We start from the raw sequence: 493,401 nt of genomic DNA, 5'->3' as shown, positions 1-493,401 counted from the left end.
TAGGTAAAATTGCCCTACACATACCGTAAGTCTTGGCTAAATGGCCCCATCTGCCTTCCTGACGCCGCCTCCCCGCCTCATCCAAGCTAAGTCGGATGCCCTCCCTTAACTCTCACAGCCCATTTTCCTACCCCCCCCCTCCAAATCCCCTCCCCTCTGAGGTTTTTGCGGGTAGGGCCTGTGGCTGGTTCCTCCCTGCATCTCACTCTCCCAGCTCTCTGTGTGGCTTGGGGGTGTTAGCGACTTGAGAATGAGTGCCCCCATAAAGAGGGAGTTGCGCCTGGGCCTCCTTCAACAGAGGCTGCACTTCCTGTTCTCAAGTGTGCTGTCAGCAAATCTTTACTGAAACCTGCTCTGTGCCCTACCCTGTCCTTGGCACCGGAGGCAGGGGAAAGGATTAGGCCCCGTCCCCCCTCTGACAGTGCTAAGCCAGCTACCTGTTCTGAGCAAGGCTTCTGAAGACCGGGAACACAGATTTGCCCAATAGCTGCCTGGCTTAAGGGTTAGGCTGTCGATATAAAAACACACCGTCTGACGTCATCTACTACCACTCTTCCCACTCTCTTATTAAACTTCAGTCGCACTGGCCTTCTTTAAGTTCCTCAAACACATGGAACATCAGCCACCTCCCGGCCCTTGTATCTGCTGTTGCTTCTACCTGAAACACTCTCCCCTCCTGGCCTCCCCATCAACTCCCTCGTATGGCTGGTCTCTCATTCTTCCAGATACAGTTCAAGATCTTCTCAGAAACTCCTACTCTGACTGCCACCTCAGGTCCACAATTGGACCATACTCATATCTGCCTTCCCCCACCCCATAGGATTGTGGCTTTTCAGAGGTCAGGGGCTGTGCCTTATTCATCTCTGGGAAATGGCCATCCAGCCATAGGCCCTGTACATAGTAAGTGCTCAATAAAAACTGGTTGACATGAGTTAATTCATTTGATCATGCAAATATTTATTGAGTAACAACTGTGTGCTGGGAAATTGGCCCTAACAGAAGATGAGCCTCTGATCTAGGTTCTACTAGACCTACACTCGGAACCAGGAGTCTTAAACTCAAACGGAAAATGGGAAAATAGCTAATATTATTGAGAGAAGTAGGTGCGAGTAATAGGGAGTGGTAGGGACTGGGGCACACTGGTGAGCAGGCAGGAAGGTAAACTCAGTATTGCTGGATCATCTTTAAGAGAAGATGGGAATCTGGACTTTTAAATGATGTAGCCCCTTTATCAACACGGACCTACTGTATAGCACAGGGAACTCAATATTCTGTAATAACCTATATGGGGAAAGAATCTGAAAAATAATGGATATATGTATATGTATAACTGAACCACTTTGCTGTACACCTGAAACTAACACAACATTGTAAATCAGCTTTACCCCAATATAAAATAAAAATTAAATTAAATTTAAAAAATAAAAAATTTTAAAAAATCAAAAAGGCAGAAAAAAAATGATATAGCCCTTTGAAAATGATATAGCCCTACATCTGTAGCATAAATTGATCACTCAGACTACAAGTTTATAATTTCTGCCTAAGCCAACCCACCTGCCTGTGTACTCATTTGTCAGAGAGAACACACAAGAAAAAAGAAAAGTAAATCATGCTTAATACAACCTCCTTTAAACTCAAGTGCATCATTCTCTTAGCTACCACGTGAGTTCTTTGGGGGTATGGGTGCAAAACCCATGTGGTACAAAGAGCCTGGGTCTTGGAGGCAGGAAGGAAGGGTCTATTACCAATTCACACCAAGACCTTGAAACTCTCAGAGCCTGCTGCATTTCCTGTGAGGCTAAAATGGTGTCCAGGAATTAAAAACAGAATTACCATATGCTGCAACAATTCCACTTCTGGGCATATGCCCAAAAAAATTGAAAGCAGGGTCTCAAAGAGATATCTGTACACCCATGTTCAAAACAACACTATTCACAATAGCCAAAAGGGGGGAGCAACCCAAGTAAGTGTCCATGGATGGATGACTATATAAACAAACTGTGACAAATATATATATATATGCAATGGAATATTATTCGGCCTTTAAAAGGAAGGAAATTCTACATGCTACACATGAATGAACCTTAAGGACATTATGCTAAGTGAAATAAGCTGGTCACAAAAGGACAAATACTATATGATTCCACTTATATAAGGTTCCTAGAGTAGTGAAATTCATAGAGACAGAAAGCAGGATAGTGGTCACCAGGGGCTGGGGGGAGAGGAGGATAGGGAATTGTTTAGTGGATATGGTTTCCATTTCGCAAGATGAAAAGAGTTCTGGAAACTGGTTGCAAAACAATGTGAATGTACTTAATACACTTAAAATGTAAATTTTATGTTATGTGTATTTTACCACAGTTAAAAATAAAAGTAAAAATAAATGGTGTCTGGGAACAAAAGCCATGGCCTGGACAATAGGAGAAACATTCTTGTCTCATCTCTGCCTCCAAGATCATGATGTGACATCAGAAAAGCCAGTGCCCCTCTGGATCTCAGTCTCCCCAACTATAGGATGGGTAGGGACCAGATTATTGATCCAGTTCAGCTTTAATATTCTATAAGGTAGGAAAATCCTGAGACCTCGTAGATCTTCCTGGATCAGAAGCTGTGACTCTCACCTCAGTAGACCCTAGGTTGGGTCCTCATGTAAGTGTAGCCTCTGCAAGAAACCCTCACCACATTGTGTCTCAGGAGGAAGTTGAGAGCTTGGTTTTGTTTTGTTTTTTTCATCTCTGTGTCTTTTTGAAACCTATACACCAAGCCTTTACCGTGTGCCAGGAATATCTCCCTTGCATCACTCTTAGGGCCTTGCTCCTAATAGATATTCTGCAGATGTTGGTTAAATCAAACTGGATTAACAATTCTTATGCCTCTATTCTACTATTTGCAAGAGCTTTCACATCTATTATCTTATCTCTCCCTCACAAAACCTCTGCTAGATAAGTCAGAGACTATACTCATTTTACAGATGAGGAAACTGAGCCTAAGAAGATGAAGTGGCAACCACATCAAGTTCTCTTTCTCCTCTGGAATTTCCTCCCTATCCTTCAAGTCTCAGTTCAAGTGATATAAATCAGCCATGCCTTGATCACTGATGACAGCATAGCATAAACCAAAAGTTATGATTAGTCAAAAAAAAAAAAAAAAGAGCCAGCTCAAAAGTCACCTTCCTTCCTTTCCCACCTTCCCTGACTTACCCTGTCTCTCCAGTCTCCTGCTATACCTTAGAGTACTTATATAACTGAATTATAATTATCCAATAAGTATCTATCTTCCCCATTAGCTCCTGAGCTTATCAAGGACTTCATTTCTTTTTTTTCTGTTTTTTTAATTTTTTTTATTTTTTGGCCCCATGGCACGGCATGTGGAATCTTAGTTCCCCAACCAGGGATCAAACCCACACCCCCTGCATTGGAAGCGTGGGGTCTTAACCGCTGGACCACCAGAGAAGTCCCAGGACTTCTTTTCATTTATCTTTGTATTCTCCCAAGCTAGGACTGTACCCAGTACAGAGCTGGTACTCAATAAAAGTAAACGAATGAACGATGTGTGTTCTGTACAGCAGCTTAGCTGTCCTTTCTCTACACCACAGGGTTTCTGATTACCAACAGCTTTCATTTGGAAAGTGAGAGAATCTTCAAGAGAATCTTCAGTAGAAGTGAACTAAAAGAGTCCGAAATCTCCTGCTCAGAAAAGTTTAGGAATCTGTGAGTTTAGGCTGTGTTATCAGTGGTGCTCCCTGGTGTCCAAAAATGGCAAGTACAGCTATCACTAAGAGTCTGGCTGTGTACAGAATGAGGAGAGAAATCTTGGCTTGTAACAACTCTTTCCAGGCTAGCTTCACAAAGAGAATCATCTCCCTTTCCAGAATCAGTTCTAGAATCTTACTGCCAATGTTCGTTCATTCAACATCTACCAAGCCCCTGTTTGTAACAACCCAGTTCCTACCCTCAAAGAGCTCGGTTTTTCGGGGAAATATATAGATGAAGAGTAATTAGAACTTGTTGATAATGTCTTGAGAGAAATTGGTACAGGGACAAGTGAAGGAGCACAGAGGAGGAACAAGTAACTGCCTAAAGCAGTCAGAGAGGCTGTGCACACGGATTGGGGGAGGAGGAGGGGTTCTGGAATTATACTGCCTAGATTCACATTGTGGCTCTGCTGTGTGACTCTGGGCAAACCAAGCTGCTCCTGGAATGTACCAGGGCTGAAGAAAGAGGAATTTCCCAGAGGGGAGTATGCCAGATGACCTGGGTACCACCCAGTTTGGAGAAGCTCAAAGAGGCAAAAGTGTCCTGGAGACAAACAGGACAACTACTGTTCTGCCTGTCTGGGAGGAGGGACCCTCCAGAAGGATTGGGCATGTGCTTGGTCCCCCCTCCCCCCATCCAGTTATTTCCTCAGGGGGAATCAGGAACAACTGGTCTGAGGATGCGACTCTAGAACTTTGTTTCAGTTGTCACTTCCCCTGTTTGTTCTTTCTGCTATCTCCTGTATTACCCATCACCTTCTCATTTCATGAAATGAGACATTGGGCTTATCTTTGGTGGTAGCAATAAGGGGAATAATGAGCAGGAGACTCGTATTTCCGCTCAGGCAGGCTGAAAGAGGGAAGACCAGGGAATCAAGAGGAGAACCAAGACGGCTGAGTCCCTGGAGCCACATGAGAGAAAAAGAAGAACTCAGATTTAGGGTTAGCTTGAAGAGGCTGGGACTGGGAGTGAGCAGAAAACCCTGTGGGCCACTGGTGCCATAGGAGCTGGAGCTCAGTGAGGACCAGGCTGGGAAGACCCGTTTGGAAAACACCAGGGCAGGGGTAAGATCAGTTCAGGGCCTTTCTCCTCCCCCTCTCTGTTCATCCTGCTCTTTTAGGGGAACTGAGTCAGCTTTAGCATTTGACCTTGAGAAAGAGGGAAGAATTATCAGGGAGAAAAGCTTGAAAACAACATGAGTATATGCAGAAATTAATGTTTATTAATTGTACGCTGGGCAATCTGCTAGACACTCAGCTTGCTTATCTCACTGAATCCTCACAATCCCACAAAGCGCACAGTATTGTCATTCTGATTTTAAAATGAAACTAAATGCCTCTGTTGTATGCTCTTATAGCACTCTGTACTTTTGTATCATTACCTGTTTAATATTTATCTCCCTTGCTAGTTACATCAGGATAGGGGCTTGTCTTTGTTTTCACCACTGAGTCATTGGCATGTGACACTATTCTTGGCCCAGAGGTTTTCGATAAATATGTGTTTAAGGAATGAATAAGAGAGGTCATGTGACTTGTCAAAAGCCACAATGTAAGTGGTAGGACCAGGATTTGAATCCTGGACCGTCTGCCTCCTGAACCTGTCTCTGATCTCTCTATTTTACCCCCACCAAGTGCTTTCATATATTCTCTCATTTCTAAATGTCCTAGCTCAGTGACCTTTTCTCTCAGCTGCTTGTGAACACAAATGTACACTGCCTACCAAGAACTCACCTATTCAGGGAAAGCAAGTGAGAGAAACAGTCCATCTGGAGTTGTGCCCTCTTCCTACCCTCTTCATCTCACCATCTTCTTCCTCCAAGAAGCCTTTGCAGACAGCCCCACCTGTCTACCTGTCTTCTTCTCCTCTGGCTTTATTGGCCCTTCCTATGTCTGTGCCATAAAAGTAGCTCCAAGTCACCTGGTCTCTGATGCTTCCATACATATTAGTGCTTTATTAAGGCAATTTTATTCTGCAAATATACTGAAGGCAAGTATATTCTGCAATATACTGAAGGCCTGCCTGTGCCAGGCCCAGTGGTTGGACACAGATGAATCAGACACAACCTCAAAGGACCTACACTTCGTGGAGAAGGCAGACATTAGGCACAGATACAATTAACTGGAGCACAAAGCAAGATGACCTAAATGGTATTAAAGAACTATGAGCAATATGTTACATGCATAAACCTTAATTACTTAATGATTATTTTTAAGTGTGTATCATAGAAGGTCACAGCTCAAAAGTATCATCTGGTTCAACTCCTTGCTTTCCGGTGGAGGAGTCTGAGACCCAGAGAAAGGCAAGGCCTCGTCTAAAGTCTCACAAGCCAGTCTGGCTGAGCCAAGACTAGACTTCGGGTCTTCTGAAGCCCAGCCCAGGGCCCTTTCCTCCTCTGCTAGTAGCTTCATATGCAGCAGTCCCATATCCCATCAGACCATGACATCCTCAAGGCCAAGTCAGGTTCTCCCACCTAAGCAAGCTGAACCAGGGTCAGGCATGCCCAAGACCAAGGCCTCAGGAAATGCAGTCACCCCAGGCTGCCAATCCAGCCTTTTGGTCTACTGCACCTATTTTTACCACTATGCTTCTAAAAATGATTTTCAAATATTTTTGCAGAAAACTTTTTTTTAATGAGCCCTTTACCCAGAACACTAGTATATAAATCAGATAAAAGTGAACCAATTCCAGTTGAAGGAAAGGAAGGCCAGAGCCCCACTATTTTCCCACCCTCAAGTCCTGGGAAGGGAACTTTAGGAACACAGTTCAAAAACCTTTGTTCTGAGACACAATTTTTTTTTTTTTAACATCTTTATTGGAGTAAAATTGCTTTACAGTGGTGTGTTAGTTTCTGCTGTATAACAAAGTGAATAAGCTATACATATACATATATCCCCATATCTCCTCCCTCCTGCGTCTCCCTCCCCCCTCCCTATCCCACCCCTCTAGGTGGACACAAAGCACCAAGCTGATCTCCCTGTGCTATGCGGCTGCTTCCCACTAGCTATCTATTTTACATTTGGTAGTGTATATATGTCCATGCCACTCTCCCACTTCGTGGGACACAATTTTTAATGGCTTCATAGAAGCCATTTTAGTATGTGGTCCTCCACTGAACCCTGTCTTTAATGGAAACTCACAATCCTTTCTTCATCATCAAATGGCAAACACCAGCCATGTGCTCCCACTAGAGTATGGAGGGGAATCAGATTTTCCCCTTGTCTTTCCTGGTTTCCTCTTCACACAGAGGAGTATGTCCCAAGTGCTGTGGGGAGGGAGGAGAGAGACCCAAACTCTGCCTGGAGGATCTGGGGAAGCTTGAGTAGAAGGATCATGGAGAATGAATTCATCTACTCAATCATTTACTAGCCTGAATCTGATAGAGACTTTAATATTCTGTTCCATACCATACCCACTAGCTACATGAACCATCAAGCATTTGAAATGTGTCTAGTCAAAATTCAGATGTACTCTAAGTGTAAAACATACACCAGATTTCAGACTTAGTACAAAAAAAGAATGTAGACTATCCTATTCATTTTTATAATCAATAATTTTATACAGATTACATGCTGAAGTTGAATGATAATATTTTGCATATGTTGGGCTAAGTAAAATATATTATTAAAATTAAATTTTACCTGTTTCTTTTTATTTATTTATTCGCTGCACGGCTGTGGGATCTTAGTTCCCCAACCAGTGATCGAACCCGTGCCCCCTGCAATGGAAGGGTGGAGTCCTAACCACTGGACCGCCAGGGAAATCCTTTGTTTTACTTTAAAAAAAAAAGTCATCACTAGAAAATTTTTAAGTTGCATATGTGGCTTGCATTATATTTCCACTAGACAGCACTAGGAGACTACCAAGTGCATGGCAGAGGTGGTATGTGTGCATGCATGTGTGCGCGCGTGCGAGTGTCGTTGGAGGCAGTGGTCCATCACCGCCAGATTGTGAAAGACTGAGTCGATTTCGCCCGGCAGTCAATACAGGAAAGAGGCGGAAAGAATAGAATGCACAAAGACCCAAAGATGTGGGCTGGCACATTGTGTTTTGGGAACTCATTCTTATAGTAGTATGATTTTTAAAAAGAAGAGGAAAAGAAGCATTTGTTGAGTGTTTACTTTGAACCAGGCATTGGCAGCAGGCCTTTTACAGCCATTCTCATCTTCACAACTACAGGATGAAGGTGAAGTTATTCTATTTTGCCAGAGACAGAATGGAGGCTCAGAAAGGTTGGACTATTTATTCTCGGAGTTGTTCTTCCTCTTTATCTGGAAAGCCTCTTGGAGACAGGCAGCCTTTCGTTAATGCCTGTTCTCCTCCACAGCACCTAGCACGTAGCTCGGCACGTGGTAGGCACTCAGAAAGTTTGTGATGAACGAAGGATATTCTTTCTCAAGTCAGAGCTCCACGCGCAAGGCCAGGGAGCAGAAGCACCAGAGGGCGCCCACGAGTCCGCCCACCCGCCGGTCCCCAGAGCCCCGGCAAGATTCAGGACTGGGTGCGGCCCTTCTGTCCCAAGCAGTTGAGCGCCCAGCGAGAAGAGGGTGCGAGGGGAGCCCCACGCCCTGGCTCCGCCCCGCCCCCTCCCCAGAGCCCAGGCGCGCGGAGCCGCCGGGTGCGGAACGACGACACGACATCCTGTTTTTGGGGCCCGCGGCTCCGCCTGCGCCTCTGCTGATCTTGTCTTTCCCCGGGTGCTGACGCCAGCTCTCCTTCCCCCAGTCTCCACACCCTTCCCAGGGGTCTGGGGCCTTCCCACTGCTGAATCACCGCCACCCCGCACTCCCCCGGGGCTCGGGGCAGAGGTGGGGACTGCCCCAGCCGGACCTATTCTGGCCAACCCCCAACCTGGGCCATCGCTCGATCCCTGGGCTTGACTGAAGGTACCAGGCCTAGGGGCGCCTGTTCACAGCATCTTACCGCGGGGGTTGGTGGGGGCGAGATACGGGGAGGGGGGACAAAAGCCAAAAGCCTAGGCTAGGGCCTCTGCTGGGGTGGAGGTGGCAAGAAGGGGATTGGGAGGACTGACCTTAAGGGCCTCAGAGGTAAAGGGCTGGGGTGGGGGAGCCCAGTACCCGGCCGGGGACCCACCCGGTGGGGGCGACCGGGGCGGGGGGGGAACCGGCCGGCGGACTTCCTTGTCGAGCCCCGCCCCGCCCCGCCCCCCCGCCCCCGCGCCCCGCCCCCGCGCCCCGCCCCGCCCCGCCGGCCGGCCCGCCCCCCCCACTTCCTCCGGCCTCCAGCTCTCACTTCCTTCTCCAGCCCCGAGCCGCTGCCGCCGCCCCCCAGCTCCCCCGCGGCGGGGAGGGCACCAGGTGAGGCCTGACTCCGGCCGGCAGGCTGGGGGTCCGTGGGAGGGGAGCCCGGCCGGCCCCGGCCTGGACGCGGCCGCTGGCCCGGGAAGTTTGGCTGCGGGAGGCCGCGGCGGGAGGTGCTCGGCTCGCTTCAAGTTGGGCGGGCGCGGCCGGCCGGGCGGGGCGGGGACGGGCCACTGCGAGCCGGCGGCGGTTCGGGGACGGTGGGTTCCTGTACCAAGGGCGGCGGTAGCGGCCCCCGAGAGCCGCAAGGGACTCCTGAGGTCGGAGGGTCTCCCGCTCCGAGAGAAAAGTCTCTGAGTGGAAGTGCTTAGGGCTGGGAGATGGGACTCAGAGGTGGGGTGCCCCCAGGAGTTGCAGGGGGCTGTTACGAAGTGTGTTGAGAGGAAGGGGCCTCTGGGCTAGAGAAGGCGCTCCCTCTGCTTTGGCAGTTGTGACACTTGTGAGGTAGAGAGAGAGGCTGTCTGTTGCCTCTGAAGCCCGAGGCTGCGGAGAAAGAGCTCCTTCCCTGGAAGATCGAGGCCGGTCCAGACCCACAGCCGCAGCCTGCAACCTAAGGGTCCTCTGCGCTCAGGCGGAGGGTGGGGGAGCCCCCCGACCCCAGTCCTTCTCTCTTTATGTCTGTTTTTCTGAGGCCCAACTTCTCCATCCCTGGAACAGAGCAACAGGTATTTTAGTGAGCAGACATCGGCTGTGCCTAGCTGCCTGGTGCCTGGCTTTGTCTTTGCGGGGTAAACTGAGGAAGGAAGGGACCTGGTCTTGCCCTGTGACTAGAGGTGAAAGGACTCTTATTCAGAGGTACTGGTAGTCCTTGAGGAGATGGCATCAGGAGAGCAGGACTTGAGGAGAGCAGGACTGGTTTCAGGAGATGGAGATAACAGGGCTTCTGGGAGGCAGCACGAGGCTCTAGCCTTGGAAAATGATCAGGAGCCATCTCCTGGTCTTCTCCCCGTCCCCTTTATTAGTCCCTGAATTCTCCATGTTCTCATTCTGTCTTCCTCCATTCCTTCTTCAGATTCTGTCAGACTTCAGACACGAACCCTCCGTCACCCTCTTCTTGCGTCCTCTTCAGTCCCTTTTCCCCCCCACAGTCATGCCTGGGCCCTGACCTCTCACCTACCCTGCTTCTCTGTCCACCTCGGTCCTCTCGCAGTGGCCTTCCCCCCTCCCTTCCGTGCCCAGCTTTTGGCTCCTGCACACATATCCACCCTCTGTTTCTTCTATCTCCCCTCATTCCTCTGGATCCCTCTCTGTCTCCTTTCCTTTCTGCCACTTATCTCCAGCTTTGGGGAGCCTTTTCAGACCTCCCTAGTTCAGAGAGGCAGGCTGCAGCCTCCCCTTGATAGAGGTGATGAAAGGGCTGGAAAACCTCTGTATATGTGTATGTGCATGCAAGTGTCTGCATGTCCACATCTTTATCTTTTGGAGACAAAATAACTGCCCTCAGCCTTGTGAGGGCTCAGAGCAGGGGAAGCCAGCAAAATGAAGGGAACCTGCAGTGGGTGAGGTTGTGGTTAGGTAGGAGGAAGCAGTCTGTAGCAGTCAGGGTATCAGGGTAGAGTGACACAGGAATAGGACTGGTGAGAGAGGCCGTGGGAAATCAAAATCCCCCAGACCCTTGGGTGCTTGATCAAGAGGCCAGGCCTGGAGGCTGGGGGACAGCCTAAAGGTCCCTGACTCCAGTGCTCACTGGTTCCAGCACCACCTGGCGGGGACAGTGGGACCAGGTCAGCTAGGTGTGACGGAAGGAAAGGGAGGAGTAAAGGCAGGATTCTGGAGGGAAGACTATAGCTGGTCTAACTTCAGTCTTAACTGTGGTAGTTCCAATTCAGGAAAAAAAGAAGGGTATGAGGCAAAGGTGTCTGCCCCCTCTTTCCTGCTGCCTTCCAAGGCCTGCCCAGGCCAGGTTCCCACGTGCCCAGGGCTGCATCAAGGCCTCGGTGACCAGGAAGCTCTCTGGAGTTCTGCTCACCCCTCTGCCTTCACGCATCCTTAATATTCCCCCCTCACCTAGGACCCTATTCTCTCTCTTTTGGAAATTTCTTCCAAGGCTAACTGCAGTCCAGACTGGCTCTATAAGCTCTTGCTGTTCCCATTCTAGAGCTCCTTCTTTAAGCCTTTGGGATGCATGCTGAGAGATCCTGCTTCTCTCTACCTCCTCAAGTCTACTCTATTCATTTCTGTCCACTAGAAGAAAAGAGAAGTGGAGGGGAGCAAGTGCTATTTTTTATGGGATTCCCAAGCACAGCTAGATTTAAGGACTATCCCTGTTCCCCATTCTGTCCTCTTCCCTTCTCACCGTTGTCCCTCTCCCATGGATTGTCCCTTCCTCCACACTCCTGTCTCTGCTACTCTGATTCTGGGAGGTACAGGGGGGTTTGGCCCCAGCAGGAAATCCCAGGGACCTACATAAAAATCCCAGCTCAGGGAAGGATATGTGTGCAAGGCACTTTCCCAGCATCAGGGCTCAGTAAAAAACCACCCAGGAGTCCTGACTCCCCACCTACCAAACCAGTACTTATTTTAGATAACTGAGCAACCCACAGGACTCTAAGGGTGAAGACAGGATGGATGAGACAGGGGTTCTCCCAGGCAAGATCTGGCCCCACTGGAGGTTTGAGCTAATTGCATGAAATTCACTGCTGGAAAAATATAACCAGGGTGGGAGGAATCTAAGTGGGGAAATATTTTGTGGGGGGATGGGGGTGGGGGATATGTGCCTGCTATATCCCTCAAGGGAGGCTGCCCTTGAGGTCTTGGCTAAAGAAATATGGTCAAGGTCTTGACATGAACAGAAGTGGCTGATACAAGATTGTCACAGATCCTGGTTGAGAATACGGAGAGTTGTTTCTGGCAAAATGTTAAGGCAGATGAGGTGGCTGGTGTGAGCTTTTAGGGGGTAGTAAGCAGGAAGATTTGAGAGGTTGTGGCTGTAGCGAGACAGTTGGGAAGATATAAGAATGAGGGTAGCTGGGTAACTGGGAAGAAGATGTGGTCCCAGACTGAAGACCTCTCTCCATACAGAGTATAGACCCATTAGTGGTGAGGCTTGTAGGGTTCTGTGAGGAGGGAAACCAAAGACAAAGCCTGGGCCGCCTCCCCAGAACAGATCGGTTTTCCTGTCCAGGGTCCAGCTTCCTCTTTTGTCCTCATGTCATGGGGGGAGGGCATCTCCCCAGGAGCTGAGCCTAGAGGAGGCTCTCCTCGGCTAGTTCAGGGTGGCTGTCTGTCCAGTAATGTCAGTTCTAAATCACGGATGCCCCGGCATGGGCTAGGCATGAGGCCCTGGAAGCAAAACGGGCTCAGACGCCAACCTGGCCCCTTTGGCCCATTTCCTGAAGGGATAAACCATGGTAGGGTCATCCTGAATGAGGTCAGAGAGATGGGCCCATTCCCAGGCTGGAGGTCAGGAGACCCAGGTCCTTGTCCCGGATTTGCTTGCAACCCTCTGTATAACCCTAGTCAGCTTTGTCTCTTGTGGCTCAGCTTCAAGATTAAGACGTTGCCTATCAATACTTCCAAAGAGCATACAGAATACCGATAGCTCTGACTCTCTTTCCCTCAAGAGGCTCCTCATAGCTGTGCCCCTGACTCTGGGCCCAGCCTTGAACAGGTCTAAGTATCTGTCTGGGACAAGTACTGTGGCCCCTTTCCCCAAAGCACAAGAGAAGAGGGCAGAGGGTGTCAAGGATTTTGCCAGGGCGCAGCAATGTGGGGGGGTACCCGGTGCTCTGCTCCAGCTCTGCCCCAACTGACAGTGGAAAATAGATGCCGGAGTTTCCTCCCTGATGTTTTTTTCCCTTGTGGAAACCCCCTCAGATCTGGGGCGGGGTTGAAGGGACTGGGCAGCCCTGGGTCTCTCTGTGGGTATTTTCAGGTGGGGGAGGCAGGATTGGGAGGATGGCACTTCTGCACAGCCTCGTGTGAAATGAGCAAAGGCAAAGGAAGTGCCACTTCACGGGCCTTTCATGGGGCCCCAGGACTGCTGAGCTGCTGTTAGGTGGGGAGGAGGAAGGCAGGAGGAAGCAAGTGTTCAGCCTTCCTCTGTGCTGCCTGGTGGGGGAGGGGCAGCCTCCTTAGCTCCCCCAGCCAGAGCTGCCCTAACCCTGGGACTTACTGTGTGTGGAGCATCCCAGGTGCTGGGACACCGAGAGAAGAAGGAAGGGAACTGGGACTGAGTGAAAGGGTCCCAGCCTCCCACAGCCCTCCCAGCTATAGCTGTCTTGTTTCCTCCTCCTCTCCAGTCCCTAGTGGGTAAAGTCAACTCGCTCCGTCTCTTACCCTATCTGTGGAGTGCAGGATCCTCTGCAGGGGCTGAAGGGTGGAGAATGGCAAGAGGTGGAGAATTCTCCAGTGTGAATTTTTTTTTAAGGCTGGGAACTAGGCTGTCTTGGGTTCTGTCCCTGCTGATGGGAGAAGGGGAAGAAAAAGAGAGACTCAGCCCTTGGCCTGGTCCCAGCCCCACACTGACCTCATGTGTCCCCCAGCTTCCTCCTCCTAGCCCAGCTGCAGCCCCTTTGAGCCTCTTCGTACCATCTCTCCTCCACTCCTCCCTTCAAAACAAACAGACGGACTGGCAGAGCTTCTGCAGCTGTTTCTAACACTGACCATGACCACGACCCTGACCCTGGCCTCATCCTTGACCAATCCTGGTCTTCAGATATTCCCAATCCTTAGCCTCATCAGGACCACTTTTCCTATGCATCTTCCTCATCACCACTGGGCTAGAGCTATGCCTGCTCCACCCCTCTCACCCTTCCAGTTGAGGACAAGGCAATCTAGCCAATGTGTTCATTACTCTAAATTGTACTCCTCAGGGGGAGGAAGTTAGTTACCTTTGTCTGGTGTCTCCTGGGCATGGAGGCTCTTCCTTGTTCCCAGAATCAAAATCTGAATTGATGAGAGAGGAGATGTGTGTCAGTCTGCAGCTTTTGCTCAGCCCTCTGCTGGGCTTCTGGAAGTAAGCAGGACAGATTTCCCTCCTCAGGAGGCATCCTGTTAAGTTCAGCACAGTGAACCATAATAACAGTGCTGGGGAAGGTAGGGCAGAAGAAGCGGTGGCTGTGGTGTCCTGGAGAAGCTGGGGAATGGAGCTGGGCCCTGAAGGACTGGGAGGCTGTGGGGTAGGGTGGGGGGGCAGGAAGCAGAATTCCAGGAAGAGGAGCTCCCATGTGCAAAGACATGAAGGACAGATTGAGTTCATTCAGCTTTTTACTGACAGCCACTGTGTGCTGTGCTCAGCCTGGGGAGACAGATCAGCCAGGACCTTGCCCTCTAGGCCCTCCCAGTCTAGTGACAAGAGAGAAGATTCAGATCAGCTTCCACGTGACTAAGATAATGCACCTGTGAGAAAATGGGACCAGACCTTGGATGGGATAAGTCATTTGTGACTTGGGTGATTTACAAAACTTCCCTGAAGGAGGTGGCAATGGTGCTTGGCTCTGGAGGACCAATTGGGGGATCCTTTGAGGCAACTGGAGTCTTCTGAGCTGCTGGGTGGGGGGTTGAAGGAAGGAAATGGGGGAGAAATACTGGATTCCCACGGGGACAGTGAATATGGCTGCTTGATGTGTTTTGGGAAAGAGAATGTAGAGGCTGCTTGTAGAGAGGATCAGGGTGATGTGGCCAGAGCTTAGGATCAGAATACCCAGAGTGATGGATTATAGTCAGAATGAGTTTCAGGGAGGGCTGCAGAAGGGGATCCCCCATGTCAGGGAGGCAGATTAGAAGGCTGTAGTAAGTTCCCATTGCCTCCACACTCCCCCATCTCTTAGGGCCTATTCCTCCCCTCCTCCACTCCCAGTTGGGACACTTCCCCTGCTATTACGACCACAGAGATCTGGCAATCAGGAGATCTGGCAATCAGGCAATCCGCTGCTTCCTTTTCCTCCCCCATTCTGGGCCTGCCTGGGCCACACCCCAAGACCAGGCTCCACTGGGTACAAGCTGGGCTCTGGGGACTACACTCAGACAGGGTGAGCCCCATGGGCTGTGCTCCCTGCGGGAGCCAGGTCCAGCTGCTACTGGGAGGAAAGATTTTCCTATCCCAGTCAAAGCTTTTGGCTGCCATTGCTGTGCAAAAAGATTCAGCATTGCAGTTTTGACTGGGGGGGTACCAGTCCAGTTCTGGGCTTCTGACCTGTCTATCCACATCTCAGTAACACAGACAGAAGCAAGCAGGTCAGAAGCTCTCTACTCAGCTTTTCTGTGGGGGAGTCGAGAAGCTCAAGCTTCAGTATTGGTTGGGGGCGGGGGGCGCATCCACAAGCTAAGGAACTGATGTATGACTACTGGAGAAGGAGAGTCACACAGAGCCAAAGAAGTGTTTAAAGGGTGGCCATACTGTGGAAGTTCAAAGAAAGGAGAATTCAGTAGCCTCGTGGGACCATGAGACTTAAGCTAGGCCTTGAGTCAGGAAGATTTGAGAGGGGAGAAGGAATGGCAGCAGAGAGAACAGCAAGAGTAAAAGTTCAGAGGCCAGAATGATCTGGCTTGTTTACATAGGACAATGTAGACCCCTCTGGAGCAGGGAACTCACATTGCCAAGTACCTGCTTTATATATATACATTGTGCATTAACGCACTTCATCCATATAACAACCTCATAAGGTTGGTACTATTACCTAGCTCATCGTGGCAGAACTAGGATTTAAACCCAGGTCTGTCTGACTCCAAAACCCCTGCCAGATTATGAAGAATTCTGAATGCCAAGATGAAGGACCAGGTATGATCTGAATTAAGCTGGGAATAGAAAGCCAGAACAAGTCATTGTAATATGGTTAATACTATACTAATCTGCAAATATTATTTATTTACTAAACAAAAGTTCTTTTCTTTTAAAAAAAAAAAAAAAAGTGACTTGATGAATAAGCCACAGTCGATCCCCAACCCCAGGCAAGCCACTCTCCTTGTGTGGCCTCCTGCAGCATTGACCGTCCCTTTTTCCTACGTGGTACAGGCTAGACCCTACCTTTTAGCATGTGCCCTCCTTAAATGAGCTGTGAGAACTTACTTGACCCAGTTCAGGCCATAGGATTTCAGAGAAAAGAGTTGTCCTGGGAGAGAAGATAAGGGTCTGAACTAGACCTGAAGAGGGAGAATTGGGCTGCCGCCACCACTCAGACACCTGCATACTCAATGATTCCTGCCTCTTGGTATGAAAGACTTTTCTTTTGCCACCTTCTCTGTGCACCCCACTTCCGAATTTATAAAGCACATTCATTCCTGTGCTCAGGATCCTCACTGCTGCCCTTTGAGACAGGGAGGGCGAGTTTTATCATGCCTGTTGTACAGATGAAGAAACTGAGGTTCCAGGAAGGGAAGTGACTTACTTGCTTAAGGGCACAAAGTCAGCTGCTAAGGGGTAACTTGGAGGCTGTGTGACACATTGAGGAAAACATAGGACTTTGGATTGCAAAACTGGGGCCTGTGTTAAAAAACTGGCATCTGTGTTAGCTCCCGTGCTGACTAGCTGTGTGACGTTGGGTTATTTTAACTGCTCTGGGTTTGTTTCCTCACCTGTAAATAGGAATAGTACCAATGAGTTGTTATAAGGATCAAAAAAAAAACGTAATATGATCTATATTGTGATCTATAAAGGGTTGTACCGTGTGAGGGCTTTTAATCAAGGGGCAGAGTGGGCAGGTGAACCCAGGAGGTCAGATTCAGATGCCGGCGCTCTTGGCCCTATACTATACTGCCTCTGCCCTGCTTGTTTCTGGACACTACCTCACTCGTGATCCTTTTCCGGTGTCAGTCCCTGTTCCCTTGCCAGCCCGGAAGCTTCCCTCTCCCTCCTTGCTCCTTTGAGGGCTGATTTACTGATTGCTGGTTGATAACCCCTCCCTAGAAAGCTGCCTGGAGCCAGCTGTACTTTTAGTCTCTTGGGCCTTGTGACTGCCGGCCAGAGTTCCCTCCTTGCCTTCCTGCCTGCGCCAGCCCAATGCTGGGCTTGAGGGGGAAGAGTTCCCAGTCACACTGCCATGCCCACTCCCCTGCTTTGTGTGGAACTGAGGATTTGCAGGCCTAGGAGTTGTGCTTTCGAGATGCTGGGGTCTCCTAGAAAATCCAGTGGACACAAGTAATGGCACCAACACCCGCCACCCCAAGATGCTGTCTCTTCTCCCCCAAGGAAGAAGCCATAGAATCCTGAGATGAATGTGCCCTGACTTGTCCCCATGTGCCGAGGTCTTACGCATTTGCTGACTGATCAGCCCTCCCACCCCCATCCCGTGCTCCTGGGGGCCTTTCCTATCCCCATCATCCTATCTCCTGCTCCCAGATTCCTTAATGTCTCATCTCATCCACTTAGTACCCTTGCACAGGCTTTTTTCTCTCCAGTTCATGGATTGGGAAACTGAGTCTCAGAGAGGGTAAGTGCCTCATGCTTGGTTACAGTGAGTCAGCAGCAGAGCAGAGCTGGGGCTAGGACTTAGGTTAGTTCTCTTGACTCCCAATCCCAAATTCTCTACTGCCCTAGAGGGTCCTTATTTTCTTCCTGGATCCATACCCCAAGGCTCTCTATCCTCTCTCCTAAGGTTGAACACACACACTCATTCATGCAAATGAGATGAAAGTATTTTTAATGTGAACCAGAGAGGCAACCTCATAGAATGAACTCATTTCCCTCCCAGCTGGTCCCAGGGGAAGCTGGGGCCTGGGAGGGAGCTGGGACCAAGCCCTGGATCCTATGCAGGTTCCACACCATGGAGTTCCTTTTCCACTTCCCAGTGGTGGATTCCCCCTCCCCCTCCCAATGTGATTTTTGAGGCTTTGGAACCAGTGGTTGAGAGGTCAGGCTGGGGGGTAAGGAGTTGTCAGACCAGGGTGCAGTCTTGCTGTGTATAAAGTGAAATGGAGAAAATGGGCCAGTGGTGAAGGTGCTTGGGTGGAGCGGGGGATACTTGAGAGATCTGGGTGTGTCTAAAACAGGACTGTCCCCTCCCAGGGAGCAGGGGCCTGGTCGTGAGAGAGCAGCAGGGAAAGGAAGTCACATACTAGCTAGAAAAAGTCCCCCATGGCTGAGAGGAAGTAGCCAATTAGAGGAGGACCCTTGCCACAGCAGTATAAATAATCACAGGGTTTCCGGAAGCTCTGTTCTTTTCCAGAACTCAGAAGAGCAGTTCCTCACCTGAAGGCCCTGTGAGCTGCCCAGGTGACCAGGGTGATGGCTGGAGCTAGGATTCCTCTGAAACTCACCCCACTGATAATTACAGCAGCTTATTTATTTGGCACTTCCTGTGTGCCACGCCTCATGCCAAACACTTTCTACATGTTAGCTCATTTCATACTCTGACCAACTCTAACCCAATAGGCAAGATTATCCCCATCTTACAGATGAGAAAATTTGAGGCTCAGGAAACTTAAATATGTTGCCCGAGATCATACATGACTAGTTGGTGGAGCTGTGATTAGAATCCCTGACCAGTCTGATTCCAGCATGTCTTCTCAGTGATAGTGCTTTAATGGCACTGTGTTCTCTACCCAAGAGTCTGGAAGCCCCTCAAGTTCTACAGAGGCACAGCCCATGGTCTCAGGAAAGGGACAGAAGATTAAGGGGAAAATCAAGTTTTTGTCTTACTCTTCTGTTCATCCCTTTTGGCCGGGCTTGGAGGATCTGCCTCACCCTACCTTGAGAGAAGATGCAGACGTCTGGGAGCCACAGCCTCTGCCTCATTCATCATTACACACACAGATTCCAGACCAAATTCCAGCCCTGGCTCGATCTCCAGTGTTCTCCTACACTGAGTTGCCAGCCTGGGTATGTGTGGCCAGATAGGGTTTCCCATGCTTCCAAGAATGATGGGGTAAGCTCTCCCTCCTTTTCCCCATCCCCAGGGCACCCTGGATTGAGACAGGGCAACTGTCTAGAGAATTGTGCCCCTACTCAGCAGGTTTCTCATTGCACCTTTTGGTTTGCGTTCAGTAGCCAAGATGTCCGGTTTGGAGTTGAAGCATCAGTGCACTAGGAAGGGTGGGCCCTGAGTTGGGAGAGGCTCTGCCCAGGGCTGCATCTCAGAGTGACCTGGGACAGCTGCCTTGTGCCAGAAGCCCTCTCCAGTCTACTCGGTGGGAGGGGTCCACATCTGACAGAGGATCTGGTAGATCCCTACACATGCGCACCCTCCTTTTGTGTCTATACTTCCTGGAGGAAAAATAAAAGTAGCTAATACTTATTGAATGCTTATTATGACCAGGCACTGTTCTAAATGCTTTACATGAGTTAACTCATATAATCCTCACAACAACCCAATGAAGTAGGTATTATTTTATCCCCATTTTACAGATTAGAAAAATGAGACATAGAGAGGTTAAGTAATTTGTCCAGGGTCATACATCTAGGAGATAGCAGAACCAGATTTTGACCTTTGTCAGTCTGGCATCAGAACGTATGTGCTTCACATAATATATTACACATTAGTGCCAGCCTCTTTATCCCTGAGCATCTTTGCATGGTCTCAGGGCCTCTCTCCCATTTCGTGTCTGTCTCTCTGAGGTCTGTCTTGATGGGATTGCAGGATGGTGTTCAGGTTAAAAGAACTGGAGCTGGTTTCCCTCTGTATGCCCCCATCCTTTCTTCCCAGTGCATAGAGTCCTCCCTAACCAAGAGTATCCCTCTCATCTGTCCATAGGTCACTGCATCCAGAGGGGCCCAGAAGAGGAAGGAGGCATAGCCTCCACCGCAGCAGCTGCACCCGCCATGCAGAGCATCAAGTGTGTGGTGGTAGGCGATGGGGCTGTGGGCAAGACGTGCCTGCTCATCTGCTACACAACCAACGCCTTTCCCAAGGAGTACATCCCCACAGTGTTCGACAATTATAGCGCCCAGAGTGCAGTTGACGGGCGCACGGTGAACCTGAACCTGTGGGACACAGCGGGCCAGGAGGAGTATGACCGCCTCCGCACACTCTCCTACCCTCAGACCAACGTGTTTGTCATCTGTTTCTCCATTGCCAGTCCGCCCTCTTATGAGAATGTGCGGCACAAGTGGCATCCAGAGGTGTGCCACCACTGCCCCGACGTGCCCATCCTCCTGGTGGGCACCAAGAAGGACCTGAGAGCCCAGCCTGACACCCTACGGCGCCTGAAGGAGCAGGGCCAGGCACCCATCACACCGCAGCAGGGCCAGGCGCTGGCCAAGCAGATCCACGCTGTGCGCTACCTCGAGTGCTCAGCCCTGCAGCAGGACGGCGTCAAGGAAGTGTTTGCTGAGGCTGTCCGGGCCGTGCTCAACCCCACGCCCGTCAAACGTGGGCGGTCCTGCATCCTCTTGTGACCCTGGCACTCAGCTTGGAGGCTGCCCCTGCCCCGCCACCAGTTGTGCCTTTGTGCCTTGGCGCCTTGTCTGCCCCCAGCTGTGCCTTAAGGACTAATTCTGGCACCCCTTGCCAAGGGGGCTCCCCGAATGCCTTTTTCTCCTTAAGGAGGCCCACGGGGAAAGGGGCTTTGGGCCCTGCCCCACTCTGCTTGGGAACACCAGGTATGCTCAAGAGCTCACCCAGGCCAAGGTTGGACCCCTCCCCAAGAAGCCAACCCAGTGCCTCCTCCCCACTTTCCCCTACTGACCAGTTGATCCAGCTTTCCACACAGATGTTGCTGCCTATTGTGGTGCCTTCTCTCAGGTTAGGAGCTCTCAGCCATCCCTAACCTCTCCCTCGCTGCTCTTCAAATTGCCCCCCCACCCCAAGATGCGCTCTCCCTTCCCCAGAGAAGGAGCCACAGACTCCTAAGAAGATGAATGTGCCCTAACCTACCCCCATGTGCCCAGGCCTTACGCATACGCTGACTGACTCAGCCCCACCCCCACCCCCTCTGGGCTCCTGGGGGCCCCTCCTACCCCCATCAGCATCAATAAAACCAACTGTCTCCAGTGGCGCTGGCTCCTCCCTGTGTGCTGGGCATGGGGGGTTGGGCCGGGCATGGGCTAGGGCTCCCCAGAGACTGGGAGCCTTTTGTTTCCTGTAAGAGGGGACAGGGGACAATAGGCTTCATTGTGGTCCCCCCACCCCCCAATTTCCCTAACAAAGCTCTGGGCTCCCTTGGAGGGGCCAGTCTTTTTCTGGGGCCCAGCCACATATTCTGTAGTAGACGGGATGCAAAGCATGAGGAAAAACTTCCTGATCTAGGACTCAGAAAGGGAGAGGTTGAGAGCCATCAGCCTGCAGGTAGGTGCTCTCACAGTCATGCATCTGAGAGCTGTCCCCTTATACCCTCAAGGGGACAAATCTTTTCTGACAGAGTTGGGGCTGGAACTCAGGCCATCGCCTCAACCCAAGACTCTCCCAGGTAGCCCAGCTTCCAGACCTGGAGTCATTACAGGGATAACTCAGTCACTCCTGCTCGTCATGTGTCTAATGTCAAGGCTTGGACCAGCCTTAGGAGACTCCAGGCCTAAGGGGGTGGGGGGGAATGCCACATGGAATCATACCCTACCATGGACTTATTCCCTCCATCCTGGAGCCTGTCCCTCCCCTCAGTTCCATTAAAGAGACAAGGCCCCGAACAAGCAAGCCTAGTCCAGACTGTTCGCAAAAAAAAAAAAAAATTTATTTTCCTTTGAAATAAGATGTACAATCAAAAGAGCACAGGGCCTGAGGCAGTAGGGAGGATGCGGGGGACACCAGAGAGCCCGTTTTGGGGTAGGAATCTGTGCCTCTGTCCCCTCTACCTGGCACCTTTTGCCAAGGAGGAAGAGTCTAAACCAGAGATTCCAGAAGGGAAAGGAAATACATGCTGTGCCAGTACTTTTTCTGTATCCTTTGGGTACAGAACACCACCTCCACAGGGAGAAGCACAGACTGGCAGAGCCCTCGGAAATCATATAGCCTCCCACCCCTCACCCCCATCATCCACACGGACACAAGGAGGCTCAGATAGGGAAGGTCACACACCAAATCAGAGGTGAAGTCAGGACTGGGACACCTGGGCAAACTCAGCAGGGGACTGTGGTCACAGGCCTAAATGTGCAGAGTAGATCATTAGACACATGAGTCAAGTGAATGACCCCATGGGGAGAAATGGCTGTGGTTTTCTGGTAGCAGCCACTGCTCAGTGGTCCCTGACCTCAGCGAGAGGTGGCTATGTAAAGGCCAAGAAGCAGATGGTGGTTATGAACCTCAGGACTTTTTTTAGCACCAGATGGTGGAGCTCTCCTGCCAGCTCAGCTTCTTGGGGCTTCTCAGGTACGGGTGGTGCTGCTTGAAGGAGCCTGTGCCTTCACGTGGGGTGGGGGAAAGGAGAAGCCAGTAGGGCTGGGTAAAGCCTTGTCCTGTGCCCTTCGTCCCTTCTTCCCCTCTAACCCAGCTTCAGTAGGGCTCAGAGAGGACGCAGGGGGTGAGGGAAGGCCAGAGTGGTATCTTGTTCCTAGTTTCTGGGCAGTGGGCCCCCTCCCCAGCAGGAGAGAAGGGTTTAGAACCGTTTTTCCTCAGGCTGGGCGGTAATGAGCAGCTCCTTGTTCCCGAAGTCCCACCAGGCCGTCATGTGGAACGCCATGTTGGTTAGGACAACAGTATACTCCAGGATGGCAAAAATGGTGTATACTGTGGTAAGGACACAAGGAACAGGGCGTGATAAGCCTCCTTCACTACCTTCCAGGGGCCTCTTGATAGATCACCACCACTGCATCACTACGCAAAGAACACAATGGCAGGCAGTCCCCAAGACCACTGCCACTGCCATATTGCACATTACAGAAAACATCACAACTGTCCCATAGCCACTGTGACCACCTACGGATCCTCGCCTGGCCTCACCTCCAGCCTCACAATACATGTTGTGCCGAAAGTACGCAGCCAGCGCCGTGAAGAAGGAGACGAAGTTGATGATGAAGAGCCGCTGTTTCCAGTTGTACGACTTGCGATCCTAGGGGATGGGCTGTCTGATCACTCTGCAGTTTGTTAGATATGTGCGGACAGCCTCCCCTCTTGGCCCCAACTCCTAAGAGCTGAGTCTTACCTCCTTTGGTCGTGGAAGGGGGCAGAGGCAGGGGCAGCAGGAATGATGGGCATTTCATACCCCTGCATTTGGTGTAATGAGGCCAAGGCACAGTGGGGTCCCTGTCCCTCCCATTTCAGGGGGACAGAGTATGAAAGTTACTTGGAGTTACCCACCAACCCAACACCTCCAGATGCTGTGGGGAAAAGAAAAGTATGGGGGGCGGGGGGCAGGGCCGGGGGGAGGCACCTGAGTTATTACAGACCACAGACCCCTGACGCAGTGTTCCTGCTGCAGCCTGGGTGCTGCCCCTCATTCTACTCCCACTTGGAGGCACCACCTCTTCTAGTCTCCATTTTCCCATGCTACCCAAACACAGCCCCAGATTCTGATCAATCACCCTCCACTTGTCCCCAAGCCCAGCCCCGGCCCCAGTTCGCAAAAAAATTCCATTTCCCACCTCACCATTACCCGCATCCTGAGGACGAGTGTCCTTGATTTTCCTCTGGGCCACCTGGAGCCCCACTAGGCGTAGACCGTACCTCTTGACTTACTGTGTGCTTCTTGGTCAGCCGCCAGAGAATGCAGGTGAGGAGCATGTGACTGAGGGATGAGGCGATGAACACAATGAAAGCATTTTCATGGATGGCTGGAGGGAGAGAGGAGGGTTGGGAGCATGCACCGCAGGGAGCACCCAAAGCCCTGCGCCATAAGGTCAGGGGGCGGGGGTGGGGGGCAGGGACATCCCCTCCCGGAACCCTTCCCCGCTCCTCCTTCCCTTGTCTGGGCACCCACTGAAGTCCTCGGAAGAGGAGACATAGGTGAGCACTAGCAGCGCAAGGTTCTCCACGATGTTGAGGCCGAAATTGAGGCGGCAAAGCTGGCGGTAGCCGGGACACGGGGAGGCGCAGCTGAGGTAGTGGTTCCAGTAGGCGAAGGCCACCAAGAAGCGGGGTGCTGAGTGTAGGCCAATGCAGAAGCGCCATACGTAGCGCTGGGGCACCTCTCCGCCAATGGCCGAGCTCACTGACGGCAGGTAATTGGGCACCTAGAGAGTTGTGAACCATCTGGGCACCGGCCCCCTGCCGGCCCCACCCACCCTGAGATCTTTCTCTCTGTGTAATCACCTTGACACTCAGAAGGCTCTGCTCCAGTCCCCTCCCTCCAGGATGTCCTCCTTCAGAGCCCCAGAGCTCTCCAGGGAGACCTCCCCTTCCAGGCCCTGGGCCCCCAGTATGCCTGGTTCTCATTCCCTAGCCAGCCTGGGGTTTGTGCTGGGGCAGAGTGGGACCGCCTCCGTCTCCCTCCAGGTGGCTGGGAAAGCTATAGGCAGGTTCAGATGCTCTCTGAGCCCACAGCACAGGGCTGTGACCTGGATAAGGTCCTGTGGGAGGGTCCATGAGCCCAGCAACCCAGATTCAGTCCCGAGGACAGAAACGAGTCACAGAGCATCTGAGCTTCCTCGGTACAGCGCTGGATTCACCGCCCAGCTAAGCTGTTCCTGACTGCTCCCAGCTTCACTTTTTCTTCTGGTCAGGGGTACCAAGGTAGTAGAGGGTGCTGTGAGATCCTAGGGGAGCTGGGCCAGAAGATACCTTCACTCTGGTCATGTTTAAGAAAACGGGTGCTCCTAACCTGGGGTAGTCTAAGAAAATGACCCTGTTCTTATGCATCTCTCTCATCCGTCTTCCTCAAAGGCTGGAATTCCCTCACTCCTTAAGGAACTGGAGTGTCATTCTTTAAAGCTGAGGAAGGAGGAGATAATATCACACAGCTGCAAGGACTGGTGTGTTGCTTATTTTGGAGGGTGAGAGAATGGGGGATGGATGAACAGTAGTTTCGATGGGCACAGGAAGGCCAGGAATAGGAAGAGGATCTCTTAGACTCGGGGGCCTAGAGCAGTATGTCTCAAACTTTAATATGCATACGAGTCACCTGGAATTGTGTGGGAATGCAGAGGGTCTGGAATCTGAGAATCTGCATTTCTAAAAGATTCCATGACTGCGGAAGCTACCAGTCTGTTGCCCACACTTTCCGTGGACTTTTTCAGACCTTCAACAGGAGCCAGAGCAGTGCCAGAGCCCAGAAACCCAGAGAGGGAATGACCCTGCTGTGACTATGGCAGGACAAGTCTTCAGAGATGGAGTTCTGGAAGACCCCTTCCTTTCTCCCAGTGGGGATGCTGAATGGGTCTCCAGAGTGGCTGGGAAGGCAGGCAATGTTGGAGGCAGCTCACAGGGCAGGGGTGGGCCTGGGACAGGACCAGCCAGGGCCTTCACGAGCCTTCACAGAAACGGAGATGGATTCCCCTCAGCACTGTCAGAGGAAGCTAAGTGCAGAGCTCTCAGAGAGAGGGTGATGCTATCGAGGCCATGGCTTGAGATACCATAGCTTGAGACCAGGCTCAGATATTCACTCTGAGTAATCAGTGAAGGGCAACATGGAGGCTTTGGAGCCACACAAACCTGGGTCTACATCCCAGCTCTGCCTTTATTAGCTGGCTGACCTTGAGCAAGTCACTTCACCTCTCTGAGTTTTGATTTCCTCATTGGCAAAATAGGGATGACATCACCTACCTTGCAGGGGATGGTAAATACTAAATATAATGTATGCAAGGCATCTGCAGTGTCTGGCACACAGTGAGTACAAGCGATGGCTTTCAGAAGGCAGACTTTCCTGAAAAGCCTGTAAATTGGCTGTGATCTATGTGGCTACTGAACATGGGAAGGCCGATTTATGAGTGAAAGGTGGGAATCATATCTTGACTGGACACTTCTGAGACCTCCAAGCCTCCTTACTTGACTTTTCTGCCTCTCTGGGTAGGTCCCCTGAGTAGGGTTAGTGGGAGTGTTGCCTCCACTTCCTAGAATATTCATTCTGAAAACTCCTGCCCCAATCTCAGCTACTTTAAGGGGAACAGTACCAACATCTAAGGCTTGGCTGGGAGAGCCCAGAGTATTCAAGGGCCTAGAGCCCTGACTGATGCTGGGAAAGAGGTAAAGGGTAGAGATGGCACGGATTTAGGGGGATGCCTCAGGAGGATGAGGATTAGAGCCCTGTGGCTGCTCGTCCCATCCTCACAAACTCCTCTCAAATTAAGGGTGGGGGCAGGATTCTAAGAGCAGGGATTGCCTCCCTCATCACACACACACACACACACACACACACACACACACACACACACACACACACACGCTTAATCAGGTATAGATACTCATATATTCCCCCGCCATTCCGAGTACACAAGTTCCCCACTCACCAACTATGCCAACAACAAGCAACATGAGCTATCAGAGCCCAGGTACACAGCTCACCGCACACCTCCCCAAAAGCCCAGAGCTAAGGGTACTGAGAAATGCAAACATAAGCTCTTTCTCCAAGAATAGAAACCCTTTGGCCTGGAAGATATGGCTCAGTGGATCTATGGCAGGGCAGTAGATCAGAAATTCACATGGTATAAAGGGAGAGGGTCCAAAAACGTCCTTATCATAGAACCTCATGTTTCACCATTAGAGGTTCATTCCTCTGGCCTCAGATAAAAGTCCCCTGAAATTATGGATGACTTTTCTTTATACCTTACCACCCCTCCCCCTCCCCACCAACTGGACAAAAACTCCCATTCCTGTCAATCCTACTTGCTACTCTTCTCTGGACTCCATCCCCTCTTCTCTAACCTCATAGTCCCCCATCTTAGCTCTGGAATCCCCTGTACCATGAGCTATTGCACTAGCTTCCTCACTGGTCTCCCTACTCTTGCCCCCTGCCCTTGAATCTGTTCTCCACTCAGGAGCCAGAATGGTCTTCTAAAGCTCAAATCTGATCGTGTCCCTTCCCTGCTTAAAATCTTTCCAAAGCTCCCCATTGCCCTCTGGATAAAATCAAAAGTTGTCCGCCTAGCACTCACAAAGGTCCTTCTTCACCCCACAGCAACAATTCCCCCGCCTCCAGGAAGGAAGTCTCCAACATCCAAGCCGGTTTAAGTGCTTCTCCTGGGCCCAGCATCCCTGTGCTCCCTTTTATCACAGAAGGGATCTCATCTCACAGTGCTGTGACTGTCTGTGCCTAGGTCTGTCTCTTGGAGGAATAAGATGCTAAGGGCAAGTCCATGTTCAATTCCATGCCGCTGACACACAACCTCCACCCCTGGGCCCTCAAGAAAGGCTTGATGGACTGCTCTTGGAGGCAGGAACTCCTTCTAGGTTTCTAGCTGGCAAAGCTCTGAGTGGATATAGGTTGTGGGGCCTGAGACTGCCAGAGGAGAAACAAAGCTAGAAGAAGCCAGGACAGGGCTGGGCGTCTTCTCAGGTCAGGCCCCTAGTCTGGGCTAAAGCCACCTGTTACTTCTCCTGGCTCCCGGCCTCATCTTACCTCCTCAGTCCTGGCTTCCTTTCCAGTCTGGTCTTTCTTCAGCCCCCTTCTCCCTCTCGCAATCTCTCCTGCCTATTCCCACTCTCTTCCCTTCCCCCAGGCCCCCTCTGCTCCCCTGTACCCGCTACAATCCTCTTCTACTCTTGGAGGACTGTGACTCTACTTTCCCTGAGTCTCTCTCCCCAGATTCCCCCCACCTCTGACTTTCCCCCCACCATCCTTTTATCCCTCTCCCCTCTCTCTGTCCCTCCGCCTTCTCTCCTACTGTCTGACTCCACCCTTATCACCATCTCCTGACCTGGCCCGGACCCAGGTGCTGGGGAGCCTGGCACTCACCCCACAGTCAGTGGCCACTGTGTACTCAAAGTGGAACACCAGGGACCAGATGATGCAGAAGAAGAAGCCAAACACGGGGAAAGTGATGACCCACCAGACCATGGCCGTGAAGCGGAGCCGGAACACGGTCCCATCGGGGTCCAAGGGCTGGGAGGCCGCAGAGAACATCCTGTAGGGAGTGGTGCCCAGGCAGGGCAAGGGACACAACTTGGGGCCTGGTGGGGTTACCTGGGCCTAGGAAGGTGGGGCCTTTTCCAGAGCTGGCTTTTCAGAGTATAGGGAAGAGCCAGAGTATAAAGAGTAGGAAGGGCATAAAGGAAAAAGGAAAGCAGTGCAGAAGAGGAGGTACAGAGGGAGATGGGGCAGGAACAGCAGAGAGACAGGGTCAGCTCACAGGAATCCCCTTGGCACACTGGTCCTATACGTTCACCTCTTGAAGAGTATGGAGAATAGAGGCTCCCAGTGGCCTGGACATGGGAGCTCTGATGGCCCACCTCATTCCCATGACCCTCATACCCACTCAGGAGAAGGGTCAGAGGTGGAAGGGTTATTATTCCCATTCCACAGAAGGGAAGACCAAGGCCCAGAACTATGCTAGGATCAAACATTAGGACTAAGGCCTCTTGCCACTTGATAGCTTAAGGCTCCAAGTCAAGGTTTTCTTCAGGCCAAGTAACCTAGATAAAGGACCTTGGCTCAGACTGGCCCAAGCCCTCCCACTGACCCTGTCTGACCACATTCCTGCTCTTCACCCAAGTTCAACTAGGAACAGTGGGAGGGCCCCATAACCTATTTCAATGGGACCACAGGCTACCAGCCATCCCACCCCCAGGCTCAGAATGATCCAAGCCTCAGGCCAGCAGCACCCTAACCCCGAGATACCAGAGTTCCCTCCGGAGGCCCAGACCTCTATCTCCTTCCTCTCTGAGAAGACCATGTCACCCGATCCAAGATTTTCGGGAACTGAGGGTCATAGGAACCTTCTCCGCTCAGGTTGAGTCTCCTGTGCTGGGCCAGACCCAGGAAGGACAGACCCAGACTGAGGCGGCTGGGCTTCTTCTGCTCCCTCTCCCTCTGGGCAGAGAACTCCCTCCCCCACCCCCACTGCGCCGACCACCATGACCCTTCACGCTGGGCTTCCTTCTGGAGGGCAGATTTGTATTAAAAGGCCTAGGACCAAATCTCCCCTGGGGACTCTGACCTCCCTCCATTAAGGGAACCCTAGTCTACTAGTCCAGCTCAGCATCAGGGAATCAGGGTGGGGGTAGGCGCGCTAAGCAACACTCACACTGGGTGCTGAAGGATCCGGGGCTTGGGTTGAGGGCTCTAGCCAGACTGAGACTGCTCTAAGACTGGAGGGTGCCACCCCCGGTTCCCGAGGGCCTGCCTCCCGCCCACAGAGCCCGGGTCTCCACGCCTTCCCCGGGCACACAGCCTTGCCACGACCAACAAGGCCATGTCATAAATCCCAGAACACTCTGCAAAGGTAAGAATGATAGTGGCCAAGGTTGGCCCACAGCAGATCCCTTTGCCAGACACGGGGGTGGGGACCTTTCTGAGGGTTGGCTCCAGGCATGTAGGCAGGTTTCTGGGAAGGGAAAGGGAGAAAGCAGAATAGGATTTAGCCCCTTTCTGTTGGAGCAGGACTGAATATGTTTGTTGGGCCCCATCAGAGAGCTAGCTAATCTTAAACAATAGATTCGCGGTCCAAAAGAGATCTAGACAGGCCTGAACATGAGGTATCAGTGTCCAGCCTGTACCTGTGCAGAAACAGCTAGTGGCAGCTCAGGCTGCATTAACAGAGGTCTAACAGCCAGTAATAGGAATAGAACAGTCCTGATTTGGGCTGTACTTCCAAGGCCATATGAAGTCCTATGCCCAGATCAGGGCCTAGGAGAGAACAGTGATCAACTGGGCCAAGTCCAGGGGCACATGTCTTGTAAGGATTGCCTGAAGGAACTGGAGCTATGCTACCTGAGAAGAGTAAACTCAGGGGACCCTCCTCCCCTGCCATTACTGCCCTCCCATCTCCGCAGGGCTGGCTGGAAGCCAGGTGGAAAAAGTAGCTCCAAGGGTCCCAAAGCAGAGCCAAAGCCAGGACAGAGATTCACCAGAAAGAGGGTGTATGCTCACTATAAAAAAGAGCCTTCTAACTGTTAGTTACTAAGTCTCCTCGGAATCAGCTGCCTGGGAAGGAAAGAAGCTCCCCATCACTGGGGATGTGCAAGCAGAGGCAATGTCATCTATTGGTAATTATAGACTAAGGCTACTTCTTTCATTCCTCAGTTGGCCATTCCTGGGATACTCTGGGTGAGAAATTCAGAGTATACGTGAAAATTCCCAGGTGTATCCATCACAGTAGTCCCAGGGAGTAGTGACAAAATACCCCTGGGGTCACTAGGCCTAGTCTTGCCCCAGAGAGGCCAGGTACCCCTCCAGCAGCTACCTATGCCTTAGCTCCCTATCTAGTATGTTGAGAATGGGTTATAAGTATGCTGAGGTTACTGATCCCATTATCATTTGGAGCCAGCCACGAGGACCAGAGCAAACAGCCTACTCCGTCTAACTCCATATGCCACACAAATATTATAATTCTCTGTATGGACTATGACTGCATTATATCATGCCTTCCTTTTCCCAGGGCATTGAGCTAATATGTGTGTGTGTGTGTGTGTGTGTGTGTGTGTGTGTGTGTGTGTGTGTCGGGGGGGGGGTCCTATCCATTTATTCAACAAAAACTTTTTTTTTCCTGGCCGCGCTGCGTGGCATGCGGGATCTTAGTTCCTCGACCAGGGATCGAACCCGTGCCCCCTGCAGTGGAAGCACAAAGTCTTAACCACTGGACCACCAGGGAAGTCCCTCAACAAATACTTTCTGATTCAGATGCAGTGCCCATCTTCAAGGAGCTCCCAGCCTAGTAGGGAAGAGAGACACAAATATAATGTGATAGAACTATATCAGAGAGAACACCTGGAACTATGGGCACCCAGAGGAGGGAGTGATTAAGCTTGCCCCGTGGAGCCTGCAGAAAGCTTTTTGGAGGAGGAGACACATGAGAAGGGTTTTGCAGGATGAAGAGGAGTTGGCCAGGGTAATAGAACATTTGATGCATTATCTAAGGTGAGAACTAGGTCAGGAGAGGCTGTTGGATGGATCCTTTCTGATCTTCCCCCTCAGATCACCTGGTCACCCCCTTTTCTTCCAGTCCTGTTCTTTCTGATAGCTCCCAGCCCTGAGTCTCACCAGGCTGGATGCCCACAACTCAAGGCCCACATCTATCCACTGACAAATCAAGAAGAGGGAAAACTTGAAGTCATATGAACAAAAGAGGTGGGCCCCAATCCCTGCTAGCCAGATCCCACTCCTGGTTGTACCCCTTTTTTCTCAAGAAAATGCTCTTTATAGGAAGGTGGAAGCTCAGCTGATTGGGGGCCTTCTGAGCTCTCTGTGAGGCTAGTTCAAGGGTCCATGTCCAGGCTCTGCCTCTTTCCCACCTAGAGACCCTTGGCTAACTTCCTCTCCTGCCCTGTCTTCCAACTTGACAATCTCCTTTTCCTCTTCCTCCTTCTGCTCCTCCCCCTTCACATTTCCCAAACCGCGTTCCTATTTCCTCCACCTGGAGCTCTACACTAACCCTGAGAAGGAGGAGGACAGGAATTAGCAACCCTGATAGACATGGGGAAACTGAGGCTCAGTCTCTGAATTTCAGGTAATATACAGAGTCAGTGGATGAACTATGAGGATAACAAAGGTCCACACAGGTCTCACCCCATTTACACCCATAACATACAGAGAAAGAACTCTCACAACTTTCTTCCTGGCCCAGCACCCTATATCCCTGTCCAAGAGGGTGTATGGCCACCTGTGGAACCTCAGAGGTCATGGGACCTACCCCAGAAAACACATGTACACACACATAATCAGGTCCCCAACCAGACAGACACAGATATAGTCTCTCTCACACACATACCCCACTCAAAGCCATTATAGTCGTGTCCCTCACAGTTAACACATGCACATATACATAATCACATTCCCGTAGAGACAGGCACAGCCCACAGTGCCACACTAAAAAGCCCCAAATGCCCTCTAGCCCAGTTTTTTTCTCTGTCCCCCAGAAAACCCTGGGGCTGCTGAATCTGCCCCTCTATGAAGTAAGGATTGGGTTCGGGGTTCTGGGGCTGCCCAACTTCAGGGACCCTGGCCCCCAACGACCTCCGTGGAAGGTGGAGGGAGACTAGTCCTTGGGACCTCAATTTGCAGGCATCCCCCCAGCAGCCCAGTATGTTTGATGGCTAATCCTGTTACAATAGAATCAGGATCCAAAATAGATCTGATTGGGCCTGAATATGAGGTATCAGTGCCCCCCCCCACAAGCCCTACCCCACAGTGTGTGGCCGTAGTCTCCTTGAAGTGGAAGAGCAGGGACCAGAGGACGCAGAAGAGGAAGGCGACAAGTGGACAGCAGACCGTGACCAGGGCCACCAGGGTGAAGCGGAGCCGGACCAGGGTCCCATCCCGGTCCAGCGGCAGTGGGACCTGGTACATCTTGTCAGACCTGGGGATGGAGTGGCGTGCTGTCAGGGCCCAAGGTAGTGAGGCTGGGACTCAGTGGTGAAGCTAGCCCTTGTGCTCAGTCCTCAGCTTAGCTACGCTATGGGGTAGAGAGTCTGAGAAGGAAGCCACCTAGCCCCTAAACTTGGACAGCTACTGCCCTGGATGAGGAAGATGGACTCAGAATCCCATGAGAACATTCACCCTCAATTTCAGAGGAAAGACAATGAACCAAATCTGTGCTAAGATGAAGCCTGAATAGATTGGGAAAACTTCTCCTCATCCCTATGCCTGGCTTGACAGGCCTAGTACTACAGGAGCTGGTTGAACTAGTCTCTCTTGTTTCAGGAACCAATCCTAAAACCTCCCAGTGAACAGAATGGCCCATCTCCTCCCTCAGACCTTGGAACCTCCATGTTTCAGGGCCTCCTATCAGCTCTCACTGCTTCACCCACCGGCCCAGGGTGCTACTGGACTACCACCGCAGTCCACAGCAGCAAGGACTCCATGGAAGCCAGCAGAACCTCAACCCCCTGCCTGTCCCCACCCGCTGCCTCACGTGTTCTGAGGGTGAAAGGCTTTGCAGAATCAGGCCTGGTGCTAGCCTGGGCTTGCTGTTTGCTAGAGAGAGCTGCCTGGTCAGCTTCTGGAGGCTTCCCAGTGCCCAGGGGCCTATCCGCTCCCCTCTGGAGACTAGGTAAGGGCTCCTGAGGACTGGGCTCCTCCCCACCCCACTCACCCACTCAGATGAGGATATCTAGGGTCATGCACTATACCACTAGCCAAGTATATACCAGCAATCCTAGCCCGGACCCCCTCAGTGTATAGAAGGGGAAGTTGAGGCCAAGAGAGGGGCAGGACCCTGCTCAGGGTCACAAAGCAAATAGAAGGAAGAGCCAGCAGTGGGGAGATGTGGGGCTCACAGTGTCACAAACTGCAGCTCTGGCCTTCCTTGACCCTTTGCTCTCTGGGCCAGAGCTCTGGGCAGAGAGGTCAGGTTAGGTCAGGTTAGGTCAGGTTAGGAGGTAAAAGTGAAGGGGTACCTGTCCATAGGAGAAAAAAACCTAAAAAACCAAATCTTATATAGATGAGTCAGTCAGCCCTGTTCCCACATTAAAGACAGAGGAACCACAACACAGAGAGAGGAAGGTCTTTCCTCAAAGCCATATGCTGAACCTGAGGGAAAGCCATCCTCAGAATTTAGGCTTCTAGTTGCCAAACTAGGGCTGGCTCCGGATACATAAAGAACCTGCTCTTCTGGACTCCAGGACTTTGCCTGGAGATCAAGTCCTAGCTCTTCCTGGCCCCGCCCTCAGGACTCTCTCCTAGTCCCGCCCTCAGGAAGAACCCTGACCTCCAGGAGGCTGGCCTCATGGCATCCGGAACAAGCCAGGTGGATACGCCTCTCATCCATCTTCCTCCACCCACCTCTCTGCCAGGCTCCATCAGGCAGCCTGCCCCAACTGCTCAACCTCCTTTCTCCTTCTGTGGGCCGGGGGTTTCCCAGGAGCAGTGGAAATGGCTCTGGTGGCCCTCCCAAATCAAACACATTCCTACAGTCCTTGGATCATCCCCAAAGACCTTCCCCACCCAGCCCAAACCCAGATTCTGTGGTTGTAATGGTACTAGTCCCCCCTTCCAACATCCCTTCCTGAAGCCAGCTGCTCTGGATCCCTCAGGAATCACTGGGACCCCCAAACCAAAGACCAGATCCTCAGGGAATGACTAGGCAGTGCCCAAGGCAGGGGTTGATAAGAAGGTTTGAGGAACAGTCTGTTCCACTTGTTGGAGGTATGCCTAACCTCCCTTTTAGCTGTGTGACCTTGGGCAAGTCACCTAACCACTCTGGGCCTGTTTTCACAGTTGTACAACATGGGGATCATGTGGTTTGGATGACTAATAAGGCCATACCAACTAGGTTATTCTACTCTCCCAGGCTTCAGGACAGGGAACTCACTATCTGAAGGGCAGCTGTCCAGCCCCAGTCAACTCTAACTTCCACACAGGTACCACTTAACTGAAAACTGCTTTCTTAGGAGTATCCCTACCTTATTTCCAAAGATCCTTAAAGATCTTCTCAGCCTCCAGTTCAAATCCACACTTACTGGGTGCCTTCTGAGTACTAGGCACCCTGCTTAGCACTAGATATACATTGTTTCTTTTAATCCTCACTACAACTCTATGAGGTAGGCGCTATAGCCTGTATATTTCCATTTTACAGAAGAGGCAAGTGAGGCTCAGGGAGGTTAACATTTGCTCAAGGTCACAGGCTAATAGCTGGCAGAGTTGGGATTTGAAACTAATCTAAAGGGTTGCAAAGTCCCCCGCATCTCTCTCCTGGGGCACCTAAGGAAGAATCTGGACCAGGAGTGCCTGCGGGGTGAAGAAGGGAGAGCTCACTCTGGAACATCGGGCCCCTGTCAGGGAGCAAAGGGGAAAGGGGTCAGCTACCCCAGCGGGCACAGCAGCAGTTCCTGGACAGACACCAGGATCCCCACAGCCTGGGGCCGGGCCCTGCGGAGGCCAGACCGTGGCCGAGCTCCCCCAAGTGGGGCTGCCCGGCAGTCCAGCACACCCATCTCCATACTCACCCAGGCATTGGCGGCGAGGAGGCCGCGCCGGCGCAGGCCGGGAGCAGGGAGCACCCGGGGGAAGCCCAGGCCGGGCCCGGGGGGCGAGCGGTGGGGGGCGGGTCGGAGCGGGAACGGCGGGGGCGGGGCCGGCGCGCTTGGGGCGGAACTTGGGGAGGAAACAGCACCCAGATCCTCTGCTGGCCCCTCTCGGCTTCTGCGGCCCGGGACCCCGGGCTGTCCCCCTTAATCTGGCGTCCCCTCATGCCATGCCGATCCAGCACTGGTCTGCCCCACTAATTCCGGCTGCATGGGGGCAGCCGGAAGAGCACTGGACACCTGGGTCTGACACGTTGGATCAGCCACCTTGTCACTTACCTCTCGGCTGCGTTCCATCACCTGTTGAAAGAACATAAAATTAATTCAACAGGACCTCGAATTCTCTCATTTCCTGACCCCAGTCTCTACTCACCTCCCACCCCAATCTAGACGAAATTATCCAGTTTCGCACTTCTGAAACATTAAACCAGTTTGGCCCCAGCCTCGGCACCCCTTCCCCAAACTTTGCACCCCAGAGCCCAATCGGGGCATTTCAGCAAAGGGAAGAGCGCCTCACAGGGAGCGAGATCCCGTGGGGCCCACCCAAGAAACTCTGGGCTACAGCTATTCCCACCTTTTATCAGGAGAGGGCGCCCTGTCCCGCCTGTCGAAACGCAGAGAGCGGATCTCCTGCCCCCCAACCCCACCCCAGTCCTGGTCTCTCTTCACCATGAGAGGGCTGACCCCCAGAAACCAGCCCCCAGGCAGGGTTCCTTCCCCACCCTGACTGACCCCCTAAAGGAATCTGAGGGGGACTCTTGGCTACCTTTGTAAAGACCATCCTACCTCAACGGGGAAAAAGAATGAAGGGACCAGTAATCCCTCCTACAGTTACAATGTGGGATTGTCAGAGCACCTGCAGCAGGACATCTGACCTAGACACCGTTACCATCACATTTTTCCCATTTAAATCCCCACAGTAATAATTAGCACATTTTGAGCACCCCCAGTGTCCCAGGCACTTTTCTACTTTTTTATGTTATACCATTTAATCCTGATAAAAGCCCTATGAGGTAGATACAATTAATATCTCCATTTCACCAATGGAAAACAGAGAAGATAAGTTACCTACTCACACAGCTAGTAAGTGTCAGAAACCAGAAACCAGGAGTCTGGCACCTGAGGTCATTCCCTTAATCACTACATACTGTTAATTCCCGGAAACAAAGGTCCAAATTTGATTAACTTGCCAGAGCCCTTTTGCATGCATCCACTCTTGTTCATTTACTCAGCCTAGGCCCCCTCTGTGACAGGCCCTAGGTTGGGCAATGGTGGGGGACCCAGAGATATCTTGCTCACTCCTGGGGGTCCAAGTCTACAGGCAAGGTGTCTTACTGTAAAACAATAGTTTTCTTGACTTGAATTCTGCCACACCACCTCACCCCACCCCGGCTTTTAAAGTCCCAGGGCAAATGAACAGTTAGTAAAACGTTACTGAAAGAACCACTCCCATTTAGTTTTGATAACTGGATTTAGGTTTTCTTCCTTGGGGCTTCACGCGATGCTTTGTCTAACTCCAACCCACACATGCCTGCTCCTGGCCCTTGTTGCCGGTCTTAACCCCTCGTCTGTTCCTTTGGCTCTAAGTACCATTCCCTGAGGCTGGGTCTCTTCTCCCTGCCTCTAGACTACGCCCCAGTGCCTGAAACTTGAGGTGCTCTAACTGGCCTTTAATTCTCTGGTGATTTGGGCACTTCCCCACCATACAGTCCTGAGTCTGTTTCCTCATCTGTAAAATGGTTTTAGGAATATCCACATTATAGTGTTGTTGTGAGAATTAGATGAGGTAATAGAGCAGTGTGCCAGGTTGATGACAACTAGATGTGTCAGCAACAGTCTGAATTTGTCCTGATTGAGCCTTTTCTGAACTGTCTGACCTCAGCTGTCACTGACCCTCTCTGAATCTGTTTCCTCCACTGTCAGTTTGAAAGACTTATCACCTACTTGATTTATATGAGGAAAAGTGGAAGAAAAAGATGAGCTCTTACTACATGCCAGGGACTATATATGCATTCTTTTATTTGATCCTCTTAATAATCTGATGAGGTAGGTTTGATGAAAGCCATTTTACAGATAATAAAATTGAACAAGCATCTAAGCATCTAGGCTCGACCTTATTCAGGACGCTCTCAGTGTTTGCTGAACTGGCATTTGTCCATTGTCCAAGTAGCTGCTGCTGCTATTGAAGCCTTTCAGTGTCTCCTCCCTCCTGGTTGGTTTGCCTGATGCCTGGACATACCCCAGAGAGGCCTGTGCCTGAAACGGCACCACCATCTTCAAGCTTTAGCCACGATCACTGCTCCACTCCCCTTTCCACATACACATACCAGATATCCCAAGCTGACTGAGCATTTGTTTTCAGGGATGTTCCAGCCCCCATGAGCATAGGGCGGTATAGAAGTGGGGGGCAGAAGAGGGGAAGTGAATGTGGGATATAGTTGTCAAGGAAAGCTTCCTGTAGGAGATCTCCTTCACTGCTTCACTGCCCTCCTATCTCTCCATCATTCTCCCCATTAGCCACATTGGCTCTTCTTACGACACAGATCTGATCATGTCCCGCCCTTGTGGCAAAGTAGTAAATCTTCATGGCTTTTAGCATCAAGGGCAAATTCCTTAGTGTGGTGTTCAATATCTTTCATAATGTGGCCATCTTCCACTCCAGCAACCACTTGTTTTACTTCTAACTATACTCACCTCTTCCATGGAGCTTTGTTTAACTTCCACCTTATCCCTCCCTACCCGCCATGATCTGCCCACCTCCCCACTCCGCAGGCAGCCTTGGATGGCCTTCCATCCCACCCTTATTAGGGCTCTAACCACAATGAAGCAAAATAATCTGTTGCCTGTTTCCCCGACCTTCCTGGGAGCTCATTTAAGGACAGAACCTCCACCTGTTCCGTTTATTTCTGAATCTCTCAGCTTAGCCCAGGCATGCGCATACAGTAAGAGTCCAGAAAATATTTGCTAGATTGATTTAATTGAACTGGATTTTGAAGGATGGGTAGGATTTAGATATATCAAGAAGAGATTTAGGAACTGCAAGAAAGGCCTTTGAAGAATGACTGCTGGGAATAGAGGGTGGAGGCAGAGGGTGCACGGCTCGGGGTGGGGGTGGGAGGTAGGTAAAGTGACACAGACAGAAACAGTGCTAAAAGCATCCAACGTCAGGCCAAACGCTGCCCTGCCTCCTGGGCAGCCTTAGGAAAGTCTTCCTGGGTTGAGGAGGAGTGTTCTTTTTTTCTTCCCAGAGATCTTTTTCATGGCAGAGACATCCTTCTTGGATGGCTTTAAACTACTTACCCTAGGCTCACCCATCTTGCTCTAGCTCCATTCTGCCTCAAATAGTAATTACATCTTCATTGTTCTATAGAACATTCTTTAGCTTCCCTATCACTTCTTTTATTTATTTATTTATTTATTTATTTATTTTTGGCCGTGTTGGGTCTTCGTTGCTGAGAGCAGGCTTTCTCTAGTTGTGGCTCACGGGCTCTAGAGCGCAGGCTCGGTAGTGGTGGCACACGGGCTTAGTTGCTCCGTGGCACGTGGGATCTTCCCAGACCAGGGCTCGAACCCGTGTCCCCTGCATTGGCAGGCGGATTCTTAACTACTGCGCCACCAGTAAAGCCCCTCCCCTATCACTTCTAGGATGAAGTCCCAGTTTGCACCCATGGATACACTGAGTTCTTTCCTGGTCCCACATCTCTGTTCTCCCTGTTCATCTGGCATGGAATGCATCTTTTCCTTGTCTCAGCAAACTCTACCCTTCCTATAAAGGTATAGATTAGCATGACACTTTAGTAAGTTAGGCATGCATGTAGTAATTTCTAGGGCTATCACTAAAATAATAGAAAAAGAATTTAATTTCCAAACTGATGCAGGAATAAAAATGAAATAATCCAAAAGAATGCAAGAAAGGAGATTTAAATGTCCAATAAACATGTGAAAAGATGGTCAACATCATTAGTCACCGGGGAAACGTATAAAAAAAACCACAGTGAGATGCCACTTCACACCCCCTAGCATGGCTATAATTAAAAAAGAAAGAAGAAAGAAAATAACAAGTGTTGGCAAAGATGTGGCTGGCAGGAATGTAAAATGGTACAGCCACTTTGGAAAACAGTTTGGCAGTTCCTCAAGAAGTTAAATATAGAGTTACTATATGACCCTGCAAATCCACTCCTAGGCATAAACACAAGAGAACTGAAAACACATGTCCACAAAAAACTTGTACATGAATGTCCACAGCAGTACTATTCATAGTGGAATAATGGAATAATCATTATTCATGACGAAACAACTCAAATGCCATCCAACTCATGACCGTATAAACAAAATATGGTATATTCATAAAATGGAATATTATTCTCCTATAAAAATGGGTGAAACTGAAACATTATGCTAAGTGAAAGAAGTCAGACACAAAGGCCACGTATTTTATGATTCCATTTATATGAAATGTCCAGAATAGGCAAATCCATTGAGACAGAAAGTGTAGTAGTAAATTGCCAGGAGCTGGGGGGAAGGGGGAGATGTGGAATGATTGCTAATGGGTCTGGGGTTTCTTTTGGGATTATGAAAATGTTCTGGAATTATATAGTGGTGGTAGTTGTACAACCTTGTGAATATACTAAAAACCTCTGAATTGTACACTTCAAATGGGTGAATGTTATATTATGCAAATTATATCTCAATTTTTTAAAAAAAATCTGGCAAAGAGCTGGGCCTCAGTAAATGGCAGTTATTTTTACCAAAAAAAACAAAAAATTTTTTAAAAAGCACAGAAACAGAACATCTGGGGCAAATAGAAAGTCTAAAATGTTAGATAAAATCCTAAATATACCAGTAAATTCATTAAATGCAATTGACTAAATACTCTAGTTAAAAGTCAGATATTCACACAAGATTTATATAAATCTAATTATAAGCCATTTATAAACATTACCCTTCCTTACCAAGTTATAGGAAAAAAAGAAGGAAATCAACATTTACTGCATGCTTACCATGTGCCAAACAGGGGCCCAGTCCTTTGCAAATTCCATGATCTTATTTGACCTTCACAAGCACCTTATGAAACAGAAATTATTGTGCCCACTTTATAGACAATGAAACTGGGGCACAGAACAATTAAATAATTTGTGCAAGGTCTAAAAAGTAGCAGATCTAGGACTTGAACTTAGATCTGTTTGAATCTAACTCTGCTGCTCTTTCCAATGTACCATATAAGAAATTTAGAATCATCTCTCTGGAAGGAAGTCTCTTGTTCTTTTATAATTCTGCAGTCCTTACAGGTCTCTATCCTCCCTGGGCATCAGTCCTTCAGAGCTGCATAGAGTGAGTTCTCAGGGCATGTGTGAGAGAGACTGGAAGCTTCCAGGACAGAAATGGACTTTACTTAGCTCTGTCTCTCTTGGCCAGGGCAGAGTGTTGAGCGGTGGACATCTCTGGGCTCCTGATGCCCAGGACAGAGCTTGGCTCAGCAAGCTTTTGAGAACATGCACCAAATTCCTTGGCTTTAGAGGGGAAGAAAGCAGATGATGACAATCAAAAGGGGTGTTATGAGAATTAGGCAGAGTAAGAGTATGTGGGCCTAGGAAGCCCTGATCCACAAAGAAGTCCTTCCTGGGGCAAAAGTCCCTGGGAATGATGAGCTTGTAGGCCACATGCCTACCAGAGTACCTAACAAGAGGTCCTTCTACTTAGAAGTCACCATGATCACAGGAAATTCCTCCCTGGAGCACTCCTTGTCCAGTGTCTCTCCCTCCAGTCTTCCAATAAGTATACACTACTTAAGGGACCCAGCTCCTGCACACCTGCTAGTACTCTGGACTGAATACACTCACTCACACAAGACATATTTCTGAGCTCCTTTTCTGTGTCAGAATCCATGTCTTAGAATATTTAGAATGGAATTCCTTAACATTTTTAAAGAATACAAATAATATCTATCATTTATTGAGGGTACCTGTGTAACAGTTACCATATGCCTCAGCTCACTTAATTCTCACAACTCTGTGAGGCAAGTACAATTATTATCCCCATTTTACAGACAAGGAAACTGAGGTTCTCAGTTCTCTGACTCAAAACTCCCATACTTCTTTTCTATTTAAGAAAATAATTCACTCATTCATGCATCAAACATTTAATGTACACCTGTGCTGTGTGCCTGGCCTTAGGGACATCAGAATAAATAAGCAGAGGAGAGGCTTAAACAGAGCTGGGTTTGAGGATTGGAAGGTGAGAAATCAAAGGTTCAGGAGGGCAGTGAGGAAGCTACTGTAACTCTCCAGGGAGACCTAATGACTTTCTGATGCTGAGCATAGGCAAGGGAGGGTGGAGGGAAAGGAGTGATGTTTGGATGGAGGAGTTGGGGAAAGGTGTTTGGAGTCAGATGTTTAGCTTTACTATTTGACCATCCATATATCTATTTTTTTCTTCCTTCAAGCATCTACTGAACATCTACAATGCACTAGGTTTCTTCCATCCATTATCTTATTTTACCTTTACTACCAGATCACTCCACTTTTTGACTAAGTATCTCTAATCCCTTGCCACCACTGAAAACCCAGGGCGATTTAAGTTTATCTATGTTTTGGGCAGGGCCCATTTCAATTTTGTAGATATGTCCCAGGAGGAGGGGGTGGTGGAGCAGTAATCCTAATAGGTTTTGCTTTCTGAACACAGTCCCTGCTATTTTGTGTGGGACCCACAGTCACTAGATCTAGTTTCTAGAACATGCTCAACCCACCCCCTTGAGATATCAGGCTTCTGCTCTGGGCTAGGCCTTGAGGGAAAGGAACACCAACTTGAAAATGAAGCTCTGGCCTCCAAGAGCCCGGCACAGAAGATAGGAAAGTAAATAACAGAATACAAAGTAACAAGGCTGTAACAGAGGCCTGCGCAAGCATTACTCCAACTAGCTGTGAGAGATCCCAGAGAAGCGGGAACATTTCAACTAGACTTTAAGAATAAGTAGGGGTTCCTAAAGTGCAGGTGGGAAAGAAGTTCCAAGCATTGTCATTTGTACCAAACTCTAAGCTGAGCCATTCCCTTAAGGCACCTCTAACGTTCCTAACGTCCATTCTAGGGATTCAGAGAGGGAAAGGTTGTGTCGGGGCTGGCATGGGTCAGGAGACAAGGAGGCCAGGTTTTGGGGCCTCGGAGCAGCTGCAGGCGAGCTACGAAGATAGACCTCCTAGGAGGTCCCTCCAGCTCCGCACGTGGTCTGGCCAGGAAGTAAGGGCAAGCCGACGGGGGAGCTTTCCCATCACAGCCCGCGGACTGGGGCAAAGGAAGGGTAGAATAGTTACCATGCCATCCTGGAGCCTTCACTCTGATTGGCCCGAGCATCAGCAACCCAAGTCTCTCCGCTCCAAAGAAGGGGGCGGAGCCTCAGCATAGCGTCATCACTCTTCTCCCACCCCCGACCGATGTAGCCACTCACCAGCCTACCTCTAGGGGACCTTGTGACGTCACGACTCTCTCCCAGCCAACCGCGGCGGCGAGGGGCGGTACTTCATGTCCCTCCCGCTGCCCCTCCCGCTTCCTCCCCCTAATTCCTTCCGTCCCTCCTCTTCCCCCTCTCCCGTCTCCCAAAGACAGCCCCCACGTTCGGTTTCAAAAGACTCTAGGTCCAATGAATAACAGGGCGGGCCTAGAGTGGCGGCGGTATCTGCCAATGCGCAGACAGCGAGGGCGGAGCGCCCGCAGCGAGCCTCTGACTGCAGGCGGCGTGTGACGCAGTCGGGCCCTCTGCGCGCTGCGCCCGAAGCGGCGGTCGGTAGCGGTGGTGGTGGAGGCGGCGACGGTTTCGTGGCGGCCGCGCGCTGCTCTCTGAGCGGCGGGTGGCAGACGGGCCTAGGCCCTCACTCTTGACACTTCCCGTCCCCCACCGCATCGCGGTAAGTCGGGAGCCGGGGTGGTGGCGGCCGGGGACCGGCAGGCTCCTCCTCCCCTCAGGGCGGGCGGGTGCGCGGGGAGTCCCAGGCCCTCTCCGCGCCCGAGTCTGGCGCCGGGGCGCGCACCTTGTGCCCTGAGGGAGGGGGCGGGGCCCGCGACCCTGCGGCCCCGAGGCCCAGCTCTTCGGGCTCTGGGAAGGAGTCGCTATCGGTGGGATCTGGGCCCGGGGGTCTCGCGTTGCAGCCTACGTTGAGGGGCGTCCCTCTAGCTGGTTGTACTCATTCATTTGCCCGGCGGTAGTTAGGTGGGCCGGCCCTTTGCGGGGGCAGCGCTTTGAGACCCTGAGTACGGTTTTCTCAGCACTTCTCTGACCGTCGTGCGGGATGGGCTTTATTTGCCTTGGTTTCTCCAAGGGGAAATTTGCAGCCCCAGGGGAGGGTGAGTGGGTCGGGAGTTTGTTACCTTTTTAAAACAGTGTCTGAGAATTAAGGTCTGTTCAATGGAGTGAAAGCTTATTTTCTGTTCTCCCACGTGTTCCACGTAAAGCTAGACGAGGTGAGGTTTTTGGATTACTATCGCCATAAGGACCTTAGAAATTAAGCCAATCCTCCTACTCTACATTAAATGCAAGTTTTATAGGTGGAGAACCCGAGGCCCAGAGAAGAAACAGGATTAGCCAATGCTACATCTGACTCAGTGTAGAAATTTTTCTACTACACTGCCCTCCCTGGGTGTTCCAGCCTCCCATTACTGAGGATTCCCTTTGGAAGAGTGGAGGGGTTAAGGTAGGGGCATTGGATAGTTAGGAGCAGACCTAGTCTTCAGTAGCGTTTCCGATTTAGTTACTACCAGCTCTGTTCCTGGTAAGGCAGACGCTTCATTAGTTCACCTAGACCTTGAGAACTAAACTTACAAGTTGGTTAAAGAATGTTAGTTATGTTATGTATTGGAAATGAATCGATAAAACTACATGTCATTGGCTAGTTTCCTGTCCCAGGTCTGAAATTTTTATTTGTGGCAGCTGCTGGGGACTCAGAAGAAAGAGTCCAGTTAATGAACTACAGCAATATTGGAATAGAAAACCAGAAATATGGACAAGACTTAGAAAGGTACACAGCAGTCATTTTGTATTTCTTGTACCTCGGAACTCATAGCTCCTCTCTTACTGAATTCGAACATTGTAGTAGAATGAAATGAGAAAATTAAACTATTTTGGGAGAAGAAGCTAACTGGAAGAAAGAAAGAAAAGAGCAGTGATCATCCCCTGTGACACTCTTATAAATTCAGAAGGAAACACTTGTTGACTGAGTGACAGATGGTGTGTTTGGAACTTGGTCGAAGAAGTTAGGATATTTAAAAAACAAACCAGAAGTTGGACAGGAAGGAGGTACTGGGAAATACTTTGATAAGGTTATTTTTTGACTCTTCATTGAGATTTGATGAAGGCCACTTTGGTCTGTTCACATAAGTCAGATTGTCACTTTCCTCTTGTTTAGATGATGAAGCAAAAACTGAAAAATGTAGTGTGTAAGAGCAGAAGAGAACTGTAGTCTTAATACTAAGAGGTGAACAGGGTATGTTTTCTGTGACATGTTCTCTTCTGGGAAGCCTTTCCTGGCATTCTTTCCCCTGCAAGCTTCCATAACACTTATTTGATATTTCTATTTATAGCACAAATTATTTTGTATTTTAGCTGTGTCTTTTTATTAGACTGGTAAAAAAAATTTTTGACTTTGTATTCAGTTTGCTTGGCACAGAGTAGGCCCGCAGTAAGTGTGCTTGCCTGAATGGATAAACAAATATGGAGGAGTTAAGCCTAAAAATAGTCTATAAAGAGGCTGGGTATTTGTGTACTCCTGAAATACGGGGCCCAGATAAGAGGACCCATACCATTCGTGTGATACACGGTACTTTGGTACCTGACTTTATTCATGTCCACTTGCTCCTGGATAGCTAAGAACAAGCACAGCTTTTAGGGAACCAAGTTCATAGCTTGGAAAAAATCAGTAATATTACTTTATTGTGATTTTTATAGTAGCAATTAACTTTAGGAAGAAAGGGGTGGTAGTACTGATATTTAATTTCCAGTAAATAAAGAGCACATCTGTAATTATGCAATTTGTCCAAAGCTTAGGAGATTAAGAAATTTAGAGATTTAACAGTAGGTATTAGAGACAGAGTATGTAAACAATGTTTCTTAAGAACTTGGTGCATTCTGTGTGTTTGGAATTGAACCTAAGTATTTGGCATTTGTGTATTGTAGTATTTTACCCATAAGGTACTCATAACACCCCCTCCCTAAGTTGTAACAACCAAGAATGCCTCCAAACATTGTGACATGTTACCTGGGAGGCAAAACGGCCCCTGAGTGAGACCACTGCTCTAGAGAAAACGTTCCCAGTATTTCAGTAAAAAAATCTTACCTTTATCATGTCTGGTCTATGCTTGTGGAGTCCGCTAATAAATTGCATCTGGTTAAAATTGTTCTCGAAAATGCTTAAATTGTCAGAATCTGGTATGGGAAGCTGAAAAGCTAAGAGTCCTAGAGTCACTTTCTTTAGTTTCTCTTTTCATTTCTGTGGTAACCTCCCTTTCTCTGGGATAGGAGAAATCAAAGTCCTATTTGAAAGGAGATAGGTCGTTGGGTAAATAGAGCAATATTTATTGGTTTTTGTGGAAGAGGGCAAAAAAGAACTTGTAGTTGAATTGATATAATTAAATGTGATGCTCTGTGATTCCATCATCTCTCCATTTCACTGATACACGACAGGCCACATGAATCGGAGGTCTTGTCCCATTGTACTGACTCTGAGAATTTAATAAACACTGAGAATTATTTGCCACATTTTAAGAGTTTGTACTTAATTCAGTGTAATGCGAAACAATTGTAATTTTTTAGTAGAGAAATAAAAATGATTTCTTAAAGTATAGGTCTAATTAGCTAAGTCTGGTACTAAGAGTTTAAGCTGGGAGGTAGTAGGGTAAATTGGAAGGTGTGAAACTGGAGTCAGACGATTAGAGGGAGGCTCTAGCAATGGTCTAGCAGTTCTCAAAGTTTGAGGTCTTGGGACTCCTTTATGCTTTTAAGAATTATTGCAGACTCCGAACAGCTAGAAACTGAAACTAATATTTAAAAGATTTATTGATTTAAAAAATACTCTTATGAAAAGTTACTCAAAAATTTAGTGACAACAGTGGCATTGTTTTACATTTTTGCAAATCTTTTTAACGTCTAGCTTAATAGAAGACCACTGAATTTGCGGATCTTTTGCATTCAGATGGTTGGTATGTTGTTTTAGTTGAAGTATGTGAAGAAAATCCAGCCTCATACAGATATATAGTATTTGGAAAAAGGAGTGTTTTAATAACCTCTTCAAATAATTGTAGATTTCTCCTTTTGACAGTACACTCAAATCTTTTTAAAGGTTTGTTGCAACATGGAATCTGAAACCATATCATTGAACTTTTGTACAGTGTTACATTAAAATTCATTGGTCTGTCTTGCACTTTGAATGGGTGTTTGTTTACCTTCGCATGATTTTATGACATATACTGGTCATTAGGAATCATTGGTGCACTGAGTTACACAGCTCTTCCAAATGTTGACAAATTTACAGTTGCTAATATTTCCACCCATTTCATCAGATAAATCTTTTAAGAACTGGGAAGTTGACAAGCTCATAGTGGTGTACACAAGTTTTCAATATTCCAATTTTTGCTTCAAATCTAAGTAACCATAGTTTGTCATTTATTCTTTGAAATAAAAATGGTGTTCCATTAAAAAAAACAATTGGTTCAGCTTTCTACTCAAAAGTAATCACCCAAGTGTTTTTCCTTGGGACAGCCATTGTACTTCAATATGTAGAAGTGCTTTTGAGTACTTCCCACTTCATCCCCCAAAATAATCACACAGAGTATTGAAAAGATGTGTACTGAAGTGTCGAGAGTTAATACAATCAATAATTTTTACTGCTCCATCAAGGACATTTAAGTGAAAGTGGATTTTTGTGTGTGCTATAAGTGGGTGGCAGTGAAGAATCCAGTGACTATACAGTTTGGGGCCATTGTCTTGTTTCATGCTCAGGTTCTAGGTGTAGAGGTCAGCACTGTTTTTTTTAAAAAGGCAAATAATGTCTTAGGATTATTATGAAAATAGTTTTGACTTCTTGGGCCTTTGGACCACACTTTGAGAACCACTAATCTAGGGCAATGATTTTTCACACTGGTTCATACAGCTGTAAGCTTCTTTGAAAGGATCAGCTGATGGGGTTCTACTGTGCCGCCACCCCTCTTTACTTCAGCCAGGGCAGCTTTTGTGCTTATGTCTGTTTTATGGACTGGGTTCCATAGCTAACAATATTTGAAAACCACTGATCAAGGGAAAAATAATCGAATGCCTGAATTAATCTGTTCAGGAAGGGAACAGTTCATCCTCCTTGAATACGTGTTGGAGTCACTCATCATCACACCTTTGTTTAGACTTCCATGTGCTTCTTTTACACAAAGATTACTAGTATCTGCCCACCTAACCCTTCTTGCTGGAATAAGCTTCTTAAGAAATAGGCATATGGTTTTGTAAATTAAAAAGGTGAGTAGTTGGGAATGAGGCTAGAGATGTGAAATGAGCAGAAGTGAATGAATGATCCAGAGTGACAGTATATTGTGTGGGGAGGTAATTGTTTTCATTGTTTGCAGTGGTGCTTTACAGTTGTGTTAAGTGGTCAGTAGATGACACTGAAGTATTGGGAAATAAATCATATTATGTATGGAGTTCTAGCTAGGCATTGATCAATCAAGGTTTAGAGTGGGGGGAAATTATTACATTTTTCTAATTAAAAATATTGTAAAACTAAACACAAACCTGCTTTTGAGGAACTCTAGTTTGAGGCAGCTTTGTCCTCCTAACAGTCCTTTGGTGTAGGCTGTATAATCCCTGTTGTTCAGATGTATCAACAGAAATTGAGGTCTGAGGTTGAATATCATGACTTAACTACAATTACACAGTAGCAAGTAGCAGCGGTTTTTTATTCCTGTTTTACCTTTTTATTTTGAATTTTAGATTTACAGAGAACTGCAAACATACTAAGTGGCAGAGAGTTTTTAATATAGATTTGTCTCTAAAGCTAACGTATTCTTCACTACTTCAGTTTGTAAAATGAGTGTTATGTTAAGGGGGTGAAAAAATGCTACTCAGCACTATGAGGAAGGAGCTGTATTAGACACTGTGGATTATTTCAAGTTAATTTTACACACGAATGGGAGAAATGAAGCAAAATCAAGATCCTTTTTACCAGGGCAGCAAACAACTCATACACGCAAGTGGCAGGTATAACAACAAATATATTGCATAACTAAAAACAGCTGGGAGGCATTAGTTTATGTAATAGAGGTTCGAAAGGGGGAGGGGGAGGGGAAGGGGAAGTATTTTTATACTGGTAAGAGTCTGAAGGGTCTAATCTGGGACAGTCATGTGAAGCAGGTGAGGCTTGAGCAGCAATTTTTAGAAAGAAAAGGGAACATAGTATTTAGAGAGAAGAATGAATGTTCTAACAAAGGGAATGGCTTGATCTCGGGATCAATCATAGGAAGGATATTGTAAAAACAAGTGGATAGTTTTGCTGGGCTATATTATTAGGTGATTAAGATTAGGCCAATCTCTTTTACCTGGAATTCTCCCCACTCCCATCCCTCCTCTCTCATCCAAGGCAAAAATTAGTATTTTTCTATTCAGTTTATCTGTGATGATAATTCCTGTCTTTTTAAGTACTTTTGTGACGATTAGATGAGAGACTATATGAAAAAGTACTTTGTAAACTGGAAAGTACTATACTAGTCCATTTGTCTAACAGATATTTAGTGTTTTTGCTCTTTACTGAGTTTGATACAAAGGAAGTCAGTGAAGTGGAAAGAAAAAATTACTGCCCATTTGTGTAACTTTCTGTTGTCAGAGAGCAGCAAGCTTGCTTAGTCATTCGGATAGCACTTAAAGTTGGCAATTGACTGGGTGTTACCATGTTTCAGGTTCTGTCCACCACTTTTCTGGAAGAAAACAGTTTTGTCATTGTGCCCAGAGTTCACAAAGCTCACAAAAATTGGACATCAGTTTATTGAGCTTTAGTTGGGACAGTGGGAGAATACTGGACTACTGTTAACCTGTTATTAAGGCTACCTCTTTCTTATATCTGACAGTCTGAATTATTAATTAGAAGATTGAGCATAGAGAACAGTAAATTTAAGGACATTGTCTCTTTCTGTATGGCACTATTTCATTCTTATTTTTTCTTTCTAAATATGTCTTTTTTTAATTTTAAGGGGAAACTGAATAAATTGAAATGGTTGAAAGACAACTTTTTTGGGGCTGCATTGGGTCTTTGTTGCTGTGCGTGGGCTTTCTCTAGTTCCGGCGAGCGGGGGCTGCTCTTCGTTAAGGTGCACGGGCTTCTCATTGAGGTGGCTTCTCTTGTTGCAAAGCACGGGCTCTAGGTGTGTGGGCTTCAGTAGTTGTGGTGCGCAGGCTCAGTAGTTGTGGTACATGGGCTTAGTTGCTCCGCGGCATGCGGGATCTTCCCAGACCAGGGCTCGAACCCGTGTCCCCTGCATTGGCAGGTGGATTCTTAACTACTGCGCCACCAGGGACGTCCCTCTAAATATGTCTTATACCAAAAAAAAATTGCAACGAGTGTAAGTCAGTCCATCCGTAGAGGAAGTGGTTAATCTTTGTAGGAAAGTTCATAGAGGCCATGGTGATACCTTATAAATTGTCAGTCCATAAGAGAGATTACCTTCCTGGTGACTAGAACTCCCTTGTTTGCCAGAGAAGTGTCTCTTTCTCCTGATAGTGCTGGATCAATACTGCCAAATTTTGGTCTTATAGGTTTCCTATTTGTAATGAATGTAAAGTCATTTCCCTTTAGTTGTCAGTGTTCTTTCTTAAGGAGGACTGGACTCTAGACTCTAGGAGCATAGCTTCTGGAGTAAATAATAGCTCTGTGATCTTGGGCAAGTTATTTCTGTCTCAATTTCCCCATTTTTAAAATAGGGATAAGAATAACTACACTGGATTTTTGGGAGGTTTATAAGAGAATTCATTAAAAAGCACTTAGGACTTCCCTGGTGGCGCAGTGATTAAGAATCCGCCTGCCAGAATAAAGACGCAGACATAGAGAATGAACTTGAGGACACTGGGAGGGGGAAGGGTAAGCTGGGACGAAGTGAGAGAGTGGCATGAACATATATACACTACCAAATGTAAAATAGATAGCTAGTGGGAAGCAGCCACATAGCACAGGGAGATCAGCTTGGTGCTTTGTGTCCACCTAGAGGGGTGGGATAGGGAGGGTGGGAGGGAGATGCAAGAGGGAGGAGATATGGGGATATATGTATATGTATAGCTGATTCACTTTGTTATACAGCAGAAACTAACACACCATTGTAAAGCAGTTATATTCCAATAAAGATGTTAATTTAAAAAAGGAAAAAAAAGAATCTGCCTGCCAATGCAGGGGGCAGGGGTTTAAGCCCTGGTCTGGGAAGATCCCACATGCCGCAGAGCAACTAAACCCGTGCGCACAACTACTGAGCCTTCACTCTAGAGCCTGTGAGCCCCAAGTACTGAGTCCGCGTGCCTAGAGCCTGTGCTCTGCAACAAGAGAAGCCACTGCAATGAGAAGCCCATGCACCGCAACGAAGAGTAGCCCCTGCTCGCCACAGCTAGAGGAAGCCCGCACGCAGCAACGAAGACCCAACGCAGCCAAAGATAAATGAGTAAAATTTTTTTAAAAAAGCACTTAGAACAGCGCTTGGGACACAGTAGGAACTCAAATGTTAGCTAGTATTATTTACTCTAGGAGGGTTTCAGTTTGGGCCAGGTTAATGTATTTGAAAGGATAAAGACTTGAATATGTGCTGTTCCTTTAAACTTGAATGAATTTAGAAGTTCCACACATTTCAGTCTCTAGGATTACTTCTTTCTCTTTTTTGAATAGATTTTTTAATGGAAATAGAGAGTTAGTGCAAATATCTGCATCCTCTAGATCTTTTGTTATTGTTAATAGAGAAAGTAAACATTACAGAAAAGTTTGGGTCCTCTGAATCTCTGCCCTATGCCTCATTTCCCTTCGTCTCTCCAGAGGCAACCACCTTCATCTATTTTACTAACTAGTCTCCCTCTTTTACTTTTACTACGTATATATGTATCCATAAATAACAGTGTATTATCTTTTCTATTTTAGAGAAAGAATCTGCCAAATGTATCTTTTTCAACTTCCTTTTTTTCATTAAACATCTTTTACTTGAAATAATTCTCATAGGGTAACTTTGTTCAAATGTTCTGGTGGTGCCTTACTCTTGATACACCGTATTCTGGGTACATACTTAGCAGAATGCTCTGATTCAGTCCTTTAATTGGGTAATTTAATGTTAATGACATCACTACATAATAAACTGTTAAGTACATTCATTATATGTTTATCATGTGAGGGAAACTGGGCTTGGTGTTGAGATACAAGGCCAGATAGGAAAGGTACACAAATAACCCATTCTTACCTGTGTACCTTTCTTATGCTTTCCCTCTCTTCTCTTTCTAATCCCTTAAGGCCTAGTTCACATTCTAAATCCTCAGGAATTTTTCCTCACATTTCTCGCCCATTTTCCGACCTAATTTTGACTTCTTATTTCTTGGCACTTACGTGCTCTTTGAGTTAATGTGTGGGTTCTTTCTCTGATTATATCAGAAGTTACAAACTCAAATCCTGTTGGGGCCAGGCAGCTGATGGAGATGAATGATACTGGGTGGGTATTGTGGCACATTAGAGAGTATGGCTATGACCAAAAGAGACAGTTCCTACTAAGCTCCAGACTCTTACTGCCATGAAGTGATTATAGTCCTAGTTTGCTTAATCATTTTTCTGACATATCCCTATTTTAAATGTTATCAGCTAGACTGACAATATATATATACATAAACATTTCAAAGTACATATGTATGTGTATAGTATACCATATATATGTGTGTGTGTGTGTGTGTGTGTGTGTGTGTGTGTTTGTATGTATATATAACAGGCCAAAGAAGTATCTCCCGGTTGTATCCAGCCGTTTTGTGATCTCTTCCCTTTAGCAACCTCTGAATTAAATGATAAATTCTACCAAGAATCTTTCCTTTCATGGCTTCCTTTTGTTGTGAGAATTAATGTAGCATAATTTTAAGTTAGAAGGTACTTCTAAAGTAACTTGATCATGGGACTTTCCTGGTGGTCCAGCAGTTAAGACTCCACACTCCCAGTGCAGGGGGCCCCCAGTTCGATCCCTGGTCAAAGAACTAGATCCTGCATGCTGCAACTAAGACCCGGTGCAGCCAAATAAATAAATTTTTTTTTTTTAAATAAAGTAACTTGATCATTTAGACTGTGGTTTTTTTTTTTTTTTTTTAAATTTAGTTATTTATTTTTGGCTGTGTTGGGTCTTCGTTTCTGTGCGAGGGCTTTCTCTAGTTGTGGCAAGCGGGGGCCACTCTTCATCGCGGTGCGCGGGCCTCTCACTATCGCGGCCTCTCTTGTTGCGGAGCACAGGCTCCAGACGCGCAGGCTCAGTAGTTGTGGCTCACGGGCCCACTTGCTCCGCGGCATGTGGGATCTTCCCAGACCAGGGCTCGAACCTGTGTCCCCTGCATTAGCAAGCAGATTCTCAACCACTGCGCCACCAGGGAAGCCCTAGACTGTGTTTTAAAGGCACATTCGTGATGATTATCATTAATTTAGAAAATGAGTACATCTATGTTTCAGACCCATTGTTAGGTTTTGGGATAGTAAACAAATGGTACTATTCCTATCTTAGAGGAGTTCATTACGTATTGAGGGGATCGTTGGGGGAGGTTGAGAGGTTGACTTCCTTGGGAAGCAGACACTGACTTGGAGATATCCTTCATGAGTTTTATTAGAGAGTGAGCTTGGGATCACCACCTGTGGGAGAAAAGGAAGCAGAAATGAGCTGAGGAAGAAATTGAATTGTGATAGTATCTTAATGAAGGCCTCAGCCAATCCATGGAGAGTATGAAGCTAGGATCACCCTTCAGAGTTACCCTAAGGTGGAGCAAAGGTGCCTGGCTTTTGGATATGGTCTATCCTCCGGAGGTGATCTGACCTTGGGTGAGGCAGCTCTCAGCAGGGACAGTTCTGAAGAGGGCCGACAGCTGAGGGCAATCTTTTGGTAGTACTTCTCAGCAGCTGGGACAACAAATCCTTGAGTCCCAAAGGGAGATCTGTGTAGTTGGTGTTATCACGGGTCCACTATAGAGTCAAGATAGATATGTGTAAACAAATCATAATGTGCCATGTAAGCCCAAAGGAATGACTAATTGCTAAAGGGAGTTCGAGAAGGCTTATAGAAGAGATGTCATTTGAACTAGGTTTTGAAGAATGAATTAGTACGTTGTTTGGTAGGGGCGGGGGGAGGCATTTTTCATGAGTCACTGACATTTCATAGCATATTCAGGAAATAGATTTGTTTGAAGAGCAAAGGGTTTAATGTATTAGCCATTCTTTAATTTCTAACGATCATGATAAAAATAATGAGGCTGTTTCCAAAATCTTGGTTTGCTTCCATGGTGATAGTTTTTTAAAAAACACTTAGAATCCCAGTGTGATCAGGCTTGAGGCTAAACCAGGCTCATCCTTGCCAGAACCAAAAAGATAGGCTGAGCTTGAGTGAGAAGCTTTTTTTCCAGGAGTCTAAATTAGATTTGGTCCCTGTGTTGTCCTTGTTCTTGGGTCTGGAACAGATGAATTTCCTTAATATTCGGCACATGTTCTTGCTTGTTTCTTAGTATCTTCCATCCTAGGATTGAGGGTGTCCATGGGAGGTCAGAGGTTAAACTGGGGATCTACCACTTATCACTTCTTTGACCTTGGGGAAACTTGCTGAACACATGATCCTGTTTCCTCAACTGTAAAATACAGGTGGTGATGCATAATACCATACTTTTAGGGTTGTTGAGATAATATATAAGGGCTTGTAAACTGTGAAGTGTTTCTCAGGATATTTTATTACTACTTAAAATCCTTTGTGGAATATATGTGTGATACTAGGTTTTTATGTTAGGATAAGACTATTTAAAATCAAATTTTGATTGTTAGAAGTTGTGGATTTGGTCTGTAGAACCTAGTGCCACTGAAACCCTAATTAACACTAAAATCTTCTGTATGAGGACAAATTTCATAGAGAAAAACTATTAACTGGGCTTTTGTATGGAAGATGTCAGATTTACAGGAATAGATTGCTATTTGTGGGGTCGAATAAGAAAACAAATGGCAGATTTAGCATAACAATATTACAACTCAGTTTTTACCTTACTGGTGACGGGTCAAAAAATTTAGTCAGCAGATAAAGTGGATTTAGTAGGGGCTTTGACCCAAGACTGCAGTGTGAGAGAGAGTACAATCAAAATGAGTTGGTCCAGACATCTGACCCCTAGCATAACTGTCAATTCTGAATGAACTGTTGAAAAGCAAAACTGTAGTACTTCCAAGAATATTTCCCCTGGAAGGGAGAGTCATCAGTTAATATGGTAAAGGTCCAGTCTGTGACTTTGTGACACCTGATAAATTGGGAAGGCAGGAAACTTCAAGCAGATCTCATTACTGAAAGAGAAATGATGATTACCTGAAATATAACCTCCAGTTCCAAGGGAATGCATTAGAGTCACTTGAGGAGCCTTTCAAAATGCAAATGTCTACATCCAAATCCTGGACATTTTGGTTTCTGACTTCTGGAATGGGGCCTAGAGGCTTGTAGTTTGAAAAGCTTGCCATCTAATTCTGATGTGGCCCTCTTGAACCACTGGTTTCAGTGAGCTTTGTTTAATTGAAGGAGTTATTAAATTCCTGGATGTTAGGATAAAGAACTAAGTGCTGGAATTTTTTTTCTAGGGGAACACAGGGGGCAGAATGTTGCTTTCTATAAAAAGCATTTCTTATTTCATCTTTTTCCCAGTGTTGCACAAAATGTTTTGGGTGTTAGAATACCAAAGTGCTAATGGGACACTGGAACATTGTGGGGCACACCTCAACATGTTATTGATATGTTTAATTCTATTATATGAATGAGGCATATGATTTTACTAGAAGAAAGAAACTACTTCATTATGTGTAAATAATAAAAAAGCTATCATGCCTGTTGTAAAATCCAAACAAGCATGATTGACTATTTTCTGAGTTTTCATATTTAAAGTAGTTTACTCATTATTTTCTTGTCTGCTGGCAGGTAAGTGGTAGCAGATGTCCTAAGTTTAAGGAAAATTTATAGAGGGGGAAAGTGTTTACTTTTTTAGTAAACTATACCTTTGCCTTGTTTTCATTCAGATCTAGAGGGGGAAATCAAACTTCATTTTTGTACTTGTTGGAACTTTGGTCCAATTCATTAAGTGTGACTGGGTGTATAGTTTGGATACTGGAGGGGACTCATTCATATGCAGTGGGGGTTTTGACCAAAGGTTTTCTGTAGTATTCCCAGAAGAAGTAGAAGATAGATAAGCAGGGGACCATAGAGAGTACTGTTAAGAAGTAATCTCAAAAAGAATGTCAGGGCACCAGAATCTCTGGGAGATTTAGAGATGGGAGGAGGAGGTGTGTATAGTTTGAAGAACAATATTACATCATTTTATATACAAACAAATGGGGGAAAAACTTTTTACAATGCAAACTGTTGAAACTAAAGCCTGGCAAAAATGTTAGCTTCTCAGGTGGTTGGGATAAGAGAATATCCTTGTACTTTTTAATGGGTATTCTGCATAACTTACTACGTGGGACATACCAAAATCTGGTACAGTAGACCTGAAATCTTTATTAAAGGGGGGCTTAGGTTTTTTAAAAAGGTCGAAAAACATTGTTTTAAAGGGATGGTTGTTGGTGGGATATGAAGTTTAACTTCACATTATGGTACTAATTCAATTCAGCTCAATTTTACGAAGTCTGTTTTATCATACAGAGTTTTAGGATATTGAATGAGAGTGAACGTTATGCTATAGTTTGAATAGGCCTAATAAATTTGTAGAATGATACATTTTTCTGAAAAAAATTCCATTGCACTCTGTGGTCTTTAAAAAGTGATAATTTTTTTCTTCTTTCCAGCTTTCTGAAGATTTCGAAGATGTTTAATAAGTCATTTGGAACACCCTTTGGGGGTGGCACCGGTGGCTTTGGCACAGCTTCAACATTTGGGCAGAGTAAGTTTTAAAAAATAACAAATGAGGGAGAAAAATCTTAAGCTATTATTAAGAATAAATCCACTCCAGTAGTTTTAGATAGGAATTAATTTATGCTTTGGTCTTTATAATAACTTTGAAAAATGACCAGGATACGATCTTGTTAAAATTTTCTAAAAAGAAGTAAGTTCTGAGTTTTCATGGTTTTCTGATCATCAGTAGAAGGTATTTAAAGTATTGTTATTAATTGGCTTTGGCAGAAATTTATAATTTGTTACTAATTTTCAGACCAGGAAATCCTTTTTTAAATATTGAAGTCTAAAATGCAATTATTGGAACATCCCTGGTGGCCCAGTGGTAAAGAATCCGCCTTACAATGCAGGGGACGCGGGTTCGATCCCTGGTCAGGGAACAAAGATCCCACATGCCGCGGGGCAACTAAGCCCGCGTGCCACAACTACTGAGCTTGCACGCCTCAACTAGAGAGACTGTGTGCCACAAGCTACAGAGCCCACATGCTCTGGCACCCGCACGCCACAACTAGAGAGAAGCCCGTGCGCCGCAATGAAGAGCCCACGAGCTGCAGCGATGATCCCGCATGCCGCAACTAAGACCCAACACAGCCATAAATAAATAAATAAATAAATAAATCTTTTAAAAAATAAAATGCAACTATTGAGGGACGTCCCTGGCAGTCCAGTGGTTAAGATGCCCTGCTTCCACTGCAAGGGGCCCGGGTTGGATCCCTGGTCGGGGAACTAAGATCCCTCATGCTGCGTGGCCAAAAAAATAAAATAAAATAAAATGCAGTTGCTGAGTAACTGCTCTGAGATTTGCTCTGTGAATAAGAAACAACGGTTAAAATGTCAAAGTCCCTAATTCCCACCAGCCCTCCTGAGATCCATTTCCCCTTCCACTCCACATGGCACTAGTTGCCTATAGCAACCCTTATTCACTCACTTATAAACTTTTTGTTAAAAATTTATACTTAAACACAAAAACAGAAGGAATGGTATAACGAACTCTCATGTACTTATTTCCCAGCTTCAGCTATCAGCATTTTCCCAATCTTGTTTTTATCCCTCTCTTTTTAAGTGGAGCATCTGAACAGTTTTTTAATGGAAATCCCAGGAACTTTAATTCATGAAGGTTTTTAAAAAGCATAACTACCAATCCTCAATCATTCCTAACAAAAATATTAGAGAAAATTTTTACAAGTGTCTCCTGACCTTTTCTTAAACTATTGTATATATCTAGGTCCTTGATTTTTAACCAAGAGTGCCCACTAGGTGGATTCTTAACCACTGGACCACCAGGGAAGTCCAGAGTCACTTTTTTTTTTTTTTTAGTTTATTTATTTTATTTATTTATTTTTGGCTGAGTTGGGTCTTCGTAGCTGCGCGTGGGCTTTCTCTAGTAGCGGTGAGCGGGGGCTACTCTTCGTTGCTGTGTGCGGGCTTCTCAATGCGGTGGCTTCTCTTGTTGCGGAGCATGGGCTCTAGGTGCGCGGGCTTCAGTAGTTGCGGCACACAAGCTTAGTAGTTGTGGCTCATGGGCTCTAGAGCGCAGCCTCCATAGTTGTGGCGCACAGGCTTAGTTGCTCTGCGGCATGTGGGATCTTCCCAGACCAGGGATCGAACCCGTGTCTCCTGAATTGGCAGGCGGATTCTCAACCATTGCGCCACCAGGGAAGCCCCCAGAGTCACTTTAAAAAAAAATTTTTTTTATTGAAATATACTTGATTTACAATGTTGTGTTAGTTTCTGGTGTACAGCAGCGTGATTCAGTTATACATACATATATATTTTCAGATTCTTTTGCATTATAGTTTATTTTGTAAGATATTGACTAAATTAACAGTTCCCTGTGCTATACAGTAGGACCTTGTTGTTTATCTCAGAGTCACTTTTGGAGGTTCTTTCCCGAAATACATATATCCCATCATAGAACTATGGAATTAGAATCTCTGGGATTGGAAGTTGAACATGTGTATTTTGAAAACTTCCCAGGTCATTCTGATGTGCTCCTCTAATTAAGGACCATTCATCCCAGAGACTGTGGAGTGTATGGTGTCTGGAGAAAATTTTCACGGTTTTTTGTTTCTTTTGTTTTTCTTTTGTTTTTTGGCTGCATTGGGTCTTCGTTGCTGTGCGTGGGCTTTCTCTAGTTGCGGTGAGCGGGAGCTACTCTTTGTTGCGGTGCGCAGGCTTCTCACTGCGGTGGCTTCTCTTGTTGCTGATCACGGGCTCTAGGCACATGGGCTTCCGTAGTTGTGACTCGCGGGCTCTAGAGTGCAGGCTCCGTAGTTGTAGCGCACGGGTTTAGTTGCTCGGCAGCATGTGGGATCTTCCTGGACCAGGGCTCGAACCCTTGTCCCCTGCATTGGCAGGCGGATTCTTAACCACTGTGCCACCAGGAAACCCAAATTTTGATTATTTTTGTCTGTAGTTCATAGTAGCTTGGCACTCTTTTTTTTTAAAACCTATCAACATCTTTAACTTATTGAAAAGTTATAACCTTTTTAACTTTAAGTTTCCTTACTTTACCCAGGACAATGAATAAAGTGTAGCTTAATATCAGCTCTGTTATAAGTAGTCTGATGGAATTTTGAAAAAATAGTTTTTGGATTAGACCAGTGGTCCTGTTCAAATGCAGAATGTTAAGAAATATTAAAATCCTCTTTCATTGGGCCACCTGGTTTAGATTTTATTCTGACCCTGGATTTTGCTTTATCAGATACTGGTTTTGGCACTACTAGTGGAGGGGCATTTGGAACATCTGCATTTGGTTCTAGCAACAATACCGGAGGCCTGTTTGGAAATTCACAGACCAAACCAGGTAGGGGCTTTATTTGGAATACAGTTGGTTTATTCATAGCTGGTATAGGGCTTCACTTAGTGACTCCAGTCTGTTTAACCCTTTTTTTCCCCTCTCTGTCTCTCCAGGAGGCTTATTTGGTACCAATTCATTTAGCCAGCCAGCTACCTCCACAAGCAGTGGCTTTGGGTTTGGCACATCGACAGGAACATCAAACAGCTTGTTTGGAACTGCAAGCACAGGGACCAGTCTCTTCTCATCCCAAAACAATGCCTTTGCACAAAATAAACCAACAGGCTTTGGGAGTAAGTAGTAAATCATTGGATTTCTGCATCTAACAATTTGATTTGCTTATTGAATGTGTTCTCTCTTCTCCTTTTCCCTGTGTTCACCCACCTCCTTTTCTCACCACATAGCAAAAACATGGGAAGAGGAAAACTTCAAAATGGTATTGAAAAGTTTAATAGGCTGAAAAGGAAGGGGTACATCTCTTCAAGAATGGAAGTCTGAGGGGCACTGGTATTTAAGGAATATGCAGAGGAAGAGGTACCTGATATAGAATGACCAGAGAATAAGATGAAAAGCCAAGTCAGAGTACTGTCATAGGTGTCAAGAAGGGAGAATTTCAAGGAGAAATATGTATAGTTAACTGTAGTATACTGCAGGGGCACCTTCCTGCCTTTGTTTCGCTTTTGGTTTGAAGAAACTGAAGCAGGAATGGTAAGTACTGGATGTGACATGGTTACTCCTCCATTCCTTAGCCATAGCAAGTGTTTTTAATTGATGGCTTCTTTCTCTTTAAGTCTAAATGTGGCCCAGGGATATTTCACCACACAGTTCTTTGAGGCAGAAACACTGCTAGTTGCACAGGTGTGCCCTGTGAGTTGATGCCATTCCCAGCACTAGTATGGTAGAATAAGTAAGTTAGCCAGCTATCAGTATTTTACAAAGGGAAAGTTGTTTGAGGGGATGTTGAAATATTTAACCATGACAATATAAAATGCAATCTAAAATACTAATTCAAAAGAGATATGCCTATTTACTTTATACATTAGGACATGTTTTTAGAAAAGAAATAGTTTGACTGCCAGTGAGAAATCACATTCCTCTTAACTTGATATTAGGATGTCACTTAATATTAAATATTGGCAAATAACTTTGTATTGCTTACTGCTATTTCTGGTACCATATGTGTAATTTCTTTAGAAGTAGTATCTTATATTTTGAAAAATACATTCCTTAGATAACAGTTAAATTCTCTGTTATGTAATTTTTTTAAACTCAGCTATTTGGAAAAGTAGATTTATTTCTATAAATGACCAACATGCCTACTAATTTTTCTAAATTATTTTTCTGGGTGAAATTTTATATTAACCTATGTGTGGTTACCCTAATGGGACCATTTGTTTGTTTTAAACTTTTTGGTTATATGTGGGTGTTTGTAATAATATATGTAAATAAAATATACTGTGACTCTTGTTCAGGTCTGTTGTGGTAAGGGATTGTCAGAAAGACAAGTTCATTGAGCATCTGGTCTTACCGAGAGAAATAAGATAAAATATTTAATGAAACAGAATACTGTTTCTTCTAACTTGTTGTCTAAGTATGCCCAAGGACTTTACAGACACTTACCTGACCAAAGATTCAGATTTTGTTTCACTTCAAAGTTGTGAGCCTAGAACTGTGTGTGTCTGTATGAAATATCTGTTTGAAGGTACTTGCTAGGGAGATTTGAAAGATAGAAAACCTGAGGCTTTGAAAATAATGCTGCTCTAATGCCACAGGCCAATTCCAAGATAGCTTACAGATTCTTAAATTCCTTACTGTTACCATCCATTTTTCTTTCTAATTTATAGATTTTGGAACAAGTACCAGCAGCGGGGGACTTTTTGGAACTACAAATACCACCTCTAATCCTTTTGGTAGCACATCTGGCTCCCTCTTTGGGCCAAGTAGTTTTACAGCTGCTCCTACTGGGACTACTATTAAGTTTAACGTAAGTATTGTCTTTCTATCTTTGTGGAATATTTTTGTCTCCTGTATGTTTTTTTGCAGGAGGAATCATAAAATTTCTTCTCTTTCCAGTTATGCATAGCTTAGTCTCACTCTTCCTGAAATATGTGTTAAGAACAATATCTGTGAATAGTTGTATAGTAGACAGGAGGAGTCATGAAATATAAATCTAGATTATAATTTATGTTTGAATTATGCTCAAACCAATTAAATTTGTATTCACAAGATTGATTACAGTAGTAGTTGATTACAGTTCCCTGATGGCTTAGTGGTTAGGATTCCAGGCTTTCACTGTCGTGGCCCGGGTTCAATCCCTGGTCAGGGAACTGAGATTCCACAAGCCTTGCGGTGCAGCCAGAAAAAAAGAAATATCGGGTTGAGCTTGTATTTACTGTGTTCATAATTGGCCTCTGAATCGTCGACCATTCTTTACAGAAGTAAAGAAGGAATGATGGGGCAAACTGTAAAAATCATTGAAAATAGGGCCTCCTTAAGGAGCCGTATGGAATAACTCATCAGTTTTTGTGTGCCAATTAGAAATAAAACTTTTGTTGGTGAAATGGCAAAATGAAGCAAATGAGTTTTGTGCTTTCTTCAGCTTTTTTGAGAGAAGTTGGATAGAGGGTTAGAATGAAAGATTTTGTTTATGAAAATACATGGAATACCACTTGATGTAAGATACTACTTGATGTTATTGTTTTGGAGATACTTAGGATAGGCTGGCAGTGCAGTTAGTCTAATGGAAATCTCTGGCAAAAATAAGGATTGGCAAAACTTGTTAAAATTCTTCCAGAAAATGAAGAATTTCTTAGGCAGGGTGGTGAATTCATAATATTGAATTTAAAATCCTGATTTTAAAATAAAGTTAAATATAAATGATAGAGAAAAATACTGTGTGTTGTCTCTTGGAAAGTACAGTAATTGAGAAAACTAACAATATAAGTAGGAATCTTTAGTTACTAGTGCCTTTTGTCTCATAAGCTTATAGGGGGGAAAACCAGGCTTCCATATTTCGTAAATGCAACAACAGTCACAAAGCAGACACTTCAGAGCAGAGTCGGAATTAGAACTCAGAAATAGAGGTTTAAATGTATATACTGGGTAAATTGGATAAAGCTTCCCTTATGCATATATTATTAAGTGTATTTTAGTAGATAATTGAATGGCTTGGTTATGGGATTAATCTCTGGGTTTTTGATAACTGTTACTGAGATTGACTTATGCAGATAACCTTGATACAGGGAGAGATCAGGATGCAATGTATTTAATCAAGCACTCTTAAAACTGTCTTGTTAAGTAAAGAACCTAGGGGACTGGTTATAGAGTTCAGTCGTTGAAGATTTGTGTCTGGGAGAGTAGGGTTATAAAGCTTGAACTTAAACGTTTTCTTTAGACTTTCAGATTTGCCTTTATCTTCCTTTGCAGCCTCCAACTGGTGCAGATACTATGGTTAAAGCTGGAGTTAGCACTAACATCAGTACCAAGCACCAGTGTATTACTGCTATGAAAGAATATGAAAGCAAGTCCCTAGAGGTCAGTAAAATGCATTACAGAGTATCACCCTAACCTTTTGATTCTATTGGGAAGCAGCTTTTTTAAATGTTTTTGATTATTTTTTAGGATTTATGTAAAAAATTAAGATTAACCAAATTATTTTTTTTAATTAATATATTATTTATAGATACCTTTTGTTTTAGGCAAGGATGATATTCAGCTTATATGTACGGGTATAGTTTTACTAATAGTCTATTCTGATTGGCTGTTGCTCATACTACACTGGACAGTGTGTGCACATGCATGTGTTTTTAGTAAACTCATGCAAAGTCATAAGTGTGCAACACAGTAAGTAAATCATTATCAGCATCCCTGATGTCCCCTTTGGGCCTTGCCCCCAAAGTCACAATCCTCCCCTTCCAAAGGTAACCACTATCCTGACTGCCCATGTTTTGCCCATTTTTGAATTTTACATAGATGGGATCTTATATTACGTACTCTTAAATCTGTCTTTCAACATTGTGATGTTTATCCATGTTGTGTGAAGTTATAGGTTGTTCATTATCGTTGCTGTGTGATAGTTCGTTGTACATTTTGACTGTCATCTCCGGTTGTTGCTGTTGCTTCTTTTACGTTCCAAACTGTGCTTGCTTCTTTGGAGTATACAGAAACACCCTTACTTGTGAGACAAAACTGTTAAACTTTATCTCTTCTTTTCCTAAGTTTTCTGAATTCCTCAGAATCGTCCATCTTTTAATCAGCTAATCTTTACATTTGGGGTGGGAGTAGACAAGATTATTGTCTAAATGAAAGTATTATTGTCTATAGAAGAAAATTGAAATTAAGATGTGGTTGGTCCTTTGGCCTGTAGTTTTATGGTAATTATGGTATGGATTTTAATGTCCATTATACACTGTTGAAAATGTTTTTCTATAATGATAGTAAGTTAACCATTCCATAGTTTTCTGTTTTTTTAATCATGGTTCCTATGTGAACACAGAAATTGAATACTAAATTCAAGTATTTAGCCTCCTAAATAATTTTTTTGGCTGCATATTAATTTGGAATATGTTTTCACTTACTCTAGGAACTTCGTTTAGAGGATTATCAGGCCAACCGGAAAGGCCCGCAGAACCAAGTGGGAGCAGGTACCACGACTGGCTTGTTTGGGTCTTCTCCAGCCACCTCCAGTGCAACAGGACTCTTCAGTTCTTCCACTACGAATTCAGGCTTTGCCTATGGTCAGAACAAAACAGGCTTTGGAACTAGTAAGCACTTGACATCATATTGGGCCATATTGAGGAGGGACAGACAACTGAAAGTAAAACATAATTGTCATTTTTGTGCCTAAGTGCTATGGAGAAAAATGATTCAGGGCTGCTAGAGGAATAGGAAATGCCTGGTACGTTTGTGGGGGGTGGGGAGAAATATAGTATTAAGTGTAGATGATTAAGAAGGGCTTCACTGATAGGTGGTGTTTGATCAGTGACCTATCTGAAGAAGGTGAAGCATAAAGCTATACAGATTTCTGGGGGAAGAATATTCCAGCTGGAGGAAACTAGAAGTCTAGAAATCCTGAGTTTTTGCCAAAGGGGAGAGGACAAGGGGAAGTACTGGAGGATATAGGGGAATATATTTTATAGGCCTTTGTGGGCCAGTGTCAAGATCTGAATTTTTATTTGAGTCAGGAAGCCATTAGAAGGTTTAGATAAGTCATGTGATTATGAATAAAGGATCATTCTGAAGGCTGCTGTATTAAGAGTAGATTGTATGGGGGCAAGGGTGGAAACAAATCAGTTAGAAAAGCTGTTGCCCTATCCACATGAGAGATGATGTGGCTTGCAGAGAATGGTGCTATGGTATGGTAAAAATGTCAGATTCTGGAACCAGTTTGAATGTAGAACCGATGGGATTTATTGATGGATTGATTTATGTGGGATGTGAAAGAGGGGAGTCTAGGATGATTACTAAATTACTTTATAAAAGTGTTACTTTTGCAAAAGTAATACACATATATGATTTAAAGTTCATGAGATACAAAAACGTACATATCCAAAGGTCTTTTCTTCCGCGCCCCCCCCCCCCCCCGCCCCCAGCCACCAGTTTGCTTCTGTAGAAACAAGCAAAAGTTACATTTTTGGGGGTAGCCTTCTATAGAGTCACACACAAATACACAAACGAATACACGTTTAAGTGGCATTTACATTCTTTTCAGTTTTGGTATTCTGTGATTTAGTTCAGCCATTATTAAGTATTGTTATTGTGTCACACCCTATGCTGGATATATTGCTATAAAGAGAAAGCCCCTGTTCTGAGGAAAAACTTAGTCTAACAAGGTTAAAAATACACACATAGACTTTAAGTGTAGTGTGTAATCTTGTAAAATAGACAAAAAACTATGGGGTCACAAAGGAAGATTACTTAGCCCAGCCCAGGTTCTTGGGGTCAGAGTATTTTTGTAGAAAGTAGAGTCTGAACCAAATCTGGAGTTATGTGAAGAAAGGTGGAAAATGAAGTGGTTATCCAGTTTGAGTAATGAATGAATGTAGGGTAATTTAGATATGTAATCAATAACATAGACTATTGAAGTAACTAGATAATGTGAGGTTTGGCATTTCCCCCCGCCATTTATTTTTCCTTTTCTTTTCCTGAAAGGTACGACTGGATTTGGAACAAATCCAGGTGGTCTTTTTGGCCAACAGAATCAGCAGGCTACCAGCCTCTTCAGCAAACCATTTGCCCAGGCCATAACCACCCAGACCACTGGCTTTTCCTTTGGTAATACCAACACACTAGGACAGCCAAGCACCAACACCATGGTAAGGAAACAGGTCTTATTTGTAGAGCTAAGTAATGAGGCTTCTAATCATGTCAAATTAACAAGTTCTATCTCTACTGCAGTTCTTAAGGGTTGACGGTATGTGTAGTAAAGGGAAGAGAGCAAAATCTTTGAATAATTAAGACATAGATTCTAGTCCAGGCTCTACTCTGTATTTAATGAGAGGCTATTGAACAAGTCACTTATCCTTTCTGGGCATATTTTCTCATCACTAATCACTGCTTAGTGTGCTAGAATTGGCCGTCCTGAAGCTATACCTTAGGACATTGACTCCAGCCGTTCTATAAAGTATAGGAGAAAATATTTATAAACTACTGGCTCTATTTCAGAAGGTTCTTTCAGCTCATTCCCTTAAGTGGAGTCAGGCAAAGAAGTTTAGTTCATTAAAATAAATAAGAGAGAACTAAAACTTAGAGCCATGTTGGATAATTGCTACTTCTGTCCAGATAGTAGAAGAGAAAGTCCTCATAGTCATTAGCAGTTTATTTCTAGGGACTCTTTTATGGAAGTATAAAATTAAAGGTTAATTTGAGGTATGATTTACTGATTAGAATCCTTGGAATATACCCGGTTTTAAAATTAGGGATAACTTTGCCTGATTAAAAAAAAAAAAGTACAGGTAGACGCAAAAATCTTCAAAATACTGGCAAACTGAATTCAACAACATATAAAAAGGATTATACACTGTGACCAAGTGGGATTTATCCTAGGAAGGTTGGTTCAACATATTTTCGTATTAATGTAATAAACCGTAAAGTAGAATAAAGTACAAAAGCCATATTGTCACCTCGGTAGGTAGAGAAAAGACATTTGACAACCTTTCATACTAAAAACACTCAGAAAGGAATAGAAGGGAACTCAGAATAGCCAAAACAGTCTTGAAAGAAAAGAAAGCTGGAGTGATGAAGTGATGAAGACAGTGTAATACTGGCATAAGGCTAGACGTATAAATCAGGGGACTAGAATTGAGAGTCCAGAAACAAGTCCTCATGGTTAATTGATTTTCAACAATAGTACTAAAACAGTTCACTACGGAAAGAATCTTTAAACAAAGAGTGCTGGGATAATGGTTTTCCACATGCAAAAGCACGAGGTTGGACCTTTTCTTTATACAGTTGTGGTAACTATAAAAGTTAGCTTAAAATGGATCAAATGTAAGAGCTAAAACTATAAAACTCATAGAAGAAAAGGAGTTAGGCAATGATCTGTTAGATAGTACACCAAAAGCAAAAGCAGCAAAAGGGAAAAATAGATTGGGCTTCTTCAAAGTTAAAAACTTTGGTGGGTCAAAGGGGATACCATCAAGAAAGCAGAAAGAATACCTGCAAATGGGAGAAAATATTTTCAAGTCATGTATCTCACAAAGGACTTGTGTCCAAACAATTAAGAACTCTTATAATTCAATAATAAGACAGCCCATTAAAAAATGGACCAAAGACTTGAATAGACATTTTTCCAAAGAAGATAAATGACTAATAAGCACATGAAAAGGTACTCAATATCAGTAGGCATCAGGGAAACTGCATTTCAAAACCACAGTGAGATACCACTTCATATCCACATAGGAAGGCTATAAACAAAAAGACAATGATAATGAATGTTTTCAACAATTTGGAGAAATTGGAACCCTCATGCATTGCTGTTTGGAATATAAAATAGTGCAGCCACTTCGGAAAAATTTGGCGATGCCTCAAAATGTTAAATGTAGAGTTAGCATATGACCCAGCAGTTGCACACCTTGGTATTTCCCCCAAGAGAAATAAAAACACAAGAACTTGTATACAACTGATCATAATAACTAAAAGGTGGAAACAACCCAAATGTTCATCAGTGATGAAGGGATAAACAAATGTGGTATATACATACAGTGGACTATTATTCAGCCATTAAAATGGAATGAAGTACTGTACATGCTACAACATGGATGGACCTTTTAAACATGCTAAGTGAAAGCCATTCACAAAAGACCACGTTTTGTATGATTCCATTCATATGAAGTGTTCAGAATGGACAAATCTATGGAAACAGAAAGTAGATTAGTGGTTGGTTGCCTAGGAATGGAGAGTGACTGCTAATGGGTCCAGGGTTTCTTTTTAGAGTGATCAAAATTTTCTGAATTTAGAATGGGGGTGGTTGCATAGCACTGAACATAGAAAAAACCCACTGAATAGTCCACTTTAAATAGGTAAACTTTATGGTATGTGAATTATATCTCAGTAAAGCTGTTTAAAACACTACGTTGAATTCTCAATTCAGCTATAGCCCATTAATGCAATATTCTTCTTTTGTTGACTAATGCATAAAAAAATCTTTAAACATTGGATGATACAAACTTTGCTTATTTGAAATTGTGTAGTTTCTCATTACAAATGAAGATTTAACATTACACTACTGCCTTTGTCCAGATTAATTTGATTATTTTCAGCTGATTATTTTCAGTTATTTGATTCAAAGTCCATTCTCCAGCTCAGTATTAATGTGTTCTTTTGGCATAACTCTGAAAATGAAGCACCCTGTCATGGCATTTTGTTTTCAGTGTGGCAACCCAGTTATCTCTTAGAGCACAAGAGTTAGTATAAAGTCTTTATAGCTATCCAGGACTGTGTTGCTCATCAGGCTTAGATACAGATACGAATTTCTGGTCCTGCCACTTAGGGGCTGTGACATCTTGGGCAAGTTTTTAACTGCTCTGAGCCTTATTTTCTTTCGGAAAATGGCCCTGCTTTTCAGGGTTGTTGTGAAGAAAAGAAATGTTCTATGTATTTAGCATAATGTCTGTCACATAAACTTGAAAAAATGGCAACTATTATTAATAATCTAAGACTTTTAAAGACAACTGACTATTGTAGGTTTTCTTGTAATCTAGATTACCTTTTACAGGGTTTATTTGGAGTAACCCAAGCCTCACAGCCGGGAGGTCTTTTTGGGACAGCTACAAACACCAGCACTGGGACAGCATTTGGAACAGGAACAGGTCTCTTTGGGCAGACCAGTACTGGATTTGGTGCTGTTGGTTCGGTAGGTTTTTGCAGTTGACTATAACTTGAAGATGTGTATAAATCTGTTAAAGGAATTTCTAAGAAAAATCTGTCTTTTGGGAATTCCCTGGTGGTCCAGTGGTTAATACTCAGTGCTTTCACTGCCATGGGCCTGGGTTCAATCCCTGGTCGAGGAACTAAGATCCTACAAGCCATGCAACGCAGCCAAAAAAATAAATAAATTTTTTAAAAATGGAAAAAAAAGAATGCTGAATTTAAAAAAAGAAAGAAAGAAAAGTCTGTCTTCGAGTATTTTTTTGGGTTATAGTGTATGATTTGATACTGATAGTAACTGAAAGCTATTTGGTAACTTAAAAATAGGTAACTTATAATAGGTTTATTTTCAAAAAGTAAGTTCTTTTTAAAACTTGTTTGTTTCAATACTTGTGTGGAGTTTACTTCTGATAGTAAAATTTCACTCCCGTTGGTTAAATTGTTGAGTTTAAGTTGAGGTGCTTTTGCTCTTAAAATCAGGTTTGTTTTTTTTTTTTTCTTTTTTAAATAAATGAATGAATGAATGAATGTACGTATGTATGGCTGCGTTGGGTTTTCACCGCTGTGCGCGGGCTTTCTCTAGTTGCAAGGAGAGGGGGCTACTCTTCGTTGTGGTGCATAGGCTTCTCATTGTGGTGGCTTCTCTTGTTGCGGAGCACGGGCTCTAGGCACGCGGGCTTCAGTAGTTGTGGCTCGTGGGGTCTAGAGCGCAGGCTCAGTAGTTGTGGCGCACGGGCTTAGTTGCTTCGCGGCATGTGGGATCTTCCTGGCCCAGGGCTCAAACCCAGGTCCCCTGCAATGGCAGGCAGATTCTTAACCACTGCGCCACCAGGGAAGCCCAAAATCAGGTAATTTTAAATTCCTATTTCTAACTTCTATTTTGGGTGATAAGTTAGTATCGTATTTGTTAATTAAATATTTTTGGTGGTGATCAAGTTGTTAAAATTGTTGGTATTCTCAAGGTCTTCATGCCACTGGAGGCTTAACTGAATTTTTTTCCTTGTTAAGTCATTTAAGTAAAAAATTACTATATAGGAATACACTTGACCTAAAAAACAATAGTAAATACTGCTTAAAGAAACTATATGTCTGTATTATGTACCCATTGTAACAAGCTTTGAACTGCAGTTTAAAAAAAAAAAGAAAGAAAAGTCCCCAAATCATGTGGTTGTTTTCATGGAGATTGAAATCTATTATTTCTTATGTGAGGTGAGAAAATTATCGAATGCTTCAGAAAGTTATTTTTTAACAACTTTATTGGGATATAATCCATTTGCCATGCAATTCACCCTTTTAAAGTTTAAAATTCAGTGGTTTTTAGCATATTCACAGATTGTGCAGCTATCACCATAGTCAATTTTAGAACATATTTGTCACCCTAAAAAGAAACGTCATCTCCATTAATAGTCACTTCTCATTTCCCCCCAAGTCACTTCAGGCCTGCTGTCTCTGGATTTACCTATTCTGGACATTTCATATAAATGGAGTCACATCGTTTGTGACTGACTTCTTTTACTTAGCATAATGTTCTGAAGTTTCATCCATGTTGTAGCATGTTTAAACTTTTTACTGTAACTCCTTCTACTGGCACATTAAATACATGATAACGTTTCTGTTACAAGGTAAAAAATATTTGATTGCCTTGTTGTTGTTGTTTTTTTCTTTGTCTCACTGAAATATTATGTTTGATGAGGGGTTACCATTAACTTCTCAAGCCAGGAGCATTCTGTCTTGTTAATCTTGCTCAGATTAGTATGTTTTTCTGATAGTTATTCATCCTTCTTTATACCTTTTTTATAAAAATTATGACATCTTCTGTCCCTTACCACACACCCAATCCAGTGTACCTAAGGTAACCTCTGTTTCCTGTTTGGAGTGTATCTTTATACTACTTAATATTTTCCTGTGTTGTGTTCTTTTTAGACCCTGTTTGGCAATAACAAGCTTACTACATTTGGAACCAGCACAACCAGTGCTCCTTCGTTTGGTACAACCAGTGGCGGGCTCTTTGGTAACAAACCAACCCTGACTTTAGGAACCAATACAAACACTTCCAATTTTGGTACATATAAAAAGCAGGTTTGACTCTCTTAAAGTTATACTGACTATACCACACATTCTCCTGATTCATATTATTGGGAATATTTTAAAATTCTCAGGTAAGCTGTGGCTTGATATGAGGTACCAGAGGGAAAGGTTTAAAATCAAGGACTTGGGTTGAGTTGCCTGGAAGAGATGTAAATTGCCTTAACTAATTTATATTCTCTGACTCCCTGCTTTGAATAAAATGGGGCATTCAGCACATGCAGTAGCAGTACTGTGCAGAATGTTGGTTCTCTAATGGAGGTAGATTTTTTTCAAAATAAGGAATCATTTTCTTTGGATTACCTCACCAATAATTGAGAAACAATAAGTGAAACACATTTGGTTGAGATAACACATTCTGTTAGGCCAGGTTTCAAGCAGGGAAGTAGTAAACAGATGAGATTAGATGATTCTTTTTTTTAACTTTCTGTTGTTGTTTTGTGTTTTGTTGTTTTTTTGAGATTTAATGATTCTCATTGGAAGTTGAAGCCTCTCTGATTTGGGGGATTGTTCAGTAGTTTTCCTATAGCTGTGTGTATTTTTGAATACATGTTCATTGGAAGAAATTTGGGAAATATATGTAAGATTGAATAACAGAAAAACAAACCTTATACTACTTTTAAGAGATATGCTGGAAAATTTTAAATTCGTTTAATAGAAACATTATTTCTATTATTTTAACTGTCTTTTATAACTACCTAATTAGGTTTTCAAACAAATTCAACATATTTTGAGATAAATCATATATGAAAAGTTCATTTCATTACCAAGGGAAATAGTGGTTGAAATATTTGTTTTAAGGATTTCATGTGCCAGATGCAACATTAGGCTCTGGATATCTAGTGGGAGATGAGTACAAACATATGGTCATTTGCCGTAAGTCAGCAGTTACAGTTTTTCAGTGAGTTTTTTTAAAAATAAATTTATTTATTTATTTAATTTATTTTTGGCTGAGTTGGGTCTTTGTTGCTGCACACGGGCTTTCTCTAGTTGTGGCGAGCAGGGGCTACTCTTCCTTGCGGTGCATGGGCTTCTCGTTGTGGTGGCTTCTCTTGTTGTGGAGCATGGTCTCTAGGCATGCGGGCTTCAGTAGTTGAGGCTCACGGGCTCTAGAGCACAGGCTCAGTGGTTGTGGCGCACGGGCTTAGTTGCTCTGTGGCATGTGGGATCTTCCTGGACCAGGGCTCGAACCCGTGTCCCCTGCATTGGCAGGCGGATTCTTAACTGCTGCGCCACCAGGGAAGCCCTTCAGTGAGTTTTTTAATGATTGTGTACTGGAGAAAGAGGCTACATTAAGCATCCATTGGAAAGTTATATGTGTTCATGGAAATATGAACTATGTGAAGGAGATAGATAGGTCCTTGTCAGGTACCAATTCCTAAATTAATGTTTTGATTTGAGTTTTGTAACCCCTTTTGTTGGGTTGTTCATTCACTCCTAGTAATGATTATCATTCTACCTATAATTCTTTTTGGCTGTACTCGATGAAAGAATGGTTTTGAGGCAGTGGACTTGGTTAGCATGGATATCAAATTTTGTGTATTTGTTTCTTATCTATGAAGTAAGATGGGAAAGATACTTAAGGGTTAAATCAGTGTTTTTCAGCCTTTTTTTTTTTTTAAAAATCCCTGTCACTCCCTCTTCCCCAGAGAGACTTTGTAGACCTTTTTCCTCTTAAAAATTAATCTTCTCACCCCATGAGATTTTAATACCACATATATACTGTGTCTGTTTATGTACTGTGGACCTTTGGAAGGCCATAAACCATCTTATATCTATCTTTTCTGCCCCTTAAGAAGTAATTTTGCTCCCTTTGAAAATGCATGTTTTTTGATAGCATACTTCATGTTCAGAATTAAATATATTTTCTATCTGACAAGGTGTTTGTGTAGGCTATTGATTTGAAAATGAAAACTCTCATCTTTATTTGATATGCCTCACTACTTATGTGCTGAATTTGAATTGTCCTTTTTTTTTTTTTAAATCCTTAATGTTGACCTAGTACCTGGCATAGACTAGGTGCTCACTAAAAGTTTATTAATGAATAAGTGGGGCCCTGAGAGGAAAGATTCCCTATACAAGTAAGGGTTGCAGGGTGGCAAGTTTTGTTTTACCCTTGGGTGAACTTGTCATTCCATTACCACCCCAGAGGGATCCAGATCTAAGTAAGACTTTCTTTGATGTTTCTATTGTCTTGAGAAGCTATCAGCTTTGGTGTTGTGGGCAGAGATAATCTTCTGATTTGGAAATAAGTCATATAACAAATCTGGAAATGGAATAAGGTTACACAAAGATTTGTCGTATCATATCATTGTTGGTTGCACGTTACCCAGTATGGGATTGTGTTTCATTATGATGGTGATTAATCCACAGAGTGAAAAGATTCATCTACAATTGATGTTGCCACATCCTTAAGTCATTCTTTAGAGTCATCAGTTCATTCTCTTAGTAATTATTCCTAACAGGGACTAGTTTAAGGTTAAGTGAATGAATAGAATTGTTTCAGGAGAGAAATTACAAGCAGGATGTCAACACTTGTGAGCAACAGTTTAAAGAGGTTGAAGATCTTTTGGGTATTGATAAGATGGTACTCGGTAATAAATTATTGGTTCCTCATGCTACATGGTTAAGGGGACAGTTGAGCTCTTTGTGTACATAGACATCTGATATTTTAAGCATTGTTTTTTTTTAAATTGAGATATAGTTGACATGTAACATTATATTTCAGATGTATTGGGTGGGCCAGAAAGCTCGTTTTTCGTAAGATGGCTCTAATAGCACTTAGTTGTCTTTAACTTCATTCGAAACAATTTTGTTAGATTGTATGTGACAGCATGCATTTGAAAAAAGACTTATCAAAATTGGTGAATTTTTGTGTAGCCATTTTAATATTGAAGATGGAAGAAAAAAGCAACATTTTCGGCATATTATGCTTTGTTATTTCAAGAAAGGTGAAAACACAACTGAAACGCACAAAAAGATTTGTGCAGTGTATGGAGAAGGTGCTGTGACTGATCAAATGTGTCAAAAGTGGTTCGCGAAGTTTCATGCTGGAGATTTCTCACTGGACAATGCTCCACGGTTGGGTAGACCAGTTGAAGGTGATAGCAATCAAATTGAAACAATAATTGAGAACAGTCATGAAGAACCTAGTGGCAAGACGGGAATAAAGACACAGACCTACTAGAGAATGGACTTGAGGATATGGGGAGGGGGAGGGGTAAGATGTGACAGGGTGAGAGAGTGGCATGGACATATATACACTACCAAATGTAAAATAGATAGCTAGTGGGAAGCAGCCGCATAGCACAGGGAGATCAGCTCGGTGCTTTGTGACCACCTAGAGGGGTGGGATAGGGAGGGTGGGAGGGAGGGAGACGCAAGAGGGAAGAGATATGGGAACATATGTATATGTATAACTGATTCACTTTGTTATAAAGCAGAAACTAACACACCATTGTAAAGCAATTATACTCCAATAAAGATGTTAAAAAAAAAAAAATTGAGAACAGTAAACGTTAAACCACGCGGGAGATAGCCGACATACTCAAAATACCCAAATCGAGCTTTGAAAATCACTTGCACCAGCTTGGTTATGTTCATCGCTTTGATGTTTGAGTTCCACATAAGTTAAACGAAAAAAACCTTCTTGACCGAATTTCCACATGCGATTCTCTACTGAAACGTAATGAAAACATTGCGTTTTTAAAACAAATTGTGACGGGCAATGAAAAGTGGATACTGTACAACAATGTGGAAGAGATCGTGGAGCAAGCGAAATGAACCACCAGCAGCCACACCAAAGGCCGGCCTTCATCCAGAGAAGGTGATGTTGTATATATGGTGGGATTGGAAGGGAGTCCTCTATTATGAGCTCCTTCCGGAAAACCAAACAATTAATTCCAATAAGCACAGCTCCCAGTTAGACCAACTGAAAGCGGCACTTGATGAAAAGCCTCCAGAATTAGTCAACAGAAAATGCATAATCTTCCATCAGGATAACGCAAGACCACATGTTTCTTTGATGACCAAGCAAAAACTGTTAAAGCTTGGCTGGGAAGTTTTGATTCATCCGCCGTATTCACCAGACATTGTACCTTCAGATTTCCATTTATTTCGGTCTTTACAAAATTCTCTTAATGGAAAAAAATTTCAATTCCCTGGAAGACTGTAAAAGGCACCTGGAACAGTTCTTTGCTCAAAAAGATAAAAAGTTTTGGGAAGATAGAATTATGAAGTTGGCTGAAAAATGTCAGAAGGCAGTGGAACAAAAGGGTGAATATGTTGTTCGGTAAAGTTCTTGGTAAAAATGAAAAATGTGTCTTTTATTTTTACTTAAAAAACTGAAGGCACTTTTTGGCCCACCCAATACAATGTAATGGTCCAATATTTGTATATATTGTGAAATGCTTACCACAATAAGTCTAAGTAACATCTGTCATCATATATAGATAGAAATTTTTTTTTCTCACTTACCCCTATGTTTCCTTCTAGGAGTTTTATGATTTCAGATCTTATATTCAAGTCTTTAATCCATTTTGTTTATGTTGTAAGATAATGGTCCAGTTTTATTCTTTTACATGTGGTTGTCCAGTTTTCCCAACACCATTTATTGAAGCGACTGTCCATTCTCCATTGTATATTCTTGGCTCCTTTGTCATAAATTAATTGACTGTTAATCAATTAATTGTTCTTAATTTTACTTTAAAGTTGTTTTGAAATAACAGAGTTGATAAACTTCTGTCAGTAAGAATCTGTGGAAATGTGTGGTATAAACAGTGTAAGTTGGGACTTACTTCCCTCCTGTGGGTTTGAGGTAGTTCACTAGTATCTTGTTTTCTGCTGTTTATGGGGTTGGAAGATCCTTTTTGGTTAAATTTTAACTCAGAAAGACAACATCTCCAAGTACATTTTCTGGGTTTTTTGTTTTTTGGGTTTTTTTTCTTTAAAGAAAATTGATTGTGCTTGAGTGGGCAGTACTCCATTTTTGTGGCATAGCTGTTAGTTAGGAGAATTGAAGAAAAGACTTAATGAATGCATGAATTAAATGTATTGAAAGTAAGTCAGGTTACTTGCTTGGATTTTTAAATGATGTTAGAAATATGTTTTCAAACTGTTTAATTCTTTAACTTTTGTTCTTGATATTTTTCATTCAGATATAAATTCAAATATTGGCATGATAAAGTATAATCTTAGTTGGTGACACTGACATATATTCAAAGACACTTTCTTTATTCTGTTATGTTGAACTTGTTCACCTCCATGATACCTTTTAAAAAGACTTCAGGTGTACCACAAACAGGATTTGCTGGCCAGTGATTGGTTTTTTTTTCCTCTTATCAAAAGAGATTAATGATATGTTCATTATCATTTGTTGATATTTAGCTCCAAAAGAAGTACAGAAACTGTGCACACATCTGAACAAAAGAGAAATAATAGCAGTAATGTGATGTGTAGGTGTCTTTGTGGGGAAACTTGTGGATTTTAGAGGGGAATCACAGGATTTTCTCTAAACGTTGGGTCATAGTGAAAGAGGATGGTTTGTTCAACTCTCCATCATCTCTGATAATGAAACAATTCAATTCAAGAAAGGTTATTCGTAGATTATCTTCTCTTTTTAACGTCAGCTAGCTGAGTCCTCGAATGCTCCTATGAGCTGATTGAGTCTGACTCCATTAAAGCTCCTCATGTGTGATCAGCCACACATTACTATTCATACAAGGTCCATCTGTTCAAAACAAAAGCTGCTGTAGAGATTTTTATAGGTAATCTTCTCTTAGCAAGAACCTTTAGGTTCAGTGAAGTGTCTTTGTTGACTCTTATTTTTTAGTGAAAGTTTAGGGGAATTGATTTTTCTTCTACTAATTAAACATGAAACATAGAATGGAGGCTTTGAGTCTTACGAAGGGAATGTTCCCCAAGCTCAAGCACAATCACTTTGCTTTAATATTGGGTATTATCCTATATTGAATTGATATTTCAAGTCTAAAATGTAATTAAGTAAATAGGAAGACTGTGGGATCTGTTTATACTTACTTAAACTTAAAAATTAAATTAGCCTACCATTTAGGATTTCTAAGTATCAAAAAATGAAGGGATGCAAAACTTAGGGTCAGACTGCTTTGTTTTAAACTCCCTTGTACAGGACATTGAGAGTTGTGTTAATGTACAGTCCACTCATTCTTTTGTCCTTCTAGGGTTTGGCACAAATACCAGTGGGAATAGTATTTTTGGAAGTAAACCAGGACCTGGAACTCTGGGAGCCGGGCTTGGTGCAGGATTTGGAACAGGTAAGGAACTGTACCATAAGATTTAGGAAGTGATACAACTAAATCTAATTGCTGGAACTTAAGATCTCTGTTTGATCATATACATGGAAATAAAAGGCCTAGATTTTCATTTTCACAAATGGATTTAGAAAACATTCCCATATGCTTTACCAGATTTTAAAACGCTGGCACATTTATCTTAGAGGCTGTCTGTTCCTTTTGTACAGAATGTTTGTCCTCTGATAGTCCTGGTCTACCTGGGATTTTCAGTACTTAATGTGTTATGTCAGAAGATACACATATTTTGAATTTTGGTCAGTCTTGCCAATTTTTAATTTGCCTTCCAAAAAGAATGCCAGTTTGCATTTTTGCTCATATTTTATAAAAGTGCTCATTTTTTCATACCCTTTCCGTATTGTTGGGCTTCTTCATCTTTGTGTGCCTGATAGTGGAAGTTGGTATGTTCTGATTTACACTTCACTGATTACCAGTGAAGGATACCCTTGTGTACGTTTGCCAGACATTTGAATCTTTCAGCTCTCTATTCATAATATTTGATCATTGTTTCTTTATTTTTGAGAATGCTTTATATATTGTGGATATTAACTCTTTTGGGTTGTATGGTAAACTTCTTGAGCTTTTGAGCTTACTCAAATTCTACTACATATATTTTGCAAGAAATAAAAACTAAAAAGCTGTAGTTTTTTGTACAATGTGATCCTTAAACTTAAGCAGAATATAACATCTGACATCATGTTCTCTTCTAATCCCAGAAGGAAAATTAACTTTGGTGTGGTCTTTTTCAAGGTAGTTTGATGCTAGACACCTTATGAACCATAAACCTAAGCTGCGATAAGATGCTGCTCTAATGTCTGTTACCAGATATTTCCAGTCAGTCTTTGTTTATCATTTAATTTTGTTTATGATATCTTAATGTACAAGTTTTATTTTTATGTGGTCAAAGTTGTTATTCTCTCCTCTTTGGCTTCTGGGTCTTGCAGATTATGATTAACAATGCTTTATTCTGTAGTGTAAGATTATAAAGTGGTCTATAACTTTTTTCCTGATGCTGTTGTCTTCTGTCCCACAATAATGTAATACCTCAACCTCTTTATTTATTTGAATATATTCGGTTTTCCTTGAACAGTTGTACCTCACAGACGATGAATCTCATTTTCACTGCTGTTATATAATCCTAATTCATGCTTTGCCCATATAAACTAAAAGCCAAATACAATTAATAAAGAATTTTACACCCCCAACCTTAGCAGCAATAGATCATGTAGGGAAACGAGAATTGTGAATCACTGAGTACACTGAAATTCTTTGGTGGTCACGTCTGCTAAAGCAGACTTTTGGCTCTGAGAGGAATGTGTCTGGAGAGTATCAGATATAAATACCCACATTAATGAATTCTGCATTTCATGGTATCACAATTAGGATAACATTGTAGCTTTGGACTGTGTTTTAGGGGCACATTAGGTAAGTGGGTATTCCTATGTAGATAGCTTCTTGTTTTGAATGATAGAGATTCAAACTCATACCTCAACAGAAGTACATTTTCATGTAACATAGGCCTTTGGGTACTTCATGAGTAGTAGACTGTAGAAACCTTAAGTGTACAAATACATAAATTTTTTGTACACCTAGATTTAAGTGACCAATCTTAGTGTAAAATGTTTTATATTATCCTTTGGTGTATGATTAAATCATGGGTGCATCAGTTTCTTGTTTCACACAGGTATTAACTGTCATTAGCACTATCAGTAGTATGCCATTTTCTTGGTAGTAATTAGTAACAATACTAAGAAGTTTTAGTTCTTAAAATTTTCCATAAAGTCATAAGTTTAAGGGTACATCTAGTAAAGTTTGTTACACTAAGATATACACAGAAAAATCTACCCAAAGCTAATAGGTAACATAGATAAAATTAAATTCTAACATTTATTAGAAAATCTCAATGAGGTATAACCATTTTTATTTATTCTTTGAGCATCCTTGGAGTTTTTAGGACCACTGTTACCATGGTGCCACCAGTATATCTTCCTTATGACTCCTACAACTACCTGTAAATATAACACAATTCATAAATTGACACTATTATACATCAGAATGTCCCTCAACTTGTGTAAGTCCTTTCACTAAGTATAAAAAGCCATTTGTGCATAATATAAGACTGATCTGGATAAAATACATATTTTTATTATTTTGTAGGTTATTGAAATATAGTGATTTTTAGACTGTTTCATGATTCTTCAGGGCTAATGCAAGTACACACCCATCCAGAACAGAACTTTTTATCCATTTTATATATTCAGGTTTCACCTAAAGCCTTTTGTTTAGGGGTAAGGAGGTTTTGTTCTCTAGGGGAAAAAAAAAGAATCCTGAAATTTTTACTGTAAACTATGTCCTTTAAGGGAGTAATATAGGGACTTCTCTGGGGGTGCAGTGGTTAAGAACCCGCCTGCCAACGCAGAGGACACGGGTTCGAGCCCTGGTCCGGGAAGATCCCACATGCCGCGGAGCAGCTAAGCCTGTGCGCCACAACTATGGAGCCTGCGCTCTAGAGCCCATGAACCACAACTACTGAAGCCCGCGTGCCTAGAGCCTGTGCTCCACGACAAGAGGAGCCACTGCAATGAGAAGCCCGCGCACCGCAACGAAGAGTAGCCCCCACTTGTCACAACTAGAGAAAGCCCGCGTGCAGCAATGAAGACCCAACGCAGCCAAAAATAAATAAAATAAACAAATTTTTTTAAAAAGGGAGTAATATAACTTTAGTTTTTCTTGGAGTTTTCACCAGTTTCTAATGGGTTGGAACTTTAAAAGAAGTCTTATTCCCTGTTTCAAAGCTGGGTTTTTTAAGGTGAAATAATCCCATTGCTATATTGCTATTATCTTATTATTATTAGTGAGAGTTGGACAGTTAAGGAGTGTTTTGTTCATTTAGGAGTCACCCTCATTAATTTATATTGTATGCATTCTCTGAGTGTAAACTTCCTATCCTTTTTTTTGGGTTGCAATCTCAAGACAGTTTCCATTCGATATTTTTGACCTCCAAGTATTATATGTTTGAAGTGATTTTCCTGGTAAACCATATCTCTGTCAAGAAACATTGGTATGTTAAAAAGAACTTCAGATCTTCCAAATTGCCATTAACTTTTTCTTTGGGGTGGGGGGAGGGATGGAAAAATGTTTTTAACTTATGCCAATAACTTATCCTAAAAAAACTAAATTATTCCCACTTTACACTTTAAAAATCATTGCCAACAACACGGTCCATAAGCAAGATTCGTTAAGCTTTAAAACATTACAGGTTTCTGCAGCGGCCTTCTCCCTGGTGAAAATAAGTTCTTATTCCATCCACAGATTTAGGCTGAAACTTGAATCTGTTTAGTAACCTCATCACAAGGCATTCAGCTTTTTGTAAAACAAACAAAAAAATTGTCAGAAATAGTTTTCATGAGACGGTATACTTGAAAGTGTTACTTTTTGCTCTTCAAAGAAGATATATTGGATTTGGTTTTCTATAGCCTGCATGTTAGTCAAAAAGATGACGTTTTACTTGGTTCAGTTGAGTATTTTGATTTGCAGATATTGAAATTTAAGGAGAATTGACAATTTTAAAATTCTTTAGAAATCTGTTTTACTATAGAGTAGCAATTAAGAGCCCTGGTTGTATTGTCAGATGCATCAAGGTGTGAACTCTGGTTTCACCACTTACTACATTTGTGACATTGAGCTAATTATTAAACCCTCCATTTTCTCTTCTGTGAAATAGGGACAATAGTTCCTGCTTCAGGCTTGTGAAGGTTAAATGATATGATAGTAGTTAATATTTAATGAATGTTAGTATCTACCAGACCTCTTCAGTGCTTAATATGTGTTTATTTTAATTGTAGGATAAATATCTAAGCTATGTATTATTATCTCATGTTATAGTTGAGGAAACTGAAGCACAGAGAGGTTAAATATTTTGCCTATGATATATATGATGTACTCAACACAGTTCTTGGCATATAGTTAGCATTTACTGTATTAGATTTTTTGTTGAAATGAGTGGTTATTATGAAGTTTCCAAATGTATTACATTTTTAAGTAACTGACCTCTGGCGTAACATTCAAAGAATCTACTGTGGCGCTTTTTCTTTCCTCTTGTCTCCATAGCTCTTGGTGCTGGACAGGCATCTTTGTTTGGGAACAACCAACCTAAGATCGGAGGGCCTCTTGGTACAGGAGCCTTTGGGGCCCCTGGATTTAATACTACGACAGCCACTTTGGGCTTCGGAGCCCCCCAGGCCCCAGTAGGTAAGTGTCAGTTACTTTAGAAGCCTTTACTCAGTTTATTTCTTGCTAATACTTAATTTGCTGACTTGATTTTCCACCCCACCCTATCCCGTCCCTACCAAAGCGGTATATACACACAGGTCATTAAACAATCATGCAGTGCAGAAGGGCTTATAATAGGTCCTGGCCTTCCCCGCTTCCCCACTCCTAGGTTTACTCCCCCAAAGAAACCACTTTTGTTATAGCTTTTAATTCATCTGGCGTGTACGTAAGTTTATATCTCTAAATGATGTGCTTATATTGCTGTGTTTTGCTTAAGTCTACATATATCAATATTTAACTTGTTAATGGTAGATTAGAATTTAGCTCAGTTATCACCTCTGTTTTTTATTCACTTCTCCCAATATATCTGTTTACTAAATTCCCTAAGTTTAGGGTTTTTTGTTGTTGTTGTAGCTGGATTTGAGACTTTTTAAAAAAATTATTTATTTGGTTGTGCCAGGTCTTAGTTGCGGCTCGTGGGCTCCTTAGTTGCGGCTGCCAGCTCCTTAGTTGTGGCATGCAAACTCTTAGTTGCAGCATGCATGTGAGATCTAGTTCCCTGACCAGGGATCGAACCCGGACCCCCTGCATTGGGAGCGCGGAGTCTTATCCACTGCGCCACCAGGGAAGTCCCCCACAAGTTTAGTTTTATCTATTAAAGTGTTTTTCATACTTCATTCGTTTGAATACCCCTTCCTAGTTTTTGTGGTATCTGCCTGCCACCTTTGTTATTATTTCTAATTTAAAATTAACTTACTTTGTAACTTAAATATCTTTTTTTTTTAAAGAAAACTATGTTTTACCAAAAATAAAAAACTGATGTCACCTGGCAGATATAGAGTAACTGAGATGGATGGATGGATGGATGGATGGATGGATGGATGGATGGATGGATGGAAGGAGAGAAGGAAGGAGTGAGTCTCTGTACCATTAAATTCATCTCCTGTACTATCATGATCCATGTTTCACATTTTGAGAAACCATGCAAATTTCCATGTCCTTACATACTTTGCAAATTTAAACTATGTCCCTACATACTTTTTCTTACTCTGTCAACTAGGAGATAGTATTTCTTGAGTCCCCTTGGTCAAGTAAGGCTAATAGTGCTCTTCCTTACCCTTCTTTTTGTCTCATTTCTTTGCCCTTTTTATATTTTTGTATTGATAAAGTTGATAAAGTACTCTCTTCTAATAATTACTGTCTTCTTTTCTTTGGGTAAAGAATAATTTAAAAGTTTCAAATGAACATAGCATTTTATTATAACTGAAAATATTGCTACTTAACCAAGTAATCTTTTCTCATACAGCTTTTTCTTTCTCCTGGAACTTCTAATTATTTTTTTCCGTTGCATTACATTACCTGCCCTTATCACCTTAACACTAGTCCAAATTCTTAAGGGTGGTATTAGAATTCTTTTACCCTGGATACCTCATTCTTTGATCTCTCTGTCCTCCTGCAGCAGTATGAACTCTGATTACTCCCTAGGCCTTCAGCATTGCTCTAGTATATTCCCTTCAAGTCTACTCAGTGGGGACCGCTGTGTCCTGGATATAGGGTTTTCCTCTTTATCTATTTCCTGAATTTTCTGGAATGTGTCTTCAAGTAACATGGATATGAAAGGTAAACTTTGACTACTTACAGTTCTGAAAACATCTTCATTTGTTCCACACACTTTAATGTTATGGAATTCTGGTCTGAAAATAATTCACCCTCAGAACTTTGACGATACTTCTTGGATTAACCATTTCTGATAAGTCTAATGCCTTTCTGATTCTTGAGACTTGTTCCCCCCAGGCCCACAACCATTTAGGATTATCCCTTTGTTCTGAAATTTCAGTGATTTGCTTAGATCTTTTCTTTTTTCTTTTTTGGCCACGCCACGAGGCATGCGGCATCTTAGTTCCCCGACCAGGGATTGAACCTGGGCCCCAGCAGTGAGAGCGCCAAATCCTAACCACTGGACCACCAGGGAATTCCTAGACCTTTTCTGTCTTAACATTTGATTTTTTTCACCCATGTTTCTACTTTGTAGAAGTTTTTTTTTAATTGTCTTCTGAATCATCCTTCTGGATTTTTTTTTATTGTCTTTCTCATTCTCTGGAAGTTCCTTTTTTTAAGCAGCCAGTTCTTAGATGCAGTTTTTTTCTTGAAACTCTGAATTTAATTGGCATTAAAATTTTTTTTAGAATTCTTCTGTTCCTTAAATTTTCAGGGTTATTTTTGTTTTGATCCTATTCTTTAATACTCAGTGATGCTTTCCAGTCATATTTAAGAATAAAATAATAAAAATCTCACTGGCAACTTGTGTATCTGGGTAGAGCTTTTTCATCAGTAGATTTCATTTGATAAGTAGCCCAGGAACCAGCTATTAGCCAAGGGTCCTCTAAATGTTAGAATATCACATTCTTAGCTCTGGGATGATACAGGTCCCCTTGTTGCCCTTGTTAACTTGATTTCATCAGAGGAACGCTCTCTGATATTTTGACTTATCTGTTGAGCATCAGGGATTAGGAGGATGATAGGGTATAGTAGTTGTTCTGTATATATGCTTTGCATTGGGTCTTCTCTCCTTCCACAGTCTCCGTTCATCAAATTTAGTCTTCTTGAATCTCTCAGCTTTCTGTGCTTCAGGCAGATAGTCCCCCCTTTTGGGGGGGACTATCTGTAATCCCCTTTGAGTGTACTCCAAGGTATGGTTTACTCTCTCCTGCTTGTCCACTTCTTTCTTCTAGGCATTTGTTATATTTTCTCATCTGTTCATTTACTACCTTCCTATTCTTTGTCATTGTGGGCTGTGTAGATATTTTAATTTGTTTTTTCCATAGATTTTAATTAGGTCTTTGGAGCTAGCAGAGGTGAATTAGAACTGTGAAAATTAGAATCAGTTTTATCATAAAATTAAAATTTTATTTGTTTTCCTTAGTTTTGATTTTAGTAGGAGGTAGCATAGATACCATAACCTGCTCTTTACATAGATAGCTTTTGAATGGTTTTTAATAATCCATCTTTTCCCAAAGCCAATTAAAAGTTCCTGACATGAATTTGATATTACAGTTATATACAGTAGTGTTTCTGCTCATTTAAATGTAGTTGTATTGATTTAGAATGTACATCTTTGCATCACAGGGTCTTAGTTATAAGGTGCTTTAGAGCTTGTGGGAGTCCGTTACTTAAAAGCCTCAGCTATGGTGGCTTCCTTACAAGTTCGTCCAGTCCATTGTTTTGTTCAGGTTGTTTAGAAACCAAAACCTGCCTTTATAGAATTTCCACCTGGTGGTTCTACTTCTACCTCCTAAAGCCAAGCAAAATCAGTCTCCTACAATTTCTTTGTGGTAACCTATTGCCTTTCTTTCAGATAAAGTATCAATTTCTTCTGGTCTCAGAAGACTTGATTTTTATACCTTTTTTCTCTCTCTTTAATCATTTGGTCATGATATGGTTTTTCAGTATGTTTTCAAATTATTATGAGCAGAACTGAATATAACACCAGTAAATGATAGCTTAACTAGCGCTTATGCTTGCTTATTCTCTTATTTTTGCTAACTTATCAGCTCTCTTTTCTGTATTTTATTTGAAATAATTCAGTTAACAGAGAAGATTTCATATTTAAACATACAGAAATAAAGACATCCTCACACACTTTCCTAATTATGTATGTTTGAATTTGTTGAGGAAGTTTTTTTGTTGTTGTTGTTGAGGAAGTTTTTATTTGGCATACCCAGGAGGGGTGACCTATACTTGTTAAATGGTGGGATCAGCTAGTGCTGGCCAGTGTTTTTTTTTAATTAATTAATTTATTTTTAAACATTTATTTATTTATTTATTTGGCTGTGTTGGGTCTTAGTTGCAGCACACGGGATCATTCGTTGCTGTGCGTGGGCTTCTCTCTAGTTGTGGCGTGCGGGTTTTTCCTCTCTCTAGTTGTGGTGTGTGGGCTCCAGGGCATGTGGGCTCTGTGGTTTGCGGCACGCAGGCTCTCTCATTGAGGCACGCAGGCTCTCTCATTGAGGCACGCGAGCTCAGTAGTTGTGGCGTGCAGGCTTACTTGCCCTGCGGCATGTGGGATCTTGGTTCCCCGACCAGGGAGCGAACCTGCGTCCCCTGCATTAGAAGGTGGATTCTTTACCACTGGACCACCAGGGAAGTCCCTGATCAGTGTTTTTTTAATGTATAATTGGCTGTCAGGTAACAAACTGACTAGTGAATATTAGAGTTCATTAAAAATATCCAGGGTTGTTTTAGTCTTATTGAATAGTCCACAGAACAACATTATGTTATTGGGTGGCTACTTTTCTGTATTTTTTTCTCACCAGTAGTCTTAAATTGGATTTAGGAACTTTATGAATACAGATGATTTACTATATGATCATTAAATTGACATCTCCTCTGGGTTTCACAATCCTGAGCAAATTTGTACTCTTTCCTAAAATATCAACATACAGTGTTTTAGTATTTAGTGAATACATCCAGTTTTAAGAATGCTTAATTTGACTACGGTGGATCTACCCCTTTTCATTAATTTTATTTTAACTGTCTGTTTTGGGTTTGTTGTTGATACTACTATTGTCTCTCCACTCCCCCACCCCCCACTCTGCTCCATTGTATTAAATTTTTCAAAATTTTTTGTTGGTGGCACTTCTTTTCTGTGGATTATCTTATTACATGTTGGCCTTAGCCTTATTTTAAATGTTTATAAAGGAAAAAGTATTTTTATTTCTAAAGTAACTTGTGTGATTTGATTTTTTTTATCAGTATTTTTTTTTGAAATATTTATCTTGCGAAGAGGTTTCTTCATCAATCAGGGTACAGTGCAGATTTTTTTGTTACTGTTTTCTTTTTACCGTGTACAATTGTTCCTGTCTGATGACGTTTGTTCTTACACGTTTTTTTTTTCTATTTCTTTATTTTATTTATTTATTTATTTTTTTGGCTGTGTTGGGTCTTCGTTGCTGTGCGCAGGCTTTCTCTGGTTGCAGCGAGCAGGGGCTACTCTTTGTTGCTGTGCGCGGGCTTCTCATTTTGCGGTGGCGTCTCTTGTTGCGGAGCACGGGCTCTAGGCACGCAGGCTTCGGTAGTCGCAGCACACAGACTCAGTAGTTGTGGCTTGCGGGCTCTAGAGCGCAGGCTCAGCAGTTGTGGCGCACGGGCTCAGTTGCTCAGTGGCATGTGGGATCTTCCCAGACCAGGCCTCAAACCCGTGTCCCTTGCATTGGCAGGCGGATTCTTAACCACTGCGCCACCAGGGAAGCCCTGTTCTTACACTTCGAAAGAAAATGGGGTGATCTTTTTTCCTTTCAATTTTTACTTAAATGTAATATGAATATCAAATGCAAATAGTAAATATAAGGATGCCTTAACAGCCATTTTCATTTTCATTTGCTACCCTCTTCCTCTATATTCTCAGTATACTTAATATTTTTTATTCTGGAATTTTTTATTTATTAAATTAAATCAAAGATACTTTGTTATTTCCACATTGTCATTTTTAACAACTACTTAATCCACCATGTTGATGAATCATGATTTTTACAACTGTTAATGTTGGACATAGGTTGTTTCCAAGTCTTGACCATTACAGGTAACATTCAGTGAACACTTACAAATATGTCTTTATTTTCTTTCTAGTTTAATTAAGTCCTTGGGTTAGATTTTCATGATTAAAATCATTAGGTTAAAAAATATAAAAACAGTACTTGCTCTGTGTACTGTCATATTGTTTCTTTTAGACATATTAAAACCAATTTGCAGTGTTTCTAGAAGTCAGACTGATCCCTTTTTATATAGCTATGCCGTTGATAGATAATGAGGTAGATATAAAATTTCTTCAAGGTTGTTTAGGTTTACATTTCTTTGATTATTGGCAATAATGAACACCTAAGTAAAATTTTATGTGTGTTGTCTCTTATGAAATATTCCACATATCTTTGACCTTTTAGATTATTTGATTGTTGATTTCCTTCACAGTTTGCTCCTTTGCTCTCAACCAGTAGTGCCACTGAGTGAGTCTGAACATTTTGCAGAGAATCTCAAGTTCTCTTGATTTAAGGCACTGGATCCTTGGACTGACATCTTGCTTTTTCTTTTCTTTTTTTAAAAAGCTTTGACAGATCCAAATGCTTCTGCTGCCCAGCAGGCTGTTCTCCAACAGCACATCAATAGTCTGACATACTCACCTTTTGGAGACTCTCCTCTCTTCCGGAATCCCATGTCAGACCCTAAGAAGAAAGAAGAGGTAAGTTTAAGGATGTTTCTATAAAATCTGTTCTCAGAGTAGGAGAAACTTAGGTGTAATTAAGCTTTTAAGACACATTATTTATGCTTTTCACTAGGCCAGGGGGTAAATTATTTTTGTATCTGGAAGGCAGCATGACAGTGAAATAAGTGTTGAACTGGAAGTAAAGGCTGAGACTTTTCAACAGCCCTGATATGAGGCAGATATTATACTCATTTTATAGTTGAGCAAACTAAGGTTCACAGAGGCTGATTTCTCTAACATCATAATGTCTTAAGTGGCAAATCAAAATTTTTTTCTCCTGATTTCTACATAGCTTTGTCTTAATCTCTTAGGCTCTAGAAATGATCTTCTGCTCACTGTGTTGTGGCATTAAAAGTAGTCTTTGGTCGGTTTAATCCTTTTTTACCACTTACAGTCTGTGAGATATTGGGCATCTCCTTTTGCCTCTCTGAATGTGTTTCATCTGTAAAATGGGAATAGCAATTCTGTTCAGTGTTGAGAATTAGAGTAAGTTGCTCAGTATACAGAAATTATTATTTAGCCATTTATGTCTGACTAGTTATTGTGTTCAGCACTGAGGATACCTAATAAAAGTAAACAAGAATTTATTCTCTAAGAGCTTGCTATCTAGTGAGGAAGATCAGACCTGTACATGCTTAAATTTACTCAGCTTTAGTATAGTATGTGCAGTAATAGAGAGATGAGCCCATCAACTGATGAATGGATAAACACAATGTCGTATGTCTATATAATGGAATATCATTCAGCCATAAAAAGTAATGAAGTGATGATACATGCTACAACATGGATGAATCTTGAAAACATGCTAAGTCAAGCCAAACGCAAAGGCCACATGATTCTATTTATATAAAATGTCTAGAATAGGCAAATCCGTAGAGACGGAAAGTACATGCTTTCCAAGAGATAGAGGGCACTTGCCTGGTGGTCCAGTGGCTAAGACTCCGCACTCCCAATGCTGGGGGCCCGGGTTTGATCCCTGGTCAGGGAACTAGATCCCACATGCTGCAACTAAAGATTCCACATGCTGCAACTAAAAAAGTCCCCCATGCCACAACTAGGATCCGACACAGCCAAATAAATAAATAATAAAATAAATGAATGTTAAAAAAAAAAAAGAGAGAGATAAGGAGGAATTGGGAGGCACGGGATTTCTTTTTGTAATGAGGGAAGTGTTCTGGCATTTAGTGGTTGGTGGTTGTACAGCATTGTAAATATACTAAAACTCAACTGAATTATATGCATTAAAAAGGTGAATTTTATGTTAGTGAATTTTATCTTAATAAAAATTTAAAAATATCACAGAGGGAAGAGCATAGATTCTTCGGTGAGTTTGATAAAGGTTTTCAGAAGAGGTAAGGTTTAACTTTTTTTGAGAACATATGTAGAAGTTGGTAGATCTAGGTCAAGACATTCCAAGCAAAGGCACAGAATTGTGAAAGATCACAAAAGAGATTTGGGAAGGTTTGTTGTTACTGAAGTGTAAACAGTCTGCATTGTGAACAGAAGAATAAACTGTGACGGGTTTTATATTTTAGATATTGTTGTTTCAAGTGGTTATATAATCCCATGTATACTGTTTAGGAAAACAAATGTATAACATCCTGAAGATGCTATGGAGACATAGTAAAGGTGCCATCAAAACCAACCTGAAGACTAATTAATTTAGTTGTATGTCTCCTCCACTAACTTGTAATACCCTCAAATATCAGGGAGAGTAATTGTATTATTATTATTATTTTAAATAAATAAATTTATTTATTTATTTATTTTTGGCTGCATTGGGTCTTCGTTGCTGCACACCGGTTTTCTCTAGTTGGGGCAAGTGGGGGCTACTTTTCATTGTGGTGCGCGGGCTTCTCATTGCGGTGGCTTCTCCTGTTGCGCAGCATGGGCTCTAGGCACGTGGGCTTCCTTAGTTGTGGCATGTGGGCTCAGTAGTTGTGGCTTGCGGGCTCTAGAGCGCAGGCTCAGTAGTTGTGGCACACGGGCTTAGTTGCTCCGCGGCATGTGGGATCTTCCTGGGCCAGGGCTCGAACCCATGTCCCCTGCCTTGGCAGACGGATTTTTAACCATTACGCCACCAGGGAAGTCCCAATTGTATTATTTTTATTCTTAGTGTTTGACTCATGGTAATTATCAGCGTTTATTAAATGGTGGATAAATGCAAGCTAATATCTATCCATTTTTTCAGAGTGATGTAGATTGCATAAAAGTTGAATATTTATGGCTGTGTCTCACTTTTTCTTGAAGGATAAGATTTTTGGTTTAATTGAAAAATAATTAGGCTTAGAATTATTTTGGTATTATATTTTCTTAGAATTGAATGTAAATATTATCGTCTGTTTTAGAAAGCAAAACAACTGCAGGCTATTCTCTTTTGTAAGATGAAGGGAAATGCACAAGGTATATTAATATGTTCTGTTAGTACATTTCGATTTACAAAGCACTTCAGATGCAGTATCTCAGTTACATTTTGAAACAAGTCAGACAAACCCATTGAAATGGGGGCTGGGGAGATGAATGAAAATCGATTATAGAGAAATAAAGACAGTTACATTAGCATTCACACTTACATACAAAGTTGGGTGGGAAATCCTTGTGTTCTGGGAGCCAAGACTCCAAGAGGGATCTAGCAGGTGAATGGCAGGGATGAGGTGTGAACTCTGGTCTTCTGATTTTTAAGGCCAATATCATATTTGAGTTAAACTAGAACTTTCCTTGATTTTTTTGTTTTTCAGAGATTGAAACCAACAAATCCAGCAGCCCAGAAGGCTCTCACTACACCTACGCATTATAAACTGACACCCCGCCCTGCCACCAGAGTCCGACCGAAGGCTTTACAAACAACAGGCACAGCCAAGTCACATCTCTTTGATGGGCTAGATGACGATGAACCATCCTTAGCCAATGGAGCATTCATGCCCAAGTGAGTTTCTGTTAAATTAGATGTAAAATACTAATATAAACTAAGTGTAAAACTGTTTACTTAAATGTGCTACAAATGTTATACATTTTTTCCTTAATGTGATAAATATAGAATGTCATGAAGAAGAATAAAAATAACTCGATCACTCCCAGGGATAATCATAGTTAACATAAACATGTTTTGGTTAACATGCTTCAAGTTTTGCATATATCATGTTATTTGGTTTTGTTTTTGATAAGCTAGTGCTTACATTATTTTAAGCAGAAGACACTGTTTTCTTACAACTCAAATTGGCCAAACTAGTTAAGAAAAAATATATATACGTATACACACATTTGTTTTAATTCCTACACATATAGATATTAAATAATAAAATAATAAGTAATTACATTGAAAATAAATTCAGGAAAGTATGTAGAAGAGTTGTTGGTAAACATTGAAAATTATACTTAAAGTATGCAAACATGCCTTATTAGAGTGTTAATATATATACATGGGGGAAAAAACTGAAGAAAAATACATACCAAAGTGTCAACAGTAGTTAACTTCTGGAGATATAATTTCAGGGCATTTCATTTCTAAGTTGTTTATTTTTCTAGATGCATCGCTAAACACACACAGAGGCTTTTTTTAAATACCGAATACTTTTCTAATCAGAAAGGAAAGCTTTTTTTTTTTTTTTTTTTTTTTTAAGCTTTGGGGGGAAAAGTAGGAATTCATCTCACAGTTCTTAATCTATGAATGTTATAAAGTGTAAAAAATTATCACTCCTTTTTTTCTCTTAAAAGTATGGTGGGCAGCTGCTTAAGAAAAGATGGAAGGTTCGATTTTATGCATTTCTTTAGAACATCATTGGATTATTTTGAAGGCAGGGACTGTGTATTATTCATGTTTATGTCCCCAGCATTTAGCAAATTGTTCGGCACAGAGTAAATAAAAAGGGCATAGAGTCACCCTTTTTAGTCCAGTCATCAGATCAACAACTTTCAGGGCAATTTCACCAGGTCTTAGGATCTACAAATATGATATACAAATAGAGAGGATTGTAGTGGGAAAGCACACGTTTTGCTGTTAATATGGTATCCCCTTCCTGGCTTCTACTTCTGTGGTGTTGCTCTCAACAGTCTTTACTTGATGTATCAGAAGTACACGGTTTACCTGTCACTTTTCCTTGATTTACTTTCCTGGAAATGTGGCTTCCAGGAACCCCCCACTTTTCTAGTTTTGTTCCTACCTTACTGGTTGCTCCTTCTGTCTCCCTTGCTGGTTCCTCTCCTTCCTGGCCTCTTAAAATTGGAGTGCCCTTAGGCTCAGTTCTTGATCACATTATCTTTACTCACTCCCAAAGTGATTTAATTTTAAGACTTTTTGATCATCTGTAGTCTAATTCTCAAACGTTTATCTCCAGCCTGGCCCTCTCTCGCAAACTCCAGACTCATATCCAATATCCAGCCCTACTCAACATCTCCACTTGCATGTCTAATAGACATTTATTTCAAAATTAATCTGTCCAGAACTGAACTGATCTTCCACCTTAAAGCTATTCCACCCAAAGCCTTTCCTGTTGCAGATAATTGCATTTCTATCACTCTAGTTGCTCAGGCCAAAAATTTTGGAATCATCATTAACTTTTTTCATACATCCCATATCTAAGCCATCAGCAAATCTTTGTTCTGCCTTTAAAAATTATCCAGAATCTGACCAGTTTTACCACCTTCACTGCTACTAATTACCTTGACCCAAGTCACCATCATCTCTTGACTGAATTACTGCAATATTCTCCTAACTGATCTTTTTGCTTTTACCTTTGTTCCTTTGCATTCTGTTCAGAATACAGCTAACAGTGATTCTTTTGAAGTGTAAGTCAGACCATGTCACTCTCTATCCAAAACTCAATTGTGGTTTGTACTTCACCCAGTAAAAGCTGAATTCCTTACAATGGCATATGAGGCCCTATAAGAACTGACGTTCCATTACCTTTGTAAACACATCTACTACTGTCTTCACTGTTTACTCCACTATAATCTCCTTGCTGCTGTTAGGACAAGAAAGGCATGCTATCGCCTTTGGATCGTTGCTCCAATTGTTCTCTTTGCCTAAAACACTTCTCCCCATAAATCCTAATAGCTAACTCTCTTACTCTTTACTCAAATGTCACATCGGTGAATATTACTCTGGCCACCCTATTTTAAATTTTACCCATCTTTTCTCTTGTCAGAACTCCCCATGTTCTTTTATTCATTTATTTTTTCTGCCAGTTATGCCAGCATCATTTGCTAAACAAACTGCACCATTCCAAAGGGAATTTAAATGCTACCCTTGATATATTAAGTCAGATTCTCTATTCAAGTTATATGCTTGTTCGTTTGCATGTGTGTTTATTCTTTTTTTTTTTTTAAGTTTTAAATAACTTATTGAAATATACTTGATTACAGTGTTGTGGGGGTTTTTGTTTTTTTGGCTGCGTTGGGTCTTCGTTGCTGCGCGTGGGCTTTCTCTAGTTGCGGCGAGCGGGGGCTACTCTTCGTTGTGGTGCACGGGCTTCTCATTGTGGTGGCTTCTCTTGTGGAGCACGGGCTCTAGGCACGTGGGCTTCAGTAGTTGTGGCTCGCAGTCTCAGTAGTTGTGGCTCGCAGGCTCTAGAGCGCAGGCTCAGTAGTTGTGGCACACGGGCTTAGTTGCTGTGAACAAGACACATTCCTCTGTCACAAACTATGGGGGAACAGAGATGTTGACAAAATAATCACAAGTGAGACAAGTGACAGGAGAAGTAGAGATTGCCACTGTAGGAGAGACTAACAGAATGATGAAGGAAAGCTTCTCTGAGGATGTGTTGTTTAAACTGAAGAGGGATAGGGAGGACTGTCAGGCAGAGGGAGTATTTTGATATGTTTCTGGTTTTAAATACACATATATATTTTTTCAAGTGGATATAATTTTATTTTCCAGTTTTTTTTTCAATGTTTGTTTCAAACATGACTTGACCAAATGGTATTCTGTCTTGTATTTACCAAGATAGTCTCTCCCCCCACCGCCCCATTTATATAAAATACTGGAAAGTGCAAGTTGTTGCCTGGACATGAGGGAGAGGTCTTGGAGGGATAGAAAGGAGAGATTACAAGGTGTATGAGGAGACTTCTGGGTATTTATGGCTATGTTTTTTTTCTTGATTGTGATGATGGTTTCACTGGCGTATACACATGTCAAAACTTATCGAATTGTACAATTTAATATGTGCTGTTTACTGTATGTCAATTCTGAACTAATAAATAAATGCAGCAAGGTTGTGGGAAACAAGTTCAATACAAGTTCAAACAAGTAACTCTTATTCCTATATCGCTGTATTCCTATAAGCCAAGTGAGGGCAGTGACGTAAATATGGCGAAATATACATGAATCTGTCACTTGTTTTTACTTATGAAATATTTCATTGTTGAACTAAATCTGGTGTTCAAAGTCACATAGTTTTGCTTTCACAAATTGTGCAACACTTTTCTGTTCTTTGGCTTCTTGTGTCTGTTCTTTGTACCTGTCTCACCTTGATATTTCTGATTCCAGTCCTCTTCACATTTGCCTGACACTGTTTTTATGTTTAATATTTAGTTCCTTGTCTTTTAGTTGTACGTTCTTCATGTGAAATATTTAATTAAACCATCTTCTCTCCTTCCCCCCACCCCACCCCTGTTGCTGTGTTTCCATCCATTGCAGCTAGTATTTTCTGTGATCACCAGGTTGTTCGCTCTTTGGCCAGAAGGGACCCTTTCATGTTGGCTCCTAAGCCCTTTCCATAGGCCCTGATAGTGTTTGGTAACTTACTTTCTTGTAGAGTTCACCATGTAAAAGTTTGTCCAGGATTTTTTTTTGCCTTCTGTGTTCCTGATTTAGGTTGGCTTGGATGTTCCTGTCTTATAATTTCCTTACGCAGTTTTGGTATAAAAATTAGGCTGACCTCACAAATTGTATCATTTCCTCTATTTTCTGGAAGACTTTGTGTAAGATAGGCCTTCCCCCCCCCCCCCCTTCCATTAGATGTTGGATACTGGTGAAGATACAAGTCTGAAGTATTATTTGTAGTAAGGTGTTTTGTTCTAATTATTGACTTTAAAGTTATAGGACATCAGCTTTTTCATTTTTTTGAGTCACTTTTGACAAGTTATGTTCTTATAATATTCATTTCAGCTCATTAAAATTCCAAACTTACTGGCATAAAGTTGTTTAAAAATATCCTTACTGTCTTTTTCATTTTAGTGAATCTGTGGGGATGTCTGTGTTTTCATTCCTGACATGTGGGTATTTTGTGCCTTCTCATTTTAGCAATGTGGTCAGGGATCTACCAGTTTTATTGACCACTTCAAAGAACTAACTTCTGGCGTTATTGATGCTCTCGAGTCTGATTCCTATTTCATTAATTTTTAATTGTATTTATCATATTTTCACTAATATTTATTTTTAGTCCCTTCCCCCCTCTTTTTAAAAAAAAATTTTTTTTATTTATTTTATTTTTGGCTGCATTGGGTCTTTGTTGCTGCACGTGGACTTTTCTCTAGTTGTGGCGAGCGGGGGGGCTACTCTTCGTTGCGGTGCACAGGCTTCTCATTGCGGTGGCTTCTCTTGTTGTGGAGCATGGGCTCTAGGTGCGTGGGCTCAGTAGTTGTGGGTCACGGGCTCTAGAGCTGAGGCTAAGTAGTTGTGCACAGGCTTAGTTGCTCCGCAGCATGTAGGATCTTCACGGACCGGGGCTCGAACCCGTGTCCCCTGCATTAGCAGACGGATTCTTAACCACTGTGCCACCAGGGAAGTCCATTCCCCCCTCTTTTTATGGTATTTAATTTTCTGTCCTTTGTCTAAATGGATGCTTAGCTTTTATTTTCAACTTTCCTTCTTTTCAAATATTAATATATGCATTTAGAGATGTAAATTTCCCTTTTAGTTCAGCTCTATTTGTACTCTACAAGTTTTGATATGGAGTTCTCTTAATGTTCAAAAAATAATTATATGATAAATGTTTTCTGATTTTCGTGGGGTTTTTTGAGCCTTGGGTTATTCAAGAATATAAATTCCTAACATGGAGATTTTTAAGTTATCTCTTTGTTACTGATTTCTAGCTTATGTGCAAAAGAAAAAAGTACTTCAGGTGATTTCAGTTCTTTGAAACTTGTGGCTTGCTTTAATAGTCCAACATATGGTTAGTTTTCATAAACATTCCATGTGTATTTGAAAAGAATATTTATTCCATAATTGTTGGGTATGGTGATATTAAATTAAACTAAGCTTGCTAATCATTTAGGTCTTCTACATACATAGTGATTTATTTGGTTTGGATATTTCAGTTACTTTATTTCCTTAACCTCCAGTATCACAAAAACGTATATGAACACATCTGCAGTTTTCCTAAATTTGTCTGTTTTAATATTTAACAGCTTTTACAAATGTGTGCCTGAATTACTTGTGTTTTTTTACTTACTAATTTTTTTTTTTTAAACATCTTTATTGAAGTATAATTGCTTTACAATGGTGTGTTTACTTACTAATTTTTATTGTGGTAAAATATACATGAAAATGGTTAAAATGGTAAAATTTATGTTACGTACAATTACAATTCAGTGGTGTTAAGTATATTTACAATATTGTGTAACTATCACCACCAGTATCTCCAGGACTTCATCATCCCAAACAGAAACTCTGTACCTGCCATGCAATAATTCCCTATTTTCTTCTTACCCCAGAAGAAGAAACCTGTTGACCTGTTAACCTCTGTATTACTTTCTGTCTGTAAGAATTTGCCTATTTTAGATACCTCATATACAGAGAGTCATACAGAATTTATTCTTTTTTTCATGTCTGGATTATTTTACTTGGCATAATGTTTTATTTTATTTGTTTAAATTACTTTTATTGGAGTATAGTTGCTTTACAATGTTGTGTTAGTTTCTGCTGTACAGCAAAATGAATCAGCCATACATATACACATATCCCCTCCCTTTTGGACTTCCTTCCCATTCATGTCACCACAGTGCATTAAGTAGAGTTCCCCGTGCTATACAGTATGTTCTCATTAGTTGGCATAATGTTTTAGAGGTTCATTAAGTTGTAGCATGTATCAGAACTTCATTTCTTTTTAAGGCTGAATAATATTCCACTGTATGGTTAACCCACATTTTGTTTATCCATTCCATCTATTGATGGACTTTTGGGTTGTTTCCACCTTTTAGCTATGTGAATAGTGCTGCTATAAATGTTGGTGTACAAGTATCAGAGTCCTGGTTTCAATTCCTTTGAGTATATATCCAGGACTGGAATTGTTTGGTCATACATTGATTCTATACTTAACCTTTTAAAGAACTGCCAAACTGTTCGGGCTACCTGAAAAAGAATTCAGAGTAATGATAGTAAAGGTGATCCAAAACCTTGGAAATAGAATGGAGAAAATACAAGAAACGTTTAACAAGGACGTAGAAGAACTAAAGAGCAAACAATGATGAACAACACAATAAATGAAATTAAAAATTCTCTAGAAGGAATCAATAGCAGAATAAATGAGGCAGAAGAACAGATAAGTGACCTGGAAGATAAAATAGTGGAAATAACTACCTCAGAGCAAAATAAAGAAAAACGAATGAAAAGAATTGAGGACAGTCTCAGAGACCTCTGGGACAACATTAAACACACCAACGTTCGAATTATAGGGGTCCCAGAAGAGGAAGAGAAAAAGAAAGGGACTGAGAAAATATTTGAAGAGATTATAGTTGAAAACTTCCCTAATATGGGAAAGGAAATAGTTAATCAAGTCCAGGAAGCGCAGAGTCCCATACAGGATAAATCCAAGGAGAAACACGCCAAGACACATATTCATCAAACTATCAAAAATTAAATGCAAAGAAAACATACTAAAAGCAGCAAGGGAAAAACAACAAGTAACATACAAAGGAATCCCCATCAGGTTAACAGCTCATCTTTCAGCAGAAACTCTGCAAGCCAGAAGGGAGTGGCAGGACATATTTAAAGTGATGAAAGGGAAAAACCTACAACCAAGAATACTCTACCCAGCAGGGATCTCATTCAGACTTGACGGAGAAATTAAAACCTTTACAGACAAGCAAAAGCTAAGGGAATTCACCACCAAACCAGCTTTACAACAAATGCTAAAGGAACTTCTCTAGGCAGGAAACACAAGAGAAGGAAAAGACCTACAATAACAAACCCAAAACAATTAAGAAAATGGTAATAGGAACATACATATCGACAACTACCTTAAATGTAAATAGATTAAATACTCCAACCAAAAGGCATAGATTGGCTGAATGGATACAAAGACAAGACCTGTATATATGCTGTCTACAAGAGACCCACTTCAGACCTAGGCACACATACAGACTGAAAGTGAGGGGATGGAAAAAGATATTGCATTCAAATGGAAATCAAAAGAAAGCTGGAGTAGCAATTCTCATGTCAGACAAAATAGTCTTTAAGATAAACACTATTACAAGAGACAAAGAAGGACACTACATAATGATCAAGGGATCAATCCAGGAAGAAGATATAACATTTGTAAATATTTATGCACCCAACAGAGAAGCACCTCAATACATAAGGCAAATGCTCACAGCCATAAAAGGGGAAATCAACAGTAACACAATCATAGTAGGGGACTTTAACACCCCACTTTCACCAATGGACAGATCATCCAAAATGAAAATAAATAAGGAAGCACAGGCTTTAAATGATACATTAAACAAGATGGACTTAATTGGTATTTATAGGACATTCCATCCAAAAATAGCAATATACTTTCTTCTCAAGTGCTCATGGAACATTCTCCAGGATAGATCATATCTTGGGTCACAAATCAAGCCTTGGTATAAGAAAATTGAAATTGTATCAAGTATCTTTTCCGACCACAACACTATGAGACTACATATCAATTACAGAAAAAAATCTGTAAAAAAAATACAAACACATGGAGGCTAAACAATACACTACTAAATAACCAAGAGATCACTGAAGAAATTAAAGAGGAAATCAAAAATACCTAGAAACAAATGACAATGAAGAAAACGCAACGACCCAAAACCTATGGGATGCAGCAAAAGCAGTTCTTAAGATGGAAGTTTATAGCAATACAATCCTGCCTCAAGAAACAAGAAACATCTCAAATAAACAACAGAACCTTATACCTAAAGCAATTAGAGAAAGAAGAACAAAAAACCCCAAAGTTAGCTGAAGGAAAGAAATCATAAAGATCAGATCAGAAATAAATGAAAAAGAAATGAAGGAAACAATAACAAAGATCAGTAAAACTAAAAGCTGGTTCTTTGAGAAGATAAACAAAATTGATAAACCATTAGCCAGACTCGTCAAGAAAAAGAGGGAGAGGACTCAAATCAATAGAATTAGAAATGAAAAAGGAGAAATAACAACTAACACTGCAGAAATACAAAGGATCATGAGAGATTACTACAAGCAATTATATGCCAATAAAATGGACAACCTGGAAGAAATGGACAAATTATTAGAAAAGCACAACCTTCCAAGCCTGAACCAGGAAGAGAGAGAAAATATAAACAGACCAATGACAAGCACTGAAATTGAGACTGTGATTAAAAATCTTCCAACTAGGGCTTCCCTGGTGGCACAGTGGTTGAGAATCTGCCTGCTAATGCAGGGGACACGGGTTCAAGCCCTGGTCCGGGAAGATCCCACATGCCGCGGAGCAACTAGGCCCGTGAGCCACAACTACTGAGCCTGCGCGTCTGGAGCCTGTGCTCCGCAACAAGAGAGGCCACGATAGTGAGAGGCCCGCGCACCGCAATGAAGAGTGGCCCCCGCTTGCTGCAACTAGAGGAAGCCCTCGCACAGAAATGAAGACCCAACACAGCCAAAAAAATAAATTAATAAATTAAATAAATAAATAAATAATAATTAAAAAAAAAAAGAAAATCTTCCAACAAACAAAAACCCAGGACCAGATGGCTTCACAGGCAAATTCCAGCAAACATTTAGAGAAGAGCTAACACCTGTCCTTCTCAAACTCTTCCAAAATACAGCAGAGGGAGGAACACTCCGAAACTCATTCTATGAGGCCACCATCACCCTGATACCAAAACCGGACAAAGATGTCACAAAGAAAACTACAGGCCAATATCACTGATGAACATAGATGTAAAAATCCTCAACAAAATACTAGCAAACAGAATCCAACAGCACATTAAAAGGATCATATACCATATCAAGTGGGGTTTATCCCAGGAATGCAGGGATTCTTCAATATACGCAAATCAATCAATGTGATACACCATATTAACAAATTGAAGGAGAAAAACCATATGATCATCTCAATAGATGCAGAAAAAGCTTTCGACAAAATTCAACACCCATTTATGATAAAAAAAACCTTCAGGGCTTCCCTGGTGGCGCAGTGGTTGAGAATCTGCCTGCCAGTGCAGGGGACACGGGTTCGTGCCCTGGTCTGGGAGGATCCCACATGCCGCGGAGCGGCTGGGCCCGTGAGCCACAATTACTGAGCTTGCGCATCTGGAGCCTGTGCTCTGCAACAAGGGAGGCCGCGATAGTGAGAGGCCCGCGCACAGCAATGAAGAGTGGCCCCCGCTTGCCGCAACTAGAGAAAGCCCTCGCACAGAAACGAAGACCCAACACAGCCATAAATAAATAAATAAAAATTAAAAAAAAAAAAAACCTTCAGAAAGTAGGCATAGAGGGAACTTAACTCAACATAATAAAGGCCATATATGACAAACCCACAGCCAACATCGTCCTCAATGGTGAAAAACTGAAACCATTTCCACTAAGATCAGGAACAAGACAAGGTTGTCCACTCTCACCACTATTATTCAACATAGTTTTGGAAGTTTTAGCCACAGCAGTCAGAGAGGAAAAAGAAATAAAAGGAATCCAAATCAGAAAAGAAGTAAAGCTGTCACTGTTTGCAGATGACATGATACTATACACAGAGAATCCTAAAGATGCTACCAGAAAACTACTAAAGCTAATCAATGAATTTGGTAAAGTAGCAGGATATAAAATTAATGCACAGAAATCTCTTGCATTCTTATACACTAATGATGAAAAATCTGAAAGAGAAATTAAGGAAACATTCCCATTTACCACTGCAACAAAAAGAGTAAAATACCTAGGAATAAACCTACCTAAGGAGACAAAAGACCTGTATGTATGCAGAAAACTAGAAGACACTGAGGAAAGAAATTAAAGATGATACAAACATGTGGAGAGATATACCATGTTCTTGGATTGGAAGAATCAACATTGTGAAAATGACTATGCTACCCAGAGCATCTACAGATTCAATGCAATCCCTATCCAACTACCAATGGCATTTTTCACAGAACTAGAACAACAAATTTCACAATTTGTATGGAAACACAAAAGACCCCGAAGAGCCAAAGCAATCTTGAGAACGAGAAATGGAGCTGGGGGAATCAGGCTCCTGGACTTCAGACTATACTACAAAGCTACAGTCATCAAGACAGTTTGGTACTGGCACAAAAACAGACATATAGATCAATGGAACAGGATAGAAAGCCCAGAGATAAACCCACCCACATATGGTCACCTTATTTTTGATAAAGGAAGCAAGAATATACAGTGGAGAAAAGACAGCCTCTTCAATAAGTGGTGCTGGGAAAACTGGACAGCTACATGTAAAAGAATGAAATTAGAACACTCCCTAACACCATACACAAAAATAAACTCAAAATGGATTAAAGACCTAAATGTGAGGCCAGACACTATCAAACTCTTAGAGGAAAACATAGGAAGAACACTCTTTGACATAAATCACAGCAAGATCCTTTTTGGCCCACCTCCTAGAGAAATGGAAATAAAAACAAAAACAGGGGCCTTCCCTGGTGGTGCAGTGGTTGAGAATCTGCCTGCCAATGCAGGGGACATGGGTTCGAGCCCTGGTCTGGGAAGATCTCACATGCCACGGAGCAGCTAGGCCCGTGAGCCACAATTACTGAGCCTGCGCGTCTGGAGCCTGTGCTCCGCAACAAGAGAGGCCGTGATAAGGAGAGGCCCACACACCGCGATGAAGAGTGGCCCCCACTTGCCGCAACTAGAGAAAGCCCTCGCACAGAAACGAAGACCCAACACAGCCATAAATTAATTAATTAATTAAATTAAAAAAAAAAAAACCGATGGGATCTAATGAAACGTAAAAGCTTTTGCACAGCAAAGGAAACCATAAACAAGCCGAAAAGACATCCCTCAGAATGGGAGAAAATATTTGCAAACAAAGCAACTGGCAAAGGATTAATCTCTAAAATTTACAAGCAGCTCATGCAGCTCAATATCCAAACAACAAACAACCCAATCCAAAAATGGGCAGAAGACCTAAATAGACATTTCTCCAAAGAAGATATACAGATTGGCAACAAACACATGAAAGGATGCTCAACATCACTAATCATTAGAGAAATGCAAATCAAAACTACAATGAGGTATCACCTCACACCAGTCAGAATGGCCATCATCAAAAAAATCTACAAACAATAAACACTGGAGAGGGTGTGGAGAAAAGGGAACCCTCTTATACTGTTGGTGGGAATGTAAATTGATACAACCACTATGGAGAACAGTACAGAGGTTCCTTAAAAAACTAAAAATAGAACTACCATACGACCCAGCAATCCCACTACTGGGCATATACCCTGAGAAAACCATAATTCAAAAAGAGTCATGCACCACAATGTTCATTGCAGCTCTATTTACAATAGCCAGGACATAGAAGCAACCTAAGTGTCCATCGACAGATGAATGGATAAAGAAGATGTGGCACATACATACAATGGAATATTACTCAGCCATAAAAAGAAACGAAATTGAGTTATTTGTAGTGAGGTGGATGGACCTAGAGTCTGTCATACAGAGTGAAGTAAGTCAGAAAGAGAAAAATACCGTATGCTAACACATATATATATGGAATCTTAAAAAAAGGGGAAAAAAAGTGGTTCTGAAGAACCTAGGGGCAGGACAGGAATAAAGACACAGACGTAGAGAATGGACTTGACACGGGGAGGGGGCAGGGTAAGCTGGGACGAAGTGAGAGAGTGGCATGGACTACCAAATGTAAAATCGGTAGCTAGTGGGAAGCAGCCACACAGCACAGGGAGATCAGCTCCGTGCTTTGTGACCACCTAGAGGGGTGGGATCAGGAGGGTGGGAGGGAGACGCAAGAGGGAGGAGGTGTGGGGATATATGTATATGTATGGCTGATTCACTTTGTTATAAAGCAGAAACTAACACACCATTGTAGAGCAATTATACTCCAATAAAGATGTTAAAAAATAAAGGAAAAAAGAAAGAAAGAACTGCCAAACTGTTTTCCATAGCTGCTGCACCATTTTACATTCCCACCAGCAGTGCACAATGTTTAATTTTCTCCATATCCTTGTCAGCTCTTGTTATCTTCTGGTTTGTCTGTTTCTTTATAACAGCCATTCTAGTGGGAGTGAAGTGGTACCTCATGCTTGTAATTTGCATTCCCTTTATGATGTTGTGTATCTTATGTGCTTATTGGCCATTTATCTTCTTTGAAGAAAACTGTGGCAGTAACTGGAATTCAAGGATGATGATATTGACCTTCAGAGTTTTTGGGGTTTTTTTATGACAGTGCTTATTGAGATGAGTCATAGCTGAACTTAAGACCATGTGCTTTTTACTTTTAGTTCTTTCTTAACTCCAGGGGTAGAGACTTTTCAGGTCCCAACACAAAACGAGTGGCATTACTAGTGACCCACCCCCTTGGTGGCTCTAGACTCATCTCTGCCTCCCTGGTCCCACAAGACTGTCAAGTTCACCATCAGCCTCTCAGCCTTCCCTTTGGATCAGAAAGGTCTTCAGGAGAAAAGCAACCCAAAATATCGGACACCTCCCCATACCACTGTCCCCCCAGGTTGCTGGCACAGTCATTTTTTACTATCTTGTTGGCTCTTAATGCCTAGAAAGAGCTCTGAGTTTTCTGGTAATCCTTCCTAGGAGAATTAGTCTGCATTACCTAGTCTACCATTAATAGGAGGGCAAGTTTTATTTTTCATGGAAATAATAATTTTTTATTGTCAAATGCCTATTTCATTGGCTTACTTAATACTTATTTAATAACATCATTACTATAAGGAGTATAACTAGCATACATAGGTAAGGAACAAACACTAGATGTTTGTTACTATATAACCCAGTTGTTGAGACTAGAATAAATAAGAGAGTGGCCTAACTACTTAATGGTTGGTTTTGGGCGGCGGTCGGGGCGGTGGAGGGGGGGAGGCGGGTTGGTTGGTGGGTTTGTTTTTGTTTTTTTGGCTGTACCGCACACCATGCGGGATCTTAGTTCCCCAACCAGGGATCAAACCCACGCAGTAGAAACGTGCAGTCCTAACCACTGGACCTCCAGGGAATTCCCAATGGTTGGTTGTTTTAAAAGAGGGAATAGAGTGCATTAGGTAATCCAGTGACTTTTTAAGTGGAGGTTGATTAAGATCTCTTGTATGGTTTTTCTACTTAAAGCCTGTATGCTGTAGACGTTGCCTTAAATAAACCTATTGTACACAAACTTGAACTTTTTAGGTATTCATGGTCATTTCCATCATTGGATATCAGGGGATTTTACTCCTCTTTCTTGTCTTTTTTTTTAAAGAAACCTATCTCATTTAATCAACAAACATCTATCCTATTTTCCTTCAAGGCAGCGTGCCAAGTTCTATGCAGGAGCAGTCATAAATCCTGACTGCCAAAAAAGAAAAAATATTTAATGAGAGAAAAGACATATAGAGAAGTAATTGAAATATATTACTGTGTGATGAGTAAACTAGTGTCTGAACAAAATGCTCAGGGAGTTCAGAAAGGGAAGAGTATTTTCTAGGGGATTTCCTACTTGGTTTTTATGTGCTTAACTTATTCTTCCAAACACCAGAGTGTAATATATTTGAGACCTTGTGTTCTGGTTATGTATTTATGGGATAAGTTGGTGAATTGAACTTGTTAGGTCAATTTTAGATATATATGAATTGAATAAGAGTGCCCCTTTCCACTTAAGGTTTTAAGATAGTCTTTGATGTAATTATGTGTGCCTGAGTTCTTTCTTTTTTTTCTTTTGGTCTCTGCTTATAGGAAGAGCATTAAGAAGCTGGTTTTGAAAAACCTTAACAATAGCAATCTCTTCTCTCCTGTTAATCGTGATTCAGAAGATCTAGCTTCACCATCTGATTATCCAGAAAATGGAGAGAGGTAAACTGAATTCTCATTTGGGTTACTTCTGGTAGAGGGCCTTGTGCTCATTTAGAAGAGATTCTGAGCGTAGAATTTATTCGTTCTATGAAATTTTATGAAGTTAGAAGTATTGGGTTGGCCAAAAAGTTCGTTCGGATTTTTCCATAACATCTTATGGAAAAATCCGAACGAACTTTTTGGCCAACCCAATATTACAGCATATGAGCATCTAGAAATTATGTTGTGTTGTTGCTTCTTGAGTACTTTAGACCTTAAAATTATTGTTTTTCTGATTCAGTTCTGCAAAACTATTTTGTTATCCATGTATGTCATTTTGGATGGGGTTGTTAAAGTGATACACACTCACTGTAACCAAACCAAAAAAATAAAAAAGTATAGAAATATATAAAGGAGGAAGTACAAGTATATACACTAATTCTTAAGAGTTCAGTATGTATTCTTACAGTTTAAAAATTTATTTATAAATATATTCTTATATATTGTAGAGTTTATGCACGAAATAATATTCTGTAACCTGCTTATTTCCATTTACTGTAAACACCTTTCTGCATCAATATGAATAACCTGCCTCCTCTTTTTAAATGAGTCTGTAACCATTATTGTAAATGTAAGGTAATTCAATCAGTTCTCTATTAGAGGACATTTAGATTATTTTGGTATTCCTAAATTCAAAATAATGCTTCAATGAAAAATCCTTGTATATATGTCTTTGCACTCCTGTTTTTTTCTCTTTGGATAAAATTTTAGTTTGAGTTTTCATAAATGAATCATTATCTAATACCTTATTGATTATAATATTAAAAATTAAAAATTTTCACATTTTTATTTTGAAATTCACCACTGATTATTTGACCCCACATAGTAGACACCCCTTCCCCCTTTAAACTAAATATTGTGACGCTCAGATTCATTCATTCATGAAAATAGGTCAGTTAAAGCCGTGGAATCTACAGCCAGATTTCCTGGGTTACAATCCCAACTCTAGCACTTACAGCTTTGTGACCTTGGCAAGTTATTTTTCTGTGTCCGAGTTTTCTGTAAAATACAGAGAATGATAGCTTATTTTACAGGTTTACCGTAAGTATTAAGTGAATTTTTAATGCATGGAATTACCTAGAACAGTGCCAGATGCTAGTAAAAGCCTAGCAATGGTTGATTGTTACCATTTTACTACTGTTTCTACTCAAGGGGCTAATAAGATAGTATTTATTTTCTCCCTTTTCAGATTCAGTTTTCTGAGCAAACCAGTCGATGAAAACCATCAGCAGGATGGAGATGAAGATTCTCTTGTGTCACGTCTTTATACCAACCCAATTGCCAAACCCATTCCTCAAACCCCAGAGAGTGCTGGAAATAAACATAACAGCAGCAACAGTGTGGATGATACCATTGTTGCGTTAAACATGCGTGCTGCCTTGCGAAATGGGCTGGAAGGAAGCAGTGAAGAAACCTCTTTTCATGAGGAGTCACTGCAGGATGACCGAGAAGAAATAGAAAATAATACTTACCATATGCATCCAGCAGGTCAGATTCAGATTGGCACTTGAGTAATCTCCTACCAGTCATATGAGACCTCTTGTTTGTCACTGATTTTCAACATAATAGAAGTCAGCTATCTGAACTTCTAAATGTTTTTTATTGCATTTTATGGAAGTTAACACTTAAACACTTCACACTGATGCTTTGGTTGATTTGGAATTCACTTTTTTTTGTACCTTTGGAGTAGTTAAAATTCATTTTATTAATTATCCTGGTATAGTTTAAATATCCCAGATTTTGTAGCCAGAGAGACAATCCTCATGATTTTTCCTAGCTTTATAAACTCACATACTGTTTATTGGTTTTTTAATTAAAATTATAGCAGTATTATCATATGAGATTTTTGAGATTTGAGTTTAAGTGTATAGACCATAAATGCCTGACTAGAATAGGCATTCAAATGTTAGTGGTTGCTATGGTTATTATCACCTCAGTTCTGTGCTTTTCTTTTTTGTCCCCAACAATGAACTGATTAGTTTTTCCACACTAATCCATGAAACAGTATAAACTACAGGATTGAAGTAGCTTGATGGGATGCTTAAAGTTTGCCTTTTTTCTCTGTTGACTTAACATCTCATTTGGGTTTTGACAAATGTCATTACATTCCCCCTTCCCCCCTTTTAACTGAGGTACAATTTGCATATAGTGAAGTGCACAGATCTTAAGTGTTCATTTCAATGAATTTTGACATATATATACTCAATCAAGAGATAGAACATTTCTTTCACCCTGGAAAGTTCTTTTGTGTCCCCATCTCAAGAAGTCAACCACAGTCTCGTTTCTGTCACATAGATTAGTTTTGCCTAGTCTTTTTTTTTTTTTTTTTAATTTATTTTACAGTTTGTCTTGATGTGTCTGTAAACTTGTTCTGTATCTAATTATCTTATTGCCTTCATATATATCTTTGGTCACTTGGTGCCCTAAGGAAACAACTTTATACTTTCACATTAAGAATCCTATGTTATCTTTATTTGTGTTTAGACATCTACATGAGTTCATTATAATACTGCATCTTAAATATCCAGTCTAGATTTTTTTTTATTGTTTCTAGTTTTCTCACTGACCTTTTTTGCCGCCTCCCAGTTTAAAATTCCATTCTCAAGGACACTTTAACAACCCTCTAAAACTTGCCCATAGAGAAGCAAGTTAAGCATGTGAGTGGGCATTGCTGGAGGCTGGAATTTGATCTCATATTGGCCTTAAACTCTTTCCTCTCAGAGAGCAAGTTAGCCTGATCTCTTCCTATAAATGGAACAAGGAGTGACTAGAATAAGCATACCCATGCTATATTTTCTTTGATTTCTTCAGAAATCTGCCTAGTTAGCACTTTTTAAAATAACATCAATGTAGTCCTTTAAGTTTCCATTTGTCTATGGGACTTTCTCATGTAGGATTTTTCATCTTGATTTTAGCTCTCAATTTGAGGATGTAAATTTGAAAGATACAAGAGGTTTATAGAAGGCAATAACGTGTAAAACTAAAAGCATTGGGTTTGGAGTTTTAGCTCCACCTCTAATCCACTGAATTACCACATAAGCCAAAAACCTGGGTTTGGGCATCTTCCATGTGTAAAATAAAAGAAAAAAATAAGTCTTTCCCAGAATGTATTCTATGGAATGCCTTTCATAGTGCAGTATGTTAATAGGTGTCATATGAAAAGGAAGTTCTGTGGTTAAATAAGTCTTGGAAACACTGGATTAAGTAAATAGATTTCATTGTTTTGTGAGTTTTCAGAACCTGTAATATACTATCTTGTGCATGTTCTCCAAACTTAGTTAACCATGAGGTTTTTTTAAAAAAACACTTGGTTTCTCTTAGGAATAGTGTTTCTTAGAAAAGCAGATTGAAAAAAAAACAAAGAAAGAAAACTAGCTTGGAAAAATGCTTTATTCCTATATATTTTCTCTTTTTATAATAATTTACTGATTATTTCAGGTAATTTTTTAAATTATCCATTCTGTAGAAAATTTTTAAAAAGGAAAAAGTGAAATAAATATTACTGAAAATTCCTCTACCTGAGGTCAGTCACAACTAGTATTTTCTGTTTCTTTTGTCATAGGCATCGTTCTCACTAAGGTTGGCTACTATACTATTCCATCCATGGATGACCTAGCTAAAATTACCAATGAAAAAGGAGAGTGCATTGTCTCTGACTTCACTATTGGTCGTAAAGGTGAGTGTGAATTTAAGAGTTAGTAGTGTATAAGCCAGAGATCTTCACTTTATTTTTGTAATTAAGTAAAGGAAGCTCTTGATAGCTAAATTTGTTTTTTGCCTACATTTGGACCCACCTTGGCCCGAATAGACACTTTGATTGAAAAGTAACAAAAAAGACTAGAACTTTGTAACAGTCTTTACAAAGACTGTAAGTATTTGGTAAGTTTTTGGCTCATTGCAATTTTCTACAATTAAAATACTGTAAACGGCAAGAAACACTAAGTGAGAAAATTAATAGTTGACAAGAGATGGGTAATATTTAGGTTCAACTTCATATTATTATTACAGATAAAATTTTCTTGGGGAAAAATTCCATCTTGCTGTATTGTATTAAAAGAAGGGCTCAAGTATTTTAATTCATACTGCAGGCTAGGTGTTAAGGGTTGTTTATGTAGCAGCCATACAGATATTTGGGGAGAGACTTTAAAAGGCTATTTTGAGGATAACGTTAAGTGCTGTAAAAACGCACGTTAAATCAGATAAATGTATTTGATGTCACCTTCTAATACATATTATAGATGAAATAACCCATTCAAGGAATTGCTGGGTGATTTAGAATATTGATTAATGTTTAAAGCTGCTTGCTTCTTCTGATTATATAATCACTAGAAGTATGAAATGGGTATTTATACAGGATGAGTTTTTAACTGTTTGTTCTGATTTATAGGTTATGGTTCAATCTATTTTGAAGGAGATGTGAATTTGACAAATCTAAATTTAGATGACATTGTGCATATCCGAAGGAAAGAAGTGATTGTCTACTTAGATGATAACCAAAAACCACCTGTGGGTGAAGGGCTAAATAGGTATAAATTTATTTACATATTTAAAAAATAATCAGCTAAATCACAATTTTTTTCTGTTAACACAAATGTATTCATATTATATACATTTTTTTGCGACTTGACTCTTTGACTTACTATAGTGTGTGTGATTATTGTTTCTCTACTTTCATTTAAAAGTATAAGTGATAAAGAAATGCTATAGTATGACTTTTTTGACTTCTTTTCCCTAATATCTTCAGGTCCAATTGGTTAGTTTCCAAAAACTTCTGGAAAACACTTTTTTTTTTTTTTTTTTGGCCACACTGCATACCATGTGGCATCTTAGTTCCCCAACCAGGGATTGAACCCTTGCCCTCTGCAGTGGAAGCACAGATTCTTAACCACTGGACCACCAGGGAGGTCCCGGAAAATGCTTTTTAATAGTATTTTTCTCTGGTTTCTGCTGTGACTGTGCTTAACTCTTTCTCTATATTTTAGTGTGAGATACTAGCTTCTAATATGGTCCAGGTGAAAGGTCCATAAGTAAAGTCATTTATGTTCACAACCCACTGAGATTGAATCATGAAGAAATAGAAGCTCTGGGGCTTCCCTGGTGGCGCAGTGGTTAAGAATCTGCCTGCCAGTGCGGGGGACACGGGTTCGAGCCCTGGTCTGGGAAGATCTCACGTGCTAAGCAACTAAGCCTGTGCACCACAACTACTGAGCCTGTGCTCTAGAGCCCGCGAGCCACAACTACCGAGCCTGAGTGCCACAACTACCGAAGCCCGCATGCCTGGAGCGCGTGCTCCACAACAGGAGAAGCCACCTTAATGAGAGGCCTGCACACCACAACGAGGAGCGGCCCCCCCTCGCCACAACTAGAGAAAGCCCGCACGCAGCAACGAAGACCCAACACAACCAAAAAATAAATAAATAAATAAATTTATAAATAATAATAAAAACAAAGAAATAGAAGCTCTGAACAGCCCTGTAACTAATAAGGAAATTGAATTAGTAATCAATACCCCCTGCCCTGGTGCCCGCTTCACCCAAGCCCTGGACCAGATGGCTTCACTGGTGAATTATACCAAACATTTAAAGAAAAATTTACACCATGCTCCTCAAACTCTTCCCAAAAATTGAGGAAGGAACACTTTCTAATTCTTTGAGGCAAGCATTACCCTGATTCCAAAGCTAAACAAAGATGCTACAAGAAAAGAAAACTACAGACCAATATCTTTAATAAATATTGATGTAAAGATCCTCAACAAAATACTAGCAGACAGAATTCAACACTGCATCGATTGGATTACACACCATGGCCAAATGGGATTTACTTCTGGAATGCACAGATGGCTTAACATACAAAAATTGATGAATGTAATGCATCACATTTACGAAGGAGGAAGGAAGAAAACCACATGATCATCTCGGTGCAGAAAAAGCACTAGACAGAATTCAACACCTTTTCATTATAAAGACACTTAACAAAATAAAGATAGAAGGAAACTACCTCAGCATAATAAGGCCATATTTGAAAAACCCACAGTGAACATCATACTCAGTAGTGAAAGACTGAGAGCTTTTCTTCTAAGATCAGGAACAAGACAAGGATGCTTGCTTTTGCCACTGCCGGAAGCCCGAGCCAAACCAATTAAACAAGAAAAAGAAAGAAAAGACATTCAAATTGAAAAGAAAGAAGTAACATTATCTCTGTTCACAGATGATGTGATCTTTTTTTTAAAATTTTTACTTAATTATATTTTTGGCCGTGCCGTGAGGCACGTGGGATCTTAGTTTCTTAACCAGGGATCAAACCCATGCCCCCTGCAGTGGAAGTGCGGAGTCTTAACCTCTGGGATGCCAGGGAAGTCCCAGATGATGTGATCTTATATGTAGAAAGCCTAAAGATTCCACAAAAAACTTTACAGCTAATAAACAAATTTAGCAAGGTAGCAAGGTACAAAATCAACACACAAAAAACAGTTGAGTTTCTGTACACTAACAATAATCTGAAAAGGAAGTTAAGACAGTTTCGTTTACAGTAGCATCAAGAAGAATAAAATACTTAGGAATAAACTTAACCAAGGAGGCAAAAGACTTGTACACTGAAAACTACAAAACACTGCTGAGAGAAATTGAAGAAGACATATAAATGAATAGATATCCCATGTTCATGGACTGGAAGACTTAAAATTGTTAAGATGTCCATACTACCCAAAGCTGTCTACTGATTTAATGCAATCCCTATCAAAATCCCAGCTGCATCTTTTGCAGAAATAGAAAAAATGATCCTAAAACATATGGAATCTCAAGGGTACCATGAATAGCCAGACCCTGGTGGCGCAGTGGTTAAGAATCTGCCTGCCGCAGTGGTTAAGAATCCGCCTGCCAATGCAAGGGACGTGAGTTCGAGCCCTGGCCCAGGAAGATCCCACATGCCGCGGAGCCACTAAGCCCATGTGCCACAACTACTGAGCCTGCGCTCTAGAGCCCGCGTGCCACAACTACTGAGGCCCGCGCTCCGCAGCAAGAGAAGCCACCGCAACGAGAAGCCTGCGCACCACAACAGAGTAGCCCCCACTCACCGCAACTAGAGAAAGCCCGCGCACAGCAACGAAGACCCAACACAGACAAAAAATAAATTAATTAAATAATTAAATAATTAAAAATAAAAGAGAATCCGCCTGCCAATGCAGGTGACACGGGTTCAGTCCCTGGTCCAGGAACATCCCACATACCACGGAGCAACTGAGCCCACGTGCTGCAACTACTGAAGCCTGTGCGCCTAGAACCCGTGCTCCGCAGCAAGAGAAGCCACCGCAGCAAAGAGTAGCCCCCGCTCACCGCAACTAGAGAAAGCCCCAGCACAGCAACGAAGACCCAATGCAGGGTCCACCCCCCGCCCGCAAAAAAAAAAAAAAAATCGGATTGGAGGGGCTTCCCTGGTGGCGCAATGGTTGAGAATCCGCCTGCCAATGCAGGGGACACGGGTTTGAGGTCTGGTCTGGGAAGATCCCACATGCTGCGGAGCAGCTAAGCCCATGCACCACAACTACTGAACCTGCACTCCAGAGCCCGTGGGCCACAACTACTGAAGCCCGCATGTCTAGAGCCCGTGCTCCGCAACAAGAGAAGCCACCACAATGAGAAGCCCGCGCACCACACCGAAGAGTAGCCCCCACTCGCCACAACTAGAGAAAAGCCCGTACGCAGCAATGAAGACCCAACGCAGCCCAAAATAAATAAATAAATAAATTTACTAAAAAAAAAAAATTGTATTGGAAATAATTGACGTACCATGGTAGTTTGAAGTAAGTGGGGTTTGACACTCTTGAACCAGATATTTAGCTAGTTGATGTGGGGGCAATTCCTTACTCTTAAGCTCATCTATCTTAGGAGCCAGGACTCAAGTTTATGAAACACCTGCAGAATAATTCCACAGTAACACAGGTACCTTTATGTGCTGTGTATATACGTGTTACTTGGCTTTCTGGTCATAAAATATGAAACATTTACACTTTACTTGATTGTACATTACAGGAAGGCTGAAGTTACATTGGATGGAGTTTGGCCAACAGATAAAACATCTCGTTGTTTAATAAAGAGCCCAGATCGACTTGCTGATATCAACTATGAGGGAAGATTGGAAGCAGTTTCAAGGAAACAGGGAGCTCAGTTCAAAGAGTACCGTCCTGAAACTGGTTCTTGGGTATTTAAGGTATAGTCATTTAACCTAGTTCTTATAAACTGTGATTATAAACTGTGTTAGAAGAGATCCTTTTTTAAATTCTATTTCTACAAATTAGGAAATCGATATAGAGATACATCATAATTTGCTTCAAATTACGCATCTCATTAAACCCCAGAGCAGTAAGGAGCTATTATAAACTTTTTGAGCACATGATTCAAGTTCTGCACCCCATCTTATGACCATTTAGATATACTTCTATGGTGTGTTTTTCTAATTTGTGGCATCATTGGGGACATCAGGCAGAATTTTTGTCTCTTGATAGATCACCTCTTCCTAAATAATTTTTATTCTTTTAAAGATTTCTGGGTATGTAGAGGTTGACTTCCTCCCTTCCTTGATAGTTTAGTCCAGTGGATTCTTTCTCTTCTAGACCATTTGGATTATTTAGCTTGTTGAAGGCCCTTGTGTAGGTAGGGAACAACTAGGCAGTACATACACACGTGCGCGCAAGCAATATATACATATATACCGAAAATAGTAATGACTCTTCTGGATTTGGTTTCCTGTATTAATATAGAAAGTTAGTAATTATATGAGCAACTAGTACACGCACCAAACATCATCTAAATCTTAGAAAAAAACAGTAAAGTGTGATACGTGACATTTCATTGTGCTTTAAATATTTTGATCTCTCTCTCCTTTTTTATTTTTTTTTTGAAGCTAATTCTGTAAGATTGCAAGGGCAAGTATAATGGAAGCCCTTCTGAATATAACAGTGTTAAAACTGATTTTGTTGGATTCTTCTCTTCCTTAGGTCTCTCATTTTTCTAAGTATGGCCTTCAGGATTCTGATGAAGAGGAGGAGGAACGGCCATCCAAAACTAGTACAAAGAAGTTGAAGACTACCCCTTTACCTCCTGCAGGCCAGGCCACCCCATTCCAGATGGCTCTTAATGGCAAACCAGCACCTCCACCCCAGGTAGAGACGGGACAATGAATTTGAATGGAGTCCATGATACAGACGTTGAAAGCAAGTCATTCAGCTAGTACAAAGCTGTTTTATGACCCCGGAACTTTGAAGAGTACAAATGTATTGGCAATCATGTTAAGACAATTACAAGGGAGGGCATGAGGTGGTACTGGCATCTGTTGTTTACTTGAGAGATTCAAAGAATTCTCTTGCTGTTTGGATCATTCCTTCTACAGATTGTCATTCTTAAACACCTCCCTCTCTCTTCATTTGGACTTGCTGAATTCTCTGCTCAGTGATCAACTTAAGATAGTATTTTGCTTGTGTGGGTTGATGCAAAGTAAACCCGACTTTTGTTGACTACCTGATGTGCAGTTTAATCTTATTCTTTACCTCCATGGTTTTTTTAAAAGTTCAGTTAGCTTTCTGCAAGGGTTTTTAACTCCATTTTTCTCAAGTTGTTTGCTTATACTTCAGGTAATCTCTTGATATTTGTATTTTGACAATACATAATCTTTATGAAAATACATAAAGCTTTAGAATACAAATGAATTGTTGGCTTGGGGAGAGTAGGGGCTGCATCATTTATTGCAATTACCTGTACCACACTCTTTTTCAGTCTTGTTAAGCCAGTATAAACCTTTTGTCCTTGTAAGGAAAGGTTTGTAATTTAAATATCAGGTAGTTTCTTTGCCAACTCAGAGTTATACTTTCATTTGGATGTTGTTTATATTCAATCAGGTTATAACAATTTTTTTCTGTGCTGCCATACTCATCTCAAAGAAGAGAACTTGATATAAAATGTCTTTGTAAAGCATCCTCTACCTCTCAGCTGCTAAAAGCAGGACCTTTGGAATTTTCCATGCTACAATTCTTATGGCTGCTGAAATGTGCGATTTTTATGATTGATTAAATAATTTCTTGGGAGGCACTTTGGAGACTTTTGTGTATATGTTTTCACGTTTGCGCGTACAGGGTGAGGGGGAGGGTATGATACAAGTGGGAAATGGGAAATATGTTGACTTTTATGTTTATAATTTTAACGTTTAGAGTACCCCTCTATTTAGAATACATCTCTTCTGAACTAAAGAAATGCTGTAAATGGACTTGGATTTCCAGTTACCCACATTCATTTTGTTTGAATCATATGCTTTGTATAATCTCTCTTTCCGATCTTGCAGTGTACTGTATATGTATTTCTTTGGATAAGAGTCAGATAGCCTTCTTTTCTGCCAATAAAAGTAATATGTAGGCTCCTTAAAGATACAGCTGAAAAAGAAAAGCTTCATCTTGTGGACAGATAGAGCAAATTTATGTAATGTTGACCATCAGTGGTTTTTAGGCTTTTTAATTTCCAGAATACAAATAGTAAGAGATAACAATAAATTCCTGTGATGGCACTACGGTAGGTGAGAGTTCTTTTGAAAAACTGAGCACCAAGAAATTTCAGGAGAAGGTTCTAGGAAAAGGAGAGGTGGTAAGGATCAAGATGGGCAAAGAGAATATAGTGAATAGGTATCTTATCCAGATATCTCCTTTGATTGAGGAAGTGGGTGGTCTTTGACCTTTTGGATGCAGAAGGGAGAAATGGGTAGACTTGTTTAGATATTTAGGCTAATGTGTTAGAACAATAACGGGGGACTTTGGAGAACTCTTCTTTTGTAATGCCCAGTGACCTAAGTGAGGTGAGAGGAAATGCCAGTGGTTGCACAGTTTTTGAGTGATTAGCAGCAGGACCTACATTTTACTTGGCATGAGGAAAATACTTGAGCCATCTGAATAAACTGGAAACAGCACAGTCTTCTCATCCCAATGTCAAGATGACTGTCTTCACATTGTCACCTGGCTCCCTGGAGGGGTTGATATCCGTGATGCGGTTTTCCTTCAGTCTGCTGTCGCTTTCTTGCCCCCCCTGTACACAATCTCAGGTTCTCTGACTTTAGCGGGAGGGGGGGGAGTGTCCTTAAGGCATTAGGAAGATATATAGTTTTGTTTAATGGTTACATTTATTCTACTATCTTTTCTATAATATCCTCAGTCCCTTCTTTGCAGTTCGTTCTTAAACCTTGCTTTGCTCCTAAAAAAGCAAGTGAATCTAAGCAACCAGAAAACAGAAAGGTAACTATATTTTTATGTAATCTTCTCCTCTATGCCTTTTTTTTTGGCTGCACTGCACGGCTTGTGGGATCACAGTTCCCCGACCAGGGATTGAACCCCGGCCACAGCAGTGCAAGCACCAAATCCTAACCACTAGGCCACCAGGGAACTCCCTCTCTATGCCTTTTAAGTTAGAGAAAATGTTGGCAGAAAACCCTTCATCACAGGTGAATTAGGGCAGTTGCAGAAACATTTGTTTGGTAGTTAGAACATTTGTTCTAAAATGCTGATCTAAGACCCAGTTTTCAGCCAACTGCATCAATACCTTGGAGAGCTTTGATTCCATGTATCTGGCATTGGGGCTCAGGCATATTTATATTTTAAATGCTTTCCCCCAGGTGATTGAGATATGTAGCCTGGTTTCGAAACTGTCGAAAGACTTCAGATCTTTAGCAGTGAGGTAGAGAGACATGTAGCTTTTTCCTAAGCCTTATACTGAAATGTAACTTGTGTTCAGTACCATCAAGACACATTAGTTGACTTGCTCAGAAACTTAGCATTGTTTACTCGGTGAGTACATTCAAATAACTTTAAAAGTTTTTTAAAGGAAAAAAGTGATTAGAATTTAGAAGAAAATTCCATTTTATCTTGTGTTTACTTGTTTTAAAAAATAAAGTGGCAGGTGTCTAAATTTAGCCAGTGAATCAATATATATTTTAATTTATATTTTATGTAATTTATACATATTATATGTAAAATAATTCTATAGCCACAAGCCTTTTTCAGATATTCATGTTATTGAATCCTATGCCTCCTGCAGTAATGTCCGTGAATGTATGTGTAGAAACATGCACACTTTGATGGGCCCTTGTAACCCTGACATGGGATTGCTCTTGAACACAGTATTGTTGACAGGGCTGATTTTCCAGCAAAATGAATATAAAACGTTCTTTGCTGTTAGAAAATGAGTTGTTTTGGAGGCAGGCAATAGTAGTAGTTATATACTGGATTAGGCTATTTGGCTGGGAGAACAATATGAATTATTTAAACATGGGTTTGACCTTGGATTGGATATTTACCCTTCGTTGAATAAAGGTATCTTGATTTAACTTCATTGCATTACTTTATCTATTGGATTAAGAGATGCTTTATCTTTAGGGTATTGTTTGCATGAGGAAGATTCTTTTGAGCTGGAGAGTGGAGGTTTCTAAAAACATGAAAGGTTTCAGTCGTGAAACATCACCCTCCATATATCTAAAGAGAGTCATTTTGTAGATCTTGTCTGTTTACTTAGTATTTGATGGGCTTCTTTTTTTTTTACCCCCTTCTTTCCTTCTGTGTCACCAATTTTTTTTATTGTCTACTTTTCTTTCCAGTACTGGCTTTGAGGAAGCACCTGATCTCCCAAGATTTCTCTGAAAATAACATCTTTTGGGGTAGTTTGTTGCAATTACTTAGATATACTTAAATGAGATTCACACATGGGGTTTCTAGGAGTTTACCAGGTCCTCATAGTTTCAAATTCACTTCCCCCTGTCCACTTATTAGGTGACAGTAGCTTTGAAGTCTATGCATGAGGATGAAGCAAATAAAACCTTGATCCTTAGCTTTCTTAAAGATAGGCTGAGTCCCTTAGGTCTCTAATCTAGTTACTTGATGAAATCCTGCCACTTTGCCTAAAAGTGTTCTAAGTGAGCATCTCTTGCTGTTACGGTTATTCCTTTGTTGAATAGTATAGTAAATAGAAACCCTCCTCCTCCTCCTTCCTTTCTTCGCACCTATACTCACTCCTTCTTATCTTTCATAGGTATTAGCTTTTTCTACTGTGTGGCAGGCACTGCATTAGCCAGTAGAAATAACAAAGTGTTTTGGTGATTTAACAATGTGCTTGGTGTTAGATACAGAAAATAGTAGGCTATAATCTCTACTTTCAAGCCTTCACAATCTGGTGGGTCAAATATATATAGTATGTGTGTGTGTGTATACACATACACACAAGGAATTATACCATGATACAGTGTATAAAATAGGTATAGACAAGGTGTTATGGGAGCCCAGCAGAAAAGGGTATCCTGACAGGTTGACAGAGGATGGGGAATTTCAGAACTATTCCTAAAAGTGAATTGGTTAAAAGTTAACAGACCAGGGGGCATTGGAGTGTTCCCGTAATTCATGTAATTATAATGGGAGGATCACCACCAGGGCTGCTTTTAATTTTTTTTCCAGAATTTTAAAACGTAAAAGTAGTTAGACCTGCCTGTAGCCTCCCCAGTATGTAAAAAATAGTATCATTTTTGTCTTTTAACCATTATCTAGCCTCCAGTTTGTTAGAGCAGTCCTTGGGGATTGTTCACAACTTAAGTGGCAATTCACCACGTTTCCAACACGTCAACTTTTCTACAGTTATAGGTGGAAATAGTCATTCTTTTAGTAAGGATATTTGTTAAAGGAATTCAGGGGAGTAATAGATAATATACCATTGAAAATAAAGTTTAAAGTTTAAAAAGTTATGCTAATGGTTGTTTCTTGGTTCAAAGAAATCATGAAACTTTTTTTTTAGCCACCTATTGTACAATAGCATCCATTTGAAGTTTAGGATGAAATAGGCCACTCACGAAAGATAAGCCAAAAATTGTGGAAGGTTATTAATTTACAGATGAGATTATGGAAGAAAACTAATTGGAAGAACTTTTAGATTTGAGAATGTTTCATAAATTGGCTTAGCCGCTTGTTAACATTTTACCAGGTCATATGCAAGTTTAGGACATATTTAATGAATTTGCACTGAGCCAATTTTACAGTGTGTTTCAGCTTTATGAATGTTTACCTTTTCAAACCATAGACTGTTAATCATGGCTATGTCTTTAAAACTGCTTAATAAATGTAAATCTAACTCTTGACACATTTAAACATAAAGGAATTATTCCCAGATAAAAATTGTTCCTAATAGAACTTTGTTTTTTCTTTTGGGAAATTAGAGTACACGTTCATCATCTGATATGATACTGCACAGGTAGAGCCCAGCTAATCTTAGGATTCAGTCTCCTGAAAGATAAATTCCAGGCCCAAAATTGTGTTTATGATAACCAGAAATTTATGTCTAAATGTTTTCTTTAAGAAAATGCAGAGTTACTGGAGACTTTGATATTTGTATCTTTTATTTTCTTTTCCCAATGGCTTCTGACTGCAAGGCAATGTGAGGGCAGGGTAACCCTGTGTAAATCAGAAAATTATAGTTGCTAACTAAATCAAGTAAGGCATAATCTTTGTCTCAAGAAGACCATATGTTCAGTATGGGTGCTGGCTTAGGTTCCAGGCTCCAGACCATAATATTACAAAAGGGTGATTCCATGAATCCTCATTTGGATCCCAAGTACTAATAGAGGAATTTTGGGGTAATTTTTAAATCCTCTTTAGCAAATATGCTACCTCACATTATAATGGAATGGGCAGAATCTAATATTGTTGTATCATATTTTGAATAAAGTAAATATGGTCTAGAAGCTCTCTGTCTATTTGGTGTCATTTAATGCTGCTTTCCTGATCTTTCTGCTGTCTACAGAGCCAGAGCCCAGAGGTGGAGCAGTTAGGGAGGGTTGTGGAACTGGACAGTGACATGGTAGATATCACCCAGGAGCCAGTTTTGGATTCCATGTTAGAAGAGAGCGTGCCTGAGGATCAGGAACCTGTGTCTGCCTCAACACACATTGCGTCTTCACTGGGAATTAATCCACATGTCTTACAGGTGAAGTGCTAACCCACCCTTACTACAACAGGAATCCAAACTAATATTTATCTTCCATTCATAACATCAGGCTTTTTCTTTCATTAATCACCTAAGAGCATTGAGTGGTCGCTGGAATGAGAAAAACCAGGAATATGGCCCATGTTTAGGCATCATTTTCCCATTCGTGGGAGGAAGGCTATAGTGAGATTCAGAAGACCTGGATTCTAACCCCAGTTTTGTAACTGTTACTGTGTGACTTTAGGCAAGTCATTTAACGTGAGCACTATAAAATATTAATTTCATTTACTTTACAGAGAGGTTTTGAAGCTCTGGAAAGTGCTCCACAGGAGTTTTGTTTGTTCGTTTGTTTATTTTTTGTTTTTTTTAAATTGTAGTTACAAGTTTCTTTAAGCTCTGTCTCAACTTCCCCCTGCCTGTGCCTTTTGTCATATTATGAATTTAGCCTTTGACTTATATTTGACTTTGAAATTAATTCATTAAGCAGACATGTGAGCAACTGCTGTGTGCCAGCCTCTGGTGAGATTGTATATACAAAGCAGAGGAGTTTTATATAACTTCTATCCTTCAGGCACATACAGTGGAACAGAGTCAGTCACACAAATATTATACTAGCTCTGGACACAGCCTGAGACAGAAAAAAATTGGTCATTGTAAACTGCATTTTTCTTTTATGGCCTTTGGATTTGGGGGAGCACATTCATTCTATAGATATTGCCTTTTTAGATCATGAAAGCATCACTGCTTGCTGATGAAGAAGATGTAGATATGGTCCTGGATCAACGCTTCAGTCGCCTTCCTTCTAAAGCAGATACTTCTCAAGAAATCTGTTCTCCCAGGCTCCCCATTTCAGCAACTCACTCATCAAAATCCCGTTCATTAGGTACTGTAAAAGATGCTCTTTTGCAAGAAAGCTGTAAAGTCTGGCTTTTCACATATCTTCTTCTAAGTGGAGTCGACTTCTCTAGCAAACAACTCCCTAAAGGCATATGACATAATGATGCCAAGCAGAAATGTACTCTTATAAATGTACCTGTTAGGTGGGGCCAGTTTTTAAAAAACATGGTCATTGGTGCAGATGCAGAAGTTGTACGGAGAAAAAAAGCATTTGTTTTGTTGGGGGGCATGTTTTTATTTGCTTATGAATGTGGGTTAGACAGTAAGCTCAGATTTCCTAATTTTTATCATACCTTAGAGGAATCAGCAAGTTGTCTTGCTCTGTACTCTTTTTGTGCAGTTCTAACACTATCCTTATTGCTTTCTAGGGGCAAATGTTGCTTCTTATAATGTGCAAAACTTTTCAGATTTCTACCTTTCCCTAAACCTTCCCCAATTCCCAGGACAGCAGTTACCTGTTACATTTTAAAGCTTTTCTTATCTTTTCTAGTGGGCTTGTAACTGTGTGGGATTGGAGATAGAGTTGATATCAACAAAGGAGTTCAGCAGGTGTAATTTCAAAACATTTTGAAAGCCAGAGGAACTACCAGGAAGAGATTTGTTATGTTGCCTTAAAAACTAAATGTTTATTTTTCAGTTCTTTTGAGTACCCTAATTAACTTTCCTTTTTAAAAATACTTTAATAAATAAAGCATCAGTTAAACATTTATAGCAAGCTTTTCCGTAATGAACACTACATGAAAATCTCATACTTCAGTAACTAACTCCTTGCTTTAGACAGGAAATACATAAAATTGGAAAACAGGCAAAAATGACAAGAACTATCCTTCTGAAAGGCATATATGCAATCACAAGATGCCTCTGAAAGGCATATATGCAATCACAAGATGGGTTTCTGAAAGGCATATATGCAATTGCAAGATGGGTTTCTGTTTTCTTAAGTCTAACATTGAGCACTGGAGTGGTATGAATTTGAGTTTTGATCTTACCAACTTTTTATATTGACTGAGAAAGGTTACATTTGGCATTCTGATAAGGGCATGAGCATTGGTGTCAGACTTAGCTGGGTTTGTCTCTCAGTCCTGCCACTTAGTAGCTTTGTGGATTTGGACAAGTCACTTAACTGAGCCCAGTTTTCCCATCTATAAAGTGAGGACTGTAATGTTCTTCATTTAAAGTTATTGAAGGATGAAATGAAACAGTGTATATAAATGGCTTATATAGAGTCTGCTGCAGATAAGTGCTAGATAGTTTTTTTAAATAGTAGTGGTAGTAGTAGTAGTAGTTGTGTTATTAATGTTGTTATTGTTGGTGACATCATCATCATTAGAATTCCTGCCTTGATTTCCTGTGTGAAAGAGGAATTTCTGTAGAATCTGATATAAGCTGCTCCTGGTCATCTATATCTGATTTAAGTAGCTTAATAAAACTATAATTTCAGCCTTGATGGTTGTTGTTGTTCAAGAATCAATAGACTGTGTTTTCTAATAGTCTTTTTTTTTTCCTTATTTTAGTAGGTGGGTTACTACAATCAAAATTTGCAAGTGGAACTTTTCTTTCACCAGGTGCCTCTTTACAAGAGTGTCGCACTCCCAGAACATCGTCATTGATGAATATTGCATCCACATCCCCTTGGTCTGTCCCTCCACCCCTGACCTCTGTGTTTACGGTGCCCAGCCCAGCCCCTGAGGTTCAGTTGAAAACAGTGGGTACACGCAGACAACCAGGCCTAGTCCCTCTTGAAAAGTCTGTCACCTATGGAAAGGGGAAACTCCTGATGGACCTGGCCCTATTTATGGGACGCTCATTTCGGGTTGGTTGGGGCCCCAACTGGACTCTTGCTAATAGTGGAGAACAGCTGAGTGGCCCTCAGGAACTGGAAAATCATCAGATTGCTGATTCTGTGGAATATGGATTCCTGCCTAATCCAGTAGCTGTTAAATCGTGAGTCACGTATCCTTATGCTTTTTGAGAAGGGCAACGTGGTAGGTGAGAAAAAGCTTTTCATCACCAAGAGACCCAAGGTCAGGGCCCTGCTTTGTGATCTTTCTAGATATATTCTTAGCACAATTTTATTTGTATAATTAAAAACTAAAATGATTAATAGCTCCATTTGTACCATCAAGGTATGAAGAGTATAGAATAGTTATCTAATGGTTAAACTTTAGTTGGAAAAGTAACAGACTCAAAGCTAATGCTGCAGCATTCCTTGAGTTTTCATCCTTTTTATTGCATTAGTCATTTTTCTATTTTCTCACTTAGATATTGGTAATTTCTTCATAAATAAGGTATATTCTCATTAAAGCACATTCCCTGTATCTTAGACTTAATAAGGTAAATGTATGAACTGTGGATAATCCATAACACAAGTATTTGGAAATAAGATGACATCTGATAATTATACATGTTATACATCTCTACACAGTTCCCACCATTAATATTTACATATGTGTGATTATAGTTCTGTATATACTTCATATACTATATATTGCTGTACTGATTTTATATATATATATATATAAATGTATATAGTGTTCTGGTAGTTATTACATAGTATGCATACAGTTTTTTGTAAAATTTGTAACCTTTCTCTATTTACTTTTCATAATTGTAACAAACTGTGCTATCTTTAATACAGATTAAGTGACTATGATCACCTATTATTATTAGTTTTTAAAGTTGATTTTGAAGAAATAAAAAAACAACAGCATCTCTTGTACCTCACAATTAGGAATATTGATCCTAAACCCAGGTTATCCATGATGTCGTGATATTTTAGAGGTTGTTAATGTCAGTCTTAAAAATTGGATCAAGGCTGGTCAACTGTATGCTCATCTTAATTGAGAGTCAGTTCTTTAGTATCTGTAAGCTTAACCTCATGACTTTTGATACTGATAACTCATAACTTAATGAGTTAAGTATGGTTTGAGAAACGGGTGTCCCACAGTAGCTTTTGACCATTGGATTTCATAGTATCCATATACATGCAGAAGCCATTTCCAGGTCCAATTGTACTGACTTCCATGCTTATTATAATCTGGCCTAAGAAGGCTTGGGATTCTTTTTTTTTTTTAAAGCCTTGGGATTCTGAATGCATGGGTCAGGGGTAATTTGCTCAATATATATCAAATAAGTTCATTATAGTTTGATATTAGGAAACAAATTTTCTTTAAAATCACAGTGGAATGTTTTGTGTCCTATTTTGTAATTATAAAAAGAAACAAAGGTTTCATTGTAGGAAAATTCTACCATCTGTCTTTTCTATCTTATTTGTTATTTTCGCTTGTAGCCTAACTGAATCTCCATTCAAAGTTCATTTGGAAAAACTCAGTTTGAGGCAAAAGAAGCTGGATGAAGACCTGCAATTATACCAGACATCTCTGGAGCTTAAATTAAAACATAGCACTGTCCATGTGGATGAGCTGTGTCCTCTCATTGTCCCCAATCCGGGAGTTGCTGTCATTCATGACTATGCAGATTGGGTTAAGGAAGCATCAGGAGACTTATTGGAACCACAAAGTGAGTATGGACTATACTTCTAACCCTTGATGCCCCAGGAACAGGAGTAGGAGCATATGTTCATAGGAGGGCACAATTTCCTTGTGCCAGTGTAGTGGTGGATGCCTGAGCTTGCACTTATCTGTAGTTGAGTCGGGATGAGCAAAATCTCAAGCAGGAAGAAATCACATCATTGTTTATCATTACTCTTATGCCCCTGTTCAAAGGAACTGTAGCCAGTCACATCCCATGGATTTATAAAATTAGATCCCTTACCCCACCCAGAGAACATAGGGAGAGAGAGATCCTGCCTAAGTCCTACCCATTCTTCCATGTCCAACTCAAGTCCCACTTGTTCTTCCCAACAGCTTTGGTGGTTATAACTTCCTGACCTCTCTCACTATTACCTCTCTATAATGATTCTGACCATGTTTTTCTGAACCAGTACTTCCATAAAGGGCTTTTCTAATTTGGGCACTTACTATTTCAAGTAGAAAAATTACATGTTTCACACAACATTTCACATCACTTTTATTGAAAAATGGGGACTATTAGAATGTTCCATACCACACGTTTTGGGAATTGTTTATGTTCATTTCTTTGTGTTTGCTGTAGTTGTCTTATCTCTTCAAATATATGAGTCATCTTCCCAATGCATACTTGTAAGTAGCTTAAGGTGGTAAACAGTGCTTCCTTTTTGTTTTCCTTTGTGAGGGGCAATATAGCGTTAGTGGTTAAGAGTATAGAGTTGGACTCTGATTACTTGAGTTTGAATCCTGGCTCTGTTACATCTTGCCTGTAACTTTGAGCAAGTCACTTAATGCTCTGTACCTCAGTTTCCTCATCTGTAAAATGAAGATGGTAACTATTGTATAGTTATATTGTGTAGATGAGAGTTGGTTTACTCCTAAGTGCTTTGAACAGTATCATTTAGGCTCACTAAAATGTTAGGCTGTGCCTATAGCAGATAATAATCCCTTACAAGTTTTCAGAGCACTTTATATTTCTTAAAGCATTTTTTTGAACAGAATTTGATCAAATTAGAGGATTTTTCTCTTATCATTTGAGACTATATGTAGCCATAATTAGGCTAGAGGAACCTGTATAAAGGAGCCTGGAGTTATATTTGTTATGTAAGTACCATGGATACATGGAGTGAGCAGGCAGTCATACCACACACTTCTGGAGCTTGTAAGACACAGGTGAGTGAGGTGGAGACAGATTCAGGGAAATCAACTTGAGTTGTTGTTTGGGGTATTTCTTAACTTATGTATTTTTAATGCCACATTAAAGTGATCCCCTCTCTGTAGTTATTGTATGGCTTCATGTCATTGCATTATTTTCCTGTCCCTTCCTTAGTTGTGAAGCACTGGAGCCTAACATGGACCTTATGTGAAGCTCTATGGGGCCACCTGAAGGAGCTTGACAGCCAGCTGGATGAGCCCACTGAATACATTCAGATTCTGGAGCGAAGAAGAGCTTTCTCTCGCTGGCTGTCCCATACTGCTGCACCTCAAATTGAGGAGGAAGTCTCCTTAACCCGAAAAGACAACCCTGTGGAGGCTGTCTTCAGCTACCTCACGGGCAAGAGGATCAGTGAGGCCTGCTCCCTGGCCCAGCAGTCAGGTAGGGCATACCGTCCTTCTCTGCACCCCTGCCTACTTCCTACTCACTGTCCCTACCCCTTAATCGTGTGTTTGCCCTTGTCTTCTAACCCGAATATTAAGTATAAACTTCCCAGGAAGATCGCTGGTTCCTCCAGAATAGGTAGGGACTCTGTCTTCCAGTTTTCCTTTTATAACCTTAAACTTTAAATTTTATTTATCTATCTATCTATTTATTTATTTATTTATTTTGGCTGCGTTGGGTCTTCGTTGCTGTGCGTGGGCCTTCTCTAGTTGCTGTGAGCGGGGGCTACTCTTCATTGCGGTGCACGGGCTTCTTATTGCGGTGCCTTCTCTTATCGTGGAGCATGGGCTCTAGGCACGTGGGCTTCAGTAGTTGAGGCTCGCGGGCTCTAGAGCACAGGCTGAGTAGTTGAGGTGCACGGGCTTAGTTGCTCCGCAGCATGTGGGATCTTCCCGGACCAGGGCTTGAACCCATGTCCCCTGCATTGGCAGGTGGATTCTTAACCACTGCGCCACCAGGGAAGTCCCTAGAATTTTTTTATTGCCTCAAGCCTTTGTACTTAAAATTTTTTATTGAAAGAGATACTGGGGCTTCCCTGGTGGCGCAGTGGTTGAGAATCTGCCTGCCAATGCGGGGACACGGGTTCGAGCCCTGGTCTGGGAAGATCCCACATGCCGCGGAGCAACTAGGCCTGTGAGCCACAGTTACTGAGCCTGCGCGTCTGGAGCCTGTGCTCCGCAACAAGAGAGGCCGCGATAGTGAGAGGCTCGCGCACCGCGATGAAGAGTGGCCCCCACTTGCCACAACTAGAGAAAGCCCTCGCACAGAAACGAAGACCCAACACAGCCATAAATAAATAAATAAATAAAATAAATAAACCCAAAAGTTTAAAAAAAAAAAGAGAGATACTGGACTCTAGAGAGTGAAAGACTCAACCGTTTTCTTTATATCATACATTTGTTTTTCCTCTAGGTTTGAGTTTGCCATTTCTCAGTGTCATTATATACTACCTGCTAGTTGGGCATGTTTACAGTTATGTCATCTCAGTTTTCACTGTAGACCTTTGAATCAAATGATACTTCCCTCCATTTTACAGATGAGGTGCCTTGTGTAGGGTCACAGAAATAATAGTAGATCTGACACTGAACTCTGTGTACTATACAATCTATATGTAATTAGTTTAAGCTACAATACTTTGAAGATTTTCTACCCAAGCCAAAAACGGTAAGTTCTTGATCAGTATTTTAGCACTACTGCAGAGAGCAGTCAGAGGTGTTTCTTGAGGGCCAGAAGAAATAAAATAATGCCCCCAAGTGTTTTCCCAAGTCTATAAATTCTCAGTATCACCGGAGAACTGTTTCTCTTGTAGGTGATCATCGTCTTGCCCTTCTTTTATCCCAGTTGGTTGGCAGCCAGTCGGTCCGGGAGCTGCTTACTATGCAGCTGGTAGATTGGCATCAGCTCCAGGCTGACTGTTTCATCCAGGAGGAGAGACTGCGCATCTTTGCCCTCTTGGCTGGAAAACCGGTATTTTCCTCTTTTCTCATAAACTTACATAAATTTTCTCATAGATTCAGGATTGCTTGAGGTTAAGGCAAAGAGCTATCTTTGTAAATTGTACACTATTACATATAACTAAGCAACTTGTATTTAACTTTCAGCAGAAATATTTTCAAATTATAAACGTACAACATGTACATTGTGGGGAAGAAGTACTGGTTATATAGAAATTAAAATGTTAAAATTCACCATATCCCATATCATAGTGATAAACAACGTAATTCATTGTCTGTCTTTCTAGACATATTTTAAGTCTATTTTGACATATATGTGTGCATATTTACACTTGTTATATATTCAAATAAAATGAATTATATATAGCAGTTCTGCAACCTTTTTTTTTAACTTACTGAATATGATCATTTTTCATGTTGTGTGGCCTCTCTTTTTTTAATAGCCACTTCTCTTCCATTTTATGAATGATGTATCATAATTACTTTAAGCCAATTTTCTTGCTGCCTACCCATTTTGCTTGCCATCTTAAAGTCAATTTCCAAAAATGAAATCACTGATCAGAATTTATTCACATCTTAAAGTTGGCAGCTGTGGGCAATGAGTGGTTCTCACCTCTTCTCAGCACTTACTGTCTAAGTCCACCCTATCACCTGCCACCAAGGGACTGTGTATTTTATATCTGGATCATTAACACTGCTATTTAAATCATTTAGAATCAACTTGAATAAGTGAGCAACATGGAGGCCTGGCCAGTAACAAGGTAATGTATAATGTAGAGCTGTGATGGTGATTTTGTCTCCTGTAGGTATGGCAGCTCTCAGAGCAGAAGCAAATCAATGTGTGCTCACAGTTGGATTGGAAACGGTCCCTGGCTGTCCATCTTTGGTATTTGCTCCCACCAACAGCCTCCATTTCCAAGGCACTCAGCATGTATGAAGAAGCATTTCAGGTATATGTATCCAGTATAGCCAAGCAAGAGTCCTGGTAGGATTTCTGTTTTTGCCAGAAAAGTACTACAGAGAAAAAACCATCAAATCACATTTCATAATACTTTTTCCTAACTGCTTTTTGAAAAGTACCATAGAATTGAAATGGACACAGGAAATCCAATGGGAAACTTCTTCAAGTTTCTGCTTCTATTTTGTTTAATATGATGAGTTTCCACAATTTATTTTCTTACTGCTGTTTTCCTGCCTCAACAATGGAGGGTTTTTCTTCATTCCTAATGCTGTCTTATTCCTTCAGGAATTCCCTGAGATACAGCCTGACCTCGTGTTTAGTATAGCCCCAAATTAGCAGGTCTGAAATTTGCCTCTAAATATCACTATATTTCATATTCCTTGTCCATTTGGAGGTTAAAGGATTATTAATGTTTTTAATGCCATTATTTGGTTCTTTTCTTACTGTTCATTTTTATTGTCTTTGACATCATTTGCCAGAATTATCAATATTTGTCAGGAAAAAGAGAACACTAAAAAAAACTGAGTGTAATAAGAATTGTGGCAAGAAAGGTGGTGGGGTTAGTGAGAGCTGTCTGAGGTCTTTGCCAGTCCATTGAAGGCAGGTGGAATATGTCATTGATCAAAACAAGTTTAAAATCCTTGAAACACTCCTTTAGAGGATGTCACACCATTCTTAATACACATCTGAGTAACTGAGACACAGTAGAATCTAGTGAAACATACTAGCAGCTGATGTATTGTTTTATCAAATTCTTAACTTCAGAATACCTCTGAGGGTGACAGATATGCCTGCTGCCCACTTCCCTCATACCTGGAGGACTCTGGCTTTGTGGTAGAGGAGGAGCAAGACTCACAGAGACCTCTTCAAGATGTCTGCTTTCACCTTCTAAAACTCTATAGTGACAGGTAAATCAGAGCCATATGTTACAGTCACTCGAGGGTTCCATGAGCCCTAGGGAGTCCTTTTCCTTTTATATGTGGTCAAATTGCTGTAAGTCTATATAAATTACCAAAATATAACTTACAGTAATTGAGTGCAAAGAGCATGGGAACTGGAATTAGAAATCTAAGCATTCACATTTTAAATCAACTATACGTAAATGAAATTGTTTTTTAAAAATCTAAAAATTATTTTAATCAACTTTAATGAGATACAGTTTTACACATAATGAAGTGTGTGGTTTGATATGTTTTAATGTAATCTAACTACCATCACTATCAAGGTAACATTTACATTACCCTCAAAAAGTTACCTCATGTCCCTTTGCAATCAGTCCACACCACAGACAGCTACTGACTGACTTTTCATTACTGTAGATTAGTTTTGCTGTTATAGAATTTTATGTAATTGGGATCATTCTGTATGTTATCATTTGTGCCTGGCTTCTTTTACTCAGCATAGTGATTTTGAGATTTATCCATGTTAATATGTATATCAGAAATTTATTTATTTATTCATTTGTTAATGGACAGTTTTCTTGTTTTGGGCTATTAAGAATAAAGCTGCTATGAACATTTGTATCTAAAAATGTTTGTATCATTTTGCATTCCCACCAAGATCTGTAATTAATTGCTCCATATCCTCTTCAAAACTTGGTATTGTCAGCTTTTAAAATTTTACCATTTTAGTGGGCACATAGTGGTGTGTCATTTTTGTGTGCTTAATAATAAATTAATATAATGCATTAACATGCTATTATATCTAATCAGATAATCAAAACTATCTCAGAGCTATCTTTTTACCTTATCAGAAACACTGAGTGGTTTTCTCCAGTCAAAAGTATTAGCTCACATCTCATTTCATTTCTTTAAATACTTTCTTTTAAATTAACTATATTAATTACAGAATAATACAGTCTTTTATTGTGGTAAAATACACATAATTAAAATTGTGTTTTAATTTGCATTTCCCTAATGCCTAATGGTGGCAGGCATTTTTTCATGTGCTTATTTACCATCTATCTGTGTATCTTCCTTGTTGAAATCTATTTGAAATCTTTTGCCCCCCTTTTTTTAATAGAGTCGCCTAATAATTCTTTATTGTGTTGTAATAGTTCTTTATATATTTAGGATGCAAGTCCTTTATTATAAATGTGTTTTTGCAATTATTTTCTCCCAATACACAGGCACAGAAGTTTTACATTTTTATAAAGTCCAATTTATTGAAGTTTTTAAACTATAAAATCAGTTTCTTTAATAGATAGAGCTGTCGAGGTTTTCTATTTATTCTTGAGTCAGTTTTGTTCATTTGTTTTTCCTAAGGAATTTGTCTGCTTCACCAAAGTCACCAAATTTATTAGCATAAAGTTCTGTATAACATTTCCATATTCTTTTATTTATTCATTCATTCATTCATTCATTCATTCATTTTTGACTGCGTTGAGTCTTCGTTGCTGCACGCGGGCTTTCTCTAGTTGCGGCGAGCAGGGGCTACTCTTCGTTGTGGTGCGCGGGCTTCTCATTGTGGTGGCTTCTCTTGTTGCAGAGCCATGGGTTCTAGGCGCGCGGGCTTCAGTAGTTGTGGCACACGGACTTAGTTGCTTCGTGGCATGTGGGATCTTCCCAGACCAAGGGTCGAACCCGTGTCCGCTGCATTAGCAGGCAGATTCTAACCACTGAGCCACCAGGGAAGTCCCTCCTTATTCTTTTTTAATGTCTGTAGGATGTGTGGCTGTGTCTCTTTCTTCCCTGATATTGGTATTTGTGTCTTCTCTCTTTTTCTCCTGATTAGTCTATCTCCAGCTTTTGGTTTCATTGGTTATCTCTATTAGTCATCTAGCTCAAAATGAATCATAAATCTAAGTGTCAAACTTAAAACAATAACCTCTTAGAAGAAAATCTTTGCAACTGTGGGTTAGGCAAAGATTTCTCAGATACCAAACACATAATCCATAAAAGAAAAAATTGATAAATTGGACTTTAACAAAATTAAAAACTACTACTCATTAGACAGACTGTTAAGAGAATGAAAAGATGAGCCACAGATTGGGAGAAGATACTTGAAATTCATATATCTGATAAAGGACTTATATCCAGAACATGTAAAGAACTCTCTGAACTCAATAATAAGAAAACAAACAATCCAGTTTAAAAATTGGGAAAAATATTTAAAGGGATGCTTCACCAAAGAAGACTACATATAAAGCCCATGAAAAGTTTTTATCAATAGACATCAGGGACATGCAAATTAAAGCCATCATGGGATGGCACTACCGATCTATTAGAATGGCTAAAAATTAAGACATCTGTACCAAATGTCATCATGGAAGCGGAGCAATTGGAATTCTCAACACTGCTGGGGAAAAATGTAAAATATTACTGGCACTTGGAAAAACAGTTTGGCGGCTTAAAAAGTTAAACATACGGCTACATACATTCCACTCCTAGGTATTTACCCAAGAGGAATGAAAACATATGTCTATTTATATGTTGATAGCAGCTTTATTTGTAAAGGTCCAAAAAGGGAAACAACCCAAATTTCCATCAACAGGTGATTAGATAAGCAAATTGTGGTACATCCATACAATGGAATACTATCTCAGCAGTAAGAAAGAATGAACTGTTGATAACATGCAACAGCATGGTGAATCACAAAATACTTTTACTTATTTTTGAAGCGGTGAGAAAAAAAAAATACTCCCAAAAATGTACCTACTGCTTGATTCCAATTTATGTAAAACTCTGGAAAATGCAAACTAGTCTATAATGATAGAAAGATCAGTGGTTGCCTGGGAAGGGTAGGTGTAGGGAGGGGCAGGAGAGAGGGATCACAGAGGGACTTAAGGAAACTTTTGGAGGTGATGGGTATGCTTGTTATCTTGACCTTGGTGGTAGTTTCACAGGTGTATATATATGTTTAAACTTATGAAAATTGTACATTCTAAATACGTAGTTTATTGTATGTCAGTTTTTTAATGTCAAAAAAAAAAAAAAAGGAAGAGGAAGAAAAGCATATATCTCAAAGTGCCAGAAATAGAGAAACCAAAGCCTGAATGAGATAATAAAGCGTTCTTCTCATGTAAGGTAGAACTGCTATGACTAAAACCCTTACATAAACTGTAAGGAACTGTACTGTATAATGGCCGCTATTCTCATAAGACTACTTTAAATTAGTTTTTAAATTTAATTACTCATTCACACTAGCCATATTTCAAGTGTTTAATAGCCATATGTGGCTAGTGGCTATCTTATTGGTCAAGGCAGATTATAGAACATTTCCATCATCACACAGAGTTCAGTTTGACAGCACCGGTCAAGAAAAACTACTCATTACTTGGGGAGGTGTTAGGAACTTGTAAAATGTCTGGGATCTTAGGTGAAAGGGAAAAGTTTTGGTTGGTAATCAAGGCCCAGATCTTTAAAACTTGTTGCTGGTGTGGGATCTTAGTTCTTACTGTTCTTATGGTCTGGGACTTGGAAGCTAAGAACATAACACATAAACTGGTCCAGAATCTTTGAAGTCCCTGGGCTCTCAGCAGAAAAAAAAGTGAAAGTCTGTAGGGAGACTTTTAAACCTGTATTTCTATATAAAGAATAATACCTACTGTAGACAAAATCAAAAGTAAGATTTACAAGCCATAGAAGAAAATAACCATCATTAAGACTGGTTAGCTATTGGGACTTCCCTAATGGTACAGTGGTTAAGACTCCACACTCCCGATGCAGGGGGCCCAGGTTCAGTCCCTGGTCAGAGAACTAAGATCCCACCTGCCACTGGGCAACTAAGCCCGTGCGCCACAACTAGAGAAGCCCGTGCGCCGCAACGAAGACCCAGCGCAGCCAAAATAAATGAATAAATAAATCAGAATTTAAAAAATTAAAACAACAACAAAAAAGACTAGTTAACTGTTCAAACAAACAGGTGAAGTAGCATTCCAGCAACTTCAGATAGTAAAACAACCTGAAAGATACTAAATAACTTATATATATATATATTTTTTTGATACATCTTTATTGGAGTCTAATGGCTTCACAATACTGTGTTAGTTTCTGTTGTACAACAAAGTGAATCAGCCATATGCATACATATGTCCCCATATTCCCTCCCTCTTGAGCCTCCCTCCCATCCTCCCTATCCCACACCTCTAGGTCATCATAAAGCACCGAGCTGATCTCCCTGTGCTATGCGGCTGCTTCCCACTAGCTAACTATTTTACATTCAGTAGTATATATATGTCGATGCTACTCTCACTTCGCCCCAGCTTCCCCCTCCCACCCCGTGTCCTCAAGTCCATTCTCTATGTCTGCATCTTTATTCTTGCCCTGCAACTAGGTTCATCAGTACCTTTTTTTTTTTTTTTTTAGATTCCATATATATGCGTTAGCATATGGTATTTGTTTTTCTCTTTCTGACTTACTTCACTCTGTATCAGACTCTAGGTCCATCCACCTCACTACAAATAACTCAGTTTCATTTCTTTTTATGGCTGAGTAATATTCCGTTGTATATATGTGCCACATCTTCTTTATCCATTCATCTGTTGATGGATACTTAGGTTGCTTCCATGTCCTGGCTATTGTAAATAGAGCTGCAATGAACATTGTGGTACATGACTCTTTTTGAATTAACGTGTATTTTTTAAATGGTTAAGAAAAGTAATTGATACTACAGTGAAAGAATGGAAGGGAGAGAGTTGTGAAGACTCCCTGTACCAGGATGGTAAAAATAGACCAAACAAATACCAGCAAACCTGGTAGAAGAGCCACCGAAGAGAAGGTGTCTTGGTTTTTGGTAGATCGGTAATGTGGCTGAACCTAGAGGAGGAAGACTATAAGGCTTATGATGCTTCTGCTCCTGGGTGCCTGCCTTTATTGTTTTGTAAGCTGTAGCTGAGACAGTTGACTCGTCCAGTACAGGTGGTCTGCTGGCTGGGTTTGGTAACTCTCAGCACATTCTCCTTTGCAGACATTATGATCTCAACCAGCTGCTGGAGCCTCGAAGCGTCACAGCAGATCCTTTGGACTACCGCCTAAGCTGGCACTTGTGGGAGGTGCTGCGGGCTCTTAACTACACCCATCTCTCAGAGCAGTGTGAGGGTGTGCTGCAGGCCAGTTATGCTGGCCAGCTGGAAAGTGAGGGGCTCTGGGAGTGGGCCATCTTTGTCCTCCTGCACATTGACAACTCAAGGTGAGTGAGAAGCCATCAAACACACTGGTTACATCCAACGCTACAGGGCAATGCCAAAGGAATCAGTCTCTTAGGGTTCAGTTCAGCAAGTAAGTGTTTAGAATGTATTTTTGGGTCCAGCCTTGTGATAAACCTTAAGACAGTTCAACCTGCAGCCCAGACTGTCTCTGTATTCATGTGGACACGTTAGAAAGAAGATTGCCTTTGATTAAGTGCCAAATTGTGCTATTTATCATAAGGCCTCCCAGTAGTCTGAGAAGGGAGAAGAGATCTCTGTGAACTGCAGAATCTGAGTCTCTCTAGAGATAAGATTCAAAGTACGTGTAAAATTGGTATAGCAATTAATTAAGTGGGAAGGAAAGATATGCCTGGGTGGGGAAACCCCATTAACTAGGCACAAATTCCTTGAATGTGGCATATTTAGAATTATGCAGAAATAGTGCTGTCTGAGTTGGATCTGTGGAGTAATGGTTGGCAGGGACCCTGCTTTTTCTTTACTGGCCCTTCCCTTGCCATCCACCCACCCCTATCCCTCAAGTTTGATAGTGTTGTATTTACCTATTTACCAATACAATCTTGCTTAGATGTGTAATGTTTTGGTTCTTTGTCCTGAACAAGAACCAGAGAAACACCTCTGCTCCGTGCTTTGAATGAGGTGAAGTTGGAGGTTTTTTGTTAATGGTAGCAGCATGGCATAACATAACAAAAACATTTATATAATACTTTGTTATATAATGCTTTTATATATCTTTATACGCTGTTGCAAGTACTTTAAATATATTAACTCGTTGAATGCTCATAATGAACCTATGAGACACTCTTACTGTCTGTTTTATAGATGAGCAACCCAAGGGATAGAGAGATGAGGTAACTTTTGTTCAAGGTCACATAGCTACTAAATGGCAGAGTGAGCCTTTCAACTCAAGACACCCAGAGTCTGTGCTCTTAATCATTGTACTATACTATCTGTCATGTCGTAGGGCATGGAAAGAAGTTGTTTTGTAGTCAGAGCTTTCTAAATTCTGGCTCCACCATGTACTCACTTTGACCTAAGGTAGAGCTTACTTCACTTTTGACTTTGAGTAAAGACACTCTCTAGACCTCAGTTTTTAAAATATTAATCTCTATTCAAAGGTGACTGTGGAATTAAAAGTGTAAAGCATCCAGCACAACCTTACTTTTAAGGAATTTCTCTTTCCTCTTGCTCCTTACCAGGAAACAAAATGATCCCAGAATTTTCCTCTGAGTTTATTTAAACACACTCATGGAGAATTTCACATGGTAAAAGGCTGGCTGATGGGATGATTGATGATTGGCTGTGGGAAAGCAGATCCTATTTCCTAAAAGGGAGGAAAAAAGGAGGCAGTTGTCATGAGATTGGGAGTCCTTTGAAAAACCTAGGAGTTGAGAAAAGAATCTAAGATGAGGAGAATAGCTTTGATCTGAAATTAAAATGACTGATCCTTTGGCCCAGACAAAGAAGGACTCTATTTAAGTGGGCTTGAGAGCAGAAAGAATGAGTTTAGCCTAAGTTTAGCAGTAAAGAGAAAATGAATTAGGAAGGCTGATGACTTCTAAGGGAAAAAACGACCTGGAAGAGACCTTACGTTTAAAAACTACTTTGTTTTCTTGCATTGACCACGTGAGAGAGAGGGCAGGGAGGAGGTTAGGAATAAACTGCAGAGTGCTCGGTGGATCTAGAATTCCCTTATCCCAGTCCTTCATCTCCTGTTAGAGAAAGGAAACAAAGAAATGAGCCTACTGGGATGAACACACCCACGCTACTATATATAAGATAGATAACCAACAAGGACCTGCTGTAGAGCACAGGGAACTCTACTTAATATTCTGTGATAACCTATATGAGAAAAAAATGTAAAGAAGAATGAATATATGTACATGTATAACTGAATCACTTTGCTGTACACCTGAAACTAACACAACATTGTAAATCAACTATACTCCAATAAAATTTTTTTTTTTTTTTTTTTTAATTAATAGCTACTTTATTTATTTATTTATTTTTGGCTGTGTTGGGTCTTCGTTCCATGCGAGGGCTTTCTCTAGTTGCGGCAAGCGGGGGCCACTCTTCATCGTGGTGCGGGGGCCACTCTTCATCGCGGTGCGCGGGCCTCTCACTATCGCGGCCCCTCCCGTTGCGGGGCACAGGCTCCAGACGCGCAGGCTCAGCAGTTGTGGCTCACGGGCCCAGCTGCTCCGCGGCATGTGGGATCCTCCCAGACCAGGGCTCGAACCCGCGTCCCCCGCACTAGCAGGCAGACTCCCAACCACTGCGCCACCAGGGAAGCCCTCCAATAAAATTTTTAAAAAGAAAAGAAATGAGCCGGGTCAGGAGAAAACCTTTTCAGGGTAGTGGGCAACCTTCCCGAGTATTCGTTTTCAGACTTTTTTGACCATGAAAATATAATGTGCTTCTATTCTGTTTCATTTTTAAAAATTAATGCTGGTGTGATAGCTTTTTAAGTGAAGTTTGAGGTGATCCACTAAGGGTCAGGACCTGCAGTTTAAGAGACTGCCTCACGGGCCACTGTGAGCTGTCTGAGGCAGCCTTCTCCATCAATGAGAATGCGATTTATCCCAACTGACCTTTCCTCCTATAGCATGCGTGAGAAGGCTGTTCGAGAGCTGCTTACGCGGCACTGCCAACTGTTGGAGACCCCTGAATCTTGGGCTAAGGAGATTTTCCTGACCGAGAAGCTTTGTGTGCCTGCTGAGTGGATTCATGAGGCCAAAGCAGTGCGAGCACACATGGAATCCGACAGGCACTTGGAGGCCCTCTATTTATTTAAAGCGGGGCACTGGAACCGCTGCCACAAACTCGTCATCCGACACTTAGCTTCTGGTGAGTGCTTCAGACTAGGGCCTGTGTCTCCTGGAATTACCCCCAATTCTTCCAGTCTCTGAGCCCATGATGAGTCAGGTCAGAAATGATGATCAGAACAGGATATGGCAGACTTGAATCAGATCACACTTTGTAAAAGCTCTCTGTGCGGAAGATGCTTGGTAAGGGTGAGGGGCGGGGTCAACAGCAATATTGTTACATTCCCATTTGCCAGGAATAGTCTTGATATTCACTAATTATGTTAAGCTCTTTGTTTATTTAGGGAGTTTTATTCAGCAACACCAGAAATATCTGTTTGGGAAACTGAAGCCAGAAATTCTTCACAGTTTTCTTAAGAGAATTTCAAAATATCTACTGTAATTCTCAAGTCTGACCCAACATAATTTTCCCTTTCTTCCTGCCTTAGATCTTTCTGCCATGTCCTTCCTCTGTGCACTTTTGGTCAATATTTTGTTTCTTCAGATGCCATTATTAATGAGAACTATGACTACCTGAAGGGGTTCTTGGAAGACCTGGCACCCCCAGAGCGCAGCAGCCTAATCCAGGACTGGGAAACATCTGGGCTTGTTTACCTGGACTACATTCGGGTCATCGAAATGCTCCATCATATACAGCAGGTACCTGAGTTCCTTAAACCATGGCCTAGTTTCCCCTTTCCCTGGCCCACAGAGCCATAGTGACCTCCAAAGGCTTGAGCAACGACTTGAAAAACTCATTGGCAGAGATAGCACTGTCAGTGCAGGAGGGATATTTTGATGAAGCTAATTTGATGTAGCTACTATGACAGCTCTATCAAAACTTTAAAACGTTTTTTGGTGCTTATTGCCAAGTAGTGTATACAATGGACATTCCTAAGGCTTGTCCATAGTCAGTCTCCTCCCCTTGTTCTCCCCTTTTCCCCTAGTTTTAAATGAGAAGCTTAGGGTTGAGAGATAAAGTAAGGTCAGAGATTTGGTGAGGATGTTTCACATAACATTTGGCATGAAAGTAATTGATTTCTGTTGATAACAAAGCCACAGTTCCTGTTAATATCTGCATAATTAAATGCTGATTCTTAGTTGGAGTCAGGAGACTTAAATTAAGTGCTGGTTTGGGCTCCACCTCTCACTGTGTGCTCTTAAGAAGTCAATACCATGTTTGTGAACCCAGATTTATGTAGATTTTTGGTGCTGTGTTAAAGCTTGCTAGTTACATGTTCACGAATGGTGATTTCAAGACTTGCCCAGTCCTAGGCCCTGTACACTATATTGCTTTCCTGTTGTGTATAATTGCTAAGGTCTTGTCTTATCCTCAGCGACTAGGCTGGATGGTGGTGACATGGCACTGCCGGCCAGCTTCTTGGGTTTTCCCCTCCCTCACCTCACTCTTGTTTCAGAGTGTTGCATAGTCAGTCTATGGGTAGGATTGGAGTGATGGGAGCTCCTCTTGGCCTAATTGGTTTCTCTGCTTCTTTGTAGGTGGATTGCTCAGGTTATGAGCTAGAGCAGTTACATACCAAAGTGACCTCACTGTGCAACCGGATAGAGCAGATCCAGTGTTACAATGCCAAGGATCGCCTGGCTCAGTCAGGTCAGCCTCTCGCCTCCTCCCCCTTCCTGCCTGCTCATTGCCTGTCTTTATGATTATTATACCCACACCTCACCCCCAGTCCTTTGGTGCTTACTGTGCTCTTTTTCTCCAGACATGGCCAAACGTGTAGCCAACCTGCTGCGGGTGGTACTGAGCCTTCAGCACGCCCCTGATGCAACCTCCGACTCAACGCCAGACCCTCAGCGAGTCCCTTTGCGCCTGTTGGCCCCCCACATTGGCCGGCTCCCCATGCCTGAGGACTATGCCTTGGAGGAACTGCGCAGTCTCACACAGTCCTACCTGCGGGAACTGACTGTTGGGAGCCAGTGAGCCCCAGGCTCCCCGCACCACACTCACATGCCGATTCACACTCACTACACAGAGGTCCCCTACATTGAGTTGATTGGCACCATTTGCCATTCTTTGGGTTGGCCATGGAATCCACCCTCCCTTCCTGCTGCCCAAGCAGCAACCTCCAGTTGTTCACGGCTATCTTAATACTAAACACAGCATAAGGGCTTTTGGAACCCCCAAAAAAGGATCCAAGTCTCTTTTTTACCATCCTCAAGACTATTCTTTTTTTTTTTTTCCTTTCTTTTTTTAAATGGTCAGTAAAGCATCGGTAAAGCACCTTTGGCAGAATTCCCCCAGCCCCTAAGAACCAGGGAATGCTTTTCCTCCCTCAGCCATTCTGGATCTTGTGACTCTCGATGCCAAACTGCTACCCTACTCCTACTCCTGCCCTTTTATACTAGGACTCTTTAGAAGGAATGGGACAGGTGATGGGACAAATGCGTTGACCTAGGACTGTCCTCCCTTAACAAGTGAACTCTCCACAGAAGGAAAGAGAATCTGTCTCTGAAGTAGGTTGTTGATTAACACTGACTTTTGGAGTCAGAAGAGGGTTGGACTGAATTAGGAAGCAGAACAGGGTCTTTCTGACCCATATAGGGTAGAAGTGAGTGCCTGCCATGGAGGGATGGGGCTTCAAGGCTTGATTGTTCTTCCTGCCTTGAATGTTCTGTGAACACCAAACCTTCCCTGTGCAGGAGCTCTTGGTCACAGATCACACATCTCTGGGAAACTCCCAGAACTCAGTTTGGTGCCTGGTTTTCAGTCATCTTGCTAGGCCTCCTGTCTGGATTTGCCTGAAGAGTTTGGATGAAACATGGCAGGTTGGGTAGCCCTCCCTGTCCCTCCCACTTTAGCCCAGAGCATTTCCCACCCTCCATTTTCAGTCCCAGAAGGTGAAACCATCACTGAGGCAGGCAAGGATCTGGGCTTCAGGGGGAGGCAGGGGGCTTTTGCTACACTGCTGCCCACAGCTGTGGGGAGTCCCAGGTAATGGTCTGAGACTGCTGGTGTGAGGGCTGCCACAGACAACATGGCCACGCCTCCCTGGGTCTTTATGCATGAAGATTATGGAAAGGGTTTTATTAAAAAGTATATATATATATATATATATATAAAAATAAATGACCTAGATTATTTTCCTCTTTTTCTGAAGCTACTTTCTTAAAAAAAATAAATAAAATGAAATGTTTATAGCATTCCTGGTATTGGCTTTCCTTTTGTGGTTTTGAGCCTTCTTGTCCCAAGGAGCTTTATGGTGGCCTTGTTTAATTTGCAGTCTAAAGAGAGACTGGCTGTGGGTTAATGAGAGAATAGTTGCAGACTAGATCAAAGGCTAGGTTTATAAGGGTCAATTTTGGGGTGAGGGGGTTGAGATTATTGATGGATCCTGACTGCTGTACATTTATTTTTATGTGCTTAGATTCCTAGTGGGGAATGGGGCAGGGTCTCAAATTGCCCAGTGGTATATACTTAGTATTCAAAGCCTCTCTGCTCTGGGGTTTTTGTTTTTAAACCTTGGCACTTCACCTTTCAGTTTCCGTTGTGTAAAAGAGATAATGATCCCTGATGTTGCTGCTTCACAGAGCTGTGCTTGAGAGGGATCAAATGAGGCTGATGAGTACGTTGGTTGGTTGGTTGGTTGGTTGTGTTAAATTGAAGATATGAGCAATTTCCAGTGAGGATTAGGCCAAAGATTTCTGGGACATCGATGAGATGAGCAAGCAGAGTGGGTCTTCCCAGTGGCTGGGGCTTCCCTTTAATTTGGGCCCCTGAGGATAAGGGTTACTCAGCTGGGAATCTCCCACCATTTCTGACTGTGAACCTGAGCAAGTGAGTCACGGAGCATTTGCTGGACTTAGAGCAAAGAATTTGTTCTGCGTTCCTCACCAGAGGTGTTTTGTGAAAAGTGAGTGCTTTAGAAGTGGTTTGCCTTTAGAAATGTTAAGCACTGTGAATATGGGCAGTATTTCCTCTTAGGACAGGTATTTTCTTTAAAAAAAAAAAAAAAAACCTCTAAGTCAAATATTTATCACAGCAGCTATTTGCGTCACAGAGAATAGACTTCCAGTTAAAGTGAACAATAAAGATGATAAGCGGTCTCTTCTGTATTTCAGAATCCCATTGAAACATTTTAAAAAATTTAAGTTTCTCAAAAATATAAAAATAAGAACCAGTTGTCTCAAAACTCAACAGAGCTGTGGAATCCACAACCTCATACAATGTTCAAAGTAAGTATTTCCTCAGCAGAATGCTGGAATAATGCCAAAATCAAAGTTAATAGAGGTCTGGAGATTAAATGTTGGATTAGCAGAGCCAAGACCTGCAGGCGTAGCTGCTCTTTTTTTAGATGTTTGACTCGTTTTGTTACTTTGTATTTCCAGGAAATTATTTCAGATTGTTTTTATTTGTTGTCTTTCAAAGAACCAGCTCTCAGACTTAACAGTTTTATTGGAGTTGTGTATTGTAATATATTCATTTCTGCTTTAAACATTCATTTCTTATGCTTTCCTAAGGGTTTTTAAAAATCTTTTATTGTAGAAATCTTCACCCATGCAAAAATAAAATGTCTCAGTTTTTCAATCTTATTTAATCTTTACCCCCATTCTTATTCCTACCCACGCACCCACCATGGTATTTTTCTTTTTTTTTTTTTAATTTATTTTTGACTGCATTGGGTCTTCGTTGCTGTGCGTGGGCTTTCTCTAGTTGCAGCGAGCGGGGGCTACTCTTCATTGCGGTGTGTGGGCTTCTCATTGCGGTGGCTTTTCTTGCTGCGGAGCGCGGGCTCTAGGCACGTGGGCTGCAATAGTTGTGGCGCACAGGCTTAGTTGCTCCATGGCATGTGGGATCTTCCTGGACCAGGGCTCGCACCCGTGTCCCCTGCATTGGCAGGCGGATTCTTAACCACTGTGCCACCAGGGAAGTCCCTCACCATGGTATTTCTAAGGGAGATCATCATTTCATCAATACCTAAGCATTTCTAAGATAAATTTTTATAAATATAATCACAATACCATTGTCGTACCTAACAAAATTAACAATAATTCCAAAATATTCACTAATACTCTCTGCATTTTCGAATTCCCCAGTTGTCTCAAAAGTAAAATCTTACTACGGTTGATTTGTTTAAATTAAATCAGGATCTAAACAGGGTCCACACTTTGCGTTTGGCTGATAAATCTCTTAAATCTCTTTTAATCTATTAACAGTTCTCCTCTCTCCTTTTTAAAATGCCCTTTATTTGATGAAGTACCTGGGACATTTGTCCTTTAGCATAGAGGGCCAGGGGCTTCTAGATTTGGCTGATTGTGCCTCTACCTCCCTTACTTGCTATATACTGGTTAGATCTAGACTTGATTAGATTCAGGGTCCTTCTCATAGGTGGTGCTGTGTTTCATCACTACGGAAGACACTGTCTCACTGTTCCACTGTTAGTGATGTTAAGATTGTTGATTCAGGTGTTGTCAGCCTGATTCACCCTTTTTAAAGCTTCCATCAACCTTCTACCTAATAATAATCATGACCAAGATTCACTGTTTCATCATCGCACATTCCTTATCTTTTTATATGTGATGATTCAGTATTTTCAAAATAGAGACTTAAATCAGTTGTTGTTCAGGTACTTTTTTCTTTTTCTTTTTTTTTCCAAAATGGCTTTTTAAAAATAACCCACCAACTTTTAGAATTATTTTTTTCAAATTAACATTTTTACCCTAAAACACACTAAATACGTTATAAGAAATATTTCAACATTTTTTCAGGTAAACATACCAATTTTTCTGTAACTCTTCAGTCTATTCTATGTATGTGCTATTTCCATGTGTTTTGAAGCACTCTTGAATTTAGCCTTTATTTTGGCCTAAAGGTATTCTGCAAAATGTTGCTTTTAAATGTAATTTGAGGGTAAGACAACCTTGTGCCCCCAAAAGATTGAATAACTGCTGAAGAAAATGGTACAGAAAGAAAAATGCATCTTTTACCCCGACACCCATCCCTACAACATCTGCCACTCACTTTTTTTTTTTTTTTAATAAATTTATTTATTTTATTTTTGGCTGTGTTGGGTCTTTGTTGCTGCACGTGGGCTTTCTCTAGTTGCGGGGGGGTACTCTTGGTTGTGGTGCGCAGGCTTCTCATTGCGGTGGCTTCTCGTTGCAGAGCATGGGCTCTAGGCGCGCGGGCTTCAGTAGTTGTGGCTCGCGGGCTCTAGAGCACAGGCTCAGTAGTTGTGGCGCACGGGCTTAGTTGTCTGTGGCATGTGGGATCTTCCTGCACCAGGGCTCGAACCCGTGTCCCCTGCATTGGCAGGTGGATTCCCAACCACAGCACCACCAGGGAAGCCCTGCCACTCACTCTTAAGTCTTGTCTTCCTCCTTTGTTTTTGTTTTGTTTTTTTTTGGTTTTGGTTTGGTTTTTTGGCCGTGCTGCGTGGCTTGTGGGATCTTTAGTTGCAGCATGAGAACTCTTAGTTGCAGCCTGTGGCATCTAGTTCACTGACCAGGGATCAAACCTGGGCCGCCTGCATTGGGAGCGCAGAGACTTAGCCACTGGACCAGCAGGGAAAAGTCCCTACCTACTCATTCTTGATAGTCCTCTTGTTCTTTCATTTTTCAGTCCTCATTTATTTCTTAAATCATATTACATATACTTCTATGTTGTTTTTAAAAGAGGCAGTATAATTGTAGTATAGTGTAGTGTAGGGATGGACTCTTTACCCCAATTATGTTCAAATCCTGGGTCCACTGGAATATGCTATGGAATCTTGGCTAAGTTATTTCCTGTGCCTCAGGTACCTCATTTGTAAAATGGAATACATAATAGTATTTACTTCATAGGGTATTATGAGAATTATGGATTAATATATGTTAAAGTGCTTAGAGCACTGCCCAAAATATATTAACTACTCAAATTATCATTATTATGTCCAATATCTGTGATCTCTTGCTTGTTTCTATGAGTGTTTTTGTTTCGGCTAACTCATTCATGATGGATTATGATTTTTTTTAATATTTGTTAATTTATTTGGTTGTGCAGGGTCTTAGCTGAGGCGCGAGGGATCCTTAGTTGCAGCATGTGGGATCCAGTTCCCCGACCAGGGATCAAACCCAGGCCCCCCGCACTGGGATCTCAGAGTCCTAACCACTGGACCATCAGGGAAGTCCCAATATTTTTGATAACAGCTTTATTGAGATAGAATTCACATACCATACAATTACCCATTTAATGCGTACAATTAGTTTAGCTATATTCACAGAGTTGTGCAGCCATCACCACACAATCAATTTTAGAACATTTTCATCCTCCCAAAAAGAAACCCCATAGCTTTCAGCCATCATTCCCCAACTTTCCCAGACCTACACAACCACTAATCTACTTCCTATCTCTATAGATTTGCCTATTCTGGACATTTCATATAAATGGAATTACACAATATGTGACCTTTTGTAACTGGATTCTTTCCCTTAGCATAATACTTTCAAGGTTCATCCATGTTGTAGCATACATCGGTACTTCATGCCATCTTATGGCCATATAATACTTGATTGTATGGACATACCACACCACCTTCTATTTATATATTTCATCAGAATCTAACACCATATACAAAAATTAAGTCAAAATAGATCAAAGACTTAAATGTAAGACCTAAAATTATAAAACTCTTAGGGACTCCCCTGGTGGTCCAGTGGTTAAGACTCCACACTCCCAATTCAGGGGGCCTGGTTTCAATCCCTGGTCAGGGAACTAGACTCCACATGCCGCAACTACAGGAGCCCACATATTGCAACTAAAGGAGCCCACAAACCACAACTAAAAGATCCTGCATGCAGCAGCGAAGATCCCACATGCCGCAACTAAGACCCGGCACAGCCAAATAAATAAATAAATATTTAAACAAATAAATAAAATTATAAAACTCTTAGAAGAAAATAGAGGGTAAAATCTTAACAACATTGGATTTGGTAATGATTTCTTGGATATGACACCAAAGGCACAGCAACAAAAGAAAAAAATAGACAAAATGAACTACATGAAGAATTTTTAATTTGTTCATTCTAAAGACACTGAGTAAAAAGGCAACCTAGAGAATGGGAGAAACATTTGCAAATTATTTATCTGATAAGGGATTAATATCCAGAATATATAGAGGACTCCTAGAACTCAACAACATAAAGAGAAAAAAAAACAATTTAAAAATGAACAAAGGACTTGAACGGACATTTCTCCAACGAGGATATACAAGTGGCCAATAAGCACATAAAAAGATGCTCAACATCACTAATCATTAGGGAGCTACAAATCAAAACTATGAACCAGATACCACCTCATATCCATTAGGATGGCCATTATCAAAATAACAAAGTAACAAATGTTGGTGAGGATGTGGAGAGATTGGAAGCCTTGTGCATTGTTGGTGGGAATGTATTCAATAAAAAGGTATGTCCGCTGTGGAAAACAGTATGGCAATTCTTCAAAAAATTAAAAACAATTACCATATGATCCAGCAATTCCACTTCTGGGTATATATCCAAAAGAACTGAAAGCAGAATCTTGAAAGGATATTTGTACATCCATGTTCATAGCAGCATTATTCACAATAACTGAAATGTGAAAGCAACCCAAGTGCCCATCAAGAGATGAATGGATAAGCAAAATGTGGTATATACATACAATAGAATGTTATTCAGCCTTAAAAAGGAAGGAAATTCTGACATATACTACAACATGGATGAAACTTTAGGACATTATATGAAGTGAAATAAGCCAGGCACAAAAAGACAAATACTGGGATTTCCCTGGCAGTCCAGTGGTTAGGACTCTGCGCTTCCACTGCAATGGGCACGGGTTCAGTGATCCCTGGTCAGGGAACTAAGATCCCGCGGGCTGCGCGGCGCAGCCAAAAAAAAGACAAATACTGACATGACTTCATAGAGACAGAAAGAAGAATGGTATTTGCCAGGGGCTGGGGCTTATGAATCTAAGTGTGTGTTTCTGAAGATATCTTGACTAACTAACTCACTAGGACCATAGTGCAAATACTGTTGATTGCTGTGCATTTGTCAATGTACTAGGTAGTTGCCTTGCATTATCAGGTACTTTCATTGTCTCATTTAATTCTTACCACAACTATTTAGGTGAGGACTGTTAATCCCACTAACCTGTTTGATAAAACTGAAACCCAGAGAGTTTCAGTATCGTACCCAGGTCAGACAGCTCATAGGAGAGAGCTGAAAGTAACACTAAAGGCTGTGTTTTCAGGGAGATCAGCTCGGTGCTTTGTGACCACCTAGAGGGGTGGGATAGGGAGGGTGGGAGGGAGATGCAAGAGGGAGGAGATATGGGGATATATGTATATGTATAGCTGATTCACTTTGTTATAAAGCAGAAACTAACACACCATTGTAAAGCAATTATACTCCAATAAAGATGGTAAAAAATAAATAAATAAATAAAGGCTGTGTTTTCTCTGCAGCCCAATACCGCCCGTGATGTTTAAGCATAGGGAGAATACTGAGGCTCAGACTGGGATGGCTGTGGGATGGCGAGGATGCGGGCTGCATCTCCTGCTTTGTGGGGTCACCTGGAGCAGCCTGAGGCTTGGCACCCCTCTCACCAGGAGGGGAGCGCTTGCTTGGCACAAAGCACCCAGCCTAGACAGATGTGTTCAGTCCCTAACTGAGGGCACAGCTGACAGACGAAAGGGAGCCTCAAGAATTCAGTAATGATGACAGAGCTGGGAGGACAGTTACCATCCACTGGCCCTGTCCCCTCACACCTTTAAGCCCCAGTCTCTTGCAGATCCTGACCTGGCATCTCTGTACCCTCCAATCCCCCAAGCTGGGCCTGACCTGAGCGTGGGTGCTACCTTACAGAATTTGAATAATTCAGGTCCCAGTGACCTGAGGTGTCAGTTTCAGTTGCTCTGTTCCCATGGACACAGGTGTCCCAACTCTGTAATTAAGCTAATGAAAGGGAAAGGGGGCGGGGCCTGCTGTCCTGTGCCTCAGAAGGCTCAGGGCTGATGGAGTCCCTGTCCCTGTCCTACTGAGAATGCGCCAGGCTCCCCCAGAGTCAGGTGTGGGGAAGGCCTTGAGGAAGTCAACGGGGCTGAAATAGAGGCAGGAGAAAGGAAGAGAGAGTGGAAAGAGGAAGACCAGAGTCAGGGAGGCAGAGACCAAGAAAGAGTTACAGAGGGACGGATAGCAGGAAATCGAGACAGAGAGGCTGAGTGAGAGGTAAAGGGGGTGGGGGGCGAAGAACAGGGCAGAGACAGAGGCCAGAAGAGGCAAAGACCAGCAGAGAAGGAGAAACAGTAGATGCCAAGGCCCAAGTACTAAAATCCCAGGGCAGGTACACATAGCAGGGTCAGGTAACTGGAAGGGCTGCAGGACTCCCTGGAGGGTAGTTGGACTCAACAGAGATTCCAGTCTTCCTTCTGACGTGCAGGGATTGTCCACACCATCCTTGCCAGCAGGGCCTGACGCTGCCGTAGGTCATGCCAGGAGGCTCATACCCAGAGACCTGCCCTTCCTCTGGCTGCGGCAAGGCCATGGGGCCCGGGAGCCACCGCCTCAGCCTCAGCTTCTCTGTCTCCAGTCTGGGCCTCCTGCTCCTGCTCCCACTCCTGCCAGGTATGATGCTCAGTAGACCAGCCCTGGTCTCTCTGGGCGTTGCTGCTGTTCCCATCCTCCCCAAACCTCTCTCCACGTGCTCTCTCTTCATTTCTGTGCTGGGAGCAAGCGCTATCTGGGGAGTGTGGAGGAGGGGGAGCTGAAGAGGGCAAGAGGGGGCTTGCCTGACTGGGGCGGGAGCAGTTGACGGGGCAGCTCCCAGGGATAGGGCTGGAAAAGCCAGGGGGACCAGATCACGAAGGGTGAGCTTGGGCTTTATCTAGCAGGCCTGGGGAGCCGTTGAACAGGTTTAAGCAGCTACTGGTCTAGTCAGATTCATTTGTTTAAAAGCTTGATCTCTCAGAAGTGTGGCAGGTGGTTAGAGAGGTGAGCCTGAGGTGGGAGAGCAGGAAGGAGGCTGTTGCTGCCATGGTCCGTATGCAGGGAGGATGGGCCCAAGCTGGAGAGGTGATGAAGCATTCAAGAGCATTCAGCAGTATGACTGACAGGATGCGGGCACAGAGTGGTTTGCAGAGAGAAGGGCCAGAAGGGAGAGACAAATTACCAGATTTCCAGCTGAGGGCACTGGGGAGTGCTGTTTGCTGAGACGGGGAACACAGGACAAGGAACAGGTTTCAGAACACGGAGGGAGGAGGGACTTCCCTGGTGGTCTAGCAGTTAAGACTCCGCGCTCCCAATGCAGGGGGCCTGGGTTCGATCCCTGATCAGGGAACTAGATCCCACAGGCCGCAACTAAGAGCCCACATGCCACAACTAAGAGCCTGCATGCCGCAACTAAAGATTCCACACGCCACAAGTGAAAAGATCCCGCACGCTACAACGAAGATCCCGTGTGCTGCAACTAAGACTCAGCACAGCCAAATAAATAATAAATTAAAAAAAAAAAAAAACATGATGGAAGGAAACAAGTTCATATTTGGCCCTACACAGTTTAAAGTGCCTACAGGACATTTAGGACATTCAGGTCTGGAGCTCAGGAGAAAAATCTGGGCTGAAGAAAAAAGGAGACGAGGGCAAAGGACGGGATTCTGGGGAACAATACCTAAATCAAGGACTGAGAAAAAAAAAAAGGACTGAGGACAATGGGATGTGTCACAAAACCCGGGGAAGAGTGTGTTTTCAGGAAGGAGGGGCCCATAGTGTCAGAAGCTTTGAAGACATCAACTGAAGTGCAGCTAGAGAAGCAGAGACAGGCTGGAGAGACAGGAAGGGGCAGGGCAAGAGGGTTCCGGATGCCTGGTTGAGAGCTGGGACTCTTGCGGTCTGTTTGGGCCCCTCCAGCATTTGTTTTTTTGTTTGTTTTGTTTTGGCCACATCACGCGCCATGCAGGATCTTAGTTCTCCAACCAGGGATCGAACACATGCCCCCTGCAGTGGAAGCACGGAGTCTTAACCACTGGACTGCCAGGGAATTCCCAGCCCCTCCAGCATTTGTGGTGGGGCAAGCAGAATCCAGGTCCTTGGGAAGGGAATGGTGGGGAAGAAACCCATCAGCCTTGCTTCAGAAGATAGTACCTACTCACACTATGGCCTTCACCTCATCTATCCTTGGAGGCAGGCCAGGGAGGAACTAGAGCCACAGGTAGAGAGACAGAGAACAGGGACAGTTAGACAGCTGTGAGACAGTGGAGCAGCTGACAGGGCCTCAGTCTTGTGGAGGGTACAGGTTGTCAGCTGATGTCCCTGGACTAGGGTCTCGGATGGACACCCTTTCTTACTGGTCCCCCAGAGTGCTTCGGAGCCGAGGGCAGGCTGGCACACAAGCTGTTCCGAGACCTCTTTGCCAACTACACAAGTGCCCTGAGACCTGTGGCAGACACAGACCAGGCTCTGAACGTGACCCTGGAAGTGACGTTGTCCCAGATCATCGACATGGTGCGTTGGTTGTTGTACAGTCGTAGAGTGTGCTGGTGACAGTGTCAAGGAATGGGGGAATGGGAGACTGGGATTAATCTCCAATCAATACTTTCCTGTAAACATTAGCATTAGCAACAATAACAGCTACCAACTGTTGGATCCTAACTGTTGGGTGCTCACAGTGTGCCCAATACTTTGCACACTTGAATCCATGCCTAGCAGAGATTACCACCCATGTAACTTCTGAGGAAACTCAGGCCCAGAGAAGAGAAGGACCTGGCAAGGTCACATAGCAAGGCTGGGTGGGAACTGAACTGTGTGGGCAAGTCAGGTTTGCGGGTGCTGACCAGAGCTCTGTAGGTGAGTGTGCACACACAGGGCAGGGTATGCGCAGACGTCTGTCCACATCTATGCCCAATCTCTGCCCCCAACTAGGATGAGCGGAACCAGGTGCTGACCCTGTACCTGTGGATCCGACAGGAGTGGACAGATGCCTACCTACGATGGGACCCTGACGCCTATGGTGGCCTGGATACCATCCGCATCCCCAGCAGTCTCGTGTGGCGGCCGGACATCATACTCTATAACAAGTACTGCCTGCCTGGGCCCCTCCCCTCTCCTACCCCTCCCTAGAGTTGCCCTTGGCTCTGGGGATGCACTTGTCTCCCATCCTCCACATCGAACCCGGCTGCTATGGTGCCCTGGAAGCTTTCCCCCAGGACCCTTCTAAGCTGCCAGGAAGGTGTTGGCAATTGTGGCTGCATGGTGCAGTAGGGCTTCCTGACCACACACACACACACACACACAGCGGCTCATGGCAAGGGCCTGCTGGAGGGACCTCACAGCCCCTTGATGGCACCTCCACTTTAGGCTGTCCCAAGCCAACCCAGGCTGAATGTCTCCTAGGAATCCTCCGTGTGGTCCAGGGCCAATTCTGTATCTCTCGCAGAGAGGGTTCTGGGACACAAGTGCCTCTTTATGGCACTCTCCACCCTTTTCTCAGGGCACCCCAGGGCCTGCCTAGGGATTTCCTTCAGGGCTTAGCCCTCTGGAGTAGTCCTTTATGCCGCCTAAGCCAGTTCTGTGCTTCCCAGACAACACATAGCTCAGCATATTTTCCTCAGGGCCCCTCTAGGAGCTTTGCAGATGACACTCAAGGAAAGTCACCGTGGGCACCGCGCCAACTTTTGAGCTAGGTCTGTGTCTCGTTCTGGGCCCTTCAGGCGCTGGCCCCGCTAGGCCGCCAAAGGCACAGAGGGCCCTCTCTACCGCTCCCTTTGCCCTCTGTGCCGCCCGCAGCAAGCCCGAGGCGCACCGCCCTCAAGGGGCAGCCCTGACCTCCAAGACCACGGCGCCTCAGGGAGCCCCACCCCCTGCCCGCAGGGCGGACGCGCAGGCGCCAGCCTCAGCCAGCACCAACGTGGTCCTGCGGCACGACGGCGCCGTGCGTTGGGACGCGCCGGCCATCACGCGCAGCTCGTGCCGCGTGGATGTGTCGGCCTTCCCATTCGACGCGCAGCGCTGCGGCCTGACGTTCGGCTCGTGGACGCACAGCGGGCACCAGCTGGACGTACAGCCGCGCGGCGCCGCCGCCAGCCTGGCCGACTTTGTGGAGAACGTGGAGTGGCGCGTGCTGGGCATGCCGGCCCGGCGGCGCGTGCTCACCTACGGCTGCTGCTCCGAGCCCTACCCGGACGTGACCTTCACGCTGCTGCTGCGCCGCCGCGCCGCCGCCTACGTGTGCAACCTGCTGCTGCCCTGCGTGCTCATCTCGCTGCTGGCGCCTCTGGCCTTCCACCTGCCCGCCGACTCGGGCGAGAAGGTGTCGCTCGGCGTCACCGTGCTGCTGGCGCTCACCGTCTTCCAGCTGCTCCTGGCCGAGAGCATGCCGCCGGCCGAGAGCGTGCCGCTCATCGGTGAGCTCTGAGGGCCCGGGGTGGCGGGGGAGGGGGCCGGGAGAGGACGCCCGCAACCCGGGGCTGAAGTGCGCGGGTGTCCGCAGGTGCAGGAGTGGGAGCCCGACTGGCCTGGGTCAGCGGAGGGGCCCCGCTGAGGGTCTTGGGGTGCGGCCTCGTTCTGAGATTGAGGGGGAAGAGGTCGGCCCCTTCCAGGGAGAAGGAGCAGAGGAAGGAGTCAGTCTTTCCTCAGGGACTTGATGGAGGAAGGTCGACATCCCCAGTGTTATAATCACAGGCAAAACATACTAAGTACTCACTGCGTGTCAGGCAGTCTCCTAAACACTTGACGTTTATTAACTCAAGGAAGCAGCACCACACACCTGTGAGGAAGGTTCTATTATAACTTGCTTCAGATCATGCTGGTTCTATTTAAGAGCGTGACTTTCACGGGATTGTGGGTGAGTCCAGCCTCCAGCAGTGAGGGGAACAATTAGGGAGCAGGTAGCTTCTGAGAACCTGACGGGAGAATGCGGGAGAGGGAGCCCTTGGCCCTTACCTCCTTCCCGCTTCCATCCGTTGGGCTTGGAGGGTCCTGCGAGCCTTATGGGGGGATGAGCTCATTCCTCCTTGTGCTCAGGCAGTCGGGGAGCTCAGGCCCCCTGAGTTCTTGTTTGGGGCCTCAGTTCCCTTTCCCTCTCCTGCAGGAAAGTACTACATGGCCACCATGACCATGGTCACCTTCTCCACAGCGCTCACCATCCTTATCATGAACCTGCATTATTGTGGTCCCAGTGCCCGCCCAGTGCCAGCCTGGGCTCGGGCCCTCCTGCTGGGACGCCTGGCGCGGGGCCTGTGTGTGCGGCAACGAGGGGAGTCCTGTGGGCAGTCTAGATCTCCTGAGTCATCCCCCAGCCCCCAGCCTCCTGACAGAGAAGCTGGCCCACCAGCAGGCCCTTGCCATGAGCCTCGGTGTCTGTGCCATCAGGAAGCCCTGCTGCACCATGTAGCCACCATCACCAATACCTTCCACAGACACAGGGCTGCCCAGCGCTGCCATGAGGACTGGAAGTGCCTGGCCCGTGTCATGGACCGTTTCTTCCTGGGCATTTTCTTCTCCATGGCCCTGGTGATGAGCCTTCTCGTGCTGGTGCAGGCCCTGTGAGTCCCAGGGGTCTGCTGCAGCCACAGCACCTCCAGCTGGGGATGGAATGGCCAGGCCAGGTGGTGGTTGGCCCTCAGGCCACTCAGTCTCTCTCCACTGGGCCTCAGAGCCTGGGACATCCTCTCTTCAGCGCTACTGACTTCACACACCAGAGGGAGTACTTGTTGTCTCTGTACCCTAATCTCTAAGGGAAATCCAGAGCTTGCCGCTCCCCTGATTCCTGCAGAGGAGGAGCTCTAAGAAGGGTCAAGGTCAAAGGGCAGTCCTGGAGGGACAGAACTGAACTCCGGTGCTGAGTGTTCGTGCTTTCAGTGAGGAGAGTGCAGGTAGTACAAACAGAACGGCCACATTTCCTGTCTTCTCTTCCTTCCTCTGTGGCTGCTGTTACAGGGACTTGGTCTTGCCTGTCCCTACCTGGGGGCTCAGGGGAGGCAACTGGGAATTCAGGATTCCTGGTCCAGTTTCCAGAGCAGGAGGCCACACAAGGATTTGGCCCCGAAGCCCCGACTGATAATAAAGTATGTGCCTATCACTTCCTCCATGTCCTCTCTTACCCTTAGGGCCCGTGGTGGTGGAACTTGGGGATCCAGCCTCTTAGGGACCTTAGGACTCATGGATCAGAGCAGAAATTACATCTTTGCTGACAAGAAAATGAGATCCAGTCCACCCCGTTCCCACACAGTGACATCCGGAGAGCTTGAAGGTGCCCAAAGCAGGGGCAGTACAGGAACCAGCTATTCACAAGGTATTTGTTCCTTTCTGACTTCCACACATTTTCTGGCACCACCTCTGTGCCTCGGACGCAGTCCCTGCCCTCATAAGCTCACAGTTGGATGTGGGAGACCAGGGCCCTTTGGGAGCACAGAGGCAGGGCCCCTAACCCAGCAGGGTGGAGAGGCCAGAGAAGGCTTCCTGGAGGAGTGAACAGGAGCAGTCCAGGTGTACATGGGAAGCATTTGAGTAATATCAGCAAGTACCATGGCCAAGTACTTTTCTCCCCAATCACTCCCCCTCCAAACTACTTTAATCTTCTATCTCCAAGTGAGTGGTTACCTGTCCTGCAGTCCCCCCACCTCTATTCACCGTCTTATTCCTAGACCCCTGGCTGAGGCCCAGTCCCTACATTTTCCTCTTCCTGCTAGCAAGCCTGGCAGCTGCCAGCGAAGATCCCAGAGTTCCCTACAGATGGAGTTACCACAGATCTTGGCCACACTTAAAGCATACATGTGGCTGACATCCTCATGTTGGGCAGAGGTGACGGCAGAGCTGTTCAGTGGCTGATGGATTAGAGGAGTCCTGGACTCTCTGGAAAGGCTTCTACAGCAAGGAACCAGAGCAGCAGTAGAAGGGACCAGACTGCAGAAAGGGGGCCCTGACCCACGGCTGCAAGGAAAACAGAGGCACAGAGATTTAGGGGCAACGTGAGATACACAAAGAAACAAGATGAAAAGAAATGAGCAGAGTGAGCTGACTGATATACAACGTGCAATGGGAGACAAAGATGAGGAGAAAGAATTTAGGGAGGAAGGTAGAGATGAGACCAAGGAGAGCCCCAGTTCCCCTTCCAGAGGTCATTAGGTCTATCCCTCAGTCTCCTACTGGCACAACTGAGGCACTGCAGGGTGGGATGAAAAGGGGTAGAGATCTGAGTGGGATCTGGTGAGGCTGATCTTTGCTCCTCTGCTCAAACACTGGTGGGAGAGTTGCTGGTGCACTGGGATGGGGAATGGGGAGGGGGGCGGGAATCCTAAACTTTCCCAGTGCTTGAAATCACATTATCAGACCTCAAAGAAGCCGAGTTGGCGTCTGGAGACCTGGCTGGTCTTGACTCTTGCCACTCACTCACTCTCACCTGGAGCAAGTCACGTCTGTCTCTGAGTCTCACTTTACTGTATAATGAGGGTAATACTCCCTGTCCCATCTCCTTCCAGTCGATTATTGTCCAGTAAGGGTAAAATGAGATGGTGTCTGAGGAGGTGGGGGCCAGCCTGGTATGGTGGTTCCAAGTTCAGCTCTAGGACCAGGCTGTTTGGACCGAACACTTTTCTAGTTCTGTGTGTGGGGCTGGTTGCTTCATCTCTCTGTGCCTTCCTTCTCATCTGTGGAACAGGGGTGATGACATTACCTGCATCATTGCATCATGGTGAGGATTCATGGAACCCTGAGTGGTACTGTGTCATGGAGAAGGGTGGGAACAAAAGGGAGGCTGGGGCTCCTTCCTATCCGCTGTTCTCAGAGCCCTGAGGGAGGAGGCGGCACCTGAGGCGGAGGGGTGGCTGTGATTTCTTCCCTGAGAATGGCCTGTTCCCACCTAGAGAAGTGGTGGCTGAGGCAGGACCTGGCACAGCAGGTGTTCAAGGGAAGAGACGAGTCATAGCCAAAGGGAAACTGGGGACCATCTAGTCCGATATGCTTACTATGCAGATAGGGAAACTGAGGCCCAGAGAGGGATGTTTGGTCACAGAGAGAGTTAGGGCAGAGCCTGGGCTAGAGCCCAGGTCTCCAGCAGCCAAGACCTGACCTTGACCTTGGGAGGTGGTCTGAGAGAGCTCTGAAGGCAGTAACAGAGCGGTCTGCAGCAGAAGGAGGAGAAGGCCCAGGGGGACTTTGTGGAGCGGCCCTTCCCTTCCCAGTCGCTTCAGTGCAGCCTGGAGCTCTCTGGGGTCTGGTCAGTGGGCTCCTGGGAAGGCGGGGACGGCCCCAGGCTGGGGGGGCAGGTGTGTCGGCTCGGCAGCCATCTCCCACATATACATTCAGTGGGGAAGGTTAGCAACCCCCCACAGGTGTCTGCTTAAGGGAGTCTACTTTTTTTGATTAGAAGGGGGTGGTTTTTATTTTATGGGGGATATCCATCCAGGAGAGGGGCCCAGACCCAGGATAGCCAGCTCAGCCCCAAATGGAGCCCCACAGATGCCCGCAGCCCTCACCTGAGTTATCCAGACGGCACGGCCCTGACTTGCACTGCTTGTCTGTAGGGAAGAAACAGTAAAGAATCAAAGGCTCAGTAGCTCTCAGTATGGAAAGGGACTCCAGAGCCCCGTGGTCCATCCCTGACTTGCTCTAGGAGAAGCTGGTGTGTTTTCTCCTAATTCTGCTTCCTTACAGTGGGACCTCCCTTGCCTGGGTTTGACTTGACCCGTGAATAGCAGGGCCAGAAAGGCGCCAGCCCTTGAAGCCAGGGTCATCTGGGCACTCCTCCTGCTCCCTTGGCCTGTAACTTTGCCTCCATGCCACACCCGCCTCTCCCTCTCCCATGTCTTGTCCCAGCCAAGGAGGGGCTAGTTTATGTTTTTTGTGTGTCTCCCTCACCTTCCATCAACTCGTGCACACTCGTGATGCTGTCCAGGGTGGTAACTGAAGCCGCGCTGGACCTTATCCCACTTTAGATGTGGTCCATGGTTCCAGCCAACAGCCTGCCTCTAACTATTGATATGAAAAGTGGGCCTCACAGGCCCCTGGGCATCCCTCAACTAGGACCAGCAGCCCACAGCCCCATCAGAGATTAAGGACCTGGGCCCATCGTCATGATTACTCCTGTGGATGGTCCAGGGAGGATGGACAGGAAAGCATCCGAGACCTGCCAGAGCCCAGACTGGAATTTAGGGGTTTGGCACCTGACGGCTGGCTCACCACCTCACCCCACACCCGCCAGCGCACATGACTTCTGTTCAGTCAAATAAACGCGCTCTTCTTAGAAAACTGGGGTGGGCCGCTTACTCACTTCTGGCAGCGGCTTCCAGCTGGGAGGAAAGCCTGACACCACGTCTGTTTGGCCCTGAGATGGCCAAAGACACCTGCATTGGTCAGGAAACCCTCTTCAGCCTCCCCGCAGGCAAGTGGCCAGCTCTGGCTTAGACACCTCCAGGGTGGAGAAGCAAGTGTACTACTTAAGGTTATGTCTGTCCTTGGACGGAAGGGGTGGAGGGGCTGGGGGACAGGACTCGGTCTTTCTCACTGTTTTTAATATCTCTGTATGTATCCTCTGAAAACGGGTCGGGCAAGGCCACCTTCCGCCCAGCTGCTGGCTGGCACGTGCCCTGCTCACCTTTGATGTACTCGCAGTTGTATGTGCTGCGCTTGCCCAGGGCCCGGAGGTAGATGCGGGCGGGGCCCTGGGCCGGTCTGCTGGCATTGATCACCTGGAAGGTCTCGAAGGGAGGGATCAGCACCTCCTCCTCCCCAGGGAAGAAGGAGTAGCCCTTGATAGGGGCCCCGAGGCAGGTCCAGATGCCAAAGAAGGTGTCTTCCCCAAACTGCTGGGCTGCAACATTCTGCAGGGATGCAGAGGCAAAGCCCCCCAGCCTGACGGTGGCCCCGGGCCCTGCTGGCCGGAAGCGCAGGCCCTGCACCCCTCGGAACACCTGGCGGCACTGGGGTGGACGCTGGCCCCTGCCCAGCAGCTGCAGGGCCTCGGTCAGCAGGAAGTGGAGGGTCTTGAAGGAGAAGTGGTGGAGGTAGTGGGCCCGGGAGCGGCCAGCCTCGCGCACGGCCGCGTTGAATTCTTTGTGCAGGGGGCTGTTAGCTGTGTAGGCCAGGAGGGCCACCCCATGCTCTTCTCGGAAGCCCGTGGGCGGGGGCAGACGGGTAGGGCTGAGGCCCCACTTGAGCCCCCAGGCCTGGCGCTCCTGCCACTGGCTGCTTGCCTGAGCCCAGACATCGGCGTATACTTTGTTGGCCTGGAACTCCGTGCGGTTGAGATCCGGGAGAGCCGCCGCCATGGCTGCGGCACAGCCAGCATACTGGTCATCAAAGGAGGCCAGGGCCATGTCCAGGGGCATTTCTCGAGAGAAGAGGTCTCGTCGTTTGATGGGGTGGCTCAGGGCCTGAGGCAGGGGGAGCAGCAAGGACTGAGAGGTTAGGCCCTAGGAGAACGGGAGCCCTGTTACCCAGCTTCCCCCTCCACTGAGCTGAGAAAGAGTAAGGGCCCCAAACACACCTGGAGGGGAAGGGGATTGGGAACTACTAGCTACAGGTCCCCGAGACCAGGCTCTGCGGCGGTCCCCTCGGGCTGAGCGATCTCCAAGCGAAGCATCCGGCAGAGTTCAGAAGCCAGCAGCTGGGGGATGGGGTCAGCGGAGGATGACTGTACCTGAAGTGCTTCCATGAGGCCCATGGACACGAGCAGCAGAGACATCATGGCAGGGGTCTGCATGTTGGAGGTGACCCTGGGCAAGTTACTCTTTGGGTCTCAGTTTCCTCGTCTGGAAAATGGGAATCTGCACAGTTTAATAAATTGTGATGAATTGACACCTAGTCTGGGCCCCTTCCGGTGCTTGACACAGAGTCACAACGTAGAAGCGGAGGCTCAGAAGAGAGAGGGGACCCTTCTTGCTGGAAGGAACATGGGAGACTTCCTGGAGGAGGTAACATGTGAACAGGGTCTTGTGGGACAAATAGAATAAGGCTTCAGTCAGTGGAGGTAGGAGAGAAAAGATTGGAGTTGAGGGTGGGAAAGGAGTTTGGGACAGCAGGAATGGGAAGAGCAAAGGTATTAGAGGTAGGAACTCTCAGGATGTAAAGATGAAAGACGTTCTGGCTAGTGTGGCAGTTGCAGTGTTGGAAAGCCTGGGGCCAGTCCTGAAGGAGCTTGACTGCCACAGTGAGAGATCCAGGCTTCCCCTCAGGGGGACATGAGGCTGGAACAGGGCAGATCCAGGAGTAGTCAGCTGGTGGGGCCACAGCAGGACTCCAGGGTCAGGCTTAGAGCAGGGCTTGGGGATCCAGAGGGTCCTCCTCTGTCCCTGCAATCCTGCTGCCAACTGAACCCTCACCCTAAGCCCTCGGCTAATGCCAGGCAGGGACCCCCAGGTGGTGCGGGAAGAGGGGCTGAGTGGGGGAGAGTACAGAGGGTACTGCTTCCCCCAGGGAAGCCTCCTGCATCCTCTGGGTGGGCACGCTGAGGGCCCAAAGTGGCTCCAAGAAGGTGTCCCAGCTTTGGGTCAAGATTGGAACAGACAGTATCTAAGTTGGTGCTGCTGCTTTTTTTGTTTATTTTATTACCAAGTAATGCATGCTTACTGTGTATGAATGAATCACAAAGCCCAAGTCCCCCTTTTCTTGCTTTCCCTCCATGTCCCCCTTCTTACTGTTACCCTTGCCTGCTGTTTCCATGGTAATGGTACCCTTCAAGACCTTTTTCGATGCACACACAATATATTTAAATATACATACACACATAGTTTTCTGTCTACAGCCTATTTTGGGGTTTTTTATTGTCACTATTTTCAAAAAGAAAAAGGAAGTGTGCTTACACATACGTGTTCTACAACCTTTTCCCAGTTAACAATGTACCATGGACTTCCTTCCATGTCACACATGCATATCTACCTTGTTCATTATGATGGCAGCATGGAATTTCATATATAGTTAATTCATAATTTATTTAACCATTTCCTTATTGAGGGACACTTAGGGTTTTTTCCTAATTTTTTGTTATTACATATGATATTGCAGTGAACATCCATGTATATAAATCCTTGTCCTCTTGTCTGCATATTTTTATAGGAAAGATATCAAGAAGGTGATATTTAAAGGATCTGAATAGTGTTCATTTAGATAGCCACTGCGCCACTGCCAGGTTGCCATCCAAAAGGTCCCACTTCACCCTCCCACCAACAATGGACAAAAGTGTCCTTTTCTCCATGTCTTTGCCAACACTGGGCATTATTAATCTCTCTTAATTTTCATTTAACTGGTGGTACAAATGGTATCTAGTTTTTAATTTACGTCTCTGGTCACTTAACAGGATCAATCATAACTTTAATTTTTTTTTTTGGCTGCAATGCGTGGCAGGCGGCATCTCAGTTCCCCAACCTGGGATCGAACCTGGGCCCTCAGCAGTGAAAGCTGGAGTCCTAACCACTGGATTGCCAGGAAATCCCCATAACTTTAATTTTTAATTTTTTAAAGTTTTAACTTAATAAAAGGTAGTACATTTTCATTATTCAAAATGTATAGTCCACGAAGCATGCAGTGAAAACGTCTTTCTCTCACTGATCCCCCAACCCCAACCTGCTCTCCCCAGAGCTAACCAATGTTCCCATTTCCTGTATATCCTTCCAGAGATACTCTAGACGCATACCAGCAACTTCTCAGGTATTTCTCTTTTCCTTCTTTTATACAGACTGTAATACAGTTAGTGGTTTTTTATCTTTGGAAATCTGATGAAAGCTGAAACTGCTCCTCAGAAAATGGATATATGCGCCTTCACACAGACGTTACACAAATTTCTGGGTGGTTATACATCTGCCCCAGTCTCACTCAGGTTAAGCATCCCTGCTCCCGAATCTCCTCTGGCTTCTGGTGGGGCCTAAGTTTTGATAGTTCAGTGACCCTAAGACGCTGGGATGTTGTGTGGCTATAATTTTGTGAGTCTCCAAATCTAAGATCCTCTGATTGCCAGTATACAGTTTAAATTGAGGTGTGAGTTTCTCTGGGCAGTGGAGTTAACAGCCAGCAGAGTTTATCAAATTCAACATGTCCCAAACTGAACTTAATCTTCCCTCCCTCAAAACCTGCTTACTCATTTATTCAGAAAATTCTTGAGCATCTGTAATGTGTCAGGCACTGAGGAAAAAATTATGAACAGAAACAACAAAACCCACATCCCTGCTTCTTTAAGCTCTTTTAAGGTGGAGATGGAGTTGGAGTGAGGAATTTCAAGTAGCATGTTACAAGAACCCAAAGAGCCTGATGGAAACACAGTTGTACAAGGAGTGGGTTTAAGTGAGGGGCTGACCAGAGGAGATTCGGAGTCGGTAGAATTTAAAATGGCATCACAGTGGGGTGTAAACCTGAGATACCGCTCCCTAATTCCAGGATAGAATGCTAATGGGCAGAGAATGCAGCAGCAAAAAACTACTTGAACTCTTGTGGTCTCTTGGAATCCACCAAAAAAGCCTGAGCTTCTATAATAGATCTTCTCTTTGTGGAGAAACTAGTCCATGGGTTCAAGTGGGGCTTTCCTCACTCTGTACCCCCATGAGGGGAATACATGACCCCAAACTGGTGCTCTAATACCCTGGCCATTGTGATTGGCTCATGGATGGACACATAACCCAAGCAAGACTACTCAGAGTCTTTCCTGAGATTTGATAGATGGGTGCTGTGTAAAAGAGAGTGTGCCAGACACTGTTGATTCCCCAACCCGTATCCCCTCAGCTCATCTTCAAGTTCAACACAGGTGCAATGGATAGTTCTCAAGCATCTGACAGCTTCCCACCCTTAGTGTTCTGTATATTTCTGTGTCCAAGGCTTTCTCCATCACCCTGGGAGCTTGCTCAGGGCAACCCCAAAGTGCAGGAGATTTAATGTTCCCAGGGACAGCTGTCACCCAGTAAGGGTAGTCAGATTCTCTATTCCACAGAGGGTCCCCAATGGGACATAGTTGACCACAGTGGTCGCACAATTTTTGCGGGGGAGCTTTTCTCTCTTCAACTCACTTTGCCGCTCCTTCACTGGTACTTCCTGGGATCACCTTTCAAATAAGCTGACTACACCCAATCCTTGTCTTGGGGTTGGCTTTTGGGGGAACCCAAACCAAGAGAGAAGGTCTTCTTTTTGGGTCAGAAACCATCAGAACATGGCCCAGAACTGTTCCTTCAGCCTGGACCCAGTGGAGCAGACCTGGGCCCAGCCCACAACAGGGAGGTGCCCAGCTGAGGCAGACTGGCAGCCTGAAGCAGAGCTGCCCATCCAAGCTCACTTTAGCCAATCTACAGCCAACGTGAAGACCCAGGAGTATGAGAATAAATGTTTGCATGCCACTGAGATTTTGTGGCACACAGCAAAATGGTCATGCAGTGAAAACATGAGGCCAACTATGTCTCTCACTGCCTCTCCACTATCCTGTTTCTGTCGCCGTCTCTGCCCTGCAGAAACACAGCAATAAAAGGTACCAGAGGCTTGTGATAGGGCAGGAGAACTGTGAAGTCAGACATTGAATCATGTGGCCAGACTAAGGTATTGGCAGTGAGGGTGGAGCCAGCATTACTAGGTAGAATTTACTAGACTTGGTGTCTGATGGGATTTAGGGGATGAGACAGGGGAAATCAAGGCTCACAACTCTGGTTCCCATGCTGTAGGTTGGAAATACAGAGGAGAAGCAGAGGAAACTTTAAAAGCTCATCCCAGCACATAGTAGGTGCTCAATAAAAAAAAAATGTATTGAATAAATGATCAGGTTAGGAGGGGAACTGGTGAGTTCAGTTTGACACATGTGGACTCTCTAGGGGCAGATGTCCAAGATGGAGCAGAATGGACAATAAAAGACATTTGAGAGTCATAGGTGTATTGAGGTCAGGGAAGAGGTAAGGTCCCCAGGGAAAGAGGCAGGGAGGGCTGAGGAAAAAGAGCAGCTTGAAGCCAAGGCACAGGCAGAGCAAGACACTTCCTTGGGTTTCTAGGGACTCTTCACTTCTGGCCTTTGGGTCCTGTTAGATACCCTGGGATCCTTGTGATTAATTCCTCTTTGGGCTTCATCCAGCTCAGGGTGGTTCCCATGAACTTGCCAGCAGAAGAGTCTCGCATAATCTACCATCCTTATTATTCATCCAGTCACCCAAGATGGTTACTTGGGTTTCCATTCATTCAGCCATTCATCAAACACTAAATTAGTTGCCAACCAATGCTGGGCACAGTATGGGTCCATCCTCGATGCTCCTTCCCTTTCCCCATCCCCACGTGCCCTGCCATGGCTCCGGCCAGCCCCTGCCTTCTCCCTGATCTCCCTACCTCCGCTGTCACCCCTGCTAATCCACACTGCTGCTGCTCCGCGGAGTAGGGAGAACAATGTTTCTAAAGCACAGCTGGTCATGTTCCTTACCTGCTTGAAAACACTCTGTGGCAAACGTGACTGGAAGAAATATCTCAAAATGCAGAGATGACAATTATGAGGCAAGGGATGAGAAGACATCCAGAAAGGAAAAAAAAAAAAAAAAGCAAGAGATCAAAACAAAACTTACCTCCTTACCCTCAGGACAGAGTCCAGCCTCCAGGCACTGGCATCTGAAGTGCTCTGTGACCTTGCCCGCCATAACCTCTTCAGCCTCGTGCCCCACCACCCCTGCTTGACTTCTACAGTACAGAACAAAGTTCCAGGTGAGGCGCTGCTGCTTCCCTCCATGTGCTGGGGATGCCCTTCTCCTGCTACCCACTCTTCAAGGCTTCGCTCAGGAGCCACCTCCTCCAGGAAGCCCTCTGACTCCTCTGGCTTCCTAAATCACCCTGTGCTTTCCCCTGTCACTGTCCTAATCGTACTGTGCTGCCCTTCAATGTCTGCCTCCCCCCTGGCCTGTGAATTCCTTGAGGGCAGGGACCAGGTATGACCCAGTCTGTGTCCCCAGAGCTCAGCCCAAGGCCAGGCACAAGTGAGCCCTCCTGGAATGTTTGCTGCAAGTCTGAGAGGCTTTCTGGGTGCAGCTAACAATGTAGAGCACTGCAGAACAGATACATTGATGACTTAGTGACCAGTTTTGCAGGGAATGGTGTGGAGGCCAAAGTGGTGGGGAGGGCCTGGGAGGCCAGGAAGTGGAGGCACTGGGCAACCCCTTTTCCTATCCCAGCTGCCCTTCTGTCCTTCCTCTCATCCTGCTCAGGGCACTTCTCGTCAGTTTCCCCTCATCCAGACCCATGACGAACATTCCCTACTGGGGATGTGACTTCAAATCCCTCCCCAGAAATCCCCAAATTTCCCAATGGCCTCAAACCTCCCTAGGTATCCCAAACCTCTCCATCAGAGGTGCAATGGTCTGAATATTTGTGTCTCCCCAAAATTCATATGTTGAAACCCTAATGCCTGATGTGATGGTATTAGAACGGGGGGCCTTTGGGAGATAATTAGTTCATTAGTTCATGAACCCTCATGACTGGGATTGCTGTTCTTATAAAAGAGACCCCATGGACTTCCGTAGCACCTTCTACCATGCGAGAACACAGTGGGAAGGTACTGGCTATGAACCAGGAAAAGGGCCCTCATCTGACCAGGCTGGCACGCTGATCTCAGACTTCCAGCCTCCAGAACTATGAGAAATGTTTGTTTGTTGTTGATAAGTTACCAGTCTGTGGTATTTTGTTATAGCAGTCTGAACAGACTAAGATATAAGGTTCCCTGAAACTCTTCCTAATGATTCCTGTAACTCTACCATTAATACCTCATATTTCCCCTTTAAAAAAACCGCTTTTCATGCCCAGTGCCCAGGAACAGGTGGTGTGCCCCTTACCTAGACTTTCTCCGGGATAGGGAAGCTGATATTGGTCTCCAGCGATGGCCACCGGGGGAGGGGGAGGGCAGATTTCTCTTTTATACCGTCAGTCCCCCACCCCTTGTACCTCTCCCACACAGCTGCTCAGAAACGTGACACTCCCCCGTCTATTTCTGGACTAGCCTCTGCCCAGTCCACTCTGGGCCAGAGCACGTCCCATGAAAAGGGAACCCCTGAAGCTAGAGGGAAATCAAGGATCCAAGCTAGAACAACTGCCTCCCCACTGGGTTTGGTCCTGCATTCAGCACCCCTGGCCTCAGAGAGTATCTCCTTATTGTTCCTTTCATGTGAGCATGGAGACTCACCTAAGGTGCAAGGCGAGATTCCCAAAAAGCCTGGGTCCCAACTCTAGCACTCATTGGCCATGTGATCTTGGAGGACTTTCTGCGTCACTCAAGACCACTGTTCAATGACTAGATTTGACTCCATCTCTTGGGGTCTTTCTTGGGGTTCCAGGTCTTGGGATGGGAGAAGCAATTCCCCAAAGCCAGAGGGTAGAGAGAAGATAAAGCCATGATACTGGAGGTTCCGGCTGCCAGAAAGCTCTTCCCAGAGCTGCCGATTCCTCAGCTGGCCCCTTCTCCCATTACCTCCCAGTGGGCATCTAAGACTCAGAGCCAGGTTATTTATAGGCAAGCCCAGCGAGGTGAGGGGAAAGGCTAGTGTTGATAAACATGGGGTCACCTGAGTCTGAGAGGTCAGGGGAGAGAGGGTCTAGGGAGGGGCGGGGCTGGACCCTGAGGATGTGAGAGAGCTCTGCATCTGGGCCAGGCTTGCTGAAGGGAAGGGGCATAAAGAGAAGGGAGTGGGGTGGGGGCCGCTAAGATGCTGGACCACACGTGACCAACGTGTTCGCCATATGCAAATTGTATGCAAATGAACGAGTGCACAAGTGGTGACCTCTCGGCTGTCTGGACCCTCTTGGTCTCTTCGGCCTAACAGTTGTCTGGAGCCCGGGCCGTGGCGGTCAGGGGCCGCCCGAGGGAGAGACCACGTCTCATAATTCCCCTCCTCTAGCACTGGTTTTGCTCGGAGAAAAGGGTCCTGGAGAAAGATCTCGCAGTCCTTGGGAAGGAGAGTTAAGTACGGCCTTCAGCCCCGCCCCCCGAACCCCAGTGTTTGTCGTTGGGGAAGAGAGATGTCGGGTTACCGCCAGTGGGGCTATAATTAGCCGCGGGACTTCGTTGATCCGCGGGACTCCGGGGACAGGGGGCAGCGCGGCGCCCCCGCAGACTTCAGTCCCCGCCGCCCGGAACATTCAGTGCTCCTTCCCGCTCTCCGCCTCCGCCACCTCCAGGTGGGTCCCCCGCCCCCAGTCCCCTCCCTTCTCCAAGCGGAGCCAAATTACCGCTCTCCCTTTATCATTCCCGAGCAGAAGGCGCTGAGCACCCAGGCAGCTGGGAGGTGGGGGAGCTGAGACTGGGATTGTGCTGGGGTGGAGGCGGGGATGGGGTTGGGGGGGTGGAGGATAAAATCCAAGCCCCGCCCACACACTTAGGGCTGCTCTGGGCACCGCCCGCGCCCCGCCGGGCCAAGTCCTAGACCAGGGACCTCTCCAACTCTCTGTCCCCCAGCCCATCGAAGCCAAGACTCCACCGTCGCTGGTCCCACCCTCATCGGGATCTCACTCTCCACGTCTCCCAGAGGAATGATGTTGGTGACTCTGTTGATCGCCCTTAGCTGCCTTGGCATCCACACCCTCAGCGGCATGCGCATTTACGCCCCCTGGCAGGTAACTGGGGGGAACCATTTGCTGCCACAAAGGGAACAGTTGGGGTGGACCCGGGGCCTGACTCCTCAAAGAGCCTTCCCAGGGACGCTTCTCTAGGATGCCATTCCTCTTAATCCTCTTCCTCTCAGGAACCTCCATCCCTATAGGGAGCCCCAACTTCCCATTCCATCTCCCAGAACCCGACCTCCACCCACTGGTCCTGCTGTGATCCTCCTTCCTTCTATGGTCCTCCCTTGGGATTGCCTGCATCTTTCTCCTCTCACTTCCCATCTCCCACCACAGGCCCAGCCTAACAAACTCCTTTGGGCTACCTGTGTACTGCCCTCCCGCAGCCCCTCCCAGACCAGGGCTTGACCTCCTCCCAATCCCCACCCCCAGGTTTGAGGATGAGGGCTTCTAGAGCAGGAGAGGACTCAGAGTCTCAGAGCTGACAGTGACTTGCTGTGGTGTCTAGCACCTGTGTGAGGGGGAAGGAGTCTGAGGATGGGGATGGGGATGGGGTCAGGTAATTGGAGACTGGCCGTACGTTTGTATGTCACCTGCATACTGAGTCTTAGAGCCAGAACGGTGCTTGGAAGTCTTCCAGCCCCACGTCCCACTGAGTGCAGGAACCTCTCTAATGATAAATGACCCCTCTTAGTTAGTACACAAGTGAGGATCTATATGCTATCCTTACAATAACCCTGTGAGGTTGGAAGTATCCTCAGTTTATAGGTGGAGAACCTGAGGTCCAGAAAAGTTAAGAGACTCGCCCAAGATCTCATAGCCTGTAGGTGGTGAAGCCAGGATTTGAACCCATGTCTGTCTGGCTCCAGTGCCTGTTATTTAAGCCCTTGAGCTCTTGCCAGATTTCACACCCCAGATATTTGGGCATAGAAATGAGATTCTGTGTTTCTGAACTGATCTGCCACCAGGATCTCTGCCCAGTACCCTGAACTTATACCCTTTCCTGTGTGGCTCCTCTCTTCCTTACCTCTATAGGCCCAGAAAGTTTCCATCCAGAACCTGAGCCTGGCTCCAAACACCTTCGATGATGCCTATGTGGGCTGCTCGGAGGAGATGGAGGAAAAGGCAGTCCATCTGCTAGCGGAGGAGATGGCTAACCATACCAGGCTGCGGGAGTCCTGGGAGACAGCCCAGAAGGCCTGGGAGCAAAGGTGTCCAGGGCTCAGCCTGCCTCCTGGCTTCAAAACCCAGCACGGAATCGCTGTCATGGTCTACACCAACTCATCCAACCCTTTATACCGGGAGCTGAACCAGGCTGTGTGGACAGGCGGTGACTCCAGGGAGTTCTACATGCAGCACTTCCCCTTCAAGGCCCTGCATTTCTACCTGACCCGGGCCCTGCAGCTGCTGCGGGGCAGTAGGGACTGCAGCAGGGAACGTGGGCAGGTGGTGTTCCGAGGCATGGACGCCATTCGATTTGAACCCAAGGAGCTGGGGGGCTCTGTCCGCTTAGGCCAGTTTGCCTCCAGCTCCCTGGATGAGGCAGTGGCCCACAGATTTGGTAATGCCACCTTCTTCTCTCTAAGGACTTGCTTTGGGGCCCCGATCCAGGCCCTGTCTGTCTTTCCCAAGGAGCGTGAGGTGCTGATCCCCCCGCATGAAGTCTTCTTGGTCACCAGTTTCTCCCAGGATGGAGCCCGGAACCTGGTGACTCTCTCCAGCAATAATCAGATGTGCAGCCACTTTAACTGCGCCTATCTGGGTGGTGAGCCATGCATGAGGGAAGCAGGACTGGCAGGATGTCCCTGGTTTATTTCAGTCCCCAGGGCCTTCAGGAGGCCCACGTGATTAATGGGGAAGTTGAGGGCTAGAAGTTAGCTGGAGTTATTTTTCTCTGTGACTCAGGTTTTGCCAGCTCAGAGAAGGCCCTATAAGTGTTTTCTGGATCTGTGAATATTCTCAGATGATTCTATAAAGGTCCTTGAAAGTTTCCTTCTGCTATACAGTCTACATGCTACAGACCAAAAGAACCTGGTTAAGGGGGGCAATAAGCAGAGGAAAGTGACAGGAGTGCTGCTTCAGATCTCAGGAGGCCCTGGGCGTAATAGCGTAACACATGCGCTATTCCCAAGTGCTGAGGCACGGACAGAGTGGGGCCAGGATGGTAGCAGGGATGGAAAGGCAATCTGGGAAGATTTCCTGGAAGAAGAAGGAGGAAGGGAAGTCAGAAGTTCGTATTTAGCACAAGGGAAAGCTGGATTGAGATTGGGAATGGCCGTGCCAGGGCCTGGTGAGAAGGGAAGTTTGGGGTGTGAGGGTTTGTCTGCATGGAGGCCTCACTGTGCTGTCTGTTGCAGCGAAGAAGAGGCCAAGCTGTGAGTCTGTGCCAAGTGAGTCACCCTCCTGCCCCTCCCTCAGCTGCTTTGACTCCCCCTGGCCCTGCTGACCCTTCACCACCTTTTCTTCTCTCTCCAGCAGGAGGACAGGCCGACTCACTCTCCAAGGGGGCCTTCTCTCTGCTCTCCTGGAAGGCCCTGCCCTTGGCCTCTTAGGGGTTCCAGCTCTTAGGAGCTGGGCTCTGAAAGTTCAGTGCCTGCCACGTAGGAGTCCTGGGAAATGATGACATCCATATGAAGATGGGAGGCTTTGAAGAGCCTGGAGAAGCCAGAACATGGTTTCGGACCCAGACCTAGCAGCCGTCTCCCCGGCCAGGATGTTGGAGGATCTGAGGCCATGGTAGGGTGGAGGGATCCCCGCTATGTGGTAGGGACTCCAGGGGACAAGCAAGGGTAGTGCTGTGACAGCCACTGGATTAAACAGTGTTGCCGTGTGGTGACCTCAAATTTCATGATTGGTTTGTTCCATGAGACTAGACCATCTGCCCTGCTCTGGCCATATGGGACTCGGACTGAGGGACTAAAAAGAATGACTTTTTGATCACTTTTAGACATGGTATCAGTGCAGACCCTTGTCACACACTGTAACCTGCAAACCCAGACGCTTTAATAGACAGAGGTTCCTCACAACAGCCCTGAAGGCAGAAAGGGGGACAGATGGCTTCCTAGGCCATTTGTCAGGTGAGGAATGCAGAGCCAAGGAAGGAAGCAACTTGCTGAACGTCAGAGAGGTAGTGCTGAAACCAGGACCCTTACCTCCTAGTCCAGAACCCTTTCCACCAAACATCTGAAGGAACTCAAAGTAGGATCCTAAGCCCCAGATATCTGAGACCCCAGAGCAAGCCATTTCTCTCTGCCCTGCTCCCACAAGGGTTCATTTTGGGCTTGGGGATCTCAAAACATCAAGAGACAGAGATTCTCACACACTCTGGAGGCATCTGACATCCAGAACAGAGGCTTTATTGAGGCAAGGAAAGCAGCACGGGCTCCTACTGAGCCCCACCCTCACCCATCTAGACTGTTCTACTCAGCAACAGAAGACGGGACCCTCCCACTGCATCAGGACCCCTCCTTGGTTCCCAGGTCTTCCTCCTGGGGCACGTCCCCAGCCCCCTCTGATTCTTGCTCCCTGTGCCCTAGCACGTGAGCTGGGGAGGAGGGGCCAGACTCTCCAGATGCTGGAGTCCTGGCCCTGCCTGCGTCCTGAAGCCCAGTTTCTGAAGACACCTGGGTCCCCACAATCCCTGGCACTGTCAGCTCTGGGGTCTCAGGGATGGGAGGGCCCAGGTTCTGGAAGCTGTTGCACACTCGGGTGATGGAGCGACGGAGGATGCTGGCACCGTCCGGTGGCCGGCGCAGCCTTCCCTTCACCAGAGTCCGCTGCACACTGGCTACCTCACTTTGCAGTCGAGATACTGTCTTGGTCAGCTCTGTCAGTCTGTTGCCCAGGTCTTGGGGAGGGGTGGGGCATGGCAGTAGTGATGGGGAGGTAACTCAGAAGATGAGCCTGCCCTAGGCCACTTCTACCCTCAGCACAACCCCAGGGGACATTTATGCCAGGGGTCCTAGGCAGGAGAACTGGAGGAAGTGAGGGACTGGCTTATGGCATGTGGGTCAGGTGGGCAGGCCGAGTCAGGCGCAGATGAATCAGCAGGGCTGGGGTGGTGGTGAGTTTAGAAGATACCAAGAAAGAAAGTCTTATGGACCAGAGAAGGGGTCAGGAGTCATAAGGATGGGAAATTTTCTAATGGGTAGAGATTTGTACATCTGCCCCCTCTGCCTTCTTCCCCATCTACACCTGTCCAGCTCATACCCACCCTCAGAGCCCAGTTCTGATTCCAACTCCTCTTTCTCCAGCTTCTGGTACTCTATCCTTCTACCTTCCCACGAGCCTCTCAAAATGATAGACTCTTTCTCTTCTTTGGGATCCCACTGCAATTTGTGTCTCTTTTTCTAAGCACTTTCTGCCTAGTGAGATGGTTTCTCTTCCTCACCAGACTGAAAGCTTCCTATGTGTCCCTGCTGGGAACAGAGGGGACATAGGAATGAACCCTGGTTGAATGATGAATAAGGTGAATGAGTGAATGGGTAAGGGAGTGAATGAGAGAATAAATGAACACAAGAATGAAGGCGGGAATGAAGGATTAAATCAAGTGAGTGTAATAAATGTCTAAACAGGTATGAGCGTAATTGAGTGCAAGGGCCCACACGATCTGGGCAGGTTGTGGCTTCCAAGGGTGGGTTGGAGGGGGGCCACATAGAGAACTGCAGGCTGGTTGGAGGGGTGTGAGGCTGGGTGTTCCAGCTGAGCAAGGGACAGGAATGGGGAAGGCCTGGAGGGGAGCAACTAACCTTTCCGACGGGTCTCCTCAAACTCCCGCCGCGCAGTCTCTATGTAGCGCTCTACCAGAGCCTTGATGACATGAAGCCAGTAGGATCCACGCTCTTCCTCCCCAGGCCCTGCCCCAGGATTGGCCTGGGATGGGAAGGCAGGAGGGCGAGAGTCTTCACCCCCAGCTTTTCTCTAGTCACTGCATCCTCCCCCAGGCAATAAAGGTGGAGGCAAAGTCTGTGCAGACTTTTCTGTCCCTGAAGGCCACACATCTAGACCCTCATGCAGACCTGGAAGGTAGTCTGGATGGAGGCCAGAAGGGGTGGAATGGCTGAGCGCAAGAGAACCAGGGTGGGAGGTGGGTGAGGGTTAGGAGGAGAAGCAGAGTGTGGGTGGAGAGAAATGCTGAGCAAGGCAGAGTTGAGCTGTCTCCTGCCACCAGCCCAACCTTGGTTTTCTTGAGTTGAGTTAGTGCAGGTTAACCCTGTCCTTCAAATTCCGCAGAGGGAAGACTAGGGGATGTGGGGAGGCATCTCCTTGGACCAGCTCATGCATATGAGATGGAAATCATCATGCAAATTAGAATGATTAGTTCTGGGTCCAGTTTTAGGCCTCAGGACAGTACCAGGAGGGCAAGTCGGGCATCTGGGGCAGATAAAGGAGAGAGAGAGCAGAGGTGAAGTAGGCAAAGTGCTGGACTCAGAAGACAGGCTCAAATCCCAGCTCGGTCACTTCGCCGCTGTGTGCCTCGAGCAAGCTACTCAACTTCTTCAGGCTGAAGGTCTCCAGATTTAAAGTGGAGATGGTGATAACGCCTACTTCCCAGGCTGGTACTTCCCTGGCATGGAGTAGAGGATCTCTAAATGCTTAGGAAATAATTATTTTTATTTATCTGTATTTATTTAGCTCTCTAAATATTTTATGGTTAGCCTATTTACTTTTTTTTTTTTCCTTCTATTTTTTGGCCTCACCGCGTGGCCTGCGGGATCTTACTTCCCTGGCCAGGGATCAAACCGATGTCCTCTGCAGTGGAAGTGCAGAGTCTTAACCACTGGACCACCAGGGAAGTCCCTAGCCTATTTACTTTTATAATGTAAAAAAGCAAAGCCTTTTCTTAAATATTTTAAAAGGAGAGACAGGATTGACAGAGATGGTACAGCAGAAGCATGAGAGAGAATGATGGGTCCTTTCAGCTGCAGAGCATATAAAGCATGTTTCTTGTATGAAATAAGGAATTAGAGCTTTGGAAAAGCCATTTCCTAAGGTGCAGGGTAGGTGGGAGGAGACACCGGATGGGGTCACCAAAGAGCAGGCTAGTGAGGTGGGGGGCAGCTGGAGGAGGGGTGGGACCTTATTGGGGGTTCAGTGGAGGGTGGGGGAGACCCCCAGCTGGCTGGTGTAGTGGGATCCATCAGGACTCAGTGACTCCCAGCACAGGCCCAGAGAATTGAATACAACTTCAGGTGAAGATGCTGAGTTGCACCCTAGAGGGGAAGCAGCCCTGACATGGGGTCTGCAAATATGCATCACCTGGCAGCCTGGACAGGGCCAGGAAGTGGTCAGGGGGAAAGGGTGATAATTCCAGAATGTGGAGTTCGAGATCCATTACGGTGTAAGAGGTACCATGCAGGATAGCCTGGAGCCAGGATGGTGGGAACTGGGAACCTTTGGCATTTAGTTTCTTGTAAATGTCATGTTTTCTCCATGCTTTTGCACATGCTATTTCCTGTGCCTAGAACTCCCTTCTCCACCGTACCTGCCCATCAACCTCCTGTTTATCCTTCAGGATTCTACTCTGCCCTCAAGGTCTCTGGGAAGCTCCCTGACTCCTGAGGCTGGGTCTGGGGCCTCTCCTCTCTGCTCCAATAGCCCCCTGTTCTTCTTTCTATCATAAGTTTGTCATCATGCACAATTACAGTCCATTTCCTTCTGATGCTCTAGACTGTCAGCACCTCAAAGGACCACCGTTCTGCATATCTTTATTTCCAGAATTGGTGTGCTTTGATAAGTGTTTGTTAAACTGCTGACCAATCAGATAAGGGAAGGCCTTCCTCACCTGGGGATCCAGGGGCCTCAGAGCTTCAGAGTTGGCCTGTGGCCTCGCAGAGCTGACCTGGAGGCCCTGTCTTAGAGGGACCCTCAGGTAACATGTTTTAAGGGGAACAGATAGGACCCCCTACAGACCTGGCAGTAATGCTGTCTGAATTAGCAGGGTGTCCCATGCCAAGCCAGACTGAGTTAGGGAGCAGATAATGAGAGGTAAGTTAGTGCCTTGGAGGCCTGCCCTCCTCTCTCAGGCCTCAGCCACCTTCTAATTTCCAGTTTGTGGGGCATTCTTCCCTTGGCTTCTTAACACGTTACTTTGAAAAATGTTCAACGATATCTTGACCCGGTTTAGGGCAAAAAGTTTTGCCTAAAGCTTATGGGGTATTGGCGGCTTGGGAGGAGGGTGGCATGGACTTCTGTTCGAGCTGGGTGACACAGGATTGGAAATTTAGGAAATGGCCAGAGCCAGGAAGAGGGAAAGGCAAGCCATACGAGAGAGCAGGAATTGGGAGCAGGCTTTCTGGGAAACATACCAGGAAAGACAGACAAGCCAGGGGTGTTCGGACAAATGGATGGTATAGGCAATACAGCTGAAGACCCAGTGTGAGGAAGACCCACAGCAGGCAGAGGAGATACTCACAAAGGTGGGGATTGGGGGAGAGTCTGGCTTCTTGGTTTTGCAGCAGGAGCAGCAACAGCAAATGAAAAGGAAAATTCTCCTGAGAAATTGAGATGGAGGAAAGGGGTTAGTTAGAGGACAGGGTCTAGGCTAGTGGGGCAGGAGCTGGGGTAGGGGTGCTGAGTGCTGGGGGGTTGGGAGTGAGAGCTCTGAGGTTATCACCTGAGAAGACGGAAGGTAGCCTTGGGGGAGGGCAGGATGTTGAAGGGCACGGGCAGCGTCAGGCCCTCTCGGAAGTAGGACAGGTAGAGCTTGGAGCAAGCAAACTTCCACTCCACGTCAGCAGCGTCCTGGGGCCCAGGAGGCAGGGGCTCTACAAGGACCACTTTGGTGCCTAGCCCTCCTGCCCACTCAGTCTGCCCCATTTCCCCCCAGCCCTCATGTCTCTTCTTCTCCAACCTCTTCTTCCCATTCTTATCTGCACCTCCACCTATCACCCACATTTCCCCTGCCTGTACCCCCCTTCCCCTCTTCCTCCCCACCATCTTTCATGCTTCTGACATCCAGTTCCATCCAGCCTACTCTCCAGCCACAAACCCTAACCCATCCATCTCCTTCCCTCTCCCTCCTCACGTCCCCACCTACTTTTCCACAACACATCCTTCCTCCCCAGCATAAGGTGGAAAGAGCACTAGACTTGTATCTGGAGAAAATAATAACATCATTAAGACCCTCAATCTACAGATGAGGAAAATGAGGCCTAGAGAGGAAAACTTGTCCCCAGTCACAAAACAAGGCAGTAGTGGAGGCAAAGCAGGAACCCAAATGTCTCCACTCCTTGCGTCCTATTCCTCTCTATTCCTTTCTCTCTTCTTCCCTCTGGCCTGAGCCACCCTCAGCTCACGCACAATCTTCTGGAAGGAGTTGGCGATCATGGCAATGAGCATGTTGAGCAGCACAATGACCGTGACGATGGTAAAGATACCGTAGAGGGCCCGGCCCACAAATTCCGGCGCCAGAAACTGGGGCATGTCAACCACACTGTGCTCCTCTGTGCCAAACATGGTCCAGAACAGAAACTGGAAGGTCTCGTTGAAACTGGCATGGGGGGCCGAAGAGTAGGATGTGAGGGGTGGGAGATGAGCCAGAGCGCCACCCAGACCCACTCCTCCTCACCCTCAGGACCCAGGCAAAGGCGCTGAGCTTCCACGAAGCCCGTTGGACCACTTGTCATTTCTGATCTCCCACCAGAATTTACTGAGCATATAGCAGTGCCAGGAACAGGTGCTAAGGATACAGCCGTGAACAAGACAAGCCTAGTCCGTGTCTTCAAGGACGGTATGTTCTGGGTGGGGATCGGGGGCGAAATGGACACTAACTCTACAAACATTCCTACATTGTGGCAAGTGCTATGACGCGGCAGCACAGGATGTTATGGCCTAGTCTGGGAGCTGGGGAAAACTTCCTTGAAAAACATTCAAGCTGAGCTCTGAAGGTTGTGGGAATCAACCAGGGGGAAGGGAAGGAGATGTGAAGTGTGCCCAAGGTAGCGGAGTCTGGGGGGCATTTGAGGAACTGAGAGACGGCCAGCATAGCTCGTCTCAGAGGGCAAAGGAGAGAGAGGCTCGTGAGAGGGAAGCAGGGACCAACCAGGTCATGCAGGGCCCTGTAGGATAAAAACAAAGATCCTCACTATGGCCTAGGAGCCTTAGGAAGCTATGAAGAATTCTAAGCAGAGGGGTGACCCCTGAATTACTTTTGATAAGATCACACTGGCTGCTGTGAGGAGAGTGGAAGAGAAGCAGATGAGAGAGTGGGGGCACGGAGACCAGTCAAGAAGCTGTTGCCATGGTCTGGGTGAGAGAGGATGGTGGTTGGACCACAGAAGCAGCCACCCATGCTGCTCCAGTTCAAGCCTAGATGACTGCAACAGTCTCCACAGCGGGTCTCTGGCCCCAGTCCCTCTCTCGTCCTTCCATCCTCCACACTGCACTGAAGGTGTTCTTTCTAAATGCTGATCTGATGTGCTGTACTTCTGCTTGTCAAACTTTAAATGCTCCTAACTACTCTCAGTCCAAATGCCCACCATGCAACGTACCTGAGGTTTTTAGCAAAAATACTTTTGACTTAATTAGCTGTCTCCCATAAATGAGTAGAAGGGCTCAGCCTGCCTGTGCTACTGTGGAATGACACCAGGACCCATGAAGCAGGCTGGAAGGACTAGTTCCTGTCCCTGGCACTAAGATTCATGATTTAAACTGTGTCAGCAGACTTCCTCAACATCTTGAAGCCAGGATGTGAACAAGGATTCTTGGTAAGAGGATTGGTCTGAATAAAGCCTCCATTTACTTTGGAACCATGAGAAAGACTTGACCAACATCCACAGGCCCAACCATGGGTCCTTCAGGTTCAACAATAAAACCATCATGTAGTTGCACTCAGGAAGAATTCATGATTGAACAATTGCTTGGGAGGCCATCCGGAGCTCCCTGGTCTGCTGGGCAAGCCAGGTTTCTCAGCAGGACCTTCATGAGCTCCGTGACCTGGCCCCTCTACCCTCTCCAGCCTCTCCTCTCAAAATCCCCTCCATGCACCAACCATGGAGGAAGTCTTGCTATTCTCCAAACAGACCTCCTTGCCTTGGTATGTGCCCCCTTCTGCCCAGAATGCCCTGTACCTTCTCTGAAGTTCACAACCTTTGTAGGTGGAGTCCAGAGTTCCCTTCTCTATGAAGTCTTCCCTGATCATCAAGACAGAGGAAGGGGCTTTCCCTTCTGGTTACCCTCAACATAAGCCCTCCTTCCTCACAGCACTCATCGTCTCAAACTGAGCTTATTTGTGCACGTGGCTATCTTCTCCAGGAGACTGGGTCTGGTTCACTTCTGTCTGTGCTTCCAGTGCCAGGGACAGGACCTACTACAAAGAAGGTGTCATAAATGGGTGTGAACTCAAACAGCAATGAATGAATGACTAAGAAAGTGAATGAATTTAAAAAGTGAGTGAATGAATGAATGAACAATGAATGAGTGAGTGAATGAACAAGGAATTAGTTATTGGCCATATTTAAGGAGAATTGAGTATCAAAAAGAATAATGGGGCTTCCCTGGTGGCGCAGTGGTTAAGAATCCGCCTGCCAACGCAGGGGACACGGGTTCGAACCCTGGCCTGGGAAGATCCCACATGCCGCGGAGCAACTAAGCCCATGCGCCACAACTACTGAGCCTGTGCTCTACAGCCCGCGAGCCACAACTACTGAGCCCACATGCCACAACTACTGAAGCCCGCACACCTAGAGCCCATGCTCTGCAACAAGAGAAGCCACGACAATGAGAGGTCCGCACACTGCAACAAAGAGTAGCCCCCAGTCACCGCAACTGGGGAAAGTCCACGCACAGCAATGAAGACCCAACACAGCCAAATATAAAAACAAATAAGTTAATTAATTTTAAAAAAAAGAATAATGACTGTAATGGATTATTATATTTTTTAAAAATCTTTGAATCCATAGTGATATTCAAAAAGAGTGGAGAAGGAAGCACTTCTTTATGGAAGAATGCCAGCAAAGAAATGTACAGGGAATGACAGCAATAGAAAATCAGCATCTTGAAACCACTGTTATAATAACTGATGCAGGTAAAAATCATCTGTAGAGGGATTTCCCTGGTGGCGCAGTGGTTAAGAGTCCGTCTGCCAGTGCAGGGCACATGGGTTCGATTCCTGGTCCAGGAAGATCCCACATGCCACAGAGCAACTAAGCCTGTGTGCCACAACTACTGAGCCTGCGCTTTAGAGCCTGCGAGCCACAACTACTGAAGCCCGCGTGCCTAGAGCCTGAGCCCTGCAACAAGAGAAGCCACCGCAATGAGAAGCCTGTGCGCCACAATGAAGACCCAATGCAGGCAAAAATTAATTAATTATTTAAACAAAAATCATCTGTGGATGCTAAATCCACTCAGAGCAAAGTTGCAAGAAAGTGGTCTAGTCACACAGTCTCAACATCTCTCTTCGTTACCACAAGGGTATCTCCTTTTCAATGGAGAGGTTTGCTAGACCAATGGGCCTCACCAATGGGCTAAACTGACATTGTGAGCCTCCTGATGGGATATGATGGAAAGTACACATCATCAATTAGGTTGCGTTCTTGCCAAAATTGCTTAAGTTGAATCTGATCATGAGGAAGAGGTGATTACTAAGCTCCAAGTTCACGGTCCCAGAATCCCACCTGCCCAACCTGCCTCTGCCCCTGAGTACTTGCCCAGCCGCTCTGTCTCCTGGTAAGGCATGTAGACATTGTTGAGGCCGCAGAGGAAGGCGGTCAGGATAATCGTGAGGATGAACATGAACCTGGCAGGGGGTGGGATGGGGGAGGGTCAGAGCAGGTCTCTTCCCTGGGAGAAGTCAGGCTCTGGGAAGAGAGATGGGGGTGATGGCTCCCAGTCTCAGCCTCTACTTGACAAGGATTCAGTGTGGTTATTATTAAGAAGAGAGAAATTAGGGGGTGGGAAATGAGAAGGGATTTAAAGGGTACTGAAGCAGAAGCTCTCTCTCCAGAATAAAGGATTCTGGGTTGAAACAGTCAAAGCTGGGGATGAGTCAGGCTCCCAGGGAGGGACCGAGATGCTGAGATGTGGTACAGGGATGAGGGAGAGTCACAGAGTCCTACTGGACAGGATTTATCACCAGTGGAGTTAAAGCCACATGTGAGTTGAGTTGGCTGGCAACACGGAAGGCTAGGAGAGTCTCAGGGGCGGAATGGCAAGTTCTCCAGGCTGAGCTGAGCTGAAGACGTTCACAGATGTAACCAGGGCTTTTCCCATCAAGGGCACCCACGCCCGTCCCACCTCAGGCAGGGCTTTCCCAGGGAAGCGGGCACGAACAATGGGCTCTGATTAGGGTGAAAGGCCAGGTAGGCTGTAAATGATTAGATGATAATTACCAGGAAGACCAGATAATTCCATGAGTTCCAAGAGGAGTTGTACAGTGGAAACCATCCAAAGGGACCCCTGAGTCCAGTGCCTCACCACAAAGATGGGAAAACTGAGCCCCAGAGAGGGCCATGGAGACAGCAAAGGAACTGGGACCGGAATGCCAGCCAAGGGCTCTTTCTGCTATTGTGGTTCCTGATCTTTGGAGTCATGGGCCTCTTTGAGAATTAGATGAAAGTTATAGACCCTCTCTGCAGAGAAATGTACCTTTACATTTACATCCGAAAATTTGCCTGTAGTTTCAGGGTTTCCGAGGTCTCTGGAGCCTGTACAAGCAACCCAGGATAGAATCCCTGTGCTAACTAGAGCTGGGGAGCTTCAGAAGGAGGTCAGGTGGGGTCCATCGGAGGGGAGGATGCTCTGAGCAGGGGCAGTACGCACCGGATCATGTCGTCGATCATCCTGCCAATGGAAATCTGCAGGGTGCCCAGCGACTTGTGGGCTGGCAGGATGTAGGCCAGGCGGGTGAAGCAAAGAGCACCTCAGCCAGGAACTGGTGGTCCTGCATGCGCCACTCACTCCGCTCTGTGCAGGTGGAACGGGGTTGGGGGTCTGAGGCCGAGAACCAAGGAAGAGAGGGGACTGGGGGACTCAGGGCTGGGCTGGGAGACACTCACCAGCCGAGGTGAAGTAGCGGCAGGCAGCCCCGTCCGGGGCATCCCAGCAGTGCCTGTGGGCCAGCCCGGCCAGGAGCGCGAAGGCCGCCAGGTACAGGGACAAGACGACCGTGTCCAGGATGTTCCACCAGTCCAGGAGGTAACTGCACAGGCCCTCGATCCACACTTCCTTACACTCAAGCCACAGGAAGCCTGAAGGAGGTGTTAGGGAGCCAGGACAGGGTGAGGCACCTCCTCCGTCCAGGTCAGAGCTGGGCTGCAGGTATGGTTGGTGGGGGGAAACTATCCATGGGGTGGGAGAACTAAAATATCAAAGGCATGAAATGGATAAAATGTAGACGTTTAGTCTGCTTAAGTACAGAGATCTTACGTGAAAATAAAAAGAACTCCTGGCTGATGCAGACTCAGCTGCAACGGAGCCTGTGCCACTGATCCCAGTTGGCTGATAAACTCAGAAAGTGAGTAACACCTTGAGAAGCTGGTTATTGGGAGGGAATGATTGAAATCTGCTTCTCCCTTCCCTCCACCAAATATATATTGGACAACTATTTAAAGAATATTGATTTGAAGGGGCTCCAAATTATCAACCTGCTCATTATCAGCCCGGGGCCCAGGGCCTGACCTGGGGATGGAGGGTCTTGGGACCCCATTAGCCAGGTGACCCTGCCACGTCGTACCCTTCTCCATTCCCTGGATGCAAGCAAGTGCTTTTTCACTCATGGTTCTGTCCACCTAGAAAGCCCTTCCACACCCTTTTGAAGGCAAGCTCACCTGCTGGCCCAGGACAAATCTTACCTCCTCTGTGAAGCCTTCCGTAACCGGGGGAGTGAGTTCTCACAGCTCTCTTCAGACCTCTGTGATACCATCGCCGTGGGGCACTGCAGGATATCTCTTCCTGGGTCTGCCCCCGTCCCCTCCCCTGAACTTTGAACCCCTCAAGGGCAGGGACCATGGCCTATTCACCTCCTTGCCCCCGGTGCCCAGAACAAGGCCCAGTAGTTACTATTGAATAAAAACTGATTAAGCTCCTACCATGTGCCAGTGGGATCCTGTGGTGAATAAGACAAATACAGTCCCTGGCCTCTCCGGGTTCATAATCTAGTGAGGGAGGCGGGCACGTAGCCAAGTCGTTACAAGCCAGTGTGGTAACTGCTAAGGTGGAAAGCAGGGGAACAGAGGCTGTTGTGAGAATGTTTAGGAACAGATCCTCACCCTGATTTGGGGACCAGGGAAAGCTTCACTTCTCCCAGAAAGTGATGATTGAGCTGAGACCTGACGGAGGAGTAGGAGCCCGCCAGGTGAAGGGGCAGCATGGACGGGGAGAGGGCTGTGGGGAAAGAGAACGTGCGCGGGCCTGGAGACAAGCAGTGCAGGGCGAAGTGAGAACTGCATCCGTTCCCACAGCAGCAGAGGGTGGATGTTTATTTATATACATTGAATGTGTAGAAGGAACCCTATTTAGTTTATCTGTGTGTTCTCAGGGCTTCACTCACAGTAGGGCAGCAGCAAGTGTTTATTGCATGAAGAAACGAGGAGTGTTGTTTCTTAAGACTTCCTCCCCCGTGGGCAGGAACTGTATCGGTTTCATCTGCACCCAATACAGGTCAATAATGTTTAGTAAATAACTGGATGAGAAACTTTTCCTCTTACATGGCTCTTGTTTTCTTCCCCAGAGTTTCTTGGCCAAATATTCTTTCAGGCCTTACTGACTGCCTTGGTACAGAGTGGAGTAGCGGACTTAGTCTACTGGTGTCTTGGGAGTTTGTTAACTAAGCTAGAGATAAGTAAAGGGAAGACAGATGAGGAAGGGACCCCCAGTCCAGCTGCTGAGCTGACCAGCCAAATGCTCGGTAGAGCTCTGGAGGTTACTGTCAACTGCATTTGCTGAATTGTTTGAGAATACTCAATTCTGCTATAGAAGCAAAGAACACCAATGGAATGGCTGGAACTTATGCATTAAGCATATATAAGTTAGTTATCCGGGTGACATGTTGGACAAATAAAGCAAGTAGAGCATATGTGTGTGAACATATGTAGAATATTTAGGGTAGACACTAAATATTAATGATACACTGAATATACACGAGGCAGATAAGGCCCTTAGGATTCATCAGATCTTAAATCAGCTACCCACTGGTGATACCCATTCTGGCCTCACATGTCCTCTGCCCAAAAATTGCGAAGAAAAGTCACAGCTGTTCACCAGGATGGTTAGTAAGCTACAGCTGTGGTCAGACATACTTGCCCCTGTGTTTCTCCTACCAATCAAGTGTTGGGGCCAGGCTGCTTCCGGCTGTTGTATCCTCTGCTCAAACCTCAACTCTGGTCCTCGAAACACCGCCATCATAAGTACACCATTTATGGGTTTAATAAACTGTATGATTCAAGCATCTTAATTTGGTCTGTGAGCCTTTCTGTTCCATGACCTTCGGGATAGATTGCCTGGTGGTGTACTTGCTGGCTACCATTACACCAAGGTAATCTCCCACCAGACACAGTGGACCAGTGTCTTATTTGTGAGAGGATATGAACATCCAGAATGGGTAGCGACTGATGCCAGGGTAGGGGAAGAATGGGGTCCTTGCTCAGGGGGTCTATCACAGGGCTAGGTCCCCTGATTAGAGGTGAAGGGGAAACCCTTGGTGGACTAGAGCCCGGAGGGGTCTGGTTATATGTTCAGGGAGCATCTACAGGGGCAGCCCCCCTCCATGGGGGTGCTTACTGTGAAGAAAAGTGAGGGGACCCCCAAGGGGGTCTGCCACAAAATAAAAGGCCCCACACATGTATCTGCAACCCAAACCATGTGTAGTGAAGTCTCCCAGACACTCTGGCTGCGGCCTCGGAAGGTACTCAGCTGCGTCTCCATGACCAGGGACTCTCCCAGCAGGAAGATGCGGAACCACAGATAGGAGGCCGAGTGCAGCAGGAACTTCAGCACCGGGATCTTCATCAGGCGGCCCAGCTCGGGGGAAGGAAGGAGAGCAGGGCTCTCAGAGTCCTGTTCAAATCTCTCCCCACCCTGGATAACTTCCGGGATGCTCAGCCCCCACGTGTCTCCTCCTCTCAATCACTCACTTATTCAGACATTTATCAAGAATGTACTGTATATTAGGCCTTCCCCTTTCATATCTATTTTTTCCCTCACAACCGTATGAGGTGGGTATCGTTATTCCCATTTTTTAGCTAAGGAACTGAGGATCACAGAGATAAAGTAACTTTCCCTGGAGGGTCCCACAGGCTCTTCAATCACAACCATGTTAAAAATAAATTCATCACTTTTGATCCCAAACTTGTTCCTTCTCCTCTTCCTCCTGTTTCCCCGTCTTAGAAAACGTCCCGGCCACCCAGACCAGGAAGCTTAAAGGCATCTCTACATCCTCTCTCTCATACACTCTGACAGTCTCCCTAACTCCCGCCCCTCCCCCAATCCATCCTTCACACCACTAGGAGAGAGAGCTTTCTAAAACACAAAACTAATAGGATCTCTCACCTCATTACAGTCTTCCAGTGGCTCCCATCATTGCATAAGGCTCTGTGGGACTCGGGCCCCTGCTTACTTCCCACCACTCGCCATTTGCACTTATGCTTTAGCTGCACAGAATTCCTCTCAGTCTCTCTAATAGTTTGCATTCTCCCTCCCTGGGCCGTTGATGGACATGCTGTTCCTGCTTCCTGGAGCACTGCTCACCCTATTCCTCACTTGATTTACAGGTACCTGGCTTGCTCTTTATTATATCCCCAGCACCAGGCACGATGCCTGGGTCATAGTAGGGTCTCAAGGAAATATTTGTTGGGTGAAGGAATGGAAATATCTGGGTCCACAAGGGCTCCCAAAGAATTTGTAGGTTGGGGCAGAGTCTCTTTAGGAGATTATAGGGCTGTATATAGGACTCAGGCTTTGGAGGCAGAGAGACCTCAGTTTCAATCCTGACTCTGCTATTTACTGTGGACAAAAGAGCATTCTGTTCCTTGTGTCTCCACCGTAAAATCCAGGTGCAATGCCTACCTTCCAGGACCACCTCAAATTACCTAATGGGAACATTCCCAAAGTGCCCGGCCCAGGGCCTGGCATAAAACAAGTGCTCAATAAATGACAGTTATCATTACTTCTATTCTTAGTACCCGGGACTTGGGCGCCAGCCAGTGGCCAAGGCAGAGGAAGGGCGTGGTGAGGAAGATGAGGAAGGCGACCAAAGAGCTTCCAGGTAGTGGTGCTTCCACGCCAGCCAGCCAGGTTCCCACGCCAGATGGAGGACAGGACCTGCTGGCAGATGGGGGGGTGCTACGAACTAAGCAGAGATGGGAGTGAGGAGAGGGGGTGGCCACCAGCCAGGGAGGAGGAAGGGGAGCCAGTTGGGTGCACTGACTTCCCTGCCATAGAGATTGAACCATGTTTTTTTTTTCTTCCCAGGCCAGTCAGCTCAGAAGAGAGGCAACCCACTTGCCATGTGACCTTGGGAAGACCCCACCCCTCTTTGGGACTTGGTTTCCTAGTCTATGAAGAAGTTGAATTCAAAGATTTTCCTGGACTCCCCAGATCCTGCATTCTTGAAACTAAGTCAGGCAGTGGTGGGTGCAACTGGGTACCCAGTCCCAGAACCCTCAGGATTCCTTGTCTTCTTAGAGATGTGAGGCACCAGCCTGCATGGTCTTGAGGAGGGAGGAGCAGGGAAAGTGGGCTTTGGTGTCTTGGGGAGCCATTGTGAAGGAAGGTTTTTGGTTAAGCTCCTGGTGGGTTAGGATATCTAGGGTAGGTGAGAGGGAGGAGTAAGGGGTGGGGGAGGCTAGAAGGAGAGCATATCTTAGGCTTAGGGGGCAGGCATCTAATGCAATGGGGAACCATGGAATCACTTGACACTTAAGCCCTGAGAGATGTAGTCTAATCTTGCTGAATAGAGTGAGATACTGAAGTCTAACAACAGAAAAAGACCACACCAAACCTACTCAGCAGGCCAGAGGCTGAGCTGAGGGTAAGACCCAGAAGTCTGTTCTGAAGGTGGGGTCTGGGTGGGTAATGGGACTTCCAAGGGCTGGGGAGAGGTTAGGGACTTAGACTGAAGGTAAGAAGGGCGGGTGGGAGACCCACAGGATCAAGGGCCTAGATAGAAGGGTGCTCAGAATGAAGATCTAAGCGGGGTCCTGAGGGCAGGGAAAGGACTTGCTTAGGGTTGGAGCGGGGACTATGCAGAGGTGGCGGGGCAAGGGGGTCAGGGCAGGGCGGGGGGAGGAGGGGGTGGGTAGGGCCCAGCTGACCCGCTTCTGGTTGTAGGTGATGGCCAGTCGCAGCCTCGCCAGGTTGGGGATGCCTTCCTCAAAGGCCTGGCCCAGACCCTCGGCCTCGGGCTCAGTCTTGCTGTCCTTGCCCAGGTCATTGAGCACCGCAGTGACCTCGCTCTGGTGCCGGCACATGCCCAGCAGTTCAAAGCCGTAGTCCTGGCTCAGCGACTCTAGGGCAATGTACTCGGGCTGTAGGGAGAAGTCCGTGTGTGCTTGCCACCCTGGGGGCCCAGCCCCATTAGGTCAGCCCCCACCCTCCCGAAAGTGGGTCCAGGACTCTGTCCTGCCTCGGCTGTCACTTCCCCACAGCTGGTGTCACCCTGAGTCCTCTATTCCTTTCTTCCCTTCCACCCCACCTGTCCTCTTGGCTATAACAAGGCACTTCTTGGGTCAACTTTGCTTCTCTGTTGCTGCATCTACCTCATTGCTGAGTCATTTCAACTCAGACCCCTCCGTCACCTTTGTCCACCCCTTGTACTTCCTCTTCCCTATTCCTTTCCCACTTCTGCTCCTATTCTTCATGCCTTCTTGGGTTCATTGAATTACTTTTGTTGAGCACCTACCTTATATGAGAGCCCGTGCTGGCAGTTTTAGGAGCTGCAGACACGAGTGGGCAGTTCTTGTTTCCACTTTACCCGTCCTAGCCTCAGTTTTACTTGGGGCCCTAACGCCAGAGAGAATCCGGGCTAGGATTTTAGGAGGCTAGGTCTGAGGCCCAGCATGGTCCCTCAGGTGGTGTCACACTGGGTAAGGTATTTCCCGTATCCAAGCCGCAGCCCCCTTGCCTGGAAAGTGGGGATGATAATTCCTGCTGCCTCCTTCTGTGGGCTGCTACGAGGATGAGGGATGGTCCTTTGGAAAGGGCTGCTCTTCCCTTCTACCTGTGAAGTGGAGGCTCTTCATTCCCTGATCCTTCTACGACTCTGGAGAAGCAGCATGCTCTTCCCTGAGCTCGTCTGGCACAGGTCGCATCCTGCCCTAGGACTCTGTTAACATCCTTGTTTGTTTCCCCACCTAATGGTAATCTTGACCATGGGGACCAAGTCTGTCTGGCACAGAGGGGATGTCAGTGGATGAGTGATGGATGGAACTGGACTGGTGAATTCAAAGCCCCTGACCAGTCCCTGCCTCCAGGCCTCCCTGGCTCCCCTTCACGCATTCTGTCTGCACAGGGTTCCTGCACTCATCCCACGTCTACTTTTACTAGCCGAGAGTCTTTGCTTGGACTGAATCCCTACCTCAAATATCCTCCCTACTCCTCTTCACTTGTGTTAAACCACCTGGTTGTGTAGCCAAGATTAATCCCACTTCTTCCAAGGAGTCTGCCCTGCACACAACATCTGTAGCTTCCTGACCTCTTTTCTGCTCCTTAGAAGCCCTCTGGTACCATCCACAGAGACCCTGAATGAAGCTGAGCATCCTGGGAGTCTTGTCCGCCTCTCTCTGCCCTCTCTCTCCCTGCTGTGATCACAAGCATGAGGCCCCAGCACACAATGCTCTAGGGGGGACCACACAGTAGGTATTCAGAAAGGACAGGTTCTACTGAATGTCATCTCTAAGTCTGTCCAGCTGCCTTCCAATCTATGTTCTCTCTCCTCCCTCAGACAGACCCAGGAGACACCTAGGATAGGGTCTGTTCCACCCCCATGAGACTAGGTGCCCCTAGAGTGACAGCCAGTCTGCAATTAGAATGAGATCCCCCTCAGGGCGGAATTCTGCAGCTCCCCATCAGAATGGAGGTTTCCTGAGAACATCTTTCTGTTGTTTCCCTCTTCCCAGAACACCCACCACAGGCCCAACCACGCCCCGGTGGAAGGACAGAAGGACAGATACGGGGCACCGAGGGCAGGGGAAGGGAGCAGAAACTAACCTTAAACTCAGGTTCCTTGTGGGCAAGGCGCCTGAACTTGCAGCTGAGCTGGAAGGCAGCCAGCATGGCGTCCTCGCTGGCCAGTGAGAGGTGGGCGCAGCTGGCAATGCCATGGCAGGTGTTGATGCGGGACAGGGAGAACTGGAGCAGATCGTAGCAGCATGTGTTGCTGCACTCGAGGCAGGCACAGGAGACGGGGTGGGGCCGGGCGATGGTGTGGCCCTGGTCCATGAGAAGCTGGGTGATCTCATACAGGTCCTTCTGGCAGGCCAGGGTGAGGGGGGTGACACCAGGGGCAAAGCGGGGGCCATCGATTGATGAGTCAAAGAAGGCCAGTGAGAAAGACCAGACCTGGTGTCCACCTTGCGGCCCTTCTCCCGTTCCAGCCAGGCCAGCAGGCGGCGCACCACTGCCAGCTGGTTTGTGTCCACAGCCACCAGCAGGGCCTCGTGGATCTGCCGGAAGTCGAACTTGACACTGGCCAACAGCACATCAGTGATGGCCTTGTGGCCCAGGCAGATGGCCAGATTGAGGGCCTCCCTCCAGGAGCAGTCCTCAGCCTCCTCCACATTCTGCAGGGGCCCGCCTGGCCCGCCGTCTGTGGCCTCAACCCGCAACTCCAGCAGCTGCTACACCAGGTCCAATGGCACCCAGCAGCGGAGGTGGGAACTTCAGCTTTCTGTTCACGATCTTGGTCCACATAGGCTGAGGCTGGATGAAGGAGTAGAGGGTGGGACCCCGAGTCTCCAACCTCCTTTGCTTTGGGGCCTCCCTCACCCTTACACCTTCAAGCCCTTAACCCTCTATACCCAGGCAACATTATAGTCTTCCTATCCCAAACACACAATAACACAAATTTCCATTTTTGTTTTAGGTAACACTTATGTAGTGCTTAAGTACAGGTAGTTTTCAAAACCCTTCATAAGTAAGTAACTCATTCAATTCTTAAATATCCCTGTAAGGTAGGAGATGTCATTCCCTCTTTAACAGGAGAAGAAGCTGACATACAGACATGCCAAACCACTTAGACGAGGTGGGCAGCCAGGCAGTCTGGCTGAGGAGGTGGTATTGCTAATTACTCTTCCATGCTACTTCTCAACTCAAAGAGAAATTATTAGTAGTAGCTTTGGGATTTCTGGAATCTCTACTTCTTCAAAAGCCCCCAAATGTGGGATATGAGAATGTAGGTAAGTAAATACTTTCCCTCTTTTAAGGAAAATAACAATGCTACCACTTTTATGTTTTACTCTGAAATTAAATTCCACATTAAATGTTATATACTCTAGTATATATGGTTTATATAATGTGATCATCTTGTATAATGACAGTACAAATGTCCCCCCACCCCAATTATGTCTGTGTAGGGAATACATTTCATTTCCGTATTTTCCAGGAATCAATCATTTTAGAAATACCCTTTCATACCGTAATAATAGCTTCTTGTATATTTTTGTTAAGCTGTTAGTAAATAATATCCCATTTACTGGTATGAAATGTTGATGATAATATTTAGAAAATTGGTCTTGGTTGAAAAATGCATTTTTTTCTTTTTAAAAAAATTTAGTGGCTTAAAACCACAAACATTTATTCTCTTATGGTTCTAGAAGTCAGAACTAAATCACATCATTGGGCTAACGTCAAGGTGTTGGCAGGGCAGGGTGGCTCTAGGGGAGTATTCTTTTTCGGCTTCTAGAGCTATACTCCCTGCATTCCTTAGTTTATGGCCACTTCCTCCATCTTTAAAAGCCCGCGGCATAGACTCTCCACACCTCCTGAAGATTTGAAGATCAAAGATTAAAAGAATTTTTTTAGTCACCATTTTATTGTGTGGATTCTCAGTTTAGGAGAGTGCCAGAGCTGGGTCTGACTGGGGGCCCCTCCCTCAGAACAACTTCCATCCTCACAGGAACCCACACACACAGTGGGTTCCAAACGTGGGCAGCCCGAGAAGGAGTAGGTTGAAGCAGGACAGGGCTGTGCTGGGAGCCTAACCCCGTGCAGGCACACAGATCTGTCCAAGACCAGCTTCCATCTTGTTGACATCCTCTCCCAACTGCTCCTCCCTCGGGAAGTCCTAGACCTCCCGAAGGACAGGTCCAGACACGTCTACACAGGAGGGTCTTTGAACTGGGCTCTTCCCAAGCCCCTAAGCTCTGATCAGGCCTCGTAGCAGGATCCCACCAGGCTCTCCTCCACCAACCCGCCAGCTCTGCCCTTTCCTGCTTTGGGCGGCATTTCTCCCCCCACCTCATTGCTGCCTTGTCCCTCTCTCCCACCAGGCCCCAGCCCATCCTCACTGCTCTTCTCTTCTGGGCCCAGGCTTGGGCCTCCAATGGCTCTCCTCCCACCTGCGGGGTGATGTCCACCGCCTGCATGGCAGCTAGCATGTCCCTGCCGCCCTTCTGGGTCAATCTATTGTTTTAATCACAGCCAGAAATGGGACCAGGATAGGGGAAGGCAGGGGAGCTGAAGGCCTCTTACCATGAGGTGGTCCACGGCCGCATCCACCTACACTGGCACGGATGGAAGGATGATCTCCTGCTCCTCTGTCTGCTCCCCTGACTGTGCCCAACTTCCTCTTTCCTACCCTTTCAAAACCCCGCCTGGGGCCCTCCCTCTGCCAGGACCAGCTGCTCCCCCTCTGCCCTGTACCCTGGAGACCATGGGAACTGGTGTTAAGTGCCACACAATGAAATCTGGGAAAGGGGAGAGGACATAGTTGCTCAAAGAAGGTGGGAATACAATTTAGAAAAACATAGGTGGAAGGCAGCTTAGTGACCCCCTGGTCCAACTGCCCCATTGTACTGATGGGGACTGGGATTTGCCTAAGGTTCCACAGCCAAGCTGAGACCTATTCCTTAGTCATTAGCCCACCTGATCCCCATAAAACTCTGAACAGGAGGATGGGATTTTTTCTCTGTTACTGAGGGTTGACTCTGGGCCCAAGATAAATAACTTGCTTAAAGTCACACAGCAACACTGTTACCTGATTATCCTAGAGAGGGAAGCCCCAAAGGATTCTGAGAGTTCAGCTCAGGGGATGCTGGAGGTCAGTCTCATGCTCAAAAATCACTCTCACCTTCCCAGGACACCACAGGATCTTATCTGTTGGGCAGTGCTTTTCTTCTCACTGGGCCTCCGTTTTCCTCTCAGGAAAATGGGCACGAGGATGCACACCACTCACTGAGGGGAAGACGTTCTGGACTGTGTCCCAAAGCCCTCGAGAGATCACCAATTCTACCCCAGAAGTTCCAAAGAAGAGAAAGACGGAGCTGTCCTTGGGAGAGTAGGGTGCCATGGTGACAGAAGCCTTGACAACTGGGAGTGGGGAGCTCAGAGGTGACCTCAGGCAGACTCCTAAGGGAATGAGTGGAGGGGAGGAGAGAGGGCGGCTTGGACTCATCAGCCCCTCTCAGCTGTCAAGAGATCCACTGCCCAGTTTCAGTCACAGAGGGCAGCAGGGGCCAAAACCACAGGACTTCATGGCTCATGCCTGAAGGACCTCCCCACACATGCTGGCATGTTCTTCTATTTCTCCTGCTGAGAACAGCAACTGGCAGATAGGGCACTGGATCCAGGAAATGGGTGGTGAGCTCTCAGGGGAAGACACCCATAGTACAGACGGTGATGAAGATGGTGACGAGGAGGGAGAGGCCTGGGGAGGTGGGGAGGTCTCTCCACAAGTGGCAGCATGCTGGGGAAGCATCACAATGCTGAAGGAGCCTGAGGGGGAGAGGAGAGAAGGAGGTGAGAAAACTGGGCCTCCTCCCAGGCAGGAGGCCACCCCAAGTGGCCTGAAGGGAATGTCTGCTGTCAAAATGCAGCTGTTTTTGCAGGAAATTTACTGGGGTTGAATATTTTATGCCTGAGAGATACTATCCAGTCATGAATCCACCACACATTTATTGAGTGTCTACTATGTGCCTGACACTGTGTTAGGAGCTGAGAGGCGTAAGCCCAGGCCTATCCTCATGGCCTATGGCGTCTAGGGGACCACAAGTAACTGTGACACAAAGCAGAGGGTGAGAAGTGCTAAGCCCAAGGGAACCAGAATGCTGCAGGAGCTCAGCTGGGAGACATTATCTGAGATCAGAGAAGACTTGGCAAATAAGTACCATTTGAACTGAGACTTAGAGAGGAAGCAGAATGTGGTCATGGAGGAAGAAGTTATGAACGAAATTCTAGGCCCTCTCTGATAGTGTTTTATTTTGCTGTGTTTCATGTTTCTCCGAGGACAGGGCCGATGTCCCTTCCTCGGCTTGGTGGACACAATGTGAATAGGTATTCAATACAGATTTGTACGTAACTGCAGATGACAGAGGCCAGGTGTCCAAGTTCACGTTTCCTGGAAGCATTCCCAGATCTCCCATTCCTCCCTCAAGGGATGCCTAGTGCTCCCCCAACCAGCCCTGTGCCCGAGCGGCTTACCTGCACAAATGGGGCACTGTCCGCTATCCTGGACACCACTGCTTCGGGCCTGGGGTCGCTGGTGTTCTCTTTGGCCTGCCTTTGCTAGCCCCCTCTGTTTTGGCCGAGAGTTTGAGTTGAATACAGGCCTGTGAGAAAGAATAGTTAAAGACCAGCTGTTAGCAAGAGGCCCTCAGAGCTGAAGGAGCCTCAAATCAGGGTGAAAATGTAGACTAGTTGATGTGGAGCCAGAAGCCCTGGGTTGGGGTCCTGGTTTGCTCACTTGATGTGTCAGACTTGAGGGAAGTCATTTAACCTTTGAACATCTGAGAAGAGAGCTATCACTGTCCTCAGGTTTATTCTTATTATTTTTTTTATCAAGACATAATGCATATCCTGTAAAATTCATCCTTTTAAAATATATTATTCAATGGTTTTAGGATATTCACAAGGTCATGTAACCACTACAACTATCTAATTCCAGAACATTTTTTATCATCCCCAAAAGAGACCCTGAACCCATTCGTAGTCACTCCCCACTCCTCTATCCCCACATACTCTGGCAACCACGAATCTACGTTCTGTCTCTGTGGATTTGTCTATTCTGGAATCATATAACATGTGGTCTTTTGTGACTAACTTATTTCACTTAGCATATTTTCAAGGTGCATCCATGTTGTACCATCAGTACTTCATTCCTTTTTCATGGCTGAATAATATTCCACCACAGATATACACACATTTTGTTTATTCATCAGTTGATGGACATTTGGGTGGTTTCCACTTTTTGGCTATTATGAATAATGCTGCTGTGAGCATTTGTCTATACATTTTTGTGTGAAGATCTGTTAGCAATTATTTGGGGGTATATTCCTAGGAGTGGGATTGCTGGGTTATCTGGTAACTCTATGTTTAGCTTTTTGAGGAACTGCCAAACTGTTTACCAAGTTGGCTGCACCATTTTACATTCTCAGGAGCAACATATGGGGGTTCCAATTTCTCCCATCTTTGTCAATACTTGTTATTGTCTTTTTTGATTACAGCCATCTCAGTGGGTGTGAAGCGATCACTGTGGTTTTGATTTGCATTTCTCTGATGGTTAATGATAGGGAGCATCTTTTCATGTGCTTATGGGCCATGTGTATATCTTCTTTGGAGAAGTCTATTCAGATCCTTTGTCCATTTAAAAAATTAGGTTATCTTTTTATGATTGAGTTCTAAGGGATCCTTATATATTCTAGATACAAGCCCCTTGTTGAATATATGATATGCAAATATTTTCTCCCATATTCTGTGGGTTGTCTTTTTATTTTCTCGATGGTGTCCTTTGAAGCAGAAAACGATTTAAACTTTAATGAAGCCCATGAGAGACAGTGTACTTGTCTTTAGATCCTGGTTCACTCCAGGACCACGCTTAGCTCCATGCCTGACACCATGTGGGCAAGGACATCTTTTCTCTGCTACCTTCTAGGTCCAGACCATGAGATCAAGACCCAGGCACCAGGGTGCTCTCTGGTATAACTGAAACATGAGTGGGGGAAGGACAGGTGCAGAAGGGCAGTAGGTTGGGGGAGGTGATCTGGGTCTTTCAGGTTGACCTACTTACCTTTGGGCTTGCACTTTCCGCCTCTTCGTCCTGCCCACATCCTTCTCTGTGTTTTGTTCCTCTGGTCTGGGCTCTGTGTGAGAAATGCTCATTAAATCTAGCTCACTAACAAAAGGACCTTCACATATGATATTCTTTATTTTGAGAATATTCTTTCTATCCCCCTTCCCTGGTCAATTCTTTCTCGTTCTTCAAGTCTTAGATGAAAAATTCCCATGAGGCAGGATTCTCTCATCTAAATCTCGTCATCCTGTTATGCTTTGCCTTTGAAGTACTTACCACAGTTTTAAGTTTTAGATTTCCTTGTGTGACATGGACGAGTATCTCTCCATTAGGGTAGGAGCATTGCAATTTTATTTACTGTGGTATCCCTGGCACCTAGCCCAGGGCCTTGCACATAGAGACGTGCAATTAATATCTGTCAAATGAATGGTAACAAAAGCTAGCAACAACCATCTGTCTAGTTATTCAGAACTTATAAAGCACTACGTATAGCATTTACTATATTTTAAGGTGCTTTTGTAGCTCCAGCACCCAGCCTGTAGGGTGCCCCTTACAGGTTAGTTTAGTTAGTTCCCTCCCCAGTCTCTGTCTTTTAAAATGATAACCTACATCCTTCCTTATGTGGTAGGTAGCTTCCGAAATGACTCCCATTGGTTCCTGCCTCCTGATATTCATGCCTCTCCCTTGAGTGTGGACAGGACTTAGTAATTTGCTTCTAATGAACAGAATATGGCAAAAGTGATGCGATGTCACTTCTGTGATTAGGTTACTGACCCCTTTCTTGCTAGCACTCTCTCTCTGGCCCTCTAGCTGGCACACTCTGATGAAGCAAGCTGCCATGTTATGAGATGCTCTATGGAGAGGCTCTCACGGCAAAGGAACTGAGGAAAGCCTCAATCCAACAGCTCTCGAGGAACTGAATCCTACCAACAACCATGTGAGTGAGCTAGGGAGCAGATCCATCCCAGCTGAGCCTTGAGATGACTGCAGCCTGTGACAGATCCAGAGCCAGAGGACCCAGTTAAGTCACACCTGGATTCCTAACCATGAGAAACTGTGAGATAATATTGTTTTCAGCCACTAAGTTTTGGGGTAGTTTGTTATACAACAATAGATAACCAATGTACCCTATTTCTGCAATGAAATAATACCTCATGATTTCACTAATTCGTTCAGTTCTTTGAAATGACAAATAAACCACTCCTTTTAAAAAAATTTTCCCAATGAAGCAATGAGTGAAACCAAGGGTTTTCACTGAGATTGCTACTTGTTTCCTCTCTCTTGTTGTCTAGAATAGTGAAAAGGACAAGAACTCTGGGGTTCAAATCCTGGCTCTGCCACTTATTAGCTGTGTGACTCAGTATGTAACCTCTCTGAACCTCAGATTCTTTTGTAAAATGAGTTTGTTGTGAACATTAAATAGATAAAGTTAGTAAAAGTGCCTGGCAATGTCTGGTGCAAAGTAGGAACTCCAAAATGTTTAATCCTTTCTTCCTCTGTGATGAAACCACATTACTCCCCTACTTTATTTCTCCAATAAGCTCCACATACCACTGCTCCGACTTAATTGCCCTTCTGAGGTGATCACAGAACATTAATACTGCAAGAGGCCTAAATACTATTTGGTTTAATTCTTTCACTTTGAAGATGAGAGATTTGAGGCCCAAAGAGATAAGGACTCTTGGTTCCTTGCTCTTTCAATTACTATACAGTATTTGATTTTTCTTCTGGTAACAAGACACTGACAACTGTCTTTTCTCCCATTTGAAGTCCCATTTGTGAGCCATCCTTGTGTAGCAACGATGGATTCAGGGAGGAAGCAGGGTGCTGGGGGAAGTAAGGAGCCAGAGGTAGGTCATGGGGCCTCACCTGTGCTGTCCTGATGACCGGGACCTGGTTCTGCATGGTTGTGTTTTGGGCTTACCACACGGGCTGGAGGTGCCCTGGGGGAAGCTGAAAGCACCAGGCAGGCTGAACACCCCAAAGTCCCTGGCTGCAGCTGCTTCAGGATATTCCTGAGCTCTGAAATTTCCTTGGTGGTCCTGCAGGGAAACAGGGAGTACTTGGCTTCATTCAGAACACAGACTCCATTCTGCTCACCCAGGTCAGTGGCATCTAACCAAGAAAGCCAGTTTGATATACAGATGGGGTTGGGCCTAGAATATGTAATTAATTGGGAGAACCCAGGCAGGGCCTGTGTGCCTGTGAGTGACTTGGTAGCCTTTCTCTTCCAGGAGAAAGAACTGAGAAGTGGTAGAGAGATCTCCATTCTGGCAGCTACGTACGTTTGGGGATCTGGGAAGAATGTCCTCCAGATGGAAAGATTAGCCAGCCAGGGGTTGGGACCAGACTTCTGAGCATCAGAAGAGCCCTGAGGAGAAGAAAACGGAGAAATATAAAGTACAGACATTCACCACCAGGGGACACTGCCGCCTAGTGCCAGGGATACTCCCAAAGTCAGGACTTCAGCTTAGTTAATGAGTAGTGTATCTGCTATAACTTGTAAGAGGCACCTTGGCTTGTGTGTGTACACTCTCTTCCAGCTCTAAGATGTGAGAGTCGGTGATTTTGTGTACTTAGTTCCCCAATGCTAAGGGTTTTGTCGTGATCCTGGAAGACCCCGAGACAAAAGAACACAAGCTATTGGGAAAAACAGGGCTATGGGACTGATATCATGTGCAAATTTTTGAAAGCATATATATATATATATATATATATATACACACACTTATACACACATACACATATTTTAAAAAATTTGTACATATATAAATTGTACATGTATAAAATTGATTCACATAGGTATGAAACTCAAATCACTCATCCTTATACACCTTTGTGAGAGAAACAAATTATACACCCATACATATTTCTTTGTGTTTAAAAATAGTTCTATTTTGAACTTTTGGGGATATTTTAGTCATTTTTCTCTTTTCATATTGTTTAATAATATTGTTTAAATTCCAGTAGGATTTATTTTGTGAACAATTTTGTCCACCTGCAACTAAAATCCTACCAATTTTAGCCACCACTTCTAGCCATCTATAAAAAGATGTGCATATAGATATCACATCTCTTTCTAGCATCAGTCACTTTAACTATCACAGGCATTTTTATAAACTTTCTGCTTCTAACTCCAGAAATGTGTGAGCAATAATCATGCACTATATCATTTCTACATAGATTTTATTCATGTGGTATGCTACAGTTTCTTAATTCTTTGTCAAAATTCAATTTATCTGTGTCAGTTTTTCTGTGGTTTTTTCCTTTTTTATTTTCCCAAATTTCCTTCTTTCCCTTGAATTTAAAAAATTAAAATTTTTTCCTTTATTTTTCAGCTCTGCTTCTATCACAGATTCTTTTATTTATTTTATTATTATTATTATTATTATTATTTTTGGCCGCACCGCGCAGCTTGCGGGATCTTAGTTCCCCGACCAGGGATCGAACCCGGGCTTCGGCAGTGAAACTGCAGAGTGCTAACCACTGGACCCCCAGGGAATTCCCTCACATATTCTTTTATAGGTAAATGTTTTTCTTGTAAAGCATGACTTTGATCTCATTTTGCAAGTTTGAGAAGTAGTATTTTTATTCACATTCACAGTTTACAATTTTCTAATATACCATTACAATCTCATCTTGGACCTAACATTAATTTTAAAATATTTTATTTAACTTTCCAGGGTTTTTTTTTTTTTTTTTTTACCTAGTCTCATAAATTTCAGAGTGAATACTACTAGAAAGGATAACTAGATGGGTGTGTAGAGATGGTTTATTTAATCTTAACTATAAATGAGACTAAGCATCAGGAATTGAGCTTCTGAGCACAGGCTAAGTGGAGTCAGGTGGCCTGGGTTCAAATCCAGTCCAAGGCTTATTTGGCAGTGACATGGGACACCCACTACATTTCTCTGTGCTTCTGTTTCCTAACTGAAAAATCAATGATCATGAAAGACCTTACCTCACAGGGTTATAAGCCTTATGTTATGCTTTCACTATAATATACCATTAGAACGACACATTAGAAAAAAGCCTATGGCATTTTATACATCTTAAATTATAAAACTGAGTGCCATCAATTCACTTCCATGTATGAATCCTCTCTTGCAGAAATGTTTCAGGATCTCCTCTCCCTGTGGTTTCAGTGAGGTACCTGCAATGTGTGTCATTCTGCTCTTGCTGTTCAATGCCTGACATTATGGCTCTGGAGTTGCTGACTTCCTTCCTGCTTGATCCCACCATGGTCCTAAAGGTGCAGGGTAATTTAGATGGCCAGAATGGAAAGACTCTAGGAAGCCTTTATTTAGCCTATAATTAAGGAGACCTAATGTCCTAGTTTGCCCAGGACATCCTGCTTTAGGTCTGTTGTCTTGGTATAATTATTAATAGCACTCTTTTTTGTTCTCGAAGTATCTCAGTTTGGATGATAAATTTTATGGTGACCCTATCTACCACTCCCCTCTAAAGGTCATTTATATAATAAACATTTATATTAGAAAGCCTACTTGTTCTAAACACTGTCCTAGCTGCCAGGAATGCCTATGGAACAAGACAAACAGGTCCCTAATCTCACAGAGCTTCCACTTTACTGAACAGCCAGGGCCACAAAGCTCCAGAACACACTGGGACAGTATCAGAACCTGGCAAAGCACGAAGAACTGCTTCCTTTGATCCTTTTGCATTTTCAGCCCTTCCCATGACGGAAGAGTGAATCTCAGACTAAGAGTAAATCTCAGGCTTTACTTTGTCTCGGCACTCTGGGTCTCTCCCACGGCTGTGCTACAAAAGCATCTCCTCCTCCTCTGCTCCAACTCCATTTTCTCTTCCCGAAGCTCGGTCTCTTGTTTGTTTCAGTAACCTCAACAGAAGTGACACCTGTGAGGTTCACTTTTGGGAATCAAAATTCTTTTGGTTCTGTCAAATGTTTGAAGCTTCTGAAAAATGTACTGTGTGCACAGGAAGCGCTGTGGTGTAATGGCAGGAGGGCTGGTTCTTACTCTGCTCTGACTCACTGTGTCAATTAAAATATGTACATTTCCCTATCTGAGATATAAAATGACGTGCTTGGGGCTTGATGATCTCTAAGTATTTTTTCATCTCTAGAACTCTATGACTCTAGCCTTGTGTGACTACATCTTCAGATTTGTTTGTGAGTGAATTATGGTGGAGCGTACTGGCTTGGAAAGATGAATGGAGACATAAGTGACGAGAAAGCAGGAGGAGTCAGAATAGGCTTAGGAAGAAGAAAAAAATAACTAGAAAACTGGCTAAGAAAAGAGGAGGTCAATTCACCAGATACCTATCCATCTATACCTATACACAGTCAGAAACCCACACATCTTCTCTTAGGAGGATATGTGTATTGTACAGGGAGAGAAAGCAGGGGAACAAATGAAATTGCAGAGCACATATCTAAGAATGCAGCTGGCTGTGCTAGCCAGGTGGGCCAGGGGACAACAATGACAGAGGGACTGTAAGTGAGCCCTGGGGCTTTCAGGTGCTGGAAGGAAAAGTCTGATGAAAGCTATAGTCCCCAGGAACCTAGAAATAAAGTAGGAGATGAAGTTTGAATCCCAAAAGAATTTCATTAGGGCTACAGAACAAATGGTCCAACAGCTTTGTGTACACTGTATCGAAGGCTCACTTACTTGACTCTTCCATGTGTGAAAGAGAAGAAGAGTTCACGCCTACCTGTAAGAAAGGGCAGCAAGCCCATTTATGTTCGTATTTGAATGTATGTGTGTGGATGTGTGTCTATCCCTCAATCAAGCACCAGCTTCCTAACCAGAAACTGAAAAGGGTGGGAAAATGTTAAGTCCTTGCTCCACCATGGTACATACCTGGCTCAGCCCCGAGCTCACAGGGGCTGAGGGACCCACCACAGGGTCATCTAAGGTGTCCAGAGAGGAACACACCCACAGGAAGGCCAGGCCAAAGGACTGATGATGTGTGAAGGGTTGGGAGCAGGTCAGGTGAAGTCGATCCCATGACTCACCTGAGGCTGGAGCCAGGAAGTCATCTCAAGGAGAAAAGAGAAAGAAAATGAGGGAGAAAGGAAACGCATGAATGGGAGGGAGAGATGACGAGGTCAATACTGAGGAGAGGAAAGAAAGGACTGGGACTACATAGAGTAAACTCCACCCCAAGGAAGAATGGAGGCCATTCCTCCCCCAGGCCCGGGTGCTCAGGGTTTGGCAGTGCCACGCAGGCCAGTCACGGCCCTCTCAGACCCAGTGCCTTGCCTTCCTACCATCACTCCTCTGTCACGGTTCCACACTGTTCCCAGCGTGAGTGCTTCCTCAGTCTACACCTTGCCAGGGACCTTATCAATATCTGGTTTTAACAGGGGGTATCTGTAGGTTGGGGCTTGGGGTGACCACTTGCCCAGTGGATTAGCTGAGCTACATCTACCCTTCCTGGACCAAGAGATCTCAACCTCCCTCACAGCACTACACGCCCTACAGAATGGCTCACAGGATCACATACTGGTACTACAAACCCTTCTCATCTTCAATTCCCAGCACTCTCTAGTAGTACCTCATCTCTCCCACCTCGTATCCCACATCACTCCTCTTTCACAACATTACAAATGCCTCCAATTTAAACTCAGACAAATCCTTACTAGACTGTAAGTCCCTAGAGGCCAGGAATCAGATCTTATGTTTCTTGTGCCATGCCCAGTGAACACAGAGATCTGCATAGAACAGGACTCAAGAAACACTGTACACTACATAACTATAACCATCATATAGCCTTCCCACTTACAGAAACATTTATCCTTCTCTCACACTTATACACATTTATACAAACACACTAATCACAAATGTGGGTTCTACATCTGGCTTCATTGAATCACATGTTATGTGTAAATATAAATCATAGCTCATAAATGTCACCAACCGTCATGTATTGTCATCACAGGGAACTCACACACAGACATACCACACAGTGGTTCACTCATTCACTACACTATCCCTCCCACAGATGTAAGTAAGCCCCTGCATAGGCTCCCTCCCACAATATACACCTTCCAGCTTGTACAGCCCTCTATAGTCCTGCGTCTCTCTTTCTCATCATCACTCTCTCCCCTTCCTGCTTTTGCCCTCCTTACCATCTTTAAACATGCGGTTCCCTGAGCAGTTTTTTCCCTGCTTTGAATCAGCCAGGGACATTAGCATGGCTGCAGGGAGCAGGGTGACGAAAGGTCTGTCCAGGGACCAGGAAGAACGACCCACATCAATTTGCACGTCCACAGTTACCTGGGGACAAAAGGTTGTGAGAAAATTAAGGGTGATGGGATGACAGGGGATCCCCTGACTGCACACAAGGGAATTGGTGGGAAGAGGACACTCCTCCATTCTAGAGCTAGATGGAAGCCCAGAGAGGTCGAGCAACACGGTGAGCCAGTAACTGAAGTGGGACGAGACCTCAGCCCACTAAGTGAAGGCTCACCGTGTTCCTCCCAGCCAGAAACCTTCCCCTGACCCAAGAGACTCGCTGCTTCCCTGTCCTCTGGCTCTGGTGGGCAGTGCTAAACTCTGTCTCTCTTAAATCCTTGCTAGGGAGCCTGACATGTCTCTGTCCTAATGGAGCTGAGACCAATGGTCTTTGTCAATTCTCTATTCCAGAGAATTCTAAGGCCAACCTTCTCAACACATAAACTCCTATGGAGCCTTCCTGGATGAGCCTGCACAGTTCATCCCCAAGCAGCCTCCTGACACTGATATCTATTTATTTATTTTAAATTTAATTTTATTTTTTTACTGGCTGCGCCACAAGGCATGTGGGATCTCAGTTCCCCAACCAGGGATCGAACCCATGCCCCCTGCAGTGGAAGCATGGGGTCTTAACCACTGGACTGCCAGGGAAGTCCCCTGACACTGATAGTTAAAGGTATATACAGATTCTATTTGTTGACATTTTTATTTATGTTTGTTAATGTTCTAAGGCTTCACCAAGACCACTCAGATCAAAGCAAGGCAGGTATGTTGTGTAATTAAAGGAGTGGCATTCATAGGGTTTGCCAACACCACATACCTGCCCCAAGGGCAAGGGCCACATCTCCCCTTCACACCAGGTAGGGCTTGTTCCATGAAGGCTGCTCAAAAAGACTGAATTGAGACATGTTGCTGTAGCATTTGGAAGGGAATGGTACTCCTGTGTTCTCCCACAGAGATTCCTAGGCCCTGGAGAACTCACTCACCCACATCAACGTAGCCAATGGGCACTGCCCTCTCCACCTGTAGCTCTACTTTCAGTTGCCCACTCTTGTCCTGAGGGCAGCTGAGCCAAGGTCGCCTCTGACTGGCTGGGTTCAGCAAGTTCTCCATTGGATATTTGGGATCCTAAGTCAGAGAGAGGAGAAAATCAAGAACCTCACTGAGCCCAAGGAAAAAAGGATGCCCATGAGTGAGGGATCCCTACACTCCTAAACGTTTCCAGGATCCTAATGTGATAGAAAAGGCACTAGACAGGAGTCCATCTATCACATACCAAGGGATTTACAGACACTGTTTACTTCTCCTTCAATTTCTACACTACCTCATTTAATCCTCATAACAACTTTAGGTGGTTACTATTATTGCTTCTTAGTTAACAGATCAACAAACAGAAGCTTAGGTTCAGAAACTTACCCAAGGCCACAAGACCAAATAACCAACCAAAGTCGGAACTCCCAGGTGTCTGAATTCAGAGCTCTTAAGCACCACTGGTTGGTTCCAGACTGGTTCCAGAAGCCCCCTGTATGTCAAAATCCGTGGATGCTCAAGTCTCTTACATAAAATGGCTTAGTATTTGCATAAAACCTATGCACATCTTCCAATATACTTTAATCATCTCTAGATTACTTATAATACCTACTACAATGTAAATGCTATGTTGTAAATATAGCATAGTTGTAAATACGGTATAAACACTATGTAAATAGTTGCCAACATGCGGTAAATTCAAGTTTTGCCTTTTGGAACTTTCTGGAATTTTTTTTTCCCTTGAATATTTTTGATTTGTGGTTGGTTGAATCTGGGGATTTGGAACCCATACATTTGGAGGGCTGACTGTATTTCTTTTCATTTATAAGGTGCTTTCGCAGATATTTATCTTCCAAGTAACCCTATGAGATAAGAAAGGCAAAGATTTTTTACAACTGATGGTTAGAAAGTAATTTGTTCAAAGACAACAATATCGAAACTGAGATAAAAATTCCCAGTTCCAACCCAAAGTCAGGTGTTGTTTGGTGGAAAGCCCTGAGCAAACTACTTTCTCGCTCTGGATCTAAATTTCTTCATAATTAAAGGGGGGAGACTAGACTCATGGTTTTCAATCTTATTTTTTGTTTTAGCAGTAAAACCCTTCCTTTTAACTGAAATCTTACACTAAAGATTGTTTATTTTTTCAAAAATAAATATTTTCAATAATATTTTGAAAATAATTACTGACATTATTATCAAATAATTTAAAAATTTTTCAAAAATAAAAGCAGAGGGCTTCCCTGGTGGCGCAGTGGTTAAGAATCCGCCTGCCAATGCAGGGGACACAGGTTCAAGCCCTGGTCCGGGAAGATCCCACATGCTGCGAAGCAATGAAGCCCGTGCACCACAACTACTGAGCCTGCGCTCTAGAGCCCAAGAGCCACAACTACTGAAGCCCGTGCGCCTAGAGCCTGTGCTCCGCAACAAGAGAAGCCGCCGCAATGAGAAGCCCGCACACCCGAACGAAGAGTAGCCCCCGCTCACCACAACTAGAGAAAGCCCGTGCACAGCAACGAAGATCCGACGCAGCCAAAAATAAATAAATAAAATAAAAGCAGAGCTCTGGTTAAAGCACAGGTTGGGAGGCCTGGAGACATACCTGTGACCCCTCCCTTCAACTTCTGGAAATGGATCCCCAAGAGTATAGTTTGAAAACCACAATATTAGAAGATAGCTAATGTCCTCTAGCATTTTATAAGGCCGAGTCCATGAAGAAAACCATTTAGGCTGACCATGTAGGTAAGGAGGATAACAATAATTTTTATTTTACTTCACTTAGGAGTTGACATAGTAGTTCCTAAAGACTCTCTAAGGGTCTTTCTGAGATGTGTGGGGATGTTTTTGACAGTCATAATGACTAGGAAGCATTGTTGCCATTAGGGTCTGCAGGCCATGGATGCTAAATATCCCACCATGCATATGATATTGCTATAAAATGCAGACTTCTACCCAAAATGTCAACGGCACCCCTTGAGAAAGACTAGGGTAACAGAAGAGGAAGTGTGGGGAGAAGGGGGAGATGGATAGAGAGATGACAGTGGAGGAAAGGGTGGGATCAGTCCTGGGCCCAGGGCCCAGCATCTAGCACTAACCAGGATAATCGAGATTTCCTGAAAGTGGACTTTTAGGGAGGAGGCCGAGATCACCTTTGATGGTGGTGATGTTATTCTCATAGGTCACGGATGACCTTGAGTATCCTGCTCTCAATGACAGAGTGACTAAATTGCCCTTCTGGGGTCCCTGGTATAGACTTTGAGCCAATAGCTTTGCCAGCTGCCTCCAAACAAGGGTGGAATCCTGAGGTTGTTTCCTTCTTTCCCTTTAATTCCTGGGAACACTTCTTTTATGCATCCTGCATTGCTCTGGGAACAACCTAAAGGCAAGAGCTGTGTTTCACTCCTTTGACTTTGAACTCCCAAAGAAGGGACAATGTCTCTTCTGTTGGACTGGGAGTTTTCTGAAAGTGGAGCCAGGTCTCCTATTTTTTTTCAATCTTTTCAGTCACCAAGAAAAAAATCATGCCTGCTGATGAATATACCCGAGAGGAAAATGATACCACATGGCTAATCATCACAGGAGCCATGGTGGACCCAGCAGCTGTCCAAGTACAAGGCAAAATGCTTTCTCCTGAGATTTCTTCTGTCACCACTTTGGCGCTGCCTATGTTTTGGTCCCGTCAGCTTCCAGAAGAGAAGGAATCCTCATGTTACTCCTAAAGAAGAGAACAAAAGGAAAATAAACAAGCCGTGGCTCTTTCTCTGGTAATAGGAGTTATTTACATCAGTCAGTCACTATTTCTGATGACCATGATGGGGCTAGTGGGGTGGTGATCAGGGAGCAGATCTGGACCAGCTGATGAGATTCCAACAAACGCGAAACAACTGGAAGGTGATAGAGCAGCAAGTACAAGAAAAAAATATATTAACATGTTGATATTGCATTGATATGTAGATGAGCTCCCAAGAGCATGAACTGTGCCTTAAATCATTCATCTTTATATCCCTAGAGTCCAGCACATAGTAAAGATGTGCAACACATGTTCAACTAAATATGGGATACAAGTCTCTTGGTTTTTTTCTTCCCATAAAATGAATCTTCCTAAATTAGCTTTTCATTAAGTTACTCCTCTACTGCAAATTTTCAATGGCTTGGTGACATATGAAAATCCCTTGCTACATGGCAGGTACTTAATAAATATTAATTCAGCTTGGCCCCTCAAAGCATCTACAACATAGATCTGTCCATTTCCTGCTTCATCTCCTATTATTCCTTTCATCAGAGGATGTGTTTTACCCACCACTGTTTTGTTTATTTATTTAATCTTAAAAGTTCATGTGGGAATTTGTCTTTTGCTAAACTTTTTATGGAAAATTTAAAATATATGCAAAAACATATATATATTAGTATAATGAACTCTCATGCATCCATCACCTAGTTTCAACAATTCCTTGGGGTTTTAAAGCCGTCTGAATGTCTTTAGGTGGGATCTCTCTCCAAACATTTATACTGTGCCCTTTTCACTCATGTTTATTACTCACTTGGTCCCTGAAAATGAGTCCATGACCCCCGATATACTCCTGGCCATAATGGTCTTGTCTCCTTCCTGCCAAAAAAATTTTTTCCCACCTCCAAGACTTTGTTCATGCCATTGCCTCTGCTTGGCATACTCTTTCCCTCTCCCATTGTCAAATCTAACGCATCTTTGATGCTCAAATGTCACCTCTCCTCTGCTCAGCGCTCCAAGTGATAGCTCCATCCTCTCAATTCTGTATTACAATGATTTGCGTCTTTTGTCCCTTTACCAACTGTAAGCTCTTTGAGGACAGGTTTCATGTTTGATTTATTTCTGTATCCTCAGTGTAAGAGGGAGAAACACAGAATTCCAGATTAACAAATGTCCATAAATGACATTTATGAACATGAATGAATGACCATAAAAATTAAGCTCCAAAAGGTCAGCCATCTTGGAATGCTCAGAGTGAGGTAGACTGCTGTGACAGCAGTAACCAAAATCTGAGTGAACACCATCTAAAGGTCACAGGTTATATTCAAGATGGTGCCAAGGCTTCAAAGAGAGAAGATGGCAGGGTGAGTCCTGAGTCACCTCCTAGGCCTCTAGATGAATTAGAGCTGATTATTCCCACTATAGGAACTCACTGAACATTCAACAATTTTTCCTACTCTCTCCCAGATATTGGAGATACTCCACAATCTCTCATAACTAACGTACAGATGTCTGACTTAGCCAGCCCCAAAACTACACTCTAGGCTTGGGGACCCTGAAGCTGTCAATCTTGGATATTTCATTTAGTTAATATTTGGAGGAGGGGTGTCTAGTAGGTACCAGGCACTTTACTAAGTTACGTAGTGGTGAATAAGACATACACAATCTTTTTCATGAAGATGACTTCATGAAACTGCTTGTTGTTCTCCAAGGATTAAGTGCTTTCTGACCTCCCTGCCCTTGTATATGCTGTTGTTCTTGTGTTTTTTGGCAATAGCTTATTTACCCTGTGTGTCTCCCCGCTAAGTAGTGAGCTCTTTGAGGATATGGATTTTTGTCATGCTCATCATCTCCCACACCTCGGAGAGATGCTGGAACACAGTAGACATAAATAAATAGCCATTGAAAAGAGTATTTTAGGGGCTTCCCTGGCTCAGTGGTTAAGAATCCGCCTGCCAATGCAGAGGACATGGGTTCGAGCCCTGGTCCGGGAAGATCCCACATGCCACGGAGCAACTAAGCCCATGCACCACAACTACTGAGCCTGCGCTCTAGAGCCCACGAGCCACAACTACTGAGCCTGTGTGCCACAACTACTGAAGCCCGCGCGCCTAGAGCCCGTGCTCCACAACAAGAGAAGCCACCGCAGTGAGAAGCCTGCGCACAGCAACGAAGAGTAGTCCCCGCTCGCTGCAACTAGAGAAAGCCCACGCAGCAACGAAGACCCAATGCAGCCAAAAATAAATAAAATAAATTAAAAAAAAAAAAAGAAAAGAGTAGTTTATTAAGTCAACATAATTCTAATCAGAATTCCAGCAGAAGTTGCTGGCAATCACGACAAAGTCATCAACCAATAAAGGGCCACAAATTGCTAAGACAATTCTAAAAAGACAGATCAAAGAGGTGGAGACCAACTCTGAAAAGAATTACAAAGTCACAGTATTTCAACATATGGCCTATAGAAACAAGCAAATAGATTCCAGAAACAGACTCATATAAATGGGAATTTACAACCTGTTAAGTTGATTGTAAGATAGAGCACGATTTTGCCAGAAAAAGATGAAGTAATAAATGGTGTTCAGAAAACTGGTTCACACCTAGAGGGATGGGATAGGGAGGGTGGGAGGGAGGTTCAAGAGGGAGGGGATATGGGGATATATGTATACATATAGCTGATTCACTTTGCTATACAGCAGAAACTAACACAACATTGCAAAGCAGTTATACACCAATAAAGATGTAAAAAAAAAAAAAAAAAGAAAAAAGGAAAACCGGTTCACAATGTGAAGAAAAGTAAAAGCAGATCCCTACCTCATAACATATTTTTAAAATTTTACTCAAATGGATCAAAGATGGAAATATGAAAAATAAGGTAACACAAACAAGGTTAAAATACAAACGAATGACTGAAAGATATTTGTAACACATATAAACTTGGATAGTATTCAGAAGTACTTTTATTTTATTTTATTTTTGTAAAGAGGATTCGGGGACTTCCCTGGTGGCACAGTGGTTAAGAATCTGCCTTCCAATGCAGGGGACACAGGTTCCATCCCTGGTCAGGGAACTAGATCCCACATGCATGCTGCAACTAAGAGTTCACATGCCACAACTAAGGAGTCCGTGAGCTGCAAACAAGGAGCCTGCCTGCTGCAACTAAGACCCAGAGCAACCTAAGAAAATAAAAAATTTTTTAAATTAAAAAAAAATTAAAATAAAGAGGATTCAAAAAAATAATTTATGGGCTTCCCTGGTGGCGCAGTGGTTGAGGGTCTGCCTGCCAATGCAGGGGACACGGGTTCGAGCCCTGGTCTGGGAAGATCCCGCATGCCGCGGAGCGACTGGGCCCGTGAGCCACAATTACTGAGCCTGCGCGTCTGGAGCCTGTGCTCCGCAACAAGAGAGGCCGCGATGAAGAGTGGCCCCCGCTTGCCACAACTGGAGAAAGCCCTCGCACAGAGGCGAAGACCCAACACAGCCATAAATAAATAAAAATTAAAAAAAAAAATAATTTATGTAAATACAAAGGACAGTGCCTGACACTTAGTAAGCTCTAATAAATATCTGTGACTAACCTTACCTTATAGATAATATTATTAGGAATGCTTTGATAATATGGAATTAGCTGAGTTGAACTGGGGAAAGGAGTTGTGAGAATGTTCCCTGAAGCTCAAAAGTTGACAGTCCTGGTTAGGAGGCAGCGGGTTGGAAATGAGTTAGGAAGCTGTAAGTCGGGGTGCAGCATAGTGAATAAGGTGTACAGGACGAGGGTAAAGGTAGCAGCTGGGGACGCAGAGTGTGGGCATAGGAAAGAGTACGGAGCTGTGTGAAGTGGATCCTGAGGCGTGAGAGCCTACGAAGCAGTTTGGGGGCCGTGCAAGTCCCGCAAGGCTCTTCAGCTCTCAGCTTCGGGAGCCGAAGCCGCTACTTCCACGGCTCCTCGGAATGCGCTGTTCTGTCCACTTCCTTGATGGTCACCCTTCCTCCCTTTCGTCCATTCCCCTCCCCATCGACAACCCCAACGACCCTCACCGGGGATAATGGACCTCGAAGAGCCACCGCTGCCTCAGATCCTGGGCCACAAACCCATTCTCCCGCCAATTCTGCTCTCTGACCTCCGCCTTCTGACCCGAAGCGCCACTCTTCCGCCCCCCGAAGTCCGTGAATTCGTTCTGGGGCCTCAAGAAGCCGCTGTTTCCGGAAAATGACTCCCACCGAGGTAAGAAGGTATGTGCTATTGCCAGGAAAATACATTCGGGTGGTTTATGTATATTTCACTCGTTCCAATCTCCTCTAGAGAGAGCGGAATTTAAACTTCCGGGTCAGCTTCCATGCGTTCTAGGAAATGTAGTTCTTAGTCTCCACGCTTCAGTCCTGTTGCCCAGAGTGAGGGAGCGTCGCGAAAGTAGACGGTTTAGGGACCCTTCTCTTTGGCTCTCCAAAGGGGGAAATTGGTGAAATATTTGCACTGAAAATAATACAAGGCCGATTTCTCATTTTCCAAGAACGCTCCCCCGCGGAATGTTAGAAGCGTACGGAATCCGTCCCTCCTTGACCTTTAAGTGGGTAGCAGGTAGATGGTCTCTTAGTTCGCCTCAGGTCTCCGCCTATCTTGGTGTCCCGCCCCCTCTGCCGGAGCCCGCACCGCCGATTGGCTAGGAGCACTTGAGCGGCGGAAGCAGCTGGCTCGCGCGGGGCCTGCGGGGAGGGGGAGAGCTGTGAAGATGGCGGCGGTGGTGGAGGTGGAGGTTGGAGCAGGTGCTGCCGGGGAACGGGAGTTGGATGAGGTAAGAAGTGTTGAGAGTCGAGGAGAGGAGAGACCCAACCTGAAACTGAAGGGAGGGGAGGAGAGGTATCGGAAGTGGGGGTCCTAGGAGAGATGGAATCCTGAGAGGGAAGGAGCCAACGGGGGACGGGTGCGGGGAGGAGGAAATCTGAGGTACCCTGGACTCCAGGACTCAGGGACTGGGAGGCGGTCGTGGGGCAGAAGACTTGCAGTAACCTCAAGGGTGGAGATGGAGGACAGGGAGAGAAGCCAGAGGGGTTGGGGTGTTAAGATTTGGGATTATTAGGTGGGGGTCCTGGGAGGATTAGAGGGCCTCCAGGTAGCTTGAGTTGGAGGGGCGTGGGCTCCTGCAAGGGAAAGCCGGGTTTTACTGAGGGAAGAGACTGTCTAGGTTTGCAGTGGGGCTGGGGACGCGGACCGCGGAAGAGTGCTATCTACTAGTATTAGAGCTTCGGGTTATGTTTACGTAAGAGCTCTTTACATTCTAGAACTTTGTACATAATGTGGGCTCAGTAAAGTTTTAGTCATCGAATGATAGAACGAATGGATGAATGGACAACTGTATACCGGAATTCATCCATTCACTCACTTAACAAACATCAAGTATCCCCTTTGTGCCGAGTCCTGGGCTAAGTGCTAGGGACCTTCCCATTGAAGAGCCCACAGTATGGTGGTGGGAGACGCACAAGAAGACTAGTCATTGCATCGGAGGTATAATGGTGGCACTGAGAAGAGGGGACCAATTCAGTTTGGGCTAGGGAAGCCTTCCCAGAGGAGATGAGTCTTAACGGATAAGTGATTCTCTCTCCCTCTCTCTCTTTCTCTCTCTCTCCCCACCTCCTTCAACCTCTCCCTCCCCCTCCCCTCTCCTCCCCTCCCACCCTCCTCCCTCCTTCCCTCCTTCTAGACTTAGAAGTTCTTTGAGAGTGAGCTCTTGAGGGTATATGTCCCCTTTACCTACATAACAGGCATTTAACAACTGGTGTATTCAATTACCAGTGGTCCTTGAAGGGAATCACTAGGAGGAAGGAGACATTGAGTTTGAAGGAATGAAGGGACAGCGCTGAGAAGCAGAGAGAGAAGGTGAGAAAGGAAAGGGAAAAGATTCGGAGGCCAAAGGCACATTCATGGCTAGGGGTGCTTGTGGTTTTGCCCATGACAGCATATGGACAGCAGGGAGAAATAGGAAAAAGGGGATTGATTGTTGGGGATGGAACCAGTGGGATCTCTGAGGGATCAGAATCTTAGAGGCCCTGGCTGTGTGTTGGGGGTGAGGATTGGGGATGAGGCCCAGAGAAAGGGAGTAGAAGTGGACTTGAGAAGCAAAGACTGTTGTTTGGTGGTGGGATGACTTGGAGGTTTTGGTTTACCTGTTTGGGAACATTAAGGTGGAGGGGAGGAGACTGAGAAACTGGCAGGTGGTCAGAGCAGGGAGAGATTTTTAAAGAAACATTTTAGACCCATATCTTTCAGTCACTAAAGACTAGGGATGTTTGGATACCCACTCGGTTGGTGAGGTGGGGTAGTCGTGGAAATGACTTCCAAGACCCCTTTCAGCTTTAAGTTTCTGTGATTATGGTTGGTTGTAGTTCAATGAGATATATTTGAAAGTGCCTTGAAAAAGTAAGTACTGTATTTAAGTTATTATACATGGTTTGTTAGTCATGGGCTCTCCTTTGAGGGGGGCCAGATTTCAGTTACATATATCAGGGTTCATTGAGATAAAGAGCAAAAGTTTTGGCAAAGGAGAAAATAACTGAAAGTTTTGATGTTAGACGTTTTTGATTTTTGCTTCTTAGCTTTTCTTCCCTTATTGTTTTAAGAACTTGAGAGCTTCTAGTATCATAATTATACTTCCAGAGAGTCATGTCTAGAGGTCAATTTTATATGTAACCACTAGCATTCATCCCAGAAACTTCTGTTCCTTGTTTCATTTACTGAGAAATAATATAATCTGTTGTCTGGAAATTCTGTGTGGATGGTTCTATCCTTTTCCTTGTGTGTTTAAAAAAGTAGCTCTGAGAAGCAGGAACAGACATCCCTTCAAGCTCAAAAAAAAGGAGGGGTGGGCAGGGGTATGGTCTGGCAGACCTTAGTTTGTGAGTTTGATACTTCTATCTCCCCAGCTGTTTCTTAGTAGCCTTAACTAGTGAAGGAGAAGGTGAAATCCATCCTTTAATTTGTAATTATGGGGGTCTACTGTGTTTTATGCACTGGGAATCCAAAAATGAGTAAGACAGGATCTTTACCAATTTATAGTGTAGAGAAGAGACATGCAAATGGCCCACTGCAATACTAGATAATTGCTGTAATGGAAGTGTGTAACAGATTCAGTGGGGCACAAGAGACAAGCACTCAAGTCTGCTAGGGGATTCAGTGAAGTCTTTATGATGGAGATGGGTTTGAGCTGAAAAATTAAAGGTTAGGTTTATAAAGAAGCATATGGCATCAGAGTTGCTCTCCTATAGTACCTTCTGCTTGGTAGAGAGACTATTGTGGAGCTCAGATTATAAAAGAGTAATGGATAGCCTAGCTAAGATGCAGTAGGTACTCCTTGCCACTTCTTTGGAAAGATTGCATGCTCTGATTTGTTCTTTAGGATATCGGGCCTATGTTTTCCAATATCAGATGCCGTTAGCATGATAAGTAGTCTGGAATAGCAGCCATCAGTTTATTTATGTTCCTTTCCTTTTCTTTTGTCCGTTTCATTATTTCTATAGTATTTAGTTAAGGTAATTTAGGCTTTGCTCACTGCTTCTCCTGTTTTTGAGAGGTGAATAGAAAAGAGGGCTTAGGAAAAGAGCTACCAATAGAAAAGGCTGCTGTTTATTGAGCCCTTACCATAAACCAGCCCCTGTTTAAAGCCTACATTATCTCATTACTAACAGCAGCCCTGTGAATTAGTTGGTGTTTACCGCATTTTATAAATGAGACTGAGGCAAGAGAGGTTAAGTAGCATTCCTAGGATTCCACAGTTTGTGAGGGGAAGTGCAGATTCCATCCCAGGTCTGCCTGTGCTATACTGAACTAAGTTTTACACTGCCATGCTATACTGAACGCCTCGGTTCCATTTCTCACGCCAGACTCATCTTACCAAAGTAAACTACCCTTTTCTTAATATACAAAAGTCCCATCTCCAAAATGTGAAGCAGCATTTCATTCCTGAGAGATTCAAAGTGGAGGTTAACTAAAGGAATATTGGTTTTTCTATACAGGTCCTTTAATTTACCTATAACTTGATTTTGCTGAACCCCTGGTCACGGGGAGTGATGAGCCCAGTGGCAATTAGGGAGATGAGAGATTGGTCTAGCCAGCTCAGGCTAGGGCTAGGTATTAAACGCTATGATGACTGGCTAAGTTTTTCAACTTGCTAAACCACAGGGTGCTTGAGAATGTTAGGGAGGATAAAGCATGGGTACCAGCTTGGAGGCCCAGAAGCAGACCTATTCCTGGAGCCAGTGAGTTCCTTCTTGAAGGGGGAGCTGGCCAACCATGAGAAGAATTGGAGGCATCATCTTGGCACAGAAAGTTGATTTGGGACCTAAAGTGAAAAAGCACTTCTACATCCAATCAGGGCCAGCCTGCCTGCCTGGCTAGTGCCTGTGAATTCCAAATGTGTCTACTCCCAGTAGTTGTTCATCTGCCAAAATGATGTGATATCATGCAGATTAGTGAGTAGTTTCCAGCTCAAGTTCAAAGCAGGTATCTCACCCGACAGCTAACTTGAGCTATTACTGCCTTTAGTGCGTAATTTGCCTCTTCTGGGCCTTGTTTTAGTCTTGTTAAAAGAGGAGATTGAACTAGATTGGTGGTTTTTAAACCTTTAGTCGTGAAACCCTTTATTCAAAAAAAAAAAAATCTCACTTTGAAGACTTGTGGTCCTTGAAGGGACTCAGAACCCCTTGAGTATCTCAAGCCACACTTTGAAAATCAGGGAGCTTTCTCTTACTGCCAACTGATTGGGTGACCCTACTTTATGTTCCTTCAGCCCCCCTGTACTTCCTCTAACCCAGCTCTAGCAAGCATTATTTTAACTGTCTGTCTTCCCCACTAGACTCTTAGCTACATGAGAGCGGAGCCCAAGTCTGTCTTGCTCATTGTTGCAGTCCCTTCACTCAGTATGGTGCCTGGCATAAAGGTGATTATTATTTTTGAGTAGTGGTAATAAGCTCCTCTCCTTAGTAGTATGTGCTTTTTTTTTTTTTTAAACTTTATTTCCTTTTTTTTTTTTTTTAATTATTTATTTATTTATTTCTGGCTGTGTTGGGTCCCTGCCTCTGCGCAAGGGCTCTCTCTGGTCGCGGCAAGCGGGGGCCACTCCTCATTGCGGTGCGCGGGCCACTCCTCATTGCGGTGCGCGGGCCTCTCACTACCTCGGCCTCTCCCGTTGCGGAGAACAGGCTCCAGACGCGCAGGCTCAGCAATTGTGGCTCACGGGTCCAGTTGCTCCGCGGCATGTGGGATCCTCTCAGACCAGGGCTCGAACCCGTGTGCCCTGCATTGGCAGGCGGACTCTCAACCACTGCGCCACCACGGAAGCCCAGTATGTGCTTTTTTATTGAATGTTTACAGCATCCCTATGAGATTTGAACTATTGGACTAAGTCATGACTAAAGCTCTAACATACTGTGTACCATGTTTCTTATTACCGCCAGGTCTTTGTTCATGCTGTCCTGTCTTCCTAGAGTACCTTTCCTTTCCCCCGTGTCTTTCCAAATCCCACCTGTACTTTAAGGTTCTAGCCCAAGGCTCTCTTGCTTTGTAGAACTATTCTGATTTACAATGATATCTTCTTTCCTTGTGTTTCATAGTTTTCTCTGTGTTCATTTATCAATTCATCAAACTTTTTGGAAGCACCTTCTGTGTGCTAGGTACTGTGCTATGCTTGATCATACCAAGATGGATAATGTGTGATAACTGCCTTCAAGGAGTTCACAGACTAGCCTGGGTGGAGAGAGAGTGATAAATAAGTACAAAAATGTGTCACAGGTGCTGTATCAGTGGAATATGTGTGGTGGGTACATCAAGGAGGAAGTAGCAGTCTATGTTATATCTTCTCTTCTCAGGGAGGCTGTAGAAGTTCCCATCCCTTGCTTCTTCAAAGTAGTAATCTTGGACTGTTTTGTTTTGTTTTTTGTTTTTCCTCCTGTGGGTCTCTCCCTGTAGACATTTGATAAATGTTCCTTGTTTCCAGGGATTTTTTTCTCTAGGAATTCTTGGTTAAAGCCAAGATCTTATTGGGGGATTGACGCATGTGTGACTGAAGTTTAATCTTGGACATCTGACCATATATCTTTGGATTTTTTTTTTTTTTTTAAGACGTGTAAAATGAGTAGTAGCATAATGTAGTGGGGGAAAAAACTAGAGTAGTAAACAATAGACCTAGATTCTAGACTAGAAATAGCAGATTTTGTTTTATCGCAGAGACAGCCAAATGATAACAGATGCTTAGAAGGTTGTATTGAGAAGGATTCTGAGGCCAGGGCTCAGCAGGAGAGTGCTAAAGGTGAAATGATATAGAGTACTTACTCTGTGCCAGGTCCTGGTGCCAAGTATTTTATATGCATTATCTAATTTCATACCACAACCTTACAAGGTAGGTATTATGGTTTTGTTCATTCTGCAGATATGGAAACTGAGGCATAGAGAGTTTAAGTAACTTGCCCACTGTCACATAGCTAGGTAAGTGACAGAGGTAGGGTTCAAATCCAAGATGACTCCTACATCTGTGCTTTTAACCACTCTGGGCAGTGTGAGTACTGTATGCTTCCCATACTGTCTTATGTTAGACATTTCTACTATATAAGTGTAGGACTTCATTTACAGAGGTGATTTGACTGGGGTAACGCTATTTGTCAGTCTCTCCCATGAGACTGAGTTCTCCTTGAAAGCCCTATCTATCCTTATATCCCTGGTGCCTGGCATAGAGTATGATTTAATAAATGTTTGAAGATGCCAACTCATGAAAGATTCCATACCTTAATTCTTCATCTGTGAAATGATAGATTTGGACTAGATGACCTTCTAGAGGTTTCCCGCAGCTTTGAAAGTCTTGGATCCCAGGATTTTACTGTGCCTTGTGTTTCCTACAATTTCTATTGGGTACTCGGTAGATACTAGGGAATGACCAAATGAGGGTATAATTATTATTAATAATCTGTGCAAATAATCTTGGGATGAGAGAAGAAAAAAATGGTGATAGGGAAGTTATACACAAAAAGGCCTACATGTAACCTCCAATTCCGTAACCTTTGTCTTTTTGTGCAGTCAGAATCTCATACTCTGGCAGACACCCTATTTGCAGACAGTCTTTCCTTCCCATTTGGCTTCCCATTATAAACCTCCCATCCCCAGCTCTTTTTTTTTGGCTGTGCCACAGACCATATGGGATCTTAGTTCCCCGGACCAGGGATCGAACCCATGTACCCTGCACTGGAAGCGTGGAGTCTTAACTACCGGACCGCCAGAGGAGTCCCTCACTCTTACTTTTTGCAGTCATTTGTTTGGTTAACCCGTTACTTAATAACTCATCTACTTCCAGAAGGAATTTAAGGTGTCCTCCGGTCAATAAAGGAGGGTAGGAGAGAGGAAGAAAAAACGAAGAGGAATGTTCTAACTTCTTGAGTGCAGGGACTATCTTTCTCATCTCTCTACATTCCTCAGTTCTTGGCGCATAGCAGACATTTGTTGAATAAATGAGAATGTTTGTAGATATGGATTCTACTCAGGTTTAAGGAAGTGTTGACTAAATTGCAAAGGTTAACTGATGCACTCTGTTCCGGCAATAACACAGTAGTGCCTGACAGTACTATTTGCTTATAAACTGCTTATGAAGCATTTTCGTTTTTAATTAGTGCCATATTGCTCCTTACCAGTGAGTCATAGGCACAGTATCTGAGGACCTGCTTTCCGCCCCAACAGCGCTCTGTATAGACATCTATCAACACTTACCATGTTGTTTTGTTTGTCTCCCCCACCGCACAGTGAACTCCTTGAGGGGACAGAACCATACCATTTTTCATCTCTGTGTTCCCAGCACCTAACCTCTCTCAGTGGCTAGCACAGAGTAGATATTCAGATGCTTATTGAACTTGAATCTTTTTTTTAAAAATAAATTTGTTTTATTTAATTATTTTTTGGCTGCGTTGGGTCTTCGTTGCTGCGCGTGGGTTTTCTCTAGTTGTGACGAGCGGGGGCTGCTCTTCGTTGCCATGTGCAGGCTTCTCATTGCAGTGGCTTCTCTTGTTGCGGAGCACGAGCTCTAGGCGCGCGGGCTTCAGTAATTGTGGCACTCAGGCTCAGTAGTTGTGGCTTGCGGGCTCTAGAGCACAGGCTGAGTAGTTGTGGCACACGGGCTTAGTTGCTCCATGGCATGTGGGATCTTCCCGGACCAGGGATCGAACCCGTGTCCCCTGCCTTGGCAGGCGGATTCTTAAGCACTGCACCACCAGGGAAGCCCTGAACTTGAATCTTAAATCTAGTCCATCCACCCATGTTGAACACTCCCAGCAAGTGATCACCTCGTCTGTGTTTAAATCCCTTTAATGATAGGGAGCTTATCATTCTATGGTCAGCCTGTTCCCTCTTTGAATTCCCCTGTTGCAATATTCTTCATACTGGGCTAGAATTCTTATTTCTGTAGCTTCATCTTTTTAGCCCTCCTTTTCCAGATCCTGCTTCTTTGCATCTTTGACCCATGGAGGCACATGCACTGACAGAGAATGCCTCTGAGGAGTTTAGTCTCAGTCCACTTGGGGCTATTTGGCCTAAAAGCTTACTCCGTGAAAGCCAACCCAGGATAATCCATCCAGCGTCATTCCTCTTCTCTATTTTATTTTTGTGTTTTCCCTTCTTGAAGTCATTTGTTATCTCTCTGCTCCTCAGAGGAAAATCTGTAGGTAAACATAAACTCATTAGTTCCCTCTAAAGTGCAGCTTTCCCAGGAGGATGCTGAGTTATGACCATGGGGCTTTTGGCCCTGAGCAACTAGGGAGAACCAGTGGGGAAAGGGGAAGCTGGAGGCAGAGAGCGTAGCCCTGCCAAGGTTTGTGTTCCCTCTGCCCTCCTTCCCCCTTCCCAATAGGATATTCTCAATAACTGAATGTGTCTGTTACTAAGGAGATCTCCAGTGGCATTTTATTCCCCATTGCCCATAGGATTGAACCTAACCTCTTCTTGAGCCTGTCATTTAGCGCCTTGCGGAAGCAGACTTTTCTCCTTCTATTCTAATGATAACAAATAATAGCTAACTTTTTTAGTGCATACTGGTATAATGCCAGGCATTATACCAAGCATTTTACATACATTAACTCTTTTAATTATATTTTAATACTATTATTGTCTTCACCTTCCGGATGAGTGAAAACTGAGGCACTGCCAAGTAATTTATTAAGGTTGGATAGCTTGTAAGTAGACTTGGGATTTGAACCTGGTGATGTGACTCCATGATATCTATTGCTGGTGTACTCTATAACATGGATTTACTGTTTTCAAAATTCACCATATATTTATTGAGCATTTAATTTTGCCAGATACTTTATTTGGTCTTGGGAATTCATAAATGGTTAAAGAGACTATCTGTGCTCCAAAAGAGTTTATGGTCTAGTGGGGAGAGGGACCCATCAAGTGATAATGACGATGTAGTGTGATGAGTAGAGCTATATACAGGTATCACAGGTGCATGGGAGGAGTGTGAAAGTGTATTTGGGAGAGTTAGGGGAGACTTCAGAGATGATATGTCATTGGGCTGATTCTTAAAGGAGGGGTAAAGTTTATCATATGGCTAGGAGGCCAGTTTACGCCAAGCTAAAAGCACATATATGAAGGAGTGGAAGCATGATATCTTTAAGCATACTATTAAACATACTATTCTCCACTAATAAAACATTTAGTGATACCTGCTTGCTTTGTGCAAGCTACCATGTTAGGTACTTAGGTTGAGAGGAAAGACGCTAATTCATGTTCCATACCTTCAAGGAGCTTACACAGTTCAGTTAGAAAAATAGTACATGTAGTCCAGTTGGAAAGGCTATAATTATAAAATAAGCTCTAAATACCATAGCAATTGAAAAAAAAAAAGTGCTATTTGGGAAGTAAATCTCATTGGAGGGGTTAGGGAAGACTTCATGGAGAAGGAGCCACCCGATGATTTAAATTTCACCATAGAGAGCATCAGGAATAAAGGCCCCAAGTAAATGTGAGAAAGAAGGATGCGTTTGGGGAATCAGCAAGTAAGAGAGGATTAAGTACTAAATCTAGAAACATGGGTTGGAGCCAATATGAGGTTGACTTTATTTTATTTTAAATATTTATTTATTTATTTTATTTTTTTTTGGCTGCGTTGGGTCTTAGTTGCGGCACGCGGAATCTTTCGTTGCGGAGCATGGGCTCCAGAGCATGTGGGCTCTGTAGTTGCGGCACGTGGGCTCTCGAGTTATGCTGCATCCTGCAGCACGTGGGATCTTAGTTCCCTGACCAGGGATGGAACTGGCGTCCCCTGCATTACAAGATGGATTCTTTTTTTTTTTTTTTTTTTTGGGTTCTTTTCAGTTTATTGCATGAAGGAGTTACACTTGTCCAAGTTAAAAGCAGACTCCCAAATGGTTACATTATACAAGCTGTGAGGTTTTTAAACTTGTGACAAGGGACAGAAGGAAAATTCTACTCATTGCAAGGAAATCCTCACTTAAGCTTCAGTGAGCCAGAAGCACTTAAAACCTATGAACCTTCAGCTGATCGTCCTTAGCCAGTCCAGTCTCTACGAGGAACTGGCATATGTTCTTGCGCTGGTCACCCTGTAGCTGAATTACTTCTCCATATTCTGGATGCTCAATTACAGTACCATTGCAGGCAAATTTCTTCTTAAACGCCTTCACTAGTTTCTTTTTATCGTAATCATCAGCGATCCCTTGGACAGTAGTAAGGCTCTTCCTGCCGTTTCTCTGTTGAATTCTTATATGGATATAATCCTCAGTGCCAGCAGGAAGCAGATCATCACCCTTACTTGCATCAGCAAAGGGGTCGAAAGAGTGGAGGTTCTGGATAGCGGACATACGATACCATTCCTTTTCCTCGGTGGAAACGGCCTTCGGAAGGCGGCGGCTGGAGAAGGTGGGTGGGGGGCGCGGAGCGTCAGGAAGCGAGGGGGCTCGAGGGGGAGGCTGCTGAGTCCTCAGCGGTGGCTCAGTGACTGGGCAACAAGACGGATTCTTAACCACTGGACCACCAGGGAAGTCCCGAGGTTGACTTTAAACACCAGGTTGAGGAGTTAAGATCTATCCATTCATTCCTTCAGTCAGCAATTATTGAGTGCTTGAATATGCCAGATACGGTGCTGGGGACACAAACATGGAGACATGGCTCCTGCTTTCAGGGGGCTAATAGTCACATAGGGAAAGACGGACATGGAAACAAATGATGGTAGTATATTATAAGTATGTGTTATGTACTGTGGTGACAAAGGAGGGAGTGATTAACTCTGCTTGGGGGAATCATTAAAGAAAGACTTAACGGAGAAGATGCTTGAGATGGTTCTTGAGGAGTAAGTTTGAGTTCAGTAGGTAGTCAAAAGTCTTTGAGGTATGGAAGAGTGGTCCAGCAAAATGAAAAGATATGCAAAGGCTTGGAGGCATTAAACAGCCTGGAATATTCTGGGAACTGTAAGAATGCCTGCATTACTGGAGTATAGGTTAAATGTAGGGGGTAGCAGTGAGTGATAAGGTTGGTGAGGCCTTTCTAACAACATAATAAGAAGCTTGGGCTTATAACATGTTCAGATCTATGTCTCAGAATGATTAAGTCTGGTAGAAGTTATTTTTGGAGGGCTCAGCTTGGGGAAAGGAGAAGAAATTAGTTGGGAGTACTGCAGTCGTCTAAGAGATGGTGGGGATCTGAGCAAGAGCAAAGGCAGTGAGGATGGAGAAAAGTGAGTGGCTATAAAAATATTAAATAACAGTGCTTCCACTTTTTTTTTCCCTTTCCATTCCACTCCCTAATTCATTCACTCACACATTCATCAAGCATTTATTAAGTATGTAATCTGTATTGTTTATTCATTCTTCCCTTCTTCAAATACTTGTGACTTCAGGATGTCAGGAATATTCCTAGGTCCAGTAATTCAGCAGTGAACAGGACAACCAAGGTCCTTGCTCTTGTGAAGTTTACTTTCTAACGGGGGAAACGCAAGTAATGAATAAGTAACAAGCAGGATAACTCCAAATGGTGATAGGTGCTCTGAGAAAAGTAGGGTGATAGGATAGAGAACGACTAGAGGAGAGGTGCTACTTTCAATACGGTGGTTTATGGAATGCCTCTGAGGAGGTGATATTTGAACTAAGACCTGAATGAAGAAGACTTAGCAATTTGAAGATTTGGAAGCATACGTGTGTCAAGTGGAGGGAGAAGCAAGTATAAATCGGTGGGAAGGAGTTAGGCATGTCTTGGGACCAAAAAAGAAGGCCAATGGGACTGAATTATAGTGAGCAAGAGAAAAATAGTACCATATGAAGTCAAGGAGTTTAGCAGAGTCACATCTGTAAGGCCTTGTACATACTGCTAAATTTGTTTAATTTTATTGAGAGTACAGTGAAGATTTTGGATGGTGTTAAAAATAGGAGTGAGGTGAGCTGATTTGCATTTTTCAAAAAGATCTTTCTGGCTGCTTTGAGGAGAACGGATTGTAGGGAGGCTTTCGAGGAGGGCAGTTAAGAGACTATTGCAGTAGTCTGGGTGAGAAATGATAGTTTTGGAGTTGGGGGCGGGGCGGGTAGGGTGGCAGAGATGGAGAAAAGTGGATGAAATTAGAATATGTTTTGAAGTAGAGCCTACAAGACTTGCTGGTGGATTGGATATGGGACGTAAGGGAAAGAAATAATCAAGCTTGACTTTCAGGTTTTATGAATTTGTTTTGCTTTGACTTGAGTAGTTGGCAACACCATGGCTGATGTTATTGTGTACTGAAACAGGACGGACTGGGAGAAATTTTTGTTGGGCGGTGGGGAGGAAATGCAGAAAAATTTTGGCCATGTTAAGTTTGAGATGGCTATGTAAACATCTAAGTGGTGGTGTTAATTAGGCAGTTGGAAATATGAGCTTAGAGTCAGGGGAGAGGTCCGGACATTGGTCTGGGTCTCTGAAGATCTGGCTTTTTATACTAGCTCTACCACACAGTTGTTACGTGAGACAAGTCAGTACGACACTCTGAGTTGCAATGTTGTCGGCTTAAAGTAATAATAAAGTTATTTGTTACGCCAGCCTTATGTATATGGTGGGAAAATCCTTTTCATTCATTTATCCATTCATCAAGTATACCCTGAGCATTTACAAAGGCACTGTTTTAGCTGTGAAGGATAATGAAGACATAGGCCCTACTCTCAGGCTGCTCATAGTCCAGTGGAAGAGTTAGTGAAATAAGCAGATGTAATAACTGCTGTAATACAGAGAAGCACAGAGCTCTCTGGGAGCACAGAAAATGGTGGGAAAGGGATCAGGAGAGGCTCCCCAGAGAAGTGGCACTTTAGCTGATGTGGAAAATGACTAGAAATTAACCATCCAAGGAGAGAGGTGGAGGGCCCTCTAAGCAGGAGGAGCAACATGTGCAAGGTGGGAGGTGAGAGGGAGAGAACAGCACTGACAGGTCACTGTATAAGGTATAGTATTATTGGAACATCCAAGTAGAAGGTGGGGCGTAATGAGGAAGTAGGAAGACTGGAAAGGGAGGCAGGTGTGAGATCATGTAAGGCCTTATATGCTATGCTAAGGAGTTTGGATTTTATGTGTAGTGGCTGATTAACTGTGGAAGAACTTTAAGCACTTAGGTGAGTGACTGGATCAGATTTGAATTCTAGAAAGATCACTCGGGGGACAGAAATGGAGAAGGGATTAAAGAGGCAGGGAATGGTGGCTCAGTGGTTAAGAATCCGCCTGCTAATGCAGGGGACACGGGTTCGAGCCCTGGTCTGGGAAGATCCCACATGCCGCGGAGCAGCTAAGCCCGTGCACCACAACTACTGAGCCTGCACTCTAGAGCCCGCAAGCCACAACTACTGAGCCTGTGTGCTGCAACTACTGAAGCCCACACTCCTAGAGCCCGTGCTCTGCAACAAGAGAAGCCACTGCAATGAGAAGCCTGTGCACTGCAACAAAGAGTAGCCCCCGCTCGCTGCAACTAGAGAAAGCCTGTGCGCAGCAACAAAGATCCAACGCAGCAAATAAATAAATATATAAATAATAAATGAAAAAGATGATAGCCAGAAAAAAAAAATAATAATAAAGAGGCAGGGAAGACATACCTTAATCCAGGCAAGTAGGGCTTCCAGACTTATCTAATTCCAAAGTACATGTGCTTTCCGGTGTATTATACATAGTGCAGGGGAGCATATGTTAAGTGCCAGGCAGACTGGAGTCAGAACATGGCCTTGTGTGGTCACAGGAGAGGTTACTCTCAATGCTGTCATGGAGGGCACTGTATGGCCTACTGAGGAGTTCTTCCTTTCTCTTATAGGCAGCATTGGCAAACCAGAAGATTTTGAATTTGAGTGACACAGTGACTAGCAGGAAGGGCATGAAATTGAAGGGCCTAGATTATGTTTGTAGCTTGAATAATATTATAGAAAGGAAGAGATGTTAGAGACATTTCCTGCCCCACTGACCTAGGCCTTCTGGTGCAACGAGCCATGTTCTTCAGTTTTTCCTTCTCCCCAAAGCTTCCTTCAGTCCTATTTGTATTCTGTGTTAAGTTTGGAAAGTATTTACTGTTGGCTATTAATGATCACGAAGGATTTCATGTTAGTGCTTAAGAGGAAGAGTCACTTTCTAACTTAGAAACCACAAAGGATGGAGCACCTTTGCCAGCTGTACATCTCTGATGTGGTCCAGATACCAGCCTGTCTCTTTAGATCAAGTTTGAGCTCCTTAAGGAGAAGAAAGGGCACTTCAGGCAAAGCCAGCATGTCAGTTAGTCATGTGCTTGATATCTCCCACTGGCTAAGGGAATGGAGGGAGGGGGCCAGTTTTCTAAGTAATAGAGCATTTTGATGACTACTTCTGAGTGTGGGCCACTGCAAGAATGGCTTATATAGAAGTTGCTTCTTATTCTCAGAGAGCAGCAGCTGTCTCAGGGGTAACTGGTAGTAGCCAATATAAACAGGTAAGTTCTGTTGGTTTCAGATGGCTTTCCAAGTTCCTCTGGATTCTTTTGCAACATCATCCCCACTGTCTGTTCAAGTGAGAGTTACTCAATCTCTGTGTATTTCCAAGGTGTGTGCTTTGTGTCTAGTGCTAGGTGTGAAGTGTGAGGGAGATGCTGAATGAGTAATGCATTATTCTTTTTTTAAAAAATAAATTTATTTATTTATTTTTGGCTGTGTTGGGTCTTCATTGCTGTGCGCGGGCTTTCTCTAGTTGCGGAGAGCCGGGGCTACTCTTCGTTGCGGTGCGCGTGCTTCTCGGTGCAGTGGCTTCTCTTGTTGCAGTGGCTTCTCTTGTTGTGGTGGCCTCTCGTTGTGGAGCATGGGCTCTAGGCGCGCGGGCTTCAATAGTTGTGGCTCGTGGGCTCAGTAGTAAGAGCAGGGCTCTTACCCTGCTTTCTTTTTCTTCATAACGCTGCTACCAGAAATTATTTCATATATATAAATATATGCTTATTTTGTATATTTATTGTCTGTCTTCTTCATTAGATGGTAAGTTTTATAAGGGAAGAGACTTTGTTTTATGCCTGTCTTGTGATTGAATTAACAGATACTGTGCCAGAAACTGTGGCTCACAGGCTCTAGAACGCAGGCTCAGTAGTTGTGGCACATGGGCTTAGTTGCTCCACGGCATGTGGGATCTTCCCGGACCAGGGCTCGAACCCGTGTTCCCTGCATTGGCAGGCGGATTCCTAACCACTGCACCACCAGGGAAGTCCCTAAGGCATTATTCTTGTCTTCAAAGCAGTTAATGTTATGTAACATCCATTTAACATTTATTGAACACATACAGTGTGCCAGATTACGTGCTAGTTCTTTGAAATGCAAAAATTAGCAAGAATCAGATGATCCTCAGACCACTTAGGATTGCTAAATGGGAGAAAATATTTGCAAACCATATATCTGATGAGGGACTTGTGTTTGGGATATGTAGTGAACTCTTAAACTCAACAAGAAAAAGATAAATAATTCAATAAAAAATGAACAAACTATCTGAATAGACCTGTCTCCAAAGAAAATATATAAATGGCCAATAAGCACATGAAAAGATGTTGAACATCATTAGCCATCTGAGAAATGCAAATCAAAACTACAGTGAGATACCACTTCATACCCACTATGATGCTATAATCAAAAAGACATAATAACAACTGTTGTGGATGTGGAAAAATTGGAATCCTCATACACTGCTAGTGGAAATGTAAAATGGTGCAGCTGCTGTGGAAAACAGTTTGGCAATTCCTCAAAAGGTTAAGCGTAGAGTTACCATATGACCCAGTAATTCCACTCCAGATATTTACTTGAGAAATAAAAACGTATGTCCCCATAAAAGCTTATACACAAATGTTCATAGCAATATTATAATAGCCAAAAAGTAGAAACAACTCAAATGTGTATCAGCTGGTAAATGGATAAATAAAATGTATATCCATACAGTGGAAGATTACTTGTCAAGAAAAAGGAGTGAACTACTGATACATGATGTAATATGGATGATCTTTGAAGAACATTATGCTACATGAAAGAAGCCAGTCAAGGGACTTCCCTGGTGGCGCAATGGTTAAGAATCCGCCTGCCAGTGCAGGGGACACAGGTTCGATCCCTGGTCCAGGAAGATCCCACATTCCACAGAGCAACTAAGTCCATGTGCCACAACTACTGAGCCTGCACTCTAGAGCCTGTGAACCACAACTGCTGAGCCCGCGTGCCACAACTACTGAAGCCCACGTGCCTAGAGCCCGTGCTCCGCAGCAAGAGAAGCCACAGCAATGAGAAGCCCGCGCATCGCAACTAAGAGTAGCCCCTGCTCACCACAACTAGAGAAAGCCTGCGTGGAGCAACGAAGACCGAACACAGCCAATCAATCAATCAATCAATAAACAAACAAATAAAAATAAATTTATTTTTTAAAAAAAAGAAGCCAGTCAAAAAAGACAGCATATTGTATGACTTCATTTACATGAAAGGTCCAGAATAGACAGATCTATAGAGATATAAAGTAGATTAGTGGTTGCTTAGGTCTAGGGATAGGAATAGGGAGTTGGCCAGTGGGCTTGAGCTTTCTTTTTAGTGTGATGGAAATGATTTAAAATAAGATGGCTGTACAACTCTATAAATATATGACCAGTCATTGAACTGTCCACCTGATATGGATGCTATACCTCAACAAAGCCTTAAAAATAAGAAAAGATCCTTGGCCTCAAGATGATTAGAGTCTAGTGAGGGAAACAGAAACAAGTATAAAAAGTAATAAATGTGACCTTAGAGGTTTGTGCAAATTGTAAATTTCTGCAGGAGAGCAGAGGAGGAAAGGAATTACTCCACCTGAGGAGATCTACTAGACTCTAAGCTCCTTGAGAGTGAGAGCTGTTATTTATTGTATCCCCTGTCTAGAGCTTAACATATGATCAGTTAACAGTTGTTGAATGGGTGTGTGAATGAATAAAGTTGGAGAATGTGTCACAAAGGAGGTGATATTTGAGCTACATCTTAAAGAAGGAATAGAAATGAACTAGACAGTGAAGGTGAGGAAAGAATTCTAAGGAGAGAAGACAGCAGCGGCCAAAGCACTGAGGGCTAAAAGGGAAGAGCACCTTAGAGTGGTAGGTGGTTTAGTGTGGCTGGAGTAAAAGCCATTTGTTGGAGGTGGTGAGATAAGTAGCTGGTTATATACCACATTATGAAACACCTTGTGTGTCGTACAAAGGAGTTTGGACTTTAATCCAAAGGCAGTAGAAAGTTATCAAAGTTTGTCAAAGTAGGGGGCTGATGCAGTCAGATGTGTGTCTAATAAAGATTACTGTGGCTGCTCCTGTTATGAATCTGTACTGGCAAGATTTGCATCAAGGAGATCACTCGGAAGTCACTGCAGGTCTAGGAGAGAGCACGAGGTAAAGTCTGAACCAAGAAGGTGTGGCAATGAAAAATTGGAGGGAGATTTCATAGGTGGGTAGATGTGATCAGCACATGGATAGTCCAGATTTAGGGCTTTAGGAGTTTCATAGAAAGCTGTAGAAAGTTCTGTTCTGGAAGGACTCTGTAAGAGGTGACATCTGGATTGGATCTTTAAGGATGGGTAGAAAAGTATAACGTGTATTAGAGGCTGGAGTGCATATGGGAAAGAGTAAGAGAGGAGGGCCAGGTGGGGAGGAAGCCAGTCTGAGAAATATGAATTTTATGGGGTAGGAATTGAAGAACCAAAGAAGTGTACATTAGGTGCCCCCAAATTTGATAATTGTTGAATGGGAGAGAGGTCATTAAACTATTCCTTCCACTTTTGTATAAATTTTAAAAGTTTCTTTAAAAAAGCTTTCCAATTCAGCTGGCCTGGAGGATGTGCTTTTCTGGTGATGGTAGGAGGGGTAGGAGTGGAGGGCAGACAGCAGCCATAGCAGTTATTTTCAGCCAGCATCTACTCTGACTCCACTGCCTACAGTGTGCTGTCCATGTCAGGCTTTTCAGTTAGGTTAAGCATAACCAATGTCTGCATGATCCCCAGCTGACTTATGAGGTCTGAAAAGTGAGGTAGTTCCACTTTAATTTATTGGCCTGGAATTCTTGCCAGGGCTAAGGAGTTGGAGAAGAATGTGAGTGAGAGGGGAATAGGGAGCTACAAATAGGGGTAGCCTGTGAAACTTTGGACTTCACTTGTAATCCTAATCACTCAGCACACCATAGTATCTGTCCCCACGAGATAGAGGCAGCCAGCCTGGTGGTTTTGCTGTACCAGGTTCAGGAACTAACTAATCTCTCCTTCTCTGGGCTTACACAGCATTTTGTTTATATGTCAGTGGTTATCCTTATCATATTATGTTTAATCTGTCTCACCCCTACCCCCTGGACTGTGACTACCTCAAGGGCAAAGGTTGGGCTTATTCATCTCTAATGTTTTGTGAAAGAGTGAAGTCTCTAGCTGCATGATTGATCGTTCTGTAACTTGACAGGATCAGCTGAGACCTTTGAAGTTCCTGGTTGCCCTGGTAGATGGGGTTCCAGAGTTTAGGGCCCTTTGCAGTTAGAAGGTACTTGAAGCCAGGGCAAGAGGCCATCCCCCAAGTGATGGATATTCCTGATGCATGCTTATGGTAGTCACTTGGTAAATCTTCATTGATTTAATTTGGTAGCATCCTGTTAAATCACACCTCACTACACTAAAGGTATTTTGCTTTCACTTCTGTGGTAACTAAGGTAACTGTGGCAGTTTGGAAAGCCAAAGTATTATAGCTGACTCCAGAGCTTTGGAGTTAGACAGATTTGGCAGATTTGGTATGAATTATTATAGCATTTTAGCTTTAAGGGACCTTGAAAGTCACTTAAGCCAATTTCCTCATTTTATATATGGGGAAACAGGCATAGAGAGAAGTGCCCTGTTCATTGACATATAGCAAGTAAATAGCTATGCCAGATTAGGACCTACAACTCTTTTTCTTGTCACTGAGAAAGGTGGTTGTTGCCCTGAAGCCATTTCTTGGGGTGAAAAGTGGGAATGAGGTAAAACCCAAGGAAATAAGACATACTACATGGGCTAGTTTCACTATTCAGCCTGCCCAGCAAGTTCTCCTGTTATTGGAAGTCTTTTTGGGGAAACCAAACCAGAGTGTCTACATGTAGCCACATAATGGACTCCTTTTTCATTCTTTCTGCTCTTACCCTGCTTTCTTTTTCTTCATAACACTGCTACCAGAAATTATTTCATATATATAAATATATGCTTATTTTGTATATTTATTGTCTGTCTTCTTCATTAGATGGTAAGTTTTATAAGAGAAGAGACTTTGTTTTATGCCTGTCTTGTGATTGAATGAACAGATATTTATTGGCTGTCTTCAAGATGCCAGGCACATGCTTCCTATGACTTTGGTGGTTGTAGGTCATGACATGTCTGTTTCTTTGGGTTTGATCATTCATGAATGTATCTAAACCTTCCTTGAACACAGAATACACATTATTGGCAAATGATTGCCCAATAACTGTTTAGTGCTCATAGGAGTAGAGTGAGGTTACCTTTTCTGTGTGGATTTAGGCAGTGTGAGATTTAATGTGAACCTAAACCTCATGCCGCTTGATCAGGCCCGGTAGAGAACAGAATCTCAGAAGCAGCAGAGCTATGTGATTTGGCAGCTGGGGAGAGAATTCTTGGTGCATAGCTGTGGGGAGACAGCAGGACTCAGGGCTGACTTATCCAATAGGCACAGTACCCAGGGGCCCATAAAAATGTCTTAATTCCTTTTAATCAGAAGAAAAAATGAATATAATTCATCTTGGATTATATTATATCAATGCAGTCATAAAATATATTTTTAAATATTTTTCTAATAGAGAAAGGGTTCCACAAAGGCAAAAGTACCTAGGGCCCATGAAAGTCATAATGTGGCACTAGCAGGACCTTGTGACTAGTCATTGGCCTGGCCATTTGTGGCCCTAAGCCCTGACTCTGATTTCTCCCTTAAGGTCTGTGATCCTCTCCCCATCACTCCTATCCCTATGCCCCATAACAGTGATCTTCAGTGAGTCATTTTTCTCCTTTATATCTCATTTGTGCCTTCTCTAAAATGGAAACAATTGTGCTCCCTCTGCTGAGTAAATTCATGCTTTTAAAACAACCTAATTATTTTATTTTTAAATCTGTCTTCTCAAGGGCAGGAAAAAAAGTCTGGTTCATCTTTGTATCTCCATGCCTAGCCCAGAACCTACACATTTAGAACAGAATTACCTTAAATGAGAGTTGAGTAAATGAATAAATGTATCAGACCTCACAGATAGCTTCAGAGGCTTTCTTTAGACATTTTCTTTCTCTATGGTATGATTTACATATGTTATTTATGGTATTGGATATATGGTATTATATATCTCCAGCTACCTTTTTAGTCTTTCTGAGGTTCTGTCAGCAAAATTTATAGAGCTATGTGGACACTTAAGAAAATGATGTGGAAAACAAGAGTGTTGCACCATCTTAGAGAGTTAAGAGCCAATGTGAACAATCAGGTACACATGGGGAATGAATAGTCTTTTCAACAAATGACGCTGAAACAACTAGATAGCCACATGCTAGTAGGACTCCTGCCTCACACCATATACAAACATTGACTCAAAACAGACCAATGACCTAAATGTAATAACTAAAACTATAAAACTCTTAGAAGAAAACAGTTATAAATCACTACCAAATTAGGTAACGGTTTCTTAGATATGACACCAAAAACACAAGCAATAAAAGAAAAAGTAAATTGGGTTTCATCACAATGAAAAACTTTTGTATTGCAAAGGATACCACCAAGAAAGTAAAAAGACAGCCCACAGAATGGGAGACTTGCAAGTCATATCAGATAAGGGATTTTGTATCCAGAATATATAAAAAACTTTTACAACTCAATAATAAAAATATAAATAACTTAATTTTTAAAATGGGCAAAAGAGTTCCAATAGGCATGTAAGAAGCTTGGAAATCACCATTCTGTCCTAAGAACAAGTAAAAAGCTGAACAAACTGAAAAATTAACAATTCTTAGATTTTTAAGAGAAGTAAGGTCATAGGGCAAAGGCAAATTGCTGCCCCCCAAATTGGAGAGACGAACAGGTGAATACAGAGAATCACAACTTACAGAAGCAGAAACCTCTGTGGGAACCAGTGCTGGAGAAGGGAAACCTGGATTGTAATTGATGAATTGCTGGAGGCTCAGTGTGGACAACTCAGAGTTAAAAAACTCCAGGGGGACTCAGTCATTGAGGGCCCCCCACAATGACTTCTTGGATATCTATCAGGTTCTTACACTGAGTATTGAGAAAAACCCTTTTGTGCTTTGGGCAGGGGTGGGGGAAAGGAGCCATTTAAAAATACTACAGAGAATTCTGTTCTTCTTAAGGTCTGCCATCAGGGGAAACTTTAACCAGAGCCTAACCTGTTGGGGTTTTATCAGAGCCTAACTGACCCAGGGGAAAGGAAATACCCATCTCTAGTCAGCTCTAGCCTTTCATCTTGGAGAAGGGAAATACCCAACTCCAGTCCACTCACACCATCATGTCCCACCTAAGAGGGGTGGGTGAAGCACTGAGAAGCACTTGTGAAGTTCACATTCCAGAGGCACAGACTCACTAAAAGACTGAAACCCAATCATAGGACTATAGAATGCTTCCCCTCCCTCAACATACCACCACATTACTAAAGGTCTATTTATAGCAGTTCCTTTTACCTGGTATATCATGCCCAGCTATCAAGAAAAAATTACAAGGTATACTAAAAAGCAAAAAACATACTTTGAAGAGACATACCAGGTATCAGAATTAGACCCATCTATGGCAGGGATCTTGGAATTATTAGACAGGGAATTTAAAATAAGTATGATTACCATGCTAAGGCTCGAATGGGTAAAGTAGATGACATGCAAGAACAACTGGGCATTGTAAACAGAGAGATGGAAATTCTAAGAAAGAACCAAAAGGAAATGTTTAGAGATCAAAAACACTATAACAGAAATGAAGAATGCCTTTAATGGGCTTATCAGTAGACTAGACATGGCTGAGGAAAGAATCTCTGAGCTTGAGGATATTTGAGTAGAAACCTATAAAAGGAAAAAGAAAAAAGACTAGAGAAAACAAAATAACCAAGAACTGTGGGACAACTACAAAAGTAATGTATGCTGCTGTGGTCTGAATGTTTGTGTTCCCCCCAAATTCATATGTTAAACTCCTAATCCTCAAGGTGATGGTATTAGGAGGTGGGGCCTTTGGGAGGTGGTTAGGTCATGAGGGCAGAGCCCTCATAATTGGGATTTGTGCACTTATAAAAGAGGCCCCACAGAGTTTCCTAGCCCCTTGCACCATGTGAGGACATAGCAAAAAGTCAGCTGTCTATGAACCAGGAAGCCCTCACCGGACACACAATCTGCTTGTGCTGTGATCCCGGACTTCCCACACTCCAGAAATGTGAGAAGTAAATGTTTGTTGTTTATAAGCCACCCGGTCAATGGTATTTTATTATAGCAGCCTGAACAGACTAAGACAGATGCATCATGAGAATACCAGAAGGAGAAGAAGGAGAGAAACAGAATATTTGAAACAATAATGACTGAGAATTTTCCCAAATTAATGTCAGACACCAAACCACTGATCCAGGAAGTTCAGAAAACACCAAGCAGGATAAATGCCAGAACCCCCCAGTAAATCTAGGCATATCATTTTTCAAATGATAGAAAATGAAAGACAAAAAATCCTGAAAGAAGCCAGAGGAGACAACACCTTAAACTACAGAGGAGCAAAGATAAGAATTACATCCAATTTATCCTCAGAAACCATGCAAGCAAGAAGAGAGTAGAATGCAATGTTTATAGTGTTGAAAAAAACAAAAACCCCACCAGCCTAGAATTCGGTATCCCATGAAATTAGCCTTCAAAAGAGGAGAAATAAAGACAGACAAAAATAGAGCAGATTTATTGCCAGTAGGTCTGCCTTGCAAGAAATGTTAAAAGAAGTTCTTTAGAGAGAGGAAAATAATAGAAGTCAGAGCCTCAGATCTACATAAAGAAAGGAAGAGCATTGGAGAGGGAATAAGTGAAGGTAGAATAAAAACATTTATTTTACTAATTCTTTTTTTAATGAGCGATTGTAAGTTTTATTGTATCTTAAATGTCATTTTCCATATGTTCATTGCTAATATATAGAAATACAATTTTTGTGTGTATGTTTATATTGTATTCTGCCACCTCATTGAACTCACTTATAAGTTCTAGCCTTTATTTATTTTTTTTTTTGGTAGATTCTTTGGGATATTCTATGTAGGCCATGATGTCATCTGCAAATAAGGGGCAGCTTTATTTCTTTCTAATCTGTACCTTTTATTGCCTTATTTTGCTGGCTAGAAACTTCAGTATCATGTTGAATAGTAGTGGTGAGGGTGGACATCCTGACATTTCTGATCTTAGGGGGAAAGCATTCAATCTTTCACCATTAAATATAATGTAAGCTATAGGATATTTGTAGATGCTCTTTTATTTTATTTTATTTATTTATTTTTTTTGCTGCACCACACAGCTTATAGGATTTTAGTTTCTCGACCAGGGATTGAACCTGGGCCCTTGGCGGTGAGAGCATGGAGTCCTAACCACTGGACCACCAGGGAATTCCCTATTTTACATATTGTTGATTGATCTAACAGAATAGTTTTTTCAAAGTAATAATACCAACACTATATTTGACTATGTATGTTTGTGTGTGTGTATTTATGGATAAGTGAAATGAATGACAGCAATGATACAAGGGATGAGAGGGAGGAATTAGGATTATTTTGTTGTTATAAGGTACTCAAACTATCTGTAAGGTGGTATAGTATTATTTGAAAGTGGGTTTTATTATTTGTAAATGTATACTACAAACTAGAGCAACCACTAAAAGAAGTAAAAATAAAAGCATAGGGAATTCCCTGGCAGTCCAGTACACTTTCACTGCCGAGGGCCTGGGTTCCATCTCTGGTCTGGGAACTAAGATCCCACAAGCTGCACAGTTAGGCCAAAAAATGTTAATAATAATAAATTTTTTTTAAAAGTATAACTGATAAGCTAAGAAAGGAAAGAGAATATAATCATATAATATTCTCAGTTAAAGCTACAAAAGGCAGAAAAAGATTGGAAGACAAAAATAGAAACAAAGAATAAGGGCAACAAATAGAAAACAGTAACAAATATAGTAGATGCTAATCCAACTATATTAATAATCACTTTGAACATTAATGGTCTAAATGCATCAGTTAAAAAACAGAGATTGTCAGAGTGGATAAAAAATACAAGACCCAACTATATATCTAAAAGAACCCCATTTTAAATAAAAGGACACATATAGATTAAAAGTAAAGGAATGGGGAAAGATATATCAGGCTGACAATCAAAAGAAAGCAGGAGTAGCTATATTAATTTCAAATAGACCAGACTCCAGAGCACAGAAAGTTATCAGGGATCAAGAGGAGCATTACAGGGCTTCCCTGGTGGCACAGTGGTTAAGAATCTGCCTGCCAGTGCAGGGGACACGGGTTCGAGCCCTGGTCCAGGAAGATCCCACATGCCGTGGAGTAACCAAGCCCGTGTGCCACAACTACTGAAGCCCACATGCCTAGAGCCTGTGCTCCGCAACAAGAGAAGCCACCGCAATGAGAAGCCTGTGCATTGCAATGAAGAGTAGCCCCCGCTCGCTGCAACTAGAGAAAGCCTGCGTGCAGCAACGAAGACCCAACGCAGCCAAAAATAATTAATTAATTAATTAATTTAAAAAAAGAGGGGCATTACATAATGATAAAGGGGTCAGTTCTCCAAGAAGACATAACAATGTCTTAATGTGTGTGTACCTAACAATAGGGTGTGAAAATACATAAGGCAAAAAATGATAGTACTGCAAGGAGAAATAGATGAATCCACTGTTATAGTTGGAGAATTCAACACTCCTGTGTCACAGAGGGGCAGACCTAGCAAGCAGAAAATTCATGAAGGCAAGGCTGAACTCAATGACACCATCAATTAACTGAATATAATGGATATTTATAGACTACTTCATCCAGCAACAGCAGAATAGACAATCTTCTCAAGTTCTCATGGAGCATTCACCAGGATAGACCACATTGTGGGCCATAAAATATACCTTAACAAATTTAAAAGAATAAAAATCATATATTTGCTGCTCTCAGTGCACAATGGAATTAAATCAGAAATCAGTAACAGGAAGATAGCTGGAAAATCCACAAATACTTGGGAGATTAAACAACATGCTGCTTAAATAACACATGGATGAAAAAAGAAATCTCAAGAGAAATTTAAATATGTTTGAACTAAATGAATATGAAAACATATCAAAATTTGTGGATACAGCAAAAGCAGAGCTTAGAGGGAAATGTATAGCACTGAATGCACATATTAGAAAAAAAGGAAAGATCTAAAATCAGTCATCCAAACTTCCACCTTTGGAAACCAGAAAAAGAGCAAATTAAATCCAAGATAAGCAGAAGAAAAGAAATAATAAAAATTAGAGCAGAAATCAATGAAATTGAAAACAGGAAATCTAGAAAAAATCAACAAAATCAAAAGTTGGTTCTTTGAAAAGATTAATAAAGTTGATAAACCTGTAACCAGGGTAACTAAGAAAAAATAGAGGATACAAATTCCTAACATCAGAAATGAAAGAGGGGACATCACTACAGAGCCAATGGACACTAAAAGGATAATAAAGGAATACTATGAACAACTCTATGACCACAAATTTGATAACCTAGATGAAGTGGACCAATTCCTTCAAAGACACAATTGGTCAAAACTCACACAAGAAGACAGACAATCAGAATTGGCCTATATCTATTAAAGAAATTCATTGAATAATTAATAACCTTCCAAAGCAGAAAGTACCAGGCCCAGATGGGTTCACTGGTGAATTCTACCAAACATTTAAGGAAGAAATTATAGCAATTCTCTACAGTCTCTTTCAGAAGATAGAAGCAGAGTGAATACTTCCTAACTCATTCTATGAGGTCAGCATTACCCTAATACCAAAACCAGACAAAGATATTATAAGACAACTATAGACCAATGTCTCTCATGAACATAGATGTAAAAATCATTAACAAATTGAATCCAGCAGTGTATAAAAATGATCATACACCATGACCAGGTGGAATTTATCCTAGGTATGCAAACCTGGTTCAATATTTGAAAAATTAATTAATGTAATCTATCACATCAACAGGTTAAAGAAGAAAAATTACATGAACATATCTATATATGCAGAAAAATCATTTGACAAAATCCAACACCCATTCAAGATAAAAATTTCTCATTAAACTAGGAATATAGGGGAACTTCCTCAACTTGATAAAGAATATCTACCCAAAACTTACAGCTAACATACTTACCTGGTGAGAAGCATGAAGTTTTCCACTAAGATCAGGAACAAGGCAAGGTTGTTCCCTCTGACCACTGCTTTTCAACATCATACTGGAAGTCCTAGCTAACACAATAAGGCAAGAAAAGGAAATAAAATGAATATAGATTTGAAAGGAAGAAATAAAACCATCTTTGTTCACAGATGAAATGGTCATCTATAGAAAGGATCAACCAAAAACCTCCTAGTACTAATAAGCTATTATAGCAGGGTTGCAGGATATGCAGTTAATATACCAAAGTCAACTGCTTTCCTGTATACCAAGAATGAACAAATGGAATTTGCAATTAAAAGCACAATACCAGGGACTTCCCTGGTGGTCCAGTCGTTAGAGTTCACCTTCCAGTGCAGCGGGTGTGGGTTCGATCCCTGGTCGGGGAGCTGAGATCCTACGTGACTTGCAGCCAAAAAACCAAAACATAAAACAGAAGCAGTATTGCAACAAATTCAGTAAAGACTTTAAAAATGGTCCACATGAAAAAAAATCTTTTAAGAAACCCCACAATACCATTTACTTTAGCACAAATAAAAATAACATATGTAGATATAAATATAGCAAAATATGTACAAGACCTATATGAGGAAAACTGTAAAACTGATGAAAGATACCAAAGAAGAACTAAATGGAGAGATATTCCATGTCCATGTAAAGGAAGACTCAATGTTGTCAAGATGTCAGTTCTTCCCAACTTGATCTATAGATTCATTGCAATCCCAATCAAAATCCCAGCAAGGTATTTTATAGCTATCAATAAACTGATTCTAAAGTTTATATGGAGAAGCAAAATACCTAGAATAGCCAATACAGTATTGAAGGAGAAGAACAAAATTGGAGGACTACTTACCCAACTTCAAAACTTACTATAAAGTTATAGTAATCAAGACACTGTGGTACTGGTGAAAGAATAGACAAATAGATCAGTGGAACAGAATGGAGAGCTCAGAGATAGACCTACGTAAATTTATTCAATTGATCTTTGACAAAGGGGTAAAGGCAATACAATGGAGCAAAGAGTCTGTCAACAAATGGTGCTAGAGCAATCAAGACATTCACAAGTAAAAAAAAAAAAAAAAAAAAGGTTCTAGACACAGGCTTTATACCCGTCACAAAAGGTAACTTAAAATGGACCACAAACCTCAATGAGATCACAAAGCAAAACTATAAAACTCTTAGAAGATAACATAGGAGAAAATCTAGGTGACCTTGGGTTTGGCAATGACTTTTTAGATACAACATCAAAGGCATGATCCCTGAAAGAAAGAACTGATAAGCTAGACTTAATTAAAATTAAAACGTCTGATCTGCAAAAGAAACTGTCAGGAGAATGAAAGCACAAGCCACAAACTGGGAGAATATATTTGCAAAAGACCTATCAGATAAAGGATTGTTATCCAAAATATACAAAGAACTCTTTAAACTCAGTAATAAGAAAACAACCTGATTAAAAGTGGGCTAGAGGGCTTCCCTGGTGGCGCAGTGGTTGAGAATCTGCCTGCCAATGCAGGGGACACGGGTTTGAGCCCTGGTCTGGGAAGATCCCACATGCTGCGGAGCAACTGGGCCCGTGAGCCACAATTACTGAGCCTGCGCGTCTGGAGCCTGTGCTCCGCAACAGGAGAGGCCGCGATAGTGAGAGGCCCGTGCACCGCGATGAGGAGTGGCCCCCGCTTGCCACAACTAGAGAAAGCCCTCGCACAGAAAGAAAGACCCAACACAGCCATAAATAAATAAATTAATTAATTAAAAAAAAAAATGGGCTAGAGGGACTTGCCTGGTGGCGCAATGGTTAAGAATCCACGTGCCAGTGCAGGGGACACGGGTTTGATCCCTGGTGTGGGAAGATCTCACATGCCGTGGAGGAACTAAGCCCAAGCACCACAGCTACTGAGCCTGTCCTCTAGAGCCCAAGAGCCACAACTACTGAAGCCTGCGCACCTAGAGCCCGTGGTCCACAACAAGAGAAGCCACTGCAGTGAGAAGCCCACACACTGCAACGAAGAGTAGCCCCTGCTCACCGCAACTAGAGAAAGCCCGCACACAGCAACGAAGACCTGACAAATAAATAAATAAATAAATAAATAAGGGAAAAAAAGTGGGCTAGAGACCTTAACATATAGCCCACCAAAGAAGATATATAGATGGCATATAAGTATATGGAAAGATGCCCCACATCATACGTAGTCAGGGAAATTCAAATTAAAATGAGATACCACTACACACCTATTAGAATGATCAAAATCTGAGACACTGACAATACCAAATGCTAGCAAGGATGTGGAGCAACAAGAACTCTCATTCATTGCTGGTGGGAATGCAAAATAATACAGCCACTTTGGAAGATAGTTTGGTGGTTTCTTGCAAAACTAAACATACTGTTACCAAATCCAGCAATTGTGCTCCTTAATATTTCCCCAAAGGAGCTGAAAACTTATGTCCACACAGAAACCTGCACACAGATGTTTATAGCAGCTTTATTCATAATTGCCAAAATTTGGAAGCCACCAAGATGCCTTTCAGTAGGTGAATGGATAAATAAACTGTGGTACATCCAGAGAATGGAATATTATTCAGTACTAAAAAGAAGTGAGCTATCAAGCCATAAAAAGAGATGGAGGAATATTAAATGCATATTACTAAGTGAAAGAAGCCAATGTGAAAAGGCTACATACTATATGATTTCAACTATATGACGTTCTGGAAGAGGCAATACTATGGAGACAGTAAAAAGATCAGTGGTTGCTAGGGATTGGGGGGATGGAGAGATGAATAAGCAGGGCACAGAGAATTCTTAAGTCAGTGAAACTACTCTGTATGATACTCTAATGATGGATATGTGTCCATGAGGACATTATATGTTTGTCCAAATCCATAGAATGTACATCAATAGTGAACTCTCAGGTAAACTATGGACTTTGGGTGATGGTATGTCAATGTAGGTTCTTCAGTTGGAACAAAGGTACTGCTCTGATGGGGATGTCAGTAATAGGGAGGCTATGCATATTTGGGAGCAGGGTGCATATGGGAAATCTCTGTGCTTTCCACTCAATTTTGTTGTGAATCTAAAACTGCTGTAAAAAAAAAAAGTCTATTTTTTAAAAGTGGACAAAGGATCTGAATAAACTTTTCTCCAAAGAAGATATGTGAATGGCTAATAAGCATATGAAAAGGTGTTCAACATCATTATACATCAGGGAAATTCAAAATCATATTGATCTGCCATTTCACACCCATTAGGATGCTTTTTACCAAAAAGACAATAAGTGTTGTTGAAGATGTGGAGAAATTGGAACTCTCATACACTGCTGGTGGGAATGTAAAATGGTGCAGCTGCTGTGGAAAACAGTTTGGCAGTTCCTCAAAAGGTTAAGCATAGAGTTACATATGACCAGACAGTTCCACTACTAGATACATGCTCAAGAGAAATGAAAGCATGTCTACATGAAAACTTGTAAATGAATGTTCATAACAGCATTATTTGTAATAGCTCAAAACTCTAAAACAACCCAAATGTCCATCAACTGATGGATGGACAAAGAAAATGTCGTATATCCATACAATACAATATTATTTGGTAATAGAAAGGAATGAACTACAATACCTGCTGCAACACCGAAAACATGCTAAGTGAAAGAAGCCATTCACAAAAGACCACATATTGTATGATCTCGTTTATATGAAATGTCAAGAATAGGCAAATCTATAGATAGAGATCAAAAGTAAATTAGTGGTTCCTTGGGCTGGGGGGAGATTGGAGAGTGATGGCTGACTGGTATGTGGTTTCTTTTTGGGGTGGTAAAAATGTTCTAAATTTAAATAGTGGTGATGGTGGCACAACTCTGAATATACTAAAAGCACTGAATAGTACATTTTAAGTGGGTGAATTTTACGGTATGTGAATTAGATCTCAGTAAAGCTGTTGTTAAAAAACAATTCAGGTGTATAGAGGTATATGACTGTAGGACAAATTGTGAATGTGAGTGCTGGGATGCAATAGCAATTTTTTTTTATGATAATCCTTTTATTTTATTTTTTTAACTTTTTATTTTATATTGGAGTATAGGTGATTACCAGTGTTGTATTTCAGGTGTACAGCAAGGTGATTGCAATAGCAATGCTTTTATGTGCATATGAATTACCTAGGTATCTTATTAAATGCAGATTCTGATTCAGGAGGTCTGGGATGGATTCTGAAGCATCTGTTTCTTAAGCTCTCAGGGTGCTGATGCTTCTGGGCTGTGGATCATGCTCATCAAGGCAGTAAAGGTTTTTTTTTTTTTTCCAGTGAATGGGGTCAGTCTAAAGAGCCTTTCTGGATCCAGGAGGATTTGTCTAGCATTTTGCATGAAAGCAGAATGTGGTTTGGTGGAAGAGAGGGGCTGACGGGACAAAGTAACCAGCCTGTGTAATGACTCAGAGACCACAGAGTATCAGTATTTGCGGGGGATAGGAGGCCTGTTTGTGGTATTACACTGGTGGACCATGAGTCTTTCGCACCTGAGAAAATATCAGTCAACCGCAGATCATTTTCCATTTTTGTAAAGTTTTCCCTTGCCCTCTGCCTGACATTTTTGGTCTAACTTCTTTCAAATCTGGATCTAGGTAGATTGACATGACTAGAGACCTTGCGACATCCTAGGAGGGGAGTGATTGGTTGGCAAAAAGACATTCTGTGTATGGGTCTTAGGAGTGGGAAATGGGCCCATCAATCAGTAATCTTGCCCTGAGAGCCTACCTAATTAGCTACCTGAGTTCTGGACAGGTCACGTTTGGACTGACTGACTTCTTGGCCCCAGATGAATAAACTCATTAATGAGGGAGCAAATAAAGATGTATTTCCAGATGGTACAGGTTAATTATAGGTATAGCTTATAGCTTTCCTTGTTTTTCCACCTGAGCTAGAAGACTGATTTGGATGTAATTTTAAAAATCTTTTCGTTCAGCATGCAAATATTAAAGCCAAATCATGTCTTTACTCAGCAGTACTCCACTCTGGTGCTCGTACTACTCCACGAAGTGCTAAATGGTCCTCTTAAGCACCAGGTCTGGTCTCAGCTTTAGTGCTTGCCCTTCTGAGCTGTTCCCTGAGCTCTGAAAGCATTACTGCCCTGTGCTTCACCAACATTCAGTTCCCTGGCCTCTCTGAGTACTTTTTAAAGTACACTCACTCTCCTAGGAAGAAAGGCAATGAAATCACTTGGTCACTTGGAATATACTTACCCTCACAGCCCCACAATGAAGTCAGAAGACTTATTCTCTGTTTTCCAGCGGGAGAAACAAAGGCACAGACAGTGGCATGCTTGACCACTATCTCATGGAGAAGCGTCCCCATGCCTGGTCCCGTTCTCTGGATCTTCCTTGTTTTCTCTTCAGTGGACTTACCTTGCTTCTTTGAACATGTAGTTGTGTTGTTTTGTTTTGTTTTGACGTGTAGTTTTTTAAACATGATTTTCTGGGTGCCTCCAGAAAATGAATACTTCTTTCTCAGATGCTTATTAGGTATTTTTCAAGTGTTTGTTTACACTCCCATTTAAGCATCTCCAGGTGGGGTGCTGGTTTGTCAGCATACTTACTTATTACCCTGTTGGAGGGAATTCTGTTCAAATTCACAAGTACTCATTGAGTGCTTAACATACACTCAGCTCTGCTATTCTCCTTGAAAGACGAAAAAGCAGTGTATTCTCCTCGGCTCTGTGGGATCTTCTAGGATGGGAGCAACATAGACATAAGCAGGACTTGGACTAGGGTGAAGCAAACAAGGCGCTGGGCGCGAACTTGAAGGAGGCACTCACTCTCAAGGTCATGCAAGTGCAGTGTCAGTACCTGAAGATGTGTGCCTTCTTAAATTTTGAGCTCTCGGTCCCTTGCTTGCACCACCCTGGTCCTGGCCCTGGATTTAAGAAGCAGTTAGGTCACTTGGAAAGCATGTCTAAGATAACATAAGATTGTGGTCCTTAATTGTCTGCTCAGGTACCACCCAGCTGGGCCTTTCCATTTCCTGCATCTACTTGTCTCCTCTTGGAGGGGACCTCTGTCCTTCTGGGGAGATGAAGGACTGAGTCAGGTCACATGAATAAATTATGTGAGGCAGTGTGAAGTAGGACGAGGAGGGTGGTTGACTTCATTACCCTGATTGGCTGGGGGAAGCCTTGGGATATTATTTCTTCCCTCCCCTCCCCTGCCCTCTGTCTTCCCCTCTCCTTCCCTCTCCTCTCTTTGCCTCTTCTCCCCTCCCCTCTTTTCCTCCTCTACCCTCCTCTTTTCCTTCCCTCCCTCCCTCCCTCCTTCTCTCTCTCTCTTTCTTTCCCTCCCTCCCTCCCTCCCTCCCTCCCTTCCTTCCTTCCTTCCTTCCTTCCTTCCCTCCCCTGTCCTTCCCTTCCTTTCCTTCCTTCCTCAGCTGGGACATGTAGAAACCAGAAAGCCCTCTCTAAGCAATGGTGGACATTCCCAGTACACACACACAAAGGATGCATAGTAAATATGTACTGATTTTACTCAGTAGTAGTATGGAGTTCTGCCCATTTTACTTCAAACATCCCACTTAAGGTACTTTTCTGAAGTTATCAGAGGAACAGTGGGAAACTGGGCCTTGAACTTCATAATTACTAAAGGAATATTTGTTGATTGATTCCTTTGTGTGATTATGAGGACCTTTCTTCTGTATATCAAGGAGCATTTTCAGCTCAGTTCAGTATAAGAATGTGTCGAGTGACTTATGTACTGAGGCTTTGGGTATGCTTCTGTATGGCTACAAGGAAGTAGAAGACTTGAGCTGTGATCTCAAAGAGCTTAGTAGTATTCTAGAGCAGTGGTTTTTCAGCTGGGACAATTTTTGTCCCCCAAGGGACATTTGATAATGTCTGTAGACTTTTTTGGTTTTATCTGTGGAGATGCTGCTGGCATCTAGTGGGTAGAGGCTAGGGATGCTGCTAAACATCCTACAGTGTACAGATCCCCACCCCCCCGAAAAAAAAACAACCCAGAGAATCAGCCAACCCAGAATATCACTAGTGCCAAGGTTTAAGAAATCCTGCTCTAAAAGGATAAGACTAACAAATAGAACTGGAACTTTGAGGTTGGAAGGCCACACTGCTACTTTTTTTTTTTTTTAACATCTTTATTGGAGTATAATTGCTTTACAATGGTGTGTTAGTTTCTGGTTTATAACAAAGTGAATCAGCTATACATATACATATATCTCCATATCTCCGCCCTCTTGCGTCTCCCTCCCATCCTCCCTATCCCACCCCTCTAGGTGGTCACAAAGAACTGAGCTGATCTCCCTGTACTAGGCGGCTGCTTCCCACTAGCTATCTGTTTTACATTTGGTAGTGTATATATGTCCATGCCACTCTCTCACTTCTTCCCAGCTTACCCTTCCCCCTCCCCGTGTCCTCAAGTCCATTCTCTACGTCTGCGTCTTTATTCCTGTCCTGCCCCTAGGTTCTTCAGAACCATTTTTGTTTGTTTGTTTGTTTTTAGATTCCATATATATTACACTGCTACTTAATAGCAGAGCAAGGACTTGGACTAGGGTGAAGCAAACAAGGCGCTGGGCGCAAACTTAAGCTTAGTTCACCCTAGTCTAATGGGGCCATTTAGAGTCAAATGGTGTTATATGACAGAATATTTTATCTAGCTTCATGTCCCACAAATCCTAATTCATACTTTTAGCTCTAGCAGTGTGTGATCATTGTATGTTGGGCAGGGACAGTTCTAAGACAGTAATGGATTTTTATGGTGGTGTCTTTCTACAGGTTGATATGTCAGACCTCTCTCCAGAGGAGCAATGGAGGTAAGTGTGACAGTGTGGGCCCCTCATGGTGGGAACTATAGATTAATCCTACTAATAGAGTTGTATATCTACCCTTTTTGCTTCCTTTTCTGTGGCAGGCAGTGACCTATGACCAGCAGGACAGGTCATTTGAGATCTTTCCCAGTACTTGGGTCACTCCTGGGTAGCTCCCTCAGTCCTTGGGAGTAAATAGATTATTGCACCAAACCATCCATCTGGGTTTTGAGTACTAGTTCTGCCATTTCCTAGTGATGTGATCTTGGGCAAGTTACTTAACTTCACACTACCTTAGTTTTCCCAATTTGTAAAATGAGGATCATAACAGTTGTTGTGAAGATTAACAACACATTGTGTTGTGAAATTCTTAGAACAGTACCTGGCATGTGGTAAACTTCCAGTAAGTGTTACCTGCTTTAAGGATGATTATCATCATTAACATCATCATTATCCATGAAACAAGGCAGAGAGCTCTGTTTGAGAAAATGGGAGATGTGTCTTCTGATCTCAGCTCTGCTACTAACTTGCTTTGTAACCAGAGTGAGTCAACAAATATTTTATTGTCATTATTTCTCATTGGTAGAGGAGTTTCAAAAGTGCTTGCCCCACAAACTTTATAAGGTAGCTGACCAGTGAGCTGAAATCAACCAAGTAAAGTTTAATAGTGAGAAAAAAACACCTCGTTTAGATTAAAACTATTGATTATAAAAAATGTAGAATGGCAAAGATATCGACTCATACGACAGGCCCAGCAAGATTTTAGGTGACTTTAAGCTTAATATGCATCAGTTGTGTACCTGAGCTACCAAAATATTCTACAGTTTGAGAAGTTGTTCATTGAAAATATACTATCTGCCTTAAGGGAAGTGACAGTGCTACTGTGTTCTGCTTTGCTGAGTCCACATTGATTTTGTTGTAAACACTGCATATGAAGAAGATCTTTAGCTAGATATGTCTAGAAGAAGGCAATCAGGATTAATGGTCTTCACATTATGTTATATGCATCGTGTATAAAGATCTAGAACTGTTAACCTAAAAGGGCTCAGGAAAATGATGGTAGAAACAGGATTGGTTTTGTGTTTTTAAATAATATTATGATAAATATTTGAAGGGGCAGCGTTGGGAAAGAGAGAGTGGATATGTTCCAGAGTGTAGGATTAGGTCCAAAGGATTGAAGCTGTAGTAAGATAATTTTGTCTCATTATCAGAAACATTGTTAATAATCGTGGTATATTGTGAGGCACAGAGCTTCCTGCTTCTTAAAGCTTTGGAATTTTATTCCTTCATAAGCACATATGAGTTCCTACAATGTGTCAGACACTGCTGGTTCTAGAATAGATTATTTTAAGAGGCATGTATTCTCAGCCAGTGGAGGTATTCAAACAAAGGATTGCAAAAATAATTTTTGTGTTGAGTGGTAACTTGAGCTAGGTGACTTCTGGTTTTTTCTCAGTCCTTTCTTTGATTTGTTGTTGTACACATCCATTCAGTTATATACTGTCTGAGAACAAGAAACTTATCTCTTATTACCTTTATAACTCCCCACAATCCTTGGGATTTTAAAATATCCTTTGCCCTTTTAGTTTAGCTTATCCTCACAACAACCCTATGAGGGAGGCAGAAAAGATAAGGACTCCTTTTGATGGATGAAGAAATTGTGATGTAGAGATGTAAATTTTCTTGGCTAAGACCACATAGGTTGTGTCTGAACCTAAGTTTCTGACTCCTACCCCTATTATATTTTGTCAGATTCTGTCACCTAGGATAAAGTTTTATGTAAGATGAACCCTTAGGTGCTGTGACTGCCAGGCTGACTGACATTTGGCTGCCCACCAAGTTTCCCCCCTCCTAACATTTTATTATGAAAAATCTCAAATATACAGAAAAGTTGAAAGAATTGTGCAGTGAACACCCTTGTACCCACCACCTAGATTCTACAACTAAGTTTTTGCTATATTTTATGATTTATCTATCCATAATGCATCCCACTGGGTTCTTCTTGCTTAGTCTCTCATTGCCCTTGGGAATTCCATGAAGATACCATTTATGTTGTCCTTTCCCTTTCTCCCTAATACCCCTGGGTATGGAGAACTTGCACAAAAGCTCCTGACTACGGGTTACATTTGTATTTAGTTTCCTAATTCCTTCTTTATTCCTCTCCCTTGGCTGTAGGAGTGACTTTTCTTTCCTGTTCTCAGAGGAAGCTTTTTGCCTGTACTGGGCAAGGGAATCACTTGCTGCCAATCCTCGGGACCAGAGAATGCCAGCATTTAAACTCTTAGATTAAATAAGAGTTTCCAGTTGTACTCTCCTTGAGCCCTTGAAGAGTCTGTTTACCTGTGGATACTGATAATGAAGTCACTGTTGGAATAGTGTAAAATTGAAGAACTACTGAAGTTCAGATTTTTCAGGCTTTAGTCTTTAGGATCTCTGGTCCTGGCAGAGAGGGTAGGACAAATAAAGCAAGACTTTAACCCTGGAATTAAAACATATTTGCAGTATTACTCCTTTATTGGTGTCATAAATATCATTGAATAAGAGTATGAGCCTTTATGGCTGTGACCTCTCTGGGTTACTTTCTTCTTCCAGTGACAGGTTGAAATAGGACTGAAATGGAAAGGTGTCAGCAGTTTTTAACATTGGGGGCGGGCAGCAGACCACCCACCTTTAACCCCAATACCTAACCTTGGTGACTAGGGCCCATAGAACCCCTGTTCTATCCCAAAATGCCTGTCCTCTAGGGCATGTGTGTTTCTAGCCCCTATTTCATACAGTGCAAGAGTGTGTTCTATGCTATGGACCAGTGAGATATCCCTGGAAAGCACTGCTCCTTTACCGCCACACCATCCCTGACTTAGCTCACCCCATCTGTTTGGCTTTCAGGGTCGAGCACGCACGCATGCATGCCAAGCACCGCGGCCACGAAGCCATGCACGCTGAAATGGTCCTCATCCTCATCGCTACCTTGGTGGTGGCCCAGCTGCTCCTGGTACAGTGGAAACAGAGGCACCCCCGCTCCTACAATGTAAGCCACTTTGCTCATTTTTTTGTTTGCCAGTCATCAAGAGACCCTTCTTAAGTATTCTAGGGTCCAGCCTAACCCAGGCCACATGTAGGCAAGGAATAGATAATAATACTAAACTGTACGTGTGAATGGTGAATAGTGTATGTTGGGTGTGTGTTTAAGGGACAGGCGATTCAGATTGTGAAAACTGGGAAAGAATCTGAACGTACTTTCATGGCCAGAAAAGGTAGATCCTCCCTTTTAACATTTTGGGATAGATTCATGAAGGAGCTGTTCATTAGGAACTATTCAAATAGAGGGAGAGATGATCACTTGATTGGGAAGACCAAGCCTCCAATGAATCTTTAGATTAATATTTTGAAAATGCAGTAATAAAGAGGAGGCAATGTAGCAGGTGGTAAGAAGGCAGGGTCAGAGTTAGAGAGACCTAAAAAGGCAGTTATAGAGGAAATAAGGAACAAAAACATATAAAATGTACAGAAAACATACAGCTAAATGGCAGAAGTAAATCCTTCCTTATTAGTAATTACTTTAAATGTAAATGGATTAAATTCTCCTATTAAAAAGCAGAGATTGTTAGATTGATTTAAAAAACCACATTATCCATGTTTATACTGTCTATAAGATACTCACTTTAGATATAAAGAAACGAGATAAAAGTAAAAGGATGGGGCTTCGCTGGTGGCGCAGTGGTTAAGAATCTGCCTGCCAATGCAGGGGACATGGGTTCGATCCCTGGTCTGGGAAGATCCCACTAAGCCCATGTGCCCCAACTACTGAGCCTGCGCTCTAGAGCCCGCGAGCCAACTACTGAGCCCTCAAGCCACAACTACTGAAGCCCGCATGCCTAGAGCCCATGCTCCGCAACAAGAGAAGCCACCACAACGAAGAGTAGCCCCCGCTCACTGCAAATAGAGAAAGCCCGCAAACAGCAACAAAGACCCAATGCAACCAAAGATAGATAAATAAATAAATATTTTTAAAAAAAAAAGTAAAAGGATGGAAAAAGATATTTCATGCAAATGATAACCAAGAAAGAGCTGGTGGCTCTTAAATGTCAGACAAAATAGCCTTTAAGTCAAAAAAGGTTACAAGAGATAAAGAAGGACATTACATATTGATAAAAGGTTCACTGCAGCCAGAAGATATAACAGTTATAAACATATATGTACCTAACAAAGGAACCCCCAAATATGTGAAGCAAAAATTGACAAAATTGAAGGAAGAAACAGATGGTTCTACAATAATAGTTGGAGAGTTCAGTACCCCACTTTCAATAATGGATAGAATAACCAGGTAGATCAACAGGTAAAAGAGGACTTGAACAACATCATAAACCAATTAGACGTAACAGACATATACAGCATACTCCACCCAACAACAGCAGAATACATGTTCTTCTCAAGTGCACATGGCCCATTCTCCAGGATAGGCTATATGTTGGACCACAAAATAAGCTTCAGTAAATTAAAAAACATTGAAATCATAGATGCAACTACTCTGGCTTAGGACACGGCAGGTAGTATACTGGATTCTTTTACAACTATTGTCTTAGAAGTATTTAACCTTTTCAAGTATAACCCTTTTTTAACATAAAAAACTTGGCAAACATCCATGTGATAATAGTTGTACTTTGAAAGAATACATAAACACATATAGTAGTAACAATAGCTAACATTTATTGAATTTTTACTATGCCAGTCACTGTTCTAAGCACTTTACATATATAACTCATTTAATCCTCACAGTAACCCAATAAATACTGTTTTCTCCAATTACAGATGAGGAGCTGAGGCAGAAAGGCTAAGTAACTTGCTCCACTGGTAAAATCATTATTTGAACCAAGACAGTTTTACTCCAGGGCTTTTAGTCTTAATCCCTAAATGATTCTTTTTCTCTAGTATGTGCTTCTTCAGACCTCTTGTAATAGGGCCAAAGATGCCCAGAGGTCTGTAGCCCACAGGATGGGAACTGCTACACTATCTCATTTAACCCTCCTAATAGCCCATGAGGTAAGTAATATGAACAAACTGAGGCCCAGAGAGTTCAGGCATGAAGGGGATACTAATAGAGCCAGGATTTGAACCCAAGTCTTCTGTTTCATATTTCATAATTTCTACTATACCATATGGTGCTTCTGGAAAGGATTTTCCATCAAGGGAACCAAGGGACAATATGGAGCATAGGCAGAAGAGAGACTAATCTTTGCCCTTGAGCTGGCACTTGTTCCAGACATTACTGGCCTATAGCCACCTCATGTGTTGTCATGCACCACAAGTAGAGACATCTGTACCTTCAGGTCATAGTGCATGGAATGACCACATGGCACCAAGGCTTTTTGAACTAGGCACCATCCAGCAGGCTGAGCCATCTGGGGTGGGGCTTCATATCTGGACCCTGCTCGTGCTTCACCCTGCCATCTGAGATAAGTCACTTGTTTTTCAGTGTATGCTTATAGTACCTGTTCTATAAAATGGGGATTTATCAGGATGGTTTAATTGAGCATGGAAAATACAAAAAATCATAAACCAAATGTAGAGAGCCCCCTTGGAATTTCTATGCTTGAATTTAGAAGTAATTATATGTTGTTGGCTAATCTGCAGAGATTTCTGAAAACCTCTGAAGAAGTGAGGATGCATAATGTACTGCAGTGGTTTTCAGTATGTACTTTTTAAAAAGGCTGTGGAGTCCTTTCTTCAAACAGTATCTTAAGGAAAAACCCAGTGTAGAAAGTAAGAGGATGCTCTTCTTGGGCTGGTAACCCTGACCCCTCCGCTTTCTCAGGAACATCTATAGGACACATCAGAGTGTTAGAAAACCACTGATGTGTCATTCATTCATTAATCTTTAATAGGAATGTGATTGTGACTTAATGAGGCCAGTTGTTGTAAGGAACACGCACAGTCGTCTCATTACTTTATTGCCACACCCTGTAAACATGCTGAACTCCATTGGTGAGAGGACATGCTAACATTATAGCATATCTTACACTGAGAAACTTAAACTCATATCTTTAGAAAATTGGAAGAAGAAATCTGTAGTGTCCTGCTTTATGCTGCTCTTATACAATAATGATCTATATTACTTTTGTTAAAACTTTTATTAACTTGGGTACAATGAATGTTTTTACTGCTTTGATTAAAGTACTAACTTTGGAGGAAGAAAAATTGCCCAAGATGCCTGTACATAATGGCATCTCCTGTCCTTTTTCAAGCTTATCAGAGTTGGAGCTGTTTGCCTTGCAGCAGTAAATACAGTGGAGTTAGACCATCTGGCTTGATTAGCCAGCTCTCATGCTTCCTGGCTATATGACTTTATACCTCTCTGAGCCTCAGTTCTTCTTATCTCTAAATTGGGGTGATAATATCTATCTCCTGGGTTGTGAAGATTATATAAAATTGCATGACAAAGTGTTTTGTAAACTCTAAAGCTAACGTTAGTGACTTTGTTGCTCCTACTCCTAAGAGAAAAGTCTCAAGACATAAAAATATCTTCAGGTACTATTTTATGTGGAAGTGGAATAGATTTTATTTTTATTGAGGACAATTTCACATAACAAAATTCACAGTTTTAACTGTTTTAAAGTGTATAATTCACTGGCTTTTAGCACATCCACGTTGTTGTGCAACCATGGCCACTATTTAGTTCTAGAATGTTTTTGTTACGCCAAAGGAAACCCCATACCCATTAAGCAATCACTTCCCATTTCCTCCTCCCAGCACACCCTGGCAACCACTAATCTGCTTTCTGTGTATTTGCCTATTCTGTATATTCATATAAATAGAATCATATAATATGTGGCCTTTTGTGCTTGGCTTCTTTCACTTAGCATAATGTTTCCAAAGTTCTTTCATATTGTAGTATCTACCAGTATTTCATTCCTTTTATGGTTGTATAATATTCCATTGTGTGGATATGCTACATTTTGTTTATCCATTCATTAGTTGATGGACACTTGAGTTGTTTCCACCTTTGGGCTATTTTGTTTTGTTTTGTTTTTTATTTATTAATTAATTTTATTTATTTTTGGCTGCGTTGGGTCTTCGTTGCTGCGCGCGGGCTTTCTCTAGTTGCGGTGAGCGAGGGCTACTCTTCGTTGCAGTGTACAGGCTTCTCATTGCAGTGGCTTCTCTCGTTGCAGAGCACTGGCTCCAGGGCGCGTGGGCTTCAGTAGTTGTGGCACATGGGCTCAGTAGTTGTGGCTCGCGGGCCCTAGAGCGCAGGCTCAGTAGTTGTGGCGCACGGGCTTAGTTGCTCCGCGGCATGTGGGATCTTCCCGGACCAGGGATAGAACCTGTGTCCCCTGCATTGGCAGGTGGATTCTTAACCACTGTGCCACCAGGGAAGCCCTGGGCTATTTTGAATAGTGTTGCTATGAACATTCATTGTAAGTTTTTATTTGAACACCTACTTTCAGTTTTTGGGTATATCCTGGAGTGGATTTGCTGAGTCATATGTAACTCTGTGTTTAACTTTTTTGAGGAACTGCCAAATGGTTTTCTATAGCAGCTGCAGGATTTTACATTCTAACTCACAATATACTGGGTTCCAATTTCTCCACATTCTCACCAACACTTGTTATTTTTCTTTTTCTTTTCCTTCCTTCCTTCCTTTCTTCCTTCCTTCCTTTTTTTTTTTTGTATTATAGCCACCCTAGTGGGCATAAAAGTGGGATTTCATTGTGGTTTGATTTGTATTTCCCTAATGGTGTTGAGCATCTTTTGATGTTTTGAGGGTTTTTTTGTTGTTGGTCGTTTGTTGTTGTTGTTGTTGTTGTTTTTGGCCACACTGCAGCATGTGGGATCTTAGCTCCCTGACCAGGAATTGAACCTATACCCCTGCAATGGAAGCACGGAGTCTTACCACTGGACTGTCAGGAAGTCCTCTTTTGATGTTTTTATTGGCTATGTGTATATCTTTTTTGGAGAAATGTCTATTCAAGTTCTTTACCCATTTTTTAATTGGATTTTTGTCTTTTTTTTGGATGTTCTGTGCAGCTTTCGGGATCTTAGTTCCCTGACTAGGGATTGAACCTGGGCCACGACAGTGAAAGTGCCAAATCCTAACCACTGGATCACCAGGGAACTCCCAGATTTTTGACTTTTTGTTGTTGAATTGTAGAAGTTCTTTATATAGTCTGGATACTACACCATCATTAGATAATGATTTACGAATATTTTCTTCCATTCTGTGGGTTGCCTTTTCACTTTCTTGATAGTATCCTTTCATGCATAAACATTTTTAAGTTTGATGAATCCAATTTTTTTTGAATATATTTGACATATAACGTGTAAATTTAAGGTGTGTAACGTTAATTTGCTACATTTATATATTATAGCATGATTGCCATTGTAGTGATATTTAGTACCTCTATCACATTACATAATTATTCTTTCTTTTTAGTGTGGTTGGAATAATTAAGTTCTAGTCTTTTAGCAAGTTTGATCATTAAAGTTCAATATCATTGTCCATATTCATTATTCTGTGCATTAGATCTCTGTGGCTTATTTACTACTATGGCTTATTTACTACTAGTTGCAAGTTTGTACCCTTAAACCTATTTTTTTCTTTTGTTGCTTATGCTTTTAATGTCATGTCTAAGAATCCATTGACAAATCCAAGATTATTAAGATTTACCCCTGTGTTTTCTTTGAAGAGTTTTATACTTTTAGCTCTTAGGATTTAGGTCTTTGATCCATTTTGAGTTAATTTTTTGTAAGTGGTGTGAGATAAGGATCTAACTTTATTTTTTTGCCTGTGGATATCCAGTTGTCCTAGCACCATTTATTGAAGAGACTTCTTCTTCCATTTAATGGTCTTATTAACACTTTTGTCAAAAATCAATTGACCATAGACGTATGCACTTATTTTTGTACTTTCAATTATATTCCATTGAACTATACATCTATACTAATGCCAATATCACACTTTTGATTACCATAGCAATGTAGTAAGTTCTGAAATTAGGAAGCATAAGTCTTCCATACTTGTTCCTTTTCAAGATTGCTTTGGCTATTCTAGATCCCTTGCAATTCCATATTAATTTTAAGATCAGTTTTTCCATTTCTGCAAAAAAAGGCAGTTGTGATTTTGATAAGGATTGCTCTGAATCTGTAGATCATTTGAGGGAGTATTACCATGTTAGCAATATCAATCTTCCCATTCCATGAACTTTCATGAGCATTAATTGTCTTTTCATTTATTTCAGTCTTCTTTAATTTCTTTCATTAATGTTTTGTAGTTTCCAATGTACAAGTCCCATACCTCCTTGGTCAAATTTATTCCTCAGTATTTTATTCTTTTTGATGTTATTGTGAATGGAATTATTTTCTTAATTTCCTTTTTGGATTGTTCATTGTTAATATATAGAAATAAAACTGATTTTTGTGTATTGATTTTGTGTTTTGCAACTTTGCTGAATTTGTTTATTAACCAATAGTTTTTTTGTGTGGATTCTTTAGGATTTTCTTTATATAAACCATGTCCTCTGTTTTGCTTCTTTTTTTCTGATTGGATGCCTTTTATTTCCTTTTCTTGCATAATTGCTCTGGCTAAAACTTCCAGTACAATATTAAATAATAGTAGTGAGATTGGGCATCCTTGTCTTTTTCCTGATCTTAGGGGAGAAGCTTTCAGTCTTTAATCTTTAAGTATGTTAGCTGTGGATATTTCATAAATGCCCTTTATCATGTTGAGGAAATTCCCTTCTATTCCTAGTTTCTGTGTTTATCATTGAATGGGTGTTGGATTTCTCAAATGCTTTTTCTACATCAATTGAGGTGATCATGTGGTGCATCCCTGGGATAAATCTCACTTGGTCGCAGTGTGTAATCCTTTTAATATGCTGCTAGATTCGGTTTGCTAGTATTTTGTTGAGGATTTTTGCCTCTGCATTCATAACAGGGATTGGTTTGTACTTTTCTCGTCATGTATTTGTCTTGCTTTGGTATCAGGATAATGGGGCCTCATAGATGAGTTAGGAAGTGTTACCTTCTTTTCTGTTTTTTGAGGAATGGAATTTTGGTGTAGTATAAAAAGCCTTGAAGTGGGAGTCACTTGATCTAAGATCTATTTCTAGCATCACTGCTAATTAGCAATGGACCTTGGGCAAATTACTTATTCCCTCTTAGCCTCGCCTCATTCTCATGTTTCATCTTTAAAGTGAAGGTTTAAGACTAGATGATTGCTAATGTCTCTTCAAACTTTAAAATAGTTTTTCATTACTGTTATTCTGTTTAACTCCAAAGGCCCAAATTAAAGCTAAGGAATGAGAGTTTTAAGAATGCAGATTTTGGCTAAGTATTATATAGAAATTTTCAACAGTGAGGACTGTTCCACAGTGGAATGAACTGTCTTAGAAGGGAATGCTCTTCCCATTACAACTATGTTTTATTAGGGACTAGACAACCCCGTCAGGGATGTTGTGGAGCAGATTTTTGTGAGTTTTACGGAATGGTTGGCTGGACTTCTTCTAAGTACTCCCTCTAAGCTCTAAAATCTGTATCATCGAATTACCAAGAGAGGCGAAGCCCTGTCTCATTCTTAGAGGACAAAGCTGACCTGTCGAGAGACAGGATGAGGTTTCGTTCTGTTTTTGTTTTGTTTTTGTTCTCATTACAAATGTTATACATGTTTGTTATAAAAAATTCAGAAGTGCCCAGAGAGAATCACTGTTAAACATTTGTTACACTTGCAGATTTTTTTTCTATGCATATGTTAATATTTATAAAATTTTAGATATTTATGACATCCATTAGGCTCTGCAACATTTTCCACCTAATATAGGCATACCTCAGAGATACCATGGGTTTGGTTCCAGACCATTGCAATAAAGTGAATATGCAATAAAGTAGGTCACACAAAATTTTTGGTTTCTCAGGGCATATAAAAGTTATATTTACACTGTACTGTAGTCTGTTAAGTATGCAATAGTGTTATGTCTAAAAAAACAATGTACATACCTTAATTTAAAAATACTTTATTGCTGAAAAATGCTATCATCTGAGCCTTCATTGAGTCAATCTTTTTGTTGGTGGAGGGTCTTGCCTAGATGCTGATGGCTGCTGACTGATCAGGCTGGTGGTTGCTGAAGTTTGGAATAGCTGTGGCAATTTCTTAAAATAAGACAACAGTGAAGTTTGTTTCAGTCGTCCTTTTACAAATGATTTCTCTGTAGCACCCAGTGCTGTTTGATAGCATTTTGGCCACGGTAGAACTTCTTTCAAAATTGGAGTCAATCCTCTCAAACCCTGCCTTAGCAACTTAAGTTTATGTATTATTCTAAATCCTTTGTTGTCATTTCAACAGTATTCACAGCATCTTTCCCAGGAGTAGATTCCATCTCAGGAAACTACTTTCTTTGCTCATGTGTAAGAAGCAGCTCTTAAGCTGTTAAAGTTTTATCATGAGATTGTAGCAATTCAGTCACATATTCAGACTCTACTTCTAATTCTAGTTCTCTTGCTATTTCTACCACTTCTGCAGTTACTTCCTCCACTAAAGTCTTTAACCCGTCAAATTCATCCACAAGGGTTGGAATACATTTCTTCCAATTTCCTGTTCATGTTGCTATTCTGACTTCTTTCCAATTAATTGTAAATGTTCTTAATAGCATCTAGTATGGTGAATCCTTTCCAGAAGGTTTTCAGTTTTCTTTGCCCATATCCAAACAAGGAATCAATATCTATGGCAGCTGTAGTTTTACAAAATGTATTTCTTAAATAACAGGACTTGAAAGTTGAAGTTACTTCTTGATGCACGGGCTGCAGAATGGATGTTGTGTTAGCTGGCATGAAAACAACATTAATCTCATTGTACATTTCCATCAGAGCTCTTGGTTGATCAGGTGCATTGTCAGTGAGCAGTAATATTTTGAAAGGACTCTTTTTTTTTTCTGAGCAGTAGGACTCAATAGTGGGCTTAAAATATTCAGTAAACCATGTTGTAAACTGATGGGCTGTCATCCAGGCTTTGTTGTTCCACTTATAGAACACAGGCAGAGTAGATTTAACATAATTTTTAAGGGCCCTAGGATTTTGGGAATGGTAAATGAGCATTGGCTTCAACTTAAAGTCACCAGGTGCATTATCCCCTAAAGAGAGAGTCAGTTTGTCCTTTGAAGCTTTGAAGCCAGACACTGACTTCTCCTGTCTGTGAAAGTCATAGATGGCATCTGCTTGAAAATCTGTTGTTTAGTGTAGCTACTTTCATTCATCATCTTAGCTAGATCTTCTGGGTAACTTGCTGCAGCTTCTTCATCCTCATTTGTTGCTTCACCTTGCAATTTTTTGTTGTGGAGATGGCTTCTTTCCTTAAACCTTATGAACCAACTTCTGCTAGCTTTAAACTTTTCTTCTGCAGTTTCCTCACCTCTCTCAGCCTTCAGAGAATTGCTCTGGATTAGGTTTTGGCTTAAGGGAAAGTTGTGGCTGGTTTGATCTTTTATCTAACCACTGAAACTTTCTTCATATCAGCAGTCAGGCTGTTTTGCTTTCTTATCATTCATGTGTTCACTGGAGTAGCACTTTTAATTTTCTTCAAGAACTTTTCCTTTGCATTCACAACATGGGTTAACTGGCACAAGACACCTAGCTTTCGGCCTGTCTCAGCTTTCAGCATGCCTACTCACTGAGCTTAATCATTTCTAGCTTTTGATTTAAAATGAGAGATGTGTGACTCTTCCTTTCACTTGAACACTTAGAGGTCATTGTAGGGTTATTAATTGGTCTAATTTCAATATTGTGTGTCACAGGGAATAGGGAAGCCCAGGGAAAGGGAGAGAGATAGGAAATAGCTGGTCAGTGGAGCAGTCAGAACATACACAACGTTTGTTAGGTTTGTTGTCTTATATGGCCTAGTTTGTGGTGCCCCAGAACAATTACAATAGTGACATCAAAGATCACTGATCACCGATCACCATAACAAATATAATAATAATGAAAAAGTTTGAATTATTGTGAGAATTACCAAAATGTGACACAGAGACATGAACTGTTGGAAAAATGGCGCTGATAGACATGTTCAACTCAGGGTTGCCACAAGCCTTCAGTATGTAAAAAACTGCAGTATCTGCAAAGCGCAATAAAGCAAAATATAATAAAACAAGGTATGCCTGTACTGGCTGTCAGATATACAAGCCATATTAGTTTGTATGTCTATCCGTATTAGTATGTGTGCCATCCTTTTAAACTACTAAAGCATAGTATTCTTTTAAATTGTTTTTTTTTTAATTTAACTTATGTCTATTAATAGATGTGTTAATTAACAGTTTATCTCAGTTGCAACAATGGTTCAGTAAACTTCTCACATATATAATTTGCATAGCTGGGCCGGCATTTCTGGAGAATGAATTCCTAGAAATGGAATTGCCTGGTCAAGTGGAATTGCCATTTAATCATTAATGGATCTTGTCAAATTGCCCTTCAAAAAAGTTATAGCAGTTTATAATCCCACCAAGAGATGTTAAACAGTGCTATTACCCAGTGTTAAAGAGAGTATAGAGAATCCTCAGTATTTTTAATCTTTGTCAATCTAATAGGGTGAAAATACCTAATTTAAAAGTCAAGTAGGGCTTCCCTGGTGGCGCAGTGGTTGGGAGTCCGCCTACCAATGCAGGGGACACGGGTTCGAGCCCTGGTCCAGGAGGATCCCACATGCAGCGGAGCAGCTGGGCCTGTGCGCCATAGCTGCTGAACCTGCGCTCTAGAGCCCGCGAGCCACAACTGCTGAGGCCTGCGTGCCTGGAGCCCGTGCTCCACATTGGGAGAAGCCATCGCAGTGAGAGGCCTGGGCACCGCAACAAAGAGTAGTCCCCCTTGCTGCAACTAGAGAAAGCCCGTGCACAGTGGCGAAGACTCAACGCAGCCAAACCAAAAATAATAAATAAATTAAATAAATAAATTATTAAAAAAATAATTAAAAAAAATAAAAGTCAAGTAGTTCTGGCACTTTCCTGGCAGTCCAGTGGTTAGGACCCACACTTCCACTGCAGGGGGCACGGGTTCGATCTCTGGTTGGGGAACTAAGGTCCCACAAGCCGCAGCGTGGCCAAAACAAACAAACAAAACAAAACAAAAAAGTCAAGAAGTTCTGTAAGGTTTAAAAAGCAGAACACATCAGTCCTCTGCCTATCTCTCTCCATCCCTGATTATTATTTCAGTGGCAACCACTTTAAACTTTTTTTAGTTGTTTTCTGATCCTGACCTCTATATTTTTAAATAACATGATTACACATACACTCACACACACATACATATATACACACACACATATATATATATAATTTTCCTTTTGACTTTCTACCATGGAAGGTGGTAATTATCTTATACTGCTACACTATACCCATCACATACACACTTTTCCTCCCAGTTTTTAGTTAAATAAATATTCCCTATTTACATTATTGTGACATATAAATATTATTCACAGTTGAACCACTTGGTGTATTTGGTCATATTTTCTTTCCTTGCTTAAGATTCTTTTGGAATGTTTCTTACTGATTTATAACAGCTCTTTGTATATTATGAATAAACCTTTTGTCATACATGTTGCAGGTATCTTTCCTCAGATTGCTATCTGATTTTATTTGTAGAATTGGTACAGAAATTTTTGTAGACTAGATTTATGAACCGCCCTGTGGGCTGAGGATTCTGTTATTTGCTGTTCTGTTTGGATGGCCCATTTGGTATTCCTTGTTTTCCATCCTGGTGCATCTGAAGGTCTTCTCCCTGCCTAAACAGATTTTAGGTACTTGCTGTAACTGCAAGTTTATAGTTCTTGAGGGACCCCCTCACCTTGAAATTCAAATCTGCTCTAGGCTGAAGATGGGCTTCAGGGAGGAGAAGCAGAGCAGAAATATAGTTGGGCCATCACTAAGGTATGAACTTCACTATTACATAAACATAATTAATAACACCAGCTACCGTTTATTGAGTACTTCATAATGTGTCAAGTATTTTGCTCTGTGGTGGGTAATTTTATTTTTTGCCATTGTATGGATCAAGAAACTAAAGCTCAAAGAGATTACTGAGCCCCACTCAACCAATGATTAGCAGAGTCAGGATTCACGTCCAGTCCCTCTGACTCCTATGCTCTCCTTCACTCTTCCCTGATGTCTGTTTGTTTGTTTGTTCAATTAGCAAATATTCTTTGATCCTTTTTAGCTCCGTGCTAGGGCAGTAGTCAGTTAATATTGTTTCATGGAGAAATCACTTTGAAAAAGAGTATATAAAGTTGGATATTCATATTCCCTATGATCCAGGAGTTTAATTCCTAGATATATGCCAAGAGAAAAGTTTGCACATGTATCCCAGGAGGGAGGATGTACTAGAATTTTCCTATCAGCACTATTTGTAATAGTAAAAACTTGAAAATGACCCAATACCCATATATAGGTGAGTGGATAGGTTAGTTGTGATATATTTTCACAATGGATATAACTTATAAAATAATACATAAATAAATATATGGAATAACACAAAAATAATTAACTGTAGTTACAAATCTTGGTAAGGATGAATCTTAACAATATAATATTGAGTGAAAAAAGTCCCAGGAGAGTACTTATAACTATACCTTTTATAGAAAGCTAAAAACAATGAAAACTAAACAATGTTTTAGAAATATGTATGTGAGTGATAAGGTCATATTTTAAAAAGCAAGGGAATGATAAAATCAAGATTCAGGATAAGGCTGATGTTGGATGGAGAACTGGAGGATAGGATAGAGAAGACGAGGACGTAGCTAAATATAAGTAAATTTAGGTGTTCCAGTTCTTATGTTGGATGGTGGGTTCAGTATTTGTTATATTATTAAAAAATAATTAACTTGAAAAGGAAAGAAATCCTGTCACTGCTTCACATAAATGAACCTTTGGGATATTATGCTAAGTGAAATAAGCCAGTCATAAAAACACAAATACTTCCACTTATATGAGGTACCTAGAGTAGTCAGATTCATACAGAGAGAACGTAGAATGGTGGTTGCCAAGGGCTGGGGGTGGGTGGGATTGGGAAGTTGTTGTTTAATGGGTACAGAGTTTCAGATTTGGCAAGATGAAAAAGTTCTGGAGATCTGTTGCACAGCAGTGTGAATGTACTTACCGCTACTGAACTCTACACTTTTAAAAATGGTTAAGATGGTAAATTTTATGTGTTTTTTTTTTAACCACACTTAAATTTTTTTTGGCCATGTTGCACAGCTTGTGGGATCTTAGTTCCCCAACCAGGGATTGAACCCAGGCCATGGCAGTGAAAGCGCTGAGTCCTAACCACTGGACCACCAGGGAACTCCCAAAAATAATTTTTAAAAATTAAAACAAAAGTGGTCTATGCATAGACTAACGATGAGAATATTCATTAACCAGAGATTCTGATTAATCTTTTTTCTCTACTAGAAGTTCAAAAATAAAGGCAAGAAAGAAAGCAGTTCCCAAGACAGGGATTTACCTTACCAGATATTAAGACATACTATAAAGAATAGACAAATAAACCAATGGAAGAGAGTGAAGATCTCAGAGATAAATCCTTGTATAATGGGAACTTAATATACACTAAAGATGTAATCACCAATCAGTGAAGAAATTAATCATTGTTAAGTAGATTGTGTTGAGAAAACTGGCTCACCATATGGAGAAAAATTAAAACTAAATTCCTATATAACACTGCATACAAAAAGGAACTAAAGATAGATTAAAGATCTAATTATGAAAGGCAAAATTATGAAGTTAATGAAAAGTGTATAAGCTAATAAGATAAAGATTTGATAAATTTGATTATATTAAGATTAAGGATTTTTGTTGGATAAAGGATACTATAGGCAAAGTTAGCTGATAATAGAATGAGAGATTAATAATGATTAAAAGTGACAATAGATTAGTATCTAGACTATATGAAGTAACTCCTACAAATCAACAAAGGAAAGACAGAAGCTCCAATAGAAAAATGGGCAAAGAATATGAACGGGCAGTTTACAGGAGAGGAAATCCAAAAGTCCATCAAGCCTGAGAAGAGAGCTCAAAGTCATTAGTAGTTAGAGAAATGAACATTAAAACAGCAATGAATTATCAATTTATTCGATTGGCTAGAAACTAGAAAGCCAGATATTTCCAAGTATTGGCGTGGATCAGAGGCTGTAGGAACCCCCATGCATTCTTTGTGGGTGTGAAGCCTGTTGCAGGCATTGTGGAGAGCAGCATGGCACTATTCAATCAGATGGAATATATACATGTCTTGTGGCATATCCTAACAGGATATATGAGAGGGTGTTCATTTAAATGTTAAGTTTGGCAGTTAATTGAAGAGTTGCAGGCAATCTAGATACCTATCTCTGGGTAAATAGGCAAAATGTGGTGGATGCATATCATGACACTGTGTACCCATAACAACTTGTGGACCTTAAAAGCATAGTACGGAGTGGAAAAAGTAACAAACTGAAAGATACACAACACAGTGCCGATTAATAAATCAAAAATATACATATTAAACACATTTAAACACATTTAAAATATACATATTAAACACAAAAATATACATATTAAACACACTTCACTCTGTGGAATGAGGAATGGGAATAAAAAAGAACCAAAACAAAACAACTCCCACAAGAATGTTGTGTAAAGGAGAGGCACTGGGTTTGTTGTTGAGTAGTAGAAATATGAGCTGTTTGAGATTAGCTGTCAGAGCTTTCCAAAAAATGCTTCTTATGGCATGCCAAGGAATGATGGAATTAATTGATAAGGCTCTGTTTCTCTCAAACTGAATGAAATTTTCTGTTCTTCACTAGTGCTGGTTGGTGGCCCAGCCTTCCATTGGGCACCCATGACCACTAAGTAGAAAAACACTAGCTCTGTTCTCCTAGACCAGGTTTCTCAGTAGGGAGACTATTAACATATTGGCCAAATGATTCTTTATTTTTTCGGGGGGCTATCCTGTACATTGTAGGACGTTTAGCAGTAGCAGCAGCCCTGGCCTCTACCCACCAGATGGCTGGTAACACCCCTCCCCCAGTTGTGACAACCAAAAATGTCCCCAGACATTGCCAGATGTCCCCTGGGGAGAAAATTCACTCCCAGTGAGAAACACTGTCCTAGACTCTAGGACCTAGAGCAGCATGGATGTTGCCAGCCATGAGATTGATTATGAGCAAGTATGCCAACCTACTGGTTTCACTGTGAAAAGTATCAAACTTCTCTCTGTAATTTAGGAGTTCAAAGAAAAGAAACTTCACTTTAAAAGAAGAGAAACTTAGTCTAAATTAACTGCTGTTGGGAACAAGCGATCTTACGGTTTTGTGTATTTAAATTTCAGGTACTGTTCTTTTCAGCAACAATAGTAATAATACCTTAAACTGCTTAGAGTTTTGAATTTGTTGATTTAAAAAAAAACACTTTTCTCATCTGTCCTCTCTTTGGAACCTCACAACAAATAGCTTTATAAGATAGGATAGGGATTTGTCTCCATTTTTCAGATTAGTAAACCAAAGTGCAGAATCCTGAAGTGATTTATCAGGAGCACATGACCTTTAAATTTACGTCTGGAGAGCCAGATGTAAAATCTGGTTCTTGGTTAAGTGCTCTTTTCCATAGCGTACTCAACCATTTTTTGAGGTTTCCAAAAGCTTCAGGAAATTATTGTCAGTTCTGCCATGGTGATATCTGTTTTTAACTCCCCTGATTTTTCCTTTAATAATTTTTGCCCAAGTCCTTTTCTTGGATTTCAGGTAGTTTCACAACCACCTCCCTTTGCTCTACATTGTCTTGCCTCCTCAGGGTTTCCCCCCAGCTTAGTGACTGATGCTGGGAGGCAGAACTTGGGAGACAGAAGATCTGGATTGGCAGCCTAGCCCAGGCCACACTTGCTGTTTGGCTTCTCTGTAGCTCAGTTTTCATCATCTATTCAGAGAATCTAATCTTACTTGCTCCTTAGCTCCCTCAGGGATGTTAGGGGAAGGAGTAAGTTTATGCCTGGAAAGTATCCTATTTTTAAAGATCTCCAAGGAGAAGCTTTCATCATGTCTGTCTGTTACCAAATATAGTATCTTTTCAGACTCTATCCTCTGAACTGCTGTTTCCTCCTGGAATGGATGAGTGGCAAAATCTCCTACCTGGAAATCTTTAAAGTTCTATAGATTTTTCTCAGACCAAGACATTAAGAGGGTTACTAGAATGTGGCTAGAGAATGCTAAGATGGTAAAGGGTTGTAATCCACTTCTTATGAGAAAGAAAAACTTTTCTCCTCAGAATATAATAAAAACTCCTAAGTGTGATCAGCCTCCTCTGAGCCTTGCCTACCTCTTTAGGCTCATTTCTCACACCTCCCTCGGGTACTAGTTGTACTCTCTCAGGTATACCATGTCCCTGCATCATGATACCTTTCTCCACCTGCACCTATTGGACCATCAGGACGGAGATGGTAGGTTGCCTTCTTCAGGAAGCCTTCCTTGATTCCTCCACATTGAGTGAAGCACCTCTACTCTACTTTCTTGGCCACCAGGGCCTACTCCATTATAGCACTTATCATTCTGGATTATAGTTATTTGTTTCTCCTCAGTAGACTTCTCCTTCTTGAGGCGGTTTTGTATTTTATCTTTGAATTCCCCAGTCCTTAGCCTGGTGTCCAGTAAATGTTTATTAAATGACTGCTTGAGTGACTCTTTTGCCTGGAGAGGAGAAGACCTGGGAAAAAAAGACATAAAATTAGGAGAGTAAGCATAAGAAATAGGGAGTAAATTTACTCTGTGCTTCTCTGAAGGACAAGAGTTTGACCCAGAGGCAGAAGGGGGAGGCAAAGGCAGATTTTTTTCAGGTCAGCATCAGGAAAGAACTATCTAGCGCATTTGTTATCATTGGAATGCCTGCTTCATGTGGTAAGGTTGACCATTAGCCAGGGGTGTGGTAGGAGGTAATTGCCAACCAAGTTTCTGCCCTGTAGAATATTCCAGCAATATGTGGGGTCTTACCAGGTCACAGAAACTGTGCTACTATATCTGCTTGCTCGGCCTCTGGATGATCTTCAGATAATAGCCATGCCTTCCTGTAGTTTTGTCCAGGCCTAATACGCCAGTGCCTTCAGCTCTTCCTTATGTGATTTGGTTTCCAGACCCTTTGTAATCCTGGCTGCTCCGTTGTGGTCATGCTTATTCATCACTGTTCTTTCTACATTGTGGTCCTAAGACCTGATTTCAGGGCCCAAGTTTGCTTCGACAGCAGAGAGTGGTAGAGCTGCTGCCTCCTTCATTCTGGGTTTATTCTTAGTTAAACAGCGTAGTGTTGCCTTGGCTTTTTTGGTAATGGTCCTGTTGGCATATATTCTCTGGCAGTTTGTGGTCAGGTGAAACCCCTAGATCTGTTTCACATGAGCTGCTGTTAAGCCACTCCTTCCCCAACCTATACTTGGGTAGTTGGTGAGGTTTCATCGTAAGGTTTTGGTTCTTCATTTCAGCTTATCAGGTCACAGCATGTTAGAGCTAGAAGAACTCTAGGAATGAGCTTTATTCATTTTGGATCTTGTTTCTGTTTCCTATGTTCACTGCCTTGCTCCTCTCTCCTTCCCAAGCTTTGTACTATTCACAGTGTGGTAAGCAGATCCTTTGTATTTTCATCCAAATCATTCATGAAAATATTGACCAGAGCTGTAGAGCATATCCCAGACACCTTCTTCCAATTGATCTCTGTCCATTTATCAGCATTTTTTTCATGCTGATTCAAGCTGTGAGTCTCTGACTTTGTTCAGCTACCTGGGCTTGTCGTTTTCATTTCACCCTCAGTATTCCTCTTCAGCCAAGCACGGCGGGTGGCCCTGCCCCCATAACGTAGGAAGATACAGAAGTGATGAGAATGCCGGAAGTCGGAAGTGCCAAGCATCAGCGCACTAACAGGGGAGCTGGTGCCCAGAGAAGGATGTGATCTGGGAGCTCTTTTTTGACTTTTCGTGGATTACCATTTCTGAGATGAAAGAAATCTAAAACAAAGACAGTCCATTTAAATTGGGCTAGCTCTTACTGTTAGCATCTAACATCATCAACTCAACTGTGTAGCCTTGTGGAGAGAGAAGTGGGATGTTGTTATTCTTATCTTCCAGATCAGAGAAGCTGGGATTGTTCCTCAGCAAATGTTTGCTGAATGAATCAGTGAGTGAGTTTCAGGCTAGTCTTCACTTCAGCTTCATATTTTCAGATTCAGAGAGAGAAGGATGAATGGCTTTCACACACACACGCACGCACGCGCACATGCACGTGCACATGCACGCGCACACGCCATAATGAAGCCTCCTTCAGAACCAGAGCTCTGCCATTTCCAGTTAGTCTCCCCTTGACAGCTCCTGACCACACTGCTACATCTCTCCTCTGAACTCCCATGGCAGTGCTTGATGCTTTGCATGGCTGCCTAATTCATGCATTTATGTCTCATCACCCCAAATTCTGGAAGAGAAGTTAGGGCCACGGCTTCCCATTATTTTGTGCCTTTCACAGCATCAAGTACAGGCACTTGGTTGAGCAAACTATCAAACCACATGTGTCGCCACCAGATGGCACCAGAGTCCCTGCTATTGTTCTGAGACTCTTGAGTAACTTTCAGCCATTTATTGCCAAGCTAGCCATTAAAAATGCCTTCCTTAATGAGGAAGCTTCAATTTATTTAGTAAGCAAAATGCCAATAAATACTACAGTAGACACAAGTAAATTAACCAGGCAAAATTGTAACTTACCATTTTCCCCATGGTAGACTGTTGTGTTCACCCAGCCCCTCTGCCTGCTGCTTGTCAGGCACTGAGCTCTCACCCCAGCAGCTGCTTTCCAGGCCTTGAAGAGAATCTGGCTTTCAAGCCTCCCTGGCACAGAGTGTCTCAATACCTGAAAGTGGCTTCAAATCCTTGGTTTGGGTTTTTGGATCATTTATTTTTCCTGGAAAGGACAAATTAAACATTATAAAGAAATTGCTATAACCTCACCACCTTTAATATGTTGATTATTTTGGTTATCTCATTGCAATCTTTGCTCCCTTATATATGTGGCTTTATTAATTTTTGATCATGTGAAGCCATAATAAGAGCTCTCATTTACTTAATGCTTACTATGCAACTATGCTTGTTGTTTTATATACATTGCTGCCATTGAAATATAAGAGCTATTATATTGAATCCTTACATTATATTTATTACATTACTTATATTGAATGCTTGCCTTGTTCGGTACTGTTCTAAAAGTTTTCCATGCATTAACTCACATGACCTATACAGCCTGATGAGAGTAGGTACTGTTTACCTCATTTACAGTTCAGAAAACAGGCTGTCAGAGTTAAGTGACTTGCCTAAGGTAACACAGTAAATAGCCATGTTGGGATTCATATCTAGAACTCTTTAATTCTAAAATCACTGTTCATTTCACTATATTATAGCATTCTGCTTTGTTCATTTGCTCTTTAATGATTTCTATTTGTACTTCTTCTTTAGAAAGGGTGTAAGGATTCATAGAATCATTAAAATATGGGTTTGATCTATGTTATTCTCCTGCTGCTAGACTGTTAGCTCCTTGAGGACAGGGACTAGAGGTCATGTTTATTTATTTCTGCATTCCTCTTCTCATGAAATGCAAGGTAAGTACTTGGATGAATGAGTGAATTCTGCCTTCACTCTCCTAGGGAGTCTGAGATACAAGGCTGCCTAACAGAACCTTAGCGTGCTAGAGCTTGAAGGAGTTTGAAAATCAAGTCAAACCCTTCCTTTAAGGAGGAAGGCCCTCCTTAGGGTGACCTACTGAGTTGGAGGCAGAACAGAACTAGAATCCAGGTTTGCTGGGCTTCTACTGGGCCATCTGGTTTCAAAAAGCCGAATCCTGTCCCTAAATCTCCTTCCTTCCTTCCCTTTCCTACCCACCCCTGCTCCTCTCTTATCTTTCATGATGTGTAAGTTGAGTAGCTTTACACCCTTAAAGTTTCAAGCCTGAACATTACAAAATGAGGCAAGATTTTCCATTCCTTTTACACCAATGCCCGGACTTACTCCTAATTATGTCTTTGTTCAACGCAGAATAGAATCCAGGTCCTCTGCCTCTCACACCCAAAATATGCAGAGCTGCAGCTCACGTACGGAAAATTATCTCTACTGGATTCCCCCACAAGAACATGCTGTTGGTGATTGATGGGGAGTGGGAAAGAGGCTATTAGGGCAGGCTGGTGGTTTTTATGTAACAGCCAAGTTTTTGGAAAAGCTCAAAGGAGATAGGAATTCCTGTTCTTTCTCAGAGCGGACACATGTGACCAGGCCACGTGATTTAATTCTTCTCTAGTTTCTGGGCCTACTGTTTTGTAAACACCCCCATGAGCCTGTTAAAGCAAACCATGTGAAGGCTAAAGACCCTGTAACCCTTCTTTCCACACCCACCTTCATCTACCCCCCTTTTAGTGTCACGATTCTGGTTGCCTTATCCCCTAGTTTAAATAATCTGCAGTTGTTTGTTGTGATGTATTTTCCTGGTCTCCAACTATCTCCTAGAATGTCACCTGGAACATTATTTGGGTAGCCGTTTGTTAGTACATCCTGGTGCTTTTCACACTTTTTTTTGTAAGGCCGGAATAGTTTAGAATGCTTCATTCAGAGTCAACTGCACATTCCTATACAGTGGAATTGGTACTGAGGCTACATTGTTCACTGACCAGTGGGCACACAGCGCTGGAAGCTCTAAAGCAGAGTGGCTGCTCACCATTCTCTTCCACTGTCTCTCTTTTTTTTTTTAACATGTAAAATCACACTAACAAACTAACGCTTTTTCTTGCCACAGAACAGTCTATGAGAGAGTAGTAGCTACAGACAGCTTAACACTAAAAAGATGCTTTAAGCTGCACTATCCAGTGTTGTAACCACCAGTCCCATGTGGCAGCTGAACACTTGAAATGTGACTGGTCTCTTTTGAGATATACTGTAAATATAAAATAAACATTGGATTTTAAAGCCGTAGTACAAAAAAAAGTAAAATATTTCATAGATAGTTTTATATTGACTACATGTTGAAACGGTAATATTTTAGATATATTGGGTTAAATAAAATGTATTTTAAAATTAAGATCATCTGTTTCTTTTTACTTTTTTTTTTAACATAGCTACTAGAAAACTTACTTATTTTTTTTTATAGTGGCTTTACCAGTTTATATTCCCACCAACAGTGTAGGAGGGCTCCCTTTTCTCCACACCCTCTCCATCATTTATTTCTTTTTAAACTTTATTTATTTATTTTTATACAGCAGGTTCTTATTAGTTATCTATTTTATACATATTAGTGTATATATGTCAATCTCCCAATTCATCCCACCACGACCCCCAGCCCCCTCCCTGCTTTCCCCCCTAGAAAACTTAAACTTACATATGAGACTCACATTATATTTGGACTGGGCAGCGCTAGTTTAGAAATCCCCAAGAGTAAATAGTTTCTCAAAAGTTTTCTCTTCTATGGAACTTTAGGAAACTAGCTAATATTTTCCTCTCTATAGCCACCCCCCTTTTTTTAAAAAAAAATTCTTTCATTTCATTTAATGATACCAAGAAGAAAGCCTCTATTAAGTGCTAATTATCTGTTTTTACACCTGCTACTCACCTGAGAAGAGTAAAAATTGGGTGGTTGGGGGAGGGAGTTAGGAGACATTGGGGAGCAGGAGACTCATGATTGGTCCAAACTTCTGACTTAGAATTGTTTTATACATTTGGAACTCTGTAGCTAACAAGTCTGAGGTAAAGATATGAAGGAGGGAAAGTAAAATAGATACTCTTTTTTTTTTTTTTTTTTAATTTATTTATTTATTTATGGCTGTGTTGGGTCTTCGTTTCTGTGCGAGAGCTTTCTCCATTTGCGGCAAGCGGGGGCCACTCTTCATCGCGGTGCGCGGGCCTCTCACTGTCGCGGCCTCTCTTGTTGCGGAGCACAAGCTCCAGACGCGCAGGCTCAGTGATTGTGGCTCACGGGCCCAGTTGCTCCGTGGCATGTGGGATCTTCCCAGACCAGGGCTCGAACCCGTGTCCCCTGCATTGGCAGGCAGATTCTCAACCACTGCGCCACCAGGGAAGCCCCAAAATAGATACTCTTTAAAACAAATGTGCTTCCCTCTTAGGGTTCTAGTCTTGCTTTCCCCTCATTTATCTAAATTCACTGAGGATCTGTCATGGGCCAGACAGTTTCCTGGCACAGAGGAATCAGATGAGTATGGCCTTGTCACTGCTCTCAAGGAGGTTACAGTAAGCTAGAGAACGAATTCGAATCCAGTCTCATACTCTAGGTAAGCACTGTAATGATGGTAGAAAAGAAAATGCGTTTGGAGCAATAGGAAGTCATGACTTATTCTGCCTAGAAGAGAGACTGAAGGCTTTGTGTGTCTTGGATGTGATACTCTCAGGCCGAAAGGCAGGTGGGAAGGATGTTTTAGCCTGAGGGGAACAACCTGACTACAGGCATGGGGAATGGTAGAAGGTGGTCCTTGAAATAGTAGTTTGGGGCTCCATTGTGGGGGATTTGACTGCCTGTCTAAGGATGTTGGGTCTAAGGATGTTGAATCTTATCCTGTAGACTGGGGACCCTTAGAGGGTTCTAAGCAGGGGGATGACATACTTCAAGACTGTGTGCTCCTGGGAAGGATAAATTGGAGGGGAGACACCGAATGCAAGGAGACTTAACAAAGAGGTCATAGTCAGCCAGGTAAGGGGTAGCAAGGGCTCAAATGTAAAGGAAAGAATATGTACAATAAACAGTCGGATGGGGGGGTAAAAGGTTGGTGTCAAGCACGGTCCCAGATTTCTAACTTGGGTCACTAGGAGGTGCCTTTATCCAAAATTGGAAATGTAGGAGAGGATCAGGCTAAAATGGAACACACAAGATGCGCTCTGGATTTGCAGATAAGAGCTGCAGAGGGAGCTGGCTAGAGCTGAAGTGCTTGTGTTTGTGTTTCAGATGGTGACCCTCTTTCAGATGTGGGTTGTTCCCCTCTATTTCACAGTGAAGCTGCACTGGTGGAGGTTCCTAGTGATCTGGATCTTGTTCTCTGCCGTCACAGCCTTTGTCACCTTCCGAGCCACCCGAAAACCACTAGTACAGACAACCCCAAGGTGAGAATTTAGGTAGTGGGTAGTGGGAAGGAGCTAGGCTTCCTGAACTAATGGGTTGGGATGCACGGGAGGCGGGTGGGTTAGACTGAAAAAATCACAGTTTTTGTCTGCCAAGATTACTTGGCACAAAGCCCCACCAAAACGAGCTGATTGGGAGACCTCCTGCCCCATTCACAGGATAAAAACCTCCAAGTCTTTCCCTATAGCTTACCTTACAGTTTACATCAAGGTCTGTTTATATTAAAAGCTAACAAAATAAGTAAGCAAATCCTGGTCATTGTGGTCTCATTATAACTGTCATTTTCTTCTGTAACCTCTTCTCTGATCTCTAAATTAGATTTTCTGTCACATTCTCTCCTAGTGCCCTGTAGTTTTCCTTCACAGAACTTATCGTAGTTTATAACTAAATATTATTTTGAGTGTCTGTCTCCCCCACTAAACTAACTATGAGATCAGGAATCACATCCATGTTGTTTGTCACTGTATATCCAGGCCCTACCACAGGGTCTGGCACATAGTAGCCTATTCTCTGAATTTTTGTTGAATGAATGAATCTCAGCAAATTTACAATTTTCCAGCAAACAATACTTCCTTCTTTGGTCACAAAGCAGCCCCTGCCTGTATACATCTTTTTTCTTTTTTAATTAATTAATTTATTTATTTATTTATTTTTGGCTGCATTGGGTCTTCGCTGCTGCACGCAGGCTTTCTCTGGTTGCAGCGAGCGGGGGCTACTCTTCGTTGCGGTGCACAGGCTTCTCATTGCGGTGGCTTCTCTTGTTGCAGAGCACGGGCTCTAGGCACGCGGTCTTCAGTAGTTGTGGCGCACGGGCTCTAAAGCGCAAGCTCAGTAGTTGTGGCGCACGGGCTTAGTTGCTCAGCGGCATGTGGGATCTTCCCGGACCAGGGCTGAAACGCATGTCCCCTGCATTGGCAGGCAGATGCTTAACCACTGCGCCACCAGGGAAGTCCCCTGTATAATTCTTTGTATTTCCAAATGCATTTCTCATTTGATCCTCCCAACCAGCTTGAGAGGTCATTTAATATCTATACTTGACAGGAAAAAAAAGAGATTTTCTCATTTATTCATTCATTCATTCAACAAGCACGTGCTATGTGTCAGGCCCTGTGCTGAGCACTGGGGATACAGAGCTGGAAAAGACATGGTCCCTGCCCTCAAGGAGTACTTGGTTTAATGGAGGAAATGGACAAGAAAGCAGCTGTTTTAGTGCAGTTGGTAAGTACTGTGAGACACGTGTGTACAGGTTCAGGAGAGCCTAAGAGAAGACCCGGCCAGCCTCAAGAGTTGTGACTATCCGATCCGATCCAAAGTTTTCCAAGTTGCAACTTGCTCTTTTTCCCATGCCTCTTATGTTCCACTTTACTACAAGCCTTTCTTTGGCCTTCTGAGTTTAATTCTACAAAGTAAAATTTATCTGCAAGGTGAGGTCAGTGATCCAGAAGCCCCTCTCTGGCTGTGGTAGTTTACGTTAAAAGCCAGTATAGAATATACAGGCTCTGGAGCCAGATGGATATGGATTGGAAACCCCAACCCTGCCAGTTGTTAATTATATGACCCCTATGACTGCACATTTCTCAGCGTTGAATTCTTTATCCCTAAAAATGTGATAATAATTGTTACCTCTGATAATAATTGCTACGTCATACAGGGTAATATGAAGAAAAATTGTAATAAAGCATGTTAAGAGTCATCAAGTAATATTTTCAACATCTAGCTAAAATGACTGAAAATGTGTCTATAACATGGGAGGTTTTTGATAACGGTAACAACTAGCATTCGATAGTGCTTTACAATTTCAAAGTACTTTCATAAACAACCACATTTATTCATGCAGCATTTATTGAGCATATATTATATACACCAGGAAATTATATACACTGTGTACAATCCAGTGAGAAAGGTAGCAGGGGGTTCCTGTTTTAGAAATAAGTAAACTTGTCTCAGGTTGATATGACTTATCTGGGGTTACCCAGCTACTAAACCTCACTTAATCCAGGTTCAACCTAAAATGCCACATCCTTTCCACTGTGTCTCAGTCCCATCTGATCAGTACAAACCCTGGATAATGGAGCTGTCTGTGGTCTTTGAGGGCAGACACTGCAAGGTGTTTGGGTCCCTCCGCCAGCCTGAGAAGCCATCGCCCCTTGTTTAGCCACAGCAGGGAGGCCCAGGCAGGGACCTTGAGCATTCTCCCTGAGGCCCAGCAGGGTTGGCAGTAACCTACTCAGCTCTCAGGAGCCAGGCAGATTGCTAAGTTACTCCTTAGCTCTCCTCACAGGTAGAACAGTGGCCCCTGATATCAGGGACCTACCTCCATAGCATTTAAAAGGCTCTGATACATTCTGGGAACCATCTTTCCTCTCTGATCCTAGTTGCAGTCAATCAACCAGATTCCACACTGCTTTTCATTGGATCCTAGGGAGCATGGCTCCTCCTTCAGGAGCATCACACAGCCCCATTCTACCGCACCCCACCCCCATCACGCACACACATCCAATTCAAGGGTATTCGTTGACTGCCTCCTTCCTTATCCCTTCTCCTCCAGGAAAAAAAATAAATTCAGAAGCAAACTCATTAGATATAATTCATTTTGTTATTAGCCTATGGGTAGGAGTGAAGCAGTATTCACATTAACCATGTGCAGTTACAAAAGCCTGTAGCTAATTCTACCTCTTATTCATCTTCCCTTGAATCCTCTTTCCTGATAAGAATACCTGTTTCCTTCTGAGCATAGCTGTAGTTACTAATTTTCACTTCCTCATCCAACTAACCTGAATTTGAGATGACATACTTGTCTGAGGTCAGCTGTGTACTTTCTTTGTTTGAGGTTGAAACTTCTCTTTTCTTCCCTTGGTCTGAGACCAGGAAAATACAAAGCACTAGCTCCCTGGTATGTGGAGGTGTTTCTGCAATTGAGGGAGTGACCAACCTTGCTCAGTAAAAGTCCTAAGCAAAGAGCCTTATGTCCCCATTGATGTGAGAGTAAGGGATTCTGGTGGTCCAGAGGCTCTTAGGCCAGTGTTTCTGTGTCAGCTGTACTAATTTCTTCTCCTTTCTCCAGGTTGGTTTATAAGTGGTTCCTGCTGATCTATAAAATCAGCTATGCCACTGGCATCATTGGCTACATGGCTGTCATGTTTACCCTCTTTGGTCTTAACTTGTTATTCAAGTGAGTACCCTTTGCTTTTGTTTTTGCTAGTGTTTGGGGAGGAGGGACTGGTGAGATGTACCTTTGTTCCTGGGACAGGTCCTGAGTATGAACAAGGGGAACATGGTGCCTAGGATAGGAGACTTGGGCTTTGGAGGATGGGAGGATGGGTGGGCCTTCCATGATTTGTGCTGACAAAGAGAAAGGAATGTCTGGATGATACAGAGTTAGAGTCTCAAATCATTGGTTGTACTTTCCAAGAATTTATATTTTAGTGGAAAAGTATAATAACAAAAGTAAGCATAATAATGATTATAGCCAGTTACTCATAACTCCATCACCCCAACAGAACCATTTTCCTTTTCCATGTGTGTATTGTTTACTGTAACATCCACTCTACCTGAGTGGTCTTATGTTCAAGGAGAGTAGGAGTTGGCAAACTACATCCTGTGGGCCAAGTTGGCCTACCTTCTGTTTTTATAAAATAAAAATATTTTACTGGAACACTCATATTCATTTGTTTACGCATTGTCTATGGCTGTTTTTGCAGTAAAACAGCAGAGTTGGATAATTGTGGCAGAGACTATATGGGCCACAAAACCTAAAATACTTACAATCTGGACCTTTACAGAAAAAGTTTGCCGTGGACTAGACAGTTGAACTCATGGGACACAGCTGGCCATACCTGGCAACAGATCCACCTAGAAAGATACAAGACAGGAAATAGCAGGTCAGCGTCTGCAGGAGTCCTCACAATAGTCCCAGGGCTGAGATACGAGGGAATGAGACCACACAGATGAGTGTGGGAGCCAGCCAGGCCCAGAAGCCCCACTTCTCCGAGGAACACATCAGGTTTAAAACTCTCCCAGTCCAGATGCAGTGTTCTAATCACAGGTCAGGTTTAACATATAAGCATTGCTGCTTTGTGACACAGCTGACATTCCACCTTTAAGAGATTTCTCAGGAAACAGAGTTAACCTGTGGACTTTTAAGTCCTGCTCCATTGTTGGTCACGTAGGTTGTTTTTTCAGTGCAGCGCTGTCACAGGTAACATTGCTGAGTGGCTTCCTAAGGGTACATGACCAGGAGTGGGATTCTGGCTGTTGCTTCATATTGTCATAAGCTTTCCAAAATATCTGTATCAGCATACAGGTTTCCTCCACCTCCAGTTAAGGCAGAAGCCAAGTAATTCTGGACTCTGGGACTGGAGGGTACAGTGAGTAAGCAGGGCAGAAAAGGGTAGAAATGTGGTTTCCACAGCTGTAGGCTGTGGATTTTGTGGAATCTTAAGCCTGGGACAGTGCATTGAAGCTAGAGATTTAGGATTCAAATTTCAATTCATGACCACTGGCCTCTTCCCCAAACCAAGTATACTGTAGGCAGGAGTCTCTGAAACTGAAAGGAATAAGTCCTGCTTAATATAGTGAGAGGACACTCATGGAATTCTTTCTTCCAGGGGTAGTACAGGCTGAAAGAATAAACAGGCTCCACAAATATTTACAGGAATTTATCAGAGTCAACACATCTCATCAAAAAAAAACCAGGGTACTTCCAGATATCTTCCTAACCTGTATGGTTAAAAAAAGTAAAAACCAAGATTCTCCATTATGTTTTAAATGTATTTATTCTAGAGTTACAGTTTCTTTTTACTTTGATAAACTGTATAAGGAGGAAAACATAATTGAGAATCTTGACCATTTTTATGCTACTAATCAGGTTAATTGGTGTAAGATCATGATGTCTAGTTAGTAGGTTAAATATTATAAGATTGGTGGGCAAATTCAACTTTCTAAGCTACGTGTAATTTACAACTTTAAGTGAACACGTACAGTTCTTGGTACAAATGTTTTAACAAAGGTAGTTTTCTATAATAAACATCTAAAGACTCAAGATTGCAAACTGTTGGTCCCTGGGATTACTAAAACAAACTTCCTAATATTATAGGTCTATTGTCCTTAGTAAGGAGACTTGGACCAAAATTTAACTTTGATGACATGATACAGAATATGTATAGATGCAAGTTAAAATTTTATGGTAACTGGTATGTGTATATTTACTAACTTTATCTTTCTTTTCTAAAGCTGTGGTTGGCAAACTTTTTTGTAAAGGGCCAAATAATAAATATTTTAGGCTTTGTGGGACAAAAGGCAAACTCTAGGATGGTATATAGGTACTTATATAACAAGAGAGAAAACTCCTCCCTTGCTCCACCCTGTTTGCCTGGGTGGCCTGTCTCAGATGGTGGACATACTTTGTGCCCACTTGCCATCATATGAAACATTCTCAGAAGGAGGGGCCTGATGGGGGCGGGTGACCCCTGGGATCATTTTCACTCTCTGCTCCAGTGACACCCAGATCCTGCTGTGCCCTTCCCTCCTTTTGGAGGGCTCAGCCATTTCAACTTGGGCAACTGGCTGGAGGTGAGGCAATTCAGTAGTGAGTTGCTAACTTCCGGACTGAAAATTCCACTGCTTAGTGTGTAGCAGTTGCCAGTAGTGGAGTCCCCAACGTATAGGTGCCAACTAGGCAGCTGCAAGCATGGTCATCAGTCAGAGGAGGCAGGCACTGGAAACAGAGTGGGGAAGTGAGCAGAAAGGGATACCCTGGCTTGGTCTTCACAGCTCCCAGTCCTAGGCTGTTCAGGTGGTGCCCACAGGTCATATACAGACAGGCAACAGGCTGGATTTGGTTTTAGTTTGCCAACACTTGCTCCAGCTATTAAAGCTTCTAGCTTTCGATGCTGCCATATGTGTCCCAGAGTAGTAATCCAAAGCAGTTGCATCTCAGGGCAGGCCTTACGGGCCATGCTGCTTCCCTTACAGGATCAAACCAGAAGATGCCATGGACTTTGGCATTTCTCTCCTCTTCTATGGCCTCTACTATGGTGTTCTTGAGCGGGACTTTGCAGAAATGTGTGCAGACTACATGGCGTCTACCATAGGGGTGAGTTCACTTGGGCTCTTTAATACTGCCTCCTGCCACCTCCAAAGAGTTCAGGATAGCATCACTTGTTTGATGGAAGACATAAGCCATACAAAATCCTTCAGGATGTGAGTGGTATGTATGGAGATTCCTTCCTTAAAATTTGGAAAACCGATCTCAGATGCACCCTGGAATTTTTAACTATAAGCCATTATAAGAATCACTTTACCCCTCAGGAAGTCAACAGTCACTCAACAGATACTTATTTAATGCCTCTGTCTAGTGATAGAGATGGGTATTAAAGTAATAAAAACACAAATAAATTATATATGATACTTTATGATATTATATTATTAAAATTATAAGTTTAATAAATATTATGAAGGGGAGGTTCGTGATACTATGAACAAATATAGTCGTGGCATTTGACCTAGTCTTGGGGCTCAAAGATGGCTTCCCTGAAGATGTAACTATTGAGCTGACCTGAACAATGAGTAGAGTTAACCAGATGAAGTGAAAAGTGAAATGTATACCAGGTAGAGGAAATAGCGTGTGTAAGAGGCCTGTAGTGGGAGAAAGGGTGAGCATTTTAAGGAACTAGGCTAATGTGGTTGTAGGGCTGAATTGTAGTAGAAGTGTCTGGAGAAATAATCAAAGGCTAGGCTAGAAAAAGCCGTAGAGGCCAAATGAAAGATTGTGATTTTTATACTAAAAATACTAGGGGGCTAAGATAGAAAATGACATCATCAGATTTGCACTTTGAAAAAATCATTCTGACTGCTTGGGTAGAGAACAGATTGGAGAGGGGTCCACAGATCAGAGTGACCCACTTAGTCTTTAAGAGACAATTGCAGTAGTCTGGGCAAGATGAAGGTAGCTTGGATTAGGGTAGAGATGGTGAAAAGTGAGAGAAACGGACTATTGGAGAGGTATTTTGGAGGTAAGGTTGACAGGACTTGGATATAGATTGGTTCTGGAGACTGAAGGAAAAAACATGAAGGAAAGAAAGGTAGGTATCAAAGCTGACATTTCTAACTCAAGCAACTCCTTGGATCCTTCACTGAGATAGGAAATGCTGCAAGAGGACCAAGTGGAGACCATGCAGAGATTCTTCAAGCTTAAAATATAGGTAAAGTAACAGCCAGTCTAAGAAACCCAACTCAATATCCTTATTTCTTTTTTTTCAAAATGTCTGTTGTTTTGCTGTTCGTAAAAGTAATACATTCTTTTTGTAATTGTGTGAACAACACAGAAGTGCTTCCCATCTGAGTATCATCCTATTAGACCCCGCTACAAGAAGGAATATTTCCAAGTTTAATAGACATTTCTCCAGTTCTGTGCTGAAATAAGCGTGGTTCTGTCTGATGAGTGGGGACTGAAAGGCATTCAGAAGTTCTTGCTACTTCTGAGGTAGCAAGAGGTTTGGCAGGTTGGAGAGAAACCCTAGGAGAATATCAGGAAAGCAGGTTCTCTTGGAGCGTCCAGATACCAGTCCTAGCTTTTAGGCAGCAGATATCAGTGGAGACCAGTTGAGAAGTACAAGAAAGCTTGGCACTGACTTCATATGAGGCGCCTCAGGGACTCTTGCTGAGTTTGAGGCAGTTTTGCAGGTGGGGGCCTATTGGCTGTGCAAATTTGTATGTCACTGCTACTGTGATCTCATTCGTGCCACGGGCTGGTAGGCTTAGGGCAATTCACGTTAAGCAGAAGACTCAGCTATTATCTTGGGTAACATTAATCAAGTACAGTTTTAGGTCTAGGACTTTGTTTCTCAGTATCCTGGGACTATTTTTATTTTTCCTGTAATGGATCAAATTGAAAACAAAGTGTATTGGGTCACTTTATAGACAGCCTATTAGATTCTTTTCTGAACAGCTGTCTTATGTTTTAGCAACATTTCACTGTCTCATCTATTTGTGTAGACTTCAGCTCTTCCTTTAACCAGTTCACTCCCCAAAGAGATTTCCAGACCCTAGATTGTCTAATTACTAACTTCGCTCTCAACAGCAGAGATTGTCTAATTACTAACTTCACTTTCAACAGCAGAGATTGTCTAATTACTAACTTCACTTTCAACAGCAGCTGTTCACTGAGACTGCTTCTTTGGCACAGCCAGCTTTTCAGAGAATCCTGTCCTTTACCCTCTAGTGATTTCTTTTTCTTCTCATTCTATTTTTACAGGACCAATTCTCTGATTTTCCCAGGTTGTTGCCAACTTTATCTCAAGGTTATTATCAGCTGCCAATTTAAGCATAGCCTTTATTCCCTCAGGTGGGTCCCTAATAACCAATCTACAGAATCCCTTTTCTGTCCAAATGGAACTGAGCTCAGAATTGATCCACAAGTTAGCTTCTCCTCTGGGAGATAGAATTATTAAATTGGCCTCCCTGAGATGCAGTTTGAGCTGGGCCACTTTCCGTGCTCTCGGGAAGAATTATTGGGTGCTGCAGTGATTATAAGTGATAATCCCTCATAAGATAATTCCCTAATAATGATAAATTCCAGCTTCACCAAGAGACCTGGTGGGAGAATTTCTCGTTAGGGTGGAGAGTGCCTCAAACACCAGCTCCTGACCCCTCATACTCTCCTTCCTTTTATGGGATCTCACTAGTTACCTCCACCACTCCATGGTAACAGTCTGTCCCAAGGATAAACCCACATACCTCCTTGTACCTCTTAGCACAGAACATAAGAATCAAACAGTCACGTCGGACTTTATTAAAGGGTTGAGGATGAATAACAGGAAAATAAACTGTGAGTATTTGAATGAGGTTGATCTGAGTTATCAGGCTGCCTGCTTTCCAGGGTTTTCAGACCCTGCCTCATCTAACTCTCAGCCTACCTCTGTGTACTGGGTGTCATCTTAGCACCCACCACCTAGAATCCACATCTGGACAACTATAATCCTTCAGATGCCTAGACCTAGAGCCTGTGTTCCTGACAAAAATAATGCTGCCCCTCCCCTATACCACAGGGTATCTTACATGAGGATCTACCTCTTCCGTAGGTAATTGACATTGAGAATGGCTTTCCTTTTCAGAGGAGCCACTCTATCCAACTGTCTCTTTCAGAGGAGTCACTCTGAAAACTGTCCAACAGAATGTGACCTTGCTGATCCTGACTATAGACAAGCAGTTTGCTGTTTCCCCAGGTTTCCGTCTTGGGGGGTCATAGGAAGACTAGGATGGCTTGTGATAGTACTGGGTGAGTCACCAGGAGTTAACGCATTTGTTGTTTTCTAATACTCTTAGCAAATATTGCTGAGACTTAGTGACAGGCCTTCTGCTAGGACTCAGGATGCCAAGAGATTAGACCAGGCAGGAATATGGGAGAAGAGACTCCAACATGGGATAAAGGGATAGATTGCACTACCTTGGAGTGCTTTCCAACCCTGAGAAATCCAAGACTCTGTTATTTCTGCCCATGTCTTTGGTCAAGTGGGCCTTGGTCTGCTCAGGAACACCTGGGCCCCTGAGCCACAACAACCTGAATTTAAAGAATATTGCTGGCCTGGAAGCCAAAATCTGATCAGTGCTTTGGGGAGAGCAATTTGAGGAAGCCAGGAGACTCCAGCTTTCCATGCATTCATTGGCCAACTCATTCATTTATTTATTAAAGCAACAGTTATTTATCAACCATCTACAATGTACAGAGTGTGACTGAGTGCAGCCCTTACTAGCACCACTGCCCACTTCCAGTAGCAGCCCTAGTTTTTTTTTTTAATTGTGGTAAAATACACATAACATACCATCTTAACCATTTTAAAGTGTACAGTTCAGTAGCATTAATACATTTACATTGTTCTTCAACTGTCACCATCATCCATCCATAGAACTCTTCATTTTGCAAAACTGAAGCTTTATACCCATTAAACAATAATTCCCCAATCCCCACTCTCCCAGCCCCTGGCAACAATCATTCTACTTTCTGTCTCTATGAATTTGACCACTCTAGATGCCTCATATAAGTGGACTCATATGCAGTATTTGTCTTTTGTAACTGGCTTATTTCACTTAGCGTAATGTCTTCAGGGTTTACCTATGTGTCATGTGTCAGAATTTCCTTCCTTTTTAAGGCTAAATAATATTCCATTGTGTGTATATACCACATTTTCAGTCCTGGTTATTTTTCCTAGTCTTTTGTATGTTCTGTGATCACAGCTTCTATCCCAGAGAGTCAAAGTTGATTTTGGAGCTGTTACCAGGTCAGGAACTAGGTCTGATTCATCTCTTGGTCCACCTCTGGGAGTAGTTTGACCTAAAAAGATCTGTAATTAATTAATTTCACAATTCCTAGAAATAAAACCATGATGTTTTATAATTGTATTAACAAGCATTCTCAATTCCTTTTACACTATTCTGCACTACTCTTTTTAGAGTAGAATAGCTATTTGTTTTGCCTCACTTGGAGAAATTTGTAACTGTTTTGTTGAGTCAGGTCAATTCAAGGGAATCATGGATGGTGTCTGTGTTTTCCAGCTGGTTACTGTGAGGTCATAAGCTTGTGACAGCCAGTCAGTCTAGTTTCCATTCACACCCAAAAGTCATGTTGGGGTGGGGTGGGGTGGAGTAGAGGTGGTGGAGTGGGGGATTGTGAAATAAGCTTATTTCTGGGGCTTCCTCCTCTGCGAGAGTGATTGGGCAGGCAGGGTGGTAACACATTGTTTGTGCTGCATTGGGCCAGGTGTCCTGCCTCACATTTCTATCTCCTGAGCAAATTGCTGTGCCCCAGATTTACTGCTTCCTGGATCCTCAGCAGCCCCAGATAATGTGAGGACAGGACTATCTCCTCATTCATCTGACTTGAAGTAGTAGAAAGATCCAGGAGGTTAGAATCAGACAGACCTGGTTTCAAATTCTCCTCCACTTTTAATTATCTGTGTACTCTTGAGCAAGTTGCTTTACCTCTCTGATCTTGTTTTCTTAGCTGTAATAATATTGCCAGCCTTATAGAATTGTGGTAAGGAACAAATGGGTTAATGTCAAGCACTTTGCAGAGTAGCCTGGCCCATGGCAAACACTCACGTGATGATGATGATGATGATGATGATGATGATGATGATAGCTACCATTTATTAAGTACCTACTATACAGTCCTGCTGTGCTGTACGACCACGTATTTTATGTCTGTAATCACCTGGAGCACAGGGTCCTTGTAGAATTTCTCTTTGTGTCTTCATCATACTCAACACACAAAGCAAGACATAGACAAATCATCAACCATGAGTAATTGCCAGTTCTCTCTTAACACCATCTATTGTCTGAAGCCATCTTAGACCACTCTGTGATATGGAATCTCCTCCACTATAATCCTGGAAATGGGTATTTTATTCAGTTTTTCAACAGGTATTTCTGAAATCATCTACTTGAACTGACTGGGAGCCAGCTCAGCCCTGCCACCAGCTCTCTCTGGCCTCAAGTGAGGCTTTCCTCCTTGGGCATTAGTCTCCTTACTAGTCAAGGGGGTGGCCCAGAAGAGCCCACTAGGCTTTCATGGCACACATTTCCTGTGATGGTCAATGGTGTGGATTAGAACTCATACATCCTGAGCACCTACTACATGCAAGCTCCTGTGCTGGGGTTTTGTGTGTTTTCTCAGTGTGTCTTCCTAATACCATGTGAGGCCGGGGGTAGTGTTCCTGTCCTACAAAGGAGAAATCTGACTCTGTTCATCTGAAGAGCTTATTACTCTCCCACTTTGAGTAACCTGTTTCAAACCTTCTCTACTCTCAAACCTCTCACACCCTTTCCTTCTGTCCCTTCATTCTCAGCAGATGACCTCGCCTCCTGAGCAACTAGAAACCAAACAGGAATCCCCACAATTCCTGACACCGTATCTACAGATCTACTCCTGTTTGCACCCATCTTCTCCTTCCCTCCAGTAACAGTGGAATAAGTGTTTTTTCTCCCATCAGAGGCCAGCCCTACCTGTGCTCTGGATTCCACACCTCCTGCCTGCTCAGGGACCCGATATGCTGTTGACTTCCTTTCTCACCCATGACTTCACCTTCTCCCTCTACTGGGCTCTTCCCATTAACCTTTTAAGTGTTCTTTTTCAAAAATACCCTTTTTTTGACCCACCTTCACTTCTAGCTACTGAGCCATTTCCTGTCACTCACAGCTAAAGTTGTAGAAAGTTCCTGTTTCCTTTTTTTATCACCTTTCACTTATCCTTGGCCCATTCTAACTGGCCTCGGCTCATGCCCTTCTTCTGAAGTGACTCTTACTCAGGTCACTGGTGACTCTGTGTCACTCATTCTGGTGGATTGATTCTGATCTCAGCAGTCATCAGCACAGTTGACTCAGCACTGCTTCCTTCTTAAAAAGGTTTTCCCCCCTTGGATTTTGTGACATTACAGTGTCCTGGTTTTCTTTCTGTCTCTCTGGTATTTTCTGTCTCCTCTGCTAACTTTCCATCCCCTTAAATGTTATTGTTCCTCTGAGCTCAAGGCTAAACCATCTTCTCTGCTCTTCGCCTAGGTATTTCCCTTTTCTTCTTCCACGGCTTCCAGATCTCTAATCCAAAACTCTCTTCTGAACTCCAGACCTTTACTATTCAGCTGTCTCTTTGGTATCAACAGTCTGTCCACTTCTCTCAATTTTTACTGCCATCAAATTAGCCCAAGACATCACCTTAGCTCGGACCCCCATACAGCATTTAAAGAATTGTAACTGTCTCTTAGCTGGTCTCTCTGAATCCATTTTGGCCTCATCTCCAATCCATTTTTCACACAGAAGACAGAGTGCTCTTTTAAAATATGAGTCTGATCATGTTACTCCGTACTTAAATAAAGCCTTTAGATGACTTCTCATTTCAAGTCCAAGATCCTCCATGCAGCCATAAGGGCATTAGGTTCCTTTCAGTTTCTCAAGTGCACCAGGTCCTTCCTGCCCCAGGGCCTCCTCTTGTCACTTCTGCCTCTCTTCATCTTACTAACTCCCACCTGTCCTTTACCTCTCAGCCTAAAATGCCACTCCCTTGAGGAAGCCTCCTCAGATGACCTAGGTTTAGTTAGGAAACCCCTTCATTGCAGTGTTCTTTGATAGCCCTTTTAATGCCTTTTAAATAATTCTTATTTTAGCCTTTTAAATAATTAGTTCTCATTTTATATAAATTAAAAAAAATTTTTTGAAGTATAGTTGACTTACAATGTTGTGTTAATTTCTTCTGTACAGCAAAGTGACTCAGTTTTTTCATATTCTTTTCCACTGTGGTTTGTCACAGGAAATTGAATATAGTTCCCCGTGCTATACATAGGACCTTGTTGTTTATCCTTGTTGTTTATCTATCCTATATATAATATTTTGCCTCTGCTAATCCCAAACTCCCGTTCCTTCCTTCCCCTATCCCCCCTACCCCTTGGCAACCACAAGTTTGTTCTCTATACCTGTGAGTGAGTCTGTTTTTGTTTCATAGATAACATTGATTTGTATTGTATTTTAGATTCCACATATAAGTGATACCACGTGGTGTTTGTCTTTCTCTTTCTGACTTATTTTGCTTAGTATGATAATCTCTAGATCCATCCATGTTGCTGCAAATGGCATTATTTCATTCTTTTTGATGGCCGAGTAATATTCCATTGTATATGTATGTACCACATCTTCTTTGTCCATTCATCGGTTGATGGACATTTAGGTTGTTTCCATGTCCTGGCTGTTGTAAATAGTGCTGCTGTGGACATAAGGGGTGCATGTATCTTTTCGAATTATAGTTTTGTCTGGATATATGCCCAGGAGTGGGATTGCTGGATCATGTGGCAACTCTAATTTTAGTTTTTTGAGGAACTTCCATACTGTTTTCCATAGTGGCTGCACCAATTTACATTCCCACGAACAGTGTAAGAGGGTTCCCTTTTCTCCACACCAGCACTTACTGTTTGTAGATTTTTTGATGATGACCATTCTGACCGATGTGAGGTGGTACCTCATTGTAGTTTTTGTTTGTTTTGTTTTGTTTTGTTTTGTTTTATAAAGAAGAATCACACAGGAAGAGGCACTGGAGATGTTTCTTTTTTTTTTTTAATTAATTTATTTGTTTATTTATTTTCGGCTGCTCTGGGTCTTTGTTGCTGCACGTGGGCTTTCCCTAGTTGTGGCGAGCGGTGGCTACTCTTCGTTGTGGTGTGCAGGCTTCTCATTGCGGTGGCTTCTCTTGTTGCGGAGCACGGGCTCTAGGGCACACAGGCTTCAGTAGTTGTGGCGCACGGGTTTAGTTGTTCCGTGGCATGTGGGATCTTCCTGGACCAGGGCTCAAAACCATGTCCCCTGCATTGGCAGGCAGATTCTTAACCACTGCACCACCAGGGAAGCCCACCTCATTGTATTTTTGATTTGCATTTCTCTAATAATTAACAATGTTGAGCACCTTTTCATGTACCTATTGGCCATCTGTATATCTTTTTTTTTTAAATAAATTTATTTATTTTATTTATTTATTTTTGGCTGCGTTGGGTCTTTGTTGCTGCACGTGGGCTTTCCCTAGTTGCGGCGAGTGGTGACTACTCTTCGTTGTGGTGCGTGGGTTTCTCATTGCGGTGGCTCCTCTTGTTGCGGAGCACAGGCTTCAGTAGTTGTGGCACATGGGCTCAGTAGTTGTGGAGCACAGGCTTAGTTGCTCCGTGGCATGTAGGATCCTCCCGGATCAGGGATCGAACCCGTGTCCCCTGCATTGGCAAGCGGATTCTTAACCACTGTGCCACCAAGGAAGTCCTGATCTGTATGTCTTCTTTGGAGGAATGTCTATTTAGGTCTTCTGCCCATTTTTCCATTGGGTTATTTGTTTTTTTGTTGTTGAGTTGTACGAGCTGTTTGTGTTTTTTGGAAATCAAGCCCTTGTCGGTTGCATTGTTTGCAAATATTTTCTCCCATTCTGTAGGTTGTCTTTTTGGGTTTTTTTAAATGGTTTCCTTTGCTGTGCAAAAGCTCGTAAGTTTGATTAGGTTGCATTTGTTTATTTTTGTTTTTATTTCTATTGCCTTGGGAGACTGACCTAAGAAAAACATTGGTATGATTTATGTCAGAGAATATTTTGCCTATGATCTCTTCTAGGAGTTTTATGGTGTCATATCTTATGTTTAAGTCTTTAAGCCATTTTGAGTTTATTTTTGTGCATGGTGTGAGGGAGTGTTCTAACTTCATTGATTTACATGCAGCTGTCCAACTTTCCCAGCACCAATTGCTGAAGAGACTGACTTTTTCCCATTTTATATTATTGCCTCCTTTGTTGAAGATTAATTGACCATAGGTATGTGGGTTTTTTCTGGGCTCTCTATTCTGTTTCACTAATCTGTATGTCTGTTTTTGTGCCAGTACCACACTGCTTTGATTATGTAGCTTTGTAATATTGTCTGAAGTCTGAGAGGGTTATGATTCCTGCTTTGTTCTTTTTCCTCTTTTTCCTCAAATACTTATTTTTTTAATGTCAGTCTCCCCTAGCTGTAGGTTTCATGAGGACAGAGGCCAGGTCTGTGTTTTTCTAGCATTCTAGCCCAAGGACCCAGTCCAGTGGCTGGTACTTAGTAGATGCCCAATATATTCTGATGGAAGGAAAGAAGAGTTTGGGTGGCTTGCTCAAGGTCATCAAGATAGTAAGTGACAGAGGATGGAAATGCGGTGTGTCTAATCCTGACAAATTATGTGGCCCCTTGAGCCCTTTCCACACTGAGGCATCAGGCTCTTGAGGTTAAACTGAAATCTGCCTCCCTGTACTTTACCCTACTCAGCCTCAGTGCCTCCTGATACAGTCTCTGTGGATTCTGCAAACCGTGGGGTTGCTGGGTCCTTCCTGACTTGACAGGCTTACCTGATAACTTTGTTGAAACTTTGTGGGATTTGACCCTGCCAGCCTGTTGCCACATTAGCTTGCAGGGAGAACTCCAGAAGCTAGGGGCCTAACAGACATTTTTCTGGGCGTCCCACCTACTCTCATTACCTCATCCAAGTTCTCTTGCATCCTGTATCCCTTGCCCCAGTGTCTTGGGGCAGAACTCAGGGATGATTTGAGGTAAAGCTCTTCCTCAGAACTCTCACCCATCTCCTGAGTTGAGGCGTTCCCACTTATTTCACTGCCAACGCTGTGGGCCAGAGTGAGTGGCCATGTTCCTGTGCTGCATGATTGTGCAGGGACTCAGTGCCAGAGCTGGACCCAGACTTCTTGGCCTCTTTTCTCTCTGTTCAGTTCATGTGCCTAGAAATTCTAAGCCAGACATATTTCAGAGCCATAAGCCTCTTGAGCACTGGAGAAGTGTTCTCAGAGGTCCCCTCAACACTTACATTCAGATTCCAGCTTTGGAGAGTTGCAGTTAGTGGGCTCCCACAGGTTTGGCTCTGCCCTAACTCTTGCTTATCCTTTTGCACTCTCGATAAACATATCAGAACCTTTTGAATTACTGGCCCTCAGTGAGCTAAGTAGCTGATCTTTCTGCAGCGTTCAGCAGATGTTAATGGACATCTTGGGTAGAACTTGGGTTAGGAGTCAGAGGGGCTGGGTTCTCGTCACAGCTAGTTTCTTTCCTTTCTGGGCTTTGGTTTCCCCAGGGACTGGGCTGCTCTGGTGTTCTGTGATAGTAACGAGCTCACCTTGAGCCACTTCAGACAGTTTTGTAAGACGGTGAGGTGGGGGTGAAGGCAGGAAGCTCTCTATTCATGGATTCTTGGGGTGGTGTGGCTCTACCTTCTACGCTTGAGGACTCTTGGGAGTCAAGAGAGGCCATTTCTCTCTTGGAGAAGGGCAGCTTGGAGTCAGAGATGCCCCCATGTTGAGCAGAGGTTCTGGCAGATGTAGCTGTGTCTGATCTGGCTGTCACCATCCTCCCTACTCCCTATCCCAGCACCTGTATGCCCACCCCTCCTCCACTGCTATCCCTCACCCAGCTGCAGGGCTGTGGCTTTTTCAGAAGACAGTTGCTTGGAAATAAAAAACAGAGCAAACTCAAGTTAAGAAAATACAAAAAGGCTAAGTATAATCTATTTCCCTTATAGGTACAGATAAAATTGTAATAATAAATGCAGAATCCTTTCTAAAAATTCATTTTACAGTTTTGCAAGATGTGAAAGTTCTGGAGATTAGCTGCATAGCAATGTGAATATACTTATTAACATTACCGAACTGTATATTTTAAAATAGTTAAGATGGTAAATTCTGTGTTATGTGTGTTTTACCATAATTTTTAGGACAGTGCAAAGAAAAAAAAACAATAGGTCTTAGACTATTTCAACAAATAAAATTCAAGTCTTTTCTCCTTGGGGTGAAGGGGAAATGCTCTGTAGCTATTTAACAATAAACCACAAGGAAAGTATGCAAAATTTGGAATTTCTTTTTGGAGCATGGAATTGGTTATCCATTGTGATTAACCATGGTAATACATAATCTTTTAAAGTATGGGCATACCTCGTTTTATTGTGCTTTCCTTTATTGCGCTTCGCAGATAATTGTGTTTGTTTTGTTTTGTTTACAAATTGAGGGTTTGTGACAGCCCTGCATCAAGCAAGTCTGTCAGCACCATTTTCCAATAGCATTTGCTCACTTTTTGTCTCTGTGTCACATTTTGGTGATTCTTACAATATTTCGAGCTTTTTCATTATTATTATATTTGTATGATGACCTGTGATCTTTGATGTTATTATTGTAATTGGTTTTTTAGACATAATGCTGTTGCACACTTAATAGACTACAGTAAGTATAAACATAACGTTTAAATACACTGGGAAACCAAAAAAATCTACGTGACTTGCTTTATTGTGGTGTTCTGGAACCGAGCCCTCAATATCTCTGAGGTTTGCCTGTAATATATGTTCATTAAGGAAAATTTGAGTACAGAAAAATAAGCAAAAGAAAAAAAAATCACCTGTAATGCTACTACCAAGACATCACTGGTGTGAATATTCTCATACATTTCCTTCTGATCTTTTGATAGATTTGGATTGTCTTTACATATATATGTACCAATAATACTGTGCCTCCAATTTTGTACCCTGCTTTTGACACTCAGTGTTATTTATATCTCAAGCTTCAGTTGACCCACCACCTCTCTAGTCCCTTGAGTATAATTTATTGAGGCATTCTTCTATTGTTGGTCATTTATGGTTATTTCCATTTCTTTGCTTGTTTTTGTTTTTTTCTTTTACTGTTTTTTTAATAAAATATATGTAATGTAAAATTCACCATTTTAGCCATCCTTAAGTGTACTGTCTACTTCCAAAATTTTTCATCACTCCAAACAGAGACTGTGCCCATTAAGCAGTAACTCCCCATTTCCTCCTCCCACCACTGGTTACCTCTAATCTATCTTCTGTCTATGAATTTGCCTATTGTAGATATTTTATATAAATGGAATCATATACAATGTTTATCCTTTTGTGTCTGACTTATTTTACTTAGTGTAATATTTCCAAAGTGCCTGCACGTTGTAGCATGTATCAGAACTTCATTACTCTTATGACTGAATAACATTTCATTGGAGGGATAGACCCCATTTTGTTTATCCATGCTTCTGTTTCCGGACACTTGGGTTGTTTACACCTTTTGACTATTTGTGAATAATGCTGCTATGAGCATTGGTATACAAGTGTGTGGTTAGTCTCTGTTTTTATTCTTTAGGAGTATGTACCTAAGAATGGAATTGCTGTGTCATATGGTAATTCCACATTTAACTTTTTGAGGGATTGCCAAACTCTTTGCTTCTTTAATTATAAATAACACTTAAATGAGTATCTGTATGCATGAAGCTTTTTTTTTTTTTTTTTAACTTTGGGTTTATTTATTTATTTATTTATTTTTATTTATGGCTGTGTTGGGTCTTCGTTTCTGTACGAGGGCTTTCTCTAGTTGCGGCAAGTGGGGGCCACTCTTCATCGCGGTGCGTGGGCCTCTCATTATCGTGGTCTCTCTTGTTGCGGAGCACAGGCTCCAGACGTGCAGGCTCAGTAATTGTGGCTCACAGGCCTAGTTGCTCCGCGGCATGTGGGATCTTCCCAGACCAGGGCTCGAACCCGTGTCCCCTGCATTGGCAGGCAGATTCTCAACCACTGCGCCACCAGGGAAGCCCTGCATGAAGCTTTTTTGATATTTTTACTCCTTCTTTAAATTCCTTAAGGTGAAATTAATGGGTTAAATGGTGTGACAGCTAGAGACATCATGCCAAATGCTGTCCAGAAGGGTTGAACCTCTTTTGCTGCTGCCACAGGTGTCTGAGAATGCCCTTGTCACCAAACCAGCGTTGCACCAGATGTTTCACTGTTTTGAATCTTGGAGAAGAGATGTTTCCCATCTCTGATGGAACCATAATCTGGCTGCAGAGTGGCTTCGCTGATGTAGCTCCCAATCACCAGCCCTGAGCCCTTCTTTTTCCCATTCTCCTTGTCCCTGATGCCGACCCTCCCAGTATTCAGGTCCTATCAGATCTGACTTCCTTTCACCCCATCTGCCCAGCAAAGATGAGGGCTATCTGGTGTATGAGATATTCTCTAGCTCTGGGACTCCCCCTGCCATGTCACCTCCTCTACAGAAGACCTAAGGCCTCTGTGGTACCTTCCCACTTTGGCTGATTCTCACGTCTTTTCTGTCTTTTCCTCCTGCTCTTCTCTCCCAGTTCTACAGTGAGTCGGGCATGCCCACCAAACACCTCTCGGACAGTGTGTGTGCCGTGTGTGGGCAGCAGATCTTTGTGGATGTCAGTGAAGAGGGCATCATCGAGAACACGTATAGGCTGTCTTGCAATCATGTGTATCCTGCCTGGAGCTCCTGGGCCACGTCTCTCTTGCCACGTGCACACTCCAGTCAGTGAGGGAAGGGGGTGGTCATGACCCTGGGCGTGCTGTCCAGACCTTTGAGGGTAGGGGAGTCACAAGAAGCAGACATTTGGGTGATGTCCTCTGCTAGGGAAGCCGACCCCCAGGAGTAGAAACGGCTGCCTCCTTTGCTCCTTCTCACAGACGGGAGCCACTCTTACACGTAGCCTGGCTGGATCAGAAAGGAGCCTGCAGCTGCACTAGCTGCCCCGAGACTGGGTCAGTCACAGGGGAGGAACATCCTCTAACTGGCTCCCTCGGTTTCAGAATCAAATCCGCCTGAATAGCACTTGTGACATTTACCACGTCCTTACTCAGCTCCCATTCTGTACCATGTGTTATCTCTGTTTTGCCCCATAACAGCCCTGTAAGACAGAGTTCATTATCCTCACTTCACATATGACGAAGCAGGGTCAGAGAGAAGGGACTTGCCCAAGATTATACAACTGATAAGAGGTGAAGCCAGGATTTGAACCTTCCTCCAGAGCTAGGGCCTGGGCACCTTGAAGACCGGCATGGGGCTGGAGTGCCATCCTGGCCGCCCACCATTTCCCTTGACCAGTGGTGCTCAGATTCCACGAGTTCTGCATCCGCGGCTGGTGCATTGTGGGAAAGAAGCAGACGTGTCCCTACTGCAAAGAGAAGGTAGACCTCAAGAGGATGTTCAGCAACCCGTATCCTTTGTTTGGGTTCTTTTTGGGAGTGGGCAGTGGTAAGAAAGTACTGGCCTGCAGTTGGGTGGGTCTTGGGGCCCTCCGTCCTGCCCACAGCCTGGCTGCTGCCCACCAGTCCATGCAGCTTGTGGTCTCGGGAAGTGGGTGGGATGTGGGGCAGGACCAGCAGCTCAGCTTCTCCTCTTGGTTCAGGATTCCTCAAGGGTAAATCGGTGGTGATAGCAGCTACCATTTACTGCTTGCTTACTATGTGCCTGGCACTGTGCTAAGTATTTACTTGTATTAGCTCACTTGATTCTCTAGAGCTTTATGACCTGGGTAATATTATCCTCATTTTACCAGTGAAACAGTTTAAAGATTGAATAATTTGTTCAAGGTGATATAACTAATGGGTAGTGCCTTACCTGTGACAGGCAGGGCTGGAGACCAGCTCTGTGCCTGTGCAGGGCCTGCAAGGTACAGGGATGGCAGGGGCCCCTGTCCCCATCCACCTGAACACAGGACCTGTGCTCCTCTGAGCTGCCCCTCCCTACCTGACCAGCCCTCCCCACTTTGCCTTCAGCCTCCGCTTCCTCCCCGCAGCCTGTCTGTCAGAAAGTGCCCAGCCACTTCTTCGGCCACCCCCACCCCCCGCCCCCATTTCCCCTGGGATCCAGGGACTTCTCACAGCTGCCCTTCCTCTCTGCGCCTGGGTTCCCTGTCCCCTGGACACTAGCTGGGCCGTGCGGGGCCACTGTGTTCCCCTTTAAGGTTCCTTGCTTGGTTCTTCCAGGGTCTAGTTCAGGAACAGTTTAGTAACTCCATGGTCAAGCTGAGGGTTGGGGCTTCCCTTAGTTCTCAGGACTGGGCCCGGCTGTGCTTTCTGATGCCTTCAGAGGGATTCCCCATAGTCTCATGAGGTTCAACCTGTGCTTTCCCCGGAGCTGGTTTTCCAGGCTCCCTCTCCATGTCTTGCCCGGCAGTTAGCTGTAAAGTGAAAGGAAGGGACTTATCTCCAGGGGCCGCTTGGCCTCAGTAGGGCCTGGTGCTCAGTGCCCTTGGGTGGGGATTCCTTAGAGCCTTTGCCTGGGGTTATCCCCTATGACCAGCCTCTTGCTCTGCCCCCTCATGCCTCTGTCCCGAGACTCAATCCCTTCCTTGACCTGGAAAACCTCCCATTTTGGACATTGCAAGAACCTTTGGGTTACCTTATCCCACTCCTCGCCTCCCTGAAGCCATCATCACCCATAATCTACAGCAGTCTCGGGCATACTGGCGGTCCAATCTTAGAAGGTTGTGCGGAGCCCTGTCTGCATGTTGGTCATGGAGAGCTTAGTTTCACCCCTCCACCCTCTCCCGCATCTGTCCGATCTTCTGCACTGGTCCCCTCTGCCCTCCTGCCCCCATTCTCTGGGTTTAACCCTGCATTCCAACATAGAGGGGCTGGGTGGGGCTTTCTAGAAAGCAGCTTCCTTTCTTTGTAGGCCCATTTCTGTGGAGCATCTGGAAAGTGTAGGCAGACCCTCTCACCCATCCCCTAGACCAACCTTAGCAACTCGAACACGTAACCTCTTTTCTTTGACGCCATGACAGCTGGGAGAGGCCTCATGTCATGTACGGGCAACTGCTGGACTGGCTTCGATACTTGGTAGCCTGGCAGCCTGTCATCATTGGCCTGGTGCAAGGCATCAACTATATCCTGGGCCTGGAATAGTCAGGAAGAAGAGCATCCACCCACCATGGACCTCAGGGCACTCTCCTCCCTGCCCTCCAAGACCTCCTGGGTGGGAAAGACTCAAAGGGGCACTCGGGCCACTCAGGACCCCTCCGGCTGTGTCCGGGCTGGGGAGGGATATGATGGAGAGCCAGCAGGTGGGGTTGTCAGCAGTGGGGGGCTTTTTAAAAGAAAACTATTTTGATGAATATATTTAAAAACCTTTTTTATTGTGGAGCATAGGAATTGCCCCAATTCCTCCAGGCCTCAGCCTCCCTGCTTGAGCAGGGCAGGAGCAGAGCCACAACATTTTTGGTGTAAAGGAGCCATCTCTTCTCTGGCTGAGAGCCCCAGCCCACCTCCCCTTCCTTCCATATGTGGGGCTTGAGCCTGGTACACTCAGTGTGGAAGAGCCAGGGAGCTCCGGCCAGTGCCACTGATGAGCACTGAGGGGTGAGGTGTCCTCCGTCCTCCCTGGCTAAGGCCACAGGTGGGCGTTGTCTGACACCGTCTTCCCTGTTGGGGGCCGTAGGCTGGTGGAGACAAGGGGAACCTTGTCATAACTTTTGCAGCAAGGGAAGCTCTAGGACCTCGGAATTCACCGGGGATTTGTGTGGGGGTGACCAGAGCTGTAGCAGCTTGGGGAACCTGCCACTAAACGGGGCTGTACTCAGCCAAGAACAGAGACCATCTATACATAGTTGGGCCACAGGAGTTACTGCTGGCAGCGGTGATTGAGGGCCACTTGTGCAAGCTGATCCTCTGCCCAGAAGTGGTGACACGTGCTGAAGGCCACTGCCACATCACTTCCTTCCCTGAAAGCTGGAGTGAGAGCGCACGCGCGCGCGTGTGTGTGTGCGTGCGTGCGTGTGTGTGCGGTAGAAGAACTATGACAGATGTGAGACTTCATCCTGTGGTCAGATATTGTTCCCTTGAAGCTGCCAGGGGATTCCCAGCCCAAGGAATATCCTCATGTCAGCCTTGTCATCCATGAGTCCTGCCTGGGCCTGGCAACACTAGTGGTGAGGTGGGTGGGAAGAGGGTCAGGCCCAGGTAAGTATGGGTTCTGAAAAGGGATTCCAGGTAGGCCCCAGCTCTGGTCCTAGGAGTTTTGAAGGAAGTGGGAGGGCAAACGTGGGCCTTCCATGCTGGGTTCCTAGGGAATATGGCCCTTCAAGTGCAGTAAGAACCAAGCAGGATCTTGTCATCCATTCTGAATAAAGCTCCGTGAGCTGGGTTGGAAAGCTGAACATCCATCTTGCTTTTCTTCATCCCACCTCTTTCCCTGCAGTCCCCGGGGGTGCCTGGCCCTTGCTGCCTCTTGCTCTTCCCGTTTGAGAGCCGGGGCCTGGGGGTGGTTGGCCCTGCCCAACATCCCTGAGCAAGGTGGAATGCCGGGCTTTCCTCCTGTAGCAGAAGGTGCCCTGCGCCATCGCTGGGTGACTGTTCTCACCACCTGAGGTCAGTGCCCTGCCACCACCACCCCTCTCGCGGGTCACTCTCAGCTTTGGCTTCTCTTACCCAGCTGTGGCTTCCGAGGTCCCCATGCCAGTGGGCTCATCCTCAGAGAGTGGAATGGTGACAGGGAGCATCCTTTCACTTTTGTTCCCCCTACCCCTGCATCAGGCTCATGTGAGAACCAAGGCCAGGCTGTCCAAGGCTGTCTCTTCATACTTCAACAGTCCTGAGTCCCATGACCTCCCAGCAGCCCGACTCTGGCCTTGGTTACACTCACAGGTAGAGTCCTGCCTCCTCTCCCTCGCATCCCCACCCCCTTCCCCAAAGGACTGTGTCTCTGAAGTCCTGGGCAGCCTTGCCTCCTGACCTAACTGCTGGAGACACTGGTGTTCCTAAGGAGGAGTTTCTCTGCATCTAACAGCACAGAAGCTCCTGGAGCAGGCGGTGGGGGAGGAACTGAGAAGATGAAAATGTCAGCTAGAGCCCTGGAGAAGAGGAGTTGACTTTTAGTCTCCACGTCTAATTGGGAATGAGTCTGGTTTTTATACATACACAGGTACACGCGCACGACACGCACACAAAACCCTTGGGATTGCAGCAGTGTTCTGACACATCTTCCAAACCTAATTCCACCTCCTGGCCTCCCTGGCTCTGTCCCTAGCCTCCCATCCTCCTGATCCCAGACACAGGTCTGGTCCTTCACAGTTCCTCGAGCCAGTGCTGGGTACGCTCCCTCTTACCCTGGGAAGTGCCCTCTCCTCCCCTTAGGTCCAGCACTCCAGTTTGTGTTCCAAGTGCTCGGCTTGTCTGAGAGGTTCCTGCCCACGAGGCCTGGAGGTGCTCTCAGTGTAGCTCCCATGGTGTGGCTCACGTGGGGCCAGACGCAGCTGAGCTGAGCTGTGGAGCTCCGAAAAGGGGGGGATTCCGGAAAGGAGGGTTTTTCAGGGCTTCCTGCGAGCCAGGTAGGGGGAATCTAGACTTCCTGGTGAACTTAGATCTGTAGCTCTGGCCAAGGGGCTGGGAGGACAGAAGTGAGAAGGATTCATGGGAGTGATGGGTGGTTGTTGGGTTGGTGGTTGAAGGGAGGTGGGGAGCCTGAGAACGGCCAGGATGTGGATGGGCTGGTGTGACATTGAGTCTGAAATAGAGTGATCCAGCTTGGGGTCTCCAGTGACTAGGAGAGTTGTCCTTTTGAATATGGTGTGGCTGTGAAGGAAGAAGCAGGAAGCCTGTTCACGTAGAAGAGCGAAGGTGGACACCAAAGTCCTGACCGTTGGCTGGGATGGAAGAATTCATGTGTGAGAGACTCCTTCGTTGGTTCATGCCCTGTGTGCCCCTGGGAGGGTGGGCCTGAGGAAGGTTAAAGACCCCAGGCTGATACCATCTGGAGAGCGGGGGGCCTGGGAGTTAGCAAGAAGGTTCCTGGCCACTGTGAACTCCGGCTCAGGAAGAGGCGCAGTGTGCAGGAACCTTAAGGACTGGGCTCAGACTGCTGTCATGTATGTGTGCCTTCTCTTGGTAGCCAGAGCCTGCTCTAGATTCCCTGGTTAAATAAAAATGAAAGTGAAATAGAAGGGAGAGGGCAGTGCTTTCCCAGAAGGATTTCACTATATATCCTGCCCTTCCCAGAACCAGCTCTGGCAGTGGAGAGAACTTTACCTCCCTTTGTGACTAGGTAAGTCCCTGGTCCTCTTTGGGCCTCAATTTCCATGCCTGTAATGAAGGGGTTAGATTGGACTAGTAACCAGTATAATGTTGATGGTAATAAGAGCTGGGGTGGGGATCCCCGGCTTTGTTTCTAGGGGCTGGAAGAGCTGTATCCTATGCCCGATGCCAGTCCTCCAGTAGTTGTCAGTTGGGACAGGTGGACAGGACAGAGTAAATAGCAGTGCCTGGCAGCCCACTGAAAAATCAGAGGTAGGGAGGGGCTGTGCAGTCCACAGGAAGAAGGCCACACGTATGCCTGGGATCTAAGCAAGCCACTCAGAAGACGTGGGAGAAGCAGTTTTCACCATCTCCTCCCCCGCCTCCCCCAGAGAGGAGGAAGTTGTCACAGATATATAGATCCAGGCACGCCAGCTCCTGACACACGCATCACGACCATGAGACAGAACTGGATTCCAGGTGGGACCTGGGGCTGTGCATGTGCGGGTGGAGGGGTGGGGTGCAGCCTGAGACCAGAGTGGAGCCATGTGGCTGGCCCTGAGCCTTACCCCCAGGTGGGCTCCCCTCAGCTGCTGTGCTGTTGCTTTCGGCCTCTGCCCGGATGCTGTGGCTCTGGCTCCAGTCCAAGGTCTCCCTGTGCTCCATTCAAAAAGGGCTAAGAGGTGGGGCTTGAGGGGTCCTTCTGCCTCTCCCGTTCCCTGGGCAGAGCCCAAGAATCTCTGCCAGACTTACATCCTGGCAGCAACTCCCTCTCTAGCCAAGATCCGAGCTAGGATGCCGAGCAATGCCCAGAGGTCAGACAGCTGCTGACCTCTGTGACTGTCCTTTCTTCAGACCCCAGCCCTCTTTGGGCCCTGCTCCTCTGTGCGCACATCGTCTCCCACCTGGCCAGAGCCACACCTGTGCCTCAGGCCACTACACCTGCCACTGCCTCAGCTGGGATCGCAAAGGACACCTGCCCCTCCCGGCCCCCAGCGCTCCCGACAGCTAAGCAGTGCCCAGCATTGGAGGTGACCTGGCCGGAAGTGGAAGTCTCACTGAGTAAGGAGCCATTCTGATGGGAGCCCAGGAGGGCACGGTGGTCAGAGGGCGGGCTGAGGGCACGGAGGCACCAAGGGTGGGGCTGGCTTCTGAGCACCTGTCCCCGAACCTTCTGTCATGTAGCCCACCACCAACCAGGTCAGCTTGGCTGAGCACTGACTTCTCCCTCTCCCCGTCAGCATCACCAGTGTGGCACAGGGCTCAACTCGCAGCTCCCATGATGCTCCCTGTCAAAGGGGACGGAGAGGATTCAGACAGAAGGAACAGTCAGTGGACTCCCAGAGCCTTGACTGCAGTGGCTGCAAGCCCAGCCCCTCCTCCCAGAGCCCACTTGCCCTCTGGCCTCCTCAGAGGAGCGGTGGCCTACTGGTGCTGTCTCCTCAGCCAGGGCTCCTAGAGTCACTGGAGCTGGGTGCTAGAAAGGGTCATTCTGAAGAAGAAAGCTCAGGAGTCAAGGACCTAGACCAAGGACCCGTCCCCAAATTCCTCTTACTCAGCCGGGATCCCCTGGTCGATGACCGCACTTCCCCTTAACAGACTCTCCACTCCAGGTTCCTGAATCATGGCAGCTGGGAAGCTGGGCAGGGTGGGCAGGCCACAGCATGGCAGAGGGGAGGGTCTGCTGTACAGACGGGTTAACAGCCACACGTGTCCCTAGATGGAACGCTGACCTTGTCCTGTACCGCCTGCAGCCGCTTCCCCCACTTCAGCATCCTTTACTGGATGGGCAACAGCTCCTTCATCGAGCACCTCCCGGGCCGGCTGCGGGAGGGCAGCACCAGGTGAGGGGCGCGGCGGTGAGGCCGGCGGGAGGGAGGCCTCCTCCTACGGTCCTCTCATGGCGGTTCCTTCTCTTCTGCTCCAGGCGGGAGCACAGGGGCACGAGGACCCAGCTGTGGAGGGCCTTGGTGCTGGAGGAGCTGAGCCCAGCCCTGCGAGACACCAACTTCTCCTGTGTTTTCTCGGATCCTGGGCAGACTGCCCAGCGTCACCTCGTCCTGGCCCAGCTCTGGGTGAGGAACCCGAGGGAGGGACTCCAGGGACGGGAGGAGCTCTGCTCTGGCGTGGGGAGGAAAGGGTGGGCTCTGTCCACAGCAGCCTCCAGCTAATGCCCACCAATTCCCCGAGCCTGAGGCGGAAACTAAAAGGAACAGGATTCAGGCAGGGGAGGCATGGCCTGGAGGAAAGTGACAAGGGATGTCACTCCCACCTTGGCCCTGATCCTTGTTTGCTTCACTCCCCCAGGCTGGGCTGAAGATAAGCGTACCCCCCGACACAAGAAGCCCCATCCTCCAGCAAGTCCCCTCAGCCTCACCATCCTGATAATGAACCCCAAGCTCCAAAGCCTGGTTGAAATGCCACCTCTTCATTGAGGTATACACGCTCTCAGCCCAGGCTACATTCTGCATCAACTTGTATTTGTTTCCTTTAATGGACTGTCCCAGGGAAGGTATGCGGGGAGAGGCTGCTTCTGACCCATAGCTGTATCTATCTCTGTCACCCCAGCAAGACCTACGACGGGTGCTCATAAATGATCTTCAGTGGTGGCGTTCTGATGTGTGCCCAGTCATTTATCCTTTAGGCCATCATTCTACTCACAGAACGTGGCCTGTCTGAGGAGGGAGTGTGGGAAGAGGAGAGAGAATGCCACTCAGAAGGTAAAGACAAAACCAGATTCAGGGGATGCAGGCCCTCAGAAGACAAGAGGCCGGCCCATAATGTTCCTCAGGAGCAGAGGCCAGAAATGGAGTGTGGGAAGATCCTGTGGCCTGAGAAAGGCCAGGAGAAGGGATTTGAGAGAAGGTATGTGGGTCTGGAGTCTCCACAGGGACAAAGGTACGCTGCTCTAAAAAGCCCACGTTTCCCTGCTTTTCCCACACAGATCAAGGCATCTCAGCATTCAAGGGAGAAAAATAGACTTTATTTACAAGTAATAACATTTAGAAAAGATCCATCCCTGGCCCTTAAAAACCTTCCCATCACTCCAAATCCCACCCCAGTGAAATCTGGGGAAGGAAGGGGATGAGCTGCCACTGAAGGCTGCCCCCCCGTCCCCCACTGAGGCACAGGGCCCATTTCTCCTGGAAAAGAGCATCCTTTGGGCAACTGTGCCCTTGGGTGGATGGGAGCACCTGGGGGTGGGGCGCTCCCACTAGGTCAATGCCCAGTCCTGGACTTCAAAAGCAAGGGCCCTTGCTCGGCCCAGCCACCGGGAGCAGCAGGGACCAGGGCCTGCTCCTCCAATGGTCCCTTCTAGATCCAGAGGCTGAGAGGAGGACTGACTGGGCCCAAGGACCCAGCCACTCAAAGCCAGCCCCAAATCTGGTTGTGATGGTGATGGAGAAGTGACTGCTCTAAGAAAACATCAGGAGGTGAGGCAGGGAGAGGACCCAGACTATCCAGGCTCCGGGCCAACTCTTGAGGACACACCTGTTCACCTGGCGAAGGTCCGGGTACCAGGCCGGGGTGTGGGCAGGCGTCACTGTCTATAGGGGTTTGGCCACTGTTGGCCTGGGAGCTGAGAGAAGGCACTGAAAGGGACAGAAAAAGAAGGACCAGGCGAGGGCAGCATCAAGGACACAGGTGGGGCCACTCACTGGTACCAGCTCTTTAGTGCTTTGCCTGGAAGAGAGAGAGACAGTCACTCAGTGGAGGAGACTCGGTGCCAGGCTACACCAACGGGCTGGGGAAACCCCCCTGCCCCCAACCCCCAGACTAGGGTCCCCTCCTTGGTGTGGCCCTGGACCCATCTACCTTCAGGTTACCAGTGGCTGGCTGTGCCTGAGCAGCTCTGGGTGCTCTCCGGAGAAATGGAGTCGTGTCCTCTCCTCGGTAAGGAGCAGCTAACCAGGCCAGGAGCACCTGCTCTCAGCCCCCACCCTCCAGCGGCCTAGCTCAGCCCTGCCTGGAAGCAGCCCCCGGGGTGGCTGGCGGGGGGTGCCCATGCTCCTACCAGGTTCCTAAGAGCCGAACCCTCTCCCTTCCCTGTCAGTGCCTCCACCTTGCCCTTGGCCCGAGGGGTGGCAGTGGCGGCGGCGATGGCAGCGGCAGTGGCGGCACTGGCTGTGGTGGTGGCGATGCGAGGAGAGCGGCGGGTCCCACTGCGGGGGTTGGGGGAGGCCTTGGATGGGGCTTTCTTCGAGGCTGCCCTCCGCAGAAGGCTATTCCCGAGCTTCTTGGGTGTGTTGAGGATGCTGAAGGCCATCGACTGGCGGCGGTCAGCCTGTAGGGAGGGGCTGTCAAACTGGGGGCGCCACTGGCCTCCCAGGCCAACCTGCTGCTCCAGGGCTCTGCCAGCAAGGCCCCTCCAGGGTCTCCCTTCAGCCCCTGACTGACCTGTTTAACAACAGCTGGAGCTGCTTTCTTCTGGGCCTCGGTAGTGCTCTGTCTGCGCCCTTCATGTCGGTCCCGGGGAGTCATGGGGCGTGGGAAACAGGTGGTGGCCTTCTTAGACTATGGGGAAGAGGACAGTTAAGCTGACAGCTCAAGAGGACAAGTGGACCGTGTCCAACCAGCACCCGTCCCCCTTCTGAGCCGGGAGCCTCCCCGCTAATCAACTTTGCGAACGTGGTGGCTGCTGGAAAAGACATGGGAGCCGACGTCACCCACCTCGGGGGTGCCAGGGCCCTGATGGGGCTCTGAGGAGACCCGTTTGCGCTGCTGCCGGGTGGTGATGCCAGCACCCTCAGCTATCTGGGTTGGCTGCATGCTGGCTCGGCGCAGGGTCTCCCGGGGGTCACCGGTTTTTATCTCCTCATCTGTGATGGTAGGCAGGCTCAGGGAAGGCTGCGTGGGGTAGAAGAAGTGTTCGGTGGAGCCAAGCTGTTTGGAGATGGAGGACCGCCCCAGAACTCTCTTCACTGGCCTAGCAGGTGAAGCAGCTAAAGCCTTCCTATCGCAAAAAGCTCCCCGCCTACGCCCTGCACGATGGCCGCAAAGAGCAGTCCCAAGAGACCTCTCCAAGCTCCTGCCCACCCACAGGACCTTCACCCCTGAGCTCCCTCCCTGCCAACTATTTGACTGGAAGCAGGTCACCCTCCTCGGCAGGCCAGGGGACTGGGGTGGGATGACAAGGGAGGAAGAGGTGAGCCGTCACAGGCAGGTCCATGGCAGGGGACCCCAAAGCTCACCCTGGACTCCAGGGGGTAGCAGGTCTTTAAGTGCGGGGGGCACACTCGATTGCGCTGCTGCAACTCTGCAATGCGGTTCCAGTCATCCAGCTGCTCAGGCTCATCATGGCAAGTGCCCATGTAGAAGCTGTTCCTGCCTGTGGAGGGCGAGGAAATTGGAGCAAGTGGGGCTGGAAGGCCAGGAGGAGAGGGTGGAGGTAGCATCCCACCAGCCTTTGCTGCCACCACTCCCATCCACCTAGCCCTTGGACTTCAAGCCTAGCACCCCAGAGTCCTGCTCTGCTCTGTGCTGCAGATACAGGCTCGGGGCTCACAGACCATCTCTACCCTGGGGACTGGCTCACTGCTTCCTCCCTGGGGTCATATGCAGAGGCTGTGACACCAAGAGAAACTAATGGAGGGCCAGGAATCGACACCCAGCGTGGTCCCTGAAGGCAAGAGCCTCCGAAAAGAATCTGAGGGTAGCTCCCAGGCCAGTCTGGCCTCTCTGGCAGCCCCTTCCCACCTGAGAAGGGGCCTGGAGGACTCCTGACAGCAGCTGGGCAGCACTCCTGTGCTGGGAATCCCAGGCCTGTCGTGTGTGCGTTTCTGGTTTACAGCCTGGCTGAGAATGACATCAGTATTATTGCCCAGCACAGCCCCTTGATGAACAACAGGCAAGGCCCTCAGACTGCAGGGAGGAGAGGCAGGTGAGGTGCTGGGCGGCGGCCAGGAAGCCAGCCTTGGGTTTTTCAAAGCTTGTCCCTTCCCTGTGCCAGGATCTGCTTCCAGTCTAATCTTTGGGTGTGTTAAGTCCCCACAGTCCCCTCACCTGGAGGGGCCCCGCTGGACACCCCAGCCTGGGAGCGGCGAGCAGAGCTGCGAGTGGTGGGCCGGTAGCCAGGCAGGCTTAGCAGAGCTGAGTTGCCGTCGTCGGGAGAGCCCAGGCGGGCTAGAGACTGGGTGGAGGAGGCAGCTCTCGGGCCGGCCTGGGAAGCAGGGGCAGACTGTGTGCTATAGAAGGAGGAGTTGGCGCTGTCTGGCTCCTCCACATCTAGCTTCTGGAAGAGAGGATGCACCTGTTGTAGTAGGGATGGGGGCCCTGACACCCCATCAAGAAGCCTCCCGTTCCCCTTCCCAAAGCGCCTCAGACCCCGCAGCTGCACGTGTCCACGCTGCTTTGCATGGGGTCCTTAGCTGCACTTCTGCAAGAAATGGGCCTTGTGGCCAGAATCCCACACAAGGTGCTGAGGCTGTCAAGACTCTTTTCTGTCCATTTTTCCATTGAGTCTATTAACAGTGCTTTGAGGGAGGGAAGGCAGAATGCACCAGACCATTTTAGAAGTGAGGTGCAAAGGAATGAAGTGACTGACCCAAAGGGCACAAAGCAAGGAAGCGGCAGAGCTGGGGCTGGAACCCACGTCTCCTGAGCTTGTCGGGCTCATCCCACAGTGTCCTTCCGCCCAAGCGTGCCAGGGCCCTGACCATCTTTTAGAACTTCTCCAGCTTCTCCCCAGCAGAGGTGACCCCTCCTCTCCTCCCCAACCTCCTAGTGCTATGGAAACAAGGACCAGAGCCCCCAGCCAGGCAGGCAGCCCACTGGGCAACCACAACGCATCTCGGCTACCCAAGGGTGTACCCAGGGGTGTGCGGGGAGGCACGGGCTGGACTGCAACTTCTCCACATTGTCTCCCTTGAGCCTACACGGGGTCACTGCTGTACACGGAGAGGACGGCAGCCTTAGAGTCAGTGGACAGGCAGCCGAGTCCAGCCCTGCCCCTTTCTACAAGAGGCCTAAGCAAGTCACCGCCCTTAAGCTTTCCCATCTGTGGGTATGGACTGGTCAGCCCTGCCCGCTTCTTGAGGCTGTTCTGAGGACCCGACGGAAAGATGCCCTTGAGAGGAAGCAAGCATTGCTACCCTGCAGCCCCACTCGCAGCAGCCTGACCTTGGTCATGGTGATGTTGATGATTTGCGTGGTGCGCCGACGAGAGGAGCGGGTCTTCCGGCCTGAGTCCAGGAAGACATCCCCCAGAGAGTCCAGGCTGCTCTCCAGGGGGGGCTGACCCCGAGCAGGGATGGGGGTGAAGTAGAGACTCTCCAGGGATTCTACCTTGGGGGGCAGACGCTGGGAGATGGGCGAGGCTGGCTCTCCAGGGATGCTGGTGCCATCTGGCTGGGTACGAGGCAACTTGCTGTGGAGAAAACATCTGCTGAGGTGCCATTCCTGGGGCTACAAGGCATTTTGTCCGTCCCTTTGCTCCAAAGCAACCAGGTCCTACATTTATTATTACCAGGTCAAGCACCCCACCCTCTCTGATTTCTCAGAGGTATCAAGGAGAGTCCTTGACCTTGGCCTTCCATCCGTTCTCCATCCCTGGTGAGCCTATCCACTCCATGGCTTTCTGAACTCAATACTGGCAATTCCCAAACCCTGCTCCCCAGACCCATAATATCCACAGCCCCAGACCTCCCCCGTGGATTCCACAACGAACATGTCCCAAACCAAGTCCATTGTCTGTTCCTCCTCCTGTATCTCCTATTTCAGCAAATAGGAGCTGGGAGGGGCAGCCTCCACCCAAGCCCCCAGCCATAAACACAGGCACAATCCTACCTCTTCCCTCTCCTGCCAAACCCAATCCGTGAGTCTCCTGATAGCTCTCCTAACCACACCGTACTCCACTCTCACGCCCCTCCCTGCCTGCCTCATCCCCTCTCACCTACACTTACAACAGCCTCTCAGAGACACAGAGTGGGGACAAGCAAGGACTCGAGCCAGGCTGCCCAGGTTCAAGCCTAGCCCTGCCATTGTGGCACCTTGGGCAAGTGACCGCCCCTCTGCCCCAGTTTCATCTGTGAAAGGAGATAATCATAGACTCTTCCTCAGAGTTGTTAAGGGATAAATGAATTAATATTTTTCAGGTGTTTATAACAGTGTCTGACACACCTAAGTGTTTAACATTTATAAAAACACATTTATTGTTTTTATTAAAGTCTCAGTTTTCCCCTATCAGGATAGGCTTTCTAAGATGCAAACCTGACCATGTGCTCCTCAACGCATGTGCTTACTCCCCACTCAGTGGGGAGTCCAGCCGGTCCTCGGGGACTTGGGCCCGAGCCCTTCCAACTTCATGTTCCAGCCCATCCAGGCTCTTTCTCGGCCTCTGCTCTCACCACTCTCCTCCGTCCATCAGACACACGGCTTCTTTCAAGACTCAGAGCAGGAGTGACAGCCTCCATGAAGCCTTTTCTGACCACTCATTTTTATTTACTCCCACTGTGCTATATACAAACATCTGGCCTAATACCTCTAATACTTTATTCTTCTCTAAGAATAAGCTTCCAGAGGGCAAAGGGTTCACGTCTTATTTATCTCACAGCCCCAGTGCCCAGGATACAGCCTGATAGAACAGTGGGCGCTCAACGGACAACAGACAGAGGGAGGAAGGGTGCCTCCTGACCTGGTGATAGTGAGTGGGGTCCCCTCCTCGCAGCTCAGATCCAGGCTGTCAATGCTCAAGTCCAGCTGAGGCTTAGCCTGGGGCTCCCGGCTCTTTAAGGCGTCAGTCGCCACCTGGAACTTGCCCAGGTCCCGAAGCTGCTGGTCAGCATGGGCAACCTGGGAAGGAGAAGGCCGAGGGAGAGTGAAGGCAGGCCTAAGCAGGGGTGGCTGAGGAGAGGAGGGCACGGGGCCCAGCATGACAGAGGTGAGGGCGTCAGTGCAGCCAGAGCCCTACCTGTGCCTCCAGGCTGCACACCTGGGCGGTGAGGTGACGGCAGGTCTGCTCGGCCTCCCTGGTCTTCAGCCCAGCCTGCTGCAGCTCCCGGCCCAGCCGATCCGCTTCAGCCCGCAGCTCCTTGTTCTCTGTCTGCAGCTGCTCCAGGCCCCGCAGCTGCTCCTGCAGCTCTTGGTTCTGCTGCTTCTTGGCATCATAATGAGTCTTGGCCTTCTCCATCTGGGTGGGCAGAAGGGCAGGTGGGTGGGTGGGGCTGGAGTGGGGTGGGGCAGGAGGGCAGGTGGGCAGGACCAGGCTCCTCACCTGCAGCTTGTAGTGCTCAGCCGCCTGCTCCTTCTGGCTCAGCTGGGCCTGCAGCTCGTTCAGCTGGGCCTGGAGGCGCTGGGCCTCTTGCTGGCTCTCACCTCCCTGGGCCTGGAAAGCACGAGAAAGGCTGATCAGGGCTGCTGGTCTGTTTGCTCCACCTGAATCCATAGCCTCCTGGGCTCCATGGATGTTTTCAGACTCCTGCCTATCCTCTCAGGACACACAAAAAGACCTTTTACCCCCTCCCAACTCCAGCCTACCAAAACACCACACACCCCTCGAAGTGCACCTTCTCTAGGAGCTTTTCCTGTCCAGCTAATGCCATTTCTGGAAGAGTTCTGGCAGCCTGCATTTGCCTTCTTTGAGACCAGGCACAAACCATCTCACTCTCTCTCCATGAGTACAGTCTCCCCGAGGAGGAAGGGCACGGATCCCCAGGGAACACCAGGGTGCAGAGCATGGAGCTGGGCACACAGCATGTGTGCTCTCTGAGGACACATGAATTCATTTCTCCTCAAAACCACTCTGGGAACTATATCTCCACTTCAGAGATGAAGAAACTGAGCTCAGAGCTTGAAAGCAAATTGACCAGGATCACAGTAACTAAACAGCAGAGTTAAGACTTGAACCTTGGTCCACCTGACTCCGAAGCCTGTGTGGACTCATTTATGATGCCGACACTGCCTCCTATCCAGACCATAGACTCCTTGGGAGCAGGGCCTGTGGCAGATTCTCTGTCCACCTACAACACCAGCAAACACTACGTCTGTAGCAGGCACTGGACAGGGCCATCCAGCCTTACCTCTCCACATCTCCCAGCACCAGGAAGGCCCCTAAGAAGAGTGTAATAAGCATCTGTTTATCACGTAATTGTGACATGGTGTGGAGTACATGGCAGTGAGCTGGGGAAACAAAGCTCTGACCTCCCACCAACTCCTGTGACCCTCCCAGGGCCACTGGTGCCAAACTCCTTTGCCCCTAACTAAAAGCTGTGAAGCCTAGAGCTGCAAAAAAGCAAATATTAAACCAAAGAAGGTGACATCGCTGAAAGCATTAAGAATATTAAATTGCATTGTAATATTAAAGGTTACTGACGCTCCTCCCTGAGATTTAGCAGTGCAACCCAATTGAACTTTCTGCAGTGATGGAAATGTTCTGATTTGCCCTGTCCAGTACGGCAGCCACTAGCCACACACGGCTACTGAGCAGCAGAATTGTGCCTAGTGCAACTGAGAAACTGAATTTTAAATTTAATTTCAATTTAAATAACCACACATGGCTAGTGGCTACTGTAGCAGACAGTGAAGGTCTTCGGGTTGGGAGCCACTCTGGTCCTCCCTCGAGAGCTCCCAGAGGCACAGGCAGGGCTCCTGAGGCTGCCAGGCCCCAGGGTGCCCCAACCCAGGGGCTTAGCACCTTGCCTCCCCGCTCGACCTGAGGCCAGCAGAGGGCAGGCCCATCCCCCAGCTGTCCCACCTTCAGCTTCTGCTGCTGCACCTTGCTGGCTTGGTCATGGTCAGCTAGCTTCTTACTCAGTTCTTCCACCTGGGGCAGGGAGGGAAAAAGAGAAGACAAGACTCAGGAGGCCTTCCCCTGATGTCCAGACAAATTATGGGGTTCTCCCCACACCAGTCCCCAGTGTTCCTGGAAGAAGAAACTCAGGTCCTTTCTCTGGCCTCTAATTAGGGAACAGCCTGCTGCCCACGCTGGTCAGCAGGATGTGAGTGATGTGACCCAACTCAAGTGCTGCCAGAGCCACCTGCCTGTGCTCACCTCCAACCTCTGCCTGCAGAGACAGAGACAGCAGAGCCGACTGGGGAGCTGACACCTCACCATGCCCTACTGCCGCTGCCGTTCCCAGCCCCAACCTTCCCGGGCGGGACAGGACCAGGGGACCCAGTCTACCACTCCAGCAGACGTACTCAATGAATACCCATCCCCGCTCCTCCCAGAAACGGCCAGAGCAAAATCCAGATGCTCAGACCTCTTCCCAATATCCACAAGCCGTTAGGGTTGGCGCTAGCGGTGTGGCTGCTGTGATTAGCACTGGGGGTCAGGCTGCTGGAAGAGGAGAGCAGGGGCGGCACACGTACTCCAAGCCCACCCCACTCCCACAGAGAGGAAGAGCGAAGGGAGGGAGGGGACGAGAGGGAGCATAACAGCCACAAACACTCCTGGCTCCCACAGGCATTCCAGGAGCTCCAGCGTGATCAGCAAAGGCAAGAGGCAAGGGCTCCATTGCTAACTGTTTGCTATTCGGTTTGACCTTCCCCATCATCTCAGGCTCCTCGGAGGAGGTGATGGGAGGAGAGAAGGGCCAACTCCTCAGCAGGCCCGAGGTGACAGGGTAGGAGGAGTGGTGGAAAGGGTGCTCCCACTAAATACCAGTTTGATAGCTTTGACGTCTAGGGCAGCACAGAGATCCTTGTGAGGGCAAGGCAGCCAGACCTCACCTCCTCTGTCTTGTGGAAGCCCCTCCTGCTCCTCTCAACTTTGGCCTTCCTGCTCCCAGACATCTCTATTTCATGCTCGGGGTTAAAACCCCAGAAGGTGATGGGCAGGCGTCCTGAGCTCACAACCCCCCTAATCTGTGGGGACCTCCTGCACATCATCTTTCTGGTTTCTGTGGGAAAGAAGGGGCCTGTGTTAAACAAGGCCCGTGGGCATCCTGCGAGTCCCCACAGTTGAGTACCCAAACTCAGAGCAGGACTTGGAGGTTTGGGAACCCCAAGAGCAGTCTGTCGCTGGATCTGGTATGGGAAAGATGAAGCCTACCCTACCCCTCATCCCTGACAAGCGATGAAAGCACAGAAAAGTGGAGAGGCCGACCTGGGATGGGTGGGATGAGGCCTGAGAGAGAGCCTAGCACACCGCACTCTGGGGCGGCCTGGGCCTGGGTTCCACGGCTTGACCCTGCCCCCTTCACAAACAGTTCACAACAGGAGCCAGCGGAGACAAGCTGCAGCTGGGGTCATGCACCGAGACCAGTCACCGCTTAAGGAGCCAGCATTTAGCGAGGACCTCAGGCATTACCTGCTTAGTTTGCTCTCTCTGAAATAACTCTAGCTGCTCCACCTGTGCATGGGGAGGAGCAACGGAGACAGCGTGAGATAGGGGCCAAAGAGGCACCGGCCCTGGTGCCAGGCTGACCTCACCGAGGCTCTAATCTTCCTCCCATGGAACTAGACGTCTAAAAATTTTTGTAAATGCTAGCTTGGCTCATTCTAGTTGCCGGTGGCTCTCAGGGCCTCCACTGCAAGTGCGCCTCCTCACGACAGTGTGCCTCAATGGGCTGATGGCCTTTGCAGCCTGACTCTCCAGGGACAGAGGCTTCGGAGAAGAGGCTATTGGTATTTTCTGTAGGCCAACGGGGGGCAACAGACTTGTACTCTACCAGCCACCTCTCTTCCTCTGCCACCCAGTGAGTGTGGGGAGACAAGACACTCTAATCAGTGGGAGCCAGAGGCCCAGGAATGCAGAGGGACAATGTCCCCGTCTCGCAGGTCTGCTCTCTGGGGGCGTGCTTGAGCTGGGTGCCTCACCTGGGCAGTGAGTTTCTGCCTCTCCTCCTGGAAACGCTGCCTCTCCTCCAGGACCTTGACCTTGGCACCCTCATACTTGGCAGTCATCATCTCCAGCTCCCGGGCAGTACTCTGTGCTTCCCGCTGCATCTCGGCCAGACGGGTCTCAGCCTCAGCACGCACAGCTGCCAGCTCTTGGCCGTACTTCTCCCGGGCCTGGTCCAGCTCCACTTCCAGAAACTGCCGGCCGAGGTTGGCCCGCTCGCCCAGCCCCCGGTTCTCCTCTGCCAGCAGGCCATGGGCCTTCTTCAGCATGCTCAGCTGCTCTGCGTAGCTGGCCTTCTCTGCCCGCAGCTGCTGGGCTGCTCGCTCCTGCTCCGCCACCTTCTGCCGCAGGGGCACCAGCTCCCCGAGCTCGCGCTGGGCCCGCAGCAGCTCCGCCCGCAGCCCACCAGCTGCCTGCTTGCTCTGCTCCAGCTCCTCTCGATGGCGTTTCTCAGTGGCTGCCTGCTCAGCCTGCAGCTGCTGGCACAGGTGCTTAGCGGGCAGCAGCTCGCTCACCAGGGCCTGCGTGCTAGTGTGCTCAAGCTGCAGGGAAGAGAGGGCCTGCTCCTTCTGGAAGAACTTCTCCTGCCAGGCCTTCAACTCTTGGCCCAGCTCTTCCGCTCGCTCTGCCTGCGAGGCCAGCTCCTGCCTCAGGCTCTCAGAAGCCACCCGCTGCTTCTCCGCCTCCTCCCGGAGGGTCTGGACCTCCTCCCGCAGAGCGGAACTGCGTTCTGCGGCCCTGGCGCTGCTGCTGGCCGTCTCTGCCTGGAGCAGACGCAGCCTCTCTTCCACCTTCTGGCTCTTCTCTGACTCGGCAATAACCAGCCGCTTCAACTCCTTGCTCTCGCCCTCCTTCTCCAGCACCTGGCGGTTCAGGATGGACACCTCCTCCTCCAAGCTGCTGATGAGGCTGTTTTTCCTCTCAGCCTCCTGCTGACTCCGGGCCACCTGTGCCTTCCACCCATCCTCAGCCTTGCTGTGCTCTTGGACCTTGGCGCGGAGAGTGGCCAGCTCCCTTTGGGCTGAGGCTAAGGTGTCCTGACCGCTCCCCAGCTCCTGGGCCTTCTGCTCTAACTGGCCCCGCAAAGTCTCCAGAGCACCGGCCCGCTCCGCGTGGGAGGCGCGCTCAGCCTCGAGGCTGCGCTCCAGGCTGGAGGCCTTCTCCTGGTACTCGCGGACCTGCTGCTCCAGCCTGCTCACCTCTGCCCGCAGAGCCTCCAGCTCCGGGCCTTTTTGCTCCGTCTTTCCAGTAGCCTCAGACTGGGTTCCCGACCCGGAAGCGTCTTCTCGGCTGGCCGTCCCTAGAGACTGTGGGCACTCCTCTTTCCTGGCCAGCTGTTCCTTCAGTCGCTCCACGGTTTGCTGAAGCTCCTTCAGCTCTGCCCCCTGGGCTGCCTCCTGCCCACGAAGCTTGGCCAGCTCCTGATCCTTCCCCTCCTTTTCCATCAGGGCGTGGGCCAGTGCCTCCTGCAAGGCGGCAAACTCCACACGCTGCTCATTGAGGGCATTCTGCAGCCGCATCTCAAGCTCTGCCTTGGCGGCCTTCTCCACGGCAAGGTCGGCTTGGGCCCGGCCCCGCTCCTGGGTCAGCCGCGCCACCTCCCTCTCCTGCTGCCCACGCTCCTCCTGCTGCTGCCCCTGGCTCTCCATCAGCGCGGCCCGCAGCCTCTCCAGCTCACTGCCCATTTGCTCTGCCTCACGCTCCATGGCCTGCAGTGCAGCCTGCGTGCTGCAGAACGGGCGTCCCTGATGCTCTTTCAGCCACTCCGACTCTCTGTCTCCTGCCCTGGGCGGCTCCTTGAGTAGCTCCTGGGAGGCCGTCTCCTGCTGCTCACCCGCCTTGCGCACCAAGGCCTCCAGGCGGGCCACCTCCTTGCTGGTGGCAGCCATCTTCTCCTGCAGAGCAGATAGGTCGTCTGCAAGCTTCTGGGCCCTGACCTCCTTCTCCTGGACCTGCTGCAGGGCCCTGGCCAGGCTGGCATGGAGCTGAGCAAGCTCACTCTGCTGCCGGCCGATCTGGAGCTCGCTGTGGGCCTCTATCCCTGCCACCTTCTCCTTTGCCTCCTGCAGCTCCTGGCGGGCCTTCTCGCATTCCTCCTTCAGGGTCATCAGCTGTTCCTGGAATATGGCGCCGTACTGTGCCTCCTCCTGCTGGCTGTCCTCGTACCGCTCACGCCAGGTGGCCACCTCCTTGGCAAGCTGCTCACACTCACTCTCGGCCTCGCGCTGGGAGGCTATGGCCTCAGCCAGCTCCTGCCGCAGGGCTTCTGTCTTGGCCTGATGGGCCTCCCCGAGCTGCTGTAATCGGGCCTCCAGCCCCCTGCGCCCAGCCTTCTCTTCTTCCAGCTCCTTCTGTTCCTGCCTGTGCTGCTCCACCAGGCTCCGGGTCTCTGCCTCCAGCCTGGAGATGCATCGCTGCTGCTCTTCCAGGATGTCTGCAGCCCTGCGCTTCTCCTCTTCCAGGCTGCCCTTGGTGACCTTCAAGGACTCCTCAAGGGCCCGGACCTGCTCCTGGAGCTGGGCCTTCTCCTGGGCCACCGTTTCTCTCTCGGTTGCTTTTTGCTGCTCAGACCTCAGCTGGGCCTTCAGCTCTGCCACCTGGGCCTGCGCCTCACACCGCTCCTGGTGAGCTGCCTCAACATGGGCATGGAGTTCCTCCACCTTCTGGCTCAGCTCTGCCTTCTCCCGCCGGGCCTGTGTCACCGAGGTCTGGGCACTGTCCCGGGCTTCACTAGCAGCCTGAAGCTGCTGTTGCAGGACCTCCAGCTTGGCGGCCTTCTCCTTCTCCAATGCCTCCAGCTGCTGGAAGGCTGCATCCCTCTCCCGTAAAGAGGCCTCCTGCTCCTCAGCCGCAGTGGCCAGTTGCTGGGCGTAGTCTCGCCGGGTGGCCTTCTGCTCCTTGGCGGCCTCTTCCAACTGCTGTTCCTTCTGCTTCAGGCTGCTGCTCAGCTGCTCCACCTGCTGGCGGAGGCTCTGGGAGGCCTGTTCCTGCTGCTGGAGGGTCTGCGCGAGCTGCACCTGCTCTGTTTGCGCCTGCTGCTTTAGGCCAGCCAGTTCTTGATCCCGCTGCTGGACGGTGGCATTGAGGGTGGTGAGCTCGGAGGTCATCGTGGCCACCTGGGCAGACAGCCGGGCCCCCTGAGCCTGAGAGGCCTGCTCCAGCTCTTCCTTGGCCTGGCCAAGGTGGGACAGGGAGCCCTGCAGCTCGGCAATCAGGCTGGCCAACTGCTGCTTTTCTTCTTCAAAGTGGCTCCGCTCGGCAAGCAGCTTGGCTTCCCGCTGGCCAAGCTCAGTCTCCAGCACCTCCACTCTGGCTTGGAGCTGGGTGTTGTCTGCAGCGAGAGTGGCTGCCTCTTGCTTGAGAGTTTCCAGCTGGTGAGATAAAGAGACAAATGGGGCTCAGCACGACTCCTCGGTCCCCCTGGCCCCTCTGGGGACTGAGGACCGCCAGGAACCTGAACATGGCGAACATGGGTCTGCAGCAATCCCAGCACACAGGTCTCACCCCTGCCCCTGAGATCCTACCTGCAAGACGTCACCCAGCACCTCGCCCTTCTCCCGGGGTGGGTTCTCCCGCAGCTGGGCCAAATGTTCTTCCAGCTGTGAAAGTTTTCCCTGAAGGATTTCATTCTTCTCTTCAAGGCATTTCTGAGAGTAAACAAGAGCCCCATGTTAACAGAAGTGGAACAGGCACCAGATTACCACACAAACTCTTTTGAACATCAACAAAACATAAGACCTTATTACCTTATTACCAACATCTCCTTTTGCCCTGACCTAGGGGAAAACTTGCAGAAACCAAGGACCTGGGACCATGAGAGACCTGACTTTCTAGCCCTAGTACCAGGGCTCAATTAAGTCAAGTGACCTGCTCATTTCTTCTCCAAGGCTGCTGAGTTTACTCCAGATTTCCTCACTGTATGCCCTTCCTCAGTCATGTCTCGGCTCTCAGATAATCCAAAAACCCACCAGCTTAAAAATATCCCAACAGTCTTAGCATCAACAGCAGCAGCATCCCCTGGTCCACTGCCCCACTTTACGCCACTGTTCACTAAGTACCTACAATGGGCCAGGCACTGTGCTGGGTACCTCTCTGAATTTCTAACCTACCCAACAGATCTGGGAGGTAGCTACTACCATCCCTTTTTTTTTTTTTTTTTTTTTTCTTTTTTTTTTTTACAGAGTAAGAATCTGAAGCTCAGAAGTTAAGTGCCTTGCCCCCGGGCTACATGGTTATTAATAAGTGGCAGAGCTGGATTCTTAGTAGCAATAAAAGTAACAGCAACTAATTCACTGAGAGCTCACTTTGCACCAGACAATGTGTGTTCAGTGCTCTATATGCATTATCTTACAACGGATGATGAGGCAGCTACCCATTCTTTTTCCCATTTTAGGAAAAGGATGCCTAGAAAGAAGTCAAGTAACTTGTCCAAGGGCCACACCTTGTAAACAGCAAAGACAGGATTCATAGGTGTACTGGCCTGAAGCCCATTACAGCACACTATTAAGCCTTGAAAAGTAGTCAGCATAATTCCCAAAGGCCCCAAAGAAAAGAGCGGTAAACAGAATTCAGCTTTGAGTGTGTGGTCAAGACTGTGGCCCTGACTTCCCGAAGCAGAGGGTTACCTTGTCCTGCAGGGCTGTGCCGAGCTCCTTCTCCAGATGGGTCTGCTTCTCCACCCACTCCCGAGTGGCCTGGCTGTGCTCTTCTGTCAGTTCATTGAGGGCCCCCTGTAGTTGCTGCAGGTGACTGGCAAACTCCCGCAGCTGAGACAGACAAGAGGGAACGCCCATCACCCAGGGTCAAGACTGCCAACACCACTGCTATCTGCCCCCTGAGCTCCAGGCCCTGGACGGCTCCCATTATCCTTCCAACCTTCCTCAAACCAATCGCAACTATTCACATCTCTGACTCAGGACTACAAATCAAAACTTAGGGCCACCAGCCGGTCCCTGGCAGCAGCCAATTACAGAATGAAGACATTCTCCTCAACCCTCTTTGGGCGAATTTTCCAGAGCAGTTCAAGCCAAGGGGGGCCAGAAACCTCAACACTCACCTTAAAGGAAAGGTCTCCATTCTCTTCAGAAAGCTGGTTAATTTTGCGATCCATCTGGCTCTTCTCTGTCTTCAGGTCCTGGCACTGCCTCAGAGTTTCGTGGAGCCGTATGGTGAGGCTGCAAGGGAGGGGAGCAGTGAGGAAAGAGCATATCTCCCCTGCCCCGGGTGTGGGAAGGACGGTAGGGAGCACTGTACCTCTCATTCTTGCCACGGAGCTCCTCAAGCTCCCTGGGCTCCAGCGGACTGGCCGCCTGCTTCTCGTTCAGCAGAGCCAGGCGGTCGATGCGCTGCTGCATCATGGCTATCTGCGCATCTGCCCCAGAGGAGGGGAGAAAAGAGGAGAGTTAGCACAGGACTAAGGGCAGGAGGGGGAGGAAGGAGGCGGTGTCCAATCCCAGGGAAAGGAAGGAGGGTGGCAAGGACAGAACCAGCTTCCAGGAGGTCAGCCTGACAGGCCCAGGGCTGAGCTCTAAGCTCCCGGGCCAGCAGAGGGGACAACATGGAAGACAGAGGGGCCACGCCTCAGACAAGCCCAGCACTTCCCCGGATGAAAATCCCAAATGCTGCCCGCTAACACACATCTGCCAGCGGCCAGCCACCTACCCTTCTCTGTGAGGAGCTTGCGGTTCTCGGCCAACTCCAGCTCCAGCTCGTCTCGATTATTTCTCTCATCTGCAAGCTGCTTCTTCAGCCGCCTCATCTGGAATTGTGGGGTCTGCAGAATGTCACCCATGGGGGAGGCTGGAGAACCTGAGAGGAAGCTGAGGAAGGAGATGGTCCAGATGCCATGGTCAGAAACCGACGTGAGGGCTAAAGCTACCGACCACAGGCGGGGCTGGGGGAGCCGGGCCCTATGGTTGTGAGCACCGGCTGCGGGGCCCAAACACCTGGGTTCCGTCTGCAGTGCTACCTCGTGCCTTATGACATGACCCTGAGAAAGCTTTTCTTCTCCTTCCTCCAAGCCTTAATTTCTCTATGCCCTCCCCCACCTCCACCGCTGCAAAAGGGGAGTGCATTCCCTTTGCCTCTACAGAGCTGCACTAGGAGAACGGGCTTTAGCACAGTCTCCAGGGAAGCAAGAAATTCCATAAACAGAGAACAGCCTTTGAGAGGCCTTCTGCCAAGGACAGATCCCAACCAATTCCCCCATTAGTACTGGGGCAGGGGAGGGCATCCCAGATCTACAAGATACTCCAAGCACTCTTGATGACGTAAGGGGCTGGTCAACAGCTTAGCCTCTAGGATGCAGGGATCTGAGGACTGAATGTTGAGGCCCCATCCCGGGAGAAGAGGCCCAGCACATACTTGTTCCCACTGGAAGAGGCGACTTTCTGTAGCTCTAGGAAGCGAACCTCCCTCTTGGCCTGGTGGCTGGGTGGGGAGAGCTCTTCAGAGATGGTGCTGGAACAGGGGGAAGGGACAGGAGCTACAGGAGAAGGAGCAAACAAGCCACAGAGAGGTTAGTAAGAGGGTGGACAGATTTGCATCTTTATGCAATTTGAGAACTCGCCTTAGTGGGAGTGAATCCACACACTCATAGGTAAGCTGCAGAGGGAGGCGCTTGGGGAGAACTTGAAGCCTGGTGTCTGGGTTATCCAGAGGTCAGTGCCCTAAGCCAAATCAAGCAAGGGGCTTCTGTTTCCACAGATCACCAGCACTCAAAGAGCGCAGTGGAGTGATTGTGTCCCCCGTGCTCAGAGACTGGACCAAGTGCTCACGCTTTTCCCTCAAGCCAACCCTGAGCAGATCTCCTCTCAGCCCCAATAACCTCTCGAGTCAGAGCCCCCAGCCTGCTTGCTGAAGCCCTCCATTCTGAAATCGTGCACTGCCAGCATGACTTCTTTCTCAAAACCTCCTCTTCCCTTGGTTCCCATGGTGACCTTCTCATGGCCCTCCTACTTCTAACACTGGGTCTCCGTCTCCCTCACCTGCTCCTCCCTCTCCCACCTGCCCTCCAAGCCCCAGAGCTCTGATGGGGCCCGTGTGCTCTGCCCACGGTGCCCAAGGCTTCAATGGCCATCCATACACAGACTTGCAAGCCCACAGCCTGGCCCGGAGCCCTCTCCTGCATTCTAGACTCACATCTGCAACATCTCCACCTGAAGGGCTCACGAGGAACCTGAACACAAGGAACATCAAATTCAGTGGCTGGATGAACGTGCCTAGACCCACACCTTACACCCTGTTGTCGTTAGATGGCTCTTCCAAACAGGCAGCACTCTCACTCTTTCTGATGTACTTCCAGCAAGACACTTGGGAGATTCGATACCTCCCTGTGCTAGCACTTATTCCTTATCATACATTCTGGTTTATGTATCTGCCTTCCCACCTAGAACACGGGCATTATGTAGGAAAAACAATTTTCTAAGACGGCGTACTCCCAGCTTATAAGCCTAGAGTAATGACTGTTTAAACTATAAAAAAACAAAAAAAAGAAGTGTGTGTGTGGGGGGCGGGGGGCGGGTAATCAAGGAGAACCCACAGCAGACATGATCACTTATAAATGTTCTGCTTAGCTGCTGCCAGGCGCAAGAAGGAGCTCTGGGAACTGGGATGATGGCAACATGGCCCAGAAATCAACTTACCCCCTTACACACGTTTCCTAAGCACCAACTCTGTGACTTGTGTTGGGGCAAATCCCCACTGCACTTCCTGACAACTCGGGATCCTAGCAGTCCCCAGCTCAGAAAAGAGAGGATCCTTGGGAGTGATCCCAACTTACCTTTCTGTAAGAAGCTCTCTAAGTCCTCATTCAGGTTTAGCCCATCCTCATGGTCCAGCACAAATTTGAGAATGACAGCTAACTCAGCCTGGACCACAGACAGAGAAAGAGCATCACTTAGGTGTTCGGGAGGCCCAAAGGGATGGAGGGCACCATCCTGGCCATGCCAGCCCTAGGAGCCTGCTGGAGCCCATTCTTCCTCTCAGACCTGAAGCCCCTTGGTCCAGCCAAGAACACTCCAACAGAGACATGTTCACCCTACTTGTCCCCAGCCCCTCTTCTCCCCTAAAGATGCACCCAGGGTGAGACAGAGGTCCAAACTGACTTCGCTCCTGACCATGAGATGAGAATGGGCAAGCAAAGTAATGTAGTCAGAAAGCTTTTATACATAACCCTGCTGGCCTCTTCCAGGTGACCTCACTGTTGTTCTTTGTCTGAGTGAGAACACCTCCAGGGCTCATCCAAAGCGTAGCCAGCGGCAGGTAAAATCTTGCCTTTTCTGTCTGAATTCCAAAGCTACAGAGTTGATCTGATTTTCCTGGCCATCTCTGTAGTTCCTTATTCCTTTAGAATTTGTTTCTACCAGGTCTATGATCAGCTTGGAGCAGAGAAAAGGTTAAAGAAAGGAAGGAGCCACCCATGCCTCCCACACCACTACAACCCCCAACCCCAGAGACGAGCCATGAGCTAAGTGAGTATGAAATGGGATGACTCAACATTTCTACCACCACATGAAAGGCCACAGCTCTCTGGACACTGCCCCACCAGTCACCTACATTACCCACTGTGGCATCCCAGCTGCTTCTGCTCTGGAAAATAAAGGACAGCTGCTCATACAGGAAGCAAGGACAACATCAGGACCTATATGGCAGGTAGTTCCTGGAAACCAGGTCAATTCCCTCTCTAATGAAGCAGACGCACCAACTCCTCTTCACTTAGGGACCATGCAGAGGAGGGGCGAGGACGTAACCACTCTGAGCTAGACTGTCATGGCGGACAAAGACAGTCTCACTAATCCTTCCTACTAGAGGAAAGGAGGAAGAAATGGAGTGACAGTTTGTGTAAAACACACACACATACATACGGGAACACACATATGAAGAAAGAATAATTTCTATGTATTATCCAAACAGTTCAGGTATGGGTACAGTTAAATTTATGTACATGAAAAGGACTTGAAAGTATATCCTTTAGAAGTTAGCAGTTACTGCTGAGAATGAGATTACTGGCAACTGTTATTTCCTTCTTTGTGCTTTTCAATATCTTCCAGACTTTCTATAATGAATGGCTATAACTACTATAACATAATTTTTAAGAAGAACAACATATGTTGTTTAAAGAAAAACAACTGGAATGAGGTGAAACACAGGCAAGACACAAGGACTTACCTGAATCTTGTATTCAAATTGTTCCCAGTCCCTGGGACTTTTGGAGCTCATGGAGGAGTGGTATAAGAGCAGCATGGTCATCTAGAAGCCAAACAGGAAGCAATCACTGAGCAGGGCTCTCTTCTCGGTCCCCAACCCCTGCCCCACTCTGGGGACTCTGAGCTATCCTGAGACCCTTCCAAAGCTCCTAGAATTCAGCAGTCCCAGGCCGCTGCCCTTAACTGCATCAGGAATCACTTGATTTGAGGACTCAGTGCTCACTGTGCAAAAAGCCAGGTGCCAGAATTCCTGCATAACTAAATTCCTGGACTCATGGAACCCTGGGTATGAAGCTTAAGGCATCCTCTATAGGCCAGCACCCAGAAACAGAAGAGGGAATGAAGTAGACTGAGCTAAAAAGAAAAGGGTGATGACAGCTGGGTGAGGCCGGATTCCTGCCAGGTCTCCATTGAGGCCACAGTAATGATCTAGTCAACCTCTCTGTCATAAAGGTGGGCTCCTAAAATCCTTGGCTGAATCAGCCTCTACCTCGCTAGGTAGCTGCCTGGACCTACCGCCAACCTCCACAAGGCCCAGAAATAAAGCCCCACCACTTCTGGGTTAAGAGAAGGCCCCTCTGCAGGCCCCTCTGGTGCCACCCTCCCCCCCAGCAGTCTGGTATTCCGCGGGTACCTTGGCAAGTTCCAGCTCTGATCCCTCCATCACCTTCTGCACTGACACCAGGCATTCTGGAGAAGAGGGATGTTTTCGGTTTTCTGTAATGACAACAATGTAGAAAACCAGGTGAATTTCCTGGGGACCATCCCTGAGATCATGAGAACACCTCACAGTCAGAGGAGCAGAATGGCTGGTGGGGCCAGGAGACGCAGGGCTCCTTATTCCTAGGTCCCCTCTCGCGCAACATACACGTTTCCACCTGACGTTAGTTCTATCCTGGATTGGTCCAAGGACTACAGGGATAGTTCAAGAAAAAAGCAGGCTGGAATTCACAGCAGCTCTGGGGCCTGACACTGCACTCACCTACCCACACACCAACTCCCACTCAGCACCACAGAGGAGGAGCCCAGAGATTCCAGGTCACTCAAGAGTCTCATTCCAACTGCGGGTGCAGAGGAAGCCTGCCTGCAGCTGAGTCAGACCAGGGCTGGGACACCTGGTTCTTATCCTGCCAGAGGGGCAGGGCTCAATTACTAACACCCTGCTTTACCTAAATCCATTATCACCTTTCTTATAATTCTCTTGAGGTGGGGATGGTAGATAGCTCCTGTGTCAAAGATGAGGACTCTGTCCGCAGCTATATGAGGGGAATTGACAAGCGCTGTGCTAGAAGCTTTGCATGTGTTATTTTTTTTAATATTCATTCACGCATTCATTTATTTATTTGGCTGCACTGGGTCTTAGTTGCGGCATGCGGGGTCTTCGTTGCGGCATGCAGGATCTAGTTCCCTGACCAGGGATCGAACCCAGGCCCCCTGCATTGGGAGCACGGAGTCCTAACCACCGGACCACCAGGGAAGTCCCCGCATGTGCTCTTATTTACTCTATCCATCAACCTTAACAGCAATTACTATGATCTTCATTTTAAAGACAGGGAACCCATGTCCAGAAAGGTCACAAAAGCAGTAGAGAAGAAGGGCCAAGATTTCAACCTTAACCTGCCTGTGCCCCTATACCTATCACCTAAGCAATTAATTCAGTGTTATCAGGGGAAGATGTTTTTCTTGCAAGGAGAAGAGGGTAACATGGATCCTTCTGTCTCCTTGCAGTGGGAGGAATGGGAGCCCAAGGTGATGAGTCCTCAAAACCGACCCTCTGGCTCTACCTGGATCCCGAAATGGGCTCTGGGACTGCAGGGACACTCTTCCCCCACTGGTGCAGGCATCACCAGGCCCAGGGAAGCCGCCCCAGTTGTACTCATCTTGGTGGTACAGAGTGGGCAGCCTCGAGCCTTTGCTCCCCCAGATACCTGGGACCTGGTTCTTCCAGGTCCAGATACCCAAGTCCCAGGAGCTGAGGAAGCAGCTCCTTCCCAGCTAGGTAAGAAAGGTGCTTACTCTGCAGAAAACTGCACACAAATTCCAGTCTCTCTGGCACCGGCTGCTGCAGGATCTGCTGCCCTTCGTCAGTGCCATGGCTAGAAAAAGAGCAAGTATTAGAACCAGAGTACTTAGCAATCCTTCCCTCCTTGCTACTGCATTACATACCACCTTCCCATCCCTTCAGGTTGGATCTGTGCTGGATCTGGGGGAGAACCAGACCAGACGCTGGAGGCAGGGGAGAAGATACCGAGACACCATTTAGCCAGAAGGAACTGTGTCATGGGTGAGAAGTAGGGACTTGAGGCATGAGGTCCTCCTGGAAAAGACGGCATTTGTGAATATCAAAAAGCTCTGTGGGAAGGGGGTCGAGAGGCGATAGAGGCAGCACAGATGACTGGCAAGCTAGGACTGATAGCCTGCAACGGCTCAAGTGTAAAACGTCAGGATGCCTGCGAATGTGGCTAGAGTACGAGTCAGAGAGGACTATGGAAAGGGAAAAACAGATCTAAAAACTGAAAGAACAGGAGGGAACAAGGCTCTGAAGTGACAGGGCAAAGTTCAACACACACTGAAGGCTGAGGTGGCCTCCAAGAGGCCAGGCCAAGGGACAATCACTCTCGATCTGTGGCCTTTGCGGTGCTTGTGTTTGTTTAAGTGGAAAGGCAAGCAAAGTGTGGAGAGCAATGAGGGCAGGGAGGCAGCAGGGGGAGCTCTCACACTGCCCTGGCCCCTTGCCCTGGCCCCTCAGGCTAAGTGCAGTTTCATTTTCGGAAGGGACTACCCTTACTTCTAGTTAGAAAGCTGACTTTTCTATCTAGGCTACGGCGCAAGATACTGACTGAAAAGCCTCCTGTTCTTCAGAACCCAAATCTCTAAGTTTCAATCAACTTTCTGGAGGGCAGGGCAGACTCTAGAATCCTCCAGTGCCAGACATCCTGCAAAGCACAAGAAGCATCCTAGGCAAGACCATGAGAGTAGCTCCCTCCAGCTCCCACGGGATTACAAAGGCTTCTTCCAAGTGAACCCCCCACAGGAAGCACCTTGGGTAGCTGGTCTGTGATTAGGGACACCTACAAAGTCTTTTAGAGATGCTAATCTCCTCACAGACTCCTGAAAGAGCCATCTTCCCTACCCACCCACAATCTGGACTGTTGTGACTCTCTTTGCCCTCAGCACAGAGTAGTAATTTACCTAAGTGTATTCCATTGGATAAAAATAAACAGGGTTCTTGGGCTAAATGTTTGAGAAATACTGGGTTAAACCAAACTGAACATTTTCTTAAGAAGGTATAACATGCATTATTTCCTAAACCTATCTGACCACAAACCTCTTCTTCTCCCCACTGAGCCCCTGGGATAAGTACAGGTGCATGGAACATGCTTTGGAAAACACTAGTCCTGGGGAAATCCAGCCCATCCTTTAAGACTGCACTCAAGTCTCATCTCTGGCAGGAAGCCAAGCAGAACCGCTGCTAGTCACGTTTCCCCTCTCCTTCTCAGGAATTCCTAAAGTACTCACGGATACAGGTGCATCATTTATAACTGACTGCTCTGTGTGAGCTGAAAGCTAGGAATATAGCAGGTGCTGAGTACATACGGGCTGACTGACAGATGAGGAATGCTTTTTACTGGGAAGAGCAGAGGTCAATGTCAGTAAGACAAATGTCAGGGCTTTAAGTTTTCTGGAAAAATGCCTCCACTAAACTTTGCTATGCAAGCCTCATAGATATCAAAGAGATGGGACAGCCTTTTTGCTTCAGGCTATTCACGCACAGGAAAACAGAAAGGGAAACTTATCAGAGGGGTGGAGCCCAAAGAATTCTCCCAGAGAGAAGGCCAAGTGGCCAAGGAACAAACTTTTGTTCGATTCCCATAGCTTCTATCTGCCACCAACCCTGCCATCCTCCACTGCCTTCCCCTGACATCAGAACTAGGTGTCTGATTTCAGTTAGCAACAGTAGGAGCATCACAAATGAATCAGCCAGAACACGTTCACCAAGAACGTCTGTTTTCCCAAAGGAAGTTGGTCTGAATCGTCCTGGATTTGAGATGGAAATCAGGGTTAACCTGGGATTTCAACAGCCCCTCCATCCAACACACACACACATTCTCTCTCTCCCCCCCCCACCCCTCCCCCCACATGTCTCTTCTAGTCTAAAGCTCAGGCAGCACCTTAGAAAACAACTTGGAAAATGGGCATCTTGAATTTTTGACCCTCCTTATGAAAATTTCCCACAGGGTCATAAACCTACAATGGCTAAACCAAGGACATACATCCTCACCCCTGCACACATCTACTGCTCTTGTCATCAGGCCAAGGAAATTTATCTCCTCAAAAGCAAAAGCTCCTTGATCCATTCTTAAGTCCAAAAAAAGCATGCTGCACCCTACTGTGTGTTACAACGAGGCATATCATACCTGGCTGCCTCTCCTTTAGTGATGTTAAATTGTAGGTTAGGTATTGCCAGCCTAACAGTTTTACTGGCCATTGATGTTAGTTGCCTAGATCTGCTACTTTCATTAGGGTTTGCAAAATGATGATTTTCATTAGGAGTGGCAAAATGATGATTTATAGGTAGTGCACAACTCCATCTATGAAGTATCCTTGAAAAAAAATCTTATGCTAATTAAGTTTAGATCTAATTACTAGGTTATAGGCAACAAGGGGAAGAACAAGTTAAGTAGTACCATAAAGACGCAATTAACAAAAGCCAGAATTTAGGAAATTCTACAGGATCAAAAAAAAAAAAAAGGAGTGGGGTATGGAGGTAGAAATAGGTAGGAAACAAGATTGGGAGGGCCCCTGATGAAAGCTCTGAATACCAAGCTGCGGATTTTCGATTTCAACCTCCTGGCAAGGAAGAGTCGCTGAGGCCCATCAGCTGTGGAGCATCACAATGAAAGCCCTGAGATCACATGCACAGGAATTCCCTGGAATAAGGACAGTTTAGAGAAGAACGAAGTCTCGAGGCCCTGGTATCCAGAATGAGGCAGAGAAAGGGATATGAGAAATCTTCTAAAGGACACACTGAGAGGATGGTGACCGATTAGAAATCAGTGCCCAGGTGAAGGAGGAATTCAAGATGATGTTGAAATGGCCTGTCTGGGCAACTGGGAAAGAAAATGAGAGTGTCCAGGAATTCCCTGGCAGTCCAGTGGTTAGGACTCGGCACTTTCACTGCCAGGGCCCGGATTCTATCCTTGGTCAGGGAACTAAGAACCCTCAAGCTGTGCAGTGCGGCAGGAAAAAAAAAAGAAAGAAAAGAAAAGAAAATGGTAGTGTCTGTACCAAAATAAGAATACAGTGACTTCTTTCACTAAGGTAGGTGGGCTGGTTAGAGCCACAGGGACTTTTAAGAAATCATATTGGACACCCCATTATCAATATAAATCTCAAAAGATTAAAAAAAAAAAACCACTCTAGCAAACCCATCTGTCATGGGGGCACTCAGCTCCACTAGACTTTGCTGATAGAGAATATCAACTACATTTTCATTCACTCATTTTCACCAACAAACATTAATTAAAACCTAATCACTGCACTGTCCAAAGCTAGGTATGGAGGACCCGAAGATGAATTAGACCCAGATCCTGCCTTTGACGAGCTCAGTTCTACCTTCTTTCCCTGTCAATGAGCTGCTGCCTATGAACCAGCTTCACAGAGATGCTGAATCCCTGACACCAGTTCCTACCTGCTGTGTGTGGAACACAACACCCTCAACACTTCAGATCTTGGTCTGAGGGACCCCCAGTCTATTGTGCTTCCCTTTAAACAGGGAGGGTCAGTCCTCTCCATTGTTCCCCCAGTTCCTTATATCATGGCTGGCCTCTACTTTTGCCCATAGCACAAAGAAGTAAGGAGTTTGTCAGTTTTGCCCTTCATAATTGCTAAAAGTTGAGGATACAGGAAAAAGGGTGAACCATATGAGCTTTAAAAAGATAAATGTAGGTTACAGCTTGACCCATCTTTGCTGGGTTCCAGAAAGGTAAGATATGAGGAGGCCCCACTCCACTCATTTCCCAGATAACTGTGAAGTTCAAAGGAAATGCGCTAAAGACACGGATATAAAATGAAAAGGCCTAAACTCAAATCCTGGCTACATGACAACAAGCAGCTTATCTAATGCTAATCGACCTCACAAAGCAAGTTAATGAGGCAGGTGAAAACCCCGGGAATGCTATAATGGGTTAGAGAGGGGCATGTCTGTGCTGTGCTAACAAGTTAGAGATTTTTAGGCGCTGCTTACTTCCCTCAAGTTTAAAAGCTTCCCCTTTCTTCTTCCTGGGCCTACAGGTTGCAAAGAGGGCTTGTGAGATAAGGATGAGTCACGAAAAGAGGGCTGTAGAAGACTCCCACTGAGACAGAGGACGGGGCCCCAGAGCAGGCTCCCGGAACACTATGAGAACACGGAGACTTGGAGGCTCTTCTGCGAAAGAGTGAGGAAGCCTTAGGATGGGACAAGAGTGAAACCTCTCTCATAAAGACACACAGTGACTGGAGAACGAGGTCAATGTGTTCTTGCCTCTGGGGCCCACACTGGCTTAGACATCCCAGTCCTGCGGTGCTTTCTGGTCACAGCTGTCAACAAGGAAAGGAAACAAATGCAGTCCCCACCCCAGCATGCAGCTTCACGTGAGAGGCTGGAGAGGGATGTGGCACAAACTCACATGCTGTCAATGATCCTGAGGAAGACGCTGCAGTCCTGGAGCTGCAGCACGGCCTCCACGGGGTCAGCCACGTGTAGACTGTTCACCTGCGAGGCAAAGGGAAGAGCCTGGTGAAACTGTCATAAGTGCAAGAAGCCCCGGCAGGGGGCAGGGGGGCATTCCACTCCCTTCCCCAGGTGTTCACAATTCTGTTTGTTCCAACTGTCTATAGTTGTAACTAAAGGAATGAGAGAACAGGTGATTCTAGGACTTTTAACTTCCAACTCATCCACTAACAGCCACCTGAATGCCGCCATCAGAGTCCTTCCTTTGGCTTCAACTAAATAAGAGCTTAAATTCTCCCAGAATGTTCCAGCACTTGGAGTGTACTTTAAATATAATTAGGCATAAAATGGTTCTACAAGAGTACTGATAGTTTCTAGAAGAAAATCGTACCACCACTACCTCTGGAGAGAGGAACTTGATGGCTGGGAGTTGAGGTAGGAAAAAGGCTTTTTATACTATAGCCCTTTGTATCTCTTGAATGGTTACATTATAAACCTTTGTAGCTCAAATTTTTACATTACAGCCCTTTGTATATCTTGAATTTTATAGCTCTTGAAATTTGAATTTTGCGTCTACTCAAAATTTACATTATATACTACGTATATTTTATATACTCCCACACAGATATAAAATCTTGTGATTGATGCATTTTAAAATTCTTTCCAGACATGAAACTTCAGCTGAGGCAGGGAGAAATGATGAGGGAACAAGATAATAAGAAGGAGGGAGGAAGGGAAAGAAAAGCTAGGAACCCCAAAGAAAAACTTGTCAATTCTGATCCAATGGCCTCTCCCTTTCCTTGCCTTCAGGCAGACATTCATCTAAATCAGTCTTTCCCACTAGAAAGTTCACCAGCAGTCACATGCAAATGAATCAGGTACACAGGTTATTCAACAAGCATATATGGTTGACTTCTACAGGAAAACCTCATGAATTCCACAGGTACCAAGTTCAGAAGCCCGGGCTGAAGTTCACCTTTGTAGTACCTTATTAGGAAGGAAGGGTCTGCTAAGTCAATCAATCACATATGCAAGACTGAGGGAGAAGGAAGACTTATCCTGCTTTACAAGTTATTTTTAAAAACTTCAGCATAGTGGTTATGCACAAACGAGTAGATTCTATTTATAAATGTGTTCTTTATTTTTTTTAATTGAAGTATAGCTGATTTACAATATCCTGTTAGTTTCATAGTGATTCAGTATTTTTGCAGATTATCCTCCATTATAGGTTATTACAAGATAATAGGTATAATTCCCTGTGCTATACCATATACCCTTGTTGCTTATCTATTTATGTGTAGTAGTTTTGTATCTGTTAATCCCTTACCCCTAATGTGTCCCTCCCACTTAAATGTGCTCTTCAACAGGCACTGGGCTGGGGGCTCCCAGACAAGGATTTTTGAGTCCAGCTCCTCCACTAACTTGCCAGGAACCTTTGATATCAACTTTGTTTCTTTCTGTGACTGTTTTCTCACTTGTCAAACTTATCTACCTTAAAGGACCAGTGTGTGTTCAAATGGGATTGTGAATGCAAGAACACATTACGAAATAAAAGTACTAAATGCAAAGCACTATTATGGTTATGAAGTAGATCCAGCAACACTTCTACTTCTTAGCAGTTAAATTAGCTGACTGCACTGGAGGATCATGAGGATTTAAAAAAAAAAAAAAAAAATCAGTGATTCAGCTACAGAAATGATAGTACTTATTTCCATTAAATAATTTTATATTAGAAAAACTTCTAGATAAATCTAAATTAAAATAGGTTGAGGGACTTCCCTGGTGGCGCAGTGGTTAAGAATCCGCCTGCCAATGCAGGGGACATGGGTTCGAGCCCTGGTCCGGGAAGATCCCACATGCCGCAGAGCAACTAAGCCTGGGAGCCACAACTACTGAGCCTGCACTCTAGACCTCGCAAGCCAAGACTACTGAAGCCCGTGCACCTAGAGCCCGTGCTCCGCAACAAGAGAAGCCACCGCAATGAGAAGCCCGCGCACCACAACGAAGAGTAGCCCCTGCTTGCTGCCAACTAGAGAAAGCCTGCGCGCAGCAACGAAGACCCAATGCAGCCAAAAATAAATAAATTTACTAAAAAATTTTTTAAAAAATAGGTTGAAAGTAAAAAAAAATTTTAAGTGCAGAATATAAAATATGACCTCTCACTGGACTCTTAAAGATAATAATTTATACCACCTTTGGGGGGGTGCTTAATCTAATTAGAAAAGGCCAGTGTGAATTTTCTAGGAAGACTGAATATTCCAGGCCAAGGTCCCTTTCTACCTGCTGAAAATGAAGAGACTGCACGACTTAAGCATCCAAAAACCATCTTCTTTTAATATCTGCAATCTAGGTAAAACATTCAAGGGCTGTGAATGCTCAGTTCGCTAACAAGATTGAAAAAAATCGTACCAGTTAGCTGATTTAAAATCACTTAAGGAATCTGGATTCATCTCATACCAATTAAGTAATAATCCAGCAACAGTTTCTTTCATGGATATAAAAATGTATTTTCTTCCTGTGCATTATTTTGCTCTCAAATGATAAATCATTTTAAAGTTGAAGAAGTGAAGAAGCTCCTTTATCTCTAGTCAGGGTATAAAACGTGAGTGAGGACCAAGCTCACTGAAGAATTGCCTGTAAGGCTTTCCGGGTCATTTAAGGTTGCTGAATCTTTTTTTTTTTTTTTTTTTAATAAATTTATTTATTTGATTTTGGCTGTGTTGGGTCTTCGTTGCTGCACGCGGGCTTTCTCTAGTTGCGGCGAGCGGGGGCTACTCTTCGTTGCGGTGCGTGGACCATTCATTGCAGTGGCTTCTCTTGTTGCGGAGCACGGGCTCTAGGGCAGGAGCGCTCAATAGCTGTGGCTCGCGGGCTCTAGAGTGCAGGCTCAGGAGTCGTGGCGCACGGGCTTAGTTGCTCCGCGGCATGTGGGATCTTCCCGGACCAGGGCTCAAACCCGTGTTCCCTGCATTGGCAGGCGGATTCTTAACCACTTCGCCACCAGGGAAGTCCCAAAGGTTGTTGAATCTTAAAGTTCCCTATATTCCCTATAACAATATACTCATTATAATTGCTGGGTACAGAATAACTTCAAGCCATACTTTAAGTTAAATAAAATATAAATTTATTTTTACATTAGAAAATAAATTACTGAAAATTTGGAAAACAGAAAAACTCCACTCACTAGTATTTTAATACATGCACTTTCAGCATTTTGATATATTTCTTTCTAGTCTTTTTTCCTAAGTCATTTTTTTAAAAAATCACAGTTGTGATTGTCATATGCGTGTGTTCTATGCCACTCTTCTCGCTACCAAGCATTATTCCATGTTGCTACAGTGTCATAAAATCCACTTTAGCTGCCTAACTTTTGTTTAAACTGGAAGATTATATCTAACTATATTTTAATATATTAATGCATGTTCATTGTGATTTTTGAGAAAAGTATACAAGTATCTGCTGTTAAATAAAACTAGTCTTGTGTCTGTTTTTCTCTGTAAAGGTAGTAGTCACTATAAAAACAAGCCTAGGACCAAAATAAATAAACTGATAAACTTAAAACAACGTGACTAAAGGATCCCCTAATATTCAGTTAATCTACTGAACTAGACACAGAGACACAATCCAACCAGCCTTCTCCTGGGGAAGAGGAGGAAGAGATAATGTTTCTAATACAGACATAAAACACTGAAATGTAAATATAAATATAAAACATCCATTTTAAACTGTACAACTAAAGTTTGCATCTATTTCAGAAACTGAAGACTAAGGATGCACATTTTGTACGCTAAATACATACTTCCTGACTACAGATTTGACAGTGATTAAAGACCCTGTTTTATTAAACCCCCACCCTCCTTGGAAATTAAAAATTCATTTCCTTTAAAAATTCTATAATTCTTTCTTGAAGTTGGCTCTTTAATTGGCCCTGATTGGTCAATAGTCAGGGTGACTACTAAAATACCCTTTACCAAATAGCATACCCAGGCAATATTTTATTTATTTATTTTTTATTTTTTTGGCTGCTCTGTGCAGCATGCGGAATCTTAGTTCCCCAACCAGGGATCAAACCCGTGCTGCCGGCAGTGGAAGTGCAGACTCTTAACCACTGCACTGCCAGGGAAGTCCCCCAGGCAATATTTTAATATTTAAGTGCTTTTTACAGACATTATCTTATTATCCTCACAATAATGATTATTATTTTATTTTTAGAATATATTAAAAAAATTGTTTTTATTTCCATTTTAATAATGAGGTGCTGAGAGACTAAGTAACTTGTCTTGGGTCACACAGGCTAGAGCAATGATTCTAAGCTGGTCTGTCTGACTCTAAGGCCCATGCGTGTCATCATTACACTCCGTGGCCTCTTCTGTTTCTCTGTAGTTCCCAATGCTCAGCATTATTTTTTCATTTGCCATTGTCTTGGGCAGAAGTACATGAAAAGACCTAGCAGAAGAATTTTGGTGAAGTAATCAAGAAGGCACCAAGAGGACAATGGAAGCTCACAGAAACATGGTAAGGAGAGCCAGGAGAACCTTGCCCTGAGATTAAAGGCCTTTCAAGACAAAAGTCCCTACACGCCACTGAAATTCAGTGTCAACGCTTTTTCAGAAACATGCACAAGGAAATGCACAAAAAACGGGTTTCCATGCTGCTCTGCAGCCACCCTTCCCATGACCAAAAAGGAATAATATACCTCAGAGAAGCCTTTTCTAAGCTACACAAGTTGTGGATCACATGTCAGCAGCAACATCACTGAAAATAATAAAAGTTAAAAACTAAGGGGAAAGGCAAAGGAAAACTGTATTTCCTTTGTCTGGAGAGGAGAAGACTCTACATAGCCCTGACTCCTAGAAAACTCCTTTCTCACCTCTCCCAAGCCTCCTGGAAAAGTCTGGCATACAAAGGAGAGGAAGACCACTCACCCAAGAGAGGAGTGCAGCTGCCCGGGTGGCATGGAGCGTCATCTTGCTGAAACCAGACGGTCACCCCGATGCACCTGGAACCCAAGAGAAGAGGCAGTACAGTTAATTATATCAGATATCCACGATGAAGGAAGGGGGGGAAATGGTTTCACTTATCGGCTCTGAACACTTAAATAAGTCACTCTTCACTTGGCACTTAATCTACCAAGGGACCATGGGAGTTTTTAGAAAGCTCAGAGTACACATCAAAATTACTATAAAACTTACTCTGTCACAGCTGACAATAAAGAACCCTGCATTTAATTCAATGTCCACAAGCTCTACACACAATCTCTCTGTCCCTTAGAAAATACAACATTCAAAGCTGGACTTCAACCCTACTCTTTGGGATGTGGTGCCCTTAAAACATGGAACAAACATGGTTTTTCAGACACACCTAGGTGTGAATGTTGATTCCATGTGACCATGGTCTTGTGACCTTGGACAAGTACCATAACTTCTTTTCGTCTCAGTTTCCTCATCTGCAAAATGGGACCTGCAAAAACCTCTCTGGGTTAGTGATGCTTCAAGATAAAGCAAACAGCACAGTACCTGGCACACAGTAGGTATTCAATAAATGATCACTGTTCTTAAGCAAAAAGGTTGATTTCTGGCTCTTTCTGCAGGTCCCCAAAGTCTACCTAATAAACAATAACCAAGTCCTTGGGGGAAACCACTTCAAATTCTGGATTTTTATATCTCCCACAAAAATGTCAAAGACGTATTTCAAATGGGAGACTGGATGAAGCCAAATCCAATTCTGGCGGAGATCCCATGGGACATTTAATGAAAGATTAGGTACTGGTCCTGGTATTCTTACGCCAATTTCCCTTCCCCGTGGGAATCAGCCATCTGCCTGCTAACCTGCTCAAGAGACCACGGACATGGTGACTAAATATTCCCCAACACCTCTTAGCAGGCCCCCATAATTCCCACAAATCTTTCTGGGAGTAATCAGCCCCACCACCTGCCTCCTACTGCCACAGGTGTGCTAAGTTTGTCACTACTCCAGTAGAAGAAGGAACAAGAGTGGTAAGAGCCGCATCACCTATAACTCTCCCCACATATCAGCATCTCCAAGGTGTGGGTTCTGTGGAACCAACATTTGCTAAGTACTTTCTGAATACAAAGTGCTGGGGATAAGAAAGACACCATTCTTGTCCATAAAGTGCTCACTGTCTAATAGGGGAAAGAGATACATAAATCTAATAATCCACTACCCATCATCTCTTGAGGCCTTCCTATGCAAGTGTACTCTGCTTTATCAACCAACCAAAAAGGTTATTTTCTTAGTCCTTACATATGTTCATCCTGTGCTGGAAGCTTCGTGGGAAATGGGAGACAATGACATGGTCCCTGCTTTGAAGGGCTTACAGCATGGTGAGGAGTAAAGTTAAACATACAAGAAGCGGACTTCCCAGGGCTTCCCTGGTGGTGCAGTGCTTAAGAATCCGCCTGCCAATGCAGGAGGCACGGGTTCAAGCCCTGGTCCGGGAAGATCCCACATGCCGCAGAACAACTAAGACCATGCGCCACAACTACTGAGCTTGTGCTCTAGAGCCCATGAGCCACAACTACTGAGCCCATGTGCCACAACTACTGAAGCCTGCGTGCCTAGAGCCCATGCTCCCAACAAGAGAAGCCACCACAATGAGAAGCCTGCACACCACAACGAAGAGTAGCCCCCGCTCACCACAACCAGAGAAAAGCCTGCGTGCAGCAACGAAGACCCAACGCAGCCAAAAATAAAATAAAATAAATTTATTAAAAAAAAAAAAGAAGCGGACTTCCCTGGTGGCGCAGTGGTTAAGAATCCGCCCGCCAATGCAGGGGACACAGGTTCGAGTCCTGGTCTAGGAAGATCCCACATGCCACTGAGCAACTAAGCCTGTGCACCACAACTACTGAGCCTGCACTCTACAGCCCGCGAGCAACAACTACTGAAGCCCGCGCATGCGCCTAGAGCCCGTGCTCCACAACAAGGGAAGCCACTGCAATGAGAAGCCCGCGCACCACAACGAAGAGTAGCCCCTGCTCACCGCAGCTAGAGAAAGCCCGTGGGCAGCAACGAAGACCCAACGCAGCCAAAAATAAAATAACTTTAAAAAACATACGAGAAGCATGAAATAATAGAAGAAAATAATTAAATGCTTAATATAACTAAATGCTAATTATAATTAATTGCTTCCTGACCCTGCAAAACCCAACGTGATTCCACCTGTCATACAAACATCACAGTCTTGGAAATGAGCCAATTCACCTAGGCTTTGGCAAAAGCAAGTGAAGTGATTAAGGGAGTTCTCAGGACGGCAGAGAAGCAAAGGGGCCTATGTTTTCCTCAGTTTTGGATGATTTTCATCCAGCATGGCCTATCTGTGGGCACTGACTGCCTTGCTCCCTAGGTAGGATGAAGGCAGATAAGTCTCAACTACTGCACTGCAAAAAGGCTTTTCTGGTGGTTGGCCAACCTAAAGTTAGAAGGACCATGCTTGGCCCTTGGAGTGAAGGCAGAAATGTCCAGATGCTCTACTGGGGCTTCTCTGGGGTGGGGGGGGGAAAGGTCTGAGCAACTCAGGAACAAGGGAAATGAGGCCCAGATCACCTCCCTGTCATCCCCACTGCTGCCTCTAGACTCGCTATCCTTTTGGTGAGGCCCAAAACTTCAGTCAAATTTTATTTGCAACCGGAGGTAGATCTTGCCCCCTCTGAGAGATTCCACAGCTGTGTTACTAAAAATGATCTGACCAACCTCTTCCCTTTATCTCAGAGGCAAAACATACAACCCTTATGTCCTCCCAGGGGAGCCTGTCTAAAACTGGTGTCAAGGCCAAATGCCTTCTTCTGTGCTCCCCAGGCACAGGAACAGGCAGAATCCAATACTCAACATGAGGCAAGACCTTATCAGCTCAAATCCCATAGAGGGGCACTTTCTCAGAGACAGGACACTTTTAGGGCTTTTAGGGCAGCCCAGCCCTTCACTCTTCTCCAGGTAATGAATGACTGAAGCCAGTGGCACAGCTAGTCCTCGGCACTGGGACTACAACTTTAAGCAGGCCTTGGCTTGGAACCTAGGGCGCCCAGCCAGAGCACCATCCTCCACACCCTCCCCCTGAAATCTGAGGCAGGCCCCACCCAGAAGACTGGGTGATGGTGACTGAAAAACAGATCCCCGCAACTGTAGCCTGGAACCATTTCACACAAGGGTCTGCTAAGATTCACCCCCAACTGAAACAGGCAACTCCTCATCCCCACCACCCCCGATCAACAAACAAAATCTCAAAATGCAGGCCCTCTGTGGACACGTTCAGAGTTCCTACCTACCTCTTTCTTTGAAAAGAAGTGCCCCATAAGAGAAGGCACCCTCTCTTTTCTCCGGGCTCAAGAAGGAACCAAGACACAGAAGCAGCTGCCTTATAAACGAAAGGCCTTGCATCCTCTTTACATTTTCAAAACTGACATAATATAACTCTCTCACATCAGCATCAATTCCCACATTTACAGTAACCCCTCTATGTTTCCAGAGAAGATATATCAGGACAAGGAACTTGACACTCAAGAGATACGCTGGCACCTGGACTGTACCCTCTCTGGGTCTTAAAGAGTTAAAACCTAGTCCTGGTTTCGTACCAGGGCTGAAGCTAATGCAAACCACCTGCTCAGATGCAAGGACCAGGACTGGAGGGTCAGGTTGCTGAGCTCTGGGGTCTGTTCTGGAAAAGCTTCAGTTTTAAGGGTTGACCAAGTGATAGGCCAAAGGCCAGAGGTCTGAGTTGTGGCAGCACTGCTCTCCTTACTCCCCGCCCCTCAACTTGGGTGCCAGCTCCTTTTGAGACCACCTCTTAGCCACTTACTGACCTCCTAAACACCAGCCCTACCCCAAGATAACACCAAAGTAATCTTTGGTCTCAGAGAGCTGTAGAACTATACTGATCACTCAGCCCACGGGCCCTTACCTCCCTCATTCTTTCAGGTGCTGGCTCCCATTCCCAGAATTTCAGGACCCAAAACCCACACAAACTCTCACCTCAAAGGTTCCTGCCCTAAGACCCACCCCCTCTCTACGGTGGGTTCCAAAGGCTCACAGGCTCACAACTCATAAGGGAAATGGCTTTTCCAATTCTGTGCCCACGTTCAATAGCAAGATTTACCACTACTTACCCAAACAGCCTGCCTGCCTGTAGCCATAAGCATTCCAAGCTCTGTATACCTTTCTAAAAGGGATACCACCACCATCTGAGAGACCGCCCCATCCAAAGAGTGAACACCCTAACCTTGAGGGCGTTCTCCTCTGACAGGTGAGGAGGCACAGTCAAGCAAGCACTCAGACCTCATCTGGTAGGTTACCCCAGAGCAGCCCAACAAAGGTCAAGCTATGCCATCACTGGCTAACTTGTCATAAGGAACAGGACAGGAAATATCTTGCTGGTACATCCCCTGGCTCCGAGGAGGTAGGGCCCAAGGACCAGCAGCTCCAAGAGAAGCCAAGGAAGGAAAAACACAATCCTTTTCAACCCCTGGGGACCTGAGGAGTTCTGAGCAGGATGTCTTGTGCAAGTCCAAAGAGGTTTTCTGCACCCCTGAGGTCAGGGCAAACCAGCTTGCTGGATGTATTCCCTGAGCCCTCTCAGGGGCTCACTGTGGACTCAGGCCTCCCCCTCTTCACACAGACCATCCCCTGTGTGTAGCCTAGAATTTGGCCCAGAGTCCTGGTGAGGAACACGAGAAGAATTGCAAGGGAAACCAAGGTTTCCCTGGTTTCTTCCAAGTGGCTTACTGTTATCACCCTTCCCCCCATGCTCTGGAGGGTCCAGATCAGAAGGCCGTGGGCACAAGGGCTGCAATCATGAACCAGATCTGGGGCCTAGAGCCACAGACTACACACGCACACCCAAGTTCACTCCAGCAGTTCATCAGCACCTGCCCCACTGCTATATTCACACCCCCCGGTCCCTACCGGCTGACGAAATGAACCTTTTCCACTCCCCACCACTGCGTACACACCCAGGCCTCTCTCGGGAATGGAGACGCTCCCCCGAGCTGTCTACAGCTCAACGTGCAGGCGCACACGCTTTCCCCCTCTGAACAAAAACACGCTGACATCTACACGAGGGGGGAAGAAAGCAACCCTTTGCTCTGAAAGGCGCCAACTCCCGGATGTTGGCAAGCTCTGCTCCCAGCGCCTGTTTCAGAGTGTTTACTTGCTCTCCCTCTCCTCTCCCTCCCCTTCAAGGATGGCGCAGGAAAGGGAGGTGAAGAGGGGAGTCCACCGCACCCCCTCCTCCATGTTTGAACAAAAACCCAGAGAAACAGTGAGGGAGAGAAAGTCTCAGCGCGGGGGTGGGGGTGGGGTGGGGGTGGGGGTGGGGGTGGGGGGTGGGGGGTGGCCTTACCAGACTCCCAAAGCCACACGTATCTACAGGTTCTAATCCGCCATTAGCACTTAAATCTTGAAAGGAGAGGAGGAAGGGGGGGTCTAGTGGAAAGTAACCCCACACACAAAAGAAAAGTTGTTGGTTTTCTTCTCAGCCTGGCAGGAGCGATCTTCCTGGCTGACAGCCAGAAGTGCGTCACAACCAGGAGTCTGCTTTCTTTAAAGGCGCAGCAAGCTTCCGCGATCCGCGAGCGCAGGCGAAGCAGGGAACTCTCAGCAAGGGGGGGAGGGGTGGCAGTCGGGGGCAAGGAGGAGGGGGCGCTGGAGCACTGGAGAGGTGGGGCTGCTAAGGCTTCGCCCGCAAACAAGAGACTAGGGCGCATGGGGGGTGGGGTGCGGGTGGGGGAGGAGCCGGCAGACAAAAGTACTGAACTGAAACACTGGCGAGAGCCAAAGCAAATTGTGGCGTAAACACACAAAACACACCTCACAGCGGCCTGCCTGACAAACCTGATATCCCCCGGACACTCCCCCTTTGCGCTCTTAAGACAGCAGTGACAGCCTGTCCATCTCTGGCCAGCAGCGGAAGGGTAGGCCACGGGCTGCCCTGATGATTAGATCAGCCCCGCCTGGCGGCGAGCAGGGCAGGGAGGAAGACCCGGGAACAGAGGCTTTGGAGAGCAAGCAAGACGCAAGCCCTTTTAAACGGGGGCAGCTTCCTGCTGGCTCCAGGGAGCGCTGCGTCTCTAAGCACACAGGCCCCTCGCACACAAAGCGCCGGCCTCCTTACGCGGGCGCCGCCGGCCCTGGGACATGGCCGCCCCCGAGCCCGTTCCCCGAGGGAATTTCTCCAGCCCGTACCTTCTGCGTGGCTTGGCCAGGCTGCTGCGCTGCGCCCGCTCCTCCCCCTCGGCCACCCAAACAAGGAGCCCGGGCAGACTGCGGCCCTGGAGCGCAGGCCTGCGCTGTCGTGACTGCGTGCTATTGTCGACTGCGGAATGGCCGCCAAAATCCCAGCTGTGCTGCCAGAACCTAATCCCCTGGTCCGCTGAGCATTTGTGGGGAGGGGCTGAGGGGCCAAGGCACGGGACCTAGTACGGCAGGCACTGGCTGAAGCCCCTTAACACACACAGGCACTGGGAACCAGCGCCGCCATGGCCGAAAAGAAAAGATGTCTGACTCTTAGAAAACAAAACCACCGCGTTTACACCCGTTAAACAGTGACCCCCACCAAGACCGCGAGAGAAACCCACCAGTCATCAGGAAGCCCCTCATCGTCCACTTACACCACAAACATTTATTAAGCACCTACTGTACAAAAGGTACTGCTGGAGGACATTTTAGAGAGCATACAAAGGTGAATTAAACCCAGCATCTATGCTAAGGTGGATTATAATTCTAAGAAATGTGACTTGAAATTGTATTTCAAGACAGCATGTGCTAACTCTCACAAAAAGATACAAAAATTCTAACCAGTTGAGAATAGGGAAGGACTAAAAACTAAGTGATATTTTAATCTGGATCTTAAAACACATAGGTAGAACTTGCCCAGATGGAAATGGAGAGAGAAGTAAGGAAGAAGGGAAAGCAGAAAGAAGGTGTGGAAGTAGTGGAGGAACAGACTTGAAGGGGGAATTGGGGTAAGAGTTGGAGAATCTTAAACTTCAAGAAATCGAATTAAAATCTGGACGTTTATTTTGTTGTTTGTTTTTAGCATAGAGATGTGGTGTGATGAGAAGTGTGCTATGAGAAATTATTCTGGTATATAAATGAATGAGACTAGCAGCAGGGAGGTGGGTCAGAAGGCTGCCACAACAGGCAGGAGACAGGTGATGAGGACATGGGGGGGTAAGGTAAGAGAAAGTGCAAAGAAGGGGAATGAGAGACACGGTGGAGACAGGATGAAGAGAAGGGAATGACTGGAAGCAGAGGAAGGAATTATAAAAAAGAAAGTGTGAGGGATGGTGGGGAGGACAGAGAGGCCATATATAGAATTAAAATAAGTGTAAAAATGCTAGGGATCATGTTAGAACAAGAGAGAAAACAAGGTGCAATAAATAGCAGCTAATGCTTACTGAGTACATACTATGTGCCAAGCACTGTTCTGCTGGCCTAATGTGTGTTAACTCATAAATCTGAAAAACTCCCTTCGTAAAGTAGATACTATCATCACTCATCTTTACAGTGAAGAAACTGAGCCACAGAGATAAAATAATTTGCCCAAGATCACACAGCTCATGAATGGCAGGACTCTGATACCACTTGCTGCTCTGTCACCCTGGCAAGTAACCTGAGTCTCAGTATTCCTATTTGTAAAACAAGGATAAACATACTTATTTTATAATATTGTGATGAGGATTAAATAACATCTATAAGATGCCCAACACACTGGCTAGCACATAAGGCACAGGGTGGTACTTAACAAAGGTTAATTCCTACTTAGGCATTTTGGCCTCTTGTCACCAAGGTGTCCAAGCAGAAGTTGGCTCACCATTTGTCAGGGAAGCTAGTGGGGTGCTCCTCCCTGAAAGAGATTAGATCCTCAGGATGCTTGCTTTCCTTCCATCAGTCTGCCTCTATGGATTTTACTTTAAGGGCAGCTTAAACGTCAGCAACTCAAATATTAACGGATAACAGTGGTTATCTTGGGGAGGAGTTAGATTTTAGGGGACTTTCTACAATATATGTTTCTTTTTATGTTTGAATTTAATTTTAATAACCATGTATTACATTGGTGATCAGAAAAATGTGTCTATATTCTGCATTTGTCACTTGTACTGATTTAACTGTATATGCAGGGAAGTCTTGTTTTCACATCTAGAATGTAAATTCCTCAAGGGCATAACCAGTTCCATCTCTCTATGATCCCCCATAGTACCTAGCACACTAGGGCTCCTTGAATCTGTTCCATTGAACTACATCTGAATGGAAGGTTTCCAAATTCAGCCTTCTGGCCACCAGAGAACGACCGTGGTGAGTGGTGGAGATACCGTGGAGGGGGTCAGACCAAGGTCCATTGCTGCAGAGACCTCCCATGCCCCCGCTTCTTCTCCCAGGCAGGCCCTGTATCCTATTCCTATGGTATCACTTGCAGTCTGTGGTTAGCAATCGCTATTGGTATTCAAAGATGCACCAGGAAAGTAAACGCAAAGCAAAAAACAAAGCTTTTATAGAAAAGCAAAGTGGCAAACATAATTTAATGACAGGCACGATCAACACTCCAAAAAAGGTATGAGGTGAAAATAGGAGGCAGGCCTGCTAAAATCACCCTGGCTACATCTGGCACAGTGTCAGCCCTGCCGCTCCCTAGCACATGAAAGAATTGATACTGTGTCTCAAAAGAATACAAGAGGTTCTCCCCCCACCCTCCCTTGGCTCTAAACTCAAGGCAACAGCTTCCAGCTGTGCAGCCTCAGAGGCTCTGAACTCTCCTCTGGAACCTGTCCACCAGAGTTGCCAAGCTTGTGGGCCTGCTCCTCAGGACAGCCCAAGGAGCCGGCGGGGGGGCAGTTTCCCCAGCCTCTCCCTCCCCCACCACAGAGCCACCCCTCCCCTCCCCTCCCCTCCCATGGCAGCCAGCCGTCGGAACTTCCCCACCCCTCCTTCCAGCCTAGCCAGGCAATAGGCAGGCCACATGGCTCCTGCTGGATTCCACAGCCCCTGCTCACTGTCCAAAAGACTAAAAGGGATAAGAGTGGTAAAACCATTTTTAAAAGAAAGAGAGAGTGAAAGAAAAAGGAAGAAGGGAAAGAAAATGACACATAACACAAAATTTGGAATAGGCTTCAGATAGAGGTTGGAGGGGGTTGGTGATGGGTGCAGAATGCACAGGGTGTTTCAAAGGGCCTGGTAATATTACATCTCCTGAGCTGGGTGGTATATGGTGTATGCGTGTTTTATTATTCTTGTTTAAAATGTAAATGTTATAATTTTTTTTAAGTGTATTACAATTTTTATAAGTTTAAACAGAAGATGGGAAGGGAGAGATTCCCCTGAGACAGCTCTGGAATGGGTGGTTCTTAATACAAATAATTTGCCTGGCATTCAAGGCCCTCTATGACCTGACCCCGGTCTTACCTTCCAGAGTCATTTACTGCCCTTACCCAAACCCTCCACCCTGCCTGACTGGTCTTCTCACTATCTTCTGAAGTCCCTCTGAACCTCCTACCTCAGCCTACCAGCCTGGAAGGGAAGCTTTCACCGTAGGAAGCTGTAGGCTAAGGGCCAATGAGAGCCTCTCTCTCAGTCCCTACAGGCCCTCCCACGAGGAAAGCTGGCAGGAAAAAATTCTTAGGGATCCATTACCCTATGCAATGCCTTCTAGTCCCTCTTCTGCCACTTGAGGTCCTAGCATAATAAATACATAAAGACTATCATTATTGTTGCTGTTACTGTTGTAATTAATAGCTAACATTTAATGAGCACTTGGTATGTGCCAGACACTATACTAAACACTTCCGAGCTTTATTTCGTTCAATCCTCATAATAACCCAGTGACATAATAACCCAAAATACTATGATTATCACTATTTTACTGAAAAGGAAACTGAGAATTAGAAAGATTACATAACTTGCCTAAGGTCACAAAGAGTAAGTGTTAGAGGCAAAATTTGAGCCCACCTTGAGCCCAGGTCCCATCCTCTTACACTTACATGGTCATTTCATCTAATTCTCAGGACAATCTATAAGGTGGGTTTTATTACTAAAGATGAGGAAATCTGAGGCTCAGGAATTAAGTGACTTAGTCACATAAGTAGTGAGTTATCTATCTGGTCTCTGCACTATTGTCTATTGCTCTTGAATAAGCAATCATTGAATGAGTAAAAAACAGGTAGCACATTCTCAGTGGCTCAAAGAAGCCTTGTACTTCTACCTCCTAATAAAAATCAACTGTTTAATCAAAAACATTCAACAGTTCCAATTTCAAAAGTAACCACTAAAGATTTTTTTCTGAAGATGCAATAGCTTTACAAACATTAAAGGACAAAAACTCCTCTGAAGCAGCAAGCACAGAAGGAGAGTCTTCTACTAGAAGAGATGTTGACATATCTCAAGGGTGAGAAGCCATGGAGAAAGAAGGCTGCAGGAAATGCCATTGGCTGGAGGGAAGGACTAATATTTCAGAACCCTGACCTGGAGCTTATTCACCAGGCCTCATTCTCCCTCTCCAGAGGGTAATGGCAAAGTAATGAGGCAGTGTTGGTAAGCCTGATCTTTCTGGGGAGAAAAGCAGAGGGTAAATCAAAACACAGAGACAATTCATTATGACATCCAAGAGGCTCTACTCAGTTCTCCCTCAAGAACGTCTTTCTACAAAACGCCGAAGAACCTGTTCACCCTTTTTCATTGTCACAGAGGAGCAAATCGCTCTGTCCCTAAAGGCAACATATCTAGCACAGTGTTTGCTCACAAACACAGAACTGATGATAAGAAAGGTAAAAGAAACTAAAGGAACAGTTTTAATGTAAAGATTTGCAACTCCTGGAGACAGCCTTGCTAATGATGGAAAACACACTAGGTTTGCTGTTGGAAGCCCCAGAGGTAAATTGTATCAGCCACAGACTGTATTTGTGGCTTTAAGCAAGGCACTTGCCCTACCTTGGGTCTCAGTAAAAGAAGGTGAGGGTCAGATCATATCTAAAGTATCTCCAAAAATTTCCCATGATTCTTTCTCCAGGACACCATTCTCAACAACAAAAATCTTGCAATAGGGCTTCCCTGGTGGCGCAGTGGTTAAGAATCCGCCTGCCAATTCAGGGGACACGGGTGCAAGCCCTGGTCCAGGAAGATCCCACATGCCACGGAGCAACTAAGACCGTGCGCCACAACGACTGAGCCTGCGCCCTAGACCTACGAGCCACAACTACTGAAGCCCGTGTGCCACAACTACTGAAGCCTGCGCGCCTAGAGCCCGTGCTCCGCAACAAGAGAAGCCACCGCAATGAGAAGCCCGCGCACTACAACAAAGAGTAGCCCCCGCTCACCGCAACGAGAGAAAGCCTGCGCACAGCAACGAAGACCCAACGTAGCCAAAAATAAATTAATTAATTAATTTAAAAAAAAATCTTGCAATAAAATGAATTTCCTCAGAACGTGGTCAAAACCTCACCAGTTAGGGCTTCCTTCCCTCCAAAATTGCAAGTCCACTAGAAACAGGCAATTTGTCATCCTACTGGGTTCCACGCCCAAAGCGAGGCACATGTGGGTGTTTCATTAAGCCTGATGAGAGAAGGAGGTCCTTGGAAACTGGAAGTACCAACTTTGCATGGGGTACAATGAAAAGTGACTGGAGCTATACTTGACATTTAAAAGTTTCATAAATAAAAGCCACAGACAGGACTTCCCTGGTGGCGCAGTGGTTAAGAATCTGCCTGCCAATGCAGGAGACACGGGTTCGAGCCTTGGTCCGGGAAGATCCCACATGCCGTGGAGCAACTAAGCCCGTGAGCCACAACTACTGAGCCTGTGTGCCACAACTACTGAAGCCTGTGTGCCTAGAGCCTGTGCTCCGCAACAAGAGAAGCCACCGCAATGAGAAGGCCACGCACCACAACGAAGAGTAGCCCCCGCTCGCGGCAACTAGAGAAAGCCCACGCGCAGCAACGAAGACCCAACGCAGCCAAAAATAAATTTAAAAACAAATAAAATAAAAAATAATTTAAAAAAATAAAATAAAAGCCACAGTGAAAGTGCAATTTATAATTACATTTATCTAAACAGCCTAAAGAAAAGCAGCTTTCTATACCTGGTTAACAAATCACAGAATCTCAAGGATGAAAGAGACCTTAATGGTCTTCTAGTCCCCCCTTACATCCATGCGGGAATACACGTGACAACTTTGCTGAAGATTTCCTATCTTCTGCCTGAGACAGAAATATTTTTATTTATTTATTTATTTTTTTGGCTGTGTTGGGTCTTCATTGCTGTGCGCGGGCTTCTCATTGCAGTGGCTTCTCTTGTTGTGGAGCACGGGCTCTAGGCACGCGGGCTTCAGTAGTTGTGGCATGCGGGCTCAGTAGTTTTGCGGCTCGCGGGCTCTAGAGGGCAGGCTCAGTAGCTGTGGCGCACAGGCTTAGTTGCTCCACGGTGGGATCTTCCTGGACCAAGGCTCGAACCCGTGTGTCCCCTGCATTGGCAGGAGGATTCTTAACCACTACGCCACCAGGGAAGCCCGAGACAGAAATTTTACAACTTATTAGTATGCCTAAGCAAGGCCTGCCAATTTGAGACAACTTGTGATTTCAGAACATAAGCTTGGAGAACAGGGACCCTGCCCAGGATCTGGTTTGTTTCAAATAGGCTTTAAGTAGCCACAAAACTCAGAGGACATCTCTCTCTTTTCCCTTCTCTCCCTCTCTCCCACTCTCTCTTTCTCTGTCTTCCTCTTCCTCTCTCTATCTTCCATATCTCCACCTCCTACATAGCACTGAAACCTCTGTGTTTCTGGTTCAAATCCATTTCTCCTTCTACCACACCAGGATGACTTTAACCACTGATAGAAATGAACAAACACAAATATTAATAGGGGTTGGATTTCTGAATAGGATGCCAGATTGACTCAAGAACCAAACTTGTCAATATGTTACCAATAAGTAAAATAAATGGGACTAATGTCTAACATGGTCATGATAAAAAATAAAAAATTTTAAAAATTAAAAAACCCTAACATTTTAACAGAATTCAAGGATTTAAAGAAGGCTATGTCTCACATCTCAATTAATCCCCCCTAAATTTAGAACCCTAAAAGGCAAGCATGTTTATTACAATTTTATAACGAGGAACCTAAGCCTCAAAAAGAAGACAATACCTGCCTCAAGGTCAACCACCAAGGCTGCAGAACCAGAACTCAAGTCTAAATCCATGGCTCTCTCCAGCCTAACTCAGCTACATCCTGGACCTTTCTCATCAGCATAGACTTTTTTTTTTTTTTGGATCAAGCCATTTTATTGAGGGGCTTTGGGGGAGGGTCGAAAGGCTGGGAGGACAATGAGATCCAGCGTCCTTCTCCCAGCCAGGACCTTCGCTGCTTCACAGTCGCTGAAAGAGCATAGCCTTTTATTCATACAAAGCACTTAGGAAATCCTTGTTCAAACTGTTTCTGCTATAGCTCGAGAAATGCTCAAGGCAGGAATCATCTTCTCCATCCCTAAAGATACTAAGTAACTTGAACTGCAGTCGACAAAATAACATCCCATGTCTCTGGCATCACTGAGAAGTACAAAATTCCTCACAAGCAGTTTTCCTAAAAACTTCCTCCCTTTAGGACCAAACCCTTTTTTAAAAAAACTATTTGCAATACAAAGTCTCCAAAATGCATAAGATATGTTACTCTTTACTTGTAGTTAATGAAATTTAATCAGGGACATTCAACTATAAACATGAAACAAACACCTATAAATACTGTGCTGGGGACTCAAAGATGAATTAGACAGGCTCAAGATCCTGTGTAGAAACAAACATACCTATAACTCACCTAAATATGAGCCCAAAGAACATGACCTTGGGTAGTGTTGAAAGGAAGGTGAGAGAACATTGGAAAGTCTAGTGGAGACCAGGAGTGACTTACTAAAGAGCACTACGAGGCGCTGAAGGGTTCTGAGCAGGAGAATGGCATACTTGTATGTGCTTTGGGAAAAGATGAATCTGGCACGACATTGAGTCCAGAGGCAGAACACAGAGTTAGGCGGCAACCGTAGTGGCAGAGATGAAACTGCTGCTGTCAGGCAAGGGCAGTAGGAACTAAAAAGAAAGGTATATTTAAAAGGCATTGCGGAGGTAGACTCCAAGCTCTTAGGATACGGGAGTGTGGGAAAGGTGGGGAGCAGAAAAAACCTCTAGGATTCTTGCTTTGGTGAAAGACTTCAGAAGAGGAACACAGGAGGAGTTACTGTTTTACAGGAGCTGTGAGGGACTGATTAACTCAGGAGGGATGATGAGGAAAGCTTTACCAAGGAAGTAACATTTAAGCGGAGTACTTAAAGTATGAGTAGGATGAGTAGGGTTTCACCAAAAGAGAAGTTAAAAAAAAAAAAAAAGCATTCTAGCAGGGAGAACAGCATGTGTAAAGACAGAGCTTATTACATTTGAGCAATGGCATGCAGTTTTAGGACGGTGTAGCAGATGATGAGGCTAAGTAGTACTAAATTGTGAGGTACTTACATCACACTAAGGAATTCAGATTTTATCCTGTAGGCGATGGGAAAGAACAAAGGTTTCTAAAGGGAAGAAGTAAAGGGGAGTAACATAGATCAGATCTATGTTCCAGTCTGTATGAAGTACAGGCTAGAAAGGTGAGAAATAGGAGGAAGGCAATACAGCATAATGGCTAAGAGCATGGGGTCTGGAGTTAGACAGCCTCATTAAAATCCTGGCTCTAGAGCTTACTAGCTGTGCAAGCTTGGACTAGTTATTTAGCTTCCCTGTGCTCCCAGGTTCCCCATCTGTAAAATGGGAATAAGAATAATACTTTCAGTTTTTTGGTCTGAGGCGACCCAGCACTGGAGCCTACCCGGCTTTTTGGTGGGGCTGGTGGCGGACTCTGGGAGGGCTCACGTTGGGGAGTGCTTCCCAGAACTTCTGCTGCCAGTGTCCTTGTCCTCACGGTGAGCCACAGCCACCCCCCGCCTCTGCAGGGGACCCTCCAATACTAGCAGGTCCTGTTGAAGTCCTGCAGTCAAATCCCGCTAGCCTTCGAGGTCTGATTCTCTGGGAATTCCTCCTCCCGTTGCCGGACCCCCAGGTTGGGAGGCCTGGCGTGGGGCTCGGAGCCTTCGCTCCAGTGGGTGGACTTCTGTGGTATAAGTGTTCTCCAGTTTCTCTTTGGTCAATAGCAGCTGTGGAAATTTACACCCCCCATATGCTGGAGGCTGTCAGTGGGACAGATGTTCAGTTAAAATGCACTTTCTCCAGCTTTGCCCCTGTGGGTGATGCTCTAACAGTGACCTGGAATTTCCGTCTCAAGATGGGGGGTCTAAGCAGTTTGTTTTCTACTACCATGTGGATCCCTTCAGACCCATGAGTGGGCGTTTCAAGGACTGGGTGGTCTGGGATGGGAACCCTGAGCGGTATGATGTCTCCATCCTCCTCTGGAAGCTACAGTTTGATGACAATGGGACATACACCTGCCAGGTGAAGAACCCACCTGATGTTGATGGGCTGATAGGGGAGATCCAGCTCAGCGTCGTGCACACTGAAAAGAAGAAGAAAAGCTCAACCAAGAAAAAAAAGGTATCTGCTTATTTAGAAGACACAGACTAACATTATTAGATGGAAGCTGAAGATTTGCAAGAACAAAAATCCTGACATAAGTTGGAGTTAATGGAAGCTTTTCTTTGGCTTTTCCAGTTGTGACCTGTCTTCCAACCAGCTCTGCAGTATATAACCACCTAGACAAGCAACGTTCCTCTGGAGCCAGCATAGGGCCCTTCTTGAGCAGATACCACCAGACTCACACACACACAGCCCTGTTACTAAGGATTTATTTAATTTCAGGGTACAAATATTGTATTTTTTTCAAATGCTCATTAGCTTTTATATACTAGGAAGCTACATTTTTGCCCTTAAACGCTCCCTGTGGATTATGACTTGTATACACATATATTGCCATCAAATGGGATAAAAGTCAACTTGCCTATCATAACATTTCCTTTAATATATTAGTTTCCTTAGAGCAGCATTCTTGCTACTAAAGTTAACATGTTTACTCTTTCCTTCTCACACTCTCAAAAGGTGAGCTAATTCTCCCAACTGTTTTTGATTGATTAACAGAAAATTCTAAATTCAAACTGTTAAAGAACAGTTTGATTTTCATGGCTCTCCTTAAGTATGGGACACATCTTATTTTATTGAATTTCTTTCAATACCCTAGATGGCAGGTTTTTGTTTTTGTTTGTTTTTGGTCAATTGATCCAAGGTTTACAGTAGTACAAGTCTAAACCACAGAGTAACTAGGGAAGGTTACATAAACCTTCCCTAGTAAACTAGGGAAGGTTGCTAATAGATTGACAAATGCCACCTCAAGATGAATTGCTTGTCACCTTTGTTCTGTGCTGTGACAAGCAATCAACAGCTCAGATCTTTCACGAGCAGTGAATGACTGTTCAGCTTACTATAGTTTTTCCCCCAGTTCAATTATTTACAACAATAGAGCAAAATCTATGTTCATTTGTAGACTGGAATCATTAAGCAGTTAAATGGAAGGTTTCTGAAGGAGTATATTACAATTTAAAAATTTAGGGCTAGTGAAAAATATCAACCCTAAATGATAATAATTTTGTATAGTGTTATACAAAGCTCTGAGAACTGGAAGAGATTATTTAAGTTTTTTTCTTTTATTTATTTTTTAATTCAGTTGCTTATTTGGGGGGAGGATTTGGTGTGGGGGCAAAGAAATACCAAAACTAACAGAATGAAACCAACTTTATTATTTTTTTTCTCTTATACTGCTAGATAAAACAAACTTTATAAGTGGGTCATGGAAAGAAGAGTGCTTTTAAAAAAGTGTCTAGTCTCCCAGTGTCTTTCCAAACTTAAGCTACTGCAGCACTTATTTGGAGAATAGAAAACATCTAAACGTTTAGGAACCTCTCCCCCTACCCCCTGCTCCCCCATGTTTACAGCTTGATATTTTCAGTTTTCACCAACTAGGCTGAAGATGTTATTTCTTTTAACAAACTGAAATTTCCAAATAGTTTATCTGTATTTAAAGATGATGAACTTTGATATTTTTTCCAATACTAAAAGAAAACCTGGTATAATTTACATACGGACCTTGATTCTGAAATGCATTCCGTACCTGTCATTTTGCCTTTTATACTGTCTAAAAAAGTACAGTTTCAGTACCCAGTTTTGAAACTAAAAATTAGATTTAAAGTCTATATTACCTTTCACATTTTCTATTTTTCTCTATAATTCAACCTTTGAAAATATAGTAACTGGGTATTTCTTCAAACAGATGGCCTGGGTGATGTTCCGTAAGTGTAAAGAGGTAGTTAAAAACTCATGGAAGGTGTTTCCAGAAAAACTTGTAGCTTTTGTGTCTTGGCTAAATATTCAAGGGTTAATATAGCCCTGCTGTTCAGTGTCTTTTACTTGAATAGAACTTTTGTATTGTAATTTATTTTTTATTGTGCCTTAAACACTATGTAAGTAACCTTCAGTAATAAAGTATTACAATTATTAAAAAAAAAAAGAATAATACTTTCTCAGAGGGTTGATATAAGGAATTTACAAGATAGTATGTGTAAAGAAAGTGCTTAGCACAGTACCTGGTACAGAGATAAATGTAGCTACTATTAGAGGCTGAAAATTCATTAGTAAAAAGTTACTTCCTGGGGCTTCCCTGGTGGCGCAGTGATGGAGAATCTGCCTGCCAATGCAGGGGACACGGGTTCGAGCCCTGGTCTGGGAAGATCCCACATGCCGCGGAGCAACTGGGCCCGTGAGCCACAATTACTGAGCCTGCGCGTCTGGAGCCTGTGCTCTGCAACGAGAGGCCGCGATAGTGAGAGGCCCACGCACCGCGATGAAGAGTGGCCCCCACTTGCCACAACTAGAGAAAGCCCTCGCACAGAAACGAAGACCCAACACAGCCATAAATAAATAAATAAATAAATTTTTAAAAAAAACAAACAAAAAAAACAGTTGTGTTAGTTTCAAAAAAAAAAAAAAAAAAGTTACTTCCTCATGTGGTCTAGTGTTGTCCAGGCTCTTCTTCCTACCTGAAGCTTTCTCTTCCTACCTATTCACCTGATTAATTCTAAATTATCCTTCATATCTTAGCTCAAATGTTACTTCCCCATGTAAACTCTCCCTAACCATCTAGATTAGGTCAGGTTCCTACTATGCACAGCACCATACCCTTTCCTTCATAGCACTCATAGTCTCTAATTACATCTTTTTATATCTCATTAGTTTCTCTTTTTCCTATTACCATAAGTTCCATGAACTCACATACTGTGCGCTCACCACTGAATTCTTAGAACTGAAAAAACTCCTGGCACACAGAAGGTACCTGATAAGCATTTATTGAATGAATAAAAGGTTTCAAATTATGTCATTAAAGTGAACCCTCTTCAGATGCAATCTTTATACAGAAGGCTAGAAATAGAGATTTGGGTCACATTTGTAACAGTGTGACTATAATCAGAAGCGGGTCTATGGGGGGATCACACTTGCCTCTTAGGCCTGTAAAGGGATGGTGTATTCATTTGCTACTGAAATTGGTTAATCTTAGGCCAAAGCCTCTGCCTTACACAGCTCCAGGAGGCACCAGCCTTAAGAGAGGAAATGAGAGACTTTGGGAGAAATTCCAAATCTTTGGGGATTCCTTTTAGGTCCTCTATGTTATTTCCATTTTGGAGAATTTAACACAAACTAGTGACTACACCAATGTCAACAAAAAAAGGAGATAACACAGATGGTTAAGAGAATGGATTTGAGGATCAGACAAACTTCTTCATTTTCTCTTCTTACTTGAGGTTCACATCATCTCCTGCTTGGGACTCTACCTCCCTCACCAAAAATGACTAGCAGCTCTGTACGGCTTTTCACCACTGACAGTGTTTTCCATCTACAAAATATTTCACGTGATATCACAACTGCTCTGTGAGGTAGACATTATTGTTTTCATTTTATCAAAAAGAAATGACGTTCATAAAAGTACCTTACCTAAGGTCACACAACTAAAAAGCAACAGGACCACGATGCAAGTCTGATCCTCTGGCTCCAAACCTGGAGCTCTTTCCAGCAGACTCACCCAAGATAATTATGAGCCATCCCGATGTATACTTTCACTGCATTTAAAAAGAAAACAGCACGGGGATAATGACTGGAAGGGCATAATGGGATGCTGCTAATGTTCTATTTCTTGATATAGCACTAGTTACACAGGTGTGTTCACTTTCTGTAAAGTCAGGAGCTATATACTTTATGAACTTTTCTGTTTGTATGTTATACTTTAAAAAGCAAATACCAGGCAAAATTATGATAGAGACTAATCAAAATTCAGAAGCATTAAGTTGGATGCCTCAGGGCTACATACATATTTATCTAACTTCTCAAGGAACAGCTACATATAGGACACCTACCAGTTAAATAACCACAAAATCCTTGCACACTCAAATACCATATCCACCCACTGGGATTAGGAGAAAGGGAACCCCAGGAAGGGGCCAAGAGTATAGTTAATGAAAAAAAAATTGGCACTGAAAAGTAGAACTATCCTATATCATCAATGATAAGATATTTCAATTTCAGAATGTGAAAAAATGGCCAATGCCAATTATAAAATGCATTCTAATTTTAGACAGTTAAAATGTAAAAACAACAACAACAAAAGACGGGCTTCCCTGGTGGTGCAGTGGTTAAGAATCTGCCTGCCAATGCAAGGGACACAGGTTTGAGCCCTGGCCGGGGAAGATCCCACATGCCGCGGAGCAACTAAGCTCGTGCTCCACAACTACTGAGCCTGAGCTCTAGAGCCCGCGAGCCACAACTACTGAGCCCACGTGCCACAGCTACTGAAGCCCGTGCACCTAGAGCCTGTGCTCCGCAACAACAGAAGCCACGACAATGAGAAGCCCACGCACTGCAACAAAGAGTAGCCCCCGCTCACCGCAACTAGAGAAAGCCTGCGCACAGCAACAAAGACCCAACACGGCCAAAAATAAATAAATAAATAAATAAATTTATTTATTAAAAAAAAAAAAACAACAAAAGGCATTTAAAAATAAATGAAATGTAACGTTCTAAAATCTCAAGAGGTGGTTCAACTGTAGAACTGTAGAACCATAAACCTGTGGAACGTTAGGGCTAGGAAGGACCTTGGAGATCAATGTCTCCTGGTACAAGCTCTTCATTTTAGAGGCCCCTGTTTAACAGTTGTTAAATGATCTTATTAAATTAAAACTCACACATCAGAAAATTTAGAACTACAACTACAAAGTTGGTTCCCTTACTCCTGGGTTCTCTTTCCACTACCCAGATACCTCCCCTAAACCCAAGAGAAGATTTACATGATAACTCTATTTTTACTTTCATAATTCTTCATTTTATTAACTCACTAAAAAAAATTAAAGCACCTCTTAAAAATCAATTAAGATGAAAAACTGTTTAGGAAACTTCATTTTTTACTTAGACAAGTTTATCTTCCTTGTTCTCTAAAACCAATGAAGCAATACAAAGTTAGATAAAAAACAAAATTAGTACTCTCTCAGCCTCCAAGTCCTCCCATAAGATAAGAAATGTTAGCAGATTTTTCCAGGCCCCCAAAAACATAAGCACAAATATATTTTTATATTTAAGAGGTTTTTTTTATTGTTCTCTATTTTTCAAAAACTAGGCTTACATATTAACATTGCTCTGCAACTTATTTTTCTCACTTAATAATTGATCATGAACATCCCCCCCAAGGATCAGTAAATAAAATTCTAACTCATACTTTTAAAAAACTGTATAATAACGGTACATATAAAGGATATACCATAATGTGTTCACATATTTTCCTATTGATGGACATGGCTATTTCCAATGTTAGCATTTCAAACAGTGCTGTAATGAATATCCCTGTACATATTTCTTTTTAAATGAAACAAAAAAACTATTTCTACACGCACGCTTTCCTTGTTGTCCCACGTTTTGACTGCTTCTTTTCCTATCATCATCCGTGCCTTGCTTGCTCACAGAATTCTTCTCAGGGCCCCGTGTGATCACCGAGAACAAAGCAATTTGGAGAATGTCAAGATGTGACATGTGATGGTTACTGTTGGTAAATTAGAATTGGCCTGTCTGGCTGCCTCTCCCAGCCACCTGCACACAGTGCCCGCCCACCCCCTCATACATGTGCTCCTTCTTCTGGTCTCAGCAGCTGCTTCCAACTCAACTGATGTGGGCAGAGCTGGCTTGGGGAATTAATCCTACTGTGTCACACTCCTGACCCTGACAAGTGCAGACAAGCCCACCAGCAATCCAAACTAGTGGGAAGGAGAGAGAATACATTATCACTATGAAATAATATAATACAGAAGTACACAGAGTAAAATGCAGAACTCCCCATTCACCAAACTTTAACCCACATTTGCCAATGGCACTCCCCTCCTCAGAGGTACCACTGTTATAAGTTTGCTGTATAACCTTTCAGACTTTTCCTAAGCATGCACACACACACATACATATATGTATATATACATGTATGTATAGAGATACACGTAGATATGTATACATACATATACGTATGTATACACATATGTGTGTAGATAGACAAAGAGTGTGTTGTGTGTTTGGTCTACCTACCTGTTGTCATACTGTATACTTTGTTCTGCAACTTGACTTTTCACTTAAAAATTTTTGACCTGTTTCTTATTAGTATATAATGGATTCCTTATACTTTTAAGAGCTCATGAAAAATGCCATGGTAAGGTTGTGCCACTTTATTTTCTCATTTTGCTATGTTTGAATATTTAGGTTGTTCACAGTGTTTTGTCATGACAAAGAATGCTACATCGATAATGCTGGTGAACCTCTTTTTACATACAAGCTAATATTTCTCTAGGAGATGTACCAATAATTGGAACTGATGAAGTCTGTGCATGTTAAATGTTGACAGGTACTCCCAAATTAGCATCCAAAAAGGTATACCAATTTATAGTTCCACCAACAGAGCATAAAAATTCCCTTTTCGACACCCTTCCAACAATAGATGTTATTTTCTATTTTATCAATATAAAGGATAGAAAACAATATACTATTGTTTTAATTTACATTTTCCTGATTTCCAGAAAAGTTAAGTATCCATATGTGTAATTAGTCATTCTTATTTTTAATGGAAAGTATTACCATTTTGAATTTAAACAAGAGAACTCAGAGAGGCTAAGGTGACATAGCTAGTAAGTAGCAGACGTCAAAGCTAAATTTTTGAACAACTTCCCATCAAAGCTAGGCCTTCTGACTATCTAAAGTATTTTCCACTACCCAGAGGTCAACAAACTATGGCCTGAGGGCAAGCTGCTCCAATTCTGTAAATCAAGTTTTACTGGAATACAGCCATGCCCATTCATTTATGTATTGTCTATGGCTACTTCAGTTCACCAATGGCAAAGGTGAGTAGTTGCAACTACGTGGCCTGCAAAATGAAAAAGATTTATACCTGGGCCTAAACAAAACAATAACTCACATTTAACACCTAAAGAAAAGTTTCATAATGAGATTAACTGTTGTCCAGTTGACTAGAGTGTGGCTATGTTAGACAGTGTGGCTCATTTTAAAATAAATTTATATGCAGTATAGGTCTGGTATATAATATTGAAGAAAAGAATCCAAAACACTCAAAAAAGTCAAAAGACACTCCTCTACTTCTTGGTTGGGACACTACTCTAAAGAGTTTCCTATGTGCTATTCTTCATCTTCCTTGTCTCTTTAATGTCAACTAATGGGAAACAGATCCGGTTCCCACTGTCCTTCAGTGACTTGGACGAGCAATGTAGCTCCCACTCACACACAATGATAATATGAAAGCAAAGGAAGCCCCGCTATTTCTGCTGCTAAACACACCCCCACCACCACATTATAGGGGTCTCTCCTTCCCTTTTGCTTATAGAGAGAAGATTCACCAGGAAGCAGCTAACATTTCCAGTATGTCTAGCCAACTGCTAAGAGCTAGGACCCTGATTTTTGTGGGAAAGGAAAGCCAATTTTCCCTCTCTAGATCCTACCCTTCTGAAGATTCTGGCCACAAAAGTGAGTAATTTCAACTGGGAACTTTAGGCCATTCAGTTCCTGTATGGCAGATGGGGAACGTGCCATCATCCCCATTTTATACATGGGGAATTGAGGGGAATCGACCTTTCATTTCCAAAGGTCATTTTAGCAAATGCGACCTTCATACAGTGACAACCCCACCCACCCCACTTGCTCCTTCCATCCTCTCCCAAATGTTGATTTTATATAATAATGGCAAAGAACCTATCATAGTTTCCTGGAGAGATAACTTAATCTAGGGTTTTGATTGAGAAGTTAATGATTAAAGAAGGAACAGTGCATTTTCTCATGTAAGTAAGCAGGCATTCTTTAAGTGGTTCTCTGGAAAGAAATTTGGCAATACATAACAAGAACCTAAAAAATGTCCATATTATGCTAACTGAAATAAACGTTATGCTAAGTGAAATAAACTAGACACAAAGGGACAAAAATTGTATGATCCCATTTATGAGGTACCTGGAATGGGCAAATTCATAGAGACCGAAAGTAAAATAGAGGCTACCAGGGACTGGGGGAGGAAGGAATGGGAGCTATTGTTCAATGGGTTCAGAGATTCTGTTTGGGATGATAAAATGTCCTGAAAATGAACAGCAGTGATGACTGCACAACACTGTAAATATACCTAATGCCACTGAATTGCACACTTAATTGTGAATTTAAATTCAATTGTGAATTTAACACTTTAAAATGGTTAAAATGGTAAATTTTGTTATGTATATTTTACCAAAAAATTTTAAAATGAGACTGCTAAAAAAAACAAAGTTTGTGTTCTTTGATCAAATAATTCCATTCACAGAAATAAAAGTTTAGAAAATTATCTGAAATATAAACAAAGATATATATGTATTAATATAATTATTTATCATTATGAAAAATGAGAAAAACTAAGTATCTAACAATAACTCAAGTAAATTATGATATATCCATATGATGAAGCCTTATGCAGTCATTAAAAATATTCTAAATAATTTTAATGACATGGGGAAATGTTGAATTTTAAAAGCATGATATATAGTGTTAGTGTGGTATGACCGTTTATTTTTTAAACTACATATACTAGTGTGTATGTGATACATACACACACACCTGCACAATTGTGAGTGTGAATATGCATGTTATATTTATACGGAAATATATCAAATAATGTTTATCTGTGAGTTGTGGAATTATGCATCATTCTTACTTCCTCCCTTAAAAACCTTACTTTTCATGTTTTCTAAACTGTACCATGAAGTACAATCAGGAAAAAAAATTTAATTTCACATCATTTGACCCAGTAATTCACTTGTAGAGATGTATCATAAGAAAATAATGAAAAATACTGATCAAAACTTATGCATAATAATGTTCATGCAAAGATACACCAGAAATTACTAATAAATTATAAATTAATAAAAACTATTAATAAGTAATTGTTACCTCTGCAGAGTAGGATTAGGATAAAGGGTGACGTGCAAGGGACTTACTTATTATATATATTACTTTTATAATTTGTATCTAAGTATTAGAGTATTGTTTAAAATAGAAATATCGCGAGGGCTTCCCTGGTGGCGCAGTGGTTAAGAATCCGCCTGCCAATGCAGGGGACACGGGTTTGAGCCCTGGTCTGGGAAGATCCCACATGCCGCGGAGCAACTAAGCCCGTGCGCCACAACTACTTAGCCTGTGCTCTAGAGCCTGCGAACCACAACTACTGAGCCCGCATGCCGCAACTACTGAAGCCTGCGCGCCTAGAGCCTGTGCTCCGCAACAAGAGAAGCCGCCACAATGAGAAGCCCACGCACTGCAACAAAGAGCAGCCCCCGCTCGCCGCAACTAGAGAAAGCCCGTGCGCAGCAACGAAGACCCAATGCAGCCAAAGATAAATGAAATAAATAAATTTATTAAAAAAAAAAAAAAAAGAAATATCGTGAATTCCCTGGTGGTCCAGTTATTAGGACTCTGAGCTTCCACTGCAGGGGGCCCAGGTTCGATCAGTAGTCAGGGAACTAAGATGCCACAAGCTGAGAGGCACAACCAAAAAAAAAAAAAAAAAAATCAGGAATATTTGTAAAAAGCTTCAGCAACATTATAAACATATATGAATTTATAAAATGAAAACAATAGGAAATGGGAAAAAAGCAGAAGACAAAATTGTAGGTAATATATGATCTGGACTATGCCACACAGAAACATGCATAGGTAGAAAACACTGAAAGTAAATACTAAAATGGAAATAAGTGATTTTTCTCCAGATGGTGGGGTTATGGATGATTTTACTTTTCTTTATACTTTTCTGTATTTTTCATATTTCCTATAGTGAATATATACTATTTTCAATCAGTTCAAAAAAATGTTTTTGGTTTCCACTGTATATTCAAAAGGATTAGCAGTAGTAAGCAACCCACTAAACAAGACTGTAGGATGTATATGCCTAAGAAATCTTCATCTTTGGGGAGTGGGGAAAGCTCAGTCTAAAGGGACACTGCTGACTATTTCCTGCCTTCTTGTGTTTGGAGGTGCTTTAGAAAATATAACTAAGGAATCAAGTACATAAACATTAGATGGCTGATAAACTTTATACTTTAAGAACCAAGACCACCACCTTCTCAACCCTGAAATCTAAGACCTTACACTTGAAAAACACTCCAAAACACTCAAGAGCTAACTCCATGAAGAATAAAATCCAAATCCCTTAGCATGACACTTAAATGTTCTTTAAGATCCAACCATCAAACAGCTTTTCCAGCCTCATCTCCAGCTCATTCCTCTAAAATATCTTCTATCTCAGGAACACTTTTCCCAGACATGCCAGGCATTTTCCAGGCTCTGTGCCTTTGCCCATGCCGTGACCTCCTCCGTAATGCCCTTTCTAAAAAATGAAAAAAGTAAAAAACATTTTTTTAAAAAAGGGAATTCCCTGGTGGTCCAGTGGTTGGGACTCCGCGCTCTCACTGCCGAGGGCCCGGGTTTGAGCCCTGGTGGGCAAACTAGGATCCCACAAGCCATGTGGCACGGTCAAAAAAAAAAAAAAACAAACCCAAAATGTCCTTTCTTCTGAACTTAAGGAATTCTAATTCCCCCTTTACAACCTAGCTCAAATGCTTTCTCCCTTCAGAAGCTCTCCTCGTTCCCCCCAATTCAGGAATAATTGTTGTTTCCTCTATATGCTCCATATTGCTTGTTCCTCTACACACTTTACTTCATTCCCCCTTGGGTCAACGTTAGCTGCATATGCATTTCACTTGACTAATAAGCTCCTGAAGAGCAGAAACCATCTTATTCACCTATCAGCTCCGTTCCAGCACAATGCTTGCACACCGCAGGTGCTAAATAATGCTGCCCAACTGAATGACAGCCAACTGGCCCTAATCTAGAGAATTCTTTCAGTGAGGCAGCCAGCGAAGCCAAACTGTCAAAGAGGACAATCCCTCTACTTTAAAGCCACATACCTAGCAAGAGTGACCAGCAGAAAATGTCATGGGCCTGCCACTTTAAGGGGACTGGCAAGCTGACCGTGTTTACACAATCCTAATTAAAACTAAAGGGCACTGAGGGAAAGAAGAGAAATAGGGAGATTAAGAGGTGTGGATTCTACAGATCACCTCTTCCTCTGTTTAGAGCCCAAATCTCCCAGCCTAGTACATAGCGAGCTCACCAAGCAGCCTATTCTCTCCTTGCTGTCACTTTTCAATCTAAGTATTGAAAAGCAACTGATTAGGTCTCTCCAGCAACTGGCTCTGCTCTTAGGCATTTAATTTCTATTGTGGTTACATGGGGCTTTTTCTCTAAATGAATCCCACACTGCTCCAATCATTAAGAGAATCCCTTTAAAGAGAGGCTTGAAATTAACAACAGCAGGGAACAAAGTCTCTAACCCTCTAAATCACAATATCCACACTGTCCATTTTGATGAAATGCACCCCCACCTCCTTCAAACAATAGGTCCTACCAGGGAATGACTACCTCTCTCAAGACCAGCATGTCCTGTGATTGTTTTTCAGGAGAAAGCTCCCAGTGCCTGCTTCTCATTAAATAGCTGCTTCACGTTTGATCACTCAGCTGTGACTGCCAGTAGAGAGTACAGTCACTATAATTTAAGGACTAAAAAGGAATTCCACTCCTACCCCCCTAGTCTAATAGTCACGCAGCTTAGAACAAACAGATAGTTCCCTACCTCAAACTTTCTTTGGCCTACCTGTTTTCAGATCTAGAACTCTTAGTATCTAACTCTTTCAATGAAGAAAAATGAAGGAAACATGGCCGTGAGAAAGAGAATCACAAAGTGACTTAGTGACAGAACCTTTTGATTAGGATGCCTAACACCTTATTTTCTTGACTAGTTATCAACAAGACCACCATTTCCAGGAACAGAGTCCAGGATACTACAGACAGCCTAACTGAAATGCATTCAAGATGGCCCCTCTGCTTTGACCCCCCCCCCACCCATCCCCACCCTTCCTCAAATTCAAACTGCTGATGAAAACAAATAAACAAACAACAACAGACAACAAACCAAGTAAGCTGATACATCATTTCTCCTACAAAAGACTGGAGCTACCAAATCATCTGCTTCAGCCACGCCACCTGGGAATCATCCTGATGGACTATGGTGTGCTGGTGAGCGGTGGCTGCTGCAGCCTGAGGAACTTGTGGCTGTTGAGTCTTCTGGAGCCGGGACTGCAGTGGCTCCTCAGCTACAATGTCCCATAGCAACATGTTCCAACCCTTTTTGACCCTCAGCACATTTGTGATTTGGGAGGACTACCACGAGAAAGGCTAATTTTCTCCACCATCTTGTCACTTTGACCTAGAAGCAGGCATATGCACAGTGAGTATAAAGGAAGTGACACCCTTTTAAACAAACATTTCCAATCTTGTTGAATCAAGTGAAAACTGTAATCAAAATAGTCTCCTAAGATTTACAAAACACTCCTTTGGGAACTGCCTTTAAAGTCTACTCCATGTGAGACACACACAAAAATTAAATCTTATTATTTTACAGTCACACCTCATTCTCCACCAAAAAAGATACTGCCTTGCTTGTCTTTGGCTCACAATATCTTCTAGCTGTTTCCAAAAACTGAATCTACCAAGCAAGAGTGAAGATTTGCTACCTCTGAGAATATTCAAAAGATTGGCTTAGGGCTTCCCCGGTGGCGCAGTGGTTGAGAATCCGCCTGCCAATGCAGGGGACACGGGTTTGATCCCTGGTCCGGGAAGATCCGACATGCTGCGGAGCAACTAAGCTCGTGTGCCACAACTACTGAGCCTGTGCTCTAGAGCCCGTGAGCCACAACTACTGAGCCCGCGTGCCGCATCTACCGAAGCCCGCGTGCCTAGAGCCTGTGCTCCACAATGAGAGAAGCCACTGCAATGAGAAGCCCGTGCGCCGCAACGAAGAGTAGCCCCCGCTCGCCACAACTAGAGAAAGCCCGCGTGCAGCAACGAAGACCCAACGCAGCCAAAAATAAATAAATAAATAAATTAAATTAAAAAAAAAAAAAAAGATTGCCTTAGAGGTCAAAAATGTTTTGAGCACTGGCAGCATCACCCAAATAAACGTAAAGGCTGAGAACACAATTACTCTGAGGGGGACAAACTTACAAATACTCTAATTGTCCCAAAATTACAATGAAGGGGACAAGGTATGGGCAATATATGTCACGTGTGTTAAAGACAAACTATTATACTAATTTACAGTCACACATATAATCATAAATTTTGGCTCTGGAAGAAATCTTCTAGATCATATAATCTAAACTGCTCATTTTTACATATAAGAAAACTATAGTCCACTGGGGTTAGGCAGTTTGTCCCTGGTCACACAGCTGGTTAGCAGTAATCAGGACTAGAAACCTAGTCACCCTGACTCCCAGCATAAGCCACAAACATCCTAATCCATGCACCTCCCCCTTCCTGTTCCTCACTGCTGTCTTTCAAAGGGGAGATAACTCAGGACACTAAAGCACAACAAGAATGGTTTTGAAACCCAGTTGCTGAGAAATGATAGCTTAAGACCAGGACTTCTCTGCAGTGGCTCCTGTGAGTATGAGCCATCGTTTAGTGCCTGGTTCACAAGAGTTCTGGGTAATCTACCTCACAACAAGGGTCAGTGAAACCCCCTAGACTCTCCTCCCACAGCTAGAAGAACATGTTTATTAAACATCTCTGCCCACCTCCTGCAGTAACCTGTTTACTTAAAGTAACTGAAAGAAGGTTACTTAGAAGAACCTGGATCAAGGAAAAAGAAAGTAGTAGAGATCCTGTTCGAGAAAAAGCTGACCTATGAAAAAGCAGAGAGAGGGCAGGAACCATCTTGACTTACCTCCTGGTGAACAGCTTTCTCAGGTTCGGACAAAGTGATCCCTGGCAATCTGGCTTATAATTAGCCTCCACCCAAGGAAGGGGAAAAGGGACAGGAATGCTGTTCATTCCCCCATCCCTCCGCCAACTGTTGGTCAGCTCAGCCTCACATCATCCTGGGCAGCCCCAGCATTCTGTAGATCAGACAGCCACCGGAAGGGAAGCCACGCAGCCTAGTTCAACGGGGTGGGTCAGTGGCAGAGCACGAAGAGTCACTGGGGCAGAAAGTCTGGCCTCCTGTGGCAAGACAGCCAAACCACACCCCAACGTGGTCAGCACTGGGAAGGCTCTGCCATACTAGGGCTCCAGTCTCTAAAGCAGGAAAGGTCCTTCCTCAGGAGGCTCCATACCACTCACATTTCCAAGTGTGTCCCTCCTGCTCAAAAACCTTCCATGGTTTTCTTCCTAAAGCACCATATCTAAATCCCTTGGCTTAACTTTCCAAGCCTTCCATTATATAGCCTCAAGTCATTTATTCAACCTTATTTCCCACTATTCCACACTGTACACTCTGAACTAATCAAGCCAGTCTTCCCATTTCTCTCTGCATGAGCCAAGCCCTTTCTCATTTCCATGCCTTCAGTTATCCAGCAGTGGTAAATTCAAGCTCCTTCAGGGGTTACTCTTCGTGCAGGTAATAGAAACGAATGTTCCAGTGTGGCACATGGAAAAACTAGGAAGTGTTGCCCCCATCTAAAGGCATTCAAATGTTTTAATTCAAGTATTTATGCAATATTTCACTCTGAGCATCACAATAACATTTTAAAGAGTTACCAATACTCTTTCTAGCTTGCACGTAAGGAAACTTCCCTAAGGTTAGGCAGCTGGCAAAATGCTGAGCACACTCTCTAGGCCTGTCTGAAACCAAAGCAAGAGCTCTAAACTATTAGGCTTCCCAGCAGTACAAACACCATGAAAGATACAGAACTCTAAACTCTGAAGAGGGAATTCACTTTTCATGATATATAACCTTAGTAGTGGGATGAGAAGTCCAAATAGCAGCTTGTCTAACCATACTCCAACTGCCTCAAATTCTGTCCATCTTCCAAACCCCATCTTCCTACTAAAGTCTCTCCTAGTACCTCCAGGTCCTACTGAATTCCCTCTTCTCTCAATTCTGATGGGGCTTACAGATTAGACAACATAACTGAATGCTAAATTATGTACTGTCATGCAAAACTGAATACTGTTTCCATGTGTTTTCTAGCTTCACTATCAAACTACTGTATTAACCTATCTAGTTCTACCAAAAATGTTTAACCTGTATCTAGTCAAGAGGAAATAGTCATACAAATCCAAATTAAGAGACATTCTGCAAAGAACTAACTTGAACTCTAAAGAATGTCAATGCTATGACAGACAAAAAGGCATTCAAGATTAAGGGATTTAAAAACTGTTCAAAGTTAAAGCAGAATAAAGGCTTGACAAAGTCGTGACAACTAACGCATGCATGATCCTTCAATGGATCCCAAACTGACAAAAAGTCTATGAAAGACATCATTGGAAAAATTAGAGCAATCTGAACAAGTATTGTATACCGGATGTACTGAATTTCTGAGTGTAATTTTATTGTGGTTATGATAGGAAGATATTCTTATTTTTTTAGGAAATACTTGTTGAAATATTTAGGGATGAAGTAACATGATGTTTACATCTAACAGTCAAAAGGTTCAGAAAATGAAGGACAGAGACCAAAAATAGCAAACCGTTAACAATTAGTGAATCTAGGTGAAGAATATACAAGCATTTGTTACATTATTCTTGTAAAGTATCTGTAGGTTTGAACAGTTGAGGAGTAGGGAAATCCTGTATTATAGATACACTTGTTAAATACTCAGCTCTGTGAGAGGTATAATAGGCACTCATTATGATTTGCTCACTGCCTAAGGAAACTGGGCTTTGGGGGTCAGCAACCAGACAGAGTCCACTTTGCAGTAGTTCATGAGGGGTACAGTGGCAAACTCTAAGGGAACAAGAGGTTTCCCTCAAACTCACATCGTCACGCCATAGGAAAGACAGAAAAGTAGGCAATCAAAGCTATTGTTACCGCATCCCTCACTGAGACCATCCAGAAGTCAGGCACTTGACAAATGCCCCCTTACAGGGCAGAATGCAGTTGCTACCCACACACAGGACCAAGACCTCGGGTCACACTGTATTCACGTTGCCACAGGGTACCAAAAACTTGACAGCCTGCAAAGCAAGTGTCTCTGGCCAGTCACCGGAAGGCACCCAGGTGGTCAAATAAATAAGCCTGAAATACATGCACAGTCTTCACTCCTCACCAGACAAACCAGTCCTGAGCTGCAATAAGGCAGAAGAAATATGCAAGGCTGAATCACTGGCATTTCCTGCACTGGCTTCAAAGAAACTGGCCCTTAAAGAGGACAGAAAGGACAGCTGACACAGCTGCCAAGAGAGGCCTCAACCCAGAAGCATGCTGTGCAATATGCCCTCTCTCCCTTCTACAGCCACCAGATCATTTTACTTCTGCCAAGTGGTCCCTTATTAGGGTGACTGACTGCCCAAAGGCCAATCCTTAGCCTTGACTCTCTCCTCCCCTCATTGACAGCCAAGATTCTGCCCTTTCCAGACAGCTCCTCCCCCAATTTAGCAGAAAGAATAGTCAAAACTATTCCCCCCAAACCTCCATCAACTGAAGTAAGATCTCCAGAGGTGTAACATTCAGCTTTCTTCTCAAACCTACCATGTTTAGCATTTTCACCAAAGACAGAATGAAAACATGTAAAGTCTGCTTGTTAAACTTTGGAATTATAAACCGTGAAGAAAAGAAAATACAATGTTTTTAGATTTGATCCAGCAAAAAGATCTTAACAGGTTCAATGATACCAAAAATAGCCAATATATAATTTAACAGGACTAAACATAAAGCCCTGCATTTAGAATAAAAGAAATCAACCAAACTAACATGGGATGGTAAGGATCTGGTACAACTGTTCATATTAAAAAGGTTGCCTTTGGGGGGGAAAAAAGGCTGCCTATGGTGGGAAGTGGAGAACAGGCTGTTACTCCATACAATCCCCTGTGAACCATTAATCTGACAGACCTACCCAAAACATCAACGCAGCTCAGGTCACGTTAGTAGAAGATGACTCTGTGCCCCACCTCTGAAAAGCAAAGTCAGAGCACATGCGAGAAAGAATGACAACCACCGTGGTGAAGGGTCTGAAAGTCATGTCGTGGCAAATGTGAGGGGAGTACAGATGTTATGCCAGAGAAAACATGAAAACTTTTTTCAAACATATGCATGCTTGTCATGTAGACAAGGAGAAAGACTTACGCGTCCCCTTGCAAGAAGCCAAAACCAGAACTAGTGAGTAGAAGTTAAAGGAGGATAGATTTTGGTTTGATGTAGGGAAGAACTTTCAGCACAATAAAGAAGTTAAGAATGTGCATTATGGAACCCAGAATGCTTGGATTAGAACACCAACTCTACCACTTACAAACTGTATGGCTTTGGGTAGATTAATTTATAGTAGTAATAATAGTACTTACCTCACAGAACTTTGGGAAGCAGTTCATGTAAAGTGCTTACAACAGTGCTTGGCTCACAGTATACGCTGAAAAAAAAGAAAGTCATCTATCGCTATTACTGACTACTGCTATAATGGACCAGATAACCCGAAAATCTTCCTACTAAATATGCCTGGAAATGCTTAGAAAAATATAATAAAAATCCTTTTAGACTTGCTAGTTATTTTCTCTCAGCTCCACACCTACCCTGTTATGCTCTGCTCTGTGATGCTGGGGCTTGGACTCCACCAATACTATCTCACCTTTGCCAGCGGTCTCCCAGTTAGGTTCTGTCTACAGGGGGTGCTAAAGGGAAAATGGAAGGCAGGAAGAGGCTGCAAGGGACTTCCTTCTTCCTGTGGCTCGCTGTTTCTTGACAACAGCAGTTGATTCTTCCCTGCTTCTTTCTAAACTCCCTCTCAGAGGCACCAGCACCAGCAGGGCAGGGCTCAACCAAACCCGGCTCCTCCAGGCCCCTCCTGTGAGCTCCTGAGAAACCAGCAACACCCTCTCCTCAGAGAATCAGAGTGCATGCAGTTCCATCGGATCCCTCCAGAATTCTAGGTTCTGACAACCCCTACCTTCTTCCCTTTGTTTTTCAGTCCTGGATGAGGCAGCTGCTTAATGCAGTTATTATATCAAAGTTACTTTAAGACTCCCTTTTTGCTCTTTCAGCCCTCCAACAAGGGTTTAAACTAAACCCCTTTACTGAATTCACTCTATTAAAATCTGTGTGTGGTTTCTATTTTCCTGATAGGATCCTAACTGACACTAGATAAACTGAACTCACAAGAAAGTAGGAGAAATCCCAGGAAACAGAAACAAAGAAGCTGAAAATTGGATTAGTGAGGCATAGCTGTCCCAGCAATGTAAGGAATTCGTGACCTCCTCATAGTCCAGGAGATCTTGAGCCCATAAAAAACAACTGAGATCTCTGTATAAAGGCTGGGATCCTCAGTAAAAAAGACAGACTAGGAAAAAAAAAAAAAATCTGTCCACAGGGAAAGAAGGGAGGTTGCCTTGCTCAACTAGTAAAGTGGGAGGAAAAAAACTTTCTAGGAATTAATAACCATAGGTGCACACAAGAGGTGGATTTGGAGTTAAAAATTTATATTAAGTCTGTGGCCTGGAAATCTACAAGTACAGAAAAATTACAGACATTTTACTCCCAGGTTGGGAACAGCCTTGAGTTCCCAGCAGGAGCAAATACAAAGTTGCTGCAGGAGATACACAAATGGCCAAAAGATGTTCAACATCATCAGGAAAATGCAAATTAAAACCACAATAACACTACACCTCCATGAGAACGGCTAAAATTAAAAAGACTGACAATACCAAGTGTTGGTAAGAATATAAAGAAACCAGAGCTCTCAGATACTGCAATGGGAATATAAAACAATACAGCCACTTTGGAAAACTGGTAATTTCTTAAAAATTTAAAGATAACTTGCCATATGACCCAGCCATATCACTCCAAAGAGTCAAGAAAATACATGTCCACTCAAAGATTTGTACATGAATGCTCACAACAATTTTATCACAACAGCCAAAAACTGGAAACAACCCAAATGTCCATCAACAGTAAATGACAAACAAAATGGTATGATATAGTCATGTAAGAGAATACTACTTAGGAACAGAAAGTAACAAATTACTGATATATGTACTAAATAGATAAATTTCAAATGCATTACACTGCCTGAAAGAAAGCAGACACAAAGGTACACTCTGTATAATTTGACTTAGATAAAATTCTAGAAAATACAAATTAATCTATAGTGGTTCCTGAGGCCAAGGTAAAGGGAAAGATGAACTGTAAAGAGGCATAAGGAAACTTTTGGGAGTGATGGGAATGCTCTGTATCTTGATTGGGGCAGCTTTTTATAAGTGTATAAATCTGTAAAAACTCTTTTTACTTTAAATAAAGCATATTATAAATGCATAAATTATAATTAAGCAAAGCTGATAAAAATAAAAAAGCTGTTCTTGAGAGAACTGACCTCAACTCAAGCTACATAAGGCTATCATAGATGATACTCCTTTGAATATGAGCTCACAATCCAAAATTATAAAATACTTGAGGAAACAATCCATCATGACAAAGAGTCATTAAAACAAATGGCAGGATTATACCCGAAAAGCTTCAGAAAATTGAACAGACACATTAAGTTAAATTTATTTAAAATTAATATAGAGGAATTGAAAGCACAAGACAAAAACAAGATACCATGAAAAACAAAAAGGCAGATTTGAAAATGAACCAAAGAGTACTTGAGAAAATGAAAAACTTAGCTAATGAAAATAAGAATTCAAAAAGTAAATTAGGGGCTTCCCTGGTGGCACAGTGGTTAAGAATCTGCCTGCCAATGCAGGGGACACGGGTTTGATCCCTGGTCCGGGAAGATCCCACATGCCACGGAGCAACTAAACCCACGCGCCACAACTACTGAGCCTGCACTCTAGAGCCCACGAGCCACAACTACCGAAGCCCGTGTGCCTAGAGCCCATGCTCCAAAACAAGAGAAGCCACCGCAACGAGAAGCCCGTGCAACGCAATGAAGAGTAGCCCCCACTTGCCGCAACTAGAGAAAGCCCACATGCAGCAATGCAGCCAAAAATAAATAAATAAATATTTAAATTTATATATTAAAAAAAGTAAATTAGTTCTAGCTTAAGAGTAATTAGTACGCTAGGAGATAGATTTAAGGATATTATCTAGAGGTAACACGGAAAGAGACAGAAATCATGAAGAAAAGAATAAGAGATGTGGAGGACAGAATTAACAATAGAAGGTTCAAGGTAAGTTAAATATGAGATCAGGGAGAGGCACTATTTAAAGAGGTATATGCCAATAAAATGGACAACCTAAGAGAAATGGACAAATTCTTAGAAATGTACAATCTCCCAAGACTGAATCAGGAAGAAATAGAAAATATAAATAGACCAATTACCAGTAATAAAATTGAATCAGCAATTTAAAAAAACTGCCTATAAACAAAAGTGCAGGACCAGACGACTTCACAGGTGAATTCTACCAAACATTTAAAGAAGAGTTAACACCTATTCTTCTCAAACTATTCCAAAAACATTACAGAGAAAGGAATGCTTCCAAACATTTTCAAGGCCAGCATCACCACAACACCAAAACCAGACAAAGATATCACAAAGAAAGAAAATTACAGGCCAATATCACTTTATAGTTGTGAAAATCCTCAACAAAATACTAGCAAACCAAATTCAACAACACATTAAAAGGATCGTGCACCACGATCAAGTGGGATTTATCCCAGGGATGCATAGATGGTTCAATATCCACAAATCAATCAGTGTGATACACCACATTAACAAACTGAAGAATAAAAATCATCTAAATGAATGCATTAAATGCTTCTGACAAAATTCAACATCCATTTATGATTTTTAAAAAACTATCATCAAAGTGGGTCTAGATGGGACTTCCCTGGTGGCACAGTGGTTAAGAATCCGCCTGCCAATGCAGGGGACATAGGTTCAATCCTTGGCCCAGGAATATCCCACGTGCCACGGAGCAACTAAGCCCGTGTGCCACAACTACTGAGCCTGTGCTCTAGAGCCCACGAGCCACAACTACTGAGCCTGCGTGCCACAACTACTGAAGCTCACGCGCCTAGAGCCCGTGCTCCGCAACAAGAGAAGCCACCGAAATGAGAAGCCTGTGCAACACAACAAAGAGTAGCCCCTGCTCACTGCAACTAGAAAGTGCACGCATAGCAACAAAGACCCAATGCAGCCAAAAATAAATAAAATTTTTTTAAATGACAAAAAAAAAAGGTGGGTCTAGAAGGAACATATCTCAACAAAATAAAGACCACATATGATAAGCCCACAGCTAACATCATACTCAACAGTAAAAAGCCGAAGGCATTTCCTCTAAGATCAGGAACAAGACAGGATGCCCACTCTCACCACTTTTAGTCAACATAGTATTGGAAGTCTTAGCCACAGCAATCAGGCAAGAAAAAGAAATAAAAAGAATCCAAATTGGGAAGGAAGAAGTAAAACTGTCACTGTTTGCAGATGACATGATACTACAGAAAATCCTAAAGGGGCCACCAAAAAAGATTAGAACTCATCAATGAATTCAGTAAAGTTGCAGAATACAAAATTAATATACAGAAATCTGTTGTGTTTCTATACACTAACAAAGAATTATCAGAAAGAGAAATTAAGAAAGCAATATTATTTACAATTGCATCAAAAAGAATAAAATATCTAGTAACAAATCTAACTGTGGTAAAAGACCTGTACTAAGAAAAAGACAAGATGCTGATGAAAGAAATTAAAGATGATACTAACAAATGGAAAGATACACCATGCTAATGGATTGGAAGAATTAATACAGTTAAGTCCCCTACATACGAACAAGTTCCCTTCCAAGAGTGTGTTTGTAAGTCCAATTTGTTCCTAAGTCCAACAAAGTTAGCCTAGATGGCCAACTAACACAATCGGCTATATAGTACTGTACTATAATAGGTTTATAATACTTTTCACACAAATAATACATAAAAAACAAACACAAAAATAAAATTTTAATCTTACAGTACAGTACCTTGAAATGTACAGTAGCACCAGCTACATCACTGCTGCTTTTATGCTTACTTCTGGACATCTTGGGCTTGAAATAAAGATACTGTACTACTGTACTGTACAGAGTACTGTACAGAAAAGTACACAAAAGCAGAACCACTTGTAGAGGATGCATGCACGTGACAATGTATGCCAGACATGTGAACTACCTTATGTGATTGGACATTTGACTGCATGTTCGCATCTTTGAAAGTTTGCAACTTGAAGGTTCATATGTAGAGGACTTACTGTATTGTTAAAATGACCATTCTAGCCTAAGGCACTCTACAAATTTGGTGCAATCCCTATCAAAATACCAAGGGAATTTTTCACAGAACTAGGACAAATAATTCTAAAATTTGTATGGAAACACAAAAGACCCTGAATAGCCAAAACAATCCTGAAGAACAAAACGGAAGGTATCATGCTCCCTGATTCCAAACTATATTACAAAACTATAGTAACCAAAACAGTACACCAAAACAGACACACAGGGGTTTCCCTGGTGGCGCAGTGGGTAAGAATCCATCTGCTAATGCAGTGGACATGGGTTCGAGCTCTGGTCCAGGAAGATCCCACATGCCGCGGAGCAACTAAGCCCGTGCGCCACAACTACTGAGCCTGTGCTCTAGAGCCCATGTGCCACAACTACTGAGCCCGCGTGCCACAACTACTGAAGCCCGCGTGCCTAGAGCCCGTGCTCCAAAACAAAGAGAAGCCTCCGCAATGAGAAGCCCACGCACCGCAACAAAGACCCAACGCAGACAAAAATAAATTAATTAAATAAATAAATTAAAAAAAAAAAGACACACAGATCAATGCAACAGAATAGAGAATGCAGAAATGAACACACACTTACATGATCAATCAATCTACAACAAAGGAGACGAGACTATACAATGAGTAAAAGTCTCTTCAATAAATAGTATTGGGAAAACTGTACAGCTACATGCAAAAGATTCAAACTGGACTACTTTCTCCTTTCTCACACCATATACAAAAATAAATTCCAAATGAATGAAGACTTAAATGTAAGACTTGAAACCATAAACCTCCTAGAAGAAAACTCAAGCAGTGTGCTCTTTGACATCGGTCTTCGCAATATTTTTTTGGATATGTCTCTTCAGGCAAGGGAAACAAAAGCAAAAATAAACAAATGGGACTACATCAAACTAAAGAGCTTTTGTATAGCAATGGAAACTAGACCTACTGTATGGGAGAAGATATTCACAAACAATATATCTGACAAAGGGTTAATATCCAAAATATACATAGAACTCATATAACTCAACATTAAAAAAAAATAACCAAATTAAAAAATGGGCAGAGGACCTGAACATTTTTTTCAAAGAAGACAAACAGATGGCCAATGGGCACATGAAAAGATGCTCAACATCACTCATCATCAGGGAAATGCAAATTAAAACCACTATAAGATATCACCTCACACCTGTTAGAATGGCTATTATCAAAAAGACAACAAACAACAAGTCCTGGGGAGGATGTGGAGAAAAGGGAACCCTCATGCACTGCTGGCAGAATGTAAATTGGTGCAGCCACTATGGAAAATAGTATGGAAGTTCCTCAAAAAATTAAAACAGAACTACTATATGATCCAGCAATTCCACTCCTGGGTGTTTATCCAAAGAAAACAAAAACAGGGTGAAAAAATATATACACCCCTATGTTCATTGCAGCATTATTTATAATAGCCAAGATATGAAAGCAACCTAAATGCCCATGGAGAGATGAATGGATAAAGAAGATGTGGTACATATATCTAATGGAAAATTACTCAGCTGTAAAAAAGAATGAAATCTTACCATTTGCGACAACATGGATGGACCTAGAGGGTACTAGGTAAGTGAAATAAGTCAGACAGAGAGAGACAAATACGGTACAATTTCAATTATATGTGATATCTAAAAAACAAATAAAAAAACATAACAAAACAGAGAGAGTCACAGATACAGAGAACAAACAGGTGGTTGCTAGGGAAGCAGACTGGGGGGATGAAAAATAGGTGAGGGAGATTAAGAGGTACAAACTTCCGGTTACAAAATAAGTGAGTCACGGGTATGAACTGTACAGTGTGAGGAATATAGTTAATAATGTAATATTTTTGTATAGTGACAGATGGAAAAACTTTTTTGGGTTTTTTTTAAATTTATTTTTGGCTGCGTTGGGTCTTTGTTGCTGCGCGCGGGCTTTCTCTAGTTGCAGCAAGTGGGGGCTTCTCACTGAGGTGGCTTCTCTTGTTGCGGAGCACGAGGCTCTAGGCGCGCGGGCTTTAGTAGTTGTGGCTCGCGGGTTCTAGAACGCAGGCTCAGTAGTTGTGGCGCCATGGGCTTAGTTGCTCTGCGGCATGTGGGATCTTCCTGGACCAGGGCTTGAACCCGCGTCCCCTGCACTGGCAGGCGGATTCTTAACCACTGTACCACCAGGGAAGCCCGGAAAAACATTTTTTTTAAATAAAGAGGGGAATTTTTACAAAATTGAAAGGTATGAAATCTCAGATTGAGGCATCACTGTAAGCCCCCAGTAGGATAAAATTAAATCCACACCATGTAATGAAACTGCAGAACACAAATGACAAAAAAAAGGATCTTAAAAACAACCAGAGAAAAAGGCAGGTTACATACAATGAAATAATAGTTCAATTGTGAGCATACTTCTCAAGAGTAACAAAAAAAGCCAGAATTTCTGTAAAATGACATTTTCAAAGTGCTGGGAAAAAAATAACTGGAAGCCTAGTACGCAGCTAAACTATCAATCAAGACTGACAAGGAAATAACGATATTTTCCCACAGAGTATTTACCACTAACAGACCCTCACTAAGAAAACATCTGAAGGGGGAATTCCTCAGTGGTCCAGTGGTTAGGACTCCGCACTGCCACTGCAGGGAGCACAGGTTCGATCCCTGGTCAAGGAACTAAGATCCCATATGCTGCTGGCATGGCCAAAAACAAAAAAACAAAAAAACTGAAGGATGTATTCATCTATTTGACACAAAAAGAAGGGACAAAATGCAAGAAAGAATAATGAAAAAACAAACAGTAAATGTATATGGGTAAAATGAAATAATCAGTGACAGCACAAAACAATTATTATTTATTAGAATTGTTCTAACATTAAGATGGACTACCTTTGGGAGTGGTCTCATTCTTTGAAATGCTCATTTTGAGTCTGGACAATACGTTTTGATATGTTTAATGTAAACTGGGTAAGAAGCTGAAATAAATGACCCCCGACATACCTACTGACCATAGGGTTTTATCAATTAGACACAGCTGTCAAAACATTCCCTGATCAGCTCTGTTTATCCATCTGTGGCAGGGCTTTCCCCTATCCTAACAGTTCTAGAGCTCAAGTCTTAGTTCAAGGCATTCCTCCCGCTCCCATATTCCATAAATTAAAAAATGAACATTCTAAATAGAAATGTTCCTTATATGAGCTTTTGGTTAAGATCTTCTAGTTTGGGGGAGTATAGTTTTGGGCTTTGGATTAGGATTCAGGCTTTACAATTAGTCATCATTTGCTTGAACTTGGGCCAAGAAGAGAATACTTTGGCAGCTTTTACTAAGAAGTATGTGCCTCTTCCTCTGAAGGAGAAAATACCACACAGGAATAGAGAGGGAGGAACACATACATTCATCCCTGCTGGCTGAAAGCTGCCTTACTTGACGCGAACATTCCCTCTAGGTTCCCATATATTTACAGCAGTAAAGATCTCCACAATATAGAGCTCCAATTCCCTTCCCATCAAAGGTTTCTGCTCAACACACTTGACTATCCAGAACTTTAGAAACACATGACCAGGCAACATAACCAGGCAACAGACCCCAGAGAAAGGGAAGCATGCATTAAAGTAAGTATTATCACATTTTTCGAAGGCAGTGCCCTTCCAGGCAAGAGTACATAGTAAGAGGTTCAAAAGCCACTAAATACAGATGGAAAAGCCAGGCTCCTATCCCTTATTCAGCCCAAGTAAGCTCATTCATTTCAAAGCATACGTTAATGACCATGATACATTTCACACCCTGCATAGGCATGAGAATGGAGGTACAAAAGACACCGTCTCTATCTAGTAGGGGGGACAAACACAAATACCAGATGAAAAGCGCTACCTCAGGGGTAAGCAAAAGAGGGCTCCCAAAAGAGGCAGCATCAACCCAGATGGGCTCTCTTCCATCAACAACCTTCACACAGTCACATCACTTATAGTCAAAAATGTTTACTCTCCAAGATGCTTCCAAGAAACAGCTTACCTGATTTCACCCTCATAACCCCAGGAAAGTAGGTGAGGCAGGTAAATTCGTTGTTTACATCATAAGTGAAAAGTGAGGCTCAAAATAAATTGACTCGTTAGTCCAAGACAACCCGCACCGCCAACACAGCCCCTCCCCCCCCACTTAAGCCCAACCCCACAAAAACCCCGGTACAGCCAACCACGCACTATCTATGCAACCCTGGCCAAGCTGAACATAAACCTCAGATGGTCCACCTGTAATAAAGTATAATAATGCTGTTAGGAATATTAAAAAGACGATCCATATAAAGGGTGTGGCACAGTGTCTGAAACGTCGTTGGGGCTCAGAAAATGTTTGTTATTACTACCACCACTATTGTTAACAATAATATGCGAAGCCTTCCCACTACAGGAACCCTCGGCGACTAGCCTTTCAGGAACCCGCATTACCGGCACTCGCGTCGCCCTCAGACACGATTCCATGGACACGCCCCCAAACAGACCCTCCCCCCTAAGCACGCCCGGCACCTCCCCCTCGGACAAGGCCCTCTCCTCACAAACCTTACCCTAGATAGACTCTCCCCAGTCAGCCTCGGTTACGAAGGAGCCCTTCCGCTCACACCCGCCTCTCCAGCATCCCTTTTGGGCCCGGGCATCCCTGCGGGCGCCCAAACCAAACGCCAGCAGCTGGACCGTGCCGGTTACCTGGCCCCGCTCTCCCGCTCCTACTCTGGCTTTCCCCGGATCGCGCTGGTCGCAGGCTCGCGCCAGCGCCGTAAGCACACAATTAGTTTAAACTATGGCCCCGCCCCCTCGCGCCGCCCTTCAATTGGCCCCTGTCGGCTGGCGTCGCACGCAAGAGCACGCTGGAGGACCCGGGAAAAGGAAGTGTGAGGGCCACTGGAAACGGAGAAAGGGTGCCACAACTTCCGGACCCCGGCCCTCGGCTTGAGGGCGAAGGCAACTACAAATCCCTGCACCGCCCGCGGCCTTGGAACCCAGCCCCTGACGGACTACAGCTCCCGGTAGGCATCGCGGCAGCGCCTATGGCGCTCAGCTGGGACGTGGTGACATAGGTAGTTACCATGGAGTTGCTCTGAGTAACCCTGAGATAGTGGGACGCAGAGACTGGAGGGGAAGCAACTGCGGGTGAGTTGGGCGGGAAAACAGGAAACCTGCTCTAGGGGACAAGAACTCGGAGAGGGGAGGAGCACACGGAAAGACTAAGAGCTTCCTTTCTCGGGGACCTGAGACCTTCCCCCGTTACCCCTTATCCCTTTTCGCAGTGAACAAGACACAAACCCATATGGGATAGACGGGCGCGGGGAGGGAAGGGAAGGCTGAGACACATACCCAGACAGATTTGGGGGTGCTTAAGAACCTCCCCCATCACAAAGATGGGACCCTCTAATACTACTGTCTCAAATCCCTGACACATCCTGGGAGATCTGAAACGTCCTCAGACATGGGGTTGGTTTTCCTCTGGTCGACTGAGACCCTCTTCAAGACATGGGAGTAAGATTAGAGTAAATCACAGTCCCTAATTCTGGATTTGTAGGAAACTTTCTGGGGCTTGAACTGCCCCTTTCCTTCCAAGCAGCAAGACCCCAGGGTAGAGCCTCCTTTTCAGAGAGTCAGCAGGATCTTCCCACACATACTTATTAGGCGTCCTGTCCTTAAATTACCTCTTCTCCCTACACCTCCTCTGTGGTCTGCTTCTCCAAGTTCTGCAGTTAGAGCTTCACTCCTTTTCAGTCTTCATGAGAGATCTATTACAACTTACCCAGTGTCTTCACATCCAGTCTTTCTTTTGAGCTTTGTGAGTTCAAGGATATTTATCCCCATTTCACAGATTGGAAAACTGAAACCTAGCGAGGAGCAGTGACTTGCTGGAGGCCACACACCAAGTCAGTGACAGCTAGGACTAGACCCCCGTTTGCCAACTTCCAGCCAAGTCTCTAGCTTGAGCCTACAGCCTCTCTAGCTTAAGGACTTGTTCAAAGTAGTAAGATAAACTGCCCCAGGGAAAAGAAACTTGTATCGCCTACATTGAGTTATTTACATTTCAGCCTGAATGGGTTTCAGATCCTTCCTTGAAAGTTTAAATGGGGAAAGGGAACTAGAGAGACTAAAGACAATGGGAATCAAACAGATTTAACTAAACAAGAAGTAAACAGTCTTGCTAACACAGCACTCATGTCTGATGCTGCCATGATTAGTTAGCTTCTGGCTGGCTCCTAGCTGGCCCTGATTGGTCCACTTACTGTCTTAAAGCTCCCCCATGCTTGGTCCTAGGCCCACTTCCCACCTCACTCTAGATTCTCTTCATGGATATTCTCGTCCACATCCACAACTTCATTTATCATCTATATGCAGATGTACAGGAGTGTGTATCTAAAACCCCACCGAACCCTCATCTCCAAGCTCCAGATCTATATAACAAACTGCATCTTCAACATCTCCTTCAGGATATCTCAAAAACATCCAAACTCAACATGTTTGCAGCTGAACTCATAATCCCTATGTACTCCAAGCCTGAATTTCTTCCAGTGTTCTCACCTCTGTCCACCATTACGGAAGTAAAAAAACAAGCGTTATCTTTAATACCTCTTTCATTTCCCATCCATCATAAAATCCTGTCGGCTTTACTTCTAAATATCTTTTCTCTAGTCGTAGCTACCATCACATCCTTCCTGCCTTCCCTCCGAACCATTTTGCATACTGCAACCAGAGTAATCCTTCAAAATGCAAATCTGATATTGTTCACTTTCCCCACAATACCCCCAATTAAAAATATACCTTGGGCTTCCTATTGCTCTTAGCATCAAGCAACATCTCAGCTTGGCTCCTGCCCACCTCTCCAGCCTCCAGTCTAACCATACATTTCCCTCCCACTCTCCCTCCAGTTATATGGCCTTCTTTAAGTTCTTCAAAATTTCCAAGTAACCACTTACCATAGAGCCTTTGCACATGCTGTTATTTCTTCCTGGAATGTTCATCTTTTCCCTCTGCCATAGTTAATTTGTACTTATCCTTCAGATTTCTCTCGATCAATTTTTTTTTTTTTTTTTTTTTGGCCGAGCCGCGTGGCATGTGGGATCTTAGTTCCCCCACCAAGGATGAACCCGTGCGCCCCTGCATTGGAAGCGCAGAGTCTTAACCACTGGACCGCCAGGGAAGTCCCTGTCAATCACTTCTTTAGGACTATCTCCCCTGACTGCCCAGAGCAGCTCAGATCCGTCAATTATAGCAACCTCGTGTCCCTCTCCTTTATAGTGTTATTCACTGTTGCAATGTTTAACATATTGTTAGGTACGTACTACTTGCCTCCACTGTCAGGATACAACCATGAGAAAAACATGGCTTCTGCCCTGGTGGAGTTTATGTACACACAGATAGTAAGGAGATAATCCTAGTGTTACGAGTGCTACCAAGGGTAAATATAGGGTGTTATGGGAGTCCAGAAGAGAAGTCGCACATCTAGACTTGGGCATGAGGGTAGGCTCCTCAGAAAAAAGGGAAACCGGAGCTGAGTCATTAAAAATTAGCAAGGCAAAAAGAAGAAGAAACTGTACTCCAAGCAGAGAAAGCTGGATGTGCAGAAGCCCAGAGGCAGGTGCAGGGAACTTACTCCAAGTAGTTGCATTTGGCTGGTCTGCAGAATTGGAGGTGAGGATAAGAGATGGGAGTAGAGAGATGGGCAGGAACCAGTTTGAATTTGGGGCCTACCTTTGGCACCTGGAAACATAACTTCCCAGAATACATTAGATTATGTGGAAGATTTTTCATGACAGTCTTTGGTTTTTCTTCCACCTGTAGCCCATAAATAGAAACCCTCACTAGGCCAGGCTGTTGAATCTCCTATCAGATCTCTTCATCTGAATATTCCTGAAAGCTTCCTGGGCCATCATGTTGCTACTTACCTGAGAGAGAGAAGGGACAGGCTATCAACAAATCAAATTCCAATTGTTAGCAATTTCCAAAAACTGAAAACAAATTTCCATCATCAACTTGGGATTGGTTAAATGAAGTTAAATTAAGTAAAGTTTTTTTTTATATAAATTTATTTTATTTTATTTTTGGCTGAGTTGGTTCTTCGTTGCTGCACGCGGGCTTTTTCTAGTTGCGGCGATAGGGGGTTACTCTTTGTTGTGGTGCGCGGGCTTCTCATTGCGGTGGCTTCTCTTGTCGCGGAGCACGGGCTCTAGGTGCGTGGGCTTCAGTAGTTGTGGTTCACGGGCTCTAGAGCGCAGGCTCAGTAGTTGTGGCTCGCGGGCTCTAGAGCGCAGGCTCAGTAGTTGTGGCGCACAGGCTTATTTGCTCCGCGGCATGTGGGATCTTCCCGGACCAGGGCTCGAACCCGTGTCCCCTGCATTGGCAGGCGGATTCTTCTTTTTTTTTTCTTCTGACTCCCAAGCCTTAACTTATTTTTTTTTTAAATAGATCTTTTTTTTTTTTTTTTTTTTTTTTATTTTTGGCCGTGTTGGGTCTTCGTTGTGGTGCGTGGGCTTCTCATTGCGGTAGCTTCTCCTATTGCGGAGCACGGGCTCTAGGCTCGTGGGCTTCAGTAGCTGTGGCACACAGGCTCAGCAGTTGTGGCTTGCGGGCGCCAGAGCGCAGGCTCTGTAGTTGTGGTGCGCGGGCTTCGTTGCTCCTCGGCATGTGGGATCTTCCTGGACCAGGGCTCGAACCCGTGTCCCCCGCACTGGCAGGTGGATTCCTAACCACTGCGCCACCAGGGAAGTCCTAAATAGATCTTTATTGGAGTATAATTGCTTCACAATACTGTGTTAGATTCCGTTGCACAACAAAGCGAATCAGCCATATGCATACACATGTCCCCATATCCCCTCCCTCTTGAGCCTCCCTCCCATCCTCCCTATCCCACCCCTCTAGGTCATCGCAAAGCACCAAACCTATTTCCCTGTGCTATGCTGCTGCTTCCCACCAGCCAACTATTTTACATCCAGTAGTGTATATATGTCGATGCTACTCTCACTTCGCCCCAGCTTCCCCCTCCCACTCCAAGTCCTCAAGTCCATTTTCTGTGTCTATCTCTTTATTCCTGCCCTGCAACTAGGTTCATCAGTACCACTTTTTTTTTTTTAGATTCCATATGTATGTGTTAGCATACGGCATTTGTTTTTCTCTTTCTGACTTACTTCACTCTGTATGATAGACTCTAGGTCCATCCACCTCACTACAAATAACTCAATTTCGTTTCTTTTTATGGCTGGGTAATACTCCATTGTATATATGTGCCACAGGCAGGCGGATTCTTAACCACTGCATCACCGGGGGAGCCCAAGTAAAGTTAAAGTAGGGTACACACAAATTCTGTGGAACACTCTGCAGCTATTAAAAAGGGTAAGAGAGTCTACAACAATTTGAAAAGAAAAAAATAGCTTTACAAAGGAACAGACAGTATGTGTTTATTTTAAAATATACATAATTTTGTTATATACGTCTTCTAGGAGGTTATATTCCCAAACTGTAAATCATGAGCGTTCTTGGAGAGTGAGATGGAGAGCCACACTTTTAGTTTTCACTTGATGTATCTCTCTATGTTGTTTGACTTTATTCAGCTATCACGTTAACTTTTAAAATTAAAAAAGAAAAACAGTAAATGATATTTCCAATCGGGAGAAGAAAAACTCCAAAACAGAGCAGGTATGCCCCTAACCCTATCATTCATCAATTCCGTCAACGTAGACAAATGAGGAAGGCGCTAGGGTCTGACTAGCTCCTGGTCATGAGGCTGAATAGCAGCTGGGAAAGACTGACTCCAAAAACATAGCCACTGGAGCGAGTAAGGCAACCTCAAGGCTCGTCAGTTCTCCCCAGCAGTCAGGTTCACTATGTGACACCTTGAAGATATCATTCATTTATTCCTTCATTTCTTCTTTCATTTCTCCATTTATCCATCAAGGCTTTAGTGAATACCCAGGCTTGGTGCAGGGTAATGGTGGGAAGAGAGACAGAAGTCTGACTTCTTTCCCTGTCCTCAAGCTTACAAGGAGGGAACAGGAAGTAGGTTATAAAGAAATGAGTACAGAGAGTACAACTGGTTCAATTTATTGAACACCTGCTACAGGACGTACAACAGCTCTCAAGACAGGGTTTGTCTCCATTTTACAGATAAGGAAACAGGCTGTGATGAAATTTTATTCAAAGTACAGTGGGGGCATATATCAATTAGTTATTGCTGTATAACAAACCATCCAAAAACATGGTGGCTTAAAACAATAAACATTTATTATTGCTTCCAAGTCTCCGAGTCAGCCATGTATTTCTTCTGGTCTTGGCAGGGCTGATTCATGTGTTTGCAGTCACATGTGGGTTGGGTGACTCTCCTGATCTTGCCTTCGGGTAGGCTGGCTATAGGCTAGTCTAGGATGGCCTCACCTGGGATCACTGGCTCTCTTTTTCACGTATCTCACCTACACGTTTCTCATACCCCTCCAGCAGGCTAACCATGTTCTCTTGGCACTGGCAAAGAGCACAGGGCAAGTCCTCTCTTTAAGCTTCTATTTGCTTCATGTTTACCAACATCCTGTTGGCCAAAGCAAGTCTCATGGCTGAACCCAGCATCAGAGTGGATGGAACTACAAAGTTAGAGGGCAAAAGAGATGGATACAGGGGAGACCATGATAGGGTTCATCAAGGGAATCAATCTGATACAGGGCACAATGATCAATTTTATCTGGAAAGAAAGTGTTCATCAAAGAGGGTATACTAGAGCTAAGTACTGAAACATGAGAGTATTCACTAAGTAGGCAGCTGTTCCTTAGAACTGGATGCAGGCTGGTTTGCCACAATCAATAGCAACCCAGCAGGATTTCCTGTGCTCTTTACAGACAGGGTTCTATTATTTGTATCTTGGCTTCATTCCTTCTGGTCAAGCATAGGGCAGCAGGCACTCAACAAATGTTTGAAGAATTGAATTAAATATCTTACTGTGAATGAGGTGTGGACTGAAATAGCTGAACCTCGGAGCCAATTGTTAGAAAGTGCAGCTTAGCATCAACACCCCCAAAACAGAAATCCTTGTATTTGGCAGTTTCTCATTCATTCCTCCCACAAACATTTCCTGAGTGCCTGCTGTAAGCCAGGTTCTGTGTTAGATGATGAATAAGACACAGTACTAGCTCACAGCCTGGGCTGGTGTTTAAATGGAGAAGACTAATAACCCTTTCCAATGGGCAAATTTGTCCAACTACTTGGGGCTCCATTTTTTTAAAATAAATAAATAAATTTATTTATTTATGTATTTATTTATGGCTGCATTGGGTCTTCGTTGCTGCACTCGGGCTTTCTTTAGTTGCATCGAGCAGGGGCTACTCTTTGTTGCAGTGCACGGGCTTCTCATTGTGGAGGCTTCTCTTGTTGCCGAGCACAGGCTCTAGGTGCGCGGGCTTCAGTAGTTGTGGCACATAGGCTCAGTAGTTGTGGCTCGCGGGCTCTAGAGCGCAGGCTCAGTAGTTGTGGCACACAGGCTTAGTTGCTCCACGGCATGTGGGATCTTCCCGGACCAGGGCTCGAACCCGTGTCCCCTGCATCGGCAGGCAGATTCTTAACCACTGCGCCACCAGGGAAGCCCCGGGGCTCTATTTTTAATACTAATTCATCCAGAAAAATGCTTCAGGAGCTGGTGCTACACAAAATCAGAAGTCCTTTGGAACTGCACTGAGGTTCTCTGATGGTCAAGGAGATTAATGGTAAAAATACGCCCTTGAATATTTTAAGCTAAAATCCATGTCCTGTAGTGCTGAACTCTGGGGTCCCAACTTGAGAAAATTATCCAGTCTTGCTCAGAGGCATCAAACTTCTTGTGGGTTCTAGGTGAGAAGCAAGCCAGCTTCCTCTATTTCTCCAAAAGAATGTGTTCTTTGTTGTGTCTGTAGATTTGATATCCGAAGATTCAGGTCTCCCCAATCAACAGCCCATGCCCATCAGGCCAGTCTCACACTTGACAGAGAATTCAGCTGTGAAGTGACTCAAGCCAGCACTTCCGCAAAGCTCAGTTGAGACTGCTGCTTTTTGAGAGGAAGACACTCACTTTCCATTCCTCTAAACCTGTTAAACTCTATCCTTCATATGTTAAGTCACCAAAAAAGGAATTTATCTAGACTGTATTAAGCTTAAGCTGAATTATAAGCTATCAGGTCCATGGTTTCTTAAGAGAAATTCCATTTTAAGAACATTTGTGAATTTCATAGTCTCTGGATACAAATTGTTTCTTTGAATTGAATGATGAGAACCACATATACTAAGGTTTCCACTTTTGCTTTAGCTGCCAGGAATTTCAGGGATAAATAGAGGCATAGTTTCCTAATTCCCTGGTTCATCTCTCTCTTTTCCTTTATTCTGGCTTTTCTCTTCCATGTTTTCATTTTCTATATCTGTACTGTCCAGTATGGTAGCCTCTAGTCACAAGTGGCTATTAAGCACTTGACAGGTAGCTTGTCCCAGTTGGGATGTGCTGTAAGTGTAAAGTATCTCAAATTTTAATATCAATTATATGTTGAGTGATATTTTGGATATATTGGGTTAAATAAAATATATTATTAAACTTAATCTCACCTGTTTCTTTTGACTTTTCTTTCTACTAGAAAATTTTAAATTACATATGTGGAAAAAGAAACTATACACGTGGCTTACATTTGTGATGTTCATTATATTTCCGTTGGACAGCTCTGTTCTACAAATCATCCTGTTTTATGAGTGTGTTATTACCGTAAAATACCTCAAATCCTTTTGGAAAGCAAGTAAAGTAGTAAATGCAAAGGAGGTGACAGCAGTGGATGAAGTGAGAAGGGGAGGTTGACTGGGACATGTATTTGTCAGTCTATTTGTCTTTTGTTTGTGTCACATACAAAACCCCTCGTAAAGTGTGTCAGCTCTCCTCTTCACAGGTGAGTGGTGTTCTCATGGCTCTGCCCAGTCAAAAAATTCTGAGCTTTATTTGAGCTAACAAATTGGAAAGGATCTGATAAGACAATTCACACCACGTTGTAAATGACTGATAACACTGTGTTCACCCCTCTCAGGGGGTATTTCCATTTTAACAGGGAACAATCCCTGAACCCAAAGGAATGAATCCCTAATGGTGGAGTTTCAGGCATCAGTGACAGGTGAGTGAGTGAGGCAGACTCTGGTTTTATGTGTATGTATGTTTATATATGTATGACTACATTCAGGACGTAGCTGAAAGTAGGGTCTTCAGATGAAAAGATAATGGAGCCGACAGACAAGGTGAGCAGAGAAGGTAGCAAGTCCCCATCTGGGTCAGACTGCAAAGGGCTGTCAGACACCAGATCCAGTGCAGACCCTCAGGGGTTTGCAATAGAATAGCCCAGTTGATGTCACCAGAGGGTAGGTATCAAGACAGCTTTCATGGCAACTACTATGGAGTAGCAGAAAGGGCCTCAGAGTAGGATTCAGAAGACTAGGATTGCAGTCCACAACTGACTCACTGGCTTAACTTTGGGCAAGTGCTTTCACCCTGGGGCCTCAGTTTCTTTGGAAAGTACAAATGGGTATTATAACTATCAATGAACTCTAAGGGATGTGAAGGTGCTCAGAGAAGTAGGAAGTGCCCTACAAATGCAAGGAATCATGATTGTTATCTTAAAGTAGAAATGCAGCCACGCAAACCTGGGGTAGTGGAGGGTATATAGCAGGGGTGGAGAGCTATGAGGAAACCTGAGGGCCGAACACCAGTCCTTCTCTGTCCTCCCAGGCTGAACCCGGATTCCCAGGGCCCATGCTTACACCTGACAAACGATGGCCTGAGCTATGAACAAACAGGACTATATGAACACTTCGGTGCAAGAGCCCCCTCTTGACTACTCCTTCCGAAGCATCCACGTGACCCAAGGTCAGCCCCCAGAGCACAGCATTCCACTCACCATGGCAGCAGGATGGGTGTGGTCCCTAGGGAGAAGCCAGTCTTCTACTTAAAAGCCTAAAGAGATTCTTCCCATAAGCATATGGGATTTTTGTTGTTGCTATTTTGGGGAGAGTAGTGGGTAGGGAGGTGGGAGTGGAAGAGTTTGGCCTTCTTAAAAATTAACAGCAAATCTGAAAGGAACCAGGGGGCTTTCAGGGTAACTGATGATCTTCAAAAGAAGCCAGGCTACAGCAAGATAGTCAGGTGGAAGAAAACTGGAGAGCCAGTCTATCAGCCAATAGTTTTATTCTCCATTTTTTACCTGGAGAGAAGAGACTAATGAAAGGAAAACACAGGCTGCTACAGAGTCCCAGCCAACAGGCAGAACCCACTTTCCTCTGAGGACACAAGCCTGTTCTGATCACTGGTAAAACATGCAAGGTCTTGTTATTAACAAACTGGCATGTTTCCAGTCTAAATATTTATTGACAAATTTTATATTCATTCCAGTCATATCCAAGTTTATTCCATTATCACCCACACTTATTACAGGTCCCAGCACCGCCCACGCTCATTCCTATTTTATCATTCAGCGTGTTTGTAAATGGGCACCTAGAACCTTTCAGGAGGGGACAGAGGGAGTCTCTCATCAAGATCATATTCTCAAGGGAATATGCTTCTTCCCAGGGAAGTTCTTCTGTCTTTGTTATCTGCTCTCATAAACACATCAGTACGTCTGCCTTCACAGAACACAGGTTGGCATCAACATAACCTAGACCCATTATCTGGCTTTGGTCGACTCTCTTAGGCAAGCAGCGGCCACCTTTAAGTTCAGGAAGTACATGAATAGTTATCAAGGGTACTGGATACTACTTGGGTTTGGGTTTAGGGTACTTACTACTTGGGTTGACATCAGCTGCAACAGTAACTCCCATTTGTTCTCTCATAGCACACACCCACTTGCCGTGATCCTCCTTTATTATGCACAGCATCACTTCTGATTGATGTAGTCCATGTTTCACAGGGTTTTAGCTGCAATAATGGCTATGTACAAGATAGCTGAGGTGACAGAGCAAGGAGAGAAGTATGGCTCCTACCTACCCTGAGAATTCCTAGCTCTGAGTGGGGAGTGTGGCTTAGCCCTCTATGGTGTCCTCAGAAGGAGGGGAGAGACAAGCTACTATGACCAAGGATAACTGCACAGCACAAAACATAATCTGCACAGATGCCCTGTCTTTCATTTAATAGTTAAATCTTGAGCACCCACTACTATTAAGCCTTCTATATATGTGTGTGTAGGTCTGTACACGTATGCCAGGCATAGTGCTCCTTGCTGAGTGGGGAAGGGAGAAGGAGAGGCACATCTAAGCCCCAAAAGGCCAGTCCCCTCAGGTTCCCCAGGGCATTTGGCGCACTTACTTAAAATTGGGGTTAGAGGACAGGGTAGAGTTTGGGGGTACTTGGTACACTATTTCCTGAATTAATCAATATATGGATCATAGAATCTGAAATGGCAGTGACTTTAGAAGGCATCCAGTCTACTACCTCCAACCCATAGTGCTCTAACTGCTCACAAACCCACAGTTAAGGGAGTCCCATACCACACACCTACCAGCCCTTCCATTACAGGGTGAGGAATGACACAAGGCAGTTCTTCACATCAAACACATGTTCTCTGGGGACACATGGGAAAAGCTGCATGGCAACCCTTCATAGATATGAAGACAGAATTATGTTTTCCCCAGATCTTCCTGGGGCTAGATAACCCCTAGTTCTCTGAGTGTTGATATCTGTGGTCCAATTTCCAGACCTGCCTGCCTTGGCCTACTCTGAACAGGGCAGCTTTGACAGATCCTTGGCAATGCAGTGCTCTGATGGAGTCGGAGGAGAGCAGCCTGGACACCCTCCTCCACCCATGATCCATGATAACAGCAACCCCAGGCAGCCTCAAGTTCTAGGCAATGCCATCCCCAGTGGCTCCCCCTGAGCTGGGGATCAGCCCATGCTTGCTGGCATTCCCCAAGCTGCTGCCTCATCAGACTGGAGGCTAGTCCGTAGGTGGGCTTATTTTGATCTTAACTTTTACTCATCTGTCTTTTCATTTCAGGGTTTGCAGTCAGGAGATGTGAGGTTGGGGGTCAGGATTAGGAGTTTATTCACGAGCTGGGGTACTCCGCTCCATGACCCTCCTGCCACCTTCCCCCACCCTCAGGCCCCAACTGTGGGTCTGCTCACTCCAGGACCAAGACAGAGAGCCACCTGGTGGATGCTGCCTGACCTGCAGCTAAGGAGAAGAAGTTTAAGCTGGGTGGGGGTGGAAGAGAAGTGTGTCCAGTAAGAGCTGAGGAGAGGGTGAAGACAAGCGGACCAGTTCAGAAAATACTGCTTCCTTTCTGGGAGGCAGCTTTAGACAAGTAACTAAAGGCACAGAGGCAACAGGAAACATCTAGTCACCTCAGCCAGAGCTGGTGTATGGTTCTGACTCTGCCACTGACAGACTGTGAGCCTCCTGGTTCTCCCTGCCCTGCCCTGGTTCTTAACTTCTTTAATGGATGCCCCCTCCCCCCACCCTCGCTCTGCTTGAAGAATCTCATCTATTTCTCTAACTTGTACTCTATGCTAATGATTCTCAAGTCTATGTCTCCTTCATATCCAACTGCTTACTTGGCTTCTCCTCTTTCCAGTACTATAGGAACCTCAGACATGCCAAGGCCAAGCCTGAACTCATCACCTTCCCAACTGTTTTTGGGTTTTTTTTTTAATTTTGATTGATTGATTGATTTTTCTTTCTGGCTGCGTCAGGTCTTAGTTGCGGCACGCGGGATCTTCATTGCAGCATGTGGGATCTTTTTGTTGCAGCACACGCGGGCTCTTCGCTGCAGCGTGTGGGCTCCTCTCTAGTTGTGGTGTGCGGGTTTTTCCTCTCTAGTTGTGGCGTGCGGGCTCTGTAGTTTGTGGCACGTGGGCTCCCTAGTTGAGACACGCAGGCTCAGTAGTTGTGGCGCGCAGGCTTAGTTGCCCTGCGGCACGTGGGATCTTAGTTCCCTGACCAGGGATCGAACGCACGTCCCCTGCATTGGAAGGCAGATTCTTTACCACTGGACCACCAGGGAAGTCCCTCTTCTCCTTTTCTTAATCCTGTATCAGTTCATAGGACTGGCATCTCACCAGTCATCAAGAAAACTGAGCAACACCCTTGAATTTTTTTTTTTTTGGCCACGCCACACAGCATGTGGGATCTTAGTTCCCAGACCAGGGATCGAACCTGCGCCCCCTGTGTTGGAAGTGCAGAGTCTTAACCACTGGACCGCCAGGGAAGTCCCAACATCCTGGAATATTATTCTACCCTTGCATCTAGTCAACCATCAAGTCATGCTGTTTTTATGTCCCTCTCATCCTTGCTTAGATGACTGAAAGAGGCAAATTGGTCTTCCAGTCCCACCCACTCCCTACAATCCATGCGCCACACTAAACCTTCAGAGTGATCTTTCTGAATTGAGAGAGCTGAATCATCTCCTTTACTTTCAACCCTCCAGTGGCTTCCCATCTTCTACAGGATAAAGTCTAAGATACTCAGCCTGCTTTTCAAGGCTCCATGTCTCCTTTTCCCTCCTTGCCCCCTTGTGTAGTACGTGTGTGTGTGCCCACACTATTCCATACCTCTGTGCCTTTGCTCATGCTCTTCTCACCCTTTCCACCCTTCTTTGCCTGGTTAACGTCTCCTAACCCACTGAGATATCCAGCTCAGGCTTCACCTTCCCTGGGAAACTTCCCTAAGTTCCCCAACTGGGTTAGGAGACCCTTTTCCATGCTTCCACCACTTAAATAGCATTTATTATAGTATATTGACCGTTTGTTTTCATCTTTCCCATCTGAGCTCCTCCAAGGCATAAACATCTGCTTCACCCCTGCTCTATCATTCATACAGAGCTTATCTCTCATTTTGTTCACCATTGTATATCCAGTATCTGGCACATAGCAGTTACTCAATACTAATGGAAGAGGGAGAGGACATCAAGAATGTGTGACATTGAAGTGAATTCTATAGGCTCTACCAGTGGATAATTCTGGATTTTGTGCTTCAGCATCTTGGCTCAAGTCCAACACCTCTGCTTCTTGGTTTCTTCATCTATAAAATCCGCCTCCCTCCAATTCCCACACAGGGGTGGTACACAGAGGACCCAATGATACAATAGACCTGAGAGGAGCATGTGACCCAAACCAAGAGTTTGGGATGGGAAGTGTTTGACCCTTAATCCAAGCTCACTCTGACTGCTGGGGCCTGGGGAACAGTGCATACAGTCGCACTAGACACAAGCATGGGATTCTGGCCCTGCCAGCTCCTCTAGCTACAAATCCTCCCAGTTCTGTTCCTTTGCCACCCCCCAGAGCCAGAAAAGCAAAGATGACATACCCAAAGTTCACTCTGTCCCCACAGATCTGTTAAGCGAGGAGCCACGGACAGGGCTACGACCACTAAGGCACGCAAAGTCAGGGAAGTCAATGTCTCAGTCCCTGTGGCTGAACAACAATGTCCTCAATGACCTGAGAGACTTCAACCATGTGGTTTCACAGCTTCTGGAGCATCCGGAGAACCTGGCCTGGATTGACCTGTCCTTCAACGACCTGACTTCCATTGACCCTGTGAGTCCAGAGGGTGGACCTGACGCCACCTTGTCCAGCCCCCAGCCTCTCCACCTCCCACATATTATCAAGGAAGTAGTGAGGCAGCATGGTGCCCTGCAAAGCACATGGCTGTGGGCTCAGATAGATATAGGTTCAAATACTAGATCTGCCTCTGACTTTGTGACCTTGAGCAAGCTCCTAACCTTTCAAAACCTCAGCCTTGCTGTCTGAAAAATGGGGATAATATGCCAGCATTATAAACATTTTGTGAGGATTAAATGAGAACATATGGAAAAGCAACCGGCACATAGCAAGCCTTCACATAGGAGGCTGAAGTAAAATTGTAGCTTATTATTGGGCACCCACTGTGCTTTGTGCCAAGTTCTTTTGCAGAGGTAGGTACTAAAAGTACAGCAGTTACTTTCCATGAACTCAGGCTAAATTTTAAGAAACAAACAAAACTGGCCCCTTTTCATCCAGGATCTGTGTTAGAGGGGAAAGGAGTTAGAGTATGACTTGGAAACTGTTTCCCAGGTGCAGTGATCTCAATTTAACTACTATTTTAAAAGCTCTTATGTACCTAGCATGATGCTGTCCCCTGTCCCCTGTTGTGATAGAATCTTAGAACACCAAAGCTGGAATGGTCTTCAGTGAAGGGACAGCTAAGGCTCAAGGAGGAGCAGGAGAGCCCAGGCACCTGGCAAGTCAGTGGCAGTGATAGGACCCAGGCCCATACCTTCTGCCCCTCGGATCACAGTGCTCTGTCAGTGTGGTGCCCCTGTACCCCTTCAAAGGTAAATAAAAGTAGGTTGGAATCAATCTAGTATGGCTCTGGGGGTGACAAATCGTTCCCCAAACTCTTCCTTCTCTGCCCACAAGTCAGTCCTGAGCACAGATACACGGCTCTGTCCAGTCTAGCTTCCGGTTTCCTTCCCCAACAGGTCCTGACAACTTTCTTCAACTTGAGTGTGCTCTACCTCCATGGCAACAGCATCCAGCGCCTTGGAGAGGTGAACAAGCTGGCTGTCCTCCCTCGGCTCCGCAGCCTGACACTCCATGGGAACCCCATAGAGGAAGAGAAGGGGTATAGGTAAGTGCCCTGCCCTGGAGGTGGGCTCCAGCTGGGCTCCCATGAGGGAAAGGAGGAGGGTTAGGGTTAGAAACCTAACACCATCCTTCTGCTATGCTTGGACCAGGGAAGGGAGTAGAGGGCTTTAGGCATTTCTTGATGTCAGTCAGGATAAATTCAGTCTCCCCCACACTTTACTCAAGTCCCTCCATTCCTTGCAGTCAGAGGAGATAGGAGCGACTGGTGGAGGGGGAAAGGGGTTCTAGAAGGGGGCCTGGCCCCCAGCCTAAGTCTTCCCCACAGGCAATATGTGCTGTGCACCCTGCCCCGTATCACCACGTTCGACTTCAGTGGGGTCACCAAGGCAGACCGCACAACAGCTGAAGTGTGGAAACGCATGAACATCAAACCCAAGAAGGTCTGGATCAAGCACAACGCACTCTGAGGTTCCTGGGACCCCAGCAGTCCTAAAGGCCCGGGGATGGTCAGTTTGGTTTGACAATAAATGATTTGAGCTGTTCAGCAGATCAGAAGTCTCTTATACCATGTAAAGATGCCCCCCAACTCAGGCAAGCGCCAGTAGCTCTGGTCTCACTTCACTGAAACAAGGAGGAAGTGGAAGGAAAGGCCTGCTGGCTTGGGATGCAGAAGATCTGGGCTGATTGCATGGCCTTGGGAAACTTATCTAACCTGTCTGGGCCCCTTTTCGCTCTTTAGCTCAGATATCCTGAGGTTAGAGTTGCTTCACAGAGCACCAAGGTTCTGTGGAGATGCCTCAGAGGCTTCCATGACAGGAGGCCAATAAGATGGGCTGTAACCTCTGAACCCCTCACTTCAATCAGATGAGAGTAGTTCCACTGTCATGTTTACATGTCATGATTCTAAAGATTTCACTTGATAAAAAGAATCTTCTGCTTGAAACTATGTGTCTGCTGACTCTGTACCAGGTGCTGTTGGTCTCCCTGCATACCTCCACCCCCTCACCAGGCTTCTTGGTAATTCCACTGAGCCTGAGGCAATACCCACAACAGTGACAGCTGCCTCAGATTCAAGTTTGTTCAGCTTTGACAGTGTTCCCATCACTGGAGGAGGAACAAGCTGAGTCTTATCCAATCTGAGGTTAGTGCAGGCCAAGTCTCAGCTAAGACCTGGGAACCCTGAACCCTTATCTCCTTGATTCCTTTTAGTGCCCCTAGAAGATGACCCCTCCCCCTCCTCCACCTCGCTGCTCACAGACTCGAGTAGCCAGAAGTTAGTAGTAGGGTGGTGGGCAGGACAGAGGGGCTGGAACCAGCACACAGATGGATACACTTCCTTTATCGAGGGTGACAAACCAAACCAAAACAGAAAAACCCCAAACATGTAAAAACCCAGGGTGCTAGAAATACAAACTCAATTCATTCAAATTCAAGCTCATCCAGACCCTGGTCACAAGCCCTCGTGAGGTGCATGTGAGCACCAAGTCAGGGAGAGGGGGACAGGAGTGAGGCCAAGAAAGGGTGGGCAGGGGGTCCTAAGAGGCCCCCTAGTGATCACCCTCACACTGGCACCTCCACCTTCCCAGTGACGGTGCAGACCTACCAGGCCCTGTCCCTGTGACCCCCACCCCACCCCTGGCCAGGGCTTCGAAGGCCAGTCCCAAATGGTTCTACCCTCCCTTGTTCCATCCTCACTTGCTCAGGCTCCTCGCCTCACTCTTCTCCTCCTCCTCCACTTTCTTCTGTGATTAGTAGCAGGTTAGGATACTGTATAAGCCACAGTGAGGCTGGGGGCCAGGGGAGGCAGGGTGGAGATGGAGTGAAGAGAGGAGAGGAAGAGCTGTCCAGGGGCCCCTCTCTTCATGGAATCCCAAACTGCACAACCAGCTCCTCTTTTGCGTCCACACGGATCTGAGAAAGTGCACTGTAGGCATAAGCAGCTATCCTGGAGACCTGGGACAGAGGGACCGGGAGAGAGGAACAGAGAGACGGGTGAGAAGGGAGATCCGGAAGCAGGGGGAGGGGATGGATGGCCAGAGAGGGGATGATGGGGGACAGGGAGCCAAAGAGAAAGGCAGGGATGGGAAAGACAGAAAGGAAGAACAAAGGGTAGCAAAAGAATGAAGGTTTAAGAGAGGGATGGGGAGGAGAAAAAAACTAAGAGTGAGGTGGGAGTGAGTAGGGCCCACAGGCTACCAGGCTCCCTAACTCCACTTCCCTACCTCCTCTGAGGTGGAGGGGCGAACCCTGTACCTCGCTGCCACCCAGCGGGCAGGGCCGGGGCGAGGGGTGGCTCACCTGCTGCAAGTCGGTGAAGGGGACAGGCTCGCTGGCCAGCACTTGGTGAGGCTGGCTGGTGAGGGACGGCAGCGGCGGCAGCTTCTTCCAATGGGTCAGGCTGCTGCTCAGCACAGCCAGGCGGGTGCTGGCCGAGAGGGAGGGGTGGGGGGAGGGTGGGGACAGGCAGTCAGGCCACAGTCGGCCCAGCCAGCCCAGGCAAGCTTCACTTCCTCAGACCAGAGAAGCAGGTGACAGCAGCCTCAGCTCACCACGAACCCACTCCAGGCCGACCTCCTTTAGTCTCCGTACCCTTGAGTGTCATGGGGCAAACTGGGTCAACAAGACCATCTACTGAGACACCCAAGTGACTTGGGGCCACCCTCCGGGCCACACCCAAACAAGAAGCCTGGACTGGGGCGCAGGCTCCAAAGCTGGATCAGAGGGAGGGGAAGGGAGGGGCCCAGGTAGCCTGAGGGATCCAAGCTGGCCAGGGGCTCACCTGTACTGCCTTGCCCGGTCCATGTACTCGTGCTGCTCCATGCCCTGGGAGTCTGCAGCAGACACGTCGATGATGTTGCTTTGGGGAGAAGAGGCAGAGAGGACATAACAGGTGCTTCCGAGACGGACAAACAAGACTCACTGCCAGGTGCCAACTCCAGGGCTATCTGACACCAGTGTCCCTGCCTGCCCACAGGAGCAGGGCTGGGCCCAGAGGCACCTCTTCCCACTGATCTTGTCCCATCCCCCACATCCTGGGCCTGGCTCTCCATCCCAGTCTTTCATATGGATGAAGGAGGTCTGCGCCAGGCCCGGTCCTGTGATGCCCACCTGGCTGTCTTGGCGAGGATGGAGGAGAGCAGCGCCTGCTCGTCGGTGCGAGCAGAAGGCAGGCTGTGATAGTTGGGCTCGGCTCCATTGAGGGCTTTGGTGGGTGGGCTGCTAGGGTCCAGCAGCAGCTTCCGCTCCTCTCGGTCCTAGGAGAGGCCATGGGGGGAGACGTCAGCCCTGAGGCCCTTAGTCCAACTCACCTTTATTAGGCTCTCTTCTCAGCCCAGCTCTGACCTTTAAGCACCAAAAATATTTTTATTAGGAATATCCCAAGTGGCCAACTGTACGGAATGTCAGCCCTAAGGCTCAGATCCTGCCTGCCCTTGGAAGCTAAGCTAAGCTGGTGGTCTAGAATGAATTAAAGTGGAACCAAGCAGTCTTAGAGGCCCTGAAAAGATGGACAGAGGCACAAAGCAGATATTTAGTAACAGCCCTGCAGCTTCAGAAAATGGTCCAGGGCTTCCCTGGTGGCGCAGTGGTTAAGAATCCGCCTGCCAATGCAGAGGACACGGGTTCGAGCCCTGGTCTGGGAAGATCCCACATGCCGCGGAGCAACTAAGCCCGTGCACCACAACTACTGAAGCCCGCATGCCTAGAGCCTGTGCTCTGCAACAAGAGAAGCCACCGCAATGAGAAGCCCGCGCGCAGCAACAAAGACCCAACGCAGCCAAAAATAAATAAATTTAAAAAAAAAAAAAGAAAGAAAATGCTCCAGCCCCCAGCAGAGAAAGGATATTGGAGGCTGGAAGACAGAGGAGGTGGAAAATACCAAAACAGTGGGGTGTAGAGGAGAAACTAATACAAGTCAGGAGCCCAAGAATGGCCCTCCTAATCCCCCAGATCAGATCCTCCCCAGCAAGGCTGTCTCCTCCCAGGATGGAGAGGCCCTGTGAGGCCAGACAAGGCCCTGGGCCCCAAGGAAAAGCAAGTCCAACCTCTCAATGGCCATTCCTCATATTATCTCAGGAGTCCCAGTTCCAAACTCTGGGTCCCACAGTCCAAGTGTCCCTTCTTTTTCTTTTCTCTTTTTTTTAATAAATTTATTTATTTTATCTTTGGCTGCGTTGGAGCTTCATTGCTGCACATGGGCTTTCTCTAGTTGTGGCGAGTGGGGGCTACTCTTCGTTGTGGTGCATGGGCTTCTCATCACCATGGCTTCTCCTGTTACCGAGAATGGGCTCTAGGCGCGCGGGCTTCAGTAGTTGTGGCATGCAGGCTCAGTAGTTGTGGCTCGCAGGCTCTAGAGTGCAGGCTCAGTAGTTGTAGCACACAGGCTTAGTTGCTCCGCGGCATGTGGGATCTTCCCGGACCAGGGATCAAACCCGTGTCCCCTGCATTGGCAGGCGGATTCTTAACCACTGCGCCACCAGGGAAGCCCTTTTTTTTTTTTTTAATTATTTATTTATTTTGCTGCACTGGGTCTTAGTTGCAGCGTGCCGGATCTTTAGTTGCAGCATGTGGGAATCTAGTTCCCTGACCAGGGATCGAACCCGGGTCCCCTGCATTTGGAGCACGGAGCCTTAGCCACTGCACCACCAGGGAAATTCCCGAGTGTCCCTTTTTTTTTTTTTTTTTTTAAACATTTATTTATTTTGGCTGCGCCAAGTCTCACTTGCGGCATGCGGACTCCTTAGTTGTGGCATGCAAACTCTTAGTTGCGGCGTGCATGCGGGATCTAGTTGCCTGACCAGGGATCGAACCCAGACCCCCTGCACTGGAAGTGCAGAGTCGTACCCACTAGACCACTAGGGAAGTCCCCAAGTGTCCCTTCTTGAGGGCAGGTCCCTTCTACTCTCAGGTGGTCACTCTCCTCTCCTCTGATGCTCTCTTTGTGTGGGACTCCCAGAACCAAACTTGGTGCTTCCGGTGTATCCTTACCTGAAAAGCTGGAGTTGTTCCCTCCCTTGCCAAGCCACCACACCTCTGTGAATGTGGTTTCATTAGTTTCAGCAGCCCTGTTTCTGCTAGCCTGTGCTAATCACCACAACCCCTAGCACTGACCTGGGACCAAACCAAGTCTCCCTGGTCCTGTATAATTCTATGTGTTATTTCTCCTCGTCTTGTTTTAGCCCCTTGTTCTTATCTACTGCAATCTTTCTGAATATAACCCTGCCTTGAGCCCATCAGCTGCAAATCCCTGCTGGCTTTGTGTCAGCTGCAAATTGGATAAGTGGATATGCTGGGTATCTATCCAAAGCATAAAGAACAAGGGTGCCCAGGACAAAACCAGAGACAAGGGGCCATCCTGGCTAAAGCGGACTCACCAGCCCTCAGTGCCAGACCACCGGACTCCTTAGTGTTCCGTTTCAGGCCTATCTCAGTTCCTACCAGACTTTCACACTTGCAGGCTCCCAGCTCCCCTGCCCACAGCTCCACAACTCTGCTTACAGAGGACACTTCCTCCTACCCTGCTTGCCCTGCCCTAGGCAGGGCCAGCCTTTTGACATTACTCTTCTGTCTCAAGCCTAGGTTGCCCATGTCCCCAGTTCCCAACAGCATGAGACAGAAGCTATGGGCTTCTGCCTCATCGGCTCCCAACTGCTAGACACCCCGACCCCCTAAAACACAAACTAAGTACTAAAAACAAGATGTTTGCCAAAGATTAAACTATCTCTAAGTAAAGCCAGCTCCATAATGAAGCCGGAGTTTGCTTCTTCTTATATGTCCATCCTTTCCCCAGCCCCACTTCAGACAGATCCTCCTGCAGGATAAGGGGTTCTTCAAGAACAAGGTTGTTTTCCTGAGACCTAGACTCCTGGAAGAGGCCATGCTACCACAATTAGAGTGGACAAATAACATCACCCCATCCCCAAAAGGGTGACTGGAGCATGGGGGAGGTTTTTCACACCAAGGTTTGTCCTGGAGTCAACGTCTACCTGGGAGTCAGAGCTTCACTGGCTACTCTAGCACAGACACGTATGTGGCCTATCACTAGCCACCTGGTCTGTGGGCACAGCTAGAAGACACAGCTCGGCCCAACGGATAAAGACATGACTTGGCATCAAAATACCTTGCCTGTGGCACTTCTCAGCTCTGTAACCTTGGTTAAATCACTTAGCCTCTCTGAAGTTTTTCTTCACATTTAAATAGACATAACTGGTACCTATATGACAGACGTTTTGGCAAGAATCAAGTGAGATAACTGTAAAAGGTCTTTGAAAACTGTAACATGTTATACATTTCTCTTTATTATTATAACAAAGGGTCCGATGTGAGAGTGGGAGAGGGGCCTGCCCAAGACCCGAAAGAGGGGACAGTGAATGGTTGTGGCTTGTAGACCAGGTAGTAAGCGGACCTTCGCCACGTGAGGCCTCAAATCACCCAGGACTGATCAAGCACCATCTCTGGGGGTTAGAAACAGAAATGAAAGCCCATCAAGGGGAAGGTGGAGATTCAAGAAAACCGCAATTCCAGCTAGAAGCTGGTATCCTTTCTCATAAAGAGTTAACCCTTGCCTCATTCCCTGCAAGAGTCCATATTATGGTTTAAGGGACAATTTCCCATTAAACCATAGCTTTCCCAGTAGGCAGGGATATTGTCTCCTATTTCTAACAGGCTGGAGTGAAGTGTGAGGTACTGGCCGTATGGCATGCCTAACATAAGGCACAGAAATATGAGTGCATGTTCACTGGGCATTTGGAGGCTTAATGAGGCCCAGGGGCCACCCATCCCTCCCATACAAGTGACATTTTCCCCAGCTTAAGTCCTTGACCCAAAATAGATTCACATGAGTCACTGCGGAAAGACCTACTTCCCATTTACCAGTGATATAATCCGTTTCTGTGACCATCTACTCCACTAGACTGTGAGCTACTTGCTGAAACCTTTCTACAGTTTTTGTCTCTATACGTGTTGAAATGTACAATCCACGCTTAGAGGTAACCAAAAAGGCAAGTGGCCAACAACTTGAGACTTCATCCTTGAAAAGGTCTTCCCCTCCTCAAAGGAGGTCAGGCAGGCAGGCAGGGCAGGGATTAAAGTGTGGCAGGAAGTTAGAATACACCAAGGGGAAAAGACAAAATTTAAAACTGTACAGGCCTTCCCAGCCTAATCCTTTCTGCAAAAGGATCAGATATACAGCCAAATTCCCAGGACAAACACCCTGCTAGCTAGAGGAACCCTGAGGCCCCAGGTAGGGACTGCACTGAGGCAGGCCAAACTGAGCTCCCCAGCCCACCTCTCTTTTCCCCCCAATCTAGCCTAAGCTAAACCCGATTTGTTGCTTTCCAACTTCCCACACGTCCTGACGTCCTCACTGTGTCTATTAAAACCTTCACTGATCAACTCAAATGACACCAATTTCCAGAGGCCTTCTCTGACCCCAGATCAGCAGTGACCTTCCTTCTTCAACCCCAGGGATTCAAGAGTATACACAGATTCCTGATTCATATCGGGACACTCTCAGAGCCTCAGCTTACCCACCTCTACAATGGATTCACAAAGCCCGTTAATGCAAAGCACAGAGAAGGCACAGGAAGCTGGGAAGAAAGTGCTTCCCCGAGACCTAGGCTGAGAATCCTTGAAGTTGTAAAGGTCTGAAGATAGGGAAAGATGGAAGGCGCGGGAGCGAGCGGGATAGGCGGCTGCCTGCACATCCCAACACAGGGGCTGTGCAGAAAGAACTGGGGCTTTAAAAGGGGTAGCAGTCCAGCCCGGCGTCTCCTCTGTAATCTGTCCTCTCCGGGCCCCCGTACTCAGTGAGCCCTGCAGTCCGGCTGACCCTCTTCTGCAGCCTTTTCTCTGGGCCCCATGCCCCAGGATCTCAGCCCTCACTCCCGAGCCCCGCCCGCGGTGGCCGCACCTGGTCCGAGTCCTCGTTCTCGCTGCTGTAGCAGCACCCCATGGCGGGGGTCGGGCCGGGCGCTCAGGCCGCGCCGAGGAGGGACAGCATCCGTCAGGAGCCCTTCCGGTCACATGACCCGCGCCTGCATCCAGCAAGTAACCACCGCCCCCGCGCCTACCCCTTCCTGGAGGAGCTTAGCCGCTGCGGCTGCCGCCGGAACCCCGGCTTCCGGCCCCGCCCCTACCGCGTGATCTTAGCCAACCAATGGGAAGGCACACGCTGCGTGACAGGCCGTGAGACACGTGATGCAAGGAAAGGGAGGGGCGGATCATATGACTTAAGCCTCTTCCCGGTCTCAGCCGGAGACTTTCACTGACGGCTACAGAAGCCCACGTGTTAAGTGTATTATGTGTTCCTGTGGCTGCCAGGCTACCTTTGTGGGCCAGTGAGCGAATTTATACCAATTGCCGTCATGAAATACTCTCCTAAATGCCTTTAGAGGGGCGAGGAGGATCCAGGCTCTATGCTCCAAAGAGTACACACCAATAGGCCCAGTTGCCTGGCGCCAAGGCTGGGTACATACAGAGGGTGTGGCACCCAACCTGGACTGGGGATCTGAGACTTACTGGAAGAAGGGACCTTATACCTTCACAAACCGAAGCAGAGTGGAGCTCAATCCTGGTGGAGGAGATAGAGGCCACCTCAGTGATCTCCTTGCCCTCAGGCATTTCTCTTCAATCCTGTCTTTTTACAGCAGTCATAGCAATCTAACACACAAAGCTCACAATCAGTGCTCTTCTTAGAACCATCCCACATCTTCCCTTGGACTCAACACAAGTCCAAGTCTGTCATGCAAGATCTTGCAGAGCCTGACACCCACTCCAAGCCCAGGGTAGTGGAGGAGAGGTTGGGGGAATGCATCACCAACCACAGGGAAATACTTGGAGTTTCCTGATTGACTTTCTGGACTTTGCACACATGGCCTGGCACACTGTCTCCCCACCTGGTCTGCCTGCCAAAAGTCCCTGTGTTCATGGAGCATGCCTTCTAGCGCTCACATTATATTGTATTCTCTGTTCCTTTGTCAGTCTCTTCTAACAAAGGTGGAGTTCCGGGGGGACAGGGACAGGATCCGACTCTTATCTGTGACTCAAGCCTTGGCACTTGCTTAGAATTTGGAATTATTGAGTAACTTACAACCTCCCCATCACCTTGGCTCACACCATACCCTATGTCCTGAACCAAGGGATTGGAGGAGAGGTCACCAAACCCAGCAGCTTTATTACCCCTCAAATCAAGACCCTGGAGTTCTGTAAGTTCTTTGAGGGCTCCTGAAGGGTAGGAGGCAGCTCCAGCTTGTCCCTGGGGTTGGTAACTTGAACTGCAGGTCTCAGGTGACAGCAGCAGCCTCAGCATCAATAATTGACAGCAAGTCCAGCCTGCCTCAGGGTTCTTCCCCACCCCAAGGACTCCCCCTCCTGTCCTATGCTCTGATCTTCCCCAAGCAGGAGCCTCCAGCCCAGGTAAGCAGGGCCCTTGAGTGTGGGTTCCCAAGCACACCAATTCAGATTCACCATCACTCACCTACCTATTCACCCCATTCATACACTTGTACTTTAATTTTTAGTCACCACCACCAGTGGCCTCAAAAGGGTCAGACGGTTCAGTGCATGGGAGAAGACAGGGCACTTATACCAGACAGGGGGTGGGGGGAATGGGGAGAAGAGGCTGAGTTGGGGGAAAGTGTGTGCTGTGTGTATATGCGAATGTACATGTGAATGGAATGCTGAGAGAGAAGAGAGGAGGGGAGTGCAGGGGAGGGGAGATAGGACTGGAGAATAAATATACAATCAAGGACTCTTCCCACCCCCAGGGAAATGCTGACAGAGGGAGAGTCCTGGGGTGGTAAGGATATCTCATCCTAACACGCCATGGAGTGTTTTGATTGCCTTTTACTGAGGCAGAACAGTGACAGTGAAGGGGTTCCTGACTACAAAGTTGTGCTCTTTTGCTACACAGTAATGGGTCAGAGACCAAGCAGGCAGTGGGTAAGGTGGGAGGAGAACTCAGGAAGGAACTGGTGAAAGGGGTCCTGAAGAAGAGTGACTACAGAGATAAGGGAAAACGGGTGGAGGGAGCAAGGTGAAGATGAACCAGGAGTAGGAAGAGATAGTTTGGGGTTGGGTGCTGAACGTAAGACAGTATGTTGTCCTTGAAAGTACATAGGCTTGGAATCAGACCAGCTTGGATTCAAATCCTAGTTCTTCCGTGTGACTCTGGACAAAGGACTTAACCTTTCTGAGCCACGGTGTATAAAATATAGGGATAATTGCTACTGGTAAGGGCTGCACAAATGACAGGCAAACGACATGTGTGGGTTTCCCTCCCTTCCTCCACCCCAGGGCCCAGGTAGGGACCATGTCCCCCGCCATCGCGCTGGCCTTCCTGCCACTGGTGGTGACATTGCTGGTGAGGTACCGCCACTACTTCCGACTACTGGTACGCACGGTGTTACTCCGGAGCCTCCGCGACTGCCTGTCAGGGATGCGGATTGAGGAGCGGGCCTTCAGCTATGTGCTCACCCACGCCCTGCCTGGGGACCCTGGTCATATCCTCACCACCCTGGACCACTGGAGCAGCCACTGCGAGTACCTGAGCCACATGGGGCCTGTCAAAGGTCAGTGTTCCCTAGCCTTCTGCTCCAGGAAGCACCTCCAAGATGGTGAAGGAAGATCTGGGATCTGCCGCTGCCTTGTTGGGTGAATTAGGCAGGTTCTTGATCTGTGGGTCTCTTTTTTCTCCTCTGGAAATGAGGGGGCTGGGCAAAGTTATACATTCATCCAGTAAAATTTATCACCACCTCTTTTGTACCAGGCGTGTGCTAGGTGCTGGGGGAGGAGGTAGAAGCCAGGGATGAATCAGCCACAAACGCTGGCCTCAAAGGGGGCATGATACAGGGGAATAACCACCTCAGCACACAACCCATAACCTTGTAATTATCTGTGTCTGAGTCTTTCTCCCCCACCATGGAGGCTCCTCCAGCCCATTCAGGGTAGCTGTCTGGCTGGATTTGTCTGAGTCCCAGCTGTCAGCACATGTGTTTTTAGAGTCTCATTTAAGAAATTCATCCAATTCAATGGTTAGAAAGATATTCAATGAACAAATCAAGGGAGAATGAAACTAGAAGGTCTAGCAAAGATCTCTCAGGAGCCTGGACGGTGGTCTCTCAGAAACCTGGTGGTTGTTTCTGCCTGGGCCCTCCTGGAGGAAGCAACATTTGAACTGGGCCTAGAGGGATTGCTTTCGAGTTGGCCAGGTAGTTGAGGATAGAGGTGGGGGAGGGCAAAGCCAGCCACATATCTAAATGTGGCATGAAGAAATGAGCCAGCATGGTTGACTCTGGGCACAGTTGTTCGGGATGGCTGTGGTGGGAAGAATTGAGAGCTGAAACTGGAAAGGTAGGATAGGATCAGGTCCAAGAAAGTTCTGACTGTCAGGCTGAGGATCCCATGTTCAATCCCAAAGGCCTTTAGGTTCATAGGAACCAGGGAGCAATAGGGTCAGATTTATCAGAAAGATTCCTAGTGGTTGGTGTGAAGGAGGCAAGCTGAGAGGGACAGGGAGATCACTGGGGCTGCTAGGACTGTAATCCAAGAAAGAAATGAGACTCCCGCTGGTTGGGGGTTGCAGTGGCAAGTGGGCATTTGCGACCCCTTTCCATGAGGGCCCCTGCATCCATCTCCCATGCCTGTTGCAATAACCATCTCCCATGCCTGCTGCAATAACCATCTCCCATGTCTGCTGCAATAACCATCTCCCCTCATAGGTCAGATCCTGATGCGGCTGGTGGAGGAGAAGGCCCCTGCTTGTGCACTGGAGCTGGGCACCTACTGCGGGTACTCCACACTGCTTATTGCCCGTGCCCTGCCCCCTGGGGGTCGCCTTCTCACTGTGGAGCGGGATCCACGCACAGCAGCAGTGGCTGAAAAACTCATCCGCCTGGCTGGCTTCGACGAGCGCACGGTCAGCCCCCACCTCCCCAACCCTGGTCTCTTTCCTGCCACCCCCGGCCCTGCCCTAGCCAGCTTCCCCATGGGGGAATCCCACCTAGGAGAAGGAAACAGCTCCACTTAGGGAACTCTGAACCTGGAGAGTGTATGAGCTCTTGTCCTCCTGTTCCAAGTCATTGGCACGTATTTGCTGCTGGATGACAAAGAAGCAGTTAAGAGGAAAGTCTCTGGAGCCCAGCAAATCTGGGTCCAAACCTTAGTCTGCCTCTTGTTAGCTATGTGATCTTGGGCAAAGCACCTGTCCTCTGAATCTCAGCTTCTTCACTAGCAGAATGAAAATCACAATGCTGATCCTGACTTCTTGGGTTCTGAGGCCAGAGGAAATATGAGAACACACATGGAGACCTAGGCCAGGGCCTGGCACAAAATAAGCCAGATCCCGGTAGGGTCTGGTGTGGGAGAACAATCCCTCCCACCCTTACCTCCAACTCCTCCCACCCCCACAGGTGGAGCTCATCGTGGGTAGATCAGAGGAGGTGATCCCGCGCCTAAGAACCCAGTACCAGATGAATCGGGCTGACCTGGTGCTCCTGGCACACAGGCCCCGATGTTACTTGCGGGACCTACAACTGCTGGAGGCCCATGCCCTGCTGCCAGCTGGTGCCACAGTGTTAGCTGACCACGTGCTCTTCCCTGGTGCACCCCGCTTCCTGCAGTACGCCAAGAGCTGTGGCCGCTACCGCTGCCGCCTCCACCACACTGGCCTCCCTGACTTCCCTGCCATCAAGGACGGCATAGCTCAGCTCACCTACGCAGGGCCTGGCTGAGGTCCAGGCCCAGGGGTACTTACTGCTGCCTCCCCCCACCCCCCAACCAAGCAAGGACCTCAGAATATCCCCTCCCCTCCCTGCTTGTGGACTGACACATACTGGGCTCAGGGCTACGGAGGCTCTCCTCTCACCTCTGTCTCCACACTAACCTGAGGCCTCAAGTTCTGTCAGGCTGTTTGATCCCACTGGTCCCCCTCCTTCCAGTCCAGAGTCATGGACTGACAGGCAAGAGACTTCAGCTCACAACACAGCCCTGTCACTGACTTGCTAGGTTACTCCATGGGAGTCCCTGCCCTGCTCTGAGATTTAATCTGTTCTAACACCAAGGAAGTTGACTAGGAGAGCTCCAGGGGCCTCCCAGTTCTGGCGCTCAGAAAGCCTGCCTCCCACCCCCCACCCCACCCCATGCCATTCCAGGTGGGATCAAAGGAAACAGTAAACACTGAGTTAGAGGCCCCGCAGGAATGGCTGGGTGCAAGCTGGGCCAGAGGAAATGGCAGTGGAGCCTGGGCCCACAGCCAGGGCTAACCTGGCCTTCCCTAGCCCCAGCCCGCGTGGCCAAGTAGATTTGCCTGAAGTCCCTTGAGAACCCTTTCCCCAAACCTCAAGAGAAGATGCTGGACTCCTCTAGGCCCCACCAAGAAATAGGGAATAGACGTGGGGAAAAAAATCAGTCCTGTGTCTTTATTAAAGAGAGTTAGAAAGAGACTAGATCTGGCAACCAAGTGGTGAGGTGCTGGCCAGAAAGGTGGGGTGGGCTCAGGCCCTGCGGATTCAAGGGCAGACTGATGGCCTGAGAGGGGCCAAGGATACCAGGTGCTGGCAGCAGCTAAGGAGGTGCCCGAAGGTGAGCTTTCAGGCACTGGGGCGGGGGGTGGGGTGGGGTTGGGTGATCAGCTGGATCCGCAGGGGGTCCAGGATAGGTTGGGTGGGCCTGGAATCTTCCTGAGACCACCCTGCCTTGTCTACCTAGATCATCCACTGGTCCTGATCCTGCTCGTTGCCTTCCATGTCCACCTGGAGAGGAGGCTGGGTGTGGGTGGGGAGGGGCCTCAGCCACCCAGCCAGCCCCAGTCCCAGATCCTGCCCCTGGCTGGATCCAGGGTTTCTGTACCCGCTGGCTGCCAGTGAGGTCAGGGGTAGGGGCCCAGGAGCAGAGGCCCTCCCCCACACCCCTGCCTACCTCATTGACCTCTCCATCATCAGGTGACTCATTGTAGTCATTCATCTCATCCATGTCCTGCATGTCCTCATCATCCTCCGAGTCCTCTTCACTATCCTCGTCATCATCTTCATCTTCCTCTTCCTCGTCATCATAGTGCTGGTGAGGCAGGGAAGAGCCTGTAGCTTCTACAGGTCTGCCTGGGCCAGTTCAAGGACAGGCCCACTTGGAGCCTCTCTCTGGGGACAACGAATGAGCTCCATTCCCCAGTCCTGTCCCACTTTAATCTAGCAGGCTGGTGCACATGCTGCAGGACCTTAGTGCTGAGCCCAGTGCCCACCCCCTCTACCTCCTCTTTTCTGTCCTCCACCCAGAGCTGAGGACCACCACTGCTCTGGAGTCAGAAGCCAGACCTTCAGAATTAGAGCAGAGCCTTGGTCCACCTGGGCCCCACAGAGGCCCCACCTGCTGGAGCCACTCACCTCTGAGGCCGGCTTGCCAATAGGTACCAGGTTGTTGTCTTTCTCTGCAATGCTCTGGAGCTGTGGCCACAGGGGGAGAAGAGCAAGGCCAGGGCCCAAGCAGGGCAGTCAGGGGCATGGCACTCACCTGCCCTGCCCCTAGGAAGACCCCCAAGTGTGAAGGAGAAGCTTCCTTCCAGCTCTCAGGAAGATTCAATCCCTTTCTCTCCTGTCATCTGCCACTTACTTATGAACTTGATCCAACTACGTAAACTCTCTGGTCCTTGGTTTCCTCATAAGATTATGGTGAGGATGAAGTGAGACTATCAGCCTAGAACATGACATCTTCTAGGTCCTCAATAAACAGTCAAAATTATTATTTCCTATGCTCTAGGGAAAAGAGCCTGGGCTCCAATCTGGCCTAGAGCTCCCACGGTCCCCAGGCAAATTAGGGTAACACAAAGGTGAGAACCTAGGCCCCCAGCTTAGGACAAAAAGCTCCCCCAGGGCAGGTCTCCAGAGTAGGGCTGGGTCAGCGCCAGTGAAGGGGGACGGGGCACCTGACTGAAGCTCCACCGCTGTGCTACGTCCTCACTCACCCAGGCCTGATGCTGCTGTTCTTGCTGCTGCAGCTCTGTCTCCTCCACACAGGGTCGATCCAGATTAAACCACAGTGTCTCAGTCACACGGGGGAAGAGTGAGGGAAACAAGGTGGACATGGCTCCTAGACTGAGGAAAAGCGTCAGATGAATCCAGCTCTCAGATGTGTTTGGTTTTAGTTTTTAGTTAGTTACATTTTGATTTGGGGATTGGGTGGTGTGGAAGGTAGCAGGAAAGTACCCCTTCCCTGTGAGAATCAGACAGACCTGGGTTTGAGTCCTGGCTCCACCGCTTACTAGCTGTTTGACCTTGGCCAAGTCACTTAACCTCTCTGAACCTCAGTTTCCTCATCTGTAAAATGGGGACAATAACAATTATGCCACCCTCATAGTTATTCTGATAATTAAGTAATTTACTTTATGGATAAGTAAAGCTGTTTGTAAGCTGTTCAAGGAGGGAAGAGAATGGAAGCCAAATGTAGAGAGAGGAAACCAGAATGCAGACTAGCCTTACAAAATTAAAGACAGCAGGACTCTACTGAAACTCTCTCTACCTCCTCCAAACACTGAGACCTACTTTCTGCTCCTCCATGCCGCCCACACCATACCCACCCAGTGTCAGAAATTTTGGACCCTGACCACCTCTATAGTGAACCACAGCCAAACTGGGGGGCAGGGAGGGGAGGTGTTATCACGTGCAAGTATGGCTCAGTAAGACATTCTAAAGGTATGAGTAAATGCATGAGCAGATGAAAGACTGGATGAACTAACATGTAAGAGAACAAGTATATTCAGCAGCTGAGGGAGCTGAACAGGAAGGTCCCAGAGAATCTGAATTAAAACCTTTCAGCTCACAGGAAAACTGAGGCCCAGCGACAGGCAACGACTGGCTCTAGGTGCCACGGTGAGTTGGGCATAGAACTCTCGCGGGAAAGAGATCCAGGCCGGGCACTAGAGGTGAGCAGGAGAAAAGAATCTACGTCTAATTCTGCTCTTGCCCTAACGCACTTAACCAATCCGGGGCCAGCCGCTGCCCTTCCGTGGAGCTCAGCTGCCCGGCGCGTTTAAGAGGCACAACTGAACCCTCTCTCAAGTCCCATAAGCACTGAAGGGCCAGAGACTGCGGCTCCGAAAGCCCAACCCCTCACCGCAAAGCCACCGCCCATTCTCGGCTTATTATGATAATGACCGTGGAGTTGACCAACAGGAAGAAGGCATGGGCGGGATTCGGGCAGGTATTTGGGGTGCTAACCGAGAAAGGAGCGGGGCCTGGATAAGGCCAATTAACTGGAAGAACTGCTGGGTGACAGGAAGTGACACCAATGAGTGACGGATCTTGTGCGACGGGGTGGGGCTTTGTTTCGAGGAAGCGGCCAATGAGCTGGAACTCTTTTAATGTTTAAGGGAGTGTGAACAGGCAGCTCCTGAGGAGGCGGGTCAAGGGAATGAGGTTTCTCTGGGGACCGGAGGAAAGAAGGGGCAAAGAGACAGCAACAGCAGCCTGTCTTATGTACTTACCGCGCCGGGAGGCGGCAGTCGGCGGCGACCCGGAAGCACTTCACTCTGCCTGAGCGGAAGAACCCACCAAAACCTGGGACACACAAAACGCATGCGTCCTTGGTCTTCTTTTGTTTCCCGCTCCCGCCCACCGGACTGGAAATGACGTTACACACGTTAGTCACGTGTTGGGTGGAAATTTGGCGCGCCTGCTCTATTGGCCCCGCCTTGAGTCTCAGCCAATCGGTCTCTCCAGCCTGGACCCGCCCCAATGGCCCCATTTAGCCCCGCCTTTCTGTCCCCAGGCGGTATTTGCTTGCCAATCCCTGTTGAAAAACACCTGGCGGCAACCAGCGTTTACTACTAGGACTGTTTGTCCTGCTGCGTCCCAGGAAAATTAGTCTGCTTCTACACCAGAATCGCTGGGTGATTTTACGCCTCGCCCCTCCTGTTTGTCTTGTCTCCCCCTCAGTTTCCCGTTTGGGCGCATACATTCATTTATGTATTTCTTAGACAGAAATATTTGAGTCCCTACTATATTCCATATTCCAGGCCCTGCTAGAAGCTGGGGCTAAATCTAGGAACATGGTCCCTGTCCTCAAAGACCTCACAGTCCAGTGGGGAAGCCAGACTCTGTACACCTGCAGTGGACTCACTGGTCTCCTAAGACTGCCTTTCCAGTTCTGCATTCCAGATTTTGTAAGGGCTTGAGTGATTACTCAATCTCAGGCGCAGCATTCTGCTGCTGGGAAGTTCAGCTGCCCTCTCCAGGACTGGGCTAAATCCGCTTAGCCGTCAGCCTTGTCATCTCTCTCCCAGTCCTTTGCTGATGCCTCCGTTTTACTAACCTCTGACTCAGCTTCCCTTTCAGAGATCCTTATGCCTTCTGGCAACGTAAGTCCTTCAAACCCAACCCCCATTGAGCTCCATCACTCACCAGTCCCTTTCAAGGCCAGCAGTCATCCATAGTTCCACTCCTGCCCTTACCAAATGTGTGACCTTTAACAAATCCCTTTTCCATGTCTGGACTCAGTTTCCTTTTCAACCAGCATCATAATCTCTGCCCAGCCTTCTTCGCATCTTGGACTGATGTGAGGATTTGATGAGATAACATATTTAAGAGGTAGTGTACTGTGCATATCGACTGTCATTGTTGCCAAGCAGCTCTGGTTGTTATAAAGTTTTTCATTAAAGAGTAAAATTTGCCCCTTGGAACATTCACTCAAGCAATATCTACTGAGTACCTTACATATGCCTGCCACTATTCTAAGTAATGGATACACAATAGTGAACAAAACAGACCAAAAAAAAAATCATGAGGAGACTCATGGTGCTTCCATTTTAATAAGAGAGATAAATAAAGAAGATAGGTAAATATATAGTTTTAAGACTGCAGTAAATATTAAGGAGAAAAAATAAGTCAGAGAAGTGGGAATAAAACGTTGGTAGGGGAGATGTTTCCTTTCAGTTAGGGGGGCAAGGAAGACCTTACTGGGAAGGTGACCTTTGAGTAAAAGATCTGAAGAAAAAAGAAAGGGGGCACTATTCTGATATTTAGGGAAGAGCATCAAGGAAAGAACAAGTGCAAACGGCCTGGAATGGCTGGAGCATAGTGTTCTATGGGGAGAATGGGAGAAGATGAGGATAGAGATAGGAGGCAGAAAGTACAGCTTTGCAGATCACAATAAGGACTTTGGTTTTACCCCATGTTGAGGATCCCATGAAGGGTTATGAGCAGAGGATCCACACAATCTGATTTAGATTTTAACAGAATTACTCTGGCTGTTTTATGAAGAAAAATTCAGTGGGGACAGTGGCAGAAGCAGGGAGACCAGTTGGAAAGACAAGGGAGGTGCTGGTTTTGGGGTGAAATATCTGGAGCTCATTTTTGAGTGTGTTGACTTTGAGATGTCCATTAGAGTAGGGATGTTGAGGGAGCAGGAGGGCATATAGGTCTGAAGGTCAAGGGAGAGATCAAGACTGGAAATATCAGTTTGAGAGTCATCAGCACATGGATGGTGTTTAAAGCCATGAGAGTGGATGAGCCCACCAAAGGAGTGAGTGTAGATGGAAAATCGTTTCCTTCAAAATTCAGAATTTGAGGAAACTAGGAGAAGCAGCAAACTAAACTGAGAAGGAGGACCAAACAGATAGGCAGAAAGCCAGGTAAATTGGGTGGTATCCTGGAAGCCAAGTAAAGAAGGGGTATCAGGAAGGAGGTAGTGCTGCACTACAGTGGAGTTCTGTATAAAACGGTTTCTATTTGTTTCCTCAGCAGACCGTGAGCTCCTTGAGGGCAGAGACTGAGTGGTTTCTAAGTCCCCAGAACCCACCTTTGACCTCTCCCTTCTCGATCCCTTATCTGCTCCTTCAGTGTGCCCATCAGTCTCTCCCTCTGGTTCTTTTAGTTACAGGATCCCTACGTCCGGCATCCTTTACCTCCATCCTTCCTGACAGCTCTGGCCTGATGGAAATCCCCCAGTAACCTAGAGTTTCTTACCTATATCTTCAGCCAGGTTCAACAAGCCATGGTGAGCTTCCATGGTGGTGCAGTGGTTAAGAATCTGCCTGCCAATGCAGGGGACACCTGTTCGATCCCTGGTCCGGAAGATCCCACATGCCACAGAGCAACTAAGCCTGTGCGCCACAACTACTGAGCCTGTGCTCTAGAGCCCGTGTGCCGCAACTACTGAGCACATGCACCACATCTACTGAAGCTCACATGCTCGACAGCCCATGCTCTGCAACAAGAGAAGCCACCGCAATGAGAAGCCCGCGCACCGCAACGAAGAGTAGTCCCCGCTCGCTGCAACTAGAGGAAGCCCGCGCACAGCAACGAAGATCCAATGCAGCCAAAAGAATAAATTAAAAAAAAAAAAAAAAGGATGTTGTCTATAGCCTGATATATACAGGATAGGCGATCCTCAAGGCTCTGACCTTTAAGGGTATAACACTCTTCCATTCATAGAGAAATAAAAAGTTGCAGAACAGAGCATAACATTTGTCTTGTTGGAGGTTTACAGAAACCTGATGATCTGACTTACATAGACAGCTGCAAGAACAAAGGATTCCTATGCCAAGAAGTCTGCAACAACCAACCACGCCTCTCCCTCACCTTGCCTTTAAACACGACTTGCTAAATAAATAAATAAATAAAATAAAACTGTCTTGCTGAAAACCTTTGGGGAGTTCAGGGCTTTTGGGGGCATTACCCACCTGTTCTCCTTGCATGGCCCTGCAATAAAAACTTTCTCTGCTCCAAACTCCAGCATTTCAGTATTGTTTGGCCTCACTGTGCTTCAGGCACAGCAACTTGCGTTCAGTAGCAATTTTAGCTAAGCCTGCCTAGGAGTCTGTGCCCATGGCAGGTCGACCCCACCAGAGGCAGCCCCTTCCCTGAATCCTCAGCACCTGCCAGAGCTCATTTCCCTCCCGGGATCTTGGAGGGACTTTCCCTGACAGGGGTACAGGAACTTGCTCAGTAACAGTGCTCCAGCTAGGCCTCTACTTGCACGGTGGATTTGCATATATTTGCTTACTGTAGCTAAGGCTTCCTCACTCTGATCAAAGCAAAAACAAACAAAAAGTGGGAAGAGAGGCCCTCTGTATGGGAGGCAAAGGCCAAGGGGACACAAACCTACACAAACATATACATACAGTCACCACTGAACACTCCCAGCACACACAAGGGTGCTAGGCAGAATAAAGGCCCCCGAAAGATGTCCACATCCTAGTCCCAGAACCTGTGAACATGTTATCTTACGTGGCAAAAGGGACTTTGCAGATGTGATTAAGTTTAAGGACCTTAAAATGGGGAGGGTAGCCCAGGTTATCAGGTGGGCCCAATCTATTTACACGAATCCTTAAAATTAGAGAATCTTTCCCAAGAGCTTTGGTCAGAAAACAAAACAAAACAAAACAATGTGAGAAAGGAAGAAGAGACAGGGAGATGCTACGCTGCTAACTTTGGAGATGGAAGAAGGGACCATGAGCCAAGGAATGCAGGCAGCCTCTAGAAGCTGGAAAAGGTAAGGTAATCTTCAGTCTAGAGCCTCTAGAAAGGAAATGTAATAAGGAAGAACAAATCTTTGGATCTGTTTCTTTTACTTTAACCTTTGTATTCCATTGTTTTTGCTGTAAATTAATCACTAAAAGAATTTTGCCTAGAGCCTGAAATATACAGGACAGCCCATTCTCAAGGGTCTGACCTTTAAAGGTACAACACTTTTAGAGATAAAAAGTTGCAGAACAGACAATAACAATTGTCTTGTTGGAGGCTTACAGCAGCATGTGACCAGGATTTGGACAGCTGCAAGAACAAAGGATTCCTGAACCAAGAAGTGTGCAACAACCAGCCACATGTCCTCCCCTTTTAGTATAAGAGAAGCCTGAATTCTAACTCAGGTAAGATGGTTCTTTGGGACACTAGTCCACCATCTTCTCAGTCTGCTAGCTTTCCAAATAAAGTCACTATTCCTTGCCCCAACAACTCACCTCTCCATTTATTGGCCTGTCGTGCAGCGAGCAGTATGGGCTTGGACTTGGTAACAGGAATACAGCCCTGCTGACACCTTGATGGTAGCCCAGTGAGACCCAAGTTGGACTTTAACTTACAGAACTATAAGATAATACACATGTGTTTTAAGCCACAAAATCTGTGGTAATTTGTTATAGCACCAATAGAAAACTAATACACAGGCAATGCCTATGTCCTCACGCCTAGACAGACACTGAATCACACTGTCATACACACTTGGACAGACCCAGGCAGAGAGACCCAGAGACGTCAGCAGGCTTTCTTTTATTTATTTATTTATTTATTTAATTTTATTTTTGGCTGCGTTGGGTCTTCGTTGCTGCGCATGGGCTTTCTCTAGTTGTGGCGAGCAGGGAGCTACTCTTTGTTGAGATGCAAGGGCTTCTCACTGTGGAGGCTTCTCTTGTTGCGGAGCATGGGTTCCAGGTGCACGGGCTTCAGTAGTTGTGGCACGTGGGCTCAGTAGTTGTGGCTTGTGGGCTCTAGAGCGCAGGCTCAGTAGTTGTGGCACACGGGCTTAGTTGCTCCGTGGCATGTGGGATCTTCCTGGACCAGGGCTCAAACCCGTGTCCCCTGCATTGGCAGGCAGATTCTTAACCACTGCACCACCAGGGAAGTCCAGCAGGCTTTCAGTGGAGGTTGGGGAGAAATGAACCTTCAGGGGTGCTCTGTGGGGGTGGGGTGCAGTCTTAGGGCTGCTCCTTGTTTGTTGTGAGAAAGCACAGAGCAAAGGCCCCTCCTGCTGACCAAATTCTCACAGCCTCGCCTTTGCTCTGCTCCCTCAGTCCTTATGTATAGTTTTAACAACCTTTATACCAGTTTTTACCTTAAAAGCTGTTGAGAACACAGCATGAATGAACCTCGAGGACATGATGCCAAGTGAAATAAGCCAGTCACAAAAGTACAAAGACTGTATGACTCCACTTATATGAGATCCCTAGAGAAGTCAAATTCATAGAGACAGAAAGTGGAATGGTAGGGCTTCCCTGGTGGTGCAGTGGTTAAGAATCCGCCTGCCAATGCAGGGGACACGGGTTTGAGCCCTGGTCCGGGAAGATCCCACATGCCGCGGAGCAACTAAGCCCGTGCACCACAGCTACTAAGCCTGCGCTCTAGAGCCCGCGAGCCACAACTGCTGAGCCTGTGAGCCGCAACTACTGAAGCCCGCGTGCCTAGAGCCCGTGCTCCGCAACAGGAGAAGCCTCCCAATGAGAAGCCTGCACATCGCAACGAAGAGTAGTCCCCGCTTGCCACAACCAGAGAAAGCCCGTGCGCAGCAAAGAAGACCCAATGCAGCCAAAAATAAAATTAATTAATTAAAAAAAAAAAAAGTGGCATGGTGGTTGCAGGCGTAATAGAGAAGAACAAATCTGACTCCACATTAGATCTGTTTCTCTTACTTTAACCTTTGTATTCTATTGCTTTTGCTTCAAGTTAAGAATGTTGCCTATTGTGTGGGGGGGGAGGGATAACTTGGGAGATTGGGGTTGATATATACACAGTTCTATATATAAAACAGATAAGTAATAAGAACCTACTGTATAGCACAGGGAACTCTACTCAATACTCTGTAATGACCTATATGGGAAAAGAATCAAAAAAAGAGCAGATATATGTATATGTATAACTGATTCACTTTGCTGTACAGCAGAAGCTAACACAACATTGTAAATCAACTATATTCCAATAAAAATTAATTTTAAAAAAGAATGCTGCCTATAGTCTGAAATATACATGATAGTCCATTCTCAAGGCTCTGACCTTTAAAGGTATAACACTTTCCCCTTCATATAGAGATAAAAAGTTGCAGAACAGAGAATAATATTTGTCTTGTTGGAGGTTTACAGGAACATCATGACCTGACTGACCTATGTGGACAGATGCAAGAACAAAGGATTCCTAGTCTCTGGACGTCATGATTGTTCACTAGTGGCTCCGCAGCACTGAGCACAGTGGCCAGGCATCAGCTGATATTCAATAAATATTTGTTGAATGAACGAATGAGAGACCAAAATACTGGACACATGCGGTATCTGTACTGTTCAGGGAAGGGCAGAGGACTTGGATCTGGGATCTAGCTCATTGATTCCTCATTGTGTGCTCTGACCTTGGCCAAGACACTTCACCTCTGAACCTCAGTTTCTCTATGTGTAAAGTAGGGGCTGTCTGCCCCACAGGGTTCTTGTCAAGGTCAAATGAAATACATGTGATAAGGGTTCAGTTACTGTCCCAGGGAGCTGCACAGTGACCCGGAAGCTTTGGCCGAAGCATAGAGGGAGCAAGGAGGCTTCGACTGAGAGAGCTGGACTAACAGGGTTCTAATCCAGTTCCAAGTCCACCATCAATCCCCAGGTGACCTTGGATCTGTATTAGTTTCTTATGGCTGCTATAACAGACTACTGAAAACTTTGTGGCTTAAAACAACATGGATTTATTCTCTTACAGTTCTGGAGGTCAGAAGTCTAAAATCAAGGTTTCAACAGGACTGCATTCCTTCTGAAGGCTTCAGGAAAGATCCATTTCCTTGTCTTTTCCAGCCTCCAGAGACCACCTGTATGCCTGTGCTGTGGGCCCCTTCCTTGTATCACTCCAACCTCTTACTTCCACCCTTATATCTTCTACTGGACTCTCTGATCTCCTGCCTTCCTCTTATAAGGATCCTTGTGATGATATCGGCCCATTCAGATAATCCAGAATAATCTCCCTATATCAAGCTCTGTACCTTAATCACATCTGCAAAGTCCCTTTTGCCATACAAAGTAACATTCACAGGTTCTGGGGATTAGGACATGGGCACTAGTACCATCCTTCTCCCACTTGGGCATCAATCTCTTCTTCCAGAAAATAATAGCCTCAGTCTGCCCTGCCCTCCCTCCATCCTCCCCCTGGAGGAGTGCTCTCATGGAGCCAGGAATGTTGGATGGAGACCAGGGAGTGAGTTCCAGACTGCTTCACCACCCCAGCTCACAAATTGCCCCAATCTTGTCATGGGTAGTTACAGCCCCAGGACCTAACTGCCCCCTAACCTGTGCTCTGCCCTTCCCTTCCATTTCCTGGGCTTTTCCAGGCAGGCCAGCCTCCTCCCACCCCAATGACAACCAACCTTTCACAAAAAAACACCCTTTATTACTAAATTGCAAACATTTCCTGCCTGCACCCCCTACCCTGCACTCTAGGAACCTTAATCCAAATATTTCTCCCACATCCGATCCTCACTCACAGCCCCTTAGGGAAGTCATACTTCATTTTACATTTCTATTTTACAGGTGGAGATATTGAGGCTCTACCCCTTCCTCCTCACTCCAGCTCCCGGATCTCCTCTGCCACTGTCCTTTCTGCTCTCAGCCTCCAGGGCCAGGACAGTTTCACCAAGATTCACTGAATCCAAACTGGGGACAGTCTCAAATTAATCAGAGGGGCCCCAGCGATCATTCCAGCCCCTACTCGGCATTCACCATTCATTTAGACTACAAATATTTCCTGAGCACTGACTAGATACTTGGTACTGTTCTAAGTTGGGAACAAAATTGACACAATTCCTTGCTCTCATATGGTTCACTTTGTAGTGGTGGGAGACCATCACATAAACAGGCAGTAATATCAGATGGTGATAAATGTGGTGAAAAAGAATAAAGCCAGGGAAGGCAACGGAGCACACAGGGGTGAGGATGACAACCATATTCGAGAGAAGGTGGTCAGGAAAAGGTTTGCTAATAAGCAGACATTTAAACAGATTTCCAAAGAAAGGAGGGAGCGAGCAACATGGAAGTGGTGGAATATTCCAGGCTGGAATCAGCATCACTTCCAGCAGCTGCTACCCAGATTTCCTGTTGCAGTACCAGCCAGCACATTTCCCATCTTCTGTTTCAGAAAATGGTGCCAACATCTCCCCAGTCCATAAGCCAGAAACCTGATAGTCATTTTTGTCCCTGACCTCTCCCTCTCTCCCCACACCCCAGAAGTCCCCAGGCCCTAGAGATTTTATTCACTAAGTAGCTCATGAATCCACTACTTCCCTCAATTCCAAAATTCTTTTTTCCCCATCCCCCTCCAGCCCTACTCCACTCATAGCCTTCCTCCTCTCAGCAAATGGCCACACACTTTTCCGATTTCTCAGCCCAAAAACCCTTGGAGTCATCCTAATTCCTCCCTTTCTCCCACACCCAGTATCCAGTCCATCAGCAAATCTCATTAGCACTGCCTTCAAACTACATCCAGATTCCTACCCTTTCACCGCCCCCTCTGCCACCACTTACCCCCTGCTTCAAGTCATGGTTGCCTTGAGCTTGTGCTGTTCAAAATAGACCTTCATGTCCTTTGCTTGCTTTCCCTTGTCCCTAGAATCTGTTCCTAGATCAGATGCTGAACTGAAAAAAAAAAAGTTTCCATTGCATTCAGAGTAAAATCCCAAATCCTTACCCAGTCTGACTAATGCGGCCTTCTAGGTTCTGGTCCAGACCACACACGCCTACCATGCGCCCTGCTCCCTGCTCACCAGTCCCACTGGCTTCCTTGCTGTTTGTTCTTAGACGGCACTGAGTACATTCCTGCCTCAGGGCCTTTGGACTTACTGTTCCCTCTGCCTGGAACACTTCTCCCTTGTAGTATAAACTGACTGTTAGGTTCTTTTTTTTTTTGTAATGAAAGTGCCTGTCTTAAGTTTTGATTACTGAGGCAACCACATCAAAGGATATCTTTTTTTTTTTTTAATAAATTTATTTATTTATTTATTTATTTTTGGCTGTGTTGGGTCTTCGTTTCTGTGCGAGGGCTTTCTCCAGTTGCAGCGAGTGGGGGCCACTCTTCATTGCGGTGCGCGGGCCTCTCACTGTCGCGGCCTCTCCGTTGCGGAGCGCAGAGCTCAGTAGTTGTGGCTCACGGGCTTAGTTGCCCCGCGGCATGTGGGATCTTCCCAGACGAGGGCTCGAACCCGTGTCCCCTGCATTGGCAGGCAGATTCTTAACCACTGCGCCACCAGGGAAGCCCTCAAAGGATATCTTGAATGAACAAATCACTAGATAAAGAGCCAGGCTGCCTCCTGGAACTGAGGCTCCTTTGTTTTAGAGGTATTGGTTGATCTCAGTAACTGACCATTTGGGCCACTTGTTTTTTCTCTTCCCACACTTTAAATTCCTGCTCATATGTTTTTTTGGTTTTTTAATAAATTTATTTATTTATTTATTTATTTATGGCTGCGTTGGGTCTTCGTTGCTGCGCGCGGGCTTTCTCTAGTTGCAGCGAGCGGGGCCTACTTTTCGTCGTGATGCACCAGCTTCTCATTGTGGTGGCTTCTCTTGTTGTGGAGCATGGGCTGTAGGTGCGCGGGCTTCAGTAATTGTGGCACGCAGGCTCAGTAGTTGTGGCGCACGGGCTCAGTTGCTCCGCGGCATGTGGGATTTTCCTGGACCAGGGCTCGAACCCATGTCCCCTGCATTGGCAGGCAGATTCTTAACCACTGTGCCTCCAGGGAAGCCCATCATATGTTTTAAATTCATCAATGAAGAGTGAGACTGAAACCCTAGGTCCCCACCCTCAACGCCAATAAAAGCAGAACCCCAAGCCCACACATTCTTTCTTCCTCTCTCTGTGGCAACCTTGCTCTATGGCCACAGGTACGCTGTGTAATTTCCGGGTCCTGTAAACGAACCTTTATTTTTTCAAAGTTTCCTGATGCTTATTGCTGCAGGATATCTTGCAATCATAATAAGAAATTTAAGGGCCAGTCCAGCCATAACATTGCTTATTGACAGGCAGAGACAGGCACAAAACAATTGGCATAGTGGGCAGGATTGCATGATTGCCCTTGCAATTAAACAAAAGGAGTGCCCTTTTTACCTGTAACTTGCTTACTAACCACGTAACTCAGGTGGGTAACACCATCTGAGAAAGCAGCACCGCTTGCTGGGGGTCTGTTGCGCTACTCTGTGCTTTCACATGTTTCTCAGTGGTGTGTTGCCTGTGGTATCCAACCCAACCGGTCACAGCTGCCATAATAATCCAAGGATCTCCCCAGAGTGGTGTGATAAAGACCAAATGGTCTAATGAGAAGATTAGGCCACTAATTATAAAGGGCTTAATTGACTATTGCCTAAGGGTCCTCCATGCCTCAAGGCCAAGGAGAGCTGAGGAGGGTAGATTGAATTGGGAGGCTATTGTCACTACTCAAGGAGAGGCTAAAGGCATGAGAAAAACATTCCCTTAGGGGAAGAGGATAGGAGACCTCTTCCTGCTGTCAATCCAAAAGGCACTAAAACTCCAAGAAGAAAACTTAGATTCTTTCTCTGTCCCTTGAAGATGTAAATCTTATAATGTCTTTGAAATATAAACACCCCAGGAGATTACTTGTCAAGGACAAATACAAATCTTAAAAGTCTTCTCCACAAATATTAGTAAGAAGCTTTAGCCATTGGAGCAGGTAACCTTAAATTGTTCCACCTGCCAACTTGGATTCAACTGTTATTATAAACTAATGAGTTTTATATTGTTGTATGTGATTCATAGCTAAAATTTTGGAACAGAAGCTATAGAGTGTCTGTGTCTGTCTGCACATTTATGTATATCTATGGATGCACGTTATATATATGTGATATTTTTCTTTCTCTACCTCTGGATGGAAATGCCAAAATTAATTTCTAAAAGGGATCTATTTAATTGGTTTAAAAATAAATAGTTATGAATTAAGTATTCCTAAAACTCAGAAATACAGTAACTAACTCAAATGTTTTTCGAGTTCACATGATCCGGGGTAATCTCTGGTAAATAAAAACTGGTTAAATTAAAATAGGTATGTCTTTAGAGTTACCAGCATTAAATAAAATGCAGATTGGGACCTCCCTGGTGGTCCAGTGGTTAAGACTCCACACTTCCACTGCAGGGGGCGAGGGTTCGATCCCTGGTTGGGGAACTAAGATCCCACATGACACACGGTAAGTAAGTAAGTAAATAAATAAATAAATAAATATTAAAATAAATAAACATAAAAATAATAAATAAATATAATAAATAAATAAATAAATAGATAGATAAATAAAATGCAGATAAACAACTTTTATTCTCCCTGGGCTTACTAGTCAAATAAATTCATGTTATCTCCATTACAAAATTTGTCAGCAAGAAAGGTAGTTTTGGATGACGGCTGACTTGTGTCTAATGAAGTTTTTGTGGGTAGTCTAAACATAATTGTTGGAAGATACATAAATGTAAGTGGGATAAGAGTTTTTAGGTGAACTTTACTGCAATAATTATGTGTTATGGTATGTCTACTTAAAAATAGTTTCCCAAATCTTTGGTAACTTCCACCCTGAAAATTTTGCTAAGTTAAATTAAATGATGGGAATTCATTGAATGTCTAGATCATTTCCAAATATGATAAAATACTGAAATAGGAATTGCTCAACAAGTCTAAGTTTACCTAATTTTGACCTCCTATTACAGAGGAAATGGTATTTTCTTCTACTAGTAAGCATGTCCTGTGCCACATTGAAAAACTGTACTATGAAGAAATGTATGTTTCTAGAAATTATGAAATGTATTCATAAATTTGCCAATCTAAAGAATGCTGATTTAACAGTTCAGTTCACAAGTGCTTCCTTTTTTTTTTTGGCCGCACCGCACAGCTTGAGGGATCACAGTTCCCCAAGGGCCACAGCAGTGAAAGTGCCAAATCCTAACCACTAGACCACCAGGGAACTCCCCACACATGTGCTTACTTCTTAGTGTTCATTAGAAATTAAGGTTTCTAAAGGTTAAGAATTCTAATTAATATATGTAATTAAAGCTACTAGAAATAATAAGGTAAACAACTCTGTATGCAAGGAAAGTAGGATTTTTTTTTTGGCTTAGAGAAGGTATGAGGTATGGAGATGCACTTTTGTTAAGGGAAAAGAAAGTAAATTTTTCCTAAAGTAAAACTGGTTATTTCAGAACGGGAAAGAGGAAAATAAAGGATGAAATGGTATAGAAAGTTGGGAAGAAAGAGAAAGGAACAGAGAATTTTACCTTGTGGGGTCAAGTTGGCTTAAATGGAATTGTTACTATAAGGGGTTTTTTTTAAACATAGGCTTTAATATCAGTAGTATGCTTATGTATTTTCTTTCATCTGCTAAAAGGACAAAGTTATCTTGGAGCATTGATCTACTCCTCATAAGAGATTACAAAAGGTTTTTCTTTACCTTTTAAGTAATCTGGCTAGTAATCAAAGATGTTGTGTTTTACCAAAATAATTTCCTCTGCTTCATGTTATCTTAATCAGGTGTTTGATTACTAAGAAAACTGAGTCTTCTGAATATTATGAGAACTCACAACTATGGGACCTTCTGTATTTGCCTTTTAAATCTTTTGTCACTTTGGTTAAGTAGATAATTAAGTATTGTTTCATAATGATCTGTGATGTTATTTAGTTAAGTGTCCAAAACCTTTTGATATTTTGGACAAACTTCCCCAAATCAAATTCTAAGTGAAGTCTTCTTGACCTGGGAGTAACTTTGGGATTTTCTAGAGGTCTAAGGAAAACGGGATTCATAAAACTGCTAACAAAAGATCAAGATCAAGAATTAATTACATAGGGACTTCCCTGGTGGCGCAGTGGTTAAGAATCCGCCTGCCAATGCAGGGGACACGGGTTCGAGCCCTGCTCTGGGAAGATCCCACATGCCGCGGAGCAACTAAGCCTGTGCGCCACAACTACTGAGCCTGCGCTCTAGAGCCCGCGAGCCACAACTACCGAGCCTGTGTGCCAGAACTACTGAAGCCTGCATGCCTAGAGCCTGTGCTCCGCAACAAGAGAAGCCACCCCAATGAGAAGCCCGCGCACTGCAACGAAGAGTGGCCCCCACTCGCCACAACTAGAGAAAGCCTGCGTACAGCAACAAAGACCCAATGCAGCCAAATAAATAAATTAATTAATTTAAAAAAAGGAATTACATAGGATTGAATGAACTGCTGAGGATAATTATAATTTTTTAATGCCTTTTGCTTGAAACATTGTTGGTTCTTTAATCTTTTGTTTTCCAGATTTAAGGAAACTTTTTCTCTTAAACTAACTATGACTTATAGTAATTTGGTAAAGTATATCTTTGTGAACAAAGATGAAACAATTACTTTTCCTTCCTACCTGATTCCTCCAGAATTTGGAAACTCCCATTGAGTATTCTTATTTTCATGGCAATATAGTTATTTGCATAAGGGCAACAAGAATCTGTTCTCCTTGTGACAGGACAAAATTGGAAATGTTGATTATATCACCAAGGTTTTTGACAGGAATATCATATTTGAGAGAGACATACACAGACTCAGGTATGGCCAGATGGCTTTAAGGAAATAAGTTGACTTTATAGAGCCAACAAGCCCCTTGGAAAAATCACCCTGGTACCTTGCTTACAGGGTTTCAGCAGCATTATGAGATCACTTCCTGGAAGGCCCAGGAACCTCAGGATATTTTGGGAACCTCAAGAAGAGAGAGGAATTCACCCAGTTTTACAGGTATTGCAGGCAAAGTCTGATGGTAAATTCTAGGCTTGGTTTCCTAGCCTCAAGAGGCATTTAAAAATTCAATCTGGAGATTCCTTATGAAAAGTTCCAGCAAGGCAGACTTAAAAAAGCCTATATGAGGGGCTTCCCTGGTGGCGCAGTGGTTGAGAGTCTGCCTGCCAATGCAGGGCACCCAGGTTCGAGCCCTGGTCTGGGAAGATCCCACATGCCGCGGAGCAACTGGGCCCGTGAGCCACAACTACTGAGCCTGTGTGTCTGGAGCCTGGGCTCCGCAACAAGAGAGGCCGCGATAGTGAGAGGCCCGCGCACCGCGATGAAGAGTGGCCCCCGCTTGCCGCAACTAGAGGAAGCCCTCGCACAGAAACGAAGACCCAACACAGCCAAAAATAAATAAATAAATAAATTTATTAAAAAAAAAAAAAGCCTATATGATCAATCACTATTCTTGCTGCACCTGTGTAAATAATCAGGCCACGTTTAATGAGACTAGACTTATTTTGCAAACAAATTAGTCTTACTTTGATTATCTCTGATAGAAATGGAAGTGAGTATAGAGAGAAAAAAATTATGTTTCAATGGAAAACTATTGTATACCTTGGAGACATCAGATTCTAGTCCTGTTAATTGTCTTTGGCATTTTGTTTTGTACCTTTCAACTGGACTGGATGCTGACTTCTTCTTGTTTCCTCCAATATCTGGCTACAACTCTCCAGACTAATGTTTCCAAGTTTTCTCCCACCCTCTGACTTGGAATCATTAAGAACAAAAACCACCCTTTTCCCAAAGCTATGCAGGCTGAAGTGGGACAACTTGATGTAAATTTCAGAGAGATCTCCACGACAGCTCATGTATGGACAATCTTCATGACTGTTGCTATGTGGGCCACTAAGAAAAATCACCAGAGACATTCAAACTGCAAACCAGGAAAATCTATCAGATTGCCATTGTCTGCCCTCATTCCATCTGAAAATGCCTCAAGCCTGACATCTAGAAATCTTGACTGCTGCCTTCAGAACTCAGATACTTGGATTATAATATGCTCCAGTCATGAACCATTTTTGTTTGCTTGTTCCTTCTGTTTCCCTAGAAATGCCTCTTATTAAATACCTGATCCAAGGGAATTCCCTGACAGTCCAGTGGTTAGGACTTGGAGCTTTTACCGCAGAGGGCCTGGGTCCAATCCCTGGTCAGGGAACTAAGATCCCACAAGCGTCGAAGACAAAAAAAAGTTTAAACAATTAAATAAATAAATACCTGATCCAAACACCTGCATCATGTAGGCCTAACCTGGGGAACCCACCTGCATCACTGCTTCCAAAAATGGGATATAACCCTTTAACTGACCTATTCTCAGGACTAAAAGACTGGTTCAATGAGATATAGAACAATCTCCCAACTCAGGACAGGTTCAACGCTACTTACACCAGATGGCCCAAGATGTTAAAGTATTCCACAATCTTACTAAATCTTTGAACAGATTCCCAGCCCCCCACCTCCCCCAGAGATAAATGATCTACTTTCAAGACTGGACTTTTCAAGTTTGATACAATGGCTATGGACTGAATTTCAGACTATTGCCTGTATAATTATTATCAGATTTGCTACTATAACCCTATTTAGATGTGCAATTTCTGGTTACAATGTACCCTACCCCGACTTTTAGCCAATCAGTTACCCAGCCAGTTAATGTCCTCACCATTGATTCTGATGCCTCTGCATCACAGGGTAGATTGCATTGTAAACCCTGACAGGTTGTTGGATTTTTTTGTGTTTTTATAATGCAAGTGCCTGACTTAAGTTTTGATTGCCTATGTATCCACTTCAAAGATGACTACCTTTTGGGCAGGGGGAGCAAATAATTTTTAATTTCCTTCCTTCCTTCCTTCCTTTCTTTCCAAATACACCAAAGGATCATGCAATGCTGCTAGCATTGGATGCAATCCTGGGCCACAAGTCTGCACATTCTTTTGCAACTGGTCCTGTGATGGCTGAACCTTTCATCTCGCCTCTACTGTTTACTATGATCACAGTGTTATCTTCAAAATAAAGAAACATGGCATCTTTTCTCTGGTAAGACTTTTGTTGTCAAATTACTGCTGCTGGATGTACTTTCTTTCTGAGCTCTGGTTTGCCTTTCTTTTTTAAGTACTTTTTTTTTTTTTTGGCCATGCCACGAGGCACGTGGGATCTTAGTTCCCCTACCAGGGATGGAACCCATGCCCCCTGCACTGTAAGTGCAGAGCCTTAACCACTGGACCACCAGGGAAGTCCGCTAGTTTGCCTTTCTTGACAGTGGCCCTCACCATGTCACCCATACCAGCAGTAGAAAGTCTATTCAGTTGTCCCTTGATCCCCTTCACAGAGATGATAAAAAGATTTTGGCTCCTGTGTTCAAAGACGGCTATCTAGAATAAACACATTGCCAGCCACTAGATTAAAAGCCAGGCCGCCTCCCTGCATTGAGGTTCCTTTGTTTTAGCGATGTTGGTTGAATTTGATAACTGTTTGGGCTGCTTGTTTTTTCTCTTTCCATGCTTTAAATTTCTGTCCTTATGTTTTAAATTCACCAATAAAGAGTGAGCGCGCAAAAACCTTGGTCCCCACCCTTGACCCCAATAAAAGCAGAACCCCAGGCTCACACATGCTTTCTCTCTCTCTCCCCATGACCTCGCTGTGTGGCCCCAGGTGCTGTGTGACTTCCAGGTCCTGTAAGTAAAAAACCTTTGTTTTTTCAAAGTTTCCCAATGGCTGTTGCTGAAGGGTGTCTTGCAATCATAATAAGAACCACAAGGGCCAATCCAACCACATCATTGCTTGACAGGCTGAGACCGGCACAAAACACCCCTCCATATCCACAGGGCTCTCCTTTCCTCATTTCACTGTGGTCTCTGCCCAAATATCACCTCCCCTTTCCCTGCTTTAATTTTTTTCATAGCACCATCACCAACTATCTGTTTTCTCTCCCCTCCTCTCCTCCTATTAGAATGTCAGCTTCATGAGAGCAGAGATTTTGTCTGGTTCACTGTTGTAGCCCCAACACCTAGAACAGCCCAGCACATAGTAGTCACTCGATTAATCTTGAATTGATTTGTTGAATAAATCCCCACTGCCACCCTGCTGGTCCGAGGCACCATCACCCCAGCCCTGGACTCCTGAAGCAGCTCCCTAACTAGTCCACCTGGCTCACCCCCATGCCCACACTCAACCCCTTCTGCACATACCAGCCAAGGGGATCTTTCAAAACTGCCAACTGAATTCACTCCCCAGCTTAAACTCTGCAATGATCAAATAATTTGATAATTCCTCGAATTGATGAGATTTTGTGGAAATAGTCACTCTTACTGGTATGAGTGCACACCAGAGGGCAATGTGATAATATCTCTCAAAGTAAATAATGTATGTACCTTTTGTCCCAACAATTCCATATCTAGGAATTTATCCTCTAGATAGGTTCTTTTTTTTTCTTCATTGTTTTATAGAATTTAAAAAAATTTGTAAATTGTGGTAAATATACATAACAAAAAATTTACCATTTCAGCCATATTCATGTGTACAGTTCAGCTGCATTAAGTACATTCATATTTCTGTGAAACAACCACTACCATCCATCTACAGAACCTTTTCATCTTCTCAAACTGAAACTCCATACCCATTCCCCTCTCCCCAGCCTTCTGCCAACTACCATTCTACTTCCTGTCTCTATGAATTTGACTACTCCAGGTACCTCATATAAGTGGAGCCATACGATATGTGTCCTTTTACGACAGGCTTATTTCACTTAGCATAATGTCTTCAAGTTTCTTCCATGTTGTAGCATGTGTCAGAATTTTCTTCCTTTTTAAGGCTAAATTCCATTTTTTAATTCCATTGTGTGTATAGACCACATTTTGTTTATCTATTCATCTGTTGATGGACCCTTGGGGTGCTTCCACCTCTTGGCTACTGTGGAATAGTGCTGCCATGAAAATGAGTATACAAATATCTATCTGAGTGCCTGCCTTCAATCTTTTGGGTATATGCCCAGAAGTAGAATTGCTGGATCATATGGTACTGTATTTAATTTTTTAAGGAACGACCATACTGCTTTCACAGCAGCTGCACCATTTTGAATTCCCACTCCTCTACATAGATTCTTTTTTTTTTTTTTTTAATTTTTATTTATTTATTTATTTATTTCTGGCTGTGTTGGGTCTTCGTTTCTGTACGAGGGCTTTCTTTAGTTGCGGCAAGCGGGGGCCACTCTTCATCGCGGTGCGCGGGCCTCTCACTGTCACGGCCTCTCGTTGCGGAGCATAGGCTCCAGACGCGCAGGCTCAGTAGTTGTGGCTCACGGGCCTAGTTGCTCCGCGGCATGTGGGATCCTCCCAGGCCAGGGCTCGAACCCGTTTCCCCTGCATTGGCAGGCAGATTCTCAACCACTGCGCCACCAGGGAAGCCCCTCTACATAGATTCTTACGTACAAGGATGGATAGATATGCAAGGACACTCACTGCAGCACTGACTGAAATAGTAGAAGCAACTTAAAGTCAATAAAGTTATTTACATTAATAGAATCACATAGCTCTATATACATTGATAAGGAACCATCTGTAGCACATCCTGTTAAATGAACAAAGCAAAGTGCAAGGGAATTGGGGGTAACCTTACTTCTAGGGATTGGTGCCATGGTATCCTGTTGCAAGATTGGCCCATCCACTCTCCACAGTAGCCTGGTCTCCCTAGGGGCTGAGTACACCTAGATGCTGGACTCAGGGCTGACCATCTGTTCTTGGATGTGATGAAAAGGCATTCTGTTCCTGTCATAATCTTTGATCATCTGTGATAGAAAGCCTTTGAGAGCAGTCATGCATAATGTAGGCTCCAGGTCAAAGCAAAAGGTAAAAAAACAATAGCTATAGTTTTAGGTGTCACAAATCACTGTACCTTTCATCTAGGGGCTGCTGAGAACCAAGAACATTGATTAAAGACATTCAGGAGAATTGGATGAAGGTTGGTCTTGGTATTCACCAGGGACTATAGTAGAGTATTTAGCACCACTGGCAAATCAGTCAGACCTGGCCTTGGCCATGATCATGGAAGCTGGGATTGGAGGGTGTGCATTTCAAAGAAGATATGATTCTACAGGCTCACTGGTTGAGGACACACCACCCTCTCTTTGGACCCTGTGGGTGGGGTGGGGTAGGTCTTAACACTATTTGTAAAAGTACAGAGATGGGAATAACATGACTTTGGTTACTGGAATAATTATGGGGGGGGGGGAAGACCCCAGATCTGTGATCAGCCTCCATAGAAAAATTTGCTCAGAAACATTGTCAGGATTGAGGAAGCCCTGAGGAGCCAGTATTATCTATGAAATCTCCTGTTCACTACCTCACAAGGACAAATCAGAAAGTAATTGAGGCAGTGATGATTTCTTGAATAATTCTTCAGTCCACTGTCTTAAAAGCATTGTACAGAATATTCAAAGAGGATAAATAGAAATGTGAATATCATAACTACTAAGATTTGTAACTGGTTGGATTTAAAGATTAGTGTGATAATCTGGTTTTCCTCAGAATCTTATTTTAGTAAGAATAACTGGGGAATTCCCTGGTGGTCCAGTGGTTAGGACTCTGCGATTCCACTGCAGGGGGCATGGGTTCGATCCCTGGCCGGGGAGCTGAGACCCCGCAAGCCCCACAGTGTGGCAAAAAAAAAAAAAAAAAAAAAAAAAAGAATAACTGCTATGTGACTGTATTAGGGTTATAGTTATAAGCCAAATTATTTGAGACCCTGAAAAAGGCAGTACTATCACAGTGTTACCAGTTATCTATTGCTGCATAACAAACCATCTCATAACTATGTGGTTTATTGTTGCAGGCAAAACTGGATGTTAAAATAAGTGGATTAAAGTATGATGAAGATATTTACATTGTGTCAAAGTCTCTTCCCACCAAATACTGATTACTCACAAAGGGAAACTAATAACTATATGGTAGAAAAACCACCTTAACCAAATGATTACCAGCATCCTGTACAACATCATGTATCCCTTGATATGATGCAGTGCGAAAAGGACATTACTCCTCTGATTTTCTTGCCAAAAATACATAATCTCTACCTAACTATGAGGAAATATCAGACAAACCTAAAGTGAGGGACATTCTATAAAATAACTGACCAGTACTCTTCAAAAGTGTCAGTCATAAAAGACAAAGACAGTTTGAGGAACTGTCATAGATTGGAGGAGAATAAAGAGACAGGACAATTAAATGCCATCTGGATTCATAGATTGATTGGATCCTGGACCAGAGAAGGGACATTGGTGCAAAAACTGGCAAAGATGAAATGAAGTTTATAAATGAATTAATAGAATTGAATCAAAGCCAATTTCCTGATTTCTTATGATTGTACTCTGGTTATATTTCAACATTTGGGGAAACTGGATGAAAAGTATACAGGAACTGTACTACTTCTGCAATTTTTCTGTAAGTCAAAGATTATCACAAAATATAAAGATTAAAAAATAAAATACGCTTAGTGGTTTACAATAATAGCTATGTTATAATATTTCAAGATTTTGTGAGTCAGGAATTTGGGCAAGACTCAGCAGGATAATCGTTCTGCTCCACGTTGCAGTGACTGGGGTCACTTGGTGGTATTCGGCTTGTGTCTGAGCTGGTCCTGAGCATCCAAGATGATTTTATTCATGTGCTTGGCACTTGGGCAAGAATTGCTGGAAGGCAGGCCTCAACTGCGGCCCCCTCCTCTCTGTGTAGTCCCTGGGCTTCTCAATGTGGCCTCTCCTGCAGGGTGGTCAGTCTTCTTACATGGTGTCTCTGGGATCTAAGAGCTAGTATTCCAAAATACAGGAAGTAGAAGCTGCCACTCCCTGTCTTGGTCAATTTGGGCTGCTGTAACAGAATACCATAGATTGGGGGGCTTAAACAACCAAAATTTATTTCTCACAGTTCTTATAACAGACAAGAACAAACCTGACTCCATGTCAGATCTCTTCCTTTAGCTCTAACCCTTGTGCTCTATTGCCCATGCTTACTCATGCTGGCTCTGCACCTTTGTAAAGAACGTTGCTTATAGCCTGAAATATACATGATAGCCCATTCTGGAGGCTCTGACCTTTAAAGGTATAACACTTTTCCCTTCATATAGAGATAAAAAGTTGCAGAACAGGGACTTCCCTGGTGGTCCAGTGGTTAAGACTCTGGCACTCCCAATGCAGGGGGCCCGGGTCAGATCCCGGGTCAAGGAACTAGATCCCACATGCCGCAGCTCTAGATCCTGGGTGCCACAACAAAGATCTCACACGTGGCGATGAAGATCCCACGTGCCGCAACGAAGACCCGGTGCAGCCAAATAAATAAATAAATATTTAAAAAAAAAAAAAGTTGCAGAACAAAAAATAGCAACTGCTGGTTAGAACTTCAGGCTTTCACTGCCAAGGGTGCGGGTTCAATCCCTGGTAGGGGAACTAACATCCTGTAAGCCACATGGTGTGGCAAAAAAAAAATTAATTAATTAATTTAGAAAAGAAAATAACCATTGCCTTGTTGCAGGTTTATAGGAACATTGTGAGCAGACTTTGGACAGCTGCAAGAACTAAGGATTCCTGAACCAAGAAGTCTGCAACAACCTGCCATACTCTCCACCCCCTTTTAGTATAAAAGAAGCCTGAATTCAAACTCAGGTAAGATGGTTCTTTGGGACACTAGTCCACCATCTTAGCCTGCCGGTTTTCCATATAAAGTTGCTACTCTTTGCCCCAAAAACTCGTCTCTCAATTTATTGTCCTGTCATGTGGCAAGCAGTACAAGCTTGGACTTGGTAATATTCTGAAGCCTGGGAGTCTGAGATCAGGGTGCTGGCACAGCCAGTTCTGGTGAGGACCATCTTCTGGGTTGCAGACTGCTGACTTCTTAATGTATCCAGACATGGTAGAGAGCAGAATGAGGCAAGTTCTCTCATGATTCTTATAAGGGCATTAATCCCATCTAATACTAATCACCTCCTCTAACCCTAATCAGGTCCCAAAGGTCCCACCTCCTAATACCATCACATGGGAGACAGACGGTTTCAACATACGAATTTTGGAGAGACACAAACATGCAGTCCATAACAGTCCCTTACGGCCTGGAGCTAGAAACCGGCAGAGTGTCACTTTCACCATATAATATTGGTCAGAGCAGTCACAGAGCCTGTCTACATTCAAGTGAAGGGGACACAGACCTCACTTCTCAATAGTCAAAGAATTTGTTCCTTTTTTTTAACCCATCACACGTGGGAAAGAGATTAGATTAATCATAACCCTTGGTTCTTGGCATACTTTTTTTTTTTTTGGCTGCGCCACGTGGCTTGTAAGATCTTAGTTCCCCAACCAGGAATCGAACCTGCACCGTTGGCAGTGAGAGTGCCAAGTCCTAACCACTGGACCACCAGGGAGTTTCTCCAGCATACTCCCATCATTGATGCAGGCATGGACTGCCTTTATATATTTATTTGTGTATTTGCTTAGCTTTTTTCAAAAAGGCAAAGGAAAGCTTATGTTCTTCCTTTTTGTGTCATTTATGATTTGTATACCTGCTTGCTAATATGACTAGAAAGAACTTCTAAGCTTATCTCTGGTTGGAATGGGGTGACACGATACTCTTATTTCTAAAATATATTTCCCTTATTTGCATTATTTGGCAAAACTTAGCAGAACTAAAAAAATAACTGTACAGTCTAAGAGGTTTCTGGAGAGAGAGGCTCGAACGTCCCTGGCGGCCCAGTGGTTAAGACTCTGCGCTTCCACTGCAGGGGGCCTGGGTTTGATCCCTGGTCAGGGAACAAAGATCCCGCATGCCGCTCATGGCACGGCCAAAAAAAAAAAAAAAAGAGAGAGAGAGAGGCTCTAAAGATTGTTCTAAAAAGTAAACACAGGCTGTGGTTTCTCAGCCAAATTTCCTGTAGGTAAGGTAGGAAAATAAAACATTTGATCTGGAGATGGTATTACAGTGAAAACGCATGGGCTTTGCAATTAAACCCACTTGGGTTGAATCCTGACTCCTCTACTTTCTAGCTGTTTGGGAATTCAGCTAGTTCCCAGAGCCTCAATTTCCTCATCCTTATGCTGGGAATAATGTCAACTTTGCAGGGTGTTGTGAGGATTACAAGACACAACAGTGTAAGTAAAGCATCTATTATTCTAATTGGTATAAAGTAGTTCTCAGTATATGACTACTAGTGTGATTATGTACATTAATGTTTAGTAGGCTACAAATAATACTTTCAAACTACTCCTAAGAGAAGGAAGACAGATAGACATACACGTCCCTATTTAGAAACTGAAGATACGAAGACCAGGAACACACTGAAGATCACAGGCTGGTACAATGGAAGGAGGGCCGGGTACTGCTGACTGTGGTCCAGCACTCAGCACTGATGGAGCCCTGGGCAGGCAGATGGGGCAAGGTGAGCACCTCATAACTGGACACTGACCTTGTCACCTCAGACTTACCTGCAGCAGGACCATGTACTGAGAACAGGACTGAAACCACAGACCCTGCCCCCTGGAGAGGCATTCTACTAGCTGAGTAAGTGATGACAGGATTTGGAGGTTTTCCCAAATCATAATGGGAAAATATCCATATACATTACTAAAAAAAACCCCAGAGCAGTACCATGTGTCTTCCTAAGTGAGGTAGCAGTTTTACTGTCTGCAATAATGTTTGAGAAATGAAGACTGAGAATCTAGCACTTTTAGCTTGCAAAAGTGAACTTTTCCTTCTTAACTTTTTGTTATAATGGTTAATGAAAGGATTTTTTGCCACAGAGAGCATTTGAATTAATTTCAGACAGTACAAAGCACAAAGAAGTAACTTGAAGGTTATGCTATCAAATGTGACAATAATACTCTAGTGTATAAGTGTGGATAATTTGATTTCACGAGGTTTTTGTTTCTTTTGTGAAAAGCATAAATGTATAGTAAAAGTATCCAAAAATGGAAAGCATAGAACAGTATGCCATCATTTGTGCATAAAAATGGGATATGTGTGGCATAAATGCATAGAATTTCTCTGGCAGTATACCCAAGGAACTAGGACTATTGGTAGCCTCATGTTTATACTTTTGTAAACATATGTATAGCATCCATAACTGATATGTAGCATTGTTTACATTGTTAATCATGTTACTCAAATTTACATAAATGGTATCAAATCAGAGGCATCATTCTGTATCTTATTTTTCCATTCAACCTTTTGTATATTTATATAAATATACATAAATACATGTATATTTCAATAAGGTATATGTATATTCACATGGTTCAAAAATCAAAACAGCATAGAAAGGTTTACAGAGGAAAGTCTCATCCCTAAGCCGTGCCCTCTCCCCAAGCAACCACTTAAAAAAATTTTTTTTTGTATCTTTCCATAATTCTCTTTCTTTCTTTCTTCCTTTCTTTACTTTTTTTTTTTTTTTTGGCTGTGCTGTGCATCTTGCAGGATCTCAGTTCCCCAACCAGGGACTGAACCTGGGCCATGGCAGTGAAAGCCCGGGATCCTAACCACTAGGCCATGAGGGAACTCCCTCCAAAATTTTCTTATGCAAACACATATATTCTCCCTCCTCCTTTTTTACACAAAAGATTGCATTCTATTGTCACCTTTCTGCACCTTTCTTTTTTTTAAAAATTGAAGTATAGTTGATATACAATATTATATGTTACAGGTGTACAATATAGTGATTCACAATTTTTAAAGGTTATACTCCATTTATAGCTATTATAAAATATTGGCAATATTTCCTATGCCGTACAATATATCCTTGTAGCTTATTTCACACATAAAAGTTTGTACCTCTTAAGCCCCTACCCCAATGTTGCCCCTCCCCCCTTCTCTCTCCTCACTGGTAACCACTAGCTTGTTTTCTATATCTGTGAGTCTGTTTCTTTTTTGTTATATTCACTAGTTTGTGGTATTTTTGATCTTATTTAAAAAAAATTTTTTTTTGGCTATGCCCTGAGGTATGTGGGATGTGGGATCTTAGTTCCCCAACCAGGGACCGAACCCTTGCCCCCTGCAGTGTAAGCGTGGAGTCTTAACCACTGGACTGCCAGGGAATTCCCTGTTGTATTTTTTAGATTCCACATATAAGTGATATCATACAGTATTTGTCCTTCTCTGACTTACTTCACTCAGCATAATACCCTTCAAGTCCATCCATGTTTTTACAAATGGCAAAATTTCATTCTTTTTTATGGCTGAGTTGTATTCCAGTGTGTGTGTGTGTGCGTGCGTGTGTGCGTACACATCTTCTTTATCCACTCATTTGTTGATGAACACTAAGGCTGCTTCCATATCTTGGCAATTGTAAACAATGCTGCTATGAACATTGGGGTGCATGTATCTTTTTAAATTAGTGTTTTTGTTTTTTTGGATATACATCCAGGAGTGGAATTGATGGGTCATATGGTAGTTCTATTTTTAGTTTTTTGAGAAACATCCATACAGTTTTCTACAGTAGCCACACCAATTTACGTTCCCACCAACAGTGTATGAGGGTTCCCTTTTCACCACATCCTCACCAACATTTGTTATTTGTGTTCTTTTTGATGATAGCCATCCTGACAAGTGTGAGGTGACATCTCACCGTGGTTCTGATTTGCATCTTCCTGGTGATTAACGATGTTGAGCATTTTTTCATGTGACTGTTGGCCATCTGCATGTTTTCTTTGAAAAAATATCTATTGAGGTCTTTGCCCATTTTTAAATCGGGTTGTATGTTGTTTTGGTGTCCAGTTGTAGGAGATGTTTATATATTTTGGGTATTAAATCCTTATCGGCCATATCATTTGCAAATCTCTTCTCCCATTCAGTAGGTTGTCTTTTTTTTTTTTTTCTGGCGGCACCACACAGCTTTCCCCAACCAGGGATGGAACCCATGCCCCCTGCAATGGAAGCGCAAAGTCCTAAACCACTGGACCGCCAGGGAATTCCCTCAGTAGTTTCCCTTTTCATTTTGCTGATGGCTTCCGTTGCTGTGAAAAAGCTTTTAAATATAATTAGGTCCCATTTGTTTATTTTTGCTTTTATTTCCTTTGCTTTAGGAGACAGATCCAAAAAAATACTGCTGCGATTTATGTCAGAGTGTTACGCCTATGTTTTCTTCTAGGAATTTTATGGTTTCCAGTCTTACATTTAGGTCTTTAATCCTTTTTGCATTTATTTTTGTATATAGTGTTAGAGAATGTTCTAACTTCATTCTTTTTCATGTAACTGTCCAGTTTTCCCAGCACCACTTATTGAAGAGACTGTCTTTTCTCCATTGTATGCTCTTGACTCCTTTGTTGTAGTTTAATTGACCATAAGTGTACACACCTTTCTTCTTTCACTTAACAATATACTTGGAAAGTTTTCCATATTTGTACATCAAGAGCTTTCTCATTCTTTTTCACCAGGTTAAATCTCATTGCGTGTATGTACCATCATTTGTTTAACTGGCCCCTAACTGAAAGACCATTGAGCTGTTTCCTAGACAAAGCCTCCAGCCTTCCTTGACAGAGCAGCTGATCAAGCAGTCAGGATGGGCTTATAAAAAAGTGTGGGGAGGTGGGGAGACACTCTACCATCCCAGGTGGACTGAGGGCAGAGGTAAGGGCAGGACAGGGAGGAAAGGCAGGAGGGGAGAGGCAAGGTGGGAGCTCCCCGGTGCCCTGGGAGGCTGGTTTCTCTCAGGCTTTTCCTCTGGTGCCCCACCACCCACTACTCTGGCTCAGTTTCTCCTCCACATTCCCCTTACCTCTTGGCCTTCCCCCAGGTCTAGGCCTGACTCTGCCCGGGGAACTTCCCAAGACCCGTCCGCGGGGGTTGGAGAGGGTTGCCGAGGTGTAAGGACCTGGGGTTTATTTAGCTCTCTGGGCCTGCAGTCTCACTGGCTTTCCACATAGCCCTGCCCCTACTCCCAGCTCCCCTGGCACATGGTCCAGGACATTAAGCAAGAACTGAATGGCTCAGCGGCCTTCATCTGGCCCCGGGTCAGCTTTCCTGTCTGCCCCACTGGCAATCTCTGGGCACCTAAACCTAGACTGCTTTGGGCTAGTGGGAATGGGTTGAGGAAGCAGAAGCACAGCCTGTCTGGCGCCCCTCCTCTCACTCCCCAACCCCATCAGCAGATCATGCCCTGTGGTTCCTCTTATGCGGGACCCTCTGATTGTGGGTGAAATACTGGCTGGCAAAATCCGGAAGGGGATGTCTAGAGAGGGGTGGTGGCTCCCTCCACGTCACAGAGCAAGCTAGTGTTAAAATGTCCTCAGGTGGGGGTGGATTCCTACCATCTGGCCCAGACCTCTCCAGGCCGTTCATCGCTTGGCTCATCTGTGCTGTGGGGTAAGCTGGGTGGGGAGGCCAGAAGATCTGGGCTGGGGGGGAGACAGGAAATCTGACCAAGAGTCTCACGGTGGCTTTCTGGCAGAAGTGGGTGGACATGGCCTGGCAGATGACACAGTTGCTGCTTCTGGCTTTGGTGGCTGCTGCATGGGGTGCCCAGCCCAGGACTCCACAGGCCAGGACAGACCTGCTCAACGTCTGCATGAACGCCAAGCACCACAAGACAAAGCCAGGCCCTGAGGACAAGCTACATGACCAGGTGAGGATGGAGTGGGGTCTGGGGTAGGGGAGAGGGCTGACCCCAAAAAGGGGAGAAGTTAGGGAGATGGGAAGATCAGCTTTGGCAGGTGATGGAGGCAGGAGGGTGGCTGAGGTGATCCTGGTGGACCTCTCTCAGGAGGCCACTAGAATACTGGGGTGACTATTTATCTAGCACCCTCTATGGGCCAAGTGTTTTCCTCACACCTTGTCGTGAATATGTCCAAAAGGCCTCCTTGGTAGGTGGATGGTGGTCTCTACTTATACAAATGAGGAAATAGGCCCACAGAGGGCACAGGTACATGTGGGAACTGAGAAGCCAGTCATTAGCAGGTGCCGGGAGAGGGACTGGTGGAACCTTTCCCAAGCTCATTATGTGCCAGCCCACGGAACTCAAAGTCAAGGTAGAAGAGACAGGTCCCTCATGGTCACGATGTGACAAATAACTACAAACAGGCCAGGTCCCCACCCCCCATTAGGTCCTGAAGAGACAGTGACAAATCAGATATGCTGGGAAGACTTCCAAGTAAAGGGACCATTGGCCTTCGCCTTGGAGGATGAGCAAGAGTTTTCCAGGAAGACAAAGAAGGAAAAGGCAGCCTAGCAGAGGACAGCATGTACACGGGTTGGAGGGTGACAGCACAAGCGGTGGCAAGTCTAGTGTGGCCAGAACCAAGGATACTGCTGCACACAGAGAAGGGGAGGTGAGGCCTGAGTTCCCATTTCATAGGGAAGGCTCCTGAAGCAGCTCAGAGAATCTGAGCTTGAAGTTGAACTCCAGGCTCATGAGAGATGCCGATATCTCATTCCTTCCGGTCACCCCCTCTGCTCCCTACAAGGCTTCACACTGCTGGAGGGCTGGGGTGTTCCCAGGGAAAGACTGGCATGGACTGCTTCCAGGGGCTCCAGGTGAAAAGAGGGAAGTCCAGCAGCCCATTACCTCTGAGTCATCTCCAACAGCTCATTTGCTCTGTGTGTGTGTGCATGTGTGTGTAGTAAAATATCCATAACATAAAATTTGCTGTTTAAGCATTTCTAAGTGTACAGCTCTGTAGCATTAGGTAGATTCACATTGTTGTGCAAACATCACCACCATCCATCTCCAGAACTTTTTCATCTTCCCAAACTGAAAGTCCATACCCATCACTGCATTTTTAGAACTTTTAAAGTTCTTTTTAGGAATTTTTTTTTTTTTTTGCTGCACCACACGGCTTGTAGGATCTTAGTTCCCTGACCAGGGATCAAACCTGGGCCCTCGGCAGTGAAAGAGCAGGGTCTTAACCACTGGACCGCCAGGGAATTCCCAGAACTTTTTAAGTTCTAAAGGTTGCTTTAAAGAACGCTAAGCAGCACTTCCTCTTTGCCAAGAAATGATGCAGACACAGACCTTGGAGGGAGTCAGGTGATTGTAATTCTGAGGGATGTAGGCTATATGGTAGTGGCTGGTTTTGCTGAGTCTCTAGCATAGGCCAGGAAGTGCTTTTCATTATATTTAATTTAGTCAATTAATTTATTTATTGGCCGTGTAACGCAGCTTGCAGGATCTTAGTTCCCCGACCAGGGATTGAACCCACATCCTTGGCAGTGAAAGCGCGGAGTCCTAACCACTGGACCGCCAGGGAATTCCCCGCTTTTCATTATATTAACTAACTCTTTTGGAGGCAGAAACCACTGACCCTGGCTGGCAGGTCGGGGATGAGGTGCATGGGGTCTTGCAGGGCGACCAAGAGTTGGGCACCTAAGGAACTGCATGCACGAAGCTGGGGAGGCCTGGAAGCAGGTTCTGTGGCAGCAGCCCCGGGCGTGGGCTGGGTTATTGGAGAGGGGTTGGTTTGGATCCACCCTCAGGGATTTTCCTTAGTTTCTCCTGAGTGCCCAGACCTGTCACATCTCCCTTCTCACTTGAGCCTGGATGCTAGAGTTCATCTCAGACATTTTAAGCAATTGGCTCATGATCGCTCAGCTCTTGACTCCCAGCCTACAGCAATTTCTAAAGAGAAATCTCCACCACTTCTACCATCTTACCTGCCTTGAATTCACCTTTCTAGGATTGCCTCCCACGTTTAGTCAGGCCCATGTTCAGGCCTATGTGTGGTCATTGCCCCTCTGCCCCGCTGCTTTTAAGACCTACCAGGAGTCCCCTCGCCTGGGGTTCCAGACCCTGAGAGAGCCAGACTGGCCCCCTTCCCCTCCACGCCTCACCACAGCCCGAGACCAGGCTCCTCCCTCTCCTCTCTGTCCTGAGGTAAAACCTTAACCTTACCATCCACAAGGGGTGCAGCTTACTTAAGCTCTGTAAAAATCGGAGTAACGATCTTTTACTCCATAACTGGGTTACTGAGAAGATAAAGTGCAAAAGCCTCAGGGACTTTGCGTCTGCTATTTTCAGTGCCCCCAGTGTTCTCTGTCTCCCCCCTCCCCACCCCTAACTAAAACCACAAGCGCAAGGAGGGCAGAGATTTGATCTATTTTGTTCATTACAGTATTCGCAGCACCCAGCACAGTGCCTGCACTCAGTTCATACTGTCTCAGTGCAAAATGAGTAATCTAAATAACCCAGATAACGTGAAATAACTTTGTAAACTGCTTAGAGATGTACAAATAATAATTGCTCCCCCAGACAATGGTTCCCCAGGTCTCCCACATCCCCGGTGTTACTTTCTGTTAAAAGTCAATACTATTATTGCCTCTACCCCACCATGAGGGCTCCTCAAGGCCAGGCTTAGAGGCAGCCTCCCCAGCGAGGGTTCCTCTGGATGACCTACCCGAGGCAGAGGAACCAGAATCTGGAGGAGATGGCCATGGTGGGTCAAGGCCTTAGTCGCATGTCTTTCCCTCCCAGTGCAGTCCCTGGAAGAAGAACGCCTGCTGCTCCGTCAACACCAGCCAAGAAGCCCATAAGGATATTTCCTACCTGTACAGATTCAACTGGGATCACTGTGGCAAGATGGAGCCCGCCTGCAAGCGCCACTTTATTCAGGACACCTGCCTCTATGAGTGCTCACCTAACCTGGGGCCCTGGATCCAGGAGGTATGAGCACCATCCCCACAGACATGAACCTCAGCAGAGGGCAGGGCCCACAGGCCACTTGCAGGGAGGGCGCGGTCCAGGAATTCTGGACTGAGGGCGGAAGAGGCACCGCCCCCTCCCCCAGCCCTGGACCCCATCAAGGCTGTAGCAGCTGAGATACCTGGCTGACTCGAGCCCTCCCTCCCCCCCACTCCCCCCAGGTGAACCAGAGCTGGCGCAAAGAGCGGGTCCTGAACGTGCCCCTCTGCAAAGAGGACTGTCAGATCTGGTGGGAAGACTGCCGCACCTCCTACACCTGCAAGACCAACTGGCACAAGGGCTGGAACTGGACCTCAGGTGAGGGCCTGGGCAGGGGCGGGGGGGAGGGAGGGGTTTGGAGGTGGGGGGTGTGTGTGGAACGAGTATATGGAGATTTGAGGCTGTGGGGCTGGTGGAACAAGAGATGGTTCTGGACCCAGTGGCTACAGGTCTTCCATCCTCCCCATAGGGTATAACCAGTGCCCAGTGAGAGCTGCCTGCCACCGCTTTGACTTCTACTTCCCCACGCCTGCTGCTCTGTGCAATGAAATCTGGAGTCACTCCTACAAAGTCAGCAACTATGGCCGGGGCAGCGGCCGCTGCATCCAGATGTGGTTCGACCCGGCCCAGGGCAACCCCAACGAGGAGGTGGCGAGGCTCTATGCTGAGACCACAAATTCTGGGGCCATGCCCCAGGGGATTGGACCTCTCCTGCTCAACCTCACCCAGATACTGCAACGCTGGTTCCTTGGCTAAGCTGTTTCCACTGCTGACACCTGGATACCTTCCTTGCCTGCACCCAACCTCAGCTCAGCCCAGCTCCACTCTCTCAGATGAGGAGGACTCACAATACCCTGGTCATTGGTTCCTGATCCAAGGTCCTGCGGGGATCCTCTGACAGCCTATTCTAATAGATATATCTATGTGTGTCCTGTGCCTTATAAATAATTTGGGGATGAGTGGGTTGGGGGTGGGGGCATGCCTCACTGCTTCATCATTCCTCTTGAGAGGCCCAAAGAGGGACTGGGACTAGCTTGAAGTTCAGCAGCAAGTAGGGGGTGGAAGTTGATCCCTTAGCCTGGGGCTCTTACTTCTGCACCAGCCTTCCCCCTCATGCCCCCTCGTATACCACAAGGGAACAAGGGAATTGGTAGAGGGAAGCTGGGGAGAGATTGGCAGATAAGTTACCAGGCTCCTGAAAGTTTCTTTCCCTTTCCTTCCCTTACTAGATGTGGGCTGGGATGGAGATATTAGTGGGCAGATCCCCATGATGAACACTTGCATTGTCTCCATTTTTTAAAAATGACAATTCTACAATGAAAAATCATGCACATAGTAGAATGCTATAGCATTGAATTCCAGAAGAGGGATTGCTGGGTCAAGGAGTATTTGGATTTAAAATTTTGATAGTTACAATTTTACAGGGGTTATATCAATGCGGCCCCCACTAGACTTGTTTCCCCACAATCTGGTCAACACAGTGTAGCGTTAAACTTTGAATTTTCTGCTAAGCTGATTTTCTTCTAAACTGACAGGTGGGATAAAGGGCATCTCAGTGGAGTTTTCACTTGCCATGTTTCTTACCATGAGAACACAGTTTTTGAGATCTTTCCATATTGATCTACAAAGATCTAATTCATTCTTTTCCATTGCTGGGCAATATTCCGTTCTATGTATAGATCACATTTAATTCAGTCACCTACTGATGGATATTTGAGGGAGGGAAGTTCTTTTATGGCCTTGACATTTTTACAAAGCATGGGCCAGTTATTTTGTAGAATAACTCTCATTTTGGGTTTATCTGTTTCCTCATCAGATTGAGGTTCTGAATTTTTGACACAAGTATCCCAAAAGCAATACCGTGTCCCCTTTGTGCATCATGATGGGGGGCACATGGTGTTGGGTTTGCCCATTCCTGACAATGTTAACTGATCTTTTGGTTGAGATTGGGTCTGCCAGGTTTCTCCATTACTTTTCCCACCCTTTGTAATTAATAAGTATGTTGTAGGGAGATACTTTGAGGACTGCAGGTATCCTATTTACCATCACACTTTCACTCTGGAGTTTCACTATCTGATGGACATTTTTTAAAAAGTGAAAACAAACACTAAAAATGTCTTATTATGTGACATCCCCTCTCCAACCCTTTAATGCTCTTCCATGGTGTCTGCTGGAAAAACCAAACTTCAGTGGCCTGGAAGCCCCCCTCCACCACTTAGATATCGTGTCAAATTAATTCCCCCTCCACACTCCCCATATATGAGCCCCATTCACACTTTTCACTTTGGGGCTTTTACTCCAAATATTCTCTCTCAGGGTTCCTGGGATGCTCTTTTATACTCTGCAGGCTGGCTCCTTGTAGCCACTTAGATTTCAACCTACAATTAATTCCCCACTAAAATGACTTCTGACCACTCAACCAAAAGAAGTCCTCTTGTACAGATATCCATCCACTGTGTTTACTGTCTGACTTTTCCCTAACAAAACATACACACCTGAAAGCAGGGGCCATGTCTATGACATTTTGTGCCAGATCCCCTGGGCCTGGGTCAGTGCCTAGCACAGAGAAGGTGCTTAGGAAGTGAAGGAATCCATGCACTCATTCTGTCAGTCAGCAGATGCCTTCTGAACACCCAGTCTGCCGGTGTCGGCCGACAGGAAGGGAGTTGAGTACCTTGCGCTGTCTGGTGGGGGCAGACAGATGTGAGAACCAGTAACTCTTAGAACAGTGAGCTGAGGGTTTGCTCCAGGGGAGCACAGAGTGTGGCGTAGTTCCGTGGAAGCCCAGAAAGGTTAGAGAAGGCTTCCAAAGCATAATGTTTGCCAAGCAGACTAGGTGGAGGAATGGCATTCCAGGGAGAGGGCTCAGGAAGTGCAAAGGCTTGGAGGTGATAGAAGCACAGCAGAATTTCTAGGTGGCTAAGACAGAAGTTAAGAGAGCAAGGGCAGGAAATGAGGCCAGAGAAGAAACACTGGATCTGCAACCCTCAAGACTCTGATGCCCTCACAGTGCTCTCTCCTTTCTTTGTGAAAGAAGCCAGGCTTGGAATCAGACTCAGCTCTAGCCCCTCTTTGCTGCCTGGGAAACGCAGTTTTCGCAGTTGTGAGGATGGGTGATAAGCGACTGCATATGCCATGGGCTGGCACTCAGGAAAAGCCCCAGTTTCTCCCACCCCTACTCCCTGCAGCCCAGAGCCCCCACCCACGCAGGGCCAAAGACCTTCCTTTCATCTTTGTCAAGTCACAGGGCAGCCTTCAGATCGGGGTCCACAAGGATGCCAATGGCTAACTTGGCTGGTATTAAGCTTCCAGTCCAGGCAGATACTCTCGGGATCGGCTCCACAGTGGATGCTTGACTGTATCCCTCCCTGTTGGCCAGACGGCCTGAGCACTGAGGCTTCAGATTCAGAGCCCGGCACGAGGCTCAACAAGGGCAGGGACTCCTCACAGATTAGAACTCCACCTCCAACTCACTTCCCACTTGCTGGTCGCTTCTTCTGAACCCCTGAGGTCTCAGAGGCCAAACATCACTCCCGCAGTGGAGGAACTATAAAGCCCAGTTTATGATCAGTTCCTGGCGCAGGGGTGGAGGATGGGGGACAGGGGCAAGTCCCATCTAGAAGAGCATCTAGAGGAATGCTTTTGGGCATTCCTAGACACCTGGTCATGCTCCAATTAGGAGAAGGCTGAGCTGGGCTTGTAAAGCCAGGAGGGAGGTCTGGGTGTTCTAGCAGCCCTCTACCTGCTCAGGTCTTCAGAGGGCTTAACCCTCCCAGGTTGTCACAGGAGTCAAGTATGGCTCACTCCGAGGGAGAGGGAAAGCAGGGCACAAGCTAGGGGTCTCCTGGGAGTTGATTTCTCCCCCCCCCCCCCCACCACTGGAGTCAATTTCTTTGCAGGCTCTTTAGGGCTTTCCTTCTTGGCTGATGCTCCTCCAGTGATCCAGCTGCCTCCTCTGGCTCCCAGCCCCGCCCCCTGTTCCATGGGCTCAGACCCGTGGCCTTTCCAAGGATAGTGAGGCCCCATATTCCTTAAACTTCTGCTGCCATCACAGGCTGATGGCTACCACAACCAACCTGGACCCTTCCCCGGGCTTTCACCTCTACCACCACCTCCCCGCTGTGTTGCACACAGGCACCTCGACAAAACAGAGCTCAACGTTCCCTCCGGCCCGAATTTGCTCCTCCCCTCTTCCCTTTCCCCACCAGTGGTACCAGCCTGGCCTCAGAGGGTGAAAAAAGAAAGGCTTTTTTTCTTTTCTGAAAAAAGAAAGGCTGGGGTAGGAGTGGTGGGAGGAGTCTACATTAGAGCAGACTCTTAGCTGCTGGAGAAAGGAGACTTGTGTGTGAGTGGGTAGGGGAGTGGGGGAAGGGAGGGGAGCTGGGGCCTTGGAACAACTGAGGCTCTGGTAATCTGAACATCTGTGATTTTATAGCTGGAGGCGGGCAATGCCTGAGGATGCTGAGGTTGAAGAGTTGGTGGCTCTATAAGTTGGGGATATGGGAGCTCCATACTCTCTACAGCTGCCTGGGAGCTGGGAAGCCCGAGCTCCAGCCCTTGCCCTGCAATGAGCTCTGTCTTGATTCTCTGGGTCTCATTCTCTTTATTGGTATAACAGGATGAGGGTGTTAGAAGTGGAGCAGATTTCTTTAAAGGATCCCAGCAACTCAGGCTGCAAGGTTTTCTCAGACCTGAGTTTAGGGGAGAAAATGGAATAAGTGGGGCTTGGGGACTGGCCTTAGGCCTGCACTATTAATCCAGTCCCTCCTACCCACCACCCTTCCATGGAGGCCTTGCTGGAGCCCACGTGCAATAATTAACTCCTGGGTGGCCTTCGCCCTATCCTAAGCGCCTCTCCTGGGCCACATTCCCACTGCCCGTCTCCTAGGCCACTAAGCCCCTTCTGTCCCCTAGAGTGAGGCAAGGGGGACTGCAGAGCAGAGCAGAAGCCTGAGCCAGACCGAGAGCCACCTCTTCTCCCAGGTATGCCACTCTGCACCCCCTCTCAGAGCAACACACCCTAGGGCACTCCCAGCAAGTATTAAAGGCAGAGAACCCAGAAGCAGAGACAGGGCCTGCCCAAGGTTAAACTACAAGTTAGTAGAACCCAGCACTCCTGCCTTTCAGCACAGCACTGAGTTCTCAGAGCTTCAAGTCTGGGACCCTGGGGGGAGGGGTGGCGGTGTTGAGGATGGTGATTGGTGGTGGTGGTGGGGTCTGAGCTGGACCCAAATCTGAAGCTGAGACTAGGAGGGGGGAGGGGCTTGCAGGGTGATGTAGGTGGCATGGAGGGGAAGAGAGCTCTGGCTCTAGAAAGCAGCCACAGCAAGAAAAACCACCGACTGACTGGGATCCAACGGGACCTGGGGAAAGGGTTTTCTCAGCCCTCCCAGTACTCCCCCAGTACTCTGTGTCAGTTACCCCTATGGGAGCCTCAGCACAGGGAAAGAGCAGGGGACAAAAGCTGAAGGAGCTCTGGACTTGAGGGTCCTGAGTTGGACTTGGGTGGTCCCTACTGTGTGACTTGGGACACGTTCCTCAACCCATGCCCAACTGATTCCTCAATCCGTGCCCAGCTGGCTAGTATTTCTTAGGGTTTTCCCCCCTACATTTAATCCTCAGGTGAGGAAACTAAGCCTCAAGATAATGTGAGTTATTTTCTCCCAAGGTCAAGCAGGAGGGGAAGTATGAGAACTGGGATCATGGACAGGAGGATCTGGAACCCTGTGCTCTAAACTGCTAGACTCTGTTTCCCCAAAGGAGCCTGATCCTGAATCACCTGGCATTTCCAAGAGTACAGGTTTGTCCTGTGCCCTTGGAGATCAGGGAGTGATAGGATCAATGGAGAGATGATTGGGTCCTGGAATGAATGAATTAGCAAATGAATGAACACTGGAATAAACAGTGTAGCAGGATAATGGATTGTGGAAGGGTGTGAAGTGAGGAGAGCTAGGTGGGAATATAATCCCAGGTTTCCCCCAGCCCTGCTGGGCATTCAGGCCCCATCCAGGAGGCCCAGGCAAGATGCTGGAGTTTTGCAGAAGATGGGGGCAATGTGGCGGCGAGGCAACTTTGTGAGCAGGGAGGATGCATAAGCTTTAGGAGCTGTAATAAATGAATTCTGAGTGTTTTAGGAGAACCAGGCACCTGGTGACCAGCGGCATGAGGTAACAGGCACCTCCCAAAGCTCAGCATCAGAGGTCAGGGGATTGAGATGCTATGAAGGCCAAGGAGAGGCCAGCTCTGCGGCAGAGGTTCAGGAGCCTCCCTAGGCCCCAGGGGTGGGCTGTTTGGCTGCCCATGTCCACCCCCAAGCCTCTGCCTTGTTACATCCTCCAGGTCACAGGGTCTCTGGGAGAGGCCAAATAATGAGGCTGGAAAGGGCTGGAAGCAGGGCTTTTTTTTTTTTTTTTTTTTTTAAACATTGATCTGCATCTGGAGTTCCAAAACTAAGATAAACTTTTACACAAAGTCATTTGGTGTCAAAATCTGACCTGAGGGCTTCCCTGGTGGCGCAGTGGTTGAGAATCCGCCTGCCGGTGCAGGGGACATGGGTTCGAGCCCTGGTCCGGGAAGATCCCACATGCCACAGGGCAGCTAGGCCTGTGCGCCACAACTACTGAGCCTGTGCTCTGGAGCCCGCGAGCCACAACTGCTGAGCGTGCACGCCTGGAGCCCGTGCTCCGGAACGGGGGAGGCCACCACAATGAGAAGCCCACGTACCGCAGCGAGGAGTGGCCCCTGCTCTCCGCAACTAGAGAAAGCCGTGTACAGCAACAAAGAACCAAAGTAGCCAAAAATAAATTAAAAAAAAAAAAATCTGGCCTGAAAATTAATGTGAGGTTATTATAGTTTTTATTTATCCCACCAGTATACCTATTTCCTTCCCCACAGAATGTGTGCTTGATCATTGAGTGCATGTAAATTGTATTATCTTATCTTGTATTACCTTTGATAAAACTGCCAACTAAAGAATGTCACTCCGCCACCCAGGTTCTATAAGGATTAAGTCATTAGTGACTGCAGTCGCTGACTTTTAACACACACTAAAAGAAATTCAGAGTGGAGATCAGGAACAAGGCACTCTGTGCTCTGGGAAAATTGGCAGAACAGGCCTTTCAGATGGTTAGATATTTTTAGGAAAAAATTTTATGAACACAAATTCTTGCACCTTCTCATATCTAGAAAAGCACTAAAGCCATTAACTAAGATATCTGTTCCTTGCGACTAGCAGCAACTTTCTACCGAGATGTGTGCTTGACTGCATGTACCCCTTGGCCGAAATCACATATGTACTGATCTCCCCCTTCACCTCTTCAGAACAGTTTTGCAGAGCAGTCTTCTGGGCTATAGACACTGAGTAAACTCAACTCAGAGCTCTTACATTGTACATTTTTTTCAGTCAACAAAATCTGAAAAGTTTTAAGCTCTGAAACATTTGCCTCCAAGGATTTCGAACAAGGGATTGGGAACCTATGGCAATCTCCTGGCTATTTCTGCATTTTGCCCAAACTCCATCCCTTAGTTGCACTTGATCCTCATGACCTTGTAAAGAAGCCAGGGAGATCCCAGCCAGGTACTGTCCCAGACCCAACCCTCCCTGAGGCTGGCAAGACTAGGGTGTCAGTCTGATCCGCCCTAGGCTCCACCCACCTAAGACTGTTATTAACACCTTGAGGACCCACCTCTGCATTCCCGCATTCTCACATTCCTTGCTGCCTTTGACCACAGTTATTTCTTCAGGGACAAGCATGGCCTGGAAGACAACGTGGCTACTGTTCCTTGTGGTAGGGGCGGCTGCCGTATGGACAGCCCGGCCCAGGACTGAGCTTCTCAATGTCTGCATGAATGCCAAGCACCATAAGGAAAAGCCAGGTCCCGAGGACAAGCTACATGAGCAGGTGGGCCGAGAAGTGGTCTGGGTCGGGGAAGAGCTGCCTCAGGGAACGTCTGCCTGCCTCCTTGGTGGAGGCAGGGAGGCCGCCTGAGCAGGTCTTCAGTTTGCACTGGTTTATGAGTGACTTTTTAACACATACTGTGTGCCCAGTGTTGTCAGGCAATGCCAAGAGCTCAGCTTCTTGGTTGTTGGGTTTCCGTGTTACTAAAATCAGGAAGCAGGCCTGGAGAAGCGCCTGGAGAGACCTGTTTGGGGGGTTGATTTTGATTTCTGAGTTTAGACTGGGGCTAACCCCTCCAAGGATCTGATAGGAGAAAGAGCAAACTGCATGTGGCGGCTTCTTTTCTGCCAGCCCCAAACAGCTCAGGAAAAGAGGGTCTCTCACAGTGAGGCTGGGTGCGAGGCAAACATGTTCTCTGGGGCTCTCAACCCTATTGGACCTTCCTTCCTATGACAAGGACTTTGCCACAATCCCTTCAATCTCCTGAACCTATCTAAATGTTAAAAAAAAAAAGTCAATGTGATGTCATAACTGTAAAGAAAAAACCAAAAGGCAAGTCACTTGAACTATGCATTTCAATATGTAAATGTTCATATTTATCTCATCCGCAGATAATGACCACAGTCCTGTTTGTGCTTGTTTTGCATCATCGAGCCCCTAGCTGCCAGTGCAGCCTGACAAGTGGTGGTATTACTTGGATACTTCCAGCAGCCTTGACTTTACCCTCTTCAGCCTATATATTTTTTTAAAGTGCACATCTTAATATTGTGCTTTTATACTAAATTCTAGGCCATGGGTTTTCATTCAACAAGAATGTACTGAGTATTTCTGTAATTAGAACTATTCTGGGGTTGCAGTTTATTTAACTTGCTTCCTTACCTCCAGGTCTTTCTCACCTTCTGAAAGAGGCTTAATCTTACCCTTCTAGAAAACAATTTCCCATTCCTCTCCTGCTTTGTTTTTTCCCAAAGCAATTATCCAGTGATAAGTTTTCCTTGTGTTCCCAGTTCCTAGAAAAATGCCTGGGTTAGAATAAGTAGGAGCTCAATAAAGACTTGAATGAATGAATGTTGTGATGACTGCATCTCTGGGTAAGGCTCCCTCCTGGGATTCCACAGTCTTGGAAAGCCTTCTCCCCCAAAGGAGGCCCCCCAGTAGCAAGTGTTTCCCTGAAGACTGTGTTGGGGAATCAAGGACTAAAAGGGGAGAGGCTACGCATGTGAATATTCTGGTTATGCTGGGTGTGAGAGTTAAAAGTCAGTATTATTATTTCCTCTACCCCAAAATGAGGGCTCCTCAAGGCCAGGCTTAGAGGGAGCCTCCCCAGCGAGGGTTCCTCTGGATGACCTACCTGAGGCAGAGGAACCAGAATCTGGAGGAGATGGCCATGGTGGGTCAAGGCCTTAGTCGCATGTCTTCCCCTCCCAGTGCAGTCCCTGGAAGAAGAACGCCTGCTGCTCCGTTAACACCAGCCGAGAAGCCCATAAGGATATTTCCTACCTGTACAGATTCAACTGGGATCACTGTGGCAAGATGGAGCCCGCCTGCAAGCGCCACTTTATTCAGGACACCTGCCTCTATGAGTGCTCACCTAACCTGGGGCCCTGGATCCAGGAGGTATGGGCACCATCCCCACAGACATGAACCTCAGCAGAGGGCAGGGCCCACCGACCACTTGCAGGGAGGGCGTGGTCCAGGAACTCCGGACTGAGGGTGGTAGTGAACGCAGCTCTTTTGCCCCTTTCCTGTTTGCCCATTTCTGTTCCCCTCTAACCTTAAAGGAGCCTAATTGTAGGAATGAGATCACCAGGCAATTTAACCTAACTCCTGACTTATGCTCTCCTGAATAGACACCATGCCTTGCCTAACCTGTTGGTTCTTTTCCTAGATTAAAAGAAGTAAGAATGAAGAATTAAGTAGTTAAAAAATGACTAGCTCTCTACCTCCAACAGCTCCCTTAGCAATCCTGCAGGCAGATCACTTGGGCAAGATAATATCTGAAGAGAGAGTCAGCCAGTCTGCACACAATGGAGAATGATGCAGAATCCAACCTCCTGCCTTGATGATTCACTGAGATTCTTTCCCCTTTTTCCCTTTAAAAACTGTCATGGCTGAGCAGAATCTTCGGAGTTGGTCTCGGGACATGAGTTCACCTTCTCCCCAGATTGCCAGCTTTTCTGATTAAAGCAACTTTCCTTTCTACTGACACTGGCCTCTCGCCTCTCGATTATGGGCTTTTGAGCAGAGAACAGCGGAACCTGAGTTTGGTAACAGTAGAAGCACCGCCCCCTCCCCCAGCCCTGGACCCCATCAAGCCTGTAGCAGCTGAGATCCCTGGCTGACTGGAGCCCTTCCTCCCCCCCGCTCCCCCCAGGTGAACCAGAGCTGGCGCAAAGAGCGGGTCCTGAACGTGCCCCTCTGCAAAGAGGACTGTCAGATCTGGTGGGAAGACTGCCGCACCTCCTACACCTGCAAGACCAACTGGCACAAGGGCTGGAACTGGACCTCAGGTGAGGGCCTGGGCGGGGGCGGGGGGGGAGGGAGGGGTTTGGAGGTGGAGTGGGGGTGTGGAACGAGTATGTGGAGATTTGAGGCTGTGGGGCTGATGGAACAAGAGATGGTTCTGGACCCAGTGGCTACAGGTCTTCCATCCTCCCCATAGGGTATAACCAGTGCCCAGTGAGAGCTGCCTGCCACCGCTTTGACTTCTACTTCCCCACGCCTGCTGCTCTGTGCAATGAAATCTGGAGTCACTCCTACAAAGTCAGCAACTATGGCCGGGGCAGCGGCCGCTGCATCCAGATGTGGTTCGACCCGGCCCAGGGCAACCCCAACGAGGAGGTGGCGAGGCTCTATGCTGAGACCATGAGTGGGGCTGGGCTCCGTGAGGCCTGGCCTCTGCGTTTCGGCCTGGTCCTAATGTTGCTCTGGCTGCTCAACTGAGCTCCTTTTATTTTCTGATACCTGGACATCCCTGCCCTGTTAAGACCCACAGCTCCCAATTAGTCAGTTTCTGTTCCTTGGTGGGAACTCTGACTGAATAAAACCAGACACCCCACGTGTAAGTTATTTGAGTGTGAATGGAAATGTGACTTGTGCTTCCCAGTTCCCACTGATTGAAGCTAGTTAGACTTGGTCAGTTCCCAGCTCTGATACTTGCTATGAACTTGCCAGATAACTTAACTATTCTTCCAAGCTGGGACACAGTCATATCTCTCAATTTCATTTTTCACTACAGCTCTAGTCTAGAGCCAGGCCCAGGATTTTATCATTTGAATTGGACCCAAGCCTCCCAGGGTTAACTGTTCTGCCCTGTGCTCAGCTCTCCAATAGAAGAGAGGGGAATAGGAGTGTCCAGCATGTTCTGGATGGCTGGCTGGGAAGAAGTGAAGGGTAGCCACAGGAGCTCTAACCCCCTAACAGATAATACCCCAAAGCGCTATCTGCCGGGCACCGTCCCAAATGCATCTTAAAGGGATAATAGACCCCAGGCCTGACTAGAGGAGCTAAGCCTGAGCTAGTCTGGCAGAGCTAGGGTTGGAACCCAAACCTAGATGCCTAGAGCAGGTCCCAAACCAATGATCTGACAGATTTTTCGGCAGTGTTCCTACATTAAGCATAACTTGTAGAAGTTGTAATAAGCTAGGTTATGTTACAGCAACATCCCTAATATCTCAGTGCCTTAACACAACTAACACTGATTTCTTGCTCAAGCTATGGTGCTTAATATGGGTTGTCAGGGGGATTCTGCTTGTCACTTAGGGACCCAGGCTGATGGAGGCTCCATCTCATCACACACTTCCACGAGACAGGAATAGGGAACTTGGTGAATTCCATATAGGCTCTTAAAACTTCCACCCATCACTTATTTCATTGGCTAAATCTAGTCATGACCATGACTAACTTCCAGGAGGCCAGGAAAAATACGGTCCTAACATGTGTCTGGAAGGAGAGGGGAATCAAGATATTTGTCAACAGACTTACAGGCTGCTACAAAGATCTTATTATGTTATGGTCAGTTATATTTCTGGCATGGTCATGGTTACAAATTTAATTTTTCAGTTAGATCCTGGCAAGAAGAACCAACTCTTTGAACTTATACATAGAACTATATCAACACAAAAAGTGGAGCAATGCACTGGCCACCACCCTAGGCACTCTTGTGAACACAGCAATTCAATGTATCATTCTCTACAGAGCCAGTGACACTATTTATACATATGACTTGTTTACAGATATATTAGAATTAGTGAAATTTAAGATAAGTACCATCTCAATCCAATATACCTTATCAAAGGCCTATTTTGCTGTTTCTGAACTGTTTCTAAAAATACTTGTTAGAATCCCACTTTCTGTAGCTGTCATCCTCAACTTCTGAGGAGTCATTAGCTTGAGGATGTATTAATAATTTTCCAAATTAAGATCTCCTAGAGCAGCAGTACTGGCATAAGAATAGACATATAGATTAATGAAACAGAATTGAGAGTCCAGAAATAAATCCTTATATTTATAGTTGATCGATTTTTGACAAAGGTGCTAAGGCAATTCATTGGGATAAAGGATAATCGGTTCAATAAATGTGCTGGGACAATTGATTATCCACATACAAAAAGATGAATTTAGACCTTCAACTCATAACATAAACAAAAATAACTCAGAAGGGATCATAAACTTAAATGTAACAGATAAAACAATAAAAACTTTAGAAGAAAACAGGAGAACATCTTTCAGACCCTGTGTTAGGCAAAGATGTCTTATATTAATGCTTCCACCCATCATTTGTTTCTTTTTTGGACCAAAAACACAGTCCATCACTGAAAAAACTGATAAACTGGACATCATCAAAATTCAAAACTTCTGCACTTCAAAAGACATCATTAAGAAAATAAAAGACAAGAAATAGCCAAGAGGAAATATCTACAAAACACATATCTGATAAAGGACTTGTATCCATAATATACAAAGAATACCGACAACTTAATAAGACAAACAACCAATTAACTAATGGGCTAAAGAAATGAATAGATATCTCATCAAAGAAAGTACATGAAAAGATGCCCAACATCATCAGTCATTAGGAAAATGCAAATTAAAACCAAAATGAGATACCATTTCATACCCACTAGAATAGCTACAATAATAAGACAGGCAATAACAAATGTTCACAAAGATATAGAGAAACTGGAACCCTCCTATACTGCTGATGGGAATATAAAACGGCACTGTCCTTTGGAAAACAGTGTGGCAGTTTCTCAAAAAGTTAACACAAAACTGTCATACAACCCATCAATTCTACTTCTAAGCATCTACTCAAGAGAAGTGAAAATATATATCCATACAAAGACTTGCATGTGAATGTTCATAGCAGCATTAGTCATAATAGCCCCAAACTGAAAATAAGCTCAATGTCCATCAACTGGTGAGTAGACAGACAAAATGTGTCGTATCCGTATAACAGAATACTATTCAGCAATAAAAAGTAATGAACTACTGACATATGCTATGTCATGGGTGAACCTTAAAAACATTATGCTAAGTGAAAGTCCATTTGTATGAAAGTTCCAGAAAAGGCAAACTTATAGAGACAGAAAGTACACTAGTGGTTGCCTGAGGCTGGATTTGGGAATAGGGAGTAACTATAAATGGGCATAAGGGGGGATAAAAATGTTCTAAAACTCATTTATGATCAGATTGCACCACTCCACAAAGTCACTGTAAACGTTAAATGGGTGAATTTTATGATATGTAAAATGAATGAATGAATGAATGAATGAGTGATTGCCTACAGAATACTCTCCCTTGCAATGGTAGCATATAAGGAATTTTACATACTTCTGAATTTCTGTGGAGTGTACCCATGAGGGGATGTATTCTAAGGAATTTAGCGTCTGGCTCCATAAAAATCTATCATCTGAGCCAAACTATTCCATCATGAACTTTGAGAAACTGGTTGGACCAACGTGGCAGTCAAGGAGGGAGTCAGTTCTTGGTGTAGATGTAAACAATACCAACAGGGATGCTTAGGAGAGTGGCCCACTGCCAAGAATTTTTTTTAGAGAGAGTGTTTATTGCGGTTGGCACAAGTATGGTCTACTGAATTGAGGGTTAGAGACCACAGCCAGGGGAAACAAAAAGGGCTGCATCATATGACTAATCAAAAAAAGAACATGAAGCACATTACCAAAAATACCAACATAATAACCACAATCATATCGCCTTCATCAACTTCCCTAATTCTTTAAAAATTATTTCTTGTTACCTGTTTGTGGCTTAGCATCTTTCTCCATAGAAGTCTTCTGCTTTTGGGCTGGAATTTTTCTGGAAGTCTCAAGTCCCAGGGCTCTGACAGCTTGAATCATCCAAGCGTTAGTTTATGGTGGTGATGTCAGATCCGTGAGTCTATTTTCCTGTCAGTCAATTATGGTAGGATCTTCAGGAAAACAAAAGGAGAGAAGAGAAACTCCTTGTTAGCACAAACGGAAGATCGGTCAATCTATTAATTTCTAATACCAGAATAAAAGAGAGAAGAATTTTCACTGGGGTGTAATACAACAGAGCATGAACTTACTGTCAACTGCTATATTTCATGAGGTCTCAGTTGATAGCTGTTTTGAGGAGAACATATTATTAGAACCTGGAGAGGGAGAGGTGGACAAGAAGAGTTTGTCTTCTCAATCAATTTAACCAACTTATTTTTTATAATTCCATTTGTCCTCTCTATTTGCCTCAGCTCCAAGGGCGATATGGACAGTGGATGTATTTAGAAATCTTGAGGGCCTTACAGTCTGTTTTGTAAGATGTGCATGAAAATTACTATCAATAATAAAAGGTTATTTTAAAATAAAGGATAAAATCATCCTGGAAATAGATTTGTTGACAGTCGTCATGCAGACTCTTGCTTATTAAAATGGGTGTGCTTTTACTCATGTGGGAAAGTCTGCAATCATTAAACATTCACAGACACAATCATTTACCTTGTATAAAAATCCTCTAGAAAGGACGAATTCTTCTCTTTGCTCTAACATCTTTCTCCACAATGTGAACACGACGTACAGGGCAACTCTTATGATACTGATAAGCTGAATTTTAAAACACGGAGCATACCAATTATACCTAACTATTTTTAGCATCCCTCCTTGCCTCCTTCTTTACTTATGAGTACCATGCTGTGAGGGAGCAAATATTTTATGTATTCTAGCAGCTGTCTGGGAAGTGCCAAGATGATTTTGGTGTAAAATATGCCTTGATAGTTTTATTATTCTGAATTTAGGACCTGATCTTGGAGAAGGGAAACAGAAAAAAAAAAAAAAAAGTGTTGTCAGGAAATAGCCTCAGTCTTGGTTGTGTTATTAATAAGAAAACTATATTTTATAACAACCTTGTCACCAAGAATTTTAACTTCTCTAGAAATGAGGGATCCTATTGTTTCATGTTATATCATGACCCAAGAGCATGATGCAAGTCAGCACAAAGCCCAAAAAATTAACATGCTTTTTGAGAAGTGAAAGTTCAAATTCAGGTTGATAAGGACCTAAACTTTGCTATGAGGGCAAAACACACAGGAAACAAAAAATAACTTTTATTTATTCATGTTAACAGTAGACTGTATACTCAAAGACCATTTTACTTACAAGTGACCAATATTATTTAAAGCTTTATGCTTCTTAAAATAGAAGTAATCTGAAGAAGCACTTCTGGAATGACAGAGTAAGGACATATGAAAATCTACTCCTCCATAAAAGCAATAACACTGGCAAAACTTGTCAAAATCAACTTTTCCAGAACTCTGGAAATTAAAGCTTTCAAAAACCTAAGGAGAATTTATTCAAGAAAAATGGCTGAATATCAGTAGAAACAGTGAGCTTTGTGGTACCCATCCTCTTCTCCCCAACTCCACAGTAGTCTCCAAAATCAGCAGCCTCACAACTACAGTAGCTATGAAAACTAGTGGCCTAGCAGCCACTAGAGGGGGCAGAGTGGGTGTGGATCTCCCCAAAAAGCCCTATCCCTAGAGAACTGTCACTACTTGATCTATCTGGAAGCTCTGTTGAGAGCCCCATTCACAGGGCTTCTCTGACTCAGAGCCCACCCAGTGAGAAACCCAATGCCTAGGTGTTTGTCTAAATAATCAGCAGCAAATTATTTGACATCCCAGCTTCCTACCAGTTGTGGCAAACAAGAGGCAGGAAAAAAAACTTAAAAGGAACATCAGGGAATGAGATGCCAAAAGGGAGCTTTGAAAAGCTCTGACATCTACCTGGGGATCTTGAATTCATGTGCATTTGCAGAACTGTGAATATGTCCAGCAAATACCTGAGAAGGCTCCAATCCCTCAGCTCTGGGTTAGGTGATGATCCAAAGGCATGATCCATTAAAGAAAAAACTGATAAGCTAGATTTAATCAAAATTAAAAATTTTTGCGCTATTAAAGACATTGTTGTTAATTCCCTGGAGGTCCAGTGGTTAGGACTCAGTGCTTTCACTGCCGGGGCCTGAGTTTGATCCCTAGTCGAGGAACTAAGATACTACAAGCCGTGCAGCATGTCAAAAAAAAAAACAAAAAAAAAAAAACGCATTGTCAAGAGAGTGAAAGGTGAAAGGACAAGCTACAGACCGGAGAACATATTTGCAAAAGATATATCTGATAAATGCCTATTATCCAAAATATACAAAGAACTTTTAAAACTAAACAATAAGAAAACAACCTGACTAAAAAAAATGGGCCAAAGACATTAATTAACAAATACTTCATCAAAGAAGATATACAGATGGCAAATAAGCATATGAAAACATGCTGCACATCATATGTCATTAGGAAATGCAAATTAAAACAACAACATGGGGCTTCCCTGGTGGCACAGTGGTTAAGAATCCGCCTGCCAATACGGGGACATGGGTTTGAGCCCTGGTCCGGGAAGATCCCACATGCCATGGAGCAACTAAGCCCATGTGCCAAAACCATGGAGGCTGCACTCTAGAGCCCGTGCTCCACAACAAGAGAAGCCACTGCAATGAGAAGCCCGCGCACCGCAACGAAGAGTAGCCCCTGCTCGCCTCAACTAGAGAAAGCCCGCGCACAGCAACGAAGACCCACCGCAGACAAAAATAAATAAATAAATAAATAAATTTATTTAAAAACAACAGCAACAACACAACATGATACCATTACACACCTATTAGAATGGCCAGAATCTGGAACACTGACAACACCAAATACTGGTGAGGATGTGGAGCAAAAGGAACTTTCATTCATTGCTGGTGGGAATGCATAGTAGTATAGCCATTTTGGAAGACAGTTTGATGGTTTCTTAAAAAACTAAACATATTCTTACCACATGATCCAGCACTCATGCTCCTTAGTATTTACCCAAAGGAGTTGAAAAGTTATTTCTACACTAAAACCTGCACATTAAGGTCTATAGCAGCTTTATTCATAATTGCTAAACCTTGGAAGCAACCACGATGTCCTTCAGTAGGTGAGTGGGTAAATAAAACTGTGGTACACCCAGATAATGGAATATTATTCAACACTAAAAAGAAATGAACTATCAAGCCATGAAAAGACATGGGGGAACTGGGGACTAACCTGGTGGTCCAGTGGTTAAGAATCCACCTTCCAATGCAGGGGATGCGGGTTCAATCCCTGGTCGGGGAACTAAGATCCCACATGCCGTGGGGCAACTAAGCTGGCGCGCCACAACTACTGAGCTCGAGCGCCTCGATGAGAGAGTCTGCATGCCGCAAACTACAGAGCCCACGTCTCCTGGAGCCTGCGCACCACAACTATAGAAAAAAAACCCGCATGCCACAACTAGAAAGAAGCCCGTGCGCTACGACGAAGAGCCCGCGTGCCGCAACTAAGACCGGATGCAGCCAAAAAACTAAAGAAAATAAATAAATTAAATAAATAAATATTTTATAAAAAAGACATGGAGGAACCGTAAATATATATTACTAAGTGGAAGAAGCCAATATGAAAAAGCTACATACTGTATGTTTCTAACTATATGACATTTGGAAAAGGCAAAAGTATAGAGATAGCAAAAGGATCAGTGGTTGCTGGGATTGTGGGGACAGGGGTGTAGGCAGAGCACAGAGGATTTTTAGTGCAGTGAAAATACTCTGTATATTATAATGATGGATACAATTATGCATTTGTCCAAATTCACTGCATGTACAACACCAAGAGTGAACCCTAATGTAAATTATGGACTTTGGCTGATTAAGATGTGTCAATGCAGGTTCATCAACTGTAACAATGTATCACTCTGGTTGGGGATGTTATACTGGAGGAAGCTATGTACGTGTGGGGGCAGGAGATATATAGGAAATTTCTGTACCTTCCCCTCAATTTCATTGTGAACCTTAAGCTGCTCTAAAAAAAGAAAGCCTGAATAAAAGTTTTTTTTATTAGAGGTGCTCAGCAGCAGGTTTGAAGTGGCTTCAGGTTTGAAGAATCTATAAACGTGAAGATGGAAAACAGAAATTGTCCATTCTTAAGAACAAAAAAAAAAAAGAAGGAAAAATGAACACAGCCTCAGGGACTTGTGGTGATAACCATCATGCATACCAAAATATGCACAATGGGAGTTCTATAAGAGGGGGGGAAAGACATAAATATTATAGTATTGGAGAAATCATGGCCTAATCTCAAATTTTATAAAAAACATTAATCTACACATCTAAGAAGCTCAATGACGTCAAGATAATATAAACTCAAAGAAATTCACACTTAAACACATCAGAGTCAAACTACTGGAAGACAAAGAGAGAATCTTACAAGCAGCAATAGAAAAACAACTTATCATGTACAAAGTACCCTCAATAAAAGTAACTGCTAATGTCTCATCAGAAACTATGAAGGCCAGGAGGCAGTGGGATGATATATTCAAAGTGCTGAAATGAAAAAGCTCAATCAAGAATTCTATAACCAAGGGGAATTCCCTGGCGGTCCAGTGGTTAGGACTCCCTGCTTTCACTGCCAAGGGCATGGGTTTAATCCCTGGTCAGGGAACTAAAACCCTGCAAGCTGCATGGTTCAGCCAAAAAAAAAATGAATTCTATAACCAGAAAAACTATCCTTCAAAAATGAAGGAGAGGGCTTCCCTGGTGGCGCAGTGGTTAAGAATCCGCCGGCCAATGCAGGGGACATGGGTTCGAGCCCTGGTCCGGGAAGATCCCACATGCCGCAGAGCAACTAAGCCCGTGCGCCACAACTACTGAGCCTACGCTCTAGAGCCCACGAGCCACAACTACTGAGCCCACGTGCCACAACTACTGAAGCCCGCGCGCCTAGAGCCCGTACTCCACAACAAGAGAAGTCACCGTAATGAGAAGCCCGCACACTGCAACAAAAAGTAGCCCCCACTCACCGCAACCAGAGAAAGCCCGCACACAGCAACGAAGACCCAACGCAGCCAAAAATAAAAAAAAAATAAAATTAAAAAAAAATAAAAATGAAGGAGGGGGACTTTCCCTGGTGGCACAGTGGTTAAGACTCTGCGCTCCCAATGCAGGGGGCCCGGGTTCAATCCCTTCTCAGGGAACTAGATCCCACATGCATGCCACAACTAAGAGTTCACATGCCACTACTAAGGAGCCCGTGTGCTGCAATTAAGGAGCCCACGTGCTGCAACTAAGACCCAGTGCAACCAAATAAATAAATAAATAAATATATTAAAAAAAAAGGAAGGCGAAATTAAGACATACCCAAATAAACCAAAACTGAGAGAATTTCTTGCTAGCAGACTTTCTTTACAAGAAATACTAAAGGTTGTTCTTCAAGCTGAAATGAAAGGACACCAGAGAGTACGTGAATCCCCATGAAGAAATCAAGAGCATAAGTAAAAGTTAATATACAAAGAAATATAAAATATGGTATAAATGTATTTATGTTGTAACACTTATCCTATCTAATGGAAAAAGACAGCTGTGTAAAATAATAATTATTAAAAGTCTGTTGATATGTTCATAATGTGTAAAATTATAATTTGTATGACAATAATAGTACAAAGGAGTGGGGGAGGGGATAAAGCTATATTGGAGCAAAGTTCTGAATACTATTGAAACTCGGTATTAACATCAACTAGATTGTTATAAATTATGATGTTAGTTGTAATCTCAGAGCAACTACTAAGAAAAAACTCAAAAATTATAGTAAAAGAAACAACAAAGGCATTAAAATGGTACACTACAAAATATGAATTAAACACAAAGACGGCAGTAATGGAGAAACAGAGGAACAAAAAAGACAAACAACATATATAAAGCAAATAAAATTAAAGATGTAAAACATATCATTAGAAATTACATTTTACATAAATGGATTAAATACTCCAATAAAAGTGCAGAGATTAGCAGATAAAAAATCATTATCCTACCATATGCTGGCTACATGACTCACACTGTAGATTCATAGACGAAAAGTTGAAATTAAAGGATGGAAAAAGATACATCATGCAAAAAATAACCAAAAGATATCTGGGATGGTTAAAATGATGTCAGATAAATAGAATTTAAGACAAAAATTGTTAAGAGGCAAAGAAAGGCATTTTATAATGTTAAAAGGGTCAATCCATCAGGAACACATAACAATTATAAACATAAATATAGAGTTCCAAAATACATGAAGTAAAAAACTCGCAGAATTGAGCACAGAACTACAGAATTCAATAATAACAGTTGGAGATTTCAATACTCCCTACCAAAAATGAATAGAATAACTTGGCAGAAGATCAACAGGGAAACAGAAGACTTGCACAACATTATAAACCAGCTAGACCTAGCAGATATCTGTAGAACACAACAACAAACAACAGAATAATATATATTCTTATGAAGTGCATATGGAACATCATATGTTTGGCCATTTAAAAAGCACCAATACATTTAAAAGAGTTGAAATAATACAAAGTATGTTCTCTGAACCCAATGGAATGAAACTGGAAATCCAAAAAGAGGAAGATTTAGGAAATTCACAAATATGTGTAAGTTAAATAATACACTCCTAAATTATCAATGAGTAAAAGAATAAATCACAAGAGATATTAGAAAAAACTTTAAGATGAATGAAATGAAAATGAAAAATATCAAAACCTATTGGGGGCTTCCCTGGTGGCGCAGTGGTTAAGAATCCACCTGCCAATGCAGGGGACATGGGTTCGAGCCCTGGTCCAGGAAGATCCCACATGCCACAGAGCAACTAAGCCTGTGTGCCACAACTACTGAGCCTGCGCTCTAGAGCCCGCGAGCCCCAACTACTGAAGCCCGTGTGCCACAACTACTGAAGCCCATGCACCTAGAGCCTGTGCTCTGCAACAAGAGAAGCCACCACAATGAGAGGCCCGCGCACCACAACAAAGAGTAGCCCCCGCTCTCAGCAACTAGAGAAAACCTGCGTGCAAGCAAAGACACAATGCAGCAAAAAAAAATTAAATAAAATGAATAAATAAATAAATTTATAAAAAAAACTTATTGGATGCAGCTAAACCAGTGCTTAGAGGGAAATTTAGAGATATAAATGCCTATATTAAAAAAGAAGAAAGATTTTAAATCAATAATTAACTTATTACCTTAAAAAAATAAAATAGACAAAGAACAAAATAAACCCAAAGCCAGCAGAAGGAAAGAAATAATGAGTAAAGCAAAAATAAATGGAACAGAGGATAGAAAAACAATAGAGAAAATGAAGAAAACCAAAAGTTGGTTTTATGAAAAGATAAACAAAACTGATAAGTCCTTAGCTACATTGATTTTAAGAAAAAAAGAGAGAAGAATCAAATTATTAAAATCATGAGTAAGAGAGGGGACATCACTATTATCCTTACAGAAATAAAAAGCATTGTAAGAGAATACTATGAACAACTGTAAGTCAATAAATTATATAACATAAATGAAATAGACAAAGTCCTAGAAAGACACAAACTACCAAAGATGACACCAGAATAAGTAAAACATTTAAGTATACCTATAACAGGTAAAGAGACTGAATTAGTATTTTTTAAATTTTATTTATTTATTTATCTATTTATTTTGGCCGCGCCGAGGCATGCGGGATCTTAGTTCCCCCAGCCAGAACCCACGCCCCCTGCAGTGGAAGCGCAGAGTCTTAACCACTGTATCACCAGGGAAGTCCCTGAATTAGTAATTTTAAAACTTCCTCAAAGAAAAGCTCAGGCCCAGATGGCCTCAGTGATGCATTCTACCAAATGTTTAAAGAATAATTAATACCAATCCTTCACAAATTCTTTCAACAAAGAAGGGGAGAGAACACTCCCCAACTCATTCTATGAGACCAGTGTTACCCTGATATAAAATCAGACAAAGTCATGACAAGAAAAGAAAACTACAGACCAACATCTTTTATGAATAAAGACGTAAATCTTCTCAACAAAACATCAAACTGAACCCAGCAGCATATAAAAAGGATTATACACCATTACCAACTGGGGGAATCTAAAGAATGCAAGTTGGTTTAACATCTCAGAATTAATTAATTTAATACACCATATTACTGGAATAAAATACAAAACCACATGATCATCTCAATGGATGCAGGAACATCATTTGACAAAATCCAAAATCCTTTTGTTAAAAAAACAAAATATGCTGGAAAAAACAAAACAAAACAAAAAAAAAACAACAAAATAAAGCACTGAACAAACAAGGAATAGAAGGGATTTTCCCCAATGTGATAAAGGACATCTATGAAAAACCCACAGCTAACATCCTGTTCTATGCCAAAAGGCCTTACCCCTAAGATCAGCAATAAGACAGGTATATCCACTCTCATCATGTCTACTCAATGCTGTATAAAAGTTGTAGCTAGGGCTATTAGTGAAGAAAAAGAAATAAGACCCATACAAATTGGAAAGCAAGAAGTAAAACTATTTCTATTCACAAATGATGTGACATTCTATATAGAAAATTCTAAGGAATCCTCAAACACATGATTACTAACAAGTGAGTTCAGCAACTTTGTAGGATACCAGATCAATATGCAAAAATCATTTGTATTTCTATACACTAGCAATGAACAACACAAAAATAAATTTAAGAATACAATTCCATTCACAATAGCTTGAAAAAGAATCAAATACACAGGAAAAAATTTAACAAAGTAAAAGACTTGTACAGGGGACTTCCCTGGCAGTCCAGTGGTTAAGACTCCGTGCTTCCACTGCAAGGTGTGTGGGTTCAATCCCTGGCCAGGGAAATAAGATCCCACATGCCACATGGCGAGGCCAAATTAAAAAACAACAACAACAAAAAAAAAAACTTGTACACTGAAGATTACAAAACATTGTTGAAAGAAACGCAAAACCTAAATAAATGGAAAGAAATTCCATGTTCATCAATGAGAAGACTTAATATTGTTATGAGGACAATACTCCCCAAATTGATCTACAGATTGAACTCAATTCTTATCAAAATCTCAGCTGGCTATTTTGGAGTAACTGACAACCTGATCCTAAAATCCATATGGACATGAAAGAGACCTACAATAGCCAAAACAATCTTGAAAAAGAACAAAATTAGAGGACTCACACTTCCTGATTTTAAAACTTACTACAAAACTATAAGACAGTGCAGTAGCAGGATAGAGCTGAGAGTCCAGATTTTTGACAACAATGCTAAGACAATGCAAGAGGGGAAAAAATAATCTTTTCAAAATATGGTGCACGGACACAACTGAATATTCACATGCAAAAAAATTAAGTTGGACTCTATTTTACACCACACACAAAAACTAACTCAAAATGGATCAAAGGCCTAACCATAAGAGCTAAAACTATAAAACTGTAAGAAAACGTAGGGGAAGACCTTCATAACATTACATTAGGCAGTGATTTCTTGGATATGATAGCATAAGCACAGGTAACAAAAGAAAAAAAAAGACAAATTGGACTACATCAAAATTTAAAACTTCTGTGCAGCAAAAGACAATTAATAGAATGAAAGGCAACATACAGAATGGGAGAAAATATTTGCAAATCATATATCTGATAAGGGGTTAATCCAGAATATATAAAGAACTCCTATAATTCAACAATGACAAAATAACCTGATTAAAAATGGGCAAATAACATGAATAAACATTTCTCCAAAGAAGATATACAAATGACCAACAAGCATATGAAAAAAGGCTCAACATTACTAATCATTAGGGAAATGCAAATCAAAACCACAGTGACATACCACCTCATACCCACTAGGATGGCTACTATTAAAGAAACAAACAAACCAACAGAAAATAGCAAGTGTGGCCAGGATGTGGAGAAATTGAAATCCTTGTACACTGCTGGTGGAAATGTAAAATTGTGCAACCATTTTGGAAAATAGTATGACAGTTCCTCAAAAATTAAAAATAGAATTACCGTATGATCCAGCTATTCCACTTCTGGTTATATATCCAAAAGAATTGAAAGCAGGGTCCCAAAGAGATAGCTGTACACCTGTGTTCATAGTAGCATTCTTCACAATAGTCAGAAGGTAGAAGCAGCTCAAGTGTCCATGGATGGATGAACGGGTAAAATGTGGTATATACACACAATGGAATATTATTCAGCTATAAAAAGGAATGAAATTCTGACACATGGATGAACCTTGAGGACATTATGCTAAGTGAAATAAGCCAGTCACAAAAGGACAAATAATGTATGACCCCAATTATATGAGATATCTAGAGGAGTCAAATTCTTAGAGACAGAGGTTGAATGGTGGTTACCAAGGACTGGGGAGAGGAGGAAATGGGGAGCTGCAGACTAATGGAAATAGAATTTCAGTTTTACAGGATGAAAATGTCCTAGAGATTTGTTGCACAACAATATGAATATACTTAACACTACTGAATTGTATACTTAAAATGGTTAAGGCAGTAAATTTTATATAGTCTGTATTTTACCACAATTTTTTAAAAGGCTAAAAAATTGTTTAATTATACTTACTGAAATAGTAGATGGTGAGGTATTCTCATTTATCAGATTTGAGACAATTTTTCTCTGTGACCCTGAACTTCTGTACCTCATCTTCTACCTGTGTCCATCTGGCTGCTCATAAATTAATCTGATAGCTGCCATTTAAGCCTACTCAAGCAACCTAAATGTCCACCAATAGATGAATGGATAAAGAAGATGTGTTCATAGTAGCATTCTTCACAGTAGTCAAAAGGTGGAAGCAGCTCAAATGTCCATGGATGGATGAATGGATAAAATGTGGTATATACACACAATGGAATATTACTCAGCCATAAAAATGAATGAAATATTGCCATTTGCAGCATATGAATGGATGTACAGATTATGATACTAAGTGAAATAAGTCAGGCAGAAAAAGACAAATATTATATGATATCACTTATATGTGGAATCTAAAAATATAATACATTGCCGTGTGGTGTGGCCAAAAAAAAATAATAATAATACAAATCAACTTATTTACAAAATAGAAACAGAGTCACAGACATAGAAAACAAACTTATGGTTACCAAACGGGAAAGGGGAGGGAGAAGGATAAATTAGGAGTATGGGATTAACAGATACACACCACTATATATAAAATAGATGAACAAGGATTTACTGTATAGCATAGGGAACTATATTCAATATCTTGTAATAACCTATAATGGAAAAGAATCTGAAGCTGTACACCTGAAACTAACACAATATTATAAATCAACTATAGTTAAATAAAAAAATTTTTAAAGCCTACTCAATATATGTCAGGCTTTTCTACATATAATTCTCAACAATTTTCTTGTGAGCAAACTGAAGCTGAGAAAGATTCAGTGATATTTCCTACAGTTGTGGGAGGGATGGAGATATCACTGGGTCCCATGACCTGGCCCCAAAGCCTGGGTTCTTTCTCACTAGGTCCCATTCCCCTCAAGTTAGCTTTATCCTAACAACCGCTTGGGGTCAAAAATTCAGATCCCCCTTGGAGATGAGCAATCATCTAGATTTTGATGCATGTTGAATGTGTGGACCCTGGAATGAATAAATTAACAAATAAAGAGATGAATGAAAACAGGAATGGATCATTTGACAGACTAAAGTAATCTTGAAGAGGGTGGGATCCGAAGAGATGGCAGAGCAGGAGGAGAGCTGAAAGAGGAAATTGTATCTATGCTTAGCAGAGCTCCTAGTCAGTCTATCCGGCGCTGAGGACAGAGAACACAGAGGGCAGTGCCACGGCTTGCAGCTGCTGCCAGCCTGAAGACAGGCCAATCCAGACAGAGTTGTGTGTGCGCCCAGCAGCAAAGGAGGCTCAGGCAAGTTGCCCTAAGGAGGGGATGGTGACAGGACACTGGGGAGACTTGGCAGGTTGGTGCATAGGGGCGGGGCATATCTCTCTTTAGAAAGTTCACTCTGGCTCCTGTGGGGAAGGTGACTTGAAGGGGAAGAAACTGGAGGAGGGAAGACCTTACCCCAAACACAGAGCCAAGGGAAGTGAATTCCAGAAACGTTTTCGGAGAGACCTTGCCAGGGCTTGGTGATCAACTGCGTGGGGGATGGGGACGGAGAGGAAAGTCTCTATTATCAACTCTTAGGTCCCTCCGTGACAGAGCCTAAAGGAACAGATTTGTCATGGGTGGGGTGAAAGGTGACAGGCAGTCATGGACAGAGTAGTGGGCCGTCACTTTTGCCGGGGGTCTCCCACGACTCTAAGTGCTTGTCTGGTTAGCAGCTCCAATGCGAGGGACTTTCATGTTGTCCCTCAGGTCCTAGGGTCCTGCATTTGTGTTTTGAGGGATAAGGTAGGGATCTGGTGCATCTGTCCAGAAAGAGCTGAGGAGGCCAGAGTCACGATGTCGGGGGTGGACAGGAGGAAATGGCTCTCAGAGAATAGGGAAGGAAAAAGTCTGAGAAAGCAAAGCTGTTTAAAAACAACCACCCCAGGGGCTTCCCTGGTGGTGCAGTGGTTAAGAATCTGCCTGCCAAGGCAGGGGACACGGGTTCGAGCTGGTCCGGGAAGATCCCACATGCTGCGGAGCAACTAAGCCCGTGTGCCGCAACTACTGAGCCTGTGCTCTAGAGCCCACGTGCCACAACTACTGAGCCCGCAGGCTACAACTACTGAAGCCTGTGCACCTAGAGCCTGTGCTCCGCAACAAGAGAAGCCACCGCAATGAGAAGCCTGCACACTGCAACGCAGAGTAGCCCCCACTAGACACAACTAAAGAAAGCCCTTGTGCAGCAACGAAGACCTAATGCAGCCAAAAATAAATTTAAAAAAAAAAAGAAAAAAAAAAAAAAAGTAGAGTGCCAGTAGCAACCTAAATGTCCATCAACAGACTGAGTGGATAAAGAAGATGTGGTACACATATACAATGGAATATTACTCAGCCATAAAAAAGAATGAAATGATGCCATTTGCAACAACATGAATGGACCTAGAGATTATCATACTAAGTGAAGTAAACCAGACAGAGAAAGACAAGTATCATATGATACTGCTTATATGTCATTTCTGTATCATTTAACCAAACACCATCCTGCGTGTTACCTCACTTGATCCTTGTGCTGATCTGGAGAACTCAGCAGAGCTGGGTCGCTGCCACCCCAGGGCTAACAGGGTTTCTAACCCGGCATGGGAACCCAGGTGATCCAGGGTGTAAAGGCAGAGCACTTGCTGGACACAGGATGAGGGCACTGTGTGCCCCTGGCCCCTTTCAGGAGAGCAGAGCATGGACCTGAATTATTTAGTTACTTTTCTTAGATCAAGTCCAGAGAGAAGGTGAGAGCACAAGGCATCTCCTCCACCTTGGGAAGATTCCCCCAGGGCTCACCCTCTAATCCCAGATCTCCTTCTGAGCCCTTCAAGCCTGAGGTGAGGGAGCCGCCCCTTTTGCCGATCTTCTCTACTTCATTCTCAAGGAGCCTCAGGACCCCAACACTGATGGAACAGGGTCTGACCCCATCCTTCAGTTGGGAGCTGGGGAGACTGAGGCAGGAGGTGAAGGGGGCACCCTGCATGGGACTCTCTCCCCTCAGGCTTTGGTCTCCCTAACCACAGCTGCCTCTGCAGGAAAAGAAAGACATGCCCCGGAAATTGACACCCCTTCTGCTGTTTCTGGCCTGGATGGCCTACAAGTGCAGTGCCCGGGCCAGGACAGACCTGTTCAATGTCTGCATGGATGCCAAGCACCACAAGATAAAGCCAGGCCCTGAGGACAAGCTACATGACCAGGTGAGGATGGAGTGTGGCTCTGGGTGGGGAGGGGGCTTGTTCAGACAAGGAAGAGGAAGTCAGGGTGGTGAGGGAGGGGTCGCGGGGTCAGCCCCTTCACCACACACACACATCCTGAGTTATCACTGTGGGAGAAGATGAAGGTAGGATGCGGGGGAGTGGCTGGCGTGATTCTAGGGGTGGCCTGCTCAGGATGGGATACCGTGTTGGCAATAAGGCGGAATGATCATTTACTGAGCACCTACCAGGTGTCATGTGTTTTCTGTGTGTGATTTCATATTCCCAGGGGCCCTGTGATGTGGGTAGATGATGTTCTCTTCCACATGACACAAATGAGGAAACTGAGGCCCAGAGAAGCACACGGACACACAGAGGAATGGGACAGGACTTGCCCTTGTAGTGGGGTAGGGGTAGGACTGAGGTGGGCAACTCCAGGGGTTTAAAGGGTGAGAGACTTCAGCGTATATTACTGCAGAGCGTATCCCCTTTCCTCCTTTGCTCAAAATGCCACCTTCCAGTGAGGCTGTTCACAATCACCCCATTTAAAATTTCAACAGTCATCCCATACTCCATATTTCCATTCCCTGCTGTAATTTCCTCCATATAACTGATCAGATCCTGATATATTTTTTTTCTCTTTTAGTTCTTACTGTCTCCCCTCACCAGAACACATATTTCTGTCTGTTTTGTTCTCTTCTGTATTCCCAGCATCTAGAACAGTAACTGGCATAAAACAAGTACTCAGTAATTATTTTTTACTGAAAAAATAAAATACTTTGTATAAAGTATCAAGCGCTGTATAAATGATAGCTATTGTCTCCCCAAGACAGGGTTTCTCCCAGGCTCTCACCATCCCCACCTCCCCATCACACTGTTGTAACTGAGTCTCTCCCAAGACCGGAGTTTCTGGAGGCCAAGGACAGAGAGGTCCTAACAGTAAGCGTTCCTAGGACAACCTACCTGGGGCAGGAGAGCAAGAGCCAAATGGGAAGAGGCTGGAGGTGGCAGAGCTTGTGGTCCGGGAGGCAGTTAGTCTCATGTCTTCCTCCCCGCAGTGCATCCCCTGGAAGAAGAATGCCTGCTGCTCTGCCAAAGTCAGCCAGGAGCTGCACAGGGAGACCTCCTCCCTGTATAACTTTAACTGGGATCACTGTGGCAAGATGGAGCCCGCCTGCAAGCGCCACTTCATTCAGGACAACTGTTTGTACGAGTGCTCACCCAATCTGGGGCCCTGGATCCAGGAGGTATTGGTGTCTCCCTCACCCCACCCCAGCAGGCTGTCGCCCAACTCAGTCAAGGCTGTTCCTACCAACATCTCAGGCTGACTGGAGCCCTCCCTCCCCCCCGCTCCCCCCAGGTGAACCAGAGCTGGCGCAAAGAACGGTTCCTGAACGTGCCCCTGTGCAAAGAGGACTGTCAGAGCTGGTGGGAAGACTGCCGCACCTCCTACACCTGCAAGACCAACTGGCACAAGGGCTGGAACTGGACCTCAGGTGAGGGCCTGAGGGTGGGGAGATGGAGGTGGAGAATTTGGAGAAAGTGGGTTTGAGGATTTGGGGTTGGGCAAGGATTTCTAAGGGGGGCCAGAAATGAATGAGCTTTGGGCCCAGGGGCTGAATGTCCGTGCCTACCCTCTCTCCCCCTGCAGGATCTAACAAGTGTCCAACTGGGACCACCTGTGGCACATTTGAGTTCTACTTCCCCACGCCGGCAGCCCTGTGTGAGGGCCTCTGGAGTCACTCCTACAAGCTCAGCAACTACAGCCGGGGCAGTGGCCGCTGCATCCAGATGTGGTTCGACCCCGCCCAGGGCAATCCCAACGAGGAGGTGGCGAGGTTCTATGCCTTGGCCATAAGTGCTGGGGCCATGCCCCAGGGGATTAGACCTCTTCTGTTCTGCCTGGCCCTGATTTTGCCACTCTGGCTCCATGACTGAGTCCAGCCATCCCCAGACAGTCCCCAGGTTTGATGACCAGGCTGGGCTCAGCTCAGCTCCCACAAATGAGGAAGCCGTAAGCATGCTTCCATCCATTACCCATCCCTCTGTCATCTAGGTCCTGCTCCATGGTGGGGCCTGTGATTTCTCTGACAGCCAGTCCTAATAAATAGACCAACACATCCGTGTCTGATGAATTATTTCGGTTGTGAGTTTGTGGGTAGTAGAGGGCAGATTCCATAGTTTTTGGATTCCTTCAGATTAGAGAAATGAGACATGGGTTTGAATCCCAGCTCTGCTCCTATGTGAAAGTGAAGCAGTTGCTTGACTGCTCTAAACCATATCTCCTCAATAAAATGAAGATAATAATCCTTCCTTCTCTCATGGTTGTTAAATGTTGCCTAAAAACCGTGTGTGCCTAGTGCCTGCACATTAATAGTCCTCAGGGATCCTGTTGCCCTTGTAGCCCCAAATGAGAGCGCCAAGTCCAGAACTTCATTATTTATACTGGGCCCCAAATACCCTTCTTTTCCCCCAGGTCGTGTCTGCCTGGCTCTGTGCTCAGCTCTGCTGCTCTGGAAAAGCTGGGGAATGGGAGCCAGGGAAGGCTCTGGATTCCCGGGGCAGGGGGTGCAGCGGGTGTGGTGTGAAAATAAATTCACCCCATGTGGATTGAAGGGGTAGAGTTGGGGCTTGGGAGCCTCAGAGGAGGAAGAGAGCAGATTGGGAAGGGCATCTGTGAGGTTCCTGGGGAGTAAATACTCCGGAACCTTGCACTGGTTCAGCCCTGCTGTGTCCTGGAAGCGTGGCTGGAAAAGCGGCGGAAACCCTCAGGGGCTTCCCAGGGGCAGGAACTTCTCCGGCACCTTTGTCCCCTCCAGGGTTGGTAGATATGCCTCTCCTAGAGGATTGCTCTGTCGTTGCACAGCCCCCAGGAACTGGGCCTGAGTTTATATTTCAGGGTCTCCCGCTTCCCCTTTCCCCCTGGGGAAGCCTTTGTCTCCACATCCCAACCGCAGTTATCCTCAGAGAGGCGCAGGTACCTGTGTGAGAACGCCAGGCAGGAGGTGTCATCAAGCTAGGACGAGAACCCAGGAGTGAAGACTCGTAGTCCAGGTCTCTCCCGCCGCCTCATACCAAGAGGTGACTGATAGGGGAAGTTGGCCACAGATTGTAGGACGAGTTATTGGGTTGCTGGAGGGGTCTTGAGACGCTGTTTACCGTGTGGGTGAGTCTCAGTCATTACATTTATCTAGTCTGGAAGGCCCCACGGACCCCGCTCCACGTCCCAGGCTTTGCTCCAGCTGGGTGAAGTCAATGCGTATTTGAAACAGAGAAAGGAGTTCGTTGGAACTGACCCAGACACAGATTCAATCTAACAAAGTGAAAGTTCTCTCGCAGGTTAAAGGGGATCCTCCCACAGCGGCCTAAGAGTTGGCAGCAATGGGAGCCAGGCTGGAGGCCTGCGCCTTTAAGGATCCAGGGGACGGAGGGGCGGGGCAGGAAGCGGACTCCCAGGAGACGCAGCCACCGGCTAGGTCTTTTTTTGGGGAGGGGCAGGCCAGACCCTCCTAAGGACCCCGCCCCCTTTCCGGGAGGCCCAGGGGCCCTACCGCCCCTTGTGGGAGGGGAAGAGGCCGGGGGTTGTCGGAGCGAGCCCGGTCTAGGGCGCTCCTGGCGCCATGTCCCGCCCACAGAGGCTCAAGTTTGTCGACTTGGAGGGAGTAGCTGGGATGGGGGCGGGTGCTAATAATACCCGTTCGTTCCATTGCCGCGCTTTACAGTTTACACAGCTGTCACCTTCGTTACTCCTTAATTAATAATAAAAATACCCGCTGTTCGGGAGCGCCCACTGAATGCCAGGCCCCGTGCGGAGAGCTTTACAAGAACAGTCCTATTGAGTCTGCCCTCATAAAGTTATCCCCATTTTACAGAGCCGGAAGGCGAGGCTCTGAGAGGCGCCGTGACTTGCCCGAGGTCAATCGGCAGGTTAGCGGCTCCGGAATCAAGGCACTGGGCCGGGCGAGGCGGGGCGCGGGTTCTACCCCCGGCTCGGCGGAGAGCCGCGGGGGCGGGGCGGCGGGCGGGGCGGAAGGCTGGGAGGGGGGTGCAGCGGCAGAGAATGGCCATCTTAAGTGGCCGCTGAGAGTCCAGGGCTGCTTCCCCGGGGAAGGGGGCATCGGAGCAGCCCAGGAGGTGGGGGTCTGAGTACGGCGGCCGGGGCTCTGGGGAGAGGTCGGAAGCCCGGGGGTTTGAGGGAACTTTCTTCTAGATGGGCAAGGAAAGGCCTGACCTCGGACTGCTGAACCCCTCAAGGCCGGGGCCTGCGGGTATGGGGGATGGTGCCAGGGAACTTGGCCGAGAAGGGGGAAGGGCTCTGCCTGGGCTGAGAGGGGCTGCCAGGGACGGTGCATGGGGATTCGAGGACACTGAACCTCCTCTGGGGATTTGTGGGGGATCCTCCACGCGGGATTGGGACCCAGTGGAGTTTGGGGGTTCAGATCTAAGTGGGGGCTGGATTTCACGGGAGTTGGGGGTGATGGGGAGAGGGACAGCAGGAGGTTGGTTCATCATGGGATCCTTCGCGGATTTTGGTAACTCGATCCTACGAGTCTTACGGGGGCCGAATGGAAAGGATTTGGGGGTGGAATCAGACGTTTATGGGAGTTGGGGGTCATATAATTGTGAGTATTGAAAGGAGGGGGAGGGGGTCGGGAATCCCAAAGCGTCGGGGCGCAGGATGGGTTGACTTGGGCTTGGAGGCGGGCGTTAGGAGCTGGATCTCCTCCGGGTGGTGATGGCTGGGCAGGATCATTGTGGGGTTTGGGAGGCCGGCTTCCCCTGGGGTTTGGGGGGTTCCGGCTCCTTCGGGAATGCAGAGGGCAACTTCCCCGCGGGGAAGAGGGTGAGGGCAGGGGTGGAACGGGCCTTGGGCCGAGCGGTGGGGGTGGGGGCCGGCCGCCCGGCACTGCGCTCCGCTCCTGCCCCTCCCCCGCCGCCTCTGAACAAACTTTTCTTTCTCTTCAAGTTGAGGCCGGCGCTGCTGGCGGCGGCGGCTGCGCGGCAAACCGGCCGGCAAGCGCGGCGGAGCACGGACCCCCGATCCCCGGCTCGGTCCCGCCAGCGGATCATCAGGCTCGGTCCCCAGCCCCGGGACCCGGGCCCGGTCCCAGCCTCAGCGCCGAGCGTCCCGGGGCGGATGGCGCGGGGCGGTGGGCGCGGGCAGTGCTGAACCCTGCGCTGGCCATGGCCTCGGCGTGCGGGGCGCCGGGCCCAGGGGGCGCCGGGCCTGGGGCCGCTCTGGGCAGCCCGGCCCCCGCCTGGTACCACCGCGACCTGAGCCGCGCCGCCGCCGAGGAGCTGCTGGCCCGGGCAGGCCGCGATGGCAGCTTCCTGGTCCGAGACAGCGAGAGCGTGGCGGGAGCCTTCGCGCTGTGCGTCCTGTAAGTGGGGCCGAGGCTCCCGGCGGGCGGGGGCAGGGCCCGGGCTTCGTTGACTGCTGTGGGGAGGGCCCGGGACAGTGGGACGCCAGCGCCCGCCACAGTGGGGGCCTTGGCTTTCTGCTGGGCCTGAGGAAGGATGCCGGGAGCATTTCCTTCCTGCTGTGTGTCTGGGGGCACTTGCTGCGGCCCTGAGGGCAGAGTATGCAGGGTCCTGCGGCCCAGGGTCGCTGTAATTGGGAAAAGTGTAGGGAGTCTCTGGCAGACCCCCTCAGGCATCCTCCAGGCAGGGGTGAGGATGTGCATCCCACGGTTGTGTGCACTTCTGTTTATGTAGGGATTGGGTGTCTTGAGTGGGAGTTGGGGCCAGAGGAACTAATGGGGTGTGTGGGGATGCCCAGCAGCTTCCTTAGGGGGCCTTTCTGTGCCCCGGGACTGAGGCTGGGGCCTGCCTGGATATGTATGACTGGGGCTGGGGACAGGGTGGTGTTGAGAAGAAGGGGAGTGAGGCTGTATGGCTCCATGTCATTATTTCATGAATCAGTGAGTGAGTGTGTGTGCCCTGGCTCTGGGATCCTGCTGCCCTAGCCCTGAGCCATGGGTGCTGAGCGTGGGGCTAGACTTGGCAGCTCTCTGAGTGGGCCTGGTTTTGTGCTTGTACCCATCGGCCGTGCATGGCATTGGTGTCGGGTGAGTTGGCACTTTCAGTTTTGGAGTCTTCTTGCTGAGCTGCCCCCCTGAGCCCCAGGATCTGACATTGGGTGGGCTCCTGTAGACCTCTGGAGTGGAGGTGGTGAGTGGGAAGTGGTGGAGCTGCTTTGTTTAGACCTAGTTATGTTCCCCCTCAGGCCCGTGAGCCCTCCCAAGTCCCTATCTCTGTGTCTCTTTCCCCTCTGTTCTCCTCACATCTTTAGGGGTACACTGGCCTAGGCCAGTGGTTCTCAATTGGGGTTGATTTTACCCCTCAGGGGACATTTGGCAATGTCTGGAGACATTTTTGGTTGTCACAACTGGGATCGTACTACTGGCTCCTAGTGGGTAGGAGCCAGGGTTGCTGCTAAACATCCGACAATGCACAGTACTGTCCCTCACAACAAAGAATTATGTAGTCCAAAATGTCAGTGGTGCTGAGGGTTGAACAACCCTGGCCTAGGCAGTGGACCTGAAGAGGAAGGGGTCCCTTAAGTTTCACCTTATGTCCCACATCTGAGGCCCAACAGGGGACTGAAGAGGGACAGCCTAGGCAGATGAATAACCTAGAGTCCTGCATGCCAACCCTCTCTGAGGCGTACCCCCTAATTAGGGAGGGGAGGGAGGCAGGTGCTAGATCAGCTGTTGAGTGGGAGGGGGACAGCTGGGCCTGTGTCTGGATGGGAACATTATTGTCCCAGGAGGGAAAAGTCCTGGCTCCATTGCCAGGGGAGGGGATGGGTGGGGTGAGGGGCTGTCTGTGTGTGAGGGCTTCAGCTTTACCAGCTGACTCTGGTTACTCCCTGCATCTCAGGAACCTGGGGGTGGGTGATCAGAAACATACTTGCTTACCTGTATATGCCACCCATGCATACAGGGGAAACATTCAGGACACAGCCCTGCCCCAGCAGGTGCAGTCAATCCAACCAGCAGGCCAGGATACAGGTCCTGGCCTCCGTCCTGACTTTAAATGCCAGCTCTGCCTTTTACTTACCTTTTACTTGCTCTGTGACCTTAGGCAAATCACTTTTCTTCTTTGCGCCTCAGTTTCCTCTTCTGGAGAAGAGGGATAATAATAATATCTGCCTTAAAATGTGAGGATTAAATGAGATCATGTCTGTAGGACGTTGAGTACCTGACTTGTCACAGAGACAGGACTCAGTTAATGGGATGCTATTACTTTTACAAACACAGACCCACAGTCCAAAAACCAACACACCCAGTCACACACAGATAGCCACACAGCTTGTGCCCAGTGGTCAGGAGAGCCCCTGAACGGGGCTTACCTGAGGGGAGAGGATGGCCCTGTGGCCAGGGTGTAGAGTCTCCTCAAATAGGCATTTGGTCCTCTCTAGTAATACCCACCTCCTGCCCAACACACACGGCCCAGGTGACCCCCTTTGCAAGCCTGCCCTGAGGTGCGGCTGCAGAGGGATCCTCCACCTCCACTGAGTGCAGCCTATACTATCCAGGCCAGGCTCAGCTGTCACCTGCTCAGCTGTTGCTGCCATCTGTCAGCACCCCTCTTGCCCCTCCTTAGCTTGGGGCTCCTAGAGGCCCACCTCTCCCATAGAGGGCCCCCATGGGTCATCCCAATTTCCTGGTGTCTGGGGAAGCGGGGGAGAAAGCCCTAGCTAGAATGATATCCTCACACCCCCCAGCAAAACTGCTCCAGACACACCTGACTCCAGCAGAGCCAGATACCAGTGTAAACACAGGCAGCAGGCACACGTGTGATAGCACGTCACCCATGCACGCAGACGGGTTACCCAGGCCTCTGAGGACTCTTACTCTGGCGGGGGGCCCAGACTGGTACCATAGCCCAGAGGGTCTGTTTAGACAGCTGTGGAGGCCACAGAAGAGCTGCCTGGTGCTTCCGGGGCCCTGCAGTGGGTGTGGAGCGTATGTAGGCCTGGGGTGGGGGTGGGGGTGGGGGTGGGGGGGTGGGTCTGGGCATTTCTGCTCTGCTTGGCACTAGCAGGATGGAGTGGACTGGCCCCATCATTAACCCTGTGCAGCCCGGGCAAACAGCTTTAAGGAAACCTAGACGAGGGGCCTGGGGGCTGAGCCCGTTGGTAGGAGGAAGGGGGGTCTTGGGACTTAGACCCCAGCCTGGGGGTGACAGATTCTGATCCCTTGCTTTGCTGTCAGGTATCAGAAGCATGTGCACACATATCGAATTCTCCCTGATGGAGAAGATTTCCTGGCCGTGCAGGTAGGAGCTTAGACCCTGACCCCTGACCTTGATTCCAGCCTAAGGTTTGGGACCAGCTGACTGACGCTTCTCCCACTCTTGCTGGCCTGCAGACCTCGCAGGGTGTGCCTGTGCGCCGCTTCCAGACCCTGGGGGAGCTCATCGGCCTGTACGCCCAGCCCAACCAGGGCCTGGTGTGTGCCCTGCTGCTGCCTGTGGAGCGGGAGCGAGAGCCAGACCTGCCGGATGACCGCGATGCCTCAGGTGCTGCCCGGGGTGCGGTGTACAAATGCCTTCCCTGCCCCCATCCCCGGCCGTTACCTGCGACTTCCCACCCCATCTTCTCAGCCTGACTCCCCTGAAGCCCCCTGCCACTCTCCATGGTGCCTGGGCCCTTTACCCCTTTCCACGCAAGTCTCTGACAGCCATCGTGTCCCCCGTACTTCACTGAGGGCAGGGGCTCACACTGCTGCCCATTGGCCCCTGTCCACAGATGGGGAGGATGAGAAGCCCCCACTGCCCCCGCGCTCTGGCTCTACCAGCATTTCTGCCCCCCTCGGGCCCAGCAGCCCCCTGCCAGCCCCTGAGACCCCCACGACTCCAGCTGCTGAGAGGTGAGACCCCAACCCCCTCCTGAGCAGGAAGTCCCTTTCTTCTCTGAGAACTGTGTCCTCACCGAAGGTGGGAAGACCTTTAAGCCCCCAGCTCTCCCCAGGGACCCCCGCCCCGTCTCAGCCCCAGAGGCGGACACCCTGGTCTGTCGTACTCTGACTGCCACCTGTACCGTCTCCTCTAGGAATGGGGTGGGGGTGCTGGGACAGGGTCAGCGGGGCCTCCACTGACTTCTTAACCCCTCCTGAAGTGCTCCCAATGGGCTGAGCACTGTCTCGCACGAGTACCTGAAGGGTAGCTACGGGCTGGATCTGGAGGCTGTGCGGGGTGGAGCCAGCAACCTGCCGCACCTCACCCGCACCCTCGCCACCTCATGCCGGAGGCTGCACAGGTACCTGGGACATCAGCGCCACGCGCTGCACCCTTACCTCTCACCTGTCCTCTCCCGCTGCCTTGCTACACAAACGCCCTGACCTTTGACCTCTGGCCCTGAACCAGGAACCAGCTATTGCCTCCTGACTTTTCCTCGCCTGAACCCTTGTATCCTCTCAGTGGCAGCTGAAGCTACACACTCAGCCCCTCTTCCCTGTACTTGGGTCAGGGTGGGGAGTTCTGACCTGATGTTTCCCATAGTGAGGTGGACAAGGTCCTGTCGGGCTTGGAGATCCTGTCCAAGGTGTTTGACCAGCAGAGCTCGCCCATGGTGACCCGCCTTTTGCAGCAGCAGGTGGGATTGTGGAGAGACCTCTGGGGAGTGGGTTAATGTTCTGGCGCTGGGTGGGGTGCCTCCTGCTTGGTGGCCTCACAGACGAGTCTCACTCCTTCTCCCTGCAGAACCCACCACAGACTGGGGAGCAGGAACTAGAGAGCCTGGTGCTAAAGCTGTCAGTGCTAAAGGACTTCCTGTCAGGCATCCAGAAGAAGGTGCCCTGACCCCTGACCTCTGATCCCTGACCCACTCACCAGTCCCTGGCCACTTGCGTTGTTCTAACTGATCTGGACCCTGAATCTGTAGTTTAGCACTGAGCCCCACATCAGCCGTGTCCCCCCCCGCCCCAGCCCTCGGCAGGGCTCCTGACCTTGCCCTGCCCTTGCCCCCTCCAGGCCCTGAAGGCCCTACAGGACATGAGTTCCACAGCACCCCCGGCCCCGCTGCAGCCATCCACACGTAAGGCCAAGACCATCCCCGTGCAGGCCTTTGAGGTACATGGTGGGGGGCGGGGGGGAACCTCACAGGGCAAAGAGCGGGTGGAGGTGAAGGGGGTGCCGCCTGCCCCCAGGTCTTTTCAGCAGCCCCTCCACCTCCTGGCCTGTAGGTGAAGCTGGATGTGACCCTGGGTGACCTGACCAAGATTGGGAAGTCACAGAAGTTCACGCTGAGCGTGGACGTGGAGGGTGGACGGCTGGTGCTGCTGCGGAGACAGCGGGACTCGCAGGAGGACTGGACGACCTTCACGCATGACCGCAGTGAGCCAGGGCCCAGCCTGGGATGGGGGGCGGGGTGGGCCCCTGGGCCTGAGGGCACAGGCTGGTGTGACCCATCCTCCATCCCCTAGTCCGCCAGCTCATTAAGTCCCAGCGGGTCCAGAACAAGTTGGGCGTCGTGTTTGAGAAAGAGAAGGACCGAACACAGCGCAAGGACTTCATCTTTGTCAGCGCCCGGGTGAGCAGTGGGTGGGCCAGGCCACTGGGGGCTGCAGGAGTCCCTGCTGGATGGGAAGAGAGGGAACACATGATGTAGGCACGCCACGCCTCGTGGTGGGGGCAGTTCTGACGGAGCAGAGAGTGTGTATACTGAGAGTGGGCGGCCTGAGGGTGGATTCAAATATTCAGTGAACGTTTCCTGAGCACCTGTTGTATGCTTGAGGAGTGGGTGTATGGTGGTGAGCCAGAGAGGCATGTCCCTCTCCTCCTGGACCTGCCACCTAGCAGGGTGTCCCCGTGGAAGGGGGTTTCCTGGCCACCCACCTGCCCCTGACTGGCTGCTGTCCCCCTAGAAGCGGGAGGCCTTCTGCCAGCTGCTGCAGCTCATGAAGAATAAGCACTCCAAGCAGGACGAGCCTGACATGATCTCCGTCTTCATAGGCACCTGGAACATGGGTCAGGCCCGTGCAGGGGCTGGGGTGGGAGAGAGGAAGGGCCCCATGCAGGGGCCTGACCGCCCGCATCCCCTCCCCCTCCAGGAAGTGTGCCGCCTCCAAAAAATGTGACATCTTGGTTCACATCGAAGGGTCTGGGGAAGACCCTGGATGAGGTCACGGTGACCATACCGCATGACATCTATGTTTTTGGGACCCAGGAGAACTCGGTGGGCGACCGCGAGTGGCTGGACCTGCTCCGCGGGAGCCTCAAGGAGCTCACAGATCTGGATTACCGCCCGGTGAGGGTCATCCTCTTGTCCAGCCCGCCTCCTCACACACTGCCCCCAACTATCCTGCTTGACCTCACGCACAACCCTGGAGAGCTCTCCCTCTGGTCCCTGGGCATATCCTTTAGGAAGTCTAACTGGAGTCCTTTATGCTATGGGAAGGGTTCTTTCTCTCTGGTCCCTCAGGAAAAAGGAGTGGCAGCCCTTCCTATTTTGTGACTTCCAGAACAGTCTGTAGTATGGGCTGGGCGGGGTGGGGGAGATGTGGACAGTGGCCCAGCTCGAGGCAGGGGTGACCCCGCACCCCCTCCCCAGATTGCCATGCAGTCACTGTGGAACATCAAGGTGGCTGTGCTGGTCAAGCCAGAGCATGAGAACCGCATCAGCCATGTCAGTACATCCAGCGTGAAGACTGGCATCGCCAATACCCTGGGTGAGTAGGGAGGGTGGGGTCCTCTGTCCACGCTTCTTGCTTCATCTCCAGCCCAGGGTCCAGGGTCTCCCCCTTTTGGGTAGTCTCAGCTTTCCCATCTATAGAACTCTTTGAACTTTGCAAAGCATGTTCGTATTCTAAATCTCTTCCAGCCCCACCAGGAAGGCAGGGCCAGGATAATTACCTCCATTTCTTAGATGATAAAACTGAGGCCCAGAGTGGTCAAGTGAGCTGTCCAAGGTCACACAGCTAGTACGTGGTAGAGCCCGGCACCTGGCATAGTGCCCAGGTCTCCCTGGTTGCAGTCCAGTGGTCCCTCAGGATAGATTCTGCTCAGAATCTGCAGGTTCTTGCAGCTTCACCATTGGGGTCCCCTGTGATCTCCAGGGGCTCTCTGTTCACACATGCCGACAGACCCAGGCCATCCAGATGGGGCTGCATGTGCCCCGTGTGGACCCCCGGGAAGGCGTGCGTGTGTGTGCAGGGGCCTGCCTGCCTCATGGTATGTGGGGAAGTCGGGAGGATCTTCCCACTGCTGCTTAGACAGGCAGAGGGGAGAGTCGGGAGCCCACCGGGGGTGACTCAGGCCTTCTTCTGTTGCCCTGACAGGAAACAAGGGGGCCGTGGGTGTCTCCTTCATGTTCAATGGCACCTCGTTTGGCTTTGTGAATTGCCACCTCACCTCAGGAAATGAGAAGACTGCCCGGTGAGGGGGCACCTTCCCAACTGTCTCTTTAGCCTCATCCTCTATTCGCCAAAGACCTATTCCCTCTCCCATATCCTAGTCTATGGTACATCCTACATCCCTGTCCCCCAAGGCCCCCTTCTTCCTTACCTCAACTCAGGACCCCTCTGTCTCTCCCTGACTTTGACCTTGTCCCCAGTTCCTTCCTCTGTCCCCAGGGACCCTGATCCCCGGCCCATCCCTGACCCCAGCCAGAGATGTCTTACCTTCATGCCTGTCCCTGACACCTGACCCTGGAGGCCTCCCCCCACCCCCACTGTAGACGGAACCAGAACTACCTGGACATCCTGCGGCTGCTCTCGCTGGGTGACCGGCAGCTCAGTGCCTTTGACATCTCTCTGCGTTTCACTCACCTCTTCTGGTTTGGGGACCTCAACTACCGCCTTGACATGGATATACAGGTGTGAGCAGGGCCCGGCAGGTGGCTGGTAGGGAAGCTGGGCTGGGGGCCAGGTGGGCTCTCACCTCCGGCTTTGGCTCAAGGGGGAAAGTCTCCAGCCTTTGTGTCCCCACCCCAGGAGATCCTGAACTACATCAGCAGGAAGGAGTTTGAGCCCCTGCTCAGGGTGGACCAGCTCAACCTGGAGCGGGAAAAGCACAAGGTTTTCCTTCGATTCAGTGAGTATGGGCCCGGCGGGGGTCCCTGAGGGCCAGGATCCTTGTGGTATCCCTGGGTCTTCCGGGTCCTGACTCCTCCATCCCCCGCCTTCCCTAGGTGAGGAGGAGATCTCCTTCCCACCCACCTACCGCTATGAGAGGGGTTCCCGGGACACATACGCCTGGCACAAGCAGAAGCCAACTGGGGTGAGTGAAGAGAAGGAGCTGGGCCTGGGGAGACCCCCCAGGGCTGCAGTGAATCAAGAGTGTGTGTGGGGTCAAGGGTCCAGGCCTCTGCACTTACTGCTCCAGCTTCTATGGCCCCTTGGGGCCTCAGGGGTGACCCTGCATGTTGTGAGGCTCCAAGGAAGGAGGTGGGTGCTAGGGCCGCTGTGGTGGGGCCCCAGCTGACCTCTGACCATGCTGCCATCCCCTGCCCCAGGTCCGGACCAACGTGCCTTCATGGTGTGACCGGATTCTCTGGAAGTCCTATCCCGAGACCCACATCATCTGCAATTCCTATGGTCAGAGCCTCCCGGACAGGGTGATGGGTGATCCTGGGTGGTCACTGACCCGACTCTGCCTCAGCTTTGGGAAGTGCGAGCAGAGAATAAGGAGCTTTCCCCTGAGCCCTCATTCCTGCTCCCCTCCCCAGGTTGCACAGATGACATCGTCACCAGCGACCACTCCCCTGTGTTTGGGACATTTGAGGTTGGAGTTACCTCTCAGTTCATCTCCAAGAAAGGTGGCTATTCTGGATGTGCTTGTGGGTGTGGCATCCATCTGGGTGGCTGCAGGTGCTGGCCTGGGGATGTGCATAGGTTTGAATACATCTAAATGTGTGTGTGTGTGTGTGTGTGTGTGTGTTTGGGTGTTTACATGTACGTGTAGGAATGTTTCTGAATATGTGATGTGTGAGGGTGTCTGGGTTGCCTGGGTCATCACAGGAGGTACATGCCCAAGAGCGTGTGAACGTAAACATGTACGTGTGTCTATCTGCCTGGGGCCACTTGAGTACCCGAGTGTGCCTGGTGGTGTGGTGGGTTGTTGGCGGGCATATCCTGCAGGCATTCTGGTCCCTGGCCCCCTCTCAGATGGTCTCTCATCTTGGATTGTCTGTTTGTCCCAGTGCCAGGTCTGGACTTTGGGGTCTCGCTACTGGTTGCTTGGGATGGAGGAGGCCCCTCCTGGCCTTCCCTCCTGCTCTGCTAGGGCTGCTGATTCCCTGTCCCAGCACTCAGTCTTTCTGTCCCATTCCTTCTGCCACCCTCTCAGCCCTCCTGTCTATATTCCTCCCTTTGCCCCTCAGGGCTCTCGAAGACCTCAGACCAGGCCTACATCGAGTTTGAGAGCATCGAGGCCATTGTGAAGACGGCCAGCCGCACCAAGTTCTTCATTGAGTTCTACTCCACCTGCCTGGAGGGTCAGAGGCGGGGCCCAGGGCTGGGTGTGGGCCACAGGGGATGGGAGGCCCGAGGTGCCCAGAGTGGTCAGCCCCCTAGTTAGAGAGAAGGGAAGCTGAGAGGTTGCGCTCAGTTGGGTGTCCCCCACCCCCACCCAGAGTACAAGAAGAGCTTCGAAAATGATGCCCAGAGCAGTGACAACATCAACTTCCTCAAGGTGCAGTGGTCCTCACGCCAGCTGCCCACGGTGAGGCTTGTGGGTGAGGACACAGAGAGGGAGGTGCAGCAGAGCGCCACCTGGAGCCTGCCTGGGAGGGCGGGCAGAGCCGGCAGCAGGGGCTTGTGTGTGGGGTGGGCGTGAGTGAGGATGAGGGCACGTGCTTTGTTTGGGGGAGTGAGGGGAGCCAAGTTGCAGCTGGTTCATTCATTCGTTCAATGAATAGTTCTTGAGGCTTTGCTAAACATTAGGTCCTGTGTTCGCCATTGCTGATGCAGAAAATTAATTAATTACAGGGCTGTTAAGTGCTCTGAGAGGCCCATGCAGGACTGTGTCTTCTACCTTATGGATTAGGATCTTTCCTAAGAGTGGACGGGAGTGAGCACGGACGAGCTTGAGGGTGGGGTGAGTGGTGGTGTGGCAGGAGGGGGTGGGTGGGCCTTTGTTCCTCACTGGGCCTCTCTGCTCCCCAGCTCAAGCCCATTCTGGCTGACATCGAGTACCTGCAGGACCAGCACCTCCTGCTCACAGTCAAGTCCATGGACGGCTATGAATCCTATGGTGAGGGTTGAGGGGGGCCAAGGGGCACAGAAAGCCGGGCAGGGCCCTAGAAAGCCTTGGCAGTCTGCTGGTCTGCTCCATCTGCCCTTCAGGGGAGTGCGTGGTGGCGCTCAAGTCCATGATTGGCAGCACGGCCCAGCAGTTCCTGACCTTCCTGTCCCACCGCGGCGAGGAGACAGGCAACATCCGTGGCTCCATGAAGGTGCGGGTGCCCACAGAGCGCCTGGGCACCCGTGAGCGACTCTATGGTGGGGGCCCCATTGGGAGGGGTGTGGGGCATAAGACGGGGTGGTGTGGGCGGGCCTAGGATGGGAGGACCAGGGCTGCAGGGAGGGCATGTTGGAATCCCTGGAACATATGGCAGTTCTGCAGCCAGGTCTGGGGGTGGGCCTGCCCTAAGGAGTAGCTGGGAAGGGGCTAGCAGCCCACTGGGGTGTCTGTGGGATGCAGGACCCCAAGTCTCCTCTGAGTCTCCTTTCCCTTCCTCCCCCAGAGTGGATCAGCATTGATAAGGATGAGGCAGGAGCAAAGAGCAAAGCCCCCTCTGTGTCCCGAGGCAGCCAGGAGCCCAGGTGAGCTGGGGCTGTGTGGTGTGTTACGTGAGGGGTGCCCGGGGGCTCTTGGTCAGCCCCTACTTCACCTCTCCTCCCCTGTGCACCCCTGGCAGGTCAGGGAGCCGCAAGCCAGCCTCCGCAGAGGCCTCCTGTCCGCTCTCCAAGTTATTTGAAGAACCAGAGAAACCACCACCAACTGGGAGGCCCCCAGCCCCACCTCGAGCTGCTCCCCGGGAGGAGCCCTTGACCCCCAGGTGAGAGAAGGAAACTGTCACCCCCTGACTTTATCCATCGCTGTGCGTGGCTCTCAGGGCCAGCTTGGGGATCATCTGCTGCTTGGCTGCTCTGCTGCCGCATGGCCAGAGGTGCCAGGACCCTATGCTCGTGGCCACTGGCCAGCCAGGCCTCCTGAAGGTGTGGCTCTCTGGTCAAAGGGAGCACAGTCAGTCCTTTCCTCTCAATTCTGCCTTAAAAAATAGAATTAGAAATTGTTTCTGCAACAGCTCCCTCCATGTAAACACTTAACTTGAGCCTTCGTCGCAGCACGGATTTCCCTAGGGGCGTTCTATGGCCCACTGTCCTACAAGATGCCCCGCTGGTAACTGGTCTATTGTCAAATGGGTTTGGGAAATGGTTGTTGCTAGATTCTTTTCTTAGGTATTCCCAGTGCACAATAGTATCAGCAAAAGCTCTGAGCATGTGGACAGGAAGGAAATCCTTTTTCAACTCTGTTGAATATAGTTTCCCAAACTTAATGGGCCAGGAAACTTTTCCATGCAATAACTATTAATATCCTGGGGAACTACAGTTGACCCTTGAACATGGCAGGGGTTAGGGGTGTATAACTTATAGTCATCCCTCTGTATCCCCAGTTCTTCCATATCTGCAGTTCCACATCCACGGGTTCAACCATTGTGGATTGTAGATCATGTAGTGCTGCAGTACTGAAAAAAATCCGCATATAAGTGGATTCAAGCCCGTGCAGTTCAAGCCCGTGTTGTTCTGTGGTCAACTGTAGTATTCTGTGGATCATACTTTGGGAAAGTGAGGCTTGCTTTTTAATTATATCCAATTGTTACTTGAACGTAAATAAAAACTGCTGGTGTGTTTTCAGTCATCTTCAGCTGTTATCAGTCACCTTGGTTTTATCTCCAGGCTTGAGTAAAACTAACCTGAATCCCTGAGTAAGATTCCCCAGTAGATCGGCCTCAGGTGCCTCCAGAGGCTTTCCGAATCTGGCTGGTCATTCTCATTGAAGGCTTTTATTGTCCTGCTTTCTGGCCTCTGTTTTCACCCATTTACACTCAGCTTTCACCGTTAAAAAATCAAAAAAGATTGCAGAATTTCAGCGAGTAAGGCAAGGAAGTTTAGGGGTTATCCATTCAACTCCCCTGTCTCCCCAGTTTTAGAGATGAGGACCTCAAGGGACAGAGAGGGAAAGTGATGTGCTCAAGGCCACATGCAAGTCTAGGACCAGGGGCTTACGTCTCCTGACTCGCGCAGTCCGGTTCTCCTTCCACTGCACCCACCGCCTTCCCTTTGGGTTGCTGGGTCCTGATTTAGTTATTCTGCTCCCAAACCCAGGTTGAAGCCAGAGGGCGCTCCAGAGCTGGAAGGGGTGGTGGCGCCCTCACCCAAGAACAGCTTCAATAACCCTGCCTACTACGTCCTTGAAGGGGTCCCACACCAGCTGCTGCCCCCGGAGCCACCCTCGCCTGCCAGGGCCCCTGTCCCACCTGCCACCAAGAACAAAGTGGCCATCACAGTGCCTGCTCCGCAGCTTGGGCGCCACCGGCCTCCCCGTGTGGGAGAGGGAAGCTCATCAGATGAAGAGTCTGGGGGCACGCTGCCCCCTCCAGACTTTCCACCCCCACCTCTGCCAGATTCGGCCATCTTCCTGCCCCCCAGCCTGGATCCTTTGCCAGGGCCAGTGATCCGGGGCCGCAGTGCGGGTGAGGCCCGTGGCCCACCACCTCCCAAGGCCCATCCAAGACCCCCACTGCCCCCAGGCCCCTCACCCACCAGCACTTTCCTGGGGGAGGTAGCCAGTGGGGATGATCGCTCCTGCTCAGTGCTGCAGATGGCCAAGACACTGAGTGAGGTGGACTACGCTCCTGCCGGACCTGGCCGCTCCGTGCTCCTGCCAAGCCCTCTGGAGCTGCAGCCGCCCCGGGGACTGCCCTCGGACTACGGCCGGCCTCTCAGCTTCCCTCCACCTCGCATCCGAGAGAGCATCCAGGAGGACCTGGCAGAAGAGGTATGTGGACCAGGGGTGGCTGTCGGTGTGTGCTTGCCCATGGGTCGTGGTATCCTTTTACTTCATTCAGCACTCAGTGATGTTGCCTCTGCCCTGAGCTGGGCACTGGGGAGGAGTTGGAGGTCACATGAATCAGCCCTGCTCCTGGCCTCTCTCCCCACCCCAGAGCACGCGGTAGAATGTGGCTGTGTGCAGGTCCTTCAGTGTGTGAGGCACCCTCCGTGCTCTCTCTGACGTGCCCTATTCCCTCAGGCTCCGTGCCCGCAGGTCGGGCGGTCTGGTGGGCTGGGCGAGGCAGGCATGGGAGCCTGGCTGCGGGCCATCGGCTTGGAGCGCTATGAGGAGGGCCTGGTGCACAATGGCTGGGACGACCTGGAGTTTCTCAGGTGGGGGCGGGGCTGGAGGTGGACGGGGTGGGGGTGGGGCTGGCCTCGGGGGTTAGAGCTACGGGCTCTCTGGACCACCTTGCCCTTCTCCCAGCGTCTTTTACCCCTACAGCGACATCACCGAAGAAGATCTGGAGGAAGCTGGGGTGCAGGACCCGGCTCACAAGCGCCTCCTTCTGGACACCCTGCAGCTCAGCAAGTGATCGCGGTGACACTGCGAAGCTAAGAACTGAGCGCCTCAACCCACCCTTGAAGGCCCAGCCAGAGCTCCGGAGTTGAAAAGTTACGAGTGGGCGGGGCAGTACTTCTCTGCCTATTTATTGGGGATCTGCATTCCCTACTGCCCAATCATTTGGAATGCCCTAGTTAGGACATCCTGCCCCTCACCTTTTAGAGTCAGGGCTCGGGAGGTCAGTTGCCGTGGTTACCAAGGATCTTGGTTTTTCTGGTGCTGTCCTCCCTTTCTGGACCCCTCCTCCAGCCCCAGGGAGGCCATGGGGTCCATATGGGTACGTCATGGGCCCCCACTTTCACCGTTGTTCCTGCTGCCCTCCACCTGGCCTGAACCACAGGTGGAGGGGCTCGGCTAGGACCTCTCCCAACCCCCATTCTGGGGGGGTGTCCGTCCGGAAATGAAGGAATAGCCTGAGAACTGGGCTGGGGTTTATTTAAGCTTTTCTGTATGGGCTTAGGGAGGGCGGGCACTTTAATGTTATGGGGGCCGGTTTAGGTCGGGGGGGGAATAATTTCGGCCATAAAGCGCCAGTTTGCTTAGTTTTGTCTCCTGGTCTGTACCGCCCTGCCCTGGGGCTGTGTGGCAGCTCGGGGTTCCTCGCTGGTCACAAGGGGAACCGGTCTCTTGCAGGTAGCCTGTCCCCATCTTGGGTACTCAGAAGGGTTGCCGGTGTGCTGTCTTCAATAAATTAAGTTTTATTTGGATTGAGCAAAACTCACCTCAATAAATTACAAGTTTTTCAAAGGAAAAGAGCAACAACAGCAACAACGACAAAAAAACAGGAAGGAGGAAGCCCCTCTGTCCCGCTGCCCTGGCAGCTCCTCCACTCATCTAATGGGCCTGCCCTCTGTGCCAGACCGCCTGGGGATGGGAGGGGATGCATGAGGGAGAAATTGGTGGTGGGACCCTTCAGGCCACTCGTGATCCCAATGACGAGCAGCCTTCCAACGGGTGGGGTCAGTGTGGGTGGGCCCAAGGGCTGGAGCAGCAGACTGCTCTCCAAGCTGAGTGACCCAGCCAGCTGCAGGGGCAGGGGAGGAAGCCGGGCTGTCCCCGTTTGAGGAGTCACCTTTGAGCACTGTGTTAGGGGCAGGCGTTGTTTGATTCCAGTTCTGAAGAAAACCAGGCTAGAAGGGGTCCTGGGCTCTCCCCGAGGGCATCCCAGTGAAAAGTACCCCCCTCCACTGGGTAGGGGTGGGTGAGGACGAGAGTGGCCCTGACTTGGTCTCCAAAGCTGGGGAGGGCACACATAGGGGTCAGACACGGTGAGGGGGTGGAACAGATGGGGACATCAGGCAGGCGGCCAGGATGAGGAGGGACTCTGTCAGGTCCTGGAGGGGCAGGGGCGTCTCAGGCGGCAGGCCCGGAGCCTCTAGAGGCCGGCAGCTAGAAGAGATTGGTCTTCAGGGAAGGGCCGGGCTTCCGGTGGAAGGAAGACAGAACCCCAGAGAAGGGCCCGGGCCCGGGTTCCGCCGGCTGCCAAGCCTTAAGCAGCTCCGCCGCGCCCGCGCCCGGTCCGCCGCCCCCACCGCCCGCCACGCCGGCCCACAACGGGCCCTTGAGCGGCTGTGGCCCCGGCCCGGCTCCAGGCCCGGAGCCCAGGGCGGCGGGCAGCGGGCTGGGGCTCAGGCGCGGGCTGGCCAGGCCGGGCGCAGGCGGCGGCGGCGGCGGCGGCGGCGGCAGGGACGCGGTGCTGTCGGGCGTGGGGCTGCACGTGGACTCCTTGGAGTCGTCGTCCTCGGACGAGCAGCGCGCCTCACCCTTTTTGGCGCCCGCCGCGCCCGCCGCACCCTTGGCGCTGGCCGCACGCTCCTGTTTGCGGAACTTGGCCCGGCGGTTCTGGAACCAGACCTGCGGGCACAGGGGCCGGTCAGCCCGGGGCCGGCAGGCGCGGGTGAGACCTCCTTCCGGAGGGGGCCGGTCAGGATTATTACCAGCCTTCGGAGTCTTGACCCCCTCCACCACTCTGCTCGTTGCCCTCCTCGTCTCTCGCCTCCCTCCCCTCCTCGTCTCTCGCCTCCCGCCTCCCTCCCCTCTTCCACTAGCCCCTTCCTCCAGGTCCTTAGGGTCTTCCCCTTGGGATCTGCTCACCCGCGGATCCCGCCGCCTCCCAGTGTTCTCTGTCTCCTGGAGGGAACTCCGCCTTCGCTCTCCTCATCACCCAAAGCCCTCGCCCCAGTTCCTTCCTACAAGAAGCTCCGGGAGTCCCCCCGGAGCGTCCCACGGCAGTGGAGAGAGGGTTAGGGCACTCGGGAAGCCTTTTGTGCAGGGTCTCCAGTAAAGGCGTGCCAGCTGAACATCTGTACTCAGATTTGTAAGATCGACGAAAGTCCGTCCCGACCCAGCTCCTGCGCCTACCCTGAACCCGGGCTTTCCAGGCTCAGAGGTTTCACAGTTGCAGAGCCGAAGAGGGGACCTGGAGGCGCTGACTGGCTTTCCCCCACTGCTCGGCCTCGTTTGGCCCCGAGGCCACCTGGAGCTGACCCTCTGTCCACTCGGCCTCCGTCCTGGCTTCCCAAGCATCACTCTGCGTGCCCAGCCCTACCCGGGAGACTGAGAAGAAATCGTGGGGCTGAACAGCTCAGTTCTTCCGAAGGCCTCAGGCCCCGCCTGGCCCCGCCGCCTCCCGGGGCTGCCGGTCCTCTCCTGCCCAATCACCTCCAGACTGCACCCTGGGCCCTGGTCCTAGTTCACCGCCCCCGGGCTGTACCCGCCCGCTGCCTGAGTGAGGCCCCTCGGACCCCCAGGTGTCAGGCACTAACCTCCCGGCCCCGTTCCGCGCGCACACACTTCCGCGCAAACACGCACCTGCACGCGAGCCTCGGTAAGGTCGATCTTGAGCGCCAGCTCCTCGCGCGTGTAAATGTCGGGGTAGTGAGTCTCGGCGAAGACGCGTTCCAGCTCCTTCAGCTGCGCGCTGGTAAACGTGGTGCGGATGCGCCGCTGCTTGCGCTTCTCGTGCAGGCCCGACGGCTCCGGGAAGAATTTGTAGGGCACTACGGGTGTGTGCAGGAGGGGGGAAATCAACGAGGGTGGGGATGTGAGGGGCCGAGCCCGGCCCGCTGTGTTCTGCCCCTGAGGGATCGCTCACCGTCCCCCGCCCCTGACCTGGCCCCTCGGCTTGGTCCTCTCAGTACGGATCGGCTTCCCTATCACTGGATGGAGCCGGCAGGGGTGAAAGCGGACGGGGCGTGGGGAGGCCTGGGGCCCAAGAGCCGCAGAGAGGGAACCAAAATCTGATCCTCGGATCCAGACTGCTGACCTGTCGTTGGCCCTCCGCAGTGTTCCCTCTATCTCCCGCCAGTCTACCGGACCCGACCCTCAGTGTGTTTCTCCCTCAGTCGGCCTGACTTCAGGTCCTGCTCTATCCACCCTAGCCTTAGCTGTCTGTCAGGTCTCATCAACAATCTGTGTCTCCCCAGTAACCAGTCATGGACCGCGGGTCTACTTTCAGCCCTGCCTCTCTGACATGTAAAAATGTGGCCGCCTCTACCCTGCATCCCTCTCCTTCCTAGGCCTCATTTCCTCAGCCCGATCTCCATCGCATTCTCTTCCAGGTGTCCCCCTCTCTTTTTCATCTCTCTCCAACCACATCTATCTGCAACTTTCCCCTCCTGGACCATTCTTCTCTTTGTGCCCATTGAGAAGGGTTCTTATTTCTCCCCTCCCAGGTTCCTCCATCTTCTCTTTGCCCTTCTTCTTCCTCCCAGACACCTCTCTCTGTCTCCCAACTCCTCCAAAAACCAGCCCCAATCCTTCCCCTCACTCTTCCCGTCCCTGTCTCCCATCTACCCCTTCCCAGTACCCATTGTCCCACAGACAGTGTTTCTGACACTATCTCCCCATCCTTGTCTCCAGCCCCCGTTTAGTTCTCCCTGTTCTCCAAGGATCCCCAATATCCTTATCTTGTCATATCTCCCTAGTTCTCTATCTCCCCTAATCCTTGTGTCCAACACCCCATTCCTATCCCCATCTTTCTCATCTCTGTTTTCAATCTTCCTTGGTCCCCATCTCCCATAATTCCTGTCCCCATCACCTGGTTTTTATCTCCATCTCCCCAACCCTGGTTCCCCATTTCTCCCAACTATCCCAATCTTCCCATCTCTGCTCACATCTCTCTGTATCTGTCCCCATCTTCTCCATCTCAGACCTCCATCTTTCTAGGGCCCATCTCCCCATTTCCTGTTTCCAGCTCCCCAGTCCCCATCTGCATATGACCCAGAATACCCAATCTCCCCATCCCCGTTCCAGTTTCTGACTCCATCTCCCTGGTTCTCACTTCTCCAAATCCAGGTCTCTCTCACCATCCCTCCCCACCACACAGGTCCCAATCTTCTACTGGGTCCCGGTGGTCTCCCCAGGAAGGAAGAAGATAAGGAGAATGGGTGGGGCAGCTTGAACTCTAACTGGAGCAATGGGGGTGGCTAAGAGGCTCCACGAGGTTGAAGGTTCAGACGGGGTCTTGGATCAAGGGGCTTGGGTATTGCATGGGGCTGCTTCTGGGTTCTGCAGTACTCTAGCTGGGAGAATCTCCAGGAGGCATGGGGAAATGAAAGTTGCTTAATGACCTGAGCATCCTTTTCTTCTGGCCACAGAATGGGTTTCAGTAGTGCAAGAGGGTTTGGGCACAGGTAGGATGGGTTCAAAACCAGGCAGTAGGGGCTTGATGGTGCTGGGGCTCTGGGAAGGCTCCCAGCTGGGCAGCTCATCTGCCGCAGGGGTCCATGTTGGGGGTCGGGCATGAAGCGGGGTGGGAATGATAAGGATGGGAGGTCTTATTGGCCTGAGCCGAGAGCATTTTCCAAGGATACAGGGCATGGAGAGGTTTAGTGGTCAGTCTTTGCAGATGGGCAGGGGAGGGCCTGGTGAGGAGCCTGGGGTTACACTGGGGATCTATTTCCTTGACCTAAAGAGCACGGGATAGGGATACGGCAGCGAGAAGAGGAACGGGAAGGAGGAGAGGGTGGGGCTCAACTCTGCCTAGGGAACCCCGTCTTACACGAGGGACTGTGGGTCCCGCGGGGAGTTGGAGGGTCTGGCTAGGGCAGAGATTGTGGCGGCTGTGGGGGACAGTCGCAACCACTAGCCGAGTAGGGCAGGGGCTAGGGGTGCCGTAGGATTTGGAAGGAGGGTTGTACCGGGGCTGGGCTCACCTGCCGAGTAGGGCGCAGGCTGATGGTCGCGTAGAGCGCCAAGCGCGCAGTTGGAGGAGCCGAGCGCGGGGCAGGGAGGCCCGGCCGCGGGGAAGGCGGGCCGCAGGGGACTGTACTGGAAGCCGCCGGGCTGGCTGCAGGCGCCGAAGTCGCCGTAGGCGGACGCCTCCATGGCCGCCACGCACGAGTCGTACGAATTGAGGTAGGAGTAGTCCATCGGCCCGGGGGGCGGGGGCGGGGGCCGGGCCGGGCCGGGTCGGAGTTGGTGTCCCGGGCCGGGTGGGGGTCAAGATGGGGGTTGGAGCGCCAGGGGCCGAGGACCCGAGGCCGGCTCTGAGCGCTCGCGAGTCCGCCCGCCCCGTCGCGGCCGCGCTCCGCCCTGGTGCAACGCAAGTGCAGCCCAACCCGGCCCGCGCGCCTTTTAACGCGTAGGACCCCGCGGAGGGGGCGGGGCGGGGCGAGCTCGTCGGGGCGGGGCCTGGACGGCCAAGGCCCCGCCCCCAGCCGCCCCCGACCCCCACCCCAAAGGGTCGCCGCCGCCCTCTTAGAGCTCGGGATGTGCAGGGCAGGCTGCGCGGGGCCCCATCCCTAGAGTCCCCCATCCCGCCCCAATCCGGACCAGACCTTCAGTCTATGCATCGTGCCCAGCCGTAGGGTCCCGACCCCTCTCCCTGGCCTCCCCACCTGCGGCCCCGCAGAAGGGAGGGGAAACAGGCCCGGCGGCGCTCGTGTGAAGAAGTTAATTCAATTCGTCCTGATAACCGAGTTATTCCGATCCAGTCCCTCGGCCCCGCCCCCAGCGAGGTCCCATCCCGGAAGGGACTACGGAGATGGCTCAGGAGGGGGAATGAAGACAAGGACGAGGAAGAGACGGGGCCTGAGATGGGGACAGAGGATGTGGATGAAGAGAGGAGACAGAGACGGAGACAGGGAGAGAAAGGGACAGAAACAGTGATGGAGAAAGATGGAGAAAGGGACAAGAGAGATACTGGTACACAGATGGAGATAAGGATGAGACATAGACGAGAGAGATAGATTGGAGACGTGGGCGGTGGGGTGGGGGGCGGCAAGAGGGAGACAGGGACAGAGGTGGCGACAAAGGTGAAACATGTACAAGAGGAAGGAAGGGAAGGAGGTGGGACAAGGCAGAGATAGAGGAGACAAAGATAAGAGAGAGACAGAGAGGGGGACAGAGAAAGCAAGTGAGGCAGGCATGGAGACAGAAAACACAGGGAAGAGACACGGTTGGGAAGAAGGATTGCGATGGAGATCAAGAGAGAGATGAGACAAAACAGGGCAGTGATAGTGAGACAGACACACACGGAGGGTCAGTCTCAGTGAGACAAGGCCAGGGACAGACACAACAGAGGAACAGAGGCTAAGGGGCGGAGAGAAAAAGCCTTTGGAGAGCCGAGACCCACCAGCTGGAGCGCCCAGCGGGCAGAAGGACTGTAGTGGAGGCGCGGTGTGAAGCTGCGGAGGGGGAGGGTCGCCTCTCTCCTGACTTGTCCTGAAGGCCACAAGACCCTGCCCTGCACCTTCAAGGCCCAGCCTGCCTCTCCCCTCCCCCAGGTCCCACAGTTCAGTCCCTCTCCCCGCTGCTGCTGGGTGTGATTCTCTGGTCCCCAGCACCCTCAGCACAGAGTGTGTATGTGTGTGATGAATGTCAAGACTGGGGAGTAACCAAATGACCCCTTCACTCTTTCTCAGCTTCCACCCCCTCCTGCAGAGGCCTTTTTCTTCTGCAGGAAAACCACCTAGACTCAGTCTGGACTTGGCCATGGACATGCTCCATGGACTTAGCCATTGGCCTCCATACTGTGGGGCAAAGGATACAGAATCCTTTGCAGGAGAAGAGAATAGAGAACTCTTCCACCCCAGCAGCTCACCTAAGGAGGATTTAGCAGCTTTCCCACCCAACCCCCAGCCTCCTGCACCCAATCTTGGCAAGTGCTGCAGATGGAGAAGTGGAGACCCAGCAAGAAGGCAGGGGGGCCCCTTGTCACCAACCAGAGTCCTTGGGGGATGAGAGACAGCTCCTGGAATCCCTCCCCCCAGCTTACCAGCACAGTGGGGAGCATGCCCACCCTCAGGTGATCCACTTCCCTGGCCACTCATTCTTTGCTTAACACAAGGACACCTATCCCCCTTTCTGTAACCACTCCTTTTCAGGGTGTTTCTTTGAGGTATTTTCTCTAATTATTTTTAGGTCTAAACTTCTAAAACTGAGAGCAAAACTGACTCAGAATGTTCTCTCCACTGGTGTGGGAGGTGCACCTCTCCACCTTGACCCAGGGACCCAAGTGATCTCACAATTGGGAGATCAGACAGTGCCACTGCTCTCTTCCTTAGCCCTCCCATGGCTCTCCATTGCCCTCAGGATCAAATCCATTCTGGCCCACAATGTCCTCCATGCCAGTGCTCCAGTCTGCTTCCTCCTCACCGTGGTTTTCTTTGCAGCCCTCACACATTGATCTTTTAGTTCAGAGCTGTCCTCTCTGGCTGGAATGTTCATTCCAGTCTCCATCCCACCACACTCCCCCCATCCCCCACCAAAAAACAAGCCAAAACCTGGTTGACGCTTGTTTGTCCACCGGGTCTCAACTTGGAAGTCACTGCTTCCTGGAAGCCTTCCCTGATACCCCTAGACTAGGTTGGGTGTCCCACAGTACCTCCCTCTCTTTTGGTTACTCACCTTGTTGAAGTATTTGCAATAAAGTGCAAGGTCTCAGGGCAGAGCTGTGTCCTCATGTTGATCACTTTCTCTGCAGCCCACCCATGATGTCTATCGCATCACTGCACATCATAGGCCTTCCCGTATCTGTTTCTTGAATGAATTAATGAAGGCTAGGCTGAACTCTTTGTGTTGGGGAATCCTGCCCTTGTTTCTAGGGAAGGGATCCCCATCCCCAGCCTCCCACTCCCCACTCTCTGAAAAGGGATCATTCTCCCTTCCTCATTCCCTCGGTCCCCAAAGACAGGAAACTTCCTCCATCTGGGCCAACCTTCTGCCTGGGAGAAAGTCCTTCCTCATCTGAGGAATTTTCAAGGGGCCATATCCCTTCCACAGGGACAAAGCTGAAGCAAAGGAGCAACTGAAGCTTTCATGAAGGGACCAGCAGAGATATGAGGCCCTGGTTCCACCTGTCTCTGTTTCCATGAGCCATCCCTGTCATTTCTACAGTTTGGTCATTGAGCCATTAAGTTCCTCGTTCTGTCTAAACTGCTTTAAGTTGGGCTTCTGACACTTAAAACCAAGAGCTCTGACCAATATAACCTGTAAATGCTTGACACCTTTACAGATAATCAAACAAATGGTTGTGATTGGAAGTTTTACGGTAACATGCATGTTTCAGGGTCAGCTGGGCAGGAGCTGCCCTTCCCCTGACTCAGGACTGTGAAGTTCGAGCCTCCTCTCTCTGCAAGGAGCCATTTGTATCTGCTGATTGGCACTGAAACTGAGATGAAGCCCAAGAAAATGCTTTGAACCCTGTCCACTGTTGGGTTCAGGTGTTTCAGATGGTGGAGGTGGGGGAACTTTGGAGGCCAGGCTGCACGCATCTGTGTGTGTGTGTGTGTGTGTGTGTGTGTGTGTGTGTGTGTGATATGTGAACACCCAAGAGGGCTTCCTGAGAACTCACCATAAAAGAAGGAGACAGGCAGAGTGGGTTGGGCTTTGCAAGGGCCTCATACCAGACAGGCTAGTGGCTGTGATCTGATGTGGGAGCTCATCCTGAGACCCCCTCCCAAATGCGTGCACTCCTGGGGAACTAAAAATGCTCTGACATGAAACACTGTCACAGCAATCCTGCTGTGAAGCCTCCTTGCTAAGCATGTCCTCACTTCCATAACTGATGACAGATTCTGGAGCCTGATTGCTAGGTTCTGGCTCTGACACTGCCACTTCCAAGCTGGATGACTTAGGGTAAGTTATTCAACCTCTCTGTGCCTCACCTTTTTCACCTGTAACCTGGTTTATTTTAATGATTAAGTGAATTAAAATATATGAAGTAGGACTCTCCTGGTGGCACAGTGGTTAAGAATCCGCCTGCCAATGCAGGGGACAAGGGTTCAAGCCCTGGTCCAGGAAGATCCCACATGCTGCGGAGCAACTAAGCCCGTGCGCCACAACTACTGAGCCTGTGCTCTAGAGCCCGCGAACCACAATTACTGAGCCCGCGTGCCGCAACTACTGAAGCCCGCGCGCCTAGAGCCCATGCTCTGCAACGAGAGAAGCCACCGCAACGAGAAGCCCGCGCACCGCAACGAAGAGTAGCCCCTGCTCACCGCAACTAGAGAAAGCCCGCGCACAGCAACAAAGACCCAACACAGCCAACAATAAATAAATTTGTTAAAAAAAAAAAAAAATATATATATATATATATGAAGTGTTTGAACTGTGTCTGGCACATAGTAAACATTAAATAAATTAGCTACCACCACCACCCCTTCTCTCTCTCACCAAGTGATTGAGGCCTGTGATTGACAGACCCAGACCACACTCTAGTCAGGCTCCTCTGATCTGTTGCACCTGATACCTGGACATATAATCTGGACATGGACTCCTGTCTTTGCATCACAGCATCACTTCTACCTTCGAGATTTCAGAAGATATCAGGGCCCTGCAGAGTTACCCAGCCTGACCCCTTAATTTTTGCAGATGAAGAAACTGATGCCTAGAGAGGAGTCCTGGAGGAAAAGTGAAAACAGCGAGAGTGTGTCATGGTGGGGGGGATTCCTTCCAGAGAGGGAGCAGCATGCAAAAAGGAACCTGGGGAGAGGCTACAGTGGGGACTGTCCTTTTTCTACTGCTCTGATCCCAACTCTGCGAGCCTGGACAGTGGAATTACCTTGAGAACAGAGGAGAAAGGACCCATGCCTTGGAGAACTCTTGCTGCCTGTGGTCATTTGGAGAATTCCCAGGCTACTTCTAGAGCAGCCACAGATCTTAGCCTCCCTCAGAACTCTGAGCAAGGATCTCCAGGGCTCAGAGTGTGGGCACCAGGCTGATTTACTAATCCAGTGCACTCCTGTCAGTCCTTCTCTCTCTAGGGGGAGAACATAAAGTGATGGCGCCTCCTTACCTTTGAAATGCATCTTCTCACTCTCTGAAGCAATGTCCTCAGTGTCATCACTGTACAACTATGATTAGAAGCCAAGCTTGATTAGACATCCATGTCTACCTTCTAATAAAGGATGGAGCTTATCTATCAGTGAAAAGTTAGCACATTTCTGGTCCTGCTTAAGGACCTTAAAACTCCTTTCACCCCCATTTATCTACCAACTCCATCAGCAATGTTCTTCCCAATCGCTCTTCTCTCCTGCTATAATTTCTGGTCCAGGGAAGGTTGGAGGCAAATATTTTAACTGTATATTCCCAACCTGTCTATCATAACCTGTAGTCTCTTGTTCATCTCTCTGTTATGGGGACAACCCTTACTGACTATTTTTTTTCTTCCTACCACTACCTTAGGTTACCCAGTCTTCTATTAATTTCCACTTTTATATTTACCTTCTAGCATTAGGCCTTTCCAGGGATCCTAAACATCCAAAATGTTCAGTTCTCAGAGATCCCTGAAGAATGAGAAGAGATCTTAACTCAGTTCTACAAATATTTCTTGAGTGTCTGATCTATGATGGAATCATGGGGCACTCGACACATGGGGATGAATTAATCCTGGTTGCTTTCTTTAAGGATCTTCCGATCTGGTGGGCACATAGGCACTTACTTATGGGGAGGTTCTCCTTAGAATGTTTTAGTTGTCTGGGCAAGAGAATGGTACATAGAAGGTGAGACAAGATGGCTCTTTTTTTTAAAAAGAGAAGGGGGAAAAAAGGGTTTGATCCTACCAAACATGCCATACATTGATAAGCTTATTCAAGCTTTTGTGCATGAGAAAGGACCTGCCTGAGGGCCGCCATAGTGGACATCTGTAGTGTGGTTAGCCCAGCACAACTCTTCTCTTGGGAACTGTCTCCTCCATCCACATGGCTACCCACGGAACCATTGTTCTTACATAATCCTACCCTCAGCCATAACTGGTCCAGGTGTGGGTACCTGTTTGAAGATGGGTCAATAAAACCCTTTCTCATCATTTTTTTTCTTATTTGAATTGAGAAACCAGTCATTCTCTTTTGAATGGTGAAAACTATAAATGTAAAGCTCAGGAAATGTTTGCAGCCATGTTCCCCAACATGAAGAGAAGGAAGGTGGTTGGAGTGAAGAAAGAATAAATAAGAAGTTGAGGCAAAAGATATAGAGACTTATGTTAGAATTTAAGAGCCTAGTTCCAGTTATTCCTGAGACATCCTTACTCTTTTTGCAAATTAGTTGTTCAGCCCTTTATTGAATTTTGTTATCCAATACAGTCTTCTTTATGTTTAATCTATTTCAAGTTGGATTTCTGTCACTTCCAAACAAAGAGATTCAAATAAAAAATAGGTATAAGGTATGCAGTGATGCAAACAGCAGACCCTAAAAAATGGAACTGGCCTTGTTGATATAGGGTGGGATGCAGTGAGAATCCCTCCATTCTGAGCCTGGAAATGAGATGTCCTTGTTAGGTGATAATGAAGTAACTGGGAAAACTACTGCATGTTGTCTCTTAGAACTTGACCTCAACTTTCCCCATTGCCCTGTGGTTGTAACTGCAGAGGATTAAGTAGAAAAGTGGTAAAATAATTCACATCTGGCAACCTTGGGAAGGGGTTTAAGAGGGGACAAGCAGATGAGGAACAGCATGACAATTTGTAACTCTGGTAAGGAAGCCTCTGCCCGTGGCCAGCAATCTGAGGCTGTCGCAGGAGGATAGCCATGTGATCTGCAGATTGGTTATAGCCAAGTTCTCTGCCACACTCTAGAGTGAATGCATTGATTAGGAAACATTGACTGTTTGACAGGTGAAATGGGAATATTTGGGAAGATCTAGAGAAATTAGGGAAGTGTGATTCTCCCAGTCCTTCTTGGCACCCTGGCCTGAGAGTAGGAAAAAGTTGGCATTTTTTTTGACATCTGGCATCTGAAACCACTTCCTAAGTTAGGGGAATTCCCTACCTAATAGATGCCAGATACTTACTCTCTGAACTTCCCTTAAAACCAGAGTGCAGACACCTGACCTATTCTCAGCCAATCATGTACCTTGATCACAGCCTAAGCTAATGACTCTGTAGCTAAGGAAGTGAGCACTCAGTGACCATAAGAATTCTCTCCAGGGGAAATGGCTTTACAGCAAGATCTAGTTCTAGGTACAGCAGGGCCCCGACATAGCTTGTTTTTGGCAGCATTGAGGGTTCAGTGCCAACCATGCCAGCTGTGCAAGGGGCAGTGGTGATGGGGCTGTCCTCATGGAGACAACAATGCAGCTTAATTTAGGGCATTGTTTCTAATTGTGTGGCTCTGTATTTGGTCCTCCAGTCATTTCACCAATCCCCTGAGATATGTTTTATAAATGTAATATGTTTAACATAAAATTTTTTTTTTGCTTAAATAAGATGAAGTTAGTTTCTGTTGCTTGTAACTAATGACTGATTGATAAAGAAATTGGTACTAGATTGGCTGAGGGCATCAGACTCTCAGGGAACTATTTGGAATCTGGGAATAGTTGTGTGGCTTGGTTAGGACTAGAGGCAGTGGAAATCCAGAGATGGAGTGGCATTCAGGGGCAAAACAGCTCATCAGTTTATTACTAGTGGCACCTGGAATGAAGTGTCCATTGAGAGCACAGACTTGGGGGACTGTCAGAGATCAGTATAAAGAGAATGAGGAATGCAAGGATTGTGAGGAGGTGTGGAAAGCTTAAAGAGAGATTGAAAAATGTAAAAATCAAACTCAAAGGTTGCTCCTGTGTGAGAGTTTGAGCATTGTTTGTTGATAAATGAGAGGATGTGGATGGCTAAGAGAGCCCTGAGTCCTCTACGAGTTAGGGTTATGTTGGGTGCACATAAGGGAAAATCCAAAATAACAATAGTGTAAACAAGATAACAGATTATTTCTTCTTCACTTAAAGTAAGTCTGGAGGTAAGGAGTCCAGTGTTGGTATGGCTGCTGAGTGCACATCAGGGACTCATATTCCTTCTTCCTTTCTGTTTCCTAGAGTATGATTTCTAACCTCAAAGTTACTTCATGTTCTAAGATGGCTGCAGGAGTTCCAGTCATCACATCCACATTCTAGGCAGCAAGAATAAGGAAGAAGGAAAACAAAAGGTACATTTCTCAGTGAGATATCTCCCTATAAGGAACGTTCCAGAAGTTCCATGCAACACTTCTGCTTACTTCTTTTCTGCCTGAACTCAGTCATATGGTCACATCAGACTTAATGAGAGATTAGAAAAGGCATGATTTTAGCTGGGCACGTTAGTATCCCAAATAAAATAGAGTCTATGTTGCTGAGGAATAAGGAGAGAATGGATATTAGGCAAGTGTATTAGTTATCCATTGCTGCATAACAAATTACCCCAAACTTACTAGCTTAAAACAACACACACTTATAAAGTCACAGTTTCTGTGGGTAAGAAATCTGGGCGTGGCTTACCTGAGTCTTCTGCTTCAAGGGCCTCGCCCAAGGATGCAATCGAGGTGCCAGTTCTGCAGTCTCAAATGAAGGCTTGACTAACGAATGATTTCCCCCAAGCTCACTCACATGGTTGTTGCCAGGACTCAGTTCCTCCAGGGCTGTTAGTCTGAAGGGCTCAGTCCTTATCAGATGTTAGCCAGTGGTTACCCTCATTCCCTTGGCCTATGGGCCTCTCCATCAGGGCAAGCATGTAGGAAGAGCCAGAGAGAATGCCAGCAAGACTGAAGTCAGCCTTTTATAACCTATCCTTGGAAATGACATTCTGTCACTTTTGCCATTTCTATTCCTTAGAAGCAAGTTACTATGCCTTCCTGCTCACACTCAGGGAGAGGGGATTACACAGGGCATGAGCATCAGGAGGCAGGGATCTCTGGGAGTCATGTCAGAAACTGTCTACCACAGCAGGCAATTGGTGATCTCTCTTACAACCCCAACCTACCACTGAAAATAGCCAGAGACTATAGCACCCTCTCCCTGTCCAATGGGGTTGCTTCCCTCTGGTTTGAAGACTATATATAGACTTCCCATGGGGAATTACGTGGCAAGAGGAAGCCAAGTCTCCTCATGCCCCATCCCACTGACTTAATTGTCTCCATACTCATTATCAGAATCAGACCCCAACATGCATCAGGGTCAAATAGGAGCTCAAATTCACAAGAAGGCCTTCCCACTAAAAGAATTAAAAGATTTTTCAAATTTATATCAATAAAATTTGGCAAATATATGTGGGAATGGATTCTGAGGGTTCAGGACTAAGGAGGAGGAACATAATTTAAAATCAGGATGAAATGACCAATATGAGTGCACTTACCAGAGAGCCTGGATTCCATGTGCCGATTTTAAGAGCTGGGAGTTCTAATCACCTTTTTTTACAAAAGAGATGAGTTTATTTTTTCTTAGAGTCTAACATCTTATTATATTCACTTGATCACATATCCACCCATCTATCCATTTTTCTATCTATGTCAATTCATTGTATTTTTTTTTCAGATTATTTTTTTAATTAATAGATTTTAGTATTTAGGACAGTTTTGGATTAACATAGAAAACGAGCAGATAATAGAGAAAGTTCTCATATACTCCCCTCCCCCACCCTAGTTTCTCCTATTATCAACATCTTACATTAGTGTGGTATATCTGTTACTATTAATGAACCAGTATTGATATATTATTATTAACTAAAGTCCATAGTTTACATTAAGTCCATGTGTTATATGTTTCTATAGTTTTTGACAAATACATAATGTCTTTATTCACCATTACAGTGTCATACAGAATAGTTTCACTGCCCCTGTGTTTCAACTATTAATCCCTCTCCCTTTTCCAATACTGTCTCTATATTTTTGCCTTTTCCAGAATAGTTGGAATCACAGAGCATGTAGATTTTTCAGACTGTACTTTTGATGCATTAACAGTAAGTTGCAGACATCCATACACTTGGCCCCTAACACTTCACAGTGCATATCATTAAGTAGAGAAAAATATTAATTTTTCAGGTAAAATTTTCATATAGTGAAATGAATAAAGCTAAGTGTACCATTCAATGAGTTTGACACATGCATATATCTGTGCAATCCTACCCCTTACCATCACCCCAGAAAGTTCTTTCATGCCTCTTCCCAATCAATCCCAAGCTCGCTCCCTCAGAGGCAACCACCCTTCTGATTCTTTTCCACTACAGATTAATGTTGCTTGTTCTTGAATTCCTCTGAGTACTCTTTGTGTAAGCCTTCTTTTTTACTCAGCATATTTTTGAGATTCATCTATGTTGTGTGTATCAATAGTTCACTACTTTTTATTGCTGAGTAGTGTTTCATTGAATGAATATACCTGTGTAGGCAGAATTCTAAGATGTCCCCCAAGATTCCTGCTTCCTGGTGCACATGGCCTGCACACACAACATGGATGAATCTGTGAATCCCCAGTTCTGTGAATACGATGGGATAGCACTCCCATGATTAGGTTATGTCATATAGCACAGGGGTCCCCAACCCCCAGGCCACGGACTGGTACTGGTCTATGGCCTGTTAACAACTGGGCCACACAGCAGGAGGTGAGAGGCAGGCGAGGGAGCGAAGCTTCATCTGTATTTACAGCCACTCCCCATCACTCGCATTACTGCCTGAGCTCTGCCTTCTGTCAGATCAGTGGTGGCATTAGATTCTCATAGGAGTGCGAACCTTACTGTGAACTGTGCA

At 45.4% G+C, this 493,401-nt stretch overlaps 21 protein-coding genes across 52 annotated transcripts; 13 read left to right on the top strand and 8 right to left on the bottom strand.

The window, feature by feature from the left end:
- The first annotated feature begins 8,455 nt into the window (after positions 1-8,455).
- RHOG (ras homolog family member G) lies at positions 8,456-20,934 on the top strand. 2 transcript variants are annotated; one of them, XM_061201346.1, is made up of 2 exons: positions 8,456-8,638; positions 19,702-20,934. In XM_061201346.1, exon 2 carries the CDS (start codon positions 19,770-19,772, stop codon positions 20,343-20,345), a length of 576 nt encoding a protein of 191 aa, XP_061057329.1. In that variant the 5' UTR covers positions 8,456-8,638; positions 19,702-19,769; the 3' UTR covers positions 20,346-20,934. The 2 variants fall into 2 exon arrangements, with proteins under 2 accessions (XP_061057329.1, XP_061057328.1); XM_061201345.1 differs by lacking the exon at positions 8,456-8,638 and adding an exon at positions 9,000-9,070.
- PGAP2 (post-GPI attachment to proteins 2) lies at positions 9,248-42,315 on the bottom strand. Of its 6 annotated transcripts, none has more exons than XM_061201339.1 (9): positions 42,237-42,301; positions 35,209-35,229; positions 32,090-32,264; positions 23,798-24,050; positions 23,545-23,651; positions 22,822-22,930; positions 13,906-13,960; positions 13,352-13,476; positions 9,248-9,721 (listed from the first exon to the last, which is right to left on the bottom strand). In XM_061201339.1, exons 3-8 carry the CDS (start codon positions 32,252-32,254, stop codon positions 13,353-13,355), a joined length of 813 nt encoding a protein of 270 aa, XP_061057322.1. In that variant the 5' UTR covers positions 32,255-32,264; positions 35,209-35,229; positions 42,237-42,301; the 3' UTR covers positions 9,248-9,721; position 13,352. The 6 variants fall into 6 exon arrangements, with proteins under 6 accessions (XP_061057322.1, XP_061057323.1, XP_061057324.1 ...); XM_061201340.1 differs by having other exon boundaries at positions 13,352-13,473; XM_061201341.1 differs by having other exon boundaries at positions 23,557-23,651.
- A 326-nt stretch (positions 42,316-42,641) lies between these two features.
- On the top strand, positions 42,642-139,955 carry NUP98 (nucleoporin 98 and 96 precursor). 6 transcript variants are annotated; one of them, XM_061201334.1, is made up of 33 exons: positions 42,642-42,827; positions 55,947-56,041; positions 58,757-58,858; positions 58,966-59,142; positions 60,694-60,833; positions 62,276-62,383; positions 63,432-63,612; positions 65,000-65,163; positions 68,064-68,201; positions 70,139-70,226; positions 76,498-76,590; positions 80,737-80,877; positions 86,997-87,130; positions 89,893-90,080; positions 104,223-104,339; positions 105,568-105,866; positions 107,941-108,054; positions 108,766-108,904; positions 112,406-112,583; positions 113,371-113,535; positions 119,186-119,368; positions 120,095-120,251; positions 121,780-122,209; positions 123,555-123,784; positions 125,123-125,389; positions 126,762-126,919; positions 127,713-127,856; positions 128,633-128,775; positions 133,775-133,996; positions 136,618-136,859; positions 137,322-137,476; positions 138,317-138,428; positions 138,541-139,955. In XM_061201334.1, exons 2-33 carry the CDS (start codon positions 55,966-55,968, stop codon positions 138,756-138,758), a joined length of 5,403 nt encoding a protein of 1,800 aa, XP_061057317.1. In that variant the 5' UTR covers positions 42,642-42,827; positions 55,947-55,965; the 3' UTR covers positions 138,759-139,955. The 6 variants fall into 6 exon arrangements, with proteins under 6 accessions (XP_061057317.1, XP_061057316.1, XP_061057315.1 ...); XM_061201333.1 differs by having other exon boundaries at positions 70,139-70,277; positions 121,783-122,209; XM_061201332.1 differs by having other exon boundaries at positions 70,139-70,277.
- A 7,324-nt stretch (positions 139,956-147,279) lies between these two features.
- On the top strand, positions 147,280-152,332 carry CHRNA10 (cholinergic receptor nicotinic alpha 10 subunit). The gene is made up of 5 exons (XM_061203718.1): positions 147,280-147,415; positions 149,145-149,290; positions 149,708-149,862; positions 150,656-151,188; positions 151,875-152,332. The coding sequence occupies exons 1-5, from the start codon at positions 147,280-147,282 to the stop codon at positions 152,330-152,332; spliced, it is 1,428 nt and encodes a 475-aa protein (XP_061059701.1).
- A 1,285-nt stretch (positions 152,333-153,617) lies between these two features.
- ART1 (ADP-ribosyltransferase 1) lies at positions 153,618-157,484 on the bottom strand. Its single transcript, XM_061202906.1, has 4 exons — positions 157,422-157,484; positions 156,378-157,155; positions 155,260-155,301; positions 153,618-153,715 (listed from the first exon to the last, which is right to left on the bottom strand). Exons 1-4 carry the CDS (start codon positions 157,482-157,484, stop codon positions 153,618-153,620), a joined length of 981 nt encoding a protein of 326 aa, XP_061058889.1.
- A 7,757-nt stretch (positions 157,485-165,241) lies between these two features.
- On the top strand, positions 165,242-168,058 carry ART5 (ADP-ribosyltransferase 5). Its single transcript, XM_061202905.1, has 4 exons — positions 165,242-165,325; positions 166,307-167,036; positions 167,629-167,661; positions 167,747-168,058. Exons 1-4 carry the CDS (start codon positions 165,242-165,244, stop codon positions 167,821-167,823), a joined length of 924 nt encoding a protein of 307 aa, XP_061058888.1. The 3' UTR covers positions 167,824-168,058.
- A 668-nt stretch (positions 168,059-168,726) lies between these two features.
- XNDC1N (XRCC1 N-terminal domain containing 1, N-terminal like) lies at positions 168,727-206,686 on the bottom strand. The gene is given in 28 exon segments (XM_061202904.1): positions 168,727-169,118; positions 170,020-170,143; positions 172,686-172,764; positions 172,887-173,014; positions 173,573-173,762; positions 176,916-177,008; positions 178,031-178,121; positions 178,124-178,174; positions 178,267-178,458; positions 181,048-181,228; positions 182,389-182,457; positions 182,459-182,548; positions 183,511-183,732; positions 185,414-185,755; positions 185,758-186,055; positions 186,057-186,124; positions 188,066-188,092; positions 188,094-188,135; positions 189,024-189,136; positions 189,842-189,969; positions 191,427-191,499; positions 193,299-193,471; positions 193,715-193,800; positions 197,270-197,448; positions 198,541-198,688; positions 199,625-199,774; positions 202,215-202,388; positions 206,433-206,686. Coding segments are annotated over 27 exon segments (3,774 nt in total). The 5' UTR covers positions 202,260-202,388; positions 206,433-206,686.
- Positions 206,687-207,113: 427 nt separating this feature from the next.
- RNF121 (ring finger protein 121) lies at positions 207,114-290,679 on the top strand. The gene is made up of 9 exons (XM_061201330.1): positions 207,114-207,187; positions 241,037-241,074; positions 243,955-244,096; positions 267,026-267,180; positions 270,264-270,371; positions 273,173-273,293; positions 286,864-286,997; positions 287,635-287,736; positions 289,309-290,679. Exons 1-9 carry the CDS (start codon positions 207,125-207,127, stop codon positions 289,427-289,429), a joined length of 984 nt encoding a protein of 327 aa, XP_061057313.1. The 5' UTR covers positions 207,114-207,124; the 3' UTR covers positions 289,430-290,679.
- Positions 216,768-217,301, bottom strand: LOC133099311 (eukaryotic translation initiation factor 1-like). The gene has a single exon (XM_061202902.1). It carries the CDS (start codon positions 217,236-217,238, stop codon positions 216,897-216,899), a length of 342 nt encoding a protein of 113 aa, XP_061058885.1. The 5' UTR covers positions 217,239-217,301; the 3' UTR covers positions 216,768-216,896.
- Positions 290,680-292,444: 1,765 nt separating the features above from the next.
- On the top strand, positions 292,445-295,149 carry IL18BP (interleukin 18 binding protein). Its single transcript, XM_061201331.1, is given in 7 exon segments — positions 292,445-292,562; positions 292,809-293,011; positions 293,387-293,593; positions 294,252-294,375; positions 294,459-294,606; positions 294,839-294,859; positions 294,861-295,149. Coding segments are annotated over 6 exon segments (609 nt in total). The 5' UTR covers positions 292,445-292,562; positions 292,809-292,989; the 3' UTR covers positions 294,948-295,149.
- Positions 295,150-295,492: 343 nt separating this feature from the next.
- NUMA1 (nuclear mitotic apparatus protein 1) lies at positions 295,493-368,808 on the bottom strand. 10 transcript variants are annotated; one of them, XM_061201320.1, is made up of 26 exons: positions 368,620-368,808; positions 326,156-326,229; positions 321,187-321,272; positions 316,535-316,614; positions 315,153-315,235; positions 314,481-314,561; positions 313,093-313,180; positions 311,676-311,796; positions 310,974-311,131; positions 310,566-310,683; positions 310,369-310,486; positions 309,938-310,078; positions 308,837-308,959; positions 305,288-308,683; positions 304,779-304,820; positions 303,222-303,290; positions 301,743-301,853; positions 301,440-301,658; positions 301,164-301,321; positions 299,651-299,897; positions 298,535-298,763; positions 297,724-297,860; positions 297,203-297,379; positions 296,930-297,046; positions 296,547-296,816; positions 295,493-296,215 (listed from the first exon to the last, which is right to left on the bottom strand). In XM_061201320.1, the coding sequence occupies exons 2-26, from the start codon at positions 326,195-326,197 to the stop codon at positions 296,204-296,206; spliced, it is 6,423 nt and encodes a 2,140-aa protein (XP_061057303.1). In that variant the 5' UTR covers positions 326,198-326,229; positions 368,620-368,808; the 3' UTR covers positions 295,493-296,203. The 10 variants fall into 10 exon arrangements, with proteins under 10 accessions (XP_061057303.1, XP_061057306.1, XP_061057305.1 ...); XM_061201323.1 differs by having other exon boundaries at positions 368,759-368,786; XM_061201322.1 differs by lacking the exon at positions 368,620-368,808 and adding an exon at positions 359,181-359,201.
- On the top strand, positions 340,060-341,822 carry LOC133099866 (myelin protein zero-like protein 2). Its single transcript, XM_061203717.1, is given in 3 exon segments — positions 340,060-340,086; positions 341,305-341,518; positions 341,521-341,822. Coding segments are annotated over 3 exon segments (543 nt in total).
- Positions 368,809-368,990: 182 nt separating the features above from the next.
- LRRC51 (leucine rich repeat containing 51) lies at positions 368,991-384,167 on the top strand. 6 transcript variants are annotated; one of them, XM_061201307.1, is made up of 5 exons: positions 368,991-369,078; positions 377,796-377,933; positions 382,384-382,589; positions 383,513-383,661; positions 383,944-384,167. In XM_061201307.1, the coding sequence occupies exons 2-5, from the start codon at positions 377,852-377,854 to the stop codon at positions 384,083-384,085; spliced, it is 579 nt and encodes a 192-aa protein (XP_061057290.1). In that variant the 5' UTR covers positions 368,991-369,078; positions 377,796-377,851; the 3' UTR covers positions 384,086-384,167. The 6 variants fall into 6 exon arrangements, with proteins under 6 accessions (XP_061057290.1, XP_061057294.1, XP_061057291.1 ...); XM_061201308.1 differs by lacking the exon at positions 377,796-377,933 and adding an exon at positions 377,104-377,187 and having other exon boundaries at positions 369,000-369,078; XM_061201306.1 differs by lacking the exon at positions 368,991-369,078 and adding an exon at positions 369,170-369,202.
- Positions 384,168-384,942: 775 nt separating this feature from the next.
- On the bottom strand, positions 384,943-391,709 carry LAMTOR1 (late endosomal/lysosomal adaptor, MAPK and MTOR activator 1). Its single transcript, XM_061201315.1, has 5 exons — positions 391,528-391,709; positions 386,727-386,872; positions 386,398-386,475; positions 385,917-386,043; positions 384,943-385,571 (listed from the first exon to the last, which is right to left on the bottom strand). Exons 1-5 carry the CDS (start codon positions 391,567-391,569, stop codon positions 385,479-385,481), a joined length of 486 nt encoding a protein of 161 aa, XP_061057298.1. The 5' UTR covers positions 391,570-391,709; the 3' UTR covers positions 384,943-385,478.
- Positions 391,710-393,912: 2,203 nt separating this feature from the next.
- On the top strand, positions 393,913-396,412 carry LOC133098562 (transmembrane O-methyltransferase). Its single transcript, XM_061201317.1, has 3 exons — positions 393,913-394,186; positions 395,336-395,532; positions 396,026-396,412. Exons 1-3 carry the CDS (start codon positions 393,928-393,930, stop codon positions 396,344-396,346), a joined length of 777 nt encoding a protein of 258 aa, XP_061057300.1. The 5' UTR covers positions 393,913-393,927; the 3' UTR covers positions 396,347-396,412.
- Positions 396,413-397,007: 595 nt separating this feature from the next.
- Positions 397,008-462,200, bottom strand: ANAPC15 (anaphase promoting complex subunit 15). Of its 3 annotated transcripts, none has more exons than XM_061201312.1 (7): positions 461,829-462,200; positions 444,923-445,093; positions 400,090-400,162; positions 398,572-398,701; positions 397,994-398,053; positions 397,533-397,670; positions 397,008-397,378 (listed from the first exon to the last, which is right to left on the bottom strand). In XM_061201312.1, the coding sequence occupies exons 2-7, from the start codon at positions 445,020-445,022 to the stop codon at positions 397,319-397,321; spliced, it is 561 nt and encodes a 186-aa protein (XP_061057295.1). In that variant the 5' UTR covers positions 445,023-445,093; positions 461,829-462,200; the 3' UTR covers positions 397,008-397,318. The 3 variants fall into 3 exon arrangements, with proteins under 3 accessions (XP_061057295.1, XP_061057296.1, XP_061057297.1); XM_061201313.1 differs by having other exon boundaries at positions 397,008-397,366; positions 461,829-462,191; XM_061201314.1 differs by lacking the exons at positions 400,090-400,162; positions 444,923-445,093; positions 461,829-462,200 and adding an exon at positions 398,839-398,855 and having other exon boundaries at positions 397,008-397,366.
- Positions 427,381-431,694, top strand: LOC133099309 (folate receptor alpha). The gene is made up of 5 exons (XM_061202900.1): positions 427,381-427,458; positions 427,544-427,717; positions 430,559-430,747; positions 430,948-431,083; positions 431,235-431,694. The coding sequence occupies exons 2-5, from the start codon at positions 427,556-427,558 to the stop codon at positions 431,519-431,521; spliced, it is 774 nt and encodes a 257-aa protein (XP_061058883.1). The 5' UTR covers positions 427,381-427,458; positions 427,544-427,555; the 3' UTR covers positions 431,522-431,694.
- LOC133099307 (folate receptor alpha-like) lies at positions 435,640-441,732 on the top strand. The gene is made up of 5 exons (XM_061202899.1): positions 435,640-435,748; positions 438,509-438,666; positions 440,092-440,280; positions 441,038-441,173; positions 441,326-441,732. The coding sequence occupies exons 2-5, from the start codon at positions 438,517-438,519 to the stop codon at positions 441,604-441,606; spliced, it is 756 nt and encodes a 251-aa protein (XP_061058882.1). The 5' UTR covers positions 435,640-435,748; positions 438,509-438,516; the 3' UTR covers positions 441,607-441,732.
- FOLR2 (folate receptor beta) lies at positions 456,831-460,967 on the top strand. Its single transcript, XM_061201316.1, has 5 exons — positions 456,831-456,931; positions 458,689-458,850; positions 459,906-460,094; positions 460,208-460,343; positions 460,499-460,967. Exons 2-5 carry the CDS (start codon positions 458,701-458,703, stop codon positions 460,783-460,785), a joined length of 762 nt encoding a protein of 253 aa, XP_061057299.1. The 5' UTR covers positions 456,831-456,931; positions 458,689-458,700; the 3' UTR covers positions 460,786-460,967.
- An 841-nt stretch (positions 462,201-463,041) lies between the features above and the next one.
- Positions 463,042-478,191, top strand: INPPL1 (inositol polyphosphate phosphatase like 1). Of its 3 annotated transcripts, none has more exons than XM_061201302.1 (29): positions 463,042-463,115; positions 463,814-464,228; positions 467,067-467,130; positions 467,223-467,373; positions 467,603-467,723; positions 467,972-468,112; positions 468,355-468,448; positions 468,556-468,645; positions 468,826-468,924; positions 469,038-469,188; positions 469,278-469,384; positions 469,719-469,821; positions 469,905-470,101; positions 470,405-470,522; positions 471,132-471,228; positions 471,530-471,668; positions 471,786-471,885; positions 471,983-472,071; positions 472,307-472,388; positions 472,520-472,609; positions 473,174-473,287; positions 473,426-473,514; positions 473,958-474,045; positions 474,138-474,293; positions 474,539-474,617; positions 474,713-474,853; positions 476,184-476,856; positions 477,109-477,242; positions 477,355-478,191. In XM_061201302.1, exons 1-29 carry the CDS (start codon positions 463,058-463,060, stop codon positions 477,443-477,445), a joined length of 4,071 nt encoding a protein of 1,356 aa, XP_061057285.1. In that variant the 5' UTR covers positions 463,042-463,057; the 3' UTR covers positions 477,446-478,191. The 3 variants fall into 3 exon arrangements, with proteins under 3 accessions (XP_061057285.1, XP_061057286.1, XP_061057287.1); XM_061201304.1 differs by lacking the exon at positions 463,042-463,115 and adding an exon at positions 463,598-463,690; XM_061201303.1 differs by lacking the exon at positions 467,972-468,112.
- Positions 478,192-478,499: 308 nt separating this feature from the next.
- Positions 478,500-482,847, bottom strand: PHOX2A (paired like homeobox 2A). Of its 3 annotated transcripts, none has more exons than XM_061202896.1 (3): positions 482,631-482,847; positions 480,282-480,473; positions 478,500-479,381 (listed from the first exon to the last, which is right to left on the bottom strand). In XM_061202896.1, exons 1-3 carry the CDS (start codon positions 482,845-482,847, stop codon positions 478,864-478,866), a joined length of 927 nt encoding a protein of 308 aa, XP_061058879.1. In that variant the 3' UTR covers positions 478,500-478,863. The 3 variants fall into 3 exon arrangements, with proteins under 3 accessions (XP_061058879.1, XP_061058881.1, XP_061058880.1); XM_061202898.1 differs by having other exon boundaries at positions 478,500-479,328; positions 480,286-480,473; XM_061202897.1 differs by having other exon boundaries at positions 478,500-479,353; positions 480,287-480,473.
- Positions 482,848-493,401: the final 10,554 nt, after the last annotated feature.

This window comes from Eubalaena glacialis, chromosome 10, assembly GCF_028564815.1.
Source record: "Eubalaena glacialis isolate mEubGla1 chromosome 10, mEubGla1.1.hap2.+ XY, whole genome shotgun sequence".
NCBI lineage: Eukaryota > Metazoa > Chordata > Mammalia > Artiodactyla > Balaenidae > Eubalaena > Eubalaena glacialis.
Note: the sequence above shows the minus strand (reverse complement) of the source record. Positions and strands in the feature narration are given on the sequence as shown.

Bases quoted from the DNA above. Each gene is read 5' to 3' on its own strand.
- RHOG (XM_061201346.1), top strand. From the start codon at position 19,770: ATGCAGAGCATCAAGTGTGTGGTGGTAGGCGATGGGGCTGTGGGCAAG.
- PGAP2 (XM_061201339.1), bottom strand. From the start codon at position 32,254: ATGTACCAGGTCCCACTGCCGCTGGACCGGGATGGGACCCTGGTCCGG. The intron at 22,931-23,544 runs GTACGGTCTACG...CCCATCCCCTAG, and splicing joins AGCACACAGTAAGTCAAGAG to GATCGCAAGTCGTACAACTG. The intron at 13,477-13,905 runs GTAACTAACTTC...TTCTCCCATCAG, and splicing joins CCAGGAGACACCAGACAAAG to CAGGGACAGAACCCAAGACA.
- NUP98 (XM_061201332.1), top strand. From the start codon at position 55,966: ATGTTTAATAAGTCATTTGGAACACCCTTTGGGGGTGGCACCGGTGGC. The intron at 59,143-60,693 runs GTAAGTAGTAAA...TCTAATTTATAG, and splicing joins TAAACCAACAGGCTTTGGGA to ATTTTGGAACAAGTACCAGC. The intron at 63,613-64,999 runs GTAAGCACTTGA...TTTTCCTGAAAG, and splicing joins CAAAACAGGCTTTGGAACTA to GTACGACTGGATTTGGAACA.
- CHRNA10 (XM_061203718.1), top strand. From the start codon at position 147,280: ATGCCAGGAGGCTCATACCCAGAGACCTGCCCTTCCTCTGGCTGCGGC. The intron at 147,416-149,144 runs GTATGATGCTCA...CTGGTCCCCCAG, and splicing joins CCTGCTCCCACTCCTGCCAG to AGTGCTTCGGAGCCGAGGGC. The intron at 149,863-150,655 runs GTACTGCCTGCC...CCCTGCCCGCAG, and splicing joins GACATCATACTCTATAACAA to GGCGGACGCGCAGGCGCCAG.
- ART1 (XM_061202906.1), bottom strand. From the start codon at position 157,484: ATGCAGACCCCTGCCATGATGTCTCTGCTGCTCGTGTCCATGGGCCTC. The intron at 157,156-157,421 runs GTACAGTCATCC...CCCCTGCCTCAG, and splicing joins GCCTCATGGAAGCACTTCAG to GCCCTGAGCCACCCCATCAA. The intron at 153,716-155,259 runs GTGAGGGCTGCG...TTTTCCTTGCAG, and splicing joins GTGCCGTCTGGATAACTCAG to CCGTGGGTCAGGGCCCCCTT.
- ART5 (XM_061202905.1), top strand. From the start codon at position 165,242: ATGATGTTGGTGACTCTGTTGATCGCCCTTAGCTGCCTTGGCATCCAC. The intron at 165,326-166,306 runs GTAACTGGGGGG...TTACCTCTATAG, and splicing joins GCATTTACGCCCCCTGGCAG to GCCCAGAAAGTTTCCATCCA. The intron at 167,662-167,746 runs GTGAGTCACCCT...TTCTCTCTCCAG, and splicing joins AAGCTGTGAGTCTGTGCCAA to CAGGAGGACAGGCCGACTCA.
- RNF121 (XM_061201330.1), top strand. From the start codon at position 207,125: ATGGCGGCGGTGGTGGAGGTGGAGGTTGGAGCAGGTGCTGCCGGGGAA. The intron at 207,188-241,036 runs GTAAGAAGTGTT...GTCTTTCTACAG, and splicing joins GGGAACGGGAGTTGGATGAG to GTTGATATGTCAGACCTCTC. The intron at 270,372-273,172 runs GTGAGTACCCTT...CTTCCCTTACAG, and splicing joins GGTCTTAACTTGTTATTCAA to GATCAAACCAGAAGATGCCA.
- LOC133099311 (XM_061202902.1), bottom strand. From the start codon at position 217,238: ATGTCCGCTATCCAGAACCTCCACTCTTTCGACCCCTTTGCTGATGCA.
- NUMA1 (XM_061201320.1), bottom strand. From the start codon at position 326,197: ATGACGCTCCATGCCACCCGGGCAGCTGCACTCCTCTCTTGG. The intron at 321,273-326,155 runs GTGAGTGGTCTT...TTTGCCTCGCAG, and splicing joins CAGCTGCACTCCTCTCTTGG to GTGAACAGTCTACACGTGGC. The intron at 310,487-310,565 runs GTACAGTGCTCC...CCTCCCTTGCAG, and splicing joins CTCCGTGGCAAGAATGAGAG to CCTCACCATACGGCTCCACG.
- LRRC51 (XM_061201307.1), top strand. From the start codon at position 377,852: ATGAACAAACAGGACTATATGAACACTTCGGTGCAAGAGCCCCCTCTT. The intron at 377,934-382,383 runs GTCAGCCCCCAG...CTGTCCCCACAG, and splicing joins AAGCATCCACGTGACCCAAG to ATCTGTTAAGCGAGGAGCCA. The intron at 383,662-383,943 runs GTAAGTGCCCTG...TCTTCCCCACAG, and splicing joins GAGGAAGAGAAGGGGTATAG to GCAATATGTGCTGTGCACCC.
- LAMTOR1 (XM_061201315.1), bottom strand. From the start codon at position 391,569: ATGGGGTGCTGCTACAGCAGCGAGAACGAGGACTCGGACCAG. The intron at 386,873-391,527 runs GTGCGGCCACCG...GGCCTCTCCTAG, and splicing joins AGAACGAGGACTCGGACCAG to GACCGAGAGGAGCGGAAGCT. The intron at 385,572-385,916 runs GTGAGCCACCCC...CCTCTGTCCCAG, and splicing joins CCTTCACCGACTTGCAGCAG to GTCTCCAGGATAGCTGCTTA.
- LOC133098562 (XM_061201317.1), top strand. From the start codon at position 393,928: ATGTCCCCCGCCATCGCGCTGGCCTTCCTGCCACTGGTGGTGACATTG. The intron at 394,187-395,335 runs GTCAGTGTTCCC...CTCCCCTCATAG, and splicing joins CCACATGGGGCCTGTCAAAG to GTCAGATCCTGATGCGGCTG. The intron at 395,533-396,025 runs GTCAGCCCCCAC...CCACCCCCACAG, and splicing joins CTGGCTTCGACGAGCGCACG to GTGGAGCTCATCGTGGGTAG.
- LOC133099309 (XM_061202900.1), top strand. From the start codon at position 427,556: ATGGCCTGGCAGATGACACAGTTGCTGCTTCTGGCTTTGGTGGCTGCT. The intron at 430,748-430,947 runs GTATGAGCACCA...CACTCCCCCCAG, and splicing joins TGGGGCCCTGGATCCAGGAG to GTGAACCAGAGCTGGCGCAA. The intron at 431,084-431,234 runs GTGAGGGCCTGG...TCCTCCCCATAG, and splicing joins GGGCTGGAACTGGACCTCAG to GGTATAACCAGTGCCCAGTG.
- LOC133099307 (XM_061202899.1), top strand. From the start codon at position 438,517: ATGGCCTGGAAGACAACGTGGCTACTGTTCCTTGTGGTAGGGGCGGCT. The intron at 438,667-440,091 runs GTGGGCCGAGAA...TTCCCCTCCCAG, and splicing joins AGGACAAGCTACATGAGCAG to TGCAGTCCCTGGAAGAAGAA. The intron at 441,174-441,325 runs GTGAGGGCCTGG...TCCTCCCCATAG, and splicing joins GGGCTGGAACTGGACCTCAG to GGTATAACCAGTGCCCAGTG.
- ANAPC15 (XM_061201312.1), bottom strand. From the start codon at position 445,022: ATGATTCAAGCTGTCAGAGCCCTGGGACTTGAGACTTCCAGAAAAATT. The intron at 398,702-400,089 runs GTAAGTACATAA...GCTTTTCCTCAG, and splicing joins GACTGCCGCCTCCCGGCGCG to TCTAGGAGCCATGTCCACCT. The intron at 397,671-397,993 runs GTGAGTGGCTCC...CTGCCTCACCAG, and splicing joins TTGGCAAGCCGGCCTCAGAG to CACTATGATGACGAGGAAGA.
- FOLR2 (XM_061201316.1), top strand. From the start codon at position 458,701: ATGCCCCGGAAATTGACACCCCTTCTGCTGTTTCTGGCCTGGATGGCC. The intron at 460,095-460,207 runs GTATTGGTGTCT...CGCTCCCCCCAG, and splicing joins TGGGGCCCTGGATCCAGGAG to GTGAACCAGAGCTGGCGCAA. The intron at 460,344-460,498 runs GTGAGGGCCTGA...CTCCCCCTGCAG, and splicing joins GGGCTGGAACTGGACCTCAG to GATCTAACAAGTGTCCAACT.
- INPPL1 (XM_061201302.1), top strand. From the start codon at position 463,058: ATGGGCAAGGAAAGGCCTGACCTCGGACTGCTGAACCCCTCAAGGCCG. The intron at 464,229-467,066 runs GTAAGTGGGGCC...CTTTGCTGTCAG, and splicing joins GCCTTCGCGCTGTGCGTCCT to GTATCAGAAGCATGTGCACA. The intron at 471,229-471,529 runs GTGAGGGGGCAC...CCCCCACTGTAG, and splicing joins GGAAATGAGAAGACTGCCCG to ACGGAACCAGAACTACCTGG.
- PHOX2A (XM_061202896.1), bottom strand. From the start codon at position 482,847: ATGGACTACTCCTACCTCAATTCGTACGACTCGTGCGTGGCGGCCATG. The intron at 480,474-482,630 runs GTGAGCCCAGCC...ACACACCCGTAG, and splicing joins GCCTGCGCCCTACTCGGCAG to TGCCCTACAAATTCTTCCCG. The intron at 479,382-480,281 runs GTGTTTGCGCGG...CCCCTCCGGAAG, and splicing joins CGAGGCTCGCGTGCAGGTGC to GAGGTCTCACCCGCGCCTGC.